This window comes from Falco peregrinus, chromosome 8 (assembly GCF_023634155.1).
Source record: "Falco peregrinus isolate bFalPer1 chromosome 8, bFalPer1.pri, whole genome shotgun sequence".
NCBI lineage: Eukaryota > Metazoa > Chordata > Aves > Falconiformes > Falconidae > Falco > Falco peregrinus.
Window position 1 is genome coordinate 9852955 of NC_073728.1, and position 487587 is coordinate 10340541.

Below are 487587 nucleotides of genomic sequence, written 5' to 3' on the forward strand. Positions count from 1 at the left end.
GGGCTGTAGGTGGAAGATAACTCTGCTTAAGCTCATGCTTACCCCGGGTGCTGTGCTGTTTGGCACACTAAAGAAAGCCCCGAGGCCAGGAGGTTGTAACGGTATAAATAATCCCATTCTGATCCCATTCGAGGGGCAAGCTGCCTTCGAGGAGGTGGTGGTGGGTGCTCAGTTGTACCTACACTTAGTCCTTCAAGGACTTCACAGTTGACTGGAGGGGAGGACAGAGATGACAACCAGTGACTTCAAGAGGTTTCATGGGGCGCTGTGAGATGAACAAAAGTACCGAGAGCTCCAGCATCCAGAGAGAGTTTTTGTCCAGGCCCAAGCTCCTGTCCTGGCAGCCATCCCAGATGGGTGCTGACAGCTGCTGGCCGGCTGTAGGTGCTAAATGGAACTGGACTGTGGCATCTCTTCTCTTTTAGGAAGGTGCCTGTTAGCTGTAACTGCCAAGGAGGCTAAATCATAATTTTCTTCTGTGTCTTACAGGTGATTGATCTTTGTACATCTTATAATATTTGATCATGGTAGTGAAACATGCCTGAGTGCAGCAGGCAGAGAGGCTATAACCGGCCCTTTGGGTATGTTGCATATTCCCACAGCTAATTAGCACACATTAAGGTGACTATTGAAACTGTCTTTCTGTATTAAAGGCTAATATAATATTCACTTCTCCTGGTCTCCTTCATTCCCCCTTTCCGTCACATCCCTGAAGGAAAAGCACTTAAATGTCACAATTTCAAAACAGAGCACCCAGCAAGTGAAGAAATCCTCAAATTTGAGGCTGTTTTGTGCCTTCAATGCCATGGTCACCCCCACCTCTTCTGTTCCTGCTTCACACTGTGCTCAGGCTGCTCCTGGTATTTCATTCCTCCTCAAAAAGATGATCTTAAAAAAAAGATCATTTTGTACCTGCGTGGAGGACTGAGCAGTTGATTTCTCTGGGCAGCTATTTCTAGGGTGATGCCCCACAGAAGGATGCCTGTGTTTCACTAGGAAAAACACCTCCTGTGGTGTTTCTGAAAGCAATGAGGAGTTACTTTACCTGTGACAGGCACGACCTCAAGTACCCAGAGGACAGAAATTACTGTTTTCAAGGAGCTCATGTCCATGTGGAGTGGTGTTGCGCTGCCCATCAGCCAGGCACCTGCGGTGAAACACTGTGCTGGAGCAAGCAAAGCTATTTCATCTTCCTTACCACAGCCTCCACCGGCACAGTTCAGGGCAATGCTTGCATAGGCAGGCAAGCAAAGAAAGAGAAAGATGCAAAAAGAAGTGCGTGTGGCAATTGAAAAGGTTTATGCAGGTGCTTCAAAGCTCTGCCCTGGGTGAGCAACAGAATTCTGCAAAAGAGGCAGCTGCAAAGCTCAGTTTCCAAATCTTCACCTCTCCAGACCTTTCTTTGCAGGGTTCATCTGCCCAAAGCAAATCAGAGAGCTCTCTTTAATAATCTTGCACTTCCAACCACCTTTGCATGGGTCTCTGTCCCTGCCATGCCCGCTTCAGATTTTTACAGGCTTATTCACTGCATTATAACATTTACGCACCGTGGTTCCCAGACATTTCCTTCTAATGGATTTTGCATTAGTAGCTAGTATCGAGAAATCTAGTACCAAAAGGTTAATGTGCATCCATTAGTCCTTTTTTTTCCCCCTTTTCTTCTTTATGTGCTAGTAGAAGACAACTGATTTCACTAAATACATTAGGTCTGGAAAGGGTCTGGAAGCACTTGAAATTCTGCACATGCAAAGCTGTAGTGCTATTAATATTGTCCTGTCTAAGCACTGTGGGTAAAGTGGGATTTGCAGATGTTGAATGATACCTTTCAGGTGTTTTCCAGCCTCTGCAACCTTTCTGCTCCTCATAAAAAGAGTTAGGCTTTTTGAGAACTTCTCCTTTTGTCAAGTGGGTTACTTGCTCTGCATCTCCTGCACTGTGAAGGAATCTGTGCTTTCTCCGGTGTGCTCTCTCAGCTGTAGGCAGGCTAAGGAGGAGGCATGCCGGGGTAGTTCAGGCTGTTGTGCGGGCAGCTGAGCTAACCTGAACAGCTAAACTGTTCCTCAACCTGTAGCAAATGGTTTTCTCCTTCCTCCTCCCAAAGCCAGCGTGAAAATTTCTGTCCTGCTAATTGGAGTGAAGCTGAACCCTGGGAGTATCTCAGTGCGTTCTCTGACCTGCACTTTAGACTAGGTCGAGCTTTTTCACTGAAAAAAATCTATTACTCTAACAACCACAAGTGGCAAGCGGGAGGAGTAGGGAGGGCTGGCTGTTTGTTTTGCCTCCTCGCGTACTTAGGATTTGCAGAACTTGCCATGTTCTTTAACTGGAAACTTATGTTTTAGCAACACAAATCTTTGAAAGTTAAGAATTTGGATCATAATACTCTCATGCTGGCTGTCTTTGCGTGTATTGGGTTTGCGTGGCAAGGTTTTGGCAGCAGGGGGCTGCAGGGGTGGCTTCTGTCAGAAGCTTCCCCCACGTCTGATGCAGCCAATGCCACCGGCTCCAAGACAGATCTGCTGCCGGCCAAGGCCGAGCCCATCAGCGGTGGTGGCAGCACCTCTGGGATAATGTATTTAAGGAGGGGGAAAAAACTGTGTAATGGCAAATGCAGCTGGAGAGACTATGAGAGCAATAACTCTGCAGCCCCCAGGTCAGTGCAGAAGGAGGGTCAGGAGGTGCCCCAGGTGCCGGAGCAGAGATTCTCCTGCAGCCCCTGGTGAAGCCCACGGTGAGGCTGGCTGTGCCCCTGCAGCCCAGGGAGGTCCGCGGTGGAGCAGATCCCCACCTGCAGCCTGGGGAGGAGCCCACACAGGAGCAGGGGGATGCCTGAAGGAGGCTGTGACCCAAGGGAGGCCCAGGCTGGAGCAGGTTTGCTGGCAGGACCTGTGGACCCATGGAGAGAAGAGCCCATGCTGAAACAAGCTTGCTGGCAGGACTTGTGACCCCGTGTGGGACCCAGGCTGGAGCAGGCTGTTCCTGAGGGACTGCGCCCCGCGGAAGGGACCCACGCTGGAGCAGTTAATGAAGAACTGCAGCCCGTGGGAAGGACTCACGCTAGAGAAGTTCACAGAGAACTGTCTCCCATGGGAGGGATCCCTCCACGCCTCCAGCTGGGATCAACCCACCACACTGTGCTTAGCACACAGTCTGCACGGGTGGAACTTCCTCGCCCTTGGAGCTGCCTGCCAAGACCCTAATGGAGAGCCACACCGTCGCTCTCAGTCTTCCCCCACTCTCTTGCCCACCCCAAATCAGGACTCAGCCCTCAGATCCTTCCATAAGTCCAGCCTGGCTCTCCATGCCCCATGGTGTCCCCCCTTCCACCCCTGGCAGAGCTGAAGGGCTGGGCGGCAGCGCAGATGTGGTACGTACCAGCTGAGGCACGGCTAGCTCACTGCTCTGTGAGCCAGCAGCTCCTGACTTCCGAATCTCGTCACTGGTATTTCCCAGGACCACGTTGTTGTTCGGAGCGAAGATTCGTCTCTGGCACTAAAATCCGTGGCTCATGGAGGGCTGGTCTTATTTGAGCCCCAGAGCAGACACCTCCGTGACGCCCGTTGCAGGCTGAACTGCTGCAGGATGGTCTGCCATGTGTACGGGGCTCAGCTCTGCGGGGTGCAACATCCCCGTGCCCATGGCTCGACTGACTGTTCTCCAGGTAAGCTCTGCTCTACCCGGCACTCACTGACTTGGAGATATTTAGGTGCAATGGGGTTACACAAAGCTGGGTACGCGAGCAACTCCAGGTGTGCGAGTTCAAAACATTGCAGAATCGAGGCCAAAAGAAAAGTAAAAAATCCCATGTGCTTTAATTTCACTTAATGAGAAACCATTCGCAGCTTTCCGTTTCTGATCTGTATCTTTCCATTTCTATTCTAATGGTAATTACTGTAGCAGTTTATTAACAAAGAAATCATTTGATAGCCTTCACATATTCCCATACTTCAAGTATCTAACAACGTATTGATTCGATAGCTTGGCACTGTTCCTGATTGAGGAGCTGGAGTTTAATTTTTTTTTAAGCACTTTGATCATTTCACATGCAAAGGATAATTATTGTTCTAGTTGAAACAAGGGATGGATTGCAGAGTGATGGAGTTTACAGTATGTTCTTGTGTGTGATCCCTGCCGTACCCACAGACGGAGCAAGTGGTGCCTGTGTTTTCTTGGAAGAAGTACCTTGAAAAATTGTCACCGGGTTGGATTTCTGATCCCTGAGTTACTACAGTCAGCAATGAAAAGGCACACAACACATATGCAGAGAGGTAATTGATTTTTGATGCTGCCGAGCATATCTTTATGAAAGGTTTTTGTGTTGACAGCTGTATGCCCAGCTTTCTGTTGGGTGCCAGCAAGGTGCTGTGTGGAGCAGGTTTTGCAACGGCAATGCATCTTCCTAGCCCTCACTCGTGCTGCAGACTCATGACACTGCTGGTTGCTTCATCACCTCTGCTCTCACTTTCTGGATGGCTCCTCACTTTTTCAAGGTGGCTGGGGAAATTTTCCGTGATGCCAGTTCGCAGTGGTACAGAAGACGAGGGCACTGCCATGGCTCCCGGAGGGCTATGCAGCGTGTGGTGGGTGAGTCTGCACCATCACAGAAGCCCAGCCGTGGTCCAGCCCACCAGAGACAACCAGCGGCCGGTCTGCCACTGCACTGGGGTGGCTGGTGTGCGCGATATGTGGCAGGGGCTCACAGGAGGGAGAAACAAGGTGGTAGTGCTGGGAGCAGTGCGTGGCATAGACTGTTTGTGCACGTTGCCATCATGCTTTTTGCAGATTTTTAGCAAGTTGTTCCCAATCATGCTGGAGGCCTATGTGGGAGCTCTATTTCTGCTATGGGAAACTTGCCCAGAAAGATGCGCCAGCTACTTCAGTAAGTAGACCTGGACCCAGCGCCTTTGGTGGCATCATGAACCCTTCTAGAAGGAGTAAGGGGAGCACAATGGATGGAAGTGATTTGCTGTAAGATTTCTCATGTAGGTTTAGAAAGAGCAGAAGCATTTGACCTCTACGAGAGGAAGATGCTACTTGTGTCCTCGCAGGGCTTTTTATTCACATGACCCTAATGGGCTTCCTAACTGGTTGGTTAATAATTCATATGCTTGTGAAATGGCCCTGCTTGATCGTGCAATGCCTAGGTGACCCTACAACCTGTCGGGAATAAGGCACCGAAAGAACTTGAATTACAGGTTAGTCATTTTCCCATCTAATATATCACAGACTGAAAGCTTTATGACTTCAGAGCTTACTGTATTAATTTTATGCATGAGTGCTTTATTTTTGCCATATGAGATATATCACTGGCTTACTAGAGCAAAATATCATTAGACCTGGAAAGGGATTTGGTCACTTACACTTTGTCACCAAGGATCATTGCACATAGATTATGTAGGGCTGTACTGTGCCATTTCTCATGTGTTTATTAAGTGATTATAAGTATCGAACAGCATGCCTTCAGGGGACACTTGAGATCTGTTATTGTAGCAACATTTCATTTAGAAAGATGGCACACACAGAGTGATTTGTGCCTTGGGAGGGTCTGTCAAAGGGTTTATCTGATGAGAAGACAGAGGTAGCCTGTTCTGCCTTGAAGCAGCTCTGCGTTGGTTTTACTCTTAGCACTTATTGTTGTACATCTTCTCTCACCCTGCCAGCTGGTATTGAGGACAGGGTCCTGAGACACCCAGAGTCCAGCCCTGCCTGTGCCAGTCCTTGACTAAATCACATCAAACTACTTTGGGTCCTTTGGTTGTCTCTATCTCAGTTCAGGATGTCAGTCTTGAAAACTCCACAAACTTGGCTTTTCAGAAGTGCTAAGCCCCCACTCTTTATTGTTTCAATGGTAATGAATTGAGTTTTGTATATGAACCCAATAAAATACAGCTGTTTACCCTGAACGTTCAACCTACTTCCACACAAGCCAGGCGAAAGGAGCCTGTGGATGTACCAATGGCTGAGGGACACCTGTGTCCCACCTTCTTGAGACCCTGGTGCCATTTCCCACAGCTGGAAGCTGTGCAGGAGTCCACCTCAGAGCTCTTCTACCCCTTGATCACTGAGACCAAAGAGCAGGCCCCACCTCCAAACTTTGCGTCCCATTTGCTGTCAAGACAGCCAGTGAGCTGATGCTCAAGCCAAGTTTTCAGAAGAGCTCTGTTCCAATTCGGTCGCTGCAGTAAGTTTGATTTTTCCACAAAAAAAATTAACTTATAAAGCATCTGCAGGGCAGTTGGTGAAGGCTGGGCTTGTTCTGGCAACTGGTGCTTCTTTAGGTCCCTTCTTTTCATTTAAAATTTTATATTAAAATGGTTCCCGCTGGGTATGTAAAGCACAACCTGAAAATGTAGCTGGTCTCCATTTCTGGAGTTCCGCTTACAACCAAACAGCACAGGCCCACCTTTGACTGAGTGATCCGCAGAAGAAAAAAAAAATTAAACCGCTATCCACCTCTTAAACATTAATTAATGCTTCTGCGATTCATTAAGAAAAAGGACTGAGATGAGAAGAAGTAGGTGAGTCAAGAGCCGCATAAATTCACCAACAAAACGGATAGATCTGCGATTGTGTTCTGAGACTGAGAACACAGGGAAACGGGGTAAAAATGATTTGTGATCAGAAGGAGGAGGAATTTCCTTGTGTTACATGACTGCATGCTTTTGTTAGTTTGATGGTGTACAGTGAGACTATTTCTCTTGGAAATGGCTTTTTGGTTAACATTTCATTTTCCTTCCCAAAGTTAGCTCTCGCTCACAGTGATATGAAGCACAGCTCCCTGCAATTGGCTATCCGTGAACTTTATTAATACTGCTTGTAGTTGTAAATGATCTATTTCAGAGCACGTAACAAAGCTCTTATTTTGCAGGTAAGCAAGCCCTCAGCCTTTATTGCATGGCGTTTCCACAGCAGGGGAAGAATGAAACATTTGTTAATAAAAAATAGTAAGAATAAAGCTCATAATACGTTGCATTGCTAGTTATATCCTAGCCGCTCCTCTTTGGGGGTTTGAGGCTGTGCCCTAATTTAATATAACTAAATTGGCCCAGTTTTTGATGTGATCTATCCTACTGATATTGCATTTCCAGGTGTTGTCACTTCAATATTACACTGTGACTCCGAATAACTGCATCTGGAAGAGCACCAAGTTCACTTTTACCTGCAAAAGCCGCAAGTTTCCAGGGTCAGAGAAGTGGCGCAGATTAACCAGCACTAAATTGTTAATCCAGGTACATTTATCACAGAATAGATATGAGAAAATTTGATTGAGGGGCCTGTTGCTCGTACCCATGGGAATAATTTCCCCTGGTGAACGGAGCTATTAGTATTGGGGCTGGGAAACGGCCAGAGACTTCTGGTGTCACTGGTGCTAGATGTAGCATCTTTGCATGATGCCAGGTTTTTCCCCTACACCATCTCCAAGATCAGGTTCTAGTCCAAATCTGTGCTTGTTTGAAGGGAATGTGGCTCAGCAGTTTTCATGTTTCTTCCTTTTCATGTTTTCTAACCTGCTCATTTTCTCTTTTCTCTTTATTGGTAACAAAGGCTGTGACACCCCAAGGTTTCCCTAGGACAAGGCTCCAGCACTGTTGCCCCTGCACATGGACATAAAAATCTTTGCTATGTGTTATGTTCTTACAAGTGTTTTCATTCTGTCTCAAAAACTAAGCCCAAATGCCATTTGTTTGGGTAATGCTATTTGAAAAGTGTGTCTGACAAAACGATGAAACAAGCCTGTGGCGCATGCGAATTTCTCTGAGTCCCCTCTCTGCCCTGCTCAAGGTTGGAGGCATGACGGGCCAGGCCTGGCCAGCAAGACCTTCCTTGCTAGGATAACTCTTGGGAAGGATGTGTGTCTGCTTCACCGGTCAGAGATTCAGACATGCATCCACCTAAATTTCTATTTCTACACTGCCCTACTCCTCAGGATCTTGTCTCCCATTCAGCAACTTCTTATTTCTGCTCTGAACATTCTGCTCTGCTCAGAATAAATTTCCCGTGTTTCTGCTCCAGGGCATCACAGTCGCTGGTAGCATGCAAACACTGGGTGAGTTTGTGATCCACTTTCTCGGAGCTAGAAGGGTGGAGCCCAGGTTGCTGCTAACAATTTTGGTGAGAGGTGGGACTAACTGCAAATGACGCCTCGGTCCCCAGGCTCCAGCCAGATGGAGACCAGCCTTGTATCTTCTCAAGCACCCAAGTGAGCAGGCAGGGAAACCTCATTGCTTCATGGCATTTCTGGTATCTCCACCTCATGGCATTGCTGATAGCTCCGCTTTTCCCGTGCTGTCCACCACCCCAGGGAGACTCTTTCACTATCAGGGAAATTTTAAGGTTTGTCCTTTCCTATGTGCCTCCTGCTCCCTTGCCAGAGGCACCTGCACCTCCTTCCATTTGTTGTTTTTCATGCTGTGACAAAACCAGTGGGATTTAGGATGTTTTAAGCAAAAACAGAAGGGCTAAAATATCCCGTGGACCTTCACAGCATGATAACAAACACACTTTATTTTCTAGGCACGTCTCCATTTGCTTTCTTTTCACGCTGGCGGGGTGAGGAGGGGCAGTGCTACTATTTGTTTAGAAATGCAATTAGCCCAAGTGCACAGGCCTGCAGCAAGCCAGGAGGATAACCTTGAATCCAGAGAAAGTTAGGGGAAATGTAAAGCCATCTGCAGCTCCAATGGGTCCCCACGCACCCCTTTCGTTTGCAGTTTCTATTCATGCCGATAAAGTGCCAGAAGATATGCAATACAATGGGAAATCGCTTCTTTGGGTATCGTAGCATCTTGACTTAGAAGTGCTTTAACCTTGGCCTCATGCTTCCTGCGGGGCCTGTTGTCTTTGCTGCAGAAGTACCGACACCAGCCAGGAACGTGTAGGATTTTTCAACAGAGTAAAATTAAATCCCGAAACCTTTACCATCCTCTCGATGCCAGACATACTCTACCTGCATTAACTTGAGCTTAATGGACTGCAAAATGAGTGTTTCAGCACGTATGGGAGTGGATTATTTGTGGGAGAGCAAGTTCCTCACATTTTTATCTCTTCCCTTTCCCAAAGCTTTTGTCCTTTAAAAAAACCCGAGAGAAACGGCAAATACAGCTAAATTATAGGGGCCCAGCTGGGCCCTAGGAAATCCAGAAAACTGTCCGTGCAAGGCAGAGGTTGCATCCATCAAGCCAGCTAACTAATGAAAAGAGCAAAGGTCACCGGTCCCTATCTATTAAACCGAAATTATTTACGAAGTACTTGATGGCAGTGTTGAGAATGGTGTAAACACTTAAGGCAACGCTTTTCAACAAGCAAGCTGAACGCCTCACCCTGGCTTTATTGCAGCCTCTTCTGAAGTCCTTCAAGGTAGGACCCAAAGCTCTGGAAGCTGGATCCCACCTGCCCCAGCCACGCCAGCACCTGGCACACTGCCTGCAGCGCCTGCGACGGGATGCTCTGTCTTTGCAGCCCACCCCAAGGCACGGCCTGCAGTCGCCACTCCAATCATCAGGCACCATTTAGAGGGACGATGTAAAGCCTGGCGAGCCCCATTTATTCACCTGCTTCCTTGGAGTTTTGCCTCCAGATTCACATGATTTTTCCAAAGCTCCCCAGGCTGGGATTTGGCTGTTTCTCCAAACACAGAGCCAAGCCACCAGTGAAGTACCTGAAGGGATAATCTATGTGAGTAACAGGATAATCCCTATGGATAACCAGGTGGGAGGGTGGCCTGGTGGTTATTCTTCAAGCTTTTATGGGTTATCACTACAAAGAGAACAGCAGCACGAAACTTTGTGTGTGTTGTAATGACCAAAAATACCTTGACTGTGTCCTTTCTAGCACCAGATGCCTTATAATCTAAACGAGCATCTTTAATAGTGGCATTAATTATTATTGAAATCCTGCTCTGTCCCACTGAAACAAGCCTAATAGCTCAGGCTCACACCTTCTCGTTCTCCGTTCTTTCCCCAGATCACCATCTCCTGTATCCTGAGTGAACATGAGAAAATCACACAGCAAAGGGTCCTTTCACCTGGCTGGTTGGGCCAGAGAGAGAGTGGAGAGACCATGGGACTCTGCTGAGCCCCATGCCGGCCAGGTGAGCAGAAAGCACTCTGCATGGCATGGAGGACACAGCTCTGGGATTCCGATGGGGTCAGGCATGGGTGCCGGCACCAGGGATGCTGCATGAGCCAAGGATCAGAAAGGTTGTGTTGGGCAGGATGCCCTGAAACTGTCAGATAACGTCTCTTGGTGCTACTCTAACCACCCTCTTGGTGCCTTCTGTGGAAAGCCCAGTGCCAAGAAAATATTGACTGGTGGCTCCCAGGGACACAACTAATTAGTGACACCAGGGGGACCAGCGTGGTCCGAGGACATTTCATCCTTTCTCCCTGGGAAAAGAGAGGCTTAGCCTGCCTCTTGCTGAGCAGCCATTGATAACACCCAGCTGGCTGCCTGCCCAAGAGACGAGGCTGTCTGCGCGCATGGATGCCACCATCACCCATCCCCTGGCCTCGGCAGGGAGGGCACTGTATAGTTCTGTGCCACCCCAAAGGAGCCCGTCCCAGCTTTCTTGTTGGGTTCTGTCTTTCCTTCCAGTTTTCTGGCACGTAATTACCCCTTTGCCTGGGCTTGCACATCCTGTGTCCAGAAGTATGCCACATCTTGGCGATGGCTTATTCCTCCCTGCCTTGGGCTGGTTATGCACATAAAGCACAGAAAGCCCCCAGATAGTATTTTACATGGCTTAATATGGATCCCTTGGCTACACCAGGGCCTCTGATTGCTGTTGACTTATGTGATATTGGTGCTGACCTGCCTTCTCCCCATTCACGGACTGTCGGCACGCATGTCCGTGGGTACAGGGAAGGGAATTGCCAAAAGAGGGGCTATTCAGTGACCAAGGGTCACAAGATGATACATTGTAGGGATTTTTGTGCATCTCAGGTGCTTTTTTTTCCTCTGTGGGTCTGCTGGAAAAAACCACCAACCATCTACTCTGTGCTCCTCTGCTGTTTATTCCGATGCCAATCTGCGGCCCTGGTGGCTAACAGGTTTTCAGAGTCATCTTCTGTCTACGTGGATTGGAGGGTGGACCAAGTTAATGGTCATCCTACAAAGTCCTGTGCATTGAGGAGCCTCTTAAGGAGAACTTGGAGGATCTCTGTCACCTTACTGTGTGAACTGGAATAGTCATGTTCCCAGAGCTCCTATGTTGACAGGGAAGTAGGTGTCACTGGGTCATGTTGGACATCATCCAACGTTGGGTATATCTGGATGCAAAACTCTCGCTGCAGCCTGTGGCACTGGGGTGTTGCTGGCTCTCCTGGGAGCATGTGGGAAGAGTTCACCTGAGTGGGGGAATGAACTGGCATCTTCTGAGAGAAGAGTTCTTTTAGATACTGAAGTTAATCGTGGTAAAAAGATATTTTCCCTTAAAAAATCACTCTGAAAGTGTAGGAAATATATATGCAAATATAAATAAATACATAGGGTATATTAAATATATAAATACAGACACTTACTTCCTTTCCATGTGCTCTGTTACCTGTGTTCTAAAAGCTAAGCTTCCATGCTACAAAGGACAGTGAATTTTTGATAAATTTTTCATTTTCTATATTGACTTGCTGTTGCAAACCCATGTAATTTTGCTATATAAAAGGCATTCATTTGCTATACATTCACATGGGCCCTCTTTTCTCTTTAACAGCCACTGAAGAGAAACGCATTATTGCTCACGCTGTGCTGGAAGCTGAAGATTTGCTCTTTGCCTTTACATTTGCAGAGCGGTGGCTGAATAGGGGCTGCTGCCACGGATCTGGCATCCCTGCTGGCTGGGACAGCTGAGCCAGCGGACACTCCTGTCAGGTGCGACTTCACTCATTATGTGCCACTGAAGCTGTTACATGCTGCTGACTCAGGAGCCCTGGTGCTCAGCATCCCGGTACTGCATGGAGTTGTCTGTTGGGAAGGTAGGATGGAGAGTACCCAAAGTCCAGGTTTTTCCCTCCTTGATCTGGTTTTGAGTGTGCCTTGCAGGCTCCTGGGGGAGAGTAACATCACCCTGCTGATGCTTTGCAGGTGATCCAGAGCTGAGACAGCTTCCCCCTGGGTTTTGCAGGAAATAATCCTGTAATTATAAAATAATCTTGTGTAATGGCATATTAATGAGGATGGGGAAAAGGCAATGCTCTCGGTGTGGGCTTTCCCACTGCTGGGAGGAGGAGGGAGGCTGTGCAGAGCTGCTGCACTTGGGGGGGGGGGGGGCGGCGGAGCGGGCAAAAAGTGGCATCCCATCAAAGTGAGACTTGGATGTAAAGCACGTCAGCAGGAAGGATTGGTTTTCTGGCTCTGGGTGTGTTTCTTCTGCAAAATTTGCTGTTATTCATGTTGAAGTTGCTGCCTCTAAGCAATCCACCCTCTGACCTGCTCTTTTGCTGCAATTTGAGACCTTCTGGCTCCCTTTTCTAGCCACGTCTCCTCAGCTGTATCATTTCTATCTTGCCTCATGCTGTCCTCATTATCTTTCTAACCCATCTTTCTAACCTCATCTTTCTAACCCATCAACCCCACCTTCCCCTACTTTCTGCCCTACCAAGCCCCCTGCTGTCTCTCTACCCCTCAGCATCTTCCCTCACCTTTGTCCACCTTCTCCTTTTCTCCATCTCCCACAAAACCTCTTGTATATTCAAGAGTGTCAGCCCAGGGGGGGACAGGAGGGACGCACCCGCAGCGCAGGTTGTGCTCCCCCATCTAATAACATATGTATCAGACACCTTTCCCTTGAGATGGCAGCCTCTGGAAGCCCAAGACGAGCCTCTCAACAAGATTAAAGAGATGGTATTAATTGCTATCGATCATGGGTCAACAAATTAAATTGCATCTGCAACTGCATCTCTGAAAGGTCTAAATGAGAAGAGTAGTTAATGGGTCTGGCTGGCCCAGAGCTGTGATTAATTAAAAGGGAGAAATGAACTAAAACATTAAATAAAAAAAAAAAAGGCAGAAAGGAAGGAGATGGAGATGAGGCTGAAACACTTTGTCGTATCTGGAGAGTGCTCAATGGGATTTCAATTTTGGACCATCCTGTCTGGCCTGGGATGGGCTGCTATGAAGCTGAGCCGGTGGCAATGATTTTCAGGATTCTTGCTCCGAGCGCCCCAGGTGCTTCCACATAAATCCTCTGAAAAGCCGATCTGTGCCCATCACTCCCCCTTGTGACCCCAGACCTCGCCCTGCCCAAGAGCCACAGGATCCCTCTGCAGGACCATGCGCCTAATGCCACTGGGTCTGGGGGAATCAAATCCCTTCTACAGCTTGAGCCAGCATCTCACGGAGACCTTACAGACACTTCTGTGATAGGATCTGCAGGGCTTCCCCCTCACTTCACCCAAACCATGCTCCAGCTCAGCCTGCGTGGTCCTCTGGGCATCCCCCTGCCATGAGCTTTTTTTTTTTTTTTTTTTTTCCTGTTTGTTTTTTTAGATTCAATGCCCTGAAAGGGTAAAGGGAAAAAAAATCCCTGAGTATTCCTATGTTGCTTAGCAATACCACTCACTGTAGATACTGCTCTTTGCACTCTCACCGGCACCGCAGCATCCTGGTGGGAGCCCAGAGTAAAGTGCTTCTGGGTGGGAATAAGGGTGCTACTGTGACTCCCTGGGAAGTAATGAAGTAGCGCAGCATGGAATGGAGATGGTGCTTAATTAATAATGAAGAAAATAATAATATGTGGCACGTATAGTGCTGTACTTGTTCCAAGCACTGTACAAACATTAACTACAGTAATTAAGCTGTAATTAATTAGAGTAACTACTTACCAGTGTAAATAATGATGCATCTGGAGGTACCAAATGGAGTTTGTGAACTGAAAGCAAATTTCCATGTTCAGGAAACGGCATCGAATATCAAATGGCACCAGCAAAGGGCAAAAACAGATGGAAGCCGAAGTGAGAGCACAGGAGCTGTACTGGTGCACGACAGCTCCCCAGAACGGAATCCTGGTTGGACAGGTACCTTCTGACAAAGTAAAGCTGAGTTACTGATTTACTGCTGAGGAGCTCTGTGGGCAACTCATCCCATCCGTAGGACTTCCACGGCTATTTCCAGGCTCCACCCGCGCCTCCCACCCTGGCTGCAGTGCTGCACTCGCCATTGCTGCAGCAAGTCAGGGGCTGGAGGAAGGGACAGGTTCGGGAATTGGGAGCTGGAGGAGATGGTGATCAGCAGAGTAAAGTACACCACAAATATGTAATTTTGGGATTTTTTTTGCTGGTTCACACACTTTATATTTAACAAAATAATTTTTTAATAATATAGTCTTTTACACATCAAATATTGTTTCGAGACAGCCCCCCATTTTTTACAGAATTTTTTTTTCTCACTAGTTTCAGGCACACTATTGTTTGAAGATTTTGAAACCAGATAGTCATTGACAGGCAACAGCTTACAAAGAAATGTGGTGATGACTTCTTTAATGGTACCAGTTCAACTCGCAGGAAGCCAATGCTCAGCCAAAGTATGGCAATCACTGTGCTAGCGCTTGTCCTACCCCTTGCCCTCCAGTAAAATGCAAAAATGGGGAAGAAATAAAAATATAAAGGCAACAGTGTGCATAAACCGAGACCAACCAGGCTGATCAACTTCGGTGGAGGATGCTGTAAGGAGGATTTGCTGCCATCGCTGTTAAGAGCAGCTGGGCTGAAGTCTGAACAAGTAAGCACTATCACCCCAATGGCCGTGACCAAAAAGCAGCAAATCAAGCATGGACAGTGATGGGAAAGGCTCCTGTGCTCACCTGGGCAGGGCAGCGCAGGGAAATGACACTGGTGGCTTTTCTCTCACAGTATCGCTTGGAAGCCGCAGCCTGAGAAAACACGAGGTGCCGGTGCTGAAAAAGCCAAAGGGACCAGCAGGACCTCCCCGCTTGGCAGGCAGGCACATAGCTGCTTTCTAGAGAGACCCTTTACACCAGGAGCCCATTCCCGTAGACTCAGCCATCCTGTCCCCAGCCGCCCATGCACCCTGGCTTGCGTTATCCCCAGCAGTACGGATGCTCCCAGGACTGGGGGAGAGCCAGGGAAGCTCCTTCGCGCTGCAGCAAAAGTTCTTACCCACCAGCTGAGCTGGTTCAGTGCTGGCACAATGATGGGGTGTTTCTGGAAACCTCCCTAAGGGTGATGGGTGGATCAGATATTTTAATTTTGACTCATGGCGGCTGAGTCCCACTGTTGCTGAAGTCAATGAAATGATGCCCTTGGCTCCAGCAAGAGCAGCGGTGCTGCCAGCAAAGCAGGGACCCTCCTCCCTCTGCTCCACCGCAGCTGCCCCAGCCAGGCATCGCACAGAGACAACCCAGGTAAGACACTGCTCTCTCGGTGCCGTGCCAAGCCTTGCTGGCTTGCCAGCCCTGCCTGCCCGTGCAGCCGGTGTGGGCTTGTGCTCCGATCAAGGTCACGGTGACTGTGTAGGTGTCTTCGACTTTATTGTCCCCACTCAGTGGAGAAAGTGTAACACAGATACAGCTTGTGTCTCGGGTGTCCGGCCGTGTACCTGTGCATCTACCTTGGTCCTTCTGCAAGTTACATTCCAGCTGGGCTTTTATTTAACCCCTTCCTCCCCTTTTAATATCTACCTCCCTCCTGTCCTTAGTGGGCCCCCTCCCCTTATAGACACGATAAAAATGATTCATCGCTTCACTCATAGCTGTATTGCCCCGACGATCCTAGCTTAGGAAGAGGCTTAAAAAAAAAATATTTCACAATAGCAAAAAAAAACTTTAAATAAATAAACGTGAAAAACCCGCGATCCACATTGTAGAAAGTGAGAGCGGTGAATTGGCTGGCATCTCAGAGGCATCACCAGTCCAACAGCTTGTGTGGGCAGTTTTTCTTGTTTCCTCCCCAAATCTGACCACTGCATCCCTATCAAGCACTGGTAATTACAAAAGCAGAGTAGATACTGGATACATAGTGTGTAAAGCGAGAGAAAAGCAGGAGGGGGTGGGGGGAGAGGGAGACCCTTCCCCGCAAGTAAAAATCTCTGCTTGTGTGAAACCCTCGCAAGGTTTTGCTGGTGACCCTGTTGCAGCTGGCAGGAGGTTGGACGCGTGGGCAGCGTCAAAGCCATTCCTTCGTCATCTTCATAGTCATCATCATCAGCGGGTTGTTTGGCCGGCGGTGCTGCTGGCAGGGGGGTTTGCCGCTACAGAGCCTGCTTGCCCTGGCACTCGCGCTTGGAGCACTGCGCCGGCTTCCACCAGTCCCCGTTGTGGCAGTGGCAGATGTTGCAGTCGTCCACCTTCACTTCGATGCCGGCGGGAATTATCGTGGTTCCTGCAAAGCAGTTCGGACCTGCAAAAACACACGGGAGTAATAGCCATAAATACTTTTTTTGATTTTAAATTGAGTGTAGCAGCTCTGCTAGAAGCACTTGGGAGCAGGCAGGTGCCCCTTACTGGTCTCCGGCCACAACGCAGCTGCTGCCAAATCAGCAGCAACACTCCCGGCCTGATCAGTGCCAAGCCTTTGCCCCATGCTGTTCACTTGTCTCATTGTTTTGGCTGCCCTCAAGCAATAAGGGGAAAAAAAAAAAAAAAAAGGCCTTGAAACTTTCCTTCTGTTTCTGTACCCAACCAACCTCTAGTACAAATGGCATCAGATGCCCCATCGGTGCCCCCAGATTTTCTGCTCAGTTGCCCACTAATTTTCATAAAATTTGGCTGTGAGATGGACAAGACCATGAGGAGAAGCGTCAGGACACAGGCCAGCCTTCGCTGCTCTAGCCTGGTGAGCTTGTGTTGAGCTGCAAGGACCAGAGCCCATCCATCCCCCACGACCACAGCAGCTGCACCTGAACACCCAGTAACCCCAGGGACCCACACCAGCTCCAGGCTATTAACCCAAAATTATTTATAGCATCAAACTAACAAAAATAATTCACCTCCCCAACAACCTTTCTGATAAAATATGTTTTTTCCTCAAGGGCAAGTTCCTTTAATCTGCTCATTATTGATAATTTTGTTGGCTTCTTTATTACACAAAATCAAAGCTGAGCAGCAAGGGTCTTGTTTTCCTCCTTGTCAAAGCCCCACAAATACCCATTGCCCAGCGGTCCTTCTGCAAACCCTTTTCTCCTCCCCTCTCACTCCTGCATCAGTTAGTGCCAGGAATTAATGTCAGATCCAGCAGCACATGGAAAAAAAAAAAAAAAAAAAAATCGAGGCAGTCGCACTCATGGCATCAGGGAAGCGTGAAGGCATTTGAAAAGTGTCTCATGGCTCGAGTGCTGCTCCAAAATGTCACCCCTCGGCTGGCCACCAGTTTTAATCTATGCCTCTGGTGCACGAAGTGCATTCAAAAGATGAGTGTGTACAGACATGAAATTACAGGCAAGTTGTTAGTGTTTAAAATAAAGCTCAAGTCTGTTTGGAAGGGAAAATGGGATCCTTATGCAGCTGGAAATAGGCTGAGCTGTGTCACAGCGCTATCAAAAATAGCCATCTGCAACGAGGCTTTTACCATCCCATACCAGGTTAACGCGAAAGTTTATCTACTGTCCCTGCTGTTTCTCTATCCTCTTCAGGCCAGTCCACCTACATCCAGGATGGATGGATGCATGCGTGCCTGTGTGCGCACACACATGCATGCATGCATGCATACATGCACACACACGCTCGCGCTCTCTCTCTCCATCCGCTTCTTCCAGGTCTCTCTTCATCCAGGGCTCCTCTTTCATACCCCTTAGAGCTATTTAACCACTTAGCAGGAACCAGCCACAGCTGCACATTATCCACATCAGCCAGCCCACCGCCCCTGAAGCCAGCCCACAGCTGTATATTATCAATGCTAATTAACTCAGCTTCATTCCTCTATAATTCCTCTACAGAGCCATAGCCAATCCCGTGCTGGGGTCTCAGGTTTTGAAGTCTCAGAGAACTGTTCATTTCATTGTGCTGATTTATTACTGCCCTGCCTTTATTAAGATGCTCCTCAGGACCCTATGTTTAAGCTCTCCAGGCCATGAGTTTGACAGGGCTGGATGTAACCAGATGTAGAAAATTCAGGGTGCTGCCGAGCCAAACTGTGCCTGAAAGTCGTTTGTCTTTAGAAGTGACCTCCTGCCTTTTAATAAAGGCCTCTTCAAATGTAGATCAGCTCTACCACAACGTTTCACATCCATCTTAATGAAACCACAACAGAAGGGCCTGAGAAAGATGCCTCTGGTGGCTCCTGTACCAGAATGTGGGGTGACTGGGTGTACTCCAGGGCTGCTGATCCCTGTGGTGCTGGGAAGGTCTGTGTCTCTCCATGAAAGGAGGAGGATGCCTCCTCCTTTGCCTGGCCAGCACGTGAATCTGTCAGGATGCCAGGACGAAGCAGGCTTTTGCTCCAGACAAGGAAATTCAGCACCAGTTGATGAGCTAGAGTTCAGGCTACACCGGTCTGCTGGCAGTTGAGGAGCAATGCACTGGGCATGGGGTGGATTTAAGCCTTCTTTGAGCTGGGCTTTGGGCTGGACAGCCTCCAAGGGTCCCCTCCAACCTCAGTCATTCCACAGTGCAAAGAGATTCAAAGCCAGGAGTTAACAGCCAAGGACACACAGTGATAAGAAAAGCCAAACTCTGCACATATATATATATGTGTTTTTCTTTACATGCATCTGATTGAAAAAGTTGTGACCTGTTTTGGTCAGGAGCTGAAGATTTCTGAAGTTAGTGTCTCTCTGGAAGACGCAATCCTGGCTGGAAAGGCTGTGATCCCAGCTGCAGTATTTCTCTGGCAACCCACTGAAGTTGTCACTTCTTCCCATGGCTTTCGGGTCCCTGCACTGGTTGCACCACAGCCTGTGCTCTTCATCACATATTTTAATTCTCTGCTTCACCAAGGCTGGTGGGTCGTGGTGTGTTATGATGCCCAGTGTGGACTTTGCCATCAGGTCAGCTCATTTGCTCACATCAAATGTCCAGGGTTCAAACACAATGAAAATGCCAATAATTGCAGCTAGCTGTATTTAAAGTTGAAGTAAGGGCCTGTCCCTCTTTAATAGGATGCTCTGATTGCTTGCCGATGTCAGGGATGCCCAGGATGGACAGCCTCCACACAACAGCCTGCTCTGTGCTCCCAGAGCCAAAAAACCCTTTTCATTAAAATTTAAACAAAAAGCTCCCTCTGGAGATTCGGATGGCAAGGAAAGGGGAAGATTGTTTTCTCTCTAGCTGCCCTGTAGCTGCCTGTTAATCATCTAATTTGAGAAGCCAATGCTGCCTTGACACCCACACAGGTCTCCAGACACAGCCTTCTCCGGGTGCTGAACGTTGGTGGATTTATAGCACTGCAGGCCTGTTCAACGTGGCTGTGGCGACCAGAGTTGGTGTGTCTTCTCACTTGCAGATGAGCCCCCCTTCACCTGCCAGCTGGGGTTTGGGGACCCTGCGCCCCCCTTGCAGGGTTTTGGGTGCATTCCTGCACTGAAACGCCGCAGGGTCAAAGCACAGCACAGGGTCACGATCAGCTGAGGGTGAGCAAGGTGGGACTGGCTGATGGGGTACTGCAAACTGGGGAAAAGCTTGGTTTTCCTTGTGTACTCCTTATCTGTCCATCCCATGGCAGCTCCATCATTGCCACAGCTGCCCTTCCTCTTCCTCCCAGTGACCCAGATCCCTTCTCTCTCTTCAGCTTCCCCAGGGGGGATCATTTGGGAAAAAAGTAAAACGCTAAATGCCCCTCATTAATGTCCCCACCCCAGAGCTGAGAAGCAGAAAGCAGGCACCACGGTGAAAAGAGGTGATGGATGAGGGGCATGCACTAAAAGCATCACCCATGCCTTTGAGGTCCCCGGCAGAGAGGGAATCACTCATTTTGGGGACAGCACCACAGCAGCAATGTCCCTGCCCCGGCCAAGGACATAGGGCAGCTCTGCAAAATAGTAATTAAACACTGATAATCTGCCCCTCTGATCTCTGGCATCTATTGAGCCAGGAAGGACCTGGCAAGCACTTCTGTGTCTAACGGAAAGTCCTTGGGATGCTGCCACCTCCCCGAAAAGGGCTGGGTGAGGGGAAGAGGAAAAATGACAGCTATTTTGGGTAAATCATAAGGACAGAAGGCTGAGAGGAGCATCAGGGGGGCGGCCAAATCAGCCCTTGCTGAAGCAGCATCAAGCATCCCTGGGCTGGCCGGCTAAACATCACCTGAGCACCCCTAAGGAAGGAGCTGTATTCAGAGGCTGAACCAAGGGAAAAATTACAGGAAATGGGTTTATTTTCCTTTTCCCCTGCTTTTAGCAAACTGGAGAAAACCTGGCTTTGGTCTCTGCACTGCTATGTGATGTTTTGCTGCCATTTCAGGACATCCATCTCTTCTGTCAGACCTTGGTACTTTTAATTTAGGGCAACACTACCACTGCTCTGGACCTTGTTTTCCCCCAGCATTCTCTCAAAATAGCCACCTCTGAATTACTAGAGTGAAATGCTTTCTTTTGCACACCACAGCAAGCCAGATGGAACATTTTTGCATCCTCTCTCCTGCCTCTGCTATTCCCATCCCTATAGAAATGTGGATTTCTAATAGAAGGCAAAATTTCCACACTCCATTTGTGATAAGTCAACTTGAATTCCCACTGCCTGAAATCAAATTTTCCAGCACAATCGCTATCAAGCCAGCACCTTTTTTTCCCCATCTAAACTTCTCCCACCTTCATATTGGAAAAGTGGATCCCGTTCATCCAAAATGGGATGCTGTGAGCATTGCACCCGCAGCTAAGGCACAGGAAAGATGTCCTCAGAGAGGGACACTGTACTTCTGAAATTTAGTTGAAAATACGCCCCAGACAAGTAGCATTCTCTATGCAACGGCACAAGTCACCAGGGAGTCTTCCAGCAGCCTCAGGCTTTATAGAGCCAACAGCTGATGCATTGCTGGAGATAACATCCGGCACCTGGGGATGATGCTATGTGGCTTTGTGATGTGCCTTAGAGGAGCTGCAGCCCGTAAAGCCACGACTAGGTCCCACAACAAGAAACCAAGTCATTTCTTTGCTCTACAGCAGAGCTAAGCAGACTCCCTTAAGTTCTCTAATATATTTTTTTTCCATCTCATAGATCAGCTTCCCAACATTTCAAAAGCTCAGTGCCCCAACCCCATGCTGCTGGGGACTGTCCTGAGCTTTTCCCACTGTGGCTTTGTGCTGCTTGGATGCAGCTGAGACTGGGATCTACCAAATTGATGTGAAAAATCACAAATAATGAGACAGAACAGCACAGCAACGTGAGGTTTTTTATTATTCAAAGAAAGATGGTGCTCAGAAACATTTGATGACATGTCAAGCACATCAGGAAAGTTAATTATCACAAAAGCAGTAGGAACAGGAAGCTGCTTTGGGCAAGGGCTGTCATCCTGGTCTTTGTAAAAGCATCTTAAACCACAGCTGTGATGAAAACAGAACAGTAATCACCCTCTTCTTCTCGCTCAGGGAGACCGATGGGAGAAGATTCCTGCTCCCATAGACAATGTAATTGTAAGATTTGCTTTGCTTAATATAGTTAATTATGTAATAAATATATATAAATATATAATAAAAGACCACAGCACTCCAGGCTGTTTGCTAGAACAACTGTGAAGATTTTTATGGAGATATATTAAGGACATTCAGATGCTGTTTTGGTGGGAGAAGGGTAGAAAAATCATATCCGGTTTCTTGTTTGGGAAGAGTGACAGTGAATTTTCCAACTGCATGTGTAAGACCAGATACCTTGGTGATGACCCATGTTGTGCTGCTGAACTGCTCCCCTGGTACGGAGGGAACATCTAACCCCATGCACACCTGCTACATCATGCAACACTACCCATGGGTGCAAGACTAAGTCCTCTTAGGACTCAGTGGCACAGTTGTGCTTTAAAGAAACTCAAAAGACCCCCGACCTGATGCTCCCTATCATGCTGGAAAAAGCTCACTGCCCAGACGCAAGAGGAGCAGCCATCCTAGACCATGGAACAAACTGCATCTTCTGCACGGTCCCCACCACAGAACTCTGGGGATGCAGAGGAAACTGTGGATTCAAGAGCACACTTCACAGAGGCTGAGTTAAAGCTGCAGTCAGCAGGAGCCTAGGGTTTGATGCTCTCCAACACCGTGCAGTGTCACGCTGATGCTTTGGAGTCGCTCGGTGCCGAACGCCAGCCCAGCTCCTGGGGGCTATGGGCTGCAGGCTGCCGGCTGCTCCCAGCTGCTTCTCGGGTGGGTTTTAGTGAACTCACCAGCTTTGCCTGTGGCTTGCAGCAGCTCTGAATTCAGCTTTGTGTGTGCAAAGAAGCAATAAAAGGAAATCAAATGTTAAGCACCGCAGAAAGCACAAATCACTTCAGGCCAACGATGATATTCAGATTTGCCCTGAATAGCATCTTGCACCAGACAAAGCTCATCGCCCTCGCTGGAACTTCTCATGGTACAACATCTGATTTCAGCGAAGAGCAGTATTTTCCTCTCAGTTAAGTATTTCCAGTGATAATGCTATGTCTCCTGCCACTCCTTTAATAGCCTCCCCATCCCTTTAGGAAATATTAAGGCTGACACCAAGAGAATTTAGCTTATTCAGTCAATGGATAACATCAAGGAGTGAGGTGCTGATGGCTACGCTTATCTACCTTGCACCGGTAGTTTAGACAGTTGCTAAACAGCAACTCAATTTAGCCAGCTAACCCTCAGGTTCCCGTGTGATGTGCCCCACAATTAAAGTTGCAAGGTATAAGCAGAAAACCGTGGTGTTTCCCGACAGTATTTAGGAATGGATACTGCCTGAAACATCCCCATGGATGCTCATTCAGCTGAATGAGACTTGATGACTTTGCTTTTGGAGCTCGACCATGAATGCAACAGGGTGTGAGAATTTACTACTGGCAATCTGTGTTGAACTGGGCCATTTCTAGTGAACGTGGCCAAGTGTCTTCTCAGTAGGAAGGCAGATTTTTCTGCACGTCTCCACAGAACAGGCATCTCACAGTCTTCACCGTGACCATCCCAAGCCATAAGCTGGTCTCCAGTGCCACTGTCTGGCACTCCCAGCATCAGAAACAACCACTCACAGAGCAATGACCGCAGAGGATTACACCCCAAAACCCACACAAGGATGCTCGTGGACAGCTCTCCAAACTCCCAAGTGATGCCCGAGGTCTGGCACAGAGGGCAGAATTGCCTGCACCTTGGGACCTTCTCCATATCCAGGCTGAACTCTGTGCTCAGCGGGGAAGAAAACACAGCATCTTGTTTTTAATGATGGCCCCCATCCCTGGAGGTTAACACAGCTCCTCTCTGCTGATCCTGCAGGATATTTTCCGATGTTCATTTAGGTCTGTCAATGCTATTTATGTGATTGCTTCAGATAGCAAGAAAAGAGCTCAATTTGTGGCTTTAATTAATGAGTCAAGGAGGGAAGAAGTCTTGTTTTCGCTGCCTGGTATCGAGAGTGGCTGCCCTCCTCTCCCCAGGGGGAGGAGAAAGCAGCGGGTGAAGCTGGAGGTGAGACATAAAGAAGTCAGTTGCCAATGCTGGGATTTCCCTTACCGAAAATTAATTTTGGTGATGCTCTGCAGGGGCGAATGGAAAGCCCACCGAAACATAACAGCCCTGGAATCCTTTTCTGTTAGAAAGAGGCCAAAGCCAAAGACCCTGGCTCAAAGCATGGCTGAAGCCTGAGGGTTCATCAGGAACAGGGCTGCCACAACCATGGCATGTCAGGGGGAGGTAAATTCACACCCTGGTAATGCCCTGGTCTGGTGCCTGGTCTGTGGCTAATCACTTTTGGTGGTGGCAGGAGGGAAGGGAGTATGCCACAGCTCTGCCTCCTCCCTGCTCCTGGAGGTGGTGTCTTTGCCCTCCAGGCTATGCAGTTGAAGGACATCTATCCGTCCTGCACATCCCAATACATACACTACGCGATTCCTCAGTCCATCGCCACCCAACCTGCACATGGGGTCCTGCAGGGCTGGAAACGGGACCGTACAGGTCAGTGTCCCCCTCTAGCAGCAAGGCTTCGAAAGCCTTTCTCCAGCCCACTCACTGTCTCCAGCAGCAGACACACTCTCCTTAGCTGCCTGCACCCAAACGTGGAGGCTGCAGCAATGCCTGTCAGCCCCCCCCAGTAAAATCTGGTTGTTGCTCTGTCTTCGGGAGGGACTAGGAGTCGAGTCTACCAACACGTGCCAGTCTCAGCGCTGCAAATTACAAATCCCTACAGCAGGCAGGCAGGGGATGCTGGAGGTGTCAGTCCTCGCCACCGTAAGCAAAACACTTTGCAGAGCCATCTGCCACCCCAAATGCTAATCGGCTGCACATCTCAGCTTGGAAGTGCTGTGTGCTGGAGCACATCGATGTTTTCAGTGTGGGTAGGTGCAAGTTGGTCACCAGCACAAACAAGCCATCGTCTGCTAATCCCGCCCCATGCCACAACAGACCTGTTGGATGGCAATCGCATCCTGCGGGTATGAGGAAGACCTACCCAGCACAGCAGCTGCCAGAAATGTGGCATCTCCATCTGGCAGGCGAGGGGGCTCTGTCTGGCAGTGGGGGAGGCTGCGAACAGGGTGGGGGGAAGGCAAAAGCAGCACTGGTTTCTTTGGCAACAGGCCCACGAACGAGAGGATGCCAGGATGAAATTGGTGTGGGCTTTATCCTATCCTCCCCTATGAGCTGAGGGATGAAAACCAAGGCAGGCACGGGAAGCTTTGGGGAGAAGGTGTGAGCGAGCACAGGGCCAGCAGTGGCCACAGCAGTCCTCCGGCCTCTCTGCCATTCAAAAGCTCAGGAATTGCTCTGTGCCCCTTCTTTTTTGGTTGCTGTTGATATTTTAAAATCCCGAAAGAAAGCCTTGCATAGACCTGAAGTATGTAGGGATGTGTGTGTGTATATATATAAACATAAGCAAAGCCAAGGAAGTTTGAAAGATACATTTCCCACAGCCTTTTTTTGTTGCTGATTTGCTTTCAGCCAGTGTTTTCCTGGAAGAACAGGAGGTTTGTGAAGCTATCCCACTGAAGCTCAGCCTGCTCCAGTCTTCATTCAACAGCACAGAAAGTGCAAATAGCTCCCAGCGAGACGGTTATGCCCCTCCTGCCCTCTCTGCTGAAAGGAACCAAAATACGGATACGTGCAGTGATAGACCGAGTGATGTTTCTGTAAGGCCGCCATCTGCTTGGGGTGGTTCCATTTTTAGAAAGAGTACTGCATGTTGATGGCTCTTAGCTGTGGTAACAGGTATCACCTCTTTGAGGTGACCACAAGGTGGAAGGTTCACTCTTGCTGCCTTGTCCAGCCACCTGGACATAGTGAGAGATGGCACCTCCAATAAATGCCCCCAGATTTGCTCTGTTGTCTAAGATGTTGCAAAATGAGTCCCTTTTATTTTTGTATTTGTGGACAAACCCCACTGGCTCTGGCTAAAAGCGCCCTGCAGTCAACTGGTGGTATCTCCTGGCACCCACCAGCTTTCAATCTTGCGTACTGTTACCCCAGAGAATTAACCTCCTCCGAAGCTGATCTGCAGCTCTTCTCCATCACTCCTGCATATTTCACTCCTCACAAGACGATGCTAACAGCCCTTCTCAAGCACTCCCTATTTACGTGAGAGATTTTTCCAGCCATAATTCACATTGCTGGGTGCCTGAGGATGTCTAAAAGTTATTTAATCTGAGCATTAAAATATACATGTATGTATCTATATATATCTGCAGTACCCTTCTCCAACCTAAATCCAAGTTGCTCACTCTAAGCAAGCCCTAGATCATTAAAAGGAACACATTAAAAAGGCAAGACTGAGCTGAAAGGCTAAATTCAGGGCAACAAGAACCTTTTCACTGAATTTTGCCAGCAATGAAGCCAGCACAATAAATAAGATAAAACACACCTGCAGCTCTCAGCCAGCCCAGTGAGACACGGATCTCCTGGTGGCCCCACATCACCTCCTGGCTCTCCCCATGCAGAGATGCTCACATCATCTAGGCTGTGCTCAGACATCCCCAAGCATCCGCTGCCTTGGAGTCTAATGAATGCAGGGGACCCGCTCAGGTTCCCTAAATTATGACCTGGCTCCCAGTGACACAGACTGATTTAATCCTCACTGCTTTGCACCGCAGTCAGAAAATTACTGATAGCTCGTTATCCATCTTAATCAGGAGCAGCAAACAAATGAGGGACAGGGAGACATCCAGAAGGGAATACACCGCATTACTCCTTCTTATTGATAGCACAGTTACTTAATTTGATGTGGAGACATAACTTCAGGCATCACTAAATACTGGAGTAGGAATGTTTTCGTGCAAGGAAGATCTATGGGTGCAATTTAAAAGCAGTCTGTTTAGGAGTGGTGACGTCTATCAGCGCTGATACAGATTTGAGCTGTGCGGACAGACTTGAGATTATCACTCAGCAAGTTAAATAAAGACAGCAGCTCTTCGACAGTTAAAAAGCACCCGCCGAAAATTGCAGCCTCACTCCTCTCTTCATCTGCTGTGCTTGTGGGATAAGCGTGACAATGGGAGACCAAGCCCAAGGTCGATGGTCACCTCCAACCTGCCCATTGCCAGGCAGTGCTGTCCGCTTTCCGACACAGCCCTGCCCATTCCAGGGCAGCAGCAAAGCTCTAGATTAGACATTTGGCACAGCTCGCTGCGGGGAAGGCAGCACGGAGATATGGAGAAAACCACACGTTCAGTACAGGCACCTGCAGAAGAGAGATGAGCCACAAGCGGTGCCAATGACTGACAGCCGCCACCGCTGCCAGCCAGTACCAGGGGATGCCAAACTGGGCACTTCCCAGGGTTAAAGCCCAGAAAGAGTGGAACTTTTCCTCCAGCAGGAATATTGTGGATTGAGATATGATAATAAACTGCTGGCAGTCCCAACCGTGAGAATGAATCTTTTTAATCAGTTTTTAAAAATCCAAGACTGGTGCAGCTAATCTAATAAAGCCAATCTGGGCACGCTAAAGAAAATAGGGCAAGCGGTACATTACCCGCTGCTTTAGGTTAATGGTATTTGCCTCATTGTATGGACATTTCGCCAAAGCCTGTGCATCCAGGCTCTCTCTTTCTGATCGCAAGGGCACTGAAGTCAAAGCTGGGAGCACATCTGAGTGCACTTTGAAACCTCTGCAAAACCTCCGCCCCCAGTTTCCCCATTTTACTGGGTTTCTCACCCAGTGGTGGGTTATGGACTGTTGACCAGAAGCATTAGACATTACTACAGTGAAAATTAATAGCTAATATCAGGTTCACAATTTTTTACCCACTCTGTTGATTGAATAATACACCTGCATTGAGGGCAGCAGTGAAGCTGAACCACTGCCACCAAAGCCACGGAGGAGCCAACGCACGGCGTGCCTCCGGATCAACTCTCAGACAGAAGAGCAAATTGCAGGGCTACAGACCTAGCCTCAAATATAGGGTTTCCCCCCTGACACGTCTAATATAAAATGTAGGTTGGCATTTTAAAAAGTCACCTATGGGATCTGCACACCAAATTCCTCTTCATTTTAAAAGCATCTACGTGTGCAAATACCTTAATCAGCACTGAAAAGTTTAGCTTATGGTAAAAAAAAAAACACACAAGGAAGTTGCTCAGCATTGCCCAGGCAGATACTGTGCATACTAACCAGCTCTTCTGAACCAGATTTTTACTGTGCACATTCAAGGTTGAGGAAGGAAAACAGTAACACCTCGAAGTCAGCAATAACCATCTATTAAGTGAGAAATGCATGTTTCAACATTTACCTGACCAAATGAAAAGGATTAGCTCTTAAAAATCTCTTTGCAGACAGCATAAAGCTTTGGAAGAATACCATAGATTTCTTTTAAAAATATAGGTAGATTTTAATTGCGGGCAATGAAAGCTACTCCTAGGTCATTATAGCCTTTCAGGTAAGTAATAGGCTTTTAAAAAGTTGTCTAAATAAGATATTTGCCAAAATGAACTCCAACAGTGCTAAACGTACATTAATTCTTTTAATGGTTTAGACATGGCAAATAAGGTGAGGTAAGGGTTTTTTGGAGTTGGTATCAAACAGGTTAATTTAAAAGAAATCAATTAATAAAACTACCATTAAAGTACCACATCAACTAACAATGTTACTGGTAAAATCAATGGCCAAAGGCAGGAAAAGTTGGACCTTCCAGAGATTAAGCCTTTAAGCAAAGAAATATGTATCCAGAGGGTATATTTATCTCTCCATACATAATGTGCCATTGTGCTCCTGCTGCCTTCACCTCACCAGCTTGTGTCCCCAGAGCAACCATGGGACAACGTGTGCCATGGGACAGCCTTGGTCTAGGTGATCAAGCCCTCACAGCCGGTATTTCCCAGGTCGTCCAAAAAAGGGATTGGGATGCAGAGTGGCTAACTCAGCCACAGGGACTTGGCTGGATGTTCCTCCTGCCCACTGCAATGGTGTTGGGGCACCTCCCAAGGCACCGTCCTCAGACACAGGCAGGGAGAAGCAGATCCTGCAGGCAGCAGCAGCTCTTATCCATGCAGACGTGAGAGTAAACCCTTATCTAGGGAATCAAGTGGCAATATAGCCAGCCCTTGACTGCCAAAGTACTACGTCTTTGCTCTCTGCCTGGGTATCTCCATTCAAAGCCGAAGGTTAACAACAAAAGAATAACAACTGGGACTTTTTCTCTGGGTCTTCTGAGCTTTTAGCCAACTTATTCACCTCTTGGTTGTGCTCGGTGTGAAAATTTAATGATTTTTATGGCCCATTTTAACATTTTTATGTCTTTTTTCTTCAGAAAAAAAACCCCACATTTGGTGTAAGAATTAAAACAGTATTTCATCCCTAACTGCAATCACAGATGATGTATGGGAGAGAGCTGGCTGCACGTCAACTCAATATAAAGCCAGAATTGAATCTAACTTGGTCACTACAGCTGTGCATGAAGTTTTATAGGGTGGCTTTTTTCAGATCAGTCATAAATGAAGTGGAACCTGTGGCCGTGCTAATTTTGTATAAAACAGAAGGAAAAAAATGCAAAATGGGAGGGCTTGGGGAGAAAGAACCAGAATTACTATACATTTATATGAGCTGTGCATTTAGATGTGCAGTCTACTGAAAACACAACCCACCGCTGGATAATGAAACTACAGCGGTTAATGCATGATGACAGTCACACCACCGTGCACATTAGTCGTGGCAGTGGTTACCTGTTGGTGTGAGTAAACCTCTGCACAAACGCCTTGCCAAGAGGAAGAAGGGTTTCTTTAGCTGCAGGAGACCATGCGCTCAGGACAAACATTCAGCTCTTCTCTGAGGAACAGAGCTTCATCGCAATCCAGATGACTGGGAATGTGTCAGTTGGTAAAAAAAAATGCCTTTATGCCTTTCCACCATCGTGAGATGAAATGTGACACTTCGAGAGCATCAGCATGCTCCCTTTTTTTCTTTTTCCACCTGGCGACAGATTTGTCTGAGGAAGGTTTTGAATGTGGGATTGTGTTAGAAATGGAACTTCAAAGCAAAGCAAAAACTTTTCATGTAAGAAGAGAGCTGCCGCTGAAACCATTTCTTTCTAATCTCAGCTTGTGTTTGAGTTGTTGGGTTTTCTGTTGCTGATTTTGAGCAGAGCCCAATTTTCACACTTTGTGTGACACAGCAAGCCCATCTCCCGCTGCCTTCGGCACCATTCCCATCCTCCTGGCCTCCAGTGCTCCCCACCACTCCGCAGACTCCCAGTCTCCACAACAATGGACACAAAACCAGTTGGCCACAGGTGGGCAAGACCCAAGTGATAGGCGAATTTAATGAACATGTCTCAGCCAGTCACTAAAGTTCCGCTTGCAGTAGAAAGGGTGGACTCCTCTGAAAAGCCTTTAACCGAGCTAAGTGGCATTGGCCTTTGGATTTGCCTTTTCTTCACCCCTATAAATTCAGGTCAGGCTGCAGCGGCAGAGCTCCCACTTCTATGCAAATCCATACAAATGATTGATTACCCAGAGAAAGGGTATAACCACAATGGCAGAAAGAGGATTTCTTAATTTGTTTGGGGAATTTAATTACCTGCCTGGGACACTGAAAAGGAAACTTGAGAAAACATCTCCCCTCCAACTCCACCCCAAGCAACCGATAAGCTTGGTGTTAGACAAGACATGGTGCTACTGTGCCAGAATCCGTGGCTCCTGAGGAAATAAGAGGAGGAAGGAACAGGGCAGGATGGATGGATCTCGAGGGCAAACCACTGCAAGGATGGGCATACCTTGGTCTGATGGACAGATGAGACACACAGAGGTTGGTGCTTCTGGAATAAACAGACTCCTAAACTCTTCTGCTGGGACCTGCCCTGATTTCTCCAACAGCTGCAGAAGCAGCTTTAATCCATGTTTTGTCCCCAGATTTTGCTCTTCCGAGGGCCCATTATGCTACTTGAATTTGATGGTATCCATGGCATTTCCACAGTGCTTTCTGATAGTGTCATGCAAACAGTCAGGTTGCTAATAAAAATAAAATGAGCGGTGCTGGTTTTGCATGTGAATGGTTGCATTTAACAAAATCATCAAATGGAAAAGAATTGTCCTTTTCTTTGCTAATAATTCTGGGTGCCACTTCGAAATGCATTACCACAATCTATGTGGGCTTTTATACTGTGGCAGATGCCATATGATATTATGCTGATGTGCCAGGCCAGGATAGTTACTTTGCACTGTAAGGTAGCACCTAGGAATGAAGAAAAGCTGGGGAAAGTTTATGGTGGATGTATGTGGCTCTGCATCCCTCCCCCCCCAGATTTTCAGAATGCTTCGTCAGCCCTCATTCTGCCAGTCTTTGTTACTTAATTACTGGATAAAACTATTGCTCACTCTCTGGTTTCAGTGGCATCACAGTATCCAAATGGCTCGCAACCAAGAGCCTGTTGTCATTACAGCATCCCTGTGGGGCAGGGAAGAGCACAGGGGAAACTGAGGCACAGAGGCAGTGCCCTGCTTGAGGGGATGTGGGCTGTTGAAACTAAATCCAGCAGACAACTATTTTTAACAAAGCTTGTAGGAACACGACAGGCTTGAGGCTGCAGACTGTGTTCTTGAATGTGATGGAAACCGGTTCAGACCTTATTGGCAGAGGGGAGGAACTGCAGGACAGAGCAGCAAAGTGATGGACAATGACTCCCAAATGAAATTCCCCATTTCTGAGTGCTTCCACATTCTTTAGCTAGTATTCCCTGCCTTGATTTTCTCGTGTTCATTTTGTCCTTCAGGAATTTTTTTAAAGCCAGAAAGAGGATTTAGACATTAGAACAGCTACTGACCTGATACAAGTTAACGATTTTATAAAACGCCTAAAAAATGCTTTACTTTAAAAGATAGATGTTTCCTATTGTATTTTTTCAATGTCAATTAATTACTTAATTCATTAGCAATGTAACACAAGAACAGTCTTTGAAAATCTGGTGCTTTGTGTAGATGCCTTTAATTATGGATAATTAAATACTGTGGAAGGACCTGATTATACCTCTGAGCATTTTCTAATCTGGAAAATGAAACATGCTCTTGTACTCTTGAATGCATATAACAAAAGCTGAACTCAACAACTACAAGCAGTAAAAGAAAGGTGGAAAAAAAAGCACCCCAAAGCCCAGCCCAGCCCCAAACCCCACAGCTGAAGGAGGGTACAATTCCTGGGGAAGTTGAAGGGCTTCACGCACACCCTGCCTGGTTGATTTCTCCGCCCAGGGTTGCACCCGGTCCCTGCCGCGCTGGGATAGGAGCAGAAGGCCAAGCAAGCTCCACACAGAGCCTCTGCAGCCAGAGAGCAAACAGGGGCTCAGGGCAACTCCACGTTGCTAAAGTTGGGAACAGATTTCCAGATGGCCCTTTGTACGTATGGCTGCAATAGCCAAAACTGCTAGAAAGAGCAAAGCACTCTCCAAATGAAATCAGGGCTGACCTTGGAAGATGAAAACTTGCCAGCGCCAGAAGTTACTCTATTAGCTTGGCTTTGCATTCCTTCCCCTCGCTTTTTTTTTCTTTTTTTCTTTTTCTCCTCTTTATTCCTCCGCAGCAATCACAGTGAGAAAGCCAGCACCCAGAGGGCTGTAATAACCAGTGTCACTGCCACAGAAAGGGTTGTAATTTCAGAAGCCAGTGAAATGTTTATTTTGAAGACAGCATCGCCCCAGCGCTTTCAAGACAGGTCCCCTCCCTACCACAGCTGAGATCCTGCAGTAGGGCCCAAGGAGGTTTATTTTTGGCTCTTTTTACACTCACTGGAAAAAAAGCAGGGGGAAAGGAGGGCCACCGATGTCTAAATAAAGCCAATTTGTGCTGTCAGGCCAGGCACCCTCGCTGCGTACGCCTTCCCTTCCTCCTCCCTCCGTATCTTATTTATACTGCTGCCAATTCCTCCCAGCATCCTCACTCCTCCTGCGCCTTCCACAACCGATTGCTTTCTGCCACCAATTACGGTGCCGAGTGATAAAATGAGGCTGGGGGCTTTCCGTTGCCAGCGGCCAGTCCTGCTTGGCTGCCTGGGAGCTGACTTTTGCCGCTGGGCAGCCCAGCCCAAGTCCCTAATGAACCACAGGTTATCAACGTGCCAAGCACACATGCTGCAGATCGGGGCCGTTGAGCATCGTATCACAAGTGAGCCATTAGCCAGCGAGACTAAATACTTATAGAGTGCACAGGCCAGGGCTGGGTAAACGTCCAGTGGATACTTTCGAGAGCAAACAGCATCTATTCCCCGCCTCCTCCCGACTCTTATTTTGCATCCTTCTTCCCTGGGCCATGAAGCGATTGCCAAACTCAGCGAATAAACTCTGTTGTCTTATTGAAGATATTTCTCAGGTGGAAAATTCTGGGAGGAAACTCAGGGTGGGTCCTGTGAAACCTCAGGGGCAGGATGACATGAGGAGGGCAAACAAATGGGCTTCATACTGACACTGATTGCTCTGGAGACACAAAAAAGAAGGAAACTGTCATCCCTAACATGGGCTGCCTGTCTGCGTTACAAAGTCAAAGTAGCAACCGAGACTTTGGGGCTGCCGATGTCCAAGTGTGGGGTGTTTCTCTGCCCCACAGATCCCCTCCTGGGGTGCACAGCCAAAATCCTCACTGTGGCAGCTGACTGCAGCTGAATAAAGTAGAAACTCAGTGACTGTGGAGTGAAATGCACAACTAGACACTACAGCATATCGGACGTGTTATCGATGCCACCCAGGGACGTGCTGCCTACATAATTTGCCAGGATTACCTGACCAGTGGTGCCAGAAAGGCTCCCTCTTGTAGGCAAGAGGTCAGAGACTCACTGCTAGCACCTCGCCAAGAAGTTAGCTCCTCCCAACATGACCGCAGTGGGGGTAATTCTGAAAGACAGACGTGTAGCTGACCCCACGAAGACAGCAATAACGCCTCACTAAAAGGTGCTGTTACTAAAAGGACATTAAAAGGTGCCACGCCTGTAAGCACTGCCAGACTCATTGCTGCTTCGACCTTACCAGCTGAGAAAGTTTTGGACATAATGAGCTTATATGGGGGATTTCATTTATTTATTTTTTTTCCCTCAGCAGATTAGTGGAAAACAGAAAGCCAATGATATATAGCCCCTTTGCTGACCCCCACGGCAGTGACCTGCTTATTAATGCATGCAGCAATGGAGAACCACTGGGCTGGCCCCACCTAGGAGTCTATATTTCACCAGCACATGCAATACCTGGTTGACTGCAGACTTCCCTGTGCTAACGTTTATGTACTAGAGCAGGTCATGCCTAGAAAACCCGACCCTCAGTTGGGAGGACAAATGCACCGATTTCCTTGATGCACATTGAGCATCCCATTCAAATCTGGCAAATCCTATTCCAACAAGGAAAATCTTTCACACACTGCTTTGACATTCCGGTGCATCCACAGGGCTGGGGGAGCCAGCCTGTTTGCTGGGTGCAGGCTCCCCCAGCCAGTCTGACAGTGCCTATCAGCATCCCACGTGAACCTGCCAAGTGCCATCCACTGCCACTGCTCCTAATTAGCTAGCAGTCTCCTCTAATCTTGTCTCTGGCTACAGGTTAGCCGTGGCACTTTGTTTAACCCATAGTTAGGAGAGGAGCTTCTTGCTTGATCACATGTGAACCCAAGGAGGGAGAGCACAGGCAGCACTTCCCTGAGACGGAGAAAACAAGCAGGGGAGAAGGGGCAATGCAAACAGCAAAAAACACTACTGCATGCAACAGAGGAGCAAGGAAAGTCCTGGGTGTATAATCCTTTCCTTTGAGGTTGTTCCCCTTCCATCACCACTCCTTCAGCATTTAGATCCATAGACATGTTAGGCTAGATCTGCAAAGAAAAGTAATCACCTTCATTTCATGGGTTGGCTGACTTGGGAAACCCAAGCTACCATTTTGGCAGGGAAGTCCCTCCAGTACAGGTGAAACTGTTCAAGAAGTGGCTCTGGGAGAGGAGCACCAAGCACCGGGAGACCTGAACCAAGCACAGTCCCTCACTCAGATTCTGGCAAGATTTTTCTGGCAAAGTATGGCAGCAAACCAAAGGAGGCAGAGCAGCAGCATAGCAGGGGGGTGCAGACCCTCAGACAAGCAAACTCCCTTCACAGACAAATGCACCCTGGCAGGATTTCTGGCTGTAACTTCACTTTCGGACTTGCCATCCACCCCATGGGGCAGCGCTGCCTCTGCAGGGTGACAGCAGCAGTATCCCCCAGTTTGGAAGGTGCAAGGCTGGCTTATACAGGCACTAGAAGGGGCTCTGGCTATTTTTGTGCTTGTAACAATTTTATTGTCAAGCTGTTAGGATAAAAGAGAGGTGGGGGGAAACCTTCAGCTGCTGAAAAAGCATGGGTGTTCCCCTTGGAGCAAGGTAGCTAGGCCAATTTACATCAGTCTCAGAAACTGGATCAGTGTATTTGCTCTCTAGGAGGGCACAAATGTAGCCAAGAAAAATTGTGGTTTCTATGCAAAATATAGCAACTATATCTGACTGCTACTATTGTGGACAGGTTTTCATTTTTAATCACAGTTTTCTAACTCCTTAACAATTACCATTTGACGTTTCCTGTAATACTCTTCTTTTCGTTTGACACAGCTTGAAAAGTAACCATGAATTCTCTCTTGACCCTTTCCTTGTAGCACAGCGAGGGCACCAGAGCCTCATGTGCATCAACCACAGCACGTCAAACAAAAGCAAGCTAACTCCTCAACAGCTGGCAGCCACTGCCCTGATCCAGAACCCAGTGGGCAGGTCTGCGACTGTTGTGCCATCGGGAAGGGGCTGGTGCCCACGCTACCCATGCAGTTGCCAGCCTCTGCTTGCTGGGAGATAAGAGAAGATGCATTGGATGCTGCTGCAGACCCAGGTCAGATGAATAATCCTCATGCAGAAGGAGTCCCTTGGACGTCACCGGTGGCTGCGATGAGTCAGAGATCAGAGAAGGAGGCTTTTCTGGAAGGAATGCCCAGTGGTGGCTTGGCCCTCATGAAATCAGAGCCTTTGACTTGCAAACTGAGCTGGCTCGGCACTGGCACACTGCGCGTCAGCTGCAGCGTGTTCCCCAGCCGCTGCTCAGACACAGCCTGAGGAGCTGATGGGGGGCATTATTTACTCCCTGGGATTTGCAGTCTTTTCTGTATGCGGTAAGAGCTAGGCGGGGATGGCATGGAAAGCACGCTGGTAATTTTTGTTCAGAAGCCAGAAACAGGGCAAGTGCACTGACATGAGCTAATGAGACTCAGTAATAGTGAAGCAATATTGAACCAGGGCTCTTCCACCCGTGTCTCCTGACATTTCCCACGTATGGCAATCAGACAAGAAAGTGCAATTCAAAGTGCTATTTTGCAAATAGCAAAGCCTGCAGGCCTGATCCTGCAAAGTGCAGATGGTTTCCCAAGAAGTGCTGGGTGCCGACAGTGCTCGGCGTGGGAAGTGGTGGCCCCAAAAGCATCTAACCCCAGAGTAGCATTTGAATCCCATCCTGGACCTGACAACCTACCCAGGCTAGGGTGAGAGCTGAGTGGGAAGGATGTTTCCCATTTCTGCTATTCCTTTCCCACTCAAATGGGGAGGAAAAGTTAAAGTTGCAAACGCTTTTTAGTTTGAATAAAAATCAGAGCAGGTTGTCTGAAATAATTAATTGAACAAAATTCATTTCTGTCTTCCCGGTTTGAAAAGTTCCGAATTATAAAATAAAGATCTATATCCAAAACCATGTCACCCCTGCCACCCTCCCAGATTTGCACCAGTTTGTTTTGAAAGCATTAAAATGGGGCACCTGATCATTTCAAGGTTTTTTCCTGACCTTTTTAAACGTACAAACAGCGAGTTTGCTATAATTGGCCTTTTTCCCAGGGATGTTTCAGTGAGTCAGCGTTTTCTGACCAACATACTCCCATCTTCTTCAAAGAGTCTCAACTGGCTGCAGTGAAAAAAGCCTGAGCTTTGAAAGGTCAGGGAGAACTTTGTGTGCTCATCTTCACACAGACCCATTTCTCTCAACAGATCCTGCACAGGACATCAGTCCTTTTCTCTTTGCTACACCAGGTCCTGCTGCACTTAATTCTAACGAATGCGAGCTTCCCTACCAGCACTACCTGGCACAAAACATTTTTAACTGGGACAAAAATGTGACTTAGTTGATGATAGATAGTGACTTAGATTAGCTATTAGGAAGGAATTCTTTGCTGTGGGGGTGGTGAGACACTGGCCCAGGCTGCCCCGAGCAGCTGTGGCTGCCCCATCCCTGGCAGTGTTCAAGGCCAGGTTGGACGGGGCTTGGAGCAACCTGGGCTGGTGGAAGGTGGCCCTGCCCGTGGCAGCGTAATAGGAACTTGGTCATCTTTAAGGTCTCTTCCAACCCAAACCGTTCTGTGATTCTATGATCTTTTGTGCAAGAATAAGGTTAAATCATACATACCATTAGATCCCATACACCCTGAGTTCATTGCAGACAGGGAAGATATCAAACTCTGTTTGTTAGGTAGGACTGCCACTCTGTGGTGTTTTCCATACTGTTTTGAAGGGTTTATAGTCTGATTTTTTTAGTTTCTACCATGAGCACATTCTGATTTCTATGGTTTTGAGTTTCAAGAACTTGTGTACAAAAATAAATGATAAGGAATACAGACATGCCTACACAGGGTTGCTAAGAGTGACCATGCTTTGCAACGAGACCCACGTAGTGCATACCTACCCCCCAAAGGATGGGTTCCTTCAGCCCAGCAGAGAAGCAGTATTTCCTCAGGACACAGAAGTTAGGAGGACCACGGGGCCATCGCTGCCTTTGCTAACGACCTACTGTATCACCTGGGGTGCATCACTGCCCTCCTCCCTGCCTCCTCTCCTGCCCAGTCCTTATTTCAGGTGTGAACTCTGCATCTCAAAGCTCTACACATGAAGGCTCCCTGGTGGCTTAGTGCTTCTGGAGACGAAAATTGTAAGAGGTAAGAATGCAGTGACAGCTTTTCCTGTGGAGGGAGAGAACACATACATACTGCTAAAGAAAACAGGACATGAGATTCTCCTCTGGCTCTGATGCCACATGGCAAAGACTGGCCACATCCACACCACCCAGCACTTCTCCCTGGACCTCCTCCAGACCCCAGGAGGTTCCCCTCTTCACCCTAAGGCGTAATTATTTTGTGCGCCTTTCTTTGGACTGCTTGAGCTAACAAGACAGCAGCCCTACGGTCCAGTGGGGTGATGATTCCTTAGCATCAAGGGTGCCGTACGTGCCTCAGGGTTGGGGTGAAGACACAGCTAGGCTGTGGAGCACACCAAGCCTACTACAACGGCACTGGCTGACTGCTGTGACTTAGGTGTGCCACCCATTACAAAGTGCTGACAATCAGGGTCCCAAGGATGAGTTCTCTGCCCAGCCCTCTTTTATTTAGCTGTACCAATATGGCCAGAGGTGCAAGGAACTGAACCACACCAACCCAACAAGACAAAGCAAAGAAATCAAGATCCTCCCCTCTTTTCCACTGGGCTTTTATTTGCTGATGACCAAGCCTAAGCTCTTCAGTCTTAGGTATTAATTCAGATAAACATTGCAGAAGAGTTTTCTAAACACAGAAAGCAAGAAATTAACCCCCCAGCCAGCCAAGCTCTTTGCAGCCTGTGCAGCAGGAACTGAGGCAAGAGAAGCCTCATGCTGCAGGAGCCATGCCTTGGTGCTGAGCTTGTAGACCTGCACTCAGAGCTGAAAGCACCCATGAAAAGCCAGAGCAGGAAGACAGCTAACTGAGAGAGAGAGGCGTGGGCCAAGGGAGGGGAAGGAAATGGATGCTGATGCTTATGGGCCGAAGAGCATCCCTGGAGAACGGGGACCAGCAATATCTGATGGCAGTCTTGGCGCTGTACCAGCCTCAAAGCTGTCCTACAGGAACTTTCTGCAGGCAACACAGCTCCACCACTGTCACACAGCAGTATTGCCACCACATAAAAATTTTTTTCACCCTCACCCAACACCCACAAAAAATTGTGGGTCCCTCTGGACAAACAGTTCCACCAAACCTGCACTTATTTTCATTCTGCCCATCAGATTCACTCCATCAGAAAATCAGGGACAGAGAAGAAGAAAAACGCACCTTAAAAATTCTTTCTAGCCCCTCCAGCCAAACTGATTGGTGAGCTTGCAAGTGTACCAGGCTAGGATGATGCAATACCCAGAATGAGATTACTGCCCTCATTTCCTTTGCAGAGGTGTGTAGGTGTAGCAAAGACAGAAGGCTGCGGCTGAAATTGAGGACCCTATCAAAGAAGCAGAGAGGACGGAGATGTAGAAAAGGTGGAGGGAAGGAAAGGAAGCAGGAGGAGAAAACTTCTAAGTGCCTTTTTAAATTCTGTTTTCTCAGACTTGCTTAGCTCTAATCTTTAATTCATATTTTCATTAGTCTCTTTGCTCTGTAAAGTCTGCATTTCGTGTAAAAGGACCAGCTCAAACATCAATTATTTGACATAAGTCAACCCCTTGTTAAAGTCCTCTACTCTACATATATGTAGGCTCCAATAAAAGAAGCATTAAACATTCATTAAATTAGAAATACATGAAGACAGTGTCTGCCACTCTTCTCATACAGATATGCTTAATAATCCCAACCTTCTAGAGCAGCAAAAGCAAACCCATCTCTAATCCTTTTAGAAAGCCTGACCATGCAAAACACCCCAGCCTCCTGCAGTTTGCCTGTGAGTCACCCAGAGATATGAGCTCTTGCAGGTCAGATCCTCAGCTGGAGTAAATCAGAGTGAAACACCACTGCCAGCATTACACCAAGTGACACAGACTCAGGATTTGGCTTAGGCTTCTCTTGCAGCAAAAAGGTTTACAGCAATGCAACTGAATAATCATGTCACTTTTGGTCTTTTAAGTTACACCAAGAATCTGATCAGTGGGGGATAGCAAGACCACTTCTGCTTTAATTTCAGTGCTGCCTGGGCTGCTGGTGTACTGCAAAAGGAACTTGTTTTCCCAACCTGAACCTAGGAACTTTTTCCCCCAAAAAAACCCAAACCCATCCCCCTCCTCTACAATATACTATCATGATGGTAGTGGATCTTGAGCTACCACTGTCATAGGCTTGTGCACACAAATTTCAGCAACATTTTCCCAAGGGGAAACAATCACTGATGAGAAGATGCTTCTTCAAAACTATTTTTGAGTTTAAAGAGCAATGCAGACCATGTAATGTGTTTCCCACATCTCTGTGAGCTGTGTCCACTTAATGATTTGGAACAAGTCGCATCCAACAAACGGCTCCTCATAATCCTTCCTGACCCTTCTCTTTAGGGAGCCCATAGACATTCATTTTGAACTACACTGGGGGGTGGGGGGGGGGGTGGGGGGGGTGGTGTATGTGAAGCATGGAAACATGGTTAGGACCTGGGGTAAAAATTCAGGACAGCGGCTTTCAGCTCCTGCCTGGCCTTTGGCTGTCTGGCAGTCTTCTCCTGCCTTGTTTAATAAACTACCATTTTCTTGCTTCCTGGGCAGAGGAAGGGACCACGAATGCTCGGGAAGCTGACCTGTGAGTGCGCAGACGAACACATCGGGTCAAATGGGGCTGCTGTCCTGCTGGCTCCCTACCACAGCACTCTTTGAATTGAGCTTTTCCCAGCAGCATCCCTGTCACTCTGATGCTACACAGTCCAGCAGCTACCGCTTTGTGTGAGCACCGAGCTGTGTGACAGAGTTAATCACATTAAGTGCTGTTCAGTTCATGTCTTTTTTTGTTCTCTAAAGACTTTTCCTCTCTCTTGCCTCTTTTAGTCTATCCTTCTTCTAAACACCAGGCGGTGGCAGATTCAACTCGGCCATCCTTGATGCTATCCACCACCACCACCTCCTGATTTTGGAAGATTTAATGTCTATATACCTTTCCAAAGCTTTTCACTGTTATTAGATGACTCTTTCAACAGCTGTGTCCACAGGGAGCAGGTCACAGTCTTGAGTCAGGGGGGCATTTAAGCACCTGGATAATCCAGCTGCCTGAGATTTCCAAAGGCAATGGAGGGGCTAGCTCTTGACAGATGCTTATGTACCTAACTCTCATCAGCAAGCTCAGCATCTACATGCCTTCAACCATTTGGCCCAAAGTAATGGAGGTGAACGAGCTCCACTGAAAATCAATTTCAGTGAAATGACTCTTTTTTCAAAGAACAGTAAAGCAAGTTCTGAAGTACTTTGTCAGGATGGTGACCGCCTGGCCCAAATATACCGCCTTGTTTTCAATCTTGATCTTCTACCGGATTTTAAATCAATCATTTTTTTCCTCTGTTGGTAGTCAAATCACTCCTTTAATTGAGCTAATAGGGCATCACAGTTTACACTCCTTCTGGTAAACACAAAGAACATTAGCCGACAATCAAAAACGCATCCTTTGCAGTCTCACAAATTTTCTTCTGTGTTCAGCCTTCCAAACCCGTTGATTTACACAGCTGGCCACAAAGCCTTGGTGCGTTGAGTTCTGTCATCGCAATGTTAAGTTGGCTTCTGCAGGTTCTGCAAAAATGGAAGACGGCTCCTGATTTGGGGTGGCATCTCTGCATCAGCACAGCAGTGCTAAGGAGGCAGCTGCGAAACACCCACCAGCCCCCACATTGCCTGAAGACGAGCAGGTCCTTCTCGTGACCCCTCAGCCTGACATCTGAATGGGGGGAGAGTGGTGGAGTCAAAACTTGGCTGGTTGCCATGAATACTTCATCCACCAAGAACGAAGGGTGATGCGGCTACGCTATGCTACCGGCTTCGGTCTCCGGGGCCTATGGAGAGGATAGTGGAGTCCAGCAAAGTCCAGCATGGGGGATACATCATCTTCTTGGCTGGTCACATTCAGCTTGCATCTGCACAATCAATCAGCATATTGCATAGACTTTGACTGAAGGGGTTTTAACTGCAATCTTAAAATCTGGCCATTTCAGGAATTCCTGAAATAAATTAGAAGAGGAATTTTATTTAGTTGTTTTTTCCTAAAGGAATTTCCCCATGGCTTCAAACCACTGTTTTCCATAAAGTAAATGAATATGAAGTCTTCTCTCATCCTCTTGCCACATTTTCTGTGTCACCTTTATCCTGCAACAGCTGTATATAATCGAATGGCAGACAAAACATCCTCTCCCCAAAACCTTCCTTTTTTTTCTCAAACTTTTAGTAATTTTTATCCACAATTCATTGATTTTTTTGTACTGATCATGGTAGGAGCAGATGCTTTCCAAAACAATGACCTGGAGATTCAATGATCCATATCTTGCAGATAAATAACAAGCTATATTTATGCAGTAAAGCACAGGTAACTTAATATCCAGGCACTGGATTATTCAATATTAAAATCTTGGCACATTTCAAGATAGCCGATAATTTGGAACAACAGAGACCATGTGGCAAAGTTCTTTTTGTCACTATTGGTTAACAACATGCACTGTTAATCTATTACCTTTGCCGAAAATACAATAAATAATTTACATTTATATGGAGCCTTTTGTTCTCCAAAATCCCAAAAGGTTTTCCAAAATAAACACATCACATTGCCTCTCTGAGACAACACTTGGGCATTGATTTGGTTGTCTCTCTGATTCAGAAGAAAGAGCCCAGTTCATTGACTGCATCACCAATACCTCATTCTGTGGCATCCAGATTTTCCTGATAAGTCTACCTACACAAACGGTAATCAGTATTAACCCTGCTTAATGTATAAATGTAATTGAAGTTCCTGAACCAACTTCCACCCAGCACCTGGCTGGGCAGGATGGGAACAGCCTGGCCTGGGGGCTGCCTGCCCATGTGGCAGCACCAATTCTTCCTGTTGTCCACAGCAGAGCTTTTCCAAAGGGACACCCCTTCGGCCCTTGGAGACTTCCAAAAATCATCTGCTTAGAAAAAAGGCATTTCTACCGAGCCCTTGCTAGGAAAAGGCAGCCTCGAAGGTCAGCCCCTGGGTGTTTACTCTACACAGTGGCGTGCGGAATTCACTCAGGGACACATGTAATGAATATTTGTTTGCTAAAGGAAAGGCTGCTCTCAGCTTTGACAGGCTGGGAGAATCCTCAGGGGTTTTCTGGGCAAAACATGCGGCGTTACAGAAGGAACAGGCTGGGGTGCAGAATGCTTATTTCAAATTAACTCAAACAGAGAAATAATGAACAGCAAGTTTATATTCTCAGTAAATTAAGAGAGAAGCTTAGGTAAAATGTGGCTTTATATGCATGGAAATAAATTATTATTTACTCACTTTCGTGCTCATGCCCTCAAAGATGAAGATATTTGTATAGAATTATTAATATTTATAGCATATTACAATGAATACCCATATGAGCTTTCCCTGAATACATGCTATTTTACTGAAGCAAAATCTGTTGAAGGTCAAAGGCATCTTTTACTTGTGCGTAGAGGCCGGGATCAGACTCTGTACTTTGAAATCTGTATCAACTGTGATAATTTAAAACTTTAATTAAAGACTCACTGAAAGATTATCTACAAACATGTCTTCCTGCTGCCCAGTATTTCATCACGAACGTCTCCAGAAGCCCACGCTAACGTGAGTAAGCACGCTTGCCAGGAAGTATTTCATTGTGGACATGTTAGCTTTTATCTGTCTTGTTGGGTAACAAATTCTTTTGTTGAGGATTGGTGGCAACAAAAATTAAATTAAAAGCAAAACCAGTCCCCAAAACAGAAATTTATAATGCTTATTCTGTTCATCCCTCAAGAAAATGGAAGTGCCACAGCAAAGTCTATTTTAGGAATTGCGTTAATGTATGTGTAAATGGGTGAAGGCGCCTTTGAAATGCTCTGAAAAGAATTTCACACTTTGGAGAGGAGAAGAAGTTAACAATTCTATTGTGGCATTTATTAGAATTTTTAAATTAATTTCCCCAACACAGCTGCGCCATAAAATTCCCCATGATGATGGATTTTTGCTAATGTCGAGATTATTTTTGGATAGAATTCTGAAGGAGCACTTTGTGAAATCAGGAGAACACGGGTTGCTGGGAGCCCTGTGCTGCCCTTTTCTTGCCTCCACTCACCTCCAGCCTTTCCCCAAGCAGCTGCGAGGCTGCTAATTTGAAATTGCATCTGTTTTTCCTTCCACGGAGCATCAAATGGGGGACAGATGCACAAGTGTGTAAAGCTGAGCCCCCTCAGAGCAGTGAGCAAAGATCAGCGTGCCACTACCTCAGCACGGCACGGGAGGAAGGACCTCCAAGGCCACCTGGGGACACCCTGCTGGAGCACATCCACTCACCCCCCCAGGAAGGGCATGTTGGGAGCACGTGGTTTCAGCTCTGAACAAACAGCACTGGCGAAGGTGAAACACAATTAATTTATCCCTTTGTGCACAGCAGCAGGTGAGAGTTGTTTGGAGCTGGCAAAGAGGAACCCATTTAATCTGGATCACAGATTAAACCAGGTGAAGAGATGAGAGTGATGATACACCAGGGATCCTCGCATCCTTGCGAGACCACATCCAAAGGGTTGAAGGAAATGCAAAGAGCAATCTCACAGAGATACATAAGGAAGGGCTTTAAAAAAACATCCCACCAATAGTGAGGTTCAGCCCCCAGCAATGGATGGACCTACGGGGAGGGACAAACGGAGATTTGGAAATGAAGAGTTCAGAGTCAGGTGAGAAGACCCAGGGAAGTCTGAACACCACCACACAGGCATGTCTACAGCCCTGGACACAGGAGGATGGGACCTGTGGGGGATTTTTGCTTGGAAAGGCTTTGGCGTAAGCAGAGTGGATAGATGTTCTTCCTGAACTGCAGGAGAACTTGGGGGCAGGAGGGATAGCACAGATGGTGGCAGCCACAATTGATTTTAACAGTGCTAGGCAAGTTTTAGATCCCGCAGAGGAGAGAGTTAACAATAGCTGACACACTTTTGTCTGGAGAAGTCACAATGACTAGAAATAACAACTCGGGGCCATAATTCTGTGGTCTGTCAGACTACCAGGGATGTGAAATCCAGTGACCTTTCATCTCCACGACAGAAATACTGTGCAGCACCTGGAGCCATTGTCCTTAAAACACACTCTGACAAGCTGGGTGATGGGACACAAAGGAGGAAATGTCCTCTCCTTCCCTCACCTCCAAATTTTAACCTCCCAGTGAACTCCACCTGCTCTGTGTGTAGTGCGGTATCCTTTGCTGAGCACAGCCGGCTTTGCACGAGCTACAGCATCTAGTGAAGCACAAGATAACAATTCTATTTCTTTTGACAATAAGGAATAAATCTCCAAAGCCACTTGTTCAGACTGCTCTTAAATGATGGTAGAGGGAGAGAAATTGATATTGGCTTTTTATGAATCTTCAGGTCAGGTATGTTAGAATCAACAGATTTTTGCATTAACCTCACTGCTTCACAGCACTTTTGCCCTTGGCATGATATAATTAAGAAAGGCATGAAAATCTATCTGAATGTATCGAGAGGAAATTATTCTCCCATTAGTGGCAGCAACAGCTAAACAAGCAGGCAAGCCACGCTGCTAGCAAAGTGTAGCAAATGATGCAGGGCTGTGTTTTAACCTAAACCAAGGATTTTCCTTACCAAAATTTTAAGGAGTAGCTTTTAAAATGAAGATTTGCACTATGTGTTGTTCTGGGGATTCTGTTGTTCCCCCTGCCCCCCCACCCCCAACAGCTGTATCCTTGAGCTTTTCTGTTTGCCAGTCTAAAATGTTGACCACAGGGACTGAGACTAAGCTAAAATCCTTTCACCACACTGAAACATGGCACGGTAACTGCCTTCACCATTTTGGTAGAAAGCAAAAGCTACTGGTTGGAAAGAAAACCCCCAAATAAATAAATAAATAAATAAACAAAAAAAGGTGGGTAGGGGGGTGGGTTCAGTCATTTAAGTGGTTCTGTCAGTTTGTGCTATCTTCATGCATTTGTGGAACTGAGCTTTAATTGACTGGCTGTGCCGGAGAGCTGAAAGATAAATTCTTTGTCTCAGGATGAACAGACAGCGTAAAGCATTGCAATTCTCATTCATTAGGATGTGTCAGAGGGATTCAGAAGGGGAGGAGACACAACAATGTCTGTTACTCTTGCACATGAAGTTCCCAAAAATGTAAGAGGGAGACAAAGGGTGTGAACCACACCAGGCGCCACATCCAAGAGCAGTAACAAAATTTGCTCATCAGATTCCCTGTGAGAACAGAGACTACCTTGACACCTACTTATTTCCACCACTGTGTGAATTATTTGATTTCATTTGTAGGATAAAGCCTTGGCCAGTCAGCTCCAGCTGCAGCAGGCGGAGCAGAAAGCCCTGCCAGCCAAGGGGTCTCACATCTCATCCCTACAGTCAGGCTGGGATGCAAGAAGGGGTTCAGCTCCCCTCCACAGCACCGACCATGTAGGTATGCTCCTTGACCCCAAGGAACAGCTATGCCACCGCACCGCCTCTCCCCTTCACCCACCAGTGGCTCAGAGCTGTGCTGCAAGCCCCGGTCTCCCCGGCCCCATAGACCAGGATCCCCAAGGCATGTAGGATGGTGAAAAATACTTCCCTGCCTAGAACGGGTTTCAGAGAACTTTATATCTGTATCCCCTACAGATGAGTGAAGAAAGAAGTGGAGAAATTTGGCAAAACCATGGAGAAAGCTTCCTGGCTTCTAGCTGAGGGTTGCAATCACTACACCGTGCCTTGAAGCCCCTTCAGCAGGTGGCTCATTTTCCTTCTGTCCCCCTGTCCTCCTACCCATCAGTAGCAGCTGCTTCCTTCCCCTTCCTCCTGGTTATCTGAGCACTCTGTTTCTGAAAGACACTCCTGGTCACCAGGGATGTTGCGGACTGCAACACAGAAAATCACTGACATCCAGAGTCAGGGAGCCTGGTTACAGGGGGAAATGGTCATGGTGGTAAAGGGCTGGTAGGGAAACCCAGCAGCTCCTGGACCTATGTGAAGTCACCTTTGAGTCTGCACTGCTGGGAAGCCAGAGGGATGCTCACAGTTTGGATTCATGTGACGCGAACCAGATGGGAAGGAATTGGTGAGTGCTGCCACCGTAAATGAGGTGGATTCAGCATGGTACCCTATACGTGATGGGAACACAGAGGCCAAACACACACGAGCGGCGTTTGCTCAGGTGTAAATGACTGAGCTATGGTAACAGACACGGCGATGGCCAGTGTTACCCCTCTGAGTCATTAACCCAAGACATCAATCTTCTTGAGTGCGACGGGAAACCTCACACCCAAGCACGGTGGGCCATGTGCAAAGGTGGCGGATAGAGCTGGTTAACATACCTTTTCTCTGAAGTTCATCAACAACAATAACAAAACAATGAAATTTCCTATAAACATTTTCTGCTTTTCAACAGAAACACAAAACTCTAAATGAAAATCTTTCAAAATATTTTAAAGTAAAAATCATGGTTTAATACAAACCTCAGAATTCTAAGTAGTATTTTTTCCTTTTTTCCAGACTTCCAAGTCTTAATTTTGCCAATTCCTTTAATAAGAATATTTTGCATTTCCAATTCTTTGCCTTTTTTCTGTCTTAAAGAGCAGAAAATGTGTTGAAAATGTTATTTCTTTGTAAACATTTTCATTTAGATCCAAAAGCAACCATTAAACTTATCCAGCAGCAGTGATGTATGTAAGAGGAAATATATATATGGATAGTGAATTCTAAACACGAGAAGATGAGTCTAAGTAGCCATTTCTTACATGTTAAGAAAGCCATGAAGAGGTTTATGTGAAGCTGGCTCACCTCTTAACCTGTCTTCATATTTATGTCAGGAGAAAGGTGCTTTTCCAGAGACATATGTGTGTACAGGCTGCAGCACAAGACCAGGGAGACCGTCTCTGGAAACAGATTTATTTTCCAAAGAGGTACTTTCGGTCATCCCAAAACCTGTCTTGAAAGTGTTGCTGAATCAGACTCCAATTCATGAAATCGCTTCAGCAGGACGATGAGGGCCAACACTCCACACACAGACTCCAGCACACAAACTAACGGTGTTACAGGCTTGGTGGGTGTCTTACTGGCCCCAGTGGAAGTTTTGCCATTAATTTCGGTGAGTCTTCCCCTGGTTTTAGCTAATAACCACTGTTTCCTTAATTTAGGGACAAAGACTCTCTCTTTTCTTCTATACTTGATTTCATGTTAGACTAATTATGAGAAAAAAAGCAAAGACATGAAACTACTATCACTGATATTGGGACTCGGTCCTGTAAAGCCTTACTGAAGTCAGCAATCCCACCAACTTCTATGAGAAGACACAGGCCAGGAAGGGCGGCCTTAATTTTCATAGTTGCCACCTCGTAACTGAAGCCCAGGCACAAGGAGAAGCAACATCCCCAGTGCCAGCCTGTGCGAGGGAAGCAAATCGCCTGGCAATGTATCAGCAACAACATTTTAACGAAATGTTTCCTTTATATCTCTTAAAGCCAACACAGTACTTTCTTACCATTTTTGCAGACAGGACAACACTGTTCTGGTTCATAGACTGGGTTGACACACTCGGGAACTGCGCAGTCTGCTACAACACAGTGAACTTCATTGCTGGGCTCGCAGCGACACCATTCGCATGGCGAGGGCTAGGAACAAATCTAAAATTAGCCCATTTCCTCCTGTAGCTCAGAAGTTTGCAACATTTCTATCTTGCCATAAGATAAACACATCAGCGTTCAATACCTCTTGACTGCATTCATTCATCATGGGTAATATAAATTAACCTACAGAACAAAATAGCAACATCTGCAATAGGCAACCAGAACATCAGAAAAACCAGCGAGCATGATACTTGTTTTCCCAGAGAGAGTGTGGGGTTTCTGAGCTTTCATGAGACTTTAGGTCCCTTCATCAAAGAAATTCAGCTGAAGCCACTAGGTCGTACCTCTGCTCTACCCATCTGTTGTTATCTTACAAATCTGGCTGGAAGCAGAGCAGGATTTTGGAAGATCCCGAGTGGTGGTTCATCCCAGGAAGGGAGGACAGGGTGATTTTCCAGGTCATACTCATAGCTCATGTAGACCACCACTGCCAGCAAACCCCAAGCTGTCAGAAAGGTGCTGCTGGGGTGGCCTGCCCATCTGCCAGCCTCTCAAAAGGCTTTCATCCCCACTTTTCAGAGCAGAGGAGCAAAGTGTTGTTCTTGGAGGGGCAAAAACATTTTACTCTGAGTTTATGCACCACCTGCATAAGGGGTCTGTAAGCACTCCCAATAACATAACCCATTAGATCTGGTCCTGGTCCCACTCCTGCTTGTTGCAAAAACTGCCTCACACAAAATATGTAAATAATTAAAAGCCTGAATAATTCTGCTGAAGTCAGGGAGTTCTGGATTAAAGCACCCAGCTAAATAGTTTCGTTTCAGCTCCATCAATTCAGTCTCTATCCACTGCCAAACAGTAGAGAGCTGTCACTGTCTCACCCTTTGAAAAGCTGTGGAAATCTGTTGAAAAATAGAAAGGTCAGTGTTTTAAGGTTCCCAGTGTCCTTATGTGTGCGTAAGTGTGATGAAAGAAAGGATGACAACAGAGCTAAGAAAAGAGAGTAAGAGAAGAATCTGCAAGGAAAATATCTTCCTTTCAGTATCTGTAGGTTCAACATGTAACTCCTAATTCCTCAGGAACAGTAAGTCCAGCACTAACAATTGAATGAGTAAATGTGGGAAAAAAATCTGCTTTCTGTTGCATTGATGGGAACCTGCAGCAATGGGATTTCCTCCTTAATTAAAAAAAACAAACACCACAAAACAAAAACAAAAAAAAAAGTGAGATGCAAAGCAGAGGAGGATTCATCCCCATATGTTTCAGACCCCAGTGATAGGTCACTCATTTCTACAAGACAGATACAACTAGTGAGCCCTGGTCCTGGTTCTGGCAGGTAAAAAGCTTTTCAGTTCACCTCTAAGAAGCTCTATATGTCTTGAGTCAAATAATTTATCCCCAGAAAATTCATTTCTACCTTAAAATGCACTAATTAAAACTTCCCTTGCTTTGTCTCAGCATCTGCAGTCTTAATTCCCATCACCTCTCATTTGCTCACGGCTTTGGCAATTTAGATAAAATCAGCACTCCTTGAGCAAGGGAAGAAGTCTGTGGAGGTGGAATTCCTGTCTCTAATTATCTTTCCTCATTCAATCCTGCCTTGATTTCTGTCTGAAGCACCAGGAATCTAAATTATTTTGACTGACATTTCTTATTCAAGGCTATTTAATAAGAGGAAACAATACAGAAGAAAATAGACAGAACTATTTGCTGAGGGATCAATAAGAAAATTGCTGCTTTGTTTTTACTCATTTTAATCGCTAATTATATGGAGCACTAGAACCAGATCTTGTGATTTGTGGCAGCTTTCACTGACGTATCCTTCAGGACCTGTCCCCATCTTCACTACTACAGTGGTTGCAAAGCTAAGAAATATGTGATGCATTTTCAGGACTGCAGCCCAACCTATGGCTTAAAAGATGATCATCACAAGTAGAAGATGCCCCTGAACAACTCTGCAACTGAATAAATGAGACATGACATACACAGGTTTTGCTTGTGCATTGTTGGTGTAACCTGAAAATAACACTGTAATAAACCATGATGTTGCTTGACACTGAAAGCAGCTTTTCAAGAGGGGAGAACTGCACAAAATTAAAGCACACCTTGGCAGTACAAGGAAGGAGTAGCCAGCAAAGGAAAAGGCTGCTTTGGCATGAACAAGACTCTTCTCAGCCACCTCCTCTTCCCCATCTTACCAAGGTCAAGCTACTTGGTCTTGCTTCCATGATCTTCCTCTATCTGACCATTTTTTCCCTTGCCAGTGCCCCTCACCATGGCTCTCACCCAGCCCCTCACCTCCACGGGTGACTCCAGCCTTCCTGTCCACTTAGCTGACGGATGTCTCGGCACTTTCTCTCGTGGGATGTGCTTTGGGATCCGATTTGCAAACCCCTGGTCTTTCAGAAAGGACTTTACACCAAGCACACTGATTAGGCGTATTTTACTGTTGTTGGCGGGCTCTGCATCCCAGCTAGTAATTTCCCTGGAGCTACCCTTTTTGTGGAACCACTATGGGACACTGGACAAAAAAGTCCTCTATTTATTTACATAGGCAATAGGCAGACCAAGCAGCAAAATGACAAACGGGATCAGTGAATAACAGGGAACCAGTGAAAGATGCCCCAAAGTTTTGTTTCCTGACTCCTGATTTAAAGGTTTGTCACTCATGGAAGAGGGGTGGTTTACACTTTTGTAGCCACTGAAGTTCAAACACCAGCTAACACCAGTTCCTGAAAAGAAACTTTCATACCTACTGAAAAACAAGGTTGAAAAAATAGAGAGAGTTTCTGAAGCATGAAGGAGAGAGGACACAAATCAGAGGCTATGCCATTCCCACATGGACAGTGGAAACTCTTTATTGGTGTCCCTTAAGCTGATATCCTGGAAAAAGTGTTAAGATTAAAGGACCATAAAAGGCTTGGCCTAGAAGATGATTTATTCACTCCACCTGTCCAAAGCAGAATAATCTCTTAGAAGACTCTCCAGGGAAGGATTTGTTAGGAAGGATTTCAAGAGGTGTTGGTGCAGAAACATTCTTCTCACCATTATCCAAAAGGAAAGGATGTTCACAGTGCCCTGCCAGAACACATCCACAAAATTGCACGGTCAAGGGACACGTTTTAATAAATGGACCCATCATTAAAACAACCGGAGTAAACTGGGTCCTTTTGTAGAAGGTGGTGCGAAGCATCTGAAACTCCTTTTACCCAGTTTTCACTTACAACAGGCATGAGAGCACTAACCCTCAGAACTAGTGAGGAAATACATTCCTTGATGTTGTCAATATAGGAAACAAGTCAAGCCAAGTTGATGGGAAGCAGACGTGGCCAACTTCTAACCAACCATTCAAGGGCTTTTGAGAGCAGGTGAAGTGGGACATAGAGCATAAGGGACCTTCTCAGTCTTAGCGTTGACCCTGATTCACCTCTCCTTTGGCCAGTCACTTCAAAGAGACCACAGAAGCACAAGGATGTGGACCCTGAACACTCCTGTTTATAACCACATCTAAGATCACAACCTGACTTCTATTTCTCTTCTGTTCTGTTGATCTCAAAGAGGAATGCGACCCCAGGTTTGGCTGGAAGGGCAGGTTCCTTCCCTGCTTCTGCCAGGGGATGGCCCCATCCTGCACAGCTGGGCAGCCAGAGGAAGGAGCCAGCACTCATTCGGTTGTGTGGATGGAAAACCTTAGTCTCAGGTGCTGTCAAATGGGAAACATCTGCAATCAGCACAGTTTGTTAACAAAGAAAGAAGGAAGGAAAATTAAAACCACGAACAGAGAATACGCATGGCTAATAAAGATTTTATGTGCATGAGCACATAATGATAAACTTGATGGATGATATAAACAAACAAACAAAAAAGGCAGCAAAGGAAACAGAATGAAAAACAAGATACACCCTGAGCAGGGGAGATCAGGAAGCCAAACGAGACGTGGATACCGTATCTCCTAATCTTCATTCTCATACACACCAGCTCCCCACCAATTTCACTCTCTTTTTGGAAGCAAATGTCAGCACATGTTGATTGATAACATCATCCAACTACTCCTCACAGCGATAAGGGGCTCCCCCACTCTGACGGCACTGGGCACCACGTGGTCCTTCTTTAGTCAGCTAGTAGGTTTCATAAAACCACAGAAATTTCATGCCTCTGAGAGGTCTACACTTGAGGGCTCCAGCAGGCCTTCAAGTCACCCAGAAGGACTGGTGATCAGGAGACTGCATGCTCAAACAGTTATTCAGGAAAAGAATCTAAAATAATAATTCTTCCCAAACTTAAGGGAGAGCTGGAGAAAAGAAAATGAATTCAAAACTCTGTGTCTAAATCTACTCTTTTATGCTTTTCTGTAGCTGAAGAGGTCTGAATCAACAACTTCCTTAGACCATGGCAGCTAATACAATCACACAAATAACCAATACACAAAACTTCAAGCTTTTAGGCAAGATATTGCAAGAAGCTTCTGCAAGACCTGAGCTTTACTGTATCTATTTCTTTTAGTCATAGAAATTCTCTCGTCCCAACTACTTACCAAACCTCAGCCGTATTTCACCCTTAGCTCGTGCCTTGTCCACAACTGCAGCACCCTAAGCCACCTCTCTGCTGCCCCAAACACGTGAAAGACACTTCTACAACATGCAGATTGCCCTGCAAAAGCTTGTTACTGAGTAATAAGTATTCTCCTTGAGTGAATGGAGGGAGCATGTGTATATGAAACATTATACTGCAGCCCTCCTCTTTCTGCCTCCAATAAAGATTTCTCTGCCTACACGCCTGCTTGTCAATCACTCTCAGCTGCTTCCACATAAACTCTCTAGAGAGGTGGAAAGGGAGTGATTTACCTAAGACAAATGAAAAACTCTTGAGGATGACATCTGATTGATACTTTTTCTTTACCTGTTTGTTCTGTCAATCAGAAGCAATTTTTCTCGGGTTTTGGTCTGCTGTCACATTCACCAGGCTAACTGTGGTTTCCAAGTGCACTCATTTCAGTCCTACATGTGGGCTGTCACCCAGCTCATAAGAGGTATCTCAGACCAAGTTTTAAAGCTGCAGTCTCCTGTGATCAGCTGTGATTAATCAATCCAGCTGGTTTCACCCAGACTTGAGGTTTGAGGCTTATACTCCTCCAGGAGCTGGGAAAATGGTGCTCATTTTCCAAGCAGCCTTCTGAGAAAGAGCAGCGTTATCTAGCACCTATGTATTTCCAGCGCCAGAGGACCTTACGTCATTAAAACACTACACACAGACCTGTTACTCCTTGAGACTTCCCTCTTTATGAGTTTAGTTGCCAGCTCCTGATCTCCTCTAGGCATGTTTAGCCCAGCCATTTCCTGAGACTTTGAACATCTCCTCACTTTTTCAAGAAAAGACTTTGAACCATGCAGTACTTTCTTCGTACCCGAGTTTTCAGCCTCGTAAAAGGTTTGCATCTTTGCTGGAGCTAGCATACAGGCTGCTCAAAGCTACTGCAAATTCTTGCAGCTGCCCTCTAGTCGTACTCTCCGAGATGCAGTTACCAGGATTTATTGGGCTGCTCTCTTCCCCCTCCTTCCTATATTCTCCAGCAAAGTTTGATGAGGGTACTTGTATAAGAATCCCATACTTGAAGATCAAAGACTTAATCTCATTTTCCTATACTTGGCACTGGTGAGGCTGCACCTTGAATGCTGTGTTCAGTTGTGGGCCCCTTGCTTCAAGAGGGACACTGAGATGCCGGAGCGTGTCCAGAGACGGGCAATGGAGCTGGGGAAGGGTCTGGAGCACAAGTCTGATGAGCAGCCGCTGAGGGAACTGCGGGTGTTTAGCCTGGAGTAAAGGAGGCTCAGGGGGGACCTTACTGCTCTCTACAACGACCTGCAAGGAGGTTGTAGGCAGGTGGGGGTTGGTCTCTTCTCCCAGGTAACAAGTGACAGAACAAGAGAAAACAGCCTCAAGTTGTGCCAGGGGAGGTTTAGATTGGGTATTAGGAAACATTTCTTCACAGAAAGGGTGTCAAGCACTGGACCAGGCTGCCCAGGGAGGTGGTAGAATCACCATCCCCGGAGGTGCTTAAAAAACATGTAGCTGTGGTGCTTAGAGACATGGTTTAGTGATGGACTTGGCAGTGCTGGGTTAACAGTTGGACTTGATGATCTCAAAGGTTTTTTCCAACCTAAATGATTCTATGATTCTATAACTCTATGATTCTATGAAGTGGTCACATAAGGACCATGTCCTCATGTTGTTTGACTATTGCACAATGGCCCTTCATCAATTATATACAGCTACTAGCAAACAACCACAGAGCAATACAAACGTTACAACTATTATATCATAAATACTTGACATTTCTTTTGAGGAGGGAAATAGAAAAGCTTCATGTAAGTGTTTACAACCACCTAATGTTACAGTAGACACGTACTGATCATCATGCAGAGGCTGTTCATGTTAGTAGAAGACAATGTAAGTATTACCACTGAATTGAACAGACCTGCTCTTGAGGCTTGTGATGCTTTTCACTGTCAAACAGGTGTATTTACAAAATTGGCAGAATGACTGGAGAAATGAACGTGGTTGACTGGAATTTGAAGTGGTGTATCAACAGGAAATGAAGCCAGCGGGCTCGCTTTCTGAGCCCCATGGAAACCCAAGGATCCATCATACCAGAGCAAATGCTGAGCAGATGCCAGGACTTTTGATATCACTGCAAACTTTCATCAGGCATGTTAGCTTCCACCTCCTTCAAACACCAAAAAGGAAATGGTGCATAAATATATACCTTTTCCAGGTTGTATTGCGAAGGGGGAAAATGCTTTTCATGGTAGTTCTACTGAATACGGAGTTGCAATGCTTTCTCCCCCTTTGAGAACATGTTAGAAAGAGAAGTACAAAGCCCTTAAAAAGAAGAAGATGCCGTCATCTCCATTTCTACTGTTGTCAAGGTGGTTTTGAAAGCAATGGATCTAAGTTGGTACTTCCACACACATCTGTCAGCACCCTGCCTTAGACTGGGATCCACTAGCTGTATCCACATGCACCTCCTGCCTACATGTCCCCAGGAAGGACTGGATGTGTCACATCCCCCGCGAGTGCTGGACTGTAAGGGAAAGGAAGCTGAAAACCATCACTGCTGCCAATCTCTCCTTCTCTTAGTTTTCAAGAGACTGTGTGCCAGCGCTCATACAGATAATCACATTCAGCCTCCCCCCTCAGACGGGCTCGACTGATAGCATCCTGCTCTATGCAGATAAAACAGCAGGCAAAACAGAGCGATGTAAAGTGAAGTCTGTCAAATTGGGCACTTACATCTTAAGAGTAGCTGTAACTTTTAATGACACTAAGGACAATGGCAATTCTGATGGAAATGATTTTTGTAGCTACAGTTTCAGGTGGTGAATTTATTGGCAGGAAGCAAGAAAGGGAAGAAAGTTAAAAAGGACCTGATGAATAAAATCGGAGGCAAAAACAGTTTCCGCATTACGGCTGAGGTGGGAAGTCATAAACCAAGGGAGATGAATAAAAAAGAAACTGGGATAGCATTCATCAAAGATACTCCCAGAGTCGAAATTAGAATCATTTTCATTGTTATTGAAATTGCCTGTGATCTCAGGCAGATTAGCAGGAGATTGCAGGATAGTTCAAGAAAGCTTTCAACTGAGAAATTTTGCAGGTGCCAAACTGCAGAGAACAGGTAGCTAGCGAGTCCCACCTGAAGGCGAGACTGAAATCAGCCCATTTCTCTTCTGGGCTGCTCACTTTGCCTTAACTATTAGCAGCACATAAACAACCATCTAAATTGTTAAAAGTTTGGAAAATGGCTCTTTTTTGTGTGTGCGTGCATGTGAGCCAATACAGGAACTTGCATGGGGCAAAAATTTCACTCATTTTTGTCACTTATTTAAAAAAAAAACAAAACACCTCCATCCAGCTGGTTGAGACACAATACCAATTATACTACAGAAACCATAACGACTTGGATTTTCCATAGGTGGAAAGTTGCTCAAATAAACAATCTGGTGAGTGATTATAGATGAGTACAATCACTGAAAACACCATCAGGTTGCAAATGATTTTGCAACAGGAAAAAACAGTACTAAGTCATTAGATAATTTATTTGCAGTGAAAAACTGGAGCCGTATCGCACTTATATGGAGCACCAGCAATACAAATGAACTGCGCCATCCAAAAATTGAAAAATGTTTGCACCATACTGCAGGTTGGCTAAAACAAGGAGCTGGCTTCCAAGAAGCAGCAGAAGCGGATGCTGAGATCCTGTACTTCTAAGGGAGCCCCCAACACGGATGCAAACGTTACTAATGTAAGACTGAAATGAAATGACAGATTTCTCACTCAATGGAAAAGACAGGAGAGACACAAATACATTGCTGAAAACATTTTCTGTAAACAGTGACTCCATTCTATATCCAAAGCAACTCCATCACAAGGAGGCTGAAGATGACTTGCCTATTTTCTTAGCCTACCGATGCTGCAGTTCTCCAACCAAAGCTTGATTTCAGTTACCCCTAACTGCTGCTTGTCTATTCACAGCTACAAGAGTCTTTCCAGCAGGCTGGTGACCAGGCTTGAATTCTGGAGATGGAAAGGCATAAAGGTGCTGTAATCCCCCCAGGTCATGCATACTTCTCCCCTCTGCCCTAGATCATGCCTGTCCATACCTGGAAACATTATCCTTGCCATCCTTCTGTAAAAATTCCTGGGGAGCTACTACAGATCAGTAAAGCCAGATGAGGGAGAAAAGCACAGAAGATGTGCCTCACCTGGACACACATCTCATGATTCAGCATTGTGACGGCATTAGGAGCTTTGTACTCATATATTTGCTATGTGCCACACAACCTGATGGGTTTAAATGGCTCCTGGAACCACTTCTGGATCTGGAGAGTGACTCCTCCATTAGCTGATGAGAGAGAGACAACCTTGAGCTGAGCCCTGGCCCTTTTTCCACAGGAGCTGTGTATCTGCAGTCTCGTGGTTGCTTTTCTCTCCCGAGAGCAGCAGTGGAGCTTTCCATAACAACATGACTTTGCACTTCTTTCATAAGAACATTCTCTGTTTTGATATATGTCTCATTTTATTCCTTACAATAGTTGCACCTCACCTACCCTGGGGCTGAGGGGACCAGAGTTCTCCATTACTTTGGTGATAATTTTTATGACTCTATTACAATAGTTTTTCAGTTCAGACATGCCCAGGACACAGGGAACAGGACTCCTTTTAAAGGTTACAGATAAGACAGATGGGACTGTGACTCCACTGTGCGATGCACAGCCCCGTTCAGGCACAGACAAAATGTTTGTGTGCGCTTCACATTTGTTAAGCTCCTTTTAATATCAATAGGGAAAGCGAGCCCAGCTGGCACTTCCCTGCTCTCCATTCCCTCGCTGCCTGCTCTTGCAGTGAAGGAGCCTCATCTAGGAGAAAGCCGTCTGGGCAGGGAGAAAGGAACCAAGGACCTGGTCAGAAAGGTGATCCCTTTCATATGTGTTTTCTCTGTACCTGAATCTGCTGTTTTCTTCTTCATGCTGCAAGGTGGTAGAGGGTGGTGAGATCAGCTCTGCGTACCGTATACTTAAAATACTTAATCTGCATTAAGGAGGTAGGTAAAGCATAACCAGCCATCACTGGGAGGCAGATTTGGATCTCGGTCCTATTCCTTCTCCTTCAGTTTTCGGTCTGGGTCATGAGCTGCACTTTCCACAGCCACGGTACAGGCCAGGTAGATTTACACCCGTGATGGATTTGGCCCTGTGACACTTTTACGCACAAGATGCCCAGATGACGGCTGTTTAGCTGACCTGAATGCAATCTCTGGCATCACTCTGCTTTGTCTGAAGACAAGCTGTGTCCCCACGCAGCTCAGGCAGCTGGAAATAACCACCCTGGCAGGTGACTCGGACTGGGTTGCAGCAGTTAAGGGCAGGTGTGAACTCCTCTTGCTGTAGGCCCCACACTGCAGGTTTCAGTGCTGTACCACCCTCAGCCTTCAGCGTTTCACACAGTTTTGAACCTCCTGTACCTTAAGGGAAACTGCTCCCATCCTCCCCTGTACTGCAGCGGGAGCTCCTGTGTCCCAAAGGCACACCAATATCCTCCCTCCCTCCCCCTGAAGGAGCAGCTCCTTCCTGAATGCTTTGCTCTTGCTCACCTCTGATGAGCTCAGGATTCCCTCTGGCATCGGAGCTGGAGACAAAAGCTCGTTACTGATCCCCACGAACACGCTCTGTTGCTATACTGCCTTTTCCGCCCCCCAAGGAAAGACATGTTGGCTGAACCCAAGCCTATGTCCAAGGAGCGGTTAGGAACTGACATGCTTCTTTCCTTTACATTGCTAAGGGTACAGGAGCTGAAGGGTGCTGAGCACCCAAAACTACATCTACACGTACATCCCCTTCTCCTTTGCTGTCTCCAGGCCCTGCTTTAAAGCCCGGTCCTGCCAAGCGGCCAGCTGTGGTTGTACCAGTGGGTTACCATCACGTGTCTGCCTGGGTTTGCTGCAGTTTTAGCTTCCTTTGCTCCTGCGCTTTGACACCCATCCTGTTCTTATTGCACGCTGAGAGGTGGGAGAGGGGCTGCCACATCATAGCAAATACCAACTTGTTCCTGGTTGCTTTTTCTCTCTCATTCTTCACTATATGCACATATTTGATAGCCTAGCCTAACTTTTTACTTCCTTGCAGCTGGCAAGGTGGATTAGGCTTCATGGGAGCTCCTTTGGGCAACCTTATCTCAGGTCAGCATCATGCAAACTCCACAGAGGAGTAGCTAATTGGTATCGAACTTTACACCAGTGTAACATGTCAATGGGCCACCTGTGAACCATGGGGCTGCAGCAGTTCACAGCAGTGGAGAAACTGTCCCACCTGCCCCACAGAGTAAAGCAGCTCTTTACTAGCTGGCACTATGGAGAAGGCATTTTCCACATTCTCCTGTCCTGTCTGCCCCTTGTATCCAGTTGCCACTTCTTAAACCCTCAGGAGAGAAGCCAGCAAGGTCTGGGAGGTTTCTGTCCCTTGGGGTGTTACACATTTGGTTCTGAGCACAACTGGGAAGGATGTGAAATGAAAACATGTTTGATGAGGTTATCTTGATGAGAGAATACACTGGGGTCTGCTAACACAGGGAGCACATTGGGTTAACCCCCAGTCAGAAAGCCTAGGGTGACCGCAGTTAACAGACTGAGAGATTCCCTGCTTTGAGAAGCTGCTTCAACCCCTAATGCTCCTCCAAGCATACTGATTTCATTATAATTCCCAAAGAATTACCTCTGAACTGTGCCACAGAGTAAAGAGTAAGGAAGCCTAATGCTACATGTATTTTTATTTTGCAGCTAGACCGAGTGTTGTCACTACATGACTTATCCAATTATAGTCCTTAAAACAATAACTAGGATAATTAGCTAATTGAACATTATTTTTAATGAATGCAATTCTCCACAAAGCACATTCCAGTAGCAACAAACACACACCTGCAGTTCTTCTCACTCTGGTGGGAAACAGTTTTCTAAAAAACTTCTCGCCAATGATCTGTCAGCATTTCTATGGATGCCACCCTTCTTCACAAGCCGATGACCTAAGGATCTCATGCTCACCAGCCCTACAGAAAACTCTTGGGTGACAGAGATGGATACAGCTTGGGAGACCCAAGGGATGAGCACTTTCTCCTTGGCCCCACTGAGCATTGTCTGGCACGGTAATAAAGCCTCAGACTTGATTTTACCACTCCAGGAAGGAGCTGGTTACATTTGCAGGTACTACACATCCCGTTTTCTTAACAGCATGGCTCCAGTGGCAATGGAGGGGGGAGGAAGTACCAGGGCCTCCTCCCCGGCTGCGCAGAGGTATCTCCTCTCTTTCAGTAGCTCTCTGGACAGCAAGGGACAGGTCTGGAAGCAAGTAGAGCCGATGGGCTATTTCCTAGAAAGAATAACTGAAAGCCCAGCAGCAGCTTTGGTGGTACAAATGTTGGGCACATGTTAATTCCTGTGTCATCTTTACTGGAAAAATACCAACCCCTTGGGCTTGCACGTACAGGCCAAATTCTGCACTGTGCTACTGCACCGCTGCACTGTGAATAAAACATGGGGGCTTGTGCTTAATTCCTGGTGATTTTGAATCATGCTGATGCTCAAGTTTTGGGTCTCAGCTATTGCAATGGGGAGCTTTGAGAGAATACGTGTGCAGTGCAGGCGGCACCACTGAGCTCTGAGCTTTTGGGGCCTCCGTGTATTACTGTGATCTGGGGAAAACAATAGCATGGGGTTTTGTAGCCAAATTTTAATACAGCCCATCTTCTTTCACCTACTGTAATAATATACTTGTGCATAATGTAATCTATATGCTATAGAATTGGTAGCTAAGTACATAATACAACTTTAAAAACAGGTATCACTATAGATCAGTATGTGACATGCCTATCTATTTTAGTGTGTTTTCTTGATACAAATTATGACAGAAATACAGTAAGTTAGTAATTTCAGATTCCTTTGCATAGACATTGTCACTGTAATTTTGCCAGGAGGGAGATAATAAATCATACTTTTCCATCTGACTGATGTTCTGTTTCCCCTGTCTGATTTCATTGGCGGTATGCTATCTTCAGAGCTGGCATTGTTCATGGCTCCTTTTATTAAAGCACAGGCATGTTATTGAAATTTCTTTTGTATTATGATTTTCTAGCCGTACGTGAAATTGCAGAACACACAAGAAGATAAAAAAAAAAAAAAGTCCCATTTGTTTGACTCATAGTAGAAAAAAACCCTGCTGTACACATCTTGGAGAGAAAAATGCCAATATTAAAATCAGGGCCCCATGCTGGCTTGGGTTAGTGATCAGTTTCTTGGAATTCATGAGCAAAGATCCAAAAACTGCTAGTGATTTGGATCACTGGTTTTGTATAATACCAAAAAAAGATGTTAATAATGTTAGTTTTTGCAATGATTAGCTTGCCACAATTTAAGTACTTTTCGAGGTTCACCAGGAAACTGAACGCTCACACAGTAGTGGAGAAAATTCAGTGAAGAACCTTCCTTTCCTCCTCGCTTGTTTTTCCAGTGGCCTAACAAAGCTCCACAGATTTAAGGTGTAGTATCTCCCACACTGATACAGACCACAGCATCCACATCCAAACCTGCAGCCGGACAGTCCAACACACGTTGGCAGGGCTGAGGGACTCTCAAAGCAGCCCACTGCACCACCCCAGGCACCGGACAGTTGCACACCCCTCCCCCTCCCCTTCCCTTTCAGCCCAGGGCTACAACAAACTCCTGTTTTCCACCTAAAACAGCATCACCCCATCAGTAATGCTCTGGGAACATCCCAAGTGTTTCATTCATATTTGATAAGGTTGCACTCCCAGGCTGGGTAACCAGTGGTCAGAGCAAGGCTGTCTGTAGTTTGCACCATTTAATTTCTATTTCTGGCATGGTTCTGGGGGTGGGGAATCACTTTTTTGGTTTCATTGCCTGCTTTCCTCCAGTGGCAGAATGGACACACTGCATTTCAGGGACTGAGCGATGCTGTGATAGCAGCAGAATACACTCTTGCATGTGCTAACGTCTTTTGATGAGAGGCCTTATTTTGTTAAGTTATATTGAGATAATTGCATTAATAAAACATTTTTAAAGAGCATTAACAAAGGAGAAGGAGATGCCACTATTCTGAAGTAAAGGTTTCCATAACGAGCTGAGCATTAGTATATGATAATGCTATGCTTATACAGTCCTTCATTTATTTTGGATTCTGATTGTATCCCGAAGATCCCTGTTAGAGCTGTGATCCCTACTGTGCAAAGTGCCGCTCAAGAAGACATAAAGTCAGTGAGATACAGAAGCCCTAGCTGAAGGATTACAGAAGATTTGCGGACTAAACAGAGCAATGAACTTAAGATACAGTGGCAGGAAACACGGGAAAGAAAAATAAAGCAGAACTCCAGCAGTGAAATCCTGGCTCTTTTTCAAGTCAGTGGAAATTTTGCCCTATAATGAAGCTAAAATTTTCCCTTTCCTGTTGTTTTGTTTTGATATTATTTATTATTTTTTTTTATAGAGTGTGGGGGCCTGCCCAGGGGCAATACTTGTTCTCCCATCCGTCAACACTTGTGCTTGATGCAAGGGACAAACACTTAGGCATCTTCTGGGGACTTTTTGAGTGAGGATAGGTTTGGGCGCAGTGAAGGTGGAAGGGGAGAGGACAAGGATGGGGAGAAGTCATCGGGAAGGGCAGCCAGATGAAAGGCAGCAGCAGAGGTTAAACACTGGCAGAGCCAACAGCTGGAGGAAACTGTAGCTCCATGCTTGGCAGAAAGCAGGGCAGCCACTGAAGAGCACCCAACAAATGTCCTTTATGTTCAGAGCTGTTTCCAATGCAAGTTGAAGCTGCTCTTCCGACCCGAATATTACCAGGAAGGCCAAGCTGTGATGAGAAGGCCAAGAAGGATGGCACTATGCTACCAAAGCCCACGTCACCACGACTCACTCTTGTACAGGCGCAGAGAGCAGTTCCTGCCCATCGGGTCTAGAATGAAGAGAATGTTTCAAGATGTCAGCCTGACAATCTCTTGTGAACTGAACACTGGTTTCCCAGTATTTTGCTACATATTCATATAGGTCCATAGAAGATTATTCTGGATGTGCCCATATTGGGTGGTGAGAGATCTAGGAAGTTCAGAAGTGATTACAGACTTTTCAAACTGACAACGTAACCATCTTCAAATGACTCCTAACTGTGGCTACAAATAGGCCTTAACCACACCATAAACTGCATTTCTCAAATGTGGGTAGATGTGTACTTTTCTGTCAGTAAGTTATGCAGGAGAGTAAAAACTAATCAGCACTTAGGAGAACTGTTGTCTCACTGACATTTGCACAATTTCTGCGTAAGCTGCCAATGAACATCCATCACACTGGCAGAACACTGTCTCCTTAAGTTTACATAAGCTGCTGTCTGTGAACATTCATTTAAAATACAACCGTGCGTACTTACAACAACTGAGACCACTCTCTGAGTTGTTATTTGCTTGCTTTCTCTCTCTGGGAAGAAAGGGGAGGGTTAACAAACTCACTGAAAGATCTCTGCTAGCACAGGTGAGTACGGAGTGCTTGTGAGTCAGACCTTAACCTCCAGGACTGAAATCAAAACACGGCTGGTGTGTGGGAGAAAAAGCAAGCTGCTAAGTGACCCTCAGCATCCCTGTCAGATCTCTGGAGAAAACAGAGATACTGCCTGAGACTTGCAGCATCCTTCACACCTCCCCTGCAGCCACCGCAGCTGCCCGTCACCCAGCGTTCGCCTCTGAGAGGGACCGGAGGAGACCTGAGAAACCAGATTTGAGGCTGACAATGAGAGAAGTGGAAAATGAGATGGGAAAGAGATAGGTGGATCCCAGTAAAAAACACCAGACCTCCCCTTTCTCCTGCATACTGCTCCATGGGAATCAAAATTCTGAATGCTGGGCAGCAATCTATGTATTAGACATATTTGAGTCAGATCTTGATTCATGTTTGAGAGACCACGCTAACCTTTTCTGCGGGGGTTTCCAGGTGGAACCACAGCCTCAGTCAAAGTTGGGGCTAAGCTCCAGACAAATCAAGGGGATGAGGCAGGCTCCGTATGGGCAGCTGGGGCCCAACACCCACAAAGATCTCCCAGGACCTGTAACAGAGCTATGAAGATGCTATACCAGGTCACTAAACCATCTGTCAGGGACACAATGTTTTACAAAAGAATACAAGAAAAACTACTAATGGTTTTAGATCTACAATTGAACTTCAGTTCAGCATTTCATTTGTACGTGTTAACGACTTAGGGGCACATGCATAAACATTTGGACAGCTGTCTAAGCTAGATGACTTGTTGTCATGTTTGTATTTTGCACTTACGATTGTTATGAGTCAAAAAAAAAAAAATCAGAGGTACAAGATCAGTTCACCAGGAGAAAGCTAAATATTCAAGAAATGGGCCTTTAGAACTACTCCTTTACCCTGAGAAAGTCACAATTACTATCAGTAGTAAGGAAAAAAAAAAAAAAGATTGAATCACATTTGGATTTCTCTCCCCAAACCTAAACAGAAATCTAGAAACAAGACAGGAAAATCCCCCTCCCCCCAAATGGAAACCTCTCAATAATTTTGATATCCTAGAGAAAATAAATCTCCTAGAGGAAAAAAAAAATATCCTAATTTGGGAAAGATCAGACAGTTGGAATTTCTACAAGATGAGTCAGTCCTGGCACGCATACACACGGACACACACTTGCACAAGATTTTTAAACGGAGGCTAATTTCAGCTGTAACCAAGCAGTGACAAGCACTAGTATGGATGATGATTTGGAACCTACATATTAGCAAAAGTAAATCAAGTGGGTGAAAGGGTTATGAGCCCACATAAAACAGTGCCTCCAATTCCACTGAAAGCAGTCTGGGTTTGAGTCAGAATGACTGGAAAAAGCCTCTCCTCTTTGACTTCAGCGTGTGTGGAATGGACTTGAGATCAAGTTTGCAGACCTTATAAATTCAACAGGACGAGGGAGGAGCAGAGCACAGAGCCTGTAAAACCTATGAACTGCTCAGCATCTCTTCTGTGGAGACAGCAGGTAAAATCCTTGTTCTGTTGGAAGCAAACAGCAGAATGCTTGGATGTTTTGACGAAGTCAAGATTTCGCTTCAGAGCACCAGTTTCCTAATTCTTGAAGTGCTGTCTTTCCTATGGCATTCATAAAGCCATAGTTCACAGGGGCTCCTTTTTTCCCCTTAAAACACCCCTGGAAGCACACTGTAATCCTCCATGGTCTGAATCTATTCCACTACTTAGAGGAACAAAAGAATTTCACTATTTATTCTAGGTAAACACACAGATTTCCAAAAAATTGGTTTCTGCCCTACTCCACAAGGTATCGAGCTCTCAGCAAAACACACATCCAAGTCAAAAGCTCAGCTGTTAACTAAATCAAATCTGAAGGATATCCCATTAGTCCTGGATTGAAGATTATCATCTGCGAGAATGGTGTGCCACCATCTACTTTGTGTTCCTCGGAGGATGCTGGAACTTTGCTTTCCACACAACACCCTACAGGTTTTGAACACAGCAAACAACGAACCAGATTGCTTTAACTTTCTCTGACAGCCTTTCTCCCCTAAATTCTGTTTCTCTACCCTTTAATCGGTTATCAGGGTGCAATTATTTTGTTTGGGAAAAATGATTAGTATTTTTTGTACTTCATTCACATGCAAAAGATGCTTTAATGAGATGCATCTCACTATTCTTCCACTGAAATCTCTCCAAAAAGAGTCCTTATAACCCTCCCATAGGAAACCTGACCATGTGTCAGAACTACAAACAGGTGGGACACTTCACCACGTGACAACACAGTAGTCAAAATGGGGCCACTGAAGCATGATTGTGGGATGAAGCTGGAGCAGGCCTTCCTAGAAGAAACTGTTCTTTAAGCAGTTCACAAGATCAGCATCTTCACATTCCTCAGCAAAGCAGAGAACAGGTTGATCAGGATGGCCTTCAAGGTGATGTTCCTCGTATATTTGTTTTGACTCATGTCTATGTCATCAAACTGTCTTGCCCATAGTGAGTGACTGCAGTTATAGATGGGCAGAAAAAGATGAACATAAACATACATGACAGAAAAAAAAAAACCTAAAACCTACCTTGTCGGAAAATGACAGTATCTGGGAGAAAGGAAATTATGGTCTATGTTACTGAGAACTTGTGAAGTACACAGACCTATATGGAAGTATTTGCATTGTCAGAAAAGAAAAAAAATTGGCAAGTTTATAATGAGATCAGGCATACAGCCATGAAGAGTTATAGGCTGTCGTTAATTACATACGTAAGAATCTTAAAGCCATGTGACCTGGGAGAATAAATTCACATATACCTATTGCCTTTACAGACCCTGCTCTTCATTGTGAAATGCTATTTTCCTTAGTAGAATTGAAAACATCAAACTCATTAGAATGAGAGATGCAGGTTGTGTAAAGGGTAATGGTTTTTGAAAATCTGGTCTTATTTTAAGATCTATCCCAGAAGGATTTCTTTACAACATTCCTAATAGAAACTCAAACATTACAATTAAACCCCATACTTCTCATTACTCGAGATGATCATCTGCCTAGGAATTCATCTGCTGCCACTCTAGACAGCCTCATCACAGTTGAAATGAAAATATTAAATATAGCTTGCAATCTACTTACTTGCATTCTCACACAGTTATGAGTAACAATTCTCAGTCCCATACCATAATTTTTGCTATCCAGATTGGAAAAGAGGTTCTTAAAAAGCACTCAGTATTGGTTTACCACCATTTTTACAGACACCATTGGTATCCAACCTGATGCATGTTATGAGCAGAGGAGGAGGCTGTCTGGAGTAGCAGATTCAGAGGGCTGGCATTTCACACAGGGGCTTTTGAACAACCACTGGCCCTCAGCAAGTGCACATAAGGGGTGGGGTGGCAGCTTTTACATCAGCCAGACCTGCATCACAGCTGGAAAAGGACTTCAGCTTCAGCATCAATTAATAGCAGTAAGCAAATACAGAGTGCCTTTGAGAGTCCCCAACAGAAATACAATTCCTACAGGATACTAATATTAAATACTGAAGAAAGGGTTTCATACCTTAAACTCCTCCAAGATTTTGTAATTTTTCCCATGATATTCACAAAAGTTTTTTACTTCTTTGCATTCTGGACAGCATCCATTGTGTTCCACTTTTGTACACTTTGGGTGGATTTTAGGGCATTCTGGTTGATCACAAACAGGTCCATCCTCAGTACAGACACAGGGACAGTTGGAATGTCCCGGGAAAAAACGTTCTCCCAGTTTGTACACAAAGCCACTGTCATCCACACAGCCCTTCCCTCGGTAGTCATCAAAGATCAGATTGTCATTACTGGAGGTCTGGTCCCCTTCATCGGCAGGGTAGTCTTCATGATTGATGGCAGCTGGAGTTACCAAAGCAGGGATTACAAACAGAAGTATCCAGACTTCATGGATATGTAGAGCCATCCCCTTCCTCAGCTTCTCCATGGGATCTCACTGCCAGATAGAAACAGCTGCTTCCATAGGGAGACCAGTGTTGTGGTCTGAAAACAAATATTTTTAAGTGAGAACAAACTCAAAATTCTAAGGAATATTGACTTATAAAGGCCACAGTTTCAACCAGCACCCAAGAATAAATCAGTGCTTTCACACTGCACAGATAACTATCACTGTTTCATTTGAATTAAGCCTCTTCTCAATTATTGCTAAAGAGAATACAGCATGTGAAATACATAAATTAGACACACATGCCTGTAGGCATACGCTCACAAAATATCTTTATAGAAATAGCGGCTCACAGAATAATCTAATTTTTACTTTCCTTATTCCTGCAGTTGAGTTTTCTGATGCACCAGAAATTAAACCAGCTGCCTAAAATCACATGGTGATGAGCAGCTCAGAGGGATTTGAGCCCAAGTGTAAGCATCACCTTAACCACCTGCTGGGACCACTGTCTGTCCATGCTACGTTTGGTGCACAGCCCACTTCATTGAACTGGGGCAGGAAACCTGAGTTGAAAAACGAGATAAGCATAATCTGTAGGTAGATCTGCATCCAATGTGAAAGATGGTGCTGGGCTATACTTGGTCTGCAAGAGGTGGAATAACAGAATTTTATATACAGCCTTTCTGAAGAGGAAGAGGGACTACCTGGACTACCAACACTGCCCAGCTTGCAGCAGGTACATAAAATCCCAACAGAAGCAAAGATGCAATTCACCTTCTCCATTATTCAGCATTTCAGTAATTCCCAGAAAGAAATGCAGAGAGCAGGATGTTAAACGCCTCTGTAATGCATGGAGCCGCTGTTACGTGTTTCTCTGATTAAGCCGGAGCCTTTCTAAAACTTTGGGAGCGATGCAGCACGGCCCGACCTTCGGAGAGCTGTGCTCAAGTGGTCGAGCCCAGGACTGACCCAGCGAGGGAGAGGAGCTTTGCACGGCCGCCCCTGCGAGAGCCAGCTCCGGGCGAAGGCTCCGTGCGTGTGCCTTGGGTGCGCTATTGGCTGCCCGTGGTGCCGTCACCGGCACCGACACACCGTCCTGCCTGCACAGCCGACAGCCGGTGCAACCCCAGCAGCAAAATGGTTTCTGACCTCTCCTAAGAGGACTGGGCAAAGTATTACAGGAAACTTTTAAATGAGCTGAAATATGAGCATTATGGGGATTGAGAAACGATGGAGGTAGTGGCTGCCACGAACCAAAACCGGACTGTTTGGCTGGCTGTGTCATTCCTTCTCTTCCTCTGTTCCCACAGTGTGCGCGCACAGATACACACAGTATATACAAACATGCGTTAACCTACACACACAGGCAAACACGTACCCCCCCCTCCACCCCTCCGGGAGATATTTTTTATGTATCGGGATTTTTGGTGGACTGCAGATGTTCAGCAATTAATTCTCCCTTAACTGAAGCAAAAAAAAGCAACCGCAGGAGGAGAGAAAGCTTTAATCCTACAGAAGCAGCTAAGGGATCCTGTTGACAAAGCAGTTTTTCCAAAGCCACAACAGAGGGAGACACCGGATATTACACAAGCTTTATCAAATTCAAAAGATACCTTCTTAATTGAAGCACTAGCTACGTTTCCATCACAAGGACTATGCACCCTGTTACTACTATCAGCGGTATCTATTGTAACATGTTTGGAAATCAAGTGACTCACGCAGATACGGCTGCTTTATGTGTCTACAGAGCAGAGAATCTTGCCCACCTAAATGCTACAGGTAGGTTGCAACATTGCAGGTTGGTGGGCATGGGGGGGAGGGGGGGGGCGGGGAGCAGAAGCAAATGAAGTAATTAATGTCTGAGGAAATGTGAAATTACAGAGAGAATTTGTTGACGTTTGATGAGGCAGCTCTCCAAATGATTAAAAAAAAAGTTCTCCAAAGATCATAAATAAGACCACTATATTTTGCTAGAGCATCCGAGACGTCCCACAGCAACTCACAAGCGCTCAGCTCAGCGGCAATCCTGGAAATCAGACAGACTGCAGACGTCTTGCACGGACAGATTTCAACAAGTAAACAAATGCTGTTCAGCTCAGAATTAGTTTACAGCTGAACTTTCTCATCATTTCTCATCACGAGAGAGGCCAGGAGCGTAGGTAAGTCTCTGTGCAAAACATACCCATCCACCTTCCCTCACCCCAAGTGAATAATTTACACTTACCTAATCAGGCTCGATCTGAAAGCTGAAAGGGGTCACAGGCCAACATGGACTAAAAGGTTAGAAACAGATTAGTGAAAGCAGTTCCTCCTAATCACATTTTCAGTGTTGACTCACGGACAATCCTTTTTCCTCCACCTCCCATCGCAAAACACGGGAAAGCGGCAGCAGCCCCAGCAACCACAACATGAGAATTAAGCTTTAACCCGGCGGTGCGGATTCAGGGCGAGCAGCGGCGCGGTCCAGAGGCAGGGATGCCGCGGAGACACCCCGATGCCAGCAGCACAGTCATCGCGGCGAACTTGGGCTGGATTTCCTCAGGTCTTGAGCGGGGGGGGGGGGGGGGGGGGGGGGGGGCGGGGGGGGGAGGGGGGCGAGAAAAAACCCATCTATATCCCCTCCCTATGCCCAGCGGATCGCTTGCGATTCCAGATTTGCCACGGCGGGGAGGGGGGAGAGGGGGCTGGTTCGGCTGGAGGCAGACGGGAGGGGGAGGGCGGCGGAGCCCCGCGGGCGGCGGGCGGGCAGCCCCAGCGGCGGGCCCCGCTGCCCTGCGGGGGACTCCCCGGCCCGGGGGCCGGCCATGCCCGCGCCGTGCCGCTCCGCGCTCCCTGTGATTATTTTTTTTTTTTTTTTTTTGGATGGGGGTGGTGAAGGGGAGGTGGGGGAAAGACTGGAGCGGCGGCGCGCTCAGGCCCGCGGGCCGCAGCGCGGGCGCGCCATGGCGCGGAGCGGCGCGCCCTGCCCGGGGGGTTGCGCGGAGGTTGCGCGGGGGTTGCGCGGGGCGGCCCCTCTCCGCCGCCGTGGCGCGTCCCGGCCCGCAGGTCCCCGCGGCTGCGCTCAGCGCCGCGCTGCCCGGCTGCGGCTCTCCTGCTGCCCTGGCGGCGGCGGAGCGTGGGCGGCGGGGACAGACCCCCCGCTCCTGCGTTATTACAACTTCACATCTTCCCCCGGGCGGGCACTGGCGAAGGGGCGCCCAGCTCGCCTGTCTCGGGCTGCGTTACATTCAAAATCAATCTCCTTGCAATTCGTCTGCTCTGTCATTAGGCGTCATTGTAAAGCTATTTCTCCAGAACCCACCAAAAGAGAGCTTCTTGATGTTCGCAAACCCCGCGTCAACAGAAAGAGAGAGAAATTGGGGATTTTATTTGGATGAAACACAGACGTATCCTTTGGGGCGATTATTCCCACCGCAAACATTAACTGTGAAAACACTTCACTAAAGCCCTAGCTGCTACGCTATCAAACCGTTCTTTCCCGTAACGCCTCGAGATTAAGGTTACGTTAAGCGGTGTGGTGGTCCTCAGCTCCAGAGGCACACCGTTCCATCGGCACCCCCCGAAAGCAGCTGCTCTGCCCTGTGATGGAAGGTGATGCTGCGCACCTCGCCGCCGTGGCCCCGCAGGCTGGAGAGCTGCCCACACTCAAGTTGCAGAACCTTGACAGATCCGTCACTGCTTGCCAGAGCCACGACACGACCTGAAATTCAGAGGAGAGTTATCAAGGTTTGCAAAGGCAAAGCGAGAGAGCGGCGCTGGAAGTTTGGAGATTGTCGCTTTAAAGACATACGTGCGTACTCCTGGGTTTTGAGATATGTTAACAGAAAGTTGGACAGATCAATAATAATGAGATTGGATTTTGAAGTGATTAAGCAAATCTGGAAACCCCGGCATGCTACTCATTAGAAGCACTGCTGTTTTACTTCTATTTGGATACAATTATTCAGGGCTGGATTCTGACATGCAGACTGAGCAGTGGAGAATTAGATGCTCTTCTGATACCAGGAGGTATCAGCGTCAGACCATGCTTTTAACGCTGCTTTTCTTGTACAGCTCTGTAAGAAATGAAGAGACAGGTTTTCAACGGAGTTTCAAGGAGGTCAGGCATCTCACTGAACTGAGTGCCTTGCTCCCTTATATCCTTATGGAAAAAAACAATTATAATGAAATTGTTAGCATAGAATTGGGTCTAACAGTCAAAAAAATAAAACCTAAAAAAGGTTCCAAGGAGTTCCCAGTTTCCATGTGTTTATTTACAAACCAAATGGACTCAGTTTTCATCATTTTCAAGGAAGCAGAATGTGTTTATAAGTTTATTATCTTCCTGCTTAAATACAAGCAGATAACAGCTGGTAAGTGATATGTTTGAAGCACCTTTTACTTGTGCAGCCACAACATAAAGAGTCTTTCCTTTTAGAAATTAACTATGATAATTGAGTTTCACATATTAAAAACCAAAAAAGATCAATACATTCATTTCAAAGTCGATGTCGTCCTCCCAACAACAGGGTTCATTGTACTGCCCATCATGATCTTGGTCAAACATGTTTTCCTATTAGGAGCAAGTCCAATATACCCTCCAAATGATTACAGCTCTTTTGACGTTATCAGGATTTTCTCGCTGAAAGCAAAGACACAACCAAGAGAGGAACAACTAATACTGCCACTGACAAAGTCAACCTGGCACTGAGGTCATGATTTTTGGGAAGATTACAAAAAACAGGAGGTATTTTACTGGTTTTAGTCATGCAGATTATTCACCAAGCAGCCAATGGGTACATACTGCCCAGCAGAAGTTAGTATGGAGGAATCTGTCCCAGTTTTAATAATGTGCAAGCCATAGGGCCTGGGGTGTGCCTGTGTGATGTATCATTTATCCAGTGAATATATCATCCCTCCATTCAAACTAATTCATAACAATGATGGTCTCTGCTCTGCTCATCGAGATCTGATGGCCTCATTTGACAGCCCGGGAAGTAAACAACTGCCATTTTCTCCATTTATCAAAGGAAGCACATAGTCTAAAACATCTTATAAATGCATTGAGAATATTTAATCACAAGATACACTTAGCATGGTCATGGTTATTTGTGCAAGAAAGGGAACTGGAAAGTAGAGTTAACCATGATAAATATGCCCTATTTGCAAACCTTTATAACTACCCGGCTTCTTCATCTAGAACAAAGCCTGACACAGCAAAGATCTGTAGAATGGATTAGAGTGTCCAAAGCAGCAGATGTGAATATTTATTATAAACTCTCTTCCAGCAAGCCTTTGCTGACAGAAGCATTGCATATGGATTTCACTTGCAGCCAGACTCTCCAGGCAATCGCTGGGATGACTTCTCTAGGAGCCAAACAAATGCCAATTTGCCTGAAGCCCTGACACCGCAACAGCTGGGCAGGGGGTTAATGTCACTTTGAGCTTCTCAAAACCAGTAATGAACCCACTTGTTACAAACAGAGGGGGCCAGGAAGGAGGAAAGATTTGGACAACTGCAGTTCACTTCTAGAAAGTAAGGGACTGATAACTAAGATGACAGCTTCAGTGTCTAATTCACTCCCCTGGGTTGCCAGTGGGGCAGGTACAGACCCCAGTGCTACCTTTTTCTAAAATCTTTGCTAGGTAAGTCCTATACTTGAAGCAAAACAAGAGCACTCTCATCTGGGCAGTCCATGCTGATATTCCGACAGTACTGGGAAATGACAAAACCAATAGGAAAATAGAGAGGGGCAATAAAAAACAACTAGCTAGGAGGTGCAGTAGTAAACTGCACGTGCCTTCACCGCTAGTACTCGCTGGGGAAAGGCTTTAGGTGTATAAGACAGCCCTGGTGAAGAATGATTCATTTCATATGAATTTTTATTAGCTGAGTTATGATGTGTTACTATCGTTGGACTATGACTGCAGTCACTTCCTCGCTTGGTAGCAGCAGGATGCACAGGCAAATGTGTGCGAAGGGGAATGAAAGGGGAGGGGAACGCACAAAATGAGAACATCTCATTTCCGTCACCCGTTATGTCAACACTGATCTACACGCTCATAACAATTTGCTCTTTATAATGTAAATTTACTCCCTCCTTCCTTCCAAAAAGAGATGTTTTGTTTTGGAAAGAGGGAACAAATTGTGTTTTATTGCTCTTTCAAAATGTTCTCCAATTAGGAAAGCAAAGGAAAACTACCACATAATTGTCATACAAAGCTCTTTTTTAATGAAGGATACTTACTTGCGCACTAACAAAGGCATTTTGATACAACACTCAGAGGAAGATAAAAGCCTGGAGATAAATTATTCTTCATACCTTTGACCAAACTGTCAGGTGAGGCTGGTCTATGCAAATTTACTGAACTCAGCAGTTATGCTGATTTGCATTGAAATGAACAGTTTCAGCTTAGAAGATGCAAAGCCTCAAAGACTCCGACCTCTAGATTTCACAGCCTCTAGATCTCCAGCTCACGAGGCTTCCAAAGAACCAATTCTGGATCTGCTGGTGCACTTCTCAGACGGGCGAGAAGGGGAACTAAATAAAACGTAGCTTTGCTGTGGTTGGCCCCATGCCAGTCCTGAGCTCATCCTTCTTCCTCCAACTGGCAGACAGGAGTGATGACAAAGCACATTGCCACAACCAAGAGACCCTACAGTTGCAACCTTTGTACTAATTACAGCTGATTTGCTGTTGCCCATTGCTAGAACACAGAAACTATTCTTTTCTAATGTACCTCTATTATGTCCTTAGAATAACATAAGCTCTGACCATCTGGTCACTTGCTTCAAAAAGGATGCAGTGAGTTAGAAAAGGTAGAGAGAGAAAGGCAGCAAAGTTAATGAAAGGTATAAACAACTTCTGTGCAAGGAATCGTTAAGAGGAATGACAGCTTACTCCAGAAAAAAATTATTTGCACACCAAAATGTACTTGGCTGATCATCTTTCTCCATATGCATTCCTCCAGCTTCAGCCAGCCCATGATATTGCTGCTGTTTCCCTCCCTGGGGACCCACAGTGAAATCCAGAGCTGAGCCAGACCCCAAACTACTACACAGGTGGTGTGGGTGGAAGGTGTTGTTTCCAGCAAAATGCTAGCCTGAATCCCAGCTAATCAGGGAGCTGTGAGACAGCCGGAGAAGCTGTCAGAAGCAGCACAGCATGGGACATGGTATTTCTGAACAGACACCTTTCTTCTTGGATGAAACTGAATTTCCTCTAAACAATCAGTGCACTTCAGCTCCCTTTTTTCCCCAGCATCTGAGTAAGCTACCACCGTAGGTTTCCAGTCCCTGTGTCCTACAGAAAAAAAACCTCTGTGTGTGATCTCTTGCATGCTGCCTCCCAGGGCTGCCATCTCCAGACTGGCAGTGCTCGTGCTTTCAGGTATCGATTAAAGTGCAGTGCTGTTTGGGCTGGAAATAAGTTTGTACTTAACAAAACAATAAAAGTCACTCATGCCCTTCTAGAAAAAACTATTCCTGATACTAAACCCGTATCCCTACGTTGTTCTAAGACCAGAACTGAACCCTAAAATCAATTAATACCTCAAAAAATGTGATTACTTTTAAGACAGATACCCCACTTTGGAGAATGGGGTAATTAAAATTAATTATCTTATATGGAAATCTGGTCCTGCAAATTTTCCAATGTACATAAAGTTATGGGTCTAAGAAAGGCCATAGCCATGAAGCATCAAAAGCAAGAATCTGGCAAAATAAAGAAGTAATTTTACTGGAGTCTCACACTGACCTAAACATGTGAGCTTAAAATCAAAGTCACTGCATTCAGTGAAGCTCAGTTATGTTACATATAAGCAAGCAACATACTTCTGCTCATCTGCAAGGAACTTTGCATACCTATGCTGCTATGTAAATACTAACAAAACCAAAGCTACTCATGTGAATATGATATGAAATCCATCTCCTAATTGTAACTGGTGGATAAATTTAAAATAATGCTGGTATGTTGAAGCAATCTAATTTGTTACCGCATTTCTTCAGAAGACAAATCCAGACAAGATTAATTTGCTGGGTTGATGGAACCAAATTACTTGGGGTAGAGAGAAAAAAACCCTGTACTTGTCAAAAGGTACACGGACTATTTGTATTCCATAAGAGCCTAACAGAAATCACAGTCATGATTACCGTCGTCTTTGTAAAATAAATTTTGAGTGAAACCTTGCCAAGCCCACATTAAGTACTGCTTTACTGGTTTATGCGTTCAAACAGCTGGGAACAGGGACATCTTTGAACTGGGAAAGCCTAAAAAACAGACCAGTTGACAGGTGTTAGGCTTTGACAGCCAATAAGTGATGTTGGCCAAAGCCTTTAGATTTCATCTTAGAACAAGTCACAACCATAAAGGCTGTCAAGCAGCTGATTTCTCAAGCAGCTGGGAGCGGAGCCCTCTTGGGAGCGAATGCTCCAGCAGACCCTAGCCTGCCCGCTCTGTCCCAGCGCATCCCGCTCACCTTGCAGGCTGCTACACACGCACAGGGCTGCGTCTGAACAAAGCAACAACAACCCTCACCAGCAAGGCCTTTGGAGACACATCGGAGCATTAAACTTTTCTTCAGGCAAATTAATTTACAAATTACGTAACATTCAATTATCGAATACTCTGAAAATTCCTGTTTTAGCAGACAAGTACTTAATGTTCCTAGAGCAGTCTAGCAGCTTAAAAGTTAATAAAATCGCATTGTAACCAAAGTCACAGACTCCACAACTTACTGTAGCATGTTAGGCTGAGACATTCATACTGGTAACTGGCACTGTTTGCTATCTCAGAATACTTTTGTTCCATAGATTCAGCAGTTAACATCATCTCAGATACAGAGCAGAACAAGGACAGTGAAAGACCAAAACCTCTCCTCTCTGTTCCAGCAGCTCCTACTCCCAGAGTGAACAGACGAGTTGAGGTGCTGGATTTGGACAACTGCTTCTAATAAAAGCATGGCAGGTACTTCAGACGTTCTTGTAAATAATTCAGATGTAGTAACTTTCCCAATTTAAAAGTATTTGCACTGCCTAACTGTAAGCAAAGCATTCATCTTCAAAGACACAAACTCAGTTATTTTTTGTTCCATTAAAATTACATTCTTGCATGGATTTAAGAAATTCTGTTTATCATAACTGCATAGAGAAGCTTGAAACCATTACCAGTGGCAGAGATGAAATAACATATCAAAGAAAGAAAGAAAGAAAAGCTTTGATCAATAGGGAAATGATTTTTATACACATCAGAACCAATTTAAAGAATTCTCTAGGATCAATTTAGATAGACAGAAATGCTTCTCAGCATTTATTACCTGTGGAGGGAATATTGATCCCATCCATTGATTTCTCCTATGCACACAGAGCAGCATCTGGTTTTGTTGTGTGGGTTTTTTTAAAAAAAGATGCCCCAAAGTAGAAAGTATCAAGAAACTGCTTATATTTTGAGGACTCACATTAATGGTTCAACCAACGTCATTACTCAGAACTTTTAAACTCTGTTCCAGAATAGGTGAAATGTAATTTAGCTTAATTTTGGCACATGATAGTTAGTCAATAGAATATATTTCAAGAGAAGGATTTTTTTTGAAACCTTACTTATCAATGGCTACTAATTCCTTACATACCACATTGTACCAAACATATTTTCTTTTCTGTTCCCTTTTTAAAAGGAATATCTTTTCACGATACTATTATAAATCACACAGCCCTAATGGATTACATTCCTCTGAATTAAGATCTTTTTTCATTATTGGAGCTGCAACCATATGCATCATCATGTCAATCACTCAGTCTAGAGTCTCTTAGGAACAGGGCACCTCTCAGGTTATGTGTAAAAGGCAAAAATACACAGTCCCTGCTTTGAATCAGCTTCAGTCCAAGTATAGTTAGAAAACGCCAAGGCTACAGATAATTATAAACTTAATTTGCCATGAGCACACTGCCTTCCCATAGTTAAATGTTGGTGGGCATCCTGGCAGCAGGAGAGGACTTGGGTCTGAAGTCTTATCTATGCACTGCACCACATCAAGGTCCCAGGTACCACCTCTACAAAGCTAGTTCAGGTGTACAGAGCACACCTAGAGCAGTGTCCCCGTTTTGGTGCATCCCCACAACCAATATGACTTGCTTCTCAGCCTGGACACAGTATAGCATGACAGTGGCTATGTGGCCTCCAGCTTCTGAGATGGCATCATCTGTGCTGCAGAGAAACATGAACTGGATGGGCTCGGATCCTTACTTGGGAAATGGGAGGAAAGCACTGAGTTGCTTTACACCAGCTCATGATCTGACCCACAGTTTTTACTTGGTAAGAAATTAGGCAAAACTTTAATTTTGAGGAGTCCTTCTGAGGGGGGTAGAACAGCAGGTGGAAAGGTTGCCAAACACTACGAAGATTCTTCATGTGCACATTAGCGTGCTTGCCTAAGTAAGAGTAAATAAAATGCTTACAGATGCTGCACGCTGTGATTGCAGTGGCTGTAGATAAAATTCTTCATTACTGTCACACCAAGCAGAATGTTATTTACCAGCCAACTGATCTCACCATACGATAGATGTTGTGCTTTTTTTTTTTTTTTCTATAAACAGCTTTCAACAAATACAGCAATTATTTCTCGTCTTCCAAATGTACACTACATTTTGCTTAGGAATGCACTTTTTTGACATTGTTATAAGTCCTCCAATCTCCAATGTGAATAAAGCCTCCTAAATATTCTTCACTTGCAAACAATAGCAACCCCCTCCTCCCTTTGCCTTCCCACTGTGTTTCTTTAGATCTTCCAGGGAAGAAGGCATAGAAGAATAATCTTGAGCAGGTTGTAATTCACTTGCAGCAATTTACTAAATATTCTCAGTAATGGAGACCAAAAGGCAATGTGGGAAAGAGAGGAGTCCAACAATTTGCTGATACAGGTTTTTAATATATTGGTACCAAAATAAAATCCTTTTGTCATTCTCTAATGGAATTACTTTTTTTTTCTTTTTCTCCCCCCCCCCCCCCCCCCCCTTTCTCAGAAATATTTAAATAGACAGAGATTTGGCAAACTGTATTAGGGAAAATTAGCTCATCTCTGTGTGCACTTAATCTCGTGACTCACCTTATGCATGTGAAGTCATTCAATTCAGTGCAATCATGTGCTTGAATGATGGCAGGATCAGGGCATCACAAACAGATTCATTATTGCAACAATGAGTTACAGCACAAGGTCTTATAATGAACAAATTCACTTTTATTTGGCTTTTAGCAGTGCACTAACAGTTAAGACCTTTTGAAGAGAAACACAGTTTTATAGACTAAGTAGGGGCATACAATGCAAGTTTCCTAGACCCACCTATTAGTAGAAGAAGATAAGAGAAAAGTAAGTGCAGAGAATTTTCTTAGAAAAATTACTCAATAGACATTCACAAGGGTGGAAAGTGACTCCCCTGGAACACAGGAAAACTCAAATTACCCAGGCAGTGTGTTAACAGAAATGCAGCTGTTATCGTTTAAAAATCTGTGTATAGAGATTTGTCCTGGGTGAGAAGTGAGTGTGCAGCAGGATATGGCCTAATGTATTTCCTTCAAAAGAGTAAGGGTGTCGAGCAATGTTAGACCAAAGGAAAAAGAGGACCTCTCTTAACTTCTTACGGTGTGGAAAATGTGACCTAGATGAAGGGGCATTATTTCCAGAGCTTAAACAGATCTTCAGAACTTGACAAATCCTTTTTCAATCAAAGAATCAATCAAAGAATTACTTCGAGCAAAGAGAGCATTTATCTGATAGAAGAAAATCCTTTATATAAAAGAACTTAAAGCCTTTTTATAAGGATTTCTAGACCCAGACCATTAGTGTAAGGCTACTTTCAGGTGGACTTGAGGTTGTTCATATTAGATTTTAGTTGGCCTTTTGGTAGTATTCTGGATATTTGAAATAGTTTCAAATCAAACCAGAAAGTATTAAAGCAGAAACTTTTGGAGAGGAGTCTTCAAGATGTCAAAACCTCGCTGGATGTGTTAATGAGGCATGCTTGAATATATTCAGAACTTATTCAGAAATAATATATTGAGAATAAAAGGACAACAATCTCCATCTTCTGTCCAGCTCTGGAGTTTTTTTCATGAAAATTTCTACCAAAGTATTTTTGCTCATGTAATAGGAACACATTTGTCTAGAATATTTATATGTGGGCACACACATAGGTCTATGTTTCCAAGGGAATCTGTCTTGAGGAAAAAAAAAATAGATGAGGAACAAGGCAGATGGCATTCTGGCAAAAATCCTTGGTCTGCTACTGAGTGTGGGACCACAGTCCCACCAAGCTCTTCTGAAACCAGAAATCCCCAAAGGCAGTGATTGGTTTTTATATTGCCATTAAAGGGGAAGGTGTTCAGTGACACTGCATCAACTGGACCTCTGCAGAGCAATAACCTCCTCAACACACCGCTCGGCTGACAAACTTCAGAGAAGGCAACATCAGTAATGTTGTGGTGGTTGTGCTCGTGCTGCCCAGAGAGAGAACATGACAGATATGTCAAATTTTAAAATGCTGCATGAGAATAAAGCAATGAAGGAAAAGAGTAAAGATCAGCATCATCTGTTGATCTTCAAAATGAATAAATCACCATAAAATTATCTGCAGAAGTTGCCACACTCTGCTTACAAAGATGCTTTCTGAAGGACTTTTTATGTGATGGCAAATGCTCCAGAGCATGGTTAAGGCTGACACTAAAATCTTATTCTGAAGAACAGGCTTTTCTCTTCTATTGAACTTATATATTGGAAGCAGCATATCTAGTACTGTACTGCATGTAATATTATCTCCATAATACATTAGCTGGTTTCTTGGTGTTTCAAGAGTCTGAGGGGAAAAAAAAGTCGCATTTATGTAAAATAAAAGTTTTCATTACAAAAAATAGAACTTACTGATGGGTTAACTTAACAAAAAAATTAAGTCACAGCAAAATTACTGTCACCACAAATTGAAATTTATTCTAGTTTCTGCTACAAATGAGGTCCCTGAATATAGATTTGGGTGCAGAAATATGCTTTCCTCTGAGCTTCCTACTTGACTGCAGCTGTATGTATTTTAGGCATCAGTATGTGTCATTTTCAGGAGTTTAGTGAAGCTGAGCAATGGATAAAGACAAGAAAAAATCCAGGTATGCAGGAACATAGCTCTGACTAATGGAAACACCATTTTAAAAGCATTCAGAGAATAGAAGATAACCTTTTTATTAGTATTCTATTCTTTCTCTTTTCCCCACTCTCCACTTTCAGATGCCTGCAGTCATTCAGTTAAAGCCTCTTTGATCCTCCTTCCTTTCTCAAATGATAAGATGGGTATGCTTCTGTTACAGAAGATGAGACCAGGATGTGAACAATGATTTATTTTTCCCTTGGACAGCATATGCATCATCCTTTCCATTAACTCTAGAGGAATGACCAGATGTGTAATAGTTTTTTGACACAGAGTGGGATTCATCTCGTCTAACCTTGCCATCCCATAGCAGAAACCAAGACGAGCAGTCAGTTCATCTGGGCTCCTTCTGCAGCTACCAATGAGAAAACCTTCCTCTTCAAAGGAGCTCACCGTGCCTCTTCTAGACAGCTCTTGCAGGTGATCACCTCTGTGCACTGGCTGCACGTTTTCAGACAGCTGTGGCAGGGTGAGATTAAATCCCACTCAAAACCTGCAAACAGGCACCTCAAAGAAATTTTGAAAAGAAATTCCCTAATTTGCACTGCTGGCAAACCAGAGCTTCTGAAAATGTAACTAGGCACCCCTATGCATCTCCAGGTGATTAAACATCATTGAAAGTCAGACTTACATAGGCAACAATCTCTATTAAACTCAAGTCTTCATCATTTGGTGCAACTTGCATGCTGTGGCAACAATCCATAATTTAAGTAGCATTTGGTAAGAAAGTAGACCGTGTGCATTGTCAACATCTTGTAACCCTATTAACTCTGAGATAATGGACTTGTCTCCACTGTATTTCTAAGCTTATTGAAATGGACTGTAATTAGCACTTCCTTTTTTATACAAATCTCTTGACCTCAAGAGCCAGCTCTTACACCACAGCTAATACCCACTGCAGGTGATCAAAGCCTGAGATGAAGGTGGACTCAGACAAAAGGGTTTGCCCATGCAGACCTGGAAGCCAAATTTGAGTTTATTCCTAGAGTTCAAGCAGGAGTCATGAAAACTACTACTTTGGAAAAAAAGCACGTTTGATGAAAAATAACATTTATCTTGCTTTACCTCATAATGTTCTGCCTACATGTTTTATCTCTGAACACGCTCCTTGAAGAGAAATTCCGTGTCCTTATGAGCCCAGATCAGAGCAACGCTTTGGGTAAACACTGTTTATTCCTAATGCTTTTTTGCACTCATCAGTCTTTTCTGGCAAATAAGATCAGGAAACACTTCTGTTTTGTCCTTAAAGCTAGTTTGTTGTTATCATTATTATTTCAAGCTTAGAGGATGATCTAATGTATGTGGATTCTGGTTTTTGTCAAGCAAAATCCTTCCCTACACAATGGTCCCGGGAGAGGAAGGCTGATGCAGAGCTGGTTAGAGCACTGCTGAGGCAGCCGGGAAAGCTAAGCCTGGCTTGTGCTGCGTGTGCCTCCAGCTTAGCCAGAGGTTACCCTCCAGACTTGCCTGTGCCAGTGCTATCATAGCTGTCTGGGCATTTTCTACGGTGACTGGAAAGAGGTAAGTGGAACAAAATGTGCTCTACAGGTCCCCACTCTCCATTTACTCCAAAAGTAGACCCATGACTGGTTTGAACAAATTACCTCACTTTTAGGTAGCCAAATAGATGGGTTCAATGCCATCCTTCTCAAACTTCAGCTCTTCCAGCTCTTACATGGGTTTCATTTGTCTGTTTACAAACTTTTCAGGGTAAAAAAATGGTGATTTTTAATCGTAATTAATGCAGCCTTCAGATGCTGCCTACACTATCCTGATAATTTAAGAGAAACACTGTTACAGAATGAATTTTATCTTTCTTCCACATTACAACTAAATGGTATTTTACCATGGCAGTAAAAACATACAGACACACAGGAAGGCTGAAAACAAAACAAAATAACAGAAGTAGAAAAACGGGCTTAATAAAATCTCCAAGAAAAGGCTCAAAGAATCTACTTTTAATATAAGCATGGTATTGTCAACAGCAGCATCTCTATTAGGCTTGTTCCCTTACCTAAACATTCCTATTACTGTCATTTCTCACGTTGTCATATTCACTGCCTTGACAGCACAAACACTATGCTGTAAAATCTGTCAAAGAGGCCAGATGATTTCCTACATCTTCTGACACTTGCAGGTCTTTAATATCAGGCTGTCAGAACACCTAAGAGAAAGGCGGGTGCTCCCCTGTTCAGTGCTGTTACTGTGACTACCATCACACATACTTTAATCATTGGCCTTATACTACTATGAAATCCTGACTTTTATGCCCTTGGAGTCCCATGCTAGAAAATGCTGCTGGCATAAATCTATCATGGAGGTTAGCTGGCCTCACTTACCCATGGAGTTATATTTGTAAAATGAAGTCTTTATGTTTTACGAAGCTTTTACTGTTTTTTCTGAAACTTTCTTCTGTGACTTTATTTTTTTTGTTTTTTTTTTTTTTTTTAGAGGGGAGCTGTAGTAGGTGTAACAATTATTCAGTGACAGGTGTAGGTGAAACTCAGCTGCTTAAAATAAACCTCTCTATGCCTGGACCATTTTGTCTTTAGGTATACTAATGTAGCAGTTGAGCTCGACGGGCAGTAAGTTTTCCTTAATGCAAAACTCTTTTGATTTAATATTGAAGTGAAACCAAGAGGAGAAGAACAAGATTAAATCAGACCAAAACAGTCAACGGCCTTGAAGTGTTTATGGCAGTCACCTCACAGGGAGGAGGGTATTGGTGTTTCTGCTCCTGCTCTGCTGTTGTCACCCAGTGACACTGAATGAACTAGTTCCTGAGCTAGTAATTATCCTGGGATAGGTCTCTGGAATCTCTCCTGTTTTAGCATTCCACTTTGTATAAAAAAAAAATAAAATTAAAACTTGGTAAAAAGTTTTTGTAGCCCCCAGATCAGGGCGCTGCCCTGAGATGTAGCAGTCTCCGCTATTAATAACAGTCGAATTAATCACACAGTGTGGCATGGCTCCACAGAAGCCACACGGCTGATGGATTTAGGAAACCCCACCGCAAGAACTAAGAGTGTGATAAGGAAAGCACATACCTCCAGGTGGCATGAGTCAGGTAAGCCACCAGAAACCACAAGTGGATGTTTATGTTGGTTTAAGTGACTGTATTGACGCTCCAAGAGTTGCCATTCACAGAGAAGGGAACAAAAATTTAGGTCTTTAGTACTTTAATTGCCAAAGAACGTTTGCTGCAGGAGCCTAGTAACTTTTATATGCATGAATCCATGAACACCTTGCAAGAGCATTAGTGGAGAATCAACAGACTGGCAGCTGAGGCAGAGGCAGGACAAGTTTGGAGATCAGTTCCAGTAACTGCCTTACTCCCTGACAATACATGTCATTTAATTTCCCTGTGCCTCATCTCCCCACCTGCAACAGAAGGCAGTTAACACTACCTTAGACCGACTGGGCAGGAGCTCTAACAGCTTGCCCAATGGAGACCCTAGGCATTATTTTAAAAATCATAAATAATAACAGAAGTGTTTACTGCTGTATGTCAACAGTAGATCTCCCAGCTACATGTGCACACAAGGCATCAATTGAACCATGGGCGATAACACGGTGTCACTTCCTTGGGCCACTCTGCTTCTACTGGCTGCCCAATTACTCTCACCTCTCATCTAGTAATGGCTAAATACTGCAAGGAAATGCAGTCTGGCTGCTGTTGCTTACAGTAACGAATGCTGCTGTCGAGTATAACAAATGTCATATGTCATAACAGCATTTATGACACCAATACTGAATCACTGGATAGCATCCAATAAAAATCTATGGTGAGGTAATGGGAGGTAGCTAGAAAGTGTTGAAAAGGAATCCTGAGTTAGTATAGTTCTTATAGTTTCAGGTACACATAAAGTATCTTGTAATACTACAGCTAAGTGATAGTTAAAAACCAAAAAAGCTAATTGTAGGATACTTTAGACATTTTGCAGATTTATGGTACTTTGAATGCAGCTCCTTGCGGTGCTCCCTGCCAAGGTTTTAAGCAGGGTTAACATTTTTGACTGTTTTGTGGCATTTCCTATGCTTTAAGTGTCTGAAAGATACGAGTTGTTTTTCACTCGTTGTCCTGGACTGACTGGTACATTACTGCTTTTGATTCACAGCCAAAAAATATTTTTAATTCCTTATGGATTATTCATCCCTTGCCTGAGAAGCCAGCATAGGTCAAGTCTGAATGAGTTTGTCTCAGACCCTGCAAACTGACAGCTCTTTCAAGCCCAAGTCCATGACGTGTAACAGTGCCTAGAATGAAAATGTCCTACTAGACCCAAGCAGTCTATTGTATATCAGGTTAAGATATTAAACATGCTTTAAACTGTGTTCAGTTTCCTTGAACTTGCCGTTCGCCATGCTACTGACTGTTAGTTGCTCTTTCTGTGCTCACAGAGCCAGCTGCACACTAAAATCCTGGAGGCAGGGCTTTGTAAATCCAGTCTGTCCCTTCCCTAGGACTGCATAAGCATGGGAAGTTTAAATTATACTAATTTAAATCCAGGTTTCCAAAGCAATCCTGTCAAACAGAGGCATCCGCATGTCATTTGCTGGATGGCTAATCTTTAGGCTGTCATGGTCTCCAAACAAAGGTAGATTGCAGTATTCTCCACCATTGTATTATCTTTTCTCAATGCTTTGTCTACTTTTCTATTCTGGCAAAGCCACAGTGATAGGTAATTCTAGCTTGTAAGAACTTAGAAGAACTGAATGCAAGTCCGCATGTGAATCTTTCATATCTGAATATGTAATTTTCTGCAGCTTTCCTGTCTCCTTCCAGTTTACCCCAAACAGCTCCTGGTGAATACCTCACTGCCCTCCCTTTCCTTGAAAATGTGCGCTGTACTCTTAATATCTCTCCTCCTTCCCCATCAATAATTTTCCTTCTTCTTGTGCTGAAACTCTACATCTATCTGCAGGTGCTGTTCTCAGTGTATCTTGGCTCTGCTATGTCCTCTTCATCTTCTACATCGGTCCAGTTCTTTTCTCTCCTTATTCTTCAACTTCTCACCTATGCTTAAACTGATCCCATTGGAAGTCATGGCTTCCAGTTACCCACCCATCATTCCATTCATCAGGCTAACACATACCCTTTCCCCTCTTCCAGCACCCCGGTCGATCCCCATGCCCTCCCCTAACCTGCTCTTTTCCTGATGCATTTCCCACTTGAACCATTTATTTGCATTTTTTTTGCAAGTTACATCTTCTTTTGATGATTTCTGAAAAAATCTTGTTCATTTAGCTTTCTAACCAGCATACTAATGCAACTAGGCTCCTGTAACCTCATGGATTACTAAATCACCTAAATGACTATTCCAGTAAGACAAAAAATGATCATACTGGAAAATCACTTATAAATTCCATTGCTGCATGCAAATTTTAAATGCCTTCCGTATTATTCTTAATTAGGAAGTTGCTTATTAATATTGTATTGACATAGTCCTATGAGGAATCAAGCTACTACAACACACAGTTTTTATTGTCAAAACTCACTTCTTATTCTTGCAGTGCCGTGTGTTTTGGGACAGCACGCAGACCCAGGTACCTGTCCAAGGAAAGCTTAGGCTATATGGTGGGACAGAGTTATGAGCCATGACTAGACAAAGAAACCTCCAGCCGTTGTCTTTTTTCCCCATTTATACACAAAGCCTCTAAACATTCTTCTCTGGTAAATAAGAAAGAATGATCTTAGGGCAGAACCCCAGGAACTTATTTTCTGTACAAGGAAGCTGTTAGGTTGTGTTCCTCTATATTGGGAGAAGTTTCGTTTTAAATATGCTGTTTTACTCCTGTGATTCCATTCCCAGGGATGCAGGTCTCTTTCTTCTGGATTCTCCAGGTGAATGGGTGATTCCATAATACAGTTAATGTTTGTTATTACATTTTAATAACCTCTACAATTAAATTCATCTGACATTTCCATTAGATGATAGTTTTATTGTGTCTATTCTTTCTCCCCACTGTGAGTCTTCAGATCTGCTGACTTTAAATTAAAGCTGGAAATTCATGTAGCTTCATTAAATTACATTAGTTTTTAAATGGGGTTCACATCTGATTCTAGATGTTCTCAAAAGCTTGAGATGCTCAGAATTGAGGATTTGATTGCAGCAGCTACTGAAGGGAAAAAACAGGCTCCATTTTCATATCCAAACTATCCCTGAGTCCCATATATATATATATTTCTCTCCAAAGGTTTGATTCAGATTCAGCTCCTGTTTGTCTTATGGTGCACTAATACATTTGCCAGGGAGTGAGTTTGGTTTCACGAGAGTTTTAGCAACATACCAAAGCAACCATGCCGGGCCACATAAATGGAATTTCAACAAGTACTTTTGAACAGAACCTCTTCCTAAAATTGTTTTTCTGTAATTGAAAAAATGTCTTTCAAATGGAACCACTTAGCATAGCTGTGAACTGTATCCAGAATGGTCATAAAATATTGCTCACAGGCTAAGGGCCAAGATTTTAACTTCAGATCTAAATGCATTAGCAGATGCCAATGCTGCTAACACTGAAATCTGGCCTGATAAGCTTGATTTTAAAGGGTTTGTTTCTTTGTTCTCATTTCTGCTTGTAAAATTAAGGAGCGTGTTTAAAACAGAGCTCAGATGAAGTATTCTTTGGGAAAACTCACCATAAAAACTCTGTCCAACCCAGGCTTCTGGTCTGCCTCCGTCTTATAACCCAAATAGCCTATAATGGAGCCTTCTCCAGACTCCCATATTCTTATGGGCAATAAACAGGCCAAAAGCCTCAGCATTACCTTTCATTCCTTCCATCCAAACATCCCAGCTACGTACGATTTCCTCGCTTCTGCCCTGAATCTCCAGTGAGTCACCTTTAGCTCCTTCTCACAATGTCCTCCCTGATACCTATCTACCGCCCCGTTACTCTGCCTTCCCCATAGCAACACACTGATACTGAGATCATTAACTATTCTCACTGTACCACTCTCAATGGCCTCCACTCCTCAACCACAACAATTCAAACTTCTTTCTCCAGACATCTCATCCATTTAGGACTTTTTTCCAACTCCCTCCATTCCACCTGTTTAGCTTTCAATGTCTCGTTTGCCTGATTCACCCGGCAGTCTTTATGCTGAGAAGTTCCGTGACTCAAATAACTTATTGATGCTTTCTTCAAAAACACGGAGGATTTGAATAAGATCAATTGAAGCCAATGATATCAAATTTCCTCAGTCAGAAAGCTGTGCAGCAGAGTTACTTCTGCTTCAGCAAGGGCACCTGTTCTTTAACATCCTTCATGCTTTTGGTAATGGCTGTTGAAAGCCTTCCACAGGACTTGCTGCAAATTCAGAAGTCCGAATGGGGGCAGACACTGTAGATAGCTTAACAGGTAGAAATGTATCAGCCATAAATCAGGAAGGCAGGCAAAAGGGGGGAAATGCCTCTTATATTGTATGAACCTTTTTATTCTTGTTTTATGCCAACATCAAGGCCATACCTCTACAGGCAGTAACCATGCCAACTTCTTCTGCCTTCACTCCACACAATTATCAGGGTACAACTTAGGTTTTCAGAATGACTTAGCGCACCAAAGTCTCAGCTTCTGCTGAAAGTTATTTTGATTTGGCATCCAACCTTCAAATATATTTCTGGTGAATACTCCTGGTACACTAAGAAAGAACTTCCCCAATTCCATTGCACAAGTGACGCTTTCTCTGAAAGATGTACCACTGGCCTGGCCACACACAGCAAAGAAAGTAAGGACTTCAGTGCTTTGCAGCTAGTAATCATTTAGCAAAGAAACAGAAATTTCAAAACAGGATCCAGCCTACAGAAAAACCTAATTTCTGTATTTACTGCAGCTGTTCCTGAGCTAATATATCTGAGATAACAAGGGTAAGAATTCCCGAAGACAGATGATAATGACTAGAAATAATTTGATATTATCTGTTTCTCTGTCCCTCCTGGTGGAGTATTTTGTTCCTTACAAGTTTGGTTTTGCAACATAATAAACCAGGGATAAATTACTGATTAAATCTGAGGTCCTAAAGACATCAAGTAATTGTAATAACTAGTATTAGAAAATCATTTAACTCTTAGAATCTACTGGTTAACATATAATTCATGTGATTCTTTTTGTTGTTATAAATACAGTTTAATTTTAAAATAATCTTCTAATCCACTGTATTAAAAAAGCAATTATGACAAGAGTTCATTAACTAGGAATCAGTTGCACATCCCGGAGACCTAACAGATCCAGGACTTTATTAGAACACATTCACGTGGAGGTGACTGAGCAACTGGGGAGGGCATCAGTTAATCCACTTAATTATTTAATACAATAGGATTTAATTGGCTAATGAAATTCACAAAGTTGCTGGATACTGAAAACATGCTGGCTTATGAACACCAACCACAGTGCTCACTATTACGCATACACTCCTTCCTTCATTTGCAAGCATGGCATTGGGGTGGTGAATTGGTTATGTGCAGCAGCAATACTGGGAAAGGCTTCCCAGAAGCCCTTTTAGTGGAATTGAGAAACCAAGATGCAGGAAAAAGAAACAGCATCTGTAATCAAGCCATCCTGTGCACAATGCCAACAAAGCTTCTGCAGGTGTCTTCTGGCCTGTATGAGATACGGTGATACTTTTAAGGAAATTTGGAATCATTAAGCCTAAAGTTTTAGACAGAAGTGTAGAATCCTCTCTAAATTAATCAGGAAGAAAAGAGAAACCCACATAGACAGGAGGCCATTGCTTTGAATGCTAAAGAGAGATTCTGCTTAAAAATTTAAATCACATTTTCCCTTCCTACCTGCATATCTATAATTCAAATACTTAAGGCAGCAAAAACTGTTGAGTCATCAATGGCAAATTCAAGATTAGAACTTGAATCTGTTTCTCAGAACATTAAATCATGTCAGAAAACCTCCTTTGGAAATTTTCTTGGTGCTACACGGATCAGTTCTCATCACATTGGCTGCCTCAACAGGGTGCATGGAGTAAGACTAATTCCTATGAAAGGCACCGGCACATTACAAATGGCTAGCATCCTCCATTGCCTGCACATGCAATTCACATACCTGTTTGTCTTCTGCACAACTATATTTCAATCTTAGCTTCATTAGTAAGTTCTACTGTATTTGGATTATTATTAGATGAAAAGGAGTATCATTATATATGGCAAAGACAAAAAGCTTGCAAATGGAGAAGTGTAATTCCCTCATTGAGAGTATTCTACTCACTGCCTCTCAGAGCGTATTATAAATCCAGACATGCTCAAGCACTAAAGTTCTTCACCTCTGTCTCAAGTAAAGCAATGTCCCCTTTTTAGTATCTTCAAGTTGCAAGCTTCAGGTTGTCTGAGAACAGAATGTGGCCCCAGTAGCTTTATATTTTTCATTGACATTAGCTGTATGTCACTAATTTGCCCTATGGAAAGAAAGAAGTTTCCTTGTTTCAAAGTCAGATTTATCTGGAGAGCTGACTTGTCCTTGTTTAAAATCCTGGCCTAAGTTTGAAGTATGACAATAATTAAAAGAGATGAAGCCCAAGGAGAGATTTGTTGATGTATACCCGTGATTGTTTCTTAACTTTCAGCTCACTGTGACTTTACAGTAAAGGCAAGCATAGAAACCTGAAACCACTTCAAATTAACCTGGTTTTATCTAGCCTGGTACTTCATTTTTAAGCATGCAGTATCAATTAAGAGGAATAAGCTGCCCAAACTGTTTCAAGAGGAAAGTTCTGTTCAGAGGCCACGGGCCTAAAAGATAAAGAAGTATATCAAATTAAGCAAGAGGTCACTCATGAAAGAACAAAATACAGGCAATGTTAAAGAAACAAACGGTGGCTAAGTGAGTTGAGGCTACATAGCAGTTAGGCTCTAAACAGCAACAACAGTGGCAGGGATGTGACAGGAGAAATCCCACACTGGAAGAAACCAGGAGTTATTTTTTTCTTGGTGAATGCCCCACAATATTGTGACCATGAACAGTGTTGTCACCAAAGGATGTAAAAAAAAAATAAAAATTAAGCAAATAAGCAATGAAAGAGTAGTTCAGAACTAGCATTTTTATGTGGCTTAAAATGAGATGGGATAGAAATTAGAGGTAGCTGTGAGGCAGAGAGGAATGCAGAGGGGTTGGCAGCTAACAGGGGTTACCTTCTGATCACCACTGCTCGCTGGACGTAAGAGAAAGACAACATGAGGAAAAAGTATCCAAGAAGACGTCTCTGTGCAAATGTGTTCTACGACTGCTGTTTCTGCCAGAATTCAGAGCCATTAATTTGTTAATATAGAGGTTTCAGAGAGCATATAATTTGTTCAGGGAGCAAAGATGAACTCGAAATAACTCTACTTGTAGCTAAATATGTCACAGAGAAAGAAAGAAGGATCCAAGACGACAGTCAGCTGAGATCACCCATGGGAGACAGTGGGGTAGGGTGGGCTTCCTCAGGGACAATAGATAATCCCCACTGCATTAGATTTCTAGAGTGGAATAAGAAAATGCATTTTTGCTGATTGATACTAGTCATTAGAAAAGCAGCTAAGCAGAATCAGGGAAGAGTTAGGAAAAATGTTTTCCCAAGTAAGCACAATGATATCCTGAGATGAACCATGAATTGGTTTGCCCATATGTTCTTGCCATCACTTCACAAGTCAGCATTCCCATTTCCCTCCCATCTATTCTGCAATTTCAGGACAAAACAAAACTAAGACAATGTTGTGAATACATCCGATTTGCTTAAAGAACAAAGATTTTCTCATCATGTTTGTATGTGGCTGAACTTTATGAGCTGCATTTATATTGCCTAGTTTGCACAGTCTGGGGCCAGTCTGGATGTTTTTAAGTAAGAGTTATTCATTTAGCAGGAACAGGTAATTCACCCAGTATCTGAATTGTTTAGGCAAATTCCCTGAACTATCAAAGCTTTTGCTTCTTATAGGCTTATGCAACTTATCTGTTACTCTTTGAAATGCACACCTAGAATCTTTTGCTGCATTCTCACAGCCAGAAACCTATGGCTGGACTCAAAAATTATGACATCAGAGGCAAAACACCAGCATCACTGAGTCCTGAAAGTCATCCCTCTCTGTTCCCACTACTGTTAAGCTCCAGATTTCTGATCTTAGGGACCTGATAGAGAATAAATACATATTTTGTATTTGATTTCTTTCTATGTTATTAAATCTTGTTTGTGCTTCACCCAGGTACAAGTAACAATGTGAACTTATTTCACGCCACAACGGATCATGTCATCAAAAGTCATTATTCCCATTGGAAATAATGCAGGTGCTTGCAGGCTTGGGAGTATATGATATTCCTGACTCGAGATCCCGTGATGGGAAAGAAATTCATAGTAAGTTGGTAATTACATCTAGCCCTATACTGTGAAGATACAGGCACTCAGAGACAAGCACGTCAATACTTTGTGTTTATATTTTTGCAAGATAGGAGAAATTCAATTTTATTCAGCTATCTCCCAGTGACTTTCTGCAACTATGTATCAGCAGAACTTTTTTCACTTCTTATTTTAGAGATAAATTGCTTGGTGCACTATCAAGGATACTAAGAATTTAAGAATAGAACCTATTAGCCTGTCACTCTTCCAGAGACATAGACCTTGAAGAGTCTGAAGAAGTAGTCTTTACGTGACAGCATAATAAGGATGTCAGGCCCCCTCCCTCCTCCCCAAATCCTCTTGAACGACATTTTCCCCAGCAGGGAAAATTAATACACTTCAAAAGTTATAACGTGCCAGAAAACATACATCAGCCATCAGCATGATTTTCCAAAATGAAGCAGTGTGGAAACCACATTCTTAATCAACTTTCCTAAACTAGCTAAAAAAGTGCTTCATAATGCTTTTACCGTGTAGCATTACATTTGCTAGTGAAGTGTGGAATATTTTTCTTCTTATGTTATTAAATTTCAATAAATTTCAAAGACATACTCCTTAGGGCTTGTCTTAAGTCTGTCATCTGTGCTGCTAGTAAAGACTCTTAACACTTCGACAGCTCCACCCCTCCCCTTGGATCCCACCAGCAAATCAATCAAAATGGCACCACCTCTCTTCGATGCAGGCTTTCAGCAGCGTGCCAGAAAGTGTTTATATTTCATCACCGCTTAGCTGGCTTTTGTCATCACTTGAGAGTTGTCTGTATCACTTAGCAAGAAAGGGATGTGCACAAAGGGGTTATCTCCTTAGTGTCAGAGGCAGCGCGATTATATTATTTGATCACAGTGAAGACAGTGGCTGGTATCTCACAAAGAACGCAAAACAGAAAAAGTTAGGGAATTTAACTAAGGCAAAATAATAAGAGGAGGGAAGAAAAAAGAACAAATAAAAGCGGAGATGAATATAAATAAGAGGAAAATGAAAAAGGATTAAGGAATATGAATCAAGAAAATATTATGTCAACAGCAAAAGCAAACATGCTAGGAAAAATAAATTGCAATATAAGGAAACAATATTAAACAAACCCAGCTGATTAAACTTTAAAATAAGAAGCAAGGTATCATTATTGACATTCTCCTCCCTGCCAGTAACTTTTATATTTTTTTCTGGGTGTGTGCAGAGAGCTACATATAAATTATCATCCATCAGTAGAAAACAAAATACAGATATCAGTTCAGGGCAAAAAGTGTACCACTTTCTGACTCGCTGAAGATGGGAAGCTTCACTTTCTGGTATTTCTAAGGATGTCAGTAGAAGTTCAAGGTACAGAGCAAGCTGAAAACAGATGTCCTTGACAATGATTCATGTAAAAAAAAGGGAAAATATTCAAAGCACTGAGATGTTTGTGTCACTGATGTGCCTGTGTTCAGGAAATATTAAGGCTCTACATAACAAACCAGTTCCCCCATTAGCATCAGGCACGTGATGGAGAATCAGAAACTAGTTAAGAAATCCATGAGCAATCCAAGAGTCCAGAATTCTATCAGGGACTTGCCGTGAAAGAGGTGAACCCAAGTTAGGAGTCTTGCAAGTGAAATGGGAAGATTGAGAATAGTATTAAAATGAATAGCTCAAATCTGAGCTTACAACATCACAGACCCAATGCAGCAGAACACAACAACTGCAGCATCAAGTAAGGACTTTTAAAAGCCTCAGAACACAGCTGAATTAGATTGAGTAGATCCAAAAGCATATTTGGGGGGAAAAATACAAGGATATCGAATGGTGGATCCCACTGACTGAATGCAGAGACGTAGCTTATATGTATTTCAGAAGAACTGACCAGTCACAGGAAAAACAAATGCTGGCTTTGCATCGTGTTTGAAGTTGAGAAGGCGAATGGTAGTTGGTAGTAGTTTAAAGCACTGCCAGTTTCCTAATTAGCTCCCTTAGAAATAAAGCAAACAGAGATGACAGATGATGATGTCCCTATCACTGAGCAATAGGTTTTGCTACTCAAATCATGTTATTTTCTGTTTAGAGAAGGCAGCATGGTTATATCATTAAAAGAATTGCTGACGGCTTCTGTTATTAATGGTCCCAAATGTGCCTCTTGCCATCTGTGATGGGCAAAAGATAGTAGCAGACTATGATCTGCATTGAAGTTAGCTTTCCCGACTACTACTTAATGAAAAGGCAGAATTTTTTTTTAGAAGATATCTGTTTCTTAGTGGTCCTTAATGCTCTTGATATGACCCATCTGCTTTGTAAAATACAGGAAGTTCACAAGGAAGAGCCGCTATTCTAAGGAGTAAAAATACAGTTTCCACTTATGAATATATTTTCATTATAAGCAGATTTGGTGGGAATTGACTTTGATATCAGTACCGAAAACCAGAACTAGGGGGGGTTGGCAACCTTCAGAGGAACAACCCAACTTTGAGGTAATGCTGTGTCAGTTTGCGATGGGGTACAATCTCAGTTCATTTCAATTTTAAGTGTTTGTCCATGACACCAGGCGTCCACATAGCCCCCGAGAGATGTGCTGGGAGATTGTAGGGCTGCTCTACCCCTCAGCCTTCACTCAGAGAGCTTGCTGAAATACAGCTTTTGCTATAACTGTTTGGGCAGTGCTGGGGTTAAACGTTTTAATTAATTTTCTTTTAATTTGTGATTTCAGTATGTTTTTTGGGTTTTTTTTGGGGGGGTTGGGTTTTTTTTTTCATTTTAGAAGGATACATTAGTCAACCAAGTTGGGGCTAAGATGGCACTCCCAGATTTCTTGCATCAGCTGTCCAAAAATTTCAAAGACTCAACTTGAAAAATGATCGAAAAACCAGAGCCAGCTGCAAAATGGCTTGGCTGTTTTTACAAATCAACAGAACCCAGCTGAATCAGTGCTTAATGATTGCTCTGAGCATTTCTGCAAGCACAATAGGAGAGAAAAGCATGTGCAGGACTGAATTTCACTGACAGGTCAAGTGCCAGCAGAGGTGGCTTTGCTAGCAGGCTAGTTAGTTCTTCAATTTGTCCAACATAATGAACACATAGTCTCTTTTCATTCTAAACTGAAATTATAATCTATCTGTGAATAGAAAAGTTTCTCAATCCTCTAATTTACAGTCCACTAAATACATAAAATGTATTAAGCTTTATAATGTTTGTAATGAGGTTCTAATCATGCTAAAAATTGTGTCTTTATAGAAATCTTCAGGTGCAACATTGCAAGCTGACAACTGGACTTGCATTGCTTTGGCTGTTGTCAGAACTAGCATTAAAGAGTCTTGCTTTGGAATAGAAATAGAAAATAGATGAATGCCAAACTTTTCTTAAATAAAAGAAAGGTAGTCTTTGAAAATGAGGATGAAGAAGGTTGGCTTCCCCCCCCCCCCCCCCCGCTCAAGTAAACAATGCAAATAAAAACATTTTCCATTGTTTATGATGGAAAGATAAAAACATCACTTTAGGGTCAAGAACAGTACACAAAACTGAATTACTGACACTGCTGGAAGTCCCGCCATTAGTTGCACCAGCCTGCACTCAAAAGATGGACCTTTTCTTGAATTACATTATGCTATTCATTTGGAAAGAAAAAACAGGGTGATAACACTTACTATGAAAAACAGCCCTCTTAGCTGTAAACAGTTTCTGTACTGAGATACACTTGACCATGGAAAGATCACAAAATGAAAAAGGTGGGTGTTGGAGAGGAAAGGCAGCATAGCTATAAATGTTGCCTTAAGCTCAATCCACAGCCCTACCACAGTATTTGCATACGATGTTATTTTAATCATGAGTAATTACTGAGAAACAAAAGCAACTCATGGCAGGATAAGAACTGTAATAAATAAGTAATTCATTAAAAACACCAGGGGATTTCTATTCAGACCAGATTTAAGAGGGTCATTCTTTTAATTTTAATATTGCCAGCATAAAATATAATTTGAGGCAACAGAACTCATCCTTTACTTAGGCATTCATCCTAGTGGGTTAATAAAAAGGGTTAAAAAAAAACAACGAAAAGGTCAATATTTGTATTTAACCTATTGTAGTGCCAAATTAATTTAACAGTGCTCAGGCTGAGTCTACCTTGGTGGGCATGGATCTTTGGTTTCAGGATCTAGTCCCATGGCAGCATGACAAGATGTCTCATATTGCACCAGAAGGATCTCTGAGCTTAGAATCTCATCTCAGGGTTTCAGTGATGAAAAAATGTCAACCTATTGCACGTCCATACACAGATACGTGCAGTTCTTATATCGATATACTTTTGCTGATTTCCAGCAGTATCAAACCAGCACAGCACCAATGTAATAAGGATAATTAAGCCCCGATCCCTCTCTTTCATACGTATCTCAGCTGTCACCTGGAACCTCAGGCATGCAACAGAAAGCCAAGGGTTTCCTCCCAAGAGAAAACCAGGTGAACTACTGCCGCATAGCTTGCGCTTTGCCATTAGATACTCCTTACCACCACCAGTAGAGGAGGAGATAAGAAAAGGAAAAGATCAAACTAGTGCATATTCTCATTCATTTACATTAGGTAACTTTGTATTTGAGCATAAAGCTGCAGAATACTTGGGGAAAAAAACACTGGAAGGCAGATTTATTCACAGTTCTCCTCTCATGGTCCTTTTGCATGGAAAATTCCTATTAACTTTTGCATTTGAAACAGACAGGATTCTACATAAATTTGCCCAGGCATCCTCAATATATATTCATTTAGATACCAGAGTAAAACCCAGGCAGGCACAGCATACTTCTCTGTAAGGACACTTCAAAAATACAATCCAAATTCTCTTTTAAAGATGACATTTGAAATTTCATGTCCACACTGGAGAAAGGGAGGTTTTCCAGGCAATTTAGAACTACTATTACTTCCAGGTAGATAGGAATCAACCCATCCAGCTGGCCATTCAAATATTAAACGAAAGAATGGCCTTTGTCCAAAGTTGGGTTTCTGATAGCTGCAGATTGGAGAGGCCATGGAAGAGCTGTCATTACTAACAGTTCTGTAGTATCCTGGCAGCAGATGCCGCTCTTCCTGACAGGATCTACAGCACTGGGGATGGATGAGAGTGCCTTTCTGCTGTGGCACTGGAGAGACTTGTCAAGTGCTCAAAAGCATCTGCAGGAAGCTGCAAGACAGAAGATTGTTTCTTATTCACATGGGCATGAACTCCCCACATAGCAACAGAGAGAAAAACATGGGCTGGGAAGAGGTATACAGGATAAATAATTAAGAAAGTACAATGTTGGGAAAACGAAGCTTTGGAGAAAACGACGGAAGTCCGTGTGCTCGCTGAAATGAGAAATGTGACATTTAAATGACCCAGTAAGTTTCTACAAGCAGTCATGGTAGGTGTGTTGCTATAGTGTTTAAGGGATTTCAGCCCTCATACTTCAGGATGTAAAGCAATTGCTACCTGCTTGAGGTTGGCCAGAACAACACCCCACACACACACCTCTGCCAGCATGCTACTGCTGAATTATCCATTATAGGGGTTTTAAAACATTTTCTGAAGTATCTAGTCTTGGCTCCTGTCAAAGGCAAGACAACTTAGCAACTCCAGATGAACCCTTGCTCTGATGTGTTATGACAATTTCTGTGTTCCTACAAATGTCTAGATTAAACCCAATTTTGCTTTCAGCTAAATGGTCCACTTTACAAAAATAGCTTGTAGAAATACTGAGCAAAAAAAAGAGGGGACAGTAACCTGCCCTGAATATTTTGCGACTATGGTAATTAAAATACAGTATCAGGGGCCTTGCTTAGATTTTTTTTTAAAAAGAATCATACTATACCATATAATGTAATGCCAGGCAATAGGAATTCCCAGTCAATCGACAACCCATCACATTGAATTGAGGAGATTAGTTTGATGCCTGTTTCGTTGCTCTGATGTTGCATTGTGCCAAACCCTCTAAAAAGTTAACCTGCATTTCAACAGTCCTTGATAGTAAAGTAAACATTAACTGGAAAGCCTGGATGAATTCTAACTTAGCGAGGCTGACAGTGCCAAAAAAGTGCCTATCAAGAACAATGAAAAATTATCCCTGGGGTTTAAGCTAAAAAAAGGGCACTGAATGATTTCCGAAAAAGTGAAAACTCTTTTGATTTTAAATCCTTGTAAAGCAAAGTCAAGTTGAAGCTGTCACCATAATCTGAACAGAAGTTTCATTTTAAATCCCTCACAGCCTATAACGTTCTGATTTCAAAGGTTAAACAAGCAGTAGAAAAACAAATTCATTAACCCTTGTCCTCCCCTCTCCCAAACCAACTAAACCTAAACCAGCTAAACTAGTTGGAGGCCAAACTTAATGTGGTAGCTGACAGCTGGTGAAAACATTGATGGAAGAGGAGGAAGATCAAGAAAACAGGAACTCTACCAAACTTGAAAATGATGTCTTGGAAGATTTCACTCATCTTAAACTTCTGGCAGCAGCCACTTCAAAAAGGAAAGAGGGGGTGGAGGGGAAGAGTTCCTGTTGGAGAACACACGAGGAAAATGTCTTCTTCCTCTTTGCTGGTCTGGTCTGTCAGGATGAACAATTCCCAATCCCAGTTCCCAATCCCTACTACTTTATCAAAATACTTGTTTTACAACATGCTGGATGAGATAATTTACAGATCTCCTAAGTCCTTTTTTTCCCCCTGCAAAACCTGGGAGTTATGACTCTCTTCCCTCCAGAAGGGGAAACACTTACACTAATTCAATTTACTTCTGTCTGGGAAGGGGAATGTTCTTCTGTATTGGTGTTTTTATTACAACATTACAAGCTCCCCCTCTTCTTCACAAAGCAAGAAACACAAATTACCTTTTCTATGTATGTGTGAATTGCCAGACAGCAGGGATAAAGATGCACAGGTTTGGAAAGACACACATGACATATATAGAGGGAGGAGGAAATATTTTGCTATAATATAATTAAAGGTATATAAATTTTCAGTATCTGTATTTTCATCAGCTTCCAGTGAAGGAATGGCTTCCAAGGAGGTATCCATCTGTGAAAAGTTAAGCATGTGCTTCACTGTACTGAGATAGATCAGAAGGACAGATTAGTTATTATTGCTCTGGTTCTCTTACTAATTACATCCCCAACAGGCTGTCACTCCCCCCGTCTCTCTCTTTTATCAATGCAGCCACTCACTGGCATGCAACCTATCTCTTGATTTTTGTCATCTCTAAATTTGCATCACATGAAGCTGAACGACAAGGTGACAAGGTTCTGGGATCAGATGACTTCACATCTATCATCAACTTAACCCGTTTTCCTCTTCTGCAGATGAAAGGCCATACAGTAAGAGGAACAACACAAAATTACTGTCTTTCAACCCTGAGAAAGGAATGAAGCTTTTCTCAGAGAGCTTAGGTTCAACATGGCATCAGTCCAAGGCAGATCTCCATCTCAAGGAAATTCATGGGTTTGCCATCAATAAAGGAAGACAAATTGACTTGCTCTTGTCTGATTCCTCCCCGCCTCCTCCCCCCCCCCGCCCCAGGTGCTCTCCCTAACGAATTCATCAGGAATGACAACTCTACCGCATAAAAATGAATGACCTCTGCAATATACCTCTAAATTTGAGTAAGAATGTGTTGAGTGGTTATGCATGACCCAGTTTGATGAAGTTGCTTATGTAAGGGTCTAGGCACCTTCAGCATCAAAGTCTAACAACAGAATAAATAACCAGAAACCACAGCCACAACAGAAGAGTCAACAGCATAGGAATGCTTCTCAGAAGACTTCAAACCCCTCTATTCCAGGTGAGAACTGTAAGAAACATTTTTTTTCAAGCTGTCTAACATTGGAAAATAAATCCTAAGGGATGGAAGTGTCAATACATGTCTCAGTAAAGTTTTGGGTTCAGAACTAAACTGAGTAGATTTGCATGGGGATGGGAAACACCATGATATCTATAGGATAGTTAAGCACTCCACCCTTGTTGCAGAAACCCAGGAAAAGGCAAAAGACATAATTATCAACACCATCTGGTAACTCAGGAAAAAATATCTAAGGGAATCCCAGTCTTTTAAGCTCCACTATAAATATGGTGGAAATCTCATTACATCAAACCTTTAAGATCCTGTAATATGTCCATAACTAAGTCCCGTGCTTGTCATTGGGGAAACACAACTACAGCACTAAAGGTTTCTGTGTCTGTAACAATTTGTAATTAGGGAGTTTTTATATAGAAGAGGCAGAGATTTGCTGTAGCCAAGCTGACTAGTGCAGCAATGTCGGTAACAGAAGGGAGTACGGTTTCCACAAACTGACAAGGAAGAAAACTGATGTCAACAGTCATAACCTGAACAAAAGGAGACATGATATGGCTGTCGAGGCAAGAAAGAAGATTCTGCACGCATCAGGAAGCCTAGCCAACCTCCCTGTGAGCACGTGCCTTTGCATTTATCCAACACAGTCCTCTCACATGAATCTCCTTTCAAAACTGTCCTTCTGCCCAAGTAACTTACCCGTCACTGAGGACACCCCTTCACTTTTATTGCTGAGAAAACATTTCCATTAGAAATGCAAAACTAACAGGCAAATGTTAAAAAAGGCTTATTTATATCACAAGAAGCAATTTCATGTAATTTTAAATTTTCTGTCTGCATTGTGTCTTATGTCCTGGTATTAAAGCCATTAAATTAGGTTAGAATCCTGGCCATTGACTGTAGAACTACTCATAATTTAATCTTCCTAATAACATTAAGAGTGCAGTAGGATCCTTCTAAACTAAAGGTTGGATGATATATTAGCATTTCAAGTGTGTTTTCACGCAGGGTTACTGATAACAATAAAAAGAAATTTCTATAAAGTATGAGTAGTTTCAATATATTATTTACAGAAACCTGAAAATAGAATCATTGCTTCATCAAAGGTATAGTACAGGCTTTTTAGGAGGCTTCTGCACAATTTATTACAGATGAAATTAAAAGTGTTCTGTAAAAGCATGATGAGGTTCTGTAGAAATGATTCAGAAATCCTGCTGTGGTGAGCAGAGAATGCTTTTTACTCTGTGCAATTGTAAAAACAGTGAAATGAATAGATAATTAAGGGGCAAATACTTGGCATTGGCTCAGTGAAAGTAGGATTAGTCTACCTGCTGTGGATCAGGAGCTGCAGTTTTTGTGCATGCATTTACAAACTCCACAGAAAAATGAACGCATGTTTACTTTCCTTGCATTCATTCGGGGGTGATCCATTAAATGAAAACTGAATGAAGTATACAGAGAAGTGCTTACAGTCCAACAAAGACTACATCTTGAAAACATCCAACTATCTCCTACTCAATTTTCAATTACTTTCCCCTTCACCTATTTACCCCCACTACAGGCAAAGTCTTTTAAAATCATTATATAGGCAAATATAAGCTCTCGTGAACACACTTTTCTGCAATAGAATGATACAACCCTTCCAAACTAAATGAAGTGCCTTTTTTTTGGTACTCTGCTTGTAATTCTATCACTTAAGTAATAAAAACAGAACAAAATTTTGTGCCTTTGAAGAGGTTTCTATGCTGGACTAAGTCCAAGGGTGAAGCCACGTGCATTTAAAAGGCTACTGTATGTTGGTTGGAATTATTATGTACAAGCAAATATTAAAAAATGGTGAAAATGAGCCAGGATTTAGGATGACATATAGGTAGAAATTTCTAAATTAGTTGGTTCCAATAATTATGACACCTCAAGAAAATATATGCAGAAAAGCACCATATAGTTAGATTTCTAAATTAGTTGGTTCCAATAATTATGACACCTCAAGAAAATATATGCAGAAAAGCACCATATAGTTAGATTTGGGATAAGGACTAAAGTACAGGTTTTTATGTATGACACATATTTAAAGTACACGAAAAACTGTGAGTTACCATTTCTACTGGTCATGTCCATTTCTCATCACTTGCAACAGAAAACAAAATAACAAAAGCCACTGCACCACTACAACATAGAAATTACATATGTGTAAATGTATTTTTCTATAAATGACTCCTAGCATGTTTGAAATAATAAATCATCTCCCTATTTCATCTATTTCTGTCTCCTTGTAATGTATTATTTAGTTATCTTAGCAATATATATACTTTTTTTTTTTTTAACCCAGGCTAAGAAAGAGTCCAGGATTCATGAATTTAAAAAGTGGTTTTGGCTTCGCTGACAGCCCTGAGGGACCCCACAGTGGATAGCAGGAGATGAGCACGCAGTCAGGAATGATATCCCTTCTCTTAACACTTCCAGTTTTCTTGACAGACAAAACACCGCACAGAGTTGTAAGATAAAGGTCTGGGATGATTTCTGAGGCCACAAAGATTCTGAAAGTCATTTTTATATTCTTTTTAATGGTATAAAAAAGGAACAGCAGCAATACCAGTGCTATAAATGACTTTGTGAAGAATCTCTTCTGATCTTCACACCCTAGACTCTCTGTCACAGGCACAAGTCTAATGTTTTCATTCATCACTTCAGCGTAGATAAAAATGATCCATTTTTTGAGGGGCTTATTGTCTTTGGATTACTTCCTCTAAACACAGAACCTTATTATTCAAGGTGGATGCCGGGCTCAACCGTGACCTTGTCAATCTCATTAAGTCTTGAATGAATTTTCTCAAATTTTCTTATCAATCAAGATAATTGCTTCTTGCAGGAAATCCAATCTTCTGTTAACCACATCATTACCTGGTGATCAAAGTCCTCAAACTCTGTGTAAGCTGGAATCATTCAAATCACCCAAGAGAACAGAAAAGCCTAAATTTCTAAACAAATATCCACAGGTCATTTCCATTTCAGCAGCTATTCCCCAGTTTGTCAAATACTGCGAGCTATTTTTACGAATTTTTTTTTTACATTATAGTTTTACATTAGGCTTTACAGCCATAACAGATGACGTTATCCTTGCAAAGGCTGTGTAAGATGAGAAGAACATGAAAAGAAGGAAGAAAAAATCTCTGGAAGATGTGTTTTTTAAGCAGGGATCTGAATAGTATAGTAGATACAAACCTAAGAATGTAAGAAAATTTATACAAGATGGGGTGAAAGGTCTATTTAATCTAAATCCTCCCTGCCTGAGAAAGCATATAAGAACAGGGCAGGAATGCAGTGATACCTTCTCAGAGTAGATTCCTGGATGCCAGCAACCTGCAGCTTTCCTGAGCCTGGGCAGTCTGGTTATATTTAACATCCCACACTGGATTTTTCTTTTGTTATTCTGCCCATCTGATTTGAACCTACACAAGCTTTTAGCACGTACAGTATCTCCATCTCTATTTTACCCATGAGTAGCTTGGATGTCATGCTAATTCAGGCCAGAGATAAAATGCTTAACGTTGAAATATGGGAATGTAATTAAGATGATTGTGAACAAAGGTTTGGGAAGGGCTGGGAACAAGTAAGGAAACTTGCTGCTCTGTTGATACAGATCACACAAAGATTTACAAAGAGATGCCCTACTTTCAGAGAGCCCTTCTACCAATACAACAGCTCTCATGCTGTGGACACTGGTGTTGTATGCTAATAATTCTGAGCTTTTATGAATCAAAAGTAGTTATTTTATGGGCAAAAATAAATTAGTATTTCCACTACCGATTAATATTTTTACCAACATATAGCTCTGATCTTTATTTTCAACATTTGAGAAGAATATATATTAATACAGAAACCTATCTCATCCTCTCTCCTTAGGATTTAGGCAGATGTCCTTGTCCTACTAAGTTGGTGGGAATGCCATCACTGACTTCAGTGCAGCCAAGATTTTTGCTGTCGGCTTGTAGCGAAGCTGGTGGGAAATCTAACCAGGTCTCTGAACAAAAACATCAAATTCCTCCTCACATACAAGTCTGAGGTGACTATGCACACAAGTGGATGCATTAAGTAAATCCCATAACTATTTAGCTTTGTGTATATATGGACTTTCTACAATCTTTAATGTAAGAAAATATATAATTCTTCCAGCCACATAACTATATGCCTTCCAATTCACCCCAATTAAGTTACACAAATGCTGGGTCCATTGATGTTCTCTGTGAAGGAGGGATGCTGGATGACTGTATCAAATAAACTCAAGTCAAACTGCTCTCTCAGGAAAACTCTGTTTAAACTTTCTCTCATCTCATGTCCTGTTCCACACAATGCAGGTAATTCATCATGTCGCAAACCTTATTCTGCACTGCAGTAAGTATTTCTCAGTCTGTTAAGCTGCAGATTAATTTTCCTCCCATCCCAATTCCGTTACCTTAATTGGAATGGTTACTTTCCTTCTGTTTCCAAACTTATTAGCTTAATAGAATAACTTGAATGTATGGGATGGAAAGGGGCTTCTGAGTGGTTAGAGTGTCTTTGGCTAGTATTTGATTAACACTAGCACTTCTGATCACCACTAACTCATACTTACTCATACAGAGACACTTGCAGAGGGCATGTGTGAACCCACTGCCTTGAACCATGAACCATCTCTGATGCCGCACAGGGAGCCAAAAGGACCAGGCATTTACATGCTGAGCAGAGATACCCACAGCTTGAAGATAACATGGCTTTTTGCTCACTTGGAGGAATTACAACTTCAAGTCTTGTGGAAAAGACTCAGAAGAGACATAAGACAGACCTAGGACCTAAACCAAACTGTGCTCAGTGTGAAGTGGGAAGGTGTTTCATGCATTGCAAGGACTGACTGTCTGACACTACACTTTTCAATGACCATGACCACTCTACATCACGAGTAGGACTGCTACACATCCACATACAAACCCCACCTCCACTCTGGAAACTGTCACATATTGTAAACCTAATGATTTATAATTAAAGTCAGATTTCTGTTACTTTGTTCCCCTTCACCCCACAAGAAACCTAACACTAGGAGTGAAACAGAATAATCGCTTTCATGGAGGCTTTTGTAAAAAGATCACTAAGAAAGAAAATACCTTATCACCAGAGAATTGTGGCTATCTGCTGGAGGACTGAAGAACAAGAAAATGATTGTGATTGTACTTTACAGTTCACCTCTTAGACAAGCACAAGGAACACAAAGAACCCAAGGACAAGGGCAACACAGAAAAAGAGACACACATGAGCTACACAAAGTCACCAGCCACTTTATTTTCCCTTTTACGTGACCTAAATCTTTCCCTTTTATCTCTTGTGCTGGTCTCATAAGGAAAATAAATGCTGGATTTCTGGATAGCCTGCACTTGCACAATGACTATATTTAAGCCTGAAAAAGATTTTTGGCTGACTGCAAAATTTCAAGACACGTTTTGCATTAAAAATAAGACAAAGACAACCACAAGGTTTTAATCTTATCAGAAGTGGGATTCTCCACAGTCAGTGCCCATCCAAGGCAGGAAATAACAGCTTTCCACTTGTACACTCCTAGGTAGCTCTGAAGAACCTGGGGAGTCCTTACAGGATGTATTTCAATACTATTAACTATGAGAAGTCAGTCATTAGTAATAAACTTAGCCTGAGATAAAGAGCAGATGGAAAAATCGGAATCAAGTAAAAATCTCAAGATGCTATAAAGCAGCAGCTTTGCTTAAGTAGAAGGAAAAGATGTGGATGCATTAGTGCCATGGAGAAGCCTACAGAAAATTAGTATGTTCAGACTTTAAACTACCTATTCAGAAAAGGATTCACAAATTACTATTACTTACATAGAAGATATTTACAAAATGAGCTTCAGTCTCCTCTCTCACTTCTCTCTTTAGCTGAAGGTGAGAGATGGGGCCTTTCCAGAGAACTAACCTCAGGGTTTTGAATGGCCTCCAGCAAAACTGACCTCTCTCCACCAGCCCAAAAAGGGATTGAAGAGAGTTTGGTCTTCCAAACCTGAGCTTAGCTTCTATAACCTCATGTAGTGATAGCCTAAAAAAGCTCCTTCTGGGGATGCTTAAACCATTCTGATAGACGTCTTATATGCCTACAATAATGACAGATCTCGAGAAATTACATTATTATACAGAGAGAGCTTTTTTTTTATAATTTTTATTAGCCTAGTCTATGGGCTGCTATCCCTCCAGTGGCTTTAATCAATGATCAGGGCTCTATTTAGCACCAAAATGTATTCTTTTATAGTGAGAGTAGGATCCCAATAAACTGTCACACCATTACTATAGGCTAAGAACATACTGCTGACATTTAAGATTGGTGAGTTAATGTCTTATTTTTTTTAATTACTATAGCAGTGTGTTTACAGATGCAGAATTAAGCCTTTGCTCTATTATTCATGAACACTGTTGCTACTTATGTGAACGTCTCATATCCTAATTGAGTTTAAAGGTTATAGTGCAGCCTTCCAGATGTAGTGGCCCTTTTAACCAGCAAAACAAATAATGCAGTCTATTCATTAACAAGATTTTAAAAATCTTTTTGGAAGATAGACAGAAGCCAGGCATTAAAAATATTCACTTGAAATTTCTGTTTTCTAATGCTTAATGTTCCTTGCCTACAGGTATGGAATTATCTGTAAAGCTAATTCCAAGGTAAAAATAAATATAAAATTATTGCTAAATGAATGATTGCTTCTTTGTTGCTCATGCATCATATAATTAATACCATGATGTGATCTAACATGTTAAGGAAATAAGAATTTGCCATCAGCAGGCTGAAAGAAATTTGTTTATTAGTTTACTGTGATTCAATTTATGAGAATGTGCTTCATTGATCTTTGCAAAAGAACTTTAATTGGAAATGAATATCACAATCTATTTACCACACCACTAAACCCAGTCTGCTACAGTTCATTTAAACTACACCTGCTACTTAATTTTCCAATAAGAGAAAAACTTTGAATTAATACAATAAGAAGCAGTTAGAAACTAGGCTCAGTAGACCACTGTTTTAATCAAGGTGTTCTTTGCATGCCCTTATGAATTTCTGCTAGGAGCTGATTGGGGTTTTGTATAGCATTTACATCAGAGCTTGAATTCAGACACTGTGAATTGTCATTACTACTTTCAACATGCACAATCCTTCCTCCTTTGCCTGAAAGATCTAAAATCTATATCCAGCATGCAGATTTAGAAGAAGTATTTCCACACTTCAGGCTATTGATGGTCATGCCCTAAAGCAAGGGTAAAAAGACCAAAATGAGCCTTTTCCCTCTCTTGTATGATGCCTGGACATTAAAACTGGAGGGCAGTGTCATGTGTACCTAGAGAAGTGAACAGGGGAAGAAGACAACAGACTATAATACCCTCATGTCCTAATTCCTGTATTTAAGCAAGAGTCAGAGCAATTCTAAAAGTCTTGGACTCTCTGGAAACTAGATTACTTGTGGGCTTTTTCCAAAGACATACACCACATCTGCCACCTTTAATACTAGGCAGGGCAAGGGGTCTCTTTTAGCTGGCTGACTAGGGATGAAGTCATGTTTTATGATAACACTGCCACAGAATTCAGAATAGAGGACCCTTCTGCCAAAAGATGGGGGGGAAAGAAGCATTGCCAGGTCCATCCAACTTAATGCAGGTCTTCACACACCACTCCTCTGAGCCACAGCACTGAGTCCTCATGGCTCAGTTCAGATTTATAAGCGCCTACAGTTTGTCAGAAAGGCTAAATTCCTTGCAACACTGCATGGTGGCCCATGACTAAGTGCAAAGTCAGGGCTGTTGTCCTTAGCATTTAGTACAACAGAACCGCAGGAAGCATGCAGGATGAGCTGGGAGAAAGGCTGAGCCCCAGCGACTATGAACTTGCTGTGAGCAGCTACCACCATGACCGGCTGCAGTGAGCACCCCACCTCCCTGAAGAATCAGCAGGAGCCCCTGGCACAGCTGGCCAGCCTAAGGCAAAGCATCCTGTCCCGCAGCAGCAGCACCCAGGTACTCAGGTGAACAGCTGTCCATGTGCAGTTACACACGCTCAACACACTTTACATTAGAGATGAACGAAAAAATCATGAGGAATAACAAAGGACTGATTGGAATATCTCTGACAGTATTTCATGACTGCTTCACTGGAGTCTCTTCTATTCAACATACCTGTGAAAATAGCAACAACCCCCTAAGCAGGCTAGGACAGGGAGATTTTTCCCCAAAATACTCATCATACTCACAAGTAGCCCCGCCTGCCACCTTCTTTCCCCTAGTCAGTCATTCCTGGGCTTAACTGTGGGGCCAAGTTTTAGTCTTGATTTAGTAAAGTTCCTCAAGTGTGAGCTTACTAAAAATACATAGCTCTTCCTGATGCAATATGTTTATCCTTATTAAAAAATAAGACCACAGTGAAGCACTGTAGTCTCCTTCATAAAGCCCTTTTCATTCTAACACAGTGTCTAATTAATAGGATTCCTTTAACATGATTACCCTTTGTGTAATACTTTAAGAGATTCTGAAAAATTAATCCTTTTACAGGTTATACTCAGATCGTTATAATTTTTCATTAAAGATGTTTTGCAGGGTCAACTTCTGACCCTGCATTTTGCAAAAGTGGAAGGCACTAACTACTGCAGAGTTGTCATAGATTTATCACGTCAGGAAAACATGGTATTGTAAAGCCTCATTGGGAACTTCGCCCTCTGGCTAGTCAGACCATCTCTGACAGAATTATTTTTTTTTCTCTAGAAATACTCATTTGTCAAAATTGAAACTGCTCCCTTGAATTAAAAGGTTTCAGATGATTCTCCAGATCTGGAAAAATGTTGGAAAAAATGTAGGAATGACCAGAATGTTCATTCTGACGTCTTTGGGATGAGAAATCTCAAAGGGAGTTTTGCTTTAAAACAACTTTTAATTTTGAAATTAAATTTCACATTTATTTCCAAAAAGGTGAAATATAAAATGAAAAAGAATGAAGATACCAAAACCAAATATTTTGAAAATATCAGAAATAAATATTTTGAAAATATCAAGAGTACATATTTTCACTGGCCACAGGATTTTCTTTCCCCCTGTATGCTAATGTATGAAGATTGTCGGATCACCTTTATCTCAACTGGGAATATCCTTACAGGAAAGGATGAATGGTTTCTGTTCAGGTCTGTTCTCCATCCCGTGAAGAGAGGGCTTTTCAGTGAGTACCTATGCATCACACACAGGAGTGCTGACAACATGGCCAGACGCTTCGGAAGGCCAGATCTGCTGAGGATGGCGGCAGTTCAGTGGTCTGTGCGACGAGTCGCACTAATGCTTCACCGCATCAGAGATGAAGGAAAGCCCTGTAGCAGGGCCCATTTTTTCTGACTTTCTGCATGGGCCTATGAGTTGGACCGTTACATTAATTTTCCTGCACTTAAATTGTTCTCTACTGGCTTGTGAAAGTATGATTAATATTCTTCAGGAATCTGTTATTAATTCTTCATTACAGTGTAGTCGCACAAAAGGCAAGGGGAATATTATGTCTGGCTTGTTGCACCTCACCAACCATTTCAATAAATATCTTAAAGAACAGAGGGTGTGCAGAGAATGAAGAGTACCGGGGACTGCTTACATTCCATGCACTGCAAAATAAATCACCAATCTGTCTGATTTAATAAAAAAAATAGTAGAGAGCAGAGTTAAATCATAGAGTTGGATGCCGAAAAGTACAGTATTGTGAATGTGCCTTAATATATTCAGCACTGAGATGGATATGTATTATATATGTTATTTATTTTAGCTGCACAAAGGCAAAAAGGTGGCTTTTATATGCTATACTGTTCTAATAAATATCGTGGTTCCAAAACAAAATTATGAATGGTATTAAAAATGAAGTACACCCAAAACACACAACCTGTAAATAAAAAATATCCTATGGGGGGAAAAAAGAGCTAAAAGAATTCACCAGTGAATAAACACAACATGGCATAATTACAGGCTCTTGTGTTTTTCAGCCAGGGTACAATCATGCAGTTTACTCAAAAGTCTTCTAATAGCCTCTGGGTACGTACTGCATTTACAAGAAAGCTTTCTGTTGTGAGCTCTCTCACTTCCCTGCCTGGCCCTCCACACTATTTAAATGTACTTTTGGGAAAAAGTCTGCACTTGAAAGGGGATGGAGCAGATTTCTGGAGAAATACTAATTGCTTTTTGAAGATCTAATTTTGACCATTTTCCCTTCCTCAGATCCTCCAAAGTCCAAATTCCACTGATGTTCATAGCTGTTTTTCACTTGGCTCTGACTGGCCTTGGACCACATCTTTTTTTGCTGGGTCCCAAATTTATTTATTTATTATCCTTTTCTGGTTCTTAGAGGAAAAATATTAATAATTCATTTATGCTAAGTTATCACCTTACTACTTTTAGTTCAGACAATTTAGCAAATCCATCATTTTAAAGATACTGCACTACCATGGTAATCCAAGTATGTGTGATCACACATATTTAGTGCCGCCTGTGCCCACCTCCCCTCATTACGTATCTGGCAACAGAAAAAGAGTAAGGAGAGAAAGAGCCAATTTTCCAACGTCCTAATTGTTAAGCCTGACTTTAAGGGAGCAATAATTTTGAAGTAACGTGGCATTACGAGTGGACTGCAGCACTATATGTTAATGCCAACTAATTAAGGCTTCAGCTATTCCACCATCAAGTCAGATGAGATCTGGTACTGTTAAATTTTTCCTTGTAGATCACAGATATTCAATAAAACCACTGTGAGTTTCAGAGGACATGTAAGTATTTACATATGGTACTTTAACTCTTTATTTTGAGACTTCTACAAGACAGGGAAAACTCATATTGGAAATCCAGTTAAAACCGAAGTCAGGGAGATCTTTTTTAGAGATTATTTACTTTAAAAGGACCCAAATATAGTATCTTAAATCCATTTGTCATTGATACAAATGGATTTGCCTCTTTCTTGCTTTGATCAATGGGAATTTGGTAGTTTGTGAGGGATTTAAGCTTTCCAAAGCTTTCCAAAGGCAAAAATAGGCTGCTACAGGTTGTGTTTGTGGAAGCACCAACTAGTGACAATGATAAAATTTGACTGATTTGCTAAACCATGAAATCAAAGCCTGCTTTGTTCAAAGCATTAGCACATTTTCTTTAGACTGCATATTTATTATAGAAGGTGCACTTAAAAAAAATAAAAATAAAAAGATATAGAATAAAGCTATTGGGATTGAGATCATGGGGATATTGAATCAAAACAAGTTCACTCAGTTAACCACTAACAGAAGTTTGTATTAAGATATATTTTAAAGCAGTCTTGGGATCCGAAAATAAACTGTCTAGATATGAATCTGAATCAGCTGAAGAAAACTTATTATTACAGAGAAAGCGGAAGCTTTATGAATGAAGGTAGACCGGCTAATTCAAGGTACAGGACTGGATACAGCACCAGTGTAAGAGTGAAAAGGATAAAACCAGCTTGCTCCCCTGATACAAATTACACGAGCTGAAGTGGATTACAGAAGACACACACTCTAATGAAAAGCACTGCGGAGTGAACACCCCTGAGATGACAATGAGATGAGAACTTGTTCTCCAAATCCCACTCTCCAAACCTCTCTTCCTCCCAGCGCCTCAGCACCCTTAAGAGCTTTCAATCACTCCTTTCTGTTAAGTACTTACTGCCTCATTCCCCTCCTGCTCATCATTTACCTGATTCAGCTCCTCTTTGTTCCCTTAACAGCAGATTAAACTTTATTTCCCTCCCTCTCAATAACTAACCTCATCTTCAAACACAACCTCCAGCCTTTGCCATCCTTGCAGCGAGATCCTTGCAAGTACAAGTACGATGTTAAGAGGAGGAGTTTCACTGAAGCTTTTATTGATGCACATTTCCCAAAGAACACAATGCAGTGCCCAGGGAAGCAGCAAGGCCGGGTTGGACCAAGACAACGTGAAAGGTCCTTGAAGAAGCAACAAAACACCTTGCCTTTTCGGTCTCTTGCAATCACACTAATTAGCTGTGGAGGCTAAAAATTCGGGATTAAACTGTGTAAACATGAATGTACTGAAAGTTGGACATGGATCACTTCAGAACATGCAAGAAAGAAAATGTGGTCTTGATCTTTATTATGTGTAATTTTGAACAAAAATTTAATCTGCATAAACACCTATGAAAACTCCTACAGTATCACATATCAAAGGTGAGGTACATCTCACCCCACCTGAGTTATCTGCCAGTTATATGTCTAGATTATACTTGTGATTTATTTAAACTATTTTTGGACGAGATGAATCATCAGTCAGAAAATAGCTCTTTATCTCTCCAGAGACCACAGAAGGAGCAACTTCTAGATGATTAGAGTCAGTTAGAATGGAGTCTTTCACAGATAGATGAACAAATTGTACAAACTGCACAAATTAGGAAGATGTGATGGAATATTTTGCCTGATTCTCAACTGAAACATGTTAATTGGCTATTATCTGCAAACTACTGACTTTGTTTAAACATATTTAAACAACAGAATGTAGTTAGAAAAGCAACTTCAATTGTTACTTTGAAGCACTGGTGTTAATTTGGTAATTTTGGAGCAGCAGTCAGATATAAGTTGGGATTGTCTCTGAACATAAAATCATACCTTTAATAAAATTCACAGTTCACAGGAAAAATTTCCTTTTGTAATCAGTAACCAGTTCAGTCTTAAACAACTGATCTTCATACTGCAAACTAATCTGTTCACATTCAGTGTAACAGCCAAACCTTGCAGAGAAAAAACTTGAGGAAATGCAGTTACGGCTGACATGAAAATATAAAAGAGATCCAACAATATAAAATAAGCAATAGAGCTTTAATAAAAGAGTATGGTGAACACAATTCAGAAATACTCATTCATCAGACAGGTCTGTAGAAGTCTGCACTGACATTCTGAATTTGGATAAACTGCACAGGTTTTGATCTGTTTCTGGAAAAAAACGAGGAACTGCTACTTCATCCAGGATATATACTAGAGAAGGCTTTTCATATAATTCAAGTAAGCACATAGTATAGCAAAAGAATAAGAAAATTCTGGTTCAAAATCAAATCCAAATAGATACAGGGACTGTGAAAATTGGGATTCATCTTGCATAGTCTGGGTCTGGAAAGACGTAACTGAAAGATTCAAAGCAGCTCCAGTTACAGTTAATCAAAATGAATATGTTGAATTTGTAAGGTCCAGATTCTAGTTACTTTAGTCGTATTGAATTAACAGCCTTCCTTTACAAAAAGTCCCTCTTAAATCAATGAGTCTACGCTTGAAGTAACAACATCACATCCAGTGTTCCTTATGAGTTGATATAAACACATCACAGATGTCTGGTAAAGATAGTCCCTGCTACCTGCAGCTGCACAGTATTGAGTAGTTATCATCCTAGTATTGATTATTGGTTAGATTACGGATGCAGATTATGTATGTGTGTGAATGAGAGATTCCCACAACATGTCAAAGTGGAATCGGCTTTCTCGTGAAATCAAAATAATCTAAACTCTCCACTTTTTGTTTGGGTTAAACATGAAGATGCCTTGACAGCCTTTAACACAAAGATTTACTGCATATTTAGTCCAATCAAACTCCTAACACAAACAGAGATGAGTTCTAAATGAGTTACAATCTCTTAAGAAAAGATCTAGGAGCCAATGTAGACAACTTAATGACTCACAAAGCAACATTCACATCAGCAAACCAGACCACAGTCTCCATGATACAGGAGTTCTTGTACGAAATATATAGTAAATGTTGGCATTGCATAGTCTTAAAAGACACACTGAGGTGTGGCCACTCATGTTTTGAAAAGGTCATACTAGAAGCAAAGATGCTTCAAGGAAAGGTGAAGCAATGGGCACAGACATGAAAGAGGGTGTTCCCAAGGAAAAATTACGTTTGGGCAAGGTGAATGTGACGTGAGCACACTCGGCTCCACCCCCAGGTGAAGGACTGCAGCGTGGTCCTGTTTCACTCACAGGGCATTCAGCCCACGGAGACCATGGCATGCTGGCAGAGGTGCAGACTGCTACAGCTGGAGAAACAACTGCTCCAAGCTGTCCAGGCTGCCTTTTGGCCAGAAACAGCCACTCCTCCACCACGCTAGCACACAAGTGCAAACCCCAAAGGCCTAGCTTATATTGTCCATGGGAGAAGAAAGGGCAAGCAGCGCAAGGTGGTAGCATTTCAACTTGTCACAGACGTCTGGGTAGTAAATGAGAGGTAAAGGCCTTCCAGGGAGCAGAGACTGGCCACTGCCAAGAGCCAGAGCCAAGAAGAATGGCTGTCCTTAGGGAAATCAGAGGTAGGCTGGCATGGAGAAAAGTGGGATATAGAAAAATAGCATGGGGTAAGAGGTTTCCTTTCCCCTCTTTAGCTCATTAAAAAAATGAGACTACGGCACAAATACTGCAGTTATCTTGCAGGGCCCAATGACACTTCACCTTTATGAGCATCAGAACCTTACATAGCAACTTCAGAGCACCTCCCAGGACTCTGAACTCATTTGTTTTGCGCTGACCATTACAATTCCCTACTAAGGGATATGTTTGAAAGGAACTGCAATTCTCCTTATTTTGGGGGACACAAATAACCTTAAGCACAGAAGAAATTATCTGTAGAAACTGGGGAAGGTCTATGGCTCATCAATGATTTCATAGCAACCCAATCCACTGACCACAGATGGAGTTCACTGATCATGCCTGCTACCTCTCCTGCTTCCAGCGTGTCAGGCCCAAGAAAGATGCATTTGATCATAGGATAAATAGGGATATACAATGCAAGGGAAGAGTATTAATACCCTTTTCCAAGTCTCTTATGCAATTTCATCTGGAATACTATGTAAATTCTAGTTTAAGAGCTTAGACTAAAGTGGAGCAGCTGGCAAGCCCAAGGAGAAGATCAATAAAACAAGGAGCCTAAAAGATGTAATGTAGCAGATCAAAAATGAGGTCTGAGTAAGGATAAGTCTAGTATGCTCGTATAAGCTACAAGAGTATGCATGATATTTTATGTGAAAGAAAAACATACAGGAAGATAATTCAGTACGAATTGACCAATTATAAATAAATGTAACCTAGAAATGAAAACCATTGGAAATGTGAGGTCTTCAAATAGCATTATAGTTGAATTAGTGCTAGCAAAAAAAAAAAAAATCCACTGAAATGATTTTTAAAAAGAGCTTGAAACTTTATTTATGAGGGAGAAAACCATCTGTCATTACTACACTAAGAATGACACTACAACATCTGTGGTTTAGGCCATAAATTGATCTTCAACAGGAGTCAAGGTGAAACCAGCACACTATACATACCTTGGAAGAGTAGAGAGTAATGGACTACAGGAAAAGCCATTTTCAATAAGGTAGTAAGTATACTAGCCTCTTTCACAAGCTAGCTGAAACCAGGGGTTTTCCAGCACTTTCAGTGAAATGTGAAACATATCTTATATGTGCATCCTCAATATTTCATTAAGTTTTTCACTTACACATATGTTTTGTTAGTTTTCAGTGACCAAAAATTACTAGGCATACCAAGACTCACTTGCCATCCAACCTTTCTAAAGGTCACTAAGTTAATGGCTCTAACATTTAAAGACGTATTTTACCCTTTGTACATTCCTATTAACTTCCATAGAGTAGCAATGGGAAAGGTTGCTACAAAGTTCCCTCATGTGGTTACTTAATCTGTAGAAAGACTTAGAAAAACATGCAATACAAAAAACCTTTCAGCTTGAGAGGGAGAGGGAATGGACATAGCCATTATATGCAGAGAAGATGGAAAGGCAAACAGGAAGGGAAAGACTTGAAATAGTAATAGCTTGGCAATAAATGCTAGCCTACCTGAATCTGAAGGTAATGAAAAGAAAAAGAGATTTAAAAAAAGGTGCAAATAACAATATTTTGAATTGCTAAAGATATTGTTTTCTCTTTGGAATAACTGTTTTATCATACACATTAAAATGTACGATTTGCTTCACTAATCACATGCATTTCCCTTCCAGAGGTATGGATGTGATCACAACTTATTTCACAGGACCCATATAAAAAGGTTGAGCTTTTATTTTCTTTCATTTGAGCATTCAGTCTGATCGCTGTGAAAAACATTTCCACCTCAAAAAATTTAAATGGTTAGTATCTGAATGTACAAGCTGCAATAGCCAGCAGCATCTTTTGCCTGGCTGTAGTTTCAAACCAGATTCCCTTTCCTGACTCAGAAAAGACAGATCAGTGATCTATTTCTAAACAGATTACCAAAAGTAAAAGATCTGGTGCTAGATTTTTGGACTTGGAGAGAGCAAAACCAGCCGCAGCATGTGTTAAAAGGGGAAGAAAATGAGAAAAAAACATATGCAGGTACACAGGTATGCTTTTGGAGTTATGTGGTACTCAGTTAAAACAACACCTAATAATAGAGGGATTAATGAGGACTGAAAAGGAAACATGCTGGAGAAAGTGTATGGAGCCAAATATTAAAGGTTAGAAATACATGGGGAAATTACTGAATCATCAAAAGAAAGGAATGACAGGTCATTCTAACAAAGAAACTGAGAAAGGCAAAGTTCAGCAATATCACCATTTAAATGCTTCCCCCTAAGATGCATTAAGTGAAATTCATTTAATATGAAGAAAGCTTCTCCTGAATTTATGGGCAGAATTTGTCTTTGTGCAGCTATCAAGGAGAAAAGGCAAGCGAGATCGCATTGAATAACAATCAAGAGAAGGGGAAAATTTTCAAAGACAAAATATGTTGCTGGAGGACTGCCTGGAAAAGGGGGTTATTCTCTCCACAGAAAAAGAATGCTGGACCAACAACAGGCATATCTTTAAAATATTTTTTCAGTCAATATGTTGGTCAATGTGACCAGAACTGCTTTTACAAAGGCAAAGTAGTCTATTGGTATTTATAATTGAAAGTATTGCTTTGGTATGAAATTACAGAGGATTAATTAAAACTATGCTCTTGGGCAGGTGCTTTTCCTGGAAACTAAAATAAGAGAAATCTTTAATAAAAAAAGAAAAAATATATATATGAAAGTAACAAGTAGAAGTCAGATTGACAGCTGGTATAAACTGGAAGGAATTCTTTGTCTTCCAATTGAGGACACATTTGTTTGAAGAGGCTGCCCAATGAAAGCAGTGCCCTTCATATTTTTTAGCTATTCATCCAGTCCTTGTTTCATTTCATTCCACTACCAAAAAAAAAAAAAAAAAAAAAAGGTAGTAGAGAAAGGGAGTAAAAAGTCCTTGTCTCTTTCTTGTCTCTTTCAGGTTTTCTCATTTTCTCATTGTTCCCATCATCCACAAAGGCAACATGACTAGACTTTCTTTGGATTTTATTTTTTCCACAAATTATATCCCAGTAGCAAAATCACCACCTTTCCACATGTAAAATGTTAAGAGCACATGCCAGAGCTACAGCTGGGACATAACTCCCTTCTCAGCACAAGAACTGTCATGTCCTGTGTCTGCACATTAGTACCTATATGTTGAATAAAGGTTTGGTTCTTTATATGCTGAAAAAATCATAAAGCAGATCTTCATCCATTATACACCAGTAGACATGCTTCAGAGTTACACAAATGCCAACTCTTCAGCAAGAAAAATGGCACAGAAAAACAGGGTCCAACTTTTCAGTGTGAGAAAATTAAAAATTAACACTCAAAGTCAAGTGACCTCAGCCTGAGATTCTGGTTTATTGGTTTAAATGTCTTTTTCACCTTGAAAGATCAAGTCTGTATGTACCTGATTTCTTCAGTATTAGCTACAGCATCCCTTGAGTTGTATGTCTTCAGTTCTGCAAAGCAGAGGTGACAGCACGTTTGCCACTTGTTTCTAGAATTTAGATGAGCTCCTTGGTTACCTGGTGAACTCTAGAGCTCCTAAATCCAGAGGAAGTATTTGTATTATCAACTGGTTTTAATGAATCTGCATCTTAGTAAACTCCAGCTAAGCTTAATACTAATTTTATTTTACTGAATTTCTTTTCTTCTGTCTGATTATTTGTGTGTATGTCTACTTCACTAAAAGCTCTAGATATTACATTTTTATTTATATGTTAATTTAAATTGGTGCTTAAACAAAAAGGACAGGATTGGAATGATCACAAACATGAACAGAGCCTACTCAAATACCTTCATCCTCTGTGCCACAATGGTATGTATGCACTTAAAGCACTCTCCTCATTAAACACAAAGTGTTGGAGCAATATAAAACGTTGCAAACATTCTTCTGATGCATCAACGGCTTGGAATAAAGTTTTTTATTCCATTTGAGCTCAAGTGGCTAGGTTGTATGTGAATAATTAAAAAAGTACCAACAAAACAAATTTACCTATGTTTTACAGGGAAAAAAAATCCTGCATTCAGTGGGCAACGGGTAAAGAGAAACATCACCATCCAAACTCAAGGTAACTCCAATGTAGTAAATGGATCTCCACAATGTAAAATCATATCTGATAACACATTAACGTGCTTGGGATTGCTCCCATCTGCATCTACGAACATGTAGTGTCATTGACTGCCAGTACCGTCACCCAGCATGCCGAGGCTGCTGCAGGTTCACCTCACCACCTTTTATAAATTTTCATCCATTTTGCAAACACGTGAGCCCATCAGCCTGACGTAAAGCTTGCTCCTGCCATGACAGTGTTTCTCTGTCTAATTGGTGTTACACAATATATCAAGATGAAAGGCAGAAAACCAGCCTCAGTCCTTCATATCTATCTCTCTCTCGAAAGCTGGTGTGTCCTCTCTACCTGTCTCTGGAACCGCACTGGAGTTCTTAAAATAGCTAAGCAATGTCTCCTGTGTAACAGGGGAAAACCAATATCAAGTAATCCAGACATATAGCAAATAACCTATGACTTTTAATGTAAGAATCTGAAGAGCTTTTCAAAATTCATTTTGGTGAAAAAAATGTTGTTTGCCATCTAGGAATGGCCACATTATGTGAGTTCTTATGGTGAGCATGTACAAAAAGTGCAATGTCCACAGAAACCAGAAGTTCAGGAATATTTCTGCCAGAGATACCTGTTTGTGTTGATCCATCAGGTACACAAGCGTGGGTGTCCCTGAGCCCTGAGCACCATGGCCAGTCACACTCCATTCAAACCCACACCTTTCACAGGTTTCTCTTTACCGAGAGACATGTTGGGCTGAAAGAGCAGTTCTCTGGTAGGAAAGAAATGAAGATACAAACTCAGAATGACAGTATGGAAAAATAATCAATATTCTCTGTACCAGGCAGTCACAGCAAATGCAGATGATATGCACTATATGATCCCATTTACTGACTGTGAACAGCTTGAAGGCACGGTGGATTCACTCCTCTGAATGGTCAGACATGGATTATTGTTATTGCCGCTTATTTTACGGCACACAAATAGTGAGCTAAGCACTTCAGAGAAGTGGAAAGATATAGTCCCCTTATCCCAGTAGCCGTGTTAATTCATGGACTGAAACCTGGGGCTTAGGAACTCTCCTTATTCTCCCGCACATTGTCTGGGTCCAGCTTTCACAATTTCTAAGGCACTCAGAATCTAGAGAACTGAAGGGGAATATGAAAGAATAATTCAGGTTGTTACAGCCTGAAGGCCTAAGGCAATTAATGCTTCAGTCGACAAAAGTACTGCATGCATTTCCCTAACAACCTGAGATATGCTAATTTAGGAAAGAAAAAAACCTCCACAAACACAATGACTTCTAAAATTTGAACCTGCAAAGTTCAGGCACAAAAAAATTAAAACTTTTGAAATGCACATTTATATGCAGGCATAGCAAGATGTTTGTCTCCTTCATTTGCACATATGTCTACTAGAGATAGACACAGCTACCCGCTTTGATCTGGTTCTGAGACACACATCACCTTTCCTAAACCTTGATTTCTCCACGCAGAAGCAGAGGCACACAATAATCTCCTGTTGAACTTCAGAGGCCAAATCACAGCTCCAACAAGACAGTAGCTCCTTGATTCTGGCAAGAGTTGTATGTAGCTATAGGTGAAACATTTTACCCTTCCACAGAGGATTTAAATTTGCGTTCAGCAGACCTTCCTAGAGAACAGCAGAAAGCTGTCTGGGATAACTTACTTTCACCTGCCACTTCTACTAGTTTTAACTACCTACCTAAATATCTCTTAGGTCAGCCAGTACATCTGAGTAAACATATTTCCCCCCCGCCCCCGGAAGTAAGTCTAGTTATTGTGTACCTGATTCTGGAAGGACTTCCCACATCTGCAGCTGGTTGACAGTCAAACAATAGCTATATTTAACGTTTCCTCTAGGAAAGAATATACTGGTAGACTACCAAGCTAACTGAAGTTAACATCTGTAGTTACCTGTGAACACTCGATACCAGCATCTGCTCCCACTAGCTCCAAAGTTGCACAGGCAAATAATTTGCACAGTTTGCTCAAAGCACAGGTTGTTAGTGCTGGTAAAGCTACATCTCAACAAGCAGTCCAGATACTCCTATCTCCAGTGTTATTGTGCATCACTATGTACCTGCAAGGCTGCTACATGGGAACAGCATTCAGAGTCACAATGCTGAGAGTATTACCTTTAAAGAGAGCCTTTTTCCAATTTGTTCTGCAGACATACCCCTCATAACACCAAGGGGGAACTTATGAGGGACTCTACAATGCAAATCCAATAAATAATGTGTGATCAAAATCCAGCAACCTTGTTCCTCAGTGTCCGTGATGGGGCAACTGTCCAACTAAACAGAAAAAAGTGAAACATGATATACATGTTCGATGCATGTCAGTGAAATGAAGAAAATATGACAATTCTGACAGGGTTTTAATACTGCAGACAGCTCGTAATATGCCACGATTTAGCGGTGACAGAGCAGATAGTGTTGGCTTGACTAGTCTGATTTTGCCTGTGTCCTCTGTAACAACACGGGGCTTATCAGCTCCTCAGACAAACATCTTTGTTCCTCCTTCCTTGCAGTCCGTATGTGTGGCACTGCCTTCTTCAATTACTTTGTTAACCACCACATTGCCTTTTTCATACCTCTTCTAGACCTACCTATTTCAAAATTACTGTAAGAAAACAATTAATAATAACATATACAATATCAGGACACCCTCACCCACCCACACCTGATATATTTACATTATCTTTTTTCCATACAGGCAGACGCTAAACAGCTGCTTTTCTGAAGAAGTAGCAACAACACAATAGGATTTAATTTACTTGCAGTCTAGAACTACCTGCAAAACCCACAAACTAAAGACCTGCCAACAGAGAAATCATTTATGGCATCTCAAAGAAGCATAAAACATAACACACTAACAACAATATCCTGAACATATGGTTTTCTTGCGTTTCAATCCTGTGAACAGGTTATAGATGACTTTTCAAAATTAAAAGCAATAACAGAACTTCTCAATAAATCACAATACAGAAGTCACTGGTAAACACGTTACGGCAAAGATCTATCTTGATACCAACAAAATAACTTCTTTAGTAATTCTTGCACTGAGTCTCTCTCTTATGGATATATATATATTACCTCTTACTGTACTGCATCCCAGTGGTATGTATTAAATTGTACTTCTCCCACTCCCATACTTCATATGTCACTTGTATATGTTTATATACAATCTCGGGGCTTAAGTTTTTTTTTTTTTTCCTTGGGAGAAAAACCCACATCTATATGGATGAAGATAACCCCACACAATACCACCAATTCTGAGTACAGCTTGGAAGCATTGCTGTATAATATAACCCCCAAATGACCAGCTGTGTGGGTGTACCTGGAGGAGAGACGCAGCAATTCACAGCTGCTTTGCTGCCCTTCAGAAGACATTTTCAGCTCACTCTGTCCACTGTTCTGCTTTAACCTCTGCTGGATCTGAATCTGTACACAGCCAGGCTGGAAATCAAACCCTCAGCTCTCTCTTGTTGGAGCTCCTCTGAGTCAACATGAGGTCATTCTTCCTGAAAAACTGACTGACAGTGGCTCTAAGAATAAAAATTGTATTTTCTACCATGCAGCACCACATTTCTCTTTATATTAATCACTTCTTGGTCTTAATAATACAAAAGTTAGAACATCCATAGAAAGGCACAGAGAATAGTATTGTAGTGTCAGAATGCCCAACACCTTCCACAGCACTGGTATGGATGTTACCCAGATGATGAAAGGCAACGCTCTGTATTTCCACAAATTCTGCAGACTTTGTGAAAAGCCTGCTGTCCACGGCACAACCAGAACTCCTGCTAAATCTCACAGATTCTTCTGCTTCCTCCCTTTTAGGAAGTGCAAACTTCAGTTACCACATGTGTTTCAATGTTTAGCAGAGAATAAACTAGCCTGAATGATTCTTTTGCTGTTTTAATTAAGCTCAAGTTTCCACCTACTTACTTTTTCTTTAAAAATGCATAGAACTATGAATTAAATATATTCATCATTACTCATCAAATTGTTTACCTCTGTACTAATTTTATATATATACACACATTAAATATTCATGTGCTCCTTCTCCCTTTCAGAGCATCGTAACTCCTAGTTCCTTCTCCCACATTGGTGTTTCCAGTTGCATTGCATAAGCTGATGATCATTTAGGTAGAACTATACTTAGGGACTTCTGACTAAAAATTCCAAATTAAGAGGCTTTTTTTTCTTCCTATATTAGTAATGGAGAGCTGTCCATATGCTTATGCTAAGCCTGACAGATCTTTGATTACCCCTTAGCTTGTAGTTATGCAGCTATAATACAGTTCAGATACATTCTATAGTTGTTAATGGCTCAACACACCGAGACCTTGAAGAATAACAACCAAGGTTATTTAGTAATGTAATGCAATAAAATAAAACAGGCTTCACCATGTATGCAAAAGTAGTAAATGCTTTGCTGATTTTAAGGCATATGTTTCTTTAAAGTTCTCAGATCATAAATGATTTAACTGCCACACACACGCACAAACAGAAAATCACAAGCCAAATTTACTGCAAACTTTGCAAGCTGCAATAAATAGGTAAAGACATAAATTGCTGGCAATTAGGAATTTACTGAAGAGGGTAGTTAGGGGAATTGCGCTGATTCAGAGAGATGAAATGCAAATATATCGTGCTTACATGTATGGGGCCACCGCACCTGTGCCCTAGCTAAAGCACTAAATCAGCAAGCCCAATCCAACGTGCAGACCCTGAGGATGCAGATTGCAATGAAGCAGCGAAATCCTATAGATATGCTATTTCCACTGATGCTACCAGAGCTGTGTTTGTTTGGCATCTCTGAAGACCACACCAATGCTGTATTTATAAAACAAAAACAGGCAAACAAGCACTGACTACTATCAACACTGCTTCCAGTTACAGACTTGAGGCATTGTGAAACTGGTAACAGCAACAAGATGCTGCAAGTCTCTCAGAGAGTATCTCACTGCCTCCACATGTCCTGCTTTTGTGTCACACTGAAGGGTGATGGTTGTTACCAGAAGAAATCACTAGCGCTGTAAAAAGTGCCTGACTACACCCAAATTATCATTAGCAGAAGGACTGTTTCAGTTCCTGGAGATTACATGGCAGAGTGAGGCCATTCATGGATGGGCATGGATCAAAATGCCACCAGTGCCTGTGGGTTAGCAAAGCTCCACATACTGAGTTACTTCTCTACCAATGCATTCGGCTTTCAACAAATCATTGTGGAGTGCTCTAAGCCACGGAAAAGGGGTTGGAGGTTAGGTGAGATAGCTCTCCTGGGAATGCTCAGCATAGCAATGCCACCTCTGCAGGGGCTCTGGCAGCAGGCTGAAACAGAAAGTTGATGACTTATAAGCCGAAGGAAATACAGATGGGAAGGAGCATACCTGAACATCTGCAGCACACAACACAGAGGAACCACACACAGACCCAGCAAAGCCAACACCCAAATGGAACAGAGCCTCGGTAGGCAGCAATGCCAACCCCTTTCCCTTCCAGCCCCTTTAGCAGTCCTGGCCCCAAGACAGGCATAACCCAAATCTGCAAACTGCTATGCAGGTGGCAGATGAACTTCCCTGCAGAAGTTGATCTTAAGTAAAATCTATGCCATGAAAAGTAATTTTCTTTCTGTTCCAAGGACGTGGCTCGACAACCCAGGATTGCACTTAGCATCCAGTTCTTGGTGTTCATGATTACTTGGGTCTCTGCGCTGGTGCATGCAAGGTCCTCTGCCCTCAGATCAAGTTGGGTATGGCATCCAGTGCAGGCAGCTGTTGGCAGGAATAATAACTATTGTTTGGGTTCAGTCTATAGCTAAAATAAGCTGTAACACAAGTCAGGCACGAGGGAAATCTATTCAATGAGCAGCTTGAACAAATCCATGTTCAATTAATGTAGCTTTTCAAACACTGTGACAGTGTTTGCGCTCTAAGGAGGTGGTTAAGACATTGCTGCCACCAATCATTACGGCAGTTCTCCTTCCTCTCGGGAAGCAGTGTCAGTCCAGGAAGGGAGCACAATTAGCAGTAACAAGAGAGTATGTGGGGGAGTGCAGGATGAAAGGCAAGGCTGAAATTACTATTGAGGCATTCCTTAGGAGAAAAGGAACTTAAGAAGAGAGGATGAGGACATGGAGGTGAAAGATAGAAAAAGAAGGAAAGAGGAAAACTTCAGAGACAAGAACATTGGAGAGGGGAAAAGAAAGGGAAGAAAATCTGGAGGAAACTCCAAGAGAACAAGGAGCTTAAAGAAGAAAAAACATTATCCTGTGATCCATGGTATTAATGTTGTCTAATTAGGGGTGGATTTGTATCTTCTGTTGCCTTGCCCTGCCCTCCTTGTCACAATTGCCCAGTTCATCAGATATATTCCATTTGGTCAGTGCAGACAAGAAATAGCACCGAGCTACAGAATGGGTATTACTGGACAGCCATTTTCTGCCAGATATAAGGGCTGAACTCTGCTACGTGTTCCTCCATTCACTACTCACACTCTCTGCCCACTACCCAGTCACTCGCCTTCATGAAACCTTAGGGAGTTTGCCATCTCATACTGTGCTGCCCCTCCTGATTTAGCTGCAATTAGCAAACAGGTTCCAAATTATTGAAGAAGCACTGACAAACACATGGAGGGCCTGACAGATGGACCAATTATATAAACCTTATTTCCTTAGGTGTCCAGGCTGAAAAGAGGACAAACCATTAGGAACATGAATCACACCAAGAGTAAAGAGAAAGTGTGTGAGTAGGTGGCTGAAGGGGTGGGAGAGCAAGGGACTCCAAGAGGAAAGAAACTGTTGTAAGGAAGTTGAAAGGGAAGGGAACGAGCAACAGAAGGTGGTGATGCTGCTGGAAGGGGTCTGGAGTTACGTGTCAGAAAAGGCAGCTGGTTTGGAAAAAAAAAAAAAAAAAAAAGTGCGTTACCTGCAGCTGTAAAGATGCTCTGTAATGACAAGAGTTCCCTAGAAGAAAGAGTTGGCTGGGAAAGTGATCCAGGAAGTATTAAAGGGAACACAAGAAGTTAGAGGATGAGGTAAAGGACAGAAAAGCTGTGAATAACTGTTTAAGTCTTCAAGGGATGAAGGAAAAATGAAGACTGGAATAGATTTCTCATTTGTGCAAAGTGAGATTTACTGGATTTGATGTTGCTATGGTGATTTACACCACCTGAGGACCCAGGTTCAACTGTTTTAAGGCAATGAATATAATTATTCTTTTTATTTTCCCAAATAAGTACTTGCAGCCTCTTGCTTACATATAATGTGTTTCACAGTTCAGGATTCTGCTGTGGTGTGAAAGATGATTGATGTACTCGCATTACCAAAGCTAGTAGCAGTCTTAACTGGAAAGGTGCAATTAAGAAGTATGTTACGAAACAAATGCCCTTTACAATTTAACTAGTATCCGAAGAAATGCGGTTTATTTAACAGATATGTACAAAAGAGAAAAGAAGCAAAATTCAGTCTTTAGAAGATTGGTGTCATTCAAAAAATAAGGGGAGGACAATAACAAAGGAGAGCACTTCAAGGGTGATAGAGAGAAAGCTGTGCTGTCATGAGTAGAGAGCAGGGATCCAAGAATCCAGTTCAGCATTACTACAAACTTCTCTGACAACTTTTGGCAAGTTATTTAAGCCCCTATGCTTCTGTTTTTCAACTTGAATAATTGCTTGAACTAAACTTACCCTAAGGATGTATTTTGAGACTTCAGTAATAATTCCTAAGTGCTTTGAAAAATGCTACATCATGTAAGTGAAGAATGTCATTATTAAAATTGTGCTTCAGAAATCATCACTAACAAGGATTTGTTCTATAGCTAAAACTGCGCCAAAAACATTATTAGCTTGCAAATCACAAAGCTCCCATCGACACATAGGAGAGAGGCACAGATGAGAGGTGTGCCTGTACTGCAAGGGTAGGATACATACACCCAGCACCACTGCATGTTGTAATGCTCCGCTGCTGCTACCAGTTAACCTACAGCAGTGCAAAGCTCACTGCAGATCCACATGCACAGCCCCTTTTCATCTGCAGATATCTGACCAGCAGTACCTCAACCAAATATTAAAAATGTTAAGGTTATGTCTACTGACAGATGCTGCAGGCTCAGCTGCAGCACAGGGGCAGTGTACCAAGCACAAGTGGTTGCTGGGGTTAGCTGGAAGAGGAGTACATCACTGGAAATGTTGAGATGTCACAGGCTTGATTCCTGTTCTGGGGTCTGAAAGTCACAGTTATTCTGTTCCTTGGTAGTGTTTTTTGAAGATGAATTTCTATCTGTTTAGGGTTCTAGGACACCCTTCTTTGCATGGATACTGGTTCGGTACAGCCACTGGCTTCATACTGAAAAATCATATTTCAAGATGCGTTTTAGAAAGAAGCCTGACTGACTGAACACAATATAGAAAGGGAGCTTTATTTAGCAGCAATGAGGAGTGCATGTGAACTTTAACAGAAACATTAATTATGTGAAAAGCAGGCCTGTCTCCATCTCACTTTGCACAAAAAGTTATTAAGCTAAGGCTATTAGAAAAGGTGCTAACCATTTTCTTAGAGAACACACTTTTCCCCTGTAAACGCTTTAACATCCTGAAATTTTAGGAAAGCTTCTTGTGATTTGGAACTGCTCTACAGAAGTTGTTCTCTCTCTCTAACATGCTTGTCTCACATGCAGAACAAATGCTCACATAACCTGATATCATTTTTATGTAAACACTGGGATGACTGATTGTGTAATACAAGGTTACTTGATGCTATGACTGCCTGCTAATGTGAAAAGCTTGTTAGCTGTCTAGTTGTCTGGCAATGCTTAACCAGCATTGTCTACAAACTCAGACAGAAAAATTATCAACTTTCTAAAAAAATTTTCAGAAGAAGTAATGTCTTCTGCAACAGATATGTAATTATCCTCCTTCAAGACTTCATTCAAAACCCAGCATTTTTAATCATCCAAGGTATGTTATACAAAGGTAAGCCTTTGAATTTATTTCAACCTTTTTTCAAACTCTTTTTTTTTATTTATTTCAACTTCTTATATACCCAGGTAGGGAAAAAACAGCGTTTTTGAAAATAAGAATAAAAAGACGATTTACAATGCTACCTCTGGTCTGCAAGTTTCATGCAAGAAGAACTGATGCAAATAAGATGATGTTATATTTGTAGTGCACAGATTATGTATGCATGAACTGAAAAGCTTACCAAGACACATGACAATGCTGAGCCAACTGAAGGGTAAAACCTAATTTTGAATCCAGACGTACTTGAAAAATCTAAGGTTTTCCACCTTTTATGAAGTAGTGAGGAAAAAGGCGTTATGAACGTTCTTCAAATCGAATGCTGAAATTGTTCATTCAGCACTTTTTCTGCAATACAGTATGTGCCTAACCTTTATAGCTGGGATGCCTCCCGAGGGAGATGCATCTCTCCAGCTGAGAACCAATGGCTTAAACCACATATTCCTGCAGACAGGAAATGGTTATATCCTTGATTTACCTGTTCCAGGACAGCACCTTACACAGCTTTTTGGAGCAAATGACAAATACTTGCCCTGTGTTCATAAATTTTATCTAAGTTTACTCCAATTGGCCACAATGGAAGTACATAAACTGCTTCATTTAACCGTAATACATCGAACACAAAGCCAGAATTCAAAGCCAGTTTTGTGCTGATTTGCAAACTACTTATTTATCTGTGGTATATATAAAGATGGGACACTGTACTGAAACTCATCGCTATGTTGGGGTACTCTACTGCCCTTCAAGAACAAACCGACTGACTGAGGTGAAGCATAAACTAAAGAGGAGGTGCAGAAGGGACTGTAAACAAAGTGATGGAATTAGATTACAGTTTTACTTTGAATGCTTCCTGCCTTAAATAAAACAGCAGCCATTCCTCATCACTGCTTGTTTTTTGGCAGTAATGTCCCCTACAAAGTCACCAACAAGATAAACCACTTCAGCACCAACAGAAAAAATCAGAATCCTCTATTTGCTCGTGCAGAGACAAGGCTTAATCTGAAGAAGCAAAAGCAATGCTTCCCACTGTTTTTTTCAGGGTGCATTTTACACAAGATATGTCAATATTCAACAACTCAGAACAGCTCCTCTTGCCTCAGCCCAGGCCACAAGACTCATTGATGAGACTCTGCCCCAGTCTCAATGCTGGCTGGGCTCTGCACCTACTGTGTTGCTCTGAGCAGTCACCCTGTACCTCCCTTTGCACTTCTTCAACTGTGTCTCATCTCCACTTACACTGCCTTCCTCGGCTGCTCCTCATTAGCCTCTTCATGCCCTGCATAGTGTATTGGGACACCAGCACTGATTGGGCCTCTTCATTGCTGTCCTAATATTGAATACCAGAATATTACTAATGAAGGTGCATAAATACTTGGCAGGTTTGCACAAATGCCCTCCCACAGTCCCCCTTCATTGCATCTTTCAGGATTTGATAGCACACCTTTAAAGCTGGAAAGTTAAGTTTAAAAAAAAAAGCATCTGTTGTGTTCTGGAAAAATAAGGCACACGAAAGTCACTGCAATCAATCTGAATTTCTTCCTGTTAAAATCTAACCCTGTCTTACAGCTTTGTTTTGTTATTTTTGTCAGATCCCCAGATTCATCTTGCAATAATGTGCTCTCTCCCCAGAGACCTAGCCAGTGCCTTTCATCAGCAACAGCCTTCCAGAAGTTCCACTTAGCTCACAAAGCAAACACAGTGTTTGGCATAATATTTCAAAAAGGTCATACTGTGCTTCCTAACTTAATGGCCATTTATATTGCTTTACAACATTTAAATTCACACACTGCTATCAAGTGGAGCCATGACATCTAAAAATAAATGCTTAAAAGCTAAATAAAAGAAATGCCCTAGATACCTGGGTTTGGAAATATTTTCTGCTTATCTGAAGACAAATTCTGATGCCCTTCTTCACAAGTTCTTTAACTCAAGGGTAGGTCCACTGAAAATAGCAGGATTGATGCTGAGGCCAATACTCCCAGGTATTAGACAGTGCCACAAGTTCCAAAATACCCATAATTTACCTCATATGACCACCAGCAGAGCATCCAAGTACCTTGAATTTAGTATTTATTTTCAAAAGTCACCTTTGAAAGAAGGAAAGGGTATTAATGCCGTAGGACAATGATGCACAGAGAAATTCAAAGCATGTGTATGCTGTGTGCAACAGTCACAGACCTGCTCTACACATGAACTAGAGTCAATCCACAAGCCTGGAAACCACGCCAGCCTGATGCTGAAGCAAACCTGGAGTCCAGCTCATAGGCACAGCCTATGAATTTTAGCTCAGCACTCCATCTCCCCCTTACCTGGCCCCTGGCTCACATCGGATTTCCGATTAGCGAAAAGGAATTTCACTACAGCTGACAGTGCCATTTCAGAATGTGGTTTCTGAAAAGCCAGAAAAGAAACATTTGCCCATAGGTAACCACTTAGAGTACAAAGCTGATAGTAACTCTTCTTGTGCTGAAGTGGAAAAGTTTAAAACTAAAGTATTGTTTCTTTGAGGCAGTACAATCTCATTAACCAGCACAACCAAGCTTCACAAGAATTTTAAGCAATCACAGGTTGTAAATACAGCCACTGCAATTAAAGCAAGTCATCCTTTACCACTCTTACACACACCCATAGATAATGATGTATTATACCAATTCATTTATTTAGATAGGAAATCAGCTGAAGGGCACAGGGCATTTCTTTGACTTGAATTATTACTTATTTCTACTTGAACCACTTCATCCCTACTCTTTTTACCTGCACAAGTGAAGTAGCTCCACACGTACAAGCCCTAAAGCCACAAAATTGAAACAGCTGGTGACCCACTGTTACAGGTACATGGGGCACAAAGAGTTGACACGCTGACATTTCCCACATCACAGTGTTTACCTTATCTGTAGTATTTGCAGTGATTCCCTATGCTTTAAAGGGGGGACCACTGCAAATGCCACCGACCCAATTTTTGCTTCCTAATTTGCATTTGCTCGTACATATTTTATTTATTGCCTTTCAAGCTACATCAAATCTTTGAAAACTGCAGTGTGCCAAAATTTTAGGCAATCCACACTGACAATTTCACAGATCTGGGAATCCTCCATCATTCATTTGTTCCCACTAACCACAGGTTTTCACTCACTTGCATGAGATAATAAAGCAATCCAAGTATTTCAAATACGCACATTCAAAATTATGTTTCCCAGAGAGTGTAAAAAAACCCTATTCTTTGAAGAAGTACTATATCAAGCTAGGAATTGGCACATCAATATCATAGTAGATCAGAAAAACATACCCCAAAATAAAAGATTCATTCTGCTCTTTTTACATTACTTTTCAAATAGCTATGCTCTGTTATCTTAAAAATCTCTATTTCCTACGAAAAGACAATAAAGGCTAGATTAATCAAAAAAAGTTATTGTGAATCCATATTGCAATTAGCAATGTCCAAATTTACTATTCTATGCAGTTACTTCTGTATTACTTATCTCCTGTGAAGCCTGAATTCTGTTTATGCTGATATTATGATGGATTATGTACATCGGGTCTTAAATTTAACATGTTTTACACTAATTTCAAGTCTCTACAACTTCTTCTTTACTATAATTATGGAATGGTGAATAAACCATGTACACAAAAAGGCCATGATAACATTTATCCTAAATCCAGAAGCAACGAAAGCCATGTGTAATTTTTCAAATGGAGATGCACTCATGAACATTAGACAGATCTCAGGCAGCTCCATTCAGCATTTCCCCCTTAGCATCGCTATTCAGACTTCCGTAATTTCTGACTCTTTGATCTCTCCTCAAAATACAGTCTGAATTTAATGATAGCCAAATATGCTGGGGGGGCCTTTTTGTTAACTTCCAAGGACTTTAGGTGAAAAAATCAGTATATACTTCCATAGCTCTCACAGGCAGTGTCTCTTTCCTCACACTACATCAAGAGCCATTCCATTAACTTGATCTGCATAGCACGGGGGGTGGAAGATAAAACTGGAACTATTACTTTTCCTTCCCCTAAACAACAGCAGAAAAAATCCCAACAAATTTCTCCAATAGTTGCTACATGTATATAGAAAAGTGACAGTAGTCGGCTACATCGCATCCTGCAGATCTAATACTCCACAGAGCTGATCTCCTGTACTGAGCAAAGGGAAGGTGGTCAAGGATAAAAGGAACATTTTCCTTCCCATTTGTAAAGATTCTGGAAACGATATAGCTAGCGTCCCGTCTGCCCTAAAACCAGGAGAAGCCACACAATCACGAGACGAATGAATGGAGTAACAAGCAGAAAGTCTGACAGAGAGGATCTCTGCGCCTTGGGTTCACAGAGATCACACCAAACTGCAGAGAACATCTGACTGACAGGACCCTCCAAGAACAGCCTTGGCCCCATGCAGCATCTGCCACAGCTTAACATGGGAAGCAGTTTGCTATCAAGAATCTAACCAGGGCTTTTAATGCTAAAGATGCTATTTTCTATCAGCTGTTTATATCCCCCTACAGCCTCACTACTGGCTCTGCAGTGACCTGGTGGTATTTCACAAGTGTATGAAACGTGAGCTGCCTACTATGAGACAGCACAAACACACATTTTCAAATAAAAAAAACTTTTTCCCTGCTACAAAATGAGACAAATACTGCAATTTTCCTAAGTTAGTTGCACAAGTCAGGAAAGCAACAGTTGTAATAAGTTATTTCATCTTATAAACTTTGGGCACAAACTACTTTCAGTATTTATGATTTAAAATACTAAATTATATTCTTCCATGAACAGAGAGAATAAACTAGAAATCAGATGCATGGTCATCCCCCATCACATTTTTGTGGATCTATAATGAAACATTTGAGAAACTGTATCTGCTGCCTCTGATCATGATTGTTCTCTTCATTAGTAACACTTTTGCACGTAAACTTTCAGCCACAGTGCCAATTAAATCTACTTACTTGTGTTTGGAAGTTAATTAATAGTAAAATGAAGTTCTGAATTTCATGCATATTTTTCATCCATACATTAAATTTATCTCATGGCTGTCATTTCAGAAGATTTTTTTTGTCAAATTATTTTCATCTAACAAAGGAAACTACTAAAATGGCCTTTGTGCTTCATTTCACAGTATCATTGAAAGGCATCCTTCAATGCCGAATATTTTCAAGGAGCCCTTTCTCCTCATATTTGTAGTAGCTGCCTATATTGCACTAACATTAATAGAACTTCCGTAAAAAATGGGAAAAATAAATCCTTCAAGCTCCTAATTGATTTCACCTTTGTGTACTCACACTCATGGGACAGTGTTACTCCTTTTCAGCTAGCAGGCTACAAGATGTGTTAAAATGAAGCCAAATGAAATCATCTACTCATCAGATAAGCAAGTAGATCTAAGACAGATTTTTATTTTTTTTGTCATAATAAAATATTTATATGGTAAAAATGACTTAGAACTGACAAGCAAGGGTAGAAAAAAAGTTGAAGAACAGCTCAGGAAAAAAGACAAAATGGTCATAACTATTTGTCAGGCTTTCATGCTAACTAACTGATAGACCATTTGTTCTATAAGCTTACTATCACCTTATTTTTCACAGCGGATTAGCTAGTTCTTTCATCAGTTTGCTTCTATATTATGCTTTAGGCTATGTAATATTTCCACGTCCAGACTGGGATCAAGGTTCCGTCCCAGACATGGGTCACTGACACGTCTCACCAAGGGGCACGTGGTGAATCCCCCTTGCAAGAGGCGATGCCGCAGCAGGCCCAAGCTAAATGTGCTGTTTCCTGAGGCAGCTCTTTCCTTAGCCCAAGAAAAGCAAGGCTCATGCAGGAAGAGTTTGCTGGAAACAGGGAGAATCCAAAGTTGGGGCTTAGTGAAGCTATAGTGACTACGAAAGGTACACTGACTTCATGTGTTATTGCACACCACAGCAGCAACTGGGCTACAGACCCAAATCCTAACGATAGCAAAACAGCCTAATTAGGTTGCTTATCCCTGGGACCTCCTCAAGGTAAGGGCCAAATTCTACAGTGTTAATTGTTCTGTGTCAGGGACACACAAAAAAGGAGGACTGCAATCCTCCCGATTAAATCGGTACAGCCATAATGACTCTGTTTGCACTGGCTTTCTTGTGTACCTTGACCAGATCAAGAGTCACCAGCACAGATCTAGCTCCCTGAATGTCTGGGGCCACTGCCTTCAGCGAGTTGAGAGAGACGTGAAACCTCCAATGACCTCATGAATAACTTCATGAGTAAGAACACGGGTCAGTTTTTCATTAAAATTAAAAGGTCCTGATTCTCTCTTGTCAGATTATCAAGTGCTGCTGCAAAGGGAAACAAAATGCTGTCAAAGTAGAGTGATGATATCTTACATCCAGTTTGCCCTGGTGTAGGGAACATGTCATGTTATGGGACACTATAGGCAGAACCACTACACTCTTTCTCAAGGACAGCGAAAAAATTCCAATTTATTCATGGGGAAGAAATTTCTTGGTGGTTGAAGCTTGCTTCCATGAACACACAGGGTCAATGTACCACTTAATTCCTATCAAAATCTTCTGAAGATGGACAAATTTCAAGTAGCACAATGTTACAACGCTTCTGCCAATCTGAGGGAAAGACAGCATTACTGGTAATTCTTTCCTCTGATCCAAGGGTTTTGAAAGTCAGAGAAATGTGAGCAGGCTGTCAAGTTATGGAGACTGCTGGTGAAAGACAGATTTTAGGGTATTTTTTTAAACGCAGCAATGAAGCCTCCTGGCATTATTGTTCATTTTACACAGACAGAAACTACCAACAGTACAAGATGCAGTTGAGAATCCTTAAAGAAACACTTGAAGATAAACTAAAAGCAAGTTCAAAAGCAGCTTCAATACTTACAGGACATTACTTTGCAACTTCAAATTATACCTTTTAATGATGGGGATGCTGCTGCCAAGCGAAAACCTGACAGACGTCACATAGAAACTGTGAAACTGCTTACAAATGAAGTATTAAGTGCACCAAGGAACTTGCACAGAGGACTGAAATGCATTTCTCTAAATTATCATCATGGCCATTGCAAGAATCATAAAGGAGAAAACCTCAGCTAGAAACATGATTTTTTTTCCATTAGAAGAGCCTCCTCTCTGGTTTGCACATGACCTCAGCCTTAGCCAGTGGGAGGCACTGGATGAAACTACGTCATGCCAGAAGGTTGCATTAATGCTCAAAGGCTGAAAGTTGTTTTTAGGCACAGAAAGATTCCTCTCTTGCTGTTCTTGTCAAAGACAGGAGGCACCTTGGCATCTTCATCCAAACTGCCACTTCTCCAAACCAGGCAATTCCCAAATGGAAAGGGAACATATCTCACAGCTGACATTTTCCATCTAAGACAGTTTTCTGACAAGAAAGGAAGGGCAGAATCTGCAGAGAAATGGCAACCTCTTGTCCTAAAAGGAGAGCGTCATGTACAAAACGCCTACTCAAACTCTGCAAGACAAGGAGGGAACCACAGGTGAGCCTCTGCAGCTCAGCTCTGCAATCTGTTGTGCCAGTATATACTTTGCAAATTTGGTGGTTATTTACTGATTTATAACAGTGTCCTTTGCAGAGATTTACATGACTGTATAAAGCAGAACAAAGAAATGCTCCATGTATCTCATCTCAAGTGAGTTGATAGAGGGAATTTTTAATGTTTGACCTTAAATATATTGAAAATATAATATAGTTTCATCTGCTTTCTCAAATGAGAGAAACACCTATACCAAGAAACTGCAGAGGACATAAACAGTACATTAAGTGAAATACCTGACCTGAAAAATAAGGCTTTGGGCAAAGATGGGAACATTAATCAGCATGAAGATAAGGGAGAGCCAAGGAATGAGGATTTTTCAATAGAAATAACGAAGATTTACCTTTTAATCATGATTTTGTGCTTAAAGGGAGCTAAGAAAGCTGCCTGAATAAAGATGTAAGAAAGATGGATGGCAGAAATATATATTATATATGTTACTGAACTCTGAATAAATCAAAATAGGTAATGAACAAGACAAAAAAGTAATACAGAAATACTATAAAAATTAAAAAATAGCACATATAAGATCATACAGAATAATATCACACGTAACACACACTATTACAAAAATCATCATTAGATATGTGAAGGCAAGAATGTGAATCAATTTCTTAATGGTTTCTCATGGAGCTTTGAACAATAAATTACCTTATAATGATTTTATCATGTTCTTCCTGAAAATACCAGTTGATTCAGTCTAACACTAGACTGAAGAGTGAAACAAAACGTTCAAAATGGTGCTGTTGATCACATCCAAGCTTAAGTACCCAAATATGACTCACAAATGTCTATTCGACCTGCTAACGCATGAGATACAGAGGTACTAGCTGCCCATTCCATACCCAGATGGTCTCTGCATACCCAGATTGACTGTCTAAGGTCATACAGCATCACTTTTTCCCCACAGTGTGGGAAAGAATTTGGACAAAACCAGCTCCCACAAGGAAAGGAAACGCTAGGTGTTACTGGTGGGAACCACTGAGCTTTAGAGAGGCTGTTGAGAAGGGGAGATGTGTTCAGACTGATTTATTGACGATGGCTATAGGTGTCCCTGGAGATCCCGGTTTAAGGTATTTCCCTAAGCCAGCACAGGGGATGCATACTAACCAGTAAGAAGTACACAGCTTGGCATTTCCAGGAGCTCAGCATACAAAGACAAATGAACAAGTAGCTGCCTTTTTTATCTTTTAAAGAAAAAGGGAACAAGCTAGCTCATTGAGGACAGAAGTCTGCCCTCTGAGGGTACAAATATCAGCTAGTTCTGTGGATTTCATTGACCTAAAATACAAGTTCTCAGAGTCACAATGTGTATCCTTTGAACCTACATGCTCAATCTTACTACAAAGATACGGTTTTTAATAGAGGATTTTATAGTGAGCAGCAAAGCAGAGTCATGATTAATACCCTGATTGCCAGCAAGTGCTCTGAACAGCTCTTACTCTGCAGACGCTGACATTCTCTTGCCAAAGACAACCACAGTGGCATTTCACATTAAAAAAACAATGTTCATTGAAACAGAAAAAGCACTACCTGACACTAAGAGTAATAAATGAGAAGGTCAGCTGAAAAGACACAAACAGTATAGAACATATATGCAACATATTCTATGAACAGTTATTAAATTTACCCTATGCAGTATTCCATTCAGCGGTATTAATAAAGCTTACATTAGTCTAACAAGAAGAAAAAGGCGTTGCATTAAATTTTCTGATTAAATGCTATTACAACTCTTAATCATCACCTTTTAGCAGGGTTACTAATGGAAATGCATTCATTAATGCTGGACACCTATCATTTTATTCTGGTTTTAACACCCACTGTTATTTGCAGTTCTGTTATCCAGAAGAACACCCGTACTGTTCAGAAAACCCAAACAAACCTTCACAAAAGAGCTTTAGACTATGATTCAGTAAAGGCTCATAGGGTCATATGATTAAAAGTTCTGTCAAAATAAAATCTCAAGTAAGTATTCATTAAGTATTTTCACAGGGATGGAACAGAAGAAGAATACTCCTACTCTTTCTTTACCTGACGCATCTCACTATATGAAATCAAGGAGAGCCAGTGCTCCCTCTGGGCCTATGGTAAGCATTCCAAGGGCGCTTACAGTACTCCAAAAAGGTAAGTCAAGCTCAAAGAGCTCAAAGAAGCTCTAGAGCTTTGCTTAACTTGCATATATTCCTCTGTGCCAGGAAGCTCATAGATAAGGCAACAACAACCTGGCCCTAAAGGCCAAAACCCAGATCAAAATGTATAATCAACATCTGGAGCAAAAAAAGACTGGAGGAGCAAAACCTACACGCACACAAAATTAGTGTACTCAGAGGGGCATGTATGCAGGAGTTTTAAGTAACCGAAAGAAGAAAAAGAATGAAGAAATGAAAGATTTCCTTCAGACTGGGGTACTGACCCCTAGATACAATTTTTTTCTGATGATAAACAGATGGAAATACAAGTTATATTTGTATCACAATGGTAGCTGCTTAAACAATGCCTTAGACCATGTAAAGTCAGGCTGTATTCTCTCGTAAAGAGAACATGTAAATCATAAGAAATATGGCAGCTCTATCAAACTTTGTCTCCTCCCCCCAAGCTAACTGTGTGTAGATACAAAACAGTATCATAAAGCTTGGTAAAGAAAATGGGAAATGTTTTGGATTCCTGTGAAATAAATTCTCAATGGTTTGGAAAAAGGAAAAGTGATACAAAGGGAGAGCAGAAGAGAGAACAATGATGTATATATGTAGCAGGAATCAAACAAAGGTATTTGTAGGATCTAAAGATTTTAAAATGAATCTCAAGAGAGGAACTAAGAATGGTTAAACACAACGCTGACTAGGAAACAGACCTTAATTCAAATAGTATTGTTTGATTCATTGACTTTGAAAAGCTGTCGGAAAAAGACATCTGACCATCACCAAATCTTAGAAAGATGGGAAAAGTAAATACAATTTGCACATTTAATTATTTCCTCTCACTGAAATAAGATTAGATAACTGTAATATTTAAACAGATCCCATACTAACTCATCTTGCATAATATGCAGGTTTACCAGTTGGAGTCTCATGAGCATGGTAGGATTGACAGTGAGCAGCACGGGGACACTGAAGGGGTTCCTCTGATTCATCTCTCAGGCTCACAGACTGGGGTGCTGGGCTTCATGCACATTGCAGAGACGGTATGAAACAATCACCATGAGGCTTTTACAGGCATAAAACACTCAACTGGAAAACAGGTAGAATAAATAGAAGAGGCCACTTTGTGATAGTAAAAGCTTTTTGACCCTCTCCAAAGACTTTAGATACAGCCACCCACCTATACAACACCTATCACATCAGGGAACTATGCTATAATACAGTGGACATCGCCACTTCTTTTTCCTAGAGGTTTTTAAAGGGTCTTATGGACTGCATGGATTTTGAGAGGCTTGTGCCCTTGTAGAACTAAGTGAACAAATCCTGTCTGCTCTAAGCAATGGTAATTTATAGCCTATTTCCAACAGGAATGGGCATTAGCATAGAGTACGGAAACTGGATTTCCTAACTCTGCCCTGAGGATGCCAGTAGCCTCTGAGTCCTTGGCACACCAGCACATCTCCCAGTAAAAATGGAGTGGGAGTACGGCAGGTTGTAGTGTACACGTATGTTTTATTAACCTAGGCAGCACAGGTAGCAACAGCAGTAAAAAAAAAAAAATAGCTCAGGCCTCAGTTCATCCACAGGTGAAGATTGTGTCTTCTGGACTGTGTGTGTCCAGAGCACTAACCCTTGTCACTGCTTCTTCACCAATAATTTTTACTGTAATCACATCCTCGTTCTCCTGTGCAGATGTATTCTCAGAAATAATTCCTGGTGGCTTATATGTAAAAGGATATATTCACAAGTAAAGATTTATCATAAAGACACTGATGCGCCTTAAGGAAAATTGAATTTATCTGTATTAACAGGTGTCACGAGCTGGTGAACACTTTCAAAAGTGTATTTGGAACAGAAACAGTTTGTCATAAGGTCAATGCTATCACGTAATGAGAAGTGCTGCCATACTGTTGTAGGTGAACAAAATATTTTAAATCAGAGATTTGAGTGTTGCCTTTTTATAAAAAAACCAACAAAAATACCACACACACCCCCAGATCTTAGAAATAACATTTTCACTGACATACCTGACGTTACCTACAATCAAAAAGGAAGATCAGTGAATCAGCCTCTCATCATGCATTATATCAGTTCTAAAAAGCCCTGGAAAATGCAGGGTACATGGAAAATTGAACACTGTATGGAGTTGGTTTACCAATACAGCAATAAGAGATTCAATCCTTTTATGAAAAAACAATTTTTGTTTGGGTTTTGTTTGTTTGTTTGTTTGTTACCTAAAGAAAAGCAAACAAACTCTATTCCTGTAAAGTGTCAAAGTAACTGCTAGAAAGGGAAAATAGAAATTAGCACCAAAACATGCTTCAAAACAAAACTAGCTCAAGGGGATAAAATAACGTGATACAAGAGAAACTATCAAATGGGGAGAAGCTTATTGATATAATACTTCCAGAACTGGTCCTGAGACGCATTTTATTTAGCATTTTCATTCGTTATCTTGGTATAAAATAGAAGAATCAAAGTAATTAACCATTAATGGCAAAAGTTAGATGGCAGTAACCATACTGATGAGGATCACAATCACATACAAGAAAGGCTGGATGATATTAAGGACTGGAGTAACAAAAATGAAATAAATTACGATAGTAAGAAGTGCAAGGTCTTGCCCTGGATTCTGCTATAAACTGGAGGCACGGGAGGTGTATTTGTTGGTCATAGGAAGATGATGCTCCTTGAGGGCAATACAGCCATAGACATCAGCGTGATGCAACCCAAGCAGATATCACACTGAAGTGGAAGATGGGGTATGTTAGTGTGAGTGTCATCAGGAAACTGGAGAGATGATCTTATGAAAGAGATCTAGTTATCTATACCCACAAAACAAAGGCTGACAGAGTGTACGACTACTCAGTGAAATTCTGCTGAAGATTAAGTACCAACAAGGAGAGAAGGGCCAACATACACAGGAGAACAAAAAGTATGCTTATTTTAGGGCTGGAACTCAGAATAAAGTTTTTAACTCTTTGGAGAGTAAGGTTCTGAAACAGTCTTCTAAAAGCTAATAATTTTTAAGGCCGATTTTGTAAAAAAGGATTATCTGACATGTTTGCCTGCAATTACAAAGAAGTAAACATGCTCACCCAGGACAGACACATTTACTTCTACAGTCTGTGTTCCTAACAGCCAAAACCAACTCAGTAGGACAGATGGAGCTTCATTTCTTCTGCCAAGCCTTGATCTGAACTTACAGATCTCGGAGACCAAGATAGTCAGAGACAAAAAAGAAATGTAGTCCATATCCCATCCTACTGTGCTCTACGAAGTCAAATAGCACTGTGGATATAACTCTCTTTGGAGACCTCTGCAAACACTCAGCAAACTGGCTAAAATAAGGCAACTGTTTAATTCTGAGTATTTTTGCAGTTGTTTTCCTGTGATTTTCCACACGATTTGAGTGAAGGTTTTTTGAAACCCTCATAAAATCCAAGCATGCATTACAAGAAATGACTACATTTACGACCTGACATTATGTCATATAATTACATATTAATGTAATTTTTAAAATGACTATTTTTCTTCTGATTGCAGCAGAAATGCTGCACATTCTGCCACACATAAATCCAGCAATACCGTGTCTTCCTTTGGAATATATTAGTGTACAAGAATGTATTTTTAATCTGACTTTGAAAAGCGAGCACTTGCTCGGTATATGCTGTTCTCACAGAGGCTGCTCTACATTCTGGGCAGTGGAGAAGGTTATCCCATGTCACCATAAAATGTTACACGACAGTCTCTTAGACATTTCCAACTCCACAGGTTCACCGACGGTTTAGTGACTGGAATCCAACAGTAGTTTTACTCTATGACTTGGAAACAAATTTACTCAAGTGTGGAGCTTTTCAACGAAGATTTCAGATGCAGTGTGTTTGAAATACATATTTTGGTGATGTAACCATGAATTTTAAGTGGTTTAGTTTTTAGCCTCTCTGTATTAGAAACCCTTAAGGAAAGCTTAGCTTTCATCTTTCAGTCTTGTCAATTGCTGGTGTTCATCATCAAAATGAAAGACATGAAATAGTATTTAATAATAACAAAATATTATAATTTTAGCTTTTCACCTCTCCCAGTTTATTACCAAGAATTTTTGCTTCATTTGCCATCGGGCACAGAGCAATCACTGATTTGTTATGGAAAGAGAACTAATAAAATTGTCCTGACCTATATTATTTCCCTACTTATGAGAGGATATTTCCTAAAATGACACTAAAATACTCCAAACTCTGCCTTCATAAATCAGAAGCCTTAGAGAGCAAGGCAGCATTAAGACAAGGCAAATCTTGAAAATGCTGAGTAATGCCTTTACTCCATCGATCTTTTACTCTGCCAAAATATTAGCTTTTTACTATACCACATTTTCCATGCCACATACAGCAATTACGATGTGACTGAAAAGAAAGGAAGCCTGACAGGTTATGCTCTTGTACAGTCTCCAGATTCTAATGGGGCTGACAAGTCTCAAGGACTCTTCCTACTGCAGCGGAGGTCCTGTCCTGCACAGCATTTCCCACAGCTGTGTCACAATGCAATAATCAAGTTCACATACTGCTTGAAAAAAATAAAGCAACAGTGGCAAGGAGAAAAGGTAGAAAGCTGTATACAGAGCGAACCACGGTGTAAATCTCACTGGGTATTTGCCAGTAAGTATTCACGTACTTGAAATGGCATGTGCAGAATCGTATAAGTCCTTCCTTATCTACATCAGGAAACAAAATCAAAACTCTCTTGCCTTCGCAGAAGAAAGGAGGAGACTGCAATTATACTGGGCTCAGCATTACTGAATTCAAGCACAATTTCAGCCCTGACCTCTGCCTGATCGGAAATGGGCCTCATGCACCGCTGGGCTGTCTCTGTTCACTTGTTGCTGGAGCTCATGTGCTAATTCTGTTACCATTCCAAGGAAAATTGACTGCAAAAGGCATGGACAAAAGGCACTGTTGGAACTGCTCGCTGATATGAACACAGCAGGCAAGCCTCTGCTTTTGTCAGCTACTTTTTTGAATTTTTCTGTTCCAGTTCCTCCCCACAAGCAGTGCTGCAACTGCAGAACCCACGGAAACCTGTGTGTATCCAGCATAAGACACAATTGTTTTTGGCAGCATCGTCCTGAAAGCAGCAGTTCTAGGAGCTCTGAAGCCATCTGCAGTACCTCCTTTAATTCTCAGCTCTCAAGAAGTGCTGGCCTGGGAGTGCTGGCCTAATGGGCTGGCCACCCCCACCCTCTCCTGAGAAAATAGGATCACCCTGCAATGCAGTCATGCATCCACACCAAGCAAGTGCATTTTGCTTTTTCTGTAATTTTGGGGAAGAGGACATGAACGGGAGCTCTTCATTTCAGTGGCCTCATTTGACATTTCTTCAACACCAAGAGAACTAACACAGCATACTCCATCTGTTGTAATGAATTTTGAGCTTCCATTAGATGCAAATGTAGTTTGGGGCCAATCAACATTAACACAATGCAGCAGCCCTCTAGCCAGAGGTCTGGGAGCTGCTGTGGCTTAGCTACTCAAGATGTCTTTTCTACAGCTCCCAGAAATCCAGAGGGCATTTCAAACCTCAGGTTTTCAGGTTTTTCAGAATTTCAGAGCTGGAGGGATGCATAAGAGGTCATTACTCCTTCTGCCATCTCAAGGCAAGATCAACTTTACCGCAACTCTTTGTGACAGATCATTGTTCTTAAAGCTGTAAAATGCTAGAGCTCCTGCAGCTCTTCTCAGTACTGTTTTTCAGCAATAGTTAAGCAACTTTCCTTAAAAATTCACATACATGAAGAAGTTTGCACCTCAAAGACTTAAGAAAACAACAGGTATTTCATTCAGGGCAACACTATTACTGCAGTCAATGCTGATGAGGGGAACTTGAGCTGGAGACATCTGAGGGCCATTACTATCCTGATCCTTACAGCTGTAATTCCCAGTCTTTCCGACAGTAAAAAGCCTCAAGTGAGTCTTTCATTCATGACCTTCCTGCTTCTTAAAGTCTAAGAAAGTGAGAAAATCTTTCTCTGATAAAGTCAAGTCAGTATCTAACATGAGAATTGCTGGAAACATTTTTCTGTATTGCAGAGGGTTACAATGCAGACTGGAGTAACTGACATTACAACTACCTGTCCTGTTGTTGTAGGAAAGATCTGCAGAAAGCATAATGCAGGGAAACATTTTCCTCCACTTGCTGAGTTTGAACAACCTATAAACCTGTGAAGACTGGGAACAGCTGATGCAACGTGTGCAGGCACTATGCATTACTTCTAAAAATAGGGCACTGTAGCATAGGGTGGAAAAAAAGGAGAAAGTCAGCAACAAAAATTCAACCCCAAATTTTCCATTTTTCTGTTTTACCTGAGAAGGTATCCTGCACAAAAGGGAGGATGTGATCTCTTACCGTCAGACCCCTGACAGCAGGGGGAGTGACGCCTAACTTGTTTGTTAGCTCTGTTAAAGGTTTTGCTGTATTAACGTTGGACAAGCCACCTATACCTGTTTCTCTGCCCATCTTCCTTTGTATTGTCTAATTAGATTACGCAGCTTAGTTTCCTAAAGGTACTTAGGCACCTAAAGCCTCTGTGGACACATCCCTAAGTCCTCCAGGTCGGGTATCATCCCTTATATTGCATATATATATACCAGCTTTGATCTTATCTGCCATATTTCATCACTACCGATACAAATATTGTCCCAGCTCAGCTCTGAGCTCTTCTGTTCTGCTACATGAACAAATACCACAAGGCCCTGTGGGACTTAACAAGTGAATTGACTTCTTTTATATATTCACAAAAGTCTGGATAAGAGTTCAAACAGAAGGAAATTGAGAATCTATGTCACAAAACCACCATATAAAATCATATCCACGATAATTTTTAAGCTTGATTTTAACTGTAAAATTCATACAGAAGAAAAGTATGGAAACAACAGTTATTTTAAGAACAGAAACCTCCTCCTGTATTTGCTTCTCAGCAGGTGGTGGGGCTTAGGATGACTTGGCTTTGCTAAGCTTTAGCAGCCTCATGTGGCCATGACCAGAGCAAGGGCACCAAAGGTAAGTTAGGACAGTTAAAAGTATGCTCCAACTTGGACCAGGAGCTGGGCAGATGGAAACACACTCAGATTCACAAAATAATTCTTGCTTATGAAAAAATGAGGGCTGAAAGGTGACCTTACTGCATGCGTAAGCTCACACGCAGCAGCCTAAGGGACCTATTGCAGGGAACTTGTCAGTCTTACTAGGTAAAGGCATAATCAAATCAGTCCTCTGGAAGCTAGAAAAACTCAGACCTAAAAAAGATGTGGTGTGTACTTAAATGCTAGGATGGTTACTGAAAGTCATGGTGCACCACCTGAATTTTTTAGATGCTTTGCAGAAAAACTACTGGGAAAAAGTCTAGTGTCTGTGTATACTAATCTGGTCAGATGTTCGTAGCCTGGGTGCAGGATTATCTATCTCCTGATACCTCAGTATCTCTTTCAAAATGTTAATATTTCTTACTATTTCTGTATGTCTATAGTGGCTCCTTCTAGCCTCAGAAGATGTAATTTGCCCTTGCTGAGCACTACTGCTGTGTCCTTACCCACTCCCTGAATAGAGGCCAATGAATAACACGCCCTATTTGGCAAGTGGTATCTCAAGTGTAAACAAGTGCATTTTTAAAATGTACCCCCTCCCATTTCTTACAAAAATAAACCAAATTCACCATATTAACTGATAAACTGTGTACTAAAGTACTGACAAAACCCAGCAATAAATAATAAAAGCACTAGTCTGCATTTTAAAACAAGCCTTAGAACAGGAAGAGAGGTTATCACTTTAGCTCTCAGTAAGAACAAGGATAGAAGTGCAGTAAAATTGTGTACTATGTTTTAAAAAAGTGGTGAGATCAGGAGGAAAGGCACTGTAAGTTTTCAAATTATTTACAGTATAGTGTAAGTTCTATAGGGATTGAAATGTTCATGTCTTTAAATATTTAGATGCTTCAGGTAATGTTTCTATTACATGCAATAAAGTAAAAAGTACCCAGAAGTATGTTTACATTGCTCCTCTGGTTCCTTATGGAATTTGAGGAAAAAATCAAAGCCTGTATCCTGGTTTTTTATACATACTGTATAAATAGAGGCAAAAAAACCCCCAAACCATAGCAAGCAATAAATGTAGGAATTAAAAGCAGATATTTAAACAAGCAAGCAAACAAACAAACAAACAAACAAAAAAGAATGCCTAACTAGTAGAATTTAATGTGCCTTTTGGTCCATAATGTTTTAATGTTTTCTATATTTTGACTGTTTAGTATGTGGTTTTTTGCTTTTTGGTACATATTTTGATACTGTTGAAACCTGTTTTCTTTTTAAAAATAAGGCACATGCAGAGCCTTCTTTTCAACAGTAAACATCAAACATTGTGTAGGTGAAGGAAAGGTTACCAGGTTACTGCTCACTGTGATTTTTTTGAAAAATCTAACAGACCTACAGACTCAGAATGATACAAGTTGGAAAGGAACTCAGGAAGTTATCAGTCCAAGCTTCTGCTTGAAATACTCTCTGAATACTTCGGGCACCCCTTAGAAAATTAAAATCCTTCCTAGGAATTGAAGTCCAGAACCGAGATAGACACCCAAATTCTTCCTATTGGCAGCAAGTAATTTTTACATCCTCCAGGGCTGTACTAATAGCAGCACAGCCTGTAGATCCATCTTTAACCAAGCACTCGTTAGACTATATCTAGATACTGCATCCAGTTTGGGTCCCCAAATATGAGAAAGATACTGATAAACTGGAGTGAGTTCAGTGGAGGGTCACCAAGATGGTCAAGGGCTGGAGCACTGGCTCTGTGAGATGGATGGTGGGAGACCATAAGGCAATGGGCATAAATTGAAACAAAAGATGTTCAGATTGAATAAAAGGAAACTTTTCAACAATGAGGACAGTTGGGCAGTGAAAGTGGCTGCCCAGAGAGGTTGTACACTCTCCATCATTGGAGGTTTTTAAGAGCAGGAAGGATAGAGCCCTCAAGCAGCCTGGTCTGATGTCATATCTGACCCTGCTTTGGGCAGGAGGTTGCACTAGAGGCCTCCTGCTGTTCCTTCCCAACTGATTTACCTTATGATCCTACTTTCTGCACAACATTCTGAGAAAAATAGGAAATCAACCAGCTAGCTATATGAGCTAGCAGAGAAGCAGAGAGAGTGATGAGAAATATTTCTCTGTCATTCTTCAAAGTGACTCTAACACATTTTCATATGTAAAATTCTGGACATTTCCTGCTGTAAAAGCAGAACAATATCAGCGTAAGGGATGGCTTTCCCAAAGCAAACACCTCATATGCTTATCAACAGATGCTGTCTTTGAAAGGGACGTAGGAAGAAGCGAACATGAAACTTTAGATCTCTAAGCATCAGGTAAAAGAGCAGACACGCTCCAGCATTGGCCTTCTAGTGTTATCTCTGAGAAGAGCTAAACAGAAAACAAAATGCTCCAAAACATCAGGCACTGTATCCCAAGAGCTGTTCCAGTGAGACTCTAATCCTGAGCAGGATGAAATGAAAAAAGAAAGCTTCAAGGATTTTAAAGTGGGCTTATAGTCAACGCCTACACAGACAGATGTGTACCATTCTGATGGTGAAGGTATTGTCCCAATACTTTATTTGAAAGAAGAACCTATACTGTCCCCAAGGAGCTCAATTTTAGAGGGAAGTAACCTATGTTTAAATCAGAGAATTAAACAGCACAGAGAAACTTGTCTAATACATAAGTTTTTCATTCTCTGTAACTCTGACAGATTCTCTGACCAAAAGACAACTTATGATTCTCTTATGCTTGTCTTTGAGAGCAGGGAAAACATTAAATTGAAATGAGGCTTCAGAGTCAAGGAAAAAAAAAAATACCACTTGGAGAAATCACCTCAAATTGAGGCATCCTCAGTATTCAGGCAGAGTCCCACCTGCACAAAACCACATCAATAAGACAAAACATTAGAGACCCTGATATCAAACAGGCACCGTGACAGAATCAGTTGATTGAACTAGTCCAGCAACCATTGACATGATGCTGTGGCTGGATTCTCCAATTAATGCAAGCTGATCATTGCACATCAAAACTTCCTTTTCCCCTCACTTCTGAAGCTTCTCAAATCCCCAGTTTACGCTTTGCCCTACATATAACAAGGGCCTTCACCAGTAGGAAATTTCAGGTTCAGGCTCCAAGATTTCAAAATTTTGAAAAAGCTGAAGAGTTCACTGTGTGCACTCACCAGGCCCGAGGCAGAGAGACACGGCATTTGCAGAAACAGCTTTTTGTGGGGTACATCAAGCCATGAAAAGGGTACTCAACTCTGGGAAGATACAGAGTGAAGGACTGTTGATTTAAGTCAGATTTTAGGGAGAACAAACAAATTTAAAACAGCAGAAGGACAGAATCTGCAGTGTCACAGTATGAACCTCTGCTAGTTGTGGGGTGTTTCCATCCCTGATGAGTCCCATTATCTGTCTGAACAATGTCTCTAAGTCGTCTAACACGTAGAAGTGCCAGCAAAGAAGAAAAAAATCTTAACATATTAAAAAAACTCCAGTCCTCTGCATTTGGTGCAGAGATCTTTAATACTAGTTGAGTGTGGAAAGGGGAAGCCAGCTAGCAGAACAAAATCCATCTGTATTAATAAATACCTGAATGGAAATCTGCCTTCAGGACTGTTATACAGACTTGAGGATGCAAAGTCTTATTCACAGTTCTTGAGATGATTTTCCACTTTTCTTCCTATTAAGGTACACATTTTCAGCGTATAAAAGTACAGTTATGAAAGTATATTGTGGGAATTCAAAATACATCCCAGTATAAATACAGAAAAATGGATAACAGAGCGTTTAAGAACAAAGCTTTTATTATATTCCACAGATTAAGATTCACTGATCTCTCTAGACAAATTACATGAAGAGCCAGCACTTCTGTCAGAAATAAGAAGTCACAGAAATTATTTGCCTTTGGAGACTGATTCTGGTGTTTTTCTTATACTAAAGTCAAGTTCCTATTAAGTCTTTGGATTTACTGTGACTGTGTCCTAAATCTTGGGAAATGCCAATATTTTCCTCACTTTCTTTCCCATTTATTGCAGCATACTTCTTCTTCTTCTTTCTGTCAGCCTCCATAATTGGTGGAAAGTAAGATAAAAGCTTAGCATGGTGCTGAATCAATCTAATAGTGCGTTACAATGATTGCTGGTGGATCTGAACTCCTGGAGGGAGCGGGCTGTATTTTCACAAAAGGTAGTAATCTTTTTATTTTGCTATCAGGGGCTTGGGAGGAACAAGTAGGCCACGCAAACGGTGCATCACTTAGCACAGCTCAGCCCAGAACACAAGGGTGTTCAATGTCAGATCCACGGTCTATACCGTGACACACAAGGGAAGAGGGTTTTTTTTGAGGGATTCCCAGCCCCACCCTTTTATATACTGGACCTTTTAATCCCTTGCTTTTAGCCAGCTATCTTCCATCTTAACTTTCCTGAATAATGAACTACAGCGAGGTAACCTGCTCAGAATAAGCTTCTGCTATCTACTATTAATAGAGCACAGGAATAACTTTGAGCTGTAAAGAGTTCCCGGAGTTCAGAGCCCGAGTTCACTCTGACGCTAGGCCAGCTTACAGAATATTTAACCTTCGCTGGGTGCAGACATACATTAAACACCAAGGCTAGGATAAAAGAAACCATCTGAAAGGTTTCCCTTTGCAGTTACTATTCAGCTACCAATAAGCGTGTGTTCCTTTCTTGTTTTTCCTGTTGGTGCTCTTTTTCATGTTTTTTTTTTTACCAGTGTTTCCCTGTTTAGCTACCTGTTTTTATCCGTTTGTATTGCAGAGGAGGAAAACTAAGCAAATTATAGAGCGAGCCAAAAGAAAAGGATAACAGCTTGAGTTTTTTAGCAAGAAAAGACGTCATTTCATCCAGTAAGATGCACTAAAAATTTACAAGCAAATCAAACACAATTTATAGCCGTATAGATATACATCAGCTAAATAAAACACAACAGTTCAGATATTCTTGTTGAATTTCAATTACCATAAGACCCCACACATTTTAGAAATAACATTAAACAATGCTTATTAAGCCATCTGATACTCTGAAATATATCTTCAGATGTGTGTATTTAAACTTTGAAAGCAATTTATATAAAATTCAGATTTTGGCTCCCTTAGGGAAACACATTAATGATTTTTATGCTCATTTAAGACAGATACTTTCTTCCTGATAGATTCAAGTGCTAAACAGAAAATTGTTTAGACGATTTCAAGCATTATTGCTCTCTGATATTAATGCAGAAGCATATGAATAAATAAAATGAAGGAAATTCTTCCTTTGGAACTCACTTAAACAGCAACACTCTAAAGTCATCCTGAATCCTACTTAAAAAAAAGGGGTGGGTTTTCTGGTTTTTTTTAGAAGCAAAGCAAAAGTTACCTACCAAAATGCTGCAAATCAGTCAGGAGCCTCTGCCTGAGCCTGTATTTACTTTCATGAGATGTTGTATTAGTATATAATAGAAAAGTTTTTCCTTGTGCTCATCAGCTGTTGTTCGGATTACATGCCTTCTCCTTGTTTTTCAAAGCAAAGAGAGCCTGGACTCCTACTCCATCAGCAACTTCATGGAACTCACTGCCACAGGAGGTAGAGAAGCCAGTAGCTCCCTATGCATCCTATTCACTGAGACTGCAATGATCCAACTTGACCTCTCTTGCCTGAATAAAACTAGGCTTTCCTTATTTCTAAGCATAATCATGCATTTTGTTCCAGTCATTTCTACTCCCCACACTTGGACAACCTAAGCAAAGTATACTGTATTTGATGACCATTTGGCAGATCATCTACAACTCTCCCTTCCAGCAGAGTTCTGTGAATACAAACAGCCATTTGATGCAAAAGTCTCCCATTCAACCAAACACACAAACACATAAAAGCTTATTATTTTCAGCATAAAATAAATCTATTCCCTCCACCTGGACTTGGAAAGCATCCCACTCATGCTTTAAGAACAGAATATGACAGAGAAGGAAAAAAGGAGCTGATGTATTATTCTTTGCTCAGTCCAAATTGGAAACCTACATGCCCTAATGGCATTTTGGTTTCCAAATGAGTTCTTTGAATAATATTCCCTTCTTCTCTTTCCATTAGAATCTCTAGAAATTAATAATTTAGTCTAGTCATACTGTAGGCCACATGAGTGGTAACTTCTGAATAAAACAATAACCATTCATACCCACATTTAAATTGCTGGAAGGCTTTTGAGGTTCAATGCCAAATAACTAACCCATCTCAAGCGTTTGTACTAACTGGGACGTATGCAAAGCAGCTGCAGCTCAGTCAGCATTAGCTTCAGTCTAGGAATTTGGTTTTAATTTATGTTGACTTGCATGGGACTTTGTATCCACAGGGAAAGGGACGCAGAGAGAGTTTCATTTGCAATAACATGGCCATGCCTTCTACAGCTAAATACAGCTCCCAGGGTTGCCATTCATCCTTGTGACTTTTTGTATTGCTGGGTTACAGAAACAGTTTCTAGATTCCCACCCTTTTGTCGGCCTTTTATGAAGACCTAGGACCATGATACTAATGTCAGGCAACGTAGTAAGCATGTACACAAATTGAAACAATCTCAGTATCACTACATTTGGAAATTCTGCATTTCAGGAGATCCATCTGTGACAGGATTCAACATCTATGGATTACAGGGTTCACTACTATATGTTTTAAGTGCAACCAGGTTATGCAGTGGGTGAAAGAATTAATAAAATGAAAGAAAGAAAAAAATATTTTTGTACACCACATCACTGTAGAAAACTTGATCCATGTATTGCCAGGTATCTTCCCTAAGAGCTGAGGCTGAAAGGTTGAAAACCACTGTATTTTATTATGAGGGAACACAATGACTATTACAGAGGTTCGACCTGCAGAACCCTGGACGGTTTAAACCTCAGTGGTGAAGGAGCTGTGTCCTGCAAGCCAGGGAAATCTGCTTAGCACTGATTGCACTCACCTTTGCCTGCAAACTTTCATCTCCTGCTGCCTCCATCTCTCAATGTTTATATTAATTAAATTCTCCACTTTAGAACACTAGCCTGAAATACAGGCAGGGCTTAGTGAATATAATTCCAGACTCCAACTGTGATATTAACACTGAAACATGCACAGAGCATGTTCAGAATTAAAAAGTCTGCTTCCCCTTCTTTTAAATGATGAGACAGAAAGGTTTCAGATGCCTCAGACACAAGTGTTTCATAAGCAGGGGCTTATGTTAGTGAGAATGAGTCTGTTACATGCCTGTTAAATGCTTCCAAATTCTCAAAAGCATTACTTTAATTTTGCCACTTATTTCCATTATTCTCTTCCTGCTTATTCCCAAAGCCAATTAAAATGCAAACACGAGATTTTAAAGGCTTCAGTTTGATAACAGGCAGCAAGACAAGCGAGGCATGGGACAGCACTGAAATACAGCTCTTTAATGCAAGCATATTAATAGAAATAATTGGATTTCTAAAGTCTCACAATTGCAAGCGTTACCTCTTATCATCCATTAAATCAATTGACATCCTTCATTTGTTATTTTAAAAGCATTATTCTTATTTCATGAGAGTGCTAAACATATTTGGTTTGCTCTAATGAAAGTTGTGGAGTTTTCTTCTGAAGTACATACCAGCCTCATAGCATGTAATATATGAAATGGATTCATTAAAGCAGTATGGTAAATGCTGGCCTCAGAGAAGTTAAACTCTCAATTTTGTTTTTAGCAGGGCCAGAGTTTCATCCAAAACACATAATGTTTTATTAAGCTTTTAGTAATTATAATAAAAGAGTTAAAGAATTTAATCTCAACTTTTTCAAAAGAGCCTATGGGAAATAGATGCTGGAACTCGTCTGAATTTCAATGGGAGGCTTAGCATCTAACATCCTCAGGAAATCCCTGCCTTATCCTGCTGTTGATTTCTGAATTTAACATCATCCTCATCTTCCATTTTATATGTTCAATTCAAATTGCTCCCCCTGGATATGGCTGCTGTCAGGTGATATGGATAATGCAATCTTTAACCCCATCCAACAAGCCAGTGCCCAGTTCACCTCACACCCCTTTGTTCCTCCCCTTCTCTTACACCACATTCACACTAAAGAGCCAAAAGAAAGGAATGCAAACACCCCCACACATACCATTTTGTTTGTAGGTTTAGCTTTCTGTAGGTTTAACTCCCTGAACTGGCTCATTGAGATGTCAGATAAGACCAGAGGCAGCTCAAGGAAGCAGAGGGAGAACATGGCAAGGGACAAGGGGAGAAGAGGAAACAGGAAGGCAGAACTGCCTCTTACAGTTAACAATCAGCCATTGAACTGGTTTCACTTCCTTGTCAGACCACATGCTGCCTATGGCTGCATAGGATTAAGATTTTCCTCCGCCTCTGATGGTATAATTTCAAATTTATTTATCCCAGCAGCAAGCACGTGGCTGACACAAGTGATGGTTCTGCTCTCCAGCTCACTTCCAAGAACACTTCTCTGCTCCTCTGCTTTTTGCCCGCGCAAACATCCTTGTGACTGTGCCATGAGCTGAAGTGGGAAACAAATACAGCTGAAAAGTAACTTCCATTTACAGAGTGGATTTTATCTGAAGTGGTTCCCTGGTCTGGCTCACAAAGCAGCTACACACCACCAATGCCAAGAAAAAGCAAGGGGAGAGAAGAAGTGTCCGTCCCTTTGAGCAGCACTGTGAATTTATGCCAGAACTGTTCGTGGAGCTACAGCTGTGATCCAAGAGCTGCAAGCCAACCCTTCAAAACTGGAAAATGAAAGCCAACCTTCTAACTTTGTTTACAGCACATACCACAATATGTATATAGGCTCTTAAATAGCTTAGGAATGAAATTCCACTGATGACGAATTAGAATTATGCCCGTTAGGTATGACCATATATCCAACTCCAAATTTTAAGCACCCATTTAAAACATAAATTAATATTAAAAAGATACATCTTTTTTAATATACTTATCCTTTTTATATTACTTATTCCAACCTGAATATTTCCCTATTTATAGCATGAAAATTATCTTCTATTTTTAAGTCTTCCTACAAGCAAATTTCAGTTTTCTTTTCAGCTTCTTCAGGTATTACCTTGTACAGAAATGTTCAAGTGCCATGTTTTTATTACCGCTAATGCAGAATAAGTCATTTTGCCACTTGAAATTATGACAACTATGTCACAAAGAGAGAAGTAAGAGCAAAAATGTGTCTATGTTTCTTTTTATAATGGTTAAAAAAAAAAATAATTACCACTTTTGTTGTATTTCCTGGAAGAACTGTCAGTGGAAGTTGAAGAGCACTTAACATACACCTCGTGGCTTTGGACACTACTAACTTCAACATACGCCTGAATGGGAAATTGTTTTTCACTTCAAGGCAAAACCATTAAAATCTATGTAAAAGAGTAAGGATTTCCCCAACAGAAGACTAAGTTTTTCAATTGAAAAGTTGGATTATTTTTTTTTAAGCAAATGAAGGGAGAAAATAGTCACACCATTCAGTTCTAACAGTTCTGCCCTCGGTTCTGGATTTCTTTACTCATATACTTAAACATACTGCACTGAGTATTTTACAATTCAACACAGATAAAATAATGAAATACAAAAGGTTAAGACATAGAAAGAGCACCAAGAATGGTTGGCTGTCAAATCACAAGCAAAGTAATCCAGTAAGAAAAACGCAGAGACTAAATTCACCAACATCATTCTTCTGCTTTATGCCACTCCTGTGAAGTTATAAACGCAGACTGAATGTCTTGCTTCCTTCACTGATGTGGCATCATGCAGAGAAAAAGCATCTTTAAAAATTAAACTAATTTGGGGCCACAAACAGGAAAATGCCTTAATCATAATTTTATAGCAGAATTTTATGTCAGTACATAGTTTTTTAGATGCTTTAAACCGCTAATTTCCATAAATTAACATGCCTGGGTCTCTTTTAATAGTAAACATAACTTTGCATTTCCTGCTTGTAATGCTTGGGTTTAACATAATTACAGTATGTTCCTTGTTTTCAGTCCCATACAGATCTCCCTCACTGCTCTGTCCCCAGTCAAGCTCTGCTCAACGTAGTTTTGTATTAGCAGAGACACAAAATGAACCTGCAAAATTTACTCGGAGATTTATTGCATACATAACCCTTGCACATGTATATGCAAACTCCATTTGCATATTCAAAATGTCTGTCTACTGTTGCCAGTGAATACGTATTTTTGCATGCTATGGCTGTATATGCAAATTCCCTTCTTCCAGCGTCAATTATCTACTCCCCCACAATCAATATGCTCCCTTTCCTAAAACAATCCTTTTCAGACCCTATATTACTTTGCTGTCCCAGAAGTCAGTAAGTACTGCCATGTCCTCCTACACAAATGTCTTTGCCCAGTTCTTTTTACGGCTTCTGTCAATTATGTGCTTGTCTCTGTTTTCTTTCCCAAAGCTTCAGCTTCCTCCCTCTTCTTTTGCCCAGCCCCAGCTTTTGCCCACTCCATGCAGGAGAAAGAACAGCAGCTCTACCTCTTCTGCTGCCCTGTTTCTCTTTCTCACCTGTCTGACACAGAGGCACCTTCCGCTCCCTTTGCTAAAGAAACAGCATCCCGAAAAGGCAGTGTTCAGTAGAATCCATGTAAAGGACTGTGACCAGAAGCAGCTGCCAAGGACAGGAATGAAAAAAAATACTGCACAGGAAAAGGAAAAAAAACACTGCATGGATAGATGTCCTTAATGCTTACAACAAAATGCCATTTTTTTAATTTCATTTTTTTATGGGAAGCTCCAGTCTTGGTAGCTAAATATTGCAGTCTCCATAGCCACGTGACAAGGGCCAGGACAAAGCTGCTAAATGCTCTGCCCAAGAGTACTGTTTAATGAGATTCTGTGCTGGGGTCCTTTTGCAGCAGGGCGGACTGCATCATCCAGTTCGTCACCAAAACAGACATAACCCCCTGAATAAGTTAGAGGCTAGCAGGTCACACCCCAGCTCATTTGAATGCTTCTACCTGGCAACATTTCAAGGAGTAGCAATTTTTCACAAACACATGACCCACTTGCTACCTCCCTCCTGCAAAAGTACATCAAACTCTATCTTAAACCTCACCGTGCTGCCATAACTACCCATGCATACGGACACACAAACAAAATCGCTACATGAAACGACAGTGCTACGGTGAACTGCTTCCTAAAGGTTCATTTTACCAACCCTTAACCTGCAGTTGTGCCAGCCTGTAAACTGGAGTCAAGACTGTGGGGAAAAGAAGTCATCTGGGATCTTCCTAATGAAGAAGGCTCTCTCAGCTTTACCCCCACAGGGCTGGCTCAGAGTCCTCAGCTTTGTCTGCTTAGAGTGCACTTCACACCTGAATGCGGAAAAGTTCTGTTCTCTGAAAGAATCAAGTTCACGCTAGTTACGAGAAATGAGCTAGCTGAACTACAAAAATTTAACTATTGATCATGACCTTAAAACACTTTAAAATATGAAAATCAATTCCAATTGGACTTGGTAGGCTAAATTCACTTTCAATTCTTTCCCATGTATAAGGCTTATTTGCCTAATTTAATGTTTTACAGCTATCTTTAATGTGCAAATACTTTCTACGGTGAATATGCAATGTGAAAAAAAATAATCAGAAGCTCTCATTCTGAAGTTATGCTGTTTATTTCCTTCCTGAAAACTCAGATGAGTGAAGTCAGGTTAATTGCCTCTAAGTTGCTATGAATAATGTTGCAAAGCCTTGCACTGACAGTTACACCATTCTTCTGCTAGTTGTGTATCCCAGAGCTATTTCGATGTATAACTATAATTCATTTTGGCTGCTAGATCTGCATTTAAAGACAAAAGCCAATAACAAACTTCCTTAGTCTGCCTCCGGTTTTCATCAACTTTCTATCCAGTGGGTGTAATTTTGGAGATGTTACTTGATCTAACATGCTCCAAAATAATGGAAGTCTTTGGTCCCTTTAATATATTCTCTGCACATTGTCATCATTCATGGTGGTAGCAGCAGTACGTTGGCTCATTATGTTGTACTAATCTTGCTACCTGATACTCTTTTCACCAATCAATCTGTTGATTACAGCCAGTTTAAATCTTGGTGATAAACAGGATTCTGAGATTCTTCAAAGGACAACGGAATCTGAATTAATTAGCATCCATCAGAGGAAAAACAAAATTCTCGTACAAATAGAACTGAGAAACTTAATAACCCACAAGGACAACTTTTATGGAGCACTGGATGGGCTTTTACACACTTGCAGTGCAGGAGAGCATAGCATCCTCAGCTCTAGCTTAGCAATCAGGCTATGGAGAAGCTAATTCTCACACAGAAATTCATTAATTACACCTTGAAACTACCAAGGTAGCCTGTTATTGAAGCCAGATCTCAAACAGTTCTGAAGTATAACTTATCTTTAAAACTTTCAAGCATGAAGATTTGAAGCATCTGTCAAAGTATTTCCAGGTTACACTTACTATTCTACCAACCACACACCTCACCGAGCCAAAAAACCCCCACCCAGTCTAACATTTATATGGATAATGAGGGGAAATTCATATAAAAAGGGGGGGGAAATTGTATCTGTTTTCTTCAAACTATCTTTATAGTATGTTTCATATTTGGCAACTTCATATTGTTGGTAACATTAACAAATTCTAACAATTTAAGTTCTTTTCAAAGAACACCAAAATACTTGAAAACAGGGCTTTTGAAAAAGAGGTAAAAAAAAAAAACAAAAAGAGAGAGATAGGAGAGACATTATTTACATAGCTGGCATTTAAGGAAATAACAAAAATCATTCTTGCTTTTGTGGACATCAGTAACATTTGCAGTCCAAAAAATCATAAATGCCCTGTAACAGATGATGATAGTCTTACCGACATGATGAATAAGAGGCATTTAGTCTTTAATGGCTTTTGTAATTTTTTTTTTTCCTCACGAGAGCAGTACACTGTGTAAAATGTATTTTAGTCTTCAGTACTTGGAAGGAACTTCACACATTATTATTCCACATTAGCTCCATTTGTCGATATGATGACTAAAGACCTATCGGCCAGATGCAAATGCTGCTTTCTAATCTTGATCTATAACGCAGAACAGCCATGGGCATGTCATTCCCCATGAAGGAGAATCATTCTGTAAGGTACGGTGTAAGGATAATGCATTAATTATCCGAAGGAAGTTCTTGCTTACCTGTGAGAACATTGAATTACATAAAAAAATGAAAATAAGCCCAGCTGTAAAGATAAGCCCTGTCAAAAATGTAGTTTTTCACAGTCAAAAGATGCTAGCACTGGCCTTGACTCCATGTGTTGCTGAGCTCTTTGCCCTTGGTGAATAGTCTAGAGAAGTCAACAGGAATTTTGATACTTTACTGGATCAAGACCATGAAATCTAATATACTTTATTTCTCATTTCCATCATACATACGTAAGATGACATCCTTTAATTTAGACATACATAAAATAATCATCTTTTGTCTTCAAGGAAGCACCAGGTGAAAATAGTGTGAGGTGTTAAGGGTTTGCTAATTGATGATATATTAAATTAATTTTACACTATTAATGTTACTTAATGGAATTTCATATTTCCTATTTGAAAAATGAAGGTCAAAGGAAGTGATGATAAGAGACAATTACAATTACCACTTAGGAGCATTAATATGTAAATATATGGCTAAGTTAAGATTGCTAATTTAAGTTGCATAACTGCTGGATATTTTTGAAGTTAGAGCCTAATAGGTTCTGCCATTATTTGTATCTATTTTATACATAAAATGTCAATGGTATTTATTCTTAAAATACCATGAATAATAGCATCACATTTATTTTATTAATAGATATGGACATTAATGTCACATTATGCCATGCAATCACTTCATTTCTTTCTAAAAATACAACAGGTTAAAAAACTGTATCACTTGCACACTTTCATGCATCAGCTCATGAGTCAATCACAAGTAGCTGAGTTTGAGAAGCAGGTGATGTACTGGGTAGATTTCTCCACAATCGGCCAGTGGTTGGGTTTTTTTCAACTTTCCTTTGCAACATCTGATATTACAAACTTTAAAGCACTGATATTTTTAAAAGGTCAAGATAGAGAACGAATTTGATCCAAGGATCCCCAGCTTAGCAAGCCAAAAGTCAAGAGAACTCTATCAAATGTCAAGAGAAACTGGAGAAAACTTCAACAAATTTCTGCAATGTGTGCACAAGAAAAGTATTTTAACCTGTTCTAATTCAGTGATATTTTACAAATTTCATATTTCAAACATGTAAAGTACGAACAATGAGAATTTCCCCAGTTATGATATTTTCATGAATTTTTCACTGTTGCCTAAAACTTTGCAATTGAAACTGTCCTTCAAATAAAATAATGCTAAACTATGGCCTGTATCACATGGACCATGAAAATAAAATCAGAAAGAGAACACTGCAACCCATTTATAATCCCAGTATATTCTTCGTTTTAATTCAGAATAGAGCATGTGTTCTCAGAAGAATTCTGTGTAGACTGCCATGCATTCTCCTTACAAAAGTCTGAAAACATGATGATGACTGTAGGAAATTTTTAATACATGATTTTTGAAATATGGGATTCTTTCCTTGAGATATATCTAGTGCAAATATTCAGTCTCACAATAAAAGAGAGAGGCTTTCAGTTTCTTTAGTTTAAGAAATTTTCAGTTCTAAGCAAATTTGATAAGATATAACCAAACTAAAAATCATTAAGATCTTTCTTCTCTTTGCCTTGCATGATTTAAATTCATGCCTGACAGTTTTAGGGAGGCATCAAATCAAATCAAATATTATCATCAGGTGAAACTTTCTTTAGTATGCATAAAAGACATTTATATAAACTACCTTCCAGCACATCCTAAGTATAAACAAATGTGTTGTTAACCTATTGCAACAACCTAAAAAGAATCTCATTTTATTTCTGCATTTTCCATTCTGCTGAAAATGGAAGAAATGTTTTGGGCCCACGAAAGCAACTTGCCCTTTATTCTGTAATAAGTATGATGTGGCCTTTCTGTAGACCATTCACTCATGTCACTACAGAAGATATAAAGAATAAATCAAGCCCAGTATCTGAGCCATCTGTAATAAAGTTTTAACTACTGATTCAAGAGATATTTTTCCCATAAATTGACTCAGCGTACAATTGGGATTCCTCCAAGCCTTTGAGTCTTTATCTGCTAACTGTTTGGAAATAGTAGATGATAACTCCACCATAGCTGATAGAGCCAAGTAGTTAAAAAGTGTTTTAGACGATATCTTCAAAAGCCTTGAGAGACAATCCCATAAGACTTTGAAATTATTTAGCTGTAATCTATTCTTAAATATAAACCTCTCCTTTAATCCTTGCTTTGGAATGCTGGAATCACCGCATGGGTTGGGGAAAGTTATTTTGTTACAGCCAAACAGTTGAAGAATACCATATCCAGATTCCTAAAAAGATATAGACAGATCTATTTAAAATCCATCTAGAAAAGACACTGTTACAATAAACAAAGAAAAAAGAGGTGAATGCTGTTTATGAGAAACACCTACTAGAGGAAAGCAGTAAGAAAATATTAGTCAAAGAACAGCTCATACAGCAGCTCCTAACGCTATGATAATTCCAATAGAGTCAGACATAAATTCAGTTCTTGTGGGTTACTGAGGAAAAAAGCCCAGGGTAGTCTGTGCACTGTTCAGTTTCCTAAATTCACTTCTTTCCATGATTCAGCTGTCATCTGCACACTCTCAGGTACCACTTTTATATGAAGCAGCAACACATAGCCCACTTCATAATATAACCAAGAAGATCTCCATGAAAAGATGCACTGGTGCAGTCAGGGGAATCAAGGTCAGACACCTCGAGCACCAGCAAAATCCCTTCAGTGTGCTGCTGTTAGCATGAAGAAATCAAGCGCTATTCTGCATTGGCTAAAGTTTGCTGTATTCACTGCAGGGAAGAGCCCCTAAGTACAGAGGTAAATGTCTATAACCTCACTGGTCTTAAATATCTCATCTACTGCCTGATTTTTATTTTTTTTTTCTGTTCCTGGGAAAAAAAAAAATATTAACACCCCCAATCCCAAGAAGGTTTTCAATAGAGAATCAATCAGTTCAGCAGCCCACCTTCCACACAAATATCAAACCCCACAAAAATGTCAGACAACAGGTTCTTTGCACACTACATCCTACCACAGCACTTACAGATATGGCACCACGAACGTATCCTTGTAACCTGCCTTTAGCCATTCCCTGTCAAAAAGGCACTGCCTTTCCCATTTCCTCCTCCCTAAGACAGCCAAGGCCACAAACAGGTTATTATGCAATAATTTACTTACCTAACCACTGTATACAACAGAGAGAACAAATATTAGGTAGAAAACTATTCCTCACAAGTGATGCAGAAACCTTAGTCTCACCTTGGCAATGAAGGATTGAAGTTCATGGAAAATCTCTGCTAGGAAAGGCTTGGGAGTATAAATGTGTGTGTGCTGGGAAAGGATGCTGGAGCCCCCTTTCTCCACATGGGATATATATCATGCACCCAGACCTACAAACGAGTAGCAGCAGCCTCTCAGCAAGCAGAAAGCGTGGGACACAAGAAGGCATTTCAAGTGAAAGCTAATGTAAAGAGAACACTAATAAAACTGAATAGTGATGACGGATGCTTTAGTGCTACAATTTACTACTAATATGACCTTCATTTATGTGCTTCATTCACTTCCCACCAAAGCAAAAGGAATTTCTCTAGGGACTGCATTGGGTTCTAGACAATTTCAATTGTGCAAAAGCATTAATTAATCAGTGTGATACATTGCTCTATCTGACCTAGTTATCCCAACCGTGTTGGTGCCGGCAGGCTGCTGGACTCCTGCGGAGGCATGCTTGAAGTGGTCGGGTCGTGATTCAAAGCACTGCAGCTGGCAGCAAAAAACAATTAGGTCTTCCGAAAATACATCCCTCTGAATTAAACATGGGCAGAGCACAGTGTTGTGCTTCCTGCCTTTAGTGGACGAGAAGCCCAAAATATAAGGAATATTTTGGTGGTCAGAATGGAATTACCCATCCAGGAAGAGAGCAGCACGTTTGAGTTAACAGCCTTCCAAGCACCTGAACCACTAACACTGGTTAGGAACTTACTGCTAGAAGTGAGAGAAATTAACATATTTAAGTTCCACAGAAGCTGGCAAGAACACACACACCCCCCCTTATTTTAAATCTGTAATTCAAAACTCAAAATCAAGTAAGATTTCTTTGAAGGGGCTAATTGAATTTCCACCTTTTTTTTACTTGACGTCATTTTATTTTGTGTTTTCTGTGTCACTGAAGTTTATGTAAAGAATTTACACTTTGATAATTAAATCAGAAGTTAGAACGCTGAGATCTTTTTAATTTTTTATTCCAGGAATCCTAAAACAATTTACAGAAGTTCAATAGAGTAGGAAGAAGATTAGGCCACCAAATGAAAGAAATTAAAATGATCTTCAAAAGCTGGCCTCCCCCATCTTTGAGAGTGGATAAAGCCACTTTGATACTAGGATTAAATAAAAAGATCAAAAAAGTCCACATGCTTATATCTGATATCATTCAGGTAATTTTGTTGTTGAAGTCGTTCTGAGGATGGAACAGAAGCCAGGGAATGTACACCCGCTGCTTCTCAGCAGTAAAACATTAGCTCTACATTTGCAGAATTCCTAGGACTGGGGGATACAGGGAAACACAAAATTTGGAGCTTGTGAACACCTTTTTATTTCAAAAGAAGTTTTATAATCTGTCACTGACCAGATACCTTGTAAACAGCAAACAGGCTTTCTACATGATCAATTAAATATAAAATAACTTATATCTTAGGCTTAACAAGAGGTGGTCTAAGGGATTCAAGATGAGAATAAAAAAGTGGGATAGGAGACATAAATAGAAGACAAGACTATAAGCCACTGTGAGTCAAAGGTATATGTAAATGGTTTGCAACCATTTTTATTCATTATGGAACCAGAAGAGAACAAACTCATTTAATTTTATATGCTAAGCCCAGTATTTGTCTTGCAAATGTTCTAAGAGACGGCACTGAAAACATTAATTTTTTTTTAGTTTCTTATAAAGGAAAGAGAGAGAACAAACAGGAAGAACATTCTTGAATGATAAAATGTCTGAGGGATCTGGTGGGAATTCTTCACATAAGATGTATTCTTCTTTAGGGAACAGGCATAGATGTAAACAGATGGGCTTATATAAGTAAAATTGGCAGCTCCACAGATAGCTGCTTTCTTTTATATATGATTTTTCACATTCACCAGGGTATTCAGAACCACTCCGCTTAATTATTCTTAACATTTTGCCCATTGCATATGCTCACAATATAATGGCCAAATATAAAAATAATTTAAGCAAACTGTAGTTTCAGTCTCCGTGTAAACAATACATTTTATTCAAACAAACCACTTAAAAAGGGAACTGTCTCTTTTATGAATGTTAGTCCATCTGTTCACAATAGCTCCTCTGGAAGTATTTGTTTTGCTTAGAAATACCAAAACCAATTATGAATGTGGTGGTAGATGGGCTGAGGTGTGTTTGCTGCTTTTAAATCACTGAGCATATAAAGGTGTTTTTACTTTTGTTGGTCTGGTACAACTGATGGAAGGAAACGTTCAAATCCATTTGCACCGGGCTACACTGCACAGATGTTCTGTACAGCACTGATTGCAGGTGTTCTCTTCTGGAGGAGACATACCAACAAGCGTTGTGTTTCCATGATGATGGCCAGGTTGTACTGGGGTACAGTCCCTACCTCTCCTCCACAAATCGTTAGAAAAAAATGATTCAGGTTAACAGTAGAGAGAAGCCCAGTGCGGCACCCTTCAAGTACATGGTACAACAGTGATTACAGCGCAGCTGACGAAGCCTTGCTAGTAATTTGACTGGGAGCATGGTACCTACCATTTTACAATGGCAGGACCCTAATGGTCACTTTGACACATCTTTTCACAAAAAACAGCTTCCCATACCTAAGAGGGCAACTGGCAATAAAACCTCCTTGTCCAGCCCTTGGTACCTCATTCTAAAAAGCCCAAAGAGATTGTGAATATGTATGTTAAGAGAAAAACTGTACGGAGCCAAAGGACTGTAATCTGCACAAACTTGTACAAAAGGTGAACGTCAGCTCTGCGTTAATGGCTGTGATTGTGCTCTCATCTATTGAGCAACCCAGTCTGTGTCATTTTGGATCCATTCCACTCAATTATTCAGACATTCACCTCAGTACTACTAAAACTTATAATTGCAGAGAACGTCGGGACAAATCACAGAAATGAACATCAAATATAAGAAGATAAGAGCTTTTACAGCAGTAAAAGGAAAATAATAACACAAAACAAATGAGCAATGAATGAAAAGGAATTATTATAAAATATGTAACAGAGGTCCTGGTTAGTGTAAGAGTTTGAAGCCCTCAGGCCTGCAGCATGCATGTACAGAGGAAATTTCAACAAGGACTCACAGAGAAGCTGTGTTTGAAAAACATCACAGAGCTGAGATGTCTGACCTGATGAACCACTGACAGACAGAGCAGCCTGCTGCAGCGTTCAGATGGCATATTCTCGGTTGGGTCCCCTACAATGACTCAGAAAATGTCCTGAACAGACAGTATGGTGCCTGCTAGACAGAAGCTGGCTGAAGCTGGTTAGGCTCAGACTTCTCTTCCCTTGAAAGGATCAACACTGAGACTCAAGATGCCCTCCACCTTGGTCTACCAAGTCCTAGCTTGCCACAGAGAACCTGCTACACAATGTACACGATGCCATGGGGATGCTCAGCACTTCCCAGCAAACAATGCCAGTCTTCTCTCCAAACTTCAAATCTATCTACCAGCTAAGACTTCAGAGATATTTCAGGAAAGCATCTTTTTTTTTTTTTTTTTCTTTTGCTGGGGGGGTTCTGAGTGAGGGAATGTTTAATAATTTCTGTGGAGTTGGCTCTCTTTATTGATTTCCTTCCCTGTTTCCTTTTCTTACATTTTGCTCTGATGCCAGGGAAGAAGTATTCATTGTACTCATTAACCTTGTTTTTCTTCATTTTGTGTTACCATTCCTGCGATGTCCTATCAAGCATCAAAGTTGTCTACTAATTCACACAAATATGTTAATAAAAATATATAATAAACCTGTTAATTCATAATTAAAAATCACAAGAATATATCAATCACAATACCTGCATCATAAGGCTCAGCAGTCCCAGATTCAAATGCTTCACATCAGATGTAGAAGCTATAACAGAAAGGTCGTGCGTTTCTAAAGCCAGGGAGTTCACTCAGTCCTGGCATTTGGAGCTGCTCAGGGAAGAGAGTGGAGGAGCCCTCTCGGCCACAGCACTGAGCGAGGCCAGCACTGGCACCGATCTGCCCTCCCTATGGTGTGACTCAGAGGGTTCATCTGCTTAAATGAAGTCCATTATTTTGCTGGTCCATCAGCCAATGACTCTAGACAACTCTTTATTTTGCCCGTGACTAAACTTAGCTTGCAAGCACAGCTAAAATATTAATCCTTAATTACAGTCACTGCTATAAATGCCCATTATACTAACAAAGACATTCCCAATGTCATTCTGGCCAACTGGCTACTGTATGAAATGAAGAGAAAAAGAATACACAATAAAAATAAAAACCCCTAAATATTGGACATGAAATGGTGAGGGCTACTTTCACTGATGTAAGGAAAGACCTGTTTAGCCAAATACACATAATTGTATATTAGAATTTTAAGTAGACAGCTGTGAATGCAGTCTGGAATACAAAAAAAGGGATGATCCTGAATACAAGGCTGTTATCAACTACTACTACAGTTCTGGCAAGGATGCCAGAGAAGGCAATGAATTTAACAGACTATGTTTTAAGTTCTGCTTTTTTTATGGAATGCACAATGAAATTCTCAAATTCAATGAATCTTGCGCTCCAAGGACAGTGTTAACATATTAACTCCTGATCTTAATGTCCAATCTTAATGTTACCATCCAAGTTCAGATGCACATCCAGCTGAGAAGCCAAAACACCTTATGTTATATATAAATAGACGTCTTTGGTTGAAGGAATTGCTGACACAGTCTGGGAATAGCCATCATCATCATTAAAGATGAGTTCATGCAAAGAAAGCTAGGTGCCCCATGTACCAATAGTCTAAATCTCTCTCTTCTGTGATGGATTTCAAAGCCACCTATGCATTATTTCAACCATATCCCACCAGCCTTGATCACACCAGCAAGCAGAACTATGCAGAGAGCTTTTGTAGCTCCTGAGACATGCCCTGGTAAGACTGTTATGGTTTTTTTTAGCAGAGATCAGAAATTCAAAATCTTAAAATAAAGTAATTAAATATTTGCCACAATCAGAGAGTAGGGGTTTTATAAAACCCTAAATATTAAATTAACTGAAATTGTTACCAAAGTATGAGACTATTGCTTAGCAAGCTCCAAGGAGCAGAGGAATGGAAAGTGGCAAACATTACAGCAACTTCTAAAAAGACCTTGAAAAACCATCAGCTAGTACATCTGATTTATTTACAGGTCTAATAAACTCAATTGTACAATAAGGAATGGATTTAGTTGATGCATGGAGAAATGTAATACCATAGTGAAGAGTTACTGTAGCTTTTATAGCAGGAAACCACAAATCAGAAATTTCCTCCAGTTTTTTGATGGTGCTGAGAAGCATAGGAGAAAGGGTGACCAGACTGACATAATGTACTTGAATTCCCCAAAGTTTTTGGCAGTGAAAGTTGGGAGAGGAAAAAGAAAAAAAAACAAAAAAAAACCCAAAAACCCAACAAAAAAAACCCCAACAAACTCCCAATAGGGCATATTGAGGAAAATACAGGAGCAGATTACCAAGAAGAATGTGACATCTATTCTGGGACATGTGGTAGTCAGCACAATAATATATAATTTTTTAAAGGGTGGGAAGGTGAATATTGAAGTGACATTCACTGATAGTATAAAATTATTCATGTTTTTCAAGGCGACAGCACGTCTCATAGACTCATTGAAGAATCTCAAGACGCTACCAGATTAAGTAATAAAGTAGCAGATGAAACTGAATTCTGAGAAACACAAAACGATTCAAATGAACGAAAATATCCTTAATTTTACAAGTCTAACAACAGACTGCAAATTATTCTTTTTCAGTCAGGAGAGAGATCTCACAGCTGCCATGTATACTTCTTTGAAAACATCAGCTTGACACAATGTCAAGATATATTGGGGGGGGGGGGGAGGGGAAGCAAGAGAAAAAAACCAGGAAACCTCATTAGGCCTCTATTTAAAACCATGATTTAGGCACATCTTAAACAGATTATACAGGCCTTATCTCTCTCCTCTGTTTATAAAAGAATGTACCAAGATAAAATTTACAGAAGGGCAACAAATGAAGAAAAATGAGGAATGGCTTATGTATCCGGGAGATCAAATAGACACAGATTCTTCAGCTCTGCAAAGAGAGCAGGTGAAGATGAGTCAGCATGAAAAGGCTGAACAAGGAACAATTAGTCAGTAATTCTCACAGTATGAGAATCAGAATGTATCAATAAGAGATTTAAAGCAAAGGCAAGGAAGTACTTCATCGTTGCTACAGGTTCTGTTGGAAGTTGAAATATAAAGAAGTTCCAAAACAAAAGATCAGACAAGTTTAACAGAGAAGAGATCCATGAACACCAGGCAAAGCACATCAGGTCCCCAGCTCTATGGGAGGTCCTAATCTACAGGGCACTGGAGAAGAGCAGCAGAGAAACCTCAGTCACTCTGGTTTTATCTATTTTCCCTAAGCATCACCTCCTGCCCACTGCAAGAGGTGGGATACTGGCAAACAACCCTGGTTTGCTACAACCCAGAAACACACCATTATTGCTCTTGTGTGTTTCCAGGAAGGATCACTAAGCTACTCCACAAATATTCATTTACAATATAAAAAGTGAAGAGGGAAATGAAGTTTGACATGAACCCAACATTAAAGAATTCTCTGTTATCACCACCACTCCCTCTTCTACTTTGTTCTAGAAGGAAAGAAAGAAAGAAAAAAAAAAAAGGATTAATTTAAGATATTTCCTTTTTTCACTCAATTCAGAGAGAAAAGAGTAAAGGTAGTATATTTTACCCTACTGCACAGAACACGTGATAGTCAGAAAGTAATAGCTCTACATACAAGATATTTTCACAAGTTGAAAGACAGGCAAAGAAATAAAGTAAGTTCATTCCAGAGGAAAAAAACAAAACAAACAAACATTTCAAATATCCAAGTCAGGCTTTGAAGGCTGTTTATAGAATTTCTTTTTTTCTCTTATTTTCCAATTCACCATTTTGTATAGTATTTTGCAACAGAAAAAGAAATGGAATTAAAATACATTATTTTGTTTCCCAAAAGTTTCAGTACAAAAAATGTCTTTCTGCCCAGGAAACAACCATGTGCTTGCTGGTGTGAGCTTTTACAAAAGGACAGGCAATATTTATGAACAAGTTGAAGGCTTCCTAGTGAATATCCATCTGGAAAAAGTGGATATGCAAGTTTTGCACTCTCCTAGGTCAGTTATCTAATCCTAAAATTGCATCCAATTTTCTCTTGGGAACAGTTCTGCATAAGCATAAGTTAAAGGCCTCAAAGGCATCTTGACTGTGATTTGCTTAGTAGTGGAACAGCATTAAACCCAAAGAGATTAAAATTACACTTTCATGACAAAGGGGATTTTGTCTTGGGCCTCAAATTCATTTCAAGCCAATGGGTTTGTTCTGTTGGCATGCAAGCTTTACAAAAAGAGGCTGGCAGATACTGTGGTTGAAACAAATTTCTAGCATTTTTCCTTTTGAGCAAACACGATGTCTTTCTGTGTGCATTAGACCACCATTTCAGCCAGTTCTGACTGCTAGCAGGAACAGATTAACTGCAGAGATGCCATGAACTTTGTCTCACTCATTTTCCACCTGGCCGATGAAATGCAAGTAAGACTCCCAGATTGGTTCATAAAAAATAAGAAGCACTCCTAGGACATCTGTATGGAGATTATATTGTTAATAAATTTATTTTGCATAGCCCCACGAATCACTTGCTATTGATGATTACGCTTTTTAGCTCCTGTGACAATTTGTCAATAAAATAAAAATTAAAAAAGGGATAAGGACAGCATACTTTTAATTTAAAGATGATTTTTCTTGAAAAGAGATACTGCTTTCCAAGCTCTGAAAAGAACTAGCTCATTGATATATTTTTTTACCAAGTGGAAGAGCTGTTTGAGGAATCAAAACTTTCTTGGTAATCACAATACAGGTATCCAGAAGTGAATAATCTTCTGTTAGAGTTCAGTTACTTTTAAAAATGCATATTGGAAAAATAGCAGGTTTGATGAAAGCGTAGGTTTCGAGTTACTGAGAGTGTGTTATTGGAATTCAACATAGACTGGCATAGCTTTTATCCCCCAAAAAGTGGAAAGCTAAATACTGTTTACATATTGAAATGTCAGATGCTTTTGTGTATAAAAATCTTTAAAACAAAGTTTTCATTCAAAATATGAAATTTGTTTCTTGAGGGGAAAAGAACGGTGGGTAAATAGACCAAATTACCTAAATTATCCTTAGGTTTGAAACAACATACTGGAGTTACCTAGGTTGTCACAGAAATTATTTTTTTCTCCAATGCATCCAGTCCCAATGGAGTCTGTCTCTAAGTAATCGCTTCCCTTAAACAAAAGAGCCCGATTTCTTCTTTTCATAAGCATATGTCCTACACGCCCAACACAATTCTGGACTGGCCTACAAAGCTAGCAGCTAACTAATGACCCTTGGTTATTGATAAAAATATATTTAATTTCAACAGTGATGAAGATGCAAATCACTGTCCCCTTATGGATTCCCTGATCTATCCAGTTCTTGGCAGAGAATGCCAAGGCTGTTCTATCTTGCATATTTAACACATAGAAAGTACACACAAATACTAGATCAATATAATATCTTATTTCAAAAATCCCTTTCCTTCATTAAAGGATATGAATGATGAATGTAATATTGATTAATTTCTTTACATACAATACAGATGCTTTACTCAAAACACAAGACTTAGCTAGCTGTCGATATTTAAGAGGAGTTTTCGCAGAAGAAACGCTGTGATGACCTTCAGAGTCCTTACTCTGACTGTCTGCAGGAGTAAGTTAATCAGGAGATGAAGCTCTTGTATCTAAGCCAGGCTTGAGATGGAGCTGTGCAGTCAGAGTGAAAGAAAGTTTTCATTCAATCACTGTAAATACATTAAAAGTGGGAATTTGCTAATTGCAGCACTCTGTAAGCTGGAATTAATATAAACAATACATATAAAATAGAATGCATGGACCTAGTAAAGTTACAAAAGCAGTACATGCTAGAGATGAGATGTTGAATACATTATTATTTTAAGACTTGTGCCTAGTTTAAATGGGATTAGAAAAAAAATGAACTTGTTGCAAACCATTTTAATTTAGTTTGTGGATAGCTCCTGGAGAATCAAAATTTGATCAGTTATGCCCCACTTGGGATGCGTAAAGCTCTAATTTTCAGCTTCTGTTAGTTTAATATAAGGATGGCAAAAGTCACGTGGACATTCCCTTCATTTAGCTCTGGAACTAACAATTTGCTCATCACCATGTTTTGGCTGACTGCCTGAACAGCTGAAACTGTTGCTTCTCCTTGAAGAATAATATTTAACCAGTCAGATAATAATCCATTCAACCTGAGGTCCTCAAAAAAACCCTAACAGGTCAATATATTGCTCTAATGAGGAACAACCCTGGCTTCCAGAGCATTGTTTTTATGCTGGGTATATGCAGCCAAGTGAGATGGGAATACTTAGTACTAGAGTATCTACTTGAAAAAAGTCTGGCTCTGTTAAATAGCTGTCCATCTTCTTGCACTCCAGGGAAGGAAGCATTCCTCTCTAACAAAGATGAAGGGAATATCAATGGGGCTAATCTCTTCAAAGCCTCTGTGCTCAAAGCAATTGCCTGCAGTAGTACTCAGTCCCCACCCTCATTAGCTCAGCAAAGAAAACACAGCCAGAGACAAAATACTACCCTGCAACTAGGGCAAAAAACATAAAATAAGGGGTTTCCAAGCCACCCCCCTCCCCTTCCCTTCCAAAGGGCAAATATTTCATACAGTTTAAATTATGTGTATACTGAAAATAATGTCATATATTTTAAGAACCCCTTTTCCTTTCTTTCTTACGTATTTACATATTGTGGAGTTTGCTCATATTGAAAAATGATCATGACACAACAGAAATACTGCATGGCACAACTCTTCTCCTGATCAACAAAGGGGGGAAATTCACTGCCAGCTTTTTCCCTTTTGAAAAACTACAACAGTCAGAACTAAGTTTCATACCCCCATGAAACAAGGAGACAAAATGATCTGTCAATCAGCTCATATTTGTGTAAGTTCCAGTCTACTCACTGCCTCCAAATTAAATAATTTTATGGTCAGGAAAACAAATATTGAGAACGAGAGAAATGGAATACAAAAACACTGAGGGGAGAAGTGAGAATTATGAGACAAGGAATTACTGTTGAATAAGGTAGTCTTCCAGCACTTCCTTTTACTCCCATGCTGACCATAAGAGTAATTAAGGATGGTCAACAGATGTTGTAAGCAATCCTCAGAGAAAGAGGGCTGACACGGATATGTTGCTGATCTGACTTCCAAGACTAAGCAGCATGATCAGGACTAGAAAATAGGTCATGGTTTGGGTAAACCAACTCAGACCACACGGGAATCTCTGCAGGGAGTCCACTAATGGATTCATCAGTTCAAACACACAGACTGGGCAGGCTGCCTAGGGACAAAACATCAATATTGGTGCACTGTCTAAGAGTACACAGTTGGGGCAACAGCATTTGCTTATTGCAAAGTTCTGCCAAAGCAGGGATTTCAGCTTGAAGGACAAAACACAAAACCTTTCTACTAGTGTGGGTGAGGTGAACCAGCCCACCACCGTTCCCTCTATGCAGGGTATAATTTCTGAAGACCTTTTGCTTGTATAAAAGCAGCTTGGTCAACAAATGGTGGACCTCCAAGTTTATTTCCCACAGATCAGTTTAAAGCAGGGATGCACATTCAGACATGGACCAAACACATATCACAGACTTTTAAAGTGTCTTTCGCACTCCCTGTAATCCTTGCTTGACTGTTGATTGATGGCTCCTTTGTTATGAAAAGTTTTATAAAGGGATCCTCAAGTCTGGAGTAACAAGACAAAGAGATGGACAAGACAAAGGAGAAATGGGGACCCACTGCTACGTGCAGGTTGCCAGTGTAAAGTAAAAGGCCTGATTTTGGCATTTAGCCCCACCTCTTGGGAGGAAGGAAGCAAGAAGAGTTTTTTGTGACTGATTGCTACTTGTCCCTGTTTCTGTAGAAGTGTCCCCTGCGCTGCCCTGGCAGAGGAGGCAAGCACAAGAACAGCACTCAGATGCAGAGCACTGATACAGCACTTGGAGATGAGTTGAAGCCAAAATAGTGAAGACAAACTAAAAACACTGATCCCCAAATAAAGAACACAGAACTAAAAGATGCAGGTGGGTGCATTTGTGCTCATTAAGCAAAAAAGAATGTGGATCAATTATATTTAAAAGAAACAGAACATGTGAGTGCTTAGTTTGTATAAGAAAGGGTGTATAAGGATGCAGTGAAAACACACAGATTTTGCAGTGCTGAATCCATAGTGAAGAAAAGGGTTCTGATGGGACAGACATTAAGCAATTCATGATGAGAGAAAGGAAAGGAATGAGTGATGTACAAGATTGTAGCTTGTGCTTTACGAATAGACTTGAGAAAAGCCTGAATGAGAAGAAAAGCAGGCAGCAAGATAAGGAAGAACTAGTCTCAATTTTCTAAGTAACAAGCAAATGTTTCAAAGGAATTGGGAAGATGTGGTCTAAGAACATGGCTCCATCACCTTGCCACCTTGTTAGGTGGAGCTACAGCACTGTAGCATGTCAAACTGATTAATAACCAGACTCGGAATTGTGTGAGCTCTGTGTAAAAAGGCAAGTGCCAGGACAAATCCAAAGAATTACGCCTATATCTATGTCAATCTATCTACATATCAAACTCTATTTGCATATTGGGCATTAATTTGCAGAATTCACTACATTTATGCATGAGTGCCCAATTAATGCATGCACAAGCACCCAATTAATTCCCGGATGAGCGCCAAATTAACTTATGCATGAATGACCCATCAGTTCATGCATGTGTAACCAATCAGTTTATGCATTAACACCCAATTAATTTACAGGACTGCCCCATCAATCCATGAATGGATATACACCCACATCGTGGCAGGGACACCTGTGGCCCATGGGTGACCTGCAGTGAAGCAGTGACAGCCTGGAGCAGTGGAGGAAGAGCAATAAGGAGCTCAACTCCTGCATCACCCATTGCCACACCAAAGAAACTGGGATGATGAAGCACAGCCTACAGTGAAAACAAGGCAAGCAAAGATGAGAAAGTGGGCAGGAAAGATTTTTGGCCTAAGCTACGACTGGGAAAGGGGAAGGAAAAGCATTTACTTAAGCACTTGTTTAATTCTTCATGTTTTCTTCTTTCTCAATACCCCGAATCAGTGATTAGAAGTTTGCATTAATTGGCAATAACTTAAGTAAAAATTTCCCAAGTCAAGACTGTATTGCTTGTGACAGCATATACATAGTCAAAATTGAGGTAGGGACTCAAGCATTGAACCACAAGGGGAAAAGCACCCTAAGGAATCAATTGATGCTATCAAGTAATCTGCTTTGGAGATTAAAGAACACAGAGCAATAAAGTGTAATGAAAAAAGCTTTTTAGTCAGAAATGGGGGTCATAGGGAAAAACACACATTATGTCAGCACATAATTGCACTATATGGACAAAATCAGACGCTGCTAAAAAGATTACTGGAGTAAATTCTGTGCTAGAGGATTTTTCTCCCATCAAGCGTAACTTTAACTGTAAACAAGTCAGAGACAAATACAAAAAGAAAGCTCCAGAAACTGCAAAAAAATTGAGATAAAGAGTAAAGATCTTGTCCTGCTCCAGTTCTCTTGACAGTTGGGACACAGTCCCCTCCTGAGGTCCAAAAGGTGCAGCTGCATCATCCCCTGCTCTCGCCACCTCCAGCCGCCGATTTGCAAATCCAGCGTACAGCTTCCCAGCAAAATGGATCTTCTTCCATCCTAGAAAAATCTCCATGCAGACAAGATGAAGCTTTACCTACTCAGTGCCACTTAAGCAGTGTCAATTAACAAAAGATATGAAGGAAACAAGAGAAAAGAGAGCCACCTGGCACCTCAATACCAGCTTGTCTTTGCAGCCAATATACCAAGTGAAATTGAGAAAGTCAAAGAGAAAATTGAGTGGACACTTAGCTGCAAGATCAAACCTCTAAATAAATGAGACATATAATACCTCAATATTATTTATGTTTTCTTTAAGAAATATAATATATACTCCACTAGGAACATATGAATTTAAAACTACAATTCATATTTCTCAACTTTTCCCCTCAATTTACAAGAAGTATTTCTGCCAGTTCTGTTCTGAGCACAGAAAATGTTACCAGGTAAGGAATCCAAAACCTGTAATTCAGGAACTTTACCTGAAGACTCTATATCAGTAGAAATTCCAACAATCTGAGGTTTAATCTCTGTACTTCCATCCCTCGTGAAGCTTGTGTAGATCGCCTGTGGCTTTAATATTATCAATAACAGCCCAAATAATGTCAAGTGCAAATACTGAACACACTTTAGCAACGGCATCCCAGAAAATTCCATCAATAATTCTGTATTCAGTAAAGGGTGAATAATATAGAGAAACAAAGTCTTTAGACCACTATTTAACACCAAAACCAACTCCAGACCAAACAGCAAACAATTGTCACCCATTGGACTAACAGCTGCCTCCTGTGTAATGTTATGTGATGTGTAATTAAGCAAATAAATCTTGCTGTTGGATAGTAACACTGAGCAGCTACCTTGGCCCCACCACAGCTGACAGTGCAGACCATTTGTTCAAGTCACTTTTTAAAACAATGTGCCTCCTGCACCCTCAGAATTCCTATCTTATAAAATACACTGCTTCTATCACAAGGTAATCTTGATCCTGGCATTTCTCAAGTTTCACATTAATTTACAACCTTTAAGTTCTTTCAGTATACTCTCCCGCTGAATAAAATGGGTACGTATTGCCCTTTGAGATGTTCAGAGGCACTGTAAGGCTACTTATTAATGCGCTGGCAGAAAAATCACATACCCTTCACATTTCTTCAATGCTGAGAGCAACACTGTCCAGCTTGGATGTAAAGTAGTTAAATGATAACACCTCATTGTATCTCCAGAACTGAATCTATAGTGGTATATTTTCCAAATATTTTTTGTTTTCCATTGGCCTTATTGAAACTGCTATTGATTTTGGACTGTTGCTGTTGTAGTGGGGTTTGCTTGTTTTGTTTGTTCTAATATGTTATGATAATAACTAAATATGTAAAAAAAAAAATGCATACAAACTAGAATCCTCTCCAGCTTCTGTAACTCACATATGCAATGCTACGTTGTGATTAATCGTATTAAGTACATTTTCTAAACAGTAACCAGAAATACAAAAGGTGATGACAAGAGGGTGTTTAAGATATTCATGAATGCTACACAAGAATACAAGTACATGGAGATGTTGGTTACCTTGCATATGAAAAAATAAAAGTAAATTTAGTTAAAAAATTGGTTACGTTGTGATCCATCCTGCACACTAACCACAGATGGTTCCCTCTCTGAGACTGTTCACAGCATACAGAATTCAAAGGACATATTCCTTTGTATTTCTGATATCAAGTATAATATTGAAGATCATTGCCCTCAGCGGGCTGAGTCCCAGCCAGCTCCATCACCACCTCTTATTGCAACATCACAGGCTAGTTTCAGAAAGAGTGGGGGAAAGAAGAAAATCCACATAAAATGCAATCATGATTAGTCATGTAATTAATTTCTCCTCATTCACAAGTATGCCATATAGAAAAGTCCACCCCTAAGCTGAGCTAAAGAAAAGCTAAGGCAGAGTGTAGCTGAAGCAGGAAGATTTATACACAATTTTTTTCATTAAGTTATTTCAGATCTGAGTGTGGTCAAGCATTTATGCCATGAATACCATTCAGATCACTAAAGTTAGCAAGGACCATCCCCAATAATGCCATCAGAAGTCCAGTAACTTATAAACTCGTTCTTGGTAGTAGCTTTTTCTTAAGCAACTCCCATCCAGTGCATGTCATACTGACAACAGATAGTACCACTTAAAAACAAAAGGTAAGATCTGTTTGTCTACATTACATTTGCAATGCTAATTACTTGAAAAAAATAAAAGGAAAACCAAACAAAAATCTTCCATGAGTTGGGAACTTACTATCTCTGACTTTAGTCTTGTTTGCTGATACTGCTAAACTTTTCATAAACCCCTTCTATCATTATTAGCTATAATTTAAATAATTACTGGGCAGAAGAAAAAAAAATGCTCAACTATGGCTCTGTAATCTAGTAATTAAATCCACCTATAAGATGCTAAACAACCTGCTTCCAGCGTCTACGACTAATAACGCAGTCAAGTATTTTACATAAGGTGGAATAACACCACCAGGAGAGACTGAATGATACATCTGGAAATTAAACCACATTTTGATAAGGTCAGAAAAATCCACCCAAGCTTTTCCACAGACAGAAGTCCCAAATGAGTCCCATGCCCAACAGGCTATGAGTAAAACACAGGATATATTCTCCAATCACCATTGATTTCTGGAGTAATCTGGCTGTTTGACTTATTTCGTCATGGTTATTATTTTTAGTTCACTCAAACGACTGACTGAATAGTTTGGACTGACCAATCCATTACTGTCTAGGAAAATGATGCAGGAACCTGGTGGATCATTTTATCCATTGCTGTTGCAGACAAGCACATCATTCAGCATCACTCGCTGATGTATCATGCGCCATTTTAGGATCACTCAGGCTCTCTGGTTTAGCTTGTTTGGCAATTCTGGTATTAGCTAGAAAATGCTACGTCAGCATGAATCAAACACCCACAAAGCCAGGGTCCCGAAGATATTTACCTCAGACCGGGTCCCACACTGCATGGCTAGCGGTAACCGAATGAGCTACACCCCAGCAAGGCCAGGTTTGGTGAATGATACTGCACCGTTCCCCTCCGATGCAGCGCAGAAAATGCATTCCTTCCCACCACTCATCAAGTAAATGAAATACTGCTCCATAACAAATGGAAATTAATATGCTTGCATTTCTACAAGGTACCTATTCAGAACAGGCTTTGCCTTTTCAGCCTGTGCATGCGGATAGTGCCTGCTATGCCTCGCCCCCTGTCCCTAGGTAGGCGGCACAGGCACTCACTCCTCAAACAACAGGAATTGCAATAGTCTCGTTTAGCTAGATATTTTCCCATCTTTAGCTAGGTGCGACTGCATCCTGTTGCGTTATGCCTCCTTGTGATCATCCATTCCAATTTGGTATCTCTGCTGCGTGCTAACTCCTGCAGAGAAAATTTTGGATTTTATCCAAATTATGGAAAAATTTGCCCATTTAGATTACCTGAAGCTGATAACCTTTCTACTGGAAAGTTCCCATCTGGCTAGAAATATTGCTACTGCATTTCTCAGGGATGAGATTCCTTTGCAAATAACCCAACATTATACTCCAGAAACAAAAATGCAGAACTTCTTCAAATCTTCCTGAACAAAAAATGAGCTCTTATTCCAAATTAAACACATAAATAGAACAGTGGTTAAATTTGTCTTTGGGAAGCTGCCAAAAATGGACAGTGTCAATGCATTCTTTTTCCTCTTGGAAATGAAAATACCTTATTTAATGGTACAAAAGAGAGATCTGTGAAATCACTATACAAATGGTATAGAATTCAATGGCAAAGTTTTCTGCCATTTGACTCAATATATTGATATTATCATTCCACAGTATGTGGGTCATTATGACAAAATATCATACTATTATTTTTGTTTAATGATTCCTTAATTATCTAACATATTCTATGAAGCATTATATTTCATGCACATAACATAAAAAATGTATACATAATTTGCAATATACCTATATATATTACATTATATGTTGTTGTATTATATAGTATCATATTGTACTACCTTTGAGTAAGAATGATTTCCCAAGCTAGGATCTCGGGCTATGCTGCCCCATGAATGCTTGTCTGTGCTTTGGAATTGAAGATTAATATTGGCTTTAAAACAAACGAAAAAATGTTTTACAACAGTGCCTCTTCAAATGAAAATGCATGTTCACTCATAATATTGCTGACGTGGTAATACATGGTCGATGATGAAAAATAACTGGTTAATTCAATGCTTTGTGCATAGTAAGCAGTCCTGTCAACACAATGAAGTTCTGAGGCAATTATAAGAAGACTTAGTAAGACTGGTTATGAAACGCAACTACAGAATTAGAAAATAAAAGAACAAACATTAATGGAGAATAAACATCACTTGAACATACATTAAATTGCTAAGTCTTTTACCCCCAATGATCAGTTCTGTATTTTATGTAATATTTTTTCCATTAATCGTGAGTTTTGTTATTGGACATTTTTCATTCTATATAAATGGACCATTAGTCTGAACTGCCAATCTAGTCCATGGAAAACAAGTGTATTGATCATTGGCACCACCAGGCATCTCTTATTTAAAATTAACACCTATGCTGTTTCACACATGCCATCTGACTTCAGAAGCAAAGGTTAGAGCTATTTCAGCATAAACGATATTTTAGGTAGAAAAAGTTGTTTTAGAATCCTACCAGAGTGATCAAAGATGACCTGTTTGGCAGGATGTGGGCCTGCATCTATGGATAAAATAGGGGCCGACTTCCGAATGTCCCAGAGCTTCATCATGCCAGAGGAGTCACAGGAAGCAATTGTATCACCCTGTAAACATTGGAAACAAAATAAAGGCATCACTTTTGTACTTCTACAAAGAAGAAAGCATATGACACAGGGCTGGATACCTGTTGATGCCACACATAGTAACTGTACGCATTTACATAAACGTAAGTTATTAGAAGTGAGGTTATTACAGCCTCTTAACAACCATCTTGACTTGAATCGCAACAATACAATACAACATTTTCAGGAGAAACTGTAAGTAAAAAAAAAAAAGAGGGTACTTTGAATTCTGATACCAATGTCTGCTAAGAACATGGCTTGTGATTACAACTTTTCTTCTCACAGAGACACAGGAGTGGCCCTTTAGCTCTGATTTTTGTCTACTCATGTTTTCAATGGAAAGTATGAGATTAGAGCAGAACAGACACTCTTTCATTGCTATATATTCACTAATAGCCATGCTAAGGACAATCTCATTACAGTGAGTCAGAAGCACACAGGAACTATCTATGCAAGGAAAGATAGCAGGACCATGTCTGCCATGCCTCTCTTCAATATTAACTAAAAAAACCCCAACCCAACCCAACCCAAACAACAAAAAAATTAACCTAAAAAGGTGACAGAAGTACTTTGAATATGTAGGATATGAACAAATGCAAACATCAAGGAAGGCAGGGTAAAAGTATGTCCATACATAACTTTGCTTAGCTAGTTTCTGCCACCATTACAGGAAGAACCCCCCAGCTACCCATGTAGAAACATTTACCTTTCATTATAACCTCCTAAATAAAGATTCAAAATCCCAAAACCAGCTCAGCTGGTGTGCATTCAAAGTTATCAAAGTCAATGTCTTTTCCAATTTATGCAAGAGTGTAAAATTAGAATAAGGGATACTGTTTTGAAGGAGAATCACAATGGTATGGAACTACAATGCAGATAAACATGGGCCAGATGCTGCATCCATTACTTTTTTTATATCAAATTAATCTTTACGTCTTTCACACAGACAATACCTACAAGAAAACGTATGGGGTTATTTAGCAAGTAGAATACTTAAGACCTCAAAATATCCATTGACTTCTCAAGTAAAAAGTAATGGCCTGCAAAACACTATCATGGTATATGTATAATGAAATCTTTAGGTTCATTTGGAGGAGACCTAGAATGTCAAAACTCCATTCTGACTTGTTACAGGGACTAATACAGAGTAACCCGAAGAAACAAAGCAATCGTTGCTTGGAGAATTCAGCCAGCAATGTGTAAGCTCTCAGCACTCAGTGTTTTGCAAAAAGGCTCAGTAACTGTAACTACATCCCACCTCAACATAGTGGTGCTGAGCATTATGGAAAAGCTGTTTGTTTAGGTATCTTGCCAGCTGTACCCACCTAATTGTCTTGCATTTCAAGCAGCATCTTTCATGAAGTTCAGCCTACACAAATAACAAGGTCAAGCAGGCCTTTCCGGAAACAAACACAACAAAACCACCAAACACAACAGCTACACTCTGAATAGTGTATGGCTTGAACTGGATCTCAATAAAGCAAATTTTTAGGGGGGGGGGAAAAAAAGCATCATCATGCATATGAGACTGGAAGAGCCACCAGATCCAGTCCCTTACTCTTACATGTGATGCTTTCATGTACTTGCCACGATGAATGTACTGAATTCAAGAACATCAGCAGTTCCCGCATTCATCCCGCTGCCGCTGATCTAGAACCTGCCTGCTCTTGTGTTTATAAAACTTTCAGCCCCTAAGTATAAAATGAGAGTTTAAAACTATTTGTTCACAACTGATCTATATCCTTTATGTTAAATATAAGGGTTTGTTTGTGGGTTTTTTTTTCCTCAGAAATACTTCTCTTCTGCCCTGTGTCTGACGCATTTCACTTACAGGATCATTCAAATTCCCCCTTGGACACAATTTTTTATGCTAAATAGCTAAAAGCTCTTCTTTCTCTCCTCCCCACCCTTTTCAGACAGCATGGAGTCAAGATTAACTATGAATGTACCCATCACTGATTTTTATAAAGCAACTTTTGCTTTTTTGCTATTGGGCAACCAATTTTGGAAGCTCACTCTGAGATCCCTGTAACCTTTCAGCGGGACCTCTCTTTAAGTCAATAAATTCTCCCTAATTACAGCAAGTAATTAAGTAACTCAGCAGTTTTGAACTAGATCAATGGGCAGCCCATTTGCTTAAGACTGCACATAAACTGCTCAGTGTAGTTGCAGAAGACACTCTGTGACTCCTCCTTATGTCGTCAACAGTTGTGTCCATGGATTTTCAAAACGACATTTCTCTCTTAAGTAACAGCATGGTCCAGCTAATAAATCATATTAGCATCAAGAATGCTTCACTGAAATAGATAATAAGCAAACATTGATCAGAGACAATCCCCGCCACAAAGTGACTGCAACTGTAGAACTGACTTTGACATTCCCACTCGCCCCGATTAAGAGGTCGTTACTAGTTGAGTAATTATGAGGAGAACGATCTAATCTAATTTTATTACACGTTCTTCCTTCTATGAATTAATTTTGCTACAGTAGCTGGCACACCACAAGAGAAGATCCACACCCCACCCTCTTTTAATCCTCCATCCAATTTTCTGTCATACCTATTTCTTCCCATTTCTACTACAGATCCCCAAGAAAAACAAGGGTAAACAACCCTCCCCTCCCACAGGAATCTACACAATCTAATCGTTACTATGTATCAGATACATTGAACCACCGAACTTACTATTTAAGCTCTCTTAGAATTACAAGGTGATTCGTGACTACACCAGAAAGGATGAGCCTCCCCCCCACCCCGATCCTTGCAGGTACTATTTGATCAGCAGCAGTGCTCTAGAAACCCGGTCCGGGAGCATCACCCTGCTGTGCTAGCTGCTGTATAAACAAGCCAGAGACGATGGTCCTGCTCCAAAGGGTTTACAACCTTAGCAGCAAGATCAACCACTTCTTGCTGTCAAAATTCTGCAGACTTTTTAACAATTTCCTCTCAGATGCCTGGTATAAACATATTGTGCATAAAACGTAACACCCAGTAGTGTATTTCACCTGATTTCCATGAAAAGGCAATAGACCTCATCTGCAAACAGAAGTAAGAAAACATAGGGTCCTGATGGTAACATGTCAACATAAGCAAACAGTTATTTTATCAGCCTCAGCATACTCTGTCTACATACTTATTATTAAATGCACTAATTATTATTGATACCTAGGCAGCTGCTACACTAAACCCAGGATTTTGTTAATGAGCCAGCTACTACATTTCATCACATCTTTGCTTGGTGTCATCTCTCTATTACATACCTTTTCTAAATCAAGTGAGCTGGAGATGTGGGATAAAAAATTTTCAGTAGCAAGAAATAAACCAGGAATGTAATCAAGCTTAAGGATAAATTGAAGCTACATGCCATTCAAAGTAAAAGAAAGGGATAAGTCATATGTTAAACAAAGTCATTTGCAACTGGCCAAGGGCCATTCTCAAAAGCTTTAAAGCTTAATCGCTTTGAATTCTCCTGTGAGCTTTTGGATTTTTCCTTCCTTTCACAGTAACTATTTCAGTTGTTCATGGAAAAGCCCTCCTAATTTTCCTAATTCCCCTAATTTTGCTGAGCTCACTGCCTGTGATGAGCTTCCTATCAGCCAGTCCATCCCGTGGAGGTGCTTCCTTGGTGAAGTTCCTTTTCTGAACAAAAGGGTTTTCTGGTGCTTAAGGAAACCCTTACTAGGACATACAAAGTGCTGGTAACTTGAATTAACCCTTAAAACTTAATTTGCTGATGCATTCTCGAAGTCAAACCACCAACACCACATTCAATTCCATCAACCACCCAATATCAAAAGGAGGAGACAGTAAAGATAAAGGAGAAAATGTGCCAAAGCAGGCTCCTATTGTACTGGTTTTCATTCACACCACATTTTATGCTGCAGCAGCCACAGCTCAGTTCTATTACTTCCTCTAAACAAAGACCATGTAGAATGATTCATAAAACCGGGAAGACTTGCTTCCTATTCTATATAATCAAGTTGACGCTTTTTTGTGTGTGCACGCTGAAGTAATTAACGAATTTATACAAGGATTCAACTAGTCTGGATTCAACGAATGGCTCCATTCCAGGCTCCGCTTAAAGGACTTTGCAAGTCCTTTAATTGCCTTTAAAGTTCCACCCTCCACTCTTTGCCTTCCCTGCTGTCTTAACGAACATCTTTATATTACAGAAGATCTCCCATTAGTATGGGTATGCGCAGCTCCATATGCATCACAATCCCAATCTGAATTGGCACTTTCAAATCATTGTAACACAATTAATAACATCAGGGTTTAACAGATTTATAACATTTCCAGGAAGTTTTAAAAATCAGTTTCCTTCTTTCCTTTTTTTAAAATATTTTTTTCTTGTGAAAATTAATAATGATTAACAGTGGGACTGATCACTAGGTATACTTTAGGCAAATATTTCTGGAAAATCATTGTTTCACACCAGGCATAGGAATAAAAATCTGAATAATTTTGTCTCTTGCTTATGAACTTACCTCTGGATTTATTGCTGAAAGATCAATAATATATGAGCTGCAACAAGCAGCTTTATCTAATTTAGACTGTGATAAACTACTTCCAGGAGTATCCTCTTCAAAGTTTAATTCTGAAGGCAGGTCAGTAGTTCTTTCATTACTTTTTGCAAATATTTTTAAAAAGACTAAATAGAGAGTTAATGGGCAACTCATTTGCACTGTGACAAGTTCATATCAAATCAGTCAAGTTTACTGATTTGCAAGTCAGTTTTTAAAGAAGCTGTAGCTATATGAAGTGTATTTTAAGGGACACTTACAATGACTAGACTAAGATTTTCATCAGCCTCAGTGGAAACAGATTGAAGCTCTAGGCATCTTGAAAGAAGCTTGATAATTATTTTCCATTTCCATTACTATCGGGAATCTGGTTGACCTCTGGCATAAAAAAAGGGCTGATGAGGTTGTTACTGGTCTTGCCAGACTTGTTACTGTTACGAGTCTCTGAACTAAGTAAAAAGAGTTCTGTGTAAATAAAGCATGGTGGAAACTCCTTGCCATTAAGTGCCAGTAGACAAAGTGGCCGCATGAGGAACAGCTTCAGCTACTTCCAACTGAGACAGACTCAAATAATCTGCATCTCTAAGAAGCTCCCTGTGGGACACATCCTAAGCCACTTAACTCTACCACCATTTTATATGTGTTAAAGGGAATATTTTTAAGAAGAGGAATCATTACCTCCCACATTTACAGCATGAAGCACATCAGAAACCTGATGAGAGTTATTACCTCCGGCCTTGTTGTAATGCAAAAACTAACTACACTCAGAAAAAATAACAGGGCACGAACAGACAGCAGACAGAGTCCCATCCCTGTGTCACCCCATCCCGCAGGGTAGAATTGGGTTTTCTGAGCAGCAGCGAGCAAGGGCAGAGGGATCTCATGAGAATCCAAGCAGGGGCGGATGAATCTGCTGCAGTTGTTACAGGGAAAAAGATTTTAATGCCCAATTAAGCCAAATGAATTATGTAAAATATGTTAAAGATGGAGGAAAAATGCAGATGTAGTCCATTATTAGACTGATGACTAATCAATCACAACCCATTTTCGAAATATCAGACTTAAGTCATCCCAGTTTCAAATTAAACTAGCAACTTCATAGAAAGACATGGAATTACTTAGCCCAGCAAAAATACACGGCGACATTGATTACCACTTTGAAAATGTAGTGGTCTATTTTTAATAATTATTTTCATCAAGAGTCAGGGAAAAGGGGTGATTAAGGGTTATTTGCAGGCAGCGCCAGTGTTTTCCCATCTGCATTTTTACTAGCTTTTCCCTTTTACAGTTTCAACTTCTGCATTGTAATCAAAGTGACAAAGGATCATTTACATTTCAAAGCAACTGAACACCCAGAGCTCAAGCAACTGGTGTGTGGTCCTTACACCCTGTAGGATTTTATACAGCTTTGAATAGACACGAACTTGTGAGAAGTCAGCTCTTCTGCAGGTGAAGTGAATCCAAGATATTGACACAGCAAGAATCATCTCTCAGAGCTTCACTGTTGGTTCTTACAGAAGAACTTTATTAGCAGTTGTCAATGAACCACTCCTAATTTTGCACAGTGTAGAACTGGTACACTTTGCTCTAAGAATTTTTCTGTTGCTGCTGTACCTATTGTGATTACTGGTCTATTGTAATCCTTTGATATTATGGTTCAGCGTGCAGGTTTTGAGGTCGTACTGACCATGCATGCTCTGGAGCAAAAGCATCCTCCTACCCTAATCCAGCTCTACATGCACTGTGGACATCTGAACAAACAGGCAATACAATATCTATTATTAAAAAACATTATGGATTCAAAACTCCAAAAATCCGTTACAGGCTCTTAAGAATATCAGCACCTACCCTGCTAGCTCAAAGGAGATGCCTCAGGATAACTCATGTTTTATGCCTGTGGGAAGCAGGGATCATTCCTGTCCCAGCTCCAAATCTTTTGCCTGCTCTTTTTCCTTCAGGCACCCCAACAGCTGAGGTTCATAATGAATATAGTAACTCAAAACATACTTTAGAAACCTAATAGGGGAATTCTGTGTCAGCACTTTCTCACACATGATGCTGCAGTCCAGAGCACCGACATACTGAACACTTATTGTAACGAAGGTGAAAGAACGTTAACTCACCAGAAGTGCTGTAAAAAAGTAGGGTTCTTCAAATTAGCCACTCTAAATTATGGTCCAGAATTAAATACTTTGCAATTACTGCTGGGACCAGACCAGCTTTAGCTAAGACATCAGGACTGTCTGCAGGCACTCAGAAGCATGCAGTTAGAGATGGCAAGTTCTAGTGAGATACGGAAAGGAGAGCGATACACGCAAAGAAGCACTGACTGAGGGATGAGTGCTGTTAATGCAAACAACCAAACAGAGCAAAGGGAAAAACCAGACAGTCCTCAGGAGAAGTTTTGAGAAGGGAAATTTATTACAGAAGCGCAGAGGCACATAGATGCCTCTTTAATGTGATTAGTGACCAAAAGTCTATTACTATTAGAAAGTGCAGGAGAAACAAGTATATCGGGAGGTGGAAAAAACCTGTGGATGAGACATCTGCGCTGATAAATGAACAGGTATGTGGGCCATCGCATGTCAAGAAACTTAAAGATATCAAGATAGGATTTTTTTACTACTTCTTTTTCTCAGTGATGATTTTGATCAAGATGAAGAGTATCCTAAAACGATATTATTTCTAGGTTATTCATTTTATCCTTTCAGAGCATATGGAGGCTCATAAAGAACACCTCTTTGTGTCCTCCAAAGGAGGAGCTGCATTAAAAGTAACCAGTGCAGATGGCAGAACTTTGTTGCAGCAGAATTTCCAGTTCTACCGACTTTCAGAAATAAGGATGGTTCATGGGTCTCTTGTTTGTTTACATGCACTCTGCAGGCTTTCCTCTTGCTGTGTGAAACAGAGGGAATCTCTCTTCCCTTTGCCACATCAAGTAGCAGGAAGTGCCTTGTGGTGCTTGAGGAGAACAACACATGCTAGGCTTGCAGAAGTGCTTTGCATAAATTTACATATGAAACCCAAGATCACTGCACTCCCTGCAGAGTTACTGCTAGCCATAGTTGACATTACACTTGAAACAGTACTGCAAAGAGAGCAATATCTTTTGCAGAGAGGTTTAAAATAATCAATTTTGTTTTTCCTTTCTAACCATCAAAGAAGTGCCTTTGAATTCTGGGAGCTGTGCAGTGAGAGAGGGCCATGAATGATAATTGCCATTACCAGCTTTTTTCTGTATTTTGAGAGACACCACAACTAAAGTGAAGTCAGGTGCCATCATTACCTGATTAGACACTCCTGAGAGCAATAAGCATAACAAATTCCTAGGGTACGCCATGTTCATGTACTGGGATTTTATTGTCATTTGGTTCCTTAAAGTCTAAATAAATACATTTTTAAAAACTGGATGGCATCCACTGCAATAATGTTAAAATATAAATGTAATACATACTTTCATAAATTCATAAATTAGTAGTGTTAGTAGCAACAGATCTATTGCTGAAAAGCAAAATTGTCCATTTTAAAATGCAGAAGATCCAAGTCCATGAAAGAAAATGTGTCAGTAAATTCCATGTGCTTTTTCTTAAACAGGCACTACCAAAGGAACATGTAAAAAAAAAAAAAGTCCAACTTAATATTTGGCTTTTTATCTTGTCTTTAGGCATTTTTTAAGGAAAACTAAATGCATAAAGAAGAAATCAACAATATATAAAATGTATTCACAAAAGCTTGCCCAGTTATGAACTATGGTAAGTGTTTCAATGTTTCTCACAGTTTCAAGGTATTTCAGTGAAAGAATGGTCAGTTCAACAAATCTCATCCCATTATTTTGAGAACCAGCTCAAAAAACCCAGCTAAATATTTGTGGTGGGTTGACTCTGGCTGGAGGCCAGGTGCCCACCAAAGCTGCTCTGTCATTCCCAGTCCTCAGCTGGGCAGGGGAGAGAAAATACAATAAAAGGCTCATGGATTAACATAAGGATAGGGAGAGCACTCAGCAATTACCATCACGGGCAAAACCGACTCGAGTTGGGGAAAAAAAAAAAAGTAATATATTGCCAATCAAATCAGAGTAGGGTAATGAGAAAATAAAACCAAGCCTTAAAACTCCTTCTCCCCAACCTCACCTTCTTCCCAGGCTTAACTTCACTCCCAAATTTTCTCCCTCCTCCCAGTCAGCAGCCCAGCAGCGCAGGGGGACAGGTTATGGGGGTTGTGGTCAGTTCACCACGTGCTGTTTCTGCCCCTACTTCCTCCTCAGGGAAAGGGTCCTCACACTCTGCCCTGCCCCAGTGTGGGGTCCTTCCCACAGGAGACTGCTCTCTATGAACTTCTCCAATGTGAGTCTTTCCCACAGGCTGCAATTCTTCACAAACTACTCCAGTGTGGGTCCCTTCCACAGGGCGCAGTTCTTCAGGAGCAGCTTGCTCCAGCCTGGGCTCCTCTCTCTGTAGGGCCACAGGTCCTGCCAGGAGCCTGCTCCAGTGTGGGCTTCCCACGGGGTCACAGCCTCCTTTGGGCACTCACCTGCTCCTGTGGGGGGTCCTCCAGGTGGATACCTGCTTCACTGTGGGCCTGCATGGGCTGCTGGGGGACAACCTGCCTCACCACCAGCTCCACCACAGGCTGCTGGGGAATCTCTGCTCCAGTGCCTGGAGCACCTTCTGCCTCCACCACTGACCTGGGGGTCTTCTGCAGAGCTGTTGCTCTCACATAGTCTCAACTGCTCTCTCCAGATGCAGATTTTTTTCCTGTTCTTGAATACGTTATCCCAGAGGCACTGCCACTGTCATTGATGGGGTCAGCCTTGGCCAGCGGTGGGTCTGTCTTGGAGCTGGCTGGCATTGGTTCCATCAGATATAGGGGAAGCTTCTAGCAGCTTCACACAGAAGCCACCCTTGTAGCCCCTCCACTACCAAAACCTTGACACGCAAACCCAATACAATACCAAAATGGAGTTTTAATCTGCATTCCTATACTTGATGGACTTCAGCTGTGTATTCTTGGTTATTTTCAGATTAAATCCATCTGATATTTGAGTACCTTCTAACAGTGATATTTACGCAACTACAGAAGAATTCCATTTTCATAACAGAGAGGCCTTTCCAAACTTGGCCCTACTTTCACTCTTGCATAAATTCATTTAAAATCCAACTTTGTATTGCATAAAGCCATATGCTACGCAACCACATATATACACTGCTTCCCTTTGGCCGTGACTTGTTAAGTGGTAAATGAGAGTTCTTTTACCAAACACAAATCATCAGTCTAAACTAAACGCAATTCTCTAACCCAAATTTAGTTTAAGCCCTTTTGAAGAGTCAACTTTGCACAAAAATGCTTTTCGTTGAAAGAGCTGTTACCTGTGTGCTTGTAAGCTATGCAAAATCATTCCGATAGCATCTATCAGGTTATCTGGCTAATATAATGTGAGCTCCCATCCACACCTGACCACAGCAAACTGGGAGTACTGGGTGAGCTGGAGGTAGGCAGATTCAGCGTGAGCAGCCATGTCTGGAGCCCTGGACTCACAACTCAGCACACAGTGTATGCAATGATTCCCATTCAAGTCAGTGATAACAATACCAGGGCAGATAAAAATTTCACAATTTACCAAGAAAATTACTGTCACATGAGAGAGTTACAGGATAGAGGGCAGGGATGGTATGATGCTTTCTCATGTATTTTAAAACATAATTTCCTGTGAAATATCACATAGAGAGGCAAGTTTGGCTGTATTGCAGGTGGGAAATTGAATTTAAAAGAATCTAGATGGATCTTTGCATTGTGATTTTGTTTGTTTTGCAAAATAACAGGTTTAAAAAACAGCTGTTAAAATAAAAAAATAATTATGCTGGGGTCTGGACCCACAGTGTGCATCTGCCACAGGAAAATCTGGCATGCTGGGCTAGGAGATGCAATTTAAAAAAATCCTTATTCCTTAGGATACACAAATTAATTCTTCTCCTCCAAGAAAGAAGGGCAAAGTTTCCACACTGCTAGCTGTTTTGCATGCTAAACAGCGCTTGCTTCATGTATTGTATACAAAGAGGGTCACATTCACTGCAGAACACAGAATTAAGCAAACAAAATCACATTAAAGGAGATAATGTCTTTTTCTTTCAGTTATGAGCAAATGGACGTTACAGTATGCTTATATTTGTAAATATAAAGTCTGAAAACAAAAGAAAATACTGTATGGTCATTTAATTATCATTTTCTGCTGAGAATCTCTGAAAACATAAAAGAAAATACTATATGGTCAGTTAATTACCAGTTTCTGCTGAGAATCTTTCCAAGGGTCAATCTGACCAAAAAAATAACAGATCTTTAAAAATTACTGAAAAGTGAATTCTGTCAAAGCCAAAATGCTGCCACATTTTCTCTGCTTGTGCTTTACAGAGTTTTCTAAAATCCAAATGTCAATGCATTACCCCAAACTTTTATCATGAAGAGCTGAGACAAAGCTTCATCATATGCTAATATGTAAACAAGAGCAAAATATGATTAAATGCTTCAATTAGAAAAGTTGAAATATTTCATTTACTGCTGGTTCAAAACAAATGAATGAGACAGTATGATGGCAGACACCTGCCGTACTTCTTACCCCATATTCCTCACCTACACCATCTCTGTGTGGTCCACTTCTAGAGCACAGAAGTCTCAGTGATCATGACTAGAGACTTCTAGCCATCATGGTATAACCTGCCTGCTCCCAGGGAAGAGTTGCTGTCCCTCAGTTATTTCACCTTTACAGAGCCCAGGTGCCAGCAGACACCGCATTAACCTGAGCTGTGTTTGCAGTCACTGCGAACCATGACCACGTAGAGCTACTGGGATCCAGCAAAGATTACATACCGCAAAGGGGGGACTGAAAGGACTGACCAGGTAGGCATGCAATGCCTCTTAAAGAACCTGAGGCCTTAACGTAATTCCTGCAGACAGGCAGATATCATCCATCTTGTAATTCCTGGTGACAGAAAAGGCCAAAAGTGATGTCTCTACAAATATAACTATTCAGGAAAACTACATTCCCTTTTTTCCGTGGCAAAGCAAGAAAAGATAACACAAAGCAGGGTTTTTTTCAGCAATGATCAATGTTACAGTTAATATTCTTTGCTTTCCATTTCTTGATGGTTTCAAAATACTTTCCTAGAACCTACCATCAGGAAGAAGGACTAAATAAGGTCTTCTCAAATCTAAGCTTCTTCATCTTTGTTTGGGTGAATGTTACAAGATATTCTGTGATGTACTGAGAGTACCTGCTTGGTGACAACAAAGAGCACCAGGAGGGATTCCTGTATTTTAAAAAAAATAATAAAAAAATATATATATTTTAAAAATCGACACTGTGTCAAGCAAAAGAAAGATATAAAATCTGAGGCTGGAGGAGAGAGGTCCTGTGGCAGAATGAGCTAACCTCACCTCTCATCATACAAAGTGTCGAACACTTGAGTTGATTTTTCTTGATCTGTGATTATTTTCAGAGGTAATATTGACAGGACTGGGTTTAAGATCTCAAACAAATAAATTACACTGGGGAGAAGAGAAATGCTAGTTAACTCCAAGTTTCTGAAGGCAACTTGAGCCTTGATTAAACAAACTTCAGGACTAACAGAACATTTTTTTTTCTTTTTTCTCAGAAGAAATTGGGAAATTGATCCAAAAATAATCCAGGAAACGAAATTCCTTTGAAATTGAGAAAGTGAAGGAACTGGATTTTGCCTGGTATAGAAGTGTAGAGGTAAACTCTAGCAGCACTTGGTGCATTTGAGCACTGACACTGAAGGTTTCTCAGTCACCACATTCTGCTATGTGTGAAAGAAAAAAGGATTTTTCTCTGTCATCGACTTATCAAGGTGTATGACACCCATTACTAAGTTTTTCTTTGCAAATTATCTCTGACAAGAAACTCGAAATGGTGATGGGAACTGAATGACACAAACAAGGTATGACATTTAAAAATCAGGCTTGGATTTTCTTCAGTCCCATTGAAGCGCCTTTGCTAAGAGACCGTCTTTTTTCTCAAGACACAGGAATACAACACCTTGTGAAAGCCATCCCCATACAAACCAATGCATCATGAATTTCCTTGGGCTTCTGAACATGGTCAGTTAAGTTCATACATAATGGATCTTCCTCACAGAAAGAGCTGGAGGAATGTTTTTACTTCTAGGATATCTGCTAGACACATTCTTGTCTATCCATCCTTCTGTATTAAAACCCTGATATCAGAATTGGATAGCAAGAATATTTAAACCGATCAAAATAAAGATGATCTACTTGATTTTTCTAGAGTGGTTTCAGAACATCTTATCTGGTCCACACATAATGCCTAAAACAGGCACATAGGTGCTAACTGTAGAAGTCTGTGAATAACAATAACATCAGAGATGATGGGAAGTGATTAAACAGTAGGCCTGGTCAAGGGAAGAGAGCATTCTAGGAGAATTACCTCCAAAAATTGGGAATAACATGAATATTTCAGAGAATGGATATGGAAGTAGATTCCAGCACAGTTTTCTGAGAGTTTCACTATTATCAGAAAGAGCTTTTTGCCAGCAAGTGAAATGAGGGCATTTTGATGCAGATTGTGAGTTTTGCCATGACACAGAGACAGAATAGATTTATTTTTTTACTTTTAACAACATTAGATGGGCTGAAAATGGTTAAGTAATGATACTAAAATCTGTATTTAAAATGTAATTCAGTTCTGTAATTATATTTCTTATGCATGGAGGCAGGAATAAACTAAAGGAAGAACCTATTAGCCCTTTTGCATGTATAATTGAACATGTTTGATATTACCAGGTAACCTTTGTAAGTAACTGGCTTTGAGTTTATGCAAAGAAGTGAACACTTTGAATACATAAATAACAATAAGAGCAGATAGGTTTTTGATTTTGTATTCTGTTCTTTTCTTGTTTGTGTCTGTTAGATGCAGTCAGACATCCCTGGCTTTATTTGGCCACCCATAGAAACATCTGAAAGATCTGACTTTTGCATCATTTGGGTGCAGTAATGAATAAGAACTGACATCAAATATCAATATTATTGGCCCAGCTAAATGGTAGCTGACATCCAACTGGACTGCTGAAGAGGTAAACAAAATTGAAATTTTGTTTTTGTTTAAAAACTGTCTGACATTATTCGTCCTTCAGTAAATCAATGGAAGAATGACCTAAATGCTGTTTGTATTTTGGCATGAAGAGGTAAAATTGGGCAGTTGCTATCAAGCACATTTTTTATAGCCTTTTAGGTTTTTCTAATACAAACTGTAATTCCAAAAAAACTTTTTTAAGGAAACTTGGTAACCTCTTTAATTATTTCTTAACCTGCAAACATCATATAAACACAGCATGGCAGATACAAACACAGGTGAACGATAACCATACCCTTATTTGAACACACATAGATACACACACATAAGGGAGCAAATTTTATTCTACTTTAAATTCATAATGATTCATCCAAGCATCTATAGTCTTTAAACTTCATTAGTGTAGGTGATATGCCAAACTGGGAAAATGCTGTGCAAAGTATGTGCAAAACTTACTTCAAATGCTGTTTAGGCCATAGTTAGATTTTATATTACCTGCCAACATTCAAGAACCAATCACTAGCTCTGGTATGAACTCTACTGTACGAAATGGCATTGTTTTCCCCTAGTTGTCGATCAAAAAGATGTACTAATGTAAAAATGTTAGGAGTTTAATTTTTTCATCTTTGCATGAATTATGCAGATGCATAGTATCCTCTCCATAATTACCCACAACACAGAAAGAGAGGGCCTGGGCTGACTTGGACATTCCTGCCTTGATGTCCAGAGGTAGGCACTTTGGTAGCAACAGGGCTCCCTCCACCAGCTTTTGCCCAGCATGAGCCTACGTTTGTGTAGTCATATGGAATCCAACAACTAAATGGGGTCATGTCAGATCCCAATAATATTGAAAAACTAGGGAAATTACTTTGCCTCTTAGGTGCAGTCTCACCTGGGTTTCCCTAGAGAGGGTATATTTGCTTTCCCAGGTAAGGTATGTTCACATGTATCTTTTACTGCATTCAGAGCTTTTGAAGAGAATTGGAGCACACACAGTAGCCTCTAAAAAAGCATCCTTACAAGCACATGCATATATTTCAACTCAGAGTCTTAGCCCTCAGTGGAAAAGAAACATCTAAAACATTTTTCTCTACAAAGTTAGATGTGTTATGGGGACATGGGAGTAACGCTAACTTCTAGGAGGAAAGATGCATTTTTCTATGTCCTCAATCCAAAACCAGCTATATGGCTTTTGCTTAAATTTTTTGCAAACTTTCCACAGGCAGAGAACCAACTTGGAAAACCACAGACTTTATACACTGCTGAAACTGTTATCTTTCAAGTCTTGACATAACCATGACTACAGAAGTTTCTGTCAGGGTAATATGACTACCTGCCAGATTCTCCAGAGAGCTCATGTCCCAGCAAGGCAGCCTCCAACAAATGCCCATGTTTCAGGCGCCAGACTGGCAGTTATGTTCCATAGAGAAATGGCTAATTATGGAATCTGAGCACTATTAATAGCTCTGGCTGTGAATGTTGCCCACTTAACAAAAAAACTATTAACTACAGTTTCAGAAGCATGGTATAGTAAATAACCCAGATTTCATCAGTTTCACAGAGTTTAATGAGGATTTTTTCAATTTGTATAAACGCATTATTCTTTTTTTCCCCTTCTGCCTCATACAGTTCTCTTCCCCTAAAATAACCCTTAATTTTTGGACACCCTGCCTGGATAGCTCTCTGATCTAACTGGAAATTTTCTTCTTTGTTCTTGTATTTTCTCAACAGGACATTGTGTAATTAGAATTTCATGTCCTTTCAAAACGCCTTTGGGCACTAAGCAGCCTGAGACACAATAATCACCAGCCCACTGAAGTGACTTAGGAGCCTACTTAAACTGACCCATATCCTAAGTAAAAAAAAAAAGTGACTCTCCTGGGACGCTTCATATTACAGCACTGAATCCATAGAGTCCGACCCTATAGACAAGGCTTCTGACAAGGCATGGAATCTGCAGACCCATGACATTAGGATATATATATAAAAAAAATAATAAATCCAGATCAGATTCTGTCAGCAGTCAGCCTTCAGTTTTGCCATTTCAGAGTTAAGAAACCAGACTTTTCCAACAGATCTTTGCCTGGCTGCAGAGCTTCTTTGGCCAGGTCTAACCACGAGGCTTTCTGTTGGCCACTCTGGAGGCGATGTTGCACCTTTGCCCAAATAGTCCCTGATCAATCTCCAAAACCTTCCCTGTGAAATTATTGCTGAAAATACTGTTTCTATAAAAAACTTTTTTCCTCATAAAACATGCATCTTTCAACAACAAAACTGTCACTCAGAACAATTTATTCAGCTTGCTTAGGGTGGAATATTTTAATTTCTTAGTGGGCAACCACTAGAGGGTAAAAAAATAGTTCTCTGGTGCTATATTTGGTTGGAATATAGCCCTTGCTTTGCTAGCCAGCCAATGTGACAACTGTAATTTGTACAACTCCTGACCAACTACTTAGTCTTTTCAGTAGTTTTCCAGTACATACAGAGTTAATTTATATAACTGCAATTACAGCTTCTGAAATTATATTCCTCAGTCAGTTTAATCAATGCTGCACTAGATGTTTCCATTTTTACTAATTCAATCACTGAGAATGTCAACCAATGATTTTAGTCTAGAGTTTAATGCCAACTATAATATTCTTTATCAAAATAACATGCTTATCTGGAAGATTATCAGCACACAGTCTTTCAGCTTCCTGTTAATCATTATAGGTCACATCAGAGCATGAGGTTCTTTGTAAATACTCCTGTTAAAGGCAGTGCAAAGTATTACTATGGTATTATCCTCATAATCCGTGCTACTGTTAAACACTCTTTGCTCTACACCACAGTGTTTCAAAATACTGAGGGGCAGATTGTGCCTTTCAAATATACAGATACATGCATGCAGCCAAGGAAGAATTAAGATGTCCTGGGAATTCCTATTTCCCTCCTTTACGTAAGCTTATCCCACACTTTCTGTTATGTCAGCCCCTAGGGTCTGTCCTATAAACACATAGGGTTGACATAAGCAGTCGGTAAAGCAGTAGCTGATACTCAACAAGAGGAGAATATTCACCATCTCCTACAGTAAAAAATAATACCTTGCTCTACTTGTAATGAAAGTGGCAGTGAGAGCACAGGGAGCAGGTATACCGCTGAGGTATTTTTTAGGAAAGATGGTCCCCGAGAGAAAAGAGTGCAAGTGGTAGCAGAAATCAGCACATGCCTCACCACTTGCACACCAGTTTTAAAGAGCAATATGGCCAGAAGAACTACAAGAATCACAAATGTTCTGATCATTTCAGAATATTTCATATCACCTCAAAGAAACGTTTTGGAAAAATTACTTCCCTTCCAAAGTTAACATTCAGATCACAGTCTGTCACTGTGCTGCGTCTGGCTGAGCCCCATAGCAGCCCTCGCAGTGCTGTGCTTGTATCGGTAGCTACAAAGTGGTGATAACCCACCAGTGTCTCGACTTCTGCTGAGCAGTGCTCACACAGCATCAAGGCTGTCACTCCAACCATCTCCCCCTCTCACCAGTAGGCTGGGGGTGGGCAAGATCTAGGGAGGGGACATAGACAGGACAGCTGACCCAAAGTGACCAATGGGATATTCCTCACCATATGACGTCTGCTCAGATATAAAAGCTAAGAAAAAGGAGAAGGAAGGGGGGGATGTCCTTATTTACAATGTTTGTCTTCCAGAGCAACCACTACTTGTACTGAAGTCCTGCTTCCCACCAAACGTCGCCTGCTGATAAGAAGTAGAGGATAACATCTTTTCTTTTCCTTTGCCTCTGTACACGTAGCTTTTGCTATTGTTTCATTAAACTGACTTTATCTTGACCCACAATTCCCCCCCCCCCCCCCCCCCAATCTTATTTTCTCCCCCCCCTTCTGCTGAAGAGGAGAGTGACAGAGAGGCTTGGTGGGCACCTGGCATCCAGCCAAAGTCAACCCACCACAGTCACCAATCCCAAGCAGAATGACTCTTTTTAGACAACAACTAAAAAATTAACCATCCAGGAAAAAAACCAGCAAATTTAATTTAAGTAACTAAATGATCATTACAAAGGAGAATGGCTTAGATATGCAGTAATGAAAGGAGAAAGGAGGTAGGTGCAAGGAGGGGGCAGCTTTATTATAACAGTATCTGGGACTCTGCTCTGGCTGGCAGGTGAATGCCACGCTAAACTGCTCTAGAAGTCATTACTAATACTGAATTCAGCCACAGAGGTATCTATTTCACCAAGAAGCATGACAGTATTTACCAGAGCAAGGATCATGATGATTAGAAAAAAAAAAAAAGGCAAATTTGTATGCAGTTTACCTTCATGTTGAATGTAGCATGATTACAGGAATGCAGGTGACCATAGAATGTGTAAACACGGAGCCCCTAGGAATTAAACATAAAAAGAAAGCAATTAAATAGGTTATAGTGATACAAATTATTCTACACCCTTGTAAATAGACCTTGATTTTACGGCTATGTGCAAACCAAGGCACTCTGTGTGCTAAAAAACAGCTCCTGGTTGCTTGAAGAGGAACAGTTTTCTCGCAATTACTAAGGATATATCTATCTCCTTACTTCACATAATAGCTAGCAGGAAAGGTGCATTCAAACATCACAAAAGAAAGCCATCTCCCTTGCCAGAGGGTTTGAATTAAAAGGTGTAATCACTATGTCCATAACACTGAGCTCTTGCTCTTGGGCAGTGATTCAGTACATGTCTCTTGATATTCCACACACACCATTAAAGTCTTCCTTAAGGAATCACAAGAATGAAATCAAGATTAATTATCTTTTGTCATCTTCCACATTAGCCCATAAGTGACCTACATAATGCAGTAACATATGTCAGATGTCATCACTGATATCTGACTTACTCTCCCAGTACAGGAGGCATCCAACCACAGTATCTCCTGCTGAAAAACCCAGTCTTCAAGATGGGACACTTTCAAGACCTCTAAAAATAGGTGTGCTTCTCTGTTTTCATAAAAATCACTGTCTTCATGTGTAACAGTAATAAAAATACTTTCTATTAAAAGTGAACACCAGCTTTGAACAGTGTAATCATATCCTGAAGAACAAGTTTTCACTCTAAGTTGACATTTTATTGAAAGACAATTTGTTGCACTTTCTGGAGAGATGAAAGAACCCAAACCCAAGATCTGAAATTCCTCTACACATCCTCGTACTCTGTCTTTGTACTTATTCTAGCTTGAATCAATCTCTCAGGAGCAGGGGTAGCATAGGTTAATCCTACCTCTGTCATGCTTTTAGTGTTTATACCATCAGCTTAACTCCATTTTAATTCTCCCAAAACACCACCAGAAAAAAAAAAAAAAAATCATTCCTACTCTGACACAAGATATTTCAATTCTCTTTTTCACTGACAAAACCTCCTATATTTTTACCATCACCATGCTTTATCAGTATATTCTCACTGTTTGCAACGAGTCCTTTCAGGAAAGTAGTTAATGAGGTTTGACCACAAAGTAATTCTGAAGGAACACTACTCAATAATATTGTGTAGTTCATATTACATCTCTGAACCATTTAGGAGAACTCAGTCCAACAAAACAGCCGTTAAAGGGGATTAGATAGCTGTTATAAATACCTCAGGGGTTAAGAGCAAAGAGGGAAAAGAGCTATTGAAGCTGAAGAGCAGTGTTGACACAGGAACATATAGGTATTCATTATCTACAGATAAATTTCAGCTGGAAATTAGAAAACAGTTGTCAAACAGTGAGGTATGAAAACTCCCCTCCACTCCAAGCAGTGGGGATTAAAAAAATCTCATTAATTGTAAGAAGCTGCTTGAAAAGTATGGAAAATGATTTTCTGCCTGTGATCTTTTGTCTGAACTTGGAGACTGAGGAGACTCTTTCCAGTCTTGCTCATGTGGCATTAGAATACAAAACACTGATAAAGCCCAGCATTTAATGCTTCACAGAATTCCTTTTATTTAAAAAAAAGTCACCAAAAACAGGCAGCAGGCCAGTTTGGCAAGTGCTACTTTGTACCTTACTGTATTTTTCATTTACCTTTCTGTCTTGAAGTAGTCTCTCCTTCAAGGCCACGTATGCTATTGAGATTAAACTAGGAAATTTGTATTATTCCCATGGAAGGATTGCAAGACAAACATAACAAGAAAAATAGGCTCTGGACTGTTAAAAGGAATCCACTATCTTTAAAGAGCAAGCACATCATCTGCTTTAAGCATAAAAAGGTTGCCAGACTGCAGTTCTTGAGTGCTCCATAGTTTGCAACAGATTTGCAAGGGGAAAAAGTGCTACAAAAAAACCACCCAAAAGCTTGTATATTTACATTATTTCTAAATTATATAATACAAACCGATAAATCCTGATAAAAATAAAATTTAAATGATTATTAGCCAATTATAAATTCACTGTTGGAATAGAAATGTGATTACACAAAATTCCCCAAGATTGACACAGAAATCAAATTTGATAAAGGTAACATAGTAGCCAACCAAGATAACCAAACATACATGAGCAGTCCAGCAAGAAAAAATTCCAGGGACATAAAATCTACTTTATGACCTAGCAGCAGTATCAGTTGTACCCAGGCCATGGTAACAAACCAAATAGTGCATGTTTTGCATGGTAAATGTAGCCCTTGTAAGAATTTTGCTGTTGCTTAGTGGGGCATAGAATTTACCCCCAGACACTCTCAATTACCAATACATACACAGTAACTTTGCTAGCACAAAGAAGAAAAAGAAAAAAAAAAAGAAAACCACATGGACGCCATGACACAAAATTAATATGAACTTTCCGATTTTCTTTCCATAAGTCACTTCAGTAGAAAGCAACTGAAAAGGATTTTAATAATAGTAATAAAAATAATAATAAAAGCTAGACAAAGGCAATGGCTCTGTAAAGTGTTTCTCAATAGTATCACTGAAAATTTCCAAAGTGCCACTTTATTTTTATTCAATGCATAGCTAGTGTTTTCTTTACCCACACCAGGAAATCTGAGTTCTGCAGACATAAATGCCATAAAAACAAACCTGGAAATCTTACTATTTAGCTGTAACACCCCAGCAAAATCAAACAGTCATATTCTCTGGATCAGAGCTCATGTTAAGACAGCACTGAGCTTTCAGCATCAAGAGCTCAGCAGTAAGTTAATGACACCCCTTTTGCACACGCATTCTGCTTTTTAGTCATTAATTATAAAATAATCTAGTGTAACACCACCAGGACCCCTGCTTCATTTGGTGTGGGACTGAACAGGGTGTCTATATACCAGGCATAATCTCCCTTGGAGTGAAGTTTGGAGCATCTCTTCTTCAGTGGAATTCCACTGGAGCATCTTGCAAATTGGTCCCTGGCTTACTAACAGCTTCTTGTCATCCAGGAACCAGCTGTATGCATCTGCCTTTTAAGTGAATTTTTTTAAGATTCAAGACTAGCCAGTGCAAACACCTGGGACTTGTATCACAAGGAAAAGAGCAGAGGAAAAAGGAGGATCTTGTCTTAATGCTAGGGGAGTTGTCAGTTTGGAAAATTATGCTCCTTTGCTGCTACCTTCAAGGTCTCACTGACAGAGACAACATTATCACAAATCTAGAGTAGAAGAAACAACAAAACATCAGAATAGAACTCTGCAGCTGTAAAAAGGCCAATTCTTTCCATATTTAACCCATAGGGTTTATCCAGCCTCCTTGCATATGACTCTTGAGTAGTATAAAGGGCAGTAAATTACTGAGAATACATTATTATTGTTGTCCGAGTCATCAGGTCTTGATTGAAATATTAATGGAAGAAGTCTCAGTTCTATTCACTCCTTGAGCTGCTGCCCAATTACATTAATAACCATACATTCGTCCTTTGCAGAAAATACACAGATAACAGCAACATTCAAAGAAAACAAAATATAGTGTTCTGCATTGTTGTTGGGTTTGTTTTTTTTTTTAATGATTATGCACACATGCACACACACATATAATTTTCCAGTTTGAAACCCAGAAATTAACATTAGAATCAGCTGTTAGAAACACCATGGCATTATCTTATGGAGCCTATCAATGTCTCCGCTTCCACTGAACACAGACATTAATTGCCTGCCTTGGACTGGAGCTATATAAAAAGCTTCAGATAGTGAAAACATTTTTTTTCTTTTTTAAATGCAATCCAGTATCGTAGATACCCTGACCTTTGGAACTATGGATCTGTGAACAGTAATCCTGCTGCAAAAGTGTAGTTAAACAAGGAACCTAAATTTAAATGATTTTTTGTTCTTACTTTCACAGGATAAAAGCCCAAGATTTTGGAATCAATAGTGAAATTCTGCTGTAAATCCTTCCTATTGTGTCCACATAGATACACAAATACCAGGGCAACAGAAGACAGGCTGAAGGCAATCATAGTTAATACACTACAGCTTGTTTGCATCTGTAGAATTAAGTTAATCTATTAACTATGTAACACAGCAGCTGAATCTTCCTATACTTACTTTGATTACCAGTTTAGCAGCAGCAACAACAAACTCGCAAACCTAACAAGCCATAATTCAAGCACCTCTGGAGAAAGCATGCAGCCAAAACCTGTTGAGCATCATTTAAAAACTGCTCATGTTTTTTAAACTCTGCTGTTCTTTTGATTATTTTTTGGATTTTGAATACCCTGCTATACGTGAAAGGCTGACATGAACAAACTTACTTTGCCAAATTCAAAAATCCATTAGAACAAGCTGAGTGTAATACGCTAGGTGCAATATGTAATTATCTATATTAATTTGATATGATATGAGCTTTTAGATAACAGCATCTGAATATGAGGTTTAGCTAAACAGCCTTCAGATAAGAGATTTATTTGTAATTTCTTGGTTCATTTAGAAATTAACTCAAAAAAATATGTTCATTTAGAAGGACTAAACTAAGAAAACTGTTCAAACCACAAAGCACTCAGCAGTGGAACTGTTCATCTCATTCTCTTTATCAAAAACACACAAAACCTCCTGACAGTTTCTCATGAGAGGTTTAATTTTATTTGAGGGGAAAAAACTAGTACCTTGAAGGAAAATTCTGATTTTACATAGGTGAAATTTGTCCAGAAAGTCAAATAATCTAATACTTTGGAAGCTCACTTCACCAAACTTGAACTTTTCCTAAAGCAAGTGTCATGTTAAGTGTACCATGATTACCAACTACTGACTCATTGGGGAAGGTCTAACCTTTCTCCGTCTCCCTTGCTGAATATGGCCAAAGGCTTTTCTTTTTACAGCAAAGTGCAAAATTAAAAGCATGACTCCTACTCAAATCCCTGCCTTATTCATGACATAGTCTGTGTGCTTGGTGTACCTATGCTTTGCATCAGCAAGGCACTAGCAAGCTCTGAAGGAATTGTGTGACATATCCAGCAGAACTGTGGGCTCTGAAGTCACTCCACACTGGGGGGGAACTGCCTGCATTGTTGCCTTGAAGTAGGTGCACTGGAAACATCAAAAGGGGTGTGGATCTCTTTATTAGAACACAAGCCATAACAAGGTAATTTTTTAAAGGGAGAAAACTCACTTTCGTGAGATATGACAAGTGAACACAAAAACTGGCGGAAAAATTCTAAAAACACCTACCCTCTCTACCTTTGCAAGACAGCTCCTTTCTTTCAGCCTCCTTTCAGCCCAGCCTGTAATAACTCACTTCAGCAATTTCCTGCATCACACGAAGTCTGTGCGTGTTCCCCGCAAGGCCAGCCCAGCTGCTCACAGCAAGAGCTGCTCTCTTCTCCATCTGCCCCATCCCATCTCATCCAGAGGGCACCACTCAAAGCAAGGCAAAAATGCATCCATCCCCCAGCTATCCTCTCAGGGGCTCTTACAAGCACATGACGTACGGTATCTGTATAGTAAGCAGTGAAAAAAATTGTAAAACAATTTTACCATCTGTCACCACAGGTTTTACTTGATAAGCTTAAGCACAAAACCCTCAGCACAGAGTTTGCTTCTGTTCTCCTTGCTTGGAATAGAGCCTGGGGGGAAAAGTCATGCGGAGAAGACTCTTTCCTGATGTTAGACCAAGGGCAACATCAGGCCAGGGAATTCCTCAGATGTTTTGTAATCCTGTACTTGGGGAATAAATTTGCAAGTCATTTGTGTGCCTTATTACAGAAGGATTCACAGACACAGGTACATACACCAAAGTTGAAGTACATCAGCTGTTGGGTTGTCTGCTATTATGGTGCTCTCCCTTTCTCACAGACAGCTTTTTTGGAAATCATTATTATTATTTTACATTTTATTCACTACATCTTCCTAAAGAAGCAGAAGAATTTTGAATCTCTTTAAAATGCATGAACTTACATAACAGCTTCTATACTGTGAAACATTAACAACTTGAGAAAGCGTTTTTCTAAAGCTGGTAGGTAATAGGAACTAGAAATAGAGCTCTGCCTGCCAGCTAAGCCTAACACCATGCTTTTCATCACAGACTAGCCTTCCTTTCACTTCAGTTACCTGCTACTAAAAATATGGAAAAAAACTGAAGTAACCTTGCTGTGGGACACTCCTGAATTATCTCATTTTTCTGCATCTGAACTTTCACACGGACATAGCAGTATGTCTTTTGCACTCAACATGCAGTCATATTCATTTTTCTTAATTAAGAGGAAAAGTGTGTTTCTAGGCCAAGACCTTGTATGCTAAATCTGTTCAAAGTGAACCTCTAAGGCTCTCAAAAAAACCACTAAAAATCGGAGTTATAATAGTAGAAATGCTGACAGATTATCTTCTTGCCAGCATAATATAACCTGACTCTAAGATGAATGTTTCATGAATTAAAAAAAGTTGAAAAAAGCTCCTCTGTTCAGCTTTGTTCTCAAGATGAAAGTAAATTATCTTTTGGTCTTCCACTGACACTTGGATTTTTGTACTGCCGTCTGTGGAAACCTGTAACCACAGGTAGTATTTAAACAGACATGACCGTGTGGGATTCTCTCCTCACTAAACTCCTGTAAGAGCCATCAAACTTCTAACTATACAAGGAGGGAAAAAGGTTTTATAGCAAGCAGATACCTTCCTGTACCTGCTTCTGTGAAGAGAGACAGAGAAGTCATCTCTTCTTGGAGAGATCACACACAAGTGCAGTTCACCTGCACGGCCATGACAGACCATCCAGGGATGGGGAAGGAGAAATTTCTTTGCTAGACCCATCATTCTTTTAAAAGAAAATAAACAGGAAAAAAAAAAATCCCTCAAAAGTATTTAAATTCTTTCACTAAAAGCAGACTTGTGTATTATTCCCCTGGTTATATTGGCAGATGGCTTCAGTAGCAGAAGCTACTGCATCTTAATAAGGATTTGTAAGGCAGGTGAACATACATCACCCTGTCAGCACCAAAAAAGCCAAATTCAGTAATTGCATTCCTCCTATCCAATGTAATTCTTGGCGTTTAAATGTTCTAGCGAGGGAAGGATCAGCGGTGCAAGAACAGGGATGGCCAGGGAAATCCAGTATGCTGAAGCCCATTAGCTGCAGAATTCTCAGTGTGGGATATGGCCTTTTCCCCACAGAATTAGGCAGGCCATTTTTAACATAACTAGAGTTGACTTTAAATAAACTTGGTATTCCAAAACTTTGCAAAACATACCAACCATTTTCAGGAGAGTAATGCGTGAATGACAGAAACCTAGCGGGACTGTCTCATATTAAACATTATGAGCTCTATTGCTTTAATGTAAAAAAGATCAAAAAGACGAATTACAAATGAGCGGAAGTTGCTGGTGGAATATAACTGGCAAAGTTACGAGTGGAGTGAAAGCACAGAAGAGAAATACAAAGGAACTTCTGTTGGCTTTGAAAATGAGGTTACATGAAAGCAGAATAAAACAATGAATGCATAATTTAATTTTATATGAGAAAAGGTGAGAGGGCTACATGCAAACCCCTTTCTTCCTTCCCACCTTTAAAGGTAGGAGGTGTGAAATCCAAGTTGCATTCTTGGAAAGTTTTTACTTTTCCTCTGTTCAGCCGTGAACAGCACATGGACTGCAAAAGACATGAGAAGCTGTTCAGCTGTATATAGTTCAGCTTCTTCACACATACGGTTCCCACATCTGAATCTAACACTCCTGTGCACTGTCTTTAGCATCTGCACTCAAGATTTGTGTTTCTTTACCTGCTAATCCCACTCTGGTCCTGTAACAAAAGTCTTAAATCTGCAACTGAGCAAAGCAACATCATGCACTATCTTCTGATCTTATCTGAAGATGAGAAGTTGAGTATCAGTCTGAAGGATTTTAGTGCTCTTAAAAACTGAAGCTCAATTTTGGTTCAATTGCCAAACTGTTGAGTTACGTGAATTCATACCAGAACACCAGTTATTTTTCCTAACAAGAGCAAGGAAAAACTAAGTGTTTTTAACTGAAAAAGACTATAAGGCAAAAGCAAGTACATACACAACTGTGATTACTAAATAAACAAATGAGGTAGCCCAAATGTTTAGAAAAAAAGAAAAAAGTAAAAGCTAAAGAATTTCTTCCCTTCAAAGAGTCAGCATAAATCCGGAGCAAGCCAATAAGATCAAAGTTATTACTTGTCTAACAGCCATTTGGAGAGTGTGTAGTTCTATCGGTATAAACAAATCTATAAGCCTCCTGCATTCACACTGCGAATTTTGTTTTGGCAGTCATTACGCATCAAATGCATCTCATCCAAATTTAAAGTGGCAGATGCACAGAATGAAAATACCAAAGAGAGAGGAAAAAAAAAAAAGGGGGCAAACTTAACAGACCATGTCTGCAGTTCGCTTTTGTTAACCTGCAACTGCTGAATAGCGCTCTTGAAGTCACGTTCCTCTTCGATCTCTGTTTTCCCCATTACCCAACAGGAAGGGATTGACTAGTTCCCAGTAGGAGTCCTGGCAAAGAAACTGGTATCTGAATGGAAATGGAAGGCACACCACTTGCTCACCATGATGCAATTTTCCCAACTTCTGCTGTTGGGAATAACAGTATTGCTGACTTGAGGGACCAAGATCAGAGAAGAGAACCCAGATTATTTGGCTAGAAACACTGAAGAAGTTATCCATTGGAAAAAGAAGTCACTGAAATAAATAAATAAAAAGAAAAATTAACAGTTTATTTTTAAAAGTCTTTAGATTTCAAAATTTTTTGGGAAAAAAAAAATCACCAATGGAAGAGGAGAAAACGTTGAAATTGGCTCTTACAAACACACTGTCCATAGATTCTATACACCAGATCCTGCTTGCACTCTCTACAGACTCTGATTGAAAGGGAAAAAAAGGATTGTGAATGCCTATTGAAAATATTCCTAATCTTCTGCAATTTCAAATTCAGAACTTTGCAAGTATTCAAAATGAAATTCATGTCAGTATTTTCAAAAGTGAGATTTTCTAGAAAAAAAGAGAAAGTAAAGCAGAAAGATCTGGGTAGCAATGGAAATAGTTATATTTTTTAGCAAGTGTGCTGAACTTCTAAGTTTTCATTAGCATTCAAAACACAAATAGTTAATTACTATCTCAGTATCTCAGTAATATGATGGTTAAATTCCATTACATTTAGGAATGGGCAAACTTTGTCTCATAAACTTGCATACTTTATATGCTATGGGCCTTACACGTCGTTGGTTTCTCTTAGATAAAATACAGGTATTGCATGAAGCGACATCACCTTTTTCTCACTGCCTTATGCTACCACAAGGACGTATCACAAAATGAAACAGATGTGGGTCCTGCTGAAGCTGATGACAACATTATTCCCAGTTTCACTCAGAGAATGAGGGTACTTTGTAATGCCTTTGCTAGAAAATAACACCTGCCACCTGACGTCAGGTTTCATTGCATATGAAATTACCTATGCCAATAAATATGCTTATGCTCAGACCAATAGATGTCAAAATACATCCTTTTGACTTTTGACATACAAAGCAATCCTACTAGGAGTACCTTGCTGAACCTCAGCCTAAGGAATACCAATATTACTCTTTTACCATAGTGCTGCTCCCAGTAGAAACCTGCACTCAGTCTTGGTGGGAAAGGAATTAGGCAAAACACCAATTTTGAAAGTCCCACCTGTTTTATAGAGTTTATAGATTACTTCAAAGAAAAAATATTTTAATCATTAAAATACAACCTAGTGGTTTAGCTGTGTTAAGCTTATTAATATTTCCCAATAAACTTACTGACTTAAATGAAAAAGGAATAAATATTTTTTAATCCATCAATAGTGGCATTGTATCTGGTGACTGGACACACAGGACTACAGAGTATGCCACTATTTATGTAATTTTCAAAGAAGTGCACGTAGGGGGCTGTAACCAGAAAATCTTTGCTGGGAATATCCCACAATAAAACAAATGTCATAATAAGTTATAAATACATACATACAAAAATATATAGTCCTTCATGTGCAATAAGAAAAACTGAATAATAAAAATACTGAAAAAAATTATTTCAAAGCAATATGAACACTTTCCCCAAAATGTTTTTGTCTGGTGCTAACAAGGTTATTGGAGGCAGGGGTGATAAGAACATTTAGCATTTGAGAAGCAAGAGCTCTTCATCTGTTTTAGCACTGTTTTCCCAAGATGCTCACATCATGGCACAAGGCTGTAGAGACACTAAAGAGAAGTAAAACTCCTGGAAGCCTTTTCAGAGACCTCTTGTAGAATTACAGCACGATTAAATTACCTCTTGAATTAAAAAAAAAAAAAAAAAAAAAAAAGTTTCTTACAAAGTTCAGCCTGTCAGAGTTGCCAGGATTAGATCAGGGACCAAATGTATTATGACTAAGCTCAGTGCTGTATAAATATTAGATCCATTATTCAAACAGCTCACAGGACACCACACACTTGATTTTACAATGACAAAAACTCCCCATGAAATATCTTTCCTGGGATTTTTCCTTAGTAAGGGTGGCGGCATGGTCCCCTATCTGAGCAGAAAGAAAATGTAAACAGCAGGTTCCCATTAAAGGAGTTATATCATGTATGTAGCCTCAGACAAAAGGATTCCAGCGTTTGGGTTTTGTGAGTTATTAACAGCAGCCTGCTCTGTAATTGTCAGTGAAATAATCTCATTGACACATACAAGTTAGGAAATAGAGGTCTCATTAACAAAGCCTCTAGCCTTTATTAGATCATATAAATAACCAAGAGAGCCTGCAAAAGATCGATTACAGCTTTTAAACGTTTATGGAATCAGTGTTTAATTAAGACAATTTTAATATGCAAATCAAGCCTAATTATCATCATTTGTTAATGTTAGTCTGCCTGGGCTCTAAACAGCTTCAGCTGCAAATATGGTAACAGTATCATATTTTTGCTGTGTTTTTTCCTAGGAAGAATTGCAGAGGAAACAATCAAGTTGCACTACCAGTACGCACGAAGGCTTCCAAAACCACATTTCCATTTACCATTTGGAGATGAAGGTCAAAAAAGTGCTCAACGTAGCGTAAAATCTAGCTGAAATGTTATGCATTTCTTCACCCACTATTTTGTAGAGTGCTTTAATTAATGTCTTTCCTTCAAAGTAACCAACCCCTCCGGGAGCTTCTTTTGATGAAAATCTGCCCGTGTTCAATGCAGTGATTGAATAGAAGGGTTTCTTACACAGACCGCTGTTACTCAGAAGCTGATGTTGGGACTTTTTTTCTTCCTACCTCCTCTGCCCCAGGAATGGTAACCCTCCTATGCTGAGAAGCCGCAGCATTACGGCAAAGCCCCTGGAAATTAAATGGTGAAGCAAACAAGAAAAACACAACCTTCAGCAACATGATGGGAGGAGCAGCTGGGGAAGAATACAAAACAGCAAGGGAGAAAACCAATGTTTGTGCTCTGATTCTTGAAGATGTAAAATTAAAGACTCAAAGTCCCTGTGAATTTGTTTGGGGAAAGAGGGTGGGGCAACTGCAACACAATCCTGGTAAAAATCATTCCCTTTTCCTGACACTGCTGCTCTCCTGCACCACAAAAAGCTGCACTGACTAAAATGAAGAAAGAGAACCACTCATCATTGGGCAGTATTGATTTGCTGTTGAGTGCTTACACATTGACAGCAGGGGAAATACAAAATGTTTCTGTTTGCAACATTTTACAATACAGAAAGTCACTTCTGTATTTTTCTTTGCCATTATGCTTTCTTTCCTCATATTCCCAATGCTTTGTACCCCATAGCTGCTAAGCTGTCAGTTGGTTGAAGGTAAAAGGAAAGCTTTCTACTTTTACTTATTCTGTAATATATTTGGTATTTCTAAGTAAATTAAGTCGTCTTTGGGAAAAAAAAAAAAAAAAAAGGATATGCAGTTACAATAGGCAATGAGTCTTTCAAGACAGAATGAATAAAAATGTAATAACCAGAGTAGAAATAAAATACAAGAGAGAACTTGAAAAGCCTCCACTTCAAATGGGAGCACACCGGCTTTCACCCTGTGTCTTGACTGACTAGATGATGAAAGGACTTCATACAGAAACCACACTTGGGTACAGCGCAGAGCCATGGCTGGGTAGAGATCTGTCAGGCAATCACTTCCCAGCTCCATTTTGAAATGTTCTCCCTGGAGACGGTATTGGAGAATGGGTCGTTCAGTACAACCTGTGCATGCTCTTGCCAACACAGTAAGTCCACACAGAAGTTGAGCTAGGCTGGGGAACAGACCCTTATATCGCAGGATCACCTAAACAGTTGTGAACCTGCAGGCAATGAAGAATCAAGACACAGAATACAGAGGTGTTGAAGGGGCTGCCGAGACAGCTGGCAGGTGCTGATGCTGGATTTATAGCATGTTTCCCCTGAGAGCTGTGTGCAAAGGCATGGGGCTTCTGCACGGACTAACAATGATTGTAGGAGCTGCCATCATTTTTGGGTAACTGAACCTGAGGACATTCCGAGAATTTGAACTAACCATATATGGAAGGGAACACCTGCATAGTTTAGTTTTCTAAAGCTCTTCATTACCTGTAACGAAAAATATTGACACTTATCTTACTTATCCTTCATTAGATAAAATGGCCAGGATTTTCACAGAGCCTATGGAAATTTGAATTCCAGTGGAACTTTGTATAATGAGTGAAACAAGTACATTTTCAGGAAGTACATGTAAACCCGCCAAGAGCAGGGAAGAATGGAAAATAAATGCAAACTAGGACATGTCCAGTAGGCTTAGTGGAGAAGTTTTGTGTTCAGACACAGTATACATACACCTATACCACTGAGCTCTGAGCTACACCATCAGGACTAGGGCAGTGAAAGAAAGAACGGAGGAGTACTTCAGAAGTTCAGTTCATTCAGTCATTTACTATGGCACTGCAATGCTGTATTGGCCCGTTTTGCCCAGTGGATGCTTCCCTAAAAGGAGAAGTCAACAGTGCTGATACACTTCATACAGACAGTAAACTGACAGCAAAGGAATGTGAAATGCCCAAGACAATATTTGAGTCACTAATTTGCAGCTGAGAGATCACAATAATTTTCCAGGTCACCTCCATGCTACTTACTAACATTGGATAAGAGACAGGTCTGCCTAACCCTGCTGAAACTTCCCAGACCATGGGAAGCGTTGCACCCCAGTGTACCTGCTCGTTTTCCAGCCTGGTTGCACACAAAACCAGCTACTTCTGAGGAAAGTATCTGGTGGAACAGATAGCTATGCTGTCCAAAAATAATATTTCACATTCTCAAGTCTACATTTGCTATTTGTATTAAAAATATATGAAATACATTTTATGTTTGATATACTGTATGGTCCACTTGCTTTTGTACCCTGCTAAAGTCTTGGCTTCGGCATCTCAAACCTGCCTGCAGCTCCAGTGATGGAAAGTTAAAAACATTCCCAAACTCCCTTCTGAGTGTTGTCATGTGCATTCAGTAAGATGAAAAAGTACCCGAGTCAGACATAGATCTGATAACTTCCTAAGATATATAGACATATCTCAAAGTAGATATTACTGTCAAACAGCAAAGTTTTACAAGTGAATTCAGAAAAAAATTATTTGCATTAGACATGCACATCAACAATCCTGCTCCACAACAATGTTCAAGCATCTACTAAATTAAACACTAGTTCTTATGTAATGATCTTCTCAGTGTTCAATCATTTGAACATCCGAGTTTCAAGAACATTGTTACAAGAACTGTTGTAAATAAAAAGTACTATTTACACAGCATTTTCAACCCTGGAACACATTGAGCCTCTGCTGAAGTCTTACTCTCCAATGGGAGAGTCCAATGAAATGAGGGCCCATTTTACAAGGTGGAGAAAAGGAAATATGCTGGCATACGTGGCTGAAAGCTGTGGGAGGAATCCTGACACTACATTTAAGCAGAGCAGTGCAAAACAAAATTTCATTTCACTTCTCAGATACAACATGCACTCAGCATGAGTCTTGGCCTATTGTAAGTGTTTTGCAGGTCAAAATTTTCAGCCACAAAATTTTGATTAGTAAAGAATAAAATACAACCTGAAGTTTGTCCTTTCAGAAGACAATGTTATATACTTTTTAAAATTAGAAATGCCATTTTAGTATTTTTTTAAATGTTTTCAGTGTGATTTGATTATAAAGCCCTAACAAATATAAACCACTATTTTCTTTTTTTGCTCATTCTCCTTTCCTGTATCCCTCATCACAAAGGACAGCACACAGTTATTCCTAGACCCAAGAAGTACAGCTCTTTCGTTAATTTTATTTGTTTTGTAATTTCTCAATTTAAGCCAGATCTTTCCTGATTATTGGAAGACAGACAAGTACGGACACTTTTTTTTACGGTAGAAAAATATGAATTTAAGAAAAAAGCTCAAAAGGAAAACACATAAACACTTTAAATGCAAATGAACTCTAACTTACATTCCATTTCTGAAAATTTTCAAATAAAATTCTAAAATCTCAACCAAAGCACTTTGGTTTTGCTTGCAGCCAGCTCTGCTTGTGTCCCTCCTGCCATGACCCCCTGCAGGGAATGAGCAGGAAGCAGGATGCCCTGGGACCCCCCTCGAGCTAGAGGATGCTCCACAGCAGCACAGGCTGGCCTGGGTTTGCGATCCCTGTTGTGGCAGGGCTCTGCCCTTTGTGCGAGCTGTGCTGCTGTACAGCGGGGTCACTGCAATGACATGGCAGAGCTAGTGTTCGAGCTCAAAAATAAATTCATGCCTGTGCACGTCTTCAAGCCACACATGAAGCACCTCTTATCCATAGTAAGGATATATGGCCAGAATAACCTCCCATGTCTCATCAGGGTGTATATCTACCCACTGTACAAGACAAGATGGCACAAGAAGCATTGCACCTTGCGATATCACATTACGTTCATTTTCTCTTCAGTGAACTGAACTGCAAATAAATGACTCAGAAACCAGCATGAAACGACATATCACCAACGGGTTTTATAAACATTATTTGTTAGAAGACGTAACTCTTAACAATATATGACCCATGACTAATTTCAGGGGGTCGAGGTGATCTTTGCCCTCCACTGTGTAGGGTATTATTCTTCTCTAGAGAAGTTCAAAGGTTAATGAATAAAGTGTCAGCAAAGAAGAAACGAGACTAAGCAAGAAAATGCTTGTTCTTGGGCTCTGCTATAAATAATGCTCTCATTAAAATTCTGCCTTGGAAGAAAGGCAAGTCCATTAGTCTAGGAGCTAATTTTTACTGGCTCCTTAGATGTATGCATATTAAAAATTCAGCTTTTATAATTGCCAGCCATCAACCACCTAGTCAGTGCTGTTCTTGGAGTTTTTAATTATTTACTTCATTTGCATAGACACTCCAATTTATGATCAACCGTTTAGTTATCAAGGGACAGTTTTAGTAATTCCTCTTTTACATTTTTATTTATTCCTTTTGTATCCCTAAGCAGAGGTGCTGACAGGGCCTCGCCTGAGCGGCACGGCGGCGGGACGGGCCCACCCCTGCAGCGGCAGCACGTGTGGCCATGCTTCCCCGCGCCCCTTCTGCCTGTGCCAGGGCAACTCATGCAGTACAGCTACGTGGCATCTGCTAAACACCTGCATCTCACCTCCGAGTGTCACAGCAGCCTGCAAGGACAGCCCTACTTGATACCTTAACCTGCTCCTGAGCTGCTGCTGAAGGCCCTTGCCCAGCACCTTGGCCTCAAAGGAGGAGGGAAGAGCTCACACCTGGGAAGGGAACACGCTACTGCTTTGCTACAAGTGCTCTGGCACTTTGCCCCAAAGCTGTTCTCCTCTGGGTTTTCAGTCTGGGGCTGTTTTCTTCTCCTCCCACAACCTTGCTCAGTTGCCTGAGTATATGACTGCTGCGAAACCTCCTCCAGCACCACCCTTCCTCATTATGAATGCGTCCCAGCCTTTTCTGCTCATACTTCTAAAGTAAATGGTACACCTTTCTCCTCAAACTGTTGTCTGCCCAGCTCCTTGGACACACAAGGAGGAGAGAACACATAGGAAGACACTGGCTTTGAAAATAATCAGTTCTGCAGCCACAGAGGAGCACGCCTGTCCCACCACTCACCCCAAGCACACACCATGGGCAGCCAGGCTGCACTTCTCAGCTCGACGTCATCCCCCCCAGGCACCACCTGCCCAGAGACAGCAGTGAATCTTGAAATGCCACCCAATTTTTTATTCATCCTTAAAAACAACTGAATTATTGAACGAAAGACATGTTGTCTGTCTTCAGTGTTCAACAGCAGGCTTCAGCAACAACAGGAATGATTGATTTGTAATCCCCGGTATCATTGTGCTCCTCCCCGGGTACCATCTCTGACGGCTTTTTGCAGACAGGATACCAGACAGCAAATGCAAAGGGAGCAAAGCAGCCTTGCCTGGCAGGAAGGGAATTGATTACCAATCCCTCTTTCCGCCAGGCAGAATTTCTTTGCTGCAATTCATACTTTTCAATGGGCTGTCTACAGACAGCCTCCAGATGGCTTTGGGGGGGAAGTGAGGGCAATGACACTAGAGATTACAAATCAATCACTATTATAGAGCCTTTTATTTGGTAGAAGCTTCCGAGCAGAAAACAGATACCAAAAATATATAATACATCCTGATTTTTTGTTTGCCGTTTCCTTTCCTTAAAGCTCTTTTATGTCCTCTCTTCCTCCTGACACCACTGCTTTCTATTCTTTCACTGCTTTTACTTCCATCTTTCTTACTACGTATTTCTCATTTATACTTGATTTTATCCTTCTGTCATCTTTCTCACTGCTAACCTACACCATCCATAGTTACCTGATACGGAAGTAAACCATGATCTTTCTACTCTATGCCATTGCCTTCCCTTTTCTTCACACGCAGATCCCTCTTCTCAAAAAATAGGATGGTAACACTGACAGAGAATGGAGCAAGGTCTACCTAATTTTTATTGTCTTGAAGCCATCACATGTATCATTCTGACTGCTTTTGCTCACAGCATTGCATCGGGTTTAGCACAATAGGTTCCATGCAATAAGGAGAGAAGGTAACAGAGTAGCAAAAGATGACGGTGGCCCCTCAGCCACAATATGTAACATCCAGAGAAAGCTCCCCATACGTCAAGGATACACCCACGCTACTGGGCACTGAACATGACACTTGCCACATGTGTGCAACTTCTCATCAGTACATTAATTTTATAAGGGAGTTCATGGGTGCAGCCTCAGCCAGCCAGAAGAAATCTGAGCACACTGTTATTCCAGACCTTTCATGTGAGAACTGTCGTGAACATTGAGCACACAGGTCTGATTTTACCCACATTTATGCTTGCTTTCATGTTTCAATTCCTGTTCTGTTATTAATAAAAGCATTGTCAACTAGAACAAATGAGGTAGGTATGACAATGTGTTTGCTGGGGGGAAAGAGACTTTTTTTTAACAGTAAACCTGATCAAGAAATTTGTCAGTTCAAATAAATAAACTAACATGCATTTGGTAAAATAAATATCAGCAGTGTTGAAAATCACCTTTTAAAAAGTTTTGGCTTACTGAATCAAAACAACTCGCTGTTCTAAAATATTAACAAGTTTCAATTTAAGTATATTTTTAGAAAGTGAGAAATAGATCAAAATTGTCAAAGAACACTGTAAATTCTGGAGACACTACAGTTTGGTTTTGCAGAACAGATTTTTCCGTGTATTGATACACAAAGTTTTCAAACTATTGACTTTTCATCCTAAGTGGGAAGGTGGTGTTTTTCTTCACACACACACACCCCCCCAAATGTCAGAAATGCATTTGATCATTAAGAAAACACTTCTTCCCAGGAAGGATGTCACTTTATTGCTGTTCAGAGATCCAAAATTAGGGTAGAAAACATGGATATACCTGTCTCAGAACCAGTATTTCCCCTGTGTGAAACATCCACTACAAATTTTCAAGTACACCAGCTATCACAAGCGACACTTCTGAGTTACGACACCACTACTGTAAGGTACACTACACAACGCAGTTCAAGTCAGCCATGTTCTGCAACGAGATGAATTACCACAGCCAGAGAGTAGTGCTCTCATAATAACACAAGATCACAAAGCAGCGGGCTGAAGACTGCAGAGGAAACACTTTGCAGCAGGGTATGAGTGTGCCATGAAAACAGCATGGCTTATACAGCAAAGCCTGAAGCTGAGATCTCATGTATCTTGCTAAAAAAAAAAAGAAATAAATCAATACCGTGTCCCTTCACACCTCATTCAAACTCTTGAGAAACACAGTGAGATGCTGGAGATTGTACTTTTCACTTAAGTTTGTTCCATTTTGGTATATTTCCACTTGCATGGTATTCTGCTGAAAGCAAGAAGCGGAAAGAAAAAAAAATTAAAAAGCCTGCATGACTCATTTTACACATCTGATAGAAGATACGGGGAACTAATTTTCTATTTATGATAAATGTTTTGACAGTATCAATTCCGGTCAGACATACTTGGGCTCCCCAGGTCTTCAGCAGCAGAGCAGCAATTTTGCACAGCCCATGCCAGGCACTGTGGACTCCAAGTCTATGCTCTGCTCACCTCAGAAGCCCTTTTCAGGGGGCTGACAATGAAACCCCCTGCTCCCCCCTCAGGGGATGAAGAAAATTTTCACTATGACATCGCCTAGCATACAGGAGAAGTTTGTAAAAATAAAGATGTTTCCACAGAAATATTTGGGTCAATCAGCATTTTATGATGAATTTCTCTTTCATCAGATAATTTTCAAACAATGTTACAAGAGATTTTGCATTTAGGTTTGTAACACATCCTTAACCTCTATAATTAATTAGAAAAATATATACAACAATAATTGTGTTTACTCCATTGATTCCACTATTGGAAACCTCGAGATTTTGAAAAAATATTTTTTTTATAATGCCATTTCTGACAGTTGAATATTGCTGAAAATAAATAGCAGCCAATTATTTTAATACACTCTTACTGCACATTACTTTAGAAGATTGTTCTAAATTGCTAAAGACAGAACCAATTTATCTAAACAAGATTATTTAACACCTGTATGGATTAGCATTATATAGTCAGGTAGGCAGAAACTATGGATAGAAACTGCAACTCTTCTTCCATTTCTTGTCTTAAATTATAAAAAATAAGAGGGCTGCCAGAACAAGTCAAAACATTGACTTTTGTATTAGAAATAACACATCCTTCTTCAAAATCTCTGCTAATTCAGTGATGCTTACAGAGCAATTTGGTGATACTCTGAAATCTTATATTATTACATACCATTTGCAGTCCATGTTACCTGTACTTGAAGGCTTGATCATTTCCTCCAAGCTCATATACACAAGGGAAGAAGTTTTATAGAAAAGGAAAACTATTTTTTTGGTGGCTTTTTTGTCTGTGAATGCTGGCAGTAAGCCACTGTTTTTCTGAATCTGAAATTTCATGTCTCTATGATAGGCAGATGTTTATCTAAATCATTTAAATCTCTGTCTTTTCTGTTTTAGAGACATTTAGTATTAAGGGATGCTCCCCAAGTAACAGCATACATTAAAAGTTAATTAAGGGGAAGTTAAAGAAGAAAGAATTGCTTTTTTTCATATCCCAAACAGATATTTATTGCATTTTGGCAGGTTAAAAATGAGAAAATTTGGAATAAGGTGTGAAAATCGGTAATGCATATTTTAGGGAAAAGCTTTACTATCCATTTCCTTACATGATAATTAGGAAATGCAATCCACTTGCTAATGTTGAGTGAGCCTAGTAACAAAGTTGCTTCATCAATTTGTTTAATAAGCAAACTTTTCAAAAGTGGCATGCCTAAGTCAGATAGCAGGCAGCTAGCTATAGGCTGTCATTACTACACCAACCCATTTTTGAACATTGCGTTAGTAGACTATTTTCTGCTTTTCTAGTTATTATGCAGTGTCACATAACCACCTCTATCATTTTAGGTTTAATACAACTATTTACTCTTCACTACTAATTAATGTTTCTGAGAGCAAAATATATCTAGAAAAATGTGTGCACACATACTTCCCCACGCTTGTAGACACACTCTTTTTAACTTGCAGGTACGTGTTCAACAATTGTTTAACTCTCATTTACAGCAAGTCACACTCCACTGGAAACATTTGGATCTAAATTAAAAATCAAATCATGATATCAATATGTTCATTTTTCCTCTGGAGAAAGAGTACTTTCTGGATTAACAAAAAAAGTAATAACAAGAGAGTGTCACAAAAGAAAAAAAAAAACCACCAAAACATCAGTCTTAGCCACAGCAAAGCTGCTCTATTTAAAGGAGGACAATTATTCTTCTGAAATAAAGCCCTCTAGCTCCAAAGATGCTATGTGCCCTGATGTCAGGTCTCAGAAAATTTGTACTGGAGAGGAGTGCATGCGTGCCCCTGGGGTTCATTGGCTGTAGGGTGTCCTCAGCTGAACTTCATCACCATGGGTCATGTCTGCTGCTGTCAGTGGCAGGGGGAATTTGAGACATGAGGCTCTGCATTATTCAGAGGGGAGCTGACAAAAGACTACTTTTCAATAACATGATTAAGAGAGAATCAAAAATGGGAATACTCTGCAAATCCACAGTAGATCTTGTAAAATCCATTTTCCAGATTTGGAAAAGGAAGATTTTACAGGGAACCAAATTAAAAAAAAACCCTTCCCCTAAACCAAAATTATTCAAACGTTATGCAGTTTTTCTCAGAATAAAACTGCTTTATTTTTTATCTTCAAAGCATCTTGCATTTCCTATCCTATTTCCTATGAACTTGATTTTTTTTTTTACACTCAGATTATACTCATTACAAATATGACTGACAATTATTGGTACTTTAACTGTGTAAAATAAAATACTCAGACTCCAATTTTCTTATGTCTAAAGGTCTGATTTTAACTTATCCTATATTCCGTCTCTGTGATGGTGGCACTGCAGGAAAATCACAGATAATTTGGGAGAAAATGACTGACAAAGCATGTTCATGAGCTCTCCCACATGCAGGTCTCTCCATTTCTTACTTAACCAAGGCAGAGAGTACGACGGCCAGGACCAACAAACTGTGAATGCATTCAAATTTTCACTGAATGTAGAAGACAATAAACGAAAAATTACAAAAGTCTGTAATAATCACAATTATAAAAGCTAAACTTCAAAAGATATGGCAAGTAGAGTTAACACAAGAGCATTTATCAAGATGTTACCTGTTTCCCAAGGCACAGCCTCTGTGACAAGCAGACATGCTATCTGCATTTCCAAAAAGCATCAAGTCCCAGACTCAACATTCTAGGGTTCCACCTCAACTAGTAAAACCAGTTGCATGCAATTACTGGATGGGGCTGGAAAGGGGAACGGGTTTGGCAGCAGGATCAGGGTAGATCCTGGAGTGCAATATGCAGAGGGTCCCACCTGGCCTTACTCTAGTCCTGACCACTCCTGTTCTTCAGTAACTTTTTGCTAAAGAAACTTTGTTGCTTTTGCACAAAACTAGTATAAACCAGAAGAGATTTAAATAAAGAGTGGGACTGTGGCACAGTCATATCAGCATACATCACTACCCTCCTTTCCTGTGAGCTTGTTCACAGTGCAGAATTGGACCTTTGATATTTATTCTCGTCGCCAACATGGGAAAAGTATGTACAAAGGCTTTATCACATTGCTAAATTTTGCTTCTTGCCTATCAGTTTTGTCCTAGTGTTTTCAATCTGCATGTGATAAATGTCTCCTTTTTGAAAGATTACTGCTTCTCTATAAAACATTTTTGAGGAGAGAGGGGAAAGAAACAATCAGCTGAGTAAGGGACTGGCATGTAAAATACTATCATTTGCACAACACTGGCCTAAAAGCCGCTTGGAAACAGAGAAGCTGCGATTGAGCCACAAAAGAAGAAAAACAGGAATGCAATAATCACATATTTATTGTTAGAGAAAATGAAAAGCTAAATAAACTGTAAAACCAGTGTTTACCGGTAAATCCTTTCTGTCCTGAAAACCATGCTGAGTGATGCAGGAACAGTCAGTTCTCAGGAGATCAACTGGTGGTACCTTTTTGGCAGCATCTCGTTCCTCCTCTGTTGTTGCCAGGACACTTTAGGTCCTGAAACAATTAATTTTAGTAGTGCTGCAGCAAACAATTGCCAGAACTCTGAACTTGAGAGACGATGATGCCACTGTTGAAGCTTATTTTTTATCATAGCTCTGAAATCACCTACCTCACAATCAAGGGGGGCTCTGAGATGGCCCTCCTGAAATGAAACTGGTGGACCTTATCCTGCCAGGAGAGCAGGACACAAAGCATCCAAATGTAGCATTTGTGAAGGGATTAGTGCACTCACAGCTGGCTTTGGCATGGGATAGTGTGTGTGACTAGGATGTATGGTAGAGATGAGGAATTGCAGGCTGACCGCTTTGGTAAATGTACATCCTTGAGGTATGCCTAATTGTTCTAAGAAAATAAAGGAGATACCATTAAACACAGGAGGAGAAAACAGACAGAGGAAATTCTGAAGTGAGCCCACAGCACTCTGAGGAGAAGCTTGCATCCAGATGAAGAGCCTGGGCAAATGTTGCGATGCAAGAAAACCTGGTTGTTAACTACAGTGACACAGCAATTCACACCACTGACTGGAACACCATCCTGTTGTTAGGGAAGTCCAGACTGGCACAGTGACAGAGACAGATCTCTTCATTGCTTCGCATAAATTACAGCATGTAATTAGCATTGTATTCATTGCTGCTGAGTGGGAACATTTGGGGTTCTCAGGATACCAGTTCAGATCACAGTTCTCCACAAAGTGAGTCACCACTAGTTCTGACAATTTCACAATTACAGTGCCATCACACTACCTTGTCTTCAAGACAACAAAAGCATGTGCACCTCTATTTCTATAGGCAATATGAAATCCCATTGGGGTAGTCTACTGGAGCAATTTTAAACAGAGCTGTACAACACAAATGAGGTGCTGCCTCATTGCTTCTCCTCTCCAACAGTCCATGCTAATGTCTCCCAGTATCCATATCAATGCTGTACAACACCTGAAGCTCCATCTCAGAACAACTTTATATTCCATCTCCACCATTTTAGCAACCAGGCCTATCTCTCATTTGCATGAATTTAATCCTTTCTACAAAATAACCCAGAAGACATGAGTGGAGAAAAAGATTCCAGAAAGAGAGATTTAAATGCATTCAAATTTTAGGACCTCAGCTGGATCCTCTTTAGTTTATTAGGACAGCACACTGTAAGATGGCAACACTCTCATTTTTTAATGTGTTTTTTCATGTCCTATGCCACAGTTTATATCACCAAGATAAAATTTACATCACCAAGGTGAAATGGGAGATGGAAAAGAGGTGAAGTGATATGCCTGTTCCTCATAAGTAAATTCCTGGCTGTGTGAGGAAGAGAAGAAGCATCTCCCGAATTTTGTATCAGTTTCATATTAGACCAACCATGCTGCCTCTTAATATAAAATATCCTCAACTATTTATCATGCTTATAAATGTGGAAGCTGAATTCAATTATAATCAAAGAGTTGCATTTTGGCCTTGGACCATAAAATGTGAACAACACCTATCTGTGCTGTTGCCTTGGGGGTATCAGAGCATAAAACTGTTTTAAACCTGGCAGTTCTTTGTACATTAAATATGTACTACAAAAATTCTGTCATATCAGAAATGTTTGAAGTATGAATTACCATGGCAAGCTTTCACTATCCACTGACACTGCATGGGGCATCCTACTCAAAACCAATTTGTCAGCCTACAGCTCTTCCTTCAAAACTAGGACCCTCAACTATTTTACAGATGACACTTAAATTTGACTAATTAAGCTGTCTTGAAGCAGCAAGAAAATATTTTTTAAGCAAATATCATGCAAACTCTGAAATTCCAGTCTTTTGAACACACAGCTGAAGTCATCCCAAAGGTCTGCCTGCTTCTCAGTTCAAGCCGCTTCCCAGACAGTATTCTCCTTTGCTATTATGAAAAGGACATGTGAGCTTTGGGGAGCCAGAATGGGAATAAATCTACATACAAGCAGTAGCAGTTAGAAGGGAGTAATCTATACAATGAGACAGATTGATTGACCATAACATTTTGATTCAGTATCTATCAAACTGGAAAGTTACTTATTGAAAATATATTACTTAACCTCACAACATTAGTAGAAAGGAAATTGATCTGTTAGTTTGGGATTTGTTTGGTTTTTAATAGATCTTTTTAAGAATGACTAGCCACAGTCACCATGTCATCAGACTTCTGAAACTTAAGTTTTTATAGCTATGTCTGGGAAGGGGCAGTGGAATACATGATTTGATATATAACAGCTCATGCTTGGACTAGAGAGTCTAGTGTAATCTTTGAATTGGAAAAGTAAGAACCCATCATAGCATATTCTGTGTAAACAAATGTGTCCAGACACCTTACTTCAACCTGACAGAACAGCAGCTCTGTACTTATCAGCACTTAAAAACAGCTCGCTGGGGAAACCAGATGAAAGGAAAGATAACAAACCATCTACTCCTTTTCTTCAGCACAACATGTTAGAGCATTGTAGGTGTGCAGGTAGATAGGCAGACATGCTGATCCACTAAGAGGGCCTTTCATAAAGAGTTCATGTCTATAATCTGCTTTCCTCAATTGATAAGAACAGAAAGAAGATTCCACAATTAATTGCGGAAAGGAAAAAAAAAATCACATTTAAGATGCAATGCCTTTACCTTAATAGACTAGCAGATTTATCTATTTCTCATGCAACCTAAATGGCATAGGAATTTCCACACACACACACCCTGACTCATCAAGAATGGGATTTGACTCTGAGCAACCGTGTTGAAGCTGAATCTAACTGTAGCAAGCACAACAATTACTACCTAGTGAAAGCACTGACATTTGTTGTGCACAGTAACTGTTCATGGGATCTCAGTTCCCCAGATGTCTACAAAGTTCACAATATTAGGCAGCTCCTAGATACCCTGACACATATTTCTTTGATGTACATGCTTATCTGAATTCTGTCTCCCATGGTTTAATGAATTTCCCTGCGCACAGGAATGCACATGTTCTACAGGCACAGGAGATGCCAACTACAGCAGGTGTTTGCTTAGCAAATTTCCACATCCATGCTTCAAAGTTTGGCTTAGTTTCTGATTAGCTTGCATGTGCAAGCAGTACGGTGATACTGAACTACATTTATAACCGGCATCAGAACAGGCTGTCTTCGTACCTGTGAACTATTGCACCAAATAGCTACTTTTGCAGTGATATGTAAGCTATTCATTTTATACTAAAAGATCTGTGGCAGAGAGTAAAGTATTTGTAATAGAGCTTTCACCTCAAATCTATTTCCTTCCCTGACTTGTCAAGACATGGTAGCTAAATTTCAGAGATGATGCAAAAGCTGTGACTGATTTTACTTCATACAACAGTACGAGCACCTTGTGAAAAGCCCGCAGTACAGAATGCAACCAGCACAGAACTCCGCAGTTCTCCATGCCCAGGATGGCAACCAGTGCCTGGTTGTGTAACTTGTTTACAAGCGACTAGTTTGCGCTTGCAGGTTCCAAACTTTCTATCAGTTCTTAAATCGTCCAGTGTCACCTCTCACTTCTGCTCTGTCAAAGGCAACAGTGTTAACTGGTCTTTTAAAAATTGTCTGGCAAACACCTTTGTGCTTTCCTCTCTGCTACCTTTCACACCTATAAACACCCATGGACCAATTTAACCAAGCCTTAAAAATTTCCCCTTACTTCTCACACCTATAAAAAAGTTGCTAATAAGTGGTCTGTGTAGTACAAAGCACTACTTACGATATTAAACACTAACATAATAGTTTCACTGAAATTTTGTTGTCTCCTTGGCTGAAGCTTCTGGCTTTTGCCTTGGTTATCAGCTGTCCAGAGTAGAAGCATGCTATGGCTATGTACCTTCTATTGCACACAACGGAGGCCTGGTCTGGGAAGAAAGGTGTTAATATAATATCAACTAAGTAAATTCAGCTATTATTTTTAATTAATTTAGGCATTGTGTGGCCAGTGGTAATCTGGCAGGAACATTATTACACACATACACACACAAAATTGCTTTTTTACTAATGACTCATTTGTTTTATTCTTGCCTCTTTCAAAAAAGCGATTAAGTTGAAAATGACCTTTTGAAGATTGTACTTGTGGACTGATCTTTTCATTTTTAATTACTTACTTTGCTTTAATTGTTACATTAGGAACTATTAAGAAAGCAGCCAGCTTCATAATCAATAATTTAATTAGAGTTTTAGGACCAAGAAGTCAATGCAAATGTTATTTTGCAGTCAGGCCTTTCCCAAAGACTTTGAAGGAACTTTACTCTCATTTTGTTTCAAAGTGACATTGGCGACATAAAAATTAAATTCATACTTACTGCAATATATCATGGACACACATTATAGATATACACAGGCAGCTGGTAAGAAGTTCACATTCAGGTCAATCTATTTGCTGCCCAGACAGGAATACAGCCTGCTTCTCTCACTTTGTTTCTAAATAATCAGTGACACAGTCAAATGCCATTACACTGCATATTCCAACAGAACCCACTCCCTGCACAGCGTGCCAGGAGCCACACTATCCGTTTACTGAAATCTATAGCCAGACTATTCCCCTGGCTAGAGCTTCAAATATTTCAAATGTATCTATTTATAGCTCTCTAATTACTACTAATATTCTAAGATAACCAGCAGCAAATGAAAACTGATCCACTTTAATTTTACACCTGATGAAATCCGATTCAATCTGTAGTGAATTGATACTCTCCTCCATTCCACTGTTGCCTCTCTGCCTGCCCTTGCAAGTTTACAACACATCTGCGTCAGTGATACATCACAGGGAGCTGTCAGCAGAGCTGTGAATTGCATGGCCTGCTGCCTGGAATATGGATGTCCCTCATTTGTAATTATAGGCATGTGTTTCACACGACTACATCACTCCAAAATGCCTTGCCCAGAAGCAACCTCCTAGCTGGCAAGGCAAGAGTAATAGAAACTTGGGCGCTGAGACTCACAGGGCCAAAACACCTCCCCATCAACCATCATTAGATTGGGGGGACCATCTGGGGAGCATGGGGGAAACACAGCACGTGGATGAAAGACAGCCTTAAACCAGAAGAGGAGCCTTGGTGTAAGGCATGAAACCTTGCAGAAGGGTGGCTGCAGTGACCCGTTAGGAGGGAGAGAGGCAGGCGATGAGGTGTGCTGGGAGGTTTGTGAGCTTAGCAGCAAGCAGGAGTTCAAAAGCAGGTCCACCTATAGCTTGTTAGGTAAGGACTGTAGACTGCTCTGGCCATGGAAAAGGGAAGAATATGAGAAAGGAGCCAAGACTTCCTCTCAGACACACAGTAAGTTAAAACCAGGCAGCACTGCACTGCAAGAGGCCTTGCCTGAAGCGCGCAAACTTCCAGCTACAGGAGGAAACCCAGGCAGTATCCTTGGGGAAACCACAACTGTACAGGAACAAATGCATCGGGCTGCACAGGACCCTGTCGCTATCTTTTCTAGTAGCAGCTTAAATGACTGTGAACATCATGATGAAAAGGTGGTATTTTAACTAACTACATCACTGCCAAGATAAAGCCATTTAATATATTTCACATGAATTAGGAGTCAAGCTGGATATTAAGCTTTAGTAGACAGAATTGCCTTGTCTTCTCAAAGACTTCTCCTTGACATGAAGAATACAGCTTTTCTGTGTCACGGAGACAAGGCAGAGGAAGACGTGTTAAAAGGGACTGCCTTTTCACTGGCAAAAGGACTCTGACATCCAGTGGACAGGCCCAGGCATGTCAATGTACAGGAACAGCTTAATGAAACAATAATTAAGTGCCACTAATTCACCCAGAGCTTTAGAATAGTACAATCATAGGATCATTTAGGTTGGAGAAGATCTTTAAGACCAAGTCCAACCACTGAGCTTTGCAAAACAAGGCAACTTGTCTGATCTAAAACGCTTATAGAGTCTAATTTAAACCTAGTCTAACAGGGAAAAAAATCCCTTGAGATCAACTGATTGCACAGTTTGTTAAACCTTTTTAAATGGTTTAACTATTTATGGTTTTAATGGTTTGATTTAGGAGCAAAGTCAGGAAGGCAAGGAAAAGGAGGGACAAGTCAGTAAAGGCAGGCCAAAGGAAAGACAGAGACATAGTTCCAGTCTGAGGGTCATTCTGGGGACATCAGCCAAATACAGTTGGGAGGGTAACTTTTCCTGCCTCTCAAGAAGAAAAAACCCAACCAGCTGACAGCAAAATAAGAACATAGGATACTTTCTTGCTTGCATCTCGGTCAACTGTTCCAAATAGCAGTTATATGCTCGTTATTTGAAATATTTTGTTTTAACCTGCTTTTTTTTTTCCACAGAAGTTGTTTTGGAGGGAAGTCAGAATATAGCATTTTTAAAAATGACAGTGACTATATCAAGATTTTCTTACGATTATTTTTCAAGATTAGAAAGAAATCAAGACTTTTTTCTCAGTCATATTTTCGGTTTTAAAAAAATTGATTCCAAGTCTCTAGGAAAGCATCCCAAACAGATTTAACATAAACCTCTTCAAGTTTTACTTTTGTCTTTCATGATATTACTTCTTGGAGAAAACATAATCTGTATTCATAGCTATTTGGTTTTGATTTCATATTTTACTGTGACTCAAATTCCTTTTCATATTAAGACAGAGAGTTTTAAAATATGAACCCATTATTTACAAACACAGAACAGAATCAGGATCACAAAATTTGTTATACTTCATGCCAGGAACTGGACTTATCATTGCATGTCCCTTATTTACAGCAACATAATTCAATTACACTAAGAGATTTGAAGTTTGCATGGAAGAGCTCTTTGTCTTCAATACTGACAACTTCAATCTTTGACCTACTTTTGAACAGGATTGACTTGAACCATAAACTGCCTGTCAAAGAGTTTTTAAACGACCCATCCTGTCTATCCACTCAGCTCTTGAATTCATTCCTCAGGAGTTCAAAAGGGTTCAAATAAAACTGACATATCCAATACCCTGAGGATATTCTGACTAATAATTTTGTGTCTAAGGTGTTTACCTGGGGATAAATCAACCGGTCTAGGCCACAAAACGCAAAGATGACCAGATTGGTTTTCAAAATAACTCCCTTTGGCTGCTCTATGCCTGTCTCATATGCCTGATCTTTAAATATTCTGACATTTTTCCTGAATTTGCATGGTGAATTCCCCCTCCAAATAAACACAGGTGTAAAAGCACCCACCATAGATAGGCAGCACCCCAACAAAGATCTGGGTGTTCCCACAGTACAGCTACTGACAAAAAAGTTCTGAGAAAATCCACTTTATAAAACAAGTAGTTAAAAAGATAATTTATATTTCACTGGAAGGAAAAAAATAGAACAGGTTATTTTAGGGAATTACTGATTTTAAAACTACTTAACTCGGACAAAATCAACAATGAAAATAAGGAGTCTAAAAGATAACTTCACTAGAAGAAAGAAAAAGGTTATCTAAGCAAATTCCTAGCTGGGAACAATTCCACTGAATTTAATCAAGTAAGAGTTAACTTTCAGGCACAATCCAGTTGCAACAGGAACCACAGCAGGGCTGTCCCATGCCATAGACATCACACAGTGGGGGAAGATGAGGTATATTGTGAAGGAAAAAATGGCAAGACTGCAGCTCAGGTCAGCATCATTGTAATTATTCTACATTCATATGAAACACGCAAACAGCTAAGCCCTCATCATTAAAATGCCACATCAAAGCTGGCAACCTTAGCAGACAGCTCAAAACCTGGTGTATGTAAGCATTTATTCTGTGTTAGGACACAGTGTGAAAAGCCCTGTTAAATAGTGTATGCCTTAAACTGGATGCCTTTTAAGAGACCGCAAAAATGCAAATTACAACACCCCAAATTCTTGAGGATTTACTCCGCTGTTTCTTTGAAATCACAGACAGATCATTTCAGGATCTAAAAGTATGTGGGGTAGATTGTGAAAAGCCAAGAAACAAAAGGCCAAGGCAGCATCTCACCGCCACCACCGGTAACACTGTAGAACAAGGGTGGTGGGATTGCTGTGTACCACAGGAGAGGTGGAGCCTGACAGCAGGGCTGAGCACCCATTGCCACTTCTCCTCCCAGCTGGGGCACTCATTTGGGTTTGCCCAGAGACCTAACTGCATGGAAACTTAAACTCTGTCAAACCTTAGCTAACATTCAAAAATCATTAGTAGAAAATGATAAGCAGACATCATGAGTACAGAAGCCTCAATTTATTAGGAAATAATGCTTTAAAAGGGGCTGTACATAAGGGCCTTTTTTATCCAATATCACATTTAAAGAAAAAAAACCTGCCTTAAAGGGATGCGCAGCTGCATCTCTCTCTTCACTGACAACTTCTTCCTAATGTTTTTCTCTGAGTGTAATGTCGCCCCAAAAGTCCAGCCTGCCCCACTATATAAAGTGTAGCTGTACCACATTCATGAACCTTTTCCAGGGGCTAAGAGAACCAATTGCCTCACTCCTGCTTGGGCCAGAAAGGAGGCTCTGCCTGGATTCCCACTCCCCTCCCTCACTTTGGTGACAGCAGTCTGTGAGGAGTACGGTGGCCACAGCCAGGTTCTGGCTCAATAAGAATGTGTGATTACTACTGGGAGCTATTTGCTACTTTTAAAGCAGGATTTTAGGCTGTCTCATTCTGTTCTTTCCCTTTTCCTCTGAGACTGGTGCCTGTGTTATTCATCAAAGACCACACCACCTCAGAGCTGCTAACTTTTGATTGTGCTGTTCAGCCCAGAAGTTACTGTCAAGGGTAAAATTTGATGCACAGAGCCAGAACTCTCATCTGGTGACTGTTCCACTGCTCTGTCTTACCCCCAATTAAGTAACCTTTGACCGAAATAGTAAAAAGCTGACTTGCCTGATGCCTTCCTGTCTGGTTGTCAGGGATATGGGTTTGAAAGTGGGGTGGGAATGGGATCATTTCATTTGTGTTATGTGCCAGCAGTCTTCTGGCAAAAGGAATGCAGAAAAATAAGGCTTGTCTTAAATCACTGGGCTACACTATATAAAGTCAGAAATATATCCTGGATAATTAAAAAATTAAACTACAAGCACTTGAATATCAGTGACAAGTAGAGACCAAAATGGACAACAATTATCAATCAACATTTCAGATGCTTAGTTTTTTCACAAAATCAAATAGAAAAACAGAGTACTGTATGAATCTAACTTTTTACAGAGCTGTGGATGTGCTGAACTTTATTCACAAGAATAGTATCATTGATATGAATGAGACTGTCCAGTGAAGTACACACACAAGTCTTTCCAAATCCTTGTTGGGCAGATTCCTTAGGACATTGCTACTGAATGCTGACTTCTAAATGACAACAGTCACTGCATAACTTCTTCAAATATGAAATAGCCAGTTATAGAACCTGACATTTCAGAAAGCAGAAAGCAGATGAGAGAGTTACTAAATCAATAAGCTTCAAACATGCAGAATGAAGTGTGAGTACTTCCCCCCCCCCCCCCCATTTAATTATTTAAGTGTATAAATATTTGGCATTTTATCTGTCTGAGAAAGAGCAAAGATTCAGCTTGGCTCAAATGTTATCCAGACAAATCTGACTAGCCCCAAGAAATTACTCATCAGAATGTGGGGATACAGATGAGTGGCAGACTGCTTATCATGAGAAGAATTAACCCAAGCAAATGAACTTGCACTCTTGGGGTCTCATGTTCTTTTGCACCTCTCACATTTATCATTGGACACACTTTGCAATTCATGAGTAGAGATGCACACTCTGATGTATCAGCGAGAAAACAGTCTGGTGAAAAGCCAGAATATGCTTGTCTTTCTATGAAACTGGCATAAAGAGAAATAAATTCCGCAGCTTATCTTGGCACGAGAACCATCAGCTTTACTGGCAACAAATTCCTACCAATGAATTGCAGCCTCAGTCTCATACATCTAATCTACTAGGAGTCTGGAACAGCATGAGGATGGTTCCTATCCAAATCCAACATGAACACTCTGTATTTGCTCCCAAAATGTTTGGAAAGAGCCATATCTGTCTAAATACTATTCATTCTTCTGTGTTCTCATTTCCCTACAGGGAATTTACATCACAGGTTTAAAATTACAGTCAATGTGCTGTAGATTTTTCTGAACCACTAGATCTTACCCTGTGTTATCCAGAAAAAAAAAGAAAGAAAAAAAAAAAGTCATACCATGTGTTTCCAAAGTCTGAAGGCTGCATTATAGCTTCAGCTTAGTAATTACAAAGATTTATGTTCCATTCTGCCCCAAATCCAGAGCTCATTGTCCATTCAACTTACACTGCTCTGACTTACAGTTCTCTGCATCCATTATCTTTAATAATAAAGAGCTGACTAAAGTTAATGATTGAAGAGCAAGATGTGATTAGTAATATGAATCTAATTTATGAGAAAACAAACTGGAATATGATTTTCATGTTTCATTAAAATTATCTTAAATGTACTCCTTAATGCTAATTGATCTCACAGAGGTGAGAAAATATTCTGTTCCAAATTAATGGGAGAAAATCATTCATCTTTCTGGAGGAAACGTTTAATATTATTCAGTATCTAGAGGGAGACAGCATCTCCACAGTGATTTTACCACTTAAAGTGATGCTTCAGTGTGGTCACGTATCTGAAATCTGCAAGATTTCCCACTGAAGAGGGAAACAATTCAACACAATAAATACACAACAAAATGCCATCTACAATGTTTTCTTTTCACAAAAGGTCTTTCCTATCTTAGTAAAATTACCCAAAGCTGAAAAACCATGCTGGTGAATGAAAATTGAGCAGGCTTTTTCCATAAGCTTATCAAAGAAAAAAATCTTTTATAATTCTGTTAACTTGCTATGAACAGGAGATTACTGAGACATTTGCAAGATACAGCTCCTTGCAGGATTTATTGAAAATAGAACAAAGCAGAAATCTATTTTTCCACTGAGTTTTACACTTTTGTTTGTATTTCAATATTGTTTTCTCTTTCTGAATTATTCATATTTGGGTATCAAATATTCTTACAAACCAACATATTTAAGATAAATGAGTCTTGACTGGCTTCATTTTAACTTGTTGTGCTTTATGCCCAGGATTATTAGTAAATGACCTTCTATTCAGTCTGTTTCTATGATCCATAAATAGAAATTGCCTAATGAGCATCTCAAGTATTCTACTGTCATTTTAATGTCAGTTTTTCTTATCCTATGTTTGCACAGCTCTGATGACAATACCTATTAATACACAGCAGTAGGTCTTTGCCTCCTTCCTCTCAAATCCCTTCCATGAATACAACCTTCTCTGTTCTGGGCTGGAATCCTTTATCTTTACACTGCTTGAGAAATATAAAGTGACCATAACACCAACTGAAGTAGCAACTTGAGACTTTCAAGAGTTGCTCTATGAGAAATACCACAACAGCAGCAATAATTATTGAACTTTCTGATGAAAGAAAAGACAATTCCTCTTGCCTTGTTCTTATATTCTACTTGAACAGTATTTACATATTTGGTCTGCAAAGCAACAGGGACAAATACACTCTCCAATGTACTAAATCCATTTATACAGATACCAATAGAATGAAGGTAGAGAAGAATAAAGAAAGAGATGTAGAGTTTCTGACACTACCTATGGTGGTATATTATGGAGAAAATAATATATATTCCATGAGAAATCAGCACTGAGTTCCAGGGGCAAGGTAGGAGGGGAATCCCTTCTAGAGAAAGAATAAATATATTAGACTTGTATGCAGCCTGTGTTTCTTCTGTGGCATTTCCCCCCATTTCCTTTGTACTAACTTAAAGCACTTGTCAGCACTTACAAAAGAAGCCCAAAAAAACTGACCTTCAGCTGCTCTGACTATAGAACTGATGCAGCACAGTGTGCAGCAATGCAGTCTTCCAGACCCAGACCATCAGTTGCTAAAAACACCACCACCTAATTAAGTCTACCTGTTTATTCAGTGATCTTGGCACATGTCCATCCATTGCACTGTGAGGACTCACTCATTTCAAATGTCATGGAAATGTTATATTGTGATATTTTTGGTCAGAAGATAATAGCTGTCTTGGTGAATATTCTATTGCCACATCACACTTACTTTCCATTTTGATTTTTACACTGGCTTGCATTTTTTCTTACAGCACACATGCCATCACTTCGCTTGAATTCAAGAAAGATCAAGAAAACACTGATTACCGTTCTGGCATCCCAGAGAGATAAAGTCTTGTCAGCAGAGCTAGTGAGAACGGTGTTGGAGAACTGAAGAAACTCAATGCTATTGACTGAATCTTTATGGCCATACATTGTGTATCTGCATCTTTCACTGCAAAATAAAATAACAGAAATACAACATTTGCCATTCAGGATAATATGAACAAGAGACAAGTTTAGGTAAATTAGTAACACATTTAATGTATCTTTCCTAGATACTCTTTAGAAAAAAATGAACAGACAGCTATTCATCACCCAAGCACTATACTACAGAGAAAATAAACCAGTTAGCGTTTGCTTCCCAGTAACAAAGGGTATAGCAGGGAAGTAAAAAGAAATGGAGCAGCCGGTTTTAGAAGACTGAATTGTAAGGAGCAACAATGAGAGCACCGCTTTATGTTTCCTGGGTGCACCCTCAAAAACCTCGTTGATACAGAATTTAAAAGGAATGTGGATGAAAGGGTAGGACAGAGACAGCACTATTTCCTTTTTAAAGGTATCTTATTCCTTAACAAAGGTTCTAAGAAATCTATAGCACAATGCCAACATGTACCTTGAAGAAAGCCAGAGTGCTAGAAGCCTGACTTTCTTCTCAGGGTCTGCAGAAAGCTTTATAGAAACTAAGTGCTGCCTGTAAGTTCTTCACTGAGGGCAAAGTCTTGTCACTGCGGACACCCAAGAGGCCTTTTCACTGAAGAACGGGCCTCTTACTATGGATAAGCCCCGACAGTAGCCATTATAAGCTGTAAGTTCTTAAAGCAGATGTGAGGAAATGTTACAGCACACGCAAATTAGCAAGCTCCACAAGACTTTTGCAGTCAGTCAGATTCTACTGTTCATGCCATTTTTCCATCCTACAGAGGCCAGATCACACTGCTCCCTATCTCCACTACACCCAGGCTCTTCCTTCTCCATCCAAACCCCTCTCCCACCATCCTCAGGGCTATTTAACCACTTTGTGGGAACGAGCTACAGCTGCACATCATCCATGTCAATCAACCCACTGCCGCTGAGGCAAGGCCACAGCTGCACGTTATCAATGCTAATCAGCCCACTGCCTTCAGTCCTCTACAAGGGAACAGAGGGGAATCCTAACCATTGAGGTTTTTACCATGAACTGACCACAGCTCAGATGGAATTACTCTGTGACACGGTTCTGGAAGTTCTTTCAAGGCTGAAGACTTCCAGCTATCCCACCTTCTCATAGCTAACCAGCTATGAAGCAATACCCTAAGGGTTTCTGTTTTGCTTTCTTATCTTTTCATTTTGTTTTCTTATCTTTTAATGAGTTATTTTCTGAGACAACACTATTGATGCTTCTCAGTTCAGGGTATGAACCTGATAAGACGGAACACAAGTCAGGAAGCTGTTCCAATTGTAAGAAACAGAGACACAACCACTGCTGTAGAGAATCAGTTGTCTCACAAAACAGCCTGAAGTTGGCTATGTAGCTATGATCTTGTAAAAGCTTTTTTGCTTCTGTTTTGTTTTCTATGTGCAACTACAGTAGAATATTCCTTAAACTGGAGTCCAGGAGAAGAGAAGGAAGAGCCCAAGGATGCCTCACCAGGACAACACACAAGGTAATAATGTTTGGTTTTGGGATTATTCAAACTGAGCAGAATGGCAAAGGCTTAACTCCTACACAAGCACATCAAGAGGGGAGACAGCTGAAATGAACCAGCATTCACCACCCATTATGGCTGTTTACAAGTCGCCCATGCTGATATAGGTTTCACTCTATGATTTCTCTAGATATACATGAAACTTCATGAATTTGCAGTGTTTATATTGTTACATACAGGTAGGTGAGCATACTACGGAAAAACCTAATCAGCGTAAAGTCAGTAACTGTTCTATCCTCTTTGTTCAGCTGAGTCAAAAATAGCATGAAAAAATAAAAGCCAACAACTCATCATAAATTATTACAGCTTTCAGTGAGAGCTCAGAATTTTATTCCCTGCTCATGTGATTCTGACAGTAGAAACACACCTCCCCTGAGCTGGTTGCTGAATATATCATTGGGGCTTGCAAATTAGATTACTGGGTGGTTCTTAACAGAGAAATTTCTTACAATATTTATTAAGGAAGCTGTCAGCAGATGGAATTAAAGATGTGATTTTTTTTTTTTCTTTTCTTCCTGCATGTATGACACCAGAAGACTCAAAGCTCTTGCAGGTTTTGTATCAACAGCACAGATCAGTATCTGCAGATCAGTTACAGACCGGTAGATCTAAAAGGTTTTGACGGACACTGCCCATGATCACTGATCTAACAAAGTGACTTGCCCAACCTATTTTAATGCCTTTCTGTTTCTCAGACTGAAATGCATATACAGCACTGAGTTGAACGCCAAGCCTGTCCCCACAGAAGGAGTAGTAGAAAGGAGCTAAGATGTTTCTGAGTAGAAATACTATTCAGGAAATATAATTCGAAGGAATATTTCATTCCACTGGTATCATTTTACAGAATCTATGTTTTTCTACTATAGATAGTACATTATGCTCTTCAGTATTATCTGTTACATAGACTACATGTGTTATTGTATCACAAGGGCTCATTTTAAACTAGTCATACAGTATTGTGGCTGTTAGAGCTTGGTGCACAAGATATCTGATATTCACGATCACTTGATACATGACAATAAAATAACTTCAATAACATAACGTGTTTTTTGTTTCACAGTCTCATGGTAATGTTTTACACCACAGAATATGCCCTTTTCATCTCAGATCATATACTTTTATTTGTGTATAGGCATGCCATTTTTCAAAAGTGACCAACAAATTCCTGCTTGCCTGTTTACACTGTAAGGACTTTGAGTTTCTTGACAAGCAGAATCCTGCTGTGTATTTTTGTGGGCACTTACTAGTTTTGAAAACATAGACAACTTTACACACCACAGTGTGACAGTGTTCCACTAAAAGAACAGGGGATATTTTCCTGTAATAACAGCATGTATGTCCCTTTCAAAGGCAGGGGGAGAATAACCTCTTCAACTGCTTGAGGGGCTTGGGATGAAAGAGCACAGGAAACGAAAGGAAAGGAAAGGGAAAAAGAATATTTTTATTTTGTGAGTCACTGACATAATATATGGACCATCCCAGGCAGACAGGCTGGAAGAACAGGCTTGTGAGAGATTAATTAGGTGCCAAAGCAGGAAGGCCCATTCAGAATCCCTTAGCAAGGTGAAAATGGACTAAAGTGATGGACCATGACAACAGCAAAAGGGAAAGAAATGATTTGCACTTTTCCATCAAGAACATAAACACCCAGACCTGATGCAGTTGTCTGTTTCTCTCCTTGCCACTTCCATATCATTGTGTATTGATGAGCGGACTCTGGCTCTCAAGATTTAATTTACCACTCTGGTAACTGACTGACTGACTGATATTTCTAAGAACTTCGAACTGCTACATAAAATAAACTCATCTTCCCTTCCAGTTGAGATATAATTTCAGCAAGACTGTCTTGTATACAAGCTATCTTTTGGTTGGAAAGGGGAACATTTTATTTAGATGTCCTTTTTCCACAAAACAGAAGTTGATATGAAGGGTAGAGCATCTCCCTGGGTTTTTTTTTTAAGGGAGCTCATATTTCTATCCAATGGTTCAAGTTCATCTACACGAAAATAAATCTGTAGCAGTGTTCATAATCTAATTTTTTTTTTTTTCTCATTATAAACACATAGCCTCATGGATATAAGCTTCACCATCTCTGAACATTTTAGTTCAGAAGACAGAGGGAGTCACCCATGAATAGTAGGTTAGGCATTTGCAGTACTCTTGTTACTTACATCCAGAGGCAGAAAAAGAGGTCCTGACTAAACGGTAGAAATACTGCTCAGTAGTTCAGTATTTTGCAGATTGCATTCTCAACCTCATCTCAGACACTGACTCCAACCTTCATCCCTCACCTGTGTTATTACTACTTTTTCAACATAAAATATCAGTTAATGAATTTTCTTGACTCATGACTAGTTATCCTCAGTGTTCTCTTTTTCTCTACAAAGTCAGTTTTCCTTCCCTTAAATTCAGGTAAGGTAATGATGTCCAGCAGTAAATCAGCCTTTATTCTACCTCACCAGGTTTTGATTTTTCTTAACAGGTTCAAAGAAACATAGATAGATTGTTACGGCTATAAAGAAGCACACCTATAGCATGAATGCTGGCATTTAAATTAGTCATACCATTACTGATATCACTAGCTCAACTGCGGTGGGAAAATTTTACTTGCTGCACTTCGAGAGACTTCTCTTGAGAATCACATTCCAGAATGGTTCATTCAAATTCAAAAGTGCTTTCAGTAAAACAGCATTGAAAACAGAAGATACGAAACATTTCCACTCACATAAGACTTTGCTGAATATTAACAGGCTGCCATCAATATACTAATGTACAATAGCAGTCAAATAATGCACTAGTTAAATATTTCATCAACTGTAGAATAACTGAAAAGAAAATACAGATAGTGGCTATGTTTCTCTTACCCTGTATACTTTCCTATCTGCACAAAGTTAAAACTCAGTAAGGACAACAAGCCAGCACACCCTGATGGGAGCATTTTACAATTGCCTGGTACATGTTTATTGCTAAAGGCTATACAGGGCACAAAGCACTGGACAACCTGCAGTGCTCCAACCAGCTTAGTACTCATTTTCAAAGACACACAGCAAACCAGAGCGGCAAGTGAGATTGCATGTTGCCAATTCTTTTGCTATTTAAAAGTATTTTTAAAAAGACATCAAACGTGTACTACCAACCCCATGAAAACAGGGCAAGCTCTGCCTCCTTTCTTGGCTTGTTGTTTGTTTTTTGTTTTTTGTTTTGTTTTGTTTTTTTTAAGCTTGTGGTTTCTATGTGCAGCTCCTGTTGGGAAAACTGGTGGATGTGGGGTGTGACACCATTTGAATGATCAGGTAGGTAGTCATAGTTACTTATTTTATTGCTGTGCCTTATTAAAACTCATTTCAAGCATGTTAATTAAAAGCACCTATAGAGCCAATTGAAATCAATGAGATTTTAAGCATGTACTTTTGAGTCAGTGCCTCTACCAACCATTTTTATATGCTTTCCCCAAAAATACATTACATGCACAAAGACTCTCAAACTGTGCTATCTTTCCCAGCAACTCCTCTCTCAAGTCATTCCATGGAACAAACACTAAACTAAACCCTTTCTCATGTCTATTAAATAACATTCTTCTGTGTGACCTGCAATCACCAGCTGGTAAAATGTCAGGGTAAATTACACCAGAAAGTCACCTGTTATGAAAGTGGACACATTTCTGAGGAAGCTTTGTAAGGTCATGCAACAACCAGCCTTCAATTTTGTTACAGTGATGTAACTGTAACAGTTAAAAGGAGAATCCTTTTAACAAAACCAAATCCTATCACTTTCCCATTATATGGCTTTATCTCCAAAATGTGTTTAAATTAGGCATAGAACTTTTCCAGCCAAGATCAATGGGCAAGTATAGCAAATGGGCTGGCTTAAGACATTAAAATGCCACTTTGGTTTATGCTGTTATAAATGCATCCTATCATGTCTTTACATTTTATGACCTCTATTTTATTTCTAGGTAGCTTCACATATGACACATCCAATTATTCATGTCAAGAATGTAAAACTACCAGTATTTCAGTACAGAGTGCCTACCATCATTTATGACAATGATTCCCCCCCCCATTATTTCACTAAATGCAACACATTTTATACGACATTGACATGTGAGGACACTTCCTCTATAAAGTGCATTTGTCTCTGAAAAGATAGATGCCAGTATGATGCTGTCAATATGAGCCACTTTGTTCAATTATTACTTATCTTCAACAAAATGAAGCTCTCTTCAAATTGTGAACATTAATTTGTGGCCTCTTTCAAACTAGTATTTGACACTGAAAATACAGTGCCAAAGTATATGCTACTACTATTTTTGTGAAACTGTAAACATTTATTCTCCAGTATTTATAAACATTTAGAAAGAAAATACAAGTTAAATCTTTCTGTGTGTAATGTATTTTCATACTCAGCACTCACAGGACATTTTAATCTTTACAGTCTGGGTGCTCTGCAAAACAAAGAGCAATTTCCCAATTTAAAAGCAGCTCTAAGTCAGGGTTTCTCTAGCAAGGGTCAGTTTGCAGAGTTATTCCTGAGTTATTAAATCACGTGAAATCACTTTATATTCTTGGTTTCAGATAATTTTAATTGTTACATCTTTTAAATTCACAGTGAGCAGAAGCAGGATTAGACCTTCCTGTCATGACTCGCATCAGAAGCTGCTTTGAGCTTGGCCAGGTAAGGCTGGCTGAATCACACAAGCATGGTGTGTAAGTCCTGCTCCCACTGAAAGCAACACAAGGTTTGCCACTGATGTCAGCAGGAGCAGGATTAGATCCAGGTTTATCACCACAGGAGCTTGACAGCTCACATTTTTGGTCTAGTGCACAGTAAACTGAGTGTGTAAAAGGGAACTGATATCTGAAGTGGTATGGACTTAACAGGTAAGTTCAAGGGTGCAATTCTTCCCCTTCCTCTGTCCTTTTTCCTCCTCCTTCTGCCAAAACCGAAACAAAGGCTTAGCAACTAGGAAGGCTTAGCCAAAGAAGAAAGAACCCCAAACATGATATAAATATTTTATTAATATTTTATAGGTATATAAACAAACATAACTCACTCAGCAAGTTTACGAGTCTGCAATAAAATACTGTTACATCCTTTTCTTAGACCTCCTTGAGAAACATGAGAACTCAGGAGTCGTACTTCAAAACGGAGGTTCTGAAATGGATCAAATTGCTTCTTTTAATTAAAAGGACATCAGTCAACTTTAATAGTTACATTTTTGTCTTGCTTGGTAAGTTTTGAAAGGCTTCAGCAGTTTATTTTTCAGACCACAGACTTCGCTGAAATTTAGCAAGGTTCTTCTCCCCTTACTTTTCAGAAGCTGAACTAAGCATGGCAGCTTTCCTTTAACACCGATTTATAAAGACTCAACAAAACCACGACCAGCGCTGCTTCAGTTCCTGCTGAAATCAGTAATAAAAACTGAGTGATTTATTAGGTGAACAAATACCACCCTGCTGCAAGTGGGAACTGTAGTCAAAATCCTCTTCTGGCCCTGCTTGTGTAAAGAATACCTTGCACACATAGGACAGGCTTTTGTGCTCACACAGGATGCAACTGCATCTTCAGGTCAGACCCCAGTCTGGACCAAATTTGTCTAACACATACTGCAAGCCCTCCCTTTTAGCAAAACTCTAAGAGAAAACTGAAAGGCAATGCCTGAGCATGACCGGCCCTTAACTTTGGATCCCACTTTATGAGGTCTGAGCGCAGAGTGCTCCCCAGCCCAGTCTAGTCCCACATATTTTGGGGTGCAGTCTTGCAAGCACCACGTAAGAGTTAAAATCTACCTACAGCAGGAATGTGGCCAAAAGCAGGTCCATCATAGTATGCCCATAAACTTGCCCGTAAATCTTTTCTCCAACTCAAAAATACTCCGTGGCACCACCTTCACCAGTGCTACTCAGTCTTACTACGATTTACGCATTTGTGTGCTGCTAACAAGCTACTCAGCCAACAGCAACACCCAAACAGGACAGGAAAGCTATTTTGTTCTGTTGTGTTGGAAATTTATTTCATCTCCAGGGACATTGCCTCCTTACATATTTTGCTGTTCTAAAAATCACTTTGTCCTATTTCTATAACTTGAAAGAGCCTCTCTGGCAAACAATACCCAGAAAGGGAAAACAGAACATACCTGAGACACAAAAAATACAGAAAAGCACATGCGGAACAGAAAAAGAGGTCAGTGCATTACATTAAACGAAGTCTAATAGCTTGAAGTTCAAATTCATCAAGGTCTAATAGTGAGGGACATTTGGACAAAACTCCCCTAATAAATTTATAATTAACCAGCAGAAAGCATTGCTCCAGTCAGATTTCTATTTTACAGTGAAATTAGGTAGCAGCCAAATAATCAAAGTCCTTGAAATAGTGTTCTATAAATGCAGGAGAAAGGCTGCAAAACTTCATGCCTTACCTTTGGGAATAAAATGCTTATTTGTCTCAATTCCCAGTAATTTATGTAACGGAATATGTATTACTGGAAAAGCAGCCAATTATAACACCATATTTATTTTTCTGGAAGAACTCTACTATACGTATTTTAGCAGAAGCTGTGTATTTATTGCATGTGTGGAAACTTCCACTACTAGCAAGATACCAATCCGCTTACTAAGACATATCACTGAGGAAAAAATGCTCTCAGACAAAAAAGCACAAAGGCAAAGTTTTAAAACACACTGGTTGCTATGGTGTTGAACACAGACTTGACTGCCTGATGCTAGCCTCAGAAATAATAAGAACCCTTATTTTCTACCATTGATTATTGAGCATGTTTCTGCACAGAGCACATACAGACGTTCGTTGGATTTTTCAGAACAAAAGACTTTCACATGTACCATGTTTGGTTAAACTAGCAAAAGTACACACAAACGAAATAGAAGCAATTACACTATATTCTTTGAGTGATTTGAATACGACTCAAACCCAGGATCTATTTTGATAAACATTGATAATAATGCTTTATATGATTCTTTTATGAATGAAAAGCGCAAATTACTGAATTAATAATATTCTACTTTGACCTTCACTAGAAGGTATGAAAAACTAACAGTATATGCCAATAATACCACTTTTTATTGCTGGAAACATGAATGATGAATCTGCTTGTTATTATACTGCAGATTTAGCCTCTTAAATTCTTACACTTCTTTGAACAAGTGAAGTGTTGTGTAAGATGTATTATTTTTTTGTATTATTTTCTGCTTCAAGATAAAGGGGTTTTGGTGTAAAGCTTTTTTTTTTAAAGGAAAGATAAAACAATAAGGCATAAGCTCTCTACTTAAGAATGGGTTACAGTCTTTTTGTTCTAACTTTCCCCACTAATGCAACGATTTTATATCAATATAATTAAATCTATGTAATCACAATGCACACCCAAAGTAAGTTTATCATTGTATCAGAAGAACAATACGCGCAGTTACAAGGTCAGACTGATTTCTAAAGCAATATAGTGATGCTGTAGAATCCTTTACAGATGTGATCTGGAACTAAGCACATCTTTAAATGTAAGTATTTTCTTAAACATTCAGTTGAACCAGAACCAAAAGCCAAATCACTTTGCCAAACATAGCCTAAAAATAGCCACAGAAGTTAGTACCTCTGTAGCTATCTCTGAGACACCAACAAGCAATCATCATGAATTGAAACAACCATTTTTTCATGTGTAGCTGTTCTGGACTGAGTCACGGTAGCAAGGGAAGCCAGAGAAGCCTGAACACTTCAGTGGCACACCACATCCACCCTAACAGTAGAAAAAGGGTTGCGGTTGCCAGGTCTGTCTTCAGGAGGGTGAGGAATACTTTTATAACATTTCAGTTGGTTCCAAGAAGACAACTGCCGAGATTAAAAGTTTTGCTATATAGCGCATACATTTTCATGCCAGATTATAATATATTCTTCATTACCTTTTACTATGTAGGCTCAGTTGAACTCTGTGCCTTGTCAAGGTATCTTTAAAATCTCACTAGTCAACGCCCAATCGTTGGCAGCAGCGGGCACTTTTCAGTTCATGGCAACAGCTGTTGCAAAAGCTCATTTTCCATTGAAATTGGGCTCCAAATCAATTTTGACAATTTACTTCAGCTACTTCAGTTTGAACAGAAACATGTTACTTACAATCCAAAATTTTCAGAAGTGAGATGCATTTCTATATGCTTCAACTTTGGATTATTTTTCGTTTGAAAAGGGCCATATTTTCCCAAGGTTAGAATCATGTCAATAAAAATGTCTTTGAAAGTGAGGAGACTGGAGCAAGGTTTAGGCATTTATGTCTAAAATCTGATCTTAAGCATTCTTTTCAAGAACCATCTTGGTCATATACAGCACCTTGGTCTTGCTTATAAATATCAGTAACAGACTGATGTCTGGGAATGGTCCAAAGTATTCTCATCCTGACAGCCTTAGCAATTTGTAATCTATCTCACCCCTGAACTCAGTCAGAAACAATGAATTGTTAACACAACTCTAAGGAACTCAACGTAGGCATTCCAAGAACATCTGCAACATATACCTATGGGATTTGGATCCCTGTAAAATTCATTGGTACCCACTTCTAACATGATACAGGAACATGCATCCTAGATTCCTCGATCAAATTTCCAAATCTAGGTTTAGTTCTTCCCTCTCCCTCAGGAAAGCCAACACCCATATATTAAACCATCTGTTCACAGCTATAACTTTCTAACTTCTCCATCGAGTCTGACTATGTGCAGAAAGTAAATTCAGTCAGCTGAAGAAAAAAAATTCTGCAGACCAATGGTCACAGCACTCAGAGTGACAAGATCTGAAGTGGTCCCCCTCCAAGGTCAGCTCTTGTATTTCATAGTTATTGAATAAAATGTCATTTCAGTCCTTAGGACAGGAACTAGGACACAATCTTCTCTTCCTCTGAGATGCCTGGATCTCCCTTGCAATATACAGAAAGCATAACCATCTATCCCAGGATTACTGACATCAATCGAGAAGCAAGGTGCACTCCGGTTCAGAAAGGTACATGGTGATGCTTATATTATTTTTGGACTCTAATCCTTGCTCAGCACTTCCTGCAAATCAAGCTTCCTTAAGGGATTTTTTTTGTTGGACGGTTAAAAACAGGAGCACCAGAAATCACTTATTGAAAACCATAGCCTTATTTTATTAAACAATTATCTCTTACTCCCTCAAGGCATATGGGTACTAGATAATCAGATAAGCACAATCTCAGTAATAATAAAACAGATCTAAACCGTTTAAGCTGACAATAAACACTGCAGAACTAGTATGAGCATGTTTTCTGCTCAGCAGTTCTGCAGCCGAATAAGCAAAGTCTTGCTCCCTGGTGACAGTGGGTTATCCTCAATTATCATATCAGCTGACATCAGCACTGAACTGGTGTCCTGTTTTCTTAGTCAATATGGAAGCTGCCATGTTTTTATTATTGTTGGCTTGCTTTTTTGCTTTTTTTTTTTTTTTTAATAATCACAAAAAAATGTACAGGTAAAACTTCTGCCTTTTCTGGCTAACCCTGAACAATTAAATCCAGATGTCTCTTAATTAATCCAAGAACTTACTGCTCTTGATTTTGAAAGATAACAGTATACATGGATTTTGATGGATAACTGACAAGTGATTTAATTTTGTGTGTGTGTATATTAACACTTACGTTAGAACTGTTCTATCCAAACAGGTTATTGTACAGTTTTAGGTTTCTGCTGATCAAATTAAATATTGAGGAAAAGGTGAGCCATCTAAACTCAATATTCAGATCTCCTTTACGGTGCATTTCAAGCACCCTGAAGAATTCCTTTGCCATTACTTTAATTCTCTTCCTTTTCATCATTTATTTCACTCTTCTACTTGATTAGGTTAATAGATAAAGAATATGGCATTATATGCACAGCTGCTGACTGGTCACACATAACACAGAAAATGAGAAACGTGACAATGAAAAATAAATTTTGAAATATATTTACACCGGAAGACCAGATAAACTTACTATGTTATATCGCAATGCACATTTTCTGTTGATTCCTGATATCTCACTGTGAGGGTGATCTGATCTATTTCTTCCAAAAAATCACCAACAAATGTAAAAGATAACAGCTTTTAACAGGATTTTAAGTCTGTAATGCTATATAACAGCGGATTTAAAAAAAAATGCTACTGTAACACTAAAGCCTAAAATACCTTGCCAAAGCCTACGCTGAGCTCATGCTATAGAGATCTATCATACCATATTCTCTGTAACTTTGTACATTTAGAATGAGATTTCCAAGCTTCCCTGACAATGTAGAGTCTCAGATTTCTATAGATTTTGGGTGCCTAAATAATCAATTAGCTCCTTAGTGGGATTTTCAAAAGAAACAATGTGCCTGCTTCAACAGATTTTTTATCAGCTTTTCAAGCACTTTTAAAGATCCAGCTCTTCATACTTATGAAATGAAGGGAGCCCACCCTCTAACATCTGTTTAGGTGTGAACTTGATTACATGGCTTTACTTTGGCAGAAGCTGACAAGGAGAAGACCTGTTTCACTGAAGAACAAGAAGTGACTCTCTCAGGGCTTCTGTTTGTCAAGAGTTGACATTAGACTGCACGTAGGATGACCTAACTTTTCACTGTTTCTAAAACAAAATTCTTGCCTTCCTTCCAAAAAACCCAAACTGTTGTAAATCTACTGACAAAAGGGAAAAAACTGAAACAAGAACTATATAGGAGATCAGCAAAATAAATCTAGAGGACTCAACTATACCCACACGTTTTTTATAAAACTGACTTAATTCAGCTATCAGCCCTCTAAAAAAAAACACCAAACACTCCCCCCTCAAAAAAAAAACAACAAACCACCAACCCAAACACCCAAACAAATAAAACCTCCACCATTAATTATACCTCAGAATCCATTTGCTGCTTCAATTTATAGTGATGAAATGCCATATAGGGTGGAGAAAGCAGTACCAGCACTTTATAATTTAATTTCACCAGCTTCTTAATTTTTTTTTAATAAGATTAAACTGACATCTTCATACCTTAATGCCAACCCATATTCAGGAAGACTCATGTAACCGACATGAATAATTTACACTGATCAATGCACACATCAAGGGCCTTCTGCAAGTTATGTTCCCTGAACATCACATACAAATGCATGAGGCACCAGAACTATACACACACCATGAACAATTCTACCAGAATCTGTCTTAATGATTTCTTATATATGAAAGAAAAGGCCTTTACCAAAAACAGTCAGATAAAGAAAAACCTACAGTCTCAAATTCAAAAATGCAATGACAAGTGACTGTTAGAGGCCCCTCTTTATTTATTACTGCATTACAAACCAGGAACTTTAGTTGTTCTCATTTTTCAAATGAAAAACTATTAAAAAACCCACAACCAACAACAACAAAACCCCAAGAACAGTCAAGCTGCAACAGTGCAAAGAACCATGAGAGCCTCGGCCAGTACTGTGGCATTGTAAACTAGTATGTAGTTACATGGAATATTAATGGATAGGTTTAACCTACAGTGTGCATATTCACTGCATAAAAAGCAGCAGTACTCTTGTCTTATGTTAGTTTATTTTCTCCCATATCTTAAATTTACTGAAATTGTTTTAGACCTATTAAATGAACAAATCCTTTTTGAAAACAGTACAACATGGCTGAAATGCAATAAATATAAGCACTTTAATATTTAAGTGAGGAAAATGAATTTCAGTGTGTTTCCAAATTGGTTTTCTTCAGTGCAGAGTTTCTTTATTTGTCCAAATAAAATGGATTTGAGTGGGTGGCAGCTTTAAGGAGATATGCAGCACTGTTCAATGGCTTTGTGAACTTGGAAAGATATTATGAATAATGGATTTGCTGTGCTCTTAGACACAGAGGCACAACAAAAACAATATCATTCTAGGTTCTCTAATAAGCAGCTGCTGGAGTAAGGAATAAAAAGCCTAGCCTACTGATTTAAGCTACAGGTGCTAGCATTTTGGTTCAGATGATTGTAGCAAACTATGGGACTGGTTCTGTTTTTTCAGCAGGAAAACTACTCAAACAGAGTGTGAGGGGCTAAATTCCCAAGGATACCTCCTACCACTCTGATTTGCTGCTTTCTACTTACAAGCCCATTTTTGTATTATACACCACGCCCTCTCTCCCCAAAAAGAGCTGAAAAAGGGCTGTATTTCCCTCTGTCAACAGCTGGAGGAAAAGGATAACTTCAAACATATGCACAAAATATAAAAGTACTGCTTTAGTTTCCTCCTCTTACAGATCTGAAAATATATCTCCCTTCTCAAGGGGAGAAAGTCCTTTGCTTCATTTAGTAATTAATTTTAAATACTTAAATTTCATCAGCAAATCATTCACACTCAAGCATGAATGGAAACAACATCCAATATAAATAGATTTGACTAAAATAAATTTGAGAAGTGTACCTCTCAGTTCTTTTGAAAAGAATCGTGGGTCTGAGAGAAAATAAGCACATTTTGGGAAGTATAATCCATTCCTAACAGTGTACAAGTTATCAATGCTCAGCACCACAGACACGTCTGAGTAGGAGGAGGTAGGCTATTTACCTATTGAGGTGAGATGACCTTATCCTCATTTTCTTCCCTAATTTGCAAATACAAAGCCTGTTCTCACTTTACACACACAGGCACATAAAGTAGTTCCTGATATTAGTATGTCTAAAAGCGTATTGAAGAGAAGTTCAGTCATCAGGATCTAAGATTCTGGTCCCAAAACTCCAGCTGCCATATTTGATTCAGTACTTGCAAGGTTTTAATACTGGTACTGTAATTCTAGAAGTTGTGACACCTTCTTATCCTGTTGGTAAACATATCTCCAGCAAGTGACTATTAAAATCTCCAGTTGCACATAGTAAAGCTTAGTTTATACAACTGTTGTAGGTGCTGAATACATAACCAAATTATTGTGAAGCCATGTGTGATAACCTGATAAGGATTACTTAAAAGGTTGACACACTTATTATTAGGTTTTCATCAACCGGCAGTGCTAGCTGCTAACTTCATACTTCATGTTGCATACTGCATCCTCAAGCCCTTATTTTCATCTTTACCCTCCAAACACAGCTCAGATCTGTATTACTATGAAGCAAACTCTGATATGAAAAAAAAAAATATCTATGAAAAGGGCTTTTAAATCATCAGAACGTAACTGCAGAAGATCATGTATAGCATTTTTACTTTTTTTTTTTAGAACTTCAGAGGAGAGATACAAGTATAACTTCAGCTATGTTCACATTGTGCAGCTAACTGGCATGCCCTTTATGCAACAGAAATGGTCCATGACTATCTGCTCTGTGTCAAATAATTCACAAATTTTGTTGACATTTTACTGTAGTCTTAATATTAACACTTCATTATCTAGAATTTTTGTTTTGGTGCCAGAAATAGGTCTGAAAGAGATACTAAAATACAAAGAAATTCATTGGTTTTGGATCAGCTGGATAATTCCAATACATATTTAACAGGTTTCCCACAGATACACATGCCTTTGCAGGCTGTGAGTTCAATAAATAGATGCATAAAAATCGTCCTTCAGAAGGTGAACTGATTCCTAGCTGGGAATGATATTGGCTAGTCTAGAATGAGATTTTTGCATGAAGTTGTGTCTCAGTTGACATCAGAAAACCTACTTTGAATATTGGAAGTGCAGAAGGGAAATTGCCAAAATTTTTGTTTTCTTCACCCTGATCTTCATGTTCATCAAGGCACCCCCACTCCACCCCCACATTTTTTTCATGAGAAGTGTCAGACTAGCTATGTAAACAGTTCAAAGACTTGGCCACCTGTATCATGTGGATATAAAGTTTATAGCTCTTTCAAAGTGTGCTCTGAAGATTCTGAGATCTGGCTCAAAGAAAAAATCCACACAGGGTACCAAAGACATTGTATTGTATGTATGGGGTCCTACCATTTAGGGAAATTTAAGATTTAGGAGAGAAATTAGCTCCAAGTTTTTGAAAACTGTCACTGAGAAAAGAAACCACTGTTGGGCTGAAAATGGTATTAATTCACATTTTAAGAAGATACAAATAAAATTCAATGTCTTCCAACTTCAATAAAAGACCCAGGAGACCCTTTTTGTACATAAGAAGTCATTGCTTAAGGATTAAGATTAACTTGTATTCATATTCCAGCTAAAGCTAATCAAATATGAATATAGTTTGCTTTAAGAGGATACATACAGTTAAACAACTAGTGTTTCAGCATTTGGGAGAGAAAATGATCTGGTAACACAAGATTTTGTGTAAAGTCTGAACCCTTAAAAAAAAATGAAGGAAGAAAAACCAAAAAGAAAACAAATCCCAAAAGCATCACACACGCACATCTCTGAAGACTGCCTGGAGCCAGAGGACAAGAATTCAAACAGGAATTCATATATGTAAGGGCACAGAATCATAGAATGGTTTGGGTTGGAAGAGACCTTAAAGATGACCAAGTTCCTATTGTCCTGCCACGGGCAGGGCCACCTTCCACCAGCCCAGGCTGCTCACAGCCCCATCCAGCCTGGCCCTGAGCACTCCCAGGGATGGGGCAGCCACAGCTGCTCTGCGCAACCAGTTTCAGTGCCTCACTGCTCTCGTAGTGGCATCCATTAGAGCAGACTTTCATTTTGAAATCAAATGACCAACTCATCTAATTTCAAACTAGAAGACAGCAGCTAAAAAACAGTTCAACGTTCAGGTGGATATGCCTATCAAAGCACTGCTGCTTATAAACAGTAAGATGTATTCCTGTTCTTGTTAATTCACTGGCAATACAAGCAGGGAAACAATCTGCAATTACTTGTCTTACAGCACACTGATTTTGGGTAGCAGTACCCCACTTTAACATGTATCACAGACTACACATGTAATATTTGCACTAACTGGTACTAACAGGATATGGTTGTGATGACTGAAATACATCATTTTAATGAACTGTTGTCTTCACTGAATTCTGTAATAGTATCTGACAGCTTTCACTGTTGTATGAGTTACCCTCTGTTGGTACAATTAATTTCTGTTTTGGTTGAGATATTGTAAGACAATATTTCTAGGAAAACAGGTGAGGTAAAGAAAAGGTTGCCAGCAACAAATGAATGTAACATGAAGGAGAAAGAAAACAGGATAATGAGCCTGGATATGTAGTGAAAAACTATGCTATAACTTAAAATGTGCTCAGTGTCTGCAGTGCTGATTCCTTGCATTTGGATACTGAAAGTAGGACAGCAGAAACACCCTGTCAAGATCTGAACAATATTTTGCAGAAGCCATGGTTACAACACTTACACACTTGCAAGTAAAACAAAGAAATCAACTTGCACATTGTCAAAGGGAGGAAAAAAAACCACCCTGAGCCTACTATACTATACACAAAGTAGACTGTTTTCTGGACCTGCCAGCTGATTTGGTTAGGATTTGATGGAAGAAACCCAAGTATTACCTTCATAATTCATCCTGCTCTTGAACCAGATGTCAGAGAATCTAGGAGACATTTTGACAAGTAAGGTAAACCAAGTAGAAAGGTGTCCAGCTTAGAGAAGATCACATTACTTTAGCAGTTCAAACAAATAAAGCATTCTGCTGTCCAACAGGAATCTCTCAGCTAGCTATACATGATTTAGGAAATTTGTGCATTCCTGGGCTGACAGAGGGCAACTGGAACTTAAAAAAACAACTGCATGTATTATGTTTTTCCAAGATATATTGGATGCTGAAATAATGGAAGAAAGAAAACTGTTAATATAAGAAAAGGATACATGCTTTTATGGAAATCAAGTGCAACTTTCCCTGCTATCTTTCCATAAAAGATGATGGAAATCTTATGTAGGTAACTGACTGCAGAGTTCAGATAAGCCTACCAGAAATATGTGAAGAGATGAGAACTCAGACATCTTAGGAAGCAGCTTCATTCAGCACGCCTAGTTTTAAAAAAAATAAAGTAGTAAATTGATTTTTTACCCCTTCTCTTAACCATAAAGTTAACTTTTCAAGACCCGTAGCAGAAACCAGAAAGCAAAGCTCTAAATTTCTCTTTTCAAACTTTTGAAAAAAAAAAGTAAAAATATTTTTGATATTTAAAAAAATATTGTCATTTTAATTACCAAGAAATTAAAATATGCTTCTTATGTACAAGATAAACTACCATGGACAATTCCAGTAAAACCCACAGAGAACATCATCTAGACCTGTAGCCAACAACCACCAACACAAACATTTCAGCAGAAGCTGAATGGACACAGTTCCTGTCACATTTAACGTGGTAATTCCATGGTGACAAGCTTCTACTGTGTCACAAAAGGTAGTTAGTTTGTCACAAAGTGTAAAGGCTGACAGACTTTGTAATATCACTAACAACATATGCTTTAATTTTTTTAAGTATATGTGTGCTTTGAACATTGCTATGCAACTGCAAACAAGTCCAGCATTGCTTTATCACTGCAACATTTAAGTGATAGAGAAATAATAATCATATAAACATTTCTCATGAATCTATATTACTCCTGAAAATCCAATTCTGATTTTGCTTCTTCTCAGCCAGTAAGAAAGTTTGAAAATTCGACATTTTTTTAATGTTACCAAGGAATGGGAAGTTATGTTTTTAATGGTGCCAGCTACTTCAGTAGTAACTCACTATATGGCCTTGACTAAAGCACTTCACCTCTTTGCTTAGTTTCACCAAATGTAAATAATTGTATTGCTTGCCCAGTTTAGGCATTCCCTGGGCATTAGGTAAGGCTCCTCAAGGTTTTTTTGACTTGCAAATATGTGGCTATATTAAACATTTTTCATTATTAATGCCTGTTGTCTTGTACTAACTCTGTAACGAGGTAAATGAGTATACAATATGGAGTTCAAGCTACACTTCTTGATTAAGTTTTGTGCTTCAAGATTCATCTTTTTCAGTGTTATAAAGATTAAGCCATATTTTCCCCTTAACTGAACAGCTATGCTTTGGATATAATTTTTTCCCTGATAATTCACATCTTCAAATTGATTTTTACAATTGGCTCTCTGGGAATTCTAACAACTAGGTTTTAGACTTCCTTGGTCCTGAAAAATGTGTTATGGAACTCCAGCATAATTACAAATTCAGAGACTTGGGCATAGGCCTCATTTTGATTTGAGGGATTAATAGCAGGTTGTCTCTACAGTACTCCTCAGAGGATTCCAAAGGAAATTCTCCTCTATCAAAATGGCAAACATTTCCTGATGTGCTGTCAAGACAGACATTACAAACTACCCAAAGATGGTCCTTCCACATTTCCTCTGAGTTCTTCTACCTGCCTTCTCATTTCCTGGAGAACATTTGTCTTTTCTGAAAATAGATCAGCTTCACTTTTACTGGAATCAATTAAACGTGGTATCTGGCCAGAAGAGCTTGTGGCTTCTATCCCACTGAAAAGTGAGTCAGATAAGTGTCATCTGAAAAGGGGTTATTTTTGACAAGGACTGGTTACACGCCCTCATTCTGATTCCAAATGTGCAAGTGTGGCTCCATTTTGAAGCTAGACAATCTTTATGAGTTTCTTTAAAGGAGATTTTATTGAGTCCTGACTACAAATCTGATAGTAAATATTTAATTTAAAAGCTGCCCATTGCCTAAAAGAATAGGAAGAAAAAGAAACAGAGTAGGAATGTAAAAGATGCTAGAACTTACACTAAACTCTATGCCTTTTCACATTGCTCTGATGGTACAGAGCAACTAGCTTGACTAACCAATTTGGCAATTCAAGTAACATAAAGTAACTTCTTTATTGAGACTAAAGCAAAAAAATCACAACCAAAACTATAATAACAGTTTTAAATCAAGTTAATCATATCTTGCACTGCACATTGTCAAGATGGTTAATACTGAAAATGTGCAGCAGCAGCATTGCATGGTATCATTCCATAGAAGGCTATAGTTGATTAGAGGCTTTGCATTAAACAAAATCATCCTTGCTTAATTTCTTTGAAAGGTATACTAACCCTAAATTTCCCAAAATTAAAATGCATCTTATCAAGTGGAGAGAAGTTGTAACAAAAACTAAGCATCTTAATGTAGGCTTAAGAACAAAAGAATGAGTTCTTTAAATAAACTAGGAATTAATTTGTCTTACACATCTGTCACTAAAGAAATTAAATTCCCCAGTCTCGCTGTAGAAAAGCAAAAGGTGTCAATGATTATTTTTGTGTAGATTTGGAAATAAGATACATTAATACCTTACAAACAAGATACTGTATTGGTGGTTGTACAGGATAATGAACAATGATCATGATAGATAGTTACTTTTAAAATTTGCACCTGAACAAATGTACCAAAGGGTACTAGTAATCACTGAGGACTGATATAAACAATTACATTTTTTAGAATTTTAAATAAAATTTTGATTATGGGACAAATTTCAGGGAGCTAGACAAAAGTTACTGTGTTAAACGAAAACAAATAAGTGGTGGGTTAAAAATTAGCAAACAGAAAGCAGCAATGGCTCCAATTTGCAAACATTTATTCACCCTAAGGTCTGATGCAGGACGGTACAGAATTGCACTTCCCTGTGCCATAATTCCACCATATTTTGCACTACTGAAAGAAACCAGAGAAAAATGGCAAACTGGTCCAATGACTATATAATGGATAAAGTGGATAAAAAAAATAATTCTGAATGTTCTGACTTTGGTGCAAATAATTCTCAAGCTTAAAGTATAAAGAAAAATGTCTGCATTTAACATACAGTCTACAGCATATGTCTGCAAAACTAAATAACCGCCTGTGTTTACATGAGATATATTATGTTCAGTTTGATTTGCATATCAGAGATCAGGCTGTAAATCTCTGATGATATTTATTTACAGTTGGATAATTGAAATTAATCCTGCCAAAATGACTTTGACAGTCCCGAATTTATGGTCTGAGAAAACAATCCCGGAACTGTTTGCTGAGCTATTAACATGGCTGGCTATATATTTTCAATCTGAGCTACATTGCTGAATAAAAACCTGTTCACAAATTATAAGTGTCTTCCATTCTTCCCCTATTTCGTATTCAATTTGCTTGCTATAATCATTAAGAAGTTTCACGTTTTCAAGTAACCTTGAAGATAGCAGATATGTCTATGCTTGCTGGTTTTGGGGTTTTTATTTTTCTAACCATGGCAGGTACGTTAGTTAACTTTCTCTCCCCGCACTCATGATGTTAGGCCAATTTCTTTTTAATTTCCTGTAAAAACTGCCAATTCTCCCAGCACAAAGCATCAAGAAGTTCCAGCACTGGAACTCAGACTCTCCCAGATCCTCCAGTAACTTGGATCATGGGTGCATCTCAGCATGTGTCTGTCTTCAGGGAAGAAGCATGGGTTCTTGGATTTTTGTTTATTTGCTTGTTTTCTGATTTGTGTTTTAAACTCAGATTGTATCTTTCAATAGAAAGTTGTCAAGGAGAACATTGTTAACTACAATGCTACCTCATATTATCCTCCTGGTAGGAATGCCCTTTGTGGCTAGATATATGACAGAAATTTCCAACATACACAAAAGAAAAATGCTTGTGAATAATATCTATATAAAAAAAGTAAGATTCAGCAGGTAGTTTCACCTTCTAATAAAACAAAATTCAAACAATTAGCAGACTGAATTTTCTTATCATTGGCAAAGAATTACATAATCTATTAAAACCGTTTGCAACCATTTCCTATTCAAGAGATGTTGCACCTTGTATTCTTCAGATTCCAATAATGCATTTAATGATTGTGAAAGTTGCACCCTGGCTTTTAGCGCTAAAAGATAGCAAACAGCTTCCCCACTTTCTTGATACCAAGTTTTCAGCCACAGAGAATTCTGTTGTAGGTATTTCAGAAGCTATGTTTATAGATAAAAATTAAGTTTCTAGTATATAAAAGCAGCTTATCGAAGTCTGGAAATAAAAAATGACTGCCAACCATTACAGAAATGTATGTATTTACATCCATAGCATTTATTTACAATAGATCTCTTTTAGAAAGGTGGCAACGATAGTCTTGCTATTCATCTTGCTTTCTTTCTCCAGCCTCCCTACAATATACTGCTTTCCAGGACCATTCAATCTGAAAGCAGGCATCCATCCAAATATGTAATATTAAGGAAGACAGACAGCTATCATTTATAAAATGTTAATTCCTTATTAGTGGAAAGAATAAATCACTAGATTAAGCAGAATTACTGTGATCACTGATTATTACCCTACCACAAGTATGTTATCTTGTGCTCTGTCCCCTGTTCAGAGCTTGTGTCAATTGGCAGACAAGCAGTCAACTGGAGAGAGAAGACTCTAAAGATGACAACTAGATAAGCACATATTATTGGAGGATGGGAAGGAAAAAAAATTCTAAGCATCAAAAACCCTTGTGGAAAGCCTGCTCCACCTTCTCATTTTGCTGCACACACCCAGACTGTGAAGGAGTTTACATATTTATACGGTGCCCAGCACAGCTGGCTTCATTTGTATCAGAGAACTCCAGGCACATAACAAATTTACAGGTGACACTCTGGGAAACATCTAGGATTAGTGTTGCCAAACTCAGCCAATTAGTTTGGCAATTAGTACCGCCAAACGAAAATACGCTGCAGGTTCTTTTGTATAGCATTTCTGTATATATGCATCAGCAAATTAACAACCCAGACTGGAAACTACCAGCCTGATTAACCTGCCAATAGCTTTCCCTTATTTCCACATACTCTGCACGGGTTGATTTTTCACTTGAATTAGTCAGCCTGGGCATAAGGATCAATTGCAGCTGAGTGTCCTGCAGAATTAGGTCTTCAGGCATTATGGCTCAAACCTGAAAGGCATGTCTTGTGATCATCAAATCCCTTTTTACAGAAGCTCTTCAAGAGCATCTTTTTTTTCCCCATTGTACTCATTTTATACTGAACTAAGTGCATACATCACATATCTTACAAATTGATCTAAACAGCACTCTATTGTCTTTTGGACTTAGGTAATGTAACGTAAACAAACACACAGGCTTTTATTGTGAACAGACTGAAAGCCTACCAGTGAGGACTCCAAGTGAGGCTTTTTTATTTCATACTCTGAAAACTCCTCTATTTTAAGTTTACTACACCACATTTTTATGCCACCTCCTGCTCCCTTTAGCCACTGAGATTTTTGCATGGCATAAGGTTTCAATAACTATATGCCAATAACTAGCCTTTCACACCATGGCTGTGCTCCTTACTCTCTTACTTTCAAATGCAAAATGCACATCTGATACACTGAAGGTAGAAATGAGAGTTGATAATGAGTATGAGTGGGAGGCATGGGTTGGTGATGAAGATTTGCTTTGATTCCTCTGACTACAAAAGCTTCCTCGGTAGAGAAGATATTTTAAAGTGTCTAAACAAAAGCTTTGTCAATGCAAATTCAAAACCATTCTGACATAAAATTAAAGCTATTCTTAGTATTATTTCTTAAAGGCCATGAATATGTCATAAAAGATGATCAAAGTATTAAATCCTACAACAGGTTAAGAAAAGAGGCCATGATTTCCAGTGTTTTCATTTCTAAGCCAAACACTGACCATTAATTCTTATTACTGATAGTAATGCTGAAAGCATCATCTGTTATCAGAACTGGCTGACAATTGCTGTTATAAAACCCACTTCTCAGTTGTCTCAAACTTTGCCAGACTTTAACTGCTTTGTCCATGATTTTATAAAAAATGAATATTTGTTTCAAGCTTTTGTTTTAAGTAGCTGCTCTCAGCTTAGCCAAAATAATTGAAAAAATTCAGGAAAGGATATGTTGCTTATCCCATTTTGAAAACAATGTTTTTATTATTTAATGCTTCCTCAATGCATGATTTGAAAGCAAGACTGAAAATCTGATACTGCCAGAGTTTCAGTTAGCTCTCAAAAAAATCTGGCTGAATTACAACATTTTGAAAAGTCTCAACTCATACATGTTTATCAGAGAAGTACTTCACTTTTTACAACAAACCCCTCAATGCTCCCGCTTCACCAAGCATACTCCTGAAATAGTTCTCTGTGTCTCAGTTGCAGGGCTCACTGCAATTGCAGCAGACTGGGAGGGATCTAGGCAAAAGGAATGAAATGAAGAAACTCTCCCTTGCTTTTTCAGTGAAGCTTCTTCACCTGCAGTGGCCAATAAGCTTGAAGGAGTATTTCACCTCATTCAAATGCAAAAGAAGAAGGTGAGAGGAAATGGAAAAATCAATTAGAATTGGATAATAAAGAATCAGGGAAAACACCCATGAGACTGCAGACTCGTCTGCGGACTGATGATATTCAGTTAAAAATCAGACCTAGTACAATAAGTACAGTGGTGTCAGTAACACTACTCCTAAGCCACTCAGGGGTCTAGAAGGTGTCCTGGTTTTGGCTGGGATAAAGTTAATTTTCTTCTTAGTAGCTGGTGCAATGCTGTGTCTTGGACAGGAACATGGCAAAGAAACAGTTTGGTGGGCAAAGAAAAAAAATCCATTCCTTTCCTTTAAGTTGTAAATTAAGCAAAATACGTTACCTCAAATATAACCAAAGAAAGTTGAAGAACTAATAATTAATTGGTCAGCAGGAATATACTTATATTATACAAACACCTTCATTAAATTCATTTGCCTGGATAATAAAGAAAATTAAGAGGTATATGTTGATTTATTAATCAGGAGCGACCTTGACAAAACATATATAATGAATAAAATAAATCTCGACTTGTCCAACCTTAAAGTGTGTTGTATACTCATGAGCTAGAAATAGTACACAGAAAACTTACTTAAATTTTTGTTCAGTTACTTATTTAAATTAAATATTGAAATTCCACAAAGCTCTGACCTTAAGAAAACTACCACCACAGAATAACAGATGTCAAATGAAAGCAAATACTTTTTTTGGCACTATCTTAAATTAAGTCCCTTCAGGCTCCCTTTTTAGCAATGCCTTTATCTAGCAAATCACATCAAAGCCTGTTTTTTGCACTACTCCCTTTAATTTATCTATGTTCTTAAAGTGAAGTCCACAACTTGATGCTAGACATCTCTCTCTCACTGGGCTAAAACATAAACCAGTGCTTATTAAGTAAAGCTATCAATCAGCTAATAAAGAATCTCCAGTAACTCCATACCTGTTAACATCCCATATTTTACTTGTCTTGTCCATGGAGGCAGAAGCCACAAAATCACCACATGAATGCCATGAGCAGTCCCATACAGCGTGGGCATGTCCTTCTAAAGTCAGAATGCATCCATGTTTTGAAAAGTCCCATATCCGCACTGTAGTATCCCTACTTGAAGTGACCAGCTGGGTACCACTGTTACAAGGAATGAAAAAGAGTAGCTTTTAGCAGGGCCATATATGATTTTTTTTCAAAGTACACAGAAAAATAATTTAACTATGTTTATAAAGTCAGGTTAAGTAGCAACTGTTGATTTTTCATTAAAATACACATGAACAAAAAATCATGTTTGAAAACATTCATATTTTTACAGTTTTCTGACATACCATATATGAAGCAGTCATGTATTAAATACACTATCAAAAGAAAAGAAAAGGGGATATGAAGTAGCTGTCTTCCATGGAAAAATAAATATGGGTTCTAAAAATTACATTCTTACTTTTTGTAGTCTGTTTATGAGTTTATCGGTAAAATAACTTAAACCCAGAGAACTGCTTTCAAAATAGAATAAAATGGCTTCAGGGAAGAATATTTTCTTATTCCCAAATCCATACCATTTTCTACATATAAATTATTATTTAAGCATCATAATTTTGTCTCTTCTGCTTCAGTATAAACACTAACACATTCACTACCTCTTGGGGTCATTGATATGTTATATTAATGAAAAATACAGAGTTCAACTCGGATTTTTTGGCCATATCTTCAGATATAAACTAGTATGGGTTTATTTCATTTAAAGCATAGACTTAGGGCTTCAGACTAAAAGTCATCTGGCTCAGTAATGTTATACAACAACTAGTAGGGAATCCTTAATAAAAAGAAAATAATAAGAAAAAGTACATAGAGTGATTCTCTTATTAAACACTGCAAGACCTAGCCTGTGGCTCAGGATTTCTTTCAGTCAGAAGTTTTGTGCTTAACAAGCATCCATGGAGGTTTTTTCCATCATTAACTTTTGAACATATACAAAGCTTTGGCACCCACAACCTCATGCCAATGAATTCCAAAATTTAATTATACATTGTGTGAAAAACTATTTTGGGGTCTTAAATACCTTACTTCATTTCATTTGATGCTTCTAATGCTGATATGGTGAGTAAAAGTAAACACTGACTATGTATTTGCCATCTCTAAACCAGCTGGAATTTTATAGGGCCCTAGCATATTTTACCGACAAAGCTGAAGACTCCTACTCTATTCTCATTCCTCATACAGACATCATTCTATCTCTGATCACATTACCATTTTTCTCATCATCTTTTGAGCTGAAACTGAAGAAACAGGTAACCAAGGAGGTTTACAATGGCACAGGAGTGTTTTTTTGTTTATTCTGTATTTTTTAAATGTGATTAGTATTTTTGGCACTACTACACAGAAATTTTCAGAAAACTGACCACAGCGGCTCCAAGATTTCTTTCCCAAGTACTAAAAATTAATTTAGAGCCATTCTCAATTTAGGTAAGTAGAGGTAAGTAAGTAAAAAAGGTAGAGTTAGGACAACTTTGCAGTTGAGTTTCATCTGCCACTTCACTGTCAGCTGTTGCGATTGGAATTCTTTTCTTGTAATTCTTCACATGCAAACTTAATTTTTTCTGCCCTGACTAAGCAAGCAAACTCATCCGCCTTATTCTCTTCCCCAGTTTCCAAGATCATCTTATTAAGTTAGGTCTCAGCACAGATCCCTTTAGGACTCAGTAATTTCTCCATTCTGAAAGTGACATTTTATTCCTATCTCTTTACCACTTTTTAAAAGAACAAGATAAATTTCCTTTTTATTCGGGACAGTTTTGCTTCTTTGAGAGTTTTTGTCAAATGACCTTAAGAAGAATTTACTGAAAATCCAAGTATACCACATTTACAAACCTCCCTTGATCAAATTCTCAGCAAGCCCTTCACAGAACACTAACAGATTTATGAGACTTCATTTCCAGAGCCATGCTGACACCTCTCACTATAAAAATGTATCCATGTATCCTGTAATTTTTTCTTAATATAATTTCTTCCATTTTCCCAGTATAAGTCAGATGAACTGTTCTACAGACCCTCTCTCCCAAACTCCTTTAGAATATTGAAAAAAGTTAATGCCGCCTTCTCAGATTATACCAGGAACAATGGAGGTTTTCTATTATGTTTACTAAAAAAGCTCAGGAAAAATGTTTCGGGATAACACACACAAAACCAGGCCAAAAATACTTTACCTTTGAGTTTTCAGATCAATTTCTATTGTTATCTTACTAACATCCATTAGAAGATCTTGCCTTTAAGATCCAATAAACTCTGCTTTTATCTGAATAATGGAAAATGTGCTAACACAGGTAGCAGAAATCCTTCTTCCGAATCTCTGGATATAAAAATGTGGGAACTGAAAACAGCCTAAGGGATGATCCTAAGCACTACTGTAAAACTTCATATTAAGAATATACTCAGAGATATTTAGTTCATGGCTGCAATGTAAAAAAAAATAATAAAAAAATAAAATTAAACAGTCTGGGAGGTGTGGTGTCCAACTTTTTTTTGTATATTCTTCCTTTTCTCCTTTTCCAATAGATGTCTACCAAATTGTTGCGTAAAAGCATCTACTAAGACAGCTTGAAATATGTGCATCATTTACCTGATAGATCTTAAGGGGAAACTTGCCATTATGAAATATCACCTGCCTAAACTTTTGGCTATTTTTAACACTTATGGCTTAGATTGCTATTTTTTGTGAAAATACATTATAATCCTCATTAAGGCAGTTACACCCCCATGCCTAAGACAAAGCCTTGAGAGATTAATCTCTCAAAAATTTTGATATAGCACAAGAATAATTCTGATGCTTTTTTCACATATATCACAGCATAAAGACTTGAAGCTTGAGTAAGGGTTCTGAGGAGACCCTAATTTTATCAAGTTTCTAGGAATAAATTTGCTTTTATTAATCAAATGCTTGTACTTTTAATAACTCAAGCTAGATCTCACTTCTGAAGACAGATAAAATTAGCAAAATGACAAATTATCATACCCGTTGTACATTTATGAAATAAGAGCTTAAAACAAATTCAGAAGCAGGTATAAAGTGGGACTGATGAAATCTATAATTGATTCAGAGGGTAGTATGCACTGCCACTGTTGCGAAGCACCAGAAGAGATTTACTGCTTATGCATTTTTTAATATATAATCCCCAAAATGCTACATGAAGAACTGATTCCTTGGGCTGAATTTTAAGAATACACCATCCAGGCAGTGATGAAAATCTTTCAGAAAACAGATATGAGCAGGAAGGTAGTTCAAATAGATTCAATTTGGCAATCTGTGGCAGGGGAAAGAGTTACAAATGAGGTTTAGCACTCCTTACAGATCAAAGGAGAAAAAAGCGGAGACTGAAAACAAAAGCATAGCTTGTGAAGGAGAAAGTTTAGAGGGACAGACTGACAGTGGAAGTAAGGGCAAAAATACTCAGGAGCAGAGGGACCCAATGCCCCAGGTCCCCTGCAACACAAGCTTCCTAATATTCCCTGGGCATAAAAAAAGCCACACTTCATTAAAGAAAGGGGAGTTGCATCAGCTGAGGATCTGCAATTATGCATGTATGAACTTAATGTCAGCATTTCTGGGAAGCACAAACTGCTGCTTATAAGAATGATGGCTGTCAGAGCTGTTTTAGCACCGGGCCTGCAGTCACAAAACCTTCACCACACACTAGTATTCAAACCCGACACACACATAATGCAAAAGAAAGTGCAGTGTCAAGCCTTCTTGCCACTTGTCAAGCCAAGTCAGGCAACTAAATCAAAATGATGCGTTTAGAAAAAAACTTATATCTTAACAGCTGATCAATAATGATATCCTTTTTCTGATTTGCAACATTTTTTGGTCCTGGGAGATAAAAGAAACACTCCAGATTCTGAGGTAATGTTTTGTTACCCAGAGCTGCAACGTTTTTTTACTGCCCCACTCCTCTATATGTATGATATAAGATTACCTGAGGGAAAAAATGTATCAGGAAAAGTAGATGTTTTTAATGATGTAGGCTGTCAGTTTAACAGTCTATGATACCCACATATCTCTACCACATGACCGATTAAAAAAAAAATAAATACTGATTTTTGTATTAAAAACATACAGAAATATAACATTAGATGATCAACCTTAATTATCAGCAGCTATATACATAATCTCCATTTGAATTTAAGACTGATCGCTAACAGAGAAAATGCCAAGTAATCCTGTGCAGGGTGTGTATCTTTCATTCAGAAGATAATAAAACACTTTAACTCTTTTTTACCAAACAAATCAAAGAATCAGACAACGTATTAGGAGACAAGAACAATGTGAATCCTATCTTTTTCTGTCACCTGAAACACATTCACATATATGCGAACAACTTTGCCAACTTTTAGAAATGTGTTGCTAGTATTTTTTTTTTTTTTAAAAGAAAGTAGCAGTACATTTGTGTATGGTGGTCTACAGCCTTGCTTGGTCTGGTTTAGGGGGTTTCTGTTTTGACTTTCTAGCAGACCAAAGCACTACAAGGGATGAAGTATGCCTGTATAGTTTAGAACAAAGTATTCGCCTATAAAAAACTTTCAGAAGTTCCAGGCACTGGACAGTCTATGATACTTGTAACCTGCATCATCTCTATGGATATATCTTTTTTGTTAATACTAAATATACATACAGTTCTACCTTCTAACTGATTTCAGATATTCCTAATTGATGCTATAAACCTGCCCTTCTGGAAACAATTACAGTGGAAAAAAGCTGTGGAAATGTTAATTCCACATTTCACAAAAGCAGATGAAGCATAAACTTCCCCACAAATCTTTCCTCCCTCATATTCTAAACACTCAGTTTTCATTATACATTCCTCCTTCTTCTAGTTTCACTGTTCTCACTACAGGATGACTCTCCATTAATACTTACTGACTTGTAGACATATCAATAATTTAGAGTCATTTTCAGCAACAACATGAGTTTTTGGCACAGAGTTATTCTACAAGATTTCAGGTGACTGAATAACTTTCTGGAACACCAGTCGAATTAAGGCAATAGCTACACTGAGAGCGTTGTCCTGTAAATGTATCAAACATAGTATCAACAAAGCAGCTTCAAATACAGCACCTCACTCAAATACTTTGGCACAATGGACTTAGATCTGAACCTCGAGCTGCTCCAGAGGGATTAGTCAGGTTACCTCTGAAGATGCTGTGGAATGTAGAGCTAGCAAGCTATTCTGCTTCTCAACATTAGCTGCCAAGCAGGACCACAGATGCCATCCTTCAAAATTTACAAGGATTGTCATTTTATATCAGCCAAAATAAATGAGAAAGCCATTCGAATCATTAGATCTAGCTGCATAGGACATCCTTCTTTTAACCCCTCATATCACTGACAGGAGAAATACCTCTTCATAATCACTGAGCATTCTTGGTCAGATTTATTCTGAATACTGGTGGAGAGAGAACATTTTGCTCTACGGTTTATTTGGTAAATAACAGTAAACTAGACTTCTCTGTCTAACATACCACATCCTAAGATTTAATCACAGGAATATTATTTTTAGCATTTGCCAGAGCCAGTACTGTGAATCAGACAACAATTTTGTTACTGTATTCTACAAGGCATTAAGTGAACATAACAACATCTGTGCTAATAGCATTTGTATGTGTTATTTATGTAGTGCTGCGGACATGCCTGGTGTTCTGAAGACAACCTAAGACATGGCTCCTTTCTTCAGACAATTACAGTCTAAAGCAAAGATTTTTACACACACCCATTACTGTCAAAAAATGGTTCTTAAAGCAACACACGGAAACAAACACACCTGTGTTCAAATTTTGTGTCCTAAAAGAGCTGCAGCAACAGGTAGCATCTGACTGGAACTTACCCTTACAACATAAGCATCAACAACTCAACAATGAATTTTAAACATACAATCTAAACCACTACAGGATTAACAGTCTTTTACCATGGCATTTGAAAAACACTTAACAATCAATATTCCAATTGCTTAATTGGAAAAATTATGTCTCTTTCATGCAATTATCCTAAAGCAAAATTATAAAAGCTACTATACTATTTGCAGTACCAGCGCAGGTAGACCCTAAGCAGTGCAAAGCCCAAGGGCAAAACTGCAAATACTGTTAAGATTACTTTAATTTTGCTGACATTTTACGCTAGGCCAAAGAGGAAAGATAAGAAAGGAAATGTCTGGAAAAGCACAGTTATTCCATGAAAAACAGAACTAATGAAGCCTGAATGCCTGTGGAAGTATATTTTGCCTCCTCACCCGATCATCTTAGATGTTGATTAAATAAATATATCAGGAATTGATCAACTCTTTAGACTTCTGCCTTCCATGTTTTGTCAGAATTAGTCTGCAGGTTAAATGTTACTGGAGAGCATGGGAAAGGGTTTAAGGAATGTGCACAGAAGCAGCATGGAAGGGGGGGGATACCTTCCTGAAAGCTTCATTTTCCTTGGAAACAAGGTTAAAGACAGTGATCCAGACAGTTACACTTAGGAAAGTATGCACCCACCAGTGGGGTCCCACCTTTGGTTATGAGAGCTGTATTTAAACACTGCCTTTCCATTTGATGCTGAAAACAATTTAAGGGATGAAAATGCTGTGCAGTCATTGTAACTCCTCTTTATCATCCTACTTCTCTGTGTGTCTTACCCCATCATTTTCTTTCACCAGGGAAAGTGAAAATTGGGCTGAGTTTGAAAAAGGTTGAGGTCAACATACTATTTACAAGTTCCCATGAAAAGTACTGAAAAGAAAACAGGTAATTTTTTCCACACCAGGCAGGAGACTTGCACAGTTCCTTGATAAAAGATCCAATTCTTTGTGGGTACAAAGGAAGATGGGACAAAGTTCTGGAAGAGGAATGCATCGAGGATTACATGGGAACTGCATGTGACTCAAGAAGCTTTGAAAGAAGTAGAGTCCAGGAGGGTGCTAAGACAGGACCTCACAAAAGCCTTTCCCATTCTTACCCATTCCTAGGCATCCCCTGGTATCCACTGCTGGGAAAAGAATGGTGGTCCAGAAGAATTTGGTATGTGCAGCCATCCTTATGGCCTTCGTCTGTATTTGAACAAAACACTCAGTAGCAAAGATTTTGTTTTTAATAGATTTTGTAACCTTGAAACAGACTTGAGATATAGTTCACTTTTTTGGGTACTGGAACTGTGAGATGCATTAATTATTTACAGTGACATTTCTTATTAAAACCCCTAGGTTTTTTGATATCTATGGTTCATTTTGGGTGTTGCTTTCATTATCCTCATGGACTATGTGTCTAAGATACATCTTATGTAGTAACTGTAATATGTCTCACCCTTCAGAATAATCTTAAGCCCAATTTTACTCCTGTTTTATTAATAGACATAAAATGTCATTTATACAGAAGGTGAATGCCAAAATACTCAGCAACAGAAATGCAAAAATGTCCTTTCTTTTCCTCAGTTCTCATCAAAGCTGAGAAGAAAAAGAAATAAATTTCAAAAACACAAAATCAATCAAAAAGTGGCATTCTATAAACAACTGAAGAAGTTTCAAAGCCAGGAAACACGGCAGTAACCAGCAGATGGTAGACGGTATACAGGTACATGACTTTTTGTCTGAAAATAAAAATGCAACAATCCAGCAAAAACCTGTGACACAAGGCTGGAAATCTTCAGAAAACTGTCAATGCATAGTATGCCAAGTGCATAACTCAAGGTAATTTTTCATTCTACATTACCTAATTGCTAGATCTTTTTATCATAATTCATACTTATATATTGACCCAAGACAGGGTAACTGTTTCCCTCTGCCATTCTACCTGGCTGACAGCTGGGAGTGACATCAAGGGGGAAAAAAAAAATAAAGCAGTGTTTTGGCATCATACCACTTGTTGCTGCTTCTAGTTATCTAGGCACCGTAAAAGTCGTAATCTTTTGTTTTAATGAAATTCACCTTCTTTATTAAAAAAACTTCCTTAAGGCTACATTACACTTCAAAAGTGACAGTTTCACATCCATGATAACTTAAATGTAACATGCTCCCACTACTGTAGAGTCCCAGAATGGTATATAAGAATTTTCAGACAACAAATTAGAAGTTATTTATAACCAAGTTTCAATCTAACAATTCATCTAGATTTTAAAGCATTTTATCTTTTTGAACTGAGTACTGATGACAGAAGCTGGCATATCCAACTATACACACAAAGAGAAATCCCGTTTTACCTGGTGCCTTTCCCGCTGCTCTTACCAGCTTGACTCTGTCCCCCTGCACAATTACTCATTTATTTCACAGCTTTTAGTTCTGCATTCTGGATCATTATGATGATTTTTTGTTATGTCCACATGGTAGCAGATTACTCCAATTCAGGTTACAATCTACACAAACCACAGTTAGGCCCACTACATTCAAATCCATTAGCTTGCTAAGATAAGCTTGGTACCCCCAGAAAAATATTGAGTGCATTATCATTCCCTGCAGGGTAGGCTTTTTAATGTTTAAAAAATGAGCTAGCTTCTTTCTGTGTCGTGTAATTAAAAGTGGTTAAATGAGATTTTAAAATAATTTAGGCACCTGGTAGAAGGCAGTTTTTAGTACATGTAAAATTGCCTTTTAAGAGGCTTTGGAAGCACACCAGGTAAGGAATAAAAATGAAAAGACAAAAGATAAAGCTAGTTACAATACTTGGAGATTAGATGTAGCAAAATGCACATCAGCAGGACAGCGGGCACTAGACAATGTTGGGCTCTATGCAAGATTTAAAGACCAATGAGTAATTGATTCCCTTTTTAACAAAAAAAAATTATTTTTTAATAAAAAAAGTATGTCTTTTCTAAAAGCTTTCTGCCAGTGCATGTCCAACATCCCACAACAAAAATCTACACCAGTTTATCAAGAAGTAGGAGTATACGCGGGCATCCTATTTGAAGCTGGGAGCTCGTAGGAGCCCAGCCAGTGAGACCTTCAACAATTATAAAGGCTGCTTATGCTGAAAGAAAACAGTGTTTCTGTGCCATTTTGCTTTAGGATATTGCCAAGTTATTTTCCTCCATTAACTTCATAAGAAGTAATTGTTTTACTTGAAATTAAATATAATGAGTAAATATTGCAAAACTACCATATTTTCCAGAAATGGTATCTGTACTGTGCCATTCCAAGGCTTTCCCTCAAACAATGCCAATGTAAGTTAGTCTTCCTTCTATTGCATTTTAAAACTAAATTAATATATTTAGCCCACATAAAATCATGCATCATACCAATCAATATCCATAACATAAATTAAACAGGGTGCTATTTCTGTGTGATACTTAATCTCAACACCCATCCCATCCATCATGGGTCGTTTCTCCTCCATTGGAATGATTCCAAAACCTCAAATTTTAATGAAGGGCTGTTGAAGTAGGGAAAAACGTAGTTTGGAACAAATTCAGATATATGAATTCCATGTACAGAACAGATTTAAGACCTATATTAACAATGATAATCCTGTGTCACAGTTCCTCTGAAATGCAAAGTTGTGGATCAGTCATTTCAAATCCATTATCATCCCCAAATGGTTGTCCAGTGATATCTAATCTCAATCAATAGCCAGTAATGAACCACAGCCATTAATCCCATTTGCATGTTTGCACAAAGCATCATTTTTAAGCTGCATATTTATATGCATAGAGGGTTCAGTGAGTGCATAGAGATTTCCTAGACTGTAGAAAGTTCTGCACTGGGATTTGAACATTTCCCCGTCACCGGGAAAATATTTAACTCGGACTGTGTAATGATCTCAACAGTGAAGCCCAAGAAAACACACAGGACAGTGCACTAGCCAAATGTTTGTATTTGGGGCAACTGATGATCTTACTGAGCCATGCCCTGGGGATACAAACATAACCAAAGGCAGGAAATTAGTTAATGGAGACAGTGATCAATAACAATTTGAAGTCTGAGAATGGAGGAGGAATGGAAATACTGAACATGAACAGAATTCTGGAATGGTACAGAAGAAAGCAACATATCAAAATCAATATGATCTTCTACCCTTTCACAGAAAGGCTTTGTATGAAAACAGAACTTCTATTCATGAGACCATGCAGTCTCACACCTGACAGCTCAAGAAAGGGGGAAAACCAAAAAAACCAAAAGCTTTAAAACAAACAACTCTCAAAAGTGTGGGCATATATACTGTGGCCTTCTTTCTTTCTGTTCCTCATTCATTTCATATATACATTACTCAAATGCAAAGAGTACAATTACAACCAGCTAAGACCATGGTTCCACATCCACATCCTCAGTGGTCAAACAAGTCCTGACCTTTCATTCACAGTTTGTCAGCTCCCCCTGCTACTTGTGCTACTGCAACCATTTCATACCTAAAGTTATCAAATTACTTCAACAATACAGCTTGAGGTAAAATACATAAGCTCAACAAATAAATGACAATACAATTAGTATTTCATCTATTTTTCATCCTGGATAGATCATTGTGACTAGGGTGCAGTTTCACATTGTGTTCCTCAGCCACACATTCCCCTTGTTAGCACTACATTAGCAGAAAATTAATCCTGCAGAAAAAATAGACATGAAGTTTCCTGGCAGTCACGTTCCCCAAACGGGCTCACTGCACACCAAAGCTGTCCATGTCCACGAACTGGAAGCAAGTGGCTGGAAACAGACCAAGGAAGAAAGGCTCAGGATCCTCCCCCTCCACAGCAGCTAGCCATGGCACTGGCACAGGCATAGCAAAAACCTGCAGCATCAGGCAACACAAGGATTGGAACCTCTGCCCAAGTATGTAACCAAATAAATCAGTCATACTGATAAAAAAGTCCCCTCATCTTCTAAAATATTTTTTTAAAGTATCAAAGCAATATTTACATGAAATCTAAGCCTCGTACCTTGAAAAGACACATACCAGTGCAATTCAGTTTTTGTAAAACACTCCAAATATTTTGGGTTTATTTCCAATTCAAGTATCTTACACATTGCCTCAATTGAATTGCCATTCTCTAACAAACTAATGTTTGTTATTTTAACAGCCACACTTTAAGAAATGCACATTTTAACAATATAACAAACATGGATATCCCCTTAGCTTCCTCACTAGAACCCTTGCAGCAGACTTGAGGGAAAAAACAATTGCCTTTATTGCACTGAAGAAAACACTAATGAACCAAGAATGTTGAAGGCGTCTAGATTATAATTGCACATAAAGAAACATAACACAAGAAATTCTATTAAGAGAGATGTTTTGACGTGTATAACAACTCTGAATAAAATGAGAGTAACATGTTCAGCAAAAGGGCAGGATCAGACCAGAGAACCTGAGACCAACCCAAGCGAGGAGGAGCTAGCTGTCTATAATTCCAACTCCCCATCCTCAAATAGGGATGCTGATGAACCTAGAAGAAAACCTAAACACCTCAAAAATTGAAGCCACCACAGCAAACAACGAGTTTCTCTCACAACCTATAGAAATGAAGATCAGCAAAACTGAATTGCTTCTGGTGACTCCCAGCCAGCAGCAGCTGTACCAGGACCAGCAGGAACTGAAAATCATGGTGACATGTACGAAAAGAGAAACCCAAGAACTCCTTGAAGAGCAGGCAAATTTCTGCGAAACTTTTGCATATTTGTGGCTTCACTGAAGCTGAACTAATAGGTTTAGAAGTATACCATTTTGTTAGTACTCGGCATATTCCTCCTCCCTTTCTCTATCAAAGTGGTTATCATATAGAAATTATTTTCTTTCTTTCAAGTAAACACCAGATCTAATCACCCACGTAGCTGATCAGAAAGTTTCCTCTTAATTTCTAAGTCAAAGCAATCACATCAAAATATTACTGAATTTGAATAACTGAATAATCTTTTGTCGTAAAGAGAAAGATTAAACTTGACACCTGGTTTTGTGAAACCGATAAAGATAATCACAATGCCTTTTCAACCAATGTGATTAAATCGGTTTAATGCTTGCAATATTAAATATGGCTGGTTTCAGGTCTAAAATTCAGATAACGATAGAATGTAGCATACAAGACAATCATTTAAGAATAATGATATAATTTCTGTGTAAGCAAAGCATTCAGTACATATAAAAACTATTTACTTTATAGACAAGCATAAAATTTAAATGACAATTATGAAGGTAAGATAGCTAAGTCATGATTTAAATAACACAATACAAAGACTAGCTATCTCTTTATTCCCATTGGGACTTCAAATATATCCAAGGTCACACTGTGGGTATGAAGATTGAGGTCTTTTTGAAAGAGGCTTTAAAGAATTTCATATCTGTGATGGAGGGTCAAAAAATTAAGTAGTAAACATGGCAGTTCAGCTGAAAAATAATAATAGAAAAAAAAAGAAAACAGAAAAAAGAGAAAATGACCAAGGTAAAGATTAGACAAAAGAAACCACAGAAGCCTGTAAGAACTCCCTAAGAAATTCTGCATTTGAATTAAATTGTTTGATTTGACCAAAATGGAATCTGCTATTAAAACTGTTTCAGCATCAAAACTAGAGCACAGACATACCAATACTTTGGCATCCCTTCTCGCTTTCTCAGGGAAGTTTCTTTGAAAAATTGTGGCTAAGGATTCAATTTAACTTGATAGAATGTGTGTGTGCGTGTGTGTAACACTGGCTGGATCCTCAACATCTAAGAAGAAAAAAACCCCCTTGGTAATTATACACATGCTAAATAGAAAAGTACAGAAGTATCATCCCATATATTACATAATTAAAAATAACAAGTAAAATCAAGGGGTATTGCTTTGTGAGGAAAATACTAGCCTTCCTCAAACATATAGCTGTACTATTTAACAACGTATTTAAGTAGAAAGTTACACAAACGAGGGTTTTGTGTTATCACCACTTCCATTTTCCAAGCTACTGACATTTTTGGCCAGTGACCCATGGCTGAGTCCTTCCCTCTGGCCCCTTGTCTCCTCCTCAGGAGCAAACCAGCCATGGGGGTTCACTGACTGCTGGAGCAGCAACAGCTCCAAGTGGAGTGAGCCAGAGAGAGCACTGCTTCTGGTGTTACACGTGGCGACGAGGCTGGTGGGGACTGAGCATCCTCCAGCAAGTGCAGAGAGCTGGTCAGGGGTTGATGTCACTGATGCTTCTCTGGGTATTTCTCTAGGTGTTTCTTAAGTCTGAGTAACATCCCTTTGAAGCAGATTGCCTCTGACTCTTCTTTGCCCTTTTATATCCACTTTAACTGTCCTTCCCAGCACAGCCTGCTTTCACTGAAAGCAAACTGCCAGATAGTCTTAAGTCTGAGGAACTCAGAAAAAACATGTTATTTGGTAGCTTGCTTGGAAGCTGGCATATGTGCATATAAATGCCCTGTGAAACGCAATTTACGCTTCAGAAGCCACATTCCTTTCCCCCTCCACCAAGACAAAGAGAAATGAAGTTTCTCACTATGTACCTACAGAAAAAGAAAACTAACATACAGGAGACAGGAAACATGCAAATAAATGAAGAAACCAACCACACTTTCCACAATGTTTACAACTGCAACTCCTTACAACACACAAGAAAAAAAAAAAAAAAGAAAAGAAAAAAAAAGAAAAAAAATAGAGAAAAACCCCAATTGGTGTAAGCATCCTGTCATAAATTTCTAAAATGCTAGACACTTCATTTCAGTTACAGCAATGCCTTGAAGGCTACAGCAAAGCACTTAACATACCACAACAGACTCCAGACACCTTTTGAACAGCTCCCACTGTACAAGAGCTTTTTAAAAATCTGAGCCATGCTTGCTAACCAATAGAAAATATCTAACAAGGCAATCAACAAAATGGCTGTGATGTAAAATCTTTGGTCTTCAAAATAATGTGTCATGGTTTATCTTAAATACTGGAAAGGTTTCCTACTATGTATTAGTTTTACACAAAAGCCTCAATAGGTTTTCAATCGCTGGTTTTGAAATTCAGTGTGTGTAAAGCCACCTATGAAACTAACTACAGAGCAGTTTCATCAAAGGGCAGCATTTTATTACAATACATTTTCTTCCTGTAATTAGTTTAAATACACATCTGAATTGCTCAATAGGAGGACTGCTTCTTCTGTCAGCCAGTTTCCTCCCTTTCCACTCTCCAACTGTCATCAGCATTTCTCCCTCCTGCTGTTTGCCGAGTTATTGTAATGGAGATATTATTAGTGAATCACTCTAACTTTGAGTGGTCAATATTTCCACCAACCAAGAAATAGAAGCCAAAGGTATTTTTCCATTAAAGCATGGTCATTCTGGATGAAAAGTGAAGCCTATTCAGTAACCACTATGGAACTGCACACCGTTTGCTTTTTAAAATCAATATAATGAAAGACTCTTAAGGTTCCCGATATAAAAGAAAGAAGTTGCATTTTGTCCTGCAAAGTATTTCTACTTTAGAGCAGATTTTCAGGACAGTTCTGGTAACTGAAAGATTTATTTTAAAATAGGAAAAGTGATGCAAAGTCCAAATTTCTACACTTAGAGCAGCTGTGACATCAACTTCAAAATGCATGCAATAGTTGCTGGGTTTTTTCTTCCTATTGACATGGAAAAGTACTTCTTTAAAGCAGAGGTAACATCCTTGCAGAACACTAATGGTCTAATCATTAATATTTCTATAGTCAAGCATTCCAGATGGCCTGTGGTCTGCCAATACAACTGTTTGAAAGACAGAAGATCAGAAGGATTGGGGTAAAGGAGATACCTGATGATTTGCAACAAAGAAAATCTCCAGAAGTTTGGACATCTGCTGTGTACCCTGGCCTGTGTAAGAAAATGCTCCTCAGCATGACAGGAGTCACAGAAAAAAGACAACTTCTGAACAACAAGACAGGATCTAAACACGTAGCAAAGTTATTTTCTAAAAGCACACTGCAGAACTATGCCTTTAAAGAAAAATAAAATGAGGTACAAACATTCCTTTTTCTTAAAACAGATACTCACTAAGGGTTAACCCAGACCTCTGAAATTATATAAAACGTATTATATATCTATACATCCCAAAAGCCCACAAAGAATAACCAACAGTTACACGTGCCAGAAGAGATTAGTACGGGTAGAAACATTTGGCTTGTGGGAGTGGGTGGAAGGGGAAAAATTTTAATCAAATCCATTACCTGGTTATTGATTTCTTTTTGCCAGGCTGATCCTGTAGAATACTTATAAAGCCTTTGACATTGAGATGTTTGGCCAAAGATATTGGATTAGACTAAGCAAAAGCTGAGTTTCTCATGTAATCTCTCATATTTCATTTATATGTGATTTATTCCTTTGTCCAGCAGAGGCTTTTTATTGATAAAAATAATGAGATTGAGAATCCCAAAGGAAATCTAATGCCCACCCACTCAAACTTGCTTGTGAAGTAAGAATACTAGGCTTTGGAGGCCTGAGAGAGAATGATGTTATGTGAAGACTGTTTCCTTGTATGAAAAGTATGAAGCTTGCCAAAGATTTTGAAATAAACTAAGCTACTTTTGAAATTAAAATTTTGCTATACTTGAAAATACCAAGTACACGGTTAATACTGTACACTGGGGAACTGACTGAAAGACTTCTGAAATAGTTTTTTCTTTGTAGAATAAATGAATGCAACCCTTTTTCTTTCAACTTCCTGTATTAGCTCAGTTTGATAAAGCATCTTAACAAATGTCTAATCTGCTAAATATGATGTGTTACATAAAGCCAGCTAGATGAGTGAAAATTAATCATGCCACCCAAAAGAAGTTTCTAACCATTGTCAAATTTAATAGGTAATCCGGTAACTAAAGGCTTTGTTGAACTATATAAGAATTCAAGATTCTTTAAGAAATTAAATCATTATGCCTTTTCAATACAAATGCTGTTCAAAAGTCCTATGTCAAATGTAGCAGACTATCTTGCATTTATTTAATAGCTATCAAAATTTATAAAAGGATAAATAAAAACCATCTGTTTCTGCAGTGAACCCTGAATTAGGTTTTAAAGTCTCTATTTCAAGGCACAAGTCAGAATATTTTTTTTCCACTGATAGCCAACAAAGTCCTTTGTGATTAACATGAGTCTTACAACTCTTTCTTATGTTAATGCTTAAAGTGGAGTTTGTGGCTTTTAAGTCTCAGTCTTCTTTAAGGTACAATGCGGAACTCAGCATTTATGACTCAAAAACTAGCAGAAAAAGTCTTCTGAAGCTGACTGTTTACGGACCTTTTATTAACAGTAATCTCAAAGATCCTTTCACTGAGAGGACCACAAGTCTTGTTGGCTCAGCGGCCAGACAGAAGGTGTGAATGCTGATATTTTTCTTCCTCCTGCTCACTGGCTCTCAGATGTACACAGCATTGCCTGACCAGTCACACCCTTTATTTGAACCAGCGTTTCTCTTATTGATGACCCCTGTGAAACCTCCTGGGGCAGTGAGGTTCCTTCCCTCCACCTCCATGTGTATCTACAAGCCATGGGCCATAAGTTACTTACAAAAGCTCGTTTTGTCTTGCTTCAGCTTCTTACTCTCAGGCTGGACGATGCAATTAATGATACTCCATAATTTAAAGAGCGACTGATCACAAAACCTTTTCAGCTTTTTTCCAAGGTTTCTCTGTACAGAAACCTCTGCTGTCCACAGTAAGCCCAGGAGTTCCCTGAATGGGCAGAACGCATCTCTGGGATGTGTTGCACTTGCTGCACGTCTGCAGACCACCTGGGCAGCAGATGCTCAGTACTCCTGACTTGCCTAAAAGCAGGGGACAAACTGGAAGTGTACTGCAGAGCAATACAATGCCTACACAGTGAGTTACCTGTGAGACCCAGGGCCTGTGTAGACAAGTTTGAGATTGGGCAGTAATCCTGTGAAAACACACGCAGCTCCACCACCACCAGAAAAAACAATCTGAAGCACAAAAAATGGGAGGGTGTCTGAAGACACTACAGCTGAAACTTTTTCATAGTGGAATTTGAAAGAGTCCCTGATGGAGTCAAGTTGTTGGCCTGTTTCTTGCTCAACATCTCAAAGAGCTTCCTTTGGTCCTCAGTGGGTTCACATGTATGATGTTAGCTTAGCGTGACTGGTGACCCAACCTGGGCAGATGCTCTAAGGGATGGGTGGTAACAAAACCCAATGCTTTAAAATAACTGACTCCAAACTTTTCTTCCTGTTGGCAGGCTTTTGAAGAGCCCTCAGTGTGTGTGTGAAGGTCTCCAATTAGAAAGAGCCTCCAGAAGCATAGTGAAACCACACAACGTAATGTTAAATTACAACTTGCATACAGACAAATGCTGCTGTATTCAACTAAAACTAACAAACGTTACCTTGTAGCAACTTTGTGTAGCTCCTGGAATCATAACTTACGCGGTAACTGTTTGATCTGGATGTCTCCCTAAATTCAGCAGATAACTACAGCATCAATACTTGAAAGTCAGTACATTAAACAAAACGGTGTAATTGATAATTCCTGTTTCTTCTCATAGAAATAAAAATTAATCTAAGACTAGCATTAGGAATTACTAAAGCATGAGGAGGAATATACTTGATGTCAGCAGAATTTCTGTAAATTATCCTTTTATCGTGACTGCAGAACCTAGTCACTCAATACGTCATCAAATGCTTTACAGTCGCTGAGGCTTCATGTGCCACGTACAGCTTCATTTATTTAAAAAATATTATTTGCAATATGTAACCAAAAAGCAGCCATTTATTTTTAGCATCAGATTGTATGACTCTCTTCATACCCTTTAGATGTTTCTCACCACACATTGATACACGAGGGTATTATAATTGGCAAGAAAGTTGGTGTGGATCGATACACCAGCATCCAGCAGTAATGCGACCCTCCTCAGCAGTTCAGTCTGTAGGAGGCCAAGAGCTGTAAAGGCAGGGGATGAAAAAGGGAGCATGCTCATTACTTGTAATTCACCTTGATGGTCAAAGAGCTACAGGGCTCTCAAACTACAGAAGTATGTCCACTGTGAAATTCTGAAATCGTACACGTAAGCTGCCAAGCTGTCAAGTCTGATTTCTGCTCCTCAGCGTTTCCCTCCTTCTCCAAGCACAAGTCCTCTGAGATGCAGTGTGCAATGAACAGTGTCAGATTCCATCTGTTACCTCTGATCATGATACCATCTTGAAATCCAGCCTACCTCTCCCTTTCTGTGAATGCCCTCCCTCCTGAATTTTACCCCTCTCTCCCATCACTCCTCAGAGGTTTCTCCACACCTTCCTCACATTCCTCAATTACTGTTCTGCTGGGCTTTGCAGTCTACCCTTTTTTCACATTGAAATCCATCTCTGGGTAGTTTCTTCACAAGCTCAAATGATGACACAATAAAAAAAATAAAATCATGTAAAAAAAAAAAACAAATCAGGGACTTATCAGAGCAAGAATTCATTTCAGTTTCTCAGTTTATTCTGCTCAGGAATTTACTTTTTTAAACCTTAAAAGTTTTTGTACGATGGGGAAATCAATTCCACTCTGACAGAGTCTTACTTCCACAATTTCATGTTTATCAGTCACTGCTCTTTAAAACTTTGAGAAAATATCACTGTCCTGGCCCCTTTGTCTCACTCAGGACTGTCAGCAACATTTTGGACGTAGACTCAAGAGGCCACCACAGTGCTCAGTCACCCACAGCACTGCAAATTTTAAGCCTGGAAGAGGTTCTGAGCATCCAATTTGATTTTCCAAATTCTATCCCATGTTCCCCATCATGAGCTCTAAGTTTTCACTAGAGACAGGGCACAGCTAAAGTCAAGAGCAGACTTCATAGCTTTTGGCTGTGTTGGTCAACGAAAGTTCAGCAGTGACTTTGTGCTGCTCAGCTTTATGCAGCTGGAAGAGACCTAGGTTTTATAGACAGGTGCTTAGAGCTTTCTGCAGACCAAATATTTATAAATGTTTCATTGTTGACCACCCATAACCCCCAGTTATTCAGGGAGCATTAAAATCACTGCCCCTCTATAGCCTTCTTGGAAGTCTTAGAGACAGAATTTCCCTAGAAGCTTCTTGTGTGAATTCAAGCCCATCTGGAGTTGCTGTTCCTGCCCCAACCCATTCAACCCTTTCCTGAGTCCTCACAATGATCCTCAACATATTTTGCTAATTCCTTCCACATTCTGTTTCTACAAGGTTGTCTTTCTCATCTACCCAGGCACAGATTTTCCTCAGGGTAACATCACCTTCAGCTTCCCGAGATACAATCTAGAGCTGCTGCTGTTCTTTCAGAACATGGATTGTTCTTTTAGCCCAACACCTCATCTTTCTCTTGCATCCCCTCACTGGCAGTTTTTTCTAGGATATCAGACATTAACTACCTCTATTTTCAAGATGTTTGATGCATGAATGTATTTATCCTATCTATTTTTTTCCCCTAATTACTAAGGAGACAGTACCCACACCTCTAGTTTTCCAATAACAGAACTTAAAGAAATTCCACACAGTTCCAGATAACTGCTGTGGTAATTTTTGGTGTAATAAACAAATCGATAACATTTTTTATTTCTTTTCTCAGTAACTATGAGAGTTGAAATAGCAACAGAAACAACACAAGCAATTCTGCTTCTGTCTCAAGCAAACAGGATATTACAAAGGAGCTGACAGGCAATTTTCAGTGCAAGTTTTAAATAGCTTTAAGAACCTACAGTTTGTACTTCTTTTCAATTTAGAAATTCGTTATATTCCACAGACTCAATGTTCACATGAAAAGGGCTACAGACATTTTACAAGAGTTGACTTGATTAATATTTATGAATATATTAAGGATATTACATATTAAACCAGTACACATGTGGGACAATAATACAATACTTTACTGTTCACCAGGATTTTATCGGACATTAGCAAACACCTCTGCTATGCTGCAGAGCTTAATTCTTTAGCCACCCAAGAAGATTAGTAAAGAGAAATAAATCTACTGCATGCCATGAAATATCTTAGTGTAATTAGAGTATGGTTCTTAAAGGTGCAGCATTAACATCCTCAACTTATTCTGGAAACTAGCAGAAAACGTAGATTTTTGTCTGCTATTCCAAACATTCAGGCCACCTGGTATCCACAGGTACACTACACAGCTCTTTTCCAGCTGTCCAAATTTTTAACATGAAGCCTGTGTGGGTGACTGTGGCAGGAGTCATTCTGACTCTCACACTCCTTTGAGCATATAAAAGGTAAGTTGGAAAATATTCATAAAATTTTCAACAGTGACAGGAATTTGTAACAGCTAATTCATCTGCAAAGTACTATGCAACCAGACCGGAGTAAAAATAGTGTTTGTTTTTGAAGTTTGACCAGTTGCCATCTGAGCTTCAAAAAGGAAGTACTCTTCTCCTCCTTCCTTCTAGCTGCTGCACTCTGTAGATGATGGGACCTGTTTGAAGTTTTACTTTTATTTAAAAAGCTTAAGGCAAAATTCTACTCTCAGATCTGCAGAGAGCATCACAACAGAGATGTTCTGCTTTCCTCACAGGCACAGAGCTAGTCTGCTCCCCTTCATCTATTCTCCTGGGAGCCACTGCCATGCAGGGACAACACATGGGGGCTAAGACCCTTTGTAGAGACCAAAGAGCACTGGGTGCATTGCAGAAAACGATACACCACGGGGCTCTGGAGCTTCAGCAAACCACACACTCTCATCTCACTCTACTTTGCTCAAGCATGAAGGAGATGTGTTTTTAAGCAAAAATAATTGTGGAATGAAGCACATAGTGAGATTCCTCTGTTCCCTCCATCCAACAACTCTTCAAAAACTCAGCTGCCTTTGCCCCCAAGACTCAATGGCATTATGATACTTAAGAATATTGTTGTACATCAGTACTGGGAAAGATTCAAATGACAATCCTCATCACGATTATGTGTTAATCAGCAGGTAAGGTCCAGAGACTAAAATATACCTTTACCCTTTTATTGTATACAGGCAAGCTCCTACTACCAACCCACATTCCCTCACTGCTTTTGGACAAGCTAGGGATACATAAACCCAACGGCACCTTTAACTTGAAAATTACAGATCTTCACAGCTACCAACAAGACTTGCGACTTTACCACGATTTACACAGTGGTAGCACAAGGACAACCATGAGAAAGACTCTTGTTCACATAATAGCACGCTGTGAGCGTGTAAAAATGGATTTCTAGGATTTTAAGTCATTCCTATGTACAGAAGCATCAGTTAAATTCACATCGTAGCTCTAGATTTGTTTCTCCTTAAATTATTAGTACACTCAGTGTCAGTGTGTGTATTATTCTGCTGCTGTCCAAAGATGATTTGAAAGTGTACTTGTGTCTGTGATTGTGCATGCACACACATCCTGTGACTACAAATAGAATATTTCTCAGACTAGTGCTGGAAACTGTTTTAAACACGATTTTACAGATGGAGAGAAGAAATACAGAGGAGAAATGATCTAATAGAGGACAAAAAGGAAAGAATGTAGAAGTGTGGGAGGTCTACCCAGGTTTCTGGATCACAATTTAATATCCCAGTGTCACCGAAATATTTTTCTTTTAAAATTTTGGTTGAATATCATTCTAAAATTTCAAAACAGGAATAAAACTAGATGCCACCTATGTTTGATTCCAGAAAAAAAATCTAGGAGAACTTTCCATTTTTATTTAACTGTTTTTACTTCCATAACACCTGATATATACAAGTCTGCTACTTAAAGGGGAAAAAAAAAAGGAAGAAAGAAAAAAAAAAGTATGATTAATTGTATTCTGTCACATTATATATATTTTATCCAGTAACGGAAGACAATATTTTAACAGCACTGCTTTTGAATCACTCCAGAGCATTCAGCAGGAGTCAATTTATACTGCAAGAGAATAATGATGTACCTCAACGCATTTTAATTTCAATAATTGAATGAGGAATAGGAAAGCCTATTGAAAGGACTGTATTCTGGTCAAAGACTAATGAGAAAATAGTTTTGAGTCTCTGAGTCAGCGGGTGTCATGGTAACAATGCATTATCGAAATCTGATTAGCATGCCCAGCAGCTTTATAAATGATAACATGCTCTTCTAATTGTATTTCCTTTTCTTTCCCTGTGATGAGTTTTATATTCATAACAAATAAGGGGTTTCAGCATTCTGTTTATCTGCAAGTTAGACTTAGGATGTCCAGCACGCTCACAAACTGTGCAACCTGTCATTCAGTGATAGAAAATTTTCCCACCATCTTAAAATAAGAAACTGTCTTCCACTTCTCTCCTCCTGTATTATATCTAATTATTTAAGTCAAATAATTTTATCTTCTTTCAAATATATAAAATTATTTCTAAGGGTATACACACAAAAAAGAGAATATTGTGAAACACAAACATCTTAAGAAAAAGCCTATGTTTCATAGGAGAAAGAGATGCCAGAAAAGAGCAAGTGGATGTTTGATACATCCCAGAAAGCATGAATTCATGTTCTTGAGGTTTCAAAAGGAGGGAGGGGATTTTCTTGTGTTTAGAGGATTATGTGTGCTTTTGCTAACTCATTACAATATCAGAAATCAGGAGGAACGATGAAATTAAATAGGATACTTTACCTTCTCTTGAAGGAAAGAGCTAATATTATTTCATAAAATAACCACAATGAAAATACAAGGTTGGAGGTTTAATAATGCTTTTTTTTTATAAGTGAACCTCAGGTGAGTAGCCTGGCAGACCTTTATTATATTAACAGTAAAGAACTCTATTACGACTGCAGCCCCACAAATCTGAAGCAAAATCTTTTTAACACATAGAGGCTCAGTCTTAACAAATGATGGGGGTTTTGTTGTTTGTTTGTTGGCGTTTTTTTTGAGAGTAAAATGGCATTCTAGTTTTTAACAGAATGACCAACAAGTCTACTTCATCTTTGACCTATTTCCATGAGCCTTGTAACACAAATATTTATTTCTTATTTTCAGTCTTCACTTTCATTTATTAATTCAGTTTCAATTCTGTATAAAGAGAAAGAAGGAAAGCTCATATTCTTGTTCCCTAGGTAAACTGAAATACTCTTAGTCATATGACAAATAATGCCTAATACAAGAAATAAATTTTCTGTATTATTAATAATAGAACTGTGTTTGTTATAGCGCACAAACATGGAGAAAATAAATACAGTGGGACCTAAAAAAAGCTTATTACTCCTTGTTACGTGCACTGGCACGTGGACAAAGTTTAAGATGTACAAAATACTAAAAGCAATCAATCTTAAGTCAACACACTGAAAGCCAGAGGAACATTTATCTACATGTTTGGAAATTCAGCAGAGAGTGCAGGGTTACACTGAGAATAGAAAGTCATCAAAGCAGGCCAGCGAACAAAGAAAGAGCAAACAAGTACTGCCCAGAAGGGATTAGTGCTAGTTCAGGGGACTGTTTGCACTAACCTTGGATGGAAGCAGCAGCCTGAAAGCCAATCAGTGTGACCTTCACCTGTCATGATGATGTTCCCATCAGGTAAAGCCCACATTTTCCAGAGGTGGTCATCACTGCCAGTGACTACAATGTCTTTTCGGGGATGTGAAACCAAGCTACAACAGAAAAGAAAGGCAGATTATATTTTGTATCAATTCCATTTTATGTGAAACACACAGCTGTGAGAATCATTTAACTCAGGGCAAGAGCTACAGAGGACTCTGATTCTGGATGGACTGAATAAGTAGTGATGCTTTCTATGCTCATAAGAATTTAAAATACATGCTATGTAGACGAGTTTCTGCTGCTACTGAAGAAAACAACAAAACACGACTGACTTCTGTGAAGTCAGGATTGTTTTCACGCTCTCTTGAAGTTCCAGTTGATTAAAACACTCAAGTATATTTTTGAATACTTTGTTAGATTATGTTCTTACAAATATGCAGGAGGGTAACATATGAGCCAGCCATACCAATGTGAATCACTTCTTCTCACACCCAAAATAACTTCAAAAGCATTGGCTTGTCAGCCTGCTGCCAATGGTCAAAGGGGAAAAGGACGAAAGGACACTGCCTGTTTTTTGGTTCAGGGTTGGTTGTTTGGGTTTTTTTCATTGTGCCCACAGGTCTAAAGCCTCTTACCAGTGAGAAATAATTCAAATGATTATTACAGTCCAGGAGCTACAGTCTTTGCCATCACTTTAGCACGTATTCACTATGATAGGTCATAAAATCCATTTCGATTCTATACTCAAAATGTGTTACATGTTTTCATTTTTTATTATGTAGCACACTGGGATGCAATGGAAATCATACACTTATCACACCCCTATACTGAAAACTTGGTTTATTTTTGATTCGGCAACTGCAGTGCAGCTTAAAATGGATCCAGGGAAGAAAATAAATCTGTTGGAAAGATAACGAGTAGTCTATTTCATATGGATTTGGTTATTTGATTTAAATTATTACAATGCTTTATTATTTGTTGAACATCAAAAAGTATCTAGGCATTGACTTAAATCCCAGGAGTAGATTATTTAAATAGATTACATCCGGAGTTAAGAATAAAAATGCAACAATGGGGAGAGGAATCATGAACTGTGTGTGCACCTATTTCAGTTGTGCATCAGAGCTGACAGTTTGCAGACAAAAATGCTTACTAAAATAGCATGAGAGTAGAAAGAGACAATGCTAAGCAGCCAAATGGGAAGAAAAGAGAGGTCTTAAAAAGCACACTATTATTAAAATCTCTTTTTTAATAGTACCTTTCTCCTGCACTCAAATTATTTCATAAAATTCCTAAACCAGAACCACAGCTTCTACTATATTGTGAAAAATAATACCCTCTATCAAATTACTGCTAAAAACATATTTATGTCAACTACTTTTTCATCAGAAACTGTATCTATTCCTGCAGTTTAAGGTACAGTCTAGGAAGATTCCTACAGATTCATCTGCTCAACCAAGGAGCCTGAGTTTTACTCATTCTCTAGTTTCTTAAAGAGAAAAAAAACCCACATTTTCTATCTTTCCCTAAAGAGAAACTTCCATTGCTTTTATAGGGAGAAAAGAGAAGGTGGGAATGATGCTATTTAAATTCTCCAGAGATGCACAGAGAGCAATTGTATCACTTAGATTGGCCACAACAGATATCTAGAAGAACATGAGGGAACAGAGATAAAAAGAGAGAATTAAAGGCTGAAAGAAGGCACACCAGTGGCCTGCAAATTACAGGATGAGAACAGCTGTCCCAGAATCCCTCTACTATCAGAGGCCTCTGACACACCAAAAATCCCATTACTGCTGTCTGCAGCACACAGCATCTTTATTCTGGGGACTGCTAAAAAGGAGACCAGACTCACAGATGGGTGAGTGGGCTAGTTACTATAAAGATAAATCCATCACAGGTGCTACACACATGCTTCTCTCAGCCTCTAAAACAGAAGAACATCCTCACTGGCACACACCTAGCTGTGCACTGCACAGAAGCGAGACCAGTGCAGGGGTATCTTTTACTTGCTAGTAACAAGGTCCTCAAGGTCCTAAGCACCTCTGGATGTAGCAAGGGAATGACAAGGGAAAGAGAAAGAGCCATGGATTCAGGAAGACTAGAGCTGGAGAAGAGGATGCCTGCTGCACAACCACTAACAGCACATGCCACCGGAGGAAGCTTAACCACTGATTCAGGCCTGTCTGTGATGCAGTTAAAAGGCTGGATTTTTCTGTTTTGGGAACAACTTTATTGTTGTGTTATTTGGACAAAACAAACAAGCAGTGTCATATGGATACAGCTTATATTTTTCTCTTAATCTATTTTCAGGTACTTCAGATATAACCACCAGTTTTTCCCTCCAGATGTTTATGCTATTAGTTGAGTGCATGCCTGTTGTGAAGACTTTACATCCATTCTCTCTCTTACATGCCTCCCAAATATCTGCCTTCTCAGTTCACAAGATGTCTTACACAGTCTAACTTAAATTGCCTTCAGTCCACCTTTCACTCAAAGTTAATCTACTGGCTTCCTCCAGATCCTGACTCTCTCTCAAACAGTCCTTACCCAGCTGGCTGGGCTGCAGCTGCCTGTGGATGTGAGCTGTGCTGTCACTCACCCTTGCCTCAGCTCTCAGGAACTTTTTTCCTGTCCTTAACCCTTCCAACACACTTTCAAGTCCAGCTTTTGAAATGCCCAAACTTCTTCAGTGACCAGACATTCCTAAAAAGCTTCGAGACAATCCATACAGTGAATTTCATATTGAACCAAGTATCTTGCTGCCAGTATGAAGGCTGAAAGTCTATTTTTCACAGGCTTTTCTCTTAATTGCAGAGCTCTTGTAAAATGCTGCTGCTGTCCGATGTTTTTTTTTTATCTTCATGCCATTTTTACAGGCATACCATGAACGCTATTTAATTAACAGCAAATTTGTGACATAACCACTGTTAGCTGCTTCTGAGAAAGGGAAGCCCATTCATCCAAAAGGCGGTCTATATGCATCATTAATTAGGCACCCTTGTCTTCATTTCTGGCAATCCAGCATTGTATGGATTTTTGCTTCATCTCTGTTCACAGGGTCTAATTATTTCCAGCACAGAAGACTTTGGGTAGATTGAAATGGAAATCAATAATGGTACATGTGTGATAGGAACATTAGTTTTCTCCTCCTCTTCCTTTGGGATAGAAGTGGGATCAGAGGAGACTTGGCTGAGGAAAAAAAAAACCCCAACAACAACAACAAACCAAAAAACTCTCACAGATTTGCTCCTGTCAAGTATATAAATATCCATTTTTAAGCAATCCATTCTGGCATAATAAGACATTCTCATCTCTTCAGCACTTGCCATGGCCCCCCGTAATTTTCTTTCAAAAGAATCATCAATTATTTTAATTTATTTTGACTGAACCACAAATAAAAATATGGTATCTTCAGATGCAAAATACTTTCAGTCTCAGCATGTACTACATTTGATCATTTCACACATATAAAAACAACCTTCAAGTTAAAAACTGTTAAATCATAAGCTGTCTGCATAGCCTTAACTGTGTGTTTGTTTTAATACAAACACTAACTACATTGCACCGAGGCAAGGGAGATTTCAGTTCGATGCGAAGGAAAACTTTCAGGCAATAATGTTTCTGAAACACTGGAACCAATAGACATCTGCATCATTAGCCTGTTCTTAAAGCTCTCGGCATACCTACCACACATTGTCGTGGTAGATTACTTCCATCACAGTAAGGAGAAAAGACTAGTTGGTGTCTTGAGGTTCCTTCAGGTCCTAAGGTAGCAATGTTCCTACTGAACCCTGGTTCATTCAATGCACAAAATAGACAGTGCTTATATGTGCAGGGCAATTATAAAACAATAAAAGCATCACCTCAAACCGCTGCTAAGGTGTAACAGCAGTTAAACCCAATCACACAGACAAAGGACAGTAAAGGCATACAAAACCTCCTGTAATTTTTAAACAGTTTTGGTGGCTAAAATATCTCACAAAATCACCACATATTCAGCCTTTTTTACTAGCTTCCTACAGATCTCAGGAGATTGCACGTATAGAAGGAGTCCAGAAATAAAAACCTAAATAGTCTCAAAATTAGGCACTCTGAGAATGAAGAATGAAGTATTAATGAACAACTAAAGTGACTTACCCAGCCTCACCCAATTGCTCTGTAGCAGAAATGAGAACAAAACCCGGTTTTCTATGGTTTCACATATAGGAGTTATACAGAAAAGTATGTTCTCAATACAGACAGCATTTAGCTGCCAAATTCTAATACAGCAATGTACTGAATATCACTTGTGATACGTAATTTTTAGAACGTCATGATCTGATCAAACTTATTTGCACTCCCAGATAATGGCAAAAGATATATTTAATGCCAGTAGTTGCTTTCAGACCAGAAAGCTCTTCTGCTACCTTTCTTGCTCCAAAATATAAGCAGCAGAGGTCCTCCAAGATCAGAAAAACAAAAAGAGAAAAAAAAAATTCTTGGTCACAGAAACATTTTAGCGAACATTTTCCAAGACAAAAATTCAGACTTACTCACAATACCTAGCAGAGGGAGTTTTGGCCTGAGCAGTTACGTTCAGGTGATGTTATATCAGGAAAACACGCAGTTAACCCCTTTGTTTGCAGTCTCCTTTGGCATATCTCTTACTTTACTCCTTATCTATGTAATGGCAGTCTGGTGGGGATGAGAATGAGGAAAACCTGCAGCAAACAGAAGCGTTTTGTGCTGGCTGTGCACAGGGAAGTGCCACAGCCGGGGCAGCCGCAGCGCCGGCTCCTGCGAGGTGAGGGGGGCTGTCCCGCGCCAGCACGGCTGGATCCGGCCGGACCCAGCTGCTTCCCACCTGCTCCGCGACAGGTCCACCATGGGATCTGGCGGAGCCCATCAGTGACGCTGGTGGCACCTCTAGGAAAACATATTACAGAAAGGGCAGAAAATGCTGGACAGAGAAAGGAGGGGGTAACAAAAAGAGTGAGAAACATTGAGGTCAGAGGAAACCTGCTCCAGCACCACGGAACCCCCGGCATCGCCTGCGGCTTGCCCAGGCTGCAGCAGAATTTCCTGACAGGAACTGTGGCTCACAGAGAGCCTACGGTGGCGCAGACTTTCCCTGAAGGACTGCAGCCGTGGGGAGAGCCCACACCAGGGCTGGGGAAAAGCGTGAGGAGGCAGGAGCAGCAGAGAGAAACGGCTGCATGCCAGCCATGCCCCGCTGCCCCTGTGGAAGGGCCGGGGGTCTGCAGCAAAGGAGTGAAGCGGAGCGAGGGGCAGGGGGGAAGGAAGGAAAGGTGCTGCTTTCATGTTTATCTTTGTTTCTCACTACCCGGATCTATTTTAACCAGCAATAACTGAAATTAATTTTCCCCAAGTCAAGTCTGTTTTGCCCACACAACAGTACTGGGCCTTTACCTTGAGCCACACACTTTCTTAGCTCATTTTCCCTCCTGCCCTGCTGAGGAGGGGGCGTGAGCGAGCAGCTGGGTGGGTGTTTGGCCCTCAGCCAAGATTAACCCACCAATAAGTGAAAACCAAACACATCACAAAAGCCTAATCAATCATTTTGTCCGCCACAACTTATCCTGGCATGACTTCCTTGAACAACATCTCTCTAATATAGTTATTTCTACCACCTTTCTATCTTGGCTTGAGGTACCCAGTCTCACCTGCCAGCATACTTCAGCAATAATTATAACCCTGACATTTAATTCAAGGTTTTATTATGCAACAGTAGCACAACTGAAAAGCTTTGCATTCTTTTTTGAGGTCTTTAAAATTTATCTTTTCATGACAAAATGGAAGAAGGACAAACGCTTTCAAAAGAGAAAATCAGAGCTAAAACAAACAAAAAAGGATAAAGCAAAAAACCCCCAAAACCACAAAAAGAACATAAGTAGGGGAAACTACTCAGAACACAAAGCTCATATCTTTTGTTTCATTTATGTAAATGCCCGCCTGGAAGTCAGTGATAGATCTCACTCAAAGCAATGTTTAAATATCTCTATCCTGTCTAGGGAAATTCCTGGCTGCTTCCCAAGCTCCTATGACTCAGGATTCAGGAGGGAGAAAATTTGCTAGGTTCTCAACATACCTAAAGTAAACCTTCTAGACTGTCCGGCAGATATTTGTACAGCTTAGAAAACAATTAGAAAATAGTCTTCCAGAAACTTCCGTATCTGTAAAAGGTCAAAAGACTTCATAATTTACAGCGCTAGCTTATGCATTTGTTCTATTCACCATGCACACAAAATCCTCAATCTTAGATGTATGGCAGTAGTAAACATATTTATTCTCGTGAAGAAGGGGAATCAATTCACACACTTTCTACCTTGCCAAAACCAGATCTCATCTCAACAAAAAGCAACTTCAGAAAGTGAACACTCCACACAGCATAGAATGCCTCAACAAATAATTGTACTAAACACATCCATATAACTCACAGATATACAGTTGTAGAGATAAAGTCCATTTTGTGATGCTCTGTCTTTGATCACTTTCTGTTTATCCACTCTGTGCGCAATTATCAAAACACATTAATTTGCATTAGCTGAGTGTTGTAACCTACCTACAATTTACTGTGTTAGATCTGATTATGTACATGCTGTGCCAATCTAAAATACTTTTCTTCCTTACAACAAAGTTTGGCCCTGCATCAAATCTTAGAAAAATTCAAAACTATCCTGTTAATCTGCCTGTGTTTTATTTAGGTCTCAGTCCTTTGAAGATGTATGCACATTCCTGAATTACACACTGTCAGGAGTCCTGATGATTTCACAGCATATTAACTCAAAAACATATATAATCCTTTTCAAGACAGAGTCTTTAATCAGATCAGAGAACAAGGATTTTCTAGAACCTATATAATAACATATAAATTGTTTATGTCATTATAGTCTCGTGTACTGTGAACCTCTGCAACCTAATATTAAGCCTTTTATATAGAATGCTTGTAAATAAGAACTGGCATGAATCTAAATTACTTCTTAGAGAATATTTACTTATTCCTTCCTTTTGCTTATAAGGTTCTTGAGAATTACTGCAAGCAAAAAACAATAATAAAAAAAGATCAATTTGTCTACAATGTCAGCTGTTACGCATTACAGAAACAGTGCGTTTATAAGCTGCCTTAAACCAAAGCAGCAGGTAACTAATAGGTCTCCACCTTACTCCACAGAGAAAGCCACTGTTTATTTGCAGAATCTGTGGGGGTTTTGGTTGATTTTTTAATTATTTTTTTTTGGTTTTTATTTAAATGGTCATACAGTTTAGATGATGACAAAGCTGTGAATAGAACAATAGACAGATCAATAGTTGGAAGTATTTTTTTTGGTAAGAATGAGGGTGCTTTTAAAAACCCCACAAACAACTAGGGAGTCACTGCCTGTGATTCCAGTAGCTCACAAGCTCTCATTTAATATGTATCTGAATCAAATTTTCAAGCTTAGTCAGCTTACTAGGTACCCAGCATACTTTATGGAGAAGTAATTAAGCCCAAAAGAGAGAGAGTAAGAGCTGCCACAAACAAGTGGATGCCATTAGAATGTTAAAACATTGACATCCCTCCCTAACATTTTTCCCCTGGAGTGAAAGCTGTAGTTCTGGGTCTGAAATTATTTATACCATGATTCATACTGCCCACCACCATGTAACTAATCTTTTACTATCACTTCCTTTATGAAATATGCTACATCACTTTCTTTTAGGGAAAGGCAGTCCCATATGACTATTAAATTACAGCATTCAAAACAGTTTTAAAACAGAATTAGCTTAGATGTGCAGCACCTTGAAACCAGTTCTGAACAAGATCACAGCTCATAGGACAACTCTCTAGAGCAGCAGGGAAGAGGCTATAGATAACCAGAGCTAGACAATTTGCAAACCTTGGCAAAGGAACAGCCCATATATTTTCAAACTGCACCTGTGGTTGTGAACCACTTCACAGGCAGAGAAGCAAAGGGAAAGGCAATGTAGGCAAACTTGCATAATTTTTTTTTCTATTCAATACATCATTGTTGCCCATTTTTTGACCTGTGCATTAGGTACTTGTTGGGTGCTGAGATAATAGCTTGTCCTCCTTTGTGAGAAAAGACAAAGTACTTTTCTAAGAGGCAATTTTAGCTTGACCAACTTGAAAAGATGCAGATTGCTTTCACAAAAGCTTCTACCTGTAGCCTGGTTTGAATTAGTTTTCATCATTACTGTTAGCAATTCCCAGTCTTCTGTTGCATGGCAGCTTTTTCACAGATGATTAGGAGCAGTGTTGCAGTATATAAGAGTTTGGAACGAAAACTACTTGAAACTCACCAGCTGGTAAATTCTGTTAAATTATCAAGGTTGATAAAAGAAAATATTTAAAAATATAATTTGCAATTAGAGCATCAAACTGTCAACTCACATTTCTAAATTAATAAGAAACCAAAGCATTAACATTTCAAGGTCAGTTTCCCTCCTGTGTTTCTTTCTCACACTTGAAGACAGGGAAGGGTATTATGCTCTGTGCTCTATTTCAGTACCCTAATGCTGAAGAATGCTTCCATCAACAGAATTAATGGAAACTCTTGTGGGGAAAAAAGTTACATAAATAAATAGTTTCTTCACAGTTAGGACTAAGAGGCAAAGTTGATACCTATGAATCGTGTTCTTCCTCTGATGATCTTTGTAACCAGACATACGAGTGTCGTGGTTTAACTCCAGCGAGCAACTAAGCCCCATGCTGCCACTTGCTCACTGGCCACCCAGGTGGGATGGGGAAGGGAATCAGAAGAGTAGAAGTGAAAAAACTTGTGGGTTGAAATAAAGTCAATTTAATAGGTAAAGCAAAAGCCACACACAGAGGCAAAGCCAAAGGCGGCACTCATTCACCGCTTCCCATGGGCAGGCAGGTGCTCAGCCACCTCCAGGGCAGCTGGGCTCCATCACGTGTAACAGGTACTTGGGAAGACAAATGACATCACTCCAAATGCACACACACACCCCCTCCTTCTTCCCCTAGCTTTATATGCTGAGCATGACACCATATGGTATGGGATAGCCTTTTGGTCAGTCGGGGTCAGCTGTCCCTGCTCGCCGGTGGGCTGGGGTGAGGGGCAGAAAAGGCCTGGGCTCTGGGTGAGCACTGCTCAGCAGCAACAAAAACATCTCTGCGTTAACAACACTGTTACCAGCACAAATACAAAACATAGCCCACACTAGCTACCTATGAAGAAAATGAACCCAGCTAAAACCAGCACAATGAAAGAAAAATGGATTTTAGGTTCAGAGAGGATCACAGTAATTCTCTCATCCTTGGAGTTGTAGGCTGCAGATCCCAGGGAGCCTGCAAAGCTCTGCTGAGTAGCTTGTCTGCCCCAAAGGCTGTGCAATTTTCGCCACTGAAGGTAATTCAACTTTTCCATGACATTTCAAGAGAAAAGTTTGTCAAGCTATTTGCTCTGCTCTCATCTCCTGCACAGAATTACAGAAACATATGCTGAAAGGCATCATCTAAGGAAGGATTGTGTAGACCCATCCAACATAGATTTGTATACCTTTTCCTTGAAAAGGAGGTTCCAGAACACCTCCGGCTGGCTTTTTCTGGGGTTCATACTTAAAAAAGCATTTTCTAAAATACAACCCTCATCACTCTGAATGCAAATTACAGAGATTTCCCTTAATTCTTCTCTCAGGAATATGAAGAACAATTTTTCTCTACCTTTTGTCTTAAAAGCTTTATAGATCAGATGGTTGTTACTAACATTGTCTTAAATTAGGTAAACTCAATTCTCTAACTGATGCAGTTTTCTAAACTTTTCAAAAAGTCATGACGAGACATGGAAATATGTCAACTCAGATCTCACTAACCCTCATTTGGAATAATTACCCAACATTATAGACACTGCATCCCTCTTCACACATTCCAAAATTACATTTCCTTAGTTTACAGCACCAATATATTGTAGAATTTGTTACCTATTTTTCCTCTTGACAGGTATTCCCTATCTTGTATTTGTATATCTGAATTCGTCTTCCTAAATATATCATATGACACATTATTGAATTTCAGCTTGCAGTTTTCAGACCATCTCTCCAATTTGGCAAGTTTATTTTGAATTCTGATCTGATACAGAAAGGTATTTACAACTTCTCACAGCTTGGTGTCATCTGCATATTTTATAAGCTATTCTGTATTCCATCACTCTCACTGCTAATGAAAATGCTGAATAGAACTGATTTCCCAAGCAAATTCTGAAACTGAAACGCAGGCTGTGGAGTTGAACCAAGAGGTTCCTGTGCCCAAGCCATTACACTGGTTTGCACTAAAAGTTATCCTTTAGAAAGGCACACAATACATATTTTAAAACCTTAAATGCAAGAAAAGCCAACATTTGCTCTGCTAAATTGTTGCAATATTTAATTACCCTCTTTTTCTTTTTGCAGAACTTTACTTTAAAATCAGGACAGCTTCAGTTTCCAGATGCATATTATACTCTGTTTACCATATCAGAGAAAGAAAGATTGACTTACAGAATTAAAGACTTACTAACTGATAGATTCTACCATACCATTCCTTAAAGCTTCTATGGATTAATCTTCACAGACAGTATTTACTGAGGTTAAGAATTCCTGGAATGTTTTGTGAGACATGAACAAAGTAATGCTGGTTTAGGAGAATCAAGTAATATTTTTTTGTTTGCAGTTCCTGGGTCTGCTATGGAATTACGTACAATTACTTGTGGAAAAAATATTATCCCACCAGGCAAAGCTAAGCCCTTCATGTAATTTCTACAATATTTGCCATGCAGTATTTGGCATATTTGGCAAATTCTCTTCCCCCATCATTTGCTCTCCATACGCATTATGGGGAAGAAAGCAGAAAGCAAAGCTCTTCAATACTGGAAAACAACCTTAGAGAAACCCAGATCCACATTTCTTTACAAAAACTAGAAATAGGTCTCAGGATTCCCTTCAACTTCCAGCATGTGCAGCAAAAAAGAACATGGGATAGAAAAAAATAAAGACACACATTCATTCTGGGAAACACATACACACACCCTAAAAAAAAAAAGCTGACGACACACATTCCAAGCATTGTTAGAGATTTAGAGATTAAAAAAAAACCCAAACCCCAAACAACAAAACAAATGAATAAAGAAAAGAAAAAAAACAAACCAGCAAAGAACAAAACAAAATCTTTACCTGTTTTACAAGAGTTGTGACATTTACGCAGCCCTATAAAGCACAGGCAATGGGCCAAATTAGCTGGTTGCTTAAACACCTATAGTTCTTCAGTGTAATACATACCTGCAAACATGGAACGGAATACACACATTCCATTTAAGTGGTTAGGATTCAGGTAACATTTTAGTGACCAGAATGCAATACACGAAAGGCAACCATGATCAAGTCTGTTGTGATGCCTGGACATGTCCTGCAGCCCGCCCTGACATGTGAAGGTGTATGGCTGCTTTCCTACCTTTCTCTCAGACAAATTCCATCTATACCATTATCATCCTGATATTATAGTAATGAATTCAACAGTTACATTTTGTCAAAACCCTTAAAATATTCCTTGTGATGAACATTCACCACACACAGAATAATAATCTTCATGGTCAAATCTCCCGATTGCCACATATTTCTCTGCATCCTCCTAGACCCAAAAACTATAACATAGCAGACCCTGTAAATTCTTAAGTAAGGTGGTTCTAGCCTTTATAAAGTATAAAGCTGCATTAAATATGATTGACAGAATAGTTTGAAATAATACGAATACATATGTATTAAAATTACTGCTGGTAAGCATGAGCTTCTCTGATACATATGGAAGCCTTATAGTCAAGTGGCAGGAGTGATCTGAAAGGTGTCTTCACGCTGTTAAAAATGTGATGCTTTTCAAGACTTACTGACATCTACAAAACAAATCTCTGAAGACTCAGAGTCATGCAAGATAGAAATTTTCATTCAAAGCATATCTGGAATAAAAAGCCTTTCCCCAAATCACATCCAAATGAAAATAATGGTATTTTAAAATTTTTATTTCATTTCATGATTTTTATTTCAGTTTTTCACTTTTGTTAGCATTCTCACTATCTGCTACCATTTACAGGCCCCAGCTGCATGTTCAGAAGTAGTTCTAAATCTGGTGATCCCAACAACTAAGTCTTGTGCTGTGCCATGGAGTTAGCCTATTAACTAGCTGGCTACCATTAACCTCCTTGAACGCCGTATCACACAGTATGAAGAAGACTTTCTAACCCTCTGTGTAACCATTTTGTTAGCTGTTGTCTGTGGTAAACATCCAAACCCAAACTTTGGTTTGCAGACAAATACTAGCCTGCAGAGAGCTAAGAAACTCTAAGAATCTGACCAAATACTACCACAACACCCAACAGTAATTCTTCTGGTTTTTTTCACACATGTCAATGTTAGCGTATCATTACAGTGACAAAGGACGTGATTGAGGAGAGAATTTTCTGCTTAATTCTGACATGAGACAGACTAGATATGTAGGAATTGTTATTATTATGCTATCTATTCTGCAAAAAAGCCCTAATTATGGCTTTAAGATAAGGATGAACTAGGGCACCACATCTTGCACAAGCCATTCAGAAAATCTCGCGTATACAGTTGCAAGATTTGCTTCTCATGAAGCAAAGGTACGAAGTACAACCTCAAAGAATAGTTTCTTTTCAAGGGTAAGCATAATTGCATTGCTGAATATTTTTATCAAGACATTTGCTATTTAGTGAACAGAATCTGGCACACTACTTATGAAAGGTTGCCAATAGCTACTTTAGAGAATATTTCTGGATGAAATACTAGGATACTCATTGATTGCCTGTTCAGTCATTGATGAGTCTGTATATTTTTCAGCAGTACCTATATGTGGTACCTATAATATCTACAGAAAGATCATGCAAGTTCATTTTTGTTTTTCTGTTGTGGTTTTTTTGGGGTATTTTGGGTTTTTTTTTAAGTACAAACCCTGGTTCTCTCAAATTCAAAATACCAGAATATTTTGTACCACTTAAAATAATCCCTTTGTACTAACTAAAAACCAGCAACCTTAAAGCCAATTCTTGATCAGCTTTACAAAAATAGCTGATAAGTATAGTAAGTAGCGTTCTCATACATTCTAATTTTAACATCTGTATAATACCATTTACATTTGATCAATGTATACTGCCAACTGTATCCACCATCACACCTACTGAAAGCTCAGTATTACTGTAAATTTAAGAACTGCTAGGAAGTAGCACAACAGAACTCTATAGTCTATTTGTCATAGAAAAAAATCATCAATATGGTAATTGTAGAAGTGCAAAATGCAGTTTAAAGACCAGTACTGGCAATTATTTTATTCCATGTAGTAGGAAAACTAATGAGGCACATCTAAGATTAGCTTAGTGTAATCCTAAAAGCACTAAATAATGCTTCCTATACAAATATTTAATGTAGATTGCTTAAAGTAAAACCAACATAAAATATACCACTCTAATGCTACAGATGTCGAAACAGAAGAGTTTAAATCATCGTTAAAACAGAAATTATATGGAATATTTTTATTACTATTAATTACTCCAATTTGGCAGAACACTTCACAGCATATTAGCTTCAATTTTAATATGAATAGTTTCATTTTCTAATTAAAAAAAATGTAACTTCTTTTAAAAAACACCACAAACACATAATAATGTCCACTAGACAGAAATATCAAAAAATCAAAGTAAACAATAGATTTCAAAGAAGCCACTCTGTATAAAGCCATACTCATCTAAAAGAAGCCTCATCAGTTCCCCTACCACATGGAGGAAAAAAGGAAGCAATCTGAGCATGAATAGCTTACACTCTCTATCTTAAAATGGCAACTGTACAGACAAAAATATCTTACAATAGCTACAGAGAGCTGGAATTAAAGAGTCTCAGTCAGTAAATGAGCTACAGTGGTACTCAAGTTCAGCTTATCAAGTAAAGGTGACAGGTACACTGTGCTCTCCCACGTGGCCATTCAGTATTGTATTATGCAGAGCAGAGCAGCTTGTTATATGTAGTGGAAGTTCATAATGCCAGCCAAGAAGATGTTGAGCTCCTTTTTTCCCCAGTTCACACCAAAAACACCTAAATGAATGCTGATAACAAGTCCAGGGCCTGGTTTTTGCAAAATTCTTTTATGTGGCTTGAAAAAAAGAAGCAATTATAGTAGTGCTGTGTACCACAAAGCCACACCTTTAATATGTAGCATCTGCCCTGAAATGGGGTCTTTTCCAGGTCTGTTCCAACAAATTCATTTTTCTCCGTCAGTGTCATTACAGCCTGTAAGTGGTCTGCAAGAGGTATGCTTTCAAAGTGGTTGTTTGGGGTTATAGCCACAGGAATCTCTAACATCAAGAGATTTCTTTACATACCAAAATATTATTTTCCTTTGCATTTAACAGGGATAGAGTTTTGCAGTGTTCACGCTTGAATCCCTGCAGCCAGATGCTAAAGCTAACGTAATCAATAGAAATCCTCTGTTCATTTAATGGGACTTGTACAGAGAATTGCTTAGAATAAAAAAAAAAAATACCATTAAAGTTCATGGGAATTTGGACTGACTTAGTATTTCAGCATATAGCACTGTGCAAACAGTTGTTTAATGTGCTTGATTCTCCCTCTGTAAATGCCACTGATCAGCTGTGTGTACCTTGCAGCAGTGCAAAAGGAAACAATACCTTATGTCCTATGCCATGAAATAACTGCACTTACAGTAATAAAATAGGGATTTATAGAAACATCTGCTTTAAACTGGTTTTAAAACTTCTGAAATATATCTGGTCTAGTTTATTCTACCCCTGCAAACCTGTACAAATAAATGTACTCTGGCCATTAAGGCTTCACAAGTAAGAAAATGCAGAAGGTAGCTGTAGCAAAATATGTCAGTCTAATGTTAAACCACACCTAAAATGTCTCTTAAAAATAATAAATAAATCAGATGTTATGCAAATACATAAGCACGTAACAGCGGAGCTTTATAACGCTCTATTTAAAACCTACTCCTGCACATATAATGTGCTGAATAGGGGAATTCCGGCTCTTTGTACAAATTCAAGTGTTCTAAATCAGAGAAAATTTAGAAGAACAAGGCTAATTGTGGGGTATACAGAAATGGAGTGTCACCGTATTTTAAAATATGATCCTGTATTGTGCTTTAAGTTCCGACTGTAATGAAGTCAAATACTTAAGTTACATGCATAACTTTATGCACACAATTAGCCCCACAAAGCAGAGCTGACAACAAACTACAGAGATTTATTTTGGTGTCAGTAGGATTAATTACATCCTTAAACTTAACTACTGCCCTGTGTACTTATATCAGTTGCGCAGAAGAGCAGTTGATATCAACACAGCACTATGCACTTACGAGCCCCTATTCCCAGCTCCCTCATATCCACTGAGGAGATACTCCAGTTCTTGTCCAAGTTGTATGCAGTCAAAAAAACCCCCAACGTTTTATGAACCTGAAAAATAATATATCCTGCCCTTGTTATTGTGTGGGTATATATTACCAGAGCCTGCTATTGCAGCTGGCCTTCCTATTTGTATATAATAAAGTAGAATATTAAGAACAAGCATCCGTGTAATTAGCACATCAATCATGTTATTCTTTAATATAAATGAAGTATTAATTCATTTCTCCATAAATTCCTTCACCATAACTAATGCAAATTATTAATTAGCTAACCACCAGCAAAAGAAATGCCGAAAACTGCTGGAAATACACAAATTTCAGCAGCCGTAGCTCAGGCAGCATCCATGGAAGTGACCCACTGGCCCACCAGCCACAGTGGTGTGCAGGCACGGAGCACCTTGCACACAGAAGTTTGCCAGCTTCAGCATCAAGCTGGGCATCTTCGTCACCTGCTCGTGCACAGGCTGCTGTGAGCCATGGTCCTCTCTGCTTAACCACTGCTAGAGCTCCCATCTTTCTTGCTACTGTGCCTTGTTACTAAGAGCCAAATACTCCTTTCTCAAGGGAATTGAGAAAGGTTTAAGACATGTCTTTAACATTTCTTACGAGGGTCCTGTGGTAGTTTTCTGCAGGCATACCGCACAACCATCTTCCTAAAAGGCTTTCTGAAACTCTTCCGAAGCTGCTGCTTCAGACTGCTGGCCTTCTCCCCAGAGAACACCATGGCTGCACCAACACAAGGCACGAAGTCTGGTAGAAGGTTAAGGGCAAAACTACACCAGGAAAAGCAAGACTGGCACAGACACACAGCACCAGTGTCACGTGCTACGATGCTGCACCAATCCTGTGCTTATAGGATAAATAATATTTCCTGTATAAATACAGACAGCTCGCCTCGCTGAATGACTTGTAAAGTTCTTATTTGCATAGCTGCAGGTACTACCTACTTCCTTCCTTTCTTCTCATTCAAACTAAAAAAAATATTCTAAGAACTAAGCTAAGGCCCTCCCTGTAAATGCACACTCACCCATGAAGCAAGCCTGTCCAAAATCAGAAAGGAATAAAATGCAAAGTTGTTACAGAGTTAGCATCTGTCACTGTATCACTCCCAGACATCAGACAGCCTCCTTTGCTCTGCTTATACAGGTATCAGTGTATATTTCTAAAAACATCAACTTCCTGAACCCCATTTCTCCATTTCTTCTGGTGCATGTTTCCGCAGACATATAATGGTCTTTCACACTGCCTATGAGAGGGAATTTGCCTAGCATTTTTCACTGCCACATTACCTGGGAATTCATACCTCTTTCTTCACTGTGTACACATACTGGATACGTGTATTTTTCACTAAGACTTATAGCTAGAGACAGCGATAGAACACCGTCCTTCCATTTTTTCCCCAAACTATGTAGTGACCTTGTTTAGAGGCCATGAGATCCCCAAGAGAATTATTACGCTACTGAAAATCAGATACCATGCTGAAACATATCCCTCTAAACAATACAGCACAGATAGCTTTTCCCTTAGGGACATTACAATTTTAAATGTCATTTTCTCACTTTTGTTTGCAAAAAGAACCATTTTTCTCTTTCTGTATCGGTTAGCAACAAATCAAAAATTTAATTTCAAGAGACGTTTTGAAAAGCTAGCTCATGAGAAACTGCAACTTCCTGCACTGGATCAGAGTATGATCAACTCATCGAACTGCAGCGCATGTGGTGGTGTGGCTGCATAGCATGTCCAACAGGTTTCAAACATGTAGGTGAGTGTCACCCACCCACCCACACTTTTGAAAGAGCTTTCTTTTACATTAAACTTCTAACTCGTAAGTACTTTTTTTTTTTTTTTCTATTTTCCTAAGTTTTCTAGTTCTTAGAAGATTTTATGCCTACATCCGACTCAAAAGACACACTGGATATGTCTGCCTCTTTCTTTTATACCTGCATCCTTAGCAGCTACCATCCACTGAAGATCAGCAGTTCAGTGGTCATTAAGGAACCATATTTTTACTTATTTATTTTTAAATCAAAAGGGATTTGAGGAAGCACACTGTCTGTTAATCACTCCTGCAGATTATAGCAAACAGGGTTAAAGAGTTCTTTTCAAAAACCGGTGTTTATCCCAAGAAATAAATGTTGATCATCCAGCACCTGCAGATAACTGTTACTAAAGTCATTGGACACTGATAACCACTGAAGAACTCCAGTGCCATCTGGTCAGCTGTACAGGGTCACCTTTCACAGAAAAAAATGGAAAAACTCAATTTACTAGGAAATTTACTAGGAAAGGCAATGGCATAAACACCCCATTGAGGGAAGGTAGGTGAAATTGGTTCTATTGATCTGGCCACCTGTCCTTTCAACATGATTTAGCCAAATATTCTTCCAAAGCTTATTTATACTAGGAAGATGACAAGTTGTAAAACTCTTGCCCTCAAGAAACATTTATCTAAAATAGCTACCAAAACCTCTGTGGCTTTGAGCATACGGGTAGAAGATTGTTCGAGCACCTTGCCTGAAGTCCCTTCCTCCACCTTCTATCTGCTGTAGCAGAGCCCTGGAGCTGGCTGTGGCCCATGACACGTGCAGGTAAATATGGGACTCAAGGCCTTTTCTAAACACAGACACCTGATATGGTACACCCCACATGGGAAAGACATGATCATTTTAGCTATTTTGTTCCACTATCCTTGAAGCTTAATTAAACAATCATTTCTCTGACTGATAGATGAAAAAGTTGTCCTGAGGTTAGACGGATGCTACTTCGACTTGCCTAAGCTTCCTTCCCCTTGCATCTTTCCCCAAACCCAAACAAAACAAATGAGTGCAGCTGAGTACACTGAGCACATCCAGGGGCTCTAGAGAAATCAGCCAGCACCGTGCTGTCACTCTGTGCTTAACTCTGACTTTTACAGCTTCTACATGGCATGCAGATATCTACTGCAGAGAAGACAGGATTACACAAGAAGGGCAGGGAATACTGTTGCAGAAGCAGTGGTAAAAGGCTGGTTGGCTTAAAAGATCCTTACTCACCTTTCTAAAGGAAAAAATAGTATCAATGTTCCTGCTGTGCATTCATCAGGAGTCCTACCCTGTATCGAATATTCCTGCCAATTAGAAGCAAGGTATAGATTGATGTTCCCATGCAAGTCCGGCCCAACCAAGCTGGTTGAGGGGAAGGGGAGATGACAGCAGCAGTGCAGCAGGAGGGATGCTGGGAGTATGAAGGCACCAGGAGTGACATTTGGGTGGGCCAGGAGAAAGGAATAATGTATGTGTGTAGAAAGAAAGAGGAACCGGGGAGGGAAAGGAAAAGGCAAAGGTAGCAAGTTTTAGCTTAACAAGGCTACAAGGCGGTGAGCCACGGGGCTGCAGTATACAAACATCATAAACATAATGCTGGGAGCAAAGAATCCGTTGTAATGGACTGGCAAGGCTTGTCCTGAAGGCACCTCGTTGTCTTTGCAGGCGTTGAGATCACATTAAAAGCACAAGGTGGCTCCACTGACAAAGTCAAATCATTAAGTACAGCGTAACATACAAAGAAGGTCCTATCACTGGGAAAAAAAGGAGGACAAGTAAAGAGACAGTAGGAAATTCCCTTTCCAAGGGCCAAATTCCACCAACACAGTAACGCCACACATACATCAACAATCACCAGACGGCAGAATTTGCTTACTAAACTGAGAACTATTCCCACAGCTTTCAAAAGCAATGGATAAGCACACAAGTTGCTCACCTACCACAGCTACTAGCCAGGACAGAAAATAGGCAAGAAAGGGACAACTTAGAGATGCAGCAGTGCTACGTAGATCTAAATGCACTCTGCACTATGAATTCCTGTTAATACACCTCTAGTTCAGTAACATTTTTCTATTGATGTTAATCTTTTTTCATCCCTGAAGGACTCTAGATCATGCTTCCATGGGAAGAGGGAAGCAGAAATATCAAACACAAACCAGCTTCCAGACTATTATTTTTTTTTTCCTTCTCTGATGTGCAAACAAATCACTAGTGAAACACTTTACATTTTTACCTCAGATTGGTTGCAAGAGATAATGAAAAAATTCCTAATCCAGTTTTGCAAGTCAGGTCTTTTCTGCTATCTGCCTTCAAATGATAAATGATCAAATGATGGGGGGCTTGGCTGGTTGGTTTATAATTTCCTTTGAAGTGAAAAGGCTCAGCATAAAGAATCCTATGACTAAACAAATGCTGCCATTTTCATCTGCCATTTTGCTTTATGGATCACAAGGTTTTCACATTTCCCCATGCGCTAACGGTTGAGCATAGAAGAAATGCTGGATACACATTTAGAGATTTTTTTGTACCATCACCCAAAGGGTGAGAATAAGAGTCACAAAACAACATTTTTCTGATGACTCTCTGATGCAGAAGTAGCAGCTACAACATATAGGGGTAGAGGGAGAAGACAAAGTACATATGATATACAAAATGAAATCTGTGTGCAATCAATGCATAAAGGACACACTGACAGATACTTCAGCAGAAAGTGTCTGTAAGATAAGGAATGTTAAAAGGGCATTGTTTTCAAATAAAACCGTGACAACTTTTTTTACAAGAGAGAATTGAGGAAAAGGTAGGCCTAATAGAATAATATTGGAAAGGTGGAATTGTGTTTCACAGTAATTGACACTGAATAAATGATCATAGGAGGAAAAAAACTCATAGTGAGAGATATGAGGGGGTCCTCTCTCCCATACTCTGACAAAGCCCTAACAGCTAATTGCTCTGACAAAACATTATGTTATTTATATACATATACACACTAAACAATCTATTTTCTAGCAGCTTGCATGAATCCAAGCAAACCACTACCAAAGCACAGCAACACAGTTCAGTTTAATCCACCAATACCAGACTAAGAAACCACCAAAGACCATCCTTCTTTCATGTTAGCTCTATACTTCATTTTACCTGTTTCCCTACAGGGAAAAAGAAATACTAGTTTTGTATATACTCTATAGGGCAGCTTGTTAATAAGTGCAGCATTCTAAACAAACGAATAGTCTTAAAATTGAAGCGTGTGCCAGAGAGAAAGAGAAATGCAAAGTTTTGGATTCTGCAAGGAATGTTTTTTTCATGAAGGTCCATATATACACATACAGGTTGTTTCAGCCCTTAAAAGGTCAGTTTGGCATTTTTTCCCCTATCATTTATTGATATCTGATACATGATTACTGACATACTTAGGCCAGTCCTTGAAAAAGGTGCCACAGAGAGAACCCAACACACAAATCCACATTACGTGGAGGAAACAGTTCAACTACACGTGACATGCTGGGAGAGTATTCCTTGCAGGCTGATGACAAGGAAGATGATGGCCTAACTCTTGTGAGATGCAGAAGGCTTTGTAACCACTCAGCACAGTGGCAGCAGAACTCTGCAGGGCAAGAAAACTGATATGCCACACTAAATCTGACACACTAGAGAGGTATGAATAGAGAGCATCCTCATATTTCACACAAATTAGAATCGGTTTCTTCTGGCCAGTGCTTAGGGGTTTCTAGTGTCAGGCTGCATGCAATTGTCTGTAGCAGGAGAGAACACATAGACAGTATTATCAATTTCTTCTTAATCTGTAAACTTTAAAAAAAAATCAATTGGATGTTGGACAGGAGACATTTAACATACAGGAATTTGTGTTTTCCAACTATTTCCACAGTGCCTAGAGCTGTGGGCTGGTGTCCTAAATCTTCAATAAATATATAAAAAACCTCAAATGCTTCATTTCCAGAAAACTTATTTCTGAGCTTAATACAGTAAATTTTCTTTAATTCCTTCCCCTAAGTTAATAGCAAACAAATTACATTTCAGAAAATGTTAATGGAATTTTCCCACAGTTTCTCTCTCATGCACCTGTAAATGTTTAAATATTATAAAAATAGGTAACTAGAGTGAGACAACAGACAATTTATAAGCACAGTACTGCACAGCATGAACTGAAAACATGAAAACAAGTCACATCTCTTAAACTATCTGAAAGATCTAGCCAGCTTGTTGCCAGTTTGTTCTGTCCTTGAAAGAATCATTAAGAGTAATGAAAGCCTTAGATGATGTCTTGCAGCATTAGAGCAGAAATGGGTAGGGACACAGGGTTCATTAGAGAAGAACAAATGGTAACAGGTACAGATGTAAGATCAGGACAACAAGAGAAATAAGGGTTGGGGTGGATCATCTATAGAAGAATAAGCAGAAAATATCACTGGCAGCAAATCAAGAAGCCCAGATGGTACTCACTACTGTAAAGGCATAACACTACATGATTTCACGTTACATTTAAACAGGATACGGTTCTGTTCTTCCAAACCTTAGGATAAACCCACCACTGAGTCAATACATCACCTCTCAAAATGAATTATAGCTGTCTTAATACTGTTATGTATTTTTTACCTTTTCTGTTTTGATGTATCCACCCACACTGAGAATAATTTTGAATAGATAGCTAAAATTAAATAGTAAAGCAAGTATTTGCAAATGTACTTTGTGTTCTTTTTTGAAACTCTCTCTCAAATTTTAAAGCTCATTTCCATTTCTTGTGCACAAATGACAGTCAGAAGCTGAGCTATTTCAACTGATTCACCCAATTCAGTTTTCAAGTGCAAAACTGCAGATGAAATTTGGCACTCTACACACCAGTGTTAGGCTTACAAAAGGATGTTTCCCTGCAACAGATCAACGGCAAAGGTTCCAGTAGCACTTCACTTGGCTAGTATGAGGAATCTCCTGCTAACAGGTCAAGTCCTCAGTGGACGTACGGAATTTTGTTTTAAACAACACCTCTTTACAGCAGCCCCTACTTCTTCCCTGGTACTCCAAGAGGTAGAATTTCCTGTAAAGATCCCTAAGGGGCAGCACAGCTCCACAAAAGTGCAACCCTGATTCCAGTGACAACCAGAACCCTTGTACAAGGAACACATACCTTTCATTCTGAATCATCAAGTACCAGGCAATTCCTGGAAACATGCCATCCTGGTTCGCGCAGACACAGCACAGAACCCCCCCTGCACACGCAAACACACCCGGCCGTTCCCAGCCCACACTCCACACAATGACTTGTTACAATCCACTTTTCAGGCAGCTCTGTGCCTATTGCCATGGCTCACAGGGGTAGAAACTTCCCTTTACACAAAGCAAGGTTTGAAGGTCTAAAGATGGAGGAGTTACTTTACAAATTCAGCACCAACCCCATCTTCTACAGTAAGGGAAAATCAATTAGTCTGTCTGAGCCTTTAGAGGTTGGGGCAAACCTCCGCTAAAGAAGGTTAGAAAATGACACGGTCCACCAAGTTCAAGGCGAATGATCAGCAGTATAAAGTCCAGCAGGCATCGAGTGAGAAGTGGCATTCCCCCAGGGTTAGTGGTGGGGCTGAGACCATTTACCACCTTTATTCAAGACGAGGATGACGGACCTGAACACATCCTTACCAAGTTTCCAGCCACACTGGGGGGAGCAGTCAATATGCTGGTGGGTAGGGCTGCTGTTCAGCGAGAGCTTAGCAGACTGGAAATATGCGCTGATAGAAAGCTCATGAAATTTAATCAAAGTGTGTGCAAATTCTTGCATTTAGGATGCAGATTCTCTATAAACACTGCAGGACAGGCGTTGGACTGACTAGCAAGCAGCTTTGCAGAAAACGACTGGGAGGAAGACAGGGGGAGGGGGAGGTTGTGATGGACACAAGTTGATCATGACACAAAAACTTGTCCGTGTAGTACAGAAGCCAAACACATCCTGGTGCTGTTTCAGCAGCAAGGTTGTAGGCAACAGGTTGAGGCAGTGATAATTCCCCTCTGCCCAGCCCTTGTGAGAACACAGCTGGGGCACTGTGTCCAGACTGACAGATGTCCCCAGGTGGACACTGAAAAACCAGAGTGAATCCAGTGGAGGGCTGCCAATATGACTGGAGGCTTGATGGAACACACGACATACTGGAGAGGCTGTGGTGTACTCAGACCCATAAAAGTCCTATTAGCAGTCCTAATACTCACCTTTTGTCAGTAATTCCACTTTCTTTGCATGCTCTCTAAAAATAGTAATCAACTTACAATCATTTAGGAAAGATAATCAATTATGGTGAATATTTTATCTTGAAAAATAGTACTAACAAGTAAAATAGAGCATTTTTGTAAGTTTTCTGCTAGTTAAAGCGAGAATTCTGAGAATCCAATTCTCATTTATTTGCAAACCAAAAGAATCCTCACTGAATTTAGAAATATTCTCATGCCAGATTAGCACTCATAAGAAAAGCTCCATCAATTCAAGAATTAGTACCTTCCAGAAACACAAAGTTTTTAATAACTTTCTCGGGTTACATACAATAATGATGATTCAAGTGTTTTTTTGATAGCCAAACAGTAGTCTCCCTTATCAGACAATTCAGAGCATTTCCTCATACTGACTTAGAGCAACATACAGGAGATAACACGTGCGTTACAGCTGTGCATTTTCATGTGATGTGCTGCGTGCCTGCATGGTAGTCAGCGTATTGTTAATGTCTTGGGCAAAGGAACTACAGCTTATTCCCTGTGTTAAAACGGCATTTCTATCTCACTTACAAACCACCCTGTTACTCTAAAACATGGAATTCATCATGGCTCATGGTTGCTTGACAGATAGTTTGTCTTAAAGCAGAAGAAAGTAAAAGAATTGTGCCCCTCCTGCTCCCATTTTAGTTAGAGCAGCCCTTCCTTAGTCCCCCAGCCTTGACAGAGGGAGGGGCTCACAGCATCAAGTGATGCACAAGTTGCAAAACTACTCAAAGGTGTGTGCGTAGCCATTCATCGATGTTTGCACACATGGACACACACACGCTTTATTTTGTTCAAATACACGATCAGTCCTGTACACATGCAACAAAACAAAACAAAAGTAAGAAAGCAGAATTCTCCCTGGTGATTTATTTTCAGGGAATCTCAGTTCTGATATTCTGGTTTCTCCTGCAAGCACCTACATTTCAATAGTGAATTTAATGAACACAGAACGCATTATACAGTACAAAAAAATGGGTCTGAAACCTTGTTTCAATTTCAAAGAAAAAAAAGTCACAATTAAATTGGTTGTAACAGAAAATCATTTTTACTGATGTAGAAAAAAACCCCTACTTTAATTTGTATTTCCTTTCAGTATGGTCCATAAAGAGAATCCATGGAAAAGAAAGGTATTTGAAGACAGAATGAATTAATATAGTTTACAAAAGCCAATGAAACTATTGAAAGAACAGTCAGCATGATACATTTTAAAGAAACTGTGTCAATTCAGTAAGAAAAAACTACTGGCTTATTTATAGCTAAATTCACTTCCCTTTATGCTACAGTATTTTCTGTCTTTCACAATACTGACACATAAATGACATGCTATTTTTTTTTTCAGATCTAAAACAATAAGGTACTGGATGTGCAACTAATGTAAGAAACTGCACTTTTGTAAAGCTGAAAAGCAAAGCACATATTTAGAAGTTTCATGTCTAAAAATGTTAACATATCTTACACCAACTTATTGAAATAAAATTATGCATTTCAAATGCGAAACTCTCTATTATTAACATTGAAGTTCAGCTAAATTCTTCAAGCTTTTTGAGTTATCTCAATATTGCAAATAAAAATTATTCAAAAGTCATCATACCCCATCATAACAGAGACAACTTGCAAGTTATAAAGTACAAATTCCAGGAAAAGAAGAAGGGATTCAGTATGGGAACATACCTGTCATGTATAATGCAAAACAGTTCTTGGCAAACAAGGAACTAAGAGGCTTCTATTAAAAATTGCACACCAGTGCTTAGGTTTAAAAGGATATTCCATTGCTTTCAACCATCTCCTCATAATAGTGTAGCTAAGCTATGGCTAAATCTAAATAAAAATCAGTGGACAGAAATCTATGGGTCTTCTCAAATCACTACAAAGAAATGGAGGGTGTGAAATTCTGTCCCAGATGACAACCACAGCAACACCTCCCACACTGACTGCACTGAATCAGAATTTCACTCCAATTGCATCTGGTTAGGGACTGGATAGTTCTGATTTTTTAAAACTTTGAATTAAAAACTAATCCTTTAAGAACCTGATGCATACAGGTGATGATTTTGTTCTTCCAAATATTTATTAGCACAAATCTTCCTGCTCACACCGATAATCCCATCAGGTTCAAACCCAGAAAGAAATATTATGCTGCACTAAGGTTTTTACAGAGAAAAAGAAAGGTGGTCACAGATACTGATGGATGCAATGAAAACAGAGCAGAGCTTGGAGAAAACAAAAGAGCAGAAGGCTAAAGTGCTGAAGGAAAGAGATGAAAGCCTGAAATCACTGAAGAACGGGTGACATAGCCTCAAGATTGTGAGAAAAGGGCACCTCTGTCAGCACTGTTTTCTTTAGACAACAAATTGGGAGGGTATGAATGAGATGAAGGGAAGCCAGAAGGGGGGTGCCAGGAGGCGGGTGTTTTTAATCTGCACAAGTCCAATACTGAAGACCCTGTAAACACTGAAAAACATCAGCAAATGTTCATCAATAAAGAGGAGAGAGGATACTTTTAATGGAAAAGAATACGGAATACAAGATACCAAGAATACACGTGGAAGAGTAATGCAAGCTTTATTAAAGAAAAAACAAATACAAGCTGATATTGGGGGGGGGGGGGGGGGGGGAGGGGGGCAGGGAGGTCATTCATTTTTTGATAGCTACAGGCTTTTTATCTGGATCTGTGAAAACTAAAACAATGCACTTCAAGGTTTCTCCTTGCAATATTGGCATTTTGAACTGGTACGAGCAAAGGCACAGACTGTAATTTTCTACCTCTATTTTCTAATACAGTTATTAAAATCCTGAAATACCAGTTAGGTTCTGGCAATGTGTATGACAAAGCACAAATGAAAAATATACATGAATCTTGTTACAAGGTCCTGCATTTCCACTAGGCAGGTATCAAAAAGACATACACGGAAGAATATAGATGGTTTCAGTTAATTATGTCCTATGGATAATATTTCAGAGGAAATCTTATTAACAAGAAATAACAAAATAAATAAAAAGGGCTGGGCTCACTAAGATTCAGAATATTTGATTACTAAAAGAAATGCTAGATTATGTGTTACAGTTCAGTACACTTCAAGGAAATGGTGAAAATTACCAAAAGGCAACTAAATGCTACAGTAGAGACTCTATATTTAAATCCTAGTCTAATATAAAGACAGAAAGGAAAGTAAGAATTCTCAGTGAATGTTTAAGTGTTGCAGTCAATCAGGTTAAAATTGAAGTCTTGTTTTTCTCCCGTGACTCCTAAGCATCTTGTTAGATGCAATATCAGCTAGTTAACAGCAGCAGTTCAAGTGGACAACAGAATATGGGGTTTCACTAAACATTCTCGAATACAATGAAAAATGGGAGCTTTCTCTTCAAACTTTGTACAAGCACCATCATACACAAGTATGACAGGAAGGAAGAAAAGCTGCAGTAAGATCCTGAGCCCTCTGGATGATCAGGACAATCAGATCCTGATCCACCTCTGGATGTGTGGATCAGTTCTACATCTATCCCAGCGTGATACACCTGGAATAAATCAGTGCCTGCAGGTATACACAAATTAGCAGTCACTGAACCCGCTATTCTATAATGAAACAAGCTGATGGTTCTGTTGTGTGTTCAGTCATACAAAAGTGAGTCCTGCCCTGTTCTGCACAGTTCCTGGTCTTCTCAGTCGAGCATCTTGCAACGAGCGCCGCATGCACATTTACGAATTATATAAACACACTTTTATTTTGATGGGCATGCCAGGAATTAAAATGGACAAGCCTGTCTTCTAGGAGTGCCAAGGCAAAGGGAGATCCAGCTAAACTATAGCTGTTGTGGAACGCGCCTGGCTGCGGTGGGCACTGCTGTCCTCAGGCTGTTGTGGTGAGAAGTACACAACTGGCAGGGCAGGTGTCCACACTCCTGCAGCAACAGCCTTGGAAAACCACTTCATGGGTGAGAAGCCAGTAAGTCTCTGCATCACAAAAAATCTTCCTAAAGTCATCTGGGACTCAATGATCTTAAAGGTCTTTTCCAAACTAAATGATTTTATGACTCTATATTGGCCACTCCTTTCTACGGCGCAATGCATTCTGCCTTTTATTGAAGTACAGCTGGCACTCACGGAGCTCCTAAGTGGCAAAGGATGAGAATGAGGAGCAACAGGACAGGGAAGAGAGGTGAGAACTGGTTGCTGAAAAAGCATAAAATAGGTCTCACAGTAGCAGCTGCCCATGTTCCCTGTGATACCCGAGGTTATTCAAGAAAGGGTCACAGAGTTAGTACTGGGGCATGCAGCTTCTGTGGTGTCACCGCTAATCAGATCCCATGAGCTCCAGTATCTCCACCTGGAAAATGGAAAACTTAACTGTCTCTAATTATTTAAAGCTCCTTGAGCTCAGTGCTGGGGGCTAAGAAAGTTCTGTGAGATCTAGGTCTCAACCATGTTGTCCTGAAAAAGTAAAAATAAAATAAAATAAAAGTATAAAATCCTACAGTGTTAGTATCTCCTTTTTTAGAGTGTAAACCTATCGTTGAAATCCTGTTACTCCAAATTGACTCTGCAAGTACACAATTTAACAGACAATTCTTCCTTGTATATCCACAGGGCACAAGAGATAATCTCACAGCAAAACCTTCGAAGGAGGTTTATTAAGATTTTACATATTCCGACTACTAATAAGCTAATGAGAAAAAGATTATTTACCTACATTTTTTTCCATAGTAGAAATTAGCGATAAAAATGCCCAAAGAAATCAACATTACATTCATCATGATGCAACAACAGCGATGCACTGGGATAAATATGGCTTGGAGGCTCAAGCATTTATAAGGATGCGTGTTATTTCAGGAAGGACTTCTGAATGCAATCTCCTTCCCATAATATAGGCAGAGTTATAGTTTTGCTTAGAGCCAAACTGTCATAAAATAGTTCATCCTAACACATAACCATTTGGCAACAGAATTATGGTATGTTACATAGCACAGAATAACAAAAGAGTATAATCTTCTCACTGGGAGACTGCTGAATCAATTTTAAATTTTACACCTGAACTGTCTGGATTTAATTAGAGTGTCGCAGTATCTGAGTGTTGCTACTAATAAGAATATCACCAGTAAACAGATATCGATATTAGAGGAAAAACTCTACTATTTACTGCTTCTAACTAATCGCAATGCAGAGATATACACACGCCATTTAATCAGCATGTAGGAGGTGACAATTTTCACTAACTTAGAGGCAGCAGTTACTGCTCACTCATACACAGAGTATCGCAGGCCGGAGTTTGTTCCCAGCTTTCTACTGTTCTTCTGAAAAAGCTGAAATAAATCCATGCTTTTCAAAAAATCATCATCAACTCCTTATAAAATAACTACCGTCTTAATTATCTCACTGGTGCTTTCAGCAATGTTTACTTCCCGAAATGCACACTTTAAAAGGTGACTGGTGTTGAGGGGTGACATTTCTGAAGCTGCCATCCTGAAATACCTTCAACAGTTTGATTTGCAAAATCACAGCTTTGAAATCCTCTCCCAGCTGTCACTATACCTCAAACCTAATACTAATCATCAGCTTTAAGAAGAAAACATTACATTCATCTAAACAAAGTAGTATTTTGTAAATAATTAGTAAGGAAATTAATAGTAGAGGGCAAACAGTAGTGGCAGCAAAGAGCTTCCTTATTTATTTTCCTTAAAACCCATCCACTTTTCAAGCAAAACCTACGTATGAATGTCATGCTATTAGCTTAATAATACTTAGGTTAATATTTGTACTAAGCCTCTGAATCTGCTACTGTAAACATGGCTTTTCCTAAATCTGCAACAATCTGATTATGCTTTGTCCTTACACAGTTCATAAATCTCCCCTTGATAAACCCGACTCCAGAGCTGTTCTTAGGTCCCTATAACACAGTGCAGAACATTTCTTTTATTCAGGATTTAGGTGAATGGAGTCTCCAAGAAGCCAGTTGTCCCTACGTAATAAAATCCAGATCCCATCTCCCCTTTCTCCAAGCATTTTTTATGTCTAAATGATTAATGCAAAAGGAATCCTTTAAAATCAGCATAACTTATTGATATTTTTTAACATTGGCCTGATTAACTTTACCATAGATGACACTATTCATCTGTCAATAATATAATATTAACAACAGTGGAAGCCGTGTAATTAAAAAGAAAAGAAACACCTGCTGCAACATCAGAATATTGCTGGCTATGCATTGGAATTTCAACATACTCATCACACAAAGTCTATAAGGTCAATTTTATATAAGATGGGCTTCAAGTTCCTTAGCCATTCGTGACAACTGCAATTAAATATTCACATAAAACAGTCCTGAAGTTTCCCTAGGTTTTTGACCAAAGCAGCACAAACATGACCCTGTTTTGTAGACAGGCCCTTAACCCTGAATAACCATTCATTCCTGAATACTAAACCCAGAGATTTTCATGTTTCGGGTTGTTTTTTTTCATCCAGGTTGTCAAAAAATAGCCAAGGTCAGAAGTCGACATCACACACCTGGATGCCATTCTGCCTTTTTTATACGAAAATTACTACTGTAAAGATCCCACTACTGCTGGCTTCAGGCTGAGACAGAGCAAGACCCTTTTTGTCTGGATATGCTGCTTCTTGTCTGGTTTCACACAGGGATGATACCAACAGAAAACAATGAAGAGAAACAGCACAAGGAAGACTCATGCCAAGTAGAAATGATGTTACAACAGAAAGGAAACATCTCCTGGCTTAAGCGAAAAACCAGAGATAGTCGAGGAAAGTTCCTTGAGTTTTTATACAGATATAAAGAAAAATATTTTTTTCTGTAGAAACTGATTATGATCTACTCACCTTAAAACCTCATTCCAGCCAACATTTACACAGTAACAGACTGGAGCAAGCAAGCAAACACAAAAATCCAAATTAAAGCTAATGTAATCTGAGTAAATGGGTAAAGCCAAAGTTGCAAAATAATGTTATCCTTCTTTAGCATAAGAAAGTAGGATATATTCCCAAAGAATCAAATAATGCACTCCTGCAGAAAACAGATAACTAAACAGTGAGACAATATAGAAATATTTTGAATTATTATTCCACTCAGCTCTCGCTCTTACCTAGGCGAGTCAAGAGGCCTGGTTTCCAAAGGATGTCAAACAAAAAACCTGTCACAGGTAATAATCAGTGTTTCACTTGCATTTCAATACACAGGGAGAGAATCAGACTTTTGGTTGTTGAGAGAACATTCTAGAATTCTTAGTGATAACGGCCAACAAATATTAGTTAGAGAAACTGTAATAAACTTACAGAAAGAATTGCAATTTCCTATGCATTTGCAAAGCAACAAAAAATAAATCTACATTTTATTCATTTAGGCTTTTAATAATAATTACAATAATTTATTGCTGAACATAAAACCTTTGTACCTTCTGTACTGCAACATATACTGAAATTAATATGAAACCTACCTTCACCTTTCCCTTCACCTGCCCTTCACATTTAAAAAGCCACAATAGTGTTGGAAATCCATCCTAATAATGACATATTTAATTATCGTACCAAGAATCCCATCTTTGGCCCTAGTATCATTGACTTTGTGCAGATCACAAGATAAATTAACACTCCCAGTTTGCAAGTTCTTATCTACCATCCTGTTCCTGTATGGATACAATTTTAATTCTCAAGACCAAATTATGCAGCACTACTTCTGCCTCAAAGAAATATAAACTGAGGGAGATGAAAAGGGCAATAATTTGACTGTTGCTTAGCTGCCACCAATTCACCAGCTTGCTAGCCCAGTTTACAAATGAGTGTAAAATGGCACATAAAAATTAGGGTAAACTTTTGGAGATGGAAGACACCTGCTTTCTCCTTTCTGATACAAATGAAGGACATAAAAAATATCTACATGACCTGCCCAAATCAGTCCTCAATCAAATCAACTAATAATTTGATAATATACTATAAGCAATAGTTAGAACTACTGCTAGTATACGAGTAATATAGTAATAGTAATACTATTATAACATTTCTCCCAAATTGCTAGTTGTAGGTAGTAACAGAATTATTCTAGGTGGACCAACTCCGTTCTCGGAATAAGTCCTTGGCTTGTGTACAGACAGAAGCTGGATCTCCTTGATTGAATTATAAAAACACCAATACCACTCTACAGCTTTGAAAGGTATTTTTTCTGCTTTCATGCTGCTGAAGGAACGCTTCATCAGATGCTCTGAGGCATACAAATTGCTACACATTGCAGCAAATGGACCTTGTTCGAAACCTGTAAATGAATGAAACACTCTAGAACAGAATGGAAAAATTTAGCTTTGGTCAAAGCCTTTAACAGACATCATCTTTAATGTGGTCATTCAGGTGAGCAGAGATGTACGTGGTGCTCATCCCAATATTTATATATGCATATCCAGCATTATTTTTTTTTCTTTAAGAAAACACATTCTGCTTCTCAATGATGTAGAGGAGTATTACTGCAGTTCTGTCTCTCCAGAAAGAGGTCATACGCATTACCTAGTGCGGACCTATCCCCAGTGAACAGGCTACCGTGGCACTAACCAGAGTCAGTAGAAGTAGCCCACCAGAAGCATTTGACCTCTTCCCACATTGGGAGGAACCAATTACATCTTCTATTTTGCCCCCTACTTTACTTGAAAGGAAAACATTCCTGCTTAAAATCCCAGTCCCTTCTTGCTTATGGTTCTTTTTCTGTCATAATGGTTCTCAGTACCTGTCAACTCCTTTAGGTCCCAGGATTCACACCAAGGAACACTTGTGGGTGTAGATACCTTTTACAAATAGAGGTTTTTTTCTTCTTTTTGAACTATGTATAGCATTTTGGCTTTTTCAGTAAGTTTCAGAAAGCGCTACATTACTATTCTGACATTTTTAGGGGAATAATATGAATAAGCCACACATTCTTAACGATACAGAAAGTAAAGCCCTCAGTGAAAAAAATGCTTCAGCCAAGACTAGAGAAAGCCTTTTATCTGCTGACCTTCAGTGATATTCTTTTAACATCTCCAAATGGTTGCGGCTGCCATGGTTTCTTTTACAGGTCAACAACCTTTTTTGATTAAGTGTTAAAAGAATCTTTCTCATTACTTTTGGAAGGCTGAATTTCTCCAAGGTTTGTTAATTTAAATGAACATTTGAGTTTCCTTTTTTTTTAAAGGCTGTTATTTTCTATGTCCATCTTCTGAACTTAGAACAGAAGATCCCTTTAACTCCTTTAATCTTCTTGTTAGCCATACACATCTGTCCTTGTAAGAATCTTGCAGAGTAGCAAGTAACACAGTTGGCAATTTGAAACGAACATGCAATCTTTAGTTTCAAAGTCCATTTTAGGATCCTCAGCTTTAAAGAACAGTTTTCTCCCTTGACTTTTGAAACATTTTAATTCTGACAACACTGGAAACTGCGATTATACTAATAGCATTAAAAAATTTGAAATTATACTACTGTTATGTATTAACAGAGATGCTAGCCCAAACAGAATCCTCAAATAGAAGCGAGCATCTGAAGGGAACACACACCCACAGAGAACACAAGGAAGGAGAATGTTGCAGAAGCAAACTCAAACAAAGCCAGCAGCACAGTTTTCCTGTTATTTGTCTTGTTGCAAACAGGAAAAGAGAAAGTGTCTTGGTACAACAGCCAGTACTTTACTGGTGCCAACGGTTTCAGATTCATTCCTACTGACCCACAAAAGCCGCTAATACAGACACAGGCACTGAAAACTGAGCTGGCAGTACGACTGGATCCACAGGTTTTGCTTGCTTGCAGGTAAGAGTATCCTCATCTGCACTACAGCTTACCTTTTTAAAATAAAAAATGACATGTCTCATCAGGTCACATAATTCAACAAGAGTAAGCAAGCTCCAGACTGGTAAAAAGAAAGTGGAAAGAACAGAGCAACACTGAAACTATTTGCATTTGAGACATTCACTGTTTAAAACTGCTTAAGCCACCAAGGGGCAGCCATTCATCGGGCAGCTGAGAAGTTCACAAATACAAAAGAAATATTTTTTTTTTCCCAAGAGGTCTGCGATTGAGGAGGCTGAACTGAATGAAGGACTCTGTGTATAATCCAGGCAATAAGAGAGAATGACATAAAATGGAATTTACTAATTAAACAGCAGTTGATCCAGTCCAGCCCCCAGACAGAAGGCCTCTGGCAGCAGGAGAGCCCTATCCCGGATCAAATCATGGGCAAGCTAGGAAGGGCAGTGGGGGCTGGCGGAGGGATGCAGCCCAGCGGTACTTCTCTACAGCATGAGGGGGACACTCGGTTCTGATTTTCTCTTAGAGGACAAATACAGGCAACTAAGTATATGAGAAAACAGAAATAAAACGCAAGCATGTACAGCACATACAGCACAAGTATACAGAGCCCGTGTGCTGTGAGTATAGTATGATTTTTTATTTATATTTATGAGTTTGTATTTATAGCATGTTTTGATATAAGAACCTGCACCCTCTGTTTTTTATACTAAAAAAAATGAACCAGTGATGTTTTGTCTTGATGTTTTCTTAACAAACTTATAATTAGGTGAAGGGCTCTACCAATTAGATTGTTCCAATACAGCAGCGACTTGCTTGTCAAGACAAATTACTAATAATGAGTGAAGCTTTGCCATCGCTTATTTCTCTACTGCCTCATAAGTTATCAAAGAAAGAACAAATCTTCTGAAGATGTACAAGTTGCAAGCAAGTCCCTCCATCAGTTGCATTTTGGCTTATGACAAGCCAGCACAAACTCTGGGATGGTTTACAAACAACACACAACTATATGAACACCTGTGAAAAAACTAAAATGTATCACTGTGATGCTTATCTTATCTAGCAACTACTTACCTTTCAACCTTAGAATGAAAGTTACAGTAAAACTAAAATACCTTGAATGCGACTTTTCCTTCCCCAGGATTACTCAAAAAGTTGTTGAGTACTTTGCATGAGTTTAACAGAAAATAAGCACAAATAGCATATTCAGTTAATTTAACTAGGCATTAAAATAAAGCAACACATTAAGTAAAAAACAGGCATAGAAATACAGAATCACAATAAAACACACACACAGCTCAAGAAATTAGACCCGTAAGTACCACCTGCTTGCTAGTGGGACTCTTGGCTTTGACTACTACATCACAAATCAGACGGTGCAGACACTGAGAAATGTGAATAATGATGATGATGCTACTTCAAACACACCTATAGAGAAGTAATTCTGGAAGTAGAAATACTGATAGCACTTGTATTTGGAGAAACTTACCGGAAGCCCAAACAGCTGTCCCACTCTACAAAAGACCTTGCCTTCACTGAGATACACTGAAATATTCAGAATTGCACAAATTAAAGTAAAAAAAAAAAAAAAATCATTGAAGTACAAATGCAAATCAAGGAGTTGTATGCTGATACAGTTATTAGCAATTTGCAAAGCCTCCTTTGTGAGCTATATACACAGAAGAAATATGTTCTTTGCCTTGTTTTCCTGCTGATGGTTACTAAGATTCATCTTCTATATATACTTTGTTAAACTTAATCAGTTGCTAAGTAATAAAATAGATTGCTCTGGGGGGGGGGGGTTCCCTTAGAATGACAGAAAGGTAGGAAATGACATCTCTAGTCCAGGCTCCTGCTTGAAGCAGGACTGTTGCCAACACTAGAACATATCAGCCATGGCTTTCTCAAGCCAACTCTTGGAAACCCCAACGAATGGATTTTCCGTCATCTCTCTGGGTATCAGCTTCTGGGCTGCACCATCATCCTTGTGATATAGTGTTTTCTGGTGTCCAGTCTGCACCTCCTAAGCTACATTTTGTGGCCGCAGTCCTGTTTTATCAGCTACCACTATCAGAAAGGGTTTGGCTCCATCATCTTTGTAAACCCCTTAAGAGTAGTTATAGCTCTGCTGCAGTCCCCCTTCAGTCTCCTTTTTGTGGACAACTACATAAGATCAGCTTCCTCAATGTCCCTTCCTAGGTCGTGTGTCCTATGACCCTACTCATTTTGGTAGCCACCTGCTAGATCCTCTCTGGCTTCCCAAAACCCATTTGGACATGGGAGGCCCAAGACTGGAGATCGTTTGTCAGGTGTAGCCTCACCAGCACCAAGTGAAGGGAGGACAACCCACTTCCCTTGCACCTGCTGGCCATAGTTCTCCCAGTGTAGCCCAGTATGTTGTTTTCCTTCTTTGTGATGACTGCACGTGGCTGGCTCATATTCAACTAGCTTTGTCAGCAGGGCTGCAATTAAGCTGGTTTCTAGCCTGTATCGATACGTGGGGTTATCTACCCCAGGACAGAATGACGATCTTCACAGATGTGTCTCCAGGTTTTGTTGTTGCTTTACCCCCTGCTCATACCAGGTTTTTCTCAAGCTCCCCATCCCATGCCTTTCCCTCATACTTTATTTTCAAAAGTTTCAACTACAAATACATAGCTGAGTAACTGCACATCCAGAAAGATGACGAAAATACATCAAGCCAGGCCAGGAATTAGTTTATATTTTTATGCGTCTCTGAACTTGGGGTTACTTGACTATATTAAAGTGAGAGTTAGCATATATTTATCATATAAGTTACCTGGAAACTGTCATTGATCACTTTGGTAACTTGTTCTACCTGCCTAAGCCAGTACTGAAACACTGACTGATGGGAGTCAGCGAGTACTTTTTATTGACTACTAATGTATATTCTTCCCATGACCTCTAGCTCTATAGTAACTACATGGAATATAAAAAATAATATAAGAACAGTTTACTTTGGCACTATTTTAACTGATTAAAAGCATGCTTTCAGAAAACTCAGAAAAGATAGCTAGAAGGGTATTTAGCATAATGAAGCAGATATCTAAAGATGGGATATTAAAAAAAAACTAAACAACAGTCCTGGATTTCTTACTTCACCGGTTTTTGGACTTTCCATTTCAGGATCCAAAATGAATAATGCCATAAACACCGCAAAGCCTAAGAGACTGAAGCCATCATTCTGTGGTCTGAGAGTAGATTTTATTTTGTAATTTCATATACACTTTACAACTTGCTGCAGAGGTTCCACACTATTATCAATTCGTGTTCTTAGCATAGAAGAAATAAATTCTGCCAGTTAGCTGAATTTCCATCACAGTATCTGGATGAAGTAGTATTAAGAGTAAGCTCAAGAGAAAGGCAATGATTTTTTCTAAGACACTAGTTCAGTGACCATCTTCACTAAGCAAAGCAGATACGTCAGAAAACCATTTTGAAATATGGAGGTGGGGGGGAGGTAGATCTTGCATTCAAGCTGCAATTCATCTTCGTTAGCATATGACTAATCACTCCAACAGAAGGAACTGGAGCCATTTGATGCTGTGAAGGTTCCAGTATACAAGTGCGATGTATTAAGGGCCTTTATAGTTGTATATCAAGAGGAACTGTCTGGAATAGCAGAGTTCAGGAGTAAGCAAACAGGCTGTAACCCACCTTTGTACTTGCCAGCTTCCGTGTTCTCCAGCGGACCTGCATTAAGTCCTTCTGACATTCTGACAATCTTTAAGATTTTAAAAAGATATTGATGCCAGTATAAGCACCCACAGGAAGAGCATGATTTGTATGGAGAACAGCTGAAAAGTAAGAAACATTTTGGCAATTCTCACAGCCCCAGTTTTTCTGACCTTCCCTTCAGCAGAAAGGTTTCCCTGTCAACTCTGATTACCAGGTTATGGAGACCCGCTGCAGGCAGTGGTGGTAGTTTGAACTGAGTTGAATTGCTTAGCAATGGCATCTTTACATCTGTACAGACTCTGGGAACCAGTCTGAGGTCAGTATGGCTCTGGCTCACACCAGTGTCATATATAGCATAGCACTATTGTACCATATGAAGACATATAGACAATGTTTGTGATTGCAGCACTGATTACAGAGTTCATTTAGCAGTCTCGGTGGAAAAGTTGGATAGGTTTTGGTATTTTCTACTGACACTGGAAAGCCAAGCGATCTTACTACCCATGTCAATATTGCCTGGCTCACTGAAAATTTCCTTGGCTAGAAGAGCTTTCTGCTCAGCTGCTCTGCCGTTGTGTCAGCATTCCTCTGCTATGGATGGATACAAGAGGCATTGCTGCTTGTGCCCGGAGAGTCCTTCACTGACAACCCTTTGCTATGCAGGTAACAAGACTAATTATCCCCTGTTAGTACACGTTGGAGGTTCTGTGTGTTTGGTTTTCCCAGTTTCTTTGGCGCTTCTGCTTTCTGCAGCTTTAGAAATGTGTACGCCCTTCTTTTTGTACCTCTCCCCAGACGGTACAGACAGCACCTTCCCCCTCTAACAAACCACATCTTCAACACAGGCATTAACATCTGCAGCACTGAGAAAGCTGCTTCCAGTTATGATGTCCCCTCCCAAGACAAAAAGGGTCCTAAAGGAAAAGGACCAAAAGTTCCTATAATTCTTCAGTTTCCTTGGTTGTAAAGATTCACTGAGGTATATTATACATGCCATTTATAGCAAAGAGTAGAATTCTGGAGGCTCATCCATTTCCGACAAAGAAAAGGCTTACCATGCAGTTACTGCAACCATCTGTACTGCAGAATGGACTACTGGGCTAACAAATGAGGCCATCCTTTACGGCACTTGGGCACCATTCCAGCTTGCTTGCTCTACTCACCCCATCAAGCCACCCATCACTTGGGGACAGATAACGCTGCTTTCCAAAAGCCAAGACTTCCCTTACATTTTCAGAAAACTTGATGATGAGGTCTGTAACAGCCCCTTAAGAGGAATATTGTACACATGTATTATGCTATAATCTAGTCATTGTAAAAAACAAAAGTAGCGAAATATCTGTTGCCTTTTACCAAGCCATACTAAGCAGCAGACTTCCATGCCAACAGATGTGGTACTAAAAACAGATCGCAGCAAGAAAACAAGATCAACACGTACCTGACACAACACAGAGATCAGGCAAACGAACTAAAATGCCAAGAGTCTATAAATACTGCTTAACTAAGATACTGCAATTTATTGCACAACTATTTTAAGCATCGCTGGAGGAAATTTGATAATATCTTACCGTAAACCAACAGAAAATCAGACATTTTGAACATTAAACTGCAACATTCATTCTCTGTTCTTGTTGTTATGATAAAGTAGAAAAAAACTTAAGTTTTTGTTTAGGACTTGTCAGGGTGATAACATAAACACCGTAAGAGGAAGATCCAGTGAGAAATCAATTTCCATACGCAATTTGCTGCAGTGAGATCACCAAAGTACAACACTTCCATTAAAAGCTGAAAGCCATTCCTGTATTACCAATGACAAAACATTCATCATCAAAATCAGCTGGGATATCTGCAAGGTTTTGAAGCAGGGCTTCACACAATCAAGAGCCATAATTTGCATTTACAAGAAATAAAGGCATCCTTTCCTTACTTTGATGTACTAAGTGAGAAGTTAACAAGATAGTAACTTCAAAGATACCTTATTTCACTGAAGGACCTTCAATTATGCTATTGACTGGACAAGGAATCGTCTTCCCAGCAGTCTCCAGTTATTGGGTGGCACACTTTTAAGCCATCTGTGCTCATAAAAGCTACAGACCCCTTTGTGTTAAAAAAAAAAAAAAAAAAAGGTAAGAAAAACTTGTTGTCCGTTAAAGTTATCCTGTAAAACAGTTTTGTTCCTCCTCTATTTAACGCAGTCTTTTTGATCTCTATGTTTCTGTAGAGAATAAAACACTTTATCACCACTGTTGCAGTTGATTTCATATATGCACATTCAAGTTAAAGCTCACAAGATACAGTAAGTTTAGCCTTACGGGCTAAAAGAACAACCTAAAAGTCATGTGCTGCTACACCTGTTAGACAAGTTATGTTTTCCTGCAGTCAGTGAAGCCAAGGGAACAAACCATCTAGTCCTAAGGAGCCTTTATATATAAAGTTACAAGAAAAAGCAATTCATACGTGCTATTCAGCAATCCAGAGAGACATAAATTCACAAGAAACACCATGTGGGTTGAAAGTTCTATGGAGTCTTTACGACAAAAGAGGATTAAAATTCATTGTTTTAAATTCTGTAATCTGCATTATCGTAATTCATTTTTGATGTTAAAAGCCTTAAAATTTTAAAAATATATTTCACAACATTTAAAAAATAAATGCTGTACTGTGAGATCAAAGACATTTCATGGATTAGTGCTGTTCACAATACTCTGTTCCTGCCCTTCTGGTTTCAAAGTACTAATTTCTCACAATCGTTTCCCAATTCATTATTTCTCATACGTGAAAGCAGCCAGACTCAAGGTGCTGTGTCATCTGAATTACTACACTAGCAACTGCAAATTCTTCCATGCCACGGTAACCTGGTGCCTGGAGAGATCATCTTCGACTATAAAAATTAAAAATATCCTACGACCATTTGCACATCACATACTAGTGACATGTGCCTGCTTCCTCAGGGAGCAGGACCACTAGCCACACACCGAGACACAGTGTGGGTTTATACAGTTTATCCAACATGGCTTCATAAAGGGAAAATGTATTTTTCACTCCCTGGAAACTCAAGAACAGTAAATTTATAACAATTTTAATGGGACCCAACTAAAACAGAAAAAAACACCAAACAAAGAAGAGAGGAAGAATGAGGTCAGCCCAAATCAAATGACCACCCAGTACACAAAAAACCCCAGAAGTTCTTGAAAGCTACAGAAACACCGGAATATCCCCTATGACCATTTGCCTCTGCTTTTGAGCCTACAGCTGTTTCTACAACCAGGACCCAATGAGTTTGGCTCTGTTAGAAGAGCCTCGAGAAGCCAGGAGAAACCCAGCCATTGCAATGAATAAGGCACGGCCACGGCGGCTCAGCTCGCGGCTGTGAGGTGTCTTACCGCAAGACAGATTTGCAAAAGTAAAAGCAGAATTATACAACTTCACCCTAAGGGATAAACACAAAGAGCTGACATTAATCTCATTTTTTAATATGTAAAGAACACATAATTTTAAAAGCAGTCTCTGAAGGGTCTTTTTCTTTTTTAAAAAACCCAGGTGCCTAGTTGGGCATGGTGAGTTCTGTTTAACACTACATGCATAATTCAAATAACTCACTAGCAAAAATTTTGCGTATTCACCTCAAAAAACTATCGTTCACCCAAACACAGAAGCTGGGAAATTCTTCATTCAGACTGAAATGAGTGTTTTCACGTGAAATTTTCCAGAGGAAACAGGATGAAACCAAGCATATTTTCTTTAGTTCCAAATATTACTATATTTAAGATCCAGCCAAGACTCACATTTGCTCTCCATTTTTCCACCTGGAATAGCTGAGACTCATATACAATCCATCTTGATCACCAAAAGGGATACATGTTTTGCAGCTCACTTGCATGAAAAGTTTCATTAAATTGATGCTGATTTTTAAAAGACATACTAAGCAATTTAGCTTATAGCTCATTTAATAATTATTTGCAAAGTTAACAGAATAAAAAAGATTCAAATAAATCTTAAAATTACTTCATTTTCATGGAAAAGAAGCTTTATTATTAATTACTCTGCTAGCCTTTACTCACATAATTAAGTAATTGCAAGAACAGGAATATATATAACAAAAATGAATTTGTTCTCATTTTTCAGAACTCTTGCACATTTCAGGCTTCCTTAAAAACAAACCAAAACCCAAGGAACTATGTCTGATCTGTACAGAAACACATCTTTTTCCAGAAAGTAATTTCTGTATTTTTAGATATTATAATGGGAAAAGTAAAAATGTTTCTTTATTTTAAAATCTCTCATTTTTATACACAGTATTTCTTTTTCGCCATAAAGCGAAGAAAATTTCCAACAAACTTTGTAAAAAAAAAAAGTTGAAAAACAAAACAGATTTCGCCTGCTCTGCAATGGGTTATTTTTTATTTTCAACGCTTTATACAAATGTAGATCTACATGCTGTACCTTTAACGAGCAAGAAGTTTACATCAATGTGACAGTCTTATCCTCAGCAGAGAAGGAAAAGGAGGTACCTAATATGATGAATACAAGCTTTCAGCATCTCTCCCCTATCTTTTCAAACTTCACCTTAGTATTGGAAGGACCTTAGTACTTCTAAGCAAACCTAGCTAACTCTTTATAGCATGTTGTTCATGTCCATTCTAAGGCTATCTTGAAATTAGGCAAGTTCTTACCCAAATGTTTAACACTGCTCTATTTTAAAAAAGCTAACAGAATAAGGATAATAGGTTCTTCTCCTTCTGTAATCTTATTTTTCTCTGTTCTGTTAGTTACAAATCAAGTACAAACCTAATATAAGAAAATGGACACGGAAAATTTTGATCGCAAATACATTAGTTTCTTCATTTATAAAAAAAAAAAGAACAGCTGCTTCATTGACTTTTGCAAGCAAACTCAGATTTAATACTACAGGTTGTTTTCTGCTAGGAGCTAAATAACTGATAAAAAGCATTTGTATTGTATTGTTAGGAAAAAGAACCTCGCCATGGGGTCACTGGTAAGTGCAAGCCTAAAAGTGAAAACCCGCATAAAAATTCACACTTTGGATTACTTCCTGGGAAAAAAAGGTTAGTTGATTTACCACCTTCAGCCAACAGTCTGCAAACAGTAACAATTTTCCCAGAATTGCTATATGGCAAGCACATTTTGATATGAAAGATTTTAAAAATCATAAATTTTAATATCCTCAGCAGGCTGTTTCACTGCTCTTGTATCTCAATTCAATCAACCCAGCGAATGCCTTGAATATATTACACCTGTAAGGGACACTATGCCATAGACCAGTATACCGCAGACCAGTCAAGCCATATAGTTTATATTCCCAGACCCACCTATGGAATGATGAGGATCTCCATAGTTCATCATCATACCCATTTTCATGCCCTCAATTAATTCAGGAGTCATTACATTTATTTTTATTTCCTAAAGAAACAAACTATTATTTACACATACAAGAGGAAAAGAACTAGGCCTAAAACATAACAATCCCAGAAATTAAGAAAAAGCACCATTTTCAGGCTAGTAACAATAGGTTCTATGAAACCATGTGCACAAAATTTAAGTAGAAATGCTATCCCACTGAAGAGGAGAAACAAAATACAACCTTAATTCCTTTAACTGAGTGATACAGTAAAACAAACTATAAACAGAAATATATAAGCTGCTGTGAACCGTCATAGCTCCGTTAATTTCCACTTTCCACCTGGAAACGTTCCTACCCTGATGCTTAGAAATGAATATCTGCTTTGTCTCTCTTCTTCTGAATGTGAAGTACCTGTGCTGCTAGTTCAGGCATTATAGTTAATGCAAATTTATTTACTCTCATTTGATCTATACTGCAATGCCAATCTGTTTTGGGTTGGTTTGTTTTTTACAAATGTAACTATAAAGCAACACTTTAAATTCCTGAGCTCTCCTTTCTTCTTACAAAGAGAAAAGGCACCGTCTGAATTAAACGCTCTGCTGGAAAACCTCAAGGTCCATTATAGCACATGAAACACTATCACTTTTCAGTGTTAGTCACTGGGTTATCACTCAGTCAGTGGGTTATGGAGATAATTAAGCAGAAGTGGTGAACCTTCACGACGAGTTCATCATTAAGAAGGACTCAGATCCATTAGTATGATAGGCAGATTAAGTCAGACAAAGAAAGTAAAATTATCAACGTTCGTTTTATTAATAAGATCTTGTTATTCAAAAGAAATGTGAAGGAACCACACAGCCTGCAATGGATTGATGACACATATAGCAAGCTGACTGATCCTGCTTTAAAGAAAACCTGTTAGAGGTGAAAAATGATACCACCATCCTACTCTCCAGATGAAAATAAAATACATCTTCCACTTATTCACCACAGTACCTTCAAAGCACAAATGAAAATGTGCCACCCACGCACTCTCCAAAGAATAAAATGTTAACTTTTAAAAATTAAAATTTATTGCTGATGATAACGAAATGTATGCCTTAAATGCAGTCTTATTAAAATACCGTTGCTCATAATGCCTCAATGCACTGCAAAACAAGTACTAGTGCTCTGATCAAAGATTCACATACCCTATTTCTGATACTTGCCAAAAGTGGATGTCTAGGGAAGAAGGAACAGGGAACTGTTACCTCCCAGCTGTCAGCCACTCTCAGCTCAAAGGCTTCTTAAGCCACATACATGTTCTGAGACCTCCAGAAACGCTTGTTCCGTGAGCTCTGTCTAATCTCCTGTTGAGCCTCTGCAGATGACCATAATGGATGGATGCAAGAACCACCACTCTCTCAGGTTTCCTTTCAATGTGCCTCTCGTTGGTTTATTTCCCTATCTTCTAGCTCGTGTGTTAGAAGAGACGGCAAAAAAACCCACCCCAAACCAAACCAAAATCATCACCAAAAAAACCACCAATCCCTTGTCACTCTTCCCAAGCCATTCATGACTCTATAGCCACCTGTGTTCCCGGCTGAAGAACCCTGCCTTACTCGGTTGTTCCTTATTAAGCAGCATTTGAACAACCCTGCTACTCTTCTCTGGACAGTTTATGAATCCACTATGTTGTTCTTAAGACTATTTTCAGTTGTTGGCAAACTATAGATTCGCCCAGCTATGTCCCCTGCTTTATTCTCTATTCCTTTCTTAAGGATTTGTAATGCTTGGTTTTCTTTTTTAACCACTGCAAAGTACGGAGCTGATGTTCTCATGCAGCCACCCATCACAATCTCAAAAACATTACTCTGAGCAGTAATGGTCACTCAGAGCTCATATTTGCTACTTTAAGTTGTCAAGTACTAGGGAAGTATTAAGGAAGACATGATGCGTCACAATTAGTAGTTAAGCTGTTTTGGCTCTGGTTCCAGAGTCAATAGTATCTGATCTCGGTGACTCATTACTATTCCTTTCGTCCATTTATTCCATACCACGTAAATCCATAATCTCCTAGGAGATTTTTTGATTTGAGACAGATGTTCTGCTAAATCTGCCACATGGAAGGATTCCCACATGAGAAACACAGAAACACAGGTAAAAATGACTATTTAGAGTCTTTGCTACAGCCTTAAGTTCCTTGTCTGCTTACCTATATATCATACCCAACACCAGCTATAGACATCTACTGGCTTTCTTCTTCTTCAGTGACTTTGCCGGTTTGCCAAAGAAGGGGCACTGCACGTGTACTAAAGGGGCATGTGCAGAGGTTTGCCACTGTTTTCCATTCACAGATCTCTGTGCAAATTAATTTCAGCAAGTGTATTTTGTATATAGTATATTATCACCTCCATCTTAACGATTACGCCTAAAACCCATTGAAGTGTATTTGAGGAGAAAAGAAATCCTGTGAAGTATTACTGATAATGGTTTAAATGTCTACAGCGGCTTAATAGTATAAAGCCTCACAATAAAAGAGGACAAAATAAAAACTAAGTTCTTGGCCTTATCTTATTAAAAAGATTAGACAAATGCTGCACAGATGGCAAACAAAAGAGATATTTATGCAAGTATATACCAAAAAGTCTCAAAGCCACAAGAATAAGAAATTACATTTGAAAGGAGAGAGAAGGGGTATTTGAGAAAGCATGAAAGCATAAAGAAAGAAATACTGAGAGCAGAACAGTTAGGAAAACATTCTAGAGATTTAGAGGAAATTAAAGCAGATTCCTAGCTACGTAAGAGATGCCTCAATAGCTTTATAGATGAAAGAGCATGAAACTGGTCACTGATAACTTGGAACAAATGCCAAAGTTCTGCTCCAGTGAACTGAACTGTGTCAGATAAAGGGGATCCCAGCAAGAGCAGCTAAAACGGACCAGACGAAAAACACCGATGGTAAAGGCAGGCAATTAAAATAATAAAAGTGTAACTTTGAAAATACAGGATGCCTTTTTGTCCACAGCTGAAGATAGTAAGAGCTAGGAATAATCTAAACAGAAGGTTGAAGAGGGAAAAAAATTACACTAGGGACACCCATTCTAGATGATGGAAGAGATAATGGTGACATTAAAGCTAGAGCAGAAGAATTCATAACTGAATGTGTCTAGATAACAAACATCAACTGACAGCGGATGGTAATATAATGAGGGTGGGATAAAAAGTGAGGGACATGAGAGTTTCCTACAGGGAAATACAGAGCTCTGCTTTACCTTTGTTATCAGCAAGCTGTCAAGCCAGAAATGCTGAAGATGCTAGATGAAATGCATGCCTGAACAGAGGCAAACAAACCATGGGGTGAAAAAAAGATTTGCCAATTAGCTGCATAAAAATAGTACCTGACCATGTATGAGAGGAGGAGGTCACCTGGTGATAAGATTCAAAGAGAGAAGACAGTCAAAAGCAACACAGCATTCCTCCAAACTAAAGGCAGGAACAAGGAAGATATCTACAAAAATGATGATGCAAGAAGCTGGAGCAGTAACCAAAGAAACAGAGAACTGCACAGTAATGGAAGGAGTAGAAATCATTATAAAAAGGTGAAAGAGGGTAGATTTAGATCAGATATAAAGAAGAAATTCTTCACTATGATGGTAGTGAGACACTGGAACAGGTGCCCAGAGCAGCTGTGGCTGCCCCATCCCTGGCAGTGTTCAAGGCCAGGCTGGATGGGGCTGTGAGCAGCCTGGGCTGGTGGAAGGTGGCCCTGCCCGTGGCAGCGGGCTTGGAGCAGCTAGGTGATCTTTAAGGTCTCTTCCAGCCCAAACCATTCTATGATTCTATAATGAATGATGAGTGAACAGCTTTATCTGTGAGAAAGCATGAGGCAAAGGCTGTGATCTTTGATCAAGAAGTCATTATTTCAGGCTTGCTGAAACAGTTTCTGTTGCTAAAAGGAGATGGGAACTAGACTAGGGTGTACTTTGGAGTAACACAACACTTTCTAAAACATATTAATATGGGGGGGCAGGGGGTAGGACAAAAAGGATGAGAAATGTGGACTAAGAGTAAGTGATAGTGAGGAAAGAAAGTACCTGTATACGCTAAGGAGATGGATCTGAGCAGTGAGTGGCTAAACCCTAAAGAAAGGTAACAGCAGTAGTTGTTCCTGAGAATAGACATGAGAAAGAAATCTCCAGTGAGTTGTAAAAGAAAATAGATGCAGTGGCAGAGGGAGATGCTGGCACTCAGCTGGGTTTGGCAGTACAATAGAAATACATAAACTATGAATTAAGTACTTGACTGTGAAGGAAGAATAACAAAATTGAAATGAAGGGATTAGGCGGTCTGTATGTTAAGAACACAAACTTACCTATACAAGGAAAACATAGCGGCACTGGAACAGCAACACTGAAAGCAGCTGTATGGTGTGAGTTAGGAGTCTAGTTATGAGAAGGATTATGTAGCCGCAGGAAACTTAGAGAAACCAGAGTTAACAGTATTGACTACAAAATTATTAGCTGTACCAGGCAAGGTGAGGAAGAGATGCCCTGAAACCAACCAACCAACCAACCAACCAACCAAAGACACTCTATTCATTATAAATTAGGGAGAGGAATAATTATGAAAAAATTTGAATCGTGAAGAGGAAAAAAAGTCTATTAACACATACAGGTGACAACAAGAGAGAATGTAGTGCATGTAAGGAATGCAATTTATGATGTCAAACAAGGAAGGCTGGAGCAAAGGGCTAAATTGTCAAGCAAACGAAGATGAGGGATTAAGGACTCATCATAAAGCCAAAATCTGGGTGGCCCCTCAGAAGATATCCCAGATTCCCGCTGGAGATCTACATTAAGATTTGTGCCAGCAGCCCGTGGTGATGCTACTTGCTACGTCAGAAAAGGGAAGAACCCAGAACAGCCAAAAGTCAGCATGGCTCTTGCTTTATCAGATTACAAGAGGCAAGATAACACGACCAATGTAACCCATTAAAGAGCTTTCCTTGTCTTTATGAACATGCAAGAACTCACGTGTTAGTTGTGGTAGATCTGCTGAAATTAGGAATTTCAGTTTACATGAGGCAATATCCAGTTCTTTGTCTCCTACGTTGTCCTGTGATTCAGTCATTTCCTTCCCATGCTCAAATCATGTTTCGTCTCCCAGACTGCAAAACTGGACTTCTTCCTTCTTCAGTGTGAAATCTACCGTTTGTCACAAAAACATCCTGCTAATAATGAGCCTAGAATTCACAGGTGTTTTCTAATCCCAGCAGTCAATGTATTTTCTCATTACCTAAACAAGATTTGTTACAATAGTGCTTCATTAACGAGTCTGAAAAAGGGAACGTAGCATTGCAAATGAGAAAGCCCTAAGCTCAAGATCCTTCAGGTTCTCTCTTGAACGTCTTTTGTGACTTATTAGTCAAAACTCCTAAAGCACATTGGGCCAGACTGCACCCTTACCAAGGTACCTAAAAACTTTCTTGAAGAATAGTCCCACAAATACCAATAATCCTGCTTATGAAGTAAGGCACCATTCTGAGTGAAAAGGAGCCAAATAGTATTGCAATACTTGTATTAGTGCACTACTGCAATTACCTCCCATCAATGGGATGTCCAACAAAGTTTAAGAACAAACAAGTTTTCAATTAACTGATTGCTTGTAACTACAGACTGAAACCCATAAAGTTAATGACAGCTGTTCTGGGGCAATTCAGCAAAAACTTTCCATTGCTGATTCTGAAAATCAATCAAAATTCATATTGGCATTGAAAGACATAACATTTCTATCTCACTTTGCCTACTTGGTAGTAGACAATTTCTCTTGCCATTACCTGTTAAAAAATATATTACATTAGCATCTTGGAATATTTGCTGTGAGCTGATACACAGGTTTTACATGCTACAAGAACCAACATCTAAAAAACCCTCAGATTTTTCTCCCATTTAACTAAATACAGAGAGATCATCTCTATTATGAGTTACACAAACAGCAACATTTAAAAGGAGTGATGAACAGCTTGATACATAAAACTTTAATCAAAACCCAGAAGCTGTAGATTTACACTGGTGTAAATGAACCTCATCAGTCATTCTCTGAACTGTTGTTTAAATCACTTAGCTATAGAGTAAGATCATCCTAATCTGCATGAACAAGTAGGAGAATAATGAGGTCTTTGTCGCTGTTTACACAGTATTTACAGTGGTTTTGCATGACTAGAGCAGTAGAAAACAACTGGCACATGCCAGTTAATCTGGCTCATTTATTTGTTTGTTTATTTTGACCACTGTAATTTGTTTCACAACATTTGTGCTTGAACATAATTCTACAGTAAATGTAATATAGAAAACTCCCATCAAGTCAATAAAATCAACTGGCATACAAGCCCTCGGTACAACACCCTGCTGTTAAACCTTTGTTAAACAGCAGGAAGAGAAAGGCTCATTTTCTATGCGGTAATTATAACGCGACAGGATTAGCGAGGTGTTGCTGTAACGTGCAGACTAAGCTCAGCAGCTCATGGGCGTTTGTTTCCAACTTGAAAAGGTTTCATTTACTTCAAGTCAAGCCTGTTTGCTCCCCAGCATCCTGTTTTTCTCCTCTGGCTGTGGAGTCCTCACTTAAAATAAAAAATGGCTGAGAATCTACAAGACATTCTGGTTTTCTTTCTTTTTTATTATCGCAGTAGTATTTTATATTTAAAATCAGTTAAGTGCTGCCTGCCTTTGGTTCACCAGCAGGATTTTCCTCTGAGACTACTATTAAACTCACTCGGCAAAGCAGTTGGCTCCAAGAACTTACGGGAATAGGGCATTTGAGCACTGCCTCTCTCCTCTTTCTTTAAAGTCCACTGGAGCAATCAGCAGTAGTTACTCACGTTTAAAACCTCCAGAATACCTCCCCAGCCCAGTTACGTGGCGAGTGAAGATGTGTGAATAGCCGTAGAGTGGTGGTGTTCAGGGAGACTGCACCACAGTACTCCAGTGAAAATGTAACTCAACATTATTTTGATGAAAAATCACGAATTGGGTGGACGAAAGCAAAAAATCATTTATGTGTATGCCTGTATCACTGGTTTTTTGATTAGTACAGGCTACAATGTAAAGACCATGGTAGTACCCGAGTAAAGAAGGACATACACTGTGTTATATGTAAATACGAAAATGTTTATTCCTTATTTGTATAAGAGCGGGAGTCATAAGACTTATCTGAATATTGTATTGTTACAGAGACAGTTTTTCTTTTTTTGTGGCAAATCCCCTTCACATTTAAACTATATGAAGGGAAAATAATAACGTACTGCTATGAAAAAGGGATAATTCCATAATACTTTGGGTATTAAGTGATCAAGTATGTTCAGATCAAATTACTTCCATCTCTTACTAAAAATTGGATAGATAATTGATCCTTTCCCTCCCCTGCTCAAACAAACACTATAGCTCTGCAAAGACAGTGAAATTGGAGGGAAGCTACAAAATTAGTAAATCAAATTACATACTACAATTATCCCAGTTGAAAGCTACCATGCGCTTTATAAAAAAACAACCAACCTTCTGGCTTTCTTAATTTCAATGATTTGGGAACTGTTTTGTTAAAATACCCATGCTCCATTTAACAATAAATTACTAGCATATCTGGGAAACAGCTAGACTGCTGACAATTTTTGTAAAGCAGATTTTATTATTGATTGATGGATATTTCTGCTCAAAATTGATGTTATAACACAGTCCTGAGACTTGGCTACTGGCAAACTGATTTGTAAAGGCAAACATTGCACTAATGTGAAGTCCTAATGGCTTCAAAAGGTAGAAGTGCTCTCACAGATGTGATTAAAGAATTAGGGCCTACAGTTTTAGCAGTCATTTTCATCAAAATAGTCCATCATTTCTCATGGTTGCATGACATATAATTGCATATTTATTTTAATAAATTTGTATGTTAATTAATCTTTCATTGTACTCTTTTTTTTTTTTTCTCCTTCTTTTTCCCCTTCGCTTCCCTTTTTTTTTTGAATTCATGGGTTTGTTCTTCATATATTCTAAGCAGCTTTGCAGTCAAAGTTTTATAATCATTACCAAACAGTTACTACAGATGTCTTCTGGTTTAAGTACAGCATAAAGCCAGGCAATTTCAGATGCTATCTTATGGTAAACAGTAGGGAAAAAAAAATATTTACTTTTAAATACACACTACTATATAAATGGAAATTCTGGGAAGTTAAAAGCACTGTGCACTTCTTGGCTTAGTGACCTGTATGAGCAGCACTCTTTGGGACCAGCAGTGTATCGGATATGGAAATCCTGTGCAGCAGCTGTGCTACATTTGGAGATTTTCAATAGCAACCCTATGGCACAACAAAAAATATTTAGAGGCATCTATGGACACACTTGGCAGATCGCCAATGGCAGCATCCATATGGTTCCCCATAGATCTGGCAGTATCAGCTTTTTCCACACTAATATCTTCTGTACTGAGTTCTCCTGCAGTTCTGCACTAAACAATGATTACAAAAACCCTCTATGGGGAACTTGACTTACCATCATCCAGAAGTTTGTGGGATATTTTACATTTTCCTCTTCCACTGCCACGAAGCAGTATAAGCAGCAGAATGAGCCCAGGCTGGCTGCAACCCAGGTTGTTCCTGACCACTTGAAACACCAAGTGCAATTTGTTTAGATGCCTGCTGGAAAATAAGCAATTTCTCATTTTCTTTTGTTCCAAAGACCTTTGCAGCAGGCCAGTAATTTCTTCCAAGTTTAGCCTAATTGAAGCTGGAACTTGAAGTAATTGAGAGCCTAATCCAGAGGCTTTAATAGAACTGGTGTCTTTGAGGTTGTGCTGCTGCTAAAGCACTACCTACAAATTTAAAAGCCAGAGTCTCACATGAAGGCAATCAATCAGAATTTTGTGGACTAGACTATCATTTGACAGCAAACTATAATCATTTAGGTATAATACCAGAACATGGTGTCCGGTAACTAAACAAGAATTATGAGATGAGTCAAAAATGCAGTACAATTAAACAACTCGCCTCCCTAAAAGAAGAGACAGGTAGGTAGAAAAGAGAAACGCCCAATATTAACACTTGTTGTAAGTATATTGGAATAGCGAGCAGAAGTTGCTGAGCAATTTAAATCTTCAAATGGAAAAAACCAAATTTGAATAAAAATCACCATTACTGTCAGGTTATCATTTTGCCCACCCTCTTGCAAGTTGCTGAAGACCAGCAATAAACCACTGAAAAGGCATTTCAGCAAAGTTTAGATTTTAAACTGTAATACCCATGCTAAATATTAAAGTGGACATATTAACTAAAGAACCCTTTTGCTTCTCTTCACTTTTAGTCCATTGAGATCTCAAAGGTTCTGGCAGACGCTATAAATATAGCCCTTTAATTGTACAGATTGTGACATACTGGAATAATTTGGCTCTCCTCTCTCCTCCCCCCCAACTTCTCTTTTGCAGTTTCAGTGAGCTCTCCACTCTTGACAAGAAAGTGCCTATGAAAAATGCACCGGTCTTTTTTCTCTTTTCCAATTGCTTTAAAAAATTTGAAGTAGTTTAATTTTAAGAACACACACAATATAAATGGCTATCTAGATGTCAAGGCGTAACTGCAGCTTTGTGGTTTGGAACACCGCAGAGACAGCAGGAAAGACTGGGACAGATGAGTCCATTCTCACTTGTATCTCCTGCTCTATTTAACCTGTTGCTTCTCAATGCATACTAGTGATCTTATTCCCAAGAAACTGCACAGTAAACTGACACTTTGGAAATTTCTTATATATTTCCCCCAGTCTACAGTTGCTGACCACTGTGCCTGTGGAGAGCTTCAGTGATGATTCTGTTGGGGAGATCAATGTGGAGTCAGGAACAGGATTTTTATTGCCTCATACAAATGAAAAAGGAAAAAAAAATCTCAGCAAGTTATAATGCCTTTGACCTATGACATTACTACATCTGCACTCTAATCACACAAGACTTAATCCAGTTGGGTCTTGAAAACTTTCAAGGATAGAGCCTGAAAGCATCTCTGGACAACCTGTCCCAATGCTTGGCTGCCTTAATGGTGAAAAAAGTTTCTCATATCCAGTTAGACTTTGACCTCCAACAGAGATGTTCTTCATGACCTATGTTATGGAATCTTTTCATAAAAAAGGATAAGGGCAACACATGATATTTTTATTTTTTTTTCCCCAGAGTTCACAAGCCAAAGCATATTTTCTTGGCTGGGACCTCAAGACCCAGGTTCCAGTTATTTGCATGCACATAGCTCTTCTGGGTTTCAGAGGGAAAAGTACTTCATGCTCAAGAGCAGAATATAACTGGAAATTACTAACTCTATTTGACGTTAATATCACAATTACAGTTCATGCACTATAGCTAGTCAATTCTCTCAGCTAAATTACTTCATCTTATTTACTAATCATCTGGAGTAGGATTCAGGATTTTATGATGATGGCAAAATCGAGATACAAGGGTATCATTAACTTTGCCTCTATTTTCACATTATTTTGACGAAGCGTGCTCCAATATGGAGAAAAAAATTAACTTGGCAACACATTTGATTAAAGAAAATATCCTAGGCACTAAATTATTAAAAATTCTTTTTCTCTTAAGAAAGAAAAAAGATTGATTTTAAATAAACAATTTTAAGGTCGATAATGTTTCCATATCCTGGATATATTATCCTATACTTCATGGAAAAGGCTGAACAACTGTTACATTAAACACACACAGTGCAGACAACAGTGCACCAGACAATATACACAGTGTTAAAAACTATATTTTCATATTAACCTAAGTATTTCTAAACACTGATGATAATAAAATATCATATGTATTTTCTATACTTTCTGTTCAACCACCACTACTGGTGCTGAGGATCTCAAAGCACTTCATAAAGCACACAGGAAATCTCAAAATAAATGGGGCAGATGAGATGCTCAAATCAGTCTTCTGCAGCCTTAGAGCGAGCACACATCTACAGGGTTACACGCACCACGATCACAACGTAGCCAGGATGCACTGGGCAGCACGGAGAGTGGCTGTATTGAAGGCCATGTACCCCCCTACAGTAAACATTTCCATAGAAATGGCAATGATACCTTTTGCACACATGCAGGACATGCAATACTCCGTGGCTTTCTGTCTTATCTGAGGAGCAGATAGGCTGTCTTAATAGCCAGCCACTAAGAAACCTCAAAGAGGAAAGGATTGTACTGCCTGCCTGCTCGGCTACTGCATGCTGAAACCTGGGTATCAATGTGAAGCTCGAAGTCAATAATGATATCAAGGGGAAACGATTGCTCCCGTACCAGCAATCATGCAGTGCTAAGACAATGATTACGTGAACCTCAAAGGGAAGAGTATACGAGAGCAAAGCACGTTCTATAGCACAACTCTCCAAATTTCATTTAAAGCCCTTGCAAAGGAGCTGAAAAAATTAAGACTATACTGAAAACATGCCAGTAGAACACATTTATTTCTCTAAGACGGCCCCCTACCCAAAAGTCACATTGCTCCCTGTAAGCACCATCTATGCATCTTGCACACCTGGTTTCTCCCCACTGAGCACCATCTCTGCCCTTTTCATTCCTCTATGATACATCTCCACAATTTTGCCTTTATATTGCTCCCAATTCTAACTGTGTCAGGCTTTCATTCACTTTGAAAAATACCAAGAAAATGAGTTAAGAACGTCAATACAAATTTATGGAGGTGGCATTGCAATGTCAAATCAAGAATATGGTATCAAGATGAAATACAACAGTGTCAGTATAAATGTACCAAGCTGACAGCACAAAGTCAAAATGGAGCAATGTCACTGCAGATCTACAGAAACAACACTCATCTGTCAAAACAAAATCATGTCATTACACATTAAAGAATAGCTTAAATAAACTGGAACGCATAACCATTTGTTCAGATTAGCAAATCCCACCCACACCCTCTTGCCAGCGGGGAACACCACGAGCGTTTGGCAGACATAGGCAAGTAAATATTGCAACGCGACTTAATACTGCAAAACCAGTTAGAGCAGGAGAGCGTGCTAGTATATGGAAGCTTCCAAGTAAGGACCAACAACCGCTGGTCAAAGCACCAAAGTAATGATCAAAGTAATTGCCAGAGAATGACCCCAGAACAAGTAGTGACTGTTCACGCAGCAGCGAGTTCACCCACCAACTCATTTTCAGCTCTTCACATGCAACTCTTCTTCATATAACTGAGGTGTGCTTCTTCACCCGTTACACCTCAGTCCCAAACACGACTTTTCTTTCCTTGTTTTCCTGAACAGCATAAGCCCTCATCCTCACTCATTGTTAAGTGGACAGGGTGTAGCCCCAAGCAAAAGATCTCTAGAAAGCCCTTACAGCCACAGACCTGCTCTAATCCCATTTCGGGGACTAAGGTCCTCATTAAACAATGTGCAGAACACTTGCTAAAAAATTGGAGATTGAACTCAGGACTGCTAATTTTAAAGTCCACACAGCTAAACACACAATTGTTTCTGAGAATTACCAAATTTTTTTGATGCCACATGTGCAAATACAAAAGGAATACTTTTAGAAACGTTTGAAAGTTACCACATTAGAAGCAAGGTCAGGTACAACGGAGAGGTAAGCAGATGGAAGAATGCTCCTGCAAGTCACTGAGCGGGTATTGCTTTCAGCAGTCTACTGCAACCTTAAATAATGAGCTACGTGCTTAATCTCTACAATGTTGAGCCTTTCAGCCCAGTTCAGTACAGCCATCATTACACATGGAAGAAAAATACCACCTATAACATCCCCATTTTCCAAATCAGGAATGGAAGCAATATTGCTTTCTTATGGTTTTTGAGTACAAAGTCACTTGAGGTTACAAGTCTCTCTCTGTTTGTATAAAATACAGTATTGTCTAAGAGAACTATCCCTTTATTGATGATCATAATCTTGATTTCAGTAAGTATGATCCTATAAGCTCTTGGTTACAACAGCTCTAAATTTGACTTGACACACAAAAAAGTAGTTTTCTCAATGCTAGTAGCTGTATCCATCAACACATCACTCACACGCTCTTCAAAAGTGGAGATTAAATTATTGAAATTAGCAGCGTATGTTCAGAAATGCAATGCATTAATAGAATTATTTGAAAGGTATGATTTTATGTCTGTGTGTCTCGTGAATTAGAAAAGAAAATTAAAAAAAAATGCAAATGTGGAAAATGCATTCTCTCTGTCCCACCATAGCTTTAGTACAGAAAGGAACTATGGATCAGTGGAACACTGTAAATAAAGTAATCATACTTAAGGAAAGGATTTCTTATTCCTAAGGGAAGAAAACCAGGTAAATGAAAGTTTGTGTCACTGAAGAATGTCTAACTAAGTGTTTAGTCTTCTTCAGGAAACCCAGTGAAAATACCCACACTTCTGATGTTTCTAGCCAGGAAGATCTTTTATTGCAATGTATTTTTTTTTTATATATCACTTTCCTGAAATAAATTTCTGGCAAATGAGATATTTATCCTCTCTTTAAAAAAAGAGGAGGGGGGATGACAACCGAATTGGAAACTGCATTTATACCTTTGTAAGACACTTCATAGTAGTGAATGGTAATTTAACTTAAGAGTATATATGAAGAGACTGAGACACTGACCTGCAGCAGAGGCACTGAACTATGCCATGCTGTTTCTGAGGCAAGATAAACTAAAATTCTCCACGGGGATGGTTGCAGCACTCAAGATTAAGACTCAGCCTTGTTCCTTTCCCCAATGTTTCAGGGACTCAAAGTGGAACTACAGCTTAATTTGGATTCTCTCTTTGCAGGGGTTGTTTTCTCAAGTGACGTTGATAGGAAACAAGCTACATTCCTTCAATAATGCACTGTTACTCCTTCCTCCCTCCATCCAAGAGGATCAAATGAAGCTAATAGGAAAACTATTAGGATGTTCTAACAGTGAATAGTTAAAAACTCATGGTCAGGTGAGAAAATGTATACAAATGAAATATTTTGCAAGCACAAGTCCATACAATTTATGTCAGTTGAATCATGACCACAGAAGCAAACAAGACTGTTATCCTGAGGCTGACCATTCCTTCCATTATTTTCTCCCCTTTGTGATGAAACCTCACAAAAGCAGGAAGGCATTTGGCTTCGGAACAATTTATGTGAATTCTTTCAGACAGTACTCGACTACCTGCTACACCTAACCAAAGACAAGGTAACTTACTTTTTTACAACATGAAGAATTATAAAGAATTTTCTTATTCCTTTACAAGCCTTTCTTTTTATGTAATAATATTCAGCTTTTCACCCAACCTGCTATCTGATTTCAGGACCAACTGGAATCAGCAGGGAAGCTCGTTAAAGAGAGATGAGATTTTCACCACAAAAGCACTGAAAACATTGTTCTGATATGTTATGGAAACAGGCACGATGCACACACACACACACTGTTGGAAGTCTCAGAAATCATGTTTTCATACGGTCTTTCTAATAGAGCAGGTAGCAAAGCAAGAAGCTATGCTCCAAATACATTCCTTTACATTGACTGAAATCAGAGTAATTATCTAGCCCATCCTTTCTACATATCCAAAAATTACCTCCCAGGGCATGCCATGTCCTAAGTCTGTTTACTGTGCCTAATCCCCACATACCAGGGGAGTTGCCATTACAATCACCTTTTTGAGCAGGGGATGGATGTAGTTCAGTGACTCCTTAAGACACATTACCAGAAGCTCCCCACAGCTGGTACCAATTCGCAAACACCAAAACCTTTTGTGAAATGTAACTGCAGTTTTGCCCCGTGCGAGGCTCACATCCCTTAGGACTATATTTTGGTATACAGCATGAGGGGCAGCTGTTATGAAACATGATAAGTTTTCAGAACCGTTGGCTCCCAAAGCTAAAACTACATACAAATTCCTTTGGATTTGCCAGTGCAAAGATACAGTATTTCAGACTAACTAAGCAGCTCAGACTCGTGCAGAACCTTCGCAGTTGGCCTTGATACCGCATTGTGAAATGGCTACTTAACGCTTCAAAGTTATACATTACTTAAACATTTCCCATGTGCAACAAGCACAAAAGGAAAGAGGTTACACCTCAGACTAAAGGTATTTATAATCAAGTTCTGCTTAAATATGAAGAAAAACTAGTTCAAGCTGCGATGTCTGCTTTTTAGTTTCTGTATGGCAGGCTGTGGATGGCCCAACTGGTACCAGGCAGTCCAGTCCACAAGGTGCTGCGTAAACAAAGTGTCTGCCTTAAGAGGTCCCACCTTCAGATTACGAAAAGGCACAAAAGACAAAGCAAAGAGAAGGAAGAAGCAGCAGCAAGATGAACACCATGTGCATAACAAGTGACTCCCCCAGTGCTACCAGCATAGCTACTGAGAGGCATTAAGATGAGCTATTCTACACGCACCAAGAGCACTGTAAGCACTGAATGAAAAGAGGCCTCTCCTTCAAAAATTAATTCTCACATTTGCTGAGAAAATTGTATTTTTTAAATTTCCTTCCAGCTTCTCTAAATCTAAAAACTCTGTGGAAGGAGTATCAATTTAGCGAAGTTGTGATGAAAGCCAGGAAAATGCTTGACAGATTTTTAGTTTTCTTCCTACCTAGCCCATTAAGTTCCTTGGGGCCCTACCCACCCGATGAAACACTGGAGTCAGTCTGCAAGACATGCCCTTCAGAGTAGCTCGAACTATTTTTTCTTTCACAGTGAATTCCATAATCTTGGATTTCTCCTCAGAACAAGTTTATTCTAAAATCCTGAAATACTGACATCCTTCATGGATCATAACTTCATCTTATCTCTTAACTCCAAAATGCACATTAATGGTGTCACCAGACAAATCATTTCACATAAGAAATAGGGAGAAGCGTTGAATTAAAATTCCTGTATTGCAAATCATCCAAATGGTTTAACTCTAGAGAAGATCCAAAGAGAGATGGTCTCCCTTTTCCAGGGCAAAGGCATAAAACATATGTTTATGAAATTTAAACAGACTTTTTCTAAGAAGTTTACAACCATTCTAAGATTTATAATGGCTTTTACAATAAATACTTGCTCTTATAAACATCTCCATTAACCCAAGTCAAACTGCCACTTTCCACAATCATTTATCAATGTGCCCAGCCCAAATTCATAACACTCAGCTGACTTTGAATGTAGATGACCCTAGTATGTAAAATGGTCTCCCTCTTGAGGCAGCTTTCTTCTTGAAACAAACCTGAACTTCTCAATTATCAGGTACTCCCCATGAAAGTGTATTGGCAAGGAGGGAGGAAAGGTCCCTACAGAGAGAACCTAAACACTGCCTAGAAATGCCCCCGTGACGACAAGCCCTGTAGGGACACCCAAGCCATGCAGATGAGCAGTGGAATGGCACCAAGGGGAGAGGAAAAAGGCTTGCATGCTGTTGCCAATTCAAACTCAATTGCAAATTCAGTACTTTCAAATGAAACAGATCACTAACAAAGCTACTGTGAAATAAAATTGTATTCATCTTGCATAAGGAAAAAAATACTCCCACACTGCCAAGGTGTCACTGTGTTCCATTTTCCTTACTGGACCTCTATATTTGGATTCCTGCAGACTCTTTGCTTACAAGACCACCAGTTTGCCCATCAGGCTTTCAGAAATACCAGACGTCAGCCTGATTTCTGGGTTTGCTTGTTTCTAAGAGCACTCAGCTAGTGGAGTCTGGCCTGTTCCTGCTGAGTATGTGTGACAGCCAGTTTTCCATGCAAAGCCTCAACAGCACTGCCACTTCTGCTAAAGATACCCTCACATCACCAGTTATAAGGAATGAGATTAGTTGCACTCTTTCCTCAGATCCCGTTTCTTTACATGACATCCCACAGATTGCAGAGCTATGCCAGCCTACGCAGGAAACAGACCTCTCTTGATCATCAAGCATCATTTTTTTAAATCCTAAGCTGCAAGATATTTCTTCTGAACAATTAATACAGGTGTAATAGATGACTGGCATGCCACAAAGTCTCCTTTATAGTTCACAAATATGCCAAAAATACCTTTAGGGAGGTATATATCACAATAAACCATCTGCTAAATAGCCTATATAGCAGAATAGCTGACTTGAGCTGTTGATAACATGGTATTAAAAAGGCTTAAACTGCAGCAGTTCTTTTCCTCATACTTGATATAAGAAAAACAATTTTGTTACTTTGCTCTTAATAAAGAACATCTGCACATTTTGTTGTCATGACTGATATCAGCCCTTCATTTAAAGTGTTACTGCTTCTCCTTGCATTAAGATCAAGTTCAGCCCCTGCAGAACTGCCAGCTCCATAAGATGCTTTAACACAAGGGAGGAAACAAAACACAAGAGGCCAACTGTTCACAGGATAATGTCTTCACATTGCAGTTTAGCTGTCTACAATAATTAGAAGATCTTTGATAGCTAACTCACATTTGGGTGACTGCTGCTTTCACTTCTGCAGTAGTGTGAACAACTACAATAGATATGAAAAGTGCAAGTCAGTTATGATAATTTAAAAATGTGTTAACTTCTGTAAAAAGATAGCCTGCGGTTTATTTCTCACATTAAGTGTTGGGGTGTTGATGTAAAAAAATTACAGCCTACAGATATCAGAACTCCAGTTGAAAACACTTTCTTGGCTGGGAGATTTATCCTGGGATAAGCAGTAGTGACTCCAGAGAAATACATAGAAACTGCAACGTAATACCTTGAATTGCCATCACTTCAAACATGTCATCCTGTACTTCAATGCCGTCTTCTCCAAACAATAGAAAGTTTCCTGAGAAATGCTTCAGCTACCTGCAAATAAACTGTGGTTACATTCTGCTGGATATGCAAGAAGAAAAGAGTGGAAGTTGGCATCGTTACTATTCGTGTTACAAGCTCAGGCACTAGCTGCTAGATGTCAGATAGCCAGGGCCCTTGGTAGAAGGCTGTACACTCCTGGCACGTTAGCTCCTATGTCCAGTTATGACAGCGCAACTCTGTCCGAAATTTGACACAGTAAGACAAAACAGACAATCTGACACTAACTATGTCCTAAAATCTGAATTGCATACAACATGGAAGAGCACATAAGGCTGTACATACTTGGAGTGGTTATCAGATGCTCAACAATTCAGCCGAGTTAAAAGTCAGAATTAAGACAATTTAAATATACACTGAAAGTATGTACAGTTTTGAAAGAAATAAAGTGTCAAATACATTTTAAAGTCCACATTCTAATGTTAAAGGAGGTTTTCCTTATTGCTTGCTTTTAAGAAACAGGACTCAAGTAAGTATATCACAGTGGACCTGGGAGATGCTGCTCCAAGCAGCTTGGCACTTCAGTCACTGAAATCTCTGTGCCTCCTAGAAACCCTGGGAAGCATTAAATTACGTTTACATATTCCACTAGAAGACCACTGTAAGGTAATGTCAATACGGAACTGAGACACCTTTCAATGATCACGCAAACTCATTAATAACCTTTTAAAGTCTAAGCAAAGTCTGCACATTTTAAGTGATTAAAAAAATGAGTAAGAACTTGCTTTCGCCACACCTCTGAAATCAATTAGGTTGCAAGGAGATTATGTCAATGATGAATATTGTTAATGTATTTACTCAGCAAACAGATTATCTGTGTACGCTTCTATGTAAAAAGGACTATGAAATGGAACCTAAACACTGTGAGGAACGTACGTGCATGTACCATACATTATGCTGGAGATTGAAACCTACAAAGAAATGGACCTGAAGTAGTATGGTGGCAGAGGTACAGTTATGTCAAAGTAAATTATGACCATGGAGTCAAGGTACAGAGAGGTTACACGACTTGCCAAACAGTAAGCTGGCACCAGGCTCAGAAACAACAACCAGATACATGAATCATTATTCTGGACATCAGCCTCTGGAGCATCATCATTTCACAATAACCCTGAAAAGAATGAGAACTTTTTCAATAACAACCTTACACTGAATTAGTAAAGGAATTAGAAGCAAAAATCTATGAGGACTTAAATTCAAAATGTTAAATTTTCGTTAGTTGTCCCCCATGTACACACCACCTGTTGGCACTGCCTAGTGTTCTTAGCTACACTTTACCATCCCTTTTTGGCTTAAGTAAAACAGGCAGAGACTGAAGAAACAAGTGCACAGGCACTAATGCTCTAAAAGCAGCCTGAAAAGCTTAAAAATAAAGAGGCAGAGCTAGAAATAAACAATGGCACAAAACCATAAACCCTTTACATTGAAAGTGCAACAATGCTCAGATAGAGCTTCTGCAAATGAGTATGTACCACATTTCTCTCAGTTTGAAAGACTTAATTTATTAATACTCTTATAAGTTAATTATATGTCTGCATCCAGATACAACCACACTGGCATAATGACCTCAACAAGCTCGGCTCATATGCAAGGTCCAGGCCAGCAAATTTTGTAAACTAATTTTGGGCTCTGACACTAAAGTTCTTCAAAGGGGAGATATTTTCCTGCTTGCAGAGTACCTGCTTTAATGGGGCAACAGTATCACTCAGGGTCTTATCAGGCTTCATAACACAAAGATTATTACATTGCTAAATAAGTGCTGTCATGGCATTGCCATCTTGATTAAACCACTAAAAAGTGTGCACATCCCATCATATCAGAGAAACACAACCCACCAACATACCAGTTACATACTGCATACAGGTTAAATGCTAACAGACACGGTTTCAGAAGCTGCGAAATCATAGGAAATAAAATGAAAATAAAAGAATAAAAGGATCTGCTGTCAATTTGATAAATGAAACGAACTATGGGATGTAGCGATACAGATGCTTACTGTGATTTCACATCCTTAAACCAACATGCGCCCCTGTCCTTGCTTTTGCAAACTCATTACTGCTGCACCCTGGTGAACCTGCTACTCTCCAGCCCTGCTCCCTGCCCCAGCACAACCACTACGATCACCCTGTTCCTCAAGAGGCTTCTTTCTCCTCAGCTGGTCATTACGAACCAGCTGCAATTCCACCTTGTGCCAGTCTGCCTGCCCTAACTATTGCACAGCCGCTGGGTCTGTATTTCGTTAGAAATCAAGCATGTAAAACAAGGTAACCCGACCAGCCAAGAATCCCAGGCATGGCTGTAATCATCATGATTAACGGCTCCAACTGTGGAGCCCTAAATATTACACTCACAATTCAGGTTTCATATTACCTAGTTTGAAGCCTTGCATTAACACAGTGTGACTCCAGCGTGAGAACTGCCGTGTTAATTTGCTCCTACTTACGCTGACAGCCCTCGGTGGCCCCATGCCAAATAACAGGCACAGATTAATGTATTTTATATCTGCCATGTTTTCCTGCCTAAGAAAGGCTACATAAACCTTCCACAGGCTACGTCCTGAGGTCCTTAGTTTTCATTCATACTCAGTTCGACTAGGTCTAATAGAATTTTGACTAAGAAATTATTTTTAAAGGGAGAGCTCCTGTGTTGTATGCATAGTTAATTTTCACAAGTGTCCTGAGTACTGAAAGGTAAAATGATTTTAAAAGTGCCCATAATTGCTACAATCACACTGAGGAAACTCTGCATATGTGTATGTTATGTGTATTATGTACATACATACATAGTATGTACGTACATAGTATGTAGTCTGAGTTCCACAAAGCAACACAACAAGAGCTGGCACAAATAAATGTATATTTGATAAAAAGGAATTCTCCTTGACAATTAAAATAGTTAAGAACAACCACAACAAACCTACCAGATTAATACAGATATAGAGCTGATGAATCCATGAGTTAGCTTGAGCGTAATTTGTGGCTCTTAGGATGCTCTCAGACACACCTTATGCCAGAATCAGACAACACTTTGAGAACACACTGCAGCCCCGTTCTTTGCTTTCTCCCCTCATCTTCCTTGTGTATGAGACCTTGTTGGTGTAAGATCTGTACAATAAACCAGAGTCGGTGAACTCATCTGTGCAAAAAGTAACCGCACTACATTTTACTGGGCTAATTCTAATCTGTACCAGCCTTCTGATCCAGTTCATGGCGCAGCCATGTGAAACTGCCACTACAAGCATGAGAGCAGTGAACAGGCTGAAAAAGAAACTGAGAAAGAAATAAGAGTAGGTTTGCTCCTTTTGGCAGCAACACCGACTTATGCCTCCCTAACGTGCCTGCAGATTTCCAGCACTGGTTTCGCCCAAGGCAGCCCCATGCTGCCATCTCAGCAACCATCCCAAGAACAGCGCATCAACCTTGGCTCATTGGATTCCAAATTCAGACACCTACAAGTGAGAAAGCCTTTCTCCTAGGCATTCAGGAATGATTTTGATGTCCTGACTTAAAGACAAACTTATTCAAACATGCACTATGATCTCTGTGTTTTGCCCAGGGTTTTTGCTTGCTTGTATTTTATATTTTTAACTCAATCTGCCTATCTTAGATTTTTGAAAGATTAGTATTGTATTTTTCCCCAAAGCTTTTACTTCTTTCATGTCATTCTTCCTTTAAACAATCAACTGAGGTATACAAGAGCAGCAAACAAGAGAGAATGCTCTTCAAAAAAGAAAATATTCACGGGACGACATTGTAACATTGAGGTTGAGGCCATCTAATTCACCCTACCTGCTTGCTTTCAGATGCTTGGTTTTGCAGGTTTTTATATACATAAATATATTTATTTATATATTTTTATATATATATTTATATATATAAAGCACCTGACACCATATTGATAAACATTCTTTGGAACCACTCTTGATGCCAGAGGTAAGAACAGGAGTCAGTCTGGCACAGTAGACTGTTCCCTCCTTCTCCATGGATGGTGTATTTTTCTTTTCAAGACTTCCGTGATTCACTTTAGCTAACATGTCAGTCTGCTCAGGACTTCTGTTTCCAACTAATTTAAATAAGAAAAAAGCCACAGGACTTTGCAGGGAAGATAATCTGGATGGAGAACCGGCTTTCAGAAGATTTCTTTTTATATTAATAATTCTAAAATTTGCTCAAATAGCAAATTTGATGTACATGTTCCACGAGACATAACAGAGATAGTCTTCAGACATTGTCTTCCAGAAACAAAAGTGAATAAAAGCACTGAGAAAATAGCTTATCTCTGTGGGATGTGAGACTGAGGGGCAAAAAACCCCAGACAGTGAAGACTCAATCCAATACTGAACCACTTTATCTGATCTTGTCCCATCACAACAACACAGAAGGGTAAATAGATTATTGCTGCACAATCTGTTCTCTGAAAATTGCTTCCCTCCAGAGCTTTTCTATTATCTTTTAGCAGTACAGTTTTTAGGGGTGCAGTGCCACAAGATAACTTGGTCTCTTAAGGTTTCTAATTTGTTTGCAGCAGGGAAATACAGAAACAGGCCTGAAAGCTGGAAAGGGGCACATTGATCTGAAGATGTCCTGGCATTACCCACTGCCACAAAAAGGACCATCCTCTGGGACAGTAATCATTAATTTTCCCTAAGAGGTGGACATGAAGTCTTCCTACTACAAAGCAGATTCTGTACAATCAGAATTGTATTCTGTACAATTCTGTAATCTGCCAAATTATCAGAAGTAAACAAACTGTAAATAAATGGCTTCATGATCCTAGGCTTCCAGCTGAGAGTGTGTATTAAGCCATATTAAGGTATTAAAACATAGGTTAAATTAATCATTACAGAGTAAGAAATAAAATACTATGTTTTCAAGCATGAACCTGCAGAAAGCAGCTGCTTGCAAAGTGACTTTCCAGGAAATCCACCTGTCAAAATTCAGAACTTAATTTTTTTATTTTTTTTTTTAAGAATAGTTCTGCACCAAGACACCAATAATTCCCTTCCAATATAAAGATATTTTCTGTAATATTCCATGCATGGGAGATGTCCTTGAATCAAAAAGGAATGAGATCAACTATAATGTCTGAACCTCACTTCACATGTTAGCTAAAGTGAATCACAGAAGTCTTGAAAAGAAAAATACACCACCCATGGAGAAGGAGGGAACAGTCTACTGTGCCAGGAATTATGGAGCACAGTAAAGCTGCCCAATAAACTCTTAATGTAAGTGTGGTTTGGACTTGAATAGCTAAGGGCAGAGCCATTAGACAAAAAAGAAAACAAAAAACAAAACACACACACAAAACCGCCCACCCGACACAAAAATACCCCAACTCAGGAACTAGACATCTATTCCCATCCTTGTAACATCACTAAGATGCTTTTAGCAAACACAGATTGAAGTCAGCAAAGTACACATACGTAGACTACAAAAATAACAGGTTCCCTAGAAACTCCTACACTGGCTTATAGCAAAGAATGACCTGACTTCTGCAGGGTCTCTTACACCCATCTTTGAGAGGTCTGGTGCCTTTAAGGTAGTCTCTTCCTGGCATATAGGTAAAGTCTTCGAATAAATGTTGCAGAAATACACCAAGATCTACAGGCATGATTTAGTTGGGCTGCAACTTCTCAATTCAGTATTAACTTGGGAGGATTTTTTCCTATATTGTTCCAGGATATTTTTTTCATTTTGAACTCACTACATCAGTAGGATGCCAGCATCTTCTTTCCACATAGTAAAGGCAAAGAGGATGAAGTGAACAAGCATCATTCCATTGTAGCAGGCTTAGTTCTGATTTAGACACCTTCTCTCAAATGCACTTTTCCTTCACTGTAGTAGGATATTAAATCCTCTGGATTTAGCAGCAGTGCTAGGTAATCACTGTCTACCTAATACTTAACAAACCCATGCTTTTTCCCATTCTTCAACATAGAAGAATACCCACTTACAGCTCAAAGGCAATATGGCTACTGAAACAGCCACAGCAGATCACGGCGACGTGCACCCACTGGTGGCATTAATTAGGGTGTAAACCCCTGTGTGGGCACAAGAAGGTCCTGAGAGGCTGGATTATAAATCTTCCCATGCCCTTCTTCCCCCAGCCTAACCAAACAAGTTGCCCACTGGATACTCCTCCTCAACCTCTGTTAGGAGATGCTTCCCTCCAGCCTAGCCCTGGCAGTAGTGGTGGTTTAATGAAACCTATTCCTACTGCCTAGAAAAAGCCTCCCACAGACTCTCTGAAGCCAGCTTTTTTACTCCTCCTGAAACCCTATTTTATTTATCTAGAATATACCTCTTAGCAACCAATGCTATCACAAGAATTTTAGCTGTGCACTTTTTGGAGCTACCATTAATTTCTATTTGAGAAAGAACACTAAAATGAGCACAGCCCTTTCTTTCAGTTAAAAAATTGCCCTTGCACATCCTTCCTGTATGGCTACTTAACGGGTATAAAAGATAACGTGCCAGATACCAAAACCTGCGAATGTGTGATGTCTCCTCGCATAGCTATAGCTCCTGATAAATATCTCCTTTCTTCCTATGAGAGTTTAAGTAATACTACTTCACATCTTGAAAGCACTGTGCAAACATGTACCTAACTAATCTTCCCAATTTCTCTATGAAAAAAAAAAGGCTACAAGGAACTAAGATTATTAATAATCATTATTCTATTTATTTGTTAAATCCTGGTGGCCTACTTGGCCCTGAGCACGAAGATAAATATATCTGCCTCAAGGCCTTCACCATCTAAATTGTGAAGAATTTGTTAAACAATTGCCAAAGGTGCACATTATGCTGACTGCAAAATTCAGCCCCAAAAAAGGTTCAGATCAAATCAAAAGCCAAAGTCAAATTTATGATGGAAAAATCAAATAATTTCAACACTAAACCAAAAATTTTAAACCCAAAAACTTCACCTGAAAACCTGTATTTGAGAAAAGCACAACAGAACCACTGGGTGCTTTATTTCACATGATATAGGAAAACCATTAAAGGACCAGAGTAAATGCATACATTTAATATAAAATCTTAAAAAAAAAGGTAAAATCTGACTAACAGAAAAAACCCCACGGGTAGCTTATTCATGGTCCTGAACAATCAGTCATAATAAAGTAATTAAAGTTTTCTGATAGTTTCATTTACATGTTTGGTGGCTGTTTTATTTATTTTGTATTTTTACAAAATCCTGATGCAACACATAGGGTATTTTCTTAGTACTAAAATATGACCTTCCCCTGGGTTTGGACAAGAAACGAATACTGAATCTTTCAGCAACATTTAATGCCGTGTTGATGCATGCACACTAAATTAGACACCATAGCTTCAGGAATCTTTAAAACTAGGATAAATAGTTCCTAACTTCCAGGCATCATGTAAGACGTCTACGTGTCATCGTTAAAATTCACACTGCACGTTTTGTTTGCTAAACCTCATAAAAACCCAGGTTTGTGTTGCTCACATAAGCACCCTGAACTGCCAAACCTCCTCCCTGTATGATGATTCTAACACAAAAGAAAAATGCATCTGGTATCTAGTCCTGTTCCTCACCTGAGTCTGAAGTGTTGGCTTTTCCAGGAAGGATGAGAGAGATAATTTACACGTAGATGAGGCACTGCACTGCATATCAACTCTCTATTATTGCACTCCTATGAAGTCAATGATCTCTCAGAGCCACATCCCTGCGGCTGATCAGCTGAACGTTTCAGAACAGATATCCAGAGTTCAGAACCCAGCACAAACAAAATTAGAAGCTAACTACTAACAAAAAAATCAGCTTTATTACTATTTGTTATTTTCTCATTTTGGGTTATATTTGAATCGTACATGATTTCAATTGCTAACAAAACTGAAGACACCAAGTCATTTAAATGGCATAGAGCCGCGTATCCCATACCTTTCCTGGGAGGATTCACCATCCAACAGCAAAGGGGGGGGTTAATTTATGAACTGCGGTTTGGACTGCTCTAATACCTCTCCCTATCACTAGGAAAAATGCACTCCAATGCGTCACATTAGGCATCTAGTATGAACATGGCCTTAGCAGAGTAAGAAAATGCAGAAAAGATTATGTGTAGTAAGGAGGTAAAACAAGACAACAGTAAAAACCAGAAGAGTATATTGAGTCACCATCCCTGGAGGTATTTAAAATACATGTAGATATGGTACTTAAGGACATGGCTTAGTGGTGGACTTGGCAGTGTTAGGTTTATGGTTGGACTTGATCTTAAGGGTCTTTTCCAATGTAAATGATTCTACAACTCTATGATTCTGTATCTCTTAGTTTAAAAAAAAAAAAAAAAAAAAAAGGCAAGCCATCAGACAATTACAAAATATAATGAAAACTTCCCAATGATATAGTAGCCTCCTACTGCACAGAGATCTAAGGCACACTGGCATCTTGTATCTGCAAACAGATTTCCTAGCAACTATCACAATTTACCACCTCTTGCAAAACATAATGGGGTTTTTTTGCTATGTTAAGATGATGAGATATGTAACAGACAGAAAAACCTTAAATTGATAAGTAAAAATTGATTATTGAATATTTCTTACTGAAATTACTGAGATTTTAAAACTGCTCTGCTACTTCGTCTTCCAAAACACATACTGAAAATAAGACAGTACCATCTTAAACACCAATTTACCTTAAAGAAGCAATTGCTACTTTCCTTCGTATCACAAATTCACTTATGTAAAAACCAACTGATAGGTTCTCAAAGCAAAATAGCACTTAAGAAAATGGCATGACAGCTTTTTTACACAGAAAGTAATTTGAGCTAAGCACGGGTAAGTATTGAGAGGAAAATGATAACTGTCTAATAAACATTCCTTTTAGATGAATGGTTTTCTATTTCTTTCCACTTTGTAGCTTGAATATGATGATTCACCACTAAAAAATTTAATTTAAACATTAGTAATGGATTAATTTAAAAGAATCAAACCTAGGATTACTTGTGAATAGAGTTAATATAAAAGTTCAAGGGATACCAATTCTTTTGTTGTGCATGATTCATCACATAAACCAAGCTAAACTGAAAATACTACTTCAAGTAGCTTGACTTTGCTCTCAGTTAAACCAGCTTTGGCCTCAGCCATATAATTGAGTTGAGATAAAACTTCCTACTTGCAACACCAAGTTCAACGGGCCTCTGGGAACCAGAGAGCAGACCCCATTACTTTCTTCTGTGATCTACTGACAGGATTTTGGTGGCACCATTTTAATTACTGGAACTTGGAAGCCACAAAGAATTTCCTGTTTCCATAGCCTAGGAAAGGGAATGTAGGAGACAAAGAGGCCTCCTCGCCACAGGAGAAATTTAGGAAGAAATTAAACCTACTATCAGTGAACTGGCATAGCTTCAGATGCATCAGTTGGTTTGATCAGCGACTTCCCAAAGGACACAGCAGGTGGGGTGGGTTGGCAGTACTTTCTTGTTAATGCGATCACATTTCCCACATCACTTGGCTGTAGTTCCATAATGCTAGTGCAAAATCTTGCCAAACGTAAGGAACTTCAGTAGCTTACCAGCTTTCATCAGAAGACAGATAATCTTCCTCTTAACCCTCTGCAGTGGTTAAACTGGATACTAAGATGATGCCATGGGTTTAACTCCATTGAAAGTAAACCAAACAATTTTGTCTTAAGTATATTAAAAACCATCCCTCTATTCTAGTCTGCAGGGAAAAGCCAGCGTTTTCCATACCTGTGAAGCGTATCAACCTTGTAATTCTAGTTGCATGGGGACCTGGATACTTCTCGGCAGCAAAAGGACTATATTCCACTACCACAGCAAGGCTGCAGCAGCCTACTAGCAGTGAGTTCACATCACCCTTAAACTACCAACCTCTTCCACTTACTATGTCTTATCAGAGCACTAAATATTTAGTGTCTGCAATTCTTTCTTGCCTCCTTAATTCAGGCCAACTCAACAGGTCTTGATTTAGGAGCACAAAGCTTCAAAAGTGTCAGAATACCCTGCATCACAACTGAACTGGAAACCTCAGCCAGCACAGACTAACTTATCACCGAAAATGAATGTCTGACAGTAAAGCGGGCCACAGACCTCTCTCTTCTGCTTAGTAACTCCCCTCTCTACCCGCACATTGTAGAACAATTGATACTCCAAACTTACACGTTTTCTGCACTGTAGTGATTAACACCGCTAACATACCCGCCCTCTCAGCACGGTGGAGGGCAAATGGCAGGAGGATGGAGAGGTCTGGGTTTTGAGAAGGTAAACAGTGGAGGCGGCATTACAAAGTCCTTGAGGTCTTTGTGACCCTTGTAAGGTCATGTCCCCAGTGACACCCAGCTCCATAGGAAAACCAAACAAAAATCGAGTAGGCTGAATAACCACAGGTCTTCTAAAGGATCATTCTCTCTAGAGACTCATTACATGACTCAGTCAGGTCCACACAGATGTGAAAACCAAATCCTCTGCTGGAATGGTTAACACTGGCTTCGACAAAAGTATGTTGATTTACATCAACTTGGAACCTGCACCCTCGGTTAAGGCCTGCTTTTCCTCTTTTTACACAAAAGGAAAGAGAGAGAGAGAGAGAAAATCAGATTCTGATTCTTAAAATTTATTATGCAATACATCTACTTTGACTTAAGAGTCAGGCTTTTATTTCCCCAAACAACAATAGTTAAAAACATCCCAGCTACACCAAGAAGATACATAGGCACACACTATTCATAACTTATTTTAGGTTCTTCCCTACTCTGTTCTGTTGATACTGTTTGTTTCTCCTAACTCATTATTTCCAATCTAAAGTAATGTTGGGAACTCTTCGGAATGCAGCAAGCATTCTTTGCTCCATCTGCAAAGCACAAGACATTTGAAATACTGTATTAATAACACACACTTTTTCTAAACACAAAGAAATACCCAGGTGCAGAAGAGGAGGCAGGTATTGATTGATCCAGGAGGCAGATGAGTAAGCAAATCATCTTGGTCTAAAAAGGCATTTAATTTGATTTCTTAAATCCTACCATTTTTCTGTGTATGGTCTATGTAGACTATACAGAAACATTTAGACTTCAGGCCAGCGTAGACATATGATTATAGGTATTTAAACTGCAGGCTTGCACCACAGCTTCATCCCAGAAATGCAGCTCTGAGCAGAATACAGGAACTGTTTTTTCAAGGCAGTTCTGGGAAGAAAAGCAAAGGGTATTTCTGTGGCTGCTATATTTGGAACCACTGTCACATTCAAAGGAATAACAAAGGACACGGCATTCCCATTTTCTGTGCAGCAGCCTACCTCTCCTAGACATTTTCCAAGTATTAAATACATGCCTATGGGACTGTGGATACAAGCACATAAAATATAACTCCTATGACATTAAGAAATAAACAAAAAAATATTCCCAGCTTTTATTTAGCGCATAAGACACATTACTTGAGGGTATATATGTGAGAGAGAGCTAAGAAAATAGCTCATTCATTATTTAAATTGGGGAATGGACTCAGAGAGGTTTTATTAATGTTCAAAGAAGCAAAAAGCCAGAATATCCTTATGCAGACTATATCTGTCTAAATCCTGTTTACAACACAGACATTTGACAACACAATGAAGTTCTAAATTATTGCTATAGCGTAGTAGCATTTTGGGTAATTTTTTCTGCTTTTTTCCCCCTTATGTATTAAAAACAATCATGAAAAATTCCTTCCAAGGTCACTTTACCCAATTCCTCATATAAGATAAAATGACAAGTCCATAAATCATTGAAACAGTGAAATACTGTAGAGTATATCTGGAGTTCAGCACCACAACCTGCAGTGAATCATCTTCAATCAATTAACAGATTACCTTAATTCAGCAAAATCCAATACCTGCATTTTCCTGATTAATACTTTCTTTACATCTAGAATTCTGGTAATTATTGCTAGAAGTACCCACAGAAATTAAAGATGGATTATGCATTTGTGGATACTGATTTTTGTAAGACTGGCAGAAACCACCCTTACATAGATAACTGAGATAGCCAGAGCTGTGCATGTTATTTACACAATTAGGGTTCCCACACAGCTTGATTTCTTGGGGCCCAAATGCTGTCTGCCTAGATGGCTTGGTATCAAGATTTCTAAAATATACAAGCTGGGGTATATATATTGGCATGTACTCAGCCATGATGGTTTCTGCCTGGGATAGGGCATTCCAGTGCAAAAGTCCCTACATCTCTGCTAACCTGTCCAGAACTCTGATGGGATCAGTTTGGTGCACCCCGATGCAGGCACTTCTTGTGAACCCCCTCAAATTCAATCCATAGCACAGCTGCCTCCGCTGCCTCAAGATGCTTAGATGATAGGTGCCGCCAAACAAAGTGATACATCTTGGGATGTCGAAGAGCTAGGGGCCTCCAGCTGGACTAACTGCTGCTCCTCTGTAGCCATTTCTATGCCAAACCCTTCTAAGGGCTTCCACATGGAAAGTCCTAAGGATGGCCCTGATTGCTGCCCAGTAAGCCCATGGCTGTAAATTCCCCAAGGAAATGCGGATTAGCCTAGGCTGAAGATGGCACGGCAGCAGCTGGAAGTACCGCAAGTGTTTAAAGCGTATTAGGAGAGCCAGAAGTAAGACAAACATATCCAGGTGGAAACTCGAGGCAGCGAGAGAAGAGGGGCAATCGGCAGCCGGCAGGAAGGGAGCAGTTGGTACTGACAGTGCCGGAGGAGGGAGGCAGCGTGCGCAGACGAGCCGGCCTTTGTTCTGCTGAGAGAGCACCTGCGCTCTTCTCAAACCCATGAGAAGATTTTCGTCTGTGGACTATGATTAAATCCCACTATACTGAAATTCAGGAAAACATCAAGAGCATCTAGATAATCATCCAGCAGACTCAAAACAATAGTTCTGGCTGATAAAGTAAGCCCAATTCCCAACCTTTTAATACTGGGTAGCCAGTCAGGAGGTGGGATCCTGTAAAAAGATTGCTACGATGGCAGTGCTACATGAAGATGCTGGGGCCAGTTTTAAACTTGATTGTACAACCAGTAAGTTTGCTTTGGCAGGTGAGAGATGAGTAAAGCTGCAGTGTGAAAAGATTCACAGTCCCAAGAAAACAGGTAACAATCACTTAGCCCAGATTAAATGTCATGCTGCTGACATTCAAGCTAGCTACTTTCACGCCCATTTTCTTAAGCGTACACCATATAGTAATCACTAGAGGTGGTGATTTGTAGTTATTTTTAGTTACTTGTGATTTATTATTTAGTTATTTTAGTTACCTGTGATTTCTAGCCATACATTTAATTGGTGAAAGTGTAGTTATTCTAAACAATACATCAAAACATATAAAAACTGCTACTGATTTCTAAAGACTGACCACACAGATGTCTGAACAGAACTGGGAAAACTCCAGCCCGTGCTACACTGTTATTCTACTACAAAAACAGTTTAGTGTCATTAAGATTCAGAATACAGGTCAGCTTCAAGATAACATTAACACGTACATGAGCTCAAATTTACCATTAAAAAAAAACAAAAAACACCTAGAGATTCAGACAACAAACTTCAGTATACCACTGAAGTTAATGAGAAAGATGAAACCAAGGTTACACAGTGCATTACAGAAACTATTTTCTTCACTCTTGTGCATGCAAGTGTTTTTCTTGGGCAAGTAACTGACTTTCAAGCGAACCCAAAATAAACAGAACTCCTCTAACTGATTCAGCTTTCAAATTCTGTACATTTTTCTACCCCAACAGAACTCACATTAACAAAGCAATATACTATCAAAATAGCTATATCAATATTAATTACATGAAAATAAAAAGGAAATTTAATAACCTCAAGTCTTAAAATTATCTAATCTGTAACTAAAATTGTATTACCCTGCTTTAATTAAGATATTACACACTCATTTCCCTTGGATGCTCACAATCATAATTACTGCATGCGTGGGTGAGCCCTCGAATTACTTTTAACAGAATTTAGCATGTGTATTGGTTCCCCATAGGCAATAGCATATTAATAAAAAAAGGCACCTCCCATCAGGGATAGTAGTGGAAAAAGAAGCTACTTCTACAAAAGAAAAGCACCTCTGAAGACAGAAGTGTAACAAAACTTAAATTTAAGTCTTTTTTCTAAGCCCCTCGGGAATATCACCATCACAGACCTTTTCTTATTTAGCTACCAAAATGTCTATACTCCACTCTTTGCAAATACTACTGATATAACAGGCCCAAGTCTTTCCAGCCATTCCTTATGCTTTGGAATATAACATTTTTCCAATTTTTCCATTTCTGAAGAGTTGTACATACATTCAAGCAGAGACAGCTGTATGCCAGTTGGCGCTGTTGGTAAAATATGACATCAGTTTCTTTAACACCTGCAAAACGAATATGACAGGATCTTACAGGAATACATTATGCTGTTAAGTCTTCTGTCGAAACAGCTGCCAAGAGGAGTAGGTGATTAAACAGCCATTATTCACATTATTACTAGTTTAAAAGAAAGCTAGCAAGAATTACTGTACTAAACCTCTCAGTATTATATATAATAGACTGTTATTATATACATACGTATATACAGCAGAAAGTCAATTATACATAGTTGTATAATATATATTCATACACGTACAGAAAAACAAAGATGTAAACAGTGTGAGTGCAAGTCTCCCTCTCAGCACCAGACTGTGAATTCTGCTGCCTTCAAAGGCACAGAAGCAGCACATACCACCGCCCTCGCACAGGAGCTGGCTGCGAGAGGGTGCAAGGAAAAAACCAAAGCCAGTGAAAGGTTGTCTTTCCTTCCTGCGTTTCCTCTAGTTTACAAACTAATGTTCCACACAAATATGACAGTATCAGTCATCACAGAGATGATGGTTTTTAAAAGTCTGTTAGGAAGGCAGACTATAAGATATACAGAAAGGCTTACATATCTAGCAGACTAAGCCATGAAAGATTACAGATGTGTTGATACTTGAATACAGTTCTTGCACCTCTTCTACTCGTGATTATGTCAACTCCCTCAGTATGTACTGAGCTGTCTGCCCCAGGGCTGTCCCATGTGTCAGACTTTTCTTGGTTACTGCAGGTCTCTGGAAGCACACCTTGTTCCCTGGGTCTGCCTAACCATAGAGTTAAGGCTTATCCATCACACTTCCTCTGTCCTTAAGAAGTTCTTTAAAGAGATTGAGTATCTACCTTTCTGGATCCCAGTTTTAAAAGTCATGAACTACAGCTCACTCCCAGTTTAACTCCCACATTACAGACACACACCCCTTCCCTTTATTTAAAAACCTAGTTGTTAAACATAAATAGAGACTAAAAGAATATGAAAGAACATTGACTTTACGTAACACAGCTGTAAAACGTCTCACGTGAGACAGGAACTTTGTAAGACATTCAACATCTTCATCTGCAGGGCCACAAATATATCTCGGGCAGTTCAGCTGAAAATGAGTTAGGACCTTCAGCAAAAATTGTAATTGTGTGAATATAGCCAATTACATGGGAAGAATAATTTTTGGGCCATGATATTCAATGATAGTATTAAAATCCTGGACCATCTCCAACTAACGTTCACTTTCATTTAGTTAAGTAGGTGGATCTGTTTTCAAACTTTAGAGAGCATCACATACTTCTACAAACATTGAAGATGATAACAGGCAACAAGCAAGAAGAATGTCTCAGAATCATTCAGGCAAGGGCATCTGAGGAAAGAAAAGTGTATTTTTCCAAGTGTACCTAATGTTTCTGCCTAGAAACTTCCCCTAAGACAAAGGAATAACCTTCTTAAGAGAACAGCATAAGGACTCTTGCCCTAAACCAAATACATGCTATTGTCTAAAGAAGCACAGTTATGAGCCCTTTTCACTGACTCTCCCTCCTCCAAATGCTTGTATCATTTTGTCTACCAGGTAAGGATCATCTCTACTGGTTTTTCCAGTGTTCCTTCTTTTGTAGTTGAATAGTAGATAAAACTAAAATATTACAATTCCTAGACTGGAAATAGATCTGCAAATTCAACTTCTGATTTCTCCACATTTTTCATTGTAGGATCATTATTCAGTTGCTTTCTTTCCTCAAGTCTCCTTGCCTAAAAGAAGAAGAAAAAAAAAAGGGGGGGGGGGGGGAGGGAGGGAGTGCTCTACTTCTCTATTTCTTCTACTAATGTAGCAATTCTGTAAGATATTACGTTAATTTAGTACAACACAAAAGGAGCAGCCGTTTAGTTCTTTACCTGTCAATGCTCAATGGAGTATGTCACTGCTGGATTGATGATGGCTAGGTGTGCCTCAAAACATGCTGCACTAGTCGCACTGTCTACGCTTGATATTACCTCACCTCTGATTCATTAAGTTGACTTGCTTCAGAATCATTATTACCGATTTAACTAAGAGCTTTAATACTTTAAAAATAAATATCTATTTATTGAAGCTGACGAAACAAGACTAAGCTGATGAAACAAGAGAATTGCAAGATCAGACAGAACCTTGACACGACTGCAGTGCCTGAACAGAAGCAGAGGATACTAGATCAGTAATCCAGCGCTCATTGTATTCCACATTTCTACCACAAAGTAGGCTCGCAGTCTTCAGTTTCTAGAGGGTTTCGATTCAAACTTCATCGGAGATGCCTAGCAATATTATCTGTATTGGGAACATATGCAGAAAAAAAAAAAAATTCTCCTCCCAGTGCTGGCAGTCACCTACCTAACAAAAACATCCTGTAGTGTTTCTGTAAACCACAGATAAACAAATGAAGCACACAAACCCAACAATTTACAAAGGTCCTTCAGGCAGAGAGATCAAAGGAGAATACACAATATCCCTAAAAGGGTATGGACTGCTAACTCTCACTAATTTCTCTTCAATTCTAATACCTGCATTTTCAAAATACACTTATATACCATCTTCGAATACCTACTTTTGGAAAACAGGTATCTGCTCATGAAAATAGTGAGCAGGATGTGTACGTGGTCACAGACCTACCCAGGGGAAGAAAAGTCAGTTTTCAAGCCCATCAACGGTCAGAAGATCTTTCCCCACCGGGGACATAAGACCAGCCAGCCCCTCCAGTGCTAGAAAGAATCACTAGCAGCTGAGGAAGATCGCAGAAGGTGCCTCCAAAGCTGGTGCTTCAGAGACAGGCTCCGTGCCAGAAGTACCATCCCTCCTCAACACTTTGGTTACCTTTTAGATTTCATGAGTTTTATGCATCTTTATTTACCCGCTGAAAAGATTGATTATAGAGTAATTCTTGCAAGAGATGTCTCCAATTATCAAAGTAAGGCTGCTTTACTAAGTGATTTTTAATTTAATAAGGCCTTTCCATAGGTAGTAATCATCTCATTATGTGACAGCAATAGCAATACTGTACTTGACTCCTATACTAACATTAAAAGGAAGGAACTGGAATTTTCACCGTACTTAATTCCATACCTCTAAAACCTAGCTTGAAAGGGTATCATTTGTTTAGACAAAGAGGAAGAAAAGCATTTGCGTACCAACATTCCCCTGAAAAAATTTCATGTTCATCATGGCAAGAAAAGTGCTGACTTTCTGAAGTTTTTGTTCCCAAACTTGTATTTTCCCATTTGAAAGACAGCTAAATAACATTTCCATTCTTTCCACTAACGTGGAAAGTGAAAGGCTTTCTGATGTTTTACATTTCCATTATTTTAGAAAATACAAGTGAAGAAAAATTAAAGTGCTAAAGCAAGCTCTAAGAACACATAATTAATGAACTTCTCAGACTCTTTTCAGCACTTAAAAATGGGAAAAATTAGAACTACTGCAATTCTCAATATAGGAATCATCAGCATGGAGAATCCTCAACAGAAAAAGCAGTTTTATGAAAAAGTCTCTTGTAAGCCTCAGATTTAAAGCCTATTACATCCCAAAATCATAGTGCTTGGTGCTTCCATTATTTTCAGGTTGTTCAGAATGCTCATCAGAAGCATTAAACTGTAGGAGAGAAGTTATGCTACAACATGGTTTAATTTATATACCTACTTTAAATTGTTAAATCAGTAATAAGTTTTTATAGGAAATTAAACCCACATGCAACAAGAATTGATTGGTAGATCATATTTAAAAGATGCTTCATTAAAACTATAGATAACAAACTTTCCAAGGTATTACGGATGCATATAATTTTAGCAAGGATTTTGTTGTCTAGCCTTCCACTGTACTTTGAATCACAGTAGGAAATGGGCTGCGAAGACTGAAATCAGGCAGTGCCTCCCTTTCTCAATATTCTCAATAAAATGTCTTTTAGACAAAAAAAAAAAAAAAAGGGCCGGGGGAGGAGAAGAAAAACTGAGGAGGTTGCAGGGGAGGAAGAAAACAGGAATAGAAAAATGTTTCTTATTTTCTGGTTTTTTTTCTTTCTTCAAGTTAACTCCAAGGCAAGTTCTTACCAATGCTGTTCCATCCTTTGAGGAGATGGCAATGGCTGATAATTTAGAATGAGCTTCCAGATAAAAGGTCGGCTATATTGCTCATTGAAATTGATGAAGGACACTATGGGGAAAAATCCAATAACTTCTCCATGGAAAGGAGACTCAGGCTTTGGGTTGCACAAAACTCATTAAGTCAGGAAAAGAGCTGTTGATTTGGAGGAGATGCCCTTCCCCCAGTACTGGTTCAGTTTGAAATACTCAATTGATGCTGAATCCTTATGCACATCTTAGGTTGGATTTCTTTCTCCATCAAGTAAGAAAAGTCGACTTTGACACACTCTATAGGAAATATTTAAATAAATACTTCAATGTTTGACATCAAAATACGTCTAAATATAATAATTAAAAAGTTCAAAAGCATCAAAACAAGATGAACTATGTAGTCTGGTTTCAAACCAACCATGTTTATTTACTTGAAGCCATTTTTCCCCAGTTTTCTTCTTTATCCAAAGAATATGACAGTATCATTTGTGGATAATCAAATCAAGTTTTTTCTGGGCTTTATTTCAACTGTCAAACTGTAAAGAAAATCTGCAAAACTCTAAATAGAGTACAATCAGCCAGTAATACCAGCCAAGGATCTATAAGTACAAGTAAAGCTCTTTACAGGTGAAACTGGACACTAGCTAAACAGAAGAATTAGAATTAAACTAAGCTCAGGTTTTGTGTTGAAAACACTGCTAATCAGTACCGTCTGTTCACACGTGATTTTTCAAAAAAATCCAAGTACAATTCCAGCATTTCTCTTACTTGTTAAAGATCAAAAAAAAGTTGGTTTTTTTTTCCTAAACTGTGATCCGATTCAAGGAGAATGTTCTTTGCTTTATTGGAATAAAGGAAACAGGCTCAAAGCATTGCTTGTAGAAATGTAACAATCCCCTAATCTAGAGTAATATTATGTTCTTAGAGAAACAGATGTCCTCATAGTTATAACAGGTAGTTAATAAAATGAAAGTTAAATTAATAAAAGCCTTTAAGCCAAGCATAATTATTTATAGAACTGCAAATCTAGTTGAGAATTATAAAAAGCAGCAATAAATCTCTAAGTCTCCCTGTTCTTCACTCTTCCAGTATACTATACACCCCACATTTTTCACTATGCTTGTGAATTAGAATCCTTTAACACCAGTCCCTACTTAACTTCTACTGTACCACATTAAAAGAGCTTTGCGATCTTGGGTACTGTTTTTTTATATGTAGATTAGTTTATGTGTGGGTAATTTATCATTTAATTACTCAGTAATAATTGGAAAAAGATCAAATGATTTCTCCCTTTATAGATCAGATAATTAATGGTTATTTCTATGGTAATTTGTCAAGGCACAGCTGGAAGAATCAGACAACTATTCAGCTAAAGTGCACATAATCATTTAAGCATTAACATAATCTGAGCAATACAACTACTTCTGCAATTATACATAGCTCCAAGAGTCCTTACCCCATCCATTTACAAGGAACTAAGTGAGTATACGTGGTTTTTCAAGATATCCCAGGGGACACCTGGAGAGAGGGGGGTGGGTTATCAGTTTAACAAAATAAATTCAAAATAATCCTTTGATCGCGATATATATTACATTTGAAAATTTAAACTGCGGTTCTGCAAGTGCCAGAAAGGGAAGGACAAACTGCAGAACTGGTGAAATATGCTGGCTTAAGGTGTACCTTAGACTGCCATCTGTGATCAGCAGATCCTGTTCTGTAGGAGGGTTTTTCTTCTACCACGTGTAAGCATTGATAAGAAAGCTTTCTGACTATTCATGTTTGTAACAAATGTATTTGGCAGAAAGATAAACTACAAGTTCCTCCCTTGGTTCCTTTTATTTTCAGTGAGTTTTTTTAATATTTTTTTTTCAACTGCATTGCCTACTTAGCAGAATACATTTAATAAGAGAGGTGCATTAATTTTCTTTTTATGCCAAAGATAAATGTATTCAGATGCCAAACAGTTACCTTCAGGTTAAAATTCAACTTCAATGATCTGCATATTGCATTATTTTTTTCTAATTTGATACTCATGTAAGTAACCCAAAAGTTCCTCTGATTCAAAAAAGGCTTTGAAAAAGAGAGGTTAAAAAAAAGAGAGTATCAGAATCATGAAACATGTAAACAAACTGAACACATGGTTCCAACCTTGTCATGTTGCCCCAGTAAACTGAGCCAAGTTCTGCCTGGGTCACAGCCACAGGGGTGAAAACCACACTCCCAAATCTACTGTCACACTCCCCTGTACACATACACTTAATATATGGCTTTTCTATAGAGAGGTTCAATTAATTTTGAAAATACTTTCCAGAAAGCTGAATACTATTCATTTTTCTCATCTTAGAAGATTTACTGTATTCCATTATGAACAGAGGAAAAAGGCAGCATATTCAAATTAAGTTTTACAGTATTGAATTTACTGCACCGAGCCCGGGACTTCCATTTGCAGAGGTTCCAGTAAAGTCCTCCAAAAGATGAGCTTTTGGACTCTAACTTTGCCCTGAAACAACCGGGCAGGAATGAGAACCAGACTCATTTGAGCTCCACCTAAATGTACTCTTTATGACCTTTTACTACTGTAATCAGTGAGATGCAGGATTCACAAAGAATTTAATCTTCTTTGAATTGCATTTTAGTAATAAACTTCTCCTCTACCTTTCTTTGTTGTTTATTTTCAGTCAGCTCTAGTTACTAAAGAGCACACTACAAATATGATTAAGAGTTTGTGCGTGTGAGCTAGACAGCATACAAGAAAAATCTTGGTAAAACAATACAGTGTGTTTTCACTTTTACAGAGACCCAGAGAAATGGTTGTAATTTGATCTTCAAAATGAGTATCCTATTTTTAAAAAGGAAGACTTATAATAATGTAATTTTTTCCAGGTTGAAGGCACTTCATACTGGCACAATATTAACACAAATCTGGCATCAATATCTTAAATCCATATATGCTCTTGTACTTGTGTCTATTTATAATACTATTAATTTATAATACAACAGGCCACTTATACTTCTAGTGTGTAAAAAAAACCAAACCACCCAGCTGTCAAGCAAAAAATATCAAGCTAAAACCCCAAACCACTCACATTATGCAATTCCTTAGGCTCTCAGCATTTGAAAACATTTTATCAAAATGACAATTATTACTGTATTGCTTTTTCATGCATATTTGTGGTGCAATCATGCAGTAAAGACCGCCCGAGCGCTGAATGCCAGCTGCTGTATTCACGGGAATCTGATGGACAGTTGGGCCACCAGTTCCATCAGGAACAGACACACGGGCAGCATCATCCCCATCCAGCTTTCATTTAAACAGGATCAGAGGCATTCTGCCCCATTCTGACGGACTCTTACCTAAGCACCATTAAATACACGCTTACAGCAAACACTTTATTAGACAACTGCAGGACATGCTTGAATGCCACGCTATATAAGAAACTTAAACCAGTGCCTGCTGGCCAGAGTATTGAAGAAACTGGTTGAGAGAAGACAGGCATCAGGTTGTACAAGTCGTTCATCTTGTAAATGAAAAAGATCATCATAAGAATAAATTTTCCCTCCCTCCCTCCTTCAGACCCAGCTATATAAATTCTCATTCAGAGTGGTGTCTGGCCCATTAAAAGAAACAAGGCTGTGGAAAAAAAAACTGTTTAACAGATTTGCGTTCACTCTAGAATAATAAAAGAGCTGGAAAAAGAAAAGGCAAATCCATTAACTAGGATTTTAAATAACACAAACCTTGGTCCTGTCTGACTGGAAACCAGCAACTCAGAACAGCAGTACAAATAATGCCTGCAGCTGTAGCTGAGGCAGAGAAAGCAGCTGGGCCATTTTAAAACTTGATGTGATCTTGAAAGCATGCAAAGCTTTAGAATAAGTTTGGCAGAAAACAATAATCAAAATACAGCGGTGTTTGAACAAACCCCACCGATTTTACTAAACGTACTGTTCTGAAGTAATTCAGCAAGGCATCCAGCGTTCGAGGCAAAGCCGGTCAAGGATCAGCTGAGATGACAAGTAGTATTTAGCATTTACATAAACGACTCTCACACAAATACCAGTGTCCTAATGGAGGTCATAGCAAGAAGATGAAACTACACTGTTGGTGCTTAGGCAAACTGGAGTAATAAAACTGAATGTCACTGTGGAGCAAAGCAAGAGACGTAGGATGTAGTTCAATACCACAAATCCAGTGATTCTGCAGCTGCCTACAATAATTTCCTGCTAAATTCCAGAGTCACTAACAGCTGGAAGTGAACAACCTATTTCAGATGAAGAAAACTGCTTAACGTGGCTGTGGAAAGGGCTGCCACTGTCTTTGGCCACCGTTTCATGAACAGCTGAATCAGTTACCCTGTTTCTACTTCCCATGATCTTCCCTCTCCAGCTCCCAGCCATACAGTCCTGCCTCTTCCCTCTCACAGGGTATCAGGTCCACCTGTGACTCAATTCAAGACACTAGTGCAGTGGCTTTTTGTGGTGGCCTTTTTATTATTTTTTTCTTTTTTTTTAATACACCACTGAATCACAGATGGCTTGAGGTTGGACAGGAACTCCTGGAGGTTATCTGGTCTGACCCCCCTGCTCGAGCAGGGCCAGCTGCACAGGACTGTGTCCAGATGGCTTTTGAAAATCCCTAAGGATGGAGACTACACAATCTCTGTTGGCAATCTGTGCAGTGCTGGGTCACACTCATGATGAAAAAGCATTTCCTTAAGCGTTTGCGCATCATCCTGGGTTAACACATGAAACAGTCTCACGCAAACAGGATGAATGGAAGATAAGCAGAGGGAGAGAAGCAGGACCTTCCTCTTTCAGCAGCAGTGAGCTACTACATTGGCTTATCCCATCTGTGAAAATAAAGCCCGGAAATGTATCAGATGAGAAGGGCAAGTATCACTCACAGAGCACCAAAACCTCTTTTAAGATGTAAGCAAAATTCTGGTTACTTAAATTCAGGAAAGATGAACCCAAACTGGAAAGGGTACAAAGGAAAAAATGGTAAAATGCGTAACTAAATGGATAGCTGAAGTTACAAGAGAAGACTGACTGACTTAACTTGATAAACCAAACACTGACGGAGACATGAATGCTTACAGTGTTATTTGGATGAAATTATAAAGGAAAGATGACAGCACCGTAAAATCAGTAAGGGGTATCTCTCGTGATTAAACCTGAAAGATTAGTGAATAATGGACATGAACAGCTTTAGAAATTAATTTGATTAAAAGATTAAAAAAGTGAAAACCTTGTTTTAAAAAATAAATTAATTGTTAAGATGCAAATTAAAAGTACCAAATTCTGTGGTTGCCTGCACCAGAACTGGAATGCACCATGAACACCACTTCTATATTCCTGAACTGACAGTACACTGTGCTAACTAAAGAAGTGTAAGGCTGTATAAAGTGACAAAGAGAATGCAAGCTACCTCACATTTCTCTGCAACATTTTCCAGGGACTGCTACAATCTTGCAGAATATATTCTAAAAGTTTCTGCTATGGAAGCATCTATTCCTTCTCTATACACAAAGGTCTAAACTCACGTTCTCAACAGTTTGGGGAGGTTTTCCCCTCCCATTTCTGATTTTTCTTTTGGTTTTGCTCCTTTCTCTACCTCCACTGTTACTCACCACGTAAGAAAGCATTTTGAATGTGATTACCACCCTACAGTGAAAGCTGCTGTCCTGAATGCCTGTAAAAACTGTGAAACATTCAGTGACACTGCTCTTTCTCTCCTTGCTGAACAATGTGTTCCTGATGCACTCAGGGCAGATGAGATCAGATACCCCTTTCCACAAAACTCAGCATTCAATTACCAAGAAGAACAAGGAGCGGAGCTCAGGCTTCTTTCCAACATATTAATATCCTCTCCAGACAACAGCAGCTGCAGGAAAAGCAGCAAGGGAAAATCTGGGGCTCTGAAGCAGTTTCTTTTCACAAAGGCAGAGAGCTGGAATTTCCTTTAGGTGGTGAACTTCATGGCTCAGTTTCTCTTTTATAAATGGATGTATTGTGTAGTAGAATTGCAGACTCGATCTGCTGTAAAGCATGCTAAATTCTTAGGTGAACAGAGCCACACAAATACAAAACTCTTCCATTAGCATGGTGGGGTTGTATATTATTAGCACTTTTGGTTGAAGCCATCAGAAGATTAGGACATGGGAGCAGAAACCTAAGACTTTCCAGCTCAACCTGTTAGTTTTCTTACATTCCTTTGGTGTGCATGAGATAAATACGTCCAGCACATAAAATCAGCCCTTAAATTCCTTGGAACAGACTTCTGCTTGTGTGGAATACTGATCACTTGTCCACAGGCACTTAAAACTTCAGACTTGTTGGTCTAAGAAGATAACATGATCGTGGCAGTTAAGTAGCATCATCATAGTGGATTTCTGAAAGTATTTTTAGCTATTATGCTGGACGTGTGCAGGAATGTTTTTTCCTTCTCAAATACGTCTGTTATCAAACGTTATGTACTACATTTATACAGCTTTCATACAGGATTATTCAGAAGGGGCTAACAGGAATGTACCTTCTAACATGGAGAAGACAACCATTTTGTTTGCTACTCACAGTAAGTAAAGGCTACAACCAAAGCAGTAGCAGCAAAACACAGTAAAAGTTACTCCTCTTAATCTATGTGGTAAGACAACTTCAGCTGTCCTCAATCCACATGGAGTGCAACAGGAAAGGAAGAACGCTCCTGGAACAATCCCAGCCATCAGCCACCTAAATCACAAACTCTGCACGAAATGCATTTTCCATCTGAAAGCTGGAGATATCCCAGATTCTTTTGTTTATGGTGCACAAGCTACTTAAAATGGGGTGTCTAACTGAAGTCACAAGCAGCAGACAGTCCAGCCAAGCGACTGGCTGGAGCAGGCTAGTTGTCTGACATAATGAAGACAGGATGGGGTTGGGGTGGTCGTGTGTATTTGGTGGTTTTAAATACATTTTCTAATTTTTGTTTTTTGTGGATCAGTAACTCTTCTGGACACTTTTTGTTAGCTCTACCTGCATGTATAATGAACTGCGGACATCAAAGATTTGAAGTGGCACTGCTTCCTGATATTGCTTGAAGCAGTAGTCTTGACACAGATTTAAAAGAGAAAAAAAAATTCCAATCAGGTTTAAGAACATAAATATTCGTAAGAACATAGAAGTATTGAAGATTCACCACCATCATGTCCTAAAAAGGCTTAACTAGTGGACATGGGAGTAACTCCGCTAGCATTCCCTAAAATTTTCAAAAGGAAAAGATCTAGACAACTGACACTGAATCCAAGTTCATTTTATCTACTATTACTGAATACAAAGAAATATATTCCCTCTGTAAGCCAGGCCTTCAGCAGTTGCTGAGAACTATTAGACAGCTTAATCTCACAAGTGTATACCTAAGTAATTCTTCAGAAGATATTTAATCATTATATGATATACAGTTAATGAGATAAGTTTTCCAAGGAGAACTCCAATTTCACTTAGCTTGCAAATCACCTTTTCTTTTTTATAAAAGTAGAAACCCACAAATCAAGAAATTTAGCACTCGCAAACTTTCTTTTGTGGTTCCTTTTATCATAACAGCTCAGTGACATCCCAGTATTTAGATAACCACCACCACATTAATTTTTGCGTTGGTTAGAGATCTATACCAAAAAAATTCTGCAAATCCTCGAGCCACTTTTATCAGCACATTAAAGACATTTAGAAGACCACTCTCATCGAGCACACTGGCTAGAAAATGTACTTCCAAAGGCCAGTCAAGCAGAGCTAGTGCATCATGTAAGCACTATTTAATCCTCATGCTATCAGGAGCTTAGACATTCAACAGCTGAAATTGTGACTGGCTGATGCGGCAGTTTTGCATGGCTAGCTTTCACCTTCTTGTCTCATTCTTACCACGATGCACAAGAACCTCAAGAAAGCCTGACTTCATCCTTTTGGCAACATCGTGACAGAAGTCAGGTTTGACACACCAGCAGATATAAGTATGTGGATTTGCCTGCTGAAACAGAATTTGCATCCTTTTGGAAGGTAAAAGTGTATCTGTCACATAATTTATGAATGATGTGATCATCTGATCAACACAACATTTTTATCTCAGCTATCTCCTCCTCCCAAGGCTACAAAAAAATAAAATAAAGATTACGCATTATTCAAGTGAAGTGTGTCTGAAGCTGTGGTAGCTTGACAGGAAGCAACCATTTCCCATTCTACAAGGGATGGTTTGATACCTCATTCCCAGTTACTGAAAACATACCTTCATGGAAACACTAAACAGTTCTCCAGATCCATTTAAATTCCTAATTGATTTTTCTTATATCATGTTTTGGTAATCTGTAAAAGCTTATCTCTTTGTCCATGACTGAACTTGCTGAAAATGTCATGGAATAGACTAGTTCTTGCTTTTACAGTAAGCCCTCCATATGCCATTATTCTTTTTCAAAACCTCTCTTAGTCAGCACCGACTAATTTTTTGGGACTCGACACTGAATTGCAGAATACCTCATTTCACTGATTCTGAAACAAAGCTATCACCTGGGAACACCATCTGTGTAGCCAGTTAGCTGACAAATTTCTTTTTCATTATAATAACCCATCATTAAAACAGAGATGGAATGTTTCATATAGTGCTTTGTATCCAAAAAGCATTTGCAGAGCTAAGCAGATGCCTCCTCATCCTGCCTAAGATAAAAACCCATTTTTCTCCTTACTAAATCATAGCAACAAACTAGTAGATTGTCATAGGTTCACCTTTTTTGTACTGACTGAAGGGAAAGAATCAGAGGCTTAATCCTAATAAAATATTTGTTCATTAATTTCCACTTGCAGGATAACGTCTATTTAACTCAAAATAAAGCTGTTACTGCGGATACCTTAATGACTTCATCTGCACAGTACTTGCAAAGCAAAAAAATAAAATTAATGTCCCTCATTTTCTGTTCTTCCAAAAGAGAATTGCAGTTTGGGTATTTTAGGGTGAATGCTTTCGCTTGAAGTATTACATGGATCCTGTTTCTAGACACTGAAAGATTTCTTCATTTTATTTGTTTCATAACTATGAGAAATCAAGAAAATTACCAAGTTCGTTAAGCTTGCATACTTTCCCTGTATTAATTAGTTTTTCCGCTTGGTTTGAGGACTTAAAACATGAGCATGTTCCACAGTAAAAACATAGTGTCAAATTAGTATGTTTAAGCCTTGCAGTCAGTATCAATTATGGTATACGAGAATTAACAACATCTTTATTAATGTATTAACGTACTCCAATGCATTAATGCATTTTGATGGAAAACTATCAAAGGCCTGAACTGAACTCATGTAGTTTTCAAATACAACCTCAAGCTCACTTTCAAATTTAAATCAAGATCTTGCAGGAGCGTTTCTCCGCTGATGAGTAATAAATTTTTATTTTTATGGTCAAGTTCATGCAGATCTTCAGTTCACAGAATGACATAATAACTCAGGTTGGAAGGGGACTCTGGCAACTGTCCAGCCCAAGCCTCTGTTCAAAGAAGGGTCATCTAGACCAGGTTGCTCAGGACCATTCCCAGTAAGATTTTGAACATCCCCAATGTCCATAGGGGCTCCGCAGCCTCTAGGGACAACCTGCTCCAGTGTTTCACCACCCTCAACATAAAAGCATTTGTTCCGCTGGTTAAATTGAATGTCTTGTATTTTGATTTGCAGCCAGGTTCCCAAGTCCGACTGTAATTCAATTCAGCTGTCTTTAAAAAAAAAAATAAAAAATTCTGCACAACTTGTTTCATAGCCTATACCTAATTTTCAATGCAGTAAGATAATGTGTGGTGAAAGTTTCTACATTACTTTTGAAATGAGAGTATTTTGGGATCATATTGATCATCTGATATTAAATCTTACGTAAGTACTCAGCTTAAGACTGACGGTATTTATCATCGGTGGTGGCCTAGAAACTTCCGTGTCTTAGAAACACCAGTTAATTAGCAAAAAGACTTCAAGTGGTAATCATGAGCACTGTCAGGGCCCATATTTCAATGTAGCTAACAACCACACAGAAAGGTTTTAAAATGCCTACTGACCTTTTCAGCTCCCATTTTCCCCTCCCCCATCTCAGAAACCCAAAAGGCAGAGTTTGTTCTTCTGCGCCTTCACAGAGCAAATGAAGCAAACACATGAGCTTAGACATACAAAGTAAAAATACTACCCCACCCCTACCAATGCAATCTCTATCTAAACCCCAGCCAGTTAAAACAGCTGCTCAAAGTACTTAAAGATTTTCTGCCTCTCATCTAGCTTAGTTGGTTAGAGACCAAGCCAAAAATTTCACAGAACTTACTTATGAATCATCTTTAAAAAATAAATCATCTCAGGATTTTGCCATACCTATTACCACCATCAGGATTAAGCATAAGTCAACTTTCAGCTTCCGAACAGCAAAGCATTCAATGAAATCACTTGGTTCACTTTTAAATGTTCTTATAAGTTTCCCTTGGGGGCATCAAGTTTTGTAGTTCATATATAATATTTTGATAGTCACTATAAAGAATAAGGAATTGGACAAGTAGCTCTAATTTTCATGAAAATGTAGAAGATAAATTGGTGGATACAACTTCCAATGCCATAACTAATAAAGCAGCTGAAAGCCTAATTCCTAATATGCTTTTACTGCATATTAAAAAGCCCAATCTGTCAAACAAAACACTTCTTATAAATCATACTTTCAAATATGCAGAATGTTTTATATCGCAGTGCAAACATCCCATGATAATGTTGTAATCCTGTACCAAGCTAAGTATTTCATCAATAAAAATCACAGAACTTATCTCAGATTTCATTACACTTAAACATCTCAACATACTGAATTTGTCTACAGAAATATTCTTCCAGTCTCCGCTACCTGCAGTCAACTAGAAGCACTGTCCTTCAAATGCTGGCTTTCCTGCAATAAAAAGAAATTTTATTTCTCCTTTACTTTGTCTCCCTGCAGTACATCAGAATGTGAGACAATAGTTATGCTGCTATAATTCGATTTTCATTTGATTCACAGCATACTTAGGTCAGATGTTGAAAGCTCAAAAGTAAGGACACATTAGAAGGTTGACAATCCTATTTTTAAACCTCTCCTGCTAGCTATGTACTTCTCCCTGGACATATTGCAGTCAACATTAAAAATAGATGTATTTAGATTATAAAGGCAACAATCCCAGCTCTATCAAAAACTCCTCGGTATAAGTCTTTTTTTCTGACAGGTAAATGCCTTCAAACTTTCATAAGCAAATGAAGTGAGAGCCCTGCAAAGTCTCCCTTATTGTCCATTTATGCAGAGAGCAATTTAGCCTATACATTTTGTTTGCTCACGTGTTCTGTAAGGAGACCTACATTATAGCTTAATAATAAACAAAATTTGTAACTCTTTCTGGAGAGAACTGTTTTTATTAGAGACACATGCTAATGGGAAGCAAAAGGTATTGTATTCCAGCTGCAATTAAGAATGCTTTGGGCAAATATCATCGTGATAATACTCTTTCACTAAAAAAATAAAAGAAATCCCATTACCAAAAGACCCCAAACCAAAACATTCCAACCCCAAGACCAAACTACCACCAGTGACAGAGAAGAAATAAAAAGGTGACAATCCGCTAAAAGGCAGGATGGTTATTTTTATCTGCAAGCAAATAAACAGCTTAAAATCAAAACAATTGTTATGCAACTGTATTGTGAGGCTCCCATATGGCCACACACCAGCTACTCTGATTTAAAGAATATTCAATATTTGATACCTAAGTTTGGATATTAATAGATAGGTACCGTAATCACAGGACTACACAGGACTCTATCTCACCAGCCACAGGGAGAGATGCAGAGATTTACAAACCACATTGGCTTCAAGAAAAAGATAAACTAATCTTTCTTACAACAGAAAAATTAGTCAGTTATGGTTCATTTTTTAAAAGGTCATAATCTGGTTTTAAACACAGACTTAAGCATAAACATTCATACTTTAAGAAAATTGCTACTACTTTTAGATTAAGTTAATTTTATTAAACAGTATGTCTCAATACATCTCAATTAACAAAGCAGAAACATCAGACCTTTATGCAGAATTAAAAACATCTGTTACAGGGACATGTAAAAGCAGCTCACAAAAGGAAAAGGAGCCATGCTTCAGAGTTCCAGACAAATGCTTTGTAGCAAACACTTTGCATTAAAGCGAAGCAGTCAAAGCATTTTCTTAATTCTCATCTCCTAACTCTCAACCAAATGTGCTGTTACAAAATTACAAAATGAAGGTAAAAATATTAAAGACATTAAGAAAGGGAAGAAGCTTCCTATTCTGCATTCTTTCCTACTGAGTAGATATTAGGCATTATAGAAAGGAGGAGAAGAAATGAAGCAACTAATGCAATAAAAAGGGCAAAGTCCTGTGGCAATTCTGGTTCTGCCATCTAAAAGTTATTTTGACTCCTTCAGCATTCTGTGTTAGATGTAAAGGAAATTTCAAATCACTAAGACCATTCCAACTTACAAACAACAACAAAAAAACCACAAAACAATAAAAAAAAAAAAGAAAAACAATTTGAGAGTGATCAAAGTAGCTACCCGAGACCTTGTACATACAATGAATCCGATGACAATTTCTCCTTGCCCGGAGGCTTTCCAGCCTAATACCTCACTGATTTTGTAAGTTGTACTGGGAAAAAAGGCCCCTTTGTGACAATTACTCCCTGCAGAGCTACTGAAACAGAACAGTGTTTGAGAAGTTTAGTTATAAAGCAACAACAGCTATATTTATATTGCACATTGATAACTTCGCAAAACTGCTGAACTTCAACTGGGGAGAAGCACTACCACTGAAGCTATACAAAATGATACAAAAAAGCCTAGAATATTATATATTCTTTATCCTTACTGGACAGAAGGCCGAAGATATAAAATTAAATAAAATGTAAAATGCTGTAGAAGGTATCATATTTTTAATCATTGACACATGACTAACATCAGACATACCTGAGCAACTGTATTCCCATTAGCAAAGATTCTCAGAAACAGAGGTGAGGAAATAATATCCAATTATTTAAATAACTCCATACTTAAGGGGGCTAGGATTTAACCAGGTGACCTACACAGTACCACTATAAACCGTCAATAAAGTTGAGTCTTACTGGTCAAAGGTACTTAAATGAAAACATCTATTAACCTGACTTCCCCTAACTGGATTTACATGAGAGGTGACGGCACCGCTTGTACTCTAACTGAAGAAGCAAAAAGGGAGAGGGATTTTCCTTATGCTATCATTTTAAAGACATCCTGCTCTTGCTGTAAGCACATTGGTGTTTTCTTTCTTATTTAAAGAATGTAACTGACTGTAGGAAAAAAACCCACCCCAAACATCAGCAATTGCATAAAGCAGTAAAAACGTCCTGTGGAAAATGCACGCTATTTGTAAATGTTCTACAGTTCACACAGCTGGCTAGAATACAGTTAATATTTTACATAAACAGTATCAAGAACAACCTAAACTGTATCTGGGTATACGCAGGTATGGTGCATACCCACGTTTCAGAGCTGCAATCCTACTGCCTTCTCAAAAAGCACCTGCCCAGCTAGGAGCCTTCTGTTCATTAGGGCGTGTAATTTCACATCAGAAAATAAACACCTCTTCATCAATGAAAACAATTACTTTCAATTTGCTTAAATTAGTAACTTCCTTTTTTCCCCCCTCAAGTTATTAAATAGCAAGAAGCTAGAATGTTCAACATAAACTACACACCAATTTCTCAATTTTCTTTCATCAGGATAACCACTGCTTACCTAGAAGTCAATGCCCAGACTCCATCACTTCAGAACTTCCCAATTAAAATAATGCAGGCTTATTGCTCTAAGTTTACATACAGTAAGCAGTTGTATGCACTTACAGTTCTAATACATAGTACATGCAGGTATCAATACCAAAACTTTCCATTAAGTTAACTTGATAACACCAATCATGCAGAGAATTACTAAATGCCCTAGGAAATTCATAATCGTTTGTATTGTGCAGACATAAATAGTTTAACAAATGACATTTTATCTTGATCTACCTTAACAGATAGGACTCTCAGCAGAAAGTTCAATTCATCCAAAAGTACTGACTAATAAGTAAATTCTAGAAGTACTAAGAAAAGTATTTTTGCATTTTAAATACCATTCCAGCAACGTAGTATGACCGGAATATTTGTTGCAGAACAGTTACAGCACTAAGGCTATTCCACTTTACACTACCTGTTCCAAAAATTACGGGAGCTTCAACATTGCTTCAATATTGCATACTACTTTTTAAGCGCTCTATCTCAAATTTGCTCCAGTACGAGCATCCACAGCTAAAAAGTGATCAAGGAATTAACTACAGAGGGGTGAATTTTGAACAAGGCATTGACATAACTAATAGATGAACAAAATACATTTTTCAAATTAAAAAAGTAAAAAAACCTAAAACAAATTAAGGTTGTTAAAAGTAAATGACTAAACACAGTTCCTGCATATATATTTTAAGTAGAAAGCATTAATTCCTGCTGATATTTAAATCTTATTAATGCATCCTTAATAAAGACTTTAAAAGCTTGAGAAAAGGAAAAGCTGTTTAGCAACACTTTGCAATCTAGGAAACAAAAAGTACTTTCCAGGCGTGGAGGAGAATGTAAAATAAAAACACCTAAAGCCTTATTCCCAATTTACATGCAGACTTTAGAATGGAGCTTTTTCCACTCGGGATTTTTTTTTTTCCTGAAAGTCAGAAACTATCATTCTGAAGATCTATCAATGAAATCATGCTAAAGTAACCAGATGTCTGCAAAAATATACATATATATACATGCATACATTATGCTGAATTTCTCTATCTGTCTCCAATCTAAACAATCACTTTGCATCCTGAAAATAAGATGTTGGCACCTCACCTTGTTAAATGCAAAAATCTGTTGTATTCATTATACCTCTTGCAGCAAAGGCTGTCACATTTCATTAAACAATATAATACTGTGATGGGCTTAGTAATAAAAAAGCAATAAAATTTTGTATTTGAATTTCTTCTGGGGAAGACACTTGTGATTTATGCAGCCTTTCCTACAAAAAATGACATCTAATGGAGCACACGATTGATGCATATCAAGGCCAAATTGTTTGGTTTTAAGCGAGGAAGAACAGCTTATTTGTGTAAGGTTGTAGCTTAAAATCAACAGTTTACTTAAGACCAAGGGTCAGAAAAGGTTAAACAGCATCTTTTGTGCAAATAAACTATGTCGCGTACCTTAAACATAAATCTTGACATTTTTTCAAAGATCTGCTGTCAAATTTTGTTGCTGGTTTAAGCTTCTGTTTTTTCAGTAATGCTCCATTTAACAACTTAATAGACAAGAAAAAGTTGAATACACAAATATGTTTTGACTCTTATTTACATATAGTGCAAAATACAAATGCACAAGATCCACAATAATCCCTACTGACAAGTAACACCTGAATTAATCGTGTCTTTCATACTTGTCTGCATAATTATGAGTATGTTACTATCATTTTTGAAGAGCATTCTTGCAGTACTGGATTCCTAAACTATAATCCCAAACGTAGAGCTAAGTCCACCTCAACACCTTGCTTGAGAAAACCCACTTGAAAAGGTCAAAGTGGACTTAAAACCTAACCAACTAAAATTAGAAAAAGCAGAGTAATTTTAGACAGCAAATATCCTACTGTTTTCTTTTCTTTTGTTATTACAAACATTTCTTCATTGAAAAAAAAAATATAGTAAAATGGGAAAACCTGTCACAAAGGAAAAAAGGTAAATTTATCCCTTTTGTCCTCATCCACTTACCATCTCTACTCTCCCATCAGGATTTTCCCTTTATGCCCTGTCCTGAATGGGAGAGAGCAGGGCTGGTAAAAAGCAGGCTGTGTAAATTCTGAACGGCACAGCTTGTGTCCTCAGGAGCAAACCCCTTTGGTACATTGTTCTTCTAGTCAATCACTTATTATGAACGAAATCTCAGTCTGCTTTTTAAATTCAGCTGGAACGGAGTTGTGAATTCAGCAGTTATGGGAAGAGGAGGACAGACAGCACTGACCAAATGCAACATCACCTGAGCACCGTCCCCAAAGGCTAAAGATCCATAATCTCAGCCAGGCTTTTCCTTAATAATCTGGAAAAGGAGACGATGGCTGGGAGTGCGAACCTGCACTGAAGGTCTTACTCTGCTTTCTGAAAAAGTGGGAAACAATAGATGATAGAGCCTTACTATGCAACATTATAAAAGAAAGATCTGCTGCAATTCCATAAATAAAAGTCTAAATTAGCACATTGTGCTCTCTTCCCACATTTTTAAAAAGCCTACATGCACACGCACACACAAACACACCAGCCCTTTTGCTTTCAACTGTGATTGAAATTTTTTGAGGATTTCACTAAAATATCAAAGTATTAGATTAAAAGCATCTGGAAGTTTCAGTTAAATAACTTACATGTATTTTCATCATCATTGCTGTTATGGTCTTGCCATCCTAGCTTTCTGGATAGTTCTTTGAACTGAATACATTAAACACCTGTTTGTATGAGATACAGATGCCTTCTATTTAAAAGGCCTTTCAGGGAAGAACAGGAACAACCTTTAGAAATCTTTCTGAAAGAAATATTTTTTTTGCCAGTTTCCCCCTCAATCTGAGAAGAGCAAAATGTTAAAAAAAAAGATGTTAGTGAAAGAACTGTACTGGTGTGATAAACTTGTTTTATTATCAACACATACGTGGTATTTCAGCCTATATTGATTTTACTGAAATCTCAGCCTTTACTTTAGGGTGTCAGAAACATTAAAATGTGAAACAGTGATGAGTTCAGACTATAGAGTATCAACAAAAGTGCAATAATCATCTCCTTAGAGCAGTTGTTAATGTGGCTAGGAAAATACTACTAGTAAAGTATTTTCACTTGCATGTTAAATAGGTTGTATAAAAATGTAGCAAAAAAGTACATAAGCAGAATACTGATAAAATACTTAATCAGAAGAGAAAAATAGCATAACCTCTTTCTCCTTTTGTTATAGAAATTCCTTTTGCCAGCCCCCCTCAAAAAACCCGATCATTTTTAGTGGGCAGCGCTCAATTCAGATAGCTGATGCATCACCCAGAGTCACTGACACAAGGAAAAAATCAGCAAACAAAATACATCAATAAATGCCATGGATCAGTAGCTAGAATTACAGAAATTACTTTGAGCAGTTCAGTGCACCTCTGAACCATTCACTATACCCTTTAAATAATTGGGAGGTGTGCTGTGAGGGAACACTTAGAACTAAATCAGTTTGGGCACTCATGTCACGCATGGGTATTTTTGCTTAAAAGGACATTCTGGTATCACTACAAGTATACATTCACATGCACAACACTTGCCCAGCAGCAGCCTGGAATGCTGCTGTCTGCACACTATATTTCACAAGAGAATTTTAGAAGCATATACGTGAGGAGCAGTATCAGAAAATTGAAGCATAGCTACAGCAATACAGGTGCTGTCATCAGGGTATTTTTATACAGTGCAGAGAATGGAATGTCAATAGGTAGTTTGTGTGGAGTCTAGTTATCACTAACAGTAGCAACACCTTCACATTAAACAAAGTGTCTTGATAGTACACCAAAAAGTCATCGAGGTCTAAGAAAAAAAAAAAAAAAAAAAAAGACAAAATCAAAAGAACAATCCTTAGAAAAGAATCCTATTATCTACATATTAAAATATTTCATTTAGAAAGCGGTTTGGAAAATATATCTGTGAAATAATACATAACTGTATTCTGCCAGTTTTTAACTCCCATTTTCTAACACCTCATCATTGTGCTGTGAAATGTAGAAGCAGAATGAGAGTCATATTCCACACAAAGAAAAGCAAAACTTGAGCTCAAAACAATATTGATTTGAAATAACTAAAGTGGCAGCATTGTGCCCACAACCTTCTTTCAAGTTTTATGTATATAATGACAGTGTCCAGTAACATGACCACGTGGTTCTTCAGGGAGGACACTGCTCAATCATCAAGTGATTAATCAGTATTTAATCTGCAGTCTTATGCTGAAAGGCATGCAAGTTACTACTATTATTATTATTGGGTGATAATAATAATAATATTTTGGGAGTTCTTGTGCAACGCAAAGTACTCCACTTGCCTCAAAACACATGCTCTATATAGATTGATTCCCAGCTTTAAGCCTGTGGCATGCACAGAAGGTGAGCGCTCAAAGAAAAAACTTTGATGAGGCTGTTCTTAACCATAACAGCCTATTATTTTCACTGTTTTTCTTAAAAGCCATACTAGATAACAAGGATGAATGTCAACACTGTTGACATATATAATAAATAATAAAATAAAATAATAAACTCCAGTGGCACCTTACAGTGAAGACAAAATTAATGTCTTCAGTTGTAGGTTTGTTCTGTCATTTTTTTTATCGACAGCATTTAAGTCCTAAACCAGTAACTAATCTTCTCAGCCTAACAATCTCGTAAGCAAAACTATTTACATTTTAACAGTCACAAAAAGATTAAAAAGGGTCTAAGTGAGGAACCGTAGGACCGAGCTTGACAAAATGCTCCCCATCACAGAATATTCAAACACAGCTCCAACTGACAGCCGCTCCCACCGAGCGCTCACCTTCTGTGCATGCCACAGGCTTAAAGCTGGGAATCAATCAATATAGAGCATGTGTTTTGAAGCAAGTGGAGTACTTTGTGTTGCACAAGAACTGCCAAAAGCAAATCCCTGCAGAAAGGCCACACATGGATAATCTTTGGTCCTAACTCTTTCCAATATTCCAAAAGAGAAGAATCCCAAACGTTTTCATTTCTGTGCATTCTTATGAAATTACTCTAACCAAGTATCAAAGCAAAAACTTTGATGAGACTGTTCTTAACCATAACAGCCTATTATTTTCACTGTTTTTCTTAAGAGCCGTACTAGATAACAGGGATGAATGTCAACACTGTAAGTTTTAACATTTGCTTGCCGTACACCTATTGGGATGAAAATGAAGGATTTTCCAATGAGGTACTCTGGGTAGGACACAACTATAAGAATTTAGTATATGCTCTTTAACTCTTAAGCAAAAACCAGAGTATAGGTTCTTGTTTTTACAAAGGTCATCATTATGGTGGTTTTTTTTCAAATCCAATTTCCATTTACCATAGGCAAGATATTGTATGAAAAAAAACAAATCAATGCCAAGACTCTACCACTGTATGCTTCTGAAGCTGAGACATGCTTCCCCCTTGGTGCAATCCTAAAGCTAAGTAATGATTAAAATACCCCTAATATACAAATCCTTACCAAGACAGACATCAGCTTCATCAGTTCTTTCTGATTTTATGTCTACTGCACATCTCTACTGCATCAAATACTTTCATTTGTTTGGTATTCTTCCCAGTACTTATTAATACAAGACAGCCAGCATTTTATACTCCAGTGAAGTTAACAGCTCACAGACCCTGTTGTTTCCTAGTCAGTGCCATTTCACTTGACATGCTATTAATTAACATTCATTTTGTTACTACAGCATGTTTGAAAACTATTCAGTGAGCAAGAAAAAAAATGCTATCAGTTGCGACTGTGCCCTTTTGGAAAGTGATATCTGATAGTGATCATTCACATGTTTTGAACTGAGAATTATCCCTACTTAGAGATAATATAGCGACAGTTGTCACAGCTCCACAGAGGCAAGAATCTGAAGTGGGCTTTTAACGATCTTTACCAATTCCACATGCTGCAGACTCAAACCCAGGTAAATTACAGGACAAAGAAAAGCTACTGAAGGCCAAACTTACAAGCAGCGGAACCACAATGTCACTCATAAGAGAAGCTGCACCAATTTCAAGTTGATTTCTTGCCTAAGTATGAATGCCACAAACAAGGCAGTAATTCTGTCCAGACACTGTACAACCATCAAATGTTGAAAAGGAAACTCAGCCCCTTCCTTAAGTGCACAAAACGTCTGCCCGGCAGACAAACAAGCCTTCCTGATTCCTGGCTGCCCTGTATACTGTACAACTCAAAAATGCCTTGAGATCATCCTCATTAATGCCAAGTTGTACACTACACGGCCCAGCTTTGCTTCATCTTTTCTCCATAAATATGTATCAGACTTGCAGTACTGTTAAAGCAGCATCAGTAATTTGTCATTAATGCTTACTGCTGGAAGAGGAGAGTTTCGGAAGACTTGAGATGCCAAATGTCACCTCCAACTTCTCACTTCTCCCACTAGAAACAGATACCTTGACAGAATTAACCATATAAGAATTCTCGGTATAATGCTTTTCCAAAAGAAAACTCTTTTTTTTTTTTTTTTAAACCAGTAATAAACCACTATTTTCCTCATAATGTAGGCATTTATCTAAATGCAGATGACTAAATAGGTTAGGATCACCTCCTTGGCCTCAAAGAGTTAAAATACACCATTCACAGGGATGTGCCAATCTGGATACTACCAAGGACCCCATCCAGAGCTACTTTGGTTAATGGTTCCCTTGATACACATTCCACTGCTTTACCTCAAAATAATTTGGGTTCATCAGTGTGCCTACCTCCAGATCTTCAGCACTGTTAAATTATTATGAATTTTCAAAGAGACTTATGATTATTAAGATCACTGGTATCTGCCTCTCCTTTGTGGCCACAACTGCCACTGAGAATCTGTGCCATATGAGCTTACATCTAATTGAATAAATTCTTTTAGAGAATGCACGCTTCTTTCCAGAGTCTTCTCTCCCCTTGAAGAGCTGAAATTGCTCACCACCACTACCCCTAGGCTGAAAAGAGCACAGTATGTGTTACCTCCACCCCATATAAAAACATCACTTTCATAAAATATCGAACATGAGAAAACAGAGCCATGTTTTCATGTTTCCATCAGCATTGCTGTACTAGCCACCACACTGCAGCCATCAGTAAAGTAATCACTCCCTTGTTACTTTCCAGATTACAACTAAACACTGCTATTAGATGGCTATCATTTAACTTAATCAGTCTGCTATAAACTAAAAGAATGAAGAATTTATGAAAATAATTTCCAATCACTTATTAATCTGGCAGTGAATAGCAAACCAATGCATCTTGTGGAGATTGACACCTGATGATCATTTACTTCCAGCCAATTACTATTTAATGAAGCACAAAACCACAATGATGAAACACACAAGGGTGATTGCAGAGTATGTTTTCTGTATCATATTACTGAATAATTAATGTTAAGATAGCTTACAATACAATTTAAGCACAGGGAAATAAAGGTAACTAGGACTTTCAATAACAAAGTGCCTGTATTATTGAATAGCATAATACTGACGGATTGGTTTTGTTCCACAGATCAGTGCTTAACCAGCGCTCCTCGTCCACCAGCAACTCACAAACAATGCTTCACTGGGAAGTTTTGGTTGTCAAGGGATGCATTGACATGTATGCTGACATTAGTTAGCGCTTCATGATATGAAATTAAACCCACACTAATTAACAGTATGCAGTTCAAAGTCCTCTTGAAGAGACACATTTCACAGAATTGTTAAGTCAATAAAAGAATACGATGTTTGCTTAAACCTTTTGCCAAATATTAATGGTGATTTCAATTTTCCTTTCAACTTCTAGCTCTTTTGGATTGCCAAAGATATCTATCTTTACAGCAAGAAAAAAACAGTAGCTCCCATTAAGTCACAACAACGGTCCTCCACAACTACCTCTTCATTCCATTAGCCAAACTTCTGACAGCATCCACATACAAAGTTCTTAAAGCGAACCCAAAAAGTGAATAAAATGTCAGGTTTGATGTATTTAACAAGCAAAGCTGCATTTCTTTTTAAGTCAATTGACAGTAAACAGACTCGCCTGTCTATCTGTCTTTGTCTAACTTTTTCCAGCTGGATAAACCCAATTGCTATTAAAGTTGACAAAAGACAATGATATTATTAATGAAAGCAGCTACATGATGTTAGGCTTTTCATTACAGGCTCCTAGTGAGCTTCAATTAATTGCATGGCTGCTATGCCTAAAAAGGCTGCAGATGAAAAGAATGGTTGGGGGGGGGGAGGGGAAATAGGTATTTTTAACTTTTTGCTTTGAGCAAGGTGTTCAATCCATCACTTTCCTCCCCAATTGTAAATAAAATACTGCTTCAAAAAATGCCTCTTAAGATTAACCATATGTCTTCTTCTCCTAAGCACAACCTATATTAAATTACACGCCTGTATTTGCCAACTATTTAGACAGCTTCAGATACAAAGAAGCTTTATATCCTGTCTTCAACGATAGTGTTTTTTGGTTAACAGATTTGATTTCATACAAAGCATTTCTGAATAGAATACAGAAATAACAATGGCATCACAAGCCGCTGTGCGCTTCGGGAACCTTTCTCCTGCCCTGCTGTTTCCAGGACGCTCGCCCTGATCACCCCTAGGCACTCCCCTCCACACAAACCTTCAGCTTAGCTGTTCGCAGAACCAGGCTGCGCAGCTTCAGCCAAACACCCGCTAGTACTCTCAAGGAATAGACCCCCTCCTGGTGGTTTTCCGACCACTTTCTCTTCATCTGATACCGCAAATACCTCGTTAGCAGTAGAGATGCAAATGACAGCTGTGCTTGACTGAGCTGTTCATAACTAATAATTCACATTTTAAATCCTCCTCCTCACCCAGGAAGGCAGCATGGATATCTCCCAGCGAACGCCTTCCACACATTGAGCTTCAGGCTTCCTATAAACACATCAGCAATTCATAAACACATATAAATTGAATTAATTGTTGCATTTCATTAGAGACTCTTCATTACTGACACAACCAAACTCAGCTACATTTTAAAACGGCTAGCCTTCTACCCCAGCTTTGAGACTTACCAGCAGACACCTTAGGGAAACCACTGATTTACCCGACACAAGTGTGAGATTCCTTTATAAGCAGTTTCTGACATCAAGTACCTTCCTCTCTTTCAGCATAAATGTAGGTAAAGACTCAGGAAATTAAAGTTATTTCTTGGGTCATGGACTCCATCTTTTGTAACAAGTGCTTCAGTTACCCTATCCCATTCCTATAAACATTAAATCCAATTGTCTCTTAATTAAAGCAGTGAAGCTTCAGTAGCTTCTAAGAGCTCTATTCCTTCCTTCACTTAACCTCACTTGTAGGTTTTTCTAATTCAGAAAACTTAGTGGAATTTTGCTTTTTCTCCTAGTATGACCTCATCCCTTATGATCTTGCTATGACTTCAGACCATCTTCTATTTTGTATTATTAGATGATTTTTATATTGGTATTACCTTTACCTGAGTGTTTCGGCGCCTGAACAATTTATTGATAGAAAAACAGCTTCTGTCCCAAACAACTTGTGTGCGCAAGTCATTAACTCTCACTTCCTTTCTCTATAACTTTTAATATTCATCCCAATTTGAGAAGCTCTTTTACCCTTTGTACTGATTTTCATTATGGTCTTGCTGAAAAAAGGGTACATTACAAGCATCTTCAAAGGTAACACCCTTTTCTCTTTTGGGTTTCCTACTTCACTCATTCACTGTTCTCTCCACTCCATCCCTCATTTTCATTGACCTATCTATTTTTCTGACCAGGTAAGCAGTAGTAGTTCAGAGTTCTGTAAAACAATCCTTTTGCCATCATACACATTTACGCAGTTGTATTAATTACTGTACCTTGGGTAGTACTTAGCCAAGTTCATTTAGTTCTAGTTAGCGTTGAAAAAAGCAACCATCAATTAAACGTTTCAGCAGCTAATACTCAAACTGGCAACTGTCTCCACTAGCAGTCAGCAGTGGTTAATCCTGCGTTAAGGAAAAAAGATTTCAGTCTGAAGCCTTCAAGAGTTCTTGAGAAAATATTTTTAAAATGCCTTAAAATACTGCATTAAAATATTTAAATCTTGAATGGAGTCTAGAAAAAGAAAGGCCTCTCTGCACACTCAGGTCAACAGTTTTCAGATTTTGATTTCACACCCTACTTCTAGAGACCCCCAGGAGTACACACACATGAATTCAGGGAAGTAACCTAACAGTGTCTCAGCTCCACATCCCTGAAAGTAATGCTCTCCTCCTCACTTAATGCTTGGGAAATCCCCCCTGAAAAGATACTACTGAGTATTTTCATAACCTCACAGAAATCAGCAGGATTGCTCATGAGACGGAATCTCTTATTTTGATGAAGTGATATAAAACTGGAGAGAACTGTTTTGTTGGTTTCAGTTTGTTGGCTCGTGGTTTTTTCCCCAACTGCAACACCTTTCTAATTGTCTTTTGAATACATCATTTATGCCAGAAATCCTGCGCTGATCAGACAGGAAGCACAAAACTCAGGGCTAAGAGGTACCAAACAAGGACAGCTATATTCTAGTACTGATCTCATTATTCACTGCAAACAGAGCTGGAAATAACAAATACATTGACAAGTTCCAGCAGAGTGTTTCTGCACATACTACCCACCCAGTTCCCAAAGTCAGGATTCCTGGAATTTGCACTTTTAATCAAACAAACTTTTCATAAAAAAACAACAGTAAACTCTGTGTACACATGGCAAGCAGATAATGTTTAGGAGAAATGCCAAGACAAAAAAATATTATTTTTCATGTTTTTAAAAATTTTTTTGAACTTGTGGTTCCATGACAATTTCCTCATTTGATTTCGCTATCTCAGGACTCCCCACCGAGCAGCAGTTATAATTTTGGACAGTTCTAGCCAACATACTTCTTTCTGAGCATCTTCAAGTTGAGAGCAATGGCCAGCCATAATAACTGTTCCACTCCTTTTCCATTCAGCAAATAAGGTTGTATTCTCTCCTTTTCATAGGCCACTTTTTTGCATTGATGTCATCTATGAGGAATAAGGAAAAAAACTGTGCACTTCATTACCATGGTGCAAAAGTGAAAAGGATGCAAGGTCTGGAGGGAGTGAACTCCACAGCTGTACAGTTCCTGCCCTTCCAGTATCGTCAGCTTCAGCTCACAATGAACCCAGCTGTTTCAGAAGGCAAAGATGAGGGCACCCACACACCTGCCACATTCTTGTATGAGAAAAGAGAAAAGAACTGAAATTTAGTACTGGAGAAAGAAACCCATACTAGAAATGTAATAAGTAATTGTTTCAATGAGCCTTTAATATTTACTAATATTAAATACTACAATATTTACACTTCCTGATCACAAACCAATTTATATTGGATATACTAGAGTACATCCAACAAGGTGCACAACTATCAGAATTTTATTTTTGTACTCAATAAGTGATGTAATATAAAACTTCAAATAATCTGTAGACAGTACAGTTTCCAGTCTCCTCACTGGAAGTGACTTTGATACGTCAGAGCTCATTTTTAAGTCCTTTTATATGCATTTTGTAAAGAAGGAGCCTCTGCAACGTGATCTAACTTTAAAATTAGATCTTCTAGTGCAGTTTGGACTGGAAAACCTCTTACTGTCCTTTGTAGCCTAAATTATTTTGTGATTCAACAACACCATCCTGGCCACAACAGAGAGCCTTCTGATAGCAATAATCATGTCTGCTACATAAACTGGATGAAATGGAAGATTATAAACATTGTTATTTTCTCACACAGGTAAGCATTATTAATTTTATTGCAGGTACATCTGTTCTTTATTATTTCTCTGTGCTTTCTTTAAGCAGGCTATCTACTTAATGAACTAAAAACAACATTAAAAAGCACCTTGAAATAAAATATTTCATTCCAGAAAGTGAGAAAAATAAAATCTTTCCAAGCCACAGCCTGCAGGTATTACAACTTAAAATTCAGACACAAATTCAATGGTAAACTTTACTCTCTTTGCAACAAAGCTGTAATATATAGAATGCTTAAATAGGCTATCACATATGGTCCTCAAATTTTATTATAGGTTTTGGAAATATAAATTTTATATATTTGTATGAAGAAGTGCTAGACACTAAATAAGAGATGGATACTCTCTCCTTACAGAAGCGCTGGAGTACTTCCAAAAAGCCTCCAAAAAAGAAATGTCCTGCAATGAATCTACACACAGTACAAGGTAAATCTGGCCAGCATTCCTATCCATGTTACCTAGGCATCAATGAACACAGAGCTTAGACTCGTTTCTGCCCATCCACTCCTTCAGAGACCAGGATCTATGTCTCATGCAGGCTCCTCACACTTGCAAGAACCAGTTTCTTAAAGGGTAACAAGAACAGGGAGTGCAGGAACACAGAAGACACCTCTCGCACCCACTACAATTAAGTCCTGCTCTATTTGTGAGGCCACTGCCTGTCCGTAAGCAAAACAAGGATAACACACACGCTGCTGCTGCTTCTTGCTGCGTTCAGCTCATTACCGGTCCCCCTGAATTTCAGTCATTAAAATTTACTGGGTTTTCCCACACAAATGGAAATCAGTGAGGCTCTCGTACACACACTGTTCAGCCATATAACTTCTATTACTAATACTCCTTGCATAATAAAAGTACTTTTGATAATAAGTGTTGCGACAAGCAATTCTGTATGCTTAACTGTTCAAATGAAATACAGGAAAAAATAGAAAGCATTACCACAATGTCATCTTTTCGCACTCCTGAATTTTATTATATAAAGTCTTCATGAATGTTGGATGAGGACAGCACACCTCTGAAAAAATAACATTAAAAGCTTTCAAACTGTCCAAATAGCGCAGTTAATAAATGTTAGCACAGGTCTACATTTTGATAGGTTACATTCAATTTCCTGTTAAACAAGCATTATATTACTATGAGGAAGCCATCCTTTTGATAATAAGTAGCGGAAGACACATAAATGGTCTATTAAAGGATAAAAAGAGGAAATGAAATAACTGAAGGTCTTTTAAATCACTTGTGTGCCATTTTGATGCATTCAATGTGGTACTTATTTTAAACTCTTTATTTCATAAAGTACACGAAGTTCATAATTTCAAACAAATTTCCTAAGAGACTGATTTGCTCCTTTTCTTCTGACCCATTTAATGATCAAAAGCAGCAAAATCCATGGGATCATAAAAGGACTTGGTACCTGAAAGTTGCTACCTTTGCATAGCCTTTACATTAAATGACTTCATTAGTGAAACTTCTATTCACAATCACAAATACACTTTGCTTAACAGTTTTAACAATTGCGGGATTGAATGAACGGATTTTTAAGTTGGCAGTTACTAAAAATACTAAGTGATCCCCAAGGTCTATAACATGACTGAATACTGATTTACTAAAAAAGTACTCATTAAGAAATATAATATATTCTATAGGTGATTTGCTAATCTGCTTACAATTGCACACATATGCAGGTATAAGTTTGCCAAAAATCAGTCTTTTAATCTTGCTTTGTGGAGTTTCATTTTCAGAAAAGACAGCAATAAGCACATCTTTCCTGCCAATACAGCACTTCAGCCAATGATTAGGGGAAATCAAACTTATGCAAGGATACTTAAAAAAATAATTTATTGAGTTGTAAAGAACATTTTACTTAGACTGTGATTTCATTATTTCAGATTTAATGAAATTATAATCAGAACACCATCCTTTTCAGAGGTGGCCACATTACTCTCTAACAATAAAACTGCTGCAATTAACCCTCCATAAAACTTTGAAATATACTTCTAAAGAAAATGAAGATACTCTATTATTTGATCCAGTTACTAAAATAGTTACTTAAGAGAGACTCTGAAAAGGTGCTGAGACTCATAGGAGCCTATTCAGATGCAAATCTAAGGGGAACCTATAGAAGTAGCCTTTAAATTTACTTCTCATGTTTCAGTCACACATCTGGAAACTGTGTGTATGTATTTTGAGTATAACATAGCTCCACCTTGGTGTCGCAGCATTAAGCTTTTGTACGCCATTCAGGAGAAAAACCCCACAAAAGTAACAAACAGAACATCCATAAATGTCTGTCGGGAGAGAGAGATGCAAATACAGCTCCAGGAAGCACAGCGAGGAAACACCTCAGCCTTTGACCCAGCAAAGAATTATGATTATTGAATTCCTCAATAGCATGCTCTATTTTTTTAATACCCACAAACTCATATAAGCTGTGTGAGTTATTATTGCCATATATCACTAAAATTCCTCTATTTCCATCAGGTTTTCCTCAATTGTTTTTGGAGCCCAAAATATCACTTGTAAAAAGAACAACATTATTTCACAACGCATACCTTTACGCTCTCAGAATTTTCCATGGATCTTAGATTAATTCTTCTTACTTTCCTATAGAAAATCTGGGGTTTTTTTAAGAAATATTGAAGCTAGAGGTTACAAAACAGGAGAAAATACTGAATCCTGAAATGTACATTAAACTGATTTTCCGACCAATAGATCAAAGACTAATGGTAAATCTGTGCCAATGGTGAAAACAGAATTCTGACTTGCACTTGCTTTCTTAAAGCTAAAACATTATGTATGAGAGTTCGCTGCCTTTTTATTGTTTGCCCTTCACTACTATAATATGATGGTTACAAAATATCCAGTGCTGACTTGTTAATAACTACAGGCTACTAATAGCTACAAATTGGTTACATAAATGTAAATCTATCTCATTTTCATGATTTTTTAAAAATTTGAAACACTGAAAGTGTTCCTATAATTGAAATAAAATATCTTCTGCCACAGCAGGAAGATTTATAATAGATGTGACTAATACAAGCCAAATGCACAACCCTAGTATTTGTTTTAATGTTAGAATTATTTCAGGAGTGTGTCATTGTTTATACCTTTGTGTATATATATAATGTATATAATCTTGAGCCTCTGCATATACCGAAATCTTACTATTTAGCTGAAAATATGACAGACATGGATTTAAACAAAATTTAAACAAAAAAAAAATACACATCAAAGCAAAGACCGATTATCTTCTTGGTATTGACCAAAGTGACATTTTTCAGCTCATTAAGCCACAGTCTGCCAAATTAAACCTGTAAGTCATGGTCACTATCAACACCTGTTATTCAACTACAGCACTTCTCAGCCTTTATAGCACTTTTTATTCTCAACCTGTGCAAGGGCTAATAGGAAATAATTTAATATTACAATTTAAAAGGAAGTAAAAAGAGCAAATATTTTAAAAATTACTCTGCTCTAATGATGGGAAACTGTACAAGCACTGAAAACTACCAAGCTTCTAAACTGAAAGAATTGATTCTGACAACTGGGTAACAGTAACAGCATGTTAAAAACGTTTGCTTCTGGACGTGCCAGAAAAATCAAAAGCTCCCCTAAATTATGGCAAAAAAAGTGCATCTTGTATGAACCTAATTATTTCTGCCTGCCTTGCATTACATCCCCTGCTACCCTTGGACTTGGACTCCAGATTTTGAAGGTGAAAAAATAGTCTGGAAATGTGTTATGAACAAGAAAATTTTGCCAGCACTAATAGATATAATAAAAAAAAAAGGGGGGGGGGGGGGAATGCTGCTAGAAGTTAAATTATAGGATCAGTATATAAGCCTTTTTTTAAGCATTAAAGTATTACACATTCACCTGCTCCTCCATCAGCATCTAGAGCCGACCATTAAAGAATTCCGATTTTGCAAGCCAACCTGTAAGCAGGCACTGCATGTCCTGCACTTCTATGGGTGCAGACTTTGCTGTGCCATGTACATTGGTTATAGCAGTACACAAACTGTACTTTGAAATCAATTATCTCACCTGCTAGCATTTGCTTATCAGATGGAATGGCAATGAAAAGAAAGAAAGGAATTAGCCTGGTTGAATAGAAACAAGAAGAAAATAGAAAATGTGATAATAACATTTCAGAATTCAATTCGTATGTGGTCATTCCACCCAGAAAAGATGATCTACAGAAAAGAGGATATAGTAGATACTGATGGCATTTAAAGCAGGACAAAGATACAATTTTTAAATGATAACTGTTTGTAGGGTAGTCTATCACCAACGACAGCGCAAAGTAACAGACCTAGAGATTTGAAATGAGCTTTGCCATATCAGAAACTTAGCTCCTTGGCCCATTTTTAAGAATAAAATGCACTGGTGATGCAGAAACAAAAAAAAAATAAAAAAAAATAAGATGCAGCTATACTACTGTAAAGAAAAAAAAGAAGTCTTTGACCCTAATTTCTAAGGAGAAACTCTCCTCTATATTCCTGTTTTTCTTCAGTGAGAAAGCAATGAAATCCGCACGGAGAATAATAACCAATGAAAATGATTTTTAACAGTAAAGTTTTAGAACACAATTTACATAAAACAGCTGTTGAAACTGCAGTAGATCTGTGCAATGATAACAGAGCTACAAGCAGTGCTATTGTTACAGCAACTGTTAGTCTAACAAAAGAAGAAGCCATCTCAGCCCTGTCGTGCTGTATTTTTACTCCTCAAGGACAGAAAGAGCAAGAGCAGACAGATACCTGCTGCCGTCTGTGTCTACATACACGCCCTTACTGCTCTCCCTGGCCAGAGGCAGCACCCTGGGGGCTGCGCAGGTCCCCAGGCATCACTCAGGGCTGTCCCGCCCTCAGTCCACTTGGTTTTGCACCAGGCAGGAGATGGAAATGGTGCTTTAAACTATTGTCTATTACCCCAGAAATCCTCACATTTCTGGATTTTGGCTGCAGTTGCCATTCACAGGTCAAACTCCTCCAAGATAGGTGCGCGAGTTTGTCCAGCTATAACATTTACCACTGCCATGAAGGCATCATTGTACTACACGATCCAGTATGCCACCTGGTTTTGTTGCATACATCATCATTCAGAAGCTGCGCAAAAATAATTAAAGATTCTAATTGATTTTGTGTCAATAGAGAACCGCCTAAATGTTTTGTACTGAGTTAAGGTCATTATCATTTTGTCAAGAATTACTCTGAAGAATGGTAATTTGCTCATAATCACCACACACACAGAGTTATGAAATTCAATTTAGTGTACTGGCATGCTCAACACAGAGTTGAATACTCATCACACAATTATTTTTTTCTTTTAAACAAGTGTTCTCTAATCATACAAGCCTTTACTTAAAATTAGTTGTATCAGGTCATACTATCAACCTCACCACAGCAGAAACAGCCAGTATATTTCAAACCGTGACCAGCAAGCCTATTTCAGTGAACTGACCAACAATATTGGTTGAAATCCTGCCAGATTATATCAACCTACCTTTCTTCCTACAAGAAGTCAGTGCCAACCTCAACCATGCTGCTGAAAATCTCAGTTCACACATTTAAATAAGAAGAGAGACTTACAGCAGTTATATTAACTAAAAATTCTGATGGATTGTTACTGATACAGCATTGTACTTTGCAAAAATACAGACCATGGATACCCTACAGAGGTAGTACAGAAGTTCCAACTACGAAACAACTGGTTTTTCTTCAGCATACAGTGGAGCATTGTCAGACTTCACTCATCACTGGACAAAACCTTTATCACGAATGTGTCCAGAGCTGACAAGGAGCCTTTCTGTACAGAAGTGCGCACACACACGCCCCTCATGCAAGAGACAAGACCTCATGCATCATTCACAAGAAGTAACAGAGGAGGTGAAGTGGGTGAAGATGTGTTGGGCTAAATACATAAAGCTCATCTCTATAGACAGGACAGACAATTTTGCATTTAGCACTCTAGTCATCTCCTGTGTGGACTGTCAATGTAAAGACATCAAAATGACAAAGACTATGTCATTTCATTTATCCAGAAATAAAATACATACCTGTCCCCTGCAGCCATTAACAGCAGCATCATTATGAGCAAACTAATAGGCTTGGGTAGACTAGTCCCAGGGCTTTGTAGAAAAAATACAATGAAAGGAAGGAGGGCAGTTGTTATGCAGAATTTGTCACTAGCAGTCTGTGCTGCATTTTTACCAGGAAGAAGCTGTCCACAAACTGCTGGAGCAACACTACTAGACTGTAGTTTGCATACTCTCTAAATGCAGTACCAACAGCAACATTTGGTGGATCTAGAAGACCTAGTATTTTAGAGCTGATTTCCAGCTGAGCACGTCCCTAATTTTCTCATGACTATGCTGAAGTGATATAAACACGTTAAGAAACAGTTACTTATACTATCTCTTAAATATAAACTTCAGTAAAACTTCACTTCAGTAAAATTAGAGAACACACAAGATCTATCACCACCTGATGACAAAATGACCACTATGACAAAATCCAATAACACAATGACTCAGGGCTTCTGCAAACCAGGTCTCAATCTAAAATACCAATAGTCCAAAGACAAAAATATCAAATTGCTGCATGTTGCACCTAATTCTTGCAATATTTGAACCATCTTGACAACGACAACAAAAAGACCACTATAAAAAAAGCGTACTCAGAGTAAATTACCCAATGCTACTTTAGGTCTCCGGGAGCAACCCTATGAGTCTACATGCAAAACTTCTGACAATGTTTTAACTTATACACATAAGCATGAAAGAAACAAAATACTAAGACTTAAAACTAAACATTGCAGCAACGTGGTCTACAGTGACTATTAAATTGTGACTCAATAGAAAAAAATAACTCTTGACAGAAAGCTTCTAATACATTTGGCCTTCACACTGGGCAAGAAAGCTACATTCCTTAAGTATGTTCTTCACGCTTCCTGACGAAACCTACTGTTTCAAGATGACACTCCACTCCTTGGAGTAATTTTGCAGGTACTCAGGCTTTTCAACTATAAAGCTGGACAAGCATAACATCAGCTCAGCAAAACTACCATTCACTTTCACAACAAAAATAAATTCCCTAGCTGGTGTCCAGAACGTGAGCTCATCATCACCAGTGAATCCCAAGTTAACTCAGCCTGCACTGGAGACACATACACATCTTGCCTCACTGGCTCTCATCTGTAAAGAAGCAACTGAAAAAAAAGTTCAGCTTGAAATAAAATTGTTGAAACCTTGTGAATCATGATGTCCAGTGGTTTGCTTAATCCTGAAGAGTGGAAGAATTGAAGTGATAATTGAAAAACTACTTTAAGTCAACCATTTAAGTAATATTAAAGTGCAAATATACATTTTAACATATTTAGTAAGGATCATTTTTCAAAAGCTCACCTTTAGTCTTGAAGGAGTATTTGTATACAATGCCAAGATTCGTAAGTGCCTTTGTGTCTGTAAATTTTATCAGCTGGTCTATATAATTCTAACACCAGCCTAACATTTAAAGCTAACTCAACTGAATCCTACAGATACAAAAACAGTGACACTGAAAATTTCAGTATCTGATAGATTAGTCTGTTATTTTTTTAACAGCTAATATTTTTAGCTATATTATTTTAAATGAAAAAAACGAAGAGGCTGCCTTAAAAATCCACAGAAAGCAACCATAAATGTAGATACATCAAAAAACCCACAAAACCCCAAAAAAACTTCATAGCCAGAATTCTGAACATCAGCAGTCATACAAAAAGTGAACGGTAAAAGGAAAGATGAAACCTTATTCCCCCATATCCTCAGAAAATCACATTTCAATCTGAGAACAAAATCAGCTTAAAGATGTTTTGTTAACCAGTCATCTCCCAGCTTCATATCCTACAGCATATACCTGATTTTGCCACCTTTATTCCCCTGAGATCTTGAAATGCTTCAGATACCAGAACTGGGTCTGGAACAAGAACCGCGACTTTTATAGAGTTATTACCAACTAATATGCCCATTTCTAAGGAAAGTACATGTTCTCTTCCTTCTTTAATTGGTGTCTTTTTCGGTCACAACATTTAATCTCTGGCACTTCAGAGTCATTGTACATGGTTTTATCATCCGCTGTTAAGTAATTACATTCCATGCACTTTCCACAATTTGGATTGTTCAAACCCAGAAATTTCATCTTTTATGTGACCTTAGCAGATGTGGTTTGGTGATTATTCCCTTAAATCGTTGAATATAAAGCACACAGGCTCATTTTCATCATTCATCTTTGCAGTAGCTGAAGTTGCAGTCCACTCTTTTAATCCCACAAAAGGCTTTTTAAATGGCTTTCATATACAAAGTCCATGGCACCAAACATATAACAGAAGATTCATGGAAGAAACTGGACTATAGTACTGCAATAGACTTTCCCTGTCACACATAAGGTCGTTAGCCTGCTCCTCTAGTTGTCAGTGTCATGATGGGGAAGCCCCTGCAGTGGTGACAGCTCTAGAAGGTGTTTCATGACACATGTCTCTTACTGTACCCTCAGTTTTAGCATACAAATTTTTTCTTCCCTACCTCATTGCTACCAGAAGACTGCTGCATGGCTAACAGCTTGAAGAATGGATTAGCTTTGGCTTGGTTTTCTTTTCTCTTTTTTCTTTTGTTCACAACAAAATCAAGTAGTTCAAATTCTCTAAAGGTAGATGAAAATAATTACACTTAGCAGCTGAAAAAGGACACCAAGATAATTCAATTCAATTTCATTACACAAAATATTAGTGGCATAGATACTACATTTATGTAATAGCACAACGACACGTACTAAAACCATCAAATATGTCTTTATAAGTTTCAACATATAGTGTTGCTGCAGTTTTTACTTACTTAAATTTTACTTGCATAAAATTTAAAAGATGTTATGTAATGTGCAGGTATGGAAAGGAAACCACATCACTTTCATAAGTGATTGCACATAAATCCAAAACTATTTCAGCTCTTATGAGATACAAAATGCAAGCTTAAGAAAATTCTAGTTAGACTCCCTGAAGTAAATGGAAATTAGATTAGTTGAACATGCAACAAATAGCATGGCACTGAAACATGCAGAGTTTCTCATTCCTTGTTTGCATGTTTATAGCTGAAATGATGTCAGGTTTGAAGAAGGCATCCAAGATACATACTATAGATTTTTAGTCTGCAGCTTCAAATACTTCTTGATCCTAGACAAGAGACAATAAAGGGAACCATATAAAAAAATATTTTCAAAGTCTGAAAACTAAACTTCTGTGAGCTGTTATTGGACTTGACTGTTATAGCAACACAATTTTTATGTAGCACAGAAAACAGAAATATCTGATTTTTTAAAAACTACCCTGAGTGGGCCAACCTGGCATGTTCCCCCCAAAATCCAAAAAGCCAACATGACATGCTTTTCATCAAAATACACCAACGGAAACACACACAAGTACAGGGCTGAAACTGTTTAAGTTCTTCAAGGTAGGTCACCTTTTACTTGCTGAATTTTAGTAAATAATTTCCTTTATTTTAAAGTCTACATCCAAAAGATAGCTCGTGAAAATTCCAGTATTTGAAAAATAAAGATACTATAATTGAAATATTTTAGTAAGAATACGGCACATAGGAAAACATAAGCATTTTCCAGGAGCAAAAGAATTTACAAAGCCCCATTCCCTACAAACACCCATTTTATCACTGACTGAAAACTGGCTCTACTTCCTACCAAATGCTCTCTACATTAATAAAAATCTCTTAATCATACTGATTCTTTAGCATCAATAAATGCGGGATCATAGAGCAAGCTCTCCCTATTTATGCACTTTGATCTCTCTTTTTTCTCTAATCTCATTTTTATGTGGCCACTGGTTTCTGAAGCGAGTACAGTAACAGTCACACATACATACTCTCCCAATTTCTTTCCTCCTCTGCTTGCTTATTCTTACAAATTCTTGCTAAGAAGAGAAATTAAGCCCTAATTTAATTGTAAAAAAAATCTTCTAATGACAGCTCATTAATCCCAGAAACTTAACATCTGACCAAATATATTTTGTTATGTGAGTACACTGCTATACTATTGAACAGTGACATTAGAGCAGAGGCGAGAGATGATCCATCCAACAGTCTGTCCATGGTCCCAACCCTGGTGCAGCAGAAGACACTGCTGCAGAAACTCACAAGGTTTGCTTCTGAGCAGCTGTAGACCGCCTTGCTTCTGCCCTTTTGTGGCTCTGAGTTGCTTGCCTTTGCAGAGAAGTACAGCTCAGAGACGCACGGTACAGCACTCACCACACCTCGTTTCAAAGCAGCAGATGTCTCCAGAGGCTACTTCATCCTGTCCTGTGCTGGCCTAGAAAGCTGGTTTGGACCCAGTGCCTCACGGAAGTGAGGAATGATAACCCCGGTTACTGGGTATCCAGTGCTGAAATATTCTTGTCCAAACCAAGATTTTGTCCTAGGTGCAGATTTGGCATTAAGGTATTAATTACTTCGCTGTCAGCATTACAGTTGCAGACAGTAACTAACTGAAAGTAAGGTCATGCTGCAGAGCAGTGGAAAATCTTCTAATCAAGCTCCATTCCCCGAGAATAAGAGAAACACAGGACCCCACACTTCAGCAATAAAAGTATTGTGAATAAATCCAGGACTGTGACTTGACTTTAATGCAATTACTTGTTAATTTAATATCCCTGAATCATTATTGCTCTGGGGCTTTTGCCTGTAACTCCATTAATTCTTCTCATTTTATTCAACTTGTAGCGTACTGAACTATACTGTGCTAATGGAGAAGTTGCAATTATTTATTTTGTGCATTTCCTGCTGACTGAGGTTATTGCACCATGCAAGAAATGTCAGTGTCTTAGAATAAAATACTGATAATGGCATGACATAAAGTAAGAAGAGGCTGCAGTTCCATCATTTGTCATTGAGTTTTTGCCTTTTGGGTAAGCAGAAAGACATTAAGTTGTTAAGTAAAAGCATGGCATTACTGAAAGCCTGTCTTCAATTTTCAACAAGAATTAGATGATTTTTTCATTCGTGAAGTATTCCAAATTCCATTTAATTTACTTAACTATGAAATGCATACAGTCAAATCCTTACTGTTTAAGCCAGCAAATTGAAACAATTATAAACATGTTCAAAAACTTTCATGCGTGGAGATTTATAAGAGAAATTAAGTGAATTCTCTGTAAAAACCCAAATTATACTGTATTATTTTGTACTGCTAGGTTATTTAAACAGCAGTAATATAAAGAATAATTAATGAAGGAAAGGTCACACTGCCAAGTTCTACAGGACCTTTATCCAAGTCCTGTAAAATCAGGGCCTTTCAATGAAAACAGATTTAAAAACAAATACATTTAAAAAAAAAAAGTTAAAAGTGAAATAAATTTTCACATATCCACTTAACAGCATATGGCAATTTGTCACAGTATGACATTTTATTCAAGCCAAATGAAGGTAACACTGCTACAATACAGTCATGGGACTGGGTTGCTTTGTGAGAAGTCACAGGGTTAACAGTGTACCACTGTTCTGGCAATTTACTTCAAACTGTAATTAAACTGACTTCTGTAGTGCTAAGGGAAACTACTGTGGTTTATATTCAATGGCCTTTATGAAATATATCAGTACAGTGACATAACCTTACAAAATTCAAAAGTCTCCAACCTATAAAAGATAGAAAAACCCTAAAACAAACAAAAATCCCCCAAACATTACAGAGATTAAAACATGAATTCGTAAGAAAGTAAAAAATGTTTATCCATTGGGAGCAGGGGGAGAAGACATACATAAAACTTTCAAAGGAATCAATAGCACACAAAAAAACACAAAAGCCAAAAGATGTGTCATCAAAACATGAAAGAATTTTTACTGGAAAACACAGGTTTGGATTTCATGGACAGTAGAGTCCCTAGCTAAAGTGAATTGCTGACAGAAATGCTGTCTGTTTCTACAATCATAAATTCAAAATTATAGTAACAGATTTTAAAAGCAAATAGGACAAAAAAAACCTTCCCTTGGTTTTGAATTGCTCTCCACAGCAGCTTCCTTTTATTGACTATTTTTTTTTTGGAATTTATTTTTTTTTTACTAGAGGAATGGATTCTTGTGACATATTCAGTCACACAAAATAAGACTGAAACCAACTAAAGGCAAAAAACAAGCCGATTCCATGAAATTTATTGTAAGAATCACAGACACTAAGTTTGCTTACTGCAAATAATCTCTAGTATGTAAAGAGTTTCAAGATTATAAGTAGGAGAACATTGGATTTAAGACTGCATATTCCCTACTCATGCTAATGAATGAAAGAACAAACTACTCTGCTTCTTAAAGCCACTGTCACCATTTCAAAAGCAACAGGCATCCTTCATCTGCAAAAGCAAGTCTCCAGATACGAGACTTTGGAGGGTTTTCATTTTGATGAATGAAATTAAGCAGAACTTTCATACTAAGGAGTATTTATCAAAGCCTTTATCAAACGCTCTTCCCCTCCAAACACCCCCATTACACAGGCAAGATACTCCTTGCAGAAAATTTGTATAACTCTTCAGAAAGCAAAAAACTGAAGTCTATATAGGCTAAACTATCTTGTTAACAGATATTTTATCACATGAGTTTTGTAAGCTTTTCCATTTTCTCAGGATAAGAAGCTGAGCTTTCTCAACTCCTACACCTTTTGTACCATTTAATTCACAGAGTTCCTAAATGCCTTGAACATCCATTTTTTGTAATGAAAAAGCTTTTATCATCCAATCACTTTCCACTAACACTATTCTATTACTTTCAAATGCAATAAGTAGTATAAAACACTCTGTGAGGCTCACAACAGCGTGGAATGAGAACTGTAATAAAGCTGGTACCTCTTGACCCAGAAGAAGGTCCTCTCTGATTGTGCCTTTCACTCAGGATAAGGGCTGTCAGTCAGTCTGCTCCGCAAAAGACCAAATCACTCAGGAAGCAGAAGGTATTTAAGACTTGCAAAAGGTTTGGGAACGTGAATTTCATGGCAAATTAACATCTTAAATCAAGCTTAAAACTGGGTTCATTATTTTGAAATCCTTCACTCCGCTGAAAGGTTCTGCTGATGGGTCACAAAATCAAAGTTAACACAAAAATTAAATTCTAAATTTTGTGATAAAAGTTAAACCATAGGTCTAATCTAAAAGAGTATGAAAGTTAATGACAGCACCTGAGAAAAGAGCCTCATCTGCCTTCATTTCTGTAAATGTAGCACAGCTCAGCAAAGGTCTATCTTTTATCTAGAAAAGATAGCTTTCAAACTGGTAAGCAGCCATCAATGTGTGCTACAAAGTATACAAATTAAAAAATAAAATAAAATTAAAGGCAGAAAGGACAGCAAAGAGGATCTCCCAGTGCAAAATTAATGCTGAGGTGCTCAAAACCCCCACAAACCCAGCTCTGTTCTAATATGGTGCTTATACTTCTTACAGCCACATGTATCAGTGCTCCTTGTTCCTCCCTGCAGAACAGCACAACACTGCCTCGGAACCGTCCTGACCCCAACAAGAGAGTGGAAAGCAAGTGGTCACAAAAGAAGGACATGTAAATGGAACTATTCAAGTTTCCTTAGTTTATCCGTTTAACTGTAGCTTCCCCCAAACAGGGCAGAACCACCAAAAATCCCCAAACCAACAAAACAAGGGACCATAGCAGGAGCCACAAAGAGGTTTTACACAACAGAAAAATCAGCAGCAGCTAGAAAGGCAAAAAGAGGAGGGGTTAGTGTCTTTATCAAACTTCCTTTTAAATTAGACTAGAATAAATTGAAGTGTTTGACATGTATTCCATAGGAAAACCTGAGTCATCAAAAATGAAAAACAAACCCTCTTTGCAAATTAACACACAGCAAGATTCAGCTAGAAACTTCAAAATGATACACAAAGTAGAAGACCAGAAGAGTTGATATATAAGACATGACAATAAAGAGCAAAAGTAAAGGATATAAACTCTTGAAAGAGGCTTCTAAGCATTGTTCAGGTATTCTCTGTATATCAAAACCCCTGACATTACGGTACACAGTTTCTCCAAAGACAACAGTGATGACCGATTGGAAGTGATGAGAGTACAGAACAAGGCAGGATTACAGTAATGTGGATGAATTTAAAGATCACATCAACAATTCACAGTCTATTTAACAGTAAATTAAGGATTGGAAGATTTAGTTTATGACTGGTAAAGAATATTGATTCATGCCATGGTTCAAAGTGGTAATCTTCCCGCAAAGATGCTGATTCGACACTGAGGTTGAAGAAGCCTAGACCACTAAACTTCCTAAAAGCGAGGGGGGGGAAACACAACAGCTCTCCCAAGTTAGCACAGGCCCAGTTTATTGTTCAAGCTGCCTCCAGTGTCACTCCATCTGTCAGCCTGCTCAAGACTAGTTTAGATTCATTCCCCATATCTAAGTTATGAAGACTCTCAGATGTATAGATGGGAGGGAAGATAACCCTCCAAGAGATGTATGGAGCGCTTCTCTTCTTGGTTGAGTTGTTCCTCTTAGGCTTCATTTTGAAATGTTTCCCTCCTACTTTGTTTTTTCTAAATCTTAATGTTATCTAAAAATTCTTTAATTTATATATTTTTGCGTAGATAGGGAAAATAAAATGAATATAAATGGGTGGTTTATCTTTACCATGCCTCTTGTGAATTTCTGTCCTTCTTCCACCAAAGATAATGTTTAATCTAGTAAACTTTGGCATAATTTAAAATAGCACTAGTCTCAAAAGTCTTGCAGATCTCCAGCATTTGGAATGTTATTCTTCAGGGAACCCATTAATCTTCACAAAAAGGTCTCAAAGGGCTGTATTAATTTACAGATTCAAGTAATCTACAAAAACTGAAATACTGCCAAACCGCTCTGCATGTACTCCCAGCTCATTAAAAATACCAAAATCTTCAGTTTAACATTAAATAATTCCCACAGGACTTTCACAAAAGCTTACACAAGTACGGTATTTAAATATAGTTTTAAATGCTAGGGAAATTTACTATGATTTATTATCACATTTACACATAATAAGCCTTTCAGAGCTACGGTTCTAACATAAGTCATAGCTGCTGGGATGTGATAACATGCTTCCTTGGTATGTCCCTCCCACATGGATTTTGTGCTCCCACTGCCCCCTGCTTTTTATAGAGCATTTTGTTCCATCTGTCCCAAAGAAAAGGATTGAAAAAGAAATGGCAAAAATGTAGAACAAAGGTTGTTCCTCCCAAACTTGGGCTTTGGTAGAAACCAAAGCCACCCCTTGCACTCCAGTGAAGCTTTGCTTTCGATTAGTAATACTGAAGTCACAGCATATGTGTTATTAAACTTGCAAATATCTGGAAAATGACAAAACAGAAAAACCTCAAAGTCCTTTTTTTTTATTACTTCTTCTCCCAGCACAACCTTTACCAACCAACGGCCACAGTTACTTGTTTAGCTATGTCAAATTTCACAAATATACTTGAAAAGGTCCCGGTTACCTTACTGGGGGTTATCAGGTCAATCTGACTGTATTTTTATTCATCACCAAAAAAAAAAATATATAGTAGGTACTTACACTTTCCGGGGCAGGGGGAAGGATAAAAATTCAAGCTTCCCTCATCAATCCAACCACAAAAACCATTCCTAGATTACTACAGAAACAGACTCAGCCTTACACCACCATCGATAGGAAGTCTAAAGAAGATGAAGAGCTCAAGAATTGATACTAAAATATGACAGGAGCCAAGCTTAATGAGATGAGGAAGCAGACAAGGCCCAATAGGGTATCATTTAAACATTAAAACAGGTTGAGAGGGATGCCCACTGATTAGAAATTATTTTAAAATACCTAGCACCTACTGTTTAATTCAGATAGCTCTTGAGAACTCTTATCAAAAGAATGCATGCACTCAGAAAATTTCAATTCCAAGTTATGCCACCATAGACCTGACTTCATTCTATTCAAACTATACAATCTGCTGTATTTTCTTTTGTCTTCTCCTTCCTCCTCCTTCCGCACAGACCCACGAGCATGGCTGTGCACAACCCAGTTCCACCAGTGCCCAAAGTTTCCAACTGCAAGGCCACCGACTCTAACGTAATTACAAAATTCAGGCATTAAACTAAGCAGGTTTTCTTTACAATCTGTTAAAGATAAAACATGTCTTCCTTTTAATAAAAAAAAAAAAAGAAACCACACCAAAAAATACCTCCCAAAACCCAGAACTTAAAAACATTCTTGATTCCCATTATCTCTTGCTTTTCTACTTCTTGGACTATCTTGACTTTACTCTCTTAGGAGAACCTACTTACAGTACCTCATTGTCTGCATTTGAATAAAAGGTCTTTGGCTTGGTCCTTTCCACAAATACACACTTAAACTCATATAATGGAGTTATAAATAACTATAATACTGCAGGCTGGCACAGATATTCACATGAAAAGCACATTCAAGTACTCTATCATACAGTAAGTTTAAAGTGTACACAGTATCACGTGTGTTGAAATGCATCATTACGTCAGGATATGACATACATATTCCACTGTAAGGTACATAATACTTTAAATACCTGAAACATACACTGCAGCATTTTGCTTCATATAACAACGTGCAACACAAAATGGAGTTGAAGGACATTTCAGAGTCAAAGGTACGAATTACCATCTAAGCAATGTAAACCTGTATGTTCTTGTATCACTAGTGAGCAAGTTAGTCCCCACAAACTGCTAAAGCAAACATTACTGCTTCGTTTCCTGAGGCACGCGAAGTCCCACGCATGTTTAACTGCTTGCCAGTACATCAGAATACAGTGTTCAAACAACACATTTTTTTTCCTACTTTTTTCCCTGCCTATTCAGAAACCCAAGAATGTTATTTTTAGACAGAAAACTCACTGATCTCAGCGGCCATCAATCTTTCATCATTTACTGTTGTCTTGTTTGCCCTTCCCCTGCCACTGTCTATCTTCTGAGAGGTAAATGATCCATTTAAACACTGTTCAAAGCCCAGAAAAAGTTTCCTTGCCTTCCTAACTGCCTCTGAAACCAGCAGTAACGCTGGCTAATAGTGTACTTTGGACTAATTAAAGGATGCTACATAATGTAGTTTGAAAAAACTATATGCAACTGCACCAGAAATATTTCCGATTGGGTGAAATAAAAAGTGCTACTCATTTTCTGGCTGATGGTATCTCTGCTTTTAAAAGCAGCTAGATAAATATGCACATATTTTACTAAGAGACATTTTTATAAGGAAGGGTACATTAAAATAACAGGGAAAGCACTACAGTATTTGGCAGTCATCGATTCCTATAAAATTTTACCGACCACCTTAAAGATGTCTTAAAAGTTGATTTACAGTTGTTTAGACAGCAGAATTATGAGATTTGGTTTCCCAATACTTTCAATCCATAACTCTGCAACACATGGAAAACCCAAACAAATACCAAACAGAAGCACAGGGACTTAAGTTAAAAAACCCAACATAATCTTAATTCAAAGAAACTGTAACTACTCTACAAATGAGACCAATAAACTAACCTGAATGAGTTTGATATGCCTACACCAGGGATACCACACAGCTACACCAGAGAAGCAGCAGCCACTCACCTCAGACCCCTACAGAAGCTACAGAAACTACTCCTATAGCTTCCATGGGCTTCAGGTTTGGTTTGCTCACCAAGAATTTGGAGTACCTTCTGTAAAATATCAGGTAAAAGAGGATTCTATTGAGGTAAGTAACCAATACAGCAAACCAAAAAATATACGAGAGCACATCAACAATAAGGCACCATTTAGAAGCAATTTAATGATATTAAGATCTAGCAATGACACGATGAGCAAGAAAACAACAAAAGCAACATGCAGGCCCTAACCCAAATTACGCAAACACCAAAAACGATGCAGAAAAGTTCCGTTTGTAGCAGAAGATCAGTTACTAACCAGAAGTTGGTGTTAGAAAACACTCACCGTTCATCTGCTGAAGAAAATAATTTATCAAGTAGAAACTAAAATATTCTTATGCAGTTAACCATGCCTAAATTTAATAAACCAGTATTTTGTGTTTGTGGAGATTTTTGCTTGGTTTTTTTCAGGTCAGCCATAAGCCACTTTCCATCACCACCTCTGGAGTGTTAGAGCCACCTGCCCCTACCTCCTGGTGCTCCACAGGGGCTGTGCCCCACTGCCAGCCCTGCCCCGCGCAGGCATCGCCGGACAGCCCAGCCACGGAAGGGAAGCACAAGTGCCAAGGTTAATCCGTTAATTAATCTGGTATGAAAAGGGGCAGGAAAGCTTAGGAAAAGTCAAATAAGTAAACAAACAGCCCGTCCTACCTCCTTCGCAAGCCCATTCTGGAATAACTGGGGCAGTTTTGGCAGGATTCTTGGCTAGCAGGGAAAAAACACCCAGCAGCACCCCACAACGTTAAGGTGTTTATGTCTCTGTTCCAGAAAATCATTTCAGGTGCACGGGTGCGTAACTTTCCAACTGATATTGCTTCATGAAAAAAATCTCTTTGAGCTTCTTTGCATTGGAAATAAATGAGCTTTTCCAAGCCAGCCCTTCTGAGGGGAGGGAGGGGAGGCACCCCGGCTGCAGGCTCCATCCGCAGCCCGGTAAGGAGGTCTGCTGGTCACAGTAATGCTGAAAAGACTTTTGACCGGTACTTGCATGAAGGGCTGTCTCTTCCTTAACTGCTGCTTCTAGCATGTGGAATAACTTGTCATGCAGGTCTAGATAATAAGGTGGTGGGTTTATTTTTTTCTTTATTTTGTTGTTCTCTGCCATTTCAAAGACTATTTTAAAAGGAAAATGTTTTTGAATATTGGCTAGGAACCCACCCAAGGTATTTCCCTTCATAGCAAAGCACAGGCTTTCTTTTTTCAATACAAGAAATTCATGGAAAAGACTTTAAATAACCTCTGTTTCTGAATTATTTTTTAAATCAAAATATTAAAATAATGCTAAAAATTAAGGCAAAAAATACCTGTCTGCAGCTACGTGGACAACTGTAAGCTGCAAATTTTAATAAATCAAACTTGTTCTGGACTGCTTCTGCCTAAAACATGCCATTGCACAAATAGATAGTTTTATTTTTAAGGAAAAAAGAAAACCCAAACAAATAAATATCAACAGCACAGAAGCTCAGTCTGAAAATAGCCTTGACAAATGTAGAAACTTCGGTTTCTAGTGTTACAGTCCATTAACTTTCATGACTGTGAACACTCACAAGGAAACAAGGATGATCATAGCCTTAGATATTCACCTGGTTGACATTTTTATTTTTATATGCAAATGCCTACATCCCAGAGTCTGGAAATTTAAATATCCATCAATTTTGTTTTGATAATAAGTTAGAGTATTAAGTGTGATTCTTTTGAAACAAGAAAAGAAAGAGAGACAAGAAAATCTGGGAAGTACTGTTCCAGCATTTATTATCAATTAGTGTAAAATGAAAATGAAGATGTTCTTTTGTCGGGTTTGACAGAAGCAGTTTGTAACTCTCTTACTTCAGTAGAGTCTCTGTCTGACATTGACGATTGAAAAAATCTTAACATAAATTTAATTATGTAGCTTAAGACTGAACCAAAAACTCCACAGACTTTCAAATTCTAGCAACATCTACAATCGGGATGAGGTTTTTCAGAACATGCTGAGCTTTCTCAAGGAAATCTAGTCATTTGGTCCATGTATCTACATCGGAATTGGCCTCTTCTGAAATATGGATGCTTGTTTATACACCAGCGTAGTAGCTGCTGAAAGCTGGATCCGAATCAAAATTTGAGCACTTAAGTGATGCAGGAAGTTTGTCTCTGAAGCTGAGCACAGCCCCTGAAAATGTTCAGATTAGTGAAAATACTCAAGTAAGATTATTACTGCCATACATCTGCTCTGTTTCATAGCTCTCAAATCCCTCATTAGAGATCCTTTCCTCCTTAGCGATCCTTTACTCCTTAGTTGATCTGCACAGAACCTACGTGATCCGATTATAATGCTCAAGAATTTTTCTAGTTTTGTGCCAGTCCTAATTAATCATAACAGCAGCAATTAAAGTCTATTCAACAAATACATCCATAACCACAATTCATCACTGTCATGCATCTTTCACCTGCTTGTTACAAGGACGTACCATCATTCTCACAGCAGGAAGAAACAAAACAAAAGCACCCACTGCAGACAGTGCACAGCCTCTCGTGTTTATAGCATCTCCTTCAAAACAAAGTTTTAAAATCTATCACTGAATTCCTGGCAGTGTTGTGTTATTCCAAGTTCTGTTAACTACAGCAATAAATATGTAGATACTTGGCCTAAAACATTGCTATAAAAAATTGGCATTGGGTACAGCAGTGAAACTACTGAAAAGGATTTTCTTTTTTTTTTTTAAAGGCAGACTTTGGTAAAACACTCCAAAATATAAAGGATTTTCTACCACTGGATTTTCCGTCCAATTGTATTTGGAATTTTATAACAGAGTGGCAGAAAACCTCCAGGGAGATAGTTCTGAAAGATTAAGAATGGAAATCAGAAGAGAGGAACATGAAGAATTGTGTTGAGAACAGACCAACAGGTGAAACAAACCTTTAGAAGTCAGTTTTAGCATTTCAAGTCATAAACCCAGGGGAATTTACTCTCCTCCCATGAGACTTGAACATATTTTTCCAACATTTTTAAAACTTCACTTTTCAAACTGAGTTCAGCTCTTGCTTTTTCTGTTAATTTTATCAGTTGCAGAGCTCAAAGTGTGTCAATACTGACATTTTCAGAATTTGCCATGAAGAAAACATTGAAATTGAAATGGAATGAAAAGAAAATCATCAGTAGGAGTGGCAAAATAAAAGCAGCAATAATATATATTTTATGAGCACATTCACTATGTACACTCCCATATATGTAAAAGATGAAATGTGAAAATACACAGGCACACCTGCAAATGGGACAGTAGCAGAAGCATGGAGTAATTCCATAATTTGATTTGTTATAAGTCAAAAGGTCAGATTTGGCAATCATATCAGACATTTCACAAATATGATATCTTAAATTTCATTCAACTATAATTCTGCCTTGGAAGTACAGCTCTATAATACAGTGTATTTTCAAGTGCACGAGAACTAGCACTCGTTCAAGGACGCAGAGCCCAAGATGCTGAATTTGTCACCTTGGAGATGCTTTTTCTAGTCAGTCCAGATCACCCCGTAGTGTGAAACCACAAAGGAGTACAGTCTTACCTCATCTTTTAGGCAAGCACAACTGGTAAGTGTCAAGAAAGGAAATCCCCCATTATTTTTAAGCACAGAACTTTGTCCTGTGTCCTGTCTCATCTTCACACGGAATGTACAAAATTGGCTAAGGCCATTTTTCACTCTTTTCCTCTTCCACTGTCCTGGGCAAAAATCTAGACTTAACGTGTCTATGTGGAATAATCCCAACCATTCTGTGGTAGTTTAAAGGTTATTCCATGAAATACAGAAGACAGTATCTGAAAAAACTCTATAATGGATATTAAAAATTAAGCTTCGTCTTAACCATGTTGAAGCACAAACGATGGAATGTCCTGAGGAAACACTTCATGTCATTCTTGTAGTGACTCCTTCAGTTCAGTTTTCACACCTATTTCTCCTTGTTGCTTTTTCATACTTACAAACTTTCATTCAACAATGCAGCAGGTTTGCCCACAACACAACAATTCTTTTGGGTTTTTTTTTTTTTGGCCTGCTTGATATTTACACACTCAAACACAAAAGTACATCTATTTTCTTCTTTAAATTTCTTCTATTTGTCTTGCTTTTCTTTAGAGACACTGCAGTTACTGTAGTTCAAGTACTATGTTCATTTAAATAAGTGAAAATCTCCTTTAAAAATATTTAGATACTGAAAAAAACGACTGAAGTTTTATTTTATTTTAAAACTGCAGATATTAATATCCCACAAGATAAAACATCAATATGACATTTTCCAAGATGAAGGGATTAGGCGACAAGAGTTATGCAAATACAAACTGCCATCTTTATGTACCTCTGTGTTAGTGTTGTATCTAAATAGTCACAACCACATACACCCAAAACCTTTAGCGATTTTACATTCAGGTTATGAAACTGGCCTACAGATGAATGGCAGGTGATTTCAGTTTCTATTAGCTCAGCCAATACAAAAGGAATCACTAGCACAGTAGGTTTGTAATACATACGTATCTTTTCATAGGTCAGACTAAGAACAGGGAAAGATCAGAAGCATTACTAGATAAATTCACAATTTCTACAAGATAGCGACAATCAAAGAGAATGAGAACTGCTTTGTGGTATTAATTGCAATGAATTAATGTTTTGTCAGATAGAATTCCTTATTAAAACATGGCATGCACAACCTCACATGCTATTTTAAAGTAGCAACTGATTTCTGTACATTATGCCTTATTCTTCTATTGATGTAAATCCCTTCTACATATTTAGAATATTTAAGTTTTAATTTGGCATTATATTTTTCATTATGTTGTTCTTCCTTTTTTTCTACCACAATATATTATGCATTGAACACTATCTGGTTCTCAGAAACACCACTCCGCAATGATCCTCAGTTTCCCAAAAAACAAACTGCTTACCTATGGGCTAATTGTATGTATGTTTCTGACTCTGATACTTACCAAGTCTTGACGTGACTGCATGAAAAGTTTACTACTTTAAACAATTTCCTTTTTTCAAAGTTATATATTTCTTTACATGGAGAAATTATTTGCCGAATACTAGAAAACTTAAAAAAATATATATGGAATCAAAATAAAGCTTCTTGGATAAGTACTTCCACATTTCTGGACAATGACAAGTTCTGAATGAGTACTAAAAATATAATAAAAATGTAAACTGCTTTTCAGCTTCCAACAAAATTTCAGTATTGTACATTAATTGAGGATCTTCTTGCAGATAACTATCTAGAATCACATCAAAGTCAACTAAGTGTCAAGACAGATATTATTCACCTTTTCCCAATCCTGTAATTTAGCATTTTTCTATTCTAAAATAGAATAAGCGCTTCAAAAAAAACAAAACAAAACTCAAAAAAACCAACCAAATCCACATTTCCACAATGTGAATTCCCTCATGTCAATTAGCATCTTTTTAAAGCTCACCAATATATTTCATTTCAACAAAAAATCACTCTCTCGTTCACACTTGCTAAAATACATTTATAAACAAACTTATTTTCAAAATACCTTTCCTTAAAACTTAATACTTCAACCATATGACAAGCGTCAAGATTTCTTTTATTTTTGATAAATTATGTTTGGTCAAAATAAGTACACTTTAATTAAATATGTAGTTGTTACCGTACTTGGTGTTCAGAACAGCTGGGCCACCACAGGCTGTTTTCAGTTAAACACCAAATCTGTTCAACCCCCTTCTTCTCCACAGATCATCAGGAATAAGAAGAAAATAAAGCAAATTTAGGAGAGTTGACAGTTACCAGGATCATACCTTTTGGTCTATGGACATTATGCAATAGCCTTAATAAAGATAAGACAATATCTTTTTTACAAACATGTTTTTGTAAACAAGTACTTCCAGTTTTTTCTGCAAAATCTGCTTCAAAGGTAACTATGAAGGTAAGTAGTAAAACAAAACAAAAAACCTATATACTTTCCCACTGTTGACTTTCCCTGAAAATTTTCTAGTTTTCTCATAAAGATGCTTGTTCACTAACAAAATTACAGTGATACCCAGCTCATTTCACGTGTGCACCACAAAAGAACACAATAGGACTTCAAATTATTACTGCTACCCTTTCAAGTTGCTCATTAAAGTGATGGCAAATGCCTTCCCACAGGAGTAATCACTTGTGGCCAAAGTTGCAGACAAAGCTAATGAGAAATAAAAAGACTTCTTAAGACTATGATAGCCAAAAGCTGATAGAGAGGAACAGAAAGGACCATTTACCAGGGAAAAGGGGAGGGGGGGGGGAAGGGGGGGGACACGGGACGGTAGGCAAAGATAGAGCTAAGGGGATGCTTTACTTCTCTTATTATTACTGTGTTAGGTAGAAAAAGCTACAAATAATGTTGAAAGGGTCACAGCCAGGAGCTGTGCGTACATACCATCACAGCAGCAAGCCCTCAGAGAGCTTATCATATGTGTGATCCACACAGTTCTCACTGATTATTCACGGAGAGCTCCCTTTTTCTCCTTATTAAACTGCATTACAGGGAGCTAAACTACATTTGACATTTTTCTATGAGTACTTCCATATAAACTGTGTTAAAGCTGTTACAGAGACTGTACGGTAATGAACAGACTGAAGTCCATGAAATAATCTCTCTCGTACAATGTGGGCCGTAATGCAGAAAGAAATTAAGAACTTAATTTGTATAGGAAACAGTGATACTCTGAAATCGAAGGTTAAAGCACTGAACTGTGACTCAGAAGACATGAATTTAATTTCTGGATCTTCCACTTAGGTAATCTTGCAGGAATTATTTCACACGAGGATAATACCGCCGCACAGGGCTGTTGGGGAGATAAGTGCGTGCACGAGGGCTCAGCTAGCAGGATAGTAGAGTCATATGAGCACATACCCAGATACATATATACCTACTCTGTCTTTACTACGCATTAGATCTAAATTAAATCTATACTGCCACTGCAGCCTGGCACTCTTCGTTCCCTGACTCAGCTTTTGAGTTTCCATGCTGGCACTTGCAGCTTAGGCTGCAGGGCATCCACATTTCAAAGAGCTGCTCAAGCCCAGGCTGGCTTGCACAGATCTCATCCAGCTGTGCCCGAGAGGGCACCAGGTCTCTGGGGAAAGGCCCTCCGTGCCAGTCTGTGTGCCTGCCATCAGCCACACGGGCTTGCATGAGGACAGAGAGATGCAGCTGGGGCAACAGGCGAGACAAAGCGTATTCTTCCCATGCCACCGTAGGTGGTGTTATGTGTGCTCACCATACTTTGAGGCTTTAGGGTGGTCACTTGCTCTTTGGCAAGAAGATAGGAACTTCATTTATTTGCAGTACAAACATACCTTTATATCTTTCATCAAGACCATTGAAATAACTTTTCAGTCATGAGGAAAAAACCCCAGCATTAATGCAAGCACTTATGAAAGGAAATTACTTGAATTTCCTATATTGTAAACATACTCACACATTTATTAACAATAATCTAATGCTAAAATACTTAACAGGATGTATCAGATAAAGTTAACAGATTAAAACACCACACAAAAAAAAACTTGCTGCAAGCAATCTGTCCAGAGTGACCCAGGCAGAGTTGCTCTTGTTTCTCCTTTGTGTCAGGAAGATGCACTGAGTGACTTGTTAATTCTACATTTAACCACCTCTTGCATCAGTTCCCTCAACCATATTCAAAAGTTGTTAAAGTGGGGAGAGGGGAAATAAAAGAGGAAAAATTTGAATTTCTTTGCATATATGCAAGGAGATAAGGATCAACCCAAGCTTCCATTCACATTTCTTCTACTTTTGAAAAAAGGCAGAACTTGAATATTTCAAAGGAGGCAGAATTGAGTATTTGAATATTTCAGCACACAAAAAAATCCAATCCTGCAACTACTCTTTCTACACTTATTCAGAAGACATTAAAATTAATAGCACATACAACTAGAAGTATTATTAGATATATATAATTTATACATGTTTACAGATGTGTTTATGTGCATTTCTATATATAATGAAAGCACAGAATGCCTGAGGTTCAAAAGGACTTCTGGGAGGTCATCTGGTCCAACTCCCCTGCTCAAGCAGGGCTACATACAGCCAGCTGCCCCGGACCGTGTCCAGATGGCTTTTGAGTATATCTCCAAGAACAAAGACTCCAACAGCCTCTCTGGGCAACATGTGTCAGTGCTCAGGTACCCTCACAGTGAAAAAGCATTTCCTAATGTCCAGAGGGACCCTCCTAGGCTCCAGTTTGTGCCCATTGCTTCTGGTCCTGTCACTGGACACCAATGAAAAGAGCCTGGTTCCATCTTTTTGCACCCTCCTTTCAGATATTTGTACACATTGATTTATGAGATCTACCCCTGTGCTTTCTTTCCTCTAGGCTGAACAGTCCAGCTCTCTCAGCCTTTGCTAATAGCAGAGATGCTCCAGTCTGCGTGTCTGTGTGGCCCTTTGCTGGACTCTCTCTAGTACATCTGAAGAGTATGTCTCTCTCATACTAGGGAGCCCAGAACTGGACCCCGCACTCCACGGGTGGCCTCACCAGTGCTAAGTAGAGGTGAAGGATCACCTCCCTTGGCCTGTCGGAAGCATTCCTAATGCAATGCAGCCCTGGGTAACATTCTCCTTCTTTGCACCAAGGGCCCTCAGGTCCTTTTCTGACAGGTTACTTTCCAGCTGAACAGTCCCCAGCATATACTGGTGCATGGGGCTGTTCCTCCCCAAGTACAGTACTTTACAATGTACTGGCCCATTTCTCCAGACTGTTGAGATCCCTCTGGATGGTAGCAAGGACCCTCTGGTGTGCCACCCACTCCTCCCAGTCTGGTATCATCTGCAGACTTCTTGAGGGTAACTTTTTCCCACTGTCCAGATCATTAATGAAGAGGTTAAGCAGGACTGGACCCAGTACTGGCCCCTGGGATACACTATTCGTTAGTGGCCTCCAACTGGACTTTGTGCCACTGACCCCCACCCTCTGCACCCGGCCATCCAACCAGTTTTCAATCCACCTCACAGTTTGTAAAGTCATACCTAGATAGTAAGGGACTGAGTATTTTTATATGCAGATGGGACTCATTTTCTTCACCTTTCACCTCAGTATTAGAAGTTGAAAAAATAACCAAAATTTTGCCTTTTGAAGAATGATAACAGAAAAGGGATATCTGCAGTTCTAACAAAAAAGTTAATTCCTTATTGTATAAGTCTTTGAAGGGTTCAATATTAAATCATTGCTTACAGAATTACAAGGACATAAATTAGTTTTAATAGAATGTCTGTGTTCTGAAAACAAGGGCCTTCTCTCATAAAGATATCTTTAGAAAGGTGCTCTTTTGCCTGAGCCAAATTATATAAATATTTTGAAAGTGCTAACATGAAAGATCATATGCTGGGATGGTTACTCCCAGGGAAATGCACATGCATCAAGGTTCCAGACCAGTTTGATAAGGAAAACAAATTCTGTTCTGGAGCTAAACCTTAACTGTCAGAGATACAGCTTTGAAATCCACACTTTTAAACACCCAAAATTTCTTTTTAACAGTCACGGACTTGACACTGAAGCATGCAATGGAAATGAGAATGAGTAAGATACAAAATTAAGTGAACAGGAAAAAAAAAACAACAAACAGGTGGCTTCTGAATCACAAAAGTTGACAGGCTAGGGAGTGTCATACTGCCCCAGCAATCCATGGAAGGTATGCTCCGAAAAGCTTCAAAATCTGCTGTGTTGGAGTTAATGTGATCAAAATGGCTACAGCATGAGAGGTTAAGATATGCAGTAGCTACCCTGTATGTCATATTCCTTTAGAAACAGGTATAATTCCAGTAGGAAAATTAAGCTGCAGCTAATGTTGCTAATGCAAATCTCTAATTCACTCTGGCTATTCATGCAAGAAATCAGCACATGATGGCACAATTGAAAAGTTTTACTGTTAATGGAAAAATGTAGTTTAATAAAAAAATATCTTTTCTAATGCCCTAGGGAGGCAAGGAGAGGGTTTAAATAATTAATAAGGATTTTTCTACCTCCCTAAATTTTTCTTCTTTGACAGGAGATTTCAGCACATGAATTTTGGACTTTGAATCCTCTGTTTTCTAGCTTGTGCTCTACAAGGACAGAATATGATTCATATGACTGATCACATCTTAGTAGATAGACCCTATTTTGCTTGGCATCGTTCAGACATGGAACAAAATCACATTACTTCACCATCTCTAACACAACAGAGAGATGGAAACAAATAGGCAGAAGACAAGGAAAAGGGAGACATCTGTCAGTATGACAGGCAGCAGTCTCAGCAAACCATAAGGATAACTGTTGTCAGAATTCTACAGGGATCACAATAAAGAAGAGTATCAAGGAGTGAAAAGAAAGCCCATGAGAAAGTTGCTTTGAGATGTTAATACACAGCTCTTGCCAAATGGGAGGGACAACAGAAAAAAAACTACCAAGATGTTTGCTTAAAAATAATCTGCACTACTTCTGTTACTTTGTTCACATGTAACACAGGCTCAATGGCCTGCAATGCCCTAAGCAACTCCATGAAAACAGAAGTTTGGAGACGAAACAGAAACCTGGGAGGTACGTCTAAAGCGGACTAAAACAGAGTGCGGCCCCGATAGCAAAGTTTGACTGACATAACAAAAAACCTGGTTCTTCACACAACTGCCAAATTCTCTTTCCCTCACCACCTTACTATATAAATCAAAACTTGAAACTCTAAAGAGACAACGCAGATCAGTGGCATCTCATTTTACAGTACAATTAAGAATATAATCTATTTCAAAAGAAGTTCCCCATGTCAACACCCACAAAGAATTCTCTTTCTGTAAAGATTATTCCTCTGTGCGTATGTGTATATGCATCTGTGTGTACGTATGTATTTAGATGTTAAGAAGGAGAAAAAGTAGTAGAGGGGAACCATAAAGGGAAAGGGTACAGGGTTCTGCAATACTTTCTGTGCAGTCTTACTTCCGTAACTTTGCACAAGGCACTGCAAGACTGTAACTTCAATTTCAATTTGTGAATAAGTCTCATATAATCACCTACACAATTTTACGCTGCAAGTCAATTTGCATGGTTCCCAAGGAGATAAGTTTTTAAAAATCTTCTCTGGAATCCACTGATAAAATATGGGGGAAACTAGTATAATAAGATATAATGATGAATTAGTCCCTATAGAAAAGTTATCTTTTACTGAGTCCATCAGGAAAGTCTAGATAATCACTAAACATTTTGTATTTGCTTTTCTTCATTATTATCTCCAGCCTCATATTTTTACTGTGCATAGGCAGAGCATTTGCAATTCTCTATCTTTTTCTTTTACAAAATATCAAACAAGGATAAAGGATTTGGGAAAATCAGGTTACACGTAAACAAGAATAACATACAATACATTTTCTGTTTATGCAGGTAGACTTATTAAGTAAAGCATCCGTCTAAAATATTAGGCCATCTACTTTACAAATTTTACCCACAATCAAAAGTGGCATTTTTACAGCAATTACTATACATGATAAACATCAAATAAGCTTTGAGTGGAGAATTGTAACCTTGGTGTGAGGCATGGGAGGGAAGGAAGAGGATGAGCCAATGACATCTTAAAAAAATAATAAAAAAGGTAAGGTGATGGAGCCTTCAATCGTCATTCTGCTCACGTTAATGGGTATTTAAAAAGGTCATAATTAAACTGCAAATAGCCAGTGTTTTCACAACATTAATTTTCTTATCTGAAATTTAAACAACAGAAATAACTATTTTCTATCTACAAAATATGTTATATTCTAAATATAATATTGTAGTAATCTGAAACTCTCATCCCATTTCTGCTAATTTTTCAGCTGCATCTTAAATAAGCACCTCTCCAAAACAGTGCACAACATTCTCCTATTTTCCAACACTTTCCTAACAGTTAAAAATGCACTGAATAATGTTTGTATGAGCATCTTTCTTCTCCCAAGTGAAGAAAATATAAACCATGACAGATGTAGTATTGCATATGGTGACTGTAGAAGTACCTTCCATGGTAAGCCATGCAAACCTCTTGGGGTTACATGAAAAATGCAAACAGCAGGTGAGGAGAAAGTGAACAGTAAGCAAGATCGGGAAGATCTTTTACACATTATAGATCTTACAGTGATTCTTGTAGGCAGAGTAAGATTTACCAGGGTATTTAAAAGGACACTGGAGGAATGTGAGCTTAATGCAGAAGTGGAATGCCCATGCAATGACCTGAAAAATGGGAAACATTCAGCTTAGCAGAAAACAAACATGGTTTCCCCAAGGGGGGTTTTTACCCCCTCTGCAAATAAGAGTTTCAGCGAATACTGATGAAGGTCTAAAGAACATCAGCTTTATGGCATATAATAACCATGAATTTGGATTTGCAGGTGCTCCAGTTTCTAAAGAAATGTAAAGGAACTAATAATATACATACATGAGCCAGATTCTGTTGTCCTTTTCATGCACTGGTTCTGATGAGAAAAAACTAAATCACGAAAAAACAGATTTGTTCTCCTAAGTCAATAGAGTGTTTTCCATCCACCTTATGAACAACAAGAAAAAATTAATTCTTATCCTTTCTGGATACTGAATTCCACCTTCTGTCTTTAAAATCAAATAGACAATTGCAATTAATATAAATGCATTTAATGAAAGTTCAGAATTTCTTTAAATGGGCAATTTTTACTTAATTTCCTATACAGAGAGTTTAATCTAAGACATTGTTCTCCAAAAAAAATCTTGATTTATACATTTGAAAGCCTCTTAGACTTCCAAGCAAAGCCAGATTCAGGACCAGACAGCTGCCATGTCAAACAAAGAATAACCCAAGCTCTGTGTGCATTGAGATGGGATTCTATAGCCTCTAAAAGTATTTGAAACTCCATTTGAAGTTCTTCCCCCCCAAAATAGAATTATTTGCAACTTCTCTCCCCTCTATGACTTCTTAGCCACCTGCAGGCAATAGGGTACTAAAAGGGACCCCTTCTTCAACAGAGATCTGTTCTCTTGAAACCCATGGGTACATCCTGAGTGTTATTCCTCTGTCAAATTGGTTTGAAATTGGGCAGGGTGTTTTAAAAATAAATACTGTAGGACATGCTTTCAAAAAAAGGCCTACCTTAACAAACCAGGCTACAATACAGCCTTTAGCACTAACAAACAAAACAAAAATCTTTCTCCTCAATCACTTAAAAAGATTGATTTTTATTAGTGGTATTCAGATAGGCGAAATAGTTGTTAATTGAAGTGACCATAAATTTTAAATGCTTTTTTTCAGACACGGTTATATGTGTAGAAACATCACTCCACCATGTACACAAATAGATTTTTAAGCAAATGAAAAATTCAATTACATTGTGTACATTTTTTTATGAACCCTTTAAAAATCTTTCGGCTTTTTATGTGCTTTTGTATTTTGTACATTTTTTTAAATAGGCATTTCAGTTAATTTTAGAGCACTATCCCAGGTTCTCACTTTCTTTAAAACATTATCTTTACATGAAAGTCAACATCATATGGCCAGTATATGAAATTAAATACACATCCTCGCTGGGTTGTTGGGTTTTTTTTTTTCATTTAGTTGCTATTACTCCAAGCAAGTTTTAAAATGTTTCCAAATAAGTTTAAAGACATCCAATTTATTTTTATTCCAGTAAATTGCTTTCTCAAGTGGCACTGTATCCTTAAGGTGTGATATCCTGTTACTAACTGTAGAAAATACTTAGAATTCCATAGCACCTAAAAGTATCTCTTCTAGCAATAACTAGAAGCGCTGGATATAAGGATCTAGAATAATGCTTTCAGTAAGACATAAAAATATAATTCAAGAAGGTTAAGGAAAACAATAGTCTTACATGAACATGTATGATATTTATCTGTTATTTTTCAGCTAAAGGTGGAGATATCCTTTCTATCTCCTATAGAATCCATAGGCTATTGACTAGCCTACGAGGTTTTACTATTTTCAATTACATATTATGTATTTTAACATTCACAAGTAGATTGCAACAACATTCAGAAGTAATTTGCAACTCAAATCTGGCTTCCTACTCCAGGTAAAGGCAAATTTTTACCAAGGCAAACAGTAACATGAAAATCATTACTTTAGACTTGTCCCTCTGTAGCCTGTCACAAATGTAAATCTTGTAATGATGTAGCCTGTAAAAGTTACATTTTGATGGTTATTCCACCAGATTCACTGAAAATTCTGCCAAGTGTGGAAGTGTTTTTCTCCTCTAGGCTGATTTATTTATTTATCCATACACACACACACACTTTTTTTTTTTTTTTTTAAACACACACCGTTCTTGCAGCTTCAGATAAGCCCATTAACCCAGCAATATTTTGAGTGGATTTACTACAGCCTCCTCAGAGTAGCAGCACAGAGACACCAGTTGCCAGTTTTCTTTCCTGACTGGAACACAATGACTATACAATACAGGAGACAATTATTCAAAATATTACCTTACAAATATAGGTTATGGATTAACCAGACAGAATATCAGAATTGAGCATCTAAGAGACTAAGCAGAAGCCTGGCTAGCTAGGCCAAAACTCAAAGCAACATGGTGGATATTTATGACAAAATACGGGCAGCCACCTACAGAAGTATCTGTGACCTTTCCATCATAATTACTAAGTGCATAAATATTGTTCCGTGTTCTAACTTACACCACTGCTTTCCTGGGCTCTGATTTTGTGTAGTGTTTATATGGTGTACTACTCTCTCTCCCCACAACACTAATATTTTTTTTTAGTGAGTCAATCAATTGTCAAACTCATAATCTGCATGAGAATTACATTGCCCAAGTTTTTGTACTTTTAAAAATATAACCACATTGGATTATATTTCCTGGATACAACAAGAATTTAAGCTTCTAAAATTAAGTGTAGGAACACACTTTTTCTTTACTTCTGAAGGTATCTCCCTAATCTACTATCAGTCTGAATACAGTAAGAACAGCATCAAGCTACTTAAGGTTTATTTGAATGACAAAAGTACTGATTATTTTTTAAATATATTCATACCTAGATAATGTGTCAGAATTGTCTGAACTTTGCTACTAGCTCTCACTCCCCAACAACAACCCCCACCCCCCCCCCCCCCAATATTTTTATGCTTATTCTTCCTCAGCTGCAGCTAGCAAGCCCTGAAATGTCATTGCTTACAGGCTATTTGCACGCTCAAGCTAATCTAAATTTAAACTGTTCTGATTTTTGACCCAAGGGAATAAACTGCAATCAAATACAAATTGCAAAAATATTCAGCATTATAATTCACTTTCCCAGAACCAGAGTTTATAGTCATCTCTGGTTCTCATTTTTATATTTACTAACCAAATCCCACCCTTCTTACATAAAAGATGAATCTCATTATCTGTAAACAGTTCTGGCCAGGTGTTTTACTATATTTACGCTCCCACTAGATTTCATGATCATTTTTTCCACTTTCACGTTCTTCAGAAAGCATGCCCCCCTGACTGCTGCCAGTAGTTTTTCAGAAATTTACTTAAAACAAACACTTCTCAATGACCTGTTGAAAAATAAAACTCAACACATATATAACAATAAAATTAATGTACTGTTAATGGCTCCTACCAGTTCACTGCCAAGTTGTGCACTTTTAAAGCGTTGCTCAGTTTATACTCTCCAGATTTCAGGGGTTGAGTGTATTCTTTAGCATGCACAAAGTATGGGTTCACCTGAGTATCAACAGGGAACTCTGAATCCTGTAGAAAAAATAAATAATTAAGTCTCAGAAATGCTGCATAAGTTTATACAACATGCTACTTATGTTATTATTTTGAAAACACAATTTTGTCATGTTTTTGCCCTCTATTTTTCTCCTCTGATCAATTTTCATCAATTTATTTTTAAATCACTGTTGTCCCAACTTTATTGATTTATATATATATTGTTAAAGCTGAGTGCATGGTCCATAGTGAACAAGTGAATACCATGAGATATGTTAGATTGTTCTTTTAAAATTGTATTCATATGAGTTAACTTTTGAATAATTTTATTAGGATAGCATTGCTCTAGAAAGAGATCAACCATCAGTACTAATCATTATTTACAACCAAATATAATTTCACTGTTTATACCAGCAAAATCCCTTCTTCCCCCAAAACAGAAATAAACCCCACTTACATAGTTCAACATAACAGCAATAGGAAGGAAGCAACCTGACACTGTGGATACGGTAAAAAATGGCAAATAACATTTGCTGTCATTATAGTCTTCATAAAGTTTGTGTAATGATGTGGGTGTAAGTGACAAAAACTTGGCCTGATTCTTTTAACGGCAACGTCATTTCTGTACCTGCTACTGAAAGATGGTATGATGTTTAAAAAGGAAGGCTGTTAAATTGTTTTATTAAGTTAATCAAATACTAAGTTCAGGACAATTTTTGGTTTTTAAGTATTTTGTAGAAGACAATCAAAAGATAAAGTCAAAATTCAGGAAAATTAATTATTTTTCCTTAAACAGAAAAAAAAAAGTTTTAAAATTGTTTACCATTAAGTTTTAAACTACAAATTTAAGATGCAGAAATCTACCTGGCACTGGACTGACTGTCTCATTATTAAAAGAAATCAACTTCTAGAAACCTTTCATCAACTGACAGTTGGAAAGCTCCTTCAATTTGGAATGGAAGAACAACTCATTTTCTAAATCACTCTATTTTATTTCCTTCTCTCTCCCCCCCCCCCCCCCCCCCCTTATGAACACCTCCCATACTGGAAATGAAAAGAATAGATTTAGTCCTACTACCAAGCTCAGTGCAGCATGATCTGTCATGTAATTACTGATTTATCAGCTAATGAAAGTTTCCACTATTATTATAAGCGGAAAAAACATAAGAACACAAAAGAAAGGGGGGTTGTGTATGCAAATGCAGCTACAGGTAAACAACCTTTTTTCTCCTTTGAGTTCATGTATACATGTAGATCTAGACTGTATCTCCCAAAGATCACCATTACTTTGATAAGACCCTTTTCTCTGCTTGAATAAAGACTGAAGGATGAATTTCACCCATGCCACGTAATCCCCAATTAACCTTCACCAACACCGTAACACTTGTTGAAGAGGGAACCGGAACTCCAGGCTGCAGTTCAGAGCAAACATTTTCCAAGTCAGCTGCTGATGCGGTCCAACAGCACTGACTACAGCAGCAGGAGGTCCCAGACACGCAGCTCAACAGCCTCTCCCAAGCAGCAACCCAAGGAGATGGCACCTGCCTTGAATCTGTGCCTCTGTAAAAACCAGTTACAGACCCGAGAGAAAGCTCTTTCTTCAAGGCTCTTGTTCGCTCATCAGAAAAGGACAAAGACAGATCTAACATTCAGGAGGTCTCAGTCCTGAAAGTGTGTGCCTTCAAGAACAAACAGGAAAGCTAATTTTGTAATTCAAATGAAACTAATTATACGTTAGACGTGAATTTAGAATGAACTCTGAAGATAACTTTATCAAGTGGAATAGGACACCTTAAGAGTATGCTGTACAGGTTGTCACTTCTACCAAATGAAAGAAATCATCAAGAAAAACATCATCAGCAGATAATGCAAGGCAAAATCAGATGTTGATTAAAGTGGATTGCTCAGGAAAGATGCATGGATAACATGCTTAAGATCCACTGCAGGACCAGATTCTCAAAAAGTTCCAAATCCTCCAGATACATACACTGAGGAGACACGACAATACAAAGATACTGAACACCAACAGCACACTAAGATACCCTGAACTGTTAGCTCAGTTTCTCCAGCTCCAGCAGTTAACCTAGAGGGACAAGAAACCACAGAATTATTGCTGGACTGTACCAGCTTAGGAGCAGAAAATCTGGTCCCCTGGACACAGCAGAGATGTTCTTGCTATTAATCAAGAACCTTACTGTAGACCTGATATTTAGCATTCATGCCATCAGATAGAGGGGGCTGAGGTTTTCACAATAAACCTTCTCAAACAAAGCTCAAATCAGATGTGAGTAGACTTGAGTTTGCAGGCTCTCCACCAAAAAGAATACATATTTTCTGGAGCCAGGACTGGCTTGCCAGATAAGGGGCAGAAGGGACTGCAGCATGAGGAGGATTCTGGACAGAAGGAAACACGAACATCAGCTTTCCCAAACAGGGAACCAGGAAATTACTCAGCACAGGGCCGAGAAAGAAACTGGCCCTAAAATAGACAGAACAGCCCTTCCTAATGATATTCAAGTCCAAGAAAAAGGCTTCAAAGTACTTTCAAATACCTATTTAGACATTATAATCCGTACTTATCATTTACAATCAGCTTGAATTAAGTGTGCAGGATTTTAGGCAGGTTAACAACACACAAAGGTATTCAAAACTCACGGCACGACTCCAAGAAGATCAGCTCTGCTGAAAAGAGTTGGTATTACTTCTTGATACAGAATGTAGTGAGTGGGGTTTTGGTCTGTATCTGCATGTGAGGATATTAACTACATTTGAGCATCCAGTTATTATTAATGATTAACCAAATGCTTTAAAATAACAAATGAATGCTCTAGACCAAAAGAAAAATGTGTTGCTATGGAACTGGATGACAGAGCTAACTGATAGAATTAAAGGTATGTATTTTTAGTATTGGACTCAGAATAAGTCTCAGACCTACCGCAGATCACTATGCAGTCCACTCAGCAGTGGATCATAGTCTGAGGTCATGACTATACAGTCCACTTGGTGTCAACTTTGCACAGTTGACATGTCCCAGAAGGGCAATTATACAAATATGATCAGGCTGCATTGAGTTGAGCGTATCTGTGAGTCTGTGCTGGCTTTACAGTCTGCTCCAGCGATATTCTTAACAGGAGAGTTTTTTCAGCTTTTCTAAGTTCCAAGAGCAAATGCAAATACTTGGTACAATGTACCAGTTTATGAGGGATTAATAATGATCTACTTTGACGTGAGACTTCAGAAGCTGAGGGCAAGGATGACACAAAGCTTTCAGATACACCAGGCAATGAAGAGAAGCTGTATCATAGCATGGGGCTGAACTGTAGAGGAAGAATCTTCAGTGGTTGCAAGTAGCACGCTGAGGGAAAAACCGGGTAAGATTAGTACCATGCTACTGACATAAAACACTGGACTAGAACTGAGAATGAAGGTTTTATCAGCCTCCCTCTGTGAAATTACTGGCATGAGCCAGTTTCCATGGCCTATGTCTTTTTTCTACCATTATCTTCCATGAAGGTGAGCTCTATGACTTGCATCAAGAGGCAGATCTGTATTCTTCAACAGACTTTTCTTTCTAGTATAATGCTGATAAATAGTTAAATACATATATACATAAGAGTTAATCTTGCAGCCTCAATATCAAGCAGTGTGGTCTCAGATATTTTCTAAGATTAGTCAGCAGGCTAGAGGATTTATTGCTAACTCTAATTAACCAAGCTAAATGGCTTTATTAAAAATAGATTGTCATTAAAGAATGTAAGGAGGGTAAGCATGCACAATATATTTTAAAGACTACACTAGCTATTAGAAAACCACTCACAAAGACAATACAGTTTCCTGAAGACTTAGCTGATGATTCCTGTTTGCAACACTTTCAGGACATCCTGCTGTGAGAAGCTTTAAAGGAAAGACTGAAATTACCATACTTTTTAAAATGCCCATCAACCACTAAGATTAAGAATAGAATAAAATCAATGTATTTTAATCTGAAAATGTACACACACAGCAGGGATAACCACTAACTTTTTTTTAGAATTTGTCTGCACTTAACTTGATGGTAGCCATCCTGTTAATTTGTAGGAATGAGCATACAGCAGATTTCAGAGCGACAGACTATCAAAAGAATATCATTTCCTCTCCCATTTCAGAGGCTCTTTATATTGCATGTTCTATAAGGATGCTATTAACCTGATTCAAACTTTTAAAATGATTATGAAAATAATTAAGCTAATAACTTAATGATCAGTATAAGCACATCTATTACAGACCCAGGACCTGGAAGATATGTTTCAGTGGATTATGACTTCAATCACAAACATAGCCTAATAAAAGCACTCCAAAATCTAGTTTTTCATTTATTTATTTTTTTTGTTCTTGATTATACAAAAAGTAAGACTGGGTCTGATGGAAACTGTAGATGTTCACTGCTAACTTTTGTTCCATCTCAACCATATTTATATTTCCTTTTCGAAGCTAAGAAGCTACATTGAGTTTTGCTTGCAGGAAAACTTCTCAATACTATTATCTTGTGCAATTATTTTGTAAGCTTTTATAGGCACACAAAACTTTAGCTTCAAACTGCCTTACTGATACTCAGAAAACACATCCCCAGAAGGCAAGTCAATTTCCATGGTATTGTAGGGATTCACAGTGGTGACTGACATAGGACATTGGTCTTAATCACAGAACAGTCAGGGTTGGAAGGGGCCTCTGGAGACCATCCAGTCCAACCCCCTTCTAGAGCAGATTGCCCCAGAGCAGGTTGCACAGAGACACGTCCAGGTGGGTTTTGAATGTCTCCAGAGAAGGAGACCCCACAGCCCCTCTGGGCAGCCTGTCCCAGCGCTCTGTCACCCTCAGGGTAAAGAAGTGCTTCCTCACATTCAGATGGAACTTCTTGTGTTGCAGTTTGCGCCCGTTGCCCCTTGTCCTGCCGCTGGGCACCGCTGAAAAGAGCCTGTCCCCATCCTCCTGCCACTGCCCTTAAGGGATTTGTGTACATTGATAAGATCCCTCTCAGCCTTCTCTTCTCCAGGCTGAACAGGCCCGGCTCCCTCAGCCTTTCCTCACCAGGGAGATGCCCCACTCCCCCCACCATCTCTGTAGCCTCCGCCGGCCCCTCTGCAGCAGTTCCCTGTCTCTCCCGAACCGGGGAGCCCAGCACCGGGCACAGCGCTCCAGATGAGCCTCACCAGGGCAGAGCAGAGGGGGAGGATCACCTCCCTCGCCTGCTGGCCTCGCTCCTCCTCATGCCCCTCAGGGTGCCATCGGCCTTCTTGGCCCCCAGAGGAACACCACTGGCTACAGCCCTCCAGCTGGGCTCTGCACCGTTGATCACAACCCTCCGAGCTCTGCCATTCAGCTAGTTTTCAATCCACCTCACTGTCCACTCATTTACTCCACAATTCCTGAGTTTACATGTAAGGATGGTATGAGAGACAGCGCAAAAAGCCTTGCTAAGGTTAAGGTAGACTACATGCACCACTCTTCCTTCCTTAATCTTCCTTACCTGACTGGAAAGGAAGACAGAATCTGGGAAACATGTAGAGCAGATGATGAAAATGATCCTTTGTTGTCTTAACTCAGATATGAGAGAGATGCCTACATCTTGTACCAAGGTGCTAACTAAACACCTGCATCTTGAACTAGCCATTTCACTTAGATTGGCCATCTGTCTAAATACAGAGTGGTTTATATTTCCACTTACTTATGTTTACTTAGGGGTGTACTAAGAAGCAAAGAGTAGCCTAGAAAGAAAATCAACTTCAAACGAACACCTAAATTCTTAACATCTATTTGAAACTTGTGGAAGATAACTGTTAAAAGAATTTAAAATCTTCTGATCTCACACATAAGAACAAGTTTTTGAAAGATTAACTATGTGGTGGGAAAAACCTAAAAAAAAAAATAAATCAGAAACATTTAGAATTTGGAAATAAATATGTAGAGTACAAATAAGTAACAATTAAAGATTACTTTAATCTTTCATTGTTACTCTAGGAAGGAATCATAACATGTTTGTGGCTAAAATTACAAATTTTTATAGAAATACATGTCAAGTTCTGATTGCGTTTCAGCCATAATATTCCTGCAGATCTCTGAAGCCAGTTTCAAGAAAAAGCCATACATTTTCCAAATTTAGGAATGATTAAAGTGAGTCTGCACTATTTACTATACACAGACCAAGGAGGTTAAATAAAAATGAGTATAGTCCCAATACATGCCACTGCCTTCATATAAATCTTAGAAGCTTTACGTGCTCCTTGGCTTACAAAGTTCTACCTTTCAAGAATTACAAATGTGAGCAACTAGATTTATAACATTAAAAAAAACACACAATCAACATGCTTTTTGTAAACTCTGTCTTACTCACTTTCTGGAACAAAACAAATTACTACATGCAACCAGACTTACTCATATGAGACAAACAATTCTAGGAAAGTCTAAGCACTCTGAATAGAAGTGACTGAGTATCTTGCATTTTTCAGTAGAAAACCCCCAGATACTACTTTAGAAGATACTGCCATAAATTATTGCGGCATAATTCACAAATATAGTAAAAAAAAAAAAAGGAGTATAATATAAAAACATTAGTATTTCTATCATCCTTTACTGAATATCTGAAATATTTCTGAAATTGTAGTTTTTACCTCCTTTGCTGTGATAAACCTTTATTTTACTAGAACATGAGAGTCAGCCCCAGTTGTTAAGATGATTCATACCTATGGTTCATACTTCAGGGTCTGAATGGAATGAACTGTGGTATCACTTTTCATGGCCAGGTGAAATGTTGATTTCGGTAGCTCCCCAGTACACACCAGGCAGAAGCCACAGTTTAGAGATATCAAGTCTGTTGCTGAGTTGATTTCCTGCCTGAGAAAGCTACCAAAGAGTTTAGAAGTGATACCACCTTAAAGTATTCTCTCACACTATTTCCAAAATATATTATTACTGTATTGATTTATCAAAGCTTCATTGGTACTTCAATTTATGTGAGGCAGAGCTCTGTATGTACGTTCTGAGCTCTTCAAAAGAAACAAAACCAAGCTACCTATGAAATTACAAAGGTCAGTATAGATTTTTTTTCCCCAGATACAATTACTTATCACTATGAAATAAATGTGGTATCTTTATCCTCAAAACTTTCTACAATAAAAATGCTCAAGGAATCTAATATGAAGATAGCTCCCCTCCCCCAACAAATTTTGGCACTGATGTGTCATTATTTAGTCCTTATTCTATTATTTTCACTTGCTAAATCCTAAGGGTAACAGAGAACCCATTACACAAGTTAATATTTTGCACAACAAGGCTTTGTGAAACATATTTATTATAAACATTGATTGCAAAGCCTGGTGCCGCTTCAGCATCAGCAAGGGTTATGGGCACACCAGAATTCAAGAAATGCACATACTGAATGCTAAGGAGTCAAAGCAATATATTATACTTTTCTTCACTCTTGTATCTGCACTGTACCAGACATTTGTACTATGACGAACATGAAAAGCTATTAAGCTCCCTCTTATACTGATGTAAGAGAGGAAAGTAATGCGTTTCCTGCCTGTGAAATTAAACATCCTATTACTTTATTGTAAAAGGCAAGGAACATTACATTTAAAATAGCGTCCTAGAAAGAATCTCTGTGAACCAAAACCATTCTAAATGCATGTCCTCAGTCACTGACAATGGCAAAAGCAACTGGTACATTGTTTTTGTCAATTATCATTCAGAAACTACACCGCCATTGTTACCTGAAGTTACAGGTGTAACAGACCATCGGCCACTCATGAGAAGTTAGCCATGGCTTTCAGTCCATTTACATGAAGTATTTCCATAGCTCTCAAAAACATTATCAGAAGGGAGTAAGCATCATTATCTCCATCTGTTCTCTATGTACAGGGAAGACATCCCAATGCTAGATCTTTGGCAAAGGTAATAATTCAAACCCATCTACACCCCCAAGTAATAAAAGGATCTATTACTGATTCTTATAGTTTACCTAGAGAGCTCTATAGAAATCAGGATTGCATGAACTCATAAAAGCATTCCCTACCCTAAGACCCCACAGATTTATACACAAAAAGAAACTGGAAGAAAAACAGCTTGATGTAGAAGAATGAAGGCAGTGGGTTGATTAGCATTGATAACAGGCAGCTGTGGCCTTCCAATTGTTGCAGCACACACAAACAAACCAGTAAGCTGCAACAAGGCTCTACCGTTGGTCAGATTCTACTGTCTGTGCTGTTTCTCCTTCCTCCAGAGGTCAGACCACACTGCTCCTCCTCCATCCAACCCCCTCACCCACCATCCTCAGGGCTATTTAACCACTTAGTGGGAACGAGCTACATCTGCACATCGTCCATGTCAATCAACCCACTGCCGCTGAGGCAAGGCCACAGCTGCACGTTATCAATGCTAATCAGCCCACTGCCTTCAGTCCTCTACAGCTTGATTGTTTTGGGGGTTTGGTTTTTTTGTGTGTTTTTGTTGTTGTTGGGTTGTTTTGGGTTTTTTTTTGCATTCTTTTGTTTGGTTATTGGGGTTTTTTTAAAAAAAAGTTAAGAGCCTGAACCATATGAGAATTTAGTGACTTACCCCAGATCAAGCTGAAATTCTGTAGGAGAGCTTGTAAACCAAACCTCAGAGTCTCAAATCATTATTTAATTCTCCCTAATAAGATACAAATCTTGTCTTGATGGAAATTGTTATGCAATTAAGACAATTTACCCTTAAAGCTCTTAGAAATCTTTCTTTTTTTTCCTGTCCTAAATGTTTACGATAAGCTTGCCTTTTTACTTCTGATAGCAGGGCCCTTCAGAGCAAGTCTACAGCTTTCATTTTCCTTGAGGAAGACGCAAGAGATTCATTTGTCAAAACATACAGAAGGCAATGAATAGATAAGTGGAACTGATCTAAATCATCCCACATCTGAGAAAAACGTAGTATAGTTTAATACAAAACAGAAAACAACCAAATCAGTTTATCTAAATCACAGCTTGGCCTTGCCTATATCGTTATTACACACAGTTCTAAGATTCTCCTTACTCAGATGTTAAAAATTGAAGTTGAGAAGAAGTAGTTTAACTATGCATTTGTGAGCAAGCCAGAGCCTTGTTACTTTATTTCTTTAAAAAAAATATTAAAGCTTAACTGAGGAAAAGATCATCAGAAAGTAATTTGGTGATGCAAAGTCCTTTGGTCAGGGAGTACATAGAGACTTTTTTTAATTTTTATTTTTTGCAAAAATTGATAACTATCATCATCAGTTATTCCAAATTGAAAATCATCAAGGTCATCCTAAGACTGCAGTCAAGACATGCACAAGGGGCATAATCATAGTCACACGTGCTGGTGTATCCATACTTTCCATTTAAAAAACAAATACCAGATACTTTGTTCAGAAATGCGAACAAAATGATGAAAATTAAATTCCTCTTAGGGTAGAGCAACTGTCTATGTCCAAGATTCAGCAAGCTATTCTGACTTGCATCACTAAATATTTTCAAGGAAATATTCTATTCTCTCACCCAAAAAAAGCAGGATTAGCTCTGCTTTTCTGTACTTGGAAAAGTACCGCACTAATCACTGATAACCACACTTAATACCATTGAAATTATCTTTCTATTCAAAAAGATGGGGGGAAATTATTTTAAATTTTTTTTTTTGCTTAATTTTCCTGAAAAATCCAATATGCTTATATTAAGGAGACTATACTTTATATTTTTTTCTTTTAGATTAAACAAATTTCAATATATTGAAATTTCCATACTTTTATTCTTAAATATCAAAGCAGTTCCAAGTAGGACTACTGGTTTCCATGGAATTACCTTACTAAATATATAGTTTTCACAACAGGTCTTTAGTTTTACACCATACCTCAATTGTTGTCCAAACTATCACAGCTTTCAAAACAACCTAAGGATTACTAAGAACCCATACATTCAAATAGTAGAAATAAACAAAAGACATTTTAAAAATACAAATATATAAATAAGAATGAAAATTGTCTTGGCTGTAATTGCTCACAATGAATGAATCTCAGTCATCAGACTATGAAAAAATGAAAAATGAACCATGTCAAATAAGATAAAACGTTTTTAAAAGCAAACTATAGTATGAGATTTTTCAAAATTTCAAATTTTACTTTCCTCAAACTTTTCATTTTTACGTTTTACATTTTTTACATTTACATTTTTACATTTACATTTACATTTTACAATCAGACAATTCCTGAGGAAAGATGTGAACAATGACCACCATCAAGATGATGTAGGACCCTACTAAAAATTATTTTAAGGTACAAAGTAAGTTAAGAAAGATTTAAACAAAGGAAAATTCCTGCTTCCCTCTTTCCCATGAAGAAAATCCTGACACTGTTCTCCGAGTAGCTTAGTTTTGGTGCAATGGAGATAGGTGGCTTCACAAGGAACCAAATGCTAAGCAAGAAACTACTGAATTCATATTAAGTACTTTGCTGCAAGAGTGACAGAATATAAAATATAGTAGCTGAGTATTATTTTATCTTCTGTTTCAATATTTTCTGTAATTGATGAAATAAGGTATCCTCTTCTAGCAGTTTATGAAAGAAATGAAGATACTCAGTGCACTGACAGAATGCCATCAGTGAAATATTCAGTAGCCAATGTTGTACGATTCTTGAAACTGAAACAACTCAATTTCAAAATGCTGCAGTGTCTATAGTAATGGTATTACAACACATTTACACATTATTTTACTATTTTAATCATAACCACAATTATTTTATGAACATCTGAAATGTAAGGAAAGGAAGTTGAAAGCAATAGCAGAGAGCCTAGTAAAACTTTTATTGCATACTACATCTTGCTTGGCTTGCTAATAAAAAAACATAAAAATCACCTACAAAGGTTGTGGCCACATAAATCCTCCTTATTCAGTTTATAACCCTGACAATTTTTCCTTTTTTTTTAATAAAATAAACATGAAAATAATATGTAATAGGTAGTAAAAGTCAAATTAATTAAAAAAGCAAGGGCAAAACTGTTCTGTCTCCATGTTAAGGTCTAGTGTATTCATGTAGCTCTTCAGACAGTTTGTGAACTGGTGCTAACAGTAAATTTTAAACTTGAAACTGCTCCTGACAATGTCAGTTTTAAGGGTCTGCCAGATCAAGTCTTCCTACAGCCGTTGCTGATGCAATAAAGAAACTAGAAAGTACTACTACTATAAATGTATAACTACACCACAGACACTCAGTACCTTTTTGACTAGAGCTCTCATTGATAAATTTACAGAAATTATTTTCTACTATAAAAAGCATAAACTTGAAGATTGAAAGCTGCAGCACATCACTAACACTTTGTTTCTTTTATTGGGGCTATGAAACCCAATTTTTTCAATTATTAATAATGTAGATATTTGAAGAATAAAAGGATGCTAACATACAAATATTGCATCACTGAAGTGCAATAACTTTCTTCCAATTTTTAGCACTACGGCTTATCTATTTTTGCCACTATTTCAGAAAGTAATGATATAAAAGGAAAAAACTTATCTTTATGCCAAACATATTGCCCAACTCTACAGAAGTAAACCAGCTGTAACGTTTTATCTTCTACTAAAACTTAAAAACTTCTTAGCACAGAAGCCCGTATCCTGGGCTGCACCAAAAGAAGTGTTATCAGCAGGTCAAGGGGGTTGATTCTCCCCCTCTACTACACTCCCGTCAGACCCCACCCGGAGCACTGCGTTCAGCACTGGGGCCCCCAGCACAAGAAGGACATGGACCTGTTGGAGTAGGTCCAGACGAGGGCCAAGAAGATGCTCAGAGGGCTGGAGCACCTCTCCTATGAAGACAGGCTGAGAGAGTTGGGGTTGTTCAGCGTGGAGAAGAGAAGGCTCCGGGGAGACCTTACAGCAGCCTGCCAGTGCCTGAAGGGGGCTGACAAGAAAGCGGGAGGGGGGCTTTTTACAAGGGCATGTAGAGATAAGATGAGGGGGAATGGTTTAAGCTGAAAGAGGGTAGATTTAGATTAGATATTAAGAAGAAATTCTTTACTGTGAGAGTGGCAAGACACTAGAACGTTTCCCAGAGCAGCTGTGGATGCCCCATCCCTGGAAGTATTAAGAGCCAGGTTGGATGGGGCTGTGAGCAGCCTGGGCTGGTGGAAGGTGTCCCTGCCCATGGCAGCGGGGCTGGAGCTAGATGATCTTTAAGGTCCCTTCCAGTCCAAACAGTTCTGTGATTCTATGCAATATCCAAGTAAACCACATTTCTGAGTTTAAAGCAACATGATTGTAGATGATGCTGTTAAGCAAAAACATGCCTCTCAAATGTGGGGACTGTAACATAATTTGTACACTAGAGACAAATACCCAGCAAGTTGCACAGCTGCTTAGAGGACTGAGATCTTGGAGTCTTAAGACCAAGAGCTGAGAAACACCAAACAGCTTCTTGAGCTTGCTCAAGATTGACCATAGAACAATTAGTAATTTAAGATGCTCTGCACCCACACTGAATGAAAAACAAATATTTAAGCTTTATAAAGATGAACAGATTCTTTTTCCAGAGAGGAAACAGCCCTCAAAATAAGCTAGTCATTGAAGACCTGTTCTATCTTAGAAAGGATATTTATGCCGAGTGAAAACACTACCCGCAGCTTCTCCCATCACTTCTACCGTCACAACTACCTCATCAAATGTTTTTTTTACCCCTTTATTTTGATTAATCTAGTTGTTACAGGATATACAGGACCAATAATCCCTGTTAAGTCAGTAAGATGAGTGAGGAGTCACAGGGAATTTATTCCAGTACATGAACATACTAATAATTCTGAGTGCTAAATTCAGTTACAATCTCAATAAAGTAATATAACAATCATCCAACTTTTAATTTACTGCTCCTTGATGGTGGGAATTTAACTTAATATATGCAATTAAAATTGATTTCTTAATTTAAAAGTATGCAATTCAATACCACAACTCTAAGATATTAAGTTTATACTGGTACTGATATGGCTGGATTTTAAATATCCACTTCTGATTGCCATTAACAGGAATTATGAATGTAAAATCATCACACATTAAAGAATAAATTCACTAATATTTTAACTGGTAGCAATTCTGAATGTTTTGACCCGATTCTTGTCATCATAGCATCACCACATCATACCAACAGAATATGCTCCTGTTTGTTTTTCAAAATAGTATTATATGTCATATGGATAATCAACCTTTTACAAGGTACAAAACAATATCTATAGTCATACAATATAGATGTACAGCACAACTACATATACAACTTAATCTTGCATAAATTAATGAAAACAGTTACAAAACTGAGCTTGATCATTTGCCAAGAAGCAAAATAACAACAAAAATGCTGCAATAAATTATGATGATACAATGCGTGCATTTGGTTGCTTGAAAAAGCTACTGTATTTATGATCATTGTTAAAATAAACAATAGGACAATAAAATACAGAAACTTCTCCCAATTATAATTTTATTTTGTAGCTTTAAATTTTGATTATGGTGCAATGAAACCAGCAATATTTTAAGTTACAGCTGCACATTCTGCATATGCCATACAATTCAATTAGGCATGTTAAAGAGGTAATGCTGATTAGATGACAGACATTAAGCTACTTCAGTTATCTGACATACTCCAAAGTACATTGCTGTATTGTCTTTTTTTATATGTATTTAAAAATTGTTCATAGTGATTCATGTGAACTTTCTCTCCTACAGAAGTATTCTATAATAGAGTCAATTAACAAATTCAGATGCTTTCTTCAAATAAGTTGTCTAATTTCTGTTTGCTTCCTTGAAACAGTCATATGAATGAAGAAATTAGTTATTCAGCATCACATGTTCAGATCTAAATGTATAAAATAGTCCCCGAGATCACACATATTGTTGTATAGTACCGTATCACAGACACCAGTTTTCTTAAATCACAACCTGTATCAAATCATGTTATGATTCTTCCCATTGCAGTACTCAAACTGATTTAAAGACCATAGGGTTAGAACTAGCAACAGCCAACTTGCTGTCCACTGTTTGGGAACCTAGATTAAATTTAACAAATGTGAGCAAAGACACTCTTAAATTCAATAAGCATTATGCACTAAGTTACCATGAAATATTTGTATTGATAATCTGAGGTCAAAGTGAAAAATAAAACGTCCCTAATGAAAGTGACTTTCTGATGCGCTTCATAAAATTGTGTTTCATCCAAGCTCTGTATTTCAAAAATACTTTTTTGCATGTCACTCTAGCACAGTGTAGTTTTGCTGAGAAAATAAAAAGTATCCACATCATCACCAAGAGAAAGGGTGCCCTTTACCTCACCTGGGAATTAGCTGAATTGTAAACTATAGGGGCCACTTTGTCCCCAGTTATACAGTCCTGTCAGCACCAGGCTACGGAGGAAGCTCTGGCCAATCTGAGGAGTTCCAAGCCTCTCCTAGCCTGCAGCCCCGCACATGCTTCACACAGCACAACCATACCTTAAACACTTCCGTGTCTCTACCCTGCAGGCAGGACCATCGTTACATACCTGCCTCCTTGCTGACACCCCTCAGACTCCTTTGCCTCCAGCGGGAGGGTAAGGAAACTTGCCACAGCGATGGTACCAAAACGCACCACCGCACTTTCAGAGGCATGGACTATATAGCATGTAAGGTAATCCCACAGAGGTGAGGACTTCACCCCCCGCCCCCTTGTACTCCTGACTCCACAGAAACACCTTTCCTCTCTTCCCAAAGCCATTCATGTGTCAAATGGGGTTTTTTGATAGTTAATCACATTACGTGAACTCAGCGTAAGAGCAATCTTACTTCGCAAACTACTCCTTCACACATCTGCCACCAGTCAGCACCAGATGCCAGGTTGGTGCTAACGTGGGGACCGGGGGACATGATGTTGCTGCCCAGTCCTGAATGCCAGTGCTACCCCCGGCCCTTCTCTCAGCAATGAGAGTTCCTTTCCCCTCCACATCACCAGGAACCGGGGCTATGCGTTGGGCTGAAGCAAGTGCTAAGGTGGGTTTGGCTCTTTCACTACAGTATAAAAAGTGCGAGCCCCCCTCGGCCCAAATCACAGCTATGGACTGCGACTGCACATGGACCTCCCTGCATAAATACACAACATAAGCTGTTTTCTTCTTAAGGTACAGCATTACCACATAGCTATCGCATCCATAAACCATCTTCAGCAGAGAAACTTTTGGCCTAAATGTTGCCTTAATGACTTCTAATTAAACTAGGTACTTTTAAACCTTTTTAGGGGTTTAGCTTGCACCTATTTCTCTCAGAAGTACTAAGCCACAAAGTAATTTTTAACTTTTAACAGTTTAAAGATATAAAATTACTATTTTTACACAGTATAATATAAATGCCAGTATTCCATTTCCGTGGAATTACCAGGTTATTTCTTCCATGTTGTCTTTTTACTCAAATATTTCATCTTGAACAGTTCATCCTGACTGTTACCAGTTCCGTTTTTTGTTTCACTGCTTGGGTTGGGGTTTTTTGGGTTCCCCCACACCCCCTTACTCCTCACTGAGGAACACACAAGACCTCTGAATACCCAATAACACAAAATCTATCTCCAAGTCTACAGAACCCCAATGCACATTAGAAAAATAATTGCAAAACTGTAGGCTGGGAAGATGAGGGATTTATAGGCAAGCATGTGTTCTTTAAATCTAGCAAGACTGCACTAAAAGTATCTCTGAGTGTAGTTTCTAGAAATAGGCTTATTTGTTATAACAGTAAGACTAATGCATTGCTCTATATAGAATACAAAATGTTTTAATTATATAATAGCTATTACGTATAAAGACTGTATGTATTGCATATGTACAGAATATACTTATAAATTTTATACACACGTATCTGTATGTCCATACATAAAACCAGTGTGCAAGACTTGAAGCAAGAGGAAAAAATCTGAATTTATCCATTTTAAGTATTAGTGCACATAGCAGACATGGTTCTCCTTCAAACTAGAAAAAGAAAAATAATTACTCTTTGAAAAAGATGTTGCTACTTGACTTAAGTGATGATTAAAAGAAATAGAAATTTAAAATACTCCTGCCCATACGGGCGCTGTCATACTCAAGACTGGTATGTCAAATACTTATTTATAATTATTAAATCAATTTATATTTTCCCCAACACAGGCTTGTTAAGTCATTATGAGTTTAGTCCAAAAGATCATGATTAAAATGAACTTCAGTTTTATCAGCTATCAAAATATTTAGATGCTACGAAATACTGTTAAGTATTTCTTCACTAATTCTTCCTTCAGCACTGGTATGTCTTTTGTAAGAAGTATCTTCCCATTGATCAAGATAGCAAAATTCAAGCCTAAGAGTTCCAAGATAACAGAAAGATTGGCATCACAAGAGTTTTCTAGCACATAAGCTATTAGACAGATTTCCCATGAAACTCAAACCCCATCCAAACAAAAATTGCTACATTCTTCTAATTTAAATGCAGTTTGCCAGGGCTACTGGCAATTTTAGAGAGACTTTACATACTGTCTCTTTAAGGTAAGCAGCAGCAATCACACACGATTAGAGTCCCAGAACTGTAAGCACCATCCCTACAAATTCTGTGCAAAGTAAGAGAGGATGAAAAAGTGCAAGCAAAACTCCCCCAAAGTATCACACGAATGCAAGTGGAAAACTTTATGGAAACAGAGGACAAGACACCTTAGAAGCTAATACAAGATCATTCATTCATTTATGGATGTTCCAAAGTACATTTCATCCGAATGATTTTTTTATTTTGCTTCTAACACGTGCACTGTAAAGAAGAGTGAAAAAAACTATTATTTTTTGGATGATTTAGTTTGACATGATTCTATCTTGCACTTCTAATAAGAGTAAAATAGATCTGCTCCTAAAGGTTCTCCTACCACTAGTAATGTCTAAATATTGACGCTAGAGATTCAAATAAGTTTTAAATTTTGCCATATGTTTATTAACTTTTCAAATATTAACAAACAAGTTAAATTTTTCTTCAAATTAATACTGTGCTTCCAGGAACCTCTAAAATTGCATTTATATTCTCAATATCATCTAGTATACACTAATTTTTCACATGAATGAAGTACATATTGTAATCATTTCAATAACTGTTTTAAGGCATATAAGGTTTACAAAGGTCCATATATCACTACAATGAACTAGTAAACACATTCAGGGACCATTAGTTATTGATTTATTTGCAACTATCCTTTACAGTTGCTGTCCATATTACTCCCCTTTGCATTTAATCATACCGATTCAGTTTCAGGACAGGTAGCAACCATTTATTCCAGGCTCCACATAATGATAAATAATGAAAACAAAGCTTTAAGAGTACTTTGATGTGCAAGGTACAAAGCACTCAACTTGCCAATACTGGCGAGTAATGGACCCTTTATAACAAAAAGTTAATTAATTGATTACTATAGTTGTTAGCAATAAGTACTACATCAAATAGTGATAATGCTTATTATCTGTCACTGTAACCTAGCGTAAATATTTTCAGCACTGCAGGAAGGGGATACTACAGAATATGTAAGGAAGGTACTGCCAGACTGACTTCACAAACATGCCAACAGTGAAACTGAAACTGATAAACACTGCCTTAAGGTGCAAGGATGTCAGTCTGTTCTAAATTAATCAAGACAGATTATAAAAGCCAGACCAGACAATGTCTAATTGATTTTGGACCACATGAAATCCAGGCCATTGCACTTTCTTGAATTAATTTCTACTTTAGGTAGACATAGCTTAGAAAAGCCATTATTTAGAAGTTGTCAGGGTTTTTTTAAGACTGAAGAATTTACTGTAGCAGCCAGTGCATTTGTGAAATGCCTAACCACGTTCTCTGCTAAAAAGCAACACTATTTCTAAACCAGAATATCCTTAGATTCAATTTTTATCTACTAAATCCTATTCTAGTTTTGTCTGCTATGTAAACGAACCTATTAAGAATATATTTTGTTCCCTTTGTCACAATCAATGATGAACTCCTCCTTAATTAAATCTCATCTACTTGAAGATGTCCCTGCTCATTGCAGGGGGTGTGTGTGTACCAGACCTTTAAAAGTCCCTTCCAACCCACATTAGTCTATGATTCTATGAACTCTTCCAGATACCGTTGTAAAAAATAGTACATTTTTATTTCTATTTAGTTTACCAAATCATCCAGACTTCATTTACCTGGTGTCTTCGCGAAAAAAGACCTTTCCAGAGTGCCATCTGTTAACTTTAATCAGTAACTCTGATTCAAATCCTAATCAGATTTCTAAGATTCCTTTTTTCCAAGTCACATATAAAAATGTTAAATAGTGTATGAGAAAAAAAAAAAGTCTCTGAAAACATTTGATGATTCTCCATTTAAGGTTTCATGTCAGACTTTACCATATTAAGTAACAATATTTACATTGATTTTGTAAAATACCTTAATATGGATAAATCTATCTTCTACAATCATGGGATAATTTGTATTAATATTAGCACTAATCATATACACTTTTTAATTCTCTACATTATTCTAGTTCTCCATTTCACGAGTCACTTCTTACATCTCAAAGATAGTTTTGGAATTATCCACAGATTCCTGGCACAATCTCACTGAGAGAATTTCTTAGCACAGAAGGAGATGAAAGAATGGAATTCGTTTATTGCCACCTGACTCTTAAGTTACAAAATTGAAAGACTGAGCTTTCATGTGGGATATCAAAACCTGCAGGATTTTATTAAATTCTTGAAACCTAGTCCATGTACTCTCAATAGAAAGGTAATTTGTTTATGGGGATTAGGACAGATGGTGTGGGGACCTAAAATTGAGTTTTACTCTGAAAACCAGCAATGGTTTACCCCATGGATCTGTTCTGTTTTCTGTATTCAAAATCACATATCCTTAGCAAGAATACAAGTAACAATTTGTATCGCTTGCTTGCTATTACCATTAGCCCCTCAAAACCAACTCAATTTTGAAATGGAACTAAATTCTATTTGTCTTTTTTGGTCTCCCTCTTCAAAGTGCAGAATGCCCTTTCATATGCAGCACCTTTCTCTTCCATCCACTTTGACAAAGTCAGAGGGAATATCTGAAATCAATTCTCCACAACTGCTCATCCACAAACAGATTCAAGACAACTTGCAATTTCATTCTAAATCTAGGCACTTGGGCACTGCTTTAACAGCTTCACAGCTTTTATTGGAGATGTCAAATTTCATTCATCAGTAGCTACAGCACAGGATGAGTATGAAGAACATTAGCTTTATTAATTTTAAGAGTGCTGTATATCAATATATCTCTGTGGGCTCAGAGAGTAATGGTACAGCCAATTATGAGATTCAAGGAGGTGAAACCCCACAGGAATTCACTGACCACGCTTTTGAGCCTAATGCTTAAAGAGACAATACCGGAGATCTATAGTGGAAAGAGAGGTAAAACCCAACACTACACAGGAAAATTAAAAATTTATCTGATCACAGGTTGCACTAGCCTGTTCTAATTCACAAGACATCTCTGTGATTAGAGATAAACCCTGAATAAAACAAAGTTTTAGAAAAACTAAAAGACAGTCTGGATGTAAGGGTAGTGAGACACTAGTCGAAAAAAACAGGCCAAGTTGACAAATTAAGGAATTCTGCTGAAAAGCATTGAGAATCTAGTAGTATCCAAAATTATTTTGGAGAAAAATAAATTGTGCAAACAGGGCATCCCTCAGCCTCTTAAGAAATTGCCCTCTCAATTTGTTACTTTGACAATACCTTACATCATAAGCTGTTGCCTTTGTTTCCTCCACCTACTTCTCTAGCAAAGGCTTTTTCTTGTAACTTTCCCAATTCTTGAGAATCTAGAGGTTCAAACTTTCCCTTGAGCCCTGATTCACAGGTCATAAAATTACATCTAACTGCCCTTTGAATATGTCTGAACAGGTACGACTTCCTTATCCACAGCAGTAACCCATACAAAAATGTAATTAATAAACTCTAAATTGAATTTCACTCACACTTGTATTAATTAACTTGTTTTAGTAAATGTCCATCTTCTACCTCATCTTCTTAGCATCTTTATGACTTTAGTAAAAGCTTTAGGACAGCAAGCCACCTTAACACATTCATTTTTTACAGTAAGCCCAAGAGGATGGGAGTAGGCAAAAAAAGATTTCCTTTGCCATTATTCCACCTGTATCAGAAGTCCTCTCACTCCCTGTTGATTTCACAACACACAAATTTAACTACAGCTTTTTTGTTTTACTTTTCTCCTCTGAAATTCTAAATCATAACAATCTTCTATCTCATTTTTTTTTTTACCATCTATAATCTTTATTATTGCCTCATTCTTTGTTTACTTGCAGTTCACAGCCATCTGCTGTGTTCTTACCAACCTTCCACTCTATTACTAGCTTCCATTCCCAGGTACTCATGTGGTATGTGGAAAACTATATAGACCATTGTAATTCCAGTTATGCAGAAAGCGACACACCTGCACGGCCACCTTTCCCATTTTAAGTCCTACTCCAGGTAGGATGTATTTTGAAGTGTTCTTACACCAAAAATTAAATAAGCACAGGAGTAATTTCAGAAAAATAGTATTTCCGGAAAACACCTTTTGGATCTCGGTATAAAATCTATTTCTGCTGGCAGGTCTTCAGTTTCTCATTTCTGATCTGGAATGCAGGTTTACAAACTTCCACATGGTCTTCAAGCAAGCAGAATCGTTACAGTTCGCTTGTCATCTGCAACACAAGATTCACAGTCACCCGTTCTCTATGCTTCCCAAACTTATGTTAATTTCTGCATTACACTGCAAATTGCCTTTTTTCATACTTCCCAAAGATCCAGTCACCTTACCCATACAGCTGCCTTGTCTTCCTCGCATTTTTTTATCTTTCATTTCTACCCTCAGCTGTCACACCAACACCTTAGATAGTTTTACTTTCTGTGGTGCTTCTGCCTTCAATCTGCAGGCACTGAAGGCAATATTTGGCAAGAGCTTTCACACAGTAAAACCGGAAAAACCCCAACAATTTTTACTCAAAGGATCTACAGTTACTAAAGGCTTTTAATATGTTTTAAAAGATCTTTTCTATGTGAACACAGCCATTGCTGCACATCAGATAAAAGGCCTGTAATGTTTCAGCCATAAACTGTACCTCTGGACCCCCTTTGTATTTGCCCTGAAGGAAATCCTAATAAAGTCTCCAACTTCCAGCCCCTAACTGATGAAAAATTCTGTAATATTCTGCCTCCAGATCAGACTCAGAAATTTACTGGAATCATGCTGGCAATTTTGTAGCTATTACAGAGACCTTTTTTTTGTGTGCTATGGAGGAAAACAATGAACACATTCAGGACTGCAGTTCAACCACATAAAGTAATGCTCACTAAAACATACCAAACAACATTCCTCTCTCAATTTATATCATTGCCACAATTAAACACATACTTATCCTTTTTCTGAAGTTGAAAAAAAACTTATGTTAAATATATACAGGTGATGAATTTCAATAAAAAGACTACTGCATCCTCTGATTCTGTTCTCTCGGGATCATTTTCAGACAAATAGCTTCTCAAAAAAGCATCTTATTTATTCACAACAGAAACGTTTAAAGAAAACACATCTTAAAATTAAGAAACATCTTAACACCTACCACCTAACCACCTTAACAAACACCTACTCTACATTCAATTATCAAGATATCACCCAGAAACACTTGCAAGTCTAAAATACTTCCAGTCTTTTCATTGGTGCCAGGTTTCCCACGGGAAGTCAGACACTTTGCTGCACTGAGGGGGCCTTATCAAGAAATCCAAGTTTTTCGATGCCTCATCTGTTGAGTTAGGTCATAGCACTCTCTTTTCCTTCTTGCTAGTGAAGTGAAGCTTCAACTTGATTCCTGAAGTGTTTTAGTATTGTCATCGATGTCTAGTCCACAAGTAATAACAACTACGGGAAAAGCCTCCTACAGCCTATGACCGCATTTTCTTGAAAAGAGGAATGAAAAACATGCTGCAAGAGCATAATTAAATCAGAGTACATGTTTAAGAAGCAGGATTGTAACTCCACATTTCCACATCTAAATGAAGCTATCTGAGATCTTTTTCATCCAAGGTTTTACTGCTAATAAAAACACTATTCATGTGTGCCTGTAACCTTAATACTGCCTTAATCACACTTTTTGGAAGCAGCTTATACCAAACTGATGAGTACATTCTCAAAAAATTTCCTTTTCTAACTCAAAATCTAAAGAGAATGTAAAGGTCAAAGCAGATGATAACTTGCTATCATCACAAACTTAAAAAAAAAAATAAAAATGAAAAACTTCAGATTTTTGTTTTTAAGGCTTAAAAATTTTAAGTTATATTACTGCACGAAGGACGGGGGGATAAAACAGCACAGAATTACCTGGATATTCCTCAGGGCAGGGGGTGGTGGGAAGAAACAACAACAACAATCAGCTTTGAAAGTAACAGCAGAGAGCACCAAACATTTGCAGTACATTATATAACAATAGCTGACTTTAAACAAAGCTGGCTATTTAAGTCTCCTTAGCATCCTTACAAAATTTCTTAGACAACAGTATCAACTCAATGTCAGCATATAAACCTTAAATTCTCAAAAGCGTTCAGGCATTTACTCTCACTGACTTCTACAACAGGGAACCCAAGCACATCTGCAGAGCTTTAGATACTAACTGCTGCTAAATGTATAGACGCCATTTTAAGAAGGAAAACTGAAAACCTTAAAATACATTACTAAATGGCTTACGTGTGTTGGGTGTGCAGTTAAAGTATATTAAGGCGATATAAACTACAAATAGATCAACCTCTCATTTGTCAAACACAAGCACGTACTTGTGTAGCTAAAAATAAAAGTCAAATCAGAGTTGATGCAGACTCGCCAAAAAGACAGCACTAATACAATCAGGTCTCAGCTGTGTCATTAATATACTGACCAGAACAATCCAATGACATACTAAAATGATATTCAAATATATTTGGCTGGGAAGAGAAACGAAAAGGCTACCCTGCTGGTTTCCTCTCATTACTTTTCTTACAGTAACTTATTTCTAACATGAAATTCAGGATGAATGAATTCAATTAGTAAAAAGATTTTTTAAAAGTAATAAAAATGGGATTTGTAATATTAGGAACAATATTTATAGCTCCAAATCTCCAATTTATAAGCTTTCCTGACACTCAAATTCTTTAAGAAAACATTCTATTCCAAAGAAATAGAAAAGGATTGTTTCAAAAGTTATAAAGTTTAAAGACAATCTGAAGCATCACAGACTAGCTGATATAGCTGAATAAGAATAGTCTCCTGAACAGATGTTGGCATATTCTGCCTAAGCTCCTCACCACAGCTTTGGCACACACAGCCTGTTTCGCTGCCACTGAGGCTGTCTACTCATACAGATTACCAGATGGTGGCTAGAAGCTTACTCTGTGTGTATCCTGACAAAAATGGAAATAAAACTACACAGAGATTGTCAAGAGCTCCTTGCTACCATTCGTGGACCAGCAATCAGTTAACTCGGCACCAAGGTTAAGAATATAGGCGAGTATATTAGCTTGTTTGGTTGTGTTTTTAGAAAGGTTACAGGAGTCGTGGAATACAACACAGGACATACCCTATTAACCTTAAAGTTGTTCCAAAAATTGTCAGCCTTCCCCTCTCATTCTTTTTATGTTTACACAGTTTCTAGAACAATTAATTAGTATATAATAGGCTGTCTTCCATTAAAATAAAACAAAACTATACAAATAAACACAAATGCCAACAAAGCCCTTTCCAGCATCTCTTCATTGGTATTTCCAAAACTATTTTAGCCTGGTTGAATTTAGAGATCAAAGCAAGTCTGCATACACTGGTTGTTCAAAGTTTTGGTGGCAGGCAAAAACTGGCCATGAACTAGTAGTTTGCAAAACAGAAAAGAAGCTGGAGACACAAGATCAGAAGAAGGGAAGTTTAGTCAGCAACAGAGCAGGAGCGGCAAAAGAAAACGTTGCCAAAATCTTATAGTCTGAAACTCAAGAGAACATCTCTTTCAAATTACTATTATGTTTGGACTAAAACAATCACTTAACAACTGACTGTATATCAAAAATTGAGAACTTTTTTCCCCAAAGGATGATCTTCAAAAGTAAATATATCTCCTATTTCATCTCTATTTGCACTACTATTGTTCTTATTTGTAATCATGCAAAAGCAAGGACAGAATCTTCAACTTTAACCAATCCTGTGATCTATGCTGAAACACATAATTAGGGTATTCTCCCTAACTGCTACATTAACATACACCACGGCAGCAATTTTTACACGAGGTGTGAAGAAGGCAGCTTGTGAACTTCTTTAGCATTACAAACAACCTTTTGTGGCCATTTTCTTAGGCTATGGGTATGAAAAAAGATGTATAAACAGCTGACAGAGACGTCACAGCTATATGCGTTGTTCCTAAATTAACCAGGAGTGAGGTATTCTAAACAAAGTTTAAAAAATAATCAATATACATTAGAAGTGCAGAAATACAGTATACACAAAGAATTCTCACATTAACAAATACCACTGGTGCACACAACTGAATTTCTAAAAACACAACGTATAGTGATTTATTTCTTGTTTGTTCTTTTACTTTTTAACCTATATAAATTTGTGGAAATTGCTCCTGACAGATTTAAATCACAGCAAACAATCTCGGTTGTTGCTATATTGCTTCGAGATTACGGTTTCTTTACAGATATTACAGAAACATTGGGTAGGTTTGCTTTTTACCGTGAGTGAAGCATTCCTGCAAAAACAAAAGCAGCTTGAGGTGTGTGGTAAATTAGATGTCTGATCAGCTGATCTGCTTTGGATGATTTACAATATATAGCACTTTATCTGAATAATATATACACAAGCTGATAAAAACTTGTAAACAAATACAGAAAAATAGAAAAAAGTTGCAAAGTATACAAGAGAAATGTAAACTGAAACCATCCACTGAGAACATGGTAATTTTCTCACTTAAGCACATTTTGGCCTGTGTTCTGAGTAACAGAATCCTACACCAGGCTTTCAGACTTGTGTAAACAACTTTTTAATTCAGCACCTTAGTTGAAAGAATTTAGGATGTTTACAAAAAGAGTAGAAGTAGAAAGGAGAAGGTTAGCTGTTAAGGAGAAGAAAGGGCTGAAACAGGGAAAAAAAAGCATTATTTTAGATCAGATGTGAAACCACTTGAGTGCTAGTGCTTTTTCCACCAAAGACAAAGCTCTGAGAACTCATGGCCAAACTCCACAGTAGGATATAAGACTTCACTTATATAAAACCAAATTCTTTTGAAATATAATATGAAAACATCCTTAAAATGTCCACAAAATTATTGTCTGTTGTAGAGTGTATGCTGTTTAGCAGTTGTGCTTTACACAAGTGGCTGCATTTAGCAGCAGCAGATTCAATCCTCCCTTATTGTCTAAACATCACTCTGAAATCGTTTCTGTTCCACTGGCATAAAAATCATATACATCATTACAGGTTAGCTTCCAGCAGAAATTTTTTACCAAGGTACTCTTCCTCAGGAAAGCAAACCCCTTACCTGACAGGAGAGAAGTTGCTGCCATTTGACAACTGTCAGTCATTTCTATAAAATGAGCTGGTGCTAAGGGCAAAGAAAGTATGAATGGGGGTGGAGGGCAGCAACCTCAAACCATCTCAGACAACACAGAAAGACCAACAATAGCTTCCCTCTGTCCCAGCCATGTTTCTTCTGAAAACTGAAGAAATTATACATTTTCAGTACTTTCTCAGACCTCATTCTCCCTGCTGACAGAGGTTTCAATGTGGTTATTGCATGTAAGTGAAGACAAGCTCAACAAATCTATGATTATACAACCAGTTTTAATCATGATCAAACCTGTCAGGCCTAGATTTGAACCGGAAATCCTATTATGAAAAGGACTGTGACCCATCTTCTAGTATGTGACACTCCCATGAAAAATAATTAAAATTTCTGGAGGAAACTGTCTGATTATTAATTCATAAACTGTTTGGAATACAGTCTTAGCATTTTATTTCATTTCATTGTATTGAAACAAAAACAATTAAGACTTTACTTTCTACTCCCAGAAGTACTGTTTGAATACACAAGACAAGCCACCCTGAACATGATGTGCAATGCATGTTCCTGCCACAGTAGGTATGGTATGTTAGAGAGATTCGTTACCATGAAAACTAAATGCTAATGTTGAATTTCATTTTCCTTAAAGAGATGTTTACATATGCAAAGGTTTTGTTTAAATATTGGAAAAAAAGATTGAAAGAGCAAAATCCATAACTTGGTATAGGATAGTTAATTTAAAATATAAATACCACAGTTAGTGAGCACCTGTGCCCTTCCTTCCAGATTTTAAGGGTCTTAGTGCTTATTTCATATTTCAATCACATTGCAGTAATTTGAAAGGAATCTAGCTTTATGCATGAATAATTTAAGCTGAACTACATTAAAAAGAAAAAAACAATTAGTATTGTTAACTTTGGCCACATTTAATCTCCTTTTTTATGTGTAAGTACATCACGCAGCGGTGTGCATACTGCCCTTCCTTCTAACCACATCCCTGAACACCAGTGTAAGTTAACTGCTGGATTTTGTATTGCAAATGCTACTTCCAGAAGAATATTTCTTTAAAAATATAGCATTGATTATTCCCCCAGTTCAAATACATTTATCATTCTGAACATTCTGATTTGCAATTGTATATCAATTACAATTAACTAATTAACACATATTATTTTTTTTTTTAGCAATACCCCAAAATACTCAGCAGATCATTGTTTTGTTGTATTGGAAAATAAAACTATGTATATAGGGTTCCAAAATATTACATAACTCTGCCCACCTCTTGCATTTAAAATTTTTATTACAAAACAGGCCTTAAAAAACAAAAGAATTATAATCAGAAATAGACTTCTGTGGAATTGAAATTTTTCCTCTCACACACATACACACAAAATCCCTTCTAAAAACAACTGACATTTTTCAAGTGTAATTAAGTTTGCATCAATAACATCGTAACCAAGGTACCCAGCCAAGGGTGCACTGCTGCATGTCTTGGGCAGTGCATTCTAATCATACTTAGTGATTTCTCTTTCCTTTAGAAGAACAGAGACCTTGGCAAAAGTTAAACATTCAAAACAGCATTGCAATTGCGCATTTAGAGAGAGAAGTTGTACTGGCAGAACTCTATTTGGTGGCATTCCACCCAGCCCATTTCAAAAAATGTGTTGCAATCATCCTACATTTGTTGGTGAAGGAACAAGCACAAATAAACCATTCTCCTCCTTGACCCCTCCAAAATTCTCAAATAATATCCAGGAGAAATTTTAAGGTCTTGACAATTTAATTAAAGGGAAAACAAAAGCATTAGTCCAGAGTTAATGTAATTACTCAATATTGGTCTCAAATGCCAAACAATGCTGACATTACTGATAGTCGTACAAGCAAAGCATCATTCCTCCACCTTTGTAGGGAGGCTCTTGTTGTGTTGTCAGGTTTAGTCTTCAATCATGCGAACTCAAATCCTATCATAAAGCCCAAAGTGAATGAAAGAAAGCATTACAGGGACTCCTGTGGGATAAAGGGAACCCTTACACACAATAAATTCCCAGCTCTCCCCATTTGACAGGGCTGCCTGTCCTCAAGAAGACAGCAATGGCAACAGATATAAACAAAACCAAACATTTTAAAGTCTATAATTTTTACATGTATGTATACATTTTTTACATTTTCTCAGCAACATTCAAAGATTTTTTTCTTAAATTAAATATAATTTCAATAGGTCACTATTCCAGGAAAACAAAGCATTTGCATATAGAAAAAAAAACCCCAGCAATTTCATTATTGGCAGTTTTTGCAAATGATTATAGCAAGAGCAAGATTCACAGTCTCACAGAAGACAGGCCATTATTTGAAAATCTGTCACAATTTACAGTCAGCTACAGAAAGATATATACGAATATGCAAAGCATAGCTACAATTAGACTTAGGATCAAAGGCATCTTACTTTCCTACATTCTTCCGTATTTGTTTTCAGTCTTGGGGGTCTGTTATTTTCTTATTCTTAGCAGCATGTAATGACTCAAAGAAACCCTTTGGATACTCTGCAAGGTAAATTTACAAGCACCAGTGGCTTCAAATATTAATCTATTTCTAGAAATTCATGTCTTTAGGGTGCCTTGATTTAACAAAGCCACAGTGATGGATGGAAAATTATATCTATGTTGCCTCTTATAAATTTTTCTTGCAGACATGATTTTTTTTTCTATACAGCTTTATAGTAGCTCACATTCTCAAACATCTTATTCTCTCCATGTAAGTCTGTAATATTTAAAAAACATGTTTTGGCAAATCCTAAAACTGAAGGCATCATTACATCATCTATTACATACAGGATATCATACACAAATTAAAACAAAAGCATGGATTTCCTCTGAAGTTTTTTTTCTTTACCATTTTCAAGTCTATAGAAGGAGTTTTTAAAAAAATAAAGTGCTGCCTAACAAAATATGCAATCCTTTTAAATGAAATTCCATCAGTCAACTAAAGAACACTTTAGTTTACATGCAGTTAATCTCGGATCATACTCCTAACATTTGACTCACAGAACATTAATTCCGTAAGTAGATGTAAAGAGGCATCATATTCCAAAGATACATATTCTTTATTGCACAATATCCATGATCACCACAGTAAAGCCAGCTCCCACTGCGTGCCTGATGACAGTCCCACTGGACAAGAAGCTGCACACACTATACTTGTCCTGGAGACAGTCATACTCATCAGTTCACAAATACACATTTGCTGTCTGGCACACCTTCTGAATGCTTTCCCATCTGCAGGCGCTAATGTGAGTCTTTCCACTTTCCCCAGCCATCAAGTCTAACGGGAATTATAAAAAACTTATTCTAATATTGCTCTTCAACAGAAAGTTAAAAGTGGCCTGCTATTTTAGGGCAAGGCAGAAAGCTTCTTCCCTTAAGTACAATTTTTGGGGGAAAATCAGAGAATCACAGAATGATCTCCAGAGGTCCCTTCCAAACCTGACCATCCAGTCCAACCTCCTGCTAAAGCAGGTTCACCTACAGCAGTTTGCACAGGACCATGTCCAGGCGGGTTTTGAACGTCTCCAGAGACCCCACAGCCTCTCTGGGCAGCCTGTCCCAGCGCTCTGTCACCCTCAGGGTAAAGAAGTGCTTCCTCACGTTCAGATGGAACTTCTTGTGATGCAGTTTGTGCCCGTTGCCCCTTGTCCTGCCGCTGGGCACCGCTGAAAAGAGCCTGGCCCCATCCTCCTGCCACTGCCCTTAAGGGATTTGTGTACAGTGATAAGATCCCTCTCAGCCTTCTCTTCTCCAGGCTGAACAGGCCCGGCTCCCTCAGCCTTTCCTCACCAGGGAGATGCCCCACTCCCCCCATCATCTCTGTAGCCTCTGCTGGTCCTGCTCCAGTAGTTCCCTCTTGAGCTGGGGAGCCCAACTGAAAGTAGATAGCTAAATAAATCCTCTGCTGATTAATCAGTACAACCCCTTTCCCAAGGGAACCCTGCACCTATATTATTCCTTAGAAAAACCTGTCTGTCCTATTCCAGTTAGACAAATTCCCTAGGCAATCTATTCCAGTGCTTTGCTATGTTTACTACCGTAAATTGTTTCATATGTAATCTGAAACATATACTTATTGGATTTCTACTTTATTAATTCTAACAGGTTATGTTGTGGTTGCTTGGGTTGGTTTTTTCTTGTTTTGCGGGTTTTTTTTAACAGAATTCTTTCTGATTTTAAGAATGTATCCTGTCTCCTCTTAGTGTTCTTTTATGTAGACTATGCAATTTCACTTTTCACCTTTCCTTGACAGCTACGTTTCATAGACTTTTAATCATTCTCATTACTCTATTGTAGATGCTCCACTTGACTGCTGAAGAACTGTGATCAAACTGAACACAACTGCAGCCAGTTATATGCCAACTGAAGAAAGCAAAAGGAATATTCCACATCCTCCATAAAATACTCCTGATTTACACTGCTGTATGATGTTCAGCTATTCAGCAATGTTATGTCATTGTTGACTCACGCTAAGCTTATTTTATACAACAAAACCTAGAGCTTAATCTAAATAAATCTATTTGACCAAGTCTTTCTTACCATCTTGTTCTGTATTTGTATATGTGATTTTTTTTTCAAAGGTAGAGTTTTGTACCTTTTCTGACATTGCATGTTATTTCTTTGATCAATTCTCCAATAGGTCAAGTTCTGAACTGCCCTCTTGCCCTCAGTCATACCTGCTGTTCTACCCCCACCAAGCCCAGTTCACTTGGTCTGCAAGTTTAGTCAGCATATTTTCTGTTTCATTTTCCAGATCATTAATGACAACATATCCCAGCAAAAGCCTATTCACTGTAACTGCATGTTTCCAATCTGTTTTCCATTAATTTAAGAAAGGTTCTGTCAGGCCAGATTTCCACAGCTGCTAATAGGAACAATCTGTGAGACAGTATCCAAACCCTTATTAAAAACTTAGGAGCTCTTACATCTTAGGATAAAGTTACAACACTTACTGCTTCTCTGCTATCCATGAGAGCTCTTATCCGGTTATGGGTGCTGTTTAAACTGGATTGAAATGCTTTTTCCATGAAAAAGGATTTGCAAGATTACTTCTTATCCTGGTTTCTTCCAGATGTTCAGTCAAATTTCATTTATTCATTCCAAATCTCATTTGGAGTTTAAGTTTTACCGTCTAGTCTATAATATCTTAGCTTTTACTTTTTATCTCATTTAAAATACAGGCTTTGTATTTTCTTTTCCATTCTCTAGACTGCAGTCTTGTATCTTTGCAACTGGTATTAATTTTCTTAGCCGTCTGGAGTTTTAGTATCCAGTGAAGGACTGTAGAAATAAGTGTTCCCAGTATTATCTGTCAGTCACCTTCTCTCTACTGAATATCAAATCAGTGCTGTCTTAGCAACATTACAAACACAAAATGATCGCTTATTTACGACTTTTCCTAAGTATTTTGAAAACTGATCTTTCCAATTCTGTCCTGATATACCTGTGCTAATTTATATTGAAGCTTAATGATCTGATGAAGTAATCATTTGGTTTTAGCTTCCCTTCTGTTTGAGAGCACAGGAACTGTTGTTCTAAATTTTTTACACTTTATTCTATAGAACGAAGGAGAAACTTTTTTATACATGTATGCATGTGATATTTCCATCCAAAGTCTTATCAATTACAAAAGCTGTGTTTATACGATAATTGCATTTTACTTTTTTTTTTTTACTATACCATTGGCTGTAATATCAATTCCACAAAAACAGATGCCTCCACTCCAGAAATGTCCAACACACCTTTTGATAAAGTTTTACACCACATAAAACTTCAAAAATGAAATTGCATTTAATACATTTTATGTGGAAATAGAATTTATAGAACATAAAGAAGCTGCAATCACCCTGCTAATAACCAACAAAAGCAATCATAGAACATACTCTGTGAGGAACCTGAGAGAAACATCAAAATAGGAAATGTATATTTCAACAGGAGAAAGAAAATCACATTATCAAAGGTTCTCTACAATTTTAATGACCTGTGAGTGCATTTTAACTAATTTAAAAGTTTAAAGCAGTATTTTATGCACATTCTTAATCTAAGAATATTTATGCTATTGATATTGGCTTATTAAGGGCTAGATATGTAAACTGTTTAGCTTAATTGCCTGTTACTGTATAATTTAACTGAGTCTTGTAACAAGATTTTAAAATCAGGAGAATACATTCTCTCCAAAAAATTCCAGTTGCCTTTTCACTGTTTCAGTGATAAGCTTTACATCAAAAGGACCCTAGGTTTTAAATTACGTGTCAGCTTTTACAGGCTATTATAATAATACAATATATGTCTGTCCTTGAAGTAAATGTTCTAGCTCAGCTATGAGTCATATTTGCATCTACTTAAAAGTAAGCACAGACATTTGTTAGATCACTATTTAGGCATAAAACAGAGAAGAGTTTTTAAATCATTTTCATCACTCCTATGTAATAGTATAGTTAATACAAACATTTATAATTTTGTCTCAAGGATACAATTTTATGACAATATATTTGCTTTTTACTGCATGTGATACAACCAATTGGCTAAATTTTAAAATTAGATAAACTGTTCACTCTGAACTTTTGTAAGCTTTAAATGTTCACTTAGATTTACAGAAAAGAGCTAAACAATATTTGACAATGAATTTGACCTAGATTTCCCATATTTTCTGTTTTCTTTTTCTCTATTTTGTCCTAAATACACTGTTTGAATACAGGGGGTTTAATTGCATTTATTACTTCCGTATATTCCTCACTTGAACTCCATGGAACTGACCAATTTATGTGCTGACTCTTACTTCTTTGCGGTATAAAGAGAAACTAAATTAAATGTAATCTTAATCTGAGTATGTTTAAATCAATTTTACCCCCTCTCCAAACCAAAACCACTTTAAGTGTGGGTTTTTTTCCATTATTGTAAATAAGAACAAGATTATTTATGGCACTACACTTTTCAATAAAGACATTGCCATGTTGAATCATTGTAAGAAAGAATATAAGTCACATAAGACACAGCAGAATTTAAAAGATCTTTTGATATAGGTCAAAGGAGATGAGGAACCACACAAGTTTGATTCCAAGTATCACATAAAATTATCTAAAGAAGGCAAGACACTCATTTATACCTAATCTGTTTGACTGGAACAAATACTCAGAGAACTAAACTGTTGAGTAAGAATGCATGACTTTAACAAAACTTAGAAGTAAAGTCCAATAAATGTGCACTACAGGACACAGTTCTTTGGGAATCTTTGTTTTAAATACAATTTTAATTCAACCCTTTGCCCACTACAGACTCATCATACCCTCTGACGTTTATTTCTAACACCTAAGAAATAAGACAAATCACATGTGGTATCTCAGGTAGTTTCTTTGGTTAGGACCCAGGAAATGTGAAGAGAAAAAAGGTATTGTTCCATTGTTGGAAAAGATGTTAGTCTCACACCTAAGTTTTAAGTTATTGCTTAGCCATGGTAATATCTAACACATTCAAATATACCCATATTTTCTGATGTCTTACTTCTGGAGTTACTCCAGTTTTCTAATCTGTTGATTAAATAAAGACATCAGGGCCTCTGGTAGGACTCATTTGGGAAACATAAGATCTGCAGAAACACAGATGCTTGCCAGAACCAGTCAACTAACAGTGCTCATGAATTTCAAAGAACAAGAGCGAGCCAGACAAGCATACTACCTGCGTAGAGTTTATATATTCTGGGGGGGAAGCATAACTCTACTGAAGTTCACTGTAAAAATCAAGATGACTTCAGTAGAAACAGGAACAAAAAAAATAAGATTTCATAAGCCAAGAAATACTTTTCTGTTCACAAGTCAAAATGAAAACAGTCTAAGATGGAAGTTTGTAACTACTGAATGAAAAACAGGGAAAGTGGAGATGGACTGATGGGTCAGAGCCTCAGTAATACTCAGATACTAATAGGTGGGGAGACAGTACAGAGAATTATTTCCAATATGTCGTGAGAAGTGTTTCAGAAAGCAACAGAATATATTTATTTTATTTCCTTACTATTATTTGGAGGTTCAGGAGAATGAGAAGGGATGAAAACAGAAATAAAATTGTATGTTTTTCAGAAGAGAAGTGGATTGCCAGTGTCAGACAGAAGAAATGCCCTTGCAAAAACAGATAGAAATATACAAAAAAATCACGACAGGCATATTCTTATGGAGACAGGGAAAGGAAAGACTGAAACTGATTCTGACTACATCAACATAATCTAAAGCTTTTTTTTCTTCTCAAAAAACAGTTTAAACTAACTGTGGTTCTCTAACAAAAACAGGCCAGTGTAGAATTTTTACCTTGATTTGGAAAAATAAAAAGCATAGTTATATAGCCCCAAAGTGCAACCTCAATACATAAACCAAGTAGAATAAAGAAAATATATTCCTTTAAATAAAAATAATAATAATAAAAAAAAAAAAACAACCAAAAAAACCCAAACAATCAGGAATTGGTTTTGATGTTGCACAACTTCCACACTAGAACAGCAACGCATATTTTGGTATACTCAAGTTTGAAACCTTCATTGACTGTTTTTTGTCCTCAGTCTCCCAGATGTTATACCTTTTAGACCTAGCTGAAACATACAGGCTGAAATACTCAAAGTTTGCACACACTACGGAATAGGTCAGGATTTCTCCAGTTACAAGTGAATCATAGCAGAGCAACAAGCACTTATAGCTGGTGCTCTTTCTCTGCAGGGTGATTACATCAGACTCTTGAAAAGCAGCTTGCTACCTTCAACTAATCAGAGTTCCTATTATTCCCTGAAAAACTAATTGCAGTAAAAACTCATTAAAAAATAAAAATCTTGTTACCTACCTGTCCTAATTAATTTTACTAAGTATGACTTTTCAGTCATGTTGGAGAAGTAACTTTCCCATAACTTTGTAAAAGTTTAAAAGCATACTTTGAATTAGAAGCTGAGCAACTGGAAAGAATGCTGCTTACCTTTGGGTATCTCTTGCCTATCTTCTCAGCACCCTTGACTGGATCATATGAAGAGCTTTTAGCACCAAGGTTTTTTTGCTGCCTGGCCTCCTGAAGAGCTTTCTGGGTGGGACCTAATTCTTTCTTCCTTTGACATTTGTGGTTTGCTATAAAATAAAACCAACAAATATCACCAGAACACATTTTTTACTTACTCTTCTGGAAGACAGCTCTTTACTTAATATTAATTATGCATGAAAAATTCTAAAAGAAACACCACTTTAAATAAAATGATATTCAGGTTACCATGCCATCCATATAAAGTATTAGAAGCCTATGTATAACTCTGCTCCACAAATCATTTTGCTGTGATGTATTTCAGCCTACCTAACAGTACTCTAGATTTTGCTCCAAAAACGCAGCAATGATTTTGAATCTGCAGTACAGGAAAGTCACAGTAAAATGGATGCGGTTCTTAGTTTCTCTCAGAGCCAGAAGAAACATCAGCTTACTGCATCCTATCCAGTATTACCACCAAGGCATTATTCTGATTTACAGCCTGCATTCCCTTTTGCTTCCCTGCACTTTCTCCTAACCCACCTTTCAAACAAGGAATTACTTATGAATAGGTAACTCGGAAATCCTAAGCAGGTAGCACAGCTGTAAATCATCAAAATAGGCTGCAAGGAATACGAGGAACAGCATAGCACACGTGGACTATTGTACAATGCAACTGCCATGACGTGGCAAAAAAGATGCTATTCTCTGACAGTCTCTCGTGATCCCTGTATCTTCTTGTCATGGTTTAACCCCAGCCAGCAACTAAGCATCATGCAGCTGCTTGCTCACTTGCTCACTCCCCACACAGTCAGGATTGACTGGTAAAGTAAAAGTGAAAAAACTCATAGGTTGAGATAAAGACAGTTTAATAGGCAAAGCAAAAGACACGCAAGCAAAGCAAAACAAAGCATTTGTTCACTGCTTTCCATGGGCAAGTGTTCAGCCATCTCCAGGAAAGCCAGGCTCCATCACGTGTAACAGTGACTTGGGAAGACAAACGCCATAACACCAAACATCCCCTCCTTTCTTTATCCTCCGACTTATATATATATGCAGCATGATGTCACATGGTATGGAAGGTTCCTTTGGCCAGTTCAGGTCAGCTGTCCTGGCCGTGTCCCCTCCCAATCTCTTGTGCCCCTCCAGCCCTCTTGCTAGCAGGGCCTGAGAAACTGAAGAGTCCTTGACTTAGTACAAACATTACCCGGCACAAACATTACCCAGCAACAACCAAAAACCATCAATGTGCTATCAACATTGTTCTCACACCAAAACCAAAAGACAGCACTGCACCAGCTACTAAGAAGAAAATTAACTCTATCCCAGCTGAAACCAGGACACTTGTTACAATGGTCTGTAGGATTTACATGGGTCTACAGGAGAAAAAAACGGAATACTGAATTCCAACAGAATTTGGAAGCTTACATTCCTCCAGTTCTTTGAAAAAAACCCCTCAGAATCGAAAAAGCACATTATACAGCTAACATCCAGACTCAAACAGATGTACTTCATATTACACATTTACAGATGCTCTTGCAAAATAGTTTTAAGACCTTGACAAGAAAATGCAAGCATTCTGACTTAAAAGGGAAAAAACCACCCACTTCACTCACAGCAAAAAAAGCACATCAAGCAAACAAAACCTGCTTTTCTACCCAACCTGAGTAAAACTAACTGAAAAAAAGAACTGTGCCTGGTCTAACAAAATGTCTTTATTCTCACTACTTTGAAAGTTAAAGCTACTGTCACAGATATCCTCAATAACAACCTTCTCTGAGGATCGGCATACGGCAAAATTGGTTTATATGTCAAACACTTTCTACTCACTAACTGCCTCCCACTAGCATGTTGCTCATGGAGTATTAGATTTGTTGGTGCTTTTGAAATACACATACTTATAAACCAGAGTTATGACAGCTGAAGGGCTTAAAAAGTCAGTAACCATTAAAAAAAGAAAGAACAAATTCTAAAGAACTGTTAACTGTTGCAATTGCACTAGGATGTCAACAGCTTGTGTTTACAGATTTTCTTTTCTGATTGTATTGTAGATGGAATGGGGACAACCAGGTTTAAGTACTTTAACTGGTGCATTTTACAGTTCTTTTTGCATGACCTTCTAACAGCAATTACATCACATCAAGGAAAGGAAAAGCACAGTTAACAGTCTTAGCAATGAGTTAGTTCAACCATGAGTAAAGAAACTCATTGAGTTCAACTTTTGAATATAATTGGGTAATAAATAAGCAGCTGTTGTTTTTAGAAAAAAAAACCAAGAAATGTACTGAGCAAGTAGCAGCTTTATAACATGTTTTTAGAACCAGCTGTTATAGCACTGTTCACTTAGGTTTATAAGCAAGCTACAATCAACTTTGCTTAATTCCTTCAGGCAAAAGTGGTCTCTCTTCAGAGCACCACTTAACACTGTGTCTTGATCCATAAGTAAGGTGCAAGCACTCTGTTAATATACACCTAACTACGCTATACAAACCTAAATTAAAAAAAAAATAAAAAATCAGTTATTTGGTAATTAGATACCTCTGTGTGTATGATCTTGCTACCACCTCAGGGAGGGCCACATTCAAAACAAAAACAAAACCAGGTTTTAATGCAAATCTTCTTACACAACCCCCCCAATTCTTTTTAAAACTAATCTAAACTCAAAATACAACTTTTCTGTCAGAGCTTGCTTCCTAGTGAGCACAGCAGGGACAGAGAAGCAGTCTACAAGATGACAGAGTCCTAATCCTAACTTAACTAGTTTCTCTCCAACTATGAAATGCCCTTCGTATCAACTTCAAACAAGCTAAGCAAGTACATAAAAAGAATTAGATTTTTTTTATTTCCTAAGACACCTAAAGAAAACTTCCTCTTGAAGGATTTGTGTAGAGTGTACTGTCTGCAAAGCTAAACAGCAGTCAGGCAGCAGGACAGCAAAAAATCTCTAGTAAATAAATTACATGCTCTGTATTGTGGATGCTATCCTCTTCAATTGTTTGAAATGCATCAGGCATTTTTTCTCTACCTAGCTGACACATACAAATTTACAATGCAAACTCATTGTGAATCCTACGCAGCTTCCTTCTGTTCTTCACTGTGCACTGACACACGCAAAGAAAAAAACCCAAACAGAAAACAAATCCACCCTGCACTGGATGTGCAGGACCTCATTGCCATTCAAAACCTTGAACAATTCAGCAAATCCAAAACTAATAAAAAGCCACTATCAGTGCCCTCTAGCCAAAGCCAGCATTCCAGTGACACACTGCAATCAAGTCTAGTTGTGGGACAGAAGCAGCATCAGGAAGCAGTAACAGGCAAGCTTCTGCTGCTGGGCAGAGCCATTCTCGTTCCTTGCCTTGGCAAATGATAACTTGCCAGTCAGAATGTTCATTATCTTCTAACTAAAATGTACCAATGTACTACTGTATAAAAGTCAGCCCTGAAGAGACAGCAACTGAAAAAACACAGCTGTAGGTCTCCTTACAGCAGAAATTTGCAAGTCCAACAGCAGTGGCTCCTTCCAAACTAAGATCTTAAATATTTGTTGAGAAAAGCGTAGCCAACATTTCTTCAATATCTATGCACTGCTTGCTTCTCAAGGCTGCATTTATACTGTCTCAGGAATAAGAATTCAAGAAGCAACAGAACATGACCACCTTTCAAGAGGCAGCAGAAGTATCTGAATAAGAGACAGTGTCACCCACTGAGACACGAGTATGACCTACAGGGACAATAAAAGTTACATCGTATAAGATGACAAAGCACTGGAAATAAAGGAGCTGAAATACAGTTTAATTTATGATACACAAGGTATGAGGCAAATTAAGGCTTGCACAAGCACATAGGTGGCTGATGAGCTTAATAATTTGTGTTGGAGACTACATGATTATTTTTTTTACATATTATTATTTGTAAAGTGCTCCCCTACTTGTCACTTTTTGGTACTATAAAATGCTCTCAAGATTTCTGGAGAATAAACAAGTACTGTGAACAGCCAGAAAGTGGGTTTTAGAATTGCTCAAACAACAAATGAAAGTACATGCAATATGAAAGAGACAGATGGGGCATCTATACTGTAAAACACTAGCGTGGGGGAAGAACCCACACCAGATGATCCTCAAACCAGAGTATAATGAAAACTTGAATGCTATACACCCTAAACTAATATAAAATAAAAAGCCTATTCTCTACCTCCCTATCTGAATTGGGATGAAAACAAGCACCCTGCTCTTCAGTGGGGCAGAGGCTTACGCTTTTAGTTGTAACAAGATTTAGAGACTACAGCAGAAAGTAACGAGTACATACAGCCACAGAAGGGTATTTAGAGGGCCTGAAACATGCCTTGCTGTGAAACACATACAAAGAAAGGCATCAGAATCCAAAACCAGAAAGATACTGTGAACACTGAAGAGGCTTGCTGCCAGTACTTCAGCATTCCGCTATGTTAACACATCTGAAGTCTGTATTTACAGAAGTTATTAGTTTAGCAGCTATTTTCTTGTACACAAAGTAAAATCATAGTTTTACTGGGTAAGATTACAGAACACTTTCAGGTTCTCCCAGAAATGAAAGCAGCTATGTGCTAAACTAAGCGGTATTTCAGAAAATGAGTAAGGTATGCTCCAAGGGACTCCTGAACTACATAAGCCTCCAACTGCTCCATGGAAACCAAGACCTGAACTAGGATGAGGGGCATCTTTCAGATAATTAGGTCTCAAGCCAATGCTCACAGCAATTCACAACAATTTAGGAGGCCAACTGCTTCTACATACATTAGAGAGAATTTGAAGGAAACATCAAACTGAATGTTCTATGCTCATAGTAGGCAGGCAGTAGCAAAGATCTGGATATAAGATGAAATGTCTGCATTAATAGTAAATAAGCCATCTTAACAGTCAAGGAAATACCTGCTAGTGTCTTCACTAAACTACAAATCCAAAAAGAAACCAAAGAAGTTTATGTGGCTACTATTCTTCTCAGCCTTGTCTTTTTGACAGGAATTTTATACAATGGAAGTACCTCCATGAACATGGGAACTAGTGAAGCTTGATTGTCAAAGGCTGGGGTAACTGTAGCTTTTGACCAGGGGTATATCACCAGTGAAAAAGGAAGTTTAGGCCTTTAACACACTGGAAAAACAACACAAAAGAAACATATATAAAAATGTCCTAATTGCAACAAATGCTTCACCTGGAAGTTGTATAATATTTGATACCTGGGCTGAGAAATTTGGGGTTCTGTAATGTCAAATGAACTGCAATCTCTGATTGCAGTTCTGCTCATGACTAAGGCAGGTGCAACATCCCCTTCTGATTGTGAATACTCTGTTGTCAAAGAGGGTTGATCTCATTGTTTCTTTTTTCATCATCTGATCTATTTTCAGGAGTCTTTTAGAAACCAGATTTCTTTGAGACTTCTCACTGTCAAATGTAGCAGCAATTGGAAAACAGGTTCAAAGTTATTAGTGGGAGTGATGCTCACAAAGAATGTGATAGCATGGGCTTCGTTTACTTAGGAAACTGCTAGGTGTTTTCCTGATGCCGTTAGAAAAATAATTTAATAATTATGCATTTATTTAAAACACCAGGGAAGTAGTGTAGTACCATACAGATAAAGATATTATTCCAGCAGGCATTATATAACCTTAGCAACCTCCTGTAAAAATGCGACATGCTAAAATAAGAGGCTGGACTTCATAACACCAGTATTTTCAAAATGTTTCCAGACCACTCCTATATACCTTCTTAAGAGTGAGCTGAAAAAGGACACTGTCATTAAAAAAAAAAAAAAAAAAAAAGTATTAGTGGATAAAGTAACAGCAGCATACAAAAAAATAGATTTCTAGGACAGTCATTCCATAGTTATTGCATTTTGCCATCAGCAGTCTCACAGTCCTTAGCAGACACATTTTTGGAATAAATATTCAAATGATAAAATTGCTGCTCTGTCACCAGCACAGCTGATAAATTGTTCATAGTGCAAGAGTTTTTGATTTACTGTTACACTAGATTCTGAAATGCATCATACCAACAAAAAACCCATAACCAGTCTGAGCTTGGTGATGGGAATATTTTACCTTTTGTCACGGGAATCTGATTAGCACATCCAGACTCTAAATTTTCTAGCGTGGCTTGCAAACCTGTAACCTAATTTTAAAAAGAGGAGAGAATAAGAAGAGGCAATATGAAAAAATTGCTTTTGAACTGTCTGTTCACAACACAGCATTTATGCCTGCATATTTAAGTAATAAATTTTGTCTTTTTTTTTTTTTTTTTTTTTTTTTTTTACTTTTCTGATTATTGTCTCTAAGTTATAACATTACTCCTAATAGATTTTGGAAAGGCCCAGTGGAACTATGCGATAAAATAAAAGCCATCCAGAATCTTCCAAAATACTTTTACAGTTTTATTAAAACAATGCAGACATATAGAATACTAAGGCTTTTACTACACCATCGACTTTTAGCCACTATCTCTACGCTGATCTTTAATTTAATGGCACAATATGCCATGCATCTTTGTCATGCCACAAAATACTGTGCTATATGTTACTAAAAAAAGTCATCACTCCAGAAAGCATACAGTTCATAACTGGATAGGTCTTACATATGTTCCTGAAATTTCATAGCATTGGAACTGTTCAATGCTTTGTATTCCTGAATCAGCATAACTGTATATGGACAGTAACCTTTCTTTTTGTACAGGACATTTTCATTTACTTCTTGAAATTTCAAACATATATTCATCAGCCTTTTAAAAGGAAGCCCTCAGGTAACCTGAGAAAAATTGGAGGCAGAGGAAAGGACAAAATGAGAGATGAGGACTACTAGAAAAGCATGCAAGCATGGTCAGCGCCCCTTTCATGTTATCCACGTATAATTGATGCTACTGCTGAAATGCAATGTATTTAGGGAGGGGTTTTCTTTCTTTTTTCCTTCTGTTTTTTGAACCAACAACCTACTGGTTAAACACACACACAAAATATTTTTCTGTTTTTCATCCAACCTATCTGTGCTTACAGTGTTTCCTGCTAAAGGGGTAGAATACCTTAGGAGTAAAATACTACTGTGTTACTCCACTCACAAGACAGAAAAACTGTTTCTGATTATCTTAATGGTTTTTTTCCTCAACTAGTAGGTCACTCCTGAATATATTTAGGAAAAAGTAAAATAATCAATAGTAACAAAGAAAGTTAAAATAAGACATTTCTGGAAGGCATAGATGGAAGCATGCAAATCTCTGGGAATGTCACATGTTTCCTTAAGTTGTCGACACTGAAAGTATAACAGGGTCTTGCACACTACTGACTCACATAGAGCAGCACTGAGCAAGTACAGACAGATCTATTATTTTGTGGCACTAAGCTTCACCTACTTTCAATACTAGCATTTTACCAAATGTCATGAAACTCATCAAAACATTCTGCTTCAAACTATCACATAAGTGAGTTGCTTTAACAGAAATATCCTGTGTATTTACCAAAGTAAAAACCAAAAGCATTCCTTACATATTTGCAAGCGGTGTTCAACATAGTTTTACCTGCTCAAGTGCTCTGTCTCTCTCCAAAGTAGTTAACATTTTCTGTCTCAATGTAGTCTGGTATTTTTCAGTCAGCTGCTTCAGCACAGGTTCATATGATGCATAATGTGCCTTCAGCCTGTGAACAAGAAGAGGACAAATAACTCCTTAAAGATGACTTAAAGCAGAGATTTTTCTGTTTAACTTTTCCCCTCCCCAAATAAAAGAATAAAAGTGCCAAAAGGTCAATACAGAGTAGACAGCAAAGGTATTAATATGCAACCACCCAACTGGAATATCACAAGAAAAAAAAACAAAAGAAAGAAGTCAGATAAATAAGAGGCTTCATAGTTTGTTTAGTCAGATCTTTTAAAACACTCCATTCCATTTTGGTCTCTCTTTAATCCATCATACACATACTGCATATTAATTTTGCTAATTTCTGTTTTCTTGTAGATGGATGATATTCCATTGGAAAAAAAGAATTACAGCTATTATCTGACTACCAACTAAGATCCTAACCTAGGCAAAACAGTCATAATATGATTACTATTTCTTTCTTCATTGCACATTATATTCAGAATACTTAACCACTTCAATTTTTCAGACCAACTAAAAGTCAGATACCTAATCTCTCAAGAGAAACACATGATCCTAACAGCTTCAAAAATACTGCATTTTGCAAAATCTGACATATAAGAGGATAAGTCAGTGAATAGTGCTCTTTTGCATCAGTATGTATGAATTTCACAGTTAAAGATGTAGAACATGTAGCTGCTATTACATGCATTGATTGATAATAATACCAACAAAATTCTGTGAATGTTTGGACATGAAGATTTAAACCACACCCCAATGTTATTTTTTTTTTAAAAAAAGTGCTGGCATAAACATCTGCAAAGAGATTCTAAACTCAACTCTTACCTGGCCCACTGATCTTCAGATGAACAATACAGAAGTTCTACTCATGCAGGCCAAGCAGCACAACAGTTAATAGAAAACTTACAGAATTTCATGATGACAGAATTGAGAATTCATATTATAAAATAAATTACTATAACTCAGTACCAATTTGGGCTTATACACAACCAAAGCAACATAACAAGTTTCATATAGGAAGTTCCAAGATGTAAAAGGACAAAAAAACCCCAACTATGGGAACCATGAATGCAAAGGTTCTGAACTTCGTGTGATGCCAATTATCCTTAAAACAGACAAAAGATCTAGACCCCGAAATCACTATGTATTTATGGAAAAAGATCTGGGTAAACGAAAATCTCATTTATACTTTCAACTATGAGAAATACTATGTATTTATTAATGCCACATCACACCATGGAAAGCATACCAAAAACCACACACAGAAATTGTGTAAGAGACATGGCAGAACAGTCCAATGGAAATGGTGTTTACCAGGACACTAACTAAAGGCAGCTACCTTTTCTTCAGCACTTCAAATTCCACAATGTTATCTCATTACTAGGCAATAATTGAAGACATTCTCTTCCATGCTACACGTACAGTAATTAAAATAATTTTCTTAACCTTTTAATGTCACAAACAAGCCTGTTTTTCTCCTGGACCACTCGCTTATGATGCATTCGATGGAAGTCACGTTCTCTCTGCATCTTTAGGAAAGCCTCTTTTGCTTTGCTGTATGTAAACAGAAAATACAAGAGACAAGTGTTAGTCTCCTCCTATTAATTGCTCAGCAAGGTATGCTGAATACATATCAAACTAATTTTCAGATATGAACACATGGTTATTGCATCCAAGTTGGAATCTTTTGGTGGTATGCCTGTGCTGGAGAATGTGTGCTTCTGAGGTCTTTTTGCTGCTGCCAGCTGATGTAAAACACCCATGGGTACTCTTCACCTTCCTTTGGTTCCTTTAGATAGGATCCTTAAGGGTTCTGGGATTATAAAGGTCAGAGTTGAGGTCAACCTTACTTTAAGCATAAGGGCTCTTGTGGAGGTACACATTCAAATTACAGGTGATTAGAAAACAATACTCTTGTGGGTTTAAAACTCTACATGAAAATGTATTGCAATACTGATTTTCTAATATCTACATCACATCTGGAGCCCAGCATCATGGTACGTGCTAGAAGGACACACACAGAAGGATAACTGTATCGGTGCCTTGCATACATGTGGATTTAGAGAGCTTCTGGAAAAACTGCGCTAGAAAAGTTCTAGGCTCTATTCAATCATGTCTGCAGCCCATCCCCAGGTGTCCCCTGTACATGACAGCAGGAAGCAAAACAAATACATTTCAAAATTAATCGCAAACAAAGTGAAAACCTGTTATTCTCTAAGCACATTCTACACACAGTCATGGGACACTCTGAGATACTCTGCTCCATAAAAGAAAATACTCTGTATATATTCTGTACATTTTCTCCTTGCCTTTACTGATAAGGGTTTGGCAGGGAAGATTTGTAGACAAATTGTTTAATTGCAAAGGAAGCTTGAAATTACCTTGCACAGTAATTAGATATTTGCTCTCTGCAAAAATAAAGCTCATTTCCTCTCCAACAGGAGCTGAGAGTTAGGAAGACCACTATGACAGTGGAGTATGCCAAAATCACAGGTCCAGGAATAAGACCCATAACTGCCAGCACATTATATTTAATTGTACAATTTGATTTACTATAAATGCATTTGCTATATTTATTACCTACAAACTACCACACTTATATGAGTACATTAACATGTGAAGTGTTGCTTGTAGCAGGAACAGTTAGAAAGACCTGAAGAAGAGGTGAATTAATGCCGCTATGGATCAGTCAAACCTGGGAAAAAGCTGGCAGGGAAATGAGAACAGGCAGGGCAGCCCCTGCAGTAACACCCCAAAAAGCTCAAAGGAGCTGTGGGCATGCACGTGCACAAGTACCAGAAGTTGTTAAACAGAGTAACTCAGGATATTGGTATTGCAATGTAAAGTATAGATTAATGATTCTGCTCCAAGCTCCTATGAACAGCAAAACATTTGAGAGGTAAATGAATCAGTGGTCTCAGGACAGTTCTGTGAAACAACTCCATCATGACACCACTCTCAAAATCTGACTTGCTGTAAGATCTTGAATACAAAACCTGCCCCTTCAAAGCTAAGCAGATGGCTTGTTCTAAGAGTAAAAGATGTTGCTACAGTCATAGCAAAGCCAAAATCCATTTATTTAGTTAAGATATATGTCAAAGACCACAGGTCTCTCCATTTAAACTTTTTTCAAGCAAGTAGTTTCATAAAAATAGCAGAAAAGGACAGGGTCTAATAAATCCAAGTAGGGATTTTTAAAGGTGAGTTATGTGCCCTGTTCCTTCTGAATTTAGGAGAGACTTTATTCCCCAAGATGCTGCAAGTTGTAGCTCTAAAATTTTAATTGAAGTTAAGACAGTTTCAGTAAACATATACTCTCACACTTTTACTCTATTTCATTTATACAGCATTTAGCAGCAAGGATGCTACATGTACCCTATAATTAAACGCATTTAAACACATTAGGTGCATTGAAATATGATGCACAATACAAAAAACATGCACTTTATTTTTTTCATGGTATAAGTGGAGAAATATGTGCCAGAATGGTTAGATTTTGGCACAGAAATAGGAGATCAGCTGAGGATTTTGTAGCTGGTGATAGCAGTAACAGTAATAATAAATATGATTTCCAGGATTGCTTTATATTTTGACTGTTAGTGTGGCTGTAAACTGGGTGTATACTTGTGAGCATGCTTCCAAAAATCAGGACAGAAAGATACCTGCAAATGTTTAAAACTACCAACTGATGTTTTTGAAGTCAGTTGCAAACCCTCAGACAAAAGCTGTACACAACTTTCATTCAATCTCCCTAATAAATTCCTAAATGTTTAAAGAACTTACAAATATCACAGTTAGCAGTCCCTGTGATTAACACAATCTTAAAACTGATATACCATTATGTTGTCTACCTACATATTTATTTAAATACAAAAGCAATACAAAGGCTCTGGCCATAGGAAAACACCAAAATATATAGTATTCAAGCTATTTAAATCATCAGATAGGCAGAGTTCAATGTTGCTATGAAATTACAGTCTACTATTCAAATCTAGCAATTACTAGAATATTAAATCCTTAAATAACAAATCATCACTGAAGACAATAAATTAAAATTAACTAGTCTCCTGTAAGAGTTAATTTTCAGATATGTTATTTTCAAATTTTTCTTGCGTATTGGAAAGAACATCTGTGCTTCCATCATAAAAATACTGCAGCTGATAACAGCATCCTTTACCAGTCAGGGCTCAACTGTAGCCTTCAAGGTAAAAGAGAAAGAGGGTACACCAAGGTATATTTTAACAACTGTCACATGGCAAGCCAATGTAAAATTAGTTTTGAACTCTGTCATAAGATAATGTCTGGTTTTAGAAATCATTTAATAAAGATTAGTAGTGTATCTAAACCTCAAGGTAATAACCATCACTAGCTGTGGAGTAAAAATTATGCTGACATTTATTTCTTTTCATGTATGCATTCAGGGATTTTGTTACATCTTAAGATGCTTTCAGACATTGGTCAACCTATTAAAAATACATACTCTTTCTATACAGGAGGTGAAGCTGATTGTGATTTTCTCTTTAAATAATGAAACATCACAGTGAAATGTAACCAACAGCCTGCAATCTACTCTATTTGCCCACTTGCTTGCCAGGCAGTTATGTAAATACTATATTAAAATACCTAAAATGCAATTGCAGTTAGCTTCCAGACACTGAATCTCTTCCTCCAATTGCTACACAACATTAAAGCAGGAGGTAATTGGTTTACAGTCATTTATCCTGGGCCCCCATACTGCCTAAGTCCCAAATAAAATCTTTTCTGCAAGACGGCTGTCATGACTACCAATCTCAGAAATACCAGATGTAATTAAAAGCTTTCTTCAAATACACTTCACAGCACTGTATCTTACAACGGAAGTCTTCTGACTAATCCACAGAGCAAAATACGAAACTCCGCTCACAGACCCTCTAACCGGTCAAACTAGCATTTCTTCAGTGCTGTTTAGGCATTCCGATTTCAGTGTAAGCTGGTGAATTCTCTTTCAATACTTGAGAGCTCAAATTGTCCTCCAGGTAATTTTGGCTCCTGCTGGAATGTTTGCTTTATCATAGCTAGGGTACTGACTCCAGTCACTGAATGTATGAACAAGAAAAAATGCTGTTAACAGTCACTACAGCAAATGGACTTACTAGATTATTGTGACCAGGGTTTATCCAAAAGACACAAAGGAACACTGTAACTCATGCTATGTCCAGCAGAAATGCTCAGTTTCACAAATTTCATTAATTCTAGAAACAGTACTGGTTTAATTCTTAAATTATTCCAGACAAAGTAAGTGAAATGAATGGCACAGAAGTGCTGAACTTTTAACACTGGTATCCAGGAAAACTTTCAAAGTTATTTGAAGTAAAAAGGTTGAAAAATGAAGCAGTGACCGTTAGCACAAAACAAGTTTCACATCTATATATACTCCATTCTAATATTAGCAGAAATACTATGAAAACAAAGCTGTCCCTACAAGTGGAGAAAAGAACTACTTTTTAATAGTGTTTTAATAAGGTACATGCAAATAAGCGTAGCATTTAACAGTAAATGCTGATGAACATTATTTATTCACCATCTAATTTGTGTCATATAGGATTTGCCCTCTATCTCACTTCCCTCTCCAGGGGTTTTAGAGTTTAGTTATCATCAAACACTAGAATGTGAAAAAGCAAGTCACAGTTTACAGTAGATTCATTTATTATTTTAGCCCAGTTCACTTAACTGAGTGTTTAGAGTTTTTTTAACAGATAGCCTGTAGGAACCTAGCATATTGACAACGTCTTTTCCCTCTGCTGCTTTCTTCCTGTTGCAGATTATCATGTCATCTTTCAGCCTTTCAACTCATTCTGCTATAAAATGAACTTCTGGCACATCCTACAGTGTATAGACATTGTTATGGGAAAACCCAAGCTCACTCGTGACCACAGCAAAAAGGATTAGAGCTTTGAGTTCTTAAGCAATCACATAGCAATGCCACAAACCCAGGAAAACTGTCATCAAGTTATAATTTGCTCAGATCATCTTGTTATAGCATGTTCTGTTTCATGTGGGGGGTGGGCAGAGAAAAGAGGTGGGGGAAAAAAAAAAAGAGAAAGGAAAGCCTGTTAAAAACGCTACTGACAATAATAAATTTCAGAAAAGCCAGATTTTGTCTTTCCTTCTTTTACTATACATTACTGCTTCTTACCCTCCCATTCAAATGAGACACAATCCCTAAACATTCATTGTCCAAAGAAGCTGCAAATTAAAATACATGTATGTTTTCTATATGGCCCATCTTAGTATATTTAGACTACACAATACTTGACTTGATCATTAAAGCTGTTTACTTAACTATTAGACTATGACCAATTAATTTATTAATTTAAAATGTAATCAATCATGATCATAGGAAAATAATTTGATTATCATTATTATCAGCAGCAATGATTTTTTAAGATCCGAGTAGTTATTTTTCATATGAAGGAACAATCTAAATGGAAATTAGTAGCTTGAGCAATCTTGAGGAAAATCAGGGATGGAAGTTTTTATTTTACAGCTCCATATTTTAAAACTATGCAATGTCAAAACTGAAGTGAGTGCACTATTCTGTCTCGGTAAATTCTCAATCAACACATATATGTGCAGACATACCATTCTTCAGAAAAGGCTGTGCTACATGTAGTTCATGATTGCATCTCTTCATTATATAGGCTAAATATGTTAACTCTTTCATAACTGAAGTACAACTGACTTGTAAAATCCACTACTACAATGTAAACACAAGCAATGATGGTAATGTACACTGACATACCATTTGCCACTAGGGCCAGAGTGATAGACTTTTTGCAATTTAAAAAAGAGTAAATGCATAGTGGTTTTTTTCTGGTTTACGGTAGCTGTAATTTATAGTAATGTATTTTAATAAAAAATGCACATAACCATTTATTTTTTAGTTCTACATATTATACTCTCATGAATTCTTGTAGTAATTTGTTGTGATTACTGGATGCTGAATGTTATTTTCTATAGCCTAGTAAATACAAATAATAAAAATTAAGATTTAGGTTTCTAATAGAGCTTAGAGAAACTTGAACTTTAATTATAAATGTCACCTAGAAGTAAAAATATGTGCAGCTAGCATAAGAAACAAACTTCTTTCCATTCAGTACTTGGGTTTACTTTACGTGGCCATTTACTGCTGTATATCAAAGTTTCAATAAGACCAAATAACATACTTTGCAGCAACTTTATAGTTTTCCAAATCTTTCTTCAAACACATATTCTCAGCCTCAAGTTGCTGGTTGCGGGTATACACAGTTGGAACCAATCCAGTATCTTTGGCTGTGAACACACCTCGCTGTACAAGTTCATACCTAGTAGAAACGAAACAGATATTTTATTCCATGTTTCCTTTTCCGCACTTTGCTGATGTCTCCCTTCTCATGCTAGCATTTAGCTTAACTAGAATCACAAAGTTATTTATTATCTCAAGGCATTTACCTCCTATGATCGCTAACAATTAGCAACAGTACTGTCCCACCACACTGTGTTCTATTTTGCTGCTTTTCAATCTAAAATGTATTATTTTTCATAATAGTAAAAAGACATGCCCTGTATAACACAGTACTTCAATTTAAACAATTGTTCTTTTCCTTTCTTTCTTCAAAATAGCTTAAATAAAGGGGGTGGGGGTGGGGAGGGGGGGGTTGGATCTTGTTCAAATAATATTTGCATACACTCACAGCCCTTTTTATCTCTTACACTCAAATACTCCAAGATACGGGGGTTTTTTTAAGGACTCAAATAAGGTGACAAAGCTGTATATAGCCTGGATGAATGGTTCTATGAGCTATCTTCAACATGCAATACAGAGCTCACCTAGGGAAATTTCTCCATTCCTTCCTGTTTACTTTCATTGCCCTCTCCTTACTTAATTATGTTTACTAATATTTACCCATTTTACCAGCCCCCAAGAAAACATGAGTCTATGATGTAGAAGCCTGAAGGCTGCTTTAGTTAAATACTTGTACAGACTAACTTGCTTTTTGATAAGTAAAAGAGAATCTGGAGCAGTGTGTAATGCTGTGCAGCAAGGTAGGAATCTCTACAGCCCATGGCAATAAAGTCTACTCAGTCAGTCTCCTACCTTTTAGGACTCTGTCTTTTGGTAGGATATCAGTGAAAGCAAAGAATACTCTAACAGGCAGTAGAAAGGATGTAGGCATTGACACCATTCATTTTAGGCTTAATTTAAAGGCATTTAAATACAGAGCAACTGAAATTACCTAAGTATCATCTACTTAAAAAAAAAAAAAAAAAGGCAAGCAGTGATATTAGAAAAGATTCAGAAAAGCTAGATTTGATCAAAAAAAAAAAAGTGACTGTCAGCACACAAAACAAACATCTTTGCAGAATCATGCTCATTCAGGGAATGATTATAGGTTCTATTCAAGCCTACATATATAAGCAAAAGATGCTTCTGTGCAAGCACTGCAGGGGAGTGTCCAGAATCCAGTACACATGTACAAAACATCTATTTCTTTGTCTACTTCTTGTCCTGAAAGACATAAGAGCCAGACCTGAAGTTGGTACGAACTTTCATCCCCCCTGAAGACAAAAGACATTGTGCACTACTGTAGCCATGATAATCAGTTCAGCACAGGTTCCATGGAGCTATAAATAATTTAGATCAGATAAAGACTATAGCCTCGCAATCTTCTTCCCTGCTGATCTTGACTTCAACTGGTAGATTGTCTGGGTTGGAACTCACTAGAAGTAATTTGAAAATTCTTTGCCCTTTCAGGTGAAAAATAGATTGAATCTGTGCATTATTTTTTTCCCAAGTAACAAGGAAGCATGAAAAGAACAGCAGTAATTAGAGAGAGAAATTATACTAAATGCCATCTCCTGCGCTTGGACACAAGCAGCAGATCTAAAACTCGAAGACAGTAAGCACAGCATTCCTAGATCAAGAAAACATGTTGCAGAAACAAAAAATATTTGTAGAATAAGGGATTCTTACTTCACAAGCAATGTTTACTTAACATCCTCCAGAAAATTAAGGAGAATCTTAGAAACGCATGTCCAAAGTACCTCCTACGGTCAGCAAATTATCTGCATTCTGTAGATACTTCTAGGAATGCTCACCCCTATGAATTAAGCTGTCACTCACATCCACCACCAGAGATGAAAGGGTTTTGAGAAGTTAAACTGAACATGTCCAAAGCAAAATTAATCCTATCATCACTTCATTTTCTTGAGCAAATTATAGTAACAACAGGCTTTAATACTAAGAAGAAAGGTTAGGGGTTTTTTTGGTTTGTTTTTTCTTTTTTTTCCCCCCTCAAATAAACATTGACTGATTAGCAGGTACAATGCCTATTGGGAATATTGCAAATAATGTCACTTCTCATCACAAATGACCACAATTCTACCTTTACAATGGTAAATACTCCTTTATTTGTTAGAAAAATTTCTCCACTGAATTCTGTAACTGCACCTCATGAAAACCATCAAATTTCTGCACAAAGACACATCAGACATTGATAATTGATGAACTTAGCCTCCAGCAGAGCTAAGAACTTTGAAAGACAATTTTAATGAAATACAATTAATACCAATAAATTCACCATGCCCTTGTCTAAGAACACTACTAAAAAAGAAGGCTATTGTGCATGTAGCAGAAATGGAACAGAAAACCACACAACAAAATTGCATTGTGAAATCTCACTATTTTTCATGAACCTGGTCCTGTAAAACTTATACAACTCCTACATACCTAGTAGACTGCCAAATAGCTATTGTTCTCACTTCTTTCCATTATACAGTGAACTCTGATGCAAATTACATTAGTTAGTTCCATACACACAGGTATTTTTCTAAGCTTTTCAGAACAACAGTTGTTACTCTTGAATCGCTATTTAAAATTAACAATCTGGAATCCTAAGGAAAAGATGGTCAGCTATGATTTTACGATCAAAGCCAAGTGCAGACTGACTACAAATAATACATTATTACTATATACATTACATTGAATTCAAGTTTCTAAGAGTTCTAAAGGAATCATGTTTGCAGGGGCCCTGCAATAAACTAATATGTAGCTCAGGATACTCCTTTACCAAGGGATAACTCACCTAAAGATGCCTTCAGGGATTAAAATACCAAGTTTTATCTTTTACAAGAACTTCTTACTGAAAATTATCATTCCAATCGATAACTTCTTAAACAGTTTCAACAGGAGGCTAAGAAAGAAACGAGCACAGAAAAATAAAGCACCTTTTTGCCCTAGTGTATCCTCTGATCTATTATGGCATGTGAGTAGAAAATTTATATTTTCACATTATGCTTGTTATATGGGCAAGAAAGTAGGTATGTCCATGCGGTTTTCTACAATCAAACTTGAGGTTACTTCACTTGTGTTCTGAGCCAGTTCTAATCCAAAAACTGAATCTGTTTTAGTGTGATGCTGTCCTAGAACTGATAATTCTCGTTTCTCTCAGGATTTATGAGCTCAGAGCACAATGTATATTAATATGACTGTATGATTTCCAGGCCAAAAAGGACATAAAGCAGAGGAAACTTGGGTCTGCCTGAAATATGCAGATTATCTCTACTGTCTTCAGGGAGTTGTGACATGGAGGATCACAACCTATATCCATTTTCTTCATTCTGCAAAAATGAATTTATTTTATATTGAGCCTACCTTAATGCTCAGAGAACACACAGTAGCTGTGCTGCATGTGCTGTTATGCACAACGCAGGCAATCTTTGTAAGGCATACGCAAAACAGCTTTTAACCTTGCTTGGTCACATAAGTTTATCCACAATTTTAACTACAGCAAACAGAAAAGAATTTTCAATCATGCTTCCGTAATTAGTCTTGCATCTTTCCTTATAATTACAAGCTGAAACCCTGCCATGTCTCTAGGAACACTTAGTCAGAGATTACCAGTCCAATGAGTGTACTAACTAATCGCAGTGATAGCTCCATGCATATGTGTGAACTGCAAATGATTCATCTGCTCATCAGACTGGCAACATGCTGCCACCAGCAGTGAGCTCTTTGGGATTAGGAGGTATAGACTGTCAAATGAATGACTTTACAGTTGATCAGCCCTTGCACTTCATACTCTAAAGCTGTCGATCCAGTATCTTTAACAACAAAAGCACTGTAAATTCTTCTGTATCAAAGGAACAGAAAATTTAAAGGTAAACTAGATATTCTAAAAATAATTTAAGTCTAATTTTTAGTTCCTTAAAGTATAAGTGGAAAAAAAGTGTATGTGCAAACCAAACCTAAGTAAGTAAAGAAATCACTACAAGTATGATAAAATTATTCATTATATCATAGAAAGAGTGTGTTTGACTTAAAATAAAACATTATAAAATCATGACATTTTATGCAGCTGGATAGAATAGCAGAATGTTTTCTCAAACTCTGAAATAAACACAGATAATTTGGTCCAATTTAAGTGACCTTTAGATCTCAGACAGACAATTACTTCAAAGTGAGCCTTTTCATAAATTTTCTCTACGTTAATTAATTTCTCATTTTAAATTCCATTAGTACTTGATCACCCCAGCATGAGAGCGAGAGTGTCGTCCCAATACATAATGAGGAACTTGAGTACACTAATCTGCTCTCACTTTCATTAATACTGTAAATTATCTATTTCAAACCAACATGAAACATTTTGAAATAAGGTATTAATGCAGAAAAAGTCTCAATGCAGTAAGATTAGATCCTGACATGCTGAGCTCATTTGTAATGCTACTGAAATTAAAAATATTACTTACGGAGAAAAAATATAGGTATAGCTAAGAATTTACAAGATAGGGCCTGCTAAGACCTGCACTTGCTCTGTTAAAAAGCAATTTGGATTTTGCCATCGATATAAATTCAGACTCCAAGTGCTTCAGAGAAAGCTGTAGTTTCATAAAAAGGTCGCTATTTATATCTGTCTAGTATTAATTATCTTTTAGTATAAAAAATGTTAAACTTCAAACAATGCTATTCATATCAGTTCTTTTGTTGAAAAAGAATACAGAACTATGGTGCTCCTTCTCTAAGGAATCATTTAAGTTGCATTGTTATGCTATCAAAAAGCAGATCATTATTAATTCCAAAGGCAATGCCTGATTGGTGAGCTCTGTATTAGTAAGACCAGAGCCTTGCAAACAGCAGCAAAGATTCCGCGTGAGAGAATATTTCAAATAAACTTTAAAAGCTTCAAGTTTTTTGTAGGAAAAAAATAAGATGTTTCTGACTTTTCAAAAATTGACTAATTTTCAAATTTGAAAAATTTCAAAAGACCTTATTCAAAAAATCTGAGCCTCAAGATAATTTTAAGAGAGGTGTTTCCACTTCTCAGAATCTTTCCAGAGTACCTCACAAATCAAAGCAAGTTTGTAACTGAAAGTATTTCAGTAGAACTTCATCTAAAGCATCACTTTTTCCTCCAAAATAATTCAGCTCTCCTCTCAAGCTTTGCAGCATTCCTGGCACATCATTCTTAATCAAAATTAAAACAGTATACATGCTGCGGGATTCCATATATGAAGAGAATGGAGGAGGAAGTGGGTATTTAGAGGAAGCTGCATGTTTTAACTTCTGCCCAAAGTATGGACAAAACCCCTAAAATCTATAAAAGCTGTGAAAAAGAAGATAGCAACAGCTCAAGAGTTTACTTGTCTGGTTACAATAGGAATTAGATATTAAAAAGAAAAAAACCCAAACCAGCTGTATTATTTCAATTGATATAACAAAAAATAACGCAGTATCAAATTTTTTTTATTATTCTACTTAAAATACAAAGTAGCTATAATGAATGTCCAAACCTACCCAAACAATTAAGGTGCAAATATTGTAGCATACTATAAAATACTCAGTTAAGTTGGCACCCATGTTCCAGAAAGCAAGGAAATAACAAAACCACATGATTTCACAGCATGCTGAAGTGAAATGCTGGTCATTTGGCATTGACTTATTTGATCCAATGACAACTTCTGCACCGTAGCTGGTTTTAATTTGCATTGGTAGTCAGTCAGTGGAGAGCAGAATATAGTTGAAAAAAAATCAGTTTAATTCATTTCATCATAAAGGAGATGGCTTAAACAACTTGCATGAGCTTCATCCTGAAAACTAGTTATTTTTCTTCCTTTTCCGCTACATGCACAAAAGAGGCCTCAGGTGACCACTTCAGACTTGTAAATGTCTATAGAGTTAGGCAAAATGCATACAGTCCTTCAAAGGTACCTCTTTAGGAGCTCCCTTGGAGCCAACTTTCTTGAAAGTCTGTCCTTAAACCAATAGTTTGCATCCTCGTCCTCCACATGAATGTATTTATTTGTTAAAACACTACATATTTAAGAATTACTTGTACTCATTAGTGGAAATATATCCTGAAATATGAAAATACTTGAATCCTGAGCATTACTTTCCAATTCTCAAAGTAACATGGTCACTTAAAATATTTTACCATTCAGTTTGGAAGCAGTCAAGGGTTCTGGACATTCCAAATCTGACCAGGAAATTGCAGAAGAAGTCATCTATTGCTTCAGGTAATTCAGACACCGATTTCTCAGAAGTCAGAACCGATTGCAAAGCCTGAAATTAAAATTTATTAATTGTCATTAAACCTACAAGATCAACACAATTATCAGACCTTCTATTTCTGAAGTCATCTAAAGTCACAGATCTACTGGAGTACAGCTGAGTGTTTCCGTTGTCTTTATTGATCAGATCTGTAATCACTGATCCTTCTAATGTCAAGGTCTGTGAAAGGTTATAGAGAAATAACTCAAAAATCACCCGATTTAAGCAAGTATTCTGAACCTGACATGATCTGATATGGACTTAAAACTATTTAGACGATGGATGATCTTCTGTCACTGACCAGAAAGAAAATGTTAGTTCTCATACTCCTGCACCCTTCAGCAACCTTCAAAACTACTGACGAGAAAAATCAGTACTTCATCTAATAAAAACCACAGGAGTCCAAGGTGATAGTAAACCAGCTTATATTCTGTTTGTAATGATGCATACAATGGAGACTGAAAGAACTGCATCTTCATCATTAGATGTCTTAGTCTCAGAAAGATCAGTTCTCCCTTTTCTTCTTAACATCCGTATGCAGACACTGAATGAAGCTGCCAGACAACACTGCTACAAGTGTTAGCAGAATGCAGATTGTGCACTGAGGCCTCATAGGCAGCTCTTCCAGTGCCATCAAGAAAGACAGCTATTCAGATAGGATCAGCTCATGGGTCAAACACAGTTGCCAAAAGCAGAATCAAAACAGAACAGAGGAATCCTACTACAGAGATAGAAGGAAAAAAAAAAAGGGGGGGGCGGGGGGGAGGGAGAGAGAGAAAAGCCGAGAGAGAAAAGCCTTTCACAGTTTTCTGTTGCAATGCAGATTTCTTTCCTTCACCCAACTCCATTCAGCCCACTCAGTGTACAGCTTGATACTAGGCCCTCCTAGAGAGATTTCAAGATGTAAGGACGTATGTAAACGGTAAAATATGACCAAGTTAAGACTATGCCCCCCCAAAAAAAACCCCACCATTTAAAGATAACTAGATGACAGACTGCCACAAATTGGCAGCCGAAGTGGTGCCCTTATATCATTCGGATTTCAAATGGATTACAGCAACCTGACATACCTAAACATGAGGGTCTCAGCATTTGGGAACCACATGTGGGCACAATGCAACTATCACTTGGAATGCTCTTGAAATAAACTCAGATTGTATGACAATGTGTGCCACATTATTAAAAAAAGAGCTAGCACTGTAGAGATGAGAAGCAGAAACCGCTTCCACACATGCCTACATTCTTTTCTTCATTTCAATACTAACAAAACTGAAAAAAATTCCAGTGAGATATTCATCAAGACATGCTAAAGGCTGTGACTGCAAATCATTTCCTCCATCCATTTAAAAAAGAATCTGTAGGCCTGGGATTTTTGATAACTCCATTCATTTATGGCTTATTCATGTCCTTAGTGGGAGCTCTATCAGTATGACTGCATAAATTACCTGGAGATAAAGCCATTTCTCTTGATAAAATAAAAACACTGGAAAAATCTCATAGCCATTTTGTATAATACAAAAAATGTTGTGTTTAACCAAGAAACCTACCTAATATAAACGAAAGAATTGTACATGTACGATCAAGGCCATGTAACACCATTATAAATAACACAATATGCCAAGTGCAATGTAATATTTAGCATATTTTTGTTACTAGAGATACAGTACATTAGACAGGTCTATTTTCTAATTGTGGTAATACAAGTACCAGAGAGAGTACATCTGCAGACATGCAGCTGCATTCCTTTTTTCTTGCTTCTTTTCTTTCTTGATTCTAAGTGAGGCAAACATCTAATATTGTTACTTGTAGTTTCCCAAACACATCTATAAACCCAGTCTTTGGAAGAAATGACACAGTTTGATTCCCTTAATAAATGAAAATATGATAGGAATTCATTCCATCCACGCAGAAGAGAATTTATTAGCTAGATACTAGCACCAAGAATCATTTCAGGAACCAAAGCTCAACAATACAGGGAAACAATACAGGGAAAAATGAATGCAGTCGAACAGGCACAGTATTGGAACAGGGCCTGAGGAAACCAGAAATAAATTCTCAGCTCTTCTGCAGACTTTGTGAATGATATTAGGCTAACCACTTGCTTTAATCATAACCTTGGATGACTACCCATATATAAAAAATTACTATTATGCCATTCTATATTTCCCTATTTAGAAATGAGGAAAATACAATCTATTAATGTGGTGCGAACAGACACACTACAGTCACTATACAGACAAAACCACCTTATTAAAGGATTCTGACCATTAAGTCAAAATAAACAAGCTAAATATTTGCTTTGTTAAGTATTTGTTAAATACCTCTTGGTTAAATATTTTTTAATTAAAATCTTCCAAAACATTTTCTGTGTAAGGATTGTAAATATGGCTGGTAAAATAAATTAATTGCTAAGTAGCTTAACCTTAAGGACTTCACAATACTCACAAGAGTTTCTATCCAATGAAGAAAGAGGAACACAAAATAAATGAGTAATTTCTCTGAAAAACAGAGCAAGCTGTTTTTGTAAAACTTATTAAATGAAAAAAGAATATAAAAAGGCAATTCAAGGAATTTTAACACATTCAAACAAATTAAAAACCAAACCTGCAAAAAATATAAGATTAACGAAGAACAGAAACGTAACTTCAGATTATTGTTTGGAATATTAAGAAAATAAAAGACCCTGGAACAGAAGTGTAATAGTCATAACTACTGAAGAAAATATTTCAGCCAGTTTTGTGTGTGTGTGGTTTTCCAGAAGTTCTGTATCCTTTTCCTATGATCCCTATCACCTGAAGATTTTCTTTCATATGCAAAATATTCAGTTGTATTTAAGAATAATTTATATCACTATACAATGTCTCAAAAAACCGAAAAAAACCCCTTGAGTTCTGACCAAAAGGACAAATGAAGATGAGAACAGGAATAGCAGGCAGAATCACCGCTGTCCAAAACATGTGTTGCCCAGCACAGCTGTATTTTGAATCAGCTGCCATTTCACCAGACTAGAGGGAAATGATTATTTACAGATTAGAGCTCCATCATTTCCCTGGTGGGACCCAAACAAAAACATGAAATGTAATTGCTGAGCAAGCCTCAAACTCCTTGAAGACCAGTCGTTTCACTGCACCCATGCAGATACCCAGAAAGAAAGAAAATACACCTCAATATTCCCTGTAGAAACACAGTTTTAGTTCCTACCAACAATTTTATTTTAAAAAATATTAATAGCGTCATCTTCTATTTGCTTATATTGCTCTTTTTAATTTAGTAATTAGCGCTAATTGCTTTGGAGAAGGAAGTTTGAAAATAAGCATTTTTCTTAGAGTTTCCTGGTTATACTTGACCTTTTTGCAGAGCCTAAAAGAAATTGTAATTACTCAATTTAGAAACTGTGGAAATTCATAGTATCTGCATTTAGCAAATCACTTATTTTTGGATCTCGATCTGTGCCTTTTCTATATAATTTCTTTAACAAAAATATTTACATCTAGTATCATAATGTGATCTTTAATATGGGACTGGGTATATGAGTTACTATGAACAGGAAACACAATCGCTTAAAATTGTTTATCACAGAGCAGCTATTCCAGGATATGGTTATTTTTTAATTTAACCTATTTTTGCCAAGATTAGAAGCTAATGATTGAAAAAGCATACCAATCATTTATCACTGGAAGATGGCAGCCTTCTACTGTGCTTCTTAGCTCAGAGTTTGCGTATCGTTTTAATATTAATTCACAGGAAACAGTGCTTCTGACTTGGGTCACCAAAACCGTCTGCTGCAGCATTTTGTTTTTCCAGTGAATTAGCATCAAGCAATCTAGTCATTGAGCCTCAAAGAATACACAGTAAATAGTTATGAAAGCTGTCAAGGATCTAGCAAGTGTATTAAAACATATTTCTGCTCATGTCTTCCCTGTCTAAAGGCTGAAAATATTTCAAAATCGTGGAAAAAAATGAGGCCTCCAAATAATGAGTCAATCAGCAAGAAGGCAGACATGCATTAGCATAAGCACAAAATCAAAGAGAATTTGAGTTTAAGCACACACGTTCTTTTGTTTTAAGGAAAGGTAACACCTTCAGTTTGATTAAACAGGACAGATACTAGCATATTGTTTCCTACCATTCAAAGTTCAACAAATCAATAACAAGGTAAAAAGATTATTTAATTATAGCACAACGAAAAGATCAATAGATTAAAAAAATTTCTTCCTTGTTTCACTTTTAATCGAATGTCAACTTGCACAGTAAAACAGACGTAACTTCAGTTATACTTAAAGAACATTAAGAATTTCCACTACTTGGTTAACATTGAGTATGTTCAGTCTTAAAAACTTCTGCCACCTTTCCATTAATTTTCAGGCATATTCAGTTTCAAAACATGTAAGGCACCAGGATTGTCAGTTTTCATTAAAAGTTTTGATCTGAAATACTAAACTGACCTGTTGATATGCCCCAGTGCAGAAGAAAATGCACATTTTCCCTCCATTTTGATGGTAAGAATTGTTCAAATAATTTAGTCTTTTTGTTATTAATCATTTGCTTTTGCAAAACAAAGACTATGAGGAAAGCTTACTGATGAGGCTGTGAGATAGTGCTGGTATTAGAAACCCAGCAGGCAAAAGCACCTTTCCTCTAGGTTGTTATAAGCAAGTAAATTCAGATAAATCTTATTTTGGAAAATGCATTATAACAATCCCATTGTGTAGTTCTAAACTATTATATGACTGTTTTGAAATCAAGCTGTACATATAAGAAGTGTCAAGAACTAATGTATGACACCATTGATAATTTCATTAATATTTTGATTTAACACAGTGTAACAGCCCATTCTTTATTTTCAATATACACATAATCTTTTCTAGCAAAGTATTCAAGTACAAGCTTCTGTGGGTTTTACGCATACACAGTTTGTTTCCTGTGTCAGGGATCACACTCTCATTCAATCGACTCAATATAGAAACAAACCCTAAAATACTGATATATTGTAATAACATTAATATATTTAAAATTATCTATATATTTGTTACATGTATTTGCAATATCAGGTTGTTTATGGAACATAAAGTGAACAGAAGTTGAAGGAAGATGAAGCCCAGGAAACAAGTTGTTTTTTCCACTGTGGCCTATGTTTACCCCCTAGAAACTTCTAAAAAATGAGACAATTGTTTCCACACAAATATTTCATAAATAAAAGAATTAAAAAATAAGTTTTAGACCATTAATGCCAACTGAATTACAGAGAGAATCTTAGAATGTTTAGGAAGTTCTTACTAGAATGTGGGCATCTTCAGCCTGCTCTTGAATAGTCTGCAAAGCCTTTGACAGATCCTCATCATCTCCCTGAAGGCTAAACTCATCATCTGCTGGAACCTAAATGAAATAATTTAAGTCAGATATCAACATATTTTATACAACTTTCTTTCAGAATGCAACTGTTCCCACTCCCAGGACAACTACCGAAAACAATCTCATTCTTGTTAAACTAATATTTTGCTATATTTAAATAGAATTTATACTGGTGAAACACACATAAATAAGCTGAAGCATTTAAACAGAAATGCCTGTATCTTCAGAAAGAGTATTTAATGTTAAAATAAAACCTTACAAATCAACTGATACTAAATCTTCTCTTGAAAAATAAAAATATGCCTAGCATCATTGCACTTTATAAGAGGAGATTCAAGTTATTTCTCCTAGGACATTTTTGTGGCTGATGAAGTAAAACAAAAGAATGAAACATGAATATTCTACCACATATATCAGAAGATTATCAATTTACCTCCTCATACTGATAATCATCTTTAGAATCGTCAGATATGGTAAATTCTGCAGATTTTGTTAAGTCTGAAACAGCTGATGCACATTATGAGCTCCAATTTAAAAAAAAGTGTATCATAAAACAATCATCTATAAATCTGTTATCACCACCTTCACCCTTGTTCTTTTTGACACAAAACTACACTTGGAAGGCTTCTTTTGGCCTTTAGGTAAACAAGCCCAGCACCATTAAAAACTATTATGCACAGGCACAGAATTTTGATTCAGAGGTTTTATAGCAGGTTTAAACACCATTAAAGTTCGCCTTATCGGACTTATCAAAGTTAGAAGTCAAGCACCATCCTGAATTAAACAGTAGCTAAATTCTGCCCCCACTTACCCAACCATCAGTTTTCATAAGGGTCTTGCTACACTGAAGCTTCTATAGACTTTATGCTTCTAAGCATAACTAGCTTCATGCTGTCAGAGAATGGCACTTTTCATCAAATTCAGATGTACAAGTTCAAACATGAACATCTTGAGATCAAACACTAAATACTAGAGGACTATTTACTGAAGCTGATACAAATGCCTCATTAATTACAACACAGCTACAAAACAAAAAGATAAGGAACTTTCAGAATGTAAAAATCCATTTGAAAATTATCTACAGTTCCTCCAAATGCTTTAGAGTCAGACTTGTCATTAAAAATATCTACACGTGGTATAAAATGAAACCCAAATAAACATTTCATCCACTAGTCTCACAGCCCACGAAAGTATAACAGAAATGTTTTTAGCAAGATGCTCTGTTGACAGTTTCCCTAGGAAATCAGTTAGCCTACAAATGACCCACATAAATCAACCAGAAATTAACTTTTGAAGAAAAGCTGGCAATTCAGTACTTCATACACAGACACACAAAAAAACAGATACACAATGTTCCAGCTTTGGATCAAGTTTCCTAAATATGAATTATTCTCCCAAAAAACAGTCCTTTTGCTGCACTTCTCACTGTACAATACATATGCAAAAGTATCACCTGCATTTAAGACCCCAGCATCACAGTATCAACAAAACTATCAGTGAAATTGTAACCATCTGGAAGGCTAACAGCTGAAGATCACTCCCCCAAAAGTATAACCACCATTTGGTTTTTACAGGTTTGAGATACAGGATTAAGAGTTGTCATTTTCTCTTATAAATGCCACCAACAACCAAATAGGGAAGTTATTGAGTGAATTAAGGCACAATTCCAGTAATCAAGTTGAAGCACATCTGTGTACCTCCAAATGCACAGTAACACCACATGCTTACTTACAGAAGTTACATACATAAATAGGAAACTGGCATGAACACTTCTTAAGCATCTCCCATCTAGGCTTAGGACGTGAAAGCAAATGCCAGTAATACCTGTGCCCTGAAATTTACCCCCTGAACTACTGCATCACAGGTTGCAGATGTGGGACACAGGGCTTCAATTCAAGTCACTGCCTCTATGCATCTCAAATTTTGCTCCCTGCAAAAGATTCATTTTGTAACTTGACTGATTCTGGAATATTTAATTCTAAAACCTCAGCTCCGCAAAAACTGATCTCAAAAAAAATATTTACTATGCTTTCTTTCATTATAAGGGCTGGAGGGGGGGAACAACAAAGGAATCCTCAAACTATTAGATTTAACAGGCCTAATAATCTGTTCTCTATCACACCAGAAGAAATCTGGATTAATTTTCTGGCTTTAATGGGAGGGCAAAGAAATCGTACAGTTCCACAAATGCACCTTTTCTCAGCATGGTACTCCAGGACCATATGTAGGTCCATCAAGGTAAGCAAAGAGAGCCCAGATATAAACATCTCATGTTGAGACATGACTTTCAAGAGCTGAACCAACAGACTTGAGCTAACTATCAGGGACTTGGGCACCTGGCTAACTTTCAGTTATCCGCCTGCTCCCCAGTACAACAGGAACATTCTGGTCCTCACATCAGTGTCTGACCACATCCTAATAAAACAGCTCCTAACTCCTCAACTTTGTTCCTTCAACTCGGAGGGAGAAAAGTTCTCCTGAACTATTGATGACTTAAGAAGGGAACAACAGCAAGGCACAGCAAAGCAGGAAGAATAGGTTTCCTTTACTGTTTGAAAAGGCAAGGATGCTTGCAGCAGGCAAGCAGAGATAAAACACATAGTAATATTGATTGACTAGTTAGGGTGATGTTCTCAAATGCCCCTTCTTACCTTAGATTAAGATATCCTAGCGCTGGCTAGCTGACTATACATTCTCTTTAAAGAATGAGACTTCAGAAACTGTGGTTGTGCTTGTATAGCATGAATACTTGGGTACAACATTTTTTGTATGAAGCAGGGGACAATTTCCATATATATGTGGTAATTCTGTGTATGAACTAAGTATCTGCATACTTCTCTGGAACCTCTAAGCTTCTTCATCGCTTTATAGCACTGTATTTATCAATCTGAAATTAATTCAAATAAAGTAAATTTAAATGAAATATTGTACCCAATAATTTTTCAAACCATGTTTAGTGATTCTGCCAGAGAGTATTTTTCTAAAGCTATCTTTTGTATGATCATTTTCCCCCCAACTCAATTAATTCTTTCTGTATTTATCGAATCCTTCTATGCAGATAGAAGCATCACCGCAGTATAACCTTAAGGTGAAACTTTCAAACACTGGTTTTTTCCCCTGAATTTTTAACTGACCTGACAGTCCTTGCAATCCCCTACGGTCTAAGCTAGTGCGTAATTGCAAATGCTGAGCACAGACTACAATATTACTTTAAAAAACATTATTTCCTCCCCCCCCCCCTTTTTTTTTCTAGAAATCATGGCAAGGTGCACAATAAAACAGAGGAATTAATTTCTAAAACTACTGTGCACTGTCAATTCTTTCTTTAACAGGTCCCGACACAGCACTTTAAGCACAGCACACACTATGAGAACAGCTATACAGTTTCAAGAAGGTAGAAACAGAGTCACAGCTTGCAAAGGGCAGTCCCCCACTTTTTTTTTTTTTTTAATTCATTTTATATTGGTTTACATCTTACTTCTAGCAAGGCAGGAAAAACTAAGGTATTGGTAGAGCTCCAATTGTTCAGCCTCTAAAACAAAGCGTGAAAGATCTTGATTTGGCAGCTCACAGCTACAAACCAGAACAGAGCTGGTCTGATATAGTGACCAAACTAGAATTTGGGTCACCTGGCCAAAAAGTGCATGTGAAAGCCATAAACTCCTAACGTAATTTGCTCCAACTCAAACATGAAAAGAACTCAAACTTTTTTCTCCCCTCTAAAAGCCACAGCAAATAAAATTATGTCCAGGCTATTGTATCATAATCTTTATGACTCGGTCATACACCGTACTGACCCTACCCAGGGATACCGCGTCAGTTACTCTGCGGGCAGGCAGGGGAAACTGAAGGAGCAGCTTCCACAGCCCCACTGTCAGCCCTTGTAACAACTCCTGTCACTCCTGCGTAAATATTTTGCATTTACTGATCAACAACTAACCTAAGAGAGGAAACAAGTGCCTTGCTTAGACTGCCCCATCCACGGGGGGCTGGGGGGTAAAATGGCCTTTCCTTTCCAAAGGGTCACACCAGGACCCTTACCCTCAGCAACGAGCTCAAACATCACGCTGATGTACGACGACCCTACCGTTTCTGCAGGGGAAAAATAACCCCAAACCCCGCATGCTGTCCCCGTTAGGCCCGCAGGAGCAATAGCCCTCAAAAACAAGCAACAAGGTGGCAGACTTTTTTAGCTTTTTTTTTTTCTTACTCTGTGAAACAGCTTGGCAACCTGCGGGTCCCCGCCGGGCCAGTCCCGCCCCCGGCCCCAGCCCCTGGCCCTGCCCGACCCCCCCCAACCCGCCGCCGGGGCGCCCCGGGCCCCCCCGCCTGGGGACCACCATGACACACGGGGGGAGGCGGGAGCGCTGAGGCGGGGGAGGGAACCGTGAGACCCCAGGGCGCCCCGCAGCCGCCCGCCTCAGACGAGGCGGAGGAGGAAGGATACTCTGCAGGCAGAAGGACGCCTCAGAGCCCGCCGCCTCCTCCATGGCCGCGGACTCCCGCCGCCGCGTCCGGCCGTTGCCGGGGCGGCCTCTCGCGAGAAGAGGCTCCCGCGCCCCGCGCAGGGCCAGCGGGCGGGCGGTGCCATTGAGCTTCGTGTAGCGTTATTTACGCTTCGCTTCCTTGCCCCCGGAGGCCCCAGCGAGTGCTGTCAAAGTCGCGGCAAAGCATCTCCCACATTTTACCAGCGAGGGAGCGGCCCCGGTCCCCGCGGGGACCGTGAGGAGATTTCTGGAAGTTGCCCGCGGTGACCCCTCAGGGTGCTGCCGCCTTCCTGACTGGAGTATGCTGCATTTTCTGAAATGGAAGGAAAACAACAGGAGAACGGAGGGGGGAAATGCTTCGGTTTCACATCTTCTCTAGAAGAAATGTTTTTGTAGCCAAAACAGGTGTTTGTTCACCTGAGCTCAGTCCTGTGGGATCAATAGCTTAAATTAAGCTCCCACAGCATGTTCAAGTTTAATTAAGAGCAGGAATTTTCTCAGGCAAAAGTTTGGGAAAGCAGCATGCCATATCTTCTTACACGTTTGAGGAGAATGAGTGTTAACAGTTCTTAGGAGTTTGAGATAAGCTGAAAGGATTCAACAGAAATTTTTTTTATTTTATTTTAAAATAAGCTTAGGGGTCCCAGTCCTAAATTTCCAGAGTTAACGGGCTTTGTATGCAGTGGGGATTCAGAATTGGTGTTTGAATTCATGTGAAGTAACTGAAAATAAATGCCCAGAGTCTCTGAAAAAAAAAAGTGCTAACAGCTGGTCCAACAGAAGAGGCAACAATTTTGCTTGCAAGCTTAAAAAAAAATAAAATTTAAGATTTTAAATACAGTCTGAAGATCAGAGAAGATGGATGTGGGTGAATTTGAATTACATGTTTGTTCAGGCTAAAGGCTGAACTGAATTAAGATGCAATCTGCAAAAGAGGCCATTACCTGCGAAACTATTATTTTCGCTTTTTCTTCCCAGAGATTGTCACCCAGGATTGCCATTCCTCTTCCATTGTAGACATACTATTGAGAAATGATAACTACTTTGATACTATTGAAGTCTCCAAACTGTAATAAAAGAACTGTTTTGGCACAAGATTGTCACAACACTGTTCAGGCAACAGGAACTGTTTTGTTCCTTCGTAAGTTCTCTATTGTCAGCTTCACCACTGGTGTGAGTTTGATACATGTCAGGGCTTGAACTCATCTGGGTTCAACAGATGGAGGGCAAATGCTGACATACCTTTCTTTTTGTCTCAAAGGGTTGGTTTTACCCCTTCAGAGGAAAGTGATGTGACCAGAACAATGCTCTTTCATCCACATCCAACCCAATAGAGTAGTCCTGAACTCCAGCAAAGCATCTGGAAAAATAATAAAAAATAAGCAGAAGTGGCATCATAAAGCAGAACACCCATGAGTCAGTAAGCCTCATTCTCTTCGGGAAGTTCCCAATTCCACCACAAATCACAGAGTAGGTGTAACTGTTCTTATGTCACACTGGCAAGCACTGGCAAGCACAGCCAATAAGTATTGTAAGTTAATACCACTCACTTCTCTCTCAACAGGCTTGCTGTTAGCCTTTGCCCAGAGCTGGACAACAACAAAAAAATGTTAAGCAGCATCCTTCACTCCACTGAGGGTTTTCTCTGCCTCTACAGGCCTAACTTCTCCCTGCAAATTTTTCACAGAACTTCTCGATCTCACCAGAATATGGAAATGTATGGTATCCACAATTGAAGAAGGCTGATGAAAGCTTAAAAATGGCTCAGAGATGTGCTTCAGGGAAGATTAAGACCAGAAAACAATTAATAGTGAAGGACAAAAGGATTTCAGTTGTCTTGTTTTATTAAAGGAATAATTAAACAGCTCGATTAAAGTGTACAAGTAATAGATTTGATAAGAAAGGTTACATAGATAGAAACATATCCAACTGTACCGAGAATTAAATCAAAATAAATCACAACTAAAACCAAAGAGCTAATTTTTAACAAATAACTATTTGACTGATTTTCAGGTATAATGGATACTGTTCCTGGAGGATTTTAGCAACGACATAATTCTTCATAAAATTTATATTCTACATTCAGACATCAGCTCAGGACATCCTATGGCTTGCATTTTCAAAAAATGTAGATACAGTCATTGCAATGGTACCTTCCATGAAAAAAAAAAAAAAAAGTTGAAATGAGAAGATAAGCAGTTCTACAATATGTGGAGATTTGCCAGTATCCTAAAGGACCCATAGATTTGGTTTGTTCCCTTATAAAGAAGAATCAGTTGGTCACTGATCATTATTTTCCAAAGGTTTAAAGCTTTGTTTGGAAGCAGCGTTTGGTTGGCAACTTCTAAACTATTTATGTTATCCCATCGCAGCTGTATAAATGACCTGATAGTAAAATAACTTTCATTCAAAAGGCATAACAAGCCAACTTGTTTCTCTCTACCTTGTTGAGAACCACCTACCATAAATACATTATATTTGGTTATTGCTAAGCTGAATTCCAAATACCCGATTCACCCTGCTTTATAGCTTCATAACAGTCTGAGTTATAAATGATTATCACCTCCCAAATGGCAATAACCAATGTTGTTACTGTATCCCATAACTTCTCGTGAGAAAAACATGGAAGCAGCAGTTTGAGTGTTTCATTAGACAGTTTACTTTTCTCACACAGTAAAGACTAAGCCGTGCACCTTAGCAGATCTATCAGCCAGACAAGTTACAGTATTTGAAAAAAGATCACTTGTGAAAACAGAGTAAACTGGAACGCTCCAGAAGTGTTGCACATGCTCCCAAGCTCTAAGGGCCGGATACTTTTCCAGCTTTGTACCACAACTGAAGGACTGCAAGACTATCCTCTCAGGGCAAAACACCCCCTCCTACTGAGCTTAACAAGCAAACCGACTACAATTCTGATGAGTTAAAAGAACAGAACATCCATACAAGCTACTTTCAATGACTTCCCTCCCATACAGGAAGACATCCAAAAGGTCCAGTTTATGCACTTCATCACAACAGACCAGCAGCCAGCAAAGAATTCTCAGCCCTGCTGACTTTTACACGCCCATTTCTGATCGTTCTTCAGTGCAGCTTTTGGGGAGAAGGGACAAGGGAATATCAGCAATTCAGCTTATGGAATGAGCACATAGTATGGCTGGGAACACTATCAAGGCAGTATCTGGGTGACAGTCAAGAGGCCATTGTCCCAGCGGTCATTGTGGAGCATGGGACTACAGCCGGAAGCCAGAATGAGTTGGCAAACATCTTCTTCCAACTTCTGCTGTGCCATCTGGTTTCCAGTTAGGTGACTGACGTTAAATGTCTTTTCGCTGTATTACCATCTGGCAGCTGCTTGTACAACAACAGAGTAACATGCAGAATTTGGCTAAGTTATCCTAAGAATCATATCAAGGATACTTGCAACACTGACTCCGAAATGAAAGAAAGCTTACAAGGGAAGTTGCTTTAACTGATGGCGTTACATGCACAGAGTATTGCAGGTCAGTTACAGGCAGTGGGAAGTTACACATCCTTACATTTTGCATGTATTTTACAGAGTTCCAGTAAAAGTTTCTGGGGGCCCATACAGGTTTCCACGGATGTAAACAATGTATCCAAGAAGTATTCCTTCTTGAAAAATATCAGCACTTTTGCCATGCTATGGAAATACATTCACTTTTCCAATATTAGAGGTGCAAGACTTTTTTTTGCGGTGATGATGCATGTCAAAAGTAGTGTTAATAAAGGAGGCAAATTAAAGCAATTTATTAGCACAAGCAAGAGTCTCAAAAAGATGGTACTTTAACAAAAGTTTCATGTAAAAACGTTAAGCATTACCAAATACAGTGTAACTACAGTATTAAGTACAACATAATACCTGTAATGCCAGGTCTTCATATTTATAAAGGTCACATTTGCAAAGCTTAGGGGCTGTAGTAAACCTTGCTGGGCTTTAAATGTGCTTTTATAAAAAGTGGAGCAGGATTTTCAATAAATATGATCCCATGACAGCTTAAATCAATAAAGTTTCTACTCTGCCTTCTGCTGTGCATTCCTTCCTCTTTCCTTGCTCCTGTGCTGGTGCTCATACAATTCTCAAATAATTTTAACTTAAAAAAAAAAGCTAATCCGGGCCAAAAAAAGAAGTTTTGTTATTTTTTGAATGCTAGGAAAAGCAATACCAGAATGCTAGAAGTTTGACATTCAGAGTTAAGCTGAAGTTATTAAATGTAGTACTAGTTTGTCTCTACTTTGTAGAATGTTCAATGTATAAGCTTCTACTGCATTTCCAGATGTTTCTACAGATTAGATCTAGAATGTACTAAGTCTCTGAAACAAAAAAGGTTTGAGTTGAGATTGTATGAAAACAAGTCAGTCAGTTTCCCAATGCGTCAGCACTTCTGCTGATGTTAATTCTCCTAAGCATTTTATTAAAACCATAACTAGCACTAGATGGAATACTAGTTATACTATTTAATCACCAAATCCAAAAGCTGGGGTTTTTTTGAAGCCAGACTAAAGTTTAGAAATTATCAATTTCACACAGCTCTTTTACAGGAAAGAATGAGACAATGCTCTGCTCAAAACCAAATGGTATGAGTGAAAAAAAAAAAAGATCTTTCCCAAATTTTTCTGAAGTGCAGCCAGAATAGTCAAGTATTTTATCAATAACACAGCATGACATCAGTACAACACAGCACAGGTTTTACAGGGCCCAGTACTGTGAAGTACAGATTTCCCCACTGCAGACACCAAAATTGTAATGTATGTGGTCTAGTCTGTACACTAATGTATATAAGAGTGATTCTATCCACAGTGATGCTGCTGTTTCCACCGCATCTTCTGCCATCGTTGCCTTTGAAAATTCTCAGGAGCATTGGACAGATGGTACATTTTGGCTCCCCCTGTACTAAATTTGAGAGCATTTCTGCATCACAGACAAGAATAAATTGTGCTAAGAGAGAGAAGAGAAGTGGCATGTAGTCATTTTTTATTTTAGAAGTGTAAGTGACCCATGTTCTCTCTAAACTGGTTTTATGAACACCAAGTTATTTATGCAGCTTATAGGAACTAATGATCATCTGTTCCTAATAATTACAGGCTTTTCGTTTCATATGTTCTTTTCTTTGAAATGAAGTTTAGTTAAGCCTTTCAAATTTAGGCTACTTTGACCACAAAGCAGCTAATACACTCCTACTACAAGCTAAAAAAAATTTTTAGAACTATACGTGACAGTTCAGTTGTAAAAAAGAAAGCCACCATCTTTAACACAAAAGACCAGAGGAAAAAAAGCACTATTGTCCTAACCAGTGCTTAGTAATAGAAGCATGAATTGAGATGCCATCATGTCAGAAGAGACAGTAACAAAAAGACAAGCAACAGAAAAAGCTAGCAGAAATTACTACTTCTGTTTATTTTACCATGCTTCCAAGTAATCCACTACTTGTTACCTAGGTAATACATCTTCCCATTAGAAGTCTGAGTCTCATACTAATTAGCACATGCCAGAATGATTTTAGCTGGTTTTCTGCTCAATTTTTTTTTTTGTGCAAGAGTATGAATGTGCACACATTAAGACCTGGCATAACCAAATTTTCTGTCAAAATCAGATTAAAAATACATAAAGCTGAATATATCTACCAAAACTAAAGTATTCAAAACTGTTGGGTGCTTCAATAATACTAGGCTTTCTCCCTCTACCCAATCCTCTGTTATCTATATCTTAATCAGACACAGCACAGAAGACTTCACTTTTCACTGCTGTTGCCCCAAAACGCGTTTGCCTGCTCTTTGTGGCTGTCCTTGCTTGGATTCATTGCTTCCTTTTCCCTTGGCTTTTCCCTATGCTGACCAACCTCCTTCGAAATCCAACCATTTCCATTTGTGTTTTTAACAAATTTGACAATCCTTGAGTATTTCTTCAACATGGATCTTTTCAGAGATACACCTAGAAGATACTGTGTATTCCTCTTTAAAGAAAACAACCAGGAAATTATATAAAAAAATTGGTCTGAGAGGTCACAGAATTTGATGCAAGATAGGCAAGGACTAGCAGAGTATTTGTAGCCCAAAGCAACATTTTCCACCAGAGTATCTAGCAAAGCCTCACACTAACTGCTTAGAGCCAGTTGCATTGATCAAGACAGACCATGGAATTTTAGCTTCCTCTCTATTATTCTGTGCCTTCTTAGAGCAGTGTCATTTTCTCACATACAGAATGTGAAGATACAAATAATGAAAAGTCATCCACCTCTAATCTGTCTTAACTCAGCTGTGGGTGGCAGCCTATGCTAGTTGCTGCATATTATATAATGGAGACTGCACAGTTCATCTTTTTGCTTTATCATCATTAAAAAGATTAGTACTTTGGGCAATAATTCTGTAAAAATGCAACATTTTGGAGAAAAGACCTTTTTTTAAAGACTTCTACATCCAGTACTGATGGCAATTTGTGATGCAAATGAAGTGTTTTATGGTTTTCAGTTTCATGCATCTGATGAAAGCAATAGTGCAATATTGACATCATACTCTTAAATGTCAAAGCTTTGCTTTTGTGATTTTTGTAATATTTTGTTTAAATATTGAAGTGCCACAAAACTGAAGTCTGAAAATGCTATGTTTAAGTTCTTTGCTTTTACCTTCATATTGCT

General features: G+C 39.2%; 2 protein-coding genes across 3 annotated transcripts; both read right to left on the minus strand.

Annotated features, from left to right (window-relative positions):
* Positions 1 to 14277: 14277 nt before the first annotated feature.
* VWC2L (von Willebrand factor C domain containing 2 like) lies at positions 14278 to 69512 on the minus strand. 2 transcript variants are annotated; one of them, XM_005244417.3, is made up of 4 exons: positions 69195 to 69512; positions 66602 to 67068; positions 47889 to 48018; positions 14278 to 16346 (listed from the first exon to the last, which is right to left on the minus strand). In XM_005244417.3, exons 2-4 carry the CDS (start codon positions 67010 to 67012, stop codon positions 16198 to 16200), a joined length of 690 nt encoding a protein of 229 aa, XP_005244474.1. In that variant the 5' UTR covers positions 67013 to 67068; positions 69195 to 69512; the 3' UTR covers positions 14278 to 16197. The 2 variants fall into 2 exon arrangements, with proteins under 2 accessions (XP_005244474.1, XP_027652578.1); XM_027796777.2 differs by lacking the exon at positions 14278 to 16346 and adding an exon at positions 39851 to 41397.
* Positions 69513 to 70494: 982 nt separating this feature from the next.
* SPAG16 (sperm associated antigen 16) lies at positions 70495 to 481938 on the minus strand. Its single transcript, XM_055812042.1, has 17 exons — positions 481882 to 481938; positions 480898 to 481045; positions 476884 to 476930; positions 476376 to 476474; positions 470983 to 471110; positions 464740 to 464877; positions 458981 to 459088; positions 457457 to 457574; positions 455995 to 456064; positions 449880 to 450025; positions 415199 to 415329; positions 277814 to 277957; positions 254443 to 254628; positions 229724 to 229850; positions 195436 to 195501; positions 177353 to 177479; positions 70495 to 70670 (listed from the first exon to the last, which is right to left on the minus strand). The coding sequence occupies exons 1-17, from the start codon at positions 481936 to 481938 to the stop codon at positions 70495 to 70497; spliced, it is 2016 nt and encodes a 671-aa protein (XP_055668017.1).
* Positions 481939 to 487587: the final 5649 nt, after the last annotated feature.

Coding starts and splice junctions, on each gene's coding strand:
- VWC2L (XM_005244417.3), bottom strand. CDS start 67,012: ATGGAGAAGCTGAGGAAGGGGATGGCTCTACATATCCATGAAGTCTGG. Junction 48,019..66,601: donor AAATCTTGGAGGAGTTTAAG/GTATGAAACCCT, acceptor ATTTGTTCCTAG/CCCTCGCCATGCGAATGGTG. Junction 16,347..47,888: donor TTGTCCTGTCTGCAAAAATG/GTAAGAAAGTAC, acceptor GTGTTTTTGCAG/GTCCGAACTGCTTTGCAGGA.
- SPAG16 (XM_055812042.1), bottom strand. CDS start 481,938: ATGGCAATCCTGGGTGACAATCTCTGGGAAGAAAAAGCGAAAATAATA. Junction 195,502..229,723: donor CTCTCTGGGATGCCAGAACG/GTAATCAGTGTT, acceptor TTTAATTCCTAG/GGGCTCCGTGTTTACACATT. Junction 70,671..177,352: donor GGTCATCTTTGATCACTCTG/GTAGGATTCTAA, acceptor TCTGAATTTCAG/GTCGTGTCGTGGCTCTGGCA.